Source organism: Macaca thibetana, chromosome X, assembly GCF_024542745.1.
Source record: "Macaca thibetana thibetana isolate TM-01 chromosome X, ASM2454274v1, whole genome shotgun sequence".
Classification (NCBI taxonomy): domain Eukaryota; kingdom Metazoa; phylum Chordata; class Mammalia; order Primates; family Cercopithecidae; genus Macaca; species Macaca thibetana.
The window spans coordinates 130,999,233-131,536,396 of record NC_065598.1 but is presented as its reverse complement, the minus strand read 5'-3'; the positions used below and the strand labels follow the sequence as shown (position 1 = coordinate 131,536,396).

The 537,164-nt window shown below is 41.0% G+C and overlaps 6 protein-coding genes, 1 long non-coding RNA gene, 2 other non-coding genes and 1 pseudogene across 20 annotated transcripts; 3 read left to right on the top strand and 7 right to left on the bottom strand.

The window, feature by feature from the left end:
- Positions 1-5,171: 5,171 nt before the first annotated feature.
- Positions 5,172-7,941, bottom strand: LOC126946645 (uncharacterized). The gene is made up of 2 exons (XR_007722729.1): positions 7,794-7,941; positions 5,172-5,507 (listed from the first exon to the last, which is right to left on the bottom strand). It is a non-coding gene; the product is annotated as an uncharacterized LOC126946645 (long non-coding RNA).
- Positions 7,942-74,791: 66,850 nt separating this feature from the next.
- On the bottom strand, positions 74,792-74,895 carry LOC126946998 (U6 spliceosomal RNA). Its single transcript, XR_007722855.1, has one exon. It is a non-coding gene; the product is annotated as a U6 spliceosomal RNA (small nuclear RNA).
- A 14,384-nt stretch (positions 74,896-89,279) lies between these two features.
- Positions 89,280-126,421, bottom strand: VGLL1 (vestigial like family member 1). Of its 3 annotated transcripts, none has more exons than XM_050777211.1 (6): positions 125,613-125,694; positions 121,754-121,992; positions 108,454-108,873; positions 106,650-106,703; positions 90,962-91,089; positions 89,280-89,388 (listed from the first exon to the last, which is right to left on the bottom strand). In XM_050777211.1, the coding sequence occupies exons 2-5, from the start codon at positions 121,965-121,967 to the stop codon at positions 90,974-90,976; spliced, it is 804 nt and encodes a 267-aa protein (XP_050633168.1). In that variant the 5' UTR covers positions 121,968-121,992; positions 125,613-125,694; the 3' UTR covers positions 89,280-89,388; positions 90,962-90,973. The 3 variants fall into 3 exon arrangements, with proteins under 3 accessions (XP_050633168.1, XP_050633169.1, XP_050633170.1); XM_050777212.1 differs by lacking the exons at positions 89,280-89,388; positions 90,962-91,089 and adding exons at positions 99,441-99,794; positions 126,411-126,421 and having other exon boundaries at positions 125,613-125,639; XM_050777213.1 differs by lacking the exons at positions 89,280-89,388; positions 90,962-91,089 and adding an exon at positions 99,441-99,794 and having other exon boundaries at positions 125,613-125,757.
- An 18,258-nt stretch (positions 126,422-144,679) lies between these two features.
- Positions 144,680-160,377, bottom strand: HTATSF1 (HIV-1 Tat specific factor 1). Its single transcript, XM_050777209.1, has 10 exons — positions 159,875-160,377; positions 159,444-159,690; positions 157,540-157,720; positions 157,113-157,160; positions 156,500-156,654; positions 154,388-154,551; positions 152,856-152,955; positions 147,841-147,930; positions 146,798-146,935; positions 144,680-146,212 (listed from the first exon to the last, which is right to left on the bottom strand). The coding sequence occupies exons 2-10, from the start codon at positions 159,627-159,629 to the stop codon at positions 145,010-145,012; spliced, it is 2,265 nt and encodes a 754-aa protein (XP_050633166.1). The 5' UTR covers positions 159,630-159,690; positions 159,875-160,377; the 3' UTR covers positions 144,680-145,009.
- Positions 160,378-164,894: 4,517 nt separating this feature from the next.
- Positions 164,895-169,302, bottom strand: BRS3 (bombesin receptor subtype 3). The gene is made up of 3 exons (XM_050777210.1): positions 168,724-169,302; positions 166,812-167,163; positions 164,895-165,372 (listed from the first exon to the last, which is right to left on the bottom strand). The coding sequence occupies exons 1-3, from the start codon at positions 169,152-169,154 to the stop codon at positions 164,959-164,961; spliced, it is 1,197 nt and encodes a 398-aa protein (XP_050633167.1). The 5' UTR covers positions 169,155-169,302; the 3' UTR covers positions 164,895-164,958.
- Positions 169,303-245,293: 75,991 nt separating this feature from the next.
- ADGRG4 (adhesion G protein-coupled receptor G4) lies at positions 245,294-359,148 on the bottom strand. 2 transcript variants are annotated; one of them, XM_050777198.1, is made up of 23 exons: positions 359,002-359,148; positions 356,319-356,397; positions 316,525-322,599; positions 315,098-315,192; positions 313,261-313,325; positions 310,504-310,543; positions 308,885-308,937; positions 307,179-307,342; positions 305,049-305,181; positions 303,044-303,162; positions 294,701-294,917; positions 293,167-293,329; positions 273,817-273,951; positions 269,331-269,450; positions 268,118-268,163; positions 266,162-266,265; positions 263,403-263,524; positions 261,287-261,555; positions 258,081-258,159; positions 255,408-255,688; positions 248,769-248,870; positions 247,631-247,798; positions 245,294-245,505 (listed from the first exon to the last, which is right to left on the bottom strand). In XM_050777198.1, exons 2-23 carry the CDS (start codon positions 356,386-356,388, stop codon positions 245,468-245,470), a joined length of 8,658 nt encoding a protein of 2,885 aa, XP_050633155.1. In that variant the 5' UTR covers positions 356,389-356,397; positions 359,002-359,148; the 3' UTR covers positions 245,294-245,467. The 2 variants fall into 2 exon arrangements, with proteins under 2 accessions (XP_050633155.1, XP_050633154.1); XM_050777197.1 differs by lacking the exon at positions 359,002-359,148 and adding an exon at positions 341,733-342,347 and having other exon boundaries at positions 356,319-356,388.
- MAP7D3 (MAP7 domain containing 3) lies at positions 248,098-443,663 on the top strand. Of its 5 annotated transcripts, XM_050777203.1 has the most exons (20): positions 248,098-248,102; positions 408,166-408,431; positions 413,730-413,828; positions 413,939-414,022; positions 415,291-415,454; positions 418,808-418,925; positions 419,612-419,716; positions 423,838-423,933; positions 427,952-428,676; positions 429,253-429,380; positions 429,621-429,829; positions 431,414-431,549; positions 432,746-432,893; positions 434,151-434,255; positions 435,280-435,333; positions 437,694-437,787; positions 439,164-439,362; positions 440,447-440,525; positions 440,619-440,716; positions 441,953-443,663. In XM_050777203.1, the coding sequence occupies exons 2-19, from the start codon at positions 408,362-408,364 to the stop codon at positions 440,682-440,684; spliced, it is 2,679 nt and encodes an 892-aa protein (XP_050633160.1). In that variant the 5' UTR covers positions 248,098-248,102; positions 408,166-408,361; the 3' UTR covers positions 440,685-440,716; positions 441,953-443,663. The 5 variants fall into 5 exon arrangements, with proteins under 5 accessions (XP_050633160.1, XP_050633159.1, XP_050633158.1 ...); XM_050777202.1 differs by lacking the exon at positions 248,098-248,102 and having other exon boundaries at positions 408,105-408,431; positions 428,048-428,676; XM_050777201.1 differs by lacking the exon at positions 248,098-248,102 and having other exon boundaries at positions 408,105-408,431; positions 427,958-428,676.
- On the top strand, positions 360,994-363,791 carry LOC126945905 (serine/threonine-protein kinase 24-like; annotated as a pseudogene).
- Positions 443,664-449,003: 5,340 nt separating the features above from the next.
- Positions 449,004-516,921, bottom strand: FHL1 (four and a half LIM domains 1). 5 transcript variants are annotated; one of them, XM_050777196.1, is made up of 7 exons: positions 516,803-516,921; positions 490,424-490,497; positions 453,802-453,983; positions 453,193-453,367; positions 452,422-452,591; positions 451,740-451,926; positions 449,004-450,481 (listed from the first exon to the last, which is right to left on the bottom strand). In XM_050777196.1, exons 3-7 carry the CDS (start codon positions 453,955-453,957, stop codon positions 450,327-450,329), a joined length of 843 nt encoding a protein of 280 aa, XP_050633153.1. In that variant the 5' UTR covers positions 453,958-453,983; positions 490,424-490,497; positions 516,803-516,921; the 3' UTR covers positions 449,004-450,326. The 5 variants fall into 5 exon arrangements, with proteins under 5 accessions (XP_050633153.1, XP_050633149.1, XP_050633150.1 ...); XM_050777192.1 differs by lacking the exons at positions 490,424-490,497; positions 516,803-516,921 and adding exons at positions 450,925-451,124; positions 463,326-463,559; XM_050777193.1 differs by lacking the exons at positions 490,424-490,497; positions 516,803-516,921 and adding exons at positions 450,925-451,124; positions 455,451-455,607.
- Positions 516,922-530,197: 13,276 nt separating this feature from the next.
- LOC126947055 (small nucleolar RNA U13) lies at positions 530,198-530,301 on the top strand. The gene has a single exon (XR_007722903.1). It is a non-coding gene; the product is annotated as a small nucleolar RNA U13 (small nucleolar RNA).
- The last annotated feature ends 6,863 nt before the right edge of the window (positions 530,302-537,164 follow it).

The following is a 537,164-nucleotide window of genomic DNA, read 5'->3' as shown; positions in this document are numbered from 1 at the left end:
TAAAGGCAAAGACAAGTAGGATCTTGAGGGAAATCAGGCCAAGACTCTGGAATTGAAGTTAAAGTAAAAATCGTGGCTTGATGTAGCTAAGTTGCCTGTGTACACTGTTCCAATCTATTAGATAACTTTTGATGCTGATGTAATGGTTCAGAATCGGGAAAATAGGCTGCAGTTAAGAGATCTGAATTCTAGTCTTTGCTCTACCAATAAATTGCTATGAGCCTTGGGCAAATCTCTTCATCTCTTTAGACCTCAGTTTCCTCATACCCAAAGGAGGCACTTGCACCTGTCTTGCTTATCCCATAGGTTGCTGTGAAGATCTAATAAAGAAGTGCATGGAAGAAATTTGAAACACGTTAAGCAATAAACAATTCTCATCCTGAATTTTTTGGAATTTATTTAGCCTAAGACATGAGTTTTACAAATAATTGCCAACTCCTTACATGTTGGTAAAAACCAAATGAACAATAACGATATTAAAAACACCTTAAGTTTTGACAATGAATTGAATCACTGAAGTGTGTAGGATTACACATTTCTGAAGGACTTTTGCATCATCTTATCAGATTTCCTTCAAACTAAAAGCAGCTGTGGAAATCCCTACCTCACATCCAAACCTGGTCTAGAAACCATGATAAAATTACTTTGATGATTCCTATAAAATTGTTTTGAGAGACAAATAGGAAATGTAAAAACTGCTCCGATAGGCATGCTATCTATATAGTTAGCACCTGCTTTCTTCCCCTCCCACGCCCCAGCATCCTGTCCTGGGCCCAGATCTATGTAGCTTTTCACTACATCTGCCAAGTAGGTGGCTTCAATGCACGTGATGAACTTTGATCAGTCAAGTCAGAGACTTCGGTTCTTAGACAAGTAACCTTAGTTCCACTGAAGGAAAATTATGATGAGAGCCAAAATGGGCTCAAGGACTTCTGCACTGACAGTTTTATACAACTTGAGAGTGCCAGAGCTGCAGGGGCCCTGCAATCAGCTCAGCCAAGACCCGAGGGAGGGGATGCTGAAGGAACCACAAAGATGCAGACAATGTCAGGATTTGTTCACGTGACCAACTTGAAAAAACAGTTGTTGTCCAACCTCCTTGCCTCAATTTCTTGATCCCCAGTCTCCTACAGTCTGACTTCTGCCCACAATATTCCCCTGAAATTGATCCCACAATTATTAGCTCAATAATAGTTTTGGCTGAATACTTCTTAGGGTTTATTTTTAGTGACCTTTCTATTACTCTGTTGACCTATTATCCTGTTGTCATCTTCCTGAATGCTCTCCCCGCTTGAATTCTATATCACCCCATTCTTAAGGGCTTCTGCCTCTCAAAATCCTTCTTCATGTTATCCTCTTTTCTCTTCATACCCCTTAAAACTTTGGTGTTCCTTCTCACTATTTCCTTTCTTTTTCCCTTCTCCTCTCCTCCCCTCTCTTCTTCTTCTCCATGGTTTCATTGGGTGATTCGTGGGTTTCATGAACTTTCATGGGTTTCAATCTCACCTTCATTGTGATAAATCTCAAATCTATAACTGAAGTCCTGAACTTCAGAGTTGTAAGCACAGTTGCCTCTGAAAATCTCTACTTGGGTATCCCAAAGCCATCTCACATTTGGTATGCTCCAAACTTAATTTATCTCCCCACTCTAATTCCAATCCAGACCTGTTCTCCCTTAAGGTTCTCCATATCTCTGTGAATGGTCCCACCACTCACCTAATTGCCCAAGTCAGAGATCTGGGATCCACTCATGATTCTTCACTCTCTTGCCCCAGATTGCCCCACTTCTAGTGGCTTCTTCCTCTGAAACCTTTGGTTGCCACCACTTCTCTCCATGGCCCCTGCCGTCATCTCCAGGCCCATATATCCTCTCTTTTGTAGATTACTGAATTGTACCATCCTAACTTATCTTGTTTCTCTTTCTGTCCCACCCCATCCATCTTTCACACTGACAGCAACTGACTCCAGAATGCCCTGCTCGTACCTCAATTCTTGAAGCCTTCTCTTTCTCCCATCCTTCTGCCTGGTCCTCTACCAAAATGCCACAATTGGCTACCTTTCCAGCTTCCCAATTTAGGCTGTTATTTTGATTTCTGATTCTGTATCAGAAGTCCTTTGTCTCAGAACCTCTCATGCCTGTTTCTCCCCAACAGGGAGCGGGCTCCATTTTAACATCTTCAGCTGCCTAACACATCCAGAAATGATTATCAAATTTAGTTTCCAAGAAATGTATACATGTATAGGAGTGCATGAAAGTGTCTATAGCCAAAATCAAATATTGGCCATCTTTTTCTAAGTTTATAGAAAGAATTAAGTTAGTGGATTGCAGTCTCATTTTCAGTTATTTTTACACAGAATTTTCTCAAATATCGGTCACCCTTTTCTACTACTATTTTTCTGCTAGCTAGTGATTGATCTGTAGCAAATATCAAGGGAAAAATAAGAAAAACAATGGATCGTACTTCAACAGTTTGTTTTTGATGTGAATATGCTTGTGGTTGTGATTTTATATTGATAACCCAGAACACAGTCATAGTTTCTGCTTGGAAAATTATTTCCAGTACATATGAAAGAGTTAAATATATCAGTATTTTGTTTGTTGTACAAAGGGCCTCCTAAGGGTTCTTTTCCCTGAATATATCTGAAAAGCTCTAGACTGGAGGAAAGGGTCTCGATACTTAACAAGGCAGATGAACTGACCCCTGCCCACATTTCTCTCCTCATCATGACTCATTCAGGTTCAATCCTAAGCATCAAGCATTTTAAGCTAGTTTTATTTCCTGAAATGTTCTGTGCGTATTAATGCTATTCCTGTGCCCAGGCTAATTCCCTCCTGTCTTATCTATTAATGTTTTTTGTTTGTTTGTTTGAGACAAAGTCTCACTCTGTCGCCCAGACTGGAGTGCAATGGAGCTATCTCGGCTCACTGCAACCTCCGTCTCCCAGGTTCAAACGATTCTCCTGCCTCAGCCTCCCAAGTAGCTGGGACTACAGGCGTGTGCAACCGCGCCTGGATAATTTTTAAAAATTGTTTTTAGTAGAGACCGGGTTTCACCATATTGGCTAGGCTGGTCTCAAACTCCTGACCTCATGATCCGCCAGCCTTGGTGTCCCAAAGTGCTGGGATTACAGGTGTGAACCACAGCGCCCAGCCATCTATTAATGTTTCAATGAAATATTCCGCTCCAGCTGACAAGGTGCTCTCTTCTGTACTTAGTATTTGTTGTTGTTGTTGTTGTTGAGACGGAGTCTTGCTTTGTCACCCAGGCTGGAGTGCAGTGTCATAATCTTGGCTCTCTGCAACTTCCACCTCCCGGGTTCAAGTGATTCTCCAGCCTCAACCTCTCGAGCAGCTGGGATTACAGGCGTGCACCACTCTGCCTGGCTAATATTTGCAAATTTAGTAGAGACAGGGTTTCACCAAGTTGGTCAGGCTGGTCTTGAACTCCTGACCTCAGGTGATCCACATGCCTTGGCCTCCCAAAGTGCTGGGATTACACAGGCATGAGCCACTGCGCCCCAACTCTTCTGTGCGTAATCTATCATAGCATTTGCCACATCATATCATAATGGACTTGTCTGATTTTTCTACCATTAACTATTAGAGGAAAAAGGTAATTAAAAAAAACAAACAAACCCAGAACCTTTGGTTCCTGACACATTGTAAAGAGTTGTGACACATTGTAAGGCATCAGTAAATATTTGCCAAATTACTAAATATTATTTTATAGAGATAGAAGGGGAAGCTGTAAACCATTCTAACCTGGGAGAATAGTGTTTGGCTAGCTTTTCGAGCAGTATGTGTCAGAATATATTTACATTTTCTTCAATTTCCTTAATTCTATCTCTTTCCTCTGGGCCAGTTCCTTTTGTTTACTTTTCCTTTTCATTATGTTGCTAGTTTTTCTCAAATGCTTGGCGATTTATTTATTTATGAATGAAAACCTGTGTTGGTTATTATGGGTAGATGGCATGAGTTTCCTCTGCAATTGTGTTGATCTATCTGTTTCCCCCACAAACCTCTCTCCGGAATGGGAGGGCTGACTGTGGGTTCTGTTTAAGTGGGTAGGAAATGTCAACAGTCAGGCTTCCCTTTAGGTTATGTGGGTGGAGAGGCAGGAAGACCAGGGACCCCCACAACTGATGAAGTAAGGAGGGCTTTTCTATGGGGGCGGAGCCTTGTAGAAGGTTTCACTCTTGACTAATACTGGTTTTCCTTTTGGTTTTGTCCTATCTGTTGTGGAGGTCTCAGCATCCTTCCTAGAGCCCTCTCTAGGCAACTTTAGCCTGAGGGCCAACGCCAAATGCCGCTCCTAACAAATGGTCCACTGGGGGAAAGGAGAGAGAGGGAGAGGGCCACCTGTCCCAGCTGTTTCCACTGCGGCTCTTCAATGACTGCCTCATAGCCCACCTCTGCTCCTCACATTCATTGACTCTGTGATTAATGCTTCTTTGGGAGAGCATACTCTTACAACTTATTGAATTGCAGTGTTTACTGCTCTGATCTCTCTGTTAGTCCAAATTCATGGCCTTTCTTGCTTGTCAAAATTTATGTCACGTTGATGTCACTTTTTGTATTTCCTATGGTTGTTGTGGTTTCTTCCTTTTTATATTTATTTTTGACTAAATAATACATTCACATGGTCTAAAATGTAAATGAAAGAGTATGAAAGCGGATGTAATGCAGTCTTTTTCCCCATCTCTTCCTTTCAGTCTTCCATTGTTAACCAGTGTTGTCAGTTTCTTATGTATCTTCCTGGGATGCTTTTATGCACCTTCAAGCAAATACATAGATATTCCCTTTCAGCCTTTTAACACACAGCAGTATATAACACATTGTTCTACATCTTAACAATATATCTTGGAAATTGTTCTAGGTCAGCAAAACACTTCTTTATTCTCTATTTTTTTTTTTACAACTTCATAGTATCCCATTACATGAATGATGATGTACTACACATTTTTTAACTAGTCCCTTATTGATGAACATTTAGGTTGTTTCCAATCATATGATATTTTTAAATGCTGTAACAAATAACCTTGTACTTACTCATTTTTAAAAGCTTTTTTTTTTCAGACATTTTCATGGGCTCTGGAAAGGCTAAAATTTACATATATTTTAACACTGACCAATCAACTTTTATCCTAAACACATTACACTTCAAGAAAGATGATGTATGGGCTATTGTTTATTTTCCATTAGTGAGATTGATGCACAGTAAATTTGTGTTATACGCCCTCTTCAAAGCCAGACATCACATTTTAAAGTGTCCAATGCAAAGTCCGATCTAACATTAAGGATTTTAGCTGCACCATGTGTGTTTCTTCATGTGGATCTGTGGCAGAAAGCTGAAGATGATGTGATCTCTGGTACCTCCACTTGGAATACTGCATTTGTTGGCTAGATTGGAAAGAAGCAACTTCAAGAGACGCTTCTTTGAATCAGTTCATTTGTTCACATCAACATTCACCGAGTGCCTACTGTAAGCCAGATGCTGAGCTGGACCCTGGGGATACAAAGAAAAAGATGACAGTCCCTGCTTTGACAGGAGCTTCCAGTTCAGAGAAGCTGAACAATACATGAGCAGACAGACAACCATAAATGGTGTGAAAAGCACCACTGTCGAAGTGAACACAGAATGCTGTGGGAACAAGAAGGAGGAGTACCTATACACCCAGGGGTGGGGCAGGGTAGGGTGGGATAGGATGTATATTTGCGAAGCCTCTCTAGAAGCAAAGACACCTGTCATAACTTTGCATCCTGTCTTGCAGCACTCCACTGACAAATCTCAACATTCAGTGTCTATCTGCTGTCCTCGGCCTTTCTAGTCTGGAATCTTCCATCCTTTTCCATTCTGCAGAAGTCTTCTAGTTGGTTACGTTTATTCTGGCACTCCAATGGCTCAGGAAGAGTAACATAGGAGGGGTGTGGGGATAATCATCTCCAGCATAGATGAGTGTGGTTGGGAATGGGGATGGTGGGTGTGTTGATCTGGTTTCTGGTATTAGTTTTGATAGTGTGACCAGAATCCTCAGTCTCTCTTTCTAACAGATGCCTACCTCCATCCCAGGTTCCCAAGGTGAGCTCTCTTGCTACATGTCCACTCCAGAGTTGTATCCTAGAGGCAGGATTCTGTCCCCTCACCACTGCCACACACTCCCCACCCCAAACACAGCAGGAGAATCATGCTTTGAAGGGAATTCTAGAAGAAATTTCTAGTCATAAGTGGGCTCTTGCGTGCTGTTGTAACCCTTGTATGACTCTAACACCTATTGCTGTGAGTTTAGCCAAACAAACAAACAACAACAAAAAACAACAAATCCATAAGTTCCCCACCCCGTCTCTCTATATAATTCCAAAAGGTTCTCCCATTGATGTTTCCTATGGCAAGACTGTCTGAGGGGCCTTGTGGCTAACATTGAGTAGTCAATATCCTTTCAGTAAGTATGTTCCCAGCATTTGGCAAGCACTAGGCTCTCTGATAGGTCTGGGAATCCAAAATGAAAAAGACAGAGCTGCTAGTTAAGGGGATACAAAAGCCAGAGTGGACTACAGTGCACTGGGTAAGCACCCACAGTAGAGAATTGCAGGGGTTTTGGGAGCATGCAGAAGGAGTGAAGGTGAAGAGGCGACAGACTCAGGGAAGACTTCTTGGAAGAGGAATCCCTGAGGGAATTTTCTGGGTCAGGAAAGAATACATTCCAGGTACAGGAAATAGCATGTGGAAGAACCCACAGGCCGTAACTCATGGGCTCATTCTTCTCTTAGAGTTGCAGGCTTAGGATCAAAGCCTTCCTCTTGTCTCTGTACAGCACCTCAGGTTCTCCAGTCAACCCTTAATGTGGAACATGAAATATCAGGTTTTTAAAGAACAAAAAAATTCCCTTTCTTCCACGGTGAAGAGTCTCAGGGATGGTGTGCTCTGCAGGTGGGTACACAGTTGGCACTTGTTTTCCTTCAAATATCAGCCTGACATGATTGAACATTTAAGACTTGTCTGTGTGGTTCTAGTCCATTTTTTAAACCTCCCTTGCTTTAGTCTCAGCCTGCCTTTTTTTTTTTTTTTTTTTTTGAGACAGAGTCTTGCTGTGTCGCCCAGGCTAGAGTGCAATGGCGCATTCTCGGCTCACTGCAATGTCCGTCTCCTGGGTTCAAGTGATTCTCCTGTCTCAGCCTCCTGAGTAGCTGGGATTATAGGTATGCACCACCACGCCTGGCTCATTTTTATACTTTTAGTAGAGACAGGGTTTCACCATGCTGGCCAGACTGGTCTGGAACTTCTGGCCTCAAATGATCTGCCCACCTTGGTCTCCCAAACTGTTGGGATTACAGGCGTGAGTCACCATGCCTGGCCTCAGCCTACTTTCTGAATCTCCCCTAGAGCACCAGAACTTTAGTAGGCTAGCCCCTGGCTCCACTGCCCAGAAACCCCTCTCCACAGCCTTTCCCTGCCTACCCTGCAATTTACCTCTACCATGATCCTTCTTCTTGACTTAACTCGTTCAGGGCTCTCTCCTCTCTTTTCAACTTCTAACTGCTGCCCTCTTTAGTTCGGACCCCAGGCTTGAGCAGTCTCTGTCTCTCTGATTCTTCCTGAGGTCTGCTGCTGACAATCCCTTGGGGGCTGTTTGTGAAATGCGCCCTCTGCTTCTAACTCATCTCCTAGGTATCCTCACAGGAGACTGCCTTCTTAGTGGGGGCCTGACTCAGAAGACCTCTAGTTCTCCCACAGTGTATTCTGGGGCCAGGTCCGCTGTTTCTCACCGAGGCTTGGAGAAAGGCAATGACTTACCATGGTCATGCAGCATGTTAGCGGCAGAGGTGAGACTACCCCAGGCCTCCTGACTTCCAGCCCAGTAGTCTTTTCCAGGAATCAAGCTGCCTCTCGGAAGACTCAGGTCTTCTAGCCAGCATCAGCTCCCACCCACTGACTGCACTGTGCACCCATCTCTGTTAGCACTTCCTTCCTGAGCCACTCTATTAAAACCGAAGCTGGCCCGTCCAGGCTTCTGACTCAGCAGCCCCGCAAAGAACATCCAGCCATGTCTGCATCTGATTAAGGAAACGCTAGGGGCAGGAAATTTTTTTTTTTTCCTGATTGAGTTGAGGAGTGCAAAAAGAGGTGGAGAGATTCAGTAAAATAGTTAAGATTTGAGAAGAAGGTAATCTCTCAGCACAAGATGTACCACAGGGACCACAGGGGTGGAAGAGAAGTGGAAGGCCTTTATCAAAAGATTTAGAATTACCAGTTAAATACATTTGGTACAGAAGGATATTTACTGGCTTAGAAGGACCCCTGTGATACACTGATAGCGCAAATATCATGGCGGAAATAGGATGTTCCCAGTTTTTTGTTTTGTTTTGTTTTGTTTTTGATGGAGTTTCACTCTTGTTGCCCAGGCTGGAGTGCAATGGCGCGATCTCGGCTCACTGCAACCTCCACCTCCCAGATTCAAGTGATTCTTCGGCCTCAGCCTCCCGAGTAGCTGGGATTACAGGCACCTGCCACCATGCCTGGCTAATTTTTGTACTTTTAGTAGATACGGGGTTTCGCCATGTTGGCCAGGTTGGTCTTGAACTCCTAACCTCAGGCGGTCCACCTGCCTCGGCCTCTCAAAGTGCTGGGATTACAGGCATGAGCCACTGCAACTGGCCCAGTTCCAGTTTTGTAAAAATAAGTTGAGAGTGTCCCCAAAGTGCTTATGAGTAGCAGCTAAAAGTTCCCCTCCATGCTCTGCACCCATGTTAATTTTTGCCCACAGGTAGATAATTGGAAAACAATTACCACAACCTTTAATAGCTATTGTGGCAAGGGTGTTCCCTTGTGAATAAGTGGAGTTGGGAATCTTTCTTCATCACAATGCCCCACGGTGAGCTGCACCATCTTGGTAAGCATGGACCTGCGACAGTTTCCACTAGATCTCTTCCACATAGAACTCAATAGCCCCTCTCTTTGACATCAAGATGTTTTCTGACTGTGAGGAGGACATCCTGGTACTCCTTGCCACAAGGTGACTGATGCTTGGAGCCCTGTCTCTCCCCTGACATCGGGGAACCAACCACATCTGAAGCAGTTTCAAATAAGCAGTGGGGTTGTTATCTGTTCTGGGTTGAACAGTGTTCCCCTTCCCAAATTCATGTCCATGTGGAACCTGTGAATGTGACTTTTTTGCAGGGGAAATACTTTGCAAATGTAATAGGGAAATTAATATAAGGTCATACTGAATTAGGGTGGACCCTAATTCAATAACTAGTGATCTTATAAGAAGAGGGAAATTTGAACACAGACAAACACAGAGGGAAAACAGTCACGCAAAGACAGAGGCAGGGATTGGAGAGATGTGTCTACAAGCCACAGAACATCAAGGATTGCTGGCAACCATCAGAAGCTAGGAAGAAACAAGGAAAGACCCTCCCCTAGATCCTTTAGAGAGAGCATGGCCCTGTCAACACCTTCAAGTTCAGACTTCTGGCCTCCAAGACTGTAAAAGAATACATTTCTGTAGTTTTAAGCTCCCCAGTTTGTAGTAATTTGTTATGGCAGCCCTTGGAAACTAATACAACACTTCTGTAGAAGAAACCGGTTCCATCTCTTGAAATGCTGCTCCAGTCATGACCTGAGCAGAAAGGTGCTCATCAGCACAGGACACACAGCCAAGTGGAGGAACCGCATGGCTCTTTGATTATGCTCTACACTCATCTACATGTGCATACAGAAACAAGTCTGCAAGGTACCACAAGACTTGTGTCTGGGAGATAGGTTCTGGGGTATCTTTACCTTTTTGCTTTAACTTGTCTATATTTTTGAAGTTTCCCACAATGAATATGTGCTACTTGTATAAAAAACATGTATTTATAGCTATATCTACCCATCATCTATCTATCTATCTATCTATCTATCTATCTATCTATTTACCTATCTATCTGTCTGTCTGTCTGTCTATCTATCTATCTTTAAGTGTGATAAAAGCAAACTCTTCTGGAGAATTATCTTCTGCCACTAGGAACATTTTTGTTCAGGCCAGGCTGTTGTGCTCTGCAGAAGGCAAGCAGGGCTGCTGAAGGGGTCCTGCTCTCTTTCCAATCTCTGTCCTTCCACAACCTGGCCCCCAGCCCCAGGTAAGAGTTAGCTAGTTCCTAAAGCTGGACTCTCACATCATCTACAAGGAGGCTTCTACGTAGGGTGGTTCAAGGCGGGACTGGAAAAGGCTCTTTGTCTAAAAATAGTGACACTCGGCAAAAAGATCCAGGGACAAGGGAAGGGCAGGCCGAATGATTTGGGACTGGGACAAGGAACAGGACACAGCAAAAAATATTCAGGGACAAGGTAGTGGAAAGGTGCATGGACAGTTTAGGAATAGAACAAGAGGAGTACAGAAAGTGTCCAAAAACAAGTCAGGAAGGAAAATCTTGGTGAAACAAATGGGAAAAAGGAAGGTGGGAGTAGTGTAGGCAAAAAAGTCTTGTCCTCCCCACCCAACCACTGCCCCGCCCCAGACCAACCCTCCTTCACACACTTTCTCCTCAGGATAACCTCCCACTTCCCCCACACAGGTGGCATCTTCCCACCTGGAGGCTGTGTCCAGGTCTTCTAAAGGACAAGCTTTGTACAGAGGGGCAGGCTCCCTCCCCAAATGTCCTTTTTAAGTGCAAATCCTCCTGGGAAAGCTGTCAGGGAGTAAATTTCCAGGAAGCCCTAAAGCTGCCCCTTCCCCTGCCTGGGAGGGTGGGGATGGGGCTACTCTCAGTGCTGGCAAGGACTGAGTTGGGAGAAGCTGGGGAATTTGAGAAGCGGAGGGAGTTCAGGGGGCCTCCGAGGGCTGGGGTTAGGGGGCAGAGCTCTGGGGACTTTGAGGATTTCACAGTCCTTCTCTCCCCTGGCCCTCTTCCACACACCCCAGGATGGGAAGAGGAAGCTTAAGGAGGATTAAGGGCCAACTAATTATAGGTAAGGAAGTTACCTTAAAAAACCAAACTCACAGCACTATCTCAAGGGCCATGTCTGGCTAGTTTACTAGACAAGGGGAGCGGTGTGGTTTTGATAGCAGGAGAGCACACATTTCTGAGTCCAGGTAGACCCACAGGTATTTGGGGAAAGGAAGTCTCCTGGAGACTTTGAGCTATACCGGTGGGGAGTCACGAGGGTGTTTTTCTTCTCTTCCAACATTGCATACCGCTGTCCCCAGCCTTCGATGGGTTCGCAGCACTAGTAATCACTAGGTACAAAATGCCAATCCGGGATTTTACTCATGTGGCTGAACTCAAGAATTAACGCATTTCGTCATTTTTCAATGCTCCTATTTCCATCCTTCTTAACGAAAACTTATCTCAAAATCCTCTTCCACCTGGGAGCACAATGCTTATTTGCAGCTTAGGACACATAAGGATTTTCTGTCACTGGGATGAGATTTGGGAATATCCTTCACAGAGTGAGTGAACTGTAAAAAATACTGCATTTTCAAAGTTAGCTCCTCTGAAACCGGAAATGTCAACAGAGCTGACTTAGTGCTAATACTTTCTCTTACTCCTGTAAGAAAGAGGAAAGACTGTGCTAGAGTTAGCAGTGATGTGCGAAAACCACAGTAGAGGTTTTGTGAAGAAGAGCATTTGTGGCTTTTGCACAAGTTATTCCTAAACCAAGGCTGGGGACGGCATATGACACTTTTCAAAGTAGCTTCTTGATTGGTATTTCACTGAAATAAAGATCTTTCAGCAAGACCGGAAAGCCAAAAATCTACGTTTCATGACCTCTACAGGAAAGTAATAGTTGCATTGTGGAACATTCTAGAATGGCAGGCTCAAACCATGGCCCGGAAGAACTGTAGGCTTTTGGGGGGTGGGAGGGGGGTGAGGCAGGGAAAATCTAATTCCCAATAAAGGTTTCTGATCGGTTTCCACTCACTCTCCCCACCCCCTCACCTAGTTCTGTGGCTCTTCTCCAGCCACCTTCTCTAGCACAGAGGCTCCTATTAAATAGCTGGGAAAGAGAAGGTAGAAGAAACAAAGAAGAACAATTAATGCTAATCTCAGGAAGTCCATAACACTTTTAACTCAAATGTTGCTTGCATATGCAAATAATTTGCATCAGGTACCCAATTATACTGTGAGTGTTCCAAAGTATGTCATGCACCTAGATGTGGCCCTGGAAAAAGTCACTGCTGTTTTGTAATTAACCCAGACTTGTATAAGAAGAAAAGAGGGATTTACCAGGTAAACATATGTTTATCACTATTAATAAAAGTGAATGAGAAGAGGAAAGAAACAGCCTAATGGAGTAAAATGAATATCTTTGCCTCTTTGGGCTGATTTAAGTCCCTATGGAATAAACTAGTATTTTTAATGTCCAGAGAAAACTGTGTTTTTTTGTTTTTTTGTTTTTTTTTTTGTAAGACAGAGTCTCACTCTGTCACCCAGGCTGGAGTGCAGTGGCATGATCTCGGCTCACTGCAACCTCCACCTCCTGGATTCAAGCAATTATCTTGCCTCAGCCTCCTGAGTAGCTGGGATTACAGGCCACACCACCACACCTGGCCAATTTTTGTATTTTTAGTAGAGACAGGGTTTTGCCATGTTGGCCAGGCTGGTCTCGAACTCCTGACGTCAGGTGATCCACCCAGCTCAGCCTCCCAAAGTGCTGGGATTACAGGCGTGAGCCACGGTGCCTGGCCCAAACAAGGAGTGTTTTTAAATAGCCAATTCTCCTAAATAACATCAGGCTGAGGCAGTTTCATTCATGAATTCTTTCAAACTTTCAAGGAACAAGTAATTTTGATACTTTTTCGAATGTTCTAGAACAGAGAAAAACAAAAAAAATTCTCATTAAAAAAAATCAAATCCAGCATATCAAAATCTGACAAAGAGCATAAAAATTAAGCTGCCTGCAGTCTTACACATAAATATTTATTGAAAATACGCCAAGTAAAATATTAGTAAATGGAGTCTAGCAGTATGTGAACAGAGTCATACCTTCACCAAGGGGGACCCATTCAAGTAATAAGAGGATAGTTTAATGTTAGAAAATTCATTAATCTAATTCACTTAACAGAACAAAGAAAAAACATTATTGTGATAAATGGTGAAATAGCAAACAATTCAACAATAATTCTTGGTGATGTTTTCAGAAAAGGAAGAATGGCAACGTTCTTCATTCCTAAGATGAATTAATATTTCTATCTTACTATCCTTATAACTTCAGGCATGTCACTTACTCTTTGTGCCTCCGTTTCCTCATATTTAAATAGGGATGCTTCTCAGTATTGTAAGGATTCAATAATACATTTGTAAAGTGGTATCACACTACACCCAATTCCCCCCATCCTCTCACCACCTTATTTTCTCACCTATGTAATGCCTATTAAACTGTGTGGAACACACTAAGGGAGGTGATATACTATCATTTTTCTGTTTTCCTGTGTTTTCTTCACTTGCATCAGTGAATGTGGAGTGTTTTACTGCTGCACTGGCTTATGTTTATTAATGCATGGTGTCAAAGTCAAATAAAAATATAGAGTCAAATATCTAAAACAAAACATTTTATTTGGAAAGCAAAATTGCAATTTTGGGCATACATGCAGACTGGGTTGGCCTTCGGTGTGTCCAAAGAACAAAGAGAAGGTTGGGGGTTTTAGTAGAAAGAGAGGCCAGGCATGGTGGTGTGCACCTGTTGTCCCAGGCACTCGGGAGGCTGAGGTGGAAGGATCACTTGAGCCCAGGAAGTTGAGCCTGCAGTGAGCTATGATCGCACCACTGCATTCCAGCCTGGGTGTCAGGGGAAGACTCTGTCTCAAAAAGTTAAAGAGAGAGGGAGAGAGAGAGAGAGAGAGAGAGAGAGAGAGAGACATGTTACATATTATTTTGAAAGAAAACTCATTGGAACTAGCGAAAGTTTTGGGAGTGGGCAAGCTCTGATCAGTGAGTGATGGCAGTGGATAAAACTGGTCTTAGGGTTATGGCAGGTCATTTTGGTAGCTGGCTTGTGGCATAATCTCTGGGCAGGTGCTTACTCCATGGTCTCTCAACTCTAGCTGGGTATGACAAGATAACTCCAATTCTCCAATTCATAGAATCAATTTTCACAATAGTTTTATAAACAAAGTAACATTCTTCCTGACCACTTAGGCATTTGGACTACCTCCATGCTACTCCTAGACTCCCTTAAAGTAAGATTGTATTAAATGGCTTCGTTGATTGTAATAACCCAATGGTTCTCAGCCCTGTTTGCACATTAGAATCACCTGAACAAGTTCCTCAGGTGATTCTATTGGGTATCTAGAATTGCAAACTGATAAAGTTGTCATTTCATTCCAAGTTACAATACTTCTACTAGCTGTACACAGATTGATGTATATGACATTTGATTTTGAAATCAGCTCTGATTCCTTGCTAAAAATTAATTGCATGACTTCATAATACTCTAAAAGGCCATTCATCAGAATGAATGCATTGTCAAAAAGAAAGAAAACTTAGAGGACAGAACAGGGTGCAAGTAACCCAGCTTTGGGGACAATCTCAAAATTAGGTAAAAGAAAAAAAGAGAAGCAAGGAGGGATTTAAAAACAAAACAAAACAAAACAAGAGAACCAGGATTGGGAGGTACCACAGAAACCAAAGTGGCAAACAGATGCAAGAAGGACTAAGCTCAACTTTCTTTTCCCCTCAAACATCTCCCATTCTAAAAGGAAGGCTTTTTCTGGGCTAGTGGGTGTGGCATGACCCTCAGAACCAAAACCACACTGCCTGGCTTCAAATCCCCACACTACCATTCCCCAAGAATACAACATTGGACAAGTCACTAAACTCGCTGTGCCTTTATCTCATCACCTAGGAAATGGGAGAATGGTAGTCTTTTCCTAGGGCTATTGTGAGACCTAAGCAAGGTACCAAGAACAGCACCTGAGAAACAGTATATATTACGTTGAGTGTTAGCTATTTTTATTTAAATCGTGCCATGCATTCCCCTTCTGCAGCATTAGTCCCAGTTGTCATCTAACAATTTCTTTTGTGATTAAGTTGACCCACCCTGTATATCCTCCCTTTTGAATTAACTAAGAGTCAACTAATGTGGGACCTTAATTACATCTGCAAAATCCCCTTATCTTTGCCTTAAAATGTAACCTAATAACAGGAGGAATATTCCATCATATTCACAGATTCTCCCCATAGAGAGGGAAGGGAATTATACAAGGCATGTACACCAGGGATAGGAATCTTAGGGGCCATCTTAGAATTACCTACCACAGGAACTGCAGTTGACCCTTGAACAACTGGGGGTTAGGGAAGTTGGCATCCCATGCAGTCGGAAATTCTTGTATAACTTTCGACTCCCCAAAACGTAACTAACAGCCTACTGTGGGCTGGAAGCCTTACCAGTAACATACACAGTTAATGTATATTTTGCATGTTACATGTATTATATACTGTATTCTTAAACTAGAGAAAAAGTGTTATTAAGAAAATCATAAAGAAGAGAAAATAATTTTACTATTCATTAAGTGGAATTGGATTATAATAAAGGTCTTCATCCTCATCATTGCCTTCATGTATAAGTGGACCTGTGTAGTTCAAACCTGTTGTTCAAGTGTCTACTGTATTTGAGTAATCTCTCTCTCCCCCACTAGATCATAAACTCTACAGGGGACTGGGCCATGTCTGTTTTGTAGAATGAACAAACCAATGAATGAATCAAAAATGAAAGAGAACCAGAGAAAAATAGCTGTGTATATATCTGTTTTGATTTACCAAAAGCCTACCAGTATGTTCAAGAAACAGAAGAAGCCCCTACAACCTCACAAAAAGCTGTGGAAAGCTATAAAGCTGATGCCCAGGTGAGCAGCGAGACTGAACCCCTGTTTGGTGCTCATCACATTCCCTGGAGGCAATGGGGGAACTGCCTGGGACCTCCGCTGGCTTGGGCAGTTCTCACACCACAGGGTCTCCATACGCCCAGCTCTAGCTCCTTGACAGCACCTGGAGCATAACACTTGGTTCTCTGAACACAGGGGCACCCTCTGATCTCAACTGTTTATGAAGAGATCAAGGGCATCCTGAGTGAGGAAAGGAAGGGGAGAAATGGTATTTAAGGCCAAACCTAAGAATTTCAGAGAAAGAATTCAATATCTTACCTCAAAGGCACCCAGAGTATTTTTTTCTTTTCCTTTTCCTTTTTACTTGGGGTGTATGAAGTGCCACAATTGCTATATGGTCTGAACTGTATATCACCCTATTGTTCTGTCATGCACTGGCCCCATTCCTTTCCTAGCGACTGAGCCCCTGTTCTGGGCCAGGACCCAGGATGGGTCCACTCAGTATTTTTTTGTAACACCATTTTTGAGATACAATTCTCATACCCTATGATTCACCCATTATAAAATGTATAGTTCAATGGTTTTTAGTATATGAGTTGCATAACCATCAGCACTATCTAATTCCAGAACATTTTTTAAACACCCCTTAAAGGACACCCAGTCCCCTTTAGCAGTCATGGCCCATTCCTCCACCTTCCACCCCTCACTCAGTTTTGATTGAGGCAGGATCCCTGTCCTCAAGGCTCTCTCAGCCTAGTACCACATCACTGGGCTCTGGGGGACAAGAAGGCCAAGATTGCAGTACTGGCTGTGCTCCTGACTAGCTAGGTGACTGGCCTTCTTTTTCTAGGGCTCAGTTTTCTTAGGTATAAAAGGATGGAGCTGGACAATTAAAAGGGAGTTTGCTGCTTGCATATCTTATCCACAAACTACTGCTGTGAGCAAGGTAATAGTCCAACAGCTTAGCATTCTTCCTGCCTTCATAATGCCTTCACTTTGGTTCACCTCACCTCCAATGCTTTCTCTTCCTTTAGAGCCACCTCAGATGTACTTCTTCCAGCAAGTTTCATATGGCATCCTCTTTTATCTAAACTCCTATGGCAACTAACCGTCTACCACACAACTTGGTCCTTCCTTATCTAGAGAAAGTCTGTGCTTCTTGTGGATGGCGAGGGTATGGTATCCCACAATGTCATTATCTTTCTTCACCCATGTTTTTGCAATTCTTTCCTCTTTGACACCTAGCAAGATATTGTAGTACTTCAGAGTGTGGCTTGGGTTGGGAAAGAAACAGGATGGGGCTAAAACCGTGTGGGTACTTCTTATATGCCCAGTTCGTGCTAAGAATCCAATATGCCACACTGGAGGCTCCCAGTAGCAACTTGTGCGGTAGAACCAAGGCTGGGAAGGGTCAAATTACTTGACCAAGCTAGTAAGCAACATAAAAAAGATGAAAATCCATCTGTGTAAATCCTGGGTTTGTGCTTTTAACCTCTATGCTATGATGTCTCTCACTACAGTAGGAGATGCTGGAGGGATGTAGTCAGATAAGGCCAAAATCTTCCTGTAACTAATGGACATTGGACTCACGACAGACAGCAGTGACCTATGCAGCTCCATCACAGCCAGCACCACGCTGGGAACACAGTAGGTCCTCAGCTCCTGCTCGCTCAGGCTCTGGGTGAACTGTGAAGACACTGAGATAAGACAGCAGACTTGTGGGAGGATGTAGCTGCCCCCTGAATCTCAGTAGAAAAAAAGTTTACCTCAAACAGGCCTAATTTCTGTTAAGAATTCATTTTCAGGTAGCCAAGGATTTCTTTAAAATTGCCTTTAAACCCACCTTATTATTTTCACGGAGAAGCTCTACATTTTAGAACGCTTCACCCACCAATGCTCGATGGAGCTCTGGTTTTCTGATGAGAAAAGTGATAAGTGTTCATTGTGGGAAACTTTAAAATGCAGAAAAATATAAAGAAGGAAACAAAAGCACCCACAACCTAAAGATAACCACTGATAACATTTTGGAGTATTTCCTTCTAGACTTGCTGGCTTGCATGCATTCTCTCTCAATAAAGACATAAATACACATATATTTGGCATCACTGGAATCATATGGAGTATATAACTTTGTACCCGCTTTATCCCTGTGCATTTTTTCATTGGTTTCCAAATTTGTCCCTGTTAGGAACTGATTTTGTAAACAAGTTGACTTGAGCACTGACTCTCAGGCACTTTCCATAACGATCGAGTACTGAAACCTAATCAAGTGGCAAGAGCTCCAAAGCCTGGAGGGTGGCAGAGTAATTCGCAGAAGTTGTTGTTCTGATAGCCTAGGAATTCTCTTCCATTCACCTGGCACTTAATTATGTAGCACCAGGCAATGGTACTTAACTGTTTTTTGTCTCCTCAATTAGTTTATGAGCTGCAGAACAAGTGCAAGGTATGAATCTTTGGTGCCCTATACACTCTGCATTTTTTCAATAAACAATGGCTAAATGGTCTTAAACATATTTTTGAGATACTTTTGGTCAGTATAGTAAGCGGCCCCTACAAAAATAGTTTGGTAAATCTGGTGATTCGTTTGATGATCTGTGAGACCAGGGAAAGCTCTAAGTGGAAAATCTTAGCCACAAAGGTCATCTTCCTTCCCAGGAAGAGGAGACGCCATCTTGTACCCAATACACATGTCCTCTGTCTTCCCTACTTGAGGAACACCCACATTGAACTGAAATTGGGCTCTCCCAACTGTTCCTTATCCTCCTCCTGAGACTCAGCTTTCTAAAACCACCCTGGCAGGCACTCATAAAAATGGGTTGCACCAAGGCTTCAACTTAGAGGAACAGAAGGGAATGAGGCTGATGGCTCTTGGGCTGGGGTGACTCAGTTTCTCTGGGCCTTGTTACTGAGAGCCAAGAGCCCAGCTGAGTGCCTTTCCTGGGCAACCCTTTGAGGATGAATTATTGCTCACCCCATTGAGATTCTCTGTTTCTGGAAGATTGGGGTAGGTGAGGGGAAAAATCAACTCATGCTTTCAGCCTAGGGACTTGATTGTATAATACCTGCACAGAAACCCCTCTTTTAAATAAAATTCTAAAAAAGCATAAAAGTAATTTAACAATATTACCAAAAAAGGAGAAAAGGAATACAATTACCAATTACTCAAAAACCTACCTTTCTAACATAACTATTGTTGTCATATTTCCCTCTTAGTCTTATCTTTATATATTTTTTCCATGGTTATAATAATAGAATATATGTAATTTTTGCATCCTGCTTTTTTTAACTTAGCCTTTCCTAATAAGCATTTTTCTATGTTGCTTCATATTTTAATAACCACTGTTTTAAAAGGCAAGATGATAAAATATTTCCTTTTAATGACATCACATCACTGTGAAATTGTGTTTTTTTCTCCTATTTCTCTGCAATAGATACAAGGTTAAGAGGTTCAAGACATGACTTCTGTCCTCAAAGAGCTTTTACTTTTTCTGGCGGGGATAGTCATTTCTTCAAAGACCCTTAAGTTGGAGCTGCATGAGCCGCATCAAGTTCACGAGAAATGGAGTATGTATGAGTACAACTGGATGAGTCATTTTTAGTGACCCAAGTCTCCCACCCTCAAACTTAGATCCTATATTGGCACCTATCACCTACATGACCTACTCCTAGCTAAAGAGGTGTTTCAGTGGCCTTGATGTGGGGGTTGTGTGTGTGTAAGCCTCTCCCACATCCTTTTAATCTGGTTGTTTGGTTTGCTGGAGAGTGTGCCCCGGTGGGTTTACACCCCACCCCCGTGGTAACCAATTAAGAAGATTCTAGCGTCTTGGAGGACATCAAGTTAAACCCCGACATGAGAAGCAGAATCTTTCTGACACCAACTGGCTCAGCTGATGGAAGTGTCACTGAGACGCTATAGTCCTGATAAGAATGACTGCATTTTGTCACATTGCTGAAAACCTCTAACCCTAAGTTTTACTTAGAGGCCAGTTAATGCTTAGGACTTTTTGAAATCTATAATTTGTGGTTGTTGATTTGCACAGGCATTGCCAACCCAAACCATTTGCATCATGGGCCTCTTTTATTAGGATGGACCCTCTTTAGTATCCTAGATTACATGAAAGAAGCATGTTCTTGATACAAGGAAATCTTCATCACTGGCTGCCAAGCCTCAGGAAATAACAAAGCCACCAGCACCATTGTGTTCTCAAGTGAAAAGAGCCATTTGAACATTTGGTGGCTTTGGGTATACTAAGAGCTATTCCGACTTCTAAACAGGGTACTACTCCTTTAGCCAACATTCTGCTAAAAAAAAAATGACCTTTCTGTGCTTTTCTAACTGACTCTACCGTATGTTTTTAAACTGAGCCCAAGAGTTATTGACTTTGGTCAATAGTTTCCTAGATCAATTGAAATAAGCAGCTTTTCCTGAGGAACCAAACTCAGGCATCCCAAGTACTGGAATGTGGGCAATGCCAGATGATTTGAAAATCAAAGTTTAAACTTTGAATTATAGAAAGACTGTGAAAAACAGATGTCACAAGAAGGCCTAGGAAAACATCCTTCAATGCCATTCCCTACAGTTCATCAGAGGGAATCTTGAATACTCACATTTTTTTCCTCATCTTTAAGAACAACTTCTGGTCATTTCCTTGCTAGAAGGTGGCAGATGGTACTCCACCCTTACAAAAAGTCTCTCCCATTTGAATTGCCTACTTAGCTTCCTCAACAAAATATTTCAATAGTTTGTCCACAGCCATTAGTCTTCCTCTAATTGCTCTGACTCAAATGAAGATTGACTTTGTGGTTGGAAATTTCGTGACATTACCAAGAAAGCTCAGTCAGTACCAGGACTCTTCTCAAACTTCTATTTGCAAACCCAAGGAAAGACCTTTAGCAGGAAAGGACAAAATACTGATATGCAAAACAATTATGTGATGTTTGGTAGAACTCAAATGATTAGCGAACCTACTCTTCTGTTTTTTTTTTTTTTTTTTTTTTTTTTGTTTTGTTTTTTGTTTTGTCAAAGGAATGAGTTCAAGGAAATAGTGAGGGTACCTACTGATCCTTTGTGCTCATGAGGGACAAACAGGTTCTGGAAAATTAAAAGCCAGGCAATATCAAAAGTTTATGTTAAGCTAGTAGTTTCAAAACTATTTCTCACCAAAGCTTTATTTTTGCTTTTCTCCTTGCTCTGGGATCATTCTTTGCTGGAAGTGGAAATATGGCTTTCACAGCTAGAAAGCACTTGAGGACATCATCAGCTGTATTAAGGATCAAACTAGAAGCTAAGAGCAGCATGGGGTCCAGGCATGATCCTGTTTCTAAATAGATGATGGGGATGGGGCAGAGTGGGTAATATATCATAGACTCATGAAATGTGAAGGCGAAAGAGATCTTAGAGCAATGAAACTTATTAAAAATGCAGATTCTAAGACTCTAACACCAGAGATTCTGATCCAGTGGATCAGGGCTGGGAACAAGTACATCAAGTGATTGTGTTGGCAGTGGTCCATGCTGGGCTACTTTGAGAAACCCTACCTTAGCAGGATGGTTATAGAGCCAATTTATTTTACAAAGAAGGAAACAGAGGCCCTGAGACATTGGTCATTTGCTCAAGGGCCTTGAGAACAAAATTAAGATGCCAGGTTACTCAGCCCAGGGCCTTTTCTTCTCTGTGATGGTCCTAGTGAGAGTCCTTTTTCCTTCTGGGCTCTCCACGTGAGTGTGTACCAATGGCTAAGGATTCCAGGTGGCCTGTTGTTTCCAGCTACAGCCAGTATTACTGCTCATAGAAGCTTTAGACTGGATGGGCTGTGCTAGCAGGGGAGGGACACCCACAAAATGGATCTGGCCCCCTCAACTTCATTGTTCCCTGTAAACTGACTGAACTGCAACACAGGCTTCCTTGGGGCCAGAGTGCCAGGCTGTAAGGACAAAGTGCCATTTCTGTTGGCTAAGCCAGCCAGCTATTTCACATCCAGTTACACATCTGGATCCCTGGGCCCTGGAATATATCTATTCTGTTGAGGACTTTCCCCAGGAGACCCGACCCCTTGACATATACACAGTATTAAAAACTTGAACATTTGGTCACCTTACCTAGCCAAAAAGAAAAATATTAATTGACCACACATATATAGTGTATTAGTTTGCTAGGGCTGCTGTAACAAAAGTACCATAAACTGGGTGTGGCTTAAACAACAGAAATTTATTGTTTCACAATTATGGAGACTGGCAGTACAAAATCACGGTGTCAGCAGGATTGGTTCCTTTTGGAGATGCAGAGGGAGGGTCTGTTTCATATCTCTCTCCTGGTGGTTTGCTGACAATCTTTGGTGTTCCTTGGTATGTATATGCATCCATTATGATCTCTGCTTTCATCTTCACATAGCATTCTCTCTCTCTCTGCCTCTCTCTCTCTCTCTCTCTCTCTCTGTGTATGTCTGTGTATGTGTGTTTGGTCTGTCTCCTGATTCCCCCTTTTTATAAGGACAGCAGTTATATTGGATTAAGAGCTCACCCTACTCCAGTGGGGCCTCATCCTAACTAATTACATTTGCAATAACCATATTTCCAAATGAGGTCATATTTTGAAGTACTAGGGTTAGGACTTCAATCACCAGCTGTACTAAGGATCAAACCAGAAGGCAAGAGCAGCACAAGGCCCAGACATGATCCTGTTTCTAAATAGATGATGGAGATGGGGCCAAGTGGATACTACGTCATAGACTCATGAAATGTGAAGGTGAAAGATCTTACAGCAGTGGAACTCATTAAAATGCAAATCCCAAGACTCCAACACCAGAGATTCTGATCCGTGAATTTCAAGGGACACAATTCAATGCATAACATGGCATCTTTGTTTAGTCCAACAATAAATAGGAGTGAGCAACTGGTAGTGGAGGTGAGATGGGTGAGGAGTGGAGAGAAGAGCAGAAGAGTAGAAACAAACCTGAGTATAGGACTGCTTAGTGAAGAGAGAGGTGTTTGTTAAGCAAGAGAACTCAGATGTCAGGGAGGAAATTCCATCAATTCAATGCTAAAATTATGCACCATATACTTTTTATTTGCACTAAATTCAACATTTCATAAGGACAGATGAATGTTTTGTGAAAACTCTCCACATGCATGAAGTAATATTTTGTTGACAAAATGTGCTCTTCTGAATCAAGAAAAAAGTTAATCATGACCTTGGAGCTTTCTAATATAGTGTTCTCCAAATCTCCTAACTTTAAGAGAAAAATAGAAAACATTAGCTGAGAGATTAAAAAATATATATATAGACGCATTTTACTACTGAGAACGTAAATAGAGATGTTATAGACCTCCTATTCAGATGCTCCAAAGGTGTGGTTTGCTACGGCTGACTTTGAAAAATAGAAGATATAGCTCAAGGGTAGCCTGGCAAGAGGAGGGAGGACATGTTATCAGGAGGGGGATGGAAAAAGCCAACTTGGTGATGACAAAAGGGTCTTGAATCAGTCCTACAGTTCACTAACAAAGATTAGGAAGCTATTTTTATTAGGAGAGAGAGGGGCCACCCAACAGACACTGCCAAGATCACCCACTGTTGTGGTTAAGGCTAGCCTCGGGCTTAGGGTACTACAGGAGAACTAGCAAGTGAGGGCTGAGTCACCTACTCAGAGTTTCTAGAAGACAGAGGTGGGCAATTCTGGGGTTTGGTGGTCACAGAGTGTGGCTTCTGGTGGGCCACAGTCTAACTACTCCAGATCTCAACAACAGTGAAAAGAGGAAAGAGAAATGCTTGGTGCATGGATGTTATAACTTGAAGGTTTAACCTTCAACTTAATGCTTCTGTTTTTTCTATTTAGTGGCCTATCCATGGGCCAGTTTTTAATCACAGGTTCCTTTATTACCTGAAGCAGCATAATCACTTATGTTGCGTTTACTATGTGCCAGGTGCTATGTACTTTACAAATAATAACTCACTTAATCCCCACAACAGATGAGGAAATGGAGGTACACAAAGATGAAGTAACTTGCCTAAGGTTATTGTGCTAGCAAGTTGGCAGAGCCAAGATTAGAACCTTAGCAGCCTGACTTCAGAGTCTATGCTCACCATCACTGCAACTGCATACTGCCTACGCTGCATATGAAGGAAGATCAGTGGAGGCAAGCAAGTCCACTATCCAGAACCATCAGGGGAAACACTCTTCTAGAGAAGCTCATTTTTCAAATACAATCAAGGGCTGCATAATGACATTTTGGTCAACATGGAACTGCATATACAAAGGTGGTTCCATATGATTACAATACCGTATTTGTTTACTGTACCTTTTCTATGTTTAGATATGTTTAGATACACAGATACCTAGCACTGTGTTACAATTGCCTATACCATTCAGTACAATAACATGCTGTACAGGTTTGTAGCCTAGGAGCAATAGGCCATACCATATAGCCTAGGTGTGTAGTAGGTGATACCATCTAGGTTTGTGTAAGTGCACTCTATTATGTTCATACAATGATGAAATTGCCTATCAATACACTTCTCAGAATGTAATCCTGTCATTAAGCAATGCATGATGCTAGTTGATGGCCAGTCTTTTACAGGTGGAAACTTCCAAAGTATAGCTGTTGTTGGAAAGAAACTTTCTAAAATGTTATGTCCCAACAGAAGACTCTAAACATGTGGTCATGTTTTCTTGAAGATTAAATGTTTCATTATGAACATTATTCATGCATTCACTCCACATTTATTAAGTGCTTGTGCTGTTATTGTAGATGCCAATGGTGACTGCACTGAACTCTAGCTGAATGAACTTTTTGGTCACTATAGGACAACAGAGCCCCAGTGTTCTACCTGAATGTTGCAGCATACCAGTTGACATGTCTTCAGCTGGATTGGCTCTATAATTAGATAGACCCTAGGTGGTTCATGTTCAAGTGACTCTACCACTTACCAGCTTTGTGACTTTAGGTAAGTCAATGAGCTTTAGTTTCCTCATCTGTCAAAGGAAGATAATTATGTCTTGTCTCAAGAGTTGTGAAGACCCAAATGTGATAATGCAGGGGAAGCACAGTGCCTGGCCCCTAGTGAACCCTGTGATCACAAACCAAACAGAAGATTCCTCTCATTCTACATAGGAAACCCACCCTTCTTAAGCACTGGGTATCACCTCAGGGGCTTTGGTCTTCCCAACTCTGTTTTTTTGCGGCTGCAAGCTCAAGTGCAGCTTCTAAGCTATTGCAGAAGCCTTTCCTCATCCTGAGCCAAGCAAACCTAGGCCTGTCTGAATGGGAGAAATAACATGGGCTAATGGTTGACACTGCTCAAGCATTATGCCTTGTACAAAGTAGGCACTCAATGAGTGGCAACTCGAATGAAGTAAAGAGTAAGCGAAGTGGTTGATTCACCTTGCTTGCCTCACCCTCACCCCGCCTTGGCTGTGCCTCACTTTCTCCGCCTGTATGTGAGCCTAATAATACTTGCCACCTACACACCTTATTGCTGTTGTGAGGGTTATTGTGGGCAAAGGCCATAGAGTGCGGGGGATCATTAAAAGGTGTACATCTAACAAAGTGGAAACCTTTGAACTTTCAGAGCTGTGGGGTTGTCATGCGGAGACCTGTTATCTTCATCTTTCAAACTCCTCTTCAGCATTTCAATTGTGTTAGAAGTGAAAAGTGTTCCCTTCCGGCATTGAGCCAGTGCGTACATATCCAGGAGGGTGTCTTGGCCTCTAGGCAGCCTGTACTCCAGCTTACCTCTCACCAAAAGTCCACTGAAGTGAAATAAGCCAGGCACAGAAAGACAAACATCACATGTTCTCACTTATCTGTGAAATCTAAAAATTAAAGCAATTGAACGCACGGAGGTAGAGAGTAGAAGGATGATCACCAGAGGCTGGGAAGGGTGGTGGGTAGAGGAGGAGGTTGGGAGGGTTAGTGGGTACAAAAAATAGTTAAAGAATGAGCAAGACCTAGTATTTGATAGCACAACGGGGTGGCTATAATCAATAACTTAATCGTACATTTAAAAATAATTAGAAGAGTGTAATTGGATTATATGTAACACAAAGGATTGATGTTTGAGGGGATGGATACCCCATTCTCCATGATGTGCTTATTATACATTGCATGTCTGTATCAAAATACCTAAAGTATCCCATAAATATATATACCTATATATTTATTTATACATAAATATATGTACCCACACAAATTAAATTTTTTAAAATACATACATAAATAAAGTTCATTACATGACAGTGACTAACTGACCCACACTTCCTATCACTGCCACAGCCCCATGCTAGTTAATGTTAAGGGAGAACAAAGGGTAGTCTGTTTGCCCCATAAAAAATGTATGGGGTCTGAATTGTCAAAGGCTATTGGGAAGGGTGAATGATTTATTTTCGGGAGACCTTGCTTAAAAATCATTTCAGTTCATTATTATTTCATTCGCATCACAAATATTCATCAAGCACCTATTGTGTTCCAGGCACTGTTCTGTATCCTGAAAGATACACGAGTAAACAAACGAACGAAATCCCTGTCCTCATACACATTATTGAGAGAGTAGACAAACAATAATCAAATAGATAAATTAACAAGATGCTTTCAGGTAGTAATAAAGATTATGAAGAAAATGAAATGGGGTAATTGGTTAGATGACCAGGATGGGGGAGATCGTTTCATTGGAATAATTAAGAAAGGTTTCACTTAAACTAACTGATTTCATCCTGAGGCTTGGAGACGAGAGGTCACAGGGCTTGGGTGTCCATTTTAGAGATTTCTCACCCTATCTGAGATTCTCTTCAAATTTTAAGTACTACCTAAAGGGGTTGCACCCACACTACTCATGCCTTATTGCGAATTTGGTGTCAAATCCTTTTCACTCCATCCAGAGGGATGAATCAAAACGTGGGCTGAGGAACCAAGTGGGGTAGAGGATGAGGTGGGGTAGAGAAGGAACCCTTTGCAGCCACTGTGTCATCGTTTCCGCCTTCATATCAAGGTGCTTTACCCCTCAGGAACAATCTTTAGATGACGAGTGACTAGAAATTGGTTTGAGAGGTTTCCAAAGCCGTAGATCTTGTGATCACTGTTGCCATACCTGCATTCTTCCCTTCCTATCAACAAACACTGGAAAAGCTCTGATTCAGGGCAATGGGCTTGCCATGTGGGCCTCTTGTTCTGAGTCAGAGTGGAAGAGCTTGGAGGCCTTCGGTTGGTAGGGCTTAGTAATGAGGAAGGAAACGGTTACTAGGAAATGAAGAGTGACATTCATCAAAGTGATCAGTAACCAAAGAACGGTGACTTGGTTCTTTGTTACATGGTGGAATAGAAAAGAGTAGGTGTGTGACAGAACCAGACTCAGATGACCCCGCAATCCACAAAGGGCCAGTGCCAGCTTCCTATGAAGCTGCCTAGGAAGTAGGTGGGGACGGCCCCAATTGGACCTCCATATTGTTTATTTTTGCTTTTCCCGAAACAAGCAATCTCAATCTTTAATTTCCATGTGGAAACACTCCCCACTTTCCCCTGCCCCTCAAATGTGGGTGTGTAGAAGAACAAGAACATAAAAACAATGTCAACAATAGATTTTGCAGGCAGTAATCAATGACCTGAATTGGGAAATTTTACTCACTGCGGCTCTTTTCTTACCTGCCTTTGAATTGTTTTGTCATTAATGGCTACTTGCTAACTTGGCAGCCAAAGTCAATTGAACGTTCTAGAAACATCTAGAATTCAGCAACAATATACATAATATACATCACTAAACATGTGCTTGGCTGTGTTTGAATCACTTTCTATATAGATTAAAACACATTTAATCTTGCAGTAGCTCTGTAAGGTAGCAATCCGATTATCATATCCATGTTACAGATTAGGAAACTGAGGTCCAAGGAGGTTAATTAACTTGTCCAGCTACAGAATGGTATGGCAGGATCTAAATCTGATTCTCCCACTGTCTGTGACGGGTGTTACCCACATATCAGTGTTTCTGGCTCTTCTTGTGTATTTGCTTCAACTCTGCCTCTGCCACTCATTTCATGTGTTATTTATCTCCTCCGCAACTACTTCCAGAAAATATTGGAGGCAGTGACTTAGCCTCTAAGGATTCAACCTACCTAGAGGAATGTCTACCAGCTGGCTTATAGTTATTTGTTACCCACACAGACTTCCCCCAAGTGTTTTTTTGTACTCGCTCCCTCCTTAGAGAATCAGGACTGTGAACTTCTGAAGCCCAAATGAGCACCATAGTATTATCTGAAAACCATGAGTTGAGTGGGCACCATGCCCAGAGATGGCCCTGGCAGAAAGTCTACTTTTTAGAGATTATTGATTTTATTTTCAGAAACTCTGAGCCAAAGCAAAATCTTGCTGAATACTGGGATGAGAGCCCAGAGTTTGGTTATTACATATAGTGAGAAATCCTGCCTATGTCTCTTAGGGAAAACAGTTCTGTAGTTCAATGGGATGGCTTAGCTATGCTACGTTAGCTGATTGAAGCGGTGTGCTTATAATGATAGGGTCACGAGTTTTCTGTTAGGTGCAAGGGTATGATGGTTGGGTGCAATTTGGGTTTTGCCCCTAGGGATACAGGCTAAGGGGAAGAATCTGAAGCTTCAAACCAAAGATGTGTCCACATTCCTGGAGGAACAGGTCAAAGGGAAAACAGGAACTGAAGAGGCACAACTTAACTGGCATTTGTAGTATGATGGGATGAAAGAGTCCCAGGGAGCTGGGTGCCAAACTTGTACTTGTTTACAGTAATCCACAAGTCAGTTTCGACATGTCCTTATAGAATAAAACTCAGTAAGAGTGCAACCTCGAATTCCACATTCCCTTCTTCTCAGAGACCTATCACTTAGGTGACCTGACTCAGTTTTCTCTCTCTTCTTGACCATACTTTCCAAACCCCTTTTTAAAATTCTGACTCCATAAAGGGGGTTTTTGCCCAGGGGAAGATTAAAATCTTGTCTTCTTCTCCACAGAGAGAAAAACAAGAGGATATAAGTTTACATTTAAGAAAAGGGGAATTTGCCTGATGACCACTCCCAACATCCTCTTCATTCCTTGATTAGGGATCACTTCAGTACTTGAGTCATTAATTTCCAGTTTATTACTTGACATGTGGCCATCTGTTGCTTCAAGATGGTAGTGCCAGGCCGGGCATGGTGGTTCACACCTGTAATCTCAGCACTTTGCAAGGCCGAGGCAGGCTTGAGCCCAGTAGCTGGAGACCAGCCTGGGCAACACTGGGAGACCCAGTCTCTAATAAAAATTAAAAAATTAGCCAGGGTGTGGCGTCGTTTGACTATGGTCCCAGCTACTCGGGAGGATCACTCAAGCCCAGAAGGCACAGGTTGTAGTGAGCCAAGATTGCACCACTGCACTCTAGCCTGGGAGACAGAGCCAGACCCTGTCTCAAAAAAATAAAAAATAAAAAATAAAAATAAATAAGATGGCAGTGCCTGTTTTTTGTTTGCTTGTGTGTTTGCTTTTCTTAACAAAGTCCTTTGGGGCTTCTCACAAATCTAAGTCAGGTTTCAAACATTCAAAAATTTGGACGATGTGAAGCAAAAACCTAGAGGAGCTGTTTTTGGGTTTGAGAGAGCAAATGTTACCCATTCCCATGTGGGACAAGTTTGTGCCCGGTTTGTGGTAGCAGTGGTTCTCCAGGTGTGTGCTGGCCTTTTTAGCAATCACTTTATACTTGGTTGTGCACTGTCAAGCACTGAGAAGAGTATAAAAAGTCTGAGATGACTAATGAGCTCCACTATTTAAAAGACACCAGTCTTCAACACATCAGAACCGCCCCTTTTACTGAACACTGAGGGGAAGGACCCTCATCTGAGCACACCAGGAAGTCAAATGAAGGGTAAAAATGGTTTCTGTTTATAAAGCACTTGCTGTGTTCAAGGAATTTCACCAGGATTGTCTGTTTTTATCTGCACAGTAGCTCTGTGAAATAGAAAATGTTAGGATCATGTTTATTTTACAGGAAACTGAGCATCAGTGGGATTTAAAAGCTCACCCAAGCTTAATCAGCTTGTAAATGGCATAGCTGGGACTGGAACACAGACTAGTGAGAGGCCACCACCTGTGTTATTTGCCACCACACTATACTGTATCTCAGAGTTTCACAATGCTTGAAGGTGGGCCTGGAATTGGACCATAGGTACCATTTAACCACTATTTGGATTTCCTCAATTATAAGATACCATCGGGTATCTTAAGAGGCATAATTGATTTCAAAACAGCTTTTGGAGTCGGGTGCGGTGGCTCACACCTGTGATCCCAGCACTTTGGGAGGCCAAGATGGGTGGATCACTTCAGGCCAGGAGTTCGACACTAGCCTGGTCAACATGGCAAAACCCTGTCTCTACTAAAAATACAAAAATCAGCCAGGTGTCATGGTTAGAGTCATTGACTCTGCCTACTTCTGCCACCTAATAGGTGTGTGTGTGGGTATGTGGGGGTGTGATACCTCGGAGAACTTAACTTGTCTGTGCCTCAATTTCCCCAACTGTCAAAAAGAGTATAATAACTATATTTAACTTACAGGGTTGTAAATGAACTAATATAGATACAGCACTTAGACTAGTGCCTGGCATATATTAAGTTGCACCTAAGCGTTAACTATTATCATCATCATCATCATCATCACCGCCACTGTTATCATAATTATACAGTCTGATTTCAGTAATGATAAGATGTGAAAAAAAATGTGTTTATTTATTTATTTGTAACAGAGTCTCGTTCTGTTGCCCGGGCTGGAATGCAGTGGTATGATCTCGGCTCACTGCAACCTCTGCCTCTTGAGTTCAAGCAATTCTTATGCATCAGCCTCCTGAGTAGTTGGGACTACAGGTACATGCCACCCCACGCAGCTTTTTTTTTTTTTTTTTTTTTTTTTGTATTTTTAGTAGAGACAGGGTTTCACCATGTTGGCCAGGCTGGTCTCGAACTCCTGACCTCAAGTGATCCACCTGTCTCGGCCTCCCAAAGTGCTGGGATTACAGGCATGATCACGCCTCCACACCCGGCTGAAACATGCTTTTTAAAAGTGAGAAAATAAAGATAGTGATCTGATTCAATGACTGCTGGTCTAGATTGTGCATATTATCTTATAACGTTATCATCTATGTGACCTAAGCACTTGTCACTTCTGCCACCCCAATGGTCACTTTTTCCCTAAAATCTTGGGGAAAGAGGTTTTGTCCTCTCACACTTACTCTTCAGTCAGACGGTCACTGCACAGCAACTTCTCTGAGTTTAGATCCCTCCAGGCCACTCACAGTGATTTTTCCTTGCAGGCCACTGCTCACCTCTGAGCTGCGCTTGTCACCACATGGATCTCCTAAACGGTGGCCTTTCCTGATGTGCTGCCACTCCTCTGCCTAGACCTCAGCCCAACATCAAATGTGGTGCAGGCCCTTCTCCCCTTCCTGCTCACTCTAGTAATCCCCACAAGCCCACTACAGAGTTCTGTAGGAGCACTGGACTGTACCGAAGGGTTGGGAGTAAGGGTAACTAAGAGAATTACAATGAGGGAGGGAAGGATACAAAACTGTACACTCAAAATGGCTTTTGTCTTTGTGTTGTGCAACAGAAAAACATGAAAGAATTTATCCCTACACAAAGGTCCTGTGTGAGCATTCCGAGTTCCTAGACTTGCTCTCCCCTGTTGAAGGCTATGGGGCCCCCCTTCTTAATAAGGCCTCCATTTTCAAGGTGGGAATTACTACCTTCCTTTAGGGCAGAGATGTCCCATCTTCCACATTGGAAGAAAAAAATTGTGTTGGGCCATACATAAAATACGCTAACACTAACCATAGCTGATAAACTAAAAAAAAAAAAAAGCAAAACAGAATCTCATAATGTTTATGAATTTGCGTTGGGCCACATTCAAAGCTGTCCTGGGCCACATGCGGCCTGTAGGCCATGGATTGGACAAGCTTGCTTGAGGGAAATCACACTGCCTCATAGCAACCTTTGAGCACTTACTATATGCCAGGCACTGCTCTAAGTACCTGATCAGTATTAACTACCGTATCTCATTGATTCTGAAATAAATGCATCTATTTCACATTTTAACTTTTTTTTTTTGGGACAGAGTCTCACTCTGTCACCCAGGCTGGAGTGCAGTGGCACGATCTTGGCTCACAGCAACCTCCACCTTCCAAGTTCAAGCGATTCTCGTGGCTCAGCCTCCTAGGTAGCTGGGATTACAGGCATGCACCACCACACCCACCACACCACACCACAAAATAATTTTTGTATTATTAGTAGAGACAGAGTTTCATCATGTTGGTCAGTCTGGTCTCGAACTCCTAACCTCAAGTGATCCACCCGCCTCATCCTCCCAAAATGCTGGTATTACGGGCGTGAGCCACCGCACCTGGTCCACATTTTAACATTTCTGAAACCAGGATGTGTCTCAAAATCAGTAGCATATAGAGTTTAAGGGGCAACTTGTTATTTTCTTAGTGGTACATAAAATAATTGTTTATCTTATAATTGATGATGCCTTAGAATCAATGAGATGTAGCAATTTAATTGTCACAATGACTCCATCATGTAAGGACTATTTTTATCAACACTTTACAGATGATGGAATTGAGGCTCAGGGAGCTTACACAGCTAATAACCTCAAGGTTGCTCAAGGTCACACAGTTAGTAAATGGTAGATTTGAACCTAGGCAGCCTGACTCAAGAGCTCATACCCTTAGGAAATGATCTGCTTCTCCTGGATTAATACCTCTCAAGGGTTATCAAGGATGGTCCAGTCTGATTCATACTGGAAAGGAGAGAAATTTTTTCCAAAGCTTCACAAAACCTGCCCAGATGGCCCTGCAGAGCTCTGCTTCCCCTTTCAGAATGTGCCCAAAGGGGCAAGGTAGAAGGACATTCCAGAGGCATAAAAAGTAGGCCTATCCCAGAGTCACCAACCCCAAAAACTAGCAGAAGAACTGGAAAACATTTTCTTTATTTTGGAGGCCAGGTCAAATTCCAGGGACAGGCTCTCTCCTGCAATCTCTGAGAATGGAGGCTGAATGAGGATTTTTCTGTCCTAGCAACCCTGGCATAGAGAGATGAGGGGACAGGCAGTGGCTATCATTCCAGTTACATATCTTTGTCATATAATGCATTGTGTCTTGTCTATTAAATGTGTGTTTTTCATCTGTTCTTTCCCCATGAGCCTGTGACGGAAAGAAGGAACTTTAACACCAGAAGCAGAGATTTATGTCTCTCAGACTGTGTCTGTATCACAAACAAAAAACCAGAATACTTCTAAGTAGGGATGGCCCATCCCAGCCCCACTTTCTAAAAATTGGAGAGAAACAGCTATTTCAACAGCTTATGAAATAGTTCATGAGTTTGGGAGCAGTCTAGTTTAAGAGTTGCAAACGCTGCAAAATATGCATTTTGTGTTCTTCCTTTTGTTACACAGAACTTTGTAAAACAAGAAAAAGCAAACTGAAGAATAAACGTAGTACTATACCTGACATAAGGATAATGGAACTTCATTCTTAATATTAAATGGGTGTTACAGGATATCTTTTGAGAAGGAACAGTTCATGTTCTCATGTGTAAATGTTTTGTGTTCTATGTCATATTTCATATAAAAATGTAAATATATATTATTCTATCTTGTTATATTTTGTAGTTTTTAGTATTAAAGTGATATAGTTTCTTATTTTTAGATGCAACAAGAAGTTGCCCAATAGAAATAGGCAACATTTATTATTAATTTTTACTGTAGATGTTTAAGGTACTCAACATCATGTTTTGATACACTTACCTTGATTTAATTTCTCTATTTAAAAATTCTTGGCCAGACGCGGTGACTCATGCCTGTAATCTCAGCACTTTGGGAGGTCAAGGCAGGCAGATTCCTTGAGGTCAGGAGTTCGACACCAGCCTGGCCAACATGGTGAAACCCTGTCTCTACCAAAAATACAAAAAAATACTATGCAGCCATAAAAAAGGATGAGTTTGTGTCCTTTGTAGGGACATGGATGCAGCTGGAAACCATCATTCTCAGCAAACTATCGCAAGAACAGAAAACCAAACACCGCATGTTCTCACTCATAGGTGGGAACTGAACAATGAGATCACTTGGACTCGGGAAGGGGAACATCACAAACCGGGGCCTATCACGGGGAGGGGGGAGGGGGGAGGGATTGCATTGGGAGTTATACCTGATGTAAATGACGAGTTGATGGGTGCTGACGAGTTGATGGGTGCAGCACGCCAACATGGCACAAGTATACATATGTAACAAACCTGCACGTTATGCACATGTACCCTAGAACTTAAAGTATAATAAAAAAAAAAAGAAAAAAAAAAAAAGAAAAGTACAAGAATAAGAAAAAAGAAAAAGAGTAAATGTTATATGATTTCATTTATATAAAACTCTGGAAATTTCAGACTAATTGATAGCGACAGAAAGCAGATCAGTGTTTGCCCTGGAGATAGCACGGGGAAGGTGGCTGATTAGAACGTGGCATGATAAAACTTCAGAGGCAGTGGATATATTTGGTATCTTGGTTGTACTGATGGTCTCATGAGTGTACACTTATGTCAAAACGTCTAATTAAACAACTTACGCTGTCTGTTGTAAAAAAAAAAAAAAAATTAGCTGGGCATGGTGGCGCACGCCTGTAATCCCAGCTACTTTGGAGGCTGAGGCAGGAGAATTGCTTGAACCCAGGAGGCAGAGGTTGCAGTAGCGGAGATTGCGCCACTGCACTCCAACCTGAGTGACAGAGTGAGACCCTGCCACACACACATACAAACACACACACACACACACACACACACACACAATTCTGTAATAAAGACTAAATCAGCATATGAATCACATCTTGCTCATATTTGTAAGCAACAACTAATTGGGAAAACTATGTTTTGCTTTCTGCTATCTGCATGTGCTATCCATGGGCACCTGTTGGTGTGTTTGCAATAGATTATAATTTTAAAGTATTTAATGGCTAAATAAATTTGAAAACTCCTAACAGACATGCTGAACTTTTAAATTGAGAACCGAGTAATATAAGTCAGGCTTGCCGGGCACTGGGGCTCATGCCTGTAATCCTAGGACTTTGGGAGGCTGAGGCAGGCAGATTACCTGTGGTCAGGAGTTCAAGACCAGCCTGGCCAACGTGGTGAAACCCCATCACTACTAAAAATACAAAAATTAGCCAAGCATGGTGGTGGGCGCTTGTAATCCCAGCTACTTGGGAGGCCGAGGCAGGAGAATTGCTTGAATCTGGTAGGCAGAGGTTGCAGTGAGTCGAGATCGCGTCACTGCACTCCAGCCTGGGCGACAGAGCGAGTCTCCTTCTCATAAACAAACAAACAAACAAACAAACAAATAAATAAATAAATAAGGCTTTCTGGGAGTCACTCCTGAAAAAGTTTGCCCTCTAGTTTTTTTTTTGTTTGTTTATTTTGTTTTTTTTCTTGCATGACACACCCCCTCTGTACAGGTCTTTTCCCTGTTTTTCTTTTATGCTATTAGCTGTAGAAACACGATACTGCTCTGCTTACCTTTATAAATACTATGAGATAATAGCTATCCTGAATGAGGTTCTACAGATTCTGCTGTTGCAGTAGTATCACTCTGCCTTATCCACGGGGGATACGTTCTGACTCCTGGTGGATTCCTGAATCCGCAGATAGTACCATATACACTCTGTTTTTTTCTATGTATACATACCTATGATAAAGTTTAATTTATAAATTAGGCATAGTAAGAGACTAACAACAATAACTAATGAGAGAATAGAACAATTATAACAATATACTGTAATAAAAGTTATATGAATGTGATCTTCATTTCTCTCTCTCTCTGAGTTTTTTTTTTTTTTTTTTTTTTTTTTTTTTCTTTTTTGAGACGGTGTCTTGCTCTGTCACCCAGTCTGGAGTGCAGTGGCATGATCTTGGCTCACTACAACCTCCGACTCCCAGATTCAAGCTATTCTCCTGCCTCAGCCTCCCGAGTAGCTGGGATTACAGGCACCCGCCACCACGTCTGGCTAATTTTTGTATTTTTAGTAGAGACGGGGTTTCGCCATGTTGGCCAGGCTAGTCTCAAACTCCTGACCTCAGGTGATCCACCCGCCTCAGCCTCCCAAAGTGCTGGGATGACAGGCGTGAGCCACGGTGTCTGGCTGTCTCAGAATATCTTATTGTACTGTACCTTGGGTAACGGAAACCGCGGAAAGCAAAACTGCAGATAAGGGATGACCACTGTACAGGGAAAATCACTCGGTCAGTAAAACAAGTTGAGCCATGCTCTGCCTTCCAAAATAAAGAGTTATGCCCTTCCTGCCACCCCCTGCCTAACATTGGCTGCTTTGACCTAAATATGATGCTTCCCACAGGCAAAAGCAATTGCTCTGTTGTGCTCCACCAACTCCTTGGCAAAATCTGATGCCATCATCCATGCGTATATCCCCTTACACTTTCATTCTTCCTACTAGTGTGGGAGAATCCTGAGCTCTGGCATGGAATTTCACTACGATGCTTGACTATCTTTTGCTGGGATTTGTACCTCTATTTCATGAGTTATCTTATGCCCAGGCAAAGCTTATTGGAAGCTAGAGAGTGTCCAATATTTTTCTTTTACTTAAACAATTTCTCAGTAGTCCTAGAAAAGTCTTTTTGCAGTTCTGCCTCTGAAATTTTGAGAGACGTGAATTTTTATATACTCACAGATCTGTGCAATCATCCCCACAGCCAACTTTAGAACATTTCCATGACCTCAAAAAGAAACTGTGTACCCTCTGGCTATCTCATTCTATTGCCAAGCCTCCCAGCCTTTAACAACTGCTAATCTTCTTCCTGTCTCTTCTCTATTCTGGACTTTCATATAAATGAAATCATATGTCTGGGGGCAGTGGCTCATGCCTCTAATCTCAGCACTTTGGGAGCCTGAGGTGGGTGGATCACTTGAGGTCAGAAGTTCGAGACCAACCTGGCCAACATAGTGAAACCCTGTCCCTACTAATATATATCTATATATATATACACACACACACACTATACACACACACACACACAAAAATACAAATTTAACCAGCCAGGTGTGGTGTCACACGCCTGTAGTCCCAGCTACTTGGGAGGCTGAGGCATAAGACTCGCTTGAACCTAAAAGGTGGAGGTTGCAGTGAGCTGAGATTGTGCCACTGCACTCCAGCCTGGGTAACAGAGTGAGATTTTGTCTCAATAAATAATTAAATAAATAAATCAACAAATAAATAAATAAATAAAAGGAATAATATAGTATGTGATATTTTGCATCTTGCTGCTTTCGCATAGCAAAATATTTTCAAGGTTCATCCATGCTGTAGCATGTATCAGTACTTCATTCCTTTTTATGGCTGAAAAATATTCCGTTGTATGAATAGACTGCATATTGTTTCAACAAAGAAACTTAAATGGAAACAATGGGGACCAGTGAACAGGGGCTAGGACAGGCATCAGCAGGCCTGATGGGCCTTAGGATCTGAAAATTCTGGGAGTTTCTGAGACTAGATGGAACACATGAATATCATGCAGGATTTTCAAATACTGGTAGGTAGACAGAGCCCACGGGTCTAGGTTTTCACCAGACCAGTTTCCAGGCCTACTGTACTAGAGATGCTTATAATTTCCCTGCCCACCCATAGGGGATCTGTTCATCACTCCTGGGATCCTAAATGTCTATAGAAACTGCCCCCGTTCCCAGTCTTGTCTGATTGCAGCAGGATTGGTGATCATCTGATCTGATGATGGCCCCCTTTTAGGCAGGTTCATGTTCTATGTAGAACTTCTGTGGTCTGGAGCTTGGGAAATCGGATTTCTCTCTTGGGGGTACGGTATTGGAAAGCCAAGAGTCTGGGAGTCTGAAAGACTAATATACTGAAACTGAAAGGCTATAATACAGACAAGGAGCTCGGTCAAACGTGAGGGGCCATTTATGGGCAAAAGTTCTGAGGAGATCAGTCAGTAGAAAGAGGAGAATGAAGCAGGTATACAGTGAGGAGCAGAGACACCAATAGAAATATCATGGGCCTCTGGAGAGAGAATCAGACATTGTAGCTGCCTTGCTACCTGTTCCAGGTCCCACTATGGTGGCCATCTTGGGAGTGTCATGAGATCTTGGTCTCCTTACAATGACCTGTGTCCCGCCTTCCTGCCTCACCAACACCCATAGCTTGTTGTTGAACCAGCTCGAATGTGTCTCTGTTCCTTGAGTCCAAAGGAGCCCTGACTGAAGCCTATGCAGAATGGGTATGGAGTCAGGAGTTTGGAGTGCAGAGGGAGGCAAGTCTCAACAGTGGAATGATGGACATTGGCCAAGCAGCACTGGGGCCATCTGGCAACACGGGAGTGGGTGAAGGAAGAGTGCCTGGTAACAGGGTAAAATAAAGAGGGGCAAAGGCTTCTTACAAGCTTCCTGGCCAGAGCTAGATGTGTGTGTGTGTGTGCATCAGCATGTGTGTGCACACGTGTGCATGTCTCAGTGTGGCAGGTTTTGGCAGGGAAGGGGATCTCACGGCAAAATCTTAACCCAAGGTGGGCTTTGCAGCAGATCAGGCAGAGTGGCACAAAGGATAGTCAGACTTGGCTGGCAGCAAGAGCACTGCCTCGCCCTTCTGCCTTCTGCCTCGTCCACATATCATGGTATCGTTCATCTAACCATTGGCTTATGTTGGCAAGGACAAAACCATCCTGCTTAGAAGTTCCCTGGTGAGGACAGCTGTTATAAAACGGAGAAGAACCTTGAGGAAGTGGGAGAGGGAAAAGTGTCTAATGAACACATTTTTCTAGATTTTTCTTCTTCAAATATGCATCTATAGAGATGTACACAGACTACAGTCATGAACCTATGAAGGCTTCAAAACAATAATCCCAAACTCCTCAGCTAGTACCTGGGAAATTCTTAGCAACCTGTAGAAGTCATTCTAGAGCCCACTGACATTGGTAAATTTGAATGCCTGGTTGACTGTCTTGACTGTCCAGAAGTCAGCTGCAGGCATTTCCTTGGGGTTCTCAAAGGCAGGGCAATGCCATAGAATCCAATGAATCAAAACATACAGGAAGGTACAAAGAAGATTTTACAAATGTGAAGTTAAGTCCACAGCCACTGACGTCCAGGGGCTACACCGTGCTGTATGTTAATTGCAGCTCTTTGCCCCATATTCACACCACTCTTCCTGGCATTGTGCCAGTGCCAGGCCGGCATGTACTTGGGCTCTGGTGCACACTAGCCCGGCAAAGGGAAGCAGAAGTTGAGGCAATCCTGCCACCTGCTGCCTGATATGTTCTGCTAAGCAGCTTTTTGGCTCTTTCAAGCTCTTTTACTTTTAATAATCCCTATTTTGGTATTTTTCTAATTACAAAAATGAGATATGTTTGCTATAAACTTTCAGATAGTAGAAAAGTCTATGAAGTAAAAAGTGAAAGTTGTCCTTCCATAATCCCACTCCCCAGAGGTACCCACTATGACCAGTTCAGTGTGGTTACAGATCTTCTTCTATGTGTTTATATAACTATATATGATACAGTCAATCACTCATTCAAAATATTTCTTCAAGGCCGTCTATGCACCAGGTCAGACACTGGGGCTACAACTGTCAACAAAATATGATTTCTTCCCTGTTGGAGCTTACATTTCAGTGTAGAGAGACAGGCCCATAAACAAATTAATAATGAATCCGTAATATGCCAGATGATGATGGGGAGAAAATAAGACAGAGTAAGAGAGCTGAGGGGTGGCCAGCAGGGTGGAAAAGGGGTGGGTATTTTACAGAGAGTAGAGAAGGAAGACTCAGAGAACGTGACCTTTGGGCAGGCCCCTTAAGGAAGTGAGGAGTAACTAATGTGTCTATCTGGTGCAAAAACAGAGGCCTGAAGGAGAAATATACTTGAGAAACATCAAAAGTATTGTGTGGCTGGAGTAGAGTGATCAGAGGGGAAGAGCAATAGGACACAAGGTCACAGAGATAACAGTGGGTCGGGGGAAACCCTAGGCCTGCAGGGGCTGGGAGAGGAAGCAGCATTACCTGAGCCCAGTGAGAGTTGGAATTATGGAGGAAGAACCCTGGGACAGCAGCCACTGGAGTGTTTTGAGTTGGGGAGAGGAGGAACGTGATCTAACTTAAAGTTTAAAAGGGTCACTCTGACTACTGTGTTGAGAATAGACTGTAAGAATGTAGAATATGAGCAGGGAAGTGAGGAGAGGTGGAAAGCAGATATCCAAGACCTGGTCTACTCCAATGTTTAAAGATCAGAAAAGTGAGGAGTAACTAGCTAAGGAGGCTGGGGAAGAGACCAAGGTGAGGGATGTTGGTTTAAAAGCTAAGGGAAGAAAGTATAGCAAAGAAGAGGGAGTGACCCACTGTGTCAAATGCTGCTGATGGGTCAAGTAAGTTAAGGTCTCAAAATTGGCCATTGGATTTAGAAATGTAGAGGTCACTGGGGGAACATGGTGGCCATTGGTGATCTTGATACAAATATGGAGTCAGAGAAGAGCAAAATCCTGATGTAGTGGATCCAAGAGAGAATGGTGGCAGAAAACAGGAAATGCTACAAACACCAGGAAGAGAAAGAGAATAGAATGAGGCGGGAAAGTGCAATAAGAACTCCAGCCATAGAGCAATTCTTCCCAAAATATGGTCCTCATAAGGGTAGGAAATGGGGTGGGGTGGAGAGCTGCTGTTTCATAGGAGACAAAAAAGATACGATAACTAAATGCAATGCAGGATTCTTGATTAGATATCACACTGAACTGCTGGTTGTGGTGGCTCACGCCTGTAATTCCAGAACTTTGGGAGGCCGAGGCGAGCAGATCACTTGAGGTCAGGAGTTCAAGAACAGCCTGGCCAACATGGTGAAAACCAGTCTCTACCAAAAATACAAAAAATTAGCCTAATATGGTGGCTTGCGCCTGTAATCCCAGCTACTCAGGAAGCTGAGGCAGGAGAATCTCTTGAACCCAGGAGGTGGAGGTTGCAGTGAGCCGAGATCGTGCCACTGCACTCCAGCCTGGGTGACAGAGTGAGACTCTTTCAAAAAAAAAAAAAAAAAAAAAACAAAAACAAAAACAAAAAAAAACAGTAAACAATTTATTGAAGGTATTGTGAGACAATTTGAGAAATATGAATTTTGGCTGTTTTTAACATTACTGCTTTGATGTTAAATATCTTGGGTATGATAGTGACATTGTGCTTATGGTTCTTAGAAGATACATGCTGAAGTATTTAGGGCTGAAGTGCTGCTAAAATATGAGGACAAAACTCTGATTTTTTTATCTTGCCCAAATTCCTATCTAAGGGGCCTGGGGAGTCATGGCCTACAAATCATAAATTCTCATCAGATGGATTTATTTAACCCTGTATATTGTGACTTTCCAATCTGACTCTGGCATAACATTGCAAGACAAGGAAGAAAATAAAAATATTTTACCCCAAAACAGGTTTCTTTGCCGTATTTTGAAATGGCCCTACAAAGCCGTTCTTTGTGGGGGAAAATTTATATCTGTAAAGAATCTCTATTAACATAGCTAGATATTTTTCTTTCAGATCCTCCCAATCCAAAAGAGATTAAGATCTGAACAGGAAACATTTGTCATCTATTGTCTCTAAGGGCAGCCACTATAAGACTTGAAAAGAACTTTGGTCTCCACAATCTTTACCTAAACCTGAACATTCCCTTTCTATGAATCCCAGGTCTTTAGACAAACTCAACCAATTAATTGTCAGCCAGAAAATATTTAGATTCGCTTATAGCCTAGAGCATTCCCCTCCTCCCCATGCCCTGCTTTGAGCTGTCCCACCTTTCTGGACCAAACCAATATATTTCTTAAATATATTTGATTGATGTCTCATGCCTCTCTAAAATGTATAAAACTAAGCTGTTCCCCAACCACCTCAGGACCTCTTGAAGGCTGTGTCACGGACCACAGTCACTCATATTTGAATCAGAATAAATCTCTTCAAATATTTTACAGAGTTTGATTCTTTCTGTCAACAAATGACAAATGTCTGCAACTTTTCAGTGTTCCAGAATTTACACACACGCACACCACATGTATCCAGAGAGATAGAGGAAACGTGTCAAAATGTTAAAAATTTTAAGTGAAATATAAATTTAAAATACATGTATAATTCTTGGAGTACCTGCATCAGAATTGCATGGGATACTTCTTAAAAATACATATTTCTGGCTCACTTCAGCTCTCTTTCTCTTTTTTCCACTTGCATATTATTACAAATACAGATTTTTTTTTTCTTTTTTTTTTATTATTATACTTTAAGTTCTAGGGTACATGTGCACAACATGCAGGTTTATTACATATGTATACATGTGCCATGTTGGTGTGCTGCACCCATTAATTCGTCATTTACATTAGGTATATCTCCTAATGCTATCCCTCTCCACTCCCTCCCCACAATAGGACCCAGTGTGTGATGATCCCCTTCCTGTGTCCAAGTGATCTCATTGTTCAATTCCCAACTATGAGTGAGAACATGCGGTGTTTGGTTTTCTGTTCTTGCGATAGTTTTCTGAGAATGATGGTTTCTAGCTACATCCATGTCCCTACAAAGGACACGAACTCATCCTTTTTTATGGCTGCATAGTATTCCATGGTGCATATGTGCCACATTTTCTTAATCCAGTCTGTCACTGATGGACATTTGGGTTGATTCCAAGTCTTTGCTATTGTGAATAGTGCCACAATAAACATACGTGTGCATGTGTCTTTATAGCAGCATGACTTATAATCCTTCGGGTATATCCCCGGTAATGGGATGGCTGGGTCAAATGGTATTTCTAGTTCTAGATCCTTGAGGAATCGCCACACTGTTGTCCACAATGGTTGAACTAGTTTACAGTCCCACCAATGGTGTAAAAGTGTTTCTATTTCTCCAAATCCTCTCCAGCACCTGTTGTTTCCTGATTTTGTAATGATTGCCATTCTAACTGGTATGAGATGGTATCTCATTGTGGTTTTGATTTGCATTTCTCTGATGGCGAGTGATGATGAGCATTTTTTCATGTGTCTGTTGGCTGTATGAATGTCTTCTTTTGAGAAGTGTCTGTTCATATCCCTTGCCCACTTTTTGATGGGGTCAATTGTATTTTTCTTGTAAATTTGATTGAGTTCTTTATAGGTTCTGGATATTGGCCCTTTGTCAGATGAGTGGATTGCAAAAATTTTCTCCCATTCTGTAGGTTGCCTGTTCACTCTGATGGTAGTTTCTTTTGCTGTGCAGAAGCTCTTTAGTTTAATGAGATCCCATTTGTGAATTTTGGCTTTTGTTGCCGTTGCTTTTGGTGTTTTAGACATGAAGTCCTTGCCCATGCCTATGTCCTGAATGGTATTACCTAGGTTTTCTTCTAGGGTTTTTATGGTTTTAGGTCTAACATTTAAGTCTCTGATCCATCTTGAATTAATTTTCGTATAAGGAGTAAGGAAAGGATCCAGTTTCAACTTTCTACTTATGGCTAGCCAATTTTCCCAGCACCATTTATTAAATAGGGGATCCTTTCCCCATTTCTTGTTTTTGTCAGGTTTGTCAAAGCTCATATGGCTGTAGATGTGCGGTATTATTTCTGAGGGCTGTGTTCTGTTCCATTGGTCTACATCTCTGTTTTGGTACCAGTACCATGCTGTTTTGGTTACTGTAGCCTTGTAGTATAGTTTGAAGTCAGGTAGCCTGATGCCTCCAGCTTTGTTCTTTTGGCTTAGGATTGTCTTGGCAATACGGGGTCTTTTTTGGTTCCATATGAACTTTAAAGCAGTTTTTTTCCAATTCTGTGAAGAAAGTCATTGGTAGCTTAATGGGGATGGCATTGAATCTATAAATTACCTTGGGCAGTATAGTCTTTTTCACAATATTGATTCTTCCTATCCATGAGCATGGAATGTTCTTCCATTTGTTTGTGTCCTCTTTTATTTCCCTGAGCAGTGGTTTGTAGTTCTCCTTGAAGAGGTCCTTTACATCCCTTGTAAGTTGGATTCCTAGGTATTTTATTCTCTTTGAAGCTATTGTGAATGGGAGTTCATTCATGATTTGGCTCTCTGCTTGTCTGTTACTGGTGTAGAAGAATGCTTGTGATTTTTGCACATTGATTTTGTACCCTGAGACTTTGCTGAAGTTGCTTATCAGCTTAAGGAGATTTTTGGCTGAGACAATGGGGTTTTCTAAATATACAATCATGTCATCTGCAAACAGGGACAATTTGACTTCTTCTTTTCCTAACTGAATACCCTTGATTTCTTTCTCTTGCCTGATTGCCCTAGGCAGAACTTCCAACACTATGTTGAGTAGGAGTGGTGAGAGATGGCATCCCTGTCTTGTGCCAGTTTTCAAAGGGAGTGCTTCCAGTTTTTGCCCATTCAGTATGATATTGGCTGTGGGTTTGTCATAACAAAACTGATAGACCACTAGCAAGACTAATAAAGAAGAAAAGAGAGAAGAATCAAATAGATGCAATAAAAAATGATAAAGGGGATATCACCACTGACCCCACAGAAATACAAACTACCATCAGAGAATACCATAAATACCTCTATGCAAATAAACTAGAAAACCTAGAAGAAATGGATAAATTCCTGGACACTTACACTCTCCCAAGACTAAACCAGGAAGAAATTGAATCTGTGAATAGACCAATAGCAGGCTCTGAAATTGAGGCAATAATTAATAGCCTACCAACCAAAAAAAGTCCAGGACCAGACAGATTCACAGCCGAATTCTACCAGAGGTACAAGGAGGAGCTGGTACCATTCCTTCTGAAACTATTCCAATCAATAGAAAAAGAGAGAATCCTCCCTAACTCATTTTATGAGGCCAGCATCATCCTGATGCCAAAGCCTGGCAGAGACACAACAAAAAAAGAGAATTTTAGACCAATATCCCTGATGAACATCGATGCAAAAATCCTCAATTAAATACTGGCAAACCGAATCCAGCAGCACATCAAAAAGCTTATCCACCATGATCAAGTGGGCTTCATCCCTGGGATGCAAGGCTGATTCAACATATGCAAATCAATAAACGTAATCCAGCATATAAACAGAACCAAAGACAAAAACCACATGATTATCTCAATAGATGCAGAAAAGGCCTTTGACAAAATTCAACAGCCCTTCATGCTAAAAACTCTCAATAAATTTGGTATTGATGGAACGTATCTCAAAATAATAAGAGCTATTTATGAGAAACCCACAACCAATATCATACTGAATGGGCAAAAACTGGAAGCATTCCCTTTGAAAACTGGCACAAGACAGGGATGCCCTCTCTCACCACTCCTATTCAACATGGTGTTGGAAGTTCTGGCTACGGCAATTAGGCAAGAGAAAGAAATCAAGCGTATTCAATTAGGAAAAGAAGAAGTCAAAGTGTCCCTGTTTGCAGATGACATGATTGTATATTTAGAAAACCCCATTGTCTCAGCCAAAAATCTCCTTAAGCTGATAAGCAACTTCAGCAAAGTCTCAGGGTACAAAATCAATGTGCAAAAATCACAAGCATTCTTATACACAAATACAGATTTTATCATTAACTCTTTAAAATGTCTTTTAAATTTACAGAAGTAACATAGTCATTGCAAAAAAAAAAACAAAACTCTGAACAAACAACAAACAAACAAAACACCTCCTTCTCAAGCACACCTCCTAAAACAGTACAGGACCAAATGAACACACCTCTGTCCCCTTAAGCCACCCAGAGGTCACACCCACTGTCAGTACCTTCTTCTCCTTCTCCTTCTCCTTCTTCTTCTTTTTTTATTATTTTGTAGAGATAGGCTTGTGCCATGTTGCTCAGACTGGTCTCGAACTCCTAAGCTCAAGGGATCTGCCCCCCTGGACCTCCCAAAGTGTTGGGATTACTGGCGTAAGCCACCACACCTGGCCTATCAATAGCTTCTTGTGTTTGTTCATATATATGTATCTTTGGTTTTCTTTCCTTCTGTTTTACGCAAATGGGATTGTAATATACATATTGTTCTGTGTCCCATTTTTTCACTTAATATCATATTTCAAAAATCTTTCCCTGTGGATATATACAGGTCTACTTCCTGCTTTTCATGAGATGTATAGGCATCTATTGAAGGATGCACTGTAACTTACTTGTCCATTTCTCTATCAATAGACATTTGCATTGTTTTGCAAGCTCACATTTTGTAACAAAAAGTTGTTCATGAAGCTACATTGTCCCCATACAACACACGACAGAAAAGAATATTGCCAAAGATGAGAAGGGTAGTAAAAACATACATTTCTGTTTTATGTCTAATCAAAAGGAATGGAACAAGCCACACTCTTCCCTTAACTGCCATCATTATGTTCATTATAATGCCTGCACTTCAGGGGACACTGCAGCTCAATCTGAGTGAGGCCTGGGGCTCGTTTTTGAGTTTTGCCAGTTGCTTGACAGGGCAGGCTGGGTAGGATGCACAGAACGGTGACAGGCTATACAGATTTGTGTCACAGAAACAAAAATCTTTTCATTCAATGAAATAAACAATTACAAATCATCAACAACAAACACATCTTCTGAAGGCCTTCTTGTGTTTGGCTAATTTCTTCATGACTCCTGCCCCAATAACTTGTCTGTTAAGAAGCATGATATAGATTTGAAATATTTGTCTGTGCATTTTTTTTTTTTGCCCGGGAATTAATAGTAAGTTCTTCTCTTGTTTGTCCCCAGGGGAAGTAAAGTGATTTATCTGATTATTAAACTTGAAAATAATCAACTGGACATGCTTAGTTCTAAAACAAAAAATTACTGGTATGCAACCAAATTTTGCCTCTACACCAGAACCCAAGCAAACCTAAGGATTTCGAGGGTTGCCCTCATGTCATTTAGTGCTCTCTCTGGGATTCATAAGGGGAGAGGCTTTTCTATTGTCATGAAGCAAGCTAAACAAATAATCCTGAACAGAAAGGTGGTGCTCCAGACCACTGAAGGAGTTCAAATTTCCATCATGATGATTTTGATTTCTCATTACCCCTCCTTCACCTAGGAAAAAGGCCTTTGATGTATTTCTTACCAGAAACACCAGTCTCTTTTTGGAGATTTCCATTTCGAAGATGAAATCAATGGCTTTGCTCTGCTCTAATGAAATCCATTATATGGACACTTATTTGCTCTTCTTCAGATTTCTGCTTTTAAATGTATCACTGATTGAGTGTATGATTCCTGGGGTGAGAGACAGTGCAGTTGAAAGTAACAGCCACTAACTCAGGAGGCAGCATAGTATAGAGCCAAAAGCTCTGGCCCTAGCATCAAACAGACCCAAGCTCAAAACACAGTCATATCAAATGGGTATGTCACTTAACCTCTCTCTGCCTAATTTTCTCTGCATGTCAATTGGAGATAATGTATTATTGGCTTTAAAGAATTGTGAGCATTATTGTAATAAAAATAGGATGAACTTTCTGAATTTCTCATTTCTGTAGGTAAAAACCAATCAAATATCAGCAATTTTGTATGGTTCAACCTATACATGTAAAGCACAGTGCACTTAGTAAACATTAGTAATGATTATTTGGGAGATGTAGGTTCTGTATCCAGCCCCATGGACCAGCTGTGTGACTTTACACAAGTCCTCTAGGTCCCAGAGATTTTGTGAATCCATTAAGGATGTTGAACTACTCTGGAATCACTTTAAAGTTTTTTAATGCCTTTACTCTCTGTGTTTTCACTGAATGATGTCAGTTTTCCCCAATACACAGTGTGTATAAGCTCTTTGAGGGCAGAGATCTTTGTCTAGAGCCTTGTTGTCTCCTTAGTGCCTAGAACAGTCAGTGCCTGGCACATAAGAGGGGCACATTTAGTGAGTGAGCAGATGACTAAATGGATAAATGAAGGCAAAATCAAGGCCAAATAGGAGGCAATTAGTTCCGATCATTTGAGTGCCTTTTTGCCTTTCCTCCCCCAAGGCTGTTGAGACCAAGTTGAGGTGAGATATTCTAGATTGGTGGTCAACAGTGAGTACTGATTGTCTTCCAAAGATAATTACTTTTTCTCTACTTCATTTTTTTTGAGGAGATAAATGGAGTTGCTACTTGTACAAAAGAGTCAGGTGCTCATTTTCTCCCCTGATTCAGTAAGTATTTTAAAAGAAAAGATGAAAAAGTTGAAATGATGACTGGAGAGGTAAAGATGGCCTGCCATAAGCCTTCTGGAAAAATCTGTGGAAAAAACCCACAGCACTTTCTATACAGATAGGAAAATAAATCTATGTATAGAAAAATAATAGTGTTATCAAGAATCCAAGGTACATTTTAAAAACAGTTTAAATGCCATTTTAATAAAGTGCTGCAATTTTAGAAAGGTTATGAAACATCTTGACAAGCATTTGGTTTCTACATTTCCTTAAGGTAGGAGGCTGATGTTATAATATTCAATCCAAAATAAGTAATGAAAATTCTTGCCATAGCACAGATCCCCAAGCCATTATGTGAGGTGTTTCAAGTCAATAAACTGTTACAAGATTAAATCTGACAGCTGCTTTAAAAAATATGACTACTGTTGATTTTTTTTTAGCACAATACAAAATGCGGTAGAAAAATTTCTGATTGTGATAGATTTGAGGTTAAATATAATTATTTTAGAAATGAAATAGAAAAACAAATTCTGAATCTGTTATCTTACTGCAGCGGACTATCATTTCCCCTGTATCTTATTTCTTTCTATGAATAGCATGGGACAAAATAACTTCATCAATCTAGAGTGATTGAGATCAAATGTTACAATGGTGAGGTGGACAGAAGAGGGAGACCAGAGAGGGACAAGGACCTATCTATGTCCTCCCACGCCTAGAACCACCATGTATAAACATTAGTTTAAAAGGAATGTCAAGGACAGTTTTGATGGAGAAAAGAATTTACAGAAAGACAGGTGTAGTTTGAGAGATGGGGAAGGAGCGGTATTTGGGAGTTTGAGCTAACAGTGCATGTGTTGATTATGTATATTTATGTGTCTCAGGCTTTTGTTTTGCTTTGTTTTTTTAACTGCAGCTAGAGTCTTCTCCTCAGTCTCACTAAGAAGTGGCCCACAGCAACGTGTTTACTTGTTGATAGGGAAATGGATAGCTGGGCCAAACACTGTTCAGTGCCTGCTCATTGGCCTTCCTGTCTTTATGTCTTACTTGATAGCAGAACCCTGCTTGTGTCAGGCTTTCTAGCCAAGAGCTCTTGATCTCAAGGAATGTGTCCCTAGTCATTGTCATCACTGGTCCAAGCCAAGCATGGTCATCCCATTCCTCTTGCCATATTTATAGGTGTCTGCGTGGCCTAGCTTGGGTCAGTGAAACAAGGTGAAGTTCACTGGGGGACTTCTGGGAAAGATTTCTCTCTCTGATCAAAGAGAGAGGCATATATAGAGAAAGTATTTTCCCTACATTCACTTCCTGTTTTTGGAAGTTGTCAGGTGATGGTGTGATGCTTGGAGCTGCTAAGTACATTTTAGACTAAGAGAGACATCACTTGCCCATGGAAGACAGCATAGTGGAAAGACAGAAATGGGGGCTTGAGCTGTGGTCCCTTCCCTGTAACTACATCCTTCTAAACTTTTTATTATGTGAGAAAATTAGATGTATTTATTGTGTAAACTGGTGTTAGCGAGTTACTCTATTACTTGCAGTCAAATGCAACTGAACAGACACAAGACATGAATAAGGTAAATGACATATTCAGGAGTACTCAGATTGTTGTGTCAGCACAAGGGATAGATCTGGAATGAACATGGAGCTTGGAGTTAAATAGGCCTATGTTTGATAACGAACTTGCTGTGTGCTCTCAGACACGTTACTTCACCTCTCTTGGCCTCAGTTTTCTCTTCTGCTAAATGGGGATAATACCACCCATCTCATGGGATTGTTGCATGGGCTAAATGAAATCAAGTAATATGGCTGATGGTCAATGAATGTTAGCTTTCTTCTGTTTCCTCCATGACTCTGCTTCCAGTGCAATCTTTTTATTCCATTTCAAAAAAAGTGTTCATTTTCAGAAAATTAACTTGAGAATTCTTAATGCAGTGCTTTAATACAGTAAAAATTTTTAGTTTTTTTTCCTACAAAATGCATTTGAAAAGTGCACTCTTGACCTTGTCTTTTCTTTTCTTTAGAATCATATTAGCAGTTGGATGTAAATATGAAATATTAGTAGTACATAATCTCACAGTACCTAAAGGATTTATTTTATTTCAGTGTAAGGAATTTTATATATTTACAAAGCACCTTTTCTCTGAAAGCCCCACAAACAGTAGATTAGTTAGTACATTAGTATCTGGATGAGTAACTGCTGAAGATCTAAACTCTATTCTGAAAATTAATATAGATTTCCTGCAATTTGATGCACTATCTTGAAAATCTTTAAGTGCTTCTTAAAAGTAATCCTTAGGTCTCTGTTATGAATGCTATTTTCAAATGACAAAAGCAGATGGAAATAGAGAATGGCTCAGTTTTTCTTATCTATGAATACTGGAAAGCAAAATGATCTCAATAACAGTAATTTATAAAGTGACCATGGCATTTTATAGCACAGATGTTAACAGCTTCACACGTGACGACATACTGTTTTGTGCCAGGTGGTGCACTAGTTCTTTCCAGTCATCATCTCATTAAGTTGTGCCAACAGCTCTCTGTGGTAGATTCTGTCATCCCCACTTGAGAGATGAAAAGACTGAGACTTGAGAAGTTTAACAATCTGTCCAAGGTCACCCAACGATTTAAAGTGGCACAGCTGGGATTCAACTCAAATTCTGTCGGATTTTGGAGCCCTTGCCCCGAATTCCTACACCATACTGTTGACTACTAAGCTTGCTAAACCTTCCTAAGTTACCATACTCTCTTGAATAACTGGACCTGAACATATATCACATTCATTACAATACTAGTGAGCATTTATTGGGCACCTATCTATGCCAGGTAAATGATAACATTTAATTATCAGAACAACCCTGAAAGGTAGATAAAGATATATATTTTTGTTATTATTATTATTATTATTCCAACTTAACAAATGAGGAGAGTGAGAGGCAGTGGTGGGCTGTGACTTCTCCAGGTTTGCACAATTTTAGTAATGCACATTCAAACCCAGGACAGCCTGACTCCAGAGTCCATGTTTCTTTCCACTCTACCATGTAACTTCCTATTGTAACAAAAGTAAGCCACCATGGGGAAGCTGCTGCATGTTTAAGATGGGAAATGTATCTGCATTCATATACTTTAAGTATCTCAGGGCCTTACATTTCTTTCTTTTTATTATTATTATTATACTTTAAGTTCTAGGGTACATGTGCATAACGTGCAGGTTTGTGACATATGTATACTTGTGCCATGTTGGTGTGCTGCACCCATCAACTCGTCAGCACCCATCAACTCGTCATTTACATCGAGTATAACTCCCAATACAATCCCTCCCCACTCCCCCCTCCCCATAATAGGCCCCGGTGTGTGATGTTCCCCTTCCTGAGTCTAAGTGATCTCATTGTTCAGTCCCCACCTATTAGTGAGAACATGCGGTGTTTGGTTTTCTGTTCTTGCGATAGTTTGCTGAGAATGATGGTTTCCAGCTGCATCCTTTCTCAAAAGAAGACATGCATACAGCCAACAGACACATGAAAAAATGCTCGTCATCACTGACCATCAGAGAAATGCAAATCAAAACCACAGTGAGATACCATCTCACACCAGTTAGAATGGCAATCATAAAAAAGTCAGGAAACAACAGGTGCTGGAGAGGATGTGGAGAAATAGGAACACTTTTACACTGTTGGTGGGACTGTAAACTAGTTCAACCATTATGGAAAACAGTATGGCGATTCCTCAAGGATCTAGAACTAGAAGTACCATGTGACCCAGCCATCCCATTACTGGGTATATACCCAAAGGATTATAAATCATGCTGCTATAAAGACACATGCACATGTATGTTCACTGCGGCACTATTCACAATAGCAAAGACTTGGAATCAACCCAAATGTCCATCAGTGACAGACTGGATTAAGAAAATGTGGCACATATACACCATGGAATACTATGTAGCCATAAAAAAGGATGAGTTTGGGTCCTTACATTTCTTTTGTTCCTGAAACAACTAGAATAGTGCTAGGCACCTACTTGGTACTCAATGAGTGATTGGTTGATTAATCAATGGACTGATTGATAATAAGCAATAATATCTCCTTTGAACACATTTCCTTCTGAAGAAATATTAAAGGCCAGACAATGACATGAGTTGACATGAGTTACATCATAACTTACTCTCTCTCTCTCTCTCTCTCTCTATATATATATATATATATATGTTTATATATATAGTTATTGTGAAGGTAGGGAAAATGCTTTCTCTATATATGCCTCTCTGATCAGAGAGGGAAATCTTTCCCAGAAGTCCCCCAGTGAACTTCCCCTTGTTTCATTGACCCAAGGTAGGCCATGCAGACACCTATAAATAAATATATATATTCACAAAGACTGTGTGTGTGTGTGTGTGTGTGTGTGTGTGTGTGTATATTCACAATGATTGCAGGATAATTTCACAGCAATGACAATTTCATCAGTTTCTGGAAGTCTTGAGGATACAATTGTCAAAATGAAAGTTGATCACATAATTTTTAAAAGGTCAAATGTAGCAGTAGTTCTACAAGATGAAAACAAAAAGGCTGGAGGCCTGATTTTTCATTAGACCTTCACGTCAGAGTCAAGCATTGGATATGAATCAAAATAGTTTGCAGAACTAAAATTTTAAGTGTCACAGCCATAGTAACCCTCCAGCAGATATATAACTTAAAATTCTTGTCACTTTGCATATTCATGAACTTGAAGAAATAGAATGAGTTGGGGTGGAGAGTGATGTGTATTTCAGGAAGAAAATAAAGTTTGATGTTTTAAAAAATTGCATTGCAATTTCATTTACAGAATTTCAGATTGGAGGCCTGTGGGAAACTAGTGAGTCAGAATAAATTGGGAGAACTAGAATTGAGTTCTGGCTCTATTACTAACCTATTAGTAATAAGTAATAATTATTAGTAATATTACTAATAATATTTGTTCTCAGTAACAAATTTTTGTATTCGTACAAACATTACTAGTAAAAAGTTAATAATAGAGCCAGAATTCGATTCTAGTTCAGAGAGGGGAAGGGATGATGTGCAACTTTGGGAGCACATCATCCCTTCCCATCTCTGGAGCTCCATTTCCCCATCTGTACAATGGAGGTTTGACCAGATGATCTGTGAAGCCCCTTTCATGTACGAGTACTTAGGAATGTCAACCCATTCTCTTTCCTTTTCTTCCTAGGTCATTGCCATAGGAGGGAGAGTGGACATTCTTGAGAAAAGTCATTTTGACAGAAAAACTGTCTTTAGTTGAAAGTACTTGGAGACTGCAAGGCTCTTCATTTGTTTCTGGAGCTAATAGCATGTTCTGTGTGTATATTTGTCAGGATTGTTGTGATTTCCAGTGACTGAAAGCCAGGTGGAATTTTGCTTAGGCAAAAAAAAAAAAAAAAAAAAAAAAAAAGGCTTATTGGTGATCATGTAACCGAGCCATGGGAAGGCAGGAACAACTAGAACAAAAGACTTGAGTAACTAACAGGATTTCTCTCTCTCTCTCTGTGTCTGTTTCTCTTTCATTCTGTCTCTCTCCTTTCCCACCCTTCCTCCCTCTTTTTTTCTGTCTCCCACCTCTGCCTCTCTGAGTGTCAGTTTCATTCTCGCAGACTTCTCCCACACCACTGATGCATGGTAGCTGGCCAGTTCTGTACACATATACCCATGCCCCAGAGTTGCTACCAGAGAGGACTTTCTATTCACTCTTTCTATGCCCATGTATTCAAAGTCCCTGGAAGGATTTTAATGGATCCAGTTTGGATCAGGTGCCCATGTCTCTACCAGTCACTGTGTGCAGGCAACAGAGTTCCAGAAGAACATAGCAGGCATCCTTCAAAAGCATGGTTGGAGTGGAGAAAAAGCATTTCCCAGAAGGGGAGTGCTGCTCTAGGTAGACAGAACACAAGACTAGATAACCACTGCAGTGAGGTTTCATTGCAGGGCTTTATGGAAGACTGCTGAACACAATCCACAATGACACCAAAAGGCTCCATGGTATTTTTGTAATCAGGAGGGTTCTAGAAAAGCAGATATTTTAATGTTGAATCCAAAGGTTGAATACATTTTTACCAGTTTCTTTTCTACAATGCAGCTATGCCCTGTGGTTTGGCAAGAGACATCCATTTTCTATAATGTCGTTCAAGGAGTAAGCAACAGAAACTTCATTCCTTTTTTCTTATTCATAGCAATACTTGATACTTACATACTCTGGCATTTTCATCAAAGGATCTTAGAACATACAATTAGCAAGTATTAGTCAGTTTTCAGATGGGAAGTCAGAGATGCTGAGAAGGCAAAGCCAGGCACCTTGAGTCTGCCTGGGATGGTGAACTTCTGGAAAGTACCTTTTCTAACCCTGGCCTAGTCAGCGGGAGTTTGAGGGTGACATACCCTCCAGTTCAGAAGCCAGATTCCAGTCACAAGAAAAAAAACTGGAAGGTCAGGCTGTCGCAGAAACAGAAACACTCAGATGTGGAAGAGGTCTTGGGGGCCAGATGCAACTCGACCTTCCATCCAGTGCATATGCTCTTTCTAGATTATCCCCCATCATGAGTAGTCATGTGGTGTCCAGAAGCTGCACACTATTCAGTTTACTGTGAAAAAGATTTTGTTGTTGGAACTAGGCTATTCTTTAAGTTAGAATCTGTCTTCCCCAGGGCAGCCACTCTTTTTTTTTTTTTTTTTTTTTTTTTTTTTTGTCATTCACTCTTAAAGGCTTGTTTTGTGACTGACACCCTTCTAGCCTAGGGATGCAGAGGTGAATAAGAGTTGGTCTCCATCTTCCAGGATCTCAGTGTCCAGTGGAAGAAACAGACCCATCTGTCTATGGCAGTTGCTTTAGTGGATGTGTGAACATTGTTCCCAGAAGTGAAAATGCTTATCACCCTCCCGAGAAGTCAGAAAAATTCTCCTTGAGGGGCTAACTCTGGAGCTGATTTTTGAAAGATGATTGAGAATCTGCCACACGATCGAAAATGAATCCTAGACTAGGCAGAGGTGATACCAGAATATGCAAAGTCTCAGAGGTGAACAAGAGAATGGCCCATGAAGGGAACCACAGGTGATTCAGTGTGACTGGAGACAGGTGTGTGAAGTTTAAAAGGCCAGACTAATGGTGCTGGGAAAATTGACTAGCCATAAGTAGAAAGCTGAAACTGGATCCTTTCCTTTCTCCTTATACAAAAATTAATTCAAGATGGATTAGAGACTTAAATGTTAGACCTAAAGCCATAAAAAACCCTAGAAGAAAACCTAGGTAATACCATTCAGGACATAGGCATGGGCAAGAACTTCATGTCTAAAACACCAAAAGCAATGGCAACAAAAGCCAAAATTCACAAATGGGATCTAATTAAACTAAAGAGCTTCTGCACAGCAAAAGAAACTACCATCAGAGTGAACAGGCAACCTACAGAATGGGAGAAAATTTTTGCAATCTACTCATCTGACGAAGGGCTAATATCCAGAACCTATAAAGAACTCAATCAAATTTACAAGAAAAATACAATTGACCCCATCAAAAAGTGGGCAAGGGATATGAACAGACACTTCTCAAAAGAAGACATTCATACAGCCAACAGACACATGAAAAAATGCTCATCATCACTCACCATCAGAGAAATGCAAATCAAAACCACAATGAGATACCATCTCACACCAGTTAGAATGGCAATCATTACAAAATCAGGAAACAACAGGTGCTGGAGAGGATTTGGAGAAATAGAAACACTTTTACACCATTGGTGGGACTGTAAACTAGTTCAACCATTGTGGACAACAGTGTGGCGATTCCTCAAGGATTTAGAACTAGAAATACCATTTGACCCAGCCATCCCATTACCGGGGATATACCCGAAGGATTATAAGTCATGCTGCTATAAAGACACATGCACACGTATGTTTATTGCGGCACTATTCACAATAGCAAAGACTTGGAATCAACCCAAATGTCCATCAGTGACAGACTGGATTAAGAAAATGTGGCACATATGCACCATGGAGTACTATGCAGCCATAAAAAAGGATGAGTTCGTGTCCTTTGTAGGGACATGGATGCAGCTGGAAACCATCATTCTCAGCAAACGATCGCAAGAACGGAAAACCAAATACTGCATGTTCTCACTCATAGTTGGGAATTGAACAATGAGATCACTTGGACACAGGAAGGGGATCATCACACACCGGGTCCTATTGTGGGGAGGGAGTGGAGAGGGATAGCATTAGGAGATATACCTAATGTAAATGACGAGTTAATGGGTGCAGCACACCAACATGGCACATGTATACGTATGTAACAAACCTGCACGTTGTGCACATGTACCCTAGAACTTAAAGTATAATAATAATAATAATAAAAAAGGCCAGACTACAGAGTAAACCAGGGCTATATAATAAAAGACCCCTATATCACAGCAAAGATGTGGTGCTTACATTATAAGCTAGTGGGTCTTGGCACTTCTAGGGTCATTCGTCACTGAGAATCTGATGAAAGGCTAGAGGGGCTCTCTCTCTCTCCAGAGAAATACACGCACACACACACACACACACACACACACACACACACACACGTACATCCTTCACAACATTGCTTACCATTTCACAGAAGCTCTAAAGTCCATTCGTATATTAATTCATTAAGGAGTCACTAGGGGAATTAGGGGCCCGGAGGCAGTCTCTGTGTTAGATGCTGGAGACAGAGCAGTGTTGTGTGTTGAATTGGGTCCCCCAAAAATATATGTTGATGTCCTAGATCACAGTATTTCAAAATGTGACCTTATTTAGAAATAGGACCCTTAAAGATATAATCAAGTTAAAGTTAGGTCATTAGGGTGAGCCCTCACCCAATATGACAGATGTTCTTATAAAAAGAAAAAACTTAGATGCAGAGATACATACACACAAAACACCATGTAAAGATAAAGACAGAGATGAAGGTGATGCATATACAAGCTGAGAAATGCTGAGGATCACCAACAAACCACCAGGAGCTACGAGAGAGGCATGGAACAGATTCTTCCTCAGAGTCTCAAGAAGGAACCAACCCTGCTGACACCTTGATCTCAGACTTCTAGACTCCAGAACTGTGACACAATACATTTCTGTTGTTTAGGCCACTCAGGATGTGGTATTGTGTTATGACAGCCCTAGCAAACTAATATAAGCAGTGAACAAAGAAAATCTGCATTCTTTTCTTATGAAGCTTATACTCCAGTGAGGAAGAGAGATCATGACTGGGCATGGTGGCTCACGCCTGCAGTCCTAGTACTTTAGGAGGCTGAGGTGGGTGGATTACTTAAGCCCAGGAGTTTGACACCAGCCTGGGCAACATGGCAAAACCCTATCTAGAGTTTAAGCTTGGGCCCTCTCATTTGCTTATAGTCTCTAAATTATTTCATCCAATCCTATGACTTTACATATTATCTATGTATGCTGATGGCTCTAAATATTTTATCTTCAATCCAGACCTCTTTTTTGAGTTCCATGTTCATATATGCAACCTCCTGCTTAATCACTTCCTTTAGAAGTCTAATAGGCATCTGAAATTTAATATAACCAAAGCAAAACATTTGACTCCCTACCTCCTACCATATCCCTGCAAAACTGTTCCCCCCACAGGCTTCCCCATCTCAGAAAATGGAATCACAGTCCAACAGTTGCTCAAGCAAAAACCTAGGACATTCTTGATTGCTCACTTTTTCTTCATCCCTTCCATATATACCCTGAAAAATTCCAATGGGCTGTACCTAAAAAGTATATCAAAATTTAACCATCTCTCACTACCTCCACCATTCTCCTCCTAGTTTAAGCCTGGTCCAAAGAGACTAGTCATTCCTTGCTTGGACCACTGAAATAGTGTCCTCACTATTCTAATTCTTCTTTTGGCCCCATTCCAATCCATTCTCTATATCACAGCCAGAGTGATCTTTCTAAAATGTAAATCAGATCGTGTCTTTCAATTTTTTTTTTTCAAAATCCTCCAATGTCTTGCTGTCTATCTAAGTGGAATACCTTAGAATAAAATCTAAAATCCTGATTATGGCCTATAAAGCCCTATAGGACTGGTTCCTGCCATTCTCTCATCTCATTTTCTGCTAGTTGCCCCCTTACTCATGCTGCTACAGCCACACTGATTTCCTTGTTGTTCCTCAAGCACACCTAACATGTTCCTATTAGAGCCTTTGCATTTCTATTTCCTTTGCCTTTAAGGCTATTCCCCCAAATATTTATATAGCTAGATTCTTATGGTATCATCTCAGCTCAAATGCTACCTTATTTTGAAATGGCCTTCCCTGACTATCCTATCTAAAATTGCACCCACCATTTTGTTTATGATGGAAAGCAAAGTAATTTTTTAAAAATGAGAATGATATGGAAAAGTTATATAGTATTACTCCCTTTAGTCTATCAGAAAGACTAACCTTTAAAATTCTTAGTTTAAGTCAATCAGAAAGATTATCCTCTGAAATTCTTGGTTGGAATGAAATGTATCTGTTTAAAATAAATATTTCAGAGGAGCTAGTATCATAGCATGAAGTGGATAGAGAAAACACTGCTTCAGAGTAAACTCTGTAAGAAAATGTTAGTAAAAAAAAGTTGTATGCATACTCTTTAGGAAGGTATAATTTGCAACACAGACCAATTTTAAGTAGAAGAGATAAAAACATCAGCATCAAACATTGTGAAGACGTCCTCTTTAGTCAACATAATTTACCAAAATGCTAGCAGCTGTAGCAGCAGAAGAGTGGTTTTGAGCTTCATCTCTATGGTCTTGGAAAATTCTGGTCTAATACAAACCCTTGGGACTTCATAGCAGCTTGAAACACTACAATCAGTTTTTTTCCAGGGGTTTTTGTAATCTTGAGAGATGACCTAAACTCAGAGCAGATGCCCATAGGATGATGGCTTCCAAAGGCTCAGCAAACTAAACTTTTGTTGGAACTGAAGCCCACATATGTAGGCCAGAACTTGCATACTAAACCTAAGAAGAGAAACTAACTGCTAAAATAGAATATTTAAATAAAATCAAGTCTTCTAACATAAAAAAGCAAAATGTACAGTATATAATCTGACCGTTAGACATCGTACACATGTATTAAAATATCACTCTGCGTCTCATAAATTTGTACAATTATTATATGTCAACTAAAAACAAAAGGAGATAAAAGTATTGTATAAAGTGAAACAGAACAATGCATTACCTGTCATACCAAATACCAGAAAAAAACACAACCAAGTGACACCAATACTGAGATGAACCATGCATTGGAATTATCTGACAAGGATTTTAAAGCAGATGTCATAAAAACGCTTCAATGATCTATTACAAATTCTGTTGAATTTACAAGTTCTTTTGAAACAAGTAAAAATATTAATATTATGAGAGGTGCATGAGAGACAGAGTGGGACTGAAAAAGTATTTGAAGTAATAATGGATGAAAATTCCCCAAAGTTGTCAAAAGACATAAACCTAAAGATTCAAGCAGCTGAGAAAATCTCTGTTAGGATAAACCCAAGGAAATTCACACCAATATAAATCCACACCACATAAATTTGCAAGGATGGAGTAGGAGGTAGAGAGTCAGATACAGCATAATTAAACATCTGAAAGCCGAAGAAAAAAAAATCTTGAAAGCAGCCAGAGAGAACCATGCCTTACCTATCGGAGACCAGTTTGAATCACAGAGGGTTTCTCAAATGACATCACGGAGGCCAGAAGGAAGGGGCACGTTTTTTAAGTAATGAAAGAAAAGACATGTCAATTACAATTTCTGTATCCAGTGAAACCATTCTTTGAGAATGAAGGGAGAAATCAAGATATTTTCAAGTGAAAGAAAACTGAGAGAATTTGACCTACCCTGAAATAATGGCTAAAGGAAGTTCTCTAAAGAACAAGAAAATGTTAGCAAAAGGAGATACGAACCTTCAGAAAGGAAGGAAGAATAATGGAATTGGTAAAAAATAGAAGTAAATGTAATGAACTATTCTTTACTTCATGAGTTTCTTTAATCATATTTTATAGTTGAAGGAGTGTTGTTATGCTATCTGACGTGGAGCTCAATGATTTTGGAGAAAATACTTGAGACAGTTGTATTTGAAAAGTGGGGAGGTTATACAAAGAACTCAAACAAATTTACAAGAAAAAAACAAACAACCCCATCAAAAAGTGGGCAAAGGATATGAACAGACATTTCTCAAAAGAAGACATTCATACAGCCAACAGACACGTGAAAAAATGCTCATCATCACTCACCATCAGAGAAATGCAAATCAAAACCACAATGAGATACCATCTCACACCAGTTAGAATGGCGATCATTAAAAAGTCAGGAAACAACAAGTGCTGGAGAGGATGTGGAGAAATAGGAACACTTTTACACCATTGGTGGGATTGTAAACTAGTTCAACCATTATGGAAAACAGTATGGCGATTCCTCAAGGATCTAGAACTAGATGTACCATGTGACCCAGCCATCCCATTACTGGGTATATACCCAAAGCGTTATAAATCATGCTGCTATAAAGACACATGCACACGTATGTTTATTGCGGCACTATTCACAATAGCAAAGACTTGGAATCAACCCAAATGTCCATCAGTGACAGACTGGATTAAGAAAATGTGGCACATATACACCATGGAATACTATGCAGCCATAAAAAAGGATGAGTTTGTGTCCTTTGTAGGGACATGGATGCAGCTGGAAACCATCATTCTTAGCAAACTATCGCAAGAACAGAAAACCAAACACTGCATGTTCTCACTCATAGGTGGGAACTGAGCAATGAGATCACTTGGACTTGGGAAGGGGAACATCACACACCGGGGCCTATCATGGGGAGAGGGGAGGGGGGAGGGATTGCATTGGGAGTTATACCTGATGTAAATGACGAGTTGATGGGTGCTGACGAGTTGATGGGTGCAGCACACCAACATGGCACAAGTATACATATGTAACAAACCCGCACGTTATGCACATGTACCCTAGAACTTAAAGTATAATAATAATAATAATAAAGGAAGAAAGAAAGAAAGAAAGAAAGAAAAGTGGGGAGGTTAAAGGGACCTAAATAGAATTAATGTTTCCATACTTCACTCAATTGGTAAAATGTCAATACCATTAGGCTGTGATAATTTATGTATGTGTGTAGTAAGACCTAGAGCAGCCATTAAAACTATATGAAGTGATATAATCAAAAGCTTTATAAATAAATACAATAGAACTCTAAAAGTTGTTCAGGTAGCCTACAGGAAGGCAAGAAAAAATATCAGAGGAGGAAGAAACAGAATGAACATAAAATAAATATTAAAATGACACACTTAAGCTCTAGAAATTCAATAATTACTTTCAATGTAAAGGGTCTAAATTCACCAATTAAAAGAGATTGGCAGAATAGATTTTAAATATGTGACTCAATTATATGCTGTTCATAAGCAATGCACTTCAAATATAACAGGATAGTTTGAAAGTAAAGGGATAGAAAAAGATGCTCTACAAGCATTAATCAAAAGAAAGAAGTGGCAATATTAATATCAGATAAAGTAGACTTCAGAGCAAAGAAAATTATCAGAGACAAAGAGAGAGATTACATAACGATAAAGGGTCAAATCACTGAGAAGACCACCAAAGAATAGAGCTGCAAAATACATGAGCAAAACCTATAGAGCTGAATGGCGAAATAGACAAATCTACAATAATACTTGGAGACTTCAACAATCCATTCTTAACAATTGATAAAATTGCTAGACAAAAAATCATCAAGGATATAGCTTAACACAATTAACCAGTAGGATCTAATTGACATATATAGAACATTCCACGCAAACACAGCAGAAGACACATTGTTTTTCCAAGTTCCTATGAAACATTCACCAAGATAACTATATATTGGATTACAAGAAACTTTAGCAAATTAAAATAATGGAAATTATATACAATGTGTTATTTGGCCAACGTGGAATCAAACTAGAAATCAATAACAGAAAAATAAAAGGGAAATATCTAAACACTTGGAAACTAAACAGCATGCCTAATAATACATGAGCCAAAAAGGCAGTCTCAAAGGAAATTTAAAAATAAATAGGACTGAATAAAATGAAAATACAACATGTCAAAATATATGGAAATCAGCTAAAACAGTGCCAAGAAGGAAACTTATAACACTGAATGCTTACATTGGAAAAGGGCAAAAGTCTCAAATCAATAATTTAGGCTGACATCTTAAGAGCCTAGAAAAAGAAGAGCAAGTAAATGCCATTGTTTTCAGTGGCATAGAAAACAGACAACCATTAGAAAAACTGATGAAACAAAAAGCTGGTTCAGGCCGGGGGTCGTGGTTCATGCCTGTAATCTCAGTACTTTGGGAGGCTGAGGCGGGCAGATCAACTGAGGTTGGGAGTTTGCGACCAGCCTGACTAACATGGAGAAATCCCGTCTCTACTAAAAATACAAAATTAGCTGGGTGTGGTGGTGCATGCCTGTAATCCCAGTTACTCGGGAGGCTGAGGCAGGAGAATTGCTTGAACCTAGGAGGCGGAGGTTGTGGTGAGCTGAGATGGTGCCACTGCACTCTAGCCTGGGCAACAAGAGCAAAACTCAAAAACAAAAAAAATCTCAAAAAAAAAAAAAAAAAAAAAAAAAGCTGGTTCTTTGAAATAACTTGATAAAGTTGATAAACCTCTAGTAAATTTGACAAAGGTAAAAAGGGAGAAGATAAAAATCACCAATATCAGACCAGGCACAGTGGCATACATATGTAGTCCCAGGTACTCAGGAGGCTGAGGCAGGAGGATTGCTTCAGCCCAGGAGTTTGAGCCTGTAGTACACCATGATTGTGCCTGTGACTAGCCACTTGCACCATAGCCTGGGCAATATAGTGAGATCCTGTCCCTAAAAAAGTACAGAAAAACAAAAATCACCAATATGAGGAATAAGACAAAGATGTCACAGCAGCCTCTGCAGCCATGAAAAGGATGATAAGAAATACTACAAACAACTTCATGGTCATAAATTTGCATGCAGAAATTTGTCTTTATTTGTAATAGCCAAAAACTGGAAAAATACCCAAACGTCCTTCAATAAGAATAAACTTCAATAAAGAAATTGTGCTATATCCATACCATGAAATACTACTCAATAATACAAATAATACAATATGCAACAACTTGGATGAATCTCGAGGGAATTGTGCTGAGGGAAAAAAAAGCCAATCTCAGAAGTTTATGTAGTCTATGAGTTCATTTATATAATATTCTCAGAATGGCAAAACTATTATGATAGAGAACAGATTAATGGGATAAGGGAGAGGGGTCGAATGTGGCCCTAAAAGGACAATAAGAGAGTTTTGTGGCGATGGTACAGTTGAGTATCTTTTCTTTAATTTTATTAATTAATTAATTCAATTTTTTTTAGAGACAGGGTCTCGCTGTGTCTCACAGGCTGGAGTGCAACGGTGCTATCATAGCTCACTGCAGCCTCAAACTCCCGGGCTCAAGCCATCCTCCTGCCTCAGTTTTCCAAGGTTCTGTGATTACAGGCGCAAGCCACCCCGCCTGTAATTATAATCGTCCTGCTTCAGCCTTCCAAGGTGCTGGGATTACAGGCGTGAGCTTGGCTCTTTGTTTGTTTGTTTTGTTTTGCTTTTTTTTTTTTTTAATTTTTGAGACGGAGTTTTGCTCTTGTCACCCCGGCTAGAGTGCAATGGTGCGATCTCAGCTCACCACAACCTCCGCCTCCTAGGTTCAAGCAATTCTCCTGCCTCAGCCTCCCGAGTAACTGGGATTACAGGCGTGCACCACCGTGCCTGGATAATTTTTTTTTGTATGTTTAGTAGACATGGGGTTTCACCATGTTGGCCATGCTGGTCTCAAACTCCTGACCTCAGGTGATCCGCCTGCCTTGGCCTCCTAAAGTGCTGGGATTACAGGCGTGAGCCACCGCGCCTGGCCTTTTCTTTTCTTTCTTTCTTTCTTTTTCTTTTTTTTTTTCCTTTTTTCTTTTCCTTTTTTTTTTTTTTTTTGAGATGGAGTCTTGCTCTGTCACCCAGGCTGGAGTGTGGTGGCGCAATCTCGGCTCACTGCAAGTTCCACCTCCCAGGTGCAAGCAATTCTCCTGCTTCGGCCTCCCGAGTAGCTGGGATTATAGGCGTGCACAACCACATCTGGCTAATTTTCATATTTTTTAGTACAGACGGGATTTCGCCATGTTGGCCAGGCTGGTCTTGAACTCCTGACCTCAGGTGACCCACCCGCCTTGGCCTCCCAAAGTGCTGGGATTCCAGGTGTGAGCAACCACACCAGGCCTCATTTTTGTATTTTTTTTTTAGAGACGAGGTCTCACTATGTTGCCCAGGCTGCAGTTGAGTATCTTGATTGTGGTCATGATTACACAAATCTTCACATGTGATAAAATTGCATAGAGCTGCACACACATGCTTGCATGTATAATTGGCAGAATTCAAACAAGCCTTATTTTCTCATCTGTAAAGAGATGTCACATCACACCCACCCCAGAGGGTTGGTGAGATGAGTCATTGAGATAAACAATGCTTAGCACAATATCTACTGACATATAGCAAAGGCTTAAGACAAGAGGTAGTAGTAGCAACAGTTATTATTATTATTATTGCTATTTTACCACCTACCTCTAGTGGTAGCCAGTGCCTAGAACCCATGGTTTCAGATTTCACTCCTTATTATAAATCCAAGTGAGGATGGCCTTTCTATCTGCACCTTCTCAAAAGCTTTTGAGAAAATATTCAGGTTTCAAGTAAATCTTTACTTATTTGGGGTCTGCACTGTGGTTTTGACTGAGTTACTCTCTGATATTTTGGTTCAGTCAAGGTAGAGTTCAAACTGAAATTTAAAGGAGAAGGGCTCTTTTATGCAACTCCAACTGGAGAAGGTTTGCAAAGTGGAAACTGCAGAGTTTTGCACAACTCTTTAGTCAGTTTGCTTTCTTAGGCCAGACAAGTCTGTCTACAATGGTGGAGTCATAAGCCTAAAGGAGAGAAATGGGTGTGAGAAAAGAAGAGGCACCTGCCTATATCTAGTAGCTAACCTGTGTGAGAAGCAAAAGGTAGTTGTAAGAAAGCTATAAATGCGATTCTGTCCAGCAGTTCAGTGTCTGCTGGATGTACCAAGTCATCGCCTTCAGGCAGTTTCTATTAGTCAGAGTCATGTTTGCCTGATTCTGTAGGTGGGTGGAGGGTCAAGGCAAATGCCTCCTCTCCAGCTTCTCAGATGAGAAGTAACTGTGAAACACAGTAGACCTGTCAAAAGCACAGGGAATGCGATATGTAAAGTCAGAAACACAAGTCAACAGTGGTATTAATTCTGCAGCAGTATAAAAATAAAGAATTGTTTACAAAGATGAAGAATTAAAACTTAATAACGTCGTATTTAAATAATCAGCATTCCCACAACATTTTAGTCATCATATCCCTGACTAAGTTGTACATTTAATGGTGAAAATTCCTTTCTGGGGTGCATTCTGGATATAGTGCTGTAAATGCACACATTTTAAATGTTGTGCTAAACAGCAATTTTGTCAGGAATAGCCAAGAAATAAACTCCTGGGTGAGTGGAAGGTCTGGGAACATCTGTTCAGGGAAAATAATTGAGCATATTGGTTGAAGGAGCTTGCGAGTATAAAATAGATTTGGAGGCTTATTTGTCTACATTGTTTATGAGTTTTAATTTCTCAAATTTCATGCTGATTTTGTAACATATTGCCTGATAAGGGAATTAGAAAGAAAAGCAAGGGTACCGGATAATGCTTCTTTCATCCCAGCTAAAGGTATGCTCCTGAGTTTTCTCAAATATCACTTCTCCAGTAAAGCCTCCTCTGGCCTTTCATCCAGCCATATTAGGTTAGAGCTCCATGGAATCTCACAACCCTTCACTCTTTTCCCTCAGAGTGCACATCGCGCTTACAATAAATAACAAACAGGTCAGGCATAGTGGCTCATGCCTGTAATCCCAGCATTTTGGGAGACTGAGGTGGGCAGATCACTTGAAGTCAGGAGTTCGAGACCAGCCTGGCCAACATGGTGAAACCCCGTCTGTACTAAAAAACAAAACAAAACAAAAACAAAAATTAGTGTGGTGTCATGGCACATGCCTGTAATTCCAGCTACTCAGGAGGCTGAGGCAAGAGGATCACTTGAACCCCAGAGGCGGAGGTTGCAGTGACCCAAGGTTGCACTACTGCACTCCAGACTGGGTAACAGAGCAAGACCCTGTCTCAGAAACAACAACACCACCACCACCCAAATTGTGTAATTGTTAGTTTAGTGCTTTTTTTCCCTTCTAGATGGTACATTCTGTGAGGACAGGGACTGTGTCCATCTTAGTCACTGCTTACCAGGGACTCCTAGCTCAGAACCTGGCACATAGTGAGTGTCAGTTAATATTTCTGAATTAATTTCATTTTCTACCCATCCTTTATCTGAACTAGCTGAATGGGTTTCTATTTCTTGCAAACAAGAAAGTTAAGAAGAATTTGCTGGATGCAGTGGCTCATGCCTGTCATCCCAGTGCTTTGAGAGCCTGAGGTGGGAGGATTTCTTGAGCTTAAGAGTTCAAGACGAGCTTGGGCAACATGGCAAGAATCTCGTCTCTACAAAAAATGACAAAATTAGCCAGGCATGGTGGTGTGTGCCCATGGTCTCAGCTACTCAGGAGGCTGAGGTGGGAGGATTGCTTAAGCCCTGGAGGTCAAGGCTGCAGTGTGCTGTGATCCGCCACTGCACTCCAACCTAGGTGACAGAGCAAGACCATGTCCCAATAAACAAATAAATTTATTTATTTATTTATTTATTTATTTGCATTTATTTAATTTTTATTTTTTATTATTATACTTCAAGTTCTATGGTACATGTGCACAACGTGCAGGTTTGTTACATATGTATACATGTGCCATGTTGGTGTGCTGCACCCATTAACTCGTCATTTACATTAGGTATATCTCCTAATGCTATCCCACCCCCCTACTCCCTCCCCACAATAGGCCCCAGTGTGTGATGTTCCCCTTCCTGTGTCCAAGTGATCTCATTGTTCAATTCCCACCTATGAGTGAGAACGTGAGGTGTTTGATTTTCTGTTCTTGCAGTCGTTTGCTGAGAATGATGGTTTCCAGCTGCATCCATGTCCCTACAAAGGACACGAACTCATCCTTTTTTATGGCTGCATAGTATTCCATGGTGCATATGTGCCACATTTTCTTAATCCAGTCTGTCACTGATGGACATTTGGGTTGATTCCAAGTCTTTGCTATTGTGAATAGTGCTGCAATAAACATACGTGTGCATGTGTCTTTATAGCAGCATGATTTATAATCCTTCGGGTATATGCCCAGTAATGGGATGGCTGGATCAAATGGTATTTCTAGTTCTAGATCCTTGAGGAATTGCCACACTGTTTTCCACAATGGTTGAACTAGTTTACAGTCCCACCAACGGTGTAAAAGTGTTCCTATTTCTCCAAATCCTCTCCAGCACCTGTTGTTTCCTGATTTTGTAATGATTGCCATTCTAACTGGTGTGAGATGGTATCTCATTGTGGTTTTGATTTGCATTTCTCTGATGGTGAGTGATGATGAGCATTTTTTCATGTGTCTGTTGGCTGTATGAATGTCTTCTTTTGAGAAGTGTCTGTTCATATCCCTTGCCCACTTTTTGATGGGGTCAATTGTTTTTTTCTTGTAAATTTGATTGAGTTCTTTATAGGTTCTGGATATTGGCCCTTCGTCAGATGAGTAGATTGCAAAAATTTTCCCCCATTCTGTAGGTTGTCTGTTCACTCTGATGGTAGTTTCTTTTGCTGTGCAGAAGCTCTTTAGTTTAATTAGATCCCATTTGTGAATTTTGGCTTTTGTTGCCATTGCTTTTGGTGTTTTAGACATGAAGTCCTTGCCCATGCCTATGTCCTGAATGGTATTACCTAGGTTTTCTTCTAGGGTTTTTATGGTTTTAGGTCTAACATTTAAGTCTCTAATCCATCTTGAATTAATTTTTGTATAAGGAGTAAGGAAAGGATCCAGTTTCAGCTTTCTACTTATGGCTAGCCAATTTTCCCAGCACCATTTATTAAATAGGGGATCCTTTCCCCATTTCTTGTTTTTGTCAGGTTTGTCAAAGATCATATGGTTGCAGATGTGTGGTATTATTTCTGAGGGCTGTGTTCTGTTCCATTGATCTACATCTCTGTTTTGGTACCAGTACCATGCTGTTTTGGTTACTGTAGCCTTGTAGTATAGTTTGAAGTCAGGTAGCCTGATGCCTCCAGCTTTGTTCTTTTGGCTTAGGATTGTCTTGGCAATACGGGGTCTTTTTTGGTTCCATATGAACTTTAAAGCAGTTTTTTTCCAATTCTGTGAAGAAAGTCATTGGTAGCTTAATGGGGATGGCATTGAATCTATAAATTACCTTGGGCAGTATAGTCTTTTTCACAATATTGATTCTTCCTATCCATGAGCATGGTATGTTCTTCCATTTGTTTGTGTCCTCTTTTATTTCACTGAGCAGTGGTTTGTAGTTCTCCTTGAAGAGGTCCTTTACATCCCTTGTAAGTTGGATTCCTAGGTATTTTATTCTCTTTGAAGCTATTGTGAATGGGAGTTCATTCATGATTTGGCTCTCTGCTTGTCTGTTACTGGTGTAGAAGAATGCTTGTGATTTTTGCACATTGATTTTGTATCCTGAGACTTTGCTGAAGTTGCTTATCAGCTTAAGGAGATTTTTGGCTGAGACAATGGGGTTTTCTAAATATACAAACATGTCATCTGCAAACAGGGACACTTTGACTTCTTCTTTTCCTAACTGAATACCCTTGATTTCTTTCTCTTGCCTGATTGCCCTAGGCAGAACTTCCAACACTATGTTGAATAGGAGTGGTGAGAGATGGCATCCCTGTCTTGTGTCAATTTTCAAAGGGAGTGCTTCCAGTTTTTGCCCATTCAGTATGATATTGGCTGTGGGTTTGTCATAACAAAACTGATAGACCACTAGCAAGACTAATAAAGAAGAAAAGAGAGAAGAATCAAATAGACGCAATAAAAAATGATAAAGGGGATATCACCACCAACCCCATGGAAATACAAACTACCATCAGAGAATACTATAAACACTTCTACGCAAATAAACTAGAAAACCTAGAAGAAATGGATAAATTCCTGGACACTTACACTCTCCCAAGACTAAACCAGGAAGAAATTGAATCTGTGAATAGACCAATAGCAGGCTCTGAAATTGAGGCAATAATTAATAGCCTACCAACCAAAAAAAGTCCAGGACCAGACGGATTCACAGACGAATTCTACCAGAGGTACAAGGAGGAGCTGGTACCATTCCTTCTGAAGCTATTCCAATCAATAGAAAAAGAGGGAATCCTCCCTAACTCATTTTATGAAGCCAACATCATGCTGATACCAAAGCCCGGCAGAGACACAACAAAAAAAGAGAATTTTAGACCAATATCCCTGATGAACATACATGAAAAAATCCTCTATAAAATACTGGCAAACCGAATCCAGCAGCACATGAAAAAGCTTATCCACCATGATCAAGTGGGCTTCATCTCTGGGATGCAAGGCTGGTTCAACGTATGCAAATCAATAAAAGTAATCCAGCATATAAACAGAACCAAAGACAAAAACCACATGATTATCTCAATAGATGCAGAAATGGCCTTTGACAAAATTCAACAACGCTTCATGCTAAAACTCTCAATAAATTCAGTATTGATGGAACGTATCTCAAAATAAATTTATTTTTTTAACAAAAAGAAGGATGTAAAGGATTAAAGAAAACTCAAAGTCTCTGGGAAAGCTTAGCACAGGTTTCTTTTCAAGAGTTTATTTGCCAAGGCATTCATCGTGTTTGTAACACTAAGGGCCTACATTTCAGACTCTGAGTGCTTGCACAACTAGATCTGCTCCCTCTTCTCAGCCTCAGGGTAAAATGTTGCACTACTCCTTCTTTCCTCACCTCCATTCTAGTTTCATTTTTAGGTTGCCAATCTGACCTTTAGGTTTTTTTTCTTTCTTTCTTTTTAAATGAGGCACTAAATGCAATGAGAAAGTAGGTATTTTCCCCAGATGTTATTTTACCAAAGTGAGACAACATCATTTCTTAGATTTTCTGTAGTTAGGGACCTGAGAGCAGTTCAAAGTCCCCATTCCTCATACACATACTAGAATGTAATTTATCCTTATCTCACGGCCAATTTTTCTTGGAAAAGTTAATTTGTGGTGTTGAAAAGGGAATATTGTTTATGCTCTGTCCATGAAACTGAAGGGCTTAGCAAACACCAGACTTCTGAATATAGGATTTAATACTTATCTCCCCCAAATGAGGTCTTTGTTCCCATTTAGTTCAGAGTTTAACAAATGCACTCAATTCCCTTCTCACCCAACACTTATAGTGTTCAGGCAGAACTTCAAAGCCCTCAGCCAGGGCTATTATAAAGCAAAGCCCTGTGATAGGTGGGAGGCTGCACTAGAAACTAAGATCCCCACTCACAAGGCAACATTTCAAGGACTGCACAATCTCAAGAGTGAAGCATTTCCTGAGAACACTTTTTTAAAACATTGATTACTCTTCTATGCTGATTACATTGGCAATATATTTTAATATATAAGAAGACATTACTTTTCTACCTCCATTCCAGGAATGGTGGCTACTCCTAGTTCTCTTTTGATCTCAGTGGTAAGATGCCACATCGCCTCCTCCAGGAAGCCTTACTCTACCCCCACCAGTCCTGTGCCCTCCTCTGTGCTCTTACAGCAGCCTCAGCAGGCCCCACAGAACATTTGACCCTTCACTCCCTTTTTCCTGTTTCCGTCTAGCTGAGAGCCCCTGAGAGCAAAACCCACATCCTTTTCATTCAATCAGTTCTGCCCTATCTTGCCTCTGGGCCTTCACTCCTAATTATCCTTCAGAGCTTTGCTTCAAGCACCTGCCTCCTGTGTGAAGCCTTTCACAACACTTTCCCATGTTCCCCTACCATGGGCTATAATCCCACAGCCATGGGGCCCACTGGATTTACTATAATCTATTTGCTAGAGTGTCTCCAGTAGTGTGCTAATAAATGTTTAATAACTGATTTTATAAAAGGAAAAAAGAAAACATTCCAAGTTTATAGTGATTGCCAATTTCCACTGTGTAAATATTCCCACCATGACCAATTTCAAGCTACCGACATGAGGTCACGCATTGATTTGGGTGGAAATGCCCAGTAGTACGACATTATACAGCATTTCCATCAGACTGCTACAATAGCTATAGATCACCTCAAGAGCCTATATAATAAGCAATGGTAGTAAAATAATTAGGAAGTGATACATTTTGAGTGTTTCTTACCTTTGTTTGAAATATATTTTAATTGCAGGCTTATAGAATTTTATTTTTAATAAGTGTGTGTTTAACGACTGACTGGCAAACATTTCTAAACATCTATCATCTCTCATGAGTCAGTAGCAATGGGCTCCAGCGCATCACTATTTGTCTTTTTGACTAGACTGTGAACTTGAGAACTGGGACTGGGACTGTGCTGCTCATGGCACCTCCAACACCTAACACAGAGGAGGCACTGAGTAATGTTCATTGGAGGCAGCCAGGCATATCCATCTTTTGTCCTCACTTTAAAAGGAGTTAAGAGAAAGTTCAGTGTGCTGTTTAACCACAAAGGCCACATGGCAAATGCTCTAGAGGAAGCCATACCAACCTCAGCTAAGAACAAGGTCAGATCACTGTCATATATAGTACTTTATTGCCAACTTCCTACATGTTAAGCTAATGTGCCACTCCCTATTGAGAAACAAACAAGGCTCTGCTAAGTGTTTTATCCTTTCCTTGAGGGGTTAGCACCAGCTTTCTTCCTAAAGAAGCAAGCCAAGATTGCACAGGTCTGATCTTAATGCCAAATTCACACCAAATCCCATATGGCAAAAGAGAATTCTTGCCTTTCTAAGCCCTAGACAGTGAACCAATTATTTCAAGATCCATTGGCGTTCACTGAATTCCAGCCCAACAGGAAAATTTAGACATTTCTCTGCGGTTTCTTATAATGGTTTTCACTACCCTAGAGCACCAGGCCAGCCACCAGCAGGATAGAATGACAGGAATAGTCAGTGTGTTAGAGGTCAAATCCCTAAGCCTACCTCTTAACTACTTGTGGAACTCTCTAGAAATGAACTTTTCATAATCATAGCAGTGGTTAACATGCCATGAGTGCTATCTACCTGTGTGCCAAGCACTGTGTTAGACCATCCTCATAGACTAATTAATGAGGCCTCACATAAAGTCCTCAAGCAGCAGCACCCTCATTTAAATTGTCAGTTTGCTGGGCCTGTTGCCAATCCAGTAAGACCACACTGTAGCTGGGATAAGCACTTCATTAAGCACCAAAATAATGCCATGGCTCTCTAAGGAATCATAGTTGTGGGGGAAAGTCTCCCTTCAGTGACTACTTTTCCTTTTTGCCAATGTGATGCCATACAAACTGGCAGGAGATGTGAGTTCCTCAATGAGCATGTCAAAGTCACCTTGAATCGCTCCATTGAGAAGCATGGCAAAAAGCGATTCCATGGGCTCAGCTTTGCCCTTGTCTGACACCCGTTCAGGGAGTTAAAATTCGTTGGCTTTTCAGGGCAGTGGGTGACGTTACCCATGGTCCTCTACAGATCTTCAATAAGTTGACATTTCAAATCATTTGAATAAATCAAAGTGACAGAGGCACCTTAAGTTGCTGAGTTGGGGAGATGATTATAGAGAGCGAAAGACACATTTTCATTTTATTGCTGATGAGCAAAATAAGTAAAATTTGAAAAGGAAGTGGGATGCTTTGTGGGAGGAACCTTCTCAGGAAGAGGACTGCAAGTGGTATCTCTGTCTTGCCAGAGATAAACTGGTGCAGAAACGTTTCCAAACTATTCATCATGTGCACCCTAAAAACCCGATATGTAGAATACACACTATCCCTGAAAACAAGGGAGTCCTGATTTGGTAAATCTTAACCCTGGAATACAAGCTTTCAGTGTCACTTGGAGAAGTGAATCCAGTTTCCCTTAAGTGAAACTTGAGCCTGGGTCCCTCATAGTTATTGACCCTTACCTTCTCCTACAAAAGACCACTGGTGAAAACACAAGCTTAGTTGCTCTTGTATTTGTGCACAGAAATAGCCTAACTCTGCTTTCAAGCTGCTTTGTTCAAAAAGTGCTAAGGATTTGTTGAGCGAATAAAAAAAGCAAGCAAGCAAGCAAACAAACAAAACTTTATTTATTTTTTCTTATTTCTCTAGAAAACCGGTAAACAAACAAACAAAACTTTAAATCAGACTGCAATTTAGGGCAAAAGTTAGAAAATATATTTGCAGTGCCTAGTTCAGGAAGGAAGATCTTTTTCATGCTAATCTACTGCTAATTATAAAATAGGTGATAGCAAGCATTGTGAAGAGCTTAAAAGGAGGGGGTGGGGGCGGTGCTACTTCATAATTTAGTCACCCTTGATTGGAAAGTGGGCGTTTTAAGATTTGGCACCAAACCCCAGCGAGTCACTCTGTAGCATGAGTTTCTCTCACTTTGGACTTTCAGTTTGGACACAGAAAAAACAGGGCAAAACTTAAAGCCAGAAGGGATGATTTTTAAAGAGCAAGCTGCAAATAAGGATAGGTTTTTAAAGGGCAAGCTGCAAATAGAGGTGGAATAATGAGAATAAGTTCTGTAAGGCCTGAGGGGAAGGAAACACATGGAGGTGGTCAGCTCCGTGCCCCCCAAAAAAATGCTCTTGAAAAAGCCTTTACGATCCTTTGTATAAGAGGAAGGTGGGGGGAGCACTAAACCATTCTAAGACCAAGTTATAACATTGACAATGCTGACTCCCTACAACCAAGTCAGAGGAAGTATGTTTGGAGTCTAGGAAGCACAGTCATGTGTTGCATAAGGATGAGGGTACATTCTGAAAAATGTGTCGTTAGGTGATTTTGCTGTGTGAACATCACAGAGTGCACTTACACAAACATAGATGGGATAGCCTACTACACACCCAGGCTATATGGTGTGGCCTATTGCTCCTAGGCTACGAACCTGAACAGCATGTTGCTATACTGAATACTGTAAGCAATGGGAACATAATGGTAAGTATTTATGTATCGAACATATCTAAATATAGAAAAGGCACAGTAAAAATACAGTATAAAAGATTTTTAAAAAGTATATACCTGTATAAGGCGCTTACCATGAATGGAGCTTGTAAGACTAGAAGTTGCTCTGGTTGAGTCAGTGAGTGGGTGGTGAGTAAATGTGAAGGTCTAGGACATCACTCCATGCTACTGTAGACTTTACAACACTGTACACTTAGGCTATACTACATTTATAAAAAATATTTTTTCTTGGCCGGACATGGTGGCTCACGCCTGTAATCCCAACACTTTGGGAGGCTGAGGTGGATGGGTCACTTGAGTTCAGGAGTTTCAGACCAGCCTGGGCAATACACCATCACTACAAAAAAATTAAAAATTAGCTGGAGGCACACACCTGTAGTCCCAGCTACTTGAGAGGCTGAGGTGGGAGGACCACTTGAGCCCAGGAGTTCAAGGCTGCAGTGAGCCATGATTGTATCATTGCACTCCAGCTTGGGTGACACAGCAAGACTCTGTCTCAAAAAATACATATTTTTTCTTTCTTCAATAACTAATTAACCTTATCTTACTATAACTTTTTCACTTTATAAATTTTTAATTTTTTTACCTGTTTCACTCTTTTGTAATAACACTTAAACACACATTGTACAGGTGTACAAAAATATTTTCATCACGTATATCCTTATTCTCTAAGCTTATCTACTTTTACAATTTTAATTTTTATTATTTTTACTTATTTTTAGTTTTTTTAATGGGACACATCACAATTTGTGTGTCATTCTTGCACAGGAGCCATGTTACTACTCTGTATCATTCCAATTTTAGTATGTGGGCTGCCAAAGCAAGCACAGTTTTGAAACTTTTTTGTTAAATTCTAAGACCAAGCACACACATTAGCCTAGGCCTACACAGGGTCAGGATCATCAGTATCATGGTCTTCCATCTCCACATCTTGTCCCCCTCTGGAAGGTCTTCAGGGGCAGTAACATTCACGAAGCTGTCATCTCCTATGCTAACAATGTTTTCTTCTGGAATACCTCCTGAAGGACCTGCTGAGTTTGTTTTACACCTAACTGTTTTTTTTAATAAGTAGAAGGAGTCCGCTTGAAAATAATGATAAAAGGTATGGTATAGTAAATACCTAAACCAGTAACATAGTTGTTTATTGTCATTATCAAGTATATGTTCTATACATAATCGTATTGCTAGTCTTTTATATGACTGGCAGAGCAATAGTTTGTTAATACTAGTATCACAAACACGAGTAATGCATTGCATTGCATTACAGTGTTAGGGCTGCAACATTACTATGACCACAATGCCACTAGGCAATAGGAAATTTTTAATTCCATTGTAATTTTATAGGACCACAATTGTACACGTGGTCCTGCAATTGAGCAAAACATCGTTATGGGGCACATGATTGTAGCTTTTGGGCAAGTGGGTCTCAATCCTGCCTGCATATTAGAATCACCTGGAGAGCTTACAAAACTCTTGCTGTCCGGGCTGCCCTTTGAACTAATTAAATCAGAATATTTGGGTGTGAGACCCAGGAATTGGTATTTTTCTTTATTTATTTTTAAAATTAAGTAATTCGATGGACTGATTTACTTACTTATAGCTGTCAGTATTTTTGAAACTCCCTGGGTGATTTCAATGTGCAGTCAAGGTTGAGAACCATGAACTAAACAGTAACAAAGCAGAGTTTTATAAAGGACTGTAATGTGTGTTTAGTTTTATGTTTCCTCAAATGGTGCTTTCTTTTATAGCTTGCATGCAATATGGGCAATTAGTATTAGTGTTCATCTTAGTCCATTTGGACTGCTATAATAGAATTCTATAGACTGGGTGGCTTATAAACAACAGAAATTTATTTCTTTCAGTTTTGAAGCCTAGGAAGTTCAAGATCAATTTGCCAGCAGATTCAGTGTCTAGTGAGGGCCCACTTTCTAGTTCATACAGGGTGGTGTTCTCTCTGTGTTCTCACATGACAGAAGAGTCAAATGAGCTCTCTGGGGCCTCCTTTATAAAAGCACTAATTCCATTTATGAGGCCTTCACCTTCATGACCTATTCACCTCCCAAATGCCTCACATCCTAAATACCATCACATTGGGGATTATGTTTTAACATGTAAATTTGGAGAGACACAAACATTTAGTCTATAGCAGTGTTGGGAAGTCGTTTTAGTACTGAGATATATGTAAGGAGAATACCTAATCAAGGGGCCAAGTCTGGGGCCGGACATTGGGCAGGCAGTTGGCTGGCAAAGCTGATGCCTTTCTCAGAGATGGGTTCCTGAGAGCTTGTAGGCTTGACACTTGGTGTAATTGGAAAATCCGTTGCTACCAGGTGATCAAAGTGGAGCTAAGGTGTGAGAGTCAGGTAGGCAGGCAGGTAGGTAGACGGTTGTCAGAAAAGGTAGAGTGTACCTGGGATTCAAGGTTAAGATAGGGTGGAGAGGTGTACAACATGAAAGCCCCAGAGATCAGATGCAGCACTGGAATGGGCTCAGGGAAGGAAGGTGCTTCGATTTGCCTATACTAGAGTCCTTTATTCAAGTGCAGGCAGTGGTCTCTTTTCCCTTGGGCAGGAGTTTTTGAATTTTACAGGAAGGGTCTGCTAAGCTATCCACTTCATGTTAGGTCCTAATTTATTTCATCTTCAGTGTTTTCTAGTCAAGAGGCAACTTCTCTGGTTGAGGTCAAATTTCTGTGGCACCTGAGATTCCCCTGGCTAGGGAAGCTGTGTGCTGGTATGGTGGGGTTGGGTACACCAGGCCATTTCTTCATGATTGAGGTCCTTTTCTACTGTGGCCCAGATGCCTTCAGGGTCTGATTGTTAAGATGGTACACAACAAAATGTTGTGTTGCAACTCTTTCAAGGACATTAATTAATTCATTCACTTACCCAAAAGCTCTTACTTAGAGGGCATGATAAATTTCAGGTGCTTAACTGTGGGTGAGGAAAGGGGTAGGTCCCAGTCTTCTGGGGAAGACAAACAATTCCAATAGTGCTGAAGGAGTACACAGGACAAAAAGGATGTGAAAAAGGAAGAGTTTCTAGAGGTATTGATTCCTAAGGAATGAGTAGGAGGGAGCTCCCGAGGCAAAGAGAGCTGAGAAGGACATTCCAGGCAGAGAAGACAGGGAAGAAAAATATGTTTCTGCTGGAGGCCATGTGCACATCAGTACAGATGGGGTATTACGTGTGATGCAGGGAGGGGTACAAGATGCAGATAAATAAGTAGGCAGGAGTCAGATGATGAAGGACCCGTGGGCTATGCTAGGGAGCTTGAACTTCATCTTATGGGCAATAGGCAGTCACTAAAGCAATGTTTCGGTTTTTGGCTACATATTGGAATCTCTTTGGGAGCTTTAACAATACTGATGCCCGGATGCCAAATCTGGATATTCTGATTTAATCAGCCTGGGGTGCAGCCCAGGCATCAGGATATTTGAAATCTGTCCAGATGATTCTACTGTGCAGGCAGGGTTGAGAGTCACTGCATTAAAGGGTTTCAAACAAGGAATTGACATTCTTTGGGGCCTGTTTTTAGAAAGCTCATGCTGGTACAGGTGGACGAGTAGCCAGAGGCAAGAACCAGCTTGAAGGCTATTACAATAGTCCAGGTGAAAGATGATGTAGAACTGACAAAGAGCAACAGTTGCAGTACTGAGAGAGGTTTAGGTTGTTAAATTGGCAAGACTTGGGTGATTGACTATCTGTGCGAACTGAGAGAGAGGGAGGAATCAAGAACGACTCCTACAGAAATTTGAAGCATCATACATTGCCGGTAGGGTTGTAAAATGGTGTGCTCACCTTGAAAAATAGTTTGGTGGTTCCTCAAAAGCTTAAACATACAGTTACCAAATGATCCAGCAATTCTAATCTTGGGTATGTACTCAGCAACTCTAAAACTAAGTAAAACATATGTCCACGCAAAAACCTGTATGCGGATGTTCATAGCAGCATTATTCATAGTAGCCCAAAAGTGGAAACAACCCAAATGTCAGTTGCCTGATAAAGAAAGAAAATGTGATAAATCTATGCAAAGGAATATTTTTCAGCCATATAAAGGAATGAAGGACTGATGCATGCTACAACATAGATGAACCATGAAAACATTATGCTAAGTGAAAGAAGTCATCACAAAATAGCATATATTGTACAATAGCATTCATATGAAATATACAGAATAGGCAAATCCAAGGAGACAGAACACAGATTCGTTGTTTCCAGAGACTGGGAGAGGGGAGGATGGGGAGTGACTGTTAATGGACAAGTGGAACTTTTTCAGGTGTAATGAAATGTCCTAAAACTAGATTGTGGGGACTGGTTGAGAAACTTTGTGAATTTACTAAAAAGCACTGAACTGTACACTTTAAAAAAGCAAATACTATGGTATGTGATATCTCAATAAAAAAGAATGACTTCCAAGTGCCTACCTTGACTGGCTAGGTTAATGCTGATGTCAGAAAATAATGTAGAGAACACAAGTGAAGAAACACATTTGGCAGGGACTGGTACCTGTGGGGCCTCTAGGTGCTGATATCTAGCAGACAGGTAGATGATGAGGTTGGAGCTTGGACAGATGTCTTGGCAGGAGACAGAAATTTTGGAGTTATCAACTTGGAAATAGATGGTCATTGATGTTGTGGGAAATGATGCAGTTACTTAGAAAAAAAGTGTAGTGTGTGAGGACTAGAGGCCAAGCAAAGATCCCTGGGGAACACTAGCATTTAAGGAGTGGTAGAAGAGCTCATGGAGGAGTCAAAAGAGGAGCTGTCAGAGCGATTTGAGGAAAAGCAGCCAAGTGGGAGAAGGGGATTGTCATGGCATCCCAGAGTATTGAGATAGAAGGAAGATCCAATTCAAATGTCATTATATAATTAAGTCTCTGCTCGTATTTCTAGTACTAACCCATACTGGCCCTGTTTTAAAGATATGGATAAGATGACTTGTTCAATTATAAATCCTCTACAATAGATGCTTTTACAAATCCTGGTCCTTCTGACAGTTTTATTCTGCCCCCAACCCTACAAAGGCAGAGGTCACCTATCCAGGGAAGAATTAGTTCTTCCACTTTCTGTAGCCCCATTACTTGCGCGGGTACTCTTGGAGACAAGGAGAAGAGGGGCTGTCCCTGGAGGACTGAAAAAATGAGCTATCAGAGTGGACTCTGTATAGAGAGCTGGACAGGTTTTTCCTGTTAATCAAGCAAGAGTGCTGCTTTAGCAGCACTTAGCACCTTCCTTGAATCTACATCTCTTCTTCCCACGTCCCCCAAGTTGTTCTGCCTCACATGTTGACAGTAATATTAAGAGCTGACTGCTGGGTGCAGTGGCTAATGCCTGTAATCCCAGCACTTTGGGAGGCTGAGGTGGGAGGGTGGTTTGAGCCCAGTAGTTCAAGGCCAGCCTGGGCAGCATAGTGAGACCCCTATCTTTATAAGAATAATAATAATAAAGGAGCTGACATTTATTGTTTATTATATGACCAACATAAGCATTTACTTATTTGGTCCTCAAAATAATCTCACAAGTTAAGTACTGTTATTCTTCTCATTTAAGAGATGGAGAAAATGAGGCACAGAGAAGCTAAGTAATTTGCCTGATGCAAGAGAGTGGTAGAGTCAGGGTGGACCCAGGCAGCCTGACTCTAGGAGCACTTAGTCTTAACCATCACCCTACCAACCTCTCAGTAAGCAGCACCAAGCAGTGTGGTGCAGCAGTAAAGAGAGTGAATTTGAAGTCCATCGAGTCCAAGCCTCTATGACCTAGCAGCTAGCTGTGTTACATTTGGCAACTCATGCAACCTCTCTGAGTCTCAGCTTTCTAATCTATATAATAGGGCTATTACTCTCTGCCCTGTAAACCTCACGGATTTGTTGTGATGATGAAATGAGATGAGACATGTACTGAGTGGAAAGCTGCAACTATAAAGCTCTGTGCTTTTTTTCACAGAACCTCACTAGGCAGTTGACACAGAGTAGGAACTCAGTACTGCTGATTGAGGGAATGCAAGGATCTTTTCTCACACTCTCGACACTTGCTGCATTTTATTGTAATTCTCTGAGAATCTATCTTCCCCACTAAACTGAGCTTGCCAAGGATGAGGACCAATACTTGTCATCTCTGTCTCCGTGGCACCTAACTCAGAACCTGGAACCGATAGGGCACTCAATAAATGGTACTACTTAGTGATAGTGGCAATAGTAGGAGAAACCCCAGCCGCAGCACTTTGAATGAATCACTTGCTCGGCGACTACAGCAACAGCCTGTGGCCAGCAGAGAGCAGCAGAGCCCCCAGAGCATAGACGTGTGCATAGATAATGTAAGCCCCTGTGCCTGTGGCCTGTCTCCTTTCTTCTCTAACCTGGCACAGTAATTGGCTTGTCTCTAACAGGATGGAAATTGCGCTTGGTTTGACTAGAATGTGCTTCCCCTGACACCTAAGCAGTTTGCAAATTTTGTCCTGAAACTAGGGCAATAGGGCCAGTTTTAGTCACCAAAGTCATTCCCAATGTTACACAGAGTCCATGAGGTCTGAAACTCTCTGCGGAAGGACAGTGTAAAGGGCGCTTAGTATTTCCTTCATACAGAGCTAAATGCATTTGACAAAAGATCTTATAGAATTTTGAAAGAATTCCTGGCTTTAGAAGACTGATAACTGATGACTTCTGCTTTTTTTAAAAAAAAAAAGAAAAAAAAATAATGTTTACAAAGTTCTTTCAGAGAGAACTTTTTAGCTACATAATATTTTGATGTCTTACAGGTAAAAAGAGAGCCAAATGAAAGCTCTGAGTCAGGAGTCATTAAAGTGGTTGAGTGGATGGTAATCATTTTAGCTAGTAATAGGGAGAAAGGACCAGCATACTGGAAAAGTGGTCTGTTTGCTTCTGCTAACTGATGGACCAACCTTATTATTTTTTCCATTTGACATCAGAATGGGCCTGGAACTAATGGCCTTTCAACAGAAAGCAAAAGCTTTTCTATTTATTTACTTTGTACTTTGGTTTTTACATGTTTCCGTTTTAATATCTTTTAATTACAGCAGTTAGTGTACCGGTTAAGAGGATGAGCTTTTGGAGTCAGACAAAACCAGGCTTGCATCCCTGCTCTTCGACCTACCCAGCTGCATGGGCTGGGCCACTTACTAAACCACTCCAAAAATTAATTTCTTTATCTGTCAAATAGCACACTAATTCTTGCCTCCAAGGGTTATTTTGCTGACATAATGAGATGATGCATCATAAGGCACTTAGCCCAGAGCCCACTACACGTTGAGTGCTCAGTAAATGGTAGCTTTTATTATTCAAACACTATTTTAAAATTCCAAATACGCATCCACACAAAACTATGAATTCACCTTGAGGATACACAATGGTAAGGGTAAGATGCCAAAATGAGCTGTGATAAAGAAATGAAGCTCAGAGGGATGGAGAAATTGTCCAAAATTAGTCACAAGTGCTGGAGATATACCTTAAGCCTTCGTCTATCTGAAGCCAAAGGCTCTATACCTTATCACCAGAAAACCAAGCCTCCCTCTGTCAACTTTGTTCAGGAGGAGCAATCTACCCTTGCCTCCAGCCTTAGGTCCCCCCTCAGAGCCCCAGTATCAGGGAATGCCCTGCACCCCCTTGAAGGTCCATCCCTGAGCCCACTACTCTAACTGAGGCTGGCTCCCAGGAAGCTGAGCTGTTTACCCAAGGTCACACAGTTGGATGAGCAAGGGCACCTGGAGAAAGAGTGGTAAATTGATTATTCCTTAGCCTCAAGCTAGTGCTTCTGGAACATAGAGTAGAATTAGTATTTCACGCAACCAGTCATTCACAAACATAGCATTGGGGATGCAGTGGTGCTCACGGCAGACCTAGCTCACAGTCTAGCAAGGAAGACAGACAAAGAAACAGTCACCTGGGATAAACACAGTGTGACCCGTGTTGTGACTTGGTGTCAAGGAGATAGGTGAAGCCCAGGGAGCCATGGGAGATAAGAGGAGGTTAGCTATTCTAGTCTTGAGAAGGTCCAAAAAGAATCTATAAAGTTTATTTGTTTTAGTTTTTGGCCAAGAGTAATATCAACTGGTCAGTGACACAATGTTATTTTCATTCATTTATTTTTGGGGAAAAAATTTACTGAACTAGGTTGCTGTGCTAGGCATGATAAAATACAGAGATGGCTCAGACATGGGCATTGTCCTTCTGAAAGCTAGTACTTTCCTTTAGGAAGTGGGTGACAATGATGCTCTTCAGTTTATTCAGAATTACCAACTCCATCAGCTTCAGGTAACAGATAATAATAACCAAGGCTGAATAATCCACTGGATGGATTTCTGCCTGGTTAAAATATCTGTTGATTATTTGTTATTATTTGTGTCACAAAGTGTGTTGGCTTATAAGCAGGAAAGCACACCTGAATTTCTGAAACGTTCTGCATGATTATATGTTATGGGATTAGCTAACGGAATCTTGAAGACAGGTCGTCCTTTGGCTTTTGAGGATGAAATGAAACTTAATGTCAGTGACATGAACAGGCATGTTAATAGTGAAGTCTGCTCCACCTGCCAGGGGGCAGAGCACTTAGGTAGGACGTGCTAAATTGCATTAATGGAGAGTTGAGACATTCCCAGCTGTGCTTCTGGGAAACTAATGAGGTTCAAATGATGTGCTTATTGCACACTTCAGAATATCCCACCAGGGCACCTCTTGAATGTAATTTTCTATGCTCTTTCACTGGTTTGGGAAGGCATTGCTGCTTCTGTGCCCTCTGTTTATTTTATCATGTCCATCTTTCGCTATTTCTGTCCAGGTGCTTCCTGAAAGTTCTATCCTGGAGCTTCCAACCCTGCATTTCCTCCTGAATCTTTGAATCTATAATAGGAGCCTGGACTTAATGAACTTGAAAGATCAGAAAACAGTCTTTGTGGGTCATTTGGGAAAAATCGACATCAATTAGCTCAAACCATAACTGTGATTCTGAATTTCCACTCTGGGTGGAGTTGACCACCCTGCTTGGTAAGTTATCTAGAAACTGTACTCGGAGGAGCTGCTCCAAGTCCTTGGGGAATTTAGCTCTTTGCTAATGAATTTAATGGGTCATTGGGATTTGCTTCTCTACCTAGGGAGAACTCTGCAAAATTTGTTCATATTTGAAGGTTTTAATCAACCCGTTGTCCAGAATGACTGCACTAAACCACAGCTTTCGGCTCTGGGCCAAGGGAGCTATCCCAATTTGAACTTCTCCCAACTGGTCTTGAATTCTCTCTGTCATTCTCTGGACAAGTTGAAGAATGTCCTTTCCAATAGGAGAACTTCAGTAATTCAGTCCCCACTGACTGAGGTCGCCTGTTTTGGCTCTCTGCAGCTACAGGAGAGTGGAAAGAATGTTGACTTTGGATTCAGTCCAACAAGGGCTAAAGTCGAGACTCCACTACTTTCTAGCTGCGTGACCTTACACAGGTGACTTCACCCCTCTGACCCTCCAGTCTCTCATCAGTAAAATAAAAATAATAAAATCCCTCCCTGATAAGGTTATTGTGAATGCTAATGAGATCATGAACGTAAAGTGATATAATGTGACCAACTGTCCTGGTTTGCCTGGGAATGAGGAATTTCCTGGGACATGGGACTTTTAATGCTAAAAACAGGGTAGTCCCATGCAAACCAGGACGGGTGGTCAACCTAGATGAGTATAAGTACGTTGTTACCCTACTTTGTCGTTATTACCAGAATAGCCACCATTTCCAGGTCAGGAGACCTCCACATGTACATCTGATCCACGTAATTAACGGATATAGGCAACCTGTTCCACTTACATGAAAATCAGGGATTCAAAGCTCTGAATTATAAAGTGCTGTAGGTGTTTAAACCATTACTATTACTCTCATTATCTATGGCCTCACATTCCAATAATGTCAGGTTCAATGGTGAAATATACATAGCCATTAAAGGCAATTCCACATTTATTGAGTGACTGCTCTGTGAAAGATACTATGCTAAGCCTAGTATGAAACACTTCTGACCTAAAATTGGAGATGTTTCTATGATAATTTTAATGATTCTAGAAGTTACTGAGATTAAGCCAGACAGAGTAGACATATCACCATCAAAACTAGATCTGAGACACAAAATCCCAGTCAAAGGGTTGGGAAATTTAAAAGACATGTATAAACTATCTTCCTGAATGTGCCTTTTCTGTCATTAGCAAGCTGGAAGCAACCTAACAGAAAATGAGAGTGTAATGCTATTTTTTCCGGGTGTTACTCCAATGTGTTATACTTTCCAATATCACAAAGAACATATTCAGAGTATTTCAAATTAAATACTCTGCCATTGCCTTCACAACGTGAGCAAATCATTACCAGAAAACTAGGTTTTTGTACCATCTAGTGGTACGGCAAAATATAGCTGACATGTAAATATTTTTTAAGTTAATAATTCTTTAAGAGAATCCTTGAGGGCTCAGGTCATTGTGGATTGTTTCACATATAGATTATAGGTGCAAAGAAATAGTCAGCTCCCTTACTCTTCGCTATAACCATGAGCTCTGTGTCTTGATTCCTCACCTTGACATAGATTTAGGTCTGAAATTTGAAGATTCTAGATCTTCATTTATTACAAGGGTAAGGGCAAGCAATAAACTTAGACTGTTAAAGTGAAGAAAATAACATGCTTATCACCTCTCTTTCTCGTTTTTCTTTTTCTTGGACATTGTTTAAAAGTTCCCAGAAATCTCTAATAGATTTTGTTTTTAATTTTAAATTGAGGTAACAAACACATAACATAAAATTTACCATTTTGGCTCGTCCGAAGGTAGTGGGTTATCTCAATTGATTGTTCACAGTTACAGATCGAACTTGTTCTACTTCCTCCCACCCCTTCTCACTACTGCACTTGACTAGTCTTTAAAAAAAAAAATCATGCCTGTAATTCCATCGCTATGGGAAACCAAGGTGGAGGTTCACTTGAGTCCAGGAATTTGAGACCAGTCTGGGCAACATAGTGAGACCCCATCTTTACAGAAAAATAAAAAATTAGCCAGATGTGGTAACACATGCCTGTAGTCTCAGCAACTCAGGAGGCTGAGGCAGGAAGATGGCTTGAGCCCAGGAGTTCAAGGCTGTAGTAAGCCATGATCACATCACTGCACTCTAGCCTGGGTGACAGAAAAGACCCTGTTTCTAAAAAAAAAAAAAAAAATTAAAAAAATACATTTTACAATCTTAACTATTTTTAAGTGTCAAGTTGAGTAGTGTTAAGGATATTCACATTATTATGCAACAGATCTCCAGAACGTTTTCATCTTGCAAAATCGAAACTCTATATTTACTAAACAGCAGCTCCTCATTTTCCTTTCCCTACTCTGATGATTATATCAAGGGATCACTCACAGGCATTCCTATACGGGTCAGTATTTTTACCCAAAGCAGTAATTACCACAAAAATAAACAGCTTTTTCCTTTTCCCTGCCCACCACCTCAGGGACAAAAAATGATTTTGAAATAGTAATGCTCTCTTATCTTTTGTTAACTAAATCTCAGAGTTGAGTTTATTTTTGTAACCATCATTTTGAGATCCTCAAATGCAGGATTCTGTAATCTGTGAAATTTAAAAACTGATATTTTTTTTAAGATTGCAGGATTGTATCAAGGGGATTCAAGACCCATCAGGGGAAAGTTGCAGCGATATCCCAGCAAGCTAATGGGGAGAACACTTTTCTCAGAAGAGGAAAAGCTGGGCCAGGCGCAGTGGCTCACGTCTGTAATCCCAACATTTTAGGAGGCAGAGGTAGGAGGATTGCTTGAGTCCAGGAGTTCTAGACGAGCCTGTGCAATATAGTGAGACCTTGTCTCTACAGAATTTTTTTTTTTTTTAAATAGCTGGGCATAGTAGCGTGCACCTATTGGAACCAGCTACTCGGAGGCTGAGGCAGGAGGATCACTTGAGCCCAGGAGATTGAGGCTGCAGTGAGCCGTGATTGCACCACTGCACTCCAACCTGGGGTGACAGAACAAGAACCTGTCTTAAAAAAAAAAACAAAAAAAAAAAAACGGGGTAGGGAGTGTAGGAAAGAGCTGGCTTGGAATTCTGGCTCTGCCAAGTTTCAAGCTGTGTGACCTTGGGGGAAATTACTGAGCCTCTCACAACTTCGGTTTCCTCATCAGCAAGATGGGAGCAATAACTTCTATATGCTATTAAGAGAAAATGAAGTAAGTTTTATACTTTAACTAGTATATAGTAGGTGCTAAATAAATGTTGGTTCCATCTTCTCTCCCCAGTTTAGCAGTATATACACATCTCCTTGAGGCCTGGCCCTCAGTTTCCTCATCAGCCAATTGCACAGGGTCACTGTGAGGTTTAAATTGTGACAATGTATGTGAAAATAACTTAATAATGGACACTCAATAAATTTTTTAAATTCAAGTTTATTTCTACAAAAGTTATAACTAATCAAGAAAGAAAATAATCACTGAATACAGGTAATTAGTATTTGATTAGTATTTCCCAAAGAAAGTTATTGACATTTTCCTGATAGGCAATGACTTTTCCTGGATCATTTAAATAATTTATCTGTAGGAAGGAAGCAGCTTGGCCTAGGTAATCTCTTGAGGGTGTAGCTGCCCCCAGGAGCGTATGATTCTCTTCCAGTCTTACAAAAGGAACAGGACAGGACAAATGAAGTGGTCTGGGTTATCAGAGAAACTTGGAGAGAGCAGAGCATATTTTACTGCCTCACAATTATTACAACTACTTAGAGATGGCCACTGCTCATTTTTCTAAAAATTTTCTGAATAAGATACATATTTAAATGATTTTCTCTTCTGGGAGCAGTGGCTCCCACCTGTTAATCCTAACACTTTGGGAGGCTGAGGCGGGTAGATTGCCTGAGCTCAGGAGTTTGAGACCAGCCTGAGCAACATGACGAAAGAAACCCCGTCTCTACTAAAACTACACAAAATTAGCTGGGCGTGGCGGTGGGCGCCTGTAATCCCAACTACTGCAGAGGCTGAGATGAGAATCTCTTGAACCCAGGAGACGGAGGTTGCAGTAAGCTGAGATCGTGCCACTTCACTCCAGCCTGGGTGACAGAGCAAGACTCTGTCTCAAAAAAATATCTATATCTATATCTATATCTATCTATCTCTATATATATTTTTTATTTTTTCATAAAAGTGACACAGGCTTGTAAAAAAATTTAAACAGCACAGAAGGATATAATGTGAAAGTAAAATTTTCCTGACCAATACCACCACACAAACACACACACACATACACACACACAGTCTCCCCAATCACATTCCCCGAAGGAAACCACTGTGAACAGACTTTTTGGAATTAGCTATGAGTTTCCTATACACACATACTGTATACACATATGGTGTGTATGTATACACACATAAACATATGTACATGCATGCATATGCATACATACACCCTGTGTTTCATAAAGTCTTTATCACACAGACTATCATGTGATAGAATGTGAATGGTCTCCCTTGGAATTGTGCAGCATTGCACAAAACAACAACTCCACACACACACAAACACACACACATTAACATCTCCCTTTAAAAAAACACAAATGCAGTAATACTATATAGACTTTCATAACTTGCTTTTCTCAATTAATGATATATCTTAGATGTTTTTCCATATCAGTGTATACAAATCTACCTGATTTTTTTACCTGCTCCATAGTGTTCAGTTGTATAGATGTATCATAATTTATTTAGACAATTTGTTTTTGATAAAAATTGGGGTCATTTACAGTGTTTTTTGCTACTACTAACAATGCTGTAATAAATAATTATACCTATTCAAATTATATATGTATATTTTACAATGAGCTTAAAGTGCATGTGTGTGTGCAGTATATGTGTATATAACTTTTTATACTTAATCTGCATTTTAATGAATAAATATAGATCTATAGCATCATTTTTAATGGCTGTATATTATATCGAAGGGATGAAACGTAGTTTGTTTAATGAATGCCCTGCCGTTAGACATTCACGTTGTTCTTGATTTTTCACTATTATAAACACTGCAGTGTTCAGCATCTGTGTATTTAAATCTTTGTGCATTTGTCAAATTTATTTTCTTTAGATACATCCGTAGAGGTGAAGTTGTCAGCTCAAACGGCATGTGTACTTTTAAGAGTAGTCACTTCATTTAAAGGAAAATGTTGTCAATACATTTATGCAGATTGGCTGAACAAAGGTCTTCAGATATGATAGCCTTGGGGAGAAACATTTATATCACATAGATTGCTGGTTTCCAAACCTGATATGGTAGACAGAATAGCCCAAATGATTTCTATATCCTAATCCCCCCAAACCCTGTGAATATGTTTATGTTACATAGCAAGAGGAACCAAGAGTGCAAATGGAATTAAGGTTGCTGACTTTAAAACAGAAGGATCACCTGGGGCCCAATGTAATTACAAGGATTTTTAAAAAATGGACAAGGAAGGCAAAATAAGTGAGTCCTAGGAAGGTGTGATTATGGAAGAATGATCAAAGAGATGCACATTTCTGGCTTTGAAGATGGAGGCCGGAGGCCATGAGACAAGGAATGTGGGCAGCCTCTAGAAGCTGGAAAAGGTAATGAAACAAATCCTCCCTAGAGGCTCCAGAAGAAATGCAGCCTTGAGGTCACCTTGATTTTAGCTCAGTGAGATTCATGTAGAAGGATTTCTGATCTCCAGAATTGTAAGATAATAAATATGTGTTGCTTTAAGCCACCAAGGTTGTGGTAATTTGTTACAGCAGGTTAGAAAACTGACATACCTGGTTGCACGTGTGACTAGTGGCAGGAGTAGGGGGTGGTCACAGAGATGCTGATTCAGTAGTCTAGGGAAGAACCAGGGGGCATGTATTTTCAACAAGCTCCCCAGGTGATACTGATGTGTCTAGTGGGGATTTGGGGAACCACTGATATAGACCACATAGGTCTGCAAAAGTAACCATCTCTTGATATGGAGACAGTCACTTGCTGGCCTGGAAGATGATCTTGGTAGGTGATTAAAGATGTGTCTGGGGCTGGCCCAGGGCTCCAATCTGGCACCAGTCTTAACTCTACCTCCTAAGTGACAGTGTCATTCAACCCATCAATCTGACCTTAATCTATCTTGCCAGCTTAATTTTCAACTGTTCATCAACCCAAATACTCCGCTTAAACCAGACTAATCTAATCACCATCTATTCAATAAGTCTTGGGAATTCTCCCTTTATATTTTCACTTAAAATGCTGCTATATCCTTGTATCAGTGGGTCCTCCAGAAAGCAGGAGCTGAGGAGTTAAAGGTGTGAGGGATTTATGGGGCCTGGTAAGTAACACCTGCCAAAGAGAAAAGGAAGAAGAATTGAGCAGGGAGAGACTCAGACCAAGATGCAGATCTGACAAAAGTTCAGCCAACTTAGTAGGGGCTCTGGAACAAATATTGCCCCTTAGAGGAGTCCTACATTGGGGCAGAAATGGCCAGGCCCTAGTACCCGTATAATGCTCAACCATTGGCTGGGAACACCCACAAAGAGCATAGCTGAAACAGATCCTAAGGTGCTAATAGGTGGAAGTACTCAACTAACCACAATTCTTGCAACTGAATGGCAAATTCTTTCTTGAAGGGAGTTCCTGGCAGCACCCTCCATGGCTGCCACAGTTCTCTCTTCTGCTCTTCAGTTATCCAGACCCCGTCTTCTTCTTTGAGACACAATATGGCAACTGTTGATAGGTTTTGTCATAGCTACAACATTTATTTCAAAATACAGGCTCACATAGTTGAAAATGACCTTTAGGGATCAACTTATTTTACACATACAGAAACTGAGACTTGGAGAAGCAGGGAAGAGGGGCTGTGACTGATTCAAGATGACACAGCTAGCTAGTGGAAGAGCCAGAGCCAGAACCCAGCTGTCCTAACTCTCAGTCCAGGTTCGCAGTAGCATTAGGAAAAGGCTTCTCATCTTTAAAGATTAGTGGAAGGTCACAGCTTTCAACTAAAAGGTAAATATAACTGCTGTAAATATAATAAATAGGCTCATTGACTTCTAAGCATACAGAATCATTAAAATGATGAATAATGTAACTAAATGTACCTGAGTAGATCTTTAAGACTTAATTTATAAATACATAAAGACATACACTGTTTGTGTATGTCTTTACTGTTTGTGGGAATGTAAATTAGGTCAGCCACTGTGGAGAGCAGTTTGGAGATTTCTCAAAGAACCAAGGGTTGAACTACCATTCGACCCAGCAATCCCAGTACTGGATACACACCCAAAGGAAAACAAATCGTTTTACCAAAAAGACACATGCACCCATATGTTCATCCAAACACTATTAACAATACCAAAGACATGAAATCAATCCGGGTACCCATCAGCAGTGGATTAGATAAAGAAAATGTGGTACATATAAACCATGGAATACTACACAGTCATAAAAAGTAATGAAATCATGTCTTATGCAGCAACATGAATGCAGCTGGAAACCATTATCCCAAGCAAATTAACTCAGGAACAGAAAACCAAATATGGCATGTTCTCACTTATAACTGGAAACTAAATATTGGCTACACACAGACACAAAGGTAGGAACAATAAAAACTGAGTATTCCAAAGAAGGGAAAGGAGGAAGAGGGACAAGGTTTGAAAAACTACCTATCAGGGGCTATGTTCACTACTTGAGCAAAATCATGCAATATACCCATGTAACAAACCTGGACATGTACCCACTGAATCTAAATAAAAACAGAAAAAAAAATAGTGATAGAGGGAGGAGGAAGATGGCTGAATAGAAGGCTCCACCAATCGTTCCCACCCCCTGCAAGGATACCAATTTAACAGCTATCTATATGCACACACATGCAAATCTTCATAAGAACCGAAAATGAAGCGAGCACTCACCGTACCTGGTTTTAACTTTATATCACTGAAAAAGGCACTGGAAGACGGTAAGGAAGACAGTCTTGAATCGCTGATGCTACCCCTTCCCCATCCCAATGGAGCAGCTGTGTGGTGTGGAGAGAGAATCTGTGCACTTGAGAGAGGAAGAGCATGGGGATTGTGAGACATTGGATTGAGCTCTGTGCTGCCCTGTCACAGCAGAAAGCAAAACCAGACTGAAGTCAACTGACAACTGCCCATGGAGGGTGTATTTAACCAGCCCTAGTTGGAGGACAATCACCTATCCCAGCAACTGGAACTTGAGTTCTGGCAAGCCTCGCCACCATAGGCTCAAGGGCTCTGGAACCCTAAATAAATTTGAAAGGCAGCCTAGGCCAAAAGGACTGCAACTCCTAGGCAAGTCCTAGTGCTGAACTGGGCTCAAATCCAGTGGATGTGAAGGACACATGATCTACTGAAACACCACCTGGGGTGGCTAAGGTAGTGCTGGCATTACTCCTCTCCTAACCCCAGGCTGCATAGCCCATGGTTCCATAAGAGACACGTTCCTTCCACTTGAGAGAAGAGGGAAGAGTAAAGAGGGCTTTGTCTTGCATTTTGGATACCAACTCAGCCACAGCAGGCTAGAGCACCACTCAGCGTCGTGAGGCTCTCTTTTCAGGCCCTAGCTCCCAGACAGCATTTCTAGATACACCCTGGGCCAGAAGAGAACCCACTGCCTTGAAGGGAAGGACCCAGTCCTGGCAGGACCAATCACCTGCTGACTAAAATGTCCTTGGGCCCTGAATAATCAGCAGCAATACCCAGGTAGGATGCCATGGCCTTGGGTGACACTCTGAAACTAGCTGGCCTCAGATGAGACTCAGCACATTCCAAGCTGTGGTGGCTATGTTGTAAGACTCCTTCTGCTTCAGAAAAGCAGAGGGAAAAGTATAGGAGACTTTGTCCTGAACCTTAGGTAACAGCTCAGCCACAAGGGCATAGAGCGCCAAGTGAGATCTTGGGGTCCCTAATTCTATGCCTTAGCTCTTGGGCGGCATTACAGGACCTGCCCTGGGCCATAGGAGAGCCCATTGTCCTGAAGAATGAGTCCCAGGCCAGGAAGCATTTACCACAAGATGACTGAAGAGCCTTTGGGCCTTAAGAGGACATCGGTGGTAACCTGGCAGTATTCCCCATGGGCCTGTGCTGGTGGCAGCCATGGGGTGTGGGTCCTTTGCATGTAGAAAGGGGAGGGAAGAGTGGGAAGGACTACATCTCATAGTGCAAGTACCAGCTTAGCCACAGTACAATAGAACACCAGAGAGACTTTTAAGGTTTGTGATTCAAGTTCCTGGTTCCCAGATGGCACCTCTGGACCTGCCAAGGGCCTAGGGAAACTTACTACCTTGAAGGGAAGGATACAAGCCTGGCTAGCTTCTCTACCTGCTGACTGTAGAGCCCCAGGGCTTTGAGTGAACATAGGCAGTAGCCAGGTAGTAGTTACAGCAGGCCTTGGGCAAGACCCAGTGCAGCACTGGCTACAGGTCTGAACTAGTGCCGTCCCAATGGCGGTGGCCACAGAGGTTCTTGTGTCATTCCACCTCCAGCCTCAGCCAGCTCAGAACCAGAGAGACTCCATTTGTTTGAGAGAAAGTAAGGAAAGAGAACAAGAGTCTCTGCCTGGTAATCCAGACAATTCTTCTGGATTTTATCCAAGATCATCAAGGTGATACCTCTATGAGTCTGCAAGAACCACAGTGTTACTGGTCTTGAGTTGTCCCCAATGCAGATATGGCCCAGATCACAACACCAAGATCATACATAACACAATACCAATTGTGGTATAATACCTGGAAAGCCTTCCCAAGACGGATGGATATAAACAAGTCCATACTGTTAAGACTACAATAAGTGCCTAACTCTTCAATGCCCAGACACAGATGAATATCTACAAGTACCAAGACCATCCACGAAAACATGACCTCACCAAATGAACTAAATAAGGTGCCAGGGATCAATCCTACAGAAACAGAGATATGTGACCTTTCAGACAGAGAATTCAAAATAGCTGTTTTGAGAAAGCTCAAAGAAATTAAAGATAACACAGAGAAGGAATTCAGAATTCTATCAGACAAGTTAACAAAGAGATTAAAATAATTAAAAAGAATCAAGCAGAAATTTTGGAGTGGAAAAATGTAATTGGCATACTGAAGAATGCATCAGAATCTTTTAATAGCAGAACTGATCAATCAGAAGAAAGAATTAATGCACTTGAAGACAGGCTTTTTGAAAATACACAATCAGATAGAAAAAAGAATAAAAAACAATAAAGCATACTTACAAGTTCTAGGAAATTGCCCCAAAAGGGCGAATCTAAGAGTTATTGGCCTTAAAGAGGAGGTAGAAAGGGAGATGGGGTAGAAAGTTTATTTAAAGGAATAATAACAGAGAACTTCCCAAACCTCAAGAAAGGTAACAATATTCAAATACAAGAAGATTGTAGAACACCAAGCAGATTTAACACAAAGAAGACTACCTCAAGGCATATAGTAATCAAACTCCCAAAGGTAAAGGATAAAGAGAGGATCCTAAAAGCAGCAAGAGAAAAGAAGAAAATAATATACAATGGAGCTCCAAAATATGTCTGGCAGCAGACTTTTCAGTGGAAACTTCACAGGCCTGGAGAGAGTAGTATGGCATATTTAAAGTGCTGAAGGAAAAAACCTTTACCCTAGAATCGGATATTCAGTGAAAATATCCTTCAAACACGAAGGAGAAATACTTTCCCAGGCAAACAAAACCTGAGGAATTTCATCAACACCAGACCTGTCCTACAAGAAATGCTAAAGGGAGTACTTCAACCAGAAAGTAAAAGACATTAATGAGCAATAAGAAATCTGAAGGTACAAAAGTCACTGGTAATAGTACACAGAAAAACACAGAGTATGGTAACACTGTAATTGTGGTGTGCAAACTACTCTTAGCTTAAGTAGAAAGACTAAAAAATGAACCAAACAAAAATAATAACTAAAACAACATTTCAAAACATAGACCATACAATAAGATATAAATAGAAACAACAAAATGTTTAAAGGTCAGGGGAACAGGGGGGACGAAGTTAAGGTGTAGAGTTTTTATTAGTTTTCGTTTTGCTTGTTTGTGTGTTTACGCAAACAATGTTGTTATTAGCTTAAAATAAAGGGTTATAAGATACCATTTGCAAGCCTCATGGTAACCTCAAATCAAAAAACATACAAGAGATACACAAAAAATCAAAGCAAGAAACTAAATCATAGCACCAGAGAAAATCACCTTTCATGGAAAGGAAGACAAGAAGGAAGGAAAGAAGGGAGAGAAAGCCACAAAACAGCCAGAAAACAAATAACAAAATGGCAAATGAGGAACTTAAGAAGGAAATTTTAAAATTCTTGAAACAAATGATGATGGAAACACAAAATAACAAAACAAATGAGATCCAGTAGAAGTACTACTAAGAGGAAAGCTTATAGCTGTAAGTGCCTACATCAAAAAAGAAGAAAAACTTCAAATAACCTAAAGGTGCATCTTAAAGAACTAGAAAAGCAAGAGCAAACCAAACCCAAATTAGTAGAAGAAAATAAACAATAAAGATCAGAGCAGAAATAAAGGAATTTGAAATGGAGAAAATAATACAAAAGACCAAAGAAACAAAAAGTCAACTTTTTGAGAAGATAAACAAAATTGATAAACCCTTAGCCAGACTAAGAAAACAAGAAGTAAGACCTAAATAAATAAAATCAGACATGAACAAGGAGACATTACAAATACTGCAGAAATTCAAAGGATCATTAGTGGCTACTATAAGCAACTATCTATTACTAAACAGGAAAATCTAGAAGAAATGTATAAATTCCTAGACACATACAATCTACTAAGATTGAACCAGGAAAAAATCCAAAACCTTAGCAGACCAATAGCAAGTACTGAGACTGAAGCCATAATAAAAAGTCTCCCAGCAAAGAAAAGCCTGGAACCTGATGGTTTCACTGCTAAATTTGACCAAACATTTAAAAAAGAGCTAATACCAATTATACGCAAACTATTCCAATAGAGGAGGACGGAATACTTACAAACTTATTCTGTGAGATCAGTGTTACCCTGATACCAAAACCAAACAAAGACACAACAAAAAAGAAAACTACAGGCCAATATCACTGATGAATACTGATGCAAAAATTCTAAACAAAATACTATCAAACCAAATTCAACAACACGTTAGAAAATCTTTCATCATGAGCAAGTGGGATTTATCCCAGGGATGCAAGAATGGTTCAATGCATACAAATCGATTAATGTAATATCTCACATCAACAGAATGAAGGACAAAAACCATACAATCATTTCAAATGCTGAGAAAGCATTTGATGAAATTTAGCATCCCTTCATGGTAAAACCCTAAAATGTTGGGTATAGAAGGAACATAACTTGACACAATAACGTCATATATGACAGATCCATAGATAGTATAATACCAAATGGGGAAAAACTGAAAGCCTTTCCTTTAGGAAGGAACATGACAAGAGTGTCCACTTTCACCAGTGTTCTTCAACATGGTACTGTAAGTCCTAGCTAGAGCAATCAAATAAGAGAAAGAAGTAAAGAACATCCAAATTGGAAAGAAAGAAGTCAAACTATCTTTGTTTGCAGATGGTATGATCTTATATTTGGAAAAACCTAAAGACTCCACCAAAAAACTGTTAAAACTGATAAGCATATTCAGTAAAGTTGTAGGATATAATATCAACATACAAAAATCAGTAGCATTTCTATATGCCAACAGCAAACAATATGAAAAAGAAATCAAGAAAGTAATCCCATTTACAATAGGTACAAATAAAATAAAATACCTAGGAATTAACCAAAGAATTGAAAGATCTCTCCAATGAAAGCTATAAAACACTGATGCAAGAAGTTGAAGAAGACACACAAAAAATGGAAAGATATTCCATGTTTATGGATTGGAAGAATCAATATTGTTAAAATGTCCATACTACCCAAAGCAATCTACAGATTCAATGCAATCCCTATAAAAATACTAAGGACATTCTTCTCAGAAATAGAAAAGACAATCCTAAAATTTATATGGAACCACAAAAGATCCAGAATAGCCAAAGCTATCCTAAGCAAAAAGAACAAAACTGGAAAAATCACATTACCTGACTTTAAATTATACTACAGAGTTATAGTAACAAAAAAATGGCATGATACTGAGATAAAAACAGACACATAGACCAACGGTACAGAATAGAGAACCCAGAGATCATCTCTACATCTACAGTGAACTTAGTTTTTACAAAGGTGCTAAGAACTTACACTGGGGAAAGGACAGTCTCTTCAATACATGGTGCTGGGAAAACTGGATATCCATATGCAAAAGAATGAAACTAGACCCCCCAACCCATATACAAAAATCAAATCAAAATAAAGACTTAAATCTAAGACCTCAAACTATGGAACTACTAAAGAAAACATTGGGGAAACTCTCTGAGACGTTTCTTAAGTAATACCCCATAAGCACAGCCAACCAAAGCAAAAATGGACAAATATGATTATATTAAATTTAAAAGCATCTGCATAACAAAGGAAACAATCAACAAAGTGAAGTGGCAACACACAGAATGGGAGAAAATGTTTCCAAACCACCATCTGATAAGGGATTAATAACCAGAATATACAAGGAGTTCAAACGACTGTATAGGAAAAAATCTAATAAGCTGATTAAAAATGGGCAAAAGACCTGAATAGACATTTATCAAAAGAAGAAATACAAATGGCAAACAGGTATATGAAAAGGTGCTCAACATTGATCATCAGAGAAATGCAAATCAAAACTACAATGAGATATCATCTCACTCCAGTTAAAATGGTTTTTATCAAAAAGTCAGGTAACAAATGCTGGTGAGGATGTGGAGAAAAGGGAACCCTCATACACTGTTGGCAGGAATGTAAATCAGTACAATTGCTATGGATAACAGTTTGGTGGTTCCTCAATAAACTAAAAATGGAGCTACCATAAAATCCAGCATTCCCACTTCTGGGTATATACCCCACAGAAAAGGAATCAGTCTATCGATGAGATATCTGCACTCCCATGTTTATTGTAGCACTAGTCACAATAGTCAATATTTGGAAGCAACCTAAGTGTCCATCAACAGATGAATGGATAAAGAAAATGTATATATATATACACAATAGAGTACTATTCGGCCATAAAAAGAATGAGATCCTGTCATTTACAGCAATATGGGTGGAACTGGAGATTATTATGTTAAGTGAAATGAGCCAGGCACAGAAAGACATACGTCATATGTTCTCACTTATTTGTGGAATTTAAAAATCAAAACAATTGAACTCATGGAGTCAGAGAATAGAAGGATGGTTACCAGAGCCTGGGAAGGATAGTGGAGAGTTGGTGGTGGGTGGGAGGGAATGGGGATGGTTAATGAGTACACAAAATAGTTAGAAAGAATGAGAAAAACCCAGTATTTGCTAGCACAACAAGGTGACTATAGTCAAAAATAATTTAACATAACTAAAATAGTGTAATAGGATTGTTTGTAACACAAAGGATAAATGCTTGAGGTAATGGATACCCCATTTACCCTAATGTTATTATTATGCATTGCATGCCTGTATCAAAATATCTCATGTAACCCATAAATATATACATCCACTATGTGCCCACAACAAATAAAAATAAAAATAGTGATAAAACTGTAATCCTTATGAGAATGCTGTAGCCTAGTTCATTTCTATAATCACTAATCCATAAAAATTCATAGTAACATGCTATTTTAAAATCTTACACATTAAAAGAATTGAAAGAAACCATTGTATAAACAAATGGGTTACAAAATTATTTTCAATTAATTACGTTAAGCTAGGGAAATAATTAGGGAAAGGTCAATGTTTATTGTTTACATAGGAGAAAAATAACTTATATTCTAGTTAGCATTTATTTGTGGAGGAGTGATTTTATTTTCAGTGTTGTACGTGATGATTGATTTATAGAATGGAAATGTTCTTAAACACAAGTCTCAATTGGATCTGCAAACAACAGTCTTAGCTGAGATTTTTAAAAGATAATCTTTGCTAACAGAAAAAGGGAATTGCCTCCTTTTTGCTTTTTCAGAGACAGGCATCATTTGAGTATGTGAGTGTCCAGTCCATTTGAAGCAGTTTCAATTCTTCCAGATTGTAAAGTCAGGAATGCGTGCATGTTGGGGGTGTGATAGGAGGAGGCTATGGAGGTCAGAGGCAGCTGCTAAGTCAAAGCCAATCAGGCCACTTGTAAATTTCTCAAAACATAGAGAAAGATGTGAATGAGGTTTATGGGCTCTAGCCCTATGGGGCCCTGACTTTCCACAGTTTCAAGACCTTGATTGACCTGGTGGGAAAAAAAAATCCCACCTCCCCTACTCTCTGCCCAAGTTAGCATCTCACAAGATTATCAACTAGCATGTAGATGAAGCCACAAAGTAAACACATAGAGGTCAATTACCCCACCTTTGTGTGTAAAGGGTGGTATACACCTTGTATGCAAAAGGAGGGAGTATTTTTTTAATTGCAAGAGTAAAATGCCAAAGTGAGACAAAGAAATAATTTTCCTGTTAGCTCTTTGTAAGTAAGGTGGGAAAGGAAAAACAAGATAGATATGAAAAGCCAGAAATCTGAGTCTGTGATTAGTATCAGTTGATGTGAGCAGGAATTTACCTGCTTATATCAGAGAAGCGACCATTTGTCTCTTAGGAACAGGGAGTCTTTTCTTTCCTCTTTATTAAAGTAGAAAAATTGTTACTGCTTTCAGTTTTATTCAAGAGAGAGCTTCCAGAGGTTTGCAGGGAAATGTTATCAGATCACCCAACCTACATAATATGCCAACTCTATTGGAATCATTTTTTCTTTTCCCTAAACTGTATGTTAAGAGTTCACTTCTGATGGTATTATCTTCTAACACAGATGAATCTTTCTAGAGTCAGCCAAGATAAACACACACTTCTATAATTATGTGCTACAAGTACTCTAGAATCAGCCTCCACCCTGAATTTTTCCAGCCATCACCTAAAGAAGAACATGGATTTTGAAAGTAAATAACTTTGAAAGAAAATGTACTCCTTAAGCCTTTTTTCCTCTTACTGAATCTAGGAAACATATGTAATACACTGGAAGATTTGTTCTCTTTATTTATATAGCAGATGGGAGGGGAAAATATCTAAGAGCCATCCTGATATTAACTTAATATCCTGATATTAAATATTGCAGTGGTGAGAAAAGAGCACTGAGTTCAGAGGCCTGGATTTCAGTGTTGGCTCTGCTACTGGCCATGTGATCTTAGGCAGGTCATTTAGCTTCTCTAAGCCTCAGTGTCCACGTATATTAAATGAAGATAATAATACCAATATTAGGGTTGCTGGAAAATTTGAATGAAATGACGGATGTGAAAGAAATTAGAACCCAGAATAGCACCATCCAAAAAAGTACAGTTTTATTATTATTCATCAGCTGAGCTGTTACACAGGAGCAAGCAGGGTATGGCTGGGGAACATTGATAGCGGGGGCTTCTGGGATTTTCACAGGGCAAGTACTGAGCTCATACTAAACACGAAGCTGTTTAACAGATTGGGGAGGCAAGTAGGTTTGAGCAGCTTTCATTTTTATCTGGAACAATCTGCAGGGATGTCCTGCTGCCGTGTCTTAGACCAAGTGTGGTCTTTCTCCTCCAACTTGACTAAAGATGCTGCAGGTATCGATGTGGGTGGCCCCAGTGGTTTGGTGGTGTAAGCGAGTATTTCCCAGGTGTCTCTAACTCTGAAAGAGCTAAAGGAGAAGTTACATGGTTAATGAAAGCCAGTTAGGCCCCTATGGAAGGCTGTGAGTCTCCTCCAGGGTGCAGATGAACACCTGTGGGATGTCAGATACCAGAGTCCTCAACCTCAGAGGAAGGGAAGGCAGAAACTCATGGAACTGCATCCAAAAAATGCTCTGGATGCAGAATAAGTTCTGTTCCAGCCACAGGCCCAACTTGTGATGAGCAGTTTACCCAATTCCCAATAAGTAAGTTCTCAGATTTCTCAACAATTGCATTTGGGGGTCACTTTGTTAGGACTGAGAAACCAAAGTTTTCAAGTGAAAGTATGTAATTCATCAGGACCAGACTGAGACTTTTCAGCTTCTTTTCAGACTGAAAATGTAGGAAACCCACAGCCTCAACCTATTCTCATTGGGTCTTTCCCACCCTATTTTCATTTTGCTTTTGGTAGAGGCAAGAGTGAAGTTGGTCACAGTCTGGCTCTGGCTCAGGCTGGAAAGCTTCAGGCTGTTCCTGTGATCTCCATTCAGTTGGAAAAGTGGGACGACCCCATAGGATATTTTGTGATCAGTCTTGATTAGAAGGACCCTGCTGGGGGAGCATGAGAGGAGTCTGATTTCTAAGTAATAGGGTCATGGGTGCAGTGAGGAGTGAGAAGAACAAGCAGGTGGGCCTCTATGCTCCCATCTCAGAACAGCGCCCTTAATCATTTATATATGCTGAGAATTCACTTAAGTTTGAAAAGCCTTGCCATAGGGCATAGGTGCCAAGAAGAGATGTGCACAATTTTAGGAAGGGCATATACTTGCTCCTGATTCAACACCTAGAAAGAGAAAAGAAAACCAAGAAAAAGACAGTGATGTCTCTAGACCCTGTAGATTCATAGTAGAAAATCATAAGCACGTTGGAAAAAAGAATTCTCTTCAAACTGAAGTTCAATAAAAGAACAGATATTTTCTTATCTCTGGAGACTGGCTTCCTGAAAAACAGAATAAGCATGAGCTGACTCTGGGGTCTTGTGAACCCAGGTTTGAGTCCCGGCTTACCACTGCCTATCTGTGTGACCTTGGGCAAGTTACCTAGCCTATCTGTTCTCCACTTTACTCATGTCAAATGGGGATATTAATAAAAGCTACCTCCTAAGATTCTAGTGAGGATTAAGTGAGTTAAATACATATAAAGGGGTTAGAACAGTGACTGGCACACAAATGCTCGATAAATGTTTACTATTATTTTGTTAAAAAGGCAATGTGTCTATATGTGGTAGAGTCAAATTATTGCATGGTCAAACTGCACCTTAGCTTGGTGGGTAAGACTAAGGAAATTGAAGTCACTGAAAACTGACTCTGGCACTCACTTTGACTTTGGACGAGTCACTTAACCTCTTAAGCCTTAACTTTCCCATCTGTGAATGAAGATAAAAGCAGAACCTGTGTTGCTAGTAGCTATTGGTTCTTATTTTGCTTCGCTGCCATGATTTTTGTCACTCTCTTCATTTCTAATAACCTTGTGCTTCACTCTACCTCAACCACCCATTCCCATGGTCACACCCTAGACTTTCTTATCATTCACACAGGGGACCCTTGTGATCTCAATTTCAAACATCCACTCTCTAGCCACCTCCCATGTCACTGGCTTAAGTAGTCTTATCACCGTGTTTTCACATAACCTCCAATCCATCAACCTCCATTTCCATTGACATCCTGTCAATGTCCATCTGCCTCCATTTCCTTCTCTGTGCAGCTTAGACACCACGTTCTGTTGTTATAATCACTAACTTGCAAACACCCTCGACTCCTTTTCCTTATTCTCTATCCTTCATGCCCTCTTGCCACAACCTCACCCCTAGATGAGCGTCCCCATTTGCCTTCTCTGTACATTACACTAACCTAACATCACTGATGAAAATTGCACAACCCAGCTGAGAGTTCACACTTCAAATTCATGAGCTTGGACTTCAGATCACCATCCAGAAATCCTACTTATGTTTGTTTACTATCAGGCTTGCTTTCCCAATGCCCAAGAAGACTTTTTCAAACTTTCTCACTCTCTTTAAATATCCCACACTCTTGCTGTCTTGCTCCACAGTTGATTGAGAAAATAGAAATCATTAGATTAGTACTTTTTAGTGTCCTCACAAGCAAGCCTGAAAATCAGTTTTTGTCTGTGTCCTTATTAGCTTTCTTTTGTATACTTTCAATGACAGAACAGTCCCTGTTCTTATGAAAGGTCAATGCTTCTACATGTCCCTTCTGTCTTCTCAATGATTTCACCCCTCAAGTTATCTTCATCCTCCTATATTGGATCATTCCCATTATCATGCAAAGAGGCTCTAATATTTGCCTTTTTAAAAAAAGACCTTCTCAAACCCCATTAGCCTCTTTAGCTAATACCTTTTCTCTCTTTATCATTTCAATGTTAAATTTCTCTAAGAAGCTCCTTGAATTTACTATTTCCACTTTCTCATCTCCGGTTCACTCTTCAACCCACTTCAATCTGGCTTCTGTCTACATCACATAATGAAAACTGCTCTTAACAAGGCTACAAAAATCTCTGATGCCACATCCAATGGGAATTTCTCCTTATTTGACCTTCTTTTATTTGATCTTTCCACAGCCTTTAACACAGTTGATCACTCCTTCTGTTTTGAAACATTCTCCTCTTTTAGCTTCTGTTATATACCACACTGCCCTGGTTCTTCTCTTATCACATTGGCTACATCTTTTTAGTCTCCTACAATGGTTCCTCATGTCCCCAGTCTCTAAATATTGGCACCCTCCAGGCCTCTTTCTGTGGCTCTCCTCTCTTGTATGTCTACATCCTCTGCCTAGGTGATCACATCCAATGGCCTTAAATACCACTTATGCACAGGACTAATATACATCCCAAATGTTTACCCAGACTTTCTTCACTTACATATACAACTGTTTAAAAGGTATATCCACTTGGATGTCTTACAGGCACCTCAGACTTGACATGGTCAAAACAGTTGTGTTCTCCTATCCATTTGCTCAAACAGGAATCCTAGGAGATAACCTGGATTCTTCCCCCTTTCTTTGCCATTCCTATTTAATCCATTACCAAGTCCTAAGAGCTAACCTTCCCAAATAGATCTCAAATACCCCTATCTCTGCTGTTGCCACCTAATCCAGGCTATCATCCTCTCATGCTTCTTGCCTCTTTGTTTTCATTCTTCCCTTTCTCCAATGTGTCCTCTACAGAACAGCTTTTGTGATCTTATCAGATGCAAATTAGATCACACATAAAATCCTTCCATGGCTCACAAAGTCACTTAGAATATGAAATCTCAATTCCCAATGTTACCCATAAGGCCCCTGCACCACCTGGCCCCTGCCTACCTCTCCAGCTTTGTCTCATACCACACTCTCTCTTTTCTCACTCCACTCCTGTCACCCTGGTCTTTTCTTTTTTCCATTCTTCACACACATCTCGGGCTTTTGCAGGGACAGTTCCCTCCACCTCCCTCTATCTCCACCCTAATTCTTCCCAGAGCTGGCTCTCTCACTTCATTCAGGTCCCTGATCATACGTCACTTCCTCAGAAAGGCCTCCCTTGAACACTTTATCTAAAGTTGGCCCCCATTTCCCCCTATTTCAATACTTCATGTGTTTTCCTCACTCCACTTATCATAACTTGCAAATATTTTGTATTTTCCCTTTGGGGGTGGGCATGTCTTCCCCACGAAACTATTAACTCTATGAGGGCAGGGACCAAGACAATTTTATTCACTGTTATATCTCCAATGTATATTATAGTCCTGTGTCTGGCAATCAGCAATATCAACTGTTGTTATGATTTGTAGCCATTGAAGCAATACATAACCAGCATCTATTTCTACTGACCAAAAGATAAAATCAAATTCACTAAAACTTTTGACCAACATTTGTGAGACTCACCTCCAGAATGTCTTTCTCCAAGGTCTCTCTGACTACCCTTCAGGCTCTGATGACTCTTCTGCTCCATATGCACTTGCTTCATAGATGCATGACAGCCCACATGAGGGGACTAGGGCCATGTTGGAGGGGCAGGAGGAGACTCTGCCTCCCTTCCTTGACAAATATTTTTCTGGAGCCTCACATAGGAAATCTTTCAGAACAACCTAAATCTCCACTGAAAGGTTCATGTAGTTCACTTCGAAATGAGGTTAATATAAATTATATAAAGAATAAGACATGAGGCTAGGTGAGGTGGCTCATGCCTGTAATCCCAGCACTTTGGGAGGCCAAGTTGGGCAGATCACCTGAGTTCAGGAGTTCAAGACCAGCCTGACCAACATGGTGAAACCCCGTTTCTACTAAAAATACAAAAAATTAGCCAGGCATGGTGGCAGGAGCCTGTAATCCCAGATACTTGGGAGACTGAGGCAGGAGAATTGCTTGAACCTGGGAGGCAGAGGTTGCAGTGAGCCGAAATTGAACCATTGCACTCCAGCCTGGGCCATAAAAGCAAAACTCTGTCTCAAAAAAAAAAAAAAAAAAAAAAGAATAAAACATGAAGAGCCAACTGAGTCTCATGCCAAATCTACTCCCCCAGGAAGTGAGGGAACAGGATCTGGGCAATGAACAAGCTCCCCAGGTGGTTCGTACCATCAGGCAAGATTGGAAGACTGGTGTCATGCTTAAGAGCATGGGCTTTGCTGGGTTCCATTGTCCTTTTACTTGGAGCCCTAGGAAGTCCCTTCTCTTCCTCTCAGCTCCATGCTACCTCCCTCTGCCCGGGGCCACAGTGGTAGAAGGACGGACTTGGGCCTGTTGGCATAGCCACCTTTCCTCAACTACTCTCTGCAAGAGAAGATCGTCCCCTACCCCCTTTCCCTAAGGCATATTTTTCTTTGCTCTTTTGCTTGCTTTCTGAGCCTTCTGCATCCCCCTTCCTTTATTTTAGGATAGTACCCTTGCCCCAGATAGACAGTGAACTCATTTGTGGTAAAATAATCTCACCAGTGACTAATTTTCACTGTTGTACACTTCATTTAACTTGGAATTGTTTTTGATAATTTTATGACACTGTGAGAGCAAAGAGATAATACTGCATCTGCCACTTGCTGCTGTGACTTAAGGTAAGTCCTTTCACCTTTTTGAGATCCAGTTTCCTCATCTATAAAATGGGGATATTCATTCATTCAATCACTATTTGCTGAATATCAGTTGAGTAAAGCACCTAGGACATGTTCATATACACCTCACAAGGTCATGGTGAGGACTAAGCAAGATGGAGTATGTGGTATGTGGCTCATGGTCAACACCCAGTACATGTTGTTGTTGCTGTTAGTTTTAGTCTATGAACAATTTTAAGCATCAAGTTATCAGTAATTCTGAGACTCACAATAAAAAAATGTAGAAACTATTAACAAGTACTCAAGAAACACCACAATCCTTGCCTTTCATAAGTTAGGAGGCCAGCAGAGCTCATTTCTTTGGGCAGGGACTTACGTGATGTCTGCCTTGGCCATGCTAAGGCTTTTGAACCAGCTCTAAATGAATCTCCTCACGGAGGCATGGCCAATGAATCACCAGGGTTGGTTTTTGTTTTGTTTGTTTGTCTCTTACACAAGGGCATCAAACAGAATAATTTTTACTACATTGGAATAATTTTTACTGCATTACTACATTTTCTTACTGTTTCCTTGTTAAATGCTCTTTTATTGTTTCCAGCATTCACTCATTCATTTATTCAACAAATTTGTATACATCTGTGCCAGGTGCTAGGGATACAGTGGTATACCTCTCAAAGTCTCTGTCCTTATGGGGTTGACATTCTAGTGGGGTCTATAGATTGCCCTCACCCCTACTTCACACCAGACTGTCAAATGCCTGAGATCAGGGGTTGTGGTAGTGGCTTTTCCTTTGGATCCTCTCTATTTTTATATTTTATGGAGATGGGGGTCTTGCTATCTTGCCCAGGCTGGTCTCTAACTCCTGGGCTCAAGTGGTCCTCCCGTCTTGGCCTCACAAAGTGCTGGGATTACATGTGTGAGGCACCACATCCAGCTTGAGTCCTCTCTTAAACACAGCACACAGAGCACAGCTTGGGGCACACAGGATGCCCTCCAAAAAAGACTTCTTGATGGTTTAATGTATGCCAATGCTTAGAATAATGTGCCAGCCATTATTCTAAGCATTGGTATACATTATTTCATTTACTCCTCACACCTCACCCTATGAGGTGGGCACTATTTTATGCTTATTTGACAAATGAAGCAACTGAGGCATGAAGCGGTTAAGACATGTGACCAGGTTCCTGAAGCAAGTAAATAATAAAGCTGACATTTGAACCCTGAACCCAGGTCATGAAGGTCCTCATGTCATTCCACCCAGATTGTCCTCTTTTGTAAGTTCCTACTGACACCACTTTCAAATTGAGTGTGGAGCTCAGAGTCCTGCCCTCACGCCTCAGTTGACATTTTCCCTGACTGCAGAGTCCTGGGATGGCCCTGTGTACTAGGCTGACAACTGAACATCTGGGACACAGCAAGCAAATCCTCATCCTCATGAATTTCTTAATTTTTCTGAGTCACCTTGGCTACTTCAGTTAAGTCCAGCTCAGGTTAAAAAAAAAAAAAGAAAAAGAAAGAAAGAAAAGAAAAAAGAAACTAAGGGCAGTTACTTCTATAGCAAAATAAAATTTTACAAGATAAGAAGCGCATACACTCTTTTTTGAGGCTAAAATGAAACAAATTCTATCTATGAAAACACTGAGTGATAGAAATAAGGCTCCCGTCCATTACCGAAGACTCTGGGTTTTACACTATCAGTGTCTCCAGTAGTAGACAGAAGCCTTATTCCTCAAGTTCGTTCTCAGGATACAGACACACACCATCAAAGGCTGGACCAGATACCTACTTTCATTTGGAAGGCTGGTACTGGCAGATCCACGAGACATATACAGTTTCTTATCTAGAAAAGAAGAAAAAAACATTATTGGAACTGAAATTTCTAGGACTAGGTTAGAAAGTGCCCAGTAGCATCCCAGGGGCCTCACATTGCCTGGTCCTAAGTTTATGAATATCTGGCATATTCTCTCTTATCAGATGCTACAAAAACAGAGAAGCTTCTGTTTTTAAGGTCCACCATCTTCCAAGGCAGTGTTCCTGATTAAGGGTCACTGACTTCCTCAACAGATCCTGGACTGCCAGTCACCAATTAATACAACTGATGTCAACATGAGTAGAGCATGAAGACTTTGGTGATAACCATTTGTTGGTGAACGTGTCTTGAGATTTCAGGAATAGGACAATTGCCTGCATTATAGTTTCACCATGATGTGCCTGGCTTACAGTAGATGCTCACTAAATATTTGCTGAATCGGATTTGAACTGTAAAGAGTTGCTATGTTTGGAAGGTGATGATTTCAGCCATCTGTGTTCTAACCAACTGTTGAAACAGGGCTCTGCTGTGTGTATGCACAGCATATACACAAGCACAGTTGGCCTAATTTTCCCTGTGAATCCAATAGGAAAGGACTTTTGAAAAAGAGTAGAGGGGTAGGAAATTTCACAGGTTTCCCAAGCATGACACTTCTATGATTTACTCCTTAAGTACATTCCTAATCAAATTCTGGAAATGACAGAGTGGTATTTTAATGGGAAATTTGTTTGCCACATTAGAATAGAACACAGTGCCTGACTTAGGTAGGCTATGCTGAACAGGCCCTTTGTTTACTATATGCTTAGTTCAGTGTAAAGACAGCTTCTAGTAATTTCTTTCAGGCATGGAACACTAGAACCACACTATGTATGGACAAGGAAGCTGCAAAAGAAAATTCGTCCAAAGTACAGAATGACAGAGGTTGCAGACTTGGTTCCATGAAACTATAAAATATATATATTTATAAGTGTTTCATATGAAAGGCAAATCTTGCAACAGAGTAGGTTGATTTTTTGGTGGAAGTATAATTAATGCCAATTCTTCCCCATTCTTTTACAAAGAAGGGAGCCTTGTTTTCTGATGGATATTTTGCATCTGGTAGGCGCTAATTAAATATTTGCTGGGTGAATGAGTGAATGAAAAAGTGAGTGAGCCTTAAGGGTGTTTTTAGTTCAGGGGAGGGGTGGTGGTCAGGGAGTAGGAACTCAAGGGATACCAAGCAGGAGGATCCCAGAGTGCAGGAGCAAGCCGAGGACAGCCAGCCACTGTTAGGTCTCCAAGCAGCAATGAGGCTGCCTCTACAGTCGCTTTGAATTTTAATGTGTGCAGCAGATGGTTGGTATAGCTTGCCCTTGTTGTTTGCCTGGAGCCTGACATCACTGCAAGTTGCCAACCTGTTTGGAGGCTACAAGGTACGTCACAGAGTTCTGTTTTGCAAATGGCTTATTTAATTGCTCCCAATGAGGTAAACATAGGACCCTACGGTATTAGACAGCAGCCCATCATTTTTCTAAGGTAAGGCCAAGTTGACGGGCTAGGGTGAGTACTTCGGGCCAAGTCCATCTGGCTAGCTATCTATGTAACCCTTTAGCTATTAAACTGTGAATGTCAATGAAGCCTAGTGAAGATATATGGAACATTTAAGCAGAACATTCCATCCCTCAGCAGCCCTATGTCCAGAGTGGCAGCAATTAGTCTTGGCACCTGATCTCATGCCAACTCACTCTCAACCACAACCAATCAGGGGCACCCCTCCAAGTATCTGTAGGCATTTCCTTACAGTGAACTGAGCCGGGAGGCATGTTGAAGAGCAACCCTGTGCTTCCAGCTGCCTGGCCAGGGTTGCCATTCTCCCTGGCGGCAGGTTCCTGAGGACGGGCTAGGCATCTGTCTTGCTGGAGGAGACTTAGGAGAGGCTCACGTTTCCCATCAGGCTGGGGCTCTGGAACCAGGTGCCGAGCAGGGAAAGCATGAGAGTAGCCAGGCTCTAAGGAGCTGGTGCCGGCCAGGGAGGAGAAATGCCACAGCTCCCCAGGCCGAACAGAGGCCCTCCTAGCCAGGGATGGTGAGAACTGATTCACAGCCATGGGACTAGGCACATGCAAGTTGCAGTTGGCGGCACGGTTTGTGACAGGTACTTCTGGCTGTGGCTTTGTCCACGGAGAAGAGTAACGCCACTGATTTGGAGACATGCTGTCATCTGAGAAGGAAAGATTTAGAAGACATGTTAGGTGTTTATTGTTTTCAAAATGGATGTAGATTTTTTAAAATAAATACTCTATTTATTTTTAACTTGAAGGAAATAAGAAAAGCTAAAATAAAATCATCCTAATGATAATATCCAGAAACAGCCATTGTCCTCTGTAGGTGTACTGTTTCTAGGACTGGTTTCTATTCATGTATGCATTGTTTTCTCAACATATATTGTTATTCAAGCCATTTTTGTTTCATTAAAATATCATGAAAAGCCTCCTATAGAAATGAATAGGCCAGGCATTGTGGCTCATGCCTGTAATCCCAGCTCTTTGGGAGGCTGAGGTGGGCGGATCACTTGAAGCCAGGAGTTCAAGACCAGCCTGGCCAACATGGTGAAACTACAACTCTACTAAAAATACAAAACTTAGCTGGGTGTGGTAGTGCACACCTGTAGTCCCAGCTACTTGGGAGACTAAGGCAGGAGAGTTGCTTGTGCCCAGGAGGCAGATGCTGCAGTGAGCTGAGATTGCACCACTGTACTCCAGTCTGGGCAACAGAGTGAGACTCAGTAAGAAAGAAAAAAAGAAAAAGAGAGAAAGAAAGAGAGAGAGAGAGAGAAAGAAAGAAAGAAAGAAAGAAAGAAAGAAAGAAAGAAAGAAAGAAAGAAAAGAAGGGAAAGAAGGGAAAGAAAGGAAAGAAAGGAAGAGACAGAGAGAAAGAAAGAAAAGAAAGAAAGAGAAAGAAGGGAGGGAGGGAAAGAAGGAAGGAAGGAAGGAAGGAAGGAAGGAAGGAAGGAAGGAAGGAAGAAGGGCCAAACCCCAGCTTTTTAAAGTGCTGTACAGTAAGTAGTCCATGGTAAAGCAGTAATATAACTAACAAATGTCATATTTGTGCACTGCTTGGTTATTTCCATTGTTTTCTATTATATTAACAGCATTACAATGAGCATCTTTGTATAGATACCTTTGCTCCCGGATCCAATTCGCTCCTTAAGGATACTTTTCTAGAAGTAAACGTGCTTGATTTGTGTTTGGTTGCTGCTATCATCTAGCTTTATTTTATAGCTGGTGTTTTAAATACACTAAATAGGGGGACTCCACAGAACTGTGCTGGTCACTCACACAACTCTAGGAGTTAAAACCACATTTTCCAGAGTAATATGAGGCACAGGGATGTTAAGAGACTGAGCCAAGGTAGCAAAAACAGATTAGCCAAGTAGGGAAGTGAGCTGGAGCGATAAGTAATGGGGAGGGAAGTAGTTGCTTGGACCCCATTTTGCAAAAGCAGAATTCTGAGGGTCAAGAGGTGACTTAGTTTCTTCTTGCAAAGTTCATGTGGATTGGTTAAGAGGGATGGAGTGTCCTTTGGTTCCATACACACTATTCTTATTGTGCCTATGATAGCCGCCGAATCTGAGATCTCAAATGTCCAGGATAGCTCAGGACAAGGATGAATGTTTTCCCCATTCTCAACACCTACTCAGGCAAGAAGGGAGGAGGGAAAGAGCTCTTCCAGACAGTTCTTAAACCCTGGAGCCTATCATCTATCCAAGATAATGGAGAGAGGGTGGGTGTGGAGACAAAGGAAGATTGGCCAGCTGGAGAGGCTGTCTGGGACACTGGTCCTATTTCCCATACAAACCTCTCCTAGCTCTCTTGAATGTTTAGTTTGACTGGATTGTGTACAAGATAAAAAATTCTGAGAGGCCTGCACAGTGTTACTGGAGTGCCATCACTCAGTGTAACACAAAGGATAGGAACAGAAGTCCAAGTCCTCACGGCACAGACATTCTCCCCAGCATCTCACACCATTCACAGTGAGTGATGGGGGATGGTTGGCCCTTCTTATGAAACCAAAGGCAAGACAATATATTAAGATTTGTTTTGGTGAGGGTGAATGCTACTTCTGAAAATTGGTATCTCCAGGCCAGAAGCAATTCAGTGCACAAAGAGAGTGATTAAGCTAATTTGGTGTAATCACAGTCTGTGTTTCATATTGAATGAGGGTACTTCATGTCCTAAGCACAAATTAGAAACAAAGCGTAGCCCCTGACAACTAGGTAGTTTCCATCTGAACAGGCCTTACAGATCTCATACATATGACTTAGGGGCTGAATGCTTGAAATGTGGAAAGCAGAGCCCCAGAATGTTTTGACTATTTCCCTTAACTGCTTCCTTTCTAGAATTCTCTGAAATGTTAAGGGAAGTGGGTTGGTGTGCCACAGTCCAAAGTCCTATATGGTCACTGGGTGCCCCAGAGCACAGTTTGGATGGGAGCTTGTGGGCATGCACCGGGTGTCTTAACCCCAAGTTCACAGTGACCCATCAGAGGGCCTTGGGTGGCCTGGGGAAACCCATCATTCCAGATTAGGCTTGGAAGTCAGTGGCCCATGGAGTGGAGACCCTGGATTTGAGTGGGCCTCTCTTTCTCGGGCCTCTTGGGCCAACTGCTCCAGCAGCCACTCCCACCTACCCTGTGGATGGGTAAAGTCCTCTTAAACTACAAACATGCACTGACTCAAGGCTGCTGCTGCTACTAGAAATGACCCTGGTGACTTTTTTTTAATCCATGTGCTCCCTATTAGTTACCTCTAGAAGTGAGAGAGGGAGCCCCAGGGCAGAATTTGCTGCCTTCGCAAACCCCTGACCACACGAATGAGTGGAGAGCAGCTGAGCAACACCCTGACGCAGGGATACATGGGGCAGGCTAGGATTTTTCTTTCAGTAGGAATACAAATGGCTTCCACTCCACTTACTTCAACCCTGGGCATCTAGACCCTACCTCTTAGTCCCATTCATCCCTCTAGAATTACTGATGCTGTTGATCCTGAGACAAGACCTATCCAGAGAGAGCTGGTCTCCATTTCCTACACTGCCCTTTTTGGGTGAAACTGGCAGGCCATTCCCCCTGCCTTCCAAGCATACCCAGAGGCACCACACATTTCCACCCATATACACTTTTGGGATCTCCAGAACACTCTAGAAAACATCTTCAGGCATTTATGAATTTGCCTCCATTCCAGAGTACCTTCCCTCCACTTTGTCCTTGCATGGAGGCCCTGGCTTCCTATTCCAGATTAGTTTTTCAACATACAAACTTAAATGTCGCCCTTTCAGAAAGGCCTTCCCTCAACCTCCAATCTAAAGTTCGTGACCCTGTTACTTTCTGTGACTGCACCCTATTTCCTTCATGGCAGTAATATAGTAATTTATTTATTTCTTAATTCTTACATTCATTCATTCACTATTGGTCTTCTTTATCATTTAGTAAGCTTGGTGAGAGCTGAGATCATTTCTCTTTTGTTCACCATTATGTCCCCAAGAACTTGCACAGTGCCTAGCACATAGTGGCCCTGAAAAAGTATTATTCTAATGAGTGTACACGCATGTTTACACACAAACACACATATATATGCACAATTGCAAACATGTACACACTCATAAACACAAACATGCACACACACACACACACACCCCACACACACCCCCTTCCCCACTGAACCTTTCTAAATCAAAGAGAGCAGGATGAAAGTGGTTAAAAGCACAGACTTTGAAGTCGGAGAGGCTTGGAATCCAATCCCAGATCTGCCACTTCCTAGCTGTGTGACACTGAGCAAGTCCCTTCCCACCTCTGAGACCGTTATGAGATTGAATGAGACAATCCACGTAAAAGGTTTAGCACAGTACCTGGTACACATTCGGCACTCAATAAGTGGTAGCTGTTGCTGCTGTTATTATTAATCATTTCAGTTTAGAAACCCACTCTGGGTTTCTTTACTGGTTTGCAACACTCAGCATAATCAACATGAAAAAAAGCAAGACGGTCATTATTGTATGAGGCCTGAGAATCCTCCCTGCCAACAGTCACCTAGTGCTGGAGAAGGGAGGGGCAGAAAGGACTGAGCCAAGGGGCCCATAACAGCAGCAGAGGCAGCAGCAGCACTTCAGGGCCGGTTTGGAGGCTGGAGCAGATACTGGTTATAAAAGAGGGATTTCAGAAGTCTTTGCTCAGTCTGTGGCCATTCCCAGGGAATAACACATCAGAGATGGGCAGGAACAATTTGTAAATATAGAATAGTTTTTGTTTATTGAGTACGCACTGTGGGCCAGGCACTTTACTTAGCACTCTGCATACATGATCTCACGTGATCACCACAGCAACCCAGATGAGAAAATCGAGACCCAGAATGGTTAAAGTGACTTGTCTAAGGCCACACAGCTAGCAAATGGTAGAGGTGTCTGATTCCAAACCTCATGCTCCTACCAACTATGCCTCCCCAATATTGCAAAGAATGCAATGAGCTGGGTACTTTCACATATTCCTTGGGTTGGAGGTCTGGCAGATTGGCATAACACTTCTAGGAGGAAATTTGTCGGTATATATCAAAACCCTAAAATTTTTGTATATTCTTTGACCCAAGCATTCCACTTGTAGCAATTTATTTTAAGGATATAGTCAATGATGCATGTAAAAATGAACCTACAAGGATGTTCAAAGTGATTTGTATAATATAGCGAAAAATTAGCAACAACCTAAATATTCAAAAATTTTAATAAATTTGGTACATCTATAAAACGATACTCTTGAACCATTAAAATGATGTTGTAGTAGAACATTTAATGGCATGGAGAAGTGGATATGACATTGTTGAATTTTTTTAAAAAGCAAGTTACAACCCATTAGGTGCAAAATGATGTCATGTTGTAAAAATTAGTACACGTACATGGATGCACATGTGGTTTTTGTTTCCTGAATGCTTATCTATGTTTTCTAAATTTCCAAAAATGAGTATATTTTGTATATTTTATGTTTGTAAATAGTAAAAATTATGTTTTAAGCAAAAACTTAAACCACTTGACCCATGAAGCGCCCAAAACACAAGTCACAGCTGTAAATGACTAATCCATGATTGCCTGATTTCCTTCCGTCTATCCTTTCTTCTTTCCTTCCTTCTCTTCTCCCTCTTTCTGCATCTTTTAATGCAAATTCTGCGGGTTTTTTTTTTTTTTGACAGGGTCTCACTGTCTCCCAGGCTGGAGTGTACTGACAAGATCATAGCTCACTGCAGCCTCAGTTTCCCCAGGCTCAAGCGATCCTCCTGCCTTGGCCTCAGCCTCCTGAGTAGCTGGAAATACAGGTGTGAGCCACCACACCTATACAATTTTTAAATTTTTTTGTAGAGACGGGGTCTCTCTGTGTTGCCCAGGCTGGTTTTGAATGCCTGGCCCTCCCAAAGTGCTGGGATTACAGGGGTGAGCCACCACGCGTGGGCTACAAATCTCATCTTATGATGAAGTTGAAACCAAGAGTCCTCTGAACACATGCACATTTTGCACCATGAAAGTCCAACCTTTGACCTGCATGATCTGTATACATTGACTTTCCCTCTCTGCTCTCTTTGCTGGTGGCACTTGCACTTCATTCATTCACCCCCAGGTACAAAAAGCATATTGTTTGCATTAACTGAGGTCAAAATAACACCGGAGGTGGAAGGACAGCTTCAAGGAGATTGTCCTGTTCCAGGGCACCAGGGGGGCCTCTCAGTTCCTCCCCCTCTTTCAGAGCTGCCTCCCTGGGGTGCCTAGTCTTTGGATGAATATCCAGGTTCCTTTTCCCAACTGAAAATAGAGATCAAATACAGAATATGAGCTAGTATTTGAAATATTGAGTGGCTAAGATCTGAAATCAATTCCATCTGCCGGCAAATACTATAGACTCCCCATATTAGCTGTGAGATCTTGGGCAAGTCACTTGACTGTCTGAGCCTCAGTTTCCTCATCAGGAAAATGGACATAGAGTTAACCAGTAGAGTTGGTGTGAAGATTCAATGAGATAATCCACGTGACAGACCCTAGCAACAGACAGTGTTCAAAAAGTGTTAGCCATTATACACATTATTAGCGATAGTCCTTATAGGTATTAAATCCTCTTGCTGGGGCATTGTCAGAGTGTACAAAGGCAAGAAAATGGGGTAGTCAAGAGACTGACTCTGGAGATCGATGGACTTGAGTTTCAATCTTTATCACTCACTGGCTGTGTGACCCATCTCTAGGCACTTACCTTCTCTGGGCTGCAGTTTCCTGCTCTGTAAAATAAGGATAATAATATCCATTGCAAAATGGATTTGTGAAGCACAACCAACATGCAGAAAAATGCACAAATGGAAGTGTGCAGCTGGGGGAATTTTCATAAACTGGGTAATGAGCACCCAGCTAGAGTAACAGAACCTGACTACCACCCCAGAAGCACACTGTACCCCCTTTCAGTCACAACACCCCCAAAAGGTAACCATATCCTGTGTTCTAACACCATAGGTTCAATTTGCTTGTCTTTGCACTTTATAAATCACAGTAGATTTTGTGGACTGAAGTAAAATGCACTAATTTTAGTGTGGTGTCTGGTATTTGCTGGGAGCTCCATATATGTTTGTGCAGATAGATTCCTTTTCCTTACGAGAATGGAAGACAGGAAACTGTCAATATTCACAAGGGCCATAAACAACTAGCATGACTATTTCTCACATAGATATTTACACTTTTTTTTTTTTTTAAGCCAGCATTTCTTCCCCACCCTCACTGATTATAGCAGATGGGAGGGGAGAGAGAAGGAGGCTGGATCCTTTGAGACTGGCTATAAAAGACCTCTGAGTGCCCACGTATATACCCTCTCACCTTCTCTCAGCAGCCCTGGAGCAATGTTGCCAGGCCTGAGGCTGGCCTCAGGACTGGGGCTGGGGACAGGACAGGAAGAACACAGGGTAGCATACGTACCAGGACCGTGCCCCCTACAAACTATAGTTACTGAAGCTTCTCTAGCTACTGATTCTAAAATTCCCAATGTCCTTTTAATAGGGAGATAATTCAAAGATACCTTCAATTTGTGTTTTCTTTTCTGAAGTACAGCCAGTATAAATTATACATAAGTAAACAAAAACATAACATTGATTGGCGAAGAGAAGCTAGGAAATTCGACGGCATTTCCTAGCCACACGGGTCTCTGTGTTTGGGCTTTGCACATTTGGCTCAACAGACAGCCCTTAGAATGTGGGCGAGTTGGCCATGGGAGCCCATGAATGGGAGCCTGTTCTCTTTGGAATGGCCTAGCTGGGCTGGACGGCCTGGTGCTGGCCTGTAGGGGTTGAGAGGATACTAACAGTCAGTAATGAAAGGCCACTTGAAAATTTCCCACCATTTTCAAAGCCATATGTATGTCATATAACACCTCCAGTGAGAACCTCTGTGGGACTGGAAGCCTTTCATGGGGCCCTCCCCTGAGGCAGCAGAGCTTATGAGAAACTTGACTCCTAGTGGTGATAAGAGAGGCTTTGAGGGAGGCAGTTTTTCCTTCATTTGCTCAATCAGTGGACAAATATTTGCCTAGCCCACACCACACTCTGTGAGGGAGACAACATCTCCACAGTCAAGGGATTTGTGGGGTTCTTATAGGGAAAATGTAACAACCAAGAAGGAAGATGGAGAAGCAAGCCACCTCTCTATCTGGCCTGTGAAGGCTGGCTAGGGCAAGAAACAGGGCCATGCCCAACTTCCCTTAGCGGGCAGGGGCTTCACAGAAGGATACAAGGTGAAGTCAGAAGGCACAGGAAACTCTACGGCAGCCATGCAGCAGAACCCCCTGAAAACCTGGAGGCTTATGGGAGAGGCCTGCTGCTCTGCGAACCTGGTGTTTTGAACACAGGTCCTCATATCTATCTTAGTTGTTCAAAAACTCAACTCAAGCCTTGGACTACATTACACTTACTATGTGCCACTTGACATGCATTATCTCCTTGACTCCTTGCAAGCACTGTCCTATAATTCAATAATATTCCATTTTAGAGATGAGGAAACTGAGGCACAGAGAGGTAAAGTGATATGTCTGGAGATCACACTGTTAGTAAGTGATGGAGCTGGCTTGGGCCCATGCTGAGTGGTTCTAAAGCTGTATACCACACCATACCCCCTCTCTACGGTGACTCCCATCTGTAGGATCAACACCTTGTGATCAAAATCATAATTTCATTCGTTCAAGCCGTATGTATTGAGCGCCTCCATGTGTCAGGCATTGTACTAGGTACTTACAAAGCAGCAGTTAACAGATTGACTCCCTACTGCCACGGAGCTCAGAGGGTAAGGGGAGAGAGGAGTCGAGAAAAGAAATACAACATATAATGTGTATTTATATATATTTCTTCTTAGCATTTGTCAAGTGACAAATGCTAAGAAGAAAAATGAAGCAGGGTAAGAAGACAGACATGAGACGGTGGGGGCTTTCATTTTTTAAATAGATTGCTCAGACAAGGATTGTTTGAAGTGGTGACATCCAGGTGGAGACTTGAATGGAGAAAGGTGAAGCCATGCAGGTATCTGGGGAAAGAGCATTCCAGGGATAGGAGAGACCATGTGCAAAGGGCAGGCCTGAGGCAGGATTGTTGCTGGCATAGTTTATGAATACCAAGGAGCCTCGACTGGAGCGGGTGAGGCAGAAAGTGGTAAGATATGAGATCAGAAAGACAACGGGGGCCCAGATGAGGCAGGGCCCCATTATAGACTTTGGATATGATTCCAAGTGACATGGGAAGCTGTCAGAGGGTTTTGAACAGAAGAGTGCTAGGGTGTGACTTTCATTTTAATACTACCATTCTGACTGCCCTCCTAAGAATAGACTGAAGGAGAGGAAAGGAAGAAGCAGTGAGACCAATTAGGAGGGGACTGCAGCAATTCAGTGGGGGGCGATGATAGCTTCTAGGACCCAGGTGATAGCGGAGGTGAGGGGACGCGGTCAGATCTTGGATATTTTGAAGATAGAACTTACACAATTTCCAAAAGGATTGGATGTGGGGTGTGAGACAGAGAGGTGTTAAGCATGACTTCAAGGAATTGGAAGGATGGAGCTCCCATTTATTGAGATGGGAAAGACTGTGGGCAGAGCAGGTTGAGGGGGAAATTAGGAGTTTATTCAGTTTGGAAGCTATTTTGTTTGAGTTTCCTATTAGACATGTTAAGTGAAGATCAAGTAGGCAGTTAGAGAGGCAGGTCTGAAATCTATTCTGGGTTGCAGATATGCATTTGGAATTGATCAACATATAGATGGCATTTAGGACCAAGAGAGTAAGTATAGATAGAGAAAGGAGTTGTCTGGGACCTGAGTACTGGGGCCCTGAAATGTTTAGAAGTTGGAGAGAGAAGGACATATAGCAAAGGAGACTGAGAAGAAATAGTAACCAGGGAGGCAGGAAGAAAACCAAGAAAGCATAATGTTATGGGCTGACTGTAAGCGAAGTAGGTATTTTCAGGAGGAGAGAGCAATCTTCTGCAGCAAATGTTGTGATAGGTCAAATCAGGTGAGGACAGATAGGGACCACTGGATTTGGAAAGTGGAGGTCACGGGGTAACCTTGATAAGAGCGATTTCAAGGAGTGATGAGGTTGAAAGCATGAGGGGAATGGAGTCTAGAGACCATGGGAGGAAAGGACAGAGTACACATAAATACCACTTTTGAGTTTTGCTGCAAAATGAAGCAAAGAAATGGTGCAATAGGCCAAGAGCTGGTTTTATCCCAGCTTGGGTTTTACCAGGCAAGTAGAATAGAGGAAGTGAGACCATGGCTTGGTGGTGCTTACAAGGGAATGATTATAATGAATCCAAGCCAATGTGTTCAGAAATAAATCAGAGTCAAATAGCCAGTCAGTATACTTGCCTGTGTATTAACTGCCTGGGATTTTGATACTTTCAAGGAGCCAGTTAGATCTTCTGATACCCACACACCACATTTCTCAGCTCTTACCACATGTCAATCCCCCATGTGAGTCAAGACCACGGTCATTCTTGCTCCTGCTGTGATTATTCAGCACACTCTTAGACATCACCTCCTCACTCCCCACCCACCCCCTCCTGCCCATTTTAACAGCAAGGTCCACATCATTTCCTTTAGTATCTGCTGCTACCTCCTGCCCTTCCACATGTTTATTTAACGCACAAGATTCTGTGAGAAAACCGCATTGATTGACTGCAAAAGTAATTTCTAAGAGAGAAGTAAATTCTGCAAAGATGAATACATCAGGTACACATCAACTCCCTCTTCAGTCCCAAAAAGCAAAGCCAGAATGATGGCATCTGGAAACAGGGGAGCTCTTTGCCTACAGGCAGAGGCCCCACTTGTCCACTTTACACAAAGGCCCTCACTTGGAGGTACGTATGTCTTCCAATGGGAGCAAGTCATTCAACATGTGCAGTCAGCAACACCAATAAAGAGATCTTGAAATCCACCAGACCCTGATCTATTTGCTCACTTTTCAAAAAGGTAAAGGGATCCATTTTGAGTCACATCCAGCTGGCAAAGGTGACTTCTCCATTAGGCACAGGAGGTACAGTGCCTAGGGCCCATTAATAGTTTTAGGGGCCCACAAAAATGTTTCAAAATTGGAAGAAAAAATGAATATGACAATGATACTGAATATATTTAAAACACGAACCCAGCTTGGATTATATTCATCTTTATACCAATGCAGTCATAAAATGTAACTTTTAATGTTTTTGAGGAGGAAGGAGGTCCATGAAGACAAAAGTGTCCAGGGCCCATGAAAGTCATACTACAGCCCCTGCTAGTGTGATGTTTAAGGCTTCCTTCAAACCTGGGTATTTTGTTGTGCACATTTTGACTTAGTTCTCTTGAAGTAACTGCTTTGAGATGTACGACTGCTTATTTCTTAACAATTACCAAATAGACACACCTGGCCCTGTGAAAGGTGGGAAAGGGATGTGGCAAGATTATTCATCTGCTTCCCTCTGGCCCCTGCCCTTGCTCACCAAACCATCCACTATTAGTTGAGAAGAGGCTGGGAGCACCTACATGGGACATGTGTTTTCTTTTCATGGATGCGTTGGTGTTACTGCCGCATCAGGCCATAGTAATAATAATAATGATAATTGGCCGGGCGCGGTGGCTCAAGCCTGTAATCCCAGCACTTTGGGAGGCCGAGACGGGTGGATCACGAGGTCAGGAGATCGAGACCATCCTGGCTAACACGGTGAAACCCCGTCTCTACTAAAAATACAAAAAACTAGCCGGGCGAGGTGGCGGGCGCCTGTAGTCCCAGCTACTCCGGAGGCTGAGGCAGGAGAATGGCGTAAACCCGGGAGGTGGAGCTTGCAGTGAGCTGAGATCTGGCCACTGCACTCCAGCCCGGGCTACAGAGCAAGACTCCGTCTCAAAAAAAAAAAAAAAAAAAAAAAAAAAAAAAAAAAAAAAAAATAATAGTGATAATAATACTAGCTGGGTGTGGTGGTTCACACCTGTAATACCAGCACTTTGGAAGGCTGAAGTGGGAGGATCGCTCGAGGTCAGGAATCTGAGACCTGCCTGGGCAACATAGCGAGATCCTGTCTCTACAAAAAAAAATTTAAAAAATTAGCTGGGTGTGGTGGCGCATACCTGTAATTCTAGCTATTTGCGAGGCTAAGGCGGGAAAATTTCATGAGCCCAGGCATTCATGGCTGCAGTGAGTTGTGATCGCACCACCACATTCCAGCCTGGGCAACAGAGGGAGAACCTGTCTCTAAAAAACAGAACAAGAAGAAAAATACTGATAATGATAACAGTAAATAGCTGTGGAGCTTCATTGTGTGCTGAGCAGTAAACCCAGCATTTAACATGACTGAGGAAATAATAAAATAGGTGAACTAATTTGATTAAACAGCACCCATTTTTACATTAAACTTCATTTTTTTTTCCAGTAGCTTTAATTTTTTTTTTTTCTTTTGAGACAGGGTCTTGCTTTGTCACTCAGGCTGGAGTACAGTTGTGCAATCATGGCCCACTGCAGCCTCAACCTCCCAGGCTCAAGTGATTCTCCTGCATCACCCTTCTTAGTAGCTGGAGATACAGGTATGAGCCACCACACCTGAATAATTTCTTAAAATTTTTTTTTAGAGACAGGGTCTCACTATGTTGGCCAGGTTGGTCTCAAACTCCTGACCTCAAGTGATCCTCCTGCCTTGGCCTCCCAAAGTGCTGGAATTACAGGTGTGAACCATCACGCCCAGCTAGCTTTGATTTCAAAACTTTTCAAAACCACCTGTCTACAACTGGGAACACTCCATTTATAGAAATAAATTATATAAAATGCAAATATTATCAACATTTAAAAACTATCGCAACATACTTCTGTTCTAATGGCTTATTCAGCAAGATTCTAATCTATGTTTTAGCATTTTATGGAAATTTCAAGGTTCTTTGTACCTAGATAAAGTGCTCACAAATTTGCATATTTGTATGTTCATTTACTCATTCAACAAATCCTTGTTGGTTGTCCCGTATATCACAGTCACTGTTTCTAGATGCTGGAAACACGATATTGAGCAAAATCAGCAATGGTCCTTGCCCTCACAGAACTTTCATTTAATGGAGGAGTATGCAATAGTCAAATAATTATACAAGTGTGAAAACTGCAACTGTGACAAGTGCTTAAAGAATGGCAGGAGAATCTGTAATAGGATATTTGAATGCTTGGGGGTGTGGGTGGTCAGGGAAAGCTGCCCTAAAGAAGTGATCTTAGGATGAATGTGGGTTAATTAGGAGAAGGGAAGGAAGAGTTTTGCAGAAAAGGAACAGTTTGTGCAAAGGCCAGAAAGAAATCAGAGCGAACATGAAGGACAGAAGGAAGCCGGTTTCTGGAGGACAGTGCTGGGGAGGTGAGGTTGGAGCAGTAGATGGCAGCCCCATTTTGACGTTAAACTTCTAGGAAGGGGTGTGGCTTCTCACTAGTCAGAGCAACTTGCCTTTAGCAAACATATATGTGTTCAAGTGTGTCAAGTACATCAAAGAACTGGTGTGTCCGTGGCAGCCTTGATAGGGAATCCCAACTTCCTCCCTCCCGACATGCTCACCGTTCTTCAGCATCACACCTTCACTCTGACTCGAGGGGGTCAGTTCCTGGGGGCTCTTGATATTGCTCAGAGCTCTGGAGAAGTGCTCATCCACAACACTGCTGATGTCCCCTTGGAAGTAGGTGAAAAGGACACACCGGGAATTCCATTCTGTCTTTATAGGCTTCTGCTTGCCTTTGGGCATCCGGATGTCAGTCTTCTTCATTTCTTCCATTGTGAGTGAGTGACACAGGTGATAGCTGTGGACCAAAGGCAAAATGTCACTGGCACTATTTTACCAAGTGGCTTGGCTGTGGTTTGGGTGAGCAGTATCCTCGGAGGCAAGCGATTTGCTCCCACCAAGTACACATGCTCACTGGGGCCTCAGGGAGCCACATAGCTTCTAAAGATCAATGACAATGCTGTTGGGAAGCCTTGTCTAATCAGTCTTCAAGGGACAACACAACAAATCTCCATGAAGTGCTGAGAAGGAGCCTTCTCTTACAAATGAGAATGATCAGACAACCTGACTAAAGAGAGCATCAGGAAATGGGGAGGTGGGAGGACACTGAGGCCAAATAGCAGAGTAACTTGCCTCCTGGGGAAGCGCCTTTCTCCTAAACGAATGAGCCAAGGTTGGCCCAGAACTGCCTGTAGGCACGGGCTCCCATGGAAAGCTTGACCGGGCAATCCAGTGGGTGCTTGACAATTTCAATAGTAGGCATTGCTTTCCATCTTGACCACTTGCACACAAACTAAACACATCAAATTCTCCTACTCCCCTGATGCCTTAATCTATGTAAGCCTGTGTCCTGTGCCTACCCGCATTCCATCTTAGAAACTAGCAATTACAAACAACACCATCTATAAGGCCTCCAACAGATATATTCTGAACAAAATGCAGAGGTACAAAAAAACATTTTTACACCAATGTTGTCACCATTGGTGGAAACCTCCTGAAAGGTTGTAAGGTTGTCAGCTCTGTTCCCCAGCACATCTTTTGTATCTAGAACAGGGCCTGGAATAGAGTAGATGCTCAATAGCTGTGTATTGAACTACCCTAAACTTGGGTTCCATCACTGGTATCATCATATCCTACCCTGAGAGTTCCTTGTGGGCAGAGGCTGTCTATTTGCATCCAGGTCAGGTCCTGGCATGCAGTGGGCCTTCAAGACATGCTGTGGCCTTCCTTTACTAGGGAAGTAGCCTGTCAGGATGCTTCTTTACCTTTGACCAACGAATCTGACTTGCCATGTGCTCTGGCTAAAGATGGATTTGATCTATTCATTCTTGTAAATTTAATGAAAATGACTAGAGTTTAATAGACTGTCTCTTTCTCTCTCTAGTTTATGAGACCTTGGGAACAAAATTTCATATTCATTTCTTTATTCCTAGCACCTAGCATAATGTAGGTGTTAAGTAACCAGTGTTTCCCCTGGTTGACAGTCATGCTAAGCATAACCAGGTACTAGCTCAAAAACGAATCCATTGCACCCTTACTTTCCAAAAACATGCGAACAAACGCTTTGAAAAACTGGTAGATTCTTATAAAGTTCAACATATTCTTATCGTGTGACCCAGCAATCTCACTTCTAGGTACACATAGCCAAGAGAAACAAAAACTATGTCCACACAAAGACATGTACATGAATGTTCACAGCAGCTCTCTTCATAGTAACCAAAAATGGAAAATACCCACATGTTTATCACCAGGAGAATATATAAACTAGCTGTGACATATTTATACAATGGAATGTTACTCAGCAAAGAACAAACAAACTACCAATCTACACAACAGCATGTATGAATCTCAAAAACATGTTGAGTGAAAGAATCCAGACACTAAAGGTCACATATTGTACAATTTCACATACATGAAACAAGCACAAATAATCTGCGGTGATGAAATTCAGAACTGTGGTTGCCTGTGGGGTAGAGATTGAGCGATTGGCTAGGAAAGGGCATGAGGGAGCCCTCAGGGGTGTTGGAAAGGTTCTGCATCTTGATGAGGGAGATGGTTACTACATGAATGGATAAATTTGTTAAAACTCATCAAATTGTACATGTAAGACATATGCATTTCACTGTAGGTAAATTATTCCTTTATTTAAAAAAAAGTACATGATCTATTCCGATACTTGAAGGGATAGAAATAAAAACCAAGGTGTTATGAATTATAAAGCAATGAGAAGCATGGAGGCAGTACTTTTTTAAAGCTACAGTTTACAGAACACCTACTCTGTGCCAGAAACTACACATCTACCTTCTCCAATCTCCATAATCCTCAAATTAGGTATTGTTATCCCTATTTTACAGATGAGCAATCTGGGGCTTAAAGAAGGTGAAATAGACTGTCTAGGCTACACAACTAGGGAGTGGCAGAGCTGGGATTTCAAGCCAGGTCTTTCTGGCGTTAATGTCTGTCCTACCTTCACCATCCCTTATTGACTATCCATTGGATTTAATAATACCTTCTCCTCTATGGTCCTCAGTCTTTCCATCTATCTCCTAATCCCTAGGGGGCCTCATGCCAGAACCCTAAACCAGTCATCTGGTTTCCTTCAGATAACGCAGGCAGCAACTCCCAACTCCGTCTGCTCCCTCGGGACTTCTCCTTGAAGCCTCTGCCTGCTGCTGGAGGGGCCAGTGAGCACCTTTGGAGGATTCACCCTCTCATTCTCAGAATTTCCAGTGGCCACTGCTCAAGGTTCAGGCTTGACACAGCTTGCAATCTCTCTTTGCTAACTCCCCTTGAAGCCACATGGGAAGGAGCTGGTAGGACCCTAAGGACATTAGGGCCCTGAAGCACGTGCTTAATCTCCTTGGGTTGAATCCACAGATGACCCGGGCCAACTGGCTACAGTCAGGAAATATTAGAGATGGAGAAAGTCAGAGGTGGTGTTTCAGCCCCTTCACCTTGGAGAGCTCAGTCCGTGGGAAATTGGGCATCCTGAATAATAAATTCAGTATTCACTGAATAAGTACTACCTATGCCCTTCTTTTCCTCCCCAACCACACCTCACACAATCAAAAGGAAAGCCATAGGCTACTTCTCTGGATCGACTCACAAGCAACTCCCTGGGCTGCGCTTGGATCACAGTGGAGAGAAACTGTATTTGAGGAATATTAAAATTCTGAGAACTCTCATTGGCATAGTCCTATGAAGAACTGCATCTCACTCTACCTCTGGAGAAACATGAGAAGCTTCATCCTCAAATGAGCCCTCCATAAGAGGTCTCTTCATTCATGAATTAATTGCTGGGGTGTGTCTTGCTTAGGAGAAAGAGATGCTGCACAGTTGGATTGAAGGGGATGTCAGTGAGGCTAAAGAAAGGGTGGCTGTCTCCCAGAGAAGATGTTCCCATATCAATGCCTGGCTTATAGCAAAAGCCTCTCGTAGTAGACAAAACCCCAAGGTCAAGTTTTACCAGTGGTACTGCCAGAACAGCATAATTACTAAACAACAGGCAGTTTGCAACTTTCCCATCTCACAAGATACAAAGACAGAAAATGCTCCCTCAAATATTGCCGACACTTCTGAAAAAAAAAAGAACGAACGAAAGAAAGAAAGAAAGAAAGAAAGAAAGAAAGAAAGAAAGAAAAGATCTGTGAGCACAGAATCCCAAACCAGCATTTTGGCCAGAACTCTACCATAATCTGCCTGCATGGACGGACTTACCGCACTTCTCCAAAATGGTACCTAGCACTCTGGGGTGGGGTGGGAAGTCAGAGGGGTTGGTTTGTCAAATCAATAACTTGGAACAAAATACCCAAGGGGACCAGATTATATCTCATTGAGCAAAGTATTTGATGACTACCCCATTTCTTCCCAGTTAAGTTTCTTTCCTCCTCCCCAGAAAAAATCCCCAGATTCTCTTACCTCTTAATTCTGGACCATCACCTGATTCTATGGCTGGGAAAAGATGGCCAGAGCTGCCTGGCTCACTTCAGAGCAGCTTAGTGCTTGCGGAAGCAGGAGCTGAGAATTTGTACCCCCACCTCCTTGTTACTTTCCGCCCCTCTAGCTGGGACTGTACAAGGCGTTTCCTGCTAGCTATCTATTAAGAATGCAGAAAATGTACTCCAACAAGTCAACCTGGTTGGGCACCTGCAGGAATGAGGAAAATGGTAGCTCTTTTTTTTTTCTTTCTTTTTGCACTAAAAAAAGCATTTTGTGGGATTGTCTCTTAAACTGGGAGGCCAGTTGTTTGTCCAAAACCATACACAGAGTCAACAACAAATCAAACATCAGTTTTGGGGTTTAGATCAAACCGATGTCACATCAGTCTCAGGAACTGAGAGTCAGTTTGGTTTATCTCTAGTTTTTCCCTCTCTCTCCATGGGAAGAAAAGGAGAGCTCAGACCCCTAGGAGTCTGGACTTGTCACAGGCTTCCATTGGCCAAAGAGGGAGAAAGGACTTCTCTCAATCCGCAATACGCAAAGCAATTCAGGGTAGGAGGTTTGGAGGACGGGATCCCAATCCTCATTTTAAAAACCCCTCAATATTACCTCAGTAAGTGGCACCATTATTCAGGCTCCAAAACCTAGAGCCATTCTTCGCTCCTCTCTTTGTCTATTTCATCAATATTAATTCAACAAATATTTATTGAATGCCAACTGTGTGCCAGGCACTATTCTGGGGGTTGTGTTTTATAGTGAACAAAACACACCAAATACCTGTCCTCATGGAATAAATACATACACATGTTATATGTTAGTGTATATATACACATATGTACATTATGTGTACAATGCCAGATGGTGATAAGTACTATAAAGAGATATTAAGCAGGGTAGAAGAACAGGGAGTGATAGGCTAGGTGCTAATTTATAGAGGGTGGCCAGAAAAAGGATTTTCTGATAAGGTGACACTTCAGCAGAACCCTGAGGGGGAAAAAAACCACATGGATACCTGCTTTCCTGATACCTGAGGGAGCATCAAATTCAAAAGGTGAGATCGTGCTTAATCTGTTCACAGAAAGGCAGGCCAGTGTGACTAGAGGAGAGGGAGTGAGGGGAAAAGAAGATGAGGACCAGGTCACATGGGACCTCATTGGCCACGCTACAGCTTTTGGCTTTTCCTGTAAGTGAGAAGGAAACCCACTGGAGGGATTGGAGGAACACATCCACAAATCCTGAGAGTTCTACCTTCCAGATGCTTTCCAATCTCTCCTTTCTCACTACCTCTCCAACATTCACTGTAGTCCAAGCCCTCATCATTTTCCCCCGGACCATCACCACCACAGCCTCCTAACTGGACTCCTGACTTCCACCTTTACCCTTTTCTAAACCATTCATCCCAAGACAGTCATGGTGACCATTTTAGAACACGGAATGCAGTCACTCCTTGTTTAAAAGATTATAATGAAAAAAGTTGACCTCATGGGGGTAGAGAATAGATACCAAACACTGGGAAGCGTGTGTGGGTGGGAGCGGGGGGAAGAACAGAAGCTCTAAACTACAGTTAAATAGAAGGTATTCTTCTGTATTCAAACAAACCTTCTACTGTTTGATAGCAGAATAGAGTGTCTATAGTTAGCAACAATGTATTATGTATTTCAAAATAGCTAGAAGAGAAGACTTGAAATGCTCCCAACACCTAAATACTCAAGGTGGAGGCTGGGTGCAGTGGTTCCCACCTATAATTCCAGCACTTTGGGAGGCTGAGGTGGGAGGATCGCATGAGCCCAGGAGTTTGAGACAAGCCTGGGCAATACAGCAAAACCTCGTCTCTACAAATAACAAAAAAAATTAGCTGGGTGTGGTGGCACATGCCTGTGGTCCCAGCTATTGGGGAGGATCGCTTGAGTTCAGGTGGTCAAGGCTGCAGTGAGCCTAGATCATGCTACTGCACTCCAGCCTGAGTGACAGAGCAAGATCCTGTCTCAAACACACACACACACACACACACACACACCCCCCAAAGCAAACAAACAAAAATACTCAAGGTGACTGACATCCCAAATATCCTGACTTGATCATTACATCGTCTATACATGTAGCAAAATATCACATATACACCATAAATACATACAAATATTCTGTATCAGTTAGAAAAAGCTTCTAGTGGCTTCTCTTCCCACAGCATGACCTACGAGGCCCTCCCTGACCCGGTCCCTGCCTCCATCTCTGTTCTTATCTCTTACCACTCTCCCCTTCACTCCACTCCCCTTCGCTGACTTCCTGGCTCCTCCTTGAACAGGCTAAACACCCTCTAGTCTTTACCCTCACTATTTGCTCTTCCCAGAATGCCCGCCCCCCAGGCATCCCTGTGATGAGTTCTCTCACTCCATTCAAATCTCTGCTCAGTCATGTCTTCCTTCTTTAATTATCCTTTCTTTTAAAACTTTTACTTTAGCTACATGTGCAGGTTTGTTATATAGGTAAGCTGTGTGTCATGGGGGTTTGGTGTACAGATTATTTCACCACTCAGGTAATCAGCAGAGTACCTGATAGGTAGTTTTTCTATCATCTCCCTCCTTCCACCCTCAAGTAGGTCCCGGTGTCTGCTGTCCCCTTTTTTTTTGTTTGTTTTTTGTTTTTTGAGACAGTCTTGCTCTGTCACCCAGGCTGGAGTGCAGTGGTGTGATCTCGGCTCAATGCAACATCCGCCTCCTGGGTTCAAGTGATTCCTCTGCCTCAGCCTCCTGAGTAGCTGGGACTACAGGCACACGCCACCACACCCAGCTAATTTTTGTATTTTTAGTAGAGACAATGTTCCACCATATTGGCTAGGTTGGTCTCGAACTCCTGACCTCGTGATCTGCCCACCTCAGCATCCCAAAGTGCTAGGATTACAGGCGTGAGCCACCACGCCCGGCCTGTTGTCCCTTTCTTTGTGTCCATGTGTACTCAGTGTTTAGCTCCCCTTCTCTATCGTATCCAAAGTAGCAGCCTTTCAAAGTCTCTGGCCTGTTGCTCCATTTTGTGTTTCTTCACAGCACTTTTCACCTCTTGGTATCATATTGCACATTTATTTGTTTTCAGTTTGTCACCCCTTCCAAAATAATGCCTGGTAAGTAGTGAGGACTCAGTAAATATTTGTTGAATGGACACATGAGAAGTGGCAGGGGGAGAAAAATTATTCCAGTATTCACACAAGTAAATGTACAACTGCAATGGTGAGGACTCAATGCCTGGTAAAAGAAGAGCCTGTGATAAGGATCCCTGACTTCATCAGGGAAGACAGGGTACCCTCTCTGTGGAAGTAATGCTTGAACTCAGATCTGATAAGACGAGGAGTTAGCCAAGCAAAGAGGGGAGAGAGGAGTGTAATAGGAGGGGCGTGGCAAACCTGAGTGACAGGAGCAGAGGAAGCTATGTGATTGGAGTGTAGGCAATGAGAGGGAACCAGTGGGAGAAGAGCTGGGAAGGCAGGCAGGAGCCAGAGCAAGCAGGGCTTTGCAGGCCATGTTGAAGAATTTTGTCTTATTACTAATAACAATATGAAGCTATTAAAGGGGTTTAAGGATATATATACTGAGGAGTGTGGGGAAGCGGTGGGAGTGGGAATGATGACATAATCAGATGTGCATTTTGAAAAACACCAGTCTGGCTGCAGTGGAGAGAAAGGATTGAAGGAGTCAGTGAATGTGAGTAGGCTGACAACATTTACTGGCCACATGGAAGTGATGAGCCAGCAAACATTAAAGATAAAGAATGGGCCAGGAGGTAGGAAGAAAACCAGAAGGATGCTAGAATCCTAAAGCCCAAAGAAGAATGTATTTGAAGATAGAGGAACTGATCACCTGTACCAAGTGCTGCTGAAAAGTAGAACAGTCTACTAAAAATGTCTGTTGGATTTAGCAGCATGGAGGTCATAAGTGACGTTAGTGAGAAGTCTTTGCTGGAGTGTTGAGGCCAAAGGCAGATTCAAGTGGGATGAGAGAAGTGGAGAGGAAGAGCTGATACCGACAATATGGAGAGTACTTTTCAGGAGTTTGGAGGTGGAAGAGTGGAGAGACAGAAGAGAATCTGGGGATGGGATTAGGAGGTGCTAAATGAGGTTTTTGTTTCTTTTTCTTAAAGGTATAGGTATTGACATCATTAAAGGCCAATGGAAAGGATCCAGTTGAGAGCAAGAGGTTGAATATACCACAGAAATAAGGTGTTATTAATAATATAAAATTCTGGAGAAAGCAGGTGGAGAGGATGGGATCAAAGTTCAGGTGGAAGGACTGGCTTTACCCTCCTTCCATAGTAGGAGGCCTCCTTCCATAGTAGGAGGCACTGTTCTAAGAGGAGAAAAGACATAGGATGCACACAGATATAATGGAGTTTCTAATCTTGGTACATGTGCTAACCATTATTTATTTACTTATTTATGTATTTACTTATTTATAAGTAAATATAAAAATATTTACTTATTTTTAGTGGTAGGGGAATTGCACTACGAGGCGAGAGATCTTGACTCTAGTCTGGGATCTTTTCCTAAATAGATTTTCAACCTTGGGGAAGTTATTTCTCATTCCTTTGCCCTTTTTTTAAAGTGAAGGTGCTCTGTTAGATGATCTCTAAGGTTTCTTAGAGCTACTCTAAGTAAATCAAGAGAGGGGCAAGTCCAAAATATTAGAAAACTAACTTAAAATGTTCATTTCATTATTTTTTCAGATACAAGTGCTTGCTTCCAGTTCAAGGAGATAAATGAAGCCACTGTATTTAGTCTCATCTTCGTTCCAAAATCTCACTAAAATGCCAAAATAAATATAAAAATAAGAAGAAAACAATCTAGAGCAGTGCCAGAAAGCCAGAAAAGGTATCACCAGCAGACCAGAAAAACACAGTGGGCTAGGTGCTACACTAAGCAATTGACATGTATTAAAGCATTTTAATCGTTCTATTATTATCCCCTTTTTAAAAATTGAGTAAACAGAGCCACAGAGAAGTAACATAGCTTGTCCAAGCCAGGCAGTCTGGCCTCTAGGGTCTGCATTATGTTATATGACCTCACTGAAACAGTAGGAAATGTTTAAAAATTATAATGTGGAACCCATGCCCTGCTAACATAGAAATAGGAGAAGCGCATTGGAGAAATGATCATATATCTTCCAAATGAAGCACCAGAAAAAGCTCAGAGTTAGCAGGGGCTAGAAGCTAGAGTGAGTCATGGAGCAGAAAGCAGAGAAGTGAGTCGAAGTTCTGCCAAGCTCCTGGGCCATGTTCCAACTCTGTGCACAGTGTCTTGCTGTAGTATTCACCCCTGACTATAGCCAGTGAGAATAGCTTTCTAAATAAAGCTCTTCTTTTGCATAGAGAGGGAGCCGAGCATGGACTTTGTGGTTGGAGAGTGAAGTGGGACTGCCCAGGTAATTTAGAGGCCATCATAAGGACATGGAGACAAAAGCCATCTAGGTCTAGCAGTTAAGTCCTCTAAAGCAGTATACATCCAATAAGATGCTTTCCCAACCTCTAAGCTACTAGCTACCCAAACTGCAACCCAAATGTGTCTATCCACATTTCATAAATAGGAGCCCTCCTGTTGGCTCACCTCCAACCATTCACCTGCACAATTCTGTCACATTCAGAGAGGAGGTCTGTCAGGTGAATGGTAACCTCCATAACTGCTGAGGACCCCAAACCAGTTACCAAAATATAGCAATCTAGACCTCTGTATCAATGGCCAGTCACCAGACATTTAAGAAAAACCTACAGCATGATACAGAAACACTAAGATGACAAGGCAAAACAGTGGACTTCTGAGGGAAAAGTGAATGTGGAACACAGAAGTAAATATGTTTGAAAAATTCTAATTAGCATCTTGAGAGATGTCAAAAATAATATTGCATTCATAGGACAAAATTGGTGTGCTATGAAAAAGAAGTAATCAGAGAATAAGACAGAGTTCTTACAAATTGAAAACATAATTGCTGAAATAAAATAAGTCAGTAAAATAGATAAATAGCAATGGAAATAATTTGAAAACTGTCTTAGCAGTTTGGAAGACCAAGTCGTGGAAGATCAGTGGAACAGACTATAGAGTACAAATATATATGGGAATTTCATATTTTTAGAGGTTTCAAATTACCAAGGAACAGATAGATTAATCAACTGATGATATCGAGACAGCTGGCTATTCATTGGGGAAAAACATCAGTTTTAAGGCCTATCTTAAAACTCGATTATCCCCTTTCTCTCCTGCCTCAATTTTTCCATCTCTACTGGATCATTCCCATCTTCATTCAAATATGCCCATGTATCTCCCACTTCTTACACCCCTCCCACACCTCTATTTTTATTTCTCTGATCCCCTTTACAGTAAAACTTCTTGAACTTGTCCATGGTTGGTCACTATCTCTACTTCTCACTTCCGTTCATGCCTAATCCCACTCCATTAAACTTCCATTTTCCAGTGTATCTACTTTTGTCAAAGTCACCAATCATCTCACTGTTACTAAATCCATTCCTACTTCTTTGTCTTCCTACTCAGTCTCTTAGAGGCATTCAACAGAGTTGATCACTTTCCTTTCTTCTTCAAACATTCTCTTATTCACATTATGGCACCACCTTGTACTGTTTTTCTCTGACCTCACTAGTTCTTTCTTCTCAGTCTCCTTTGCTCAAACCCTAAATCTCAGATTAACTCAGGGATTGTTTGGTTCTGGGATCTCTCCTCTGATTCTGTAATCTCTCTTTTGACAATCCCAGCCCAAAGTTTTAAGTGTCTTCTATGTAACTATGGCTCACAAATTTACATCTCCAGCCCAGACGTCTCCTCTAATAGGCATCTCAAACTTTTTTTTACTTTGAGACGGAGTTTCGCTCTTTTTGCCCAGGCTGGAGTGCAATGGCATGATCATGGCTCACCACAGCCTCTGCCTCCCAGGTTCAAGCGATTCTCCTGCCTCAGCCTCCCGAGTAGCTGGCATTACAGGCACGCACCACCACACCCAGCTAATTTTGTATTTTTAGTAGAGACGGGGTTTCTCCATGTTGGTCAGGCTGGTCTCGAACTCCCGACCTCAGGTGATCCACCCGCCTCAGCCTCCCAAAGTGCTGGGATTACAGGCGTGAGCCACTGCTCCTGGCCCAGGCATCTCAAACTTAATATGTCTAAAACTGAGCTCTTAATTCTCCGCACCCAAATTTGTTTCTCATACTTCACATGAAAGGAAATACCATAAGGTTAAAGATGTAAACATTAAAAATTAAACTATTAAACTGCTAAAATAATATATAGAAATGTATACATGGGAAATACATTACAATAAATATAATATCGAAGTGGGGAACGTCTTTCCAACTCTGACATGAAGCTCAGGTGTCATAAAGAGAAAGATTTACCAATTGACACAAGGTGAGCTTCTGTGTACCTAAAACCAAAATAAAGTGACAAAACAAAGGGCAGACTGAGAGAATCTACTTGCAGTACCTATCCATATGGTTTCTATCCATAATATAAAAAACTTCTATGAACCATTAAAAAAGGGAAATAAGCCAATAGAAAACTGAGCAAAAGATATGAACAACCAAATCAAAAAACTGAGCAAAAGATATGAACAACCAAATCAAAAAACTGAGCAAAAGATATGAACAACCAAATCAAAAAACTGAGCAAAAGATATGAACAACCAAATCAAAAAAACTGAGCAAAAGATATGAACAACCAAATCAAAAAGGAAGAAATACAGAGTCAACAAACATTTAAAACAATACTTAACTACTTATCAGGAAAGTACAAATTAAAATAAGATACCATTTTCAACTATTAGATTGGCAAAAGCTTGGAAGGTCAGTAATACCTAGTATTAACAAAAATATGGGAATAGAACATTCTCATACACTTGTGAGTGTAAATTAGTTCAACATTTCTGGAAGGCAATTTGGCAAAATCTATCAAAATTTAAAATAAATTAAATTTTGTTTACATAAATTTTACATAAATACATAAATTTTGATTTATGATGTGGCAAACCCACTTTATGAAACCTATTTTAAAGAAATACCATTTCTTTAAATATATTAAAAGATATTTTAAGAGAAACTTGCATTTAATAAAAAAAATTCTGATTTGTAATAAGATAACTACAAGTCAACTAGGATGTTTCAGCATGAACAGTGTTCATCTGTGTAAACCTCCAAAGACACTAATAATGCTACTGGTCTTTGCTTAATTTAAAAACTAAACTTAACTAAACCAAACAAAAGAATATCAGTCTATAGCAAGGGACAGTAAAACTGTGTCTTCATAGGATGGGTAGACCCTTAAGCTATTAAATAAGCAAGGGTTTTCTGGAGTAAGAGGAAGGGAACAGTGGCTATTTTTCTGAAATGTTTATTAATCATCTATTATACTTTATGGTAGGAAATGAAACACATGTGTCCCTCCCTTTTTTTTTTTTTTTTTTTTTTTTAGGCGGAGTCTCGCCTTGTTGCCCAGTGCGTGGCGAGACCTCGGCTCACTGCAAGTTCCGCCTCCCTGGTTCATGCCATTCTCCTGCCTGAGCCTCCCGAGTAGCTGGGACTACAGGCACCCGCCACCACACCTGGCTAATTTTTTTTGTATTTTTAGTAGAGACAAGGTTTCACCGTGTTAGCCAGGATGGTCTCGATCTCCTGTCCTCGTGATCCGCCCGCCTCGGCCTCCCAAAGTGCTGGGATTACAGGCGTGAGGCACCGCTCCCGGCTGTCCTCCCTTCTTTCCTCCTTTATAAATCAACTGAGATTCACAGAATCTAAATTTGCGGTACAGAATTAGCCGAGCATATTTCAAATCTTTTTACATCATAGTTAATTGGTAAAACTAACATCTCCATTAAGACTGCATTACTTAAAATCAGTATTTCATAATCTTCACTCCTCACAATAATGGGCAAATACCAAGCTGCACACTCAAGAGAGATTAAGGCAAATCTTTGGTTAAGAACACCTGAGCATTGATGATTAAAGAATAGACAATTTGAGTTATGTAAAATAAGTAAGTTCTGGAGATCTATTATACAGCGTAGTGCCCGTAGCTAATGATACTGTATTGTATACCTAAAATTTGCTAAAAGGGTAGATCTTTTTTTAAGTTGTAGTTTTGAGTTTTATTTAAAGAGGGTATTTACAACCCCGAGTTGGTAATGGCTAGGAGAAGATGGAGTCCTCTGAAGTTTTGTTTCATTTTCATTTTCTAACTTAGAACATCAAATCTATTAGTTCCTTGTTCAGGGAGGACATCTCCCTTTAGTTTTTGGTATTGAGAAGTTGGTGTGACTCTTCGTGATGTCTTGAAAGTCATAGGCTATCTCTGTTAAAATAAAATTTTTTAAAAGGTGTACAACTTGGTGTTTTGTTGTTGTTGCTTTTTGTTTTTGCTTTTAGTTTTTTGCTTTTTTTTTTTTAAGACGAAGTCTCGCTCTTGTCCCCCAGTCTGGAGTGCAATAGCGCGACCTCGGCTCACTGCAACCTCCGCCTCTCAGGTTCAAGCAATTCTCCTGCCTCAGCCTCCTGAGTAGCTGGGATTACAGGTGCGTACCACCACGCCCAGCTAATTTTTTGTATTTGAAGTAGAGATGGGGTTTCACCATGTTGGCCAGGCTGGTCTTGAACTCCTGACCTCAGGTGATCTGGCTGCTCCAGCCTCCCAAAGTGCTGGGATTACAGGCATGAGCCACCACACCGGGCCAACAACTTGCTGTTTTGATATAGGTAGACATGATAACCACAATCAAACTAATTAACATATCTGTTAACATCTACACAGTTACCTGTGTGTGTGTGCTGAGAAAATTTAGCTCATGTTCTATCCACTAAAAGAGTAGATGTTAAGTGTTCCTACAACAAATAATAATAATAAAGGGGACAAGAGGAAACCTTGTGAGGTCATGGTTGGTAGCACAGCAGATGTGTTCATTAGTTTTGCTAACAATCAACATTGATCACCACATGATCAACTTAGCTTAAGCTGCCACCAAAGTGAACAAATAAGAGCCTCCTCTCCTCCCGTGCTTGGCTTGTCCAACATATATGCATCTTTGCAGCTCACTTGCCTGTCTTATGAAGCTTTTCCTCACTTTCCCCATCAAGAAGGGATCAGTCCCTTCTTTGTGCCAATGGCTCTTAAAGTGTGGTCTCTGGCCCTGCAGCAGCAGCAGAACCTGGGAGCTTGTGAGAAATACAGAATCTCAGGCCCTACCTCAAACCTACTAAGTCAAAACTTCTGTGGGTGAGCCCAGTGTTTTAATATCCCCTTGGATTTTGCATGCTAAAGTTTAGGAAGCACTGACCTGAGGGTACTTCACTTTACCAGAGCCTCTGAATCTCTGGGTACAAATGAGGTCACCTCTACATCAGCATGCAAATTCCACTAGATCCCTTAATCACCTACATTTGTAAGACTTCCAAATCCTTTCAAGGTCTATTTTCTTCCTGAAAAGTATTTTTAGAAGTACCTAGGGTGTGTTCACACATGCTCCTGAATTGATGAGGGCTTCTCCTCACCTCTGCTGTGCCTAGTCTCCACTGCTGTTCAACAGGTGACTTAAGCAGACAGTTCTGCACGAATCCCCTTAAAAGTTAGTCCAGTTCTGCAACGGAACAGAAGTACAGAATGTGTGATGGCTTGATGGAGTGAGATGCAGAAACTGCTGGACACAATACAAGGTTAAACATGACGTTAGCCACCCTATTAGTTGCATTGATCAATTGAATTGCCCAACCAAAAGCAACTTGGTTGCATCTCTCCAGTGGAAACAGTCTACTCCAGGGCTCCAACCTTGTAATCGTCCTCTCCTCTCTTGCACAGCCCTTTCTCTATTCTGCAGTATCCCATCATTATGCAACCGGATTCAATAATAAATACCCATTTTAAAAAAAAACCCCTTCCCATAACCTTACATTCTCTTCCAGAATCTGCCCTATTCTCTATTCTCTTTCACAACAAAACTCCTCAAAATAGGTGCCCATGGTTGCTGCCTCTACATCCTTGCCTCCCATTCTCTTCTCCACTCCCTCCATTTGGGCTGAATCCCCAGCACTCTGCTGAAATGACTTTTTTTTTTCTTTTTTTGAGACAGAATCACTCTGATACCTAGGATGGAGTGCAGTGGTGCAAGCTTGACTCACTACAACCTTTGCCTCCCAGGTTCAAGTGATTCTCTTGCCTCAGCCTCCCGAGTAGCTGGGATTACAGGCACATACCACCACACTTGGCTAGTTTTTTGTATTTTTAGTAGAGACTGGGTTTCACCATGTTGGCCAGGCTGGTCTTGAACTCCTGACCTCAAGTGATCTGCTCGCCTTGCCCTCCCAAAGTGCTGGGATTACAAGCATGAGCCACCATGCTCAATCTGAAATGACTTTTAACAAAGATCACCAACAACCTCCCACTTGACAAAGGCAATGGCCAGCTTTCTGTCCTCAGTCTCACCTTCTAGCAGCATTTGGTACAGCTGACCCTTCCTTTTTTTTTTTTTTAACCATTCCTTCTTGAAATATTTTCTTCTCTAGCCTTCCAGAAACTCACCCTCTCCTCATTTTCTCCTGCATCACTGAGCACTCCTTCTCAATCTCTTTTTCTGGCCCTTTCTCCTATGTCTTACCTCCAAATGCTCAAGTGTGTGAGGGGTGGTGTAGTCCTCTCCTCTTCTCTCTATATATTCTCTCCTGAGGACAGCTCCTCAGTCCCTTGCTTTAAATATGAGCAACATGCTACCGTCACCAAGTTTATATCTCCAGCTCTGACTTCATCCTTGAGCTTTAGACTTGTGTGTCTGCTTGCCTATTTGGCATCTCCCTTAGATGTCATATAGACATCCCAAACTTCACATAGCCAAGACAGAAGCCTTCAGCTGCTCCACTTCTCAAACCTATTCTTTCCCCAGTCTTCCCTACCACAGTTACTAAAACCACCCGTCAGTCACTCAGTTGCCTGGGACAAAATCCTGGAAAGTCATTCTTGATCTCTTACCCTTAATCCTTTCCCTTAATCTCTCTCCCTTACTTTCTACTTTAACTCCATTAGCACATACTATCACCACTACCTCCAAAATATATCCAGAATGAATACAGTCATTTCTCACCATCTCCACTCTTAGCCTAGCCTAACCATCTATTAACCATCACCTCTCAACTGGACTACTGCAGCAACCCCTTGCGGCCACTTTTCCCACCAGCCCTTCACTGTTTGTCCTCCTCTCAGCGGTCAGAATGATCTTTCTGAAGCACAGATCAGATCATACTACTCCTCTGCTTACCAGGTCCAAAGGCTTTCTTTTTACTTAATAAGCGTTAGGGAAATAATATTGGTATAACACAGGAAGTGTTGGTTTACACATCATTTTTCTAGCACGTTAACATTTTGAGATGATCTGTGGCAAACTTTCACACCATTAAAAAGAAGGTCTTAGTAATATATGGAGACCTTGAGCAAAAAGGAAATTTACGGAGACCTTTCTTTAGTACTAGTGTGGCTAATTAAATGGTTTAAGTATTGGCTATAGTTTTTTCTATGTTAAGCTATCTGACAAGGCTGCAAGTACAGATGAAGATGCTGCAAAGCCATAAATGCTAAATGATGTTAACATTTAAAACCCCTTGTTAAACCATGAACAATGAAAGAGGCGATGTCCCAGATCACTTTCTTAACTTTGATGAAAATGGTCTCTATTAGAAGTGAATGTCCTCTAGGACTCACATCTTGGAGAAGGAAGCTGACCCAGAGATTAAGTCTATGATGGGTTAACTGGCTGGGATGTGGGGTGCAAATGTCATCAGAGAGAAAACTTCATTTTTACAATTATTGCAATTGCTATTGTTCTTCTTAATGCTCTATTACAAATTTCCATGGGTTTTGAGGGTTTGCCCTAACCCTACATTTCCCATAAGCCCTATTATTTTTAGCACACACTTTTGCATACTATAAAGTCTTTCAGAGGTATCATTATAATAGAAACATCTGTACTTATTGTAATATCCAAACTTCTTAACATCCTCATCCCCTCATGTTATATCTATTTCTAAAATATGTCCTGAATCCAATCCCTTCTCTCTACTTTCATTGCTACCATCCTCATTGAAGCCACCATCTTTGCTTGCCTGGACTTCTGAAATAGTCTCCTTTCTAATCTCCTTCTTCTAGCTCATTCTCCACACAGCAGTTAAAAAGATCCCTTTAAAACATAAATCAGATTGCATCACTGCTTTGTTTAAAAATAGACCCTCTGTTGGCTTTCCATTACACTCCAAATAAAAACCATCCTCTTTCTGTGGCTTTCAAGTCCCTCTTCTTCCCAGTCTGGCCTGCATTACCTCTTAAACCTCATCTTCCACCACTCTATCCATCACTCACTCTGCTCCAGCCACACTGGCCTGTTTTGGATCTTGGACACACCAAGCTTCTTCCTGCCTCGGAGTCTTTTCATTTGTTTTCTCTGCCTAGGATCATTTTCCCCCAGCTCTTTACCAGGCAAGTTCTTTCTCATCATTTGGGTATTGGCTTAAATGTCACCTCCTCAGCAACCTTCACTCTATCTCCCCAGCTTAAGAATTTTCTCCCCCCAAGTTGTCTCTAGTGCATCATTGTGATTGAATTTGTTCCCAGCATTTACCATCTGAATTTATCTTTTAAAAATATATGCATATTGTCTATCTTTTCTCAGTTCCCCCTTACTGATTCTGGTATGCCCAGACCTAGAACAATGCCTGGCTCACAGCCTGTATCCATTGTATCAATGAACAGTCTAACTAGCACTTCTGAAAGTTTCATAAACAAACTCCCAAGAACTCAGGTATAAACAGGCTACAGTTCTAAGATTTGCAGGCCTGTTCTTGTACTCCACGGATATTCATGCACACTCCCAGTCATTCATTGGAAGTGGCTTGTTGACTTCACCATTGTTCTTGTCATCATTCTTGGTGATTTCAATACCAAGTGGAATGGAGAATGAAGCTCAGTACCTTGGTGTTGTGAACACCAAGTTTGTCACAGAAATATTGGTAAATAAATAAGTGAAATATAGTCTTATTGCCAATTGACCCAACTCCCTACTCTCCTGCAGTAATAAAACATTTGCATTTGAATTGAGCTCCTATTTCTTCATTTTAATCAAACATGTAGATACTTTTCTAATGATTAGAGATAATAAATGTCAGGCTGTAAGGGATCTAAACAAGTTTGTAGATAGCATGATTTTGGTAAAATTTCTTGTTGTCTACAGAGCAGATAGAATAAGATGGCAGGGAAGAAGAGTGTAGGGAAATCAGAGAATCAAATCATTTTAGAAATCAAACCAAGGGGTTTTCCAAAAGAAATTTCACATAATTCATTTAAGAAAGACATTTTTACATCTAGTAAGAGAAATGAGGAACTCCATAAGCTCCCCACTGAGAAGCCCTAGTGATTAGCTATCCAAAAGCTTAATACATCTTGCCAAGAAATTTTGCTATTATTCAAATCCAGTTCCCTATGAAGAAAAAATCTTTAATAATAGAATTTTTTGTCCTCAGTGACTAACTCTACTTGTGAGCCTCGTGTTTTCAAAATTTTATCTCATTGGTTTTATGTTAGAAATAACTGTGAATGTTCCCTTTTCCTTAACCTACTCAAAGTTCTTCACATTCTTCTAAAAACATGGAGCCCCTAAAATAATACAACACTTTCATGATGATTATTCTCAACCTTTTAAAAAAAAATGGTTGTCGATTATGTGCCAGTCACTATTCCAGGCACTGGAGTTACAGCAGAGACTGGGACAAAGGCCTGCTATATGAACTGGCATGCCGCTAGGGTGGTGGAAGGAGGAGCAAGAGGAAGACAAGTGAACAAACAAGATAATCTGAGAGTGTAATAATTGCTCTGAGAAGGTTCATCAGTAATAGCATCAAGGGAGATTTGGGTGGGGAGGAGTGATGGGTTACCACAGTGAGGATTTCTAAGTAAGTAATAATTCAGCAGTCTGAAAGATGAGAAAGACCCACCTTGGCTGGGAAAAGAGCATCCCAGGTGGAGGTATGTGCAAAGGTCCTGAGGTAGGCATGAGAGACTGAAGTAATGCCTGTGTGACTGAAGAGTGGTGGACTAGGCAAAGTTTTGAGATGAGTCTGGAGAGGCAGGCAGGGCCAAAATCATTCAGGGCCCTGTTGCAAGGCCATAGGAGGGAGTTTGGATTTCAAGTACTGTTAAAGCATTGTGATAGAAAAACATCAGGGCATTTGGGGCAGTGATTTCTTTAAATCTCGGTGGCTGTTGTATAAATTATTTGGAAGAGGACAAGAATATTAAGGGGGAGTCCATCTTGGAGGCTTTTTTAAGCAAGCAGGTGAGAGATGATGGTGGTTCGTACTAATGTGGTGGGAGTAGAGATGGGAAGTATTCAGATTTGGGATATATTTGGAGTTTGAGCCAACAGGAAATGAATGTGGGATGGGGAGGTGAAAGAGAAAAAATCAAAGACGATTCCTAGATTTCTGGTTTGAAGAGTTGGGCTGCTGAGGTGGAAAGACTAGTGGAAGAATAGAATCAACTACCTTGATATTGAAATCAACAATAATGACAAGGTGGTAGTGATGAACCTCGTCAAATGAATGAGTGTGTAAGTCTATCCATGGGATAAATTAATTCATTTAACAAATATTTATGGAGCCTCTACTATGTGCCAGGTACTGTTCTAGGCTCTAGAAGCACTATTGCTGGATTGATGGCTTTTGTTTTTTGGGGTTTTTTTTTGGGGGGGGGCTGTCTTGTCTCAATCTAGACATTACAACTGCCAGTTGAGGAGGGCCCATGTCTAATGCTGTATTTCTTCTTCACTGCCTCATTTCATCTAGCATATTATTGGGTACATACTAGCCAAATACATAACTTGCTAATTGAACCACATTAAATAGATTCTATAGTAAGTGTAAATCAGTAGCCTAAATCAGTAGCCTAACACTACTAGTATTTCAATATGATAATCAATATATTCCCAGTGAAATGTGACATTAAAAGCATCCAAGTGCTGTACACATTTTTATTAACCTATTCTCTAATTTCTTAAGAATCGCCTAAAAAACAAAGTTTATGCTGTTTACTTAAAAGGTATTGTAAAAATACGAAAAAAGAAAGAAGGGGTCAAGATAATCACATTTTCAAACTGTAAAGTCACATAGTTGAGTCTAGAAATGTTTACATGAAGATGTTGCAGGTTTATCATTATTTAAGCCTAATTTCTATTATAAACCTGGAAAAGGGCAAATCAAAAGGTCTTTTGTTCTTAGAGCTTGACTCTTCTAATACTATCACTACTATTTAACATTAAGAAGTGGTGCAAAAAGTAGAACACTGGAAGCAAAAAAGCCACCTTTGTGCTCCACTGCTGGCCTAGCTTTCTTTATTTAGCCTGGGACGACCAGCGCATCTTAATAGCACAGACTTGAAGTATCATAGATAACTCAAATATGTTTCTAAGCCAACCTGTTTGTGATATTTGAGTGTAATACATCTGGCATACCATAAGAGCAGTATCTTCTTGGTTTCAAATGGAAAGTAAAATAGACCTGTGGGGCTCTGAATAGCTAAAAGTCAACTTTATACCATGAAGTCTTTTTCTCAAGCAATCGTCCCCTGTAATAACTGGCATCCACGAATTTAGGCTATCTGCAGTATCAATTTGTGATTTTAGAAGGGAATAATTTTAACATGTTTTTCTTCCATCAGGGAAGTACTAGAAAGACATACACAAAGCCCATCATGTAAATGAGGTGTGGTAAGAGGCAAAAATCATTTGAGCAAACTCATTTTAAATGAAGTTACCATCCAAAGAAAGGCATACAGCTTGTATCTGAAAGAGATTCAATAAGGAAAAATCTATAAGAAAATTGACAAATATTCACAAAGGGCAAATTTATAAGCCTTCTACTGTTCTCCAGGCCATGGCTTTGTTCAAACTAATTAAGAGCACTTCTCTGCATTACATAGAAATACTTGCTTTACTTTTCAAAAAATCACTCACATGATTGAGAAAGGCATAATCAGAATATTAGCTAATCCCTACCTTCTTGCCAAGCCTCAGAAATGACCAAATAATTTACATCAAGAAAGCAGATTATACTCTGAAAAGGAAGTAGTGGCTTCCAAATGAACTGGATTTGGCTCCTCAGGGCTTCACAAAGAGCCCAGAGCTATTACTACTTGAGAAGGAAGTACTTGAGTTACTCCAATTTTGCCCTTATTACATTTCTTTTATAGAAAGCAGTAATAATTTCAGTATTTCATTAATATTGCAAAGACCAGAAATAGTTTTTTCTAACATGAAGTTTCATGTTTGTTCTTTTGTACAAGGTACTTGTGGACTCAGACAGCAGGGCATTCAAGCCATTCAAAGTTACGCCTGAAGCCACTTCTGGTTTATGCATTTAGGACAGAATGTACCAATAGTTTGTGTAAATTATAGCTGTAAGCAGCATTAAACTTAGTAGTTGTCAGGTGATTGTGGAGCATTGCTGGGCTTAAAATCCACCCCGCTCCCATTTTTCTTTTGATAATAGGATGTATTCTTGCCTCACATTAAATTCAGTTTTCAGGACTAATAAAATCTGATTACTTAGTAAACAGGTAGCTATGTGTGCTTTATGACTCTAATTTCTGTTGTTTATATCACCTTATAAATTATTTACCATTTTACATCTGTTTGTGATTTTCACTTCCAGTGTGTTTATATGAAAAGAACCTGTGTATGTGGTATCAACCAAATTGAAGTCAAAATATTCAGGACAGTATCGCATAACTGAAATCCATTAACACACACTTGTGAACACACACACACACTTGAGTTCACACAGAAGACGGTTAACCTGCCAGGGGTGGCAATGACTTTAGACAAAACCCACCAAATAGTGAAAGTTTGCTCTATTTTTAATGTATTTCCCATCCCAAAATTGTGGCAGGGAGTCTTTACTAAGCAATGGTTAGTATCTAAAACAACAGACTAGATGGATAGTATATTCTTTTGAGAGATTCTGGATTTCCAAAATTATAAATTTTAACGTAAAGAATGAAATAAATTCTCCTAATGGTCTCAGAGCTAATTTATGTTGTAGGGTAATCCGTTCTAACCACTGTATATGGAAGGTAAAGCATTCTTTTCCTTTCATTTAGAAAACCAATTTTCCAATAAATTCAAGTTTAAATGCTTCTGGCTTATCTTTAAAGGAAATACTATTTTGGTTTGCAATTTTTCTATACTTAACTTTCTTCACCCCATTTACTGACTTATCCCTGGTGAAAATCCTGAAGATTTTACGAAATCCCAGACATCAACTAAAAAATTCTCAAAATAAAAACAGACTTGAAGTATAGGAACTCTTCTCTATCTAGAGGGTTACACTTACAGATACTGTAATGAAAGAGCACCAATGCAGTTTATTTTAATGCTTCTAATTTCTGAGAACAGCTTCTTAATGCTACATCAAAAGTAAATTCATCAATACTGAATTTGGAAAGCATAATCAAGAAAGACCCACAATTTTATTGGGACTACACAACTTTGCACAGTGCTAGGCACTAAGATTCTAAAAAAACGAACAACTGAAGCATGCATGAAGTTCAACTTCAGGGCATCCATGAACCTCCCCATTTTTTTCTGGGAAGAGGTCCTCTAACTTGAATTAACTTCTAAAGGGGCCCAAGGAGGCTAACAGTACAAGGCAGAATTCTAATCTGGTTCTCTAGATTTTTAATAATAATGGGAGCTGTAGACCACAGGAAATTCACTTTTGCACATCTGAGAGTCAATTTTAATGGAAAGAGGGTAGAAAACAAACAAGAGTTAATTTGCAAGGGCTGGGCAGAAAAAGCAAATCCAGAGGGTTGTTTTCTGAGTTTAGGAACATGTTCTGGTTTATAGAGAGGAAATGGAGACATATGTGCTACTACCAGCGGGAAGCAAGGAGACTACAAAGGGATTCTTCAAGTCCTCAGAAAAGCCAACCGTCAGTATAAATAAAGCGGTATCAAGAATTTACAATGCAATTTACCTCAAGTCCAATTTTCAGTTTCTGCGTATTATCAACTTTTTATTGATGAATATCACAAACTTCAATCAATGCTTTTAAAAATATTATTCTGCATGCATTTAACAAATCTGACAAAAGAACAAGTATCCAGTTTACTTGCATTGTAACTATGACATTTTAACTAAACAATCAATTAACATATATTTAAAACCATTAGGTACAGGTAACAATGAAAAACTTCAATGCTTTAATCTGATGGCATCCTACCACTATGCACATGTTCATGTAACACTACTAGTAATTACCCTGAAGCACAGGCAAATGTAGATGGAGGACTCTCCCTAAAAAGCAAGTTTAAGGGATTAAATATCATCATCATCATCGCTACTGAGAATAAAGCTGCTGCCAGTGGATAGGGGCCCTTCTTCAACACTCCCAAAACCACCCAAAGTCCCCCTCTCATCAGAATCATCAAATAACTTCTCATTGGAATCTTCCTCCTCATCAAACAACTTCTCATTGGAATCATCATCTTCGAACAACTTTTCGTCAGCATCTTCAACTTCCTTTCCGTCTGCATCTTCATCTTCCTTTTCATCTGACTCTTCAAACAGCTTTTCATCTGCATCACCTTCTTCCTCCTTTTTACCAGCAGCTTCAAGCCCCTTTTCATCTGCATATTCTTCATCCTCTTTCTCATCGGACTCATCATCAAATACTTTTTCATATGTATCCTCCTCTTCTTCCTTTTCATCTGAATCTTCGTCAAACTCTCTCTCAGAGCCTTCCTCATCTAACACTTTTTCAGAGCCGTCATCTTCAAATTCAGAGTTTTCGGAGTCATTTTCCTCTAACTCGTTGTCAAGAACATTTTCATGAAGCTCTTTTTCAGAGCCTTCCTCGTCCAAATCTTTCTCGAGACCATTTTCTTCAAATTCTCTTTCGGAGCCATCTTCAGACTGTTTTTCAGAGCAGTCTTCGTCAGACTCTTTCTCTGAGTCATCTTCTTCGGACTCTTTTGTGGGGCCAGCTTCCTCTTCAGATTCCTTGTTGGGGTCATCTTCAGATTCCTTTGCGAGGCCATTCTCTTCACAATCATTTTTGAGTGCCTTCTTTTTAGACTCTTTTTTAGGACTACCCTCTTCAGATCCTCTTACGGGATTGCCTTCTTCAGACTCTTTTTGGGGGCAGCCACCTTCGAACCCTCTTTTGGGGCAGCCCTCTTCAGATTCTTTTGCAGGGACGCCTTCTTCGGCTTCTTTTTCGGGGCTACTTTCTTTAGCATTGTTTTCAAAAGCACCTTCTTCAAATTCTCCCCCATCTTCTGTCTTTTCAAACTTCTTCTCATCTATAGGTTCTTCAAACGCCATTCCAGTTGCAGTTTCTTGAGCATTCATTTTAGATGTGCTGGGGTGCTCTGAAAAATGCCTTGCTCTAGAAGGCCCTGCCCTTTCGGAAGCAGAGACAGAATCTGAACGCCTAAGGCCTCTGTTGGCCTCCGGAGCATTGAGGAAAGCCTCCCATCCTCTCAGCCTTTCCTCCCTTTCTCTTGAGGTTTCCTCCACCTGTGGATAAATGGAGACTGCCATTAAAATAAGTTTTAGGCAAAAGGTTACTTTTCTGAACATATCTAATATTGATGAAACAACCTTAATTTTATAAAGCATCTCTTCTTAGGAAAGCAATTCCCTGTCTTCAGTTTTCAAAACTTTACATCTTGATTTACTAGAGTTGACCTTAAATAAGATCACTTGAATAAAGGCCAAATATCACAGTACTGCAGAAATGTCTCATCTCTTAAAAAGTTAATATTTGAGCTCTGTCCATACTTCACAGCATACAAAGGAAGAGTAACATTTGGTTGAATGTGTTCTTTTCTTATCACTATTCTGAACAAGCCTCAAACTTTCAGACTTATAAACTGAAAAACTCAAATAGTTCTTTATCTTCTGAATGCAAAATATTATTTAAAAGAAGCACTGTAAATAATAAAGAGGAAGAGTAAAAAATTAAAACATATAAATAAATAAAAAGAAAAGAAGCATTGTTACATTAAATAGGTTAAACCAAACCCAAAATTTAGATCTGAAGGATCAGTATTTGTTGGTAATGAAACAATGTGTGTGTCCCTGACAAGCTGCAGAATTTACCTGATAATCTGTAGTCCCATCCCATGCCTGGGCAGTGATTTGACGGCCACCAAACCATCTTCCATCCAGAGTTTGAATACAATAATCAGCTTCCTCTGGATCCCGAAAGGACACAGAGGCCACACCATCTGGGTGCCTCTAGAAAGACAAGAAATAAAAAAAAGGAATGAACGGTAAGATTAAAAATAAAACACATACATTTCACAAAGTAGGTAAGTAGTAGTGTTCTCTCTGATACTCTGAAGTAAAAGACTTTATGTATGAAGTCTTTCTTCCCTTTTATCCCAGCCAGTCACATGCAGTCAGCTGCTTCTTTACCTTAATCTTACCTAGCAAGAACCAAGCACAATGTCCTTGGAAATGTTTCTGCTGACATCCCTGTCTAATGAGAAGCAGGATAGTATAATTGTTAAGAGTGTAAACTCTGAAGTCATATTGCCCTGGGATTAAATCCTGGCTCTGTCAGTTACCAGATGAACAACCTTGGGCCAGGTGCTCAATTTCTAAAGTGTTAGCTTCCCCATCTGTAAAATGGGTATAATAGTGCTAACCTGCCTCAAAGGGTTTTGAGAATTAAGTAAGATAACATGTAAAGTAGCTTGTAATACACAAGCAATAAATGGTGACTCTTAATTACTGGGTGTCAATTTTGGAAGTAAAAAGAGGGTGAGAAGAGGAAATACACAGGAGAATATTTTCCCTGATTGTTCCAAATATGGAGGATGAGAACAATTCACAAAGAGGAGAATATGTGACTAATAGGGAACCAGAGATCTCAAACATTTTTCTTGTACCCTCTTTCACCTGATCATGTACTTTAGGGTAATGATGACGGAAAATAAGCAAGGCATACCAAATCCATCAAATCCTTGGCTTGTAATCCATGTTCATCTCATTATTGCTAATAGATGATTATCACAAGATAGTGGACTACTCTATAAAAACATTAATCTAAAATCCAGGGGTATACTAACATCTGGGAAGAACTTATAAGGTGGAGGAATGACTGCTTCAGGATCCGTATGTCCAAGCCATGAACTTACATCAAAGAGAAGGAGCTTCCTAATTTGTCCAAACTTCGAACACTCTACTCGAAGGTCTTCTCTGATCTCATTCAGCACCAACGGATCATCCTGAAAAATACGCATGATGAAAATGGGTGTGCTCCCTTCTTTAACTATAAATCCTGAGAATCCAACTTCTTGTTCTGATAAATCAACAGACACAAAAAGGTTTCGCTTAAGGTGAGCTGTGTTTTTCAGTCTATAAAATTTTTTTAAAACTCAAAATCAAATAAAATTAGACTACTAAATCCACTGCTACTCCTATAGGTTTGCCCTGCTTTAAACAAAGGAAATGGACAAGTATGGCAGGCAGCAGAAGGGGCCTACAGTGGCAGAGCAGGAGAAGAAGGCGGAAGTCCTGTGGTGCATATTCAGTCAGACTGCTAATTCCTATGTTCTGCATGGGCATCAACATCACGCTGATGAGAACCCTTTGCTTTGTGTTTTCGATACATTCCTATTTACAGAAATGTTGTAATGGAGAGAGAGAGTAATACATCCCTTTTATTGACTAAGTGTCCTAAGATTGATTTTTGTGCTTCCAAGATGCTATTTTAACTCACAGAGTAAACATTATAAGGATTACTGTTTGTCTTGTCTCCTACCACACTGTAATAGAACCATACAAATAAGGAGCTGTTATTAAGCATGCAATAAAATACATTCTTAGCTGTTGCTTTCTTGTAACTATGACTCTATTAAGAACATTCAAGTACTGCTGTTTCTGATAGCCTAGAGTTCAGGTGGAAATCTCCCTACAACAACAAAATGATTTAAGATTCCCTCTGGGAATTAACAACTCTCTCTCAAAGCACCAATGCATAAAAGGGGCTCAGGAAAAGCTACATTATCAGCTTGAATTTCAACTACATACAAATATAAATGAAAATATCCTATCTATAAATTTCTATTGAAGGTGACTTATACTTTCTAGGAAACATTTAAGTGCATCTATCTTTCTTACACGCTTTCATTTTTCTCATCAGCTAGAGGAACTATAGAGAATTGTGGCTTTCCTCCCATAAGGTTCTTCAAAAAGCAAAAATAAGCTGGCAGGGAGTTACTGAAATCTGATTTAAAATAAAAAATATAAAACCGTACTCATTTGCATAAATCTGAGGCTTCTAAAACTACAGTTGGCAGAACTCTGGATTTCCCCACTTATAAATCCCAGTTTTGGAGAAGCAGCCAATCTGCTGTATACAAAATTATCAGACCTGAGAAGAATAGGAGTAGAGACTAAAAGTTATGGCTTTTGGTGTGTGTGTGTGTGTGTGTGTGTGTGTGTGTGTGTGGTTAACTCCTATTAGAGTGAGTGCTTTCAGAAGGCAGGAACTTTGTTTTATTGAGTTTCAGATACCTCACAGAAAATAGCACAGACTTTTGTACAAAGCCAATATTCAAGAAAATCTTTTTAAGAATTTGACAAACTGTTTCTAATACCTCTCTTTTATTCACCAAGGAAAATCAGGATTATATTTTAAAAAAACTGTTTCAACATGTGTAACAACTTTTAAATTGAAGTGTGATTCCATGGTGGGGGTAGGCATCACCTTTATTTCTATACCAATGTCTCACTGCTTTGCTTTCTTTTTTTTTTTTTTTTTTATTTTGAAGACAGAGTCTTACTCTGTCGCCCAGGCTGGAGGGGCAGTGGCGCGATCTTGGCTCACTGCAGCCTCTGCCTCCCGGATTCAAGTGATCCTCGTGCCTCAGCCTCCTGAGTAGCTGGGATTACAGGTGCGTGCTACCACGCCCGGCTAATGCATCTGAGTTTTGACTCTTCATGTCTTGGTATTCAAATTTGCCAGGCAATGCATTTTAAAATACGGATTTGAATTAAATACTGAAGACCCTCTGAAGTTACATTAAAAATGTTAGCTAGCCTTCACTATTTACCCTGATATCAGACAGTATTCTTAGGTATGTTGCTTCTAACTGTTTGGAATCAAAATATACCCCTCCACCCAAAATCTGACTCCTTTCAGATACTTCAGGATAACCTGACAATTCAGTTTTTGTTTTCCAGTAAAAAGCTCAACGCTGCTGTGTGTTCTTTAGGCTTATATGGAGTCTTCAGTCAAATCAAACACCTCCCCCCAAAAAAAACATGCAATAAAAGCAGGTTTTCCTGTTGGACACTTCTGTCAAAAGTTATACAATGTCTATACCAGTGTTGTCCAATAGAAGGTTCTGTGATGATGAAAATGTTGTATATCTGCATTATCCAACATGGTAGCTACTAGCTACATGTGCCTAGTACAAGTGATGAACTGAATTTTATTTCATTTTAATTAATTTACATTTAACCACACAAGGCTACCATATCTGACAGCACAGGTCTACACTGAGGTTCAGGTGCTCAGAGACAGTGAACAAAAGCAAGATTGTCACTCTTCTTGCTGACACGCTTTCGGCAAGCTAGTTGGACCATGTGAGACCATGAAGGTGGGCAAACAAGGATAGCATCACCAAGCATTTCTTTGTGAACTAATTCCACCACTGCCAAAACAATGTCCTACCATCCTTTGTGGCATAAGCATCTAAAAAGAAAATTTGCTTTCATTTGCAAAGATGCTGAAGAGAAAATGTTTTATCCACCGGATGAATGAAAAGACTCTGGCTTGTAAATAACAAGGGTTTCATTTAATAATTCTTTCAATTCTTCATCACATAAATATTAAGGGCCAACTGTGTGCCAGGCACAATTCTATGTACTGAGAATACAGCAGCAAACAAGGTAGACAAAATACTGGGTGTCATGGAGCTCACATTCTAGTAGACGAGTCAAAATTACTTCAGATAATAATAAATGCTATGAAGGCAACAAAATAGGGTAGCATAAAGGCTCTGTAACTCCAAAGTAATGTTTATACTAAACCAAGAAGATTAAAAAAAAAATCAGGAATTTGCAAGCATGAAACTTCTATCTTTAAGAATATTCACTGGAGGGAATATATAGGGGTCAAGGTAGAGTAAATGTGGTCTTGGGGAAAGAATATTTGTTAAGCTAGGAAAAGCTAAGTCTGCCCAGGGTGATCCTTAGACTCAAATAAGGTATTTCAATGAGCAAGGCAGGAGGCAGAAACAAGAATAGATAAAATTACACAACAGATTTCTACTTGCAGAGGTTCCAGATACTTTGAATTAGGTTTGCATTTACATTCACACTCGAGTGGCAGGAGTATGAAATGTGTGAATCAAAGACCTCAAGTCACAGAAATAAATATGCCACCTAATAAATCACTTATTTTTTTCATTATTATTATACTTTATGTTCTAGCGTACATGTGCACAACGTGCAGGTTTGTTACATATGTATACATGTGCCACGTTGCTGTGCTGCACCCATCAACTCGTCGTTTACATTAGGTATATCTCCTAATGTTATCCCTCCCCCTTCCCCCGACCCCACAACAGGCCCCGGTGTGTGATGTTCCCCTTCCTGTGTCCAAGTGTTCTCATTGTTCAATTCCCACCGATGAGTGAGAACATGCGGTGTTTGATTTTCTGTTCAACAAATCACTTATTTAGCAGGGGGATAAAATGTAATAAATAATAGAAATCTCGGAGTTGTATTTAGCAGACTATTGTGATCAATCTATGCATTTATTTTATATGCTGCTTTAATGACTATGATCTGGTTTTGTTTTGTTTTGTTTTTGGTTCTTTTTTTTTGAGATGGAGTCTCGCTCTGTTGCCCAGGCTGGAGTGCAGTGGCGCAATTTTACCGTAACCTCCGCCTACCAGGTTCAAGTGGTTCTCCTGAATCAGCCTTCTGAGTAGCTGGGATTATAGGCATGCGCCACCATGCCCAGCTAATGGTTTTGTAATTCTATGCGTTTATTTTAAAGTTATTGCTGGCAAAAACAGTATTTCAAAATGCAACTGGTGTGCATGTGTTTTTAAACCATATTTCATTATCACTGCAACTGTAAACTGTTATATTTCAAAATTCTTCCAGATTTCTGGTCAGAAGAGACATCAATCAATCAATCTCATAAATAAACCACACGTATCTTTCCAATGACCTCAAAAGATGCCCAAACTCCATAGGTACACAGTAATCACAACACTATTCATTGAGATAGAGCTGAACTGTCCGTTGTGGAGCCCTCGCTAAGGGAGCTACAATTATATTATCATTTTGACTGCTTAAATGCACAAAAGGGTCAGGAATGGGCACTGATGACAACTAGATCATTTGTAAACCTGGAAGTTTACATTATGAACATTTTTCTCTGTATAATTTGCTATCTGTATAATCTGCTTTCTGTGTAACTTGCTATCACTAATTTCAGAACCAGGGAGAGAATAAAGAGTTGTTTCTCCACTAACAATAAAATCAGTCTACACCAGTAGACAGAGATAAGAATAGAGGCAGAAAGTAACACAAGGTACTTTGAGGACAATATTCCTTAGAACTCCTTGTTCTTTGCTCCTCCTTTATTCACTTTTTTGAGGGGAGGAAGGACAGTTCCATTCACTTTATTCTTTTTAAATCATTTTAAAAAGTTGATATATAACAGATGTACTTATTCACTTTTACTTGCTGTTCTTGGACTTTTCCACGGACATTAAGCATTGTAACTTTTAGTACCAAGCTGAAGTTTGCATTTACAATTGTGAAGCTGGTACTCCCCACCAAAATCAGCCCATACTTGTTGGCCTGCACTCAAAATCCACAAGCAGTTCCCATAAATCTTTTAATGATGATATGTTTCAATGGTTTCTCATACCAAGTAGCTGCTGTTTGGGGCGCAGTATGGTTATTAAACAGTCTTATCTGAGATATACTTTAAAACAATACTGGGCTAAACAAAGGGAAGGGAAATCAAAAAACTTAAGTAGCTTCTTGGCTCCATCTTCCTTTACTACTCACTGCACAAACACGTAGGAGGTGACATAACAAAGATGGGGCAAGCAAGCTCCAGGCTCCCTTGAGAGAAAGAAAGCCTATCAGCATTTATATCAGTAAGCACACCACTTCCTACCTCAAAATCCATAGGATGAAACATATTCTTGATGATGACAACTCGCTCATGGCGCATCCGGGATGGTCCGGCTCGCCTCTCAGGTCTCCAATCCAACTGCCTGAGGCAATGAAGCAGTAACAACAAACTGTAAATTTTGCTTCAGACTTGGAGAGAGAAAAAAATGAGTTGTTCATACAGTACTTTATTGAATATTTAATAATTACTGGATTTTACAACAACAAACTGTATTTCAGTCACAGTTCCAGTCCGAAAACTTTCTGAAATAAAAATAATGGGCAGGGGGCCATGTGCGGTGGCTCACACCTATAATCCCAGCACTTTGGGAGGCTGAGGCGGGTAGATCACTTGAGGTCAGGAGTTCAAGACCAGCCTGGCCAACATGGTGAAACCGTGTCTCTACTAAAAATACAAAAATTAGCCAGGCGTGGTGGTGCACGTCTGTAATCCCAGCTACTGGGAAGACTGAGGCATGAGTATAGCTTGAACCCCAGAGGTGTAGGTTGCAGTGAGCCAACATTGCACCACTGCACTCCAGCCTGTGTGACAGAGCAAGACTCTTGCCTCAAATAAATAAAATAAAATAAAATAAAATAGAATAAAATAAAATAAAAGGCAGAGGCAAAATGGCCCCAGTATCTGAAATCCCCAGATTTAATGTTTTTCAGGGCAACTGTTGTCTGATTATACAAACATTCCAATGAGACCCTTGAAAAATCTCTAATTCCTAGTATTTATGAGTTCAGAAGGATACACTTTGAGGCTAAAAAATACTTTTAAATTGTATTGGTTTTTAGGTACTTTATCATTATAAAAAACAAACTGCACTTTTTATGTAAAACTACTCACTCTGTTACAATCATAAATTTTACTGATACTGTTTAAAAAATATGTGGTTAGCAATTTTACCTACTCTTGTAAAAACAATGAGACATCACAACTAAATGCTTTTATGATATTTCATTAGTTTAAGCATGGTGTTAGAAGTATCACTAGAATTTACTCTGATAAAAGTATTTATCATTTTGACTAATTTCTTAAAACTAGTATATTGCAAAGTACATTAAACAAACAGAATAATAACAGAAACTTGATGACATTAAGTATATACTACATACAACTACAGTAAATACAATTATAAAATCCTGTCATTTCTAATTCCTATAACAAACCTGTACATAAAAATTTAGCCCCGGTACAAGTGATTTAAATCCACACAGAAGGTAAACTAATGGTTCTGGTACATAAGCCTAATTATCTTATTTAATTTGATGTTCAACGTTTTCCAAACAGATGGCTTCTCTTAGCTCACTGAAGCCCTTATTATATTACAAATAAACACCCTGGAAAATTAAAATTCCCACTACTGCTAAATTATCCTATTGTATAGATTGCTAGAAGTACCAGATGATCCAATGAAATTATTTTAAAATAATGTGTAGGCACATTTGACAGAATAAAACTAGATGGCTATTACCAAAAATATACTCTAGAATATATAGAACTTTTCAAAAGGGAAAAAAATTACAAACTTTTGTTGCATAGACAGCTTCTTCTTATAGTCTTTGCACTTCTTCTTCTTCTTTGAGGCATCATATTCTCCCTTCAGTTGAAACTTTGCCACCTCAACATGTAATTTGTAGCCTCTAATTTCATCTTCATCCAAAAGTTTTAATGCAAGTTCCACAGATTCTCTCTTTATAAAGGTAAGATAAAATATAGTCAGTTATACAATGAAATAAAAGTTCAGGAGTTTTTTAGATGAATGATGATTATACACAAAATAATTTAAATTCTTATATTTATATAGTACTAATATATGAGATCTTTTTCTCTCTTTGAGATAAAGAACTCTAGAATCCGAACCAGGACACCTGCATTTGAGACACAGCTGTCCCTAACCGGCTGTGTGAACTTGGGTAAATTATTCAAGCTTCCTGAGCCCCAGTATCGTCATATGTAAAATGGAAATAGTTAATACCTTCATCACAAGGTTCTTGACAAAATTAAATGAAATAATGCATAGAAAGGATAAGGACTAGCATATGGTAGGTGTTCAGTAAATTATGTTATTATTGGGTAATTCTGTCTCTTGAGGCCGCAATTTCTTATCTGCAGAATGAAGGGGGCAAATCTGCATGATTTCTAAGGTGTATTTCTTTTAAAATCCTATAATACTCTTACTTAAAAGACTAGATGACTCAAGGAACTGGGAACACCATAGCCAGACTTTAATTTTTTGGTTCATCCATTAAATTGTAAGTCTGCAATACACTGAGAAGCAGAAGACAATTATTTGATGACTTGTACTTTATATTAAATACATGTATGGATTCCGGGTCTTACAGAAAGGACAGTTATCAGCCCTATACAAACAGAGTCAAAGATCAGAGGACCTGTAGAAAACAAAAATGGATAACTGAACTCAGCTGCTCACATAAATATAGGTCCTGGAATAATTCACTATATTTTCCTGGAACTCAACTGACTGTTTTGACAATCTTGTACTTCTATGGGTCTCAAAACTCTATTTTTTTTCCTTTAAAAAATTTTAAACATCTAACAGAACTCCCTAAGAATCTGTTATCAGATTTTTGAATAATCCTTAAAGAACTTATAAAACTCTCAAATCTCCTTACATTTGAACATTACAAAACTACCATCCTAAAATGGTCATGCTCATGTCCCATTACCATCACGTTTAAGATTCAGGTCAAAAACCTATTTCCCAAAAAGCTGTCACCTTAATCCTACCCTCTTCTGATCCCACTGGAATACTGCATGCTCACAACACACCTGTGGTGTTTGTACTTTTGCTTTACCATTTTGATTTTACTCTGTAATTATTTTCAGGTTTGACTTATGTACATGTCATCATTTGTTCTGTACCCTGTGATAATGTATAACACATGCTCCTAAGGTGGCAGGTGTTCCAGGAATGATGGCTGCTTTTGGCACTGAGGTTTCTTTGTGTAATTTATGGTACTATGACTACATGCAGTTCTGCAAATTTCTCTTAATACCACTCTCTCTTTTCTCACATTCGAAAAAATATTTTATCGTCTCCTTCATGGTCTAATAAAAGGGTCAGAAAAGTCCTTTTGTTAAAGGGCCAGTTCGTAAATATTTTAGGCTTTGTAGGCCACAAGGTCTGTGCTGCAATCACTCAACCCTATCAATGAAACACAAAGGCAACCATAGACAAATGCATAAATGAATTGGTGTGGCTGTGTTCCATAAAGCTGTATTTACCAAAACAGAGCCGGAGTTTGCTGAACCCTGGTGTAATTCATTCCAATGGACAACTAAAATGTCACTGGTTTTTTTTTCTGCTTGAATTTTTAAAATGTAGTCTGAATTGACTGTACACATCAATAAAGAAATCTTTCCAGTGAGAATTTTTCAAGACAAAAGAAGCACTCCAGTCACATACTTATATAACACTTTAACCTGATAATATATTTTCTTAAAACAAGTAAATAATCTTACCAATGTGATACACACAGGTACTAACTGAAATTTCAGTTTTCTTCATATCCTGTTTTGAGTAGTCCTTGGTGTTGGTTATCATCTATAGAAATTATAGCCCTGGTTCCTGAGTTAAAAACGAAGATACAAGAAACTTATTTGATCATACAACTTACCTTCAAATAACAGCAAAGACCGTCTCCTTTAAGATTTCCTTGATTATCTTTGTAAAGTTTGACCTTAAATTCCTCTGTCTGAGGATCTCTCATAATAATGCCAAACTTGGACATAAGTTGTATAAATTCATCCACTGTAATATCTGGAGGCAAACCTGTCATTTAAGAAAAATTAAAAAACATTTATAATTGATAATGAAAGTGAATTACTTAGCATTCTATCAATTAGAAATCTATAACTTAGGTGAATGCAGTGTTGATTTTCTAAATATATGTAAGAGTTTTACGTTTACAGAACTGAAGACATTTCACATTTCTGTGTGTTCAAATATACATTAAAATTATGCTTTGTTAAGGGCCTCACTGAATGGGAAGGGACACACTGCTATAAGTTACATTAATGACGCCCAAAGGTTGGTATGCAAAGTTACACACTAAATTTCTTGGTTCTATAATAAACACACATATTCCTTACTAATATAAACGGCTGAACAAAAAATGACACAATGATAAAAAATGGACTCTGGAGAAACTGAAAGCTCAAAATCACTTCATGAAAAATCTCAAAATTGAGTATTTCCTACCTTAAACTTGTTTAAAAACTTATACATACCAGACACGTATACATTTGTATTTCTGTCTTCTTCAACATGAAACCATCCTAGAAATCAAAATTAATTAAATAAATAAAACACTTGCAAGAAAAGATAAGAGTCATATTATGGAATCTTGACAAAGCAGCAGTTTCTTGAAACTTCCAGGACCTTTCTCTTACTCTTAAAAGACCAAGATAAACTAACTCAAATCACTACCCAGCTTTCAAAGGATTTAAATCTTTTGACAAATAATTAGTTTTAGAGCCCTATCTGGGAAAAATGATGGCCAGTTTATCTTGATTCTTTATAACTCTGACACTACCTTTAAGAAAAAACTCACCTTATTCCTTCCAAGCTATTATAATTCTCGGAAAAGCAACTGTACATATGCACACCCATATTTTTAATTTTTACACTTAAAATTTGTAAGCCAGAACCACTTACCTGACTCAGCCTTTCTTTTTTCTCCCTTCTTTCTGGGATCAGTGGGTTCTGAGGCTTTTTCTTGTGGAGGTTCCTCTGCAGTTCTAGCATGGACATCTTCAACATTTGCGGTAGAACTAGATGCGCCATCATTAGAGAAGCCATAATTGGCCTGATATGTAGCAATGAAATCTTCAGTGATCTAAACAAGCAATTCAGCAGACCCAGACAGAGAAATTCAAAATTATTTCCACCCATAAGAAGTTTAAATTGTTTTTACAGCATGGTTACACAACTTAAAACAGAAGTGTTTCTGTGGATAATAGTTGTAGTTATTAGAGTATAAATGCAATAGTCATCTTATATAGAAAATTGTGCATGCGGTGATAAAAAATAAGACACGAGTACTTAGACGATCAATGCAAATGTCTGAGATATGATTTAAAGCATTTTAAGTGATGCTGGCACCTTTTCTAGTTGTTTCATTTATAAATTACTACCTCTCTACAGTCTACTTAACTAAGGCTACAAATACATACAACAAAGGAAGTACTAGATAATAAAACAATAAAAACCAACAGTCAATGAATAATCTAACCACAGAATCCACTTTTCTCTTACTGTACACATGCACAAATATACGTGTACAATAAGTACTTAAATATCTGTATACAGAGAGCACGTAGAACAGAACTCTGACTTGGTATATAAAGAATGGAGTTAACAACTGTAAAACTAAATGCTCATTTTAACTTTATCACAAATTAAGACGTTATCTTTTAGTAACAGAACAAATTAAAGACAAATCCAACTCATATCTATCTTCCTCCCCTTTGGGGGAAAAGCGTTATTGCAAAACTAAAGAAATATAGTTATACCATCATACCAATCAACATTAGGCACGCATGGAATGGGGAAAATGTAAAACCCAAAGTTTGAAGAGGTATGGGCTTCAATAACATAAAAAGATAAAGTCACACATTAATCCATTATCACACCTTTGTTAAAAGTATTCAGAATGCTGAAGAAACCAAATCTGCACTCAAAACTAGTACTACCAATACAGAAGTGAAATCGTAAATTTTAACAATCTGGAGGCATTGGAATATGTATACAAATACAGAATGGGAAAGAAAAGTTGCAAAAGAATTTTTAAAACAGCCGTCCAGTCGCGCAATGGAGACAGGTTTTGTATTATTGGCTTGCAAGTCAATTTGCGTGCTACTAGTGTGCCCTTTCCTGCTCATGAGAGCCAGATTAAAAGGGCACTTTTACCACAAAGTTTACAGAGCCAAGTTTAACATTACTTATTTTACTTCGAAGCTGAAATAAAAATACTTAGCAATTTCCAAGTACTCCAAACAAATATACACAGATATTTTCCATCTGTATTCTGTGCGTCTCCAGTCTTATTCCTGTGGTTATATGGTTCAAACATATATGCTTAGGGACAAAATTTGCTAGGAAAGTAAAGCAAGGTGCAAAGAAAGTTCAATTAGTAAAGATATGTAAACAGCTACTTTAAAAAAATCAAGAAACTGCATTTTGCACATAGTACATAAGCTAAACATCTGAGTTCCTAGGACAAGTGGGGTCGGCTACCAGAAATGGACAGCTACTAAATTTGCTCTTGGTGTTTTTCCTCTTCGCAATAAAAAGCAGTCATCAATGTAATTACCAACTGTGACCTTCACAGACAAGATTAATAAAGCATAGAAAAAACTTAAAAATTACATTTAAGACACCACCCTAAAGATTTACGTTCCTTCACACATCGGTGCCCCGACAAACACAACAAAAAGCGCCGCTATCCAAGGGGGCTAGGACCAAGGACCAAGGATCTCAGCAAAGCAAACGTAAGAGGAGTGCTCCGCGAGGCTGGCCAGGCGACCCGCTCTGCAGTGGCGCCCGTGGCACTCTCCTACCTTGGGGAACCAAGCCTTCTTGTCCAGGTCCCACTCGTAGGGGGTGTCCGTCGGCTGCTGCCCGAGAGAATCGGTTTCTCCGCCGGCATCGGTCTGGGTGTCACCATCCTTGCCGTCTCCGTACAATTCTTGCATTCGCAACTGCTCATCAAACTCATCGTTCCCATCCAAGTTGCTGCCGCTCATGTTTCCTACTCAGCTCAGGAGAAGGGTTCAGAAGAACTAAGAGGCCGAAATGACGCTGGAGCTGAGCAGAAAAAGGGAGGTCAATCGCGCTCTGCTCGCGCCCCGCCGCCCCCCGGCCCGCCTCCCCGCGGCGCCCCAGCAGTCCCCGGGAAATCGGGGCCGCTCGGCTGCCGCACCGCCCCCTGCTCTGCCCGCCCACCGCGCGCGCGCGCTGATGCTGGGAGCTCGGCCGCGCCGCCGCCCACCTGGCTTGCTCCGCTGGGCCTCGGCACCGCCGCTAGGTCCAGGGCGCTGCGGGAGCGCGCAGGCGCGCCGCCGCCGCCGCCGCCGCCGCCGCCGCCGCCCGGGTCTAAGGCGACTGCGGCTCCCTCGGCAACGTCAGGATATTACTTGTAAACTAAGCCCTGCTCAGGCCGACGCAGCCGCCATTGTCGGCGCGTAGCGACGTCGCGGGTCGCGCCGACACGCCCACTGTGGCGTCAAAAGGCGCCGACGCCGGCACGCGGCGCGAGACCCGGGGAGGCGGGGCGCCGGAGAGGGGGGAGCGCTACTGCCGGGCGTCGACGCCCACCGGGTTCGGCCTTGGGGCGGGGCGAGGGCCACTGGGATCCCCTGACGCCTCAAGGGCCTTGAGGTCCGCGGGGTTCCCGGCGAATCGGCCGGCCCGGGAGGGAGACGGAAGGAAGGCGTGGGAATATTCCCTCGCGGAGGTGGCCGGGCGGGTGTCGCGAGGACGCCATCTTGGGGGAGTGGGTGGGGCGGGCAGGACAAATATCTCTGGCTTCGAGAAAACGACGCGCCTCCTTCGCCCAGAGGCCCCTCCCCCGCGCAGGAACCGTGTCTTTTACTTGTTTCTTTCCGACTCCCTGGGATGGACACCGGATATTGTTCTTCTTGGTGACCTAAGCTCCTGGCACCGGCTCTGGTGTCTAATGCGGAATGAGCGAATGAATGAACGAATGAGGGGTAAAAGGGCCAACTTTTTTTTTTCTGGTGTCAGCCTTCTCCTTTATCGGTCTCATACCTTCCTCTGGCTGGAGTTTGACTCCATGGGAAGGATGGGAGGGGCTGCAGTTGCCTGCCTCTTGTACTGCAGGATTCAGTGGCGCTCGAGCTGCGAACTTGAAACTTAGACATAAATGTAAACATCCCAGTGTAAACACCAGCTTTACTGGCCGGCAAACTCCGCTTCTTTGTCATTGTTTTAGAAAGACACAGCATACTTTTGTTCTAAACAGAACTTTGTTTTCAGGAATTACACTCATTGCTGAAAATGAAAAGGTCCATATTTTTAAGTTGGGCAGGTATTTATCCAGCCCCTACTAAGTGCAGGGTTCTGCACGAGGCTCTGGCGACCCAGGAGTCGACAAGACAGGCACAGCTCAGGGGAGACAGAATTAGGATGGTTGGCAAATGACAGATATGAGATGCTGGAGGACAGCAGTTCTCAAACTTTTTGGTCCCAGGTCCTCTTTACACGAAAACATTGAAGACCCCAAAAAACGTTTGTGGATTATACTTACCAATATTTCTGCACAAAAATTAAAGCGGCCGTTAAAAAATATTAATTCATTTAAAATAATAAGGAACTCATTAGTGTAACCATAAATATCACAACCCAGGCTTGAGGGTGGGGAAAACCTTCCCAGAAGAAATTATTTCACTATTCCAGTGACCTTCACTTCTAAACATAGCAGTTGAGTACTACTTCTAGAAAATCCTGGCTCCCCGCGTACCAGCTGTGTGAATCTATGGTTTCAACGATAACAATAGTTTTTAATAGTTTGGGTTAGTTTTTCTAAATTATATTTCTTTTTCATGAAGTTCGCGTCCTGGTAGGAACTCGGAGAACTGAATTTGTGTGCATTTTTATGATACAGGTAATGTGAGTTTTATTAGACTTAAACTTTGCTAAATATTTTTTCCTGGATCCAAAAATAGCATACAGCTGTTTTCAGCAGTGTGTTATTGAGCTCACGTTTCATTCCCGAGTTCACAGCATAGGTGACAATATGTGACACCATCCTACTGCACATGTCATTGAGTGCCGCTCTACTACAACCGTCTTTTGAGCAGGTGACTGAAAGGGTTTCTTATGCTTATGCCCCATGTCACACAGCCATCCTGGCCCAAAGGCTGCCCAGGGCCTGTGTGGTGACCTGGCAGAGTAGCTCTGCGTTCTAGGCTGGATTTGACTAACTGAGCCAGTAAGAGCCTCTCCCAGGGAGTTTGAGTATGGAACATACAGAGATGTAGTCAGAGTAGCAAAGAAAAAAGGAGATACTCCCAGGGAAGGTAAAAGGCAGAACAGAGGCCTGCCATGGAGAAGTTCCCCACGGAGGAGCAGCTGAAGCAGCGAAGAAGAGTCACTGAGTCACCATATTAGTTAGGCAGTAGAGTTGAGAAGTAAACACATTGTACTTGTAATGGCATTCTGTTTGGTCGTGAGATCTGACAGTTCTAATTGCACCATGCTGTGGTCTCTTATGAGGCCTGGTTCCTATTTTTTCTCATTTCCCTGTGTATTCATAGAATAACTCCCTAGTGACTGAGGTAATCTGAAAGCATCTCTGTCTCTGTAACCTGTCTTTTTCAAGTTTTTTTTTTTCTTGCAAGTTATAGAAACACTTGAGGTAACAAAAAAAGGGGGGTGGGTGGGTTATAAAGATAGGCGTGGCTATTGAAACTCCAGGACTGCCATGTAGATGGGCCACATAAAGGGATGCTGGACCTAGGAAGAATCTACACAGCTGACTTCTCTTTGAATATGTGCTTCATTCTTCTCTCTGACCTTTATATGGGGTGATCTGTGTTATATTTCTGCCCTAATAGGCCACACCCTTCTTGGTGGATAAATATACATTAACCTATAAAAGCAGAGACTGCACTCCAGATAGGACTCACGTATCTGGCCTAGGAACTCTTACTGAAAAATTACTGAACTATACCAAATCAGATTTAAAAAAAAAATGGTCCCTTCAAGCCCACTCTGTCCAGGAATTTTCCTATCCCCACATCCTGTAATCTCAAGACTTAGTGGAAATAAAAAGACTTCTGTCTTTCTGACAAAAAGATTGATGAATTCCTGACCTAAGTTGACTCAAACTGCAGAAATTCTGCAAACCCAAATTTGCTGTTTTCAGCAGAAATGCCAGTGGTAAGTGTTTTGTAGTGCTTTCACCTCAATGACGAAGACTTACCTGCTGGACATTTTGGTTATGCCTAACTTTTTGACTGTGTTTTCATGCTTTGTGGAGTATTACTCTATTATGGTCCATATTTTAAGTCTTGGGTCAGGGAAGACCCCGAGCAAAATTGACATGTATACAGACTTTATTTTGCATATGTCCCACCTCTCCCTGCCATTTAGAGTTCTCTCCAAAGAAATGAAATCTTCCATAGAAACATTTCTGGAACCACAATAGGCAGTGTGAAAAAAGCTGTGACTCTTAGGGACTACTTGTAAGGTTAGCTGTGACAAGGATAATCTGTTGAAAAACAGACCGCCCTCTCAAAAATCAAAGCAAAGCTGTGAATTTTAAGCCAACTACAGCTACAGATGGAAGGAGGCTGATGCCCTACACAGCCATTTAGGGAGTTATATCCCTGACTCACCTAAGGATTGCTGAGAATGAAAAAAAAAAGTTATTTGAGTTCTAGTTTTATGAACTTCCAAAAAGCTCTCTTCACTTTTGTATTCTGGTACTTTTATCAAGTTATATCTGAAAAGTTATTAGAGTTTAGGAGAGTAAAGATGTAATTTTTACTCAGAGTGAGGAAAATAATAAGATTGTTTTAGGGCTCTGTGACTTGAAAGTAACATTTTGGGTTTAAAATGGGTTCCATTATATTCTGTCAGAAATACTGTTTTTAGAATATAAAGTTACAAAGGGTCATTTAAAACTTTATTACATATTTATTTGTTTTTCCACACTTATTACAGTGTCCACTTTAAAACAATACTAATACAGTATCACACCCCCCCCCACTTTAAGTAAACCAATTTTACAGAAAGTTGAAGTCTGATGTTAATACGTATTACCTTTTGGAGCCACATCATTAGCAAAAGTTCACGACTCCACAAGCCATTTAAAGAAAGCTCAACATTACCAAAAGCACACTCAAACATTGTTTTTTTTTAATACAAATTTACCTATAGTGCCAAACATATGTTTAAACTTGCTCCAAAATTTTTTCTGAGACCACAGATTTAAATCTGACATGTCTATTGACAACAGTTAAAAAAAAAAAAAAAACACACAATAATTGTTAACAAGCGAATGATGTTAGCAGGTAGGAGCACAGGATAGAAAATCAGAGCTTTCCATCTGATTTCCATGGGCAGAGATTAATTAGACCATACACTTACAGGACTTAGGCACCCATCAGGTTTAATAAAGTCAACCAGGAAAATGATCTGACCACAATTGCACACCCAGGGGTTAGGGATTTCATGTGGTATTTCTGCATGTTTTTAGAAAGAGGGCACTGCTTACCAGAAAGAAATGAATTTCTGTAAAGGAAGAATTTCAGACACCGTGGCAGGTTTGCAGATTTTTCAACAGGGGTCCTCAAATGACACCATAAACATGGCCACTTATTCTGCCTATGAATAAGGCAAGTTCTTAATAGTATTTGTGAATGATAACAGCCCAGTTATTAATCAATGGCAGTTGTAAGTGTTGAAACTACATTAAGTCAGTAAGTGTTGACCCAGTAAGGGAAGCAGTGTGCCCCAGATCCTTACACAGTGCTTTGTACTCGCTGACTCCGAAACATTTTCATTTCAACTGCACAGATTCAGCTACAATGGAATAGAGATGAATGGAAAAGGGCAGCCATTCTGTGAAGGTTTATTTTTAAGAAAATAGCATAAGAGATGCTTTATCTCTTTTGTGATCCCCTTTTCACATACAAAGTATCTCTAGATTTACACCACACAGTAAATACAAACACAATTTTATGCAAATCACAGTATATGAGGAATTAGAAGCATCACAGATGTGATTACACAACAAATGAGATTTTTAAGTTTCATCTTGTTTATTACATCTTCCTTCCCATTCGACTTCGCTTACTATTCACTGGCATATATAAACTTGTCTTTCTGCACTTAGTGGGGCTTCATTTTATTTAGAAAGCCTGATGACATTACTATTTGTACTTTGAAGAAAGTAATGATTTGTCTTTTACTTACTTATAGGGATCCTTCACTCCTAAGATTTCAACACACTTTTGAAACAACAAAAATCTGGACATCATACACCTACACACAGCTTAGAGTTGGATACACATGCTGGGAGGAGAAACAGCATTTTTCACTGGAAAGCTAGACTCTATCCTCTGCCTGCTTCACACTATACCCAGGGAACGAGGTCACACTAATTTCAGACATCTGCATGTTCCCAGTGCCCGGGACCCTTCCCATCACAGCCAGGGTGGTAAAAGAGGTATCAGCAACAGGAAGCTCAGGCTGCTCTGCCTTGCAACAGAACAACTGAGCTTTAAAATGCTTCTGGAAGGTTTTGCTCAGCCAGTAGAGAGCAAAGGGGTTTACGCAAGAATTGCTGAAAGCCAGAACCCGAGAGAAAATGGTGAAAATGAAATGCATGGCAGAGGGGTCTACATAGGTTTGAGAAGTGAATGAATGGTAGAGGTACAGGAGGTGATTTGGCAACCAGCAGAGGGCAAACAGAGCCACCAACACCAATACCGTTCTGGCAATTCTCTTCCGGGATTCAATCTATAGGGGGAAGAAACATAGCAAAAATAATAATAATAATAATAATTTAGCAGTAAGAGATTTTAAAAAGTTTTTCTATAAATTTACATAGAAATTTACAGTTAATTACAGCTGATTTCCCTTTGAACATGCATTTGTATGCTAACTGCCTGGGATGTGCAGGAAGTCAGCCTGTGACTATATAACACAGCAAGTCAATTGGCATGGTAACCTCTGATCCTGGACTCATTAACTCTAATTCAGATACACCTTCCCCCCTAATTTCGAGATACTCTAGGATGTCTGCAGTTAACTCAAAGAATGCCGTGGAATTCTCCAAAATTTAATGTAATTGAAAACAGAGAGATGCTATACAAAACTGCTTTCACTGCATCAGCAGAAGCTGGCTAGGTCAGAATATTCTTTTGAGGTCTACGAAAGTTGCCAAGCTTGTATCTAAAATTGTTTTTACTCTATAGGAATTCTAACCATATAGTCAAAGAAATAAACCCAAAATATGCTGTCCTTTGTATGCAAATATAATCCTACTTACATCTATTAATAAGAGAAATGAGCCAAGTTAGGTGAATATATAGCCCGTGGTCACAAATAGAGCAAAGGTAACTGGTTCACATGGGCATTAAATATGCAACTTCAGTCTCATGAGCACTATTGTTAAACTAACTGAATGGATTAGCTCTAAAAAAGGCGCAGTTTTCTGTGTACTGATCAAGGGGTAAATGGAATCATCTCTCCCCCTTCCCCAGAAGTTAGAAAAATATTTTTAATTAAATGGAACTATGTTTTGGCAACATTCCTTTTATTCTGTCCATATTTATGAGAGGGGGGCACACCTGGCTCTTGCAGTGCTCTTAATCAAGCTTCTGTGAGTCACCGTGTTCTTGTGCTACTTGCATTCCACTCTTTCCCCTCACTCCTCCCCACCTCAGTTTGCTCATCTGTGTGTAAGTGGTTTGCATTGAATAGTGTTATGGATTCTTGCCAGTTCTATATGCTATGTGTTTTTATTCTGTTACACTTTCTAAAACAAAAGATGCTTTTCTTCATAGTATCATCTTATGCAGTGTTCCCCACTATTCCATAGGGTAAAAAATTTTGACTACTCTCAAACTTCAATTGTCACCTCTCTAATAGTAGTAGTCCTCCCATTTATTGAAATACTTACTCGGCACCTAAGCATTTCATCTATATCATCTAGTAATCATCTTCATTTTACAGATAAGGAAACCAAGGCTCAGAAAGGTTAGGTAACTTGCTCAAGATTACTCAGCTATTATGTGATAGAGCTGGGATTCAAACTGGAGCCTATGCTCACAACAAAAATACTACACTGCAATTGCATTTATACACAGGAAGATACAGAGTTACTCACTGTGCAAAAGTAGGAACTTCACTTCTAAATTCAAACTAGATTTGCATGAGTACTGATTAATACATACCTGCTTACGGGCATGGCCTTGTTCCTCAGTAGGTATGTTCAGGGTGCTTTTATAAAGGGTCCTAGCAATCAAAGAATAATAGACAGAGATAATAGAGAGTGGAATAATGTAGAACACTAAGAAGCACAGCAGGGAATGTATTTCTTGCAAGAGCTTCTTAGAGACAGGATAAGAGGTACACGATTCAAATGTCACATTTTTGTTGGGATCTCGAAAAGTATATACATTTGAAAATATAGCCTCAGGTAGAGCAAATATCATAGACACGATCCAGACGCAGCCAGCTTTTATACAAGTCTTCAGGATGGCATTGGAGGGCTGTCGCTCAAGTGGCTTCACAACTGCCTTGTATCTAGAAACACATAATCAGAGGCAAGGTCCAAATAAATCAAAGTTACCAAATTTTAGGGTGAGAAGTGACCTTAGTGGTCATCCAGTTCTACCCTCCATGCATATGTATATAACAAAGTCAACATTAACCAACTAGAATTGGCTATGGTTTTAAATGCACATAATACATCCCAATATTTTTATTTATGCTAATCACCTTTTCCACTATTCACTCCTATGAGATATTCCAGATTTGCAATTTTATAATTTTATGTATAGACTCTCTATTTAGGACAAATAAACATTTATCAGCATGATTTCATGTGTGATTCACCACCTGGGTATTACCTTAAGTGTTCTAAAAGACTTCCTTTTGTATAAGTGACTGATGTTAAACTGAATTAATTTTCCTTTCTTCATGACTGAACAGTTACCAACCTTCCTAGAAAAGAATTCCAAGGGTTTATGTGGTAAAGAGGAGAGGATTAATTTCTTCCCCGTTTATAAGTGTTAATTCGTTGCCCAAGCTGATCAGTGGACAGATTTAGGGTGAGGCAAAGTTGCAATCAGAAGTCCTGTGCTGATACAGAGAGATGCCTCCTCATTCAAACAAATCCACCTTAAAATCTACAGTCATTAAGCCAGTCTGCCCTCAAATAGAATATAAGACCAGTCAAAGCAAAAATCTTAAAAAGACACAGGGAAAGGTTTTCCTCCTCTCGGATTGTAGAATCTGAAGAAGCTATTCCTTCGGGTACTGCCGAACATCGATTACCTACAGGCTTCTTTTAGGCTTTTTAAAGCATCACTTTTAACATTTGGAGCCTCAAATTTTTTCATGTTTTTATAGTTATTCTACAATAGGAACACAGAAAAAACAGAGTACTTGGACTGAAAATATCCTAACACAGAATCTGAACACCCTGACTGCAAGAGGATCTCACACGCTCGCTCCACAGAGCTCTAAGAGTCAACCAAGATTAATTTATTTCTCTGGAAATGATAATGTCACTGAATGCCTATAGAGAAAACAAATAGAATTACGTGATGACATTACACTAAGTTACCAGGGAGCTGAAAACCTCACCGTTTTCTGCCATTAGCTAATTTGATGAATTTCAAATAAATTAGATGCTTGTGTCTTTTTACCACTCTTCCGATATATAGTAATGCATATGTGGTCAATTTCACACCTATGCTGGTTTTCATGTTGACTATATTGCACCACTAGGCTGCACTAATGTATAAAGCATGAATTTTTTTTCTTTTACACCTGGAACAATTTGCTTTACTTAATAAACTGGAGAAAAATAAAAACCCCGTTCAGTATACTTTCGAGCAAACAATAAGAATAAATTATCCATAAAGCATGCAATTTCAACTTCTCCTCCACGCTAACACAGACATTTTAACATTCTTACACTAACTTTTATTTTAAATGCCACCAGATTTTTCAATCTCACATCCACGTTACAGAGTGTGAGAAAAGCAGAATAGTAGCCAGTAAATGCTAAGTACAAGCTTTCCTTTCTTTTTGCCCAATTTCACATCCTGGCAAATATAACAGAGAAAAGAAACTCACCTGTCAGCGCTGAGAATTGTTAACGTGAACACTGACACACCAACAGAAGTGAGCCGGATGAAAGAGAGCACCTTACAACCGATTCTTCCGAACAGCCATCCTTCTGCAAGGTAGTGGGTTGCATCCACTGGCACACAAGTTAGCAGAAGTAAAAGATCTCCAAAAGCCAGGCTGGTGATGAAAATATTTGGAACTGTTTGCATGGATTTGGTCTTGAAAAAGACTTTGATGAGAATAGCATTTCCAAGGATGCCCACTGAAATGATCACAGCATAAGTAATATAGATGGCACACAATGCTTCTATTCCTGGAGAGTTGTCCCCGCTCCGTCCTTTATTTGTGTTATCGTTAGAAACCACAGAGCTTGATTCTGTGTCATTTGTGATTGAAATTAAAGTCTGATTAGGTGAGTGAGGCTGCCTTTGAGCCATTTCTTCTGAAGACTGTGTCTTTAATATTTCTTCTTCTCAGTTCAAATACAGTGATTGTCACGTCCAATGCCTACGTCTAGTAACGAGATGGTATTAGGAGAACAGAACAGAACAGAATGGAAAGAAAATCCAAGACATCCGGATACTCCTTTGCTTCAGTTCTGTGTGTCTCCCAGCATGCTTGGCTAAATGCTTACCCATCTGGCACTGAAGAGTAGGAGGTGGAGTTTTATTGGCGTGTCCTGTCATAAGGAGAGGGAGGGGGCTGGGGAAATGCTCTGCAGTTGCTTATTCTTCCCTGTTGGGGAATCTTGGGACCAACTAGACCTTATTAAATCATCTTATTGATTATTAGAATCACCGTGTTTTCATGTCTACCCAGGATGGTCTATATAGGTTTTGTCAATTTTTTTTTAGAAAAAAACCATTTATCCCCCTGCAATCACATGGTAGTCTAGTGCATTTTCATTTACATGATAAATAAGTGTAGGTGTCCCCTGAAGCACAACCTTGAACCCACTCCTCAAAATTTAATATCAGAGAGATGGTGAAGCAACAAATCATTTACACTTTGACAGGGTTGATGTCACCTCCAAAGAGTGATAATTCAGGTCACTTGGGCTTAATACCTAGCTCTGTCACATGGTAACCCCCAACTTTGCAATTATTCAGACTGTGCTGTACAATATCAAAACAACCTTTTTAATTTTTTTTTTTTTTTTTTTTGAGGTGGATCTCGCTCTGTCACTCAGGCTGGAGTGCAGTGGCTCGATCTCGGCTCACTGCAACCTCCGCCTCCTGGGTTCAAACAATTCTCCCGCCTCAGCCTCCTGAGTAGGTGGGATTACAGGCACCTGCCACCATGCCCAGCTAATTTTTATATTTTTAGTAGAGACAGGGTTTCACCATTTTGGCCAGGCTGGTCTTGAACTCCTGACCTCAGGCAATCCGCCCGCCTCGGCCTCCCAAAGTGCTGGGATTACAGGCATGAGCCACCACGCCCGGCCAAAACAACCTTTAAGAGATGAAAAATCCAGGCACAGCACCAGTTGCTTTGTCTCTAAATGTCCTAATAAAACCACTTTTACTGTTTGATGGTCTGTTTTAATGCCATGTTTTTTTTTTTTTTTTTTTTTTTTTTTAAAGAGCTGTTTAGGATTTTTCTCTCTAGAAATGGTTAAAGGGAACCTAACCTGCCTTATTCCAAAGCAAAACAATACAGAACATCACTGCTCAAGCTCCTGACACAAAAGAACTTTTAAGAATGAAAATCATTATTTGCAGATGAAGAAATGCCATCGGTGACTTCGGGGATAATGGGCATGTAGATGATGTTTACATCAATTGAAAGAAGCACATATTTAAGGCAATCACCTCAGTACCAGCCAGATAAGCTACTTTTTACAGAAAACATAACCATGTGCTTTATATGTATGTGTTCGTGGAGGGGGGGCACTGTCTGGGAGCAGGAGGCTAGCAGTTGGAGTGTAGTTAGTAATTGAAGCTGCTAAGAAATATTCTCTGAAATTATCAAATGCAATGCATAATGTCTCAGCTAGAAACCGTGTAGTGAGGTGTTCATAAATATAACCATATTAGAAAGTAGTCTGGGGAGCAAAATGAAAAAGAGCAAAGTATTTGGCTAGCTAGTGAACAGGGGGAACAACAAAGGTTGTTCTTTATACTTAGTAGGGGCAACCAGTTCTTCAGAGAAAGTGAAGTGGCTGAATTGAATCAATTACCTGCTTAATTTCATAAAGGGTGGAAGACAGATGTGGTTTAAGTCCCCCAAACCACACCTATCCCCCACCCTTTATAAGTTATCGCCACAGCTTGAATCACTCAGCTAAATAACTGCCTTTGATGGGAATGGGGGTGCGCGGAGTGTTTGCATAAACCCAAGTTCCTAAGCTTTCAGATATATACACTTTAGTAATTTCATATACTGGGCAGATTCTTTAAGATTGTCTCTACAGAAAAGGGCTCCTTAAAGGGTTCACATCTTGTTCTCAGCAAACTAGTGATAAAATCTCCCTCGGAATCCTGTGTATCATTTACCAAGGAGCAAACCATGTCTCACTATTCACACCACAGTTGATCTCCATGCAGCACTGTTTTGTAAGTTCTGTAATGCTTGCATGTGATTTCTGAGATTATCTGAATTCCCAGATCTCACTCATGCTTTCAGCAGGCTGCAGCCACTGGAATACTTTTTCTTCTCCCTCTTCCTTCTGATCAGGAGCGGTCAGAAGAGAGTAGTTGTGTTGGAGTAATACTGGAGCAGTGGGGGTCTTAGATCTCTAGAATTCCAGGATCCCAGAATATCAGAGATGGAAGTGACCCTAGACATGACAAAATCAAATGCTCTCATTTTACAGAGGCAGAAATGAGGTCCAGAGTAGGGAAAGTATCCCACCCAAAGTCTCACAAGTTCTCAACAGAACTGATGAAACACAGATTCTCTTTGACTTCTGAAAGGTTAAAAATCAGTGACAAGAGATGAAAAACACTCAGTTCCTGACAATGAGCCATATTTGCTCATTTGGCATTGTAGGCTTAGGTTTTCTACGTGTTCTATTAACCAAAGAACAAGAGATTTCCAGGCTAACCAGTGATTCATGATAGATAATTTAAATGCATTTGCTTTTATATCTCTTTTACAACCTTATAATTCACTCGCAAAAGATAACCATGTCTTGTTAATCATTTTTAGCTAGGCACTTGGCCTATACAAAATGATGAAATCCTTTTTTATTTTTAGTACTTAAGTAGTCAATATTATCATCCAAGATTTTCAAAACAACTACCTGGTTCTAGATTAAGGAATTATAATACAATCCTAACGCAGCTTTTTAACTCAAAAAAGTATAAGAAGTTGGACGAGTAAGTTACCAATTTTCTGAAGTTGTGTTTTCTGGTTCACAGCCCAGTTTAGTTGGTATTGTGAAAATGTTTTTTTAAATCTCTAAGGAGCTGGGCATCTAAGGGTGCTGAAGCACCTCTACCTCTCAGGTGGTGGGGAGAGGGGTTAGAAAGCAGCTGCTGGAGAGAAGCTGCCAATTTGGTTCTAAGATTCTCGGCCACCAGTAAACAGGACAGCGGTTCTCAAATTCTGGCTTCCCCCAGAATCATCAGGAAGGCTTATCAAAACACAGATTGCTGGGTCTCGCCTCCAGAGCTGCTGATTTGCTAGGTCTGGAGTGGGACCTGAGTATGTGCATTTTGAACAAGGTCCCAGGTGATGAGGATGCTGCTGGTTGGGACCACACTCTGAAAACCACTTAGGGTAGAAATAATTCAGTTCTTCCAAGAGGATCATGGGTTTTTTTTTTTCCTGATACTGAGGTGCAACAGATATTTCTGTGGGTCTTCATTAAAGAAAAAGGTGTTCTCTGCTGTGATAGATATGTCAAAAACCTTCCTGGAGCTGGCTGTCCTCCCTATATATCTCAATCCCTGGTAAGCCAGATTCACTGAACTCTTGGGCACCTATGCCCAAATCATCCAGGGTGCTTGGGTGATCTCTCTAATGGGAGAAATATGAAGTGCATAAACTTTTTGCCTCTTACTCAATTTCAAAATCTGTTTGTATATTTAAGAACTGAAAATTGAGGCCGGGCGCGGTGGCTCAAGCCTGTAATCCCAGCACTTTGGGAGGCCGAGACGGGCGGATCACGAGGTGAGGAGATCGAGACCATCCTGGCTAACACGGTGAAACCCCGTCTCTACTAAAAAAATACAAAAAATTAGCCGGGCGAGGTGGCGGGTGCCTGTAGTCCCAGCTACTCGGGAGGCTGAGGCAGGAGAATGGCATGAACCCAGGAGGCGGAGCTTGCAGTGAGCTGAGATCTGGCCACTGCACTGCACTCCAGCCTGGGCGACGGAGCGAGACTCCGTCTCAAAAAAAAAAAAACAAAAACAAAAACAAACAAACAAAAAGAACTGAAAATTGAATGACCAGAACTGTCAATCTTTAAGTCTGTAATGACCACAGTTTCTTCTTTTATACTTTTGCACTAGGAAGTCGGATGGATTTCTTTGTTATAGATTAATTGGGTTAGATCAATTATAGGATAATATAATTCGATATGTAGGTGTGTTTGGAGCTATGTAATAATTATTTCTGTTGTCACAGAGTTCTCTTTCATTACTTCTGGTCCTAAAACCTGATTGGTACAGTTTCGTATTCCAAGGGCAGCTTACTATTCAGAATGGCCTCTGCAGAGACCAGGTAAAATAAATACAACTGCGCCATGGAATAGTTGTACTATTCTACTCTACATGGTAGAGTAGAAAGCCAAGAGGTAGAAGCGAAGAGTAGAAATTCCAATCGAATCTTTGAAATGGAATTTTTTGTTAAAGGCAAATTCTTGTCATGATTAAACTTAATGGCTCCATAAAAGTGGACAACCATGTAGGCTGTTGGCAGACTTAGTGCCCTTATCACTGTACTTGTCCATCCACACATGCCTAATGGTGTATGCTACAATCAAGGTGAAATTCTACTGTTATAATAGATTGAGACAATTTTGTAATTACATAAAATGTTTAGGATTCCTGCATATATTGAAGTACAAACTATTAAGTAGATGAATTTTTCTCTTAATGCATTTCTATCTTTCTTCTCAGTTATCTTCCTTTTCCTGGAATTCTCTGCCGTATCCTCAACCATGTGTACCATTCCCATGTGGCTTACTTTCGGCTTCCTACTTCTTAATCCTGTTCAGGTGCCTCAAATCAATGAAAATTATACATTTACTGTATAGCCCCACAATTTCACTTCTAGGCTTCTACCCAAAATAAATGAAAACATATATCTACACAAAGACTAGTAAGCAAATGAACACTGAAGCATTTTTTGTAAAAACAAATGAGAACCCAAATGTCTATCTGTTATGTTAGCAAGTGGGTTAACAAAATGTGGCTTACCCAGGCAATGGAATACTACACAGCAATAAAAAAGGACAATTGATACTTATTACAACATGGATGAATCTTAAATGTATGCAATGAAAGACACCAGATATACTATATGATTCCTTAATATGAAATTTCTGGAAAAGACAAAACCATAAATTATGGACAACACACAAATAGTTGCCTGGGTCTGAAGGTTGGGGCAGGGATGACTGCTAAGCAGTACAGGGAATATTTAGGAAAGATGGAAGTATTCCAAAACTATGTGGTGTGATGATGATGGATGCATGATTGTATACATTTATTAAAACTCAACCTGTACACTTAGAATGGGTGAATTTATGGTATATAAATTATGCCTCAATGAAGCTGAAAAATGGGGCGAATAAAAGTAAGCCCAGGGCCAGATGCCATTGAGGGATAGGGATGAGTGGGACATTTTCTAGCAAGTCTCACCTGTGCACAGGATGGAGCCGGCTCTGCCTAGTGCTGCTGCTGATCCAGTGGGCATCAGGCCACCCTGCAGTCTCCACAGCCTCTGTGAGGACTAGGGCTCTTGCTCTTGGGAGATACTGAGATGAGTAAGACTTAACACCTGTCCTGAAAGAGCTTGGTGAAAGAGAGAAAGCAAAGACGCAAATAGCCAGAAAATTGGAATCTCTCTGGCTGCGACACATCCTTTCTCACACATAATGTTTAGCTTCCTGCAACGCCCTCACCTCATGCACTTCTAGGAGCCCCTAACAATGAGGGTCCTCCCAGTATGTTCTCACTGGCACTGTTGCTGTTCCACTGGGTGCCCCATGCTCTGCCCTGCAGTCTCTATGTTACTTTGCCAAGACTTGTAGTCTTTTGCACTTTTCCACCAAGCACAGCAGTCCCTCTCCAGTGATCATGACTGATTTGCTGAGCATTGCCGATATGACAAGGTATGATCAGCCTGCAAATAAAAAATACGTTCTCATTAATCTGCCATGGTGGCACATGCCTATACTCTCAGCTACTCTGGAGGCTGAGGCAGGAGGCTCGCCTGAGCCCAGGAGTTCAAGGCTGTAGTGAATGATGATCACACCACTGCACTCCAGCCTGGGTAACAACAGCAAGACCCCATGCCTAAAAATAATTAAAAAAAAAAAAAAGAAAAGAGAAGGCCAGGTGCAGTGGCTCACACCTGTAATCCCAGCACTTTGGGAAGCTGAGGCAAGCAGACCACTTGAGGACAGGAGTTTGAGACCAGCCTGGCCAACATGACGAAACCCCATCTCTAATAAAATTACAAAAATTTAGCCTGGCATGGTGGCAAGTGCCTGTAGTCCCAGCTACTCAGGAGGCTGAGGTACGAAAATCAGTTGAACCCGGGAGGCGGAGGTTGCAGTGAGCTGAGATCGAGCCATTGCACTCCAGCCTGGGCGACAGAGTGAGACTCTGTCTCAAAACAAACAAACAATCAACAACAACAACAATAACAACAAAAGGAAAAAAAGAAAAAAATAATAAGGTCTCATCCTTTAATAGCCAAATTATAATGGCATCAAGACCCTCCCCCAGTCTTTCTAGAAAAAAATCTAGAACTATTGTTTCCCCCTTTAAACAGAGCCAAGAATCTGTAGGTTGCTTTTGCATATCCACATAGCCACAAATCAGTCCTCTACTTTATTTGATACAGTCTGCTGGGCCTCTTGAAATGTACTTCACAACTACTGACATCAAGGAGGTCTCACTTGCTGCTCTCAGTTGACTGATTCTGTTATCCCCATTTATCTATGAGGAAGCTGAAGCATAGGGCAAATCAAATTCTCAAGCTGAACCCAGGGATCTGGCTCTGTAGTTCATACTCATAACCACTACCCCATCAGACAGAGGTGGCCTCAACCCAGCCACCAGTTTCAACTGGTTCCAGCATAGAATGCTGACTTGATCCATCCTCATCAAGATGGTTTCCGAAGGTGTCATCTGTACTCTATCAGGCTTGGATGTCCTAAAGAAAACCTGCCTGGGTTCCTGAGGATTTTGACTGTCCCATGGCTTAGATGCAGTTCTTGCAGCATCCACTGAGTGTCCTGAACCAGAACCCTCTCCAGTGATCTGGACTCCAATTCTCCCTCCATGGAGGCGTCCTCTCAGGGCACAACAGTTGCTCCTTCTCTGCAGTTTGGCCTCACTGGGACCATTAGAGAGGCCATTAGACAGACATCACTTATACCTTTGACCTCAGTGGACCGGATTAGGGATCTCATTCCCTTTGCTGTCATGAGACTCCTTCATGGATGCAAATAAGTCCCTGGATAGGACACTGGCCTGCGTTCGAGGATTCTGGGCTGGAGGCAGATTCGTGCCTGAATCAGCTCTGTTGCACTTGGCTATTGCCTTCCCTCAGGAGACTTTATCTCTTTGGAGGCCCTCCACCCTACCACTATTCCTCCAAGTTACCAGACCTGCCTGCGATGTTGGAACCCTAGCAAGGGCCACAGTCTAGGCACAAACTAGAATCCATGTCACAAGTGAGATAGAAGTAAATTCTATCATAGTTCAGAGAAAAGAGCCTTGGGGATCAGGAAAGGACTCATGGGACAGTCCATTTTTTCAGAGGAACTGTGAAGGGTTGAAGCAGGTAGAGATGAAGGACAGGGAAGAAGTCACAAATAAGTATCAAAGACACAGAGGTGGGAGTGTGTGGGAGCGTGTTCAGGGAATGAACAGTGCTGTGTGGCTGAAGGGTGGGTGTGGATAGGAAAGCAAGGTGAAGTAAGCCTGGCCAGGCAGGTTGACATTAACTTGTGAAAAGCACTTGAATGCCGTGGGCTGAGTCTGCAGTTCATTCAGCAGGCAATAAGAAGTTATTTCTAATTTTTGAGCAGAAGAGTGATTGGTTTGGACCCACCCCTCTCCACAATCTCGGAAGAGGTCCCAGGGCATTCTCATATATTTTGGTTGACAATTTAGGAATGTAGCAGCCACACTACACTTGTGGTTGGGCTGTGCACTTGAGTGAACTAAAGTGGGTGTCTGGATTCGCTTGGCTCCTTTAAAAACATACGAGGCACACCTTGTCCCTCAAGAAGTGCACTGAACCATACCTAAGGGGTGTGCCATGGCAGAGTGGTTGTGTCCCTGGAATCACGTCTGAACATTATTTTGACCTGCTCGTCCTTCATCCCATCTTTGACCACACTGCTTCTAAGTCTTACTTAGTTTTAAGGCCTGACCTTGTTTTCCTTTCCCAGTTCCCATCTTCTGGGTCCGCCCAGTACAAGCAGTGCTTATTGGAGCATAGTGAGGGACTGGGAATGAGGGGCTTCAAAAGGTGGTTTATTGGGGCCAAGTCAACAAAAGAAATCTGTTTGCTGGAGCTGTCTCTGGGAGAGATAAGCCACATGGTTGTGGAGGGACGTGTTCTAGCTCAAATAAAAATAATAGCTAGGTTCAAATATGAAGAGCAAAATACACATTTTCCTTTGTCATCTAATTAGACCACACTAGCCTTGCATATAGGTGGAAGAGGTGCCATCTCAATGGCTTGATCTGAGATGGAATGACAGACACCATGTACTGAGCATCTACTGTATGCTGGGTGCTATAGGTATTCTTTATGTATGTTATCTCATTTAATCCTGAGACAGCTCTGAGAGGGAGATGATATTCTTTTGCATTTTAGAGGTGAAGAAAGAAAGCCTCAGAAGGTAAATAAATTTGATTAAGGTCATGTATGGTAAACGCACCTAAAAGCAATAGCAAGCATACCCAAAGAACCACCCTGTATAGCAGATGCACCTGAGTGTGTGTTCCCAGCTAGAGAGTGGCCAGCCTGGGATGCCTTCCTTGTCTATGAGGAACATCTGAGCCCCCTGCCTGTCCTGTGGAACACAGACCATACAGGGGCTTGGGGGTCCAAGTTTTGGGTTGCGTAAATGTTGCCAGATGGAGGTTGTTAGGGAAAGGATGCTGAGTGAAAATGCTATATAAACTGCATGCTTTATGCAAGTAGTTGCAGTTCTCCTGCCTAGCCCACCACCACTGGACTATTTCCCCATCCGTAAGCCCCAGTAAAACCCTATGTCTTTTTCGCTAGCTCTGGATCTCTTCTTCAGCCTCTGGAGCCTGGTGCCATCCCCACTGGAGTTGATAGGGGTTTGGCACGACAGGTCACACACATCTGTAAGTGGAAGAGCCAGAGTTCAAATCCAGAGCTTTCTAGTACCAAGTTGCATTCTCTTTTTATTCATCTACAAGGGCAGACAAAAAAGGAAGAACCACAAGGATGGGTTGGAAGCAGGGCAAAATGAGATACATGGAATGAAGGCTGTTAATAGTTGAGTCAGTGCTGGAGCACCTTTTGTTTTTCAGTGAAGGTATCTGGTGCACGGTATAGGGGCTGGTGTGGCTGTTTAAAAGATCTACTTTCTAGAACCCTGGTCTTTCTTTTTAAGCTTATTTTTAATTTATACATAAGAGATGTACATATTTCGGGGGTACATGTGAAAATTTGTTGCATTCATATAATGTGTAAGGATCACATTGGTGTCATTGGAATATCTATCACCTTCAATTTTTTTTTTTTGAAACGGAGTCTTGCTCTGTCACACAGCCTGGAGTACAGTGGCGCAATCTTGGCTTACTGCAGCCTCCGCCTCCTGGGCTCAAGCGATTCTCCTGCCTCAGCCTCCTGAGTAGCTGGGACTACAGGCACCCGCCACCATGCCCAGCTAATTTTTGTATTTTTTTTTTTTTTTTTAGTAGAGACAAGGTTTTACCATGTTGGCCAGGCTGGTCTCGAGCTCCTGACCTCAAGTGATCCGCCCACCTCAGCCTCCCAAAGTGTTGGAATTACAGGCATGAGCCAACGCACCCGGCCCCTATTTGTCTTTTCTTTATGCTAAGAACATTTGAATTATTCTCTTTTAGCTTTTTTCAAACGTACACTAGATTATTGTTAACTATGGTCACCCTAGACTAGATCTTATTTCTTCTCTCTAACTGTATATTTGTACAGATGAATCAACCTCTATTCCTCCTCCCCTCCCTCTACTTTTCTGATTAGTAACCTGGATGATCTTCAACTGAGATTCTTATGACACTGACTTGGGACCTCTCAGGCCTTGGTGAGCAGTTTTGAATAGCTGGATCTGGCCTGGTTTCTATGAATCAGTCTCATATTTGTGTGTGGGTTGGGGAGTGATGAAGGGAGTAGCTGACAATAAAGCTAAGAAGCTAGAGCTTCTTACCTGGCCCTAGGAAGACATGGAAGTACATAAATCAGAGAAGATGGGATATATGGAATGGGAGGATGAGGATTGGTTATTCCTTGCTGTTTCAGGGGATTCTTCCAGATTCTCACAGCAATACTCAGACTTACGATTCACACACCTCCAACCCCACCAAGAAACAAGAGAACTCCCCATCTAAGGAGGGAGATGAAGTGTATCTTGTAAATTATCAAGAGAAGGACATGGGCTCAAGTTTAGGAAAGGTAGACAAAAGGTAGGGCTGAAGTCATCTAGATTAAGCACAGAGGCAGAGCCACAGAAGTAAGAAAGGTAGCTTGAAGCTGAGGTCAGAATGCTGGCCTAAAGCTCCTTAAATACCCCTCTGCCTCAAAGCCAAGGTTGGTCATATGGACTAAGGGGTGGGACTGAATGCATAGATGGGAGACATATATTCCCAAGAGTGAGGACAGGAAGATGCCGTAGTCCAAGATACAACAGGATCTGCACTACCCCTCTCCCAGACCATGTAAACCCCTTATAGTCTGGTACAAGAGAAAAGTGACTTTCCTGAGCAGTGTTTATCCCCAAAGCAGCCCTATTTTGGAAGACAGACTTCCAGTCTCTAGGGACCATGTCCATGGTGTCTTTATTACTGAGTGTTATTTGGGTATCTAAAACACATTTCTAGTAGAAGTACAGAGGATCTGAATAATAAAACACCGCACACCATGAGACAAACTAAATATCAGTTCTAGGAAAATAAACACGTAGATGAGCTGAGTTAATAGATGCGAATAACAAAAATAGTTTGAAGCTCGGGAGATGCACACAAATTCTGTAATAATAAGAGTGGACCATAGACTACTGACAAGCAAAACAAACTGCTGTGGCATGGTGAATATGTTATTGTGCTTCAATTCACTTTTTCTTTCTTTCTTTTATTGCTTCTAAGATGCCTGTTTTCCCACACTCTCCACTTTCCTTTTAGCAGAGTGAGGAGGTGATGAGCTCCCTGCATCCCCTAGTACGTGTAAAAAGCCAAGGGGCCAGCCCCTTTCCATCCCCAGTGGAGAGCACCTTGCCTTGGCACCAGCAGGGGGAGTTTAGGAAGAGGTAGGACTAAGCTGGGAGTTCCTTGCACAACAGGCCTTTATCACTCCAAAGCCAACCTCACCCAAGAGATAGCTTCCTACTGCAGCAAAACGCAAAAGTTTTCAATCTTCCTTCCTGTTTGCATTCATGTATGTCTGACACATCCTCAGAGCAGTTGGCCAGGCCTGCCGCTTGAAGTGGCATGAGACTAGGGGGCAGTTCCGTGTTCCAGGCTATTTACTGGGCTGGCTGCATGGACTTAGGTGCCAGTCTGACTCTCATGGACCTTAGCTAACTCGGGGCCCAGCTCAGACGTGAGGTTGGGGGACGAGCTTCCCCCGATTAACCTGAGGCTGGTGAACAGAGGTGGGATGAGAAAAAGGCTTCCAAACTAAGACTCCGCTATCATCATCCCATTCCAATTTTCCTTGTCTTTTAGAGTAGGGAAACAAGTTTTCCTACAAGCGCAATGAAATGAACTGTTTTAGAGATTTATCTCACACGCCCCACATGCTTGACTGCACACCAGTTTATGCAAAGTTACATAATCTCAAAGATGATCTCTTGGCAGATCTTGAAAAGGTTATATGATTGCAACAACCGTGAGTACCAAAGAGGGATATGTTAGTGAAGCTGGAACAACAATTTGCCAATGTAGCCACTCTGGAGTCCTCTAGAGTCTAGATTGCACTTCTCACAGTCCTCGGCACTTGAAGCTCTCTGCTTCGCTCCATTTCTTCAGCTCACATTTTCTTGAAAGCATCTGTAGTTAGGGCTTTTACAGGGCAAGGGTATTGCATTTAAGGTAACATTTTACACTTTCTGCTGTATCTACTATGGATGAAGGAACACTATTTCTCTTGGTTTCTAAAGCAAATAAGCCAGGACTAATCCTTGAGTCTTTGGCAGTGACTCAGTGGCCTACAATGAGGGTGACTTGAGAAGGATATGTGATCATGACTTTGAGAAGCATAAAAACAGAAGCCAGAAAATAAGGATTCAAACTCTTCCTAAATGGATTCATTCTCTGCACATAAGGATCAATACTCCTTACACTCTCTCCTTTATTTTCTTCCCTCTGTTCTGTAAAGTCTAGACTGTGGGTTCTCCACACCTCACCTCTCTCTTGGGTAGATTGAGATAGGGCAGCTCCATTTAGAGCCTGATCTATTTCCAATAGAAGCAGATGTGCACTGACTATTAGGGGGGCAGAACAAGGATCATCCTGCCATTACCTGATGCGCAGAAAGGCATCTCAAAAGGAGAATCAGGGGGAGTTGTGGTCCAGAGAAAGCAGGAAGAGGTGGAGGAAATGTTGCTGCCTTGTGAGGTCTAGAACCTAGTTTATGGGCCTCTGCTTCTTTGCACCTGTGCCTCTGAAGACCTCTCCTCTCTGAGAGATGGAAATTGAATAGTTATCTTAGGGCTTCCTATGATGCTGGGAACTGAAAATGCCATCAGCTTTTCCATTTTCCCAGAGCCTGATTTCTTTCCAGTAGGAGCAATTGTGCACTGATTATAAGGGAGATGGATCAAGAGACATCCTTCCCTTGCTAGGTGGCTTGGAAGAAGCCCAGAGGGAGAATAAGTTGGATGACCCACATGGAGAGATTTGGTATTAGTCAAGAGAACAGTGGGAACCACAGAGACAGAGTCACTGCCCTGTCCACACAAGCTGCCCCTTCATAGGGGTTGTCCATGTAGGAGGAGGCTTAATGTGAAGACCGGATAGGGGGCTCTGACATTAGTTCTCCACAGTATGATAGGAACATTGGAGAACATGTGTTAGCCCCGAACACAGGGTGTAGGAGATCCCTTTTGTGGGATACAGCAGCTGTGTTCTTCCCTTTACAGAGGCAGCCGCCTGGAATTACTTACAGCTTTTCTATCATCCTCAAGCTTTAACTATGTGGAAGCATAAGTGTGGGTGGTGATTTGTGGTAGAAAATTGTGCATCAATAGTGATCCATGCTTTGTGTGGTGGGCTAGTAGGCAGCTCGGAGGTTGGTTTGCCAAAAAGGCTGCCCCTGTTTAGGGACCTCTGAAAGCATTCTGTGGTAGAAATAATAGTGGGGAAGCTGTTGCCCTGTCCCTTCTAGCACGTCTTTTCCAGCCCTTTTCTATTGTGCTAATAGACCCACTCACTCTATACCTACCTTCCTTTCTCCCTTTACTGCTATTTCTGTGTCTTTTACACAGAATCAGAGGCTGGGTGTACCTAAGTTTTTTTGGTTTTTTTGTTTTTTGTTTTTTGTTTTTTTTCTTCTTCATTTTTCTGCTTTATCTTTGTCCCCGGGAAAAGCGTGTGTTGCTTCATAAGGGAAATTGATTAGTTAATGATGACTTATTTTAGGGCTTTCAAAAGGGCCCAAAGAAATAAGCACCTCTGGGATAATTGAGTATTATTTACCTTAGGACTGAATTGGCAATGATGGAATTGAAGTAGGGACAGGCAGAGAGAAAGAGTTTGACTGATTTATAATGGGCCCTGCAAATTATGCATAGACTACAACTCATTCTGATGCTAGCCATGTTTAAGGGTAGCTGTGCCATCTCTCATTCATCTTACTTCCCTTCGCTCTCATCCCTGTCCCATTTTATAAGGACATCTCTAAAACCGAAACCAGTAAAAATGAATGAGCCCATGCTCACAAGGAATATTTCCTTTGGTTGCTGGGGTCAGCCTTTGGCCTATCTTCCTCCTTGCCTCTTTCTTCTTAATAGTTGCCACTATTTGCTACTCCTACTCATTGGCCTGGATGCCAAGGTCAAAATCTCCCTTCCCTCACTTCACCCTGCACACCCCCTTCCTCCATGCTAAGGCATTGGGAAGCAGGATACCACAGGGGCAGGCTTGGGGACTGGCCTTTAGGGCCCTCCCACCCCAGGTTTGCTTCATGGTCCCATTTTCTGCGCGAGGATAGCTCTTGAGGACTAGAATTCACTCTCTTTTTCCAAGGAGACAGTCCCTTACCCCTATTGGCTATACCTGGTAGAAGAGTTGGTACCTCACACGCCATAGGTGGGCCTCTCCTACTTCCTGTTAATAAGGGCTCCGCTCTTCTCTTCCTCTGGCAGCTCTTTCTGAACATTTCTAGGTTTTTCCAGCTGTAGGGCCAGCGTTACGGGCATGTGACCCGGGTAGTTACACAGGGCCCACTGCATAGAAGGGCCCTATGTTTGGTTTCACGTTCTGCTGTCATTACCTTGAAATTCTTAATAATTTTTGAACAAGGGGTCCCACGTTTTCATTTTTCCTGGGCCCTGCAAATTACGTAGCTGGTCCTTTGTGGCTGCCGTAGCCTGAGATCAGGAAGGAAATTACACACAGTGCACTTCCTCCCTGCCAAACCAGGCCCCATGTGGGGTGCCAGATCCGTTCTTCAGAACCTTGGTTGAACAGCTCACCAGCCTTGCCCAACCGCTGGCTGACCAGCCATGGCCCCTTCTCCAGTGCCCCTTCTTCTCTCCTCACAGGCTTTGTGTCCTGGGGCTCTTTTAGTGTAGACCTTGACCTTATCTCTTAGCAGACTTCAGTGGATGCCTTAGGTCAAGGGTGACTTTTCCCTGCTGGATAGTGTGGATGTGCATTATCTCTAACCATGGGGTTTCAAGGGCCAGCAGGTATCAGGGAAGAAATACACACGTGATAATTTGTGATGAACAGGGGTGCTTGGCTTACATTTCTTGAATTTTGTAGGGCCTGCTTTGCAGTGTGTGTTCCTGACCATGTCTTTGTGCAGCAAAGCAGGGATGGACTTAAACTGACCCTTCCCTGGGATCCTCCTGGCACTCAGGGGAAGCCTGGTGAGCAGGACGTGGCCCAGCCCTAAAGTTCTTAGAAGAGACTAAGGTTAAGGTGACTGCAGCCCTCTGTGTCTGCTTGGGACAGGAGAGTGGAAGTCGTGGTGTGAGTCCAGTTCTTTCCTTCCTTCCTTCCTTCCTTCCTTCCTTCCTTCCTTCCTTCCTTCCTTCCTTCCTTCCTTCCTTCCTTCCTTCCTCCCTCCCTCCCTCCCTCCCTTCCTCCCTCCCTTCCTTCCTCCCTCCCTTCCTCCTGCCCTTCCTCCTTTTGTCCTCCCTCCCTTCCTCCCTTAATTCCTCCCCTTCTTCCTCTCTCCCTTCTTGCCACTCTCCTTCCTTCTCTGCCTTCCTTCCCTTATTTTTATGTCTGTGAAGCTGTCTCGGCTCTTAGATCACCAGGTAGTAGCTCTCAGGATTGGGTACCCTGACACTTTGCCAGGGGACCAGTGGAACACCTCCAGGAAAGTGGCTCACTTTGCCTGGCAGTAGTGGCATGTGCAATCTGCCTTAGCTCCTTTTGGCTATGGCCAGTGGTCTGGTCACATCATCCCAGAGCCAGACATCCTGAAAGTGAGTGGGGCCTCTGCGCTTTAAAGGGGGCCTTCTCTGTATGGCTTCTTCCAGAAAGTTCTCCATTCCCAGTTTTGGTGCCAAAGAAGGGGTGGATAGTCTTGGCGGACTGACTTCTTGGGTGTGCTTGAGCTGCCCTGGGCTGTGGTAGTTGAGGGGCATCACAGGGGAAACAGTGGGACCAGGCAGGGCCGGAGACAAGCAGGAGCTGGTGATACTTGGAAGCATTGGATGTAAAGACCTCTGCTCTTCTTTACTTCAGACCTGGAGCAAAGGCCAGCCCAGCAGGCAGAATGTGACCACAACAGGCAATTGGTGAGTGGGTGGTGGCATCAATATCTGTGCCAAAAGAAATGCCCTCTGATGGGGGATGAGGAGTAAGGGTGAAGGGAGAGTTGTGGAGGGTATTAGTGGGGCAATGAAGAATCTGGTGAGATACAAGAGAAATTCAGGCAGGCTGACAGAAAACTGTTAACAGGTATCAGGGACTAGTAAGAGGAGCCAGCAAGAGCAAGAATGATGTGGTATGATCATGACAGGATGACATGGAGGTCAGGCTGGTTGCAATTCATTTCTTGCTCTTGGCTTACTAGCTGGGTGTGTTAGGCTGTACTTGCATTGCTGTAAAGAAATACCTGAGACTGCATAATTTATAAAGAGAAGAGGCTTAATTGGCTCACGGTTCTGCAGGCTGTACAGGAAGCACGGTGCCAACATCTGCTTAGCTTCTGGGGAGGCCTCAGGAAGCTACAATCATGGTGAAAGGTGGAGGAGCAGAGACATCATATGGCAAAAGGAGGAGCAACAGAGAGAGTGGGGAGGGAGAGGAGGTGTCACGAACTTTTAAACGACCGGATCTAGTGTGAACTGGGAGAGCTCGCTTATCACCTAGGGGATGACCCAAGCCATTCATGAGGGATCCACTCCCATAATCCAAACACCTCCCACCAGGCCCCACCTCCAACATTGGGGATTACATTTCAACATGAGATTTGGGCAGGGACAAATATCCAAACCATATCTCTGGGTAAGCACAAAGACCCCAAAGGTTTGGAACAGCTTTCTTGACTGCTAGCGAGCACTCACCCTTAGTTGCAGTGCACTCTGCTAATTGGTAGGGTCCTACCTAGTCTGCATTGCAGAAGGAGCCAGGCCACTCTGACCGGGTGAAGTAGCATTGTCCCACCTAAGCCTTGGCTCCCCGCCAATTGTTGCTGGTGGGGCTCCCCTTGGCTATTGTGACTGTAGTATGCTGAGGTCCATATCCACTTAAGTGGGGTAGCCACAGAAAACCCTGAAAAGCCCTAAAGGCTTTTGCTATTGTGGCTGCCTCTGCCTCTGTCACAAAGACCCAAATTTGCCCAGCTATAGAGACCCATCGTTGGTGTCCTGTGACAAAATCTTTGATGCAATCCAGCCCTGAATGCCTAAATCCTTCACTGCCAAAGAGGCCTCAGGTCACCACTGCATCCTATTTGCAATGCACAACAGGCTGCCAAGGAGCCTGGGTATTAGTGCTGTGCTCCAGCATTCCAGCATGCTAAGGTGCTGGCTCTATCTAACATGAAATCCCACACCCTGGCTGCCATGGCAAAACTGAAAGCCGAGGAAGGCAGCACTGCTTCAGAGGATATAAACTGGGACTCCTCAGAGGAGGAAGCCCACCACCATGAACAACAAGAAGTAAAAGTTCCAGCAGCTTACCCCGTAATCAGTCACAAAATAGCCACTAGAGGGTAAGAAACAGGAATGCAAAATAAAACCTAACATCTGACCCTATTGGAAATTCAAAATCTCATTAAAGTTTACATGCAAATGAAGAACGAAAAAGGGACTAATTGGCTATTATACCTCTTCAGCAATGGCTGTGAGCTAAACTTGTCCCCTTCCGAGATCCGCCAAGTGATAACTATCTCACGTGACCTGTTAGTTAGCAACATATTGCAGGCTCCTACTGAACTCTTAAAAAGGGCCTGTCCAAAATACAATATTCCCTGAAAAGACACCCTCTCTCCTACTTTGGAGTTTTGTGGCCCAACTAAGAGCCCACCCCAGCACAGTAGTACTCAGTGTCAGGGCCCTTACTAACTAGACCTCACTAGGAGAAGGCAGACAACTGCTCAACAGAATTGGTATGGTCCAATAGGTCCACCATTCTGGTGAACACCTAGAAGGCAGAAATGCCCTTACCAGCCCTATAAAGACCTCCCTAGATGCACATGCCTGAGAGCTATTTATTAGGAGAAGGACTCCAAATTTCAGGGCATCCCCACTACCCCTAACTGGACAAGCAGACCCTGTAAAAGAGGCCCTGGAGGGATTACTGGCCAACCATCAGGTCAGTCTCAATACCACAGTCTACCAGACCCTAACACGAAATAAGCCCTTTAAACAAAAGAGTGCCGATAAGGGCCCTGGGGCCAAATTCAACCCCACCTCCCCAGACAAGACAGCCCCACCTCCCCAGACTCAACACTGGTACCAGAAACTTCAAGATTTTAGGTATCCTCAACCACTAAATCTAAGGAAAAACTGTCTTGGAACTACAGGACACCTTAGAACTGGCCATACAAATAGCCAAGCACCACCAATTAAAATAGTTAACAATATAACTCAATTTTACACGAGAAAATTCCCTGAACTCTCAGGGACCTTTTCTCCTGGGTATCCCCTGCAGCCTTGGATGATTGGCTGTACACCTTGTTCCAGGGTCCCTCTTGCTGGCAGGTGGACTTTTCATACTGAGCTGGGTTTGGACAACCAGCACCACCTGCATGTAAGTATTTTTAAAAGAGTCCTGGCATAATTAATCAAATGTCAGCGGATGAATTGTGGAAAAATGAAGCCGAACTCTTAGCACCTCTTAGCAAAATGAGCCAAGTCACTCTTAGCAAAATGACATTTGACAAAACTATTTACATCTGCCAGGTCAAAAAACCATCAGAAGCACCAGCTGTACTCACTACGCCCATTAAGTCCCTTATGAAGCAACCTGCCCTGCTTCTTTTGATCTCTAATTATCCACAGCACGATAATAGCCTGAAATTAGCCTCTGACATTATTTGAAAATCCTGCAGGCAGGCTCCTGTTCTTTACACATATCCCCAGGAACTGGTTCTCTCTGTCTTTCTCTTCCCACAACCCCCTCCCCACCCAGGAAGGTAGACAAAGCAAGGCAAAAGGAAAATCCCTGGGGGAAAGGGCCCACGGGCAAGACGGCTCTCTGGTGTTTAGGCACAGGAAGAAAGAGAGAATGGGCCTGCCTGGTGGCTCATTCCTGTAATTCCCAGCACTTTCGGAGGCTGAGTTGGGTGTATCACCTGAGGTCAGGAGTTTGAGACCAGCCTGACCAACATGGAGAAATCCCATCTCTACTAAAAATACAAAATTAGCCGGGCATGGTGGGGCATGCCTGTAATCCCAGCTACTCGGGAGGCTGAGGTAGGAACTTGGGAGGTGAAGGTTGCGAAAGAAAGAAAGAGAGAGAGAGAGAGACATAACAAAACACCATAGTTTGGGGGCTTAAACAACAGATATTTATTTTCTCACAGTTCTAGAGGCTGGAAGTCTCAGATCAAGGCCCAGCAGGGACAGTTCCTGGTGAGGACTCGCCTCCTGGCTTATGAGAGAGAGAGAAAGAGAGAGAGAGAGAGAGAGAGAATGAGCTTTCTGATGTCTATTCTTATAAGGACACTAATCCTATCAGATGAGTTGCCCACCCTTACGACTCATTAAACCTTTAACCTTAATTACTTCCGTATAGGTCCTGTCTCCAAATACAGTCACATTGGGGGTTACTGCGTCAACATATGAATTTTGGAGGGACACTATCCAGTCTGTTGCACTGGATTGTAAAGTTGGTGAATAGAAATGGCTCCAGCTCTACTACTAGCTACGTGGCCTTGGACAAATCACTTAACCATCCAGTGACTCAACTGTTTCTCACCTGTAAAATGTGGATGGTAATGCCTATCTCACAGAACTGTTTTAAGGCAGTGGCAGCTCTTGAATTTCCATATAGGAGTGAGTGAGTTAGAGGGGACAGCCAATGGGAGCTTATCTTGACTATCCTAGCAAGTATAATGTTGTTGTTGTTTTTTTCATTACTCACCTCCCAATATATATATATGAGTTGTTTTAAGCCATCTGATGGAGATAGGGGTGGGCAGCTGAAGTCCCCATCTCTCGAGTCTCCCCTTGACTTAACACTTTGTGAGGATAAAACAAAACAATGTGTGTAAAGTACAGCGCCTGGCACATAGTAGGAAAAACCTTGACGAAATCTGGTTATACAATGCAGTTCACAAGACTGGGTTTATGCAACCATGATCAGTAGGTTGGGCTAGATTTACAGTGGTTGTTAGTCCTCCTTTTAAGAGACACCTATGCCTAGGCCTAGCCCCAGAGGCTGTGAATCAATTAGTCTGGTGTGCGTTTCTAGCATCTACATTTTAAAAAATCTCTCAAGGTGATTTCTAATGTGCAGCAAGAGTTTAGAACCAATAGTAGGGCCTATAAATGTATCTAAGTCTGTCTTGGGCATCAAATTAACATTGCCTGTTAAGAAGGGAGGCCTATACACTCTAGGAATGAGTCAGGGCTTTCAAAGTAGGGTTGAGAGGACAATAAATGACCATATTGATCTAACCACTGGGAGGGTAGCTATTCCCTTTCCCCTTTTCTCTTTTCTTGTGAAGATACAGCACTATGTCAGTAGAACTGTAATCAGTGTTCTTTTTCATGCTTTTCCCAGTGGATATGCCACATCATAAGACACTTTGGAAACTCACTGGCTAATACAATGAATAATTCAATCTTCAGGAAATTAGAAGCAGCACAAACATCCTTTATTTAATTTCTACTTTGAGCTCAAGATGTTGCTTGGCAAATACATCTGACAATATGTCTATCTTGTTTATTTCTGGGCCCACAGTGTCTATTCCAGTGGCTCATATAGAGTAGGTTCTCAGTAATTACTTGTTGAATGAATGAATAAATGAAATGAATATAGCTCTCCACACAGATCAATGGAACCGAGCTTAGTTGCCAGGACATATTCTAGTTTAGGGACCTGTGCATGTAAGGCTGGTCTCTTGTCTTTATATCAGTGGGTTAACGTTAATTTTTAAATAACTTATTGTAACTAAGAATTCTCATGTGTGTGCCACCTCAGAAGACTAAAATAAGTGAAGACAAGGTAGAATTATGACTCTGAGTTCCTCCATCAATTGTTCTAATACTTCCTCCTGGAATATGTGCTGCTAGACCTGTACAAGCTTGCATTTTGATTATTAAAAAGATATTTGGGTCACAGTGTTTAGTATCACCAGACTGTGATCAGACATTCACCCTATGACCTGAGAGGGAGATTGGGTTGTTGTTAGAATAGCCATTTGCTTAGCCTTTTTGCTTGAGTTTACCTCTTTCTTACTTTTGTGTTCACTTTTATTACCATAGTTATAATTTGAAAAGAGCTTTGAAAGCATTAGTGAAAATGTTCCCTTAATGGAATCTTTGAGGCAGGCCCATAAGCTAGAATCAGTCCACAATCCCTTATCCAAAACCCTTGGGGGCCAGCTGCATTTCAGAATTCACAAATTTTTAGCTTTTAGAAAGATAATATGGTATATATGCTCTATATTTGTTAACATCACTAATGCGGTCTGAGGTAATATCCCATTAGAAAACACATTAATATTTCTGCAGTGAAATGTGTATATCTTCACATTAAATAGAATAAATAAAGACCATAAATAGCCTAATGTCATTTCAGGACAGGTTTTGCCATCAAATCTATTTTTAAAACTTACAGTTTTCAGTGCTTTTTGGATTTTGGAACTGTAGATATAAGCTTATGGAACTATGATGGGCATTTCTTAATGGAAAGTGCTTGAAACGGTGCTTGGCACTTAGTAAGAATTCAGTAACTGTTAGTTTTGTTATTGTCATTATTACCCACACCAGTGTATCCACACTGACATACTTAAAAGAAGGACAACAGAGCTAGGGACAAAGACATTATTTTCTCCACCCACTTACAGAATACACTTTCAAATATAGGAGCATAGAAAAATAATCTTTAAAAATCTGATTTATTTTTTTTAAGAGTGGGGAGTGATGAGGGGAGCTCAAACTCTTTTTTTCTTTTGTGGAGAGGCGAGGGTCTCACTGTGTCACCCAGGCTGGTTTCAAACTCCTGGGCTCAATTGATCCACCTGCCTCAGCCTCTCAAAGTGCTAGGATTACAGGCATGAGCTGACTTCTGATTGAAAATGGAGTAACCCATTCCTCCCAAGTCCTCCCTTTCACAATTAAAAATTACTGAACAGCCTGTAATCCCAACACTTTGGGATGCAGAGGCAGGAGGATCACTTCAGGCCAAGAGTTCAAGACCAGCCCTGGCAACACAGCAATACCCCATCTCTACAAAAAATATTTAAAATTAGTTGGGCATAGTGGCATGTGCCTGTCATCCTGGCTACTCAGAAGGCCATAATCATGCCACTGCACTCCAATCTGGGTGACAGAGAGAGACTCTGTCTCTTAAAAACACACACACACACACAAACTGAAATTAACACAACAAACAAGCGTAGGAAGATTCTGAAAGTTGGAAAGAAGGTAGACTATCTTAGGACCTCGGGACTTGAGGCTTTCATGGTGGTGAGTCCCCTGGATTTCCTTATTGCCTCCCATGTATCCTGGACAGGGTGCCGGAGAAAGGTGCTGTAACCCAGCACTGCCAACAGAAAGAGACAAAAAGGGCTCCAAGAGAAGCCTGCTACCCCTAGTCAAAAGACTGGGAAAAGGGTGACCTGACAGAATAGAAAAGAAGCTGAAAATACTTGCCTTAGTGCAGCCAAACACCAGTTGAAAAATTGCACCAACCCTTGTGGTTTTAGCAAGGCTGAGTAATGAATTTATCTTCCACCCCAGACCCAGAGGAAGTAGGCAGTGTTCTGATCTCTCTGCCAGGGTCAGGTCAGCAGAGCCCAGCAGACAGGTGAGCCTCCACCTGCAACTAGGCATCAATGAGACAAAACAAGGTAGGGCTGTAGTGGGTCTGGTCTGCATTCTGATTTGCTGCCCAACCTTGGGTCAGTGGGACCCCAATGAGGAAATTAGTCTCCACCTTCACCCAGTGTCAACAAGGTAGAATAAGGCAGTGAGAGACAGTGATCTGCTTTTGCCACAGAATCAAGGTTGGGAAGGAGCTGGACTTTTACCCCTCCCATCTGCAATGAGGAAGTGTGAGTTATCAATCACTTTCGCTGGGGTGGTGTCAGCGGGGCTCACCTTCCCAGGGACGCATGCACTAGCACTACACCTAAACAGGATGGCTACCTGCTAATAAGGAGGATTAAATAGGAACCAGATCTTTTGCCACAATACCCCAAATGTCCAGGATACAATAGAAAGTCACTCATTACACCAAGAGTCAAGACAATCACATTTGAATGAGAACAATCAACAAATACCAACACTGAGATGACCCAGATGTTGGAATTATCTGACAATTGTTTTAAAACATAAATCATAAAAATGCTTGAACAAGCAATTATGAATTCTCTTGAAACAAATAAAAAAGAGGAAAAAATTCAATAAGGAAATAGAAGCCATTCTGAGAGCCAAATGGAAATTATAGAACTGAAAAAAATGAATGAAAAAATAAATAACTCACTGGACAAACTCGACAATAGATTGAAGATAATAGAGGAAAGATTCAGTGAAATCAAAGATAAATCAATAGCAATTACCCAATCCAAACAACAGAGAGAAAATTGGAGGAAAAGTGAATCGGGGACCTGTGGGATAACAAAAAGGATCTAACACTTGTATCGTTGGAATTCCAGGAGGAGGGAAGAAACAGTATGGGACTTAAAAAATATTTGAAGAAATGATGTCTGAAAAATCCCCAAATTTATAGAAAGACATAGTCTTACAGATTCAAGGAGCTAAGCAAATCCTAATAGAATAGACCTACAGAAATACATGAAAAGACACATCATAATGAAACCCCTGAAGACTAAAGGCAAGGAACAAAATCTTGAAAGCAGACAGAGAGAAATGAGACATTACTCACAGAGGAACAACAATTCAAATGACAGTGTATTTGTCACCTGGAAGCATGAAAGTCAGAAGGAAGTAGTTCTGGGGAAGCTGGTTCTTCAAGACTGGTAAACCTCTAGAAAGACTGACAAAGAGAAAGAGATGACAAAACACCAATATCAGGAATGGAACAAGATATTACTACAGATCCTGCAGCCATAAGGAAAATAATAAGGGGCTACTGCAGACAATATACACATATAAATCTGAGAATTTAGAAGAAATAGTTCAATTCCTGAAAAAGCACAAAATACTAAAACTTACCCAATAATAACAAGATAATCTGAATCTTTCGATAACTATTAACAAAATCAAATCCATAATTTAAAACCTTCTGGAAAAGAAATCTCCATGCCTAGATAATTTTACTGGTAAATGCTATTAAATATCTAAAGAAGAATTAACACCAGTTCTGTCTACCCAATCTCTCTCTCTCTTTTTTTTTTTTTTTTTTTTTTTTTTTTGAGACAGAGTCTCTGTCGCCCAGGCTAGAGTGCCGTGGTGTGATTTTGGCTCACTGCAACATCCACCTCCTGGGTTCAAGCGATTTTCATGCCCCAGCCTACCGCGTAGCTGGGACTACAGGCATGTGCCACCACACCTGGCTATTTTTGTATTTTTAGTAGAGACGGGGTTTCGTCATGTTGGCCGGGCTGGTCTCGATCTCCTGACCTCAAGTGATCCACCCACCTCGGCCTCCCAAAGTGCTAGAATTACAGGCATGAGCCACTGCACCCTGCCACTACTCAATCTCTTACAGAAAATAAAAGAAGAGGGAACACTTCCCAACTCATTTTATGATCCTTAATGTGAAAAACAGAGACAGTACCAAGAAAAGAAAAAAAAAAGAAGAAAAAGAGAGAGAGAGAGAAAACTTGAGACCAATCTCTCTTATGAACCTTGATGCAAAAATCTTCAACAAAATATTAACAAATAGAACCGAGCAACATATAAAACAAATCATACATATCATGATCAAGCATGTATTATTCCAGAGGTCCAAGATAAATTTGATATTTGAAAATCACTCAGTGTAATCCACCATATTAACATGCTAAAAAAGAAAAATCACATGATCAAACCAATCGATGCACAAAAATATTTGATACAATACAACATGCATTCATGGTTAAAAAAAAAAAAGAAAATTGAAAATAGAGGGGGAAGTTCTTCAACTTAGTAAAGAACATTTACAAAAACCTCACAGCTAACATCATATATAATGGTGACAGACTGAATGCTTTACCTCAAAGATCAGCAACAAGGCAAGAAAGTTCACTATTCATGATAGCAAAGACATGGAATCAACCTAAATGCTCATCAATTGTAGACAAAATAAAGAAAATGTGGTATATATACACTATGAAATACTATGCAACCATAAAAAAGAATGAGATCATGTCCTTTGCAGGAACATGAATGTAGCTGGAGGCCATTATCCTAAGCAAACTAATGCTGGAACAGAAAACCAAATACTGCATGTTCTTATTTATAAGTGGGAGCTAAATGATGAGAACACATGGATTAATAGAAAGGAACAATGCACACTGGGACCTATTGAAGGGTAGAGGGTGGGAGGAGGAAGAGTATCAGGAAAAACAACTAATGGGTACTAGGCTTAATACATGGTGACTAGATAATTTGTAAAACAAACCCCCATGACACAGGTTTACCTATATAACAAACCTGCACATGTACTCCTGAACTTAAAATAAAAGTTAAGGCTGGGAGTGGTGGCTCACACCTGTAATCCCAGCACTTTGGGAGGCTGAGACAAGGGGAGTTCAAGACCAGTTGGCCAACATGGTGAAACCCTATCTCTACTAAAGACACAAAAAATTAGCTGGGCGTGGTGGTGGGCGCCTGTAATCCCAGCTACTCAGGAGGCTAAAGCAGGAGAATTGTTTGAACCCAGGAGGTGGAGGTTGCAGTGAGCCGAGATCACGCTATTGCATTCCAGCCTGGGCAATAAGAGTGAAACTCTGTCCCCCCTCAAAAACAAAAACAAAAAGAAAACCAAAATACAAGTTAAAAAAAAAAGTTTAATCTTATCATTCTTATTCAGCATAGTCCTAGAAGTTCTAGCCCCTGCAATAAAGCAAGAATATAAATAAAGGCATTGAGATTGGAAAGAAAGAAATAGTGAAAAATGTCTCTGTTGGAGATGACGTGAATGTCTATGTAGAAAATATCAAGAAATCTTTAAAAAGCTTATAAAATTGGTGAGTTAGCAAGGTGTTGGGATACAAGATCAACATGCAAAATTACCTCACACTCTTATATATAGTAGTACCTCCTTATCCATAGGAAATACATTCCAACATCCCCCAGTGGACACCTAAAACCTCAGCACTGAGCTCTATATATACTATGTTTTTTCCTATATATACATACATACATATGATAAAATTCAATTTATAAATTAGGCACAGTAAGAGATTGTCTCTCAAAGTACTGTTCAGACTGTGGTTGATAGATTGGGGGACTACTGTACTAGAAACAAACAAACAGAAATGAAAATTTAAAACAATACTATTTTCAATCACGCTAAAGAAAATATATTACTTAGATACAAATAAAACAAAATGTAATAGGATCTCTATGCTGGAAATTATAAAATGCTGGTGTAAAAAATCAAAGTTGTAAATAAATAGGGAGATATGCCTTGTTCATGGATTGGGAGACTCAATATAGTAAAGATGTCAATTCTCCCCAAGTTGATCTATACGTTTAATGCATTCTCTATCAAAATCTTAAAAAGATGTTTTGTGGATATAGACAAGATTATTTCAAAATATACATGGAAAGGGAAAAGAACTAGAATAGTTAAATCAGTTGCTAAAAAGAATAAATTACAAGGAATCACTCTACCTAATGTTAAGACTTACTATATAGCTATAGGAACCAAGACAAGGTGGTATTGGCAAATAAATAGATATGTAAATCAAGGTAACAGAATGAGAATCCTAGTATAGATGAACAGAAATGTGTTCAATTATTATTGTTATTATTATTATTATTACTATTATTATTATTGCTTTTTGAGACGGAGTCTCTCTCTTGTTGCTCAGGCTGGGGTGCAATGATGTGATTTTGGCTCACTGCAACCTCCACCTCCCAGGTTCAAGCGATTCTCCTGCCTCAGCCCCCCAAGTAGCTGGGATTACAGGTGCACAATACCATGCTCAGCAAGTTTTTTTGTATTTTTAGTAGAGACAGGGTTTTACCATGTTGGCCAGGCTGGTCTCAAACTCCTGACCTCAGGTGATCCAAGCACCTTGGCCTCCCATAGTGCTGGGCTTTTTTTTTTTTTTTTTTTTTGAGACGGAATCGTGATCTGTCGCCCAAGATGGAGTGCAGTGGCATGATCTCAGTGCAACCTCTGCCTCCTGGGTTTGAGCGATTCTCTTGCCTCAGCCTCCTGAGTAGCTGGGATTGCAGGTGACTGCCACCACGCCGGGCTAATTTTTTTATTTTTAGTAGAGACAGGGCTTCACCATGTTGGCCAGGCTGGTTTCAAACTCCTGACCTCAAGTGATCTACCTGCCTTGGCCTCCCAAAATGCTGGGATTACAGGCATAAGCCACTGTGCCCAGCCTCACTTCATTTTTGACAAAGGTACAAAAGCAATTCAATGGAGGAAGCATAATGCTTTCAACAAATGGTGTTAGAACAATTGGACATCCATACATAAAAAGAAAATAAACTGTAACCAAAACCTCACACCATATTTAAAACTTAATTCAAAATGGATAATAGGTTTAAATAAAATCATAAAATTATTTTTAAAATTTAGAAGAGAACATAGAAGAAAATTTTTGTGATCCAAAGCTAAGAAAAGAGTTCTTAGACATGACCCTAGAAGCGTAATGCATGTAAGAAATAACTGAATAAATTGGACTTCATTAAAATTAAAATGTTTCTCTGGAAATATCCTGTTAAGAAATTGAAAAGACCCACTAGAGACTGGGAGAAAATACTTACAAATGAGAAATTTTAGTTTCCCAAGGCTGCCATAACAAATTACCACAAACTTGGTGGCTCAAAAGAACAGAAATGTATTCTCTCACAGTACTGGGAACTGTAAGTGCAATATGAAGGTGTCAGCAGGGCTGTGCTCTATCTGATGGCTGGAGAAGGATTCTTCCTTGCCTCTTTCTAACCTTTGATCGCTGGTGGCAATATTTGGCATTCCTTGGCTGTAGATGCATCACTCTGCCTCTTTTGTCACATGGTCTTCTCCCTCTGTGCCTATGCCTAAATTTCTTTCTTCTTATAAGGGCACCAATCATTGGATTAGGGCTCACCCTAATCGAGTAGGACCTCATTTTAACTTGATTATATCTGCAAAGACCTTATTTCCAAATAAGGTCACATTCACAAGTACTGAGGGTTTTGACCTGAGCATATCTTCTTGGGGTACACAAGCCCACAACGTAAACCATATATTCAACAAAGGCCTTATATCTATAATATAAAAAACTCTCAAAACTCAACAGTAAAAAGAACAATTAATCCAGTTGTAAAATGGGCAAAAGACATCACAATATATTTTACCAGAGAGGAGACATAGGTATCACGTAAGCACAAGAATAAATATTCAACATCGCTAGCCTTTAGAAAAATGCAAACTAAAACTACAAAGGGATATCACAACATAACTATTAGAACAGCTAAAATAGAACATATGATAATGCTAAATGTTTGTACAGATGTGGAGAAACTGGATCACTCAAACATTGCTGTTGGGAATATAAAATGGTTGCAAATTCTCTGGAAAACAGTTTCACAGTTTCTCATAAATTTAAACATACACTTACCATATGACTCTGCAATCACTTTCCAGAGCATAAAGAAATGGAAACGTATGTCCACACAAAAAATTGAACACTATTATTCATAGCATCTTTTTGTAATAGCAAATTACTGGACACAGACCAAATTTCATTCAATGGGTGACAGTTGTAGAAACTCTAGTTACTCAGCAATAAAAAAGAATGAACAATTGATAACATGCAATGACTTGGATAGACCTCAATGGCATTATGCTTAGTGAAAAAAATCAATATCAAAAGTTGATACATTGTATGATTCCATTTATTTTATATTCTTGAAATGACAAAAACAACAGATTAGTGGTTCCCATGGAAAAAGGATTGTGGGGGGTTACATGCAAATTCAAAGAGTTAGCAAAGGGGAGTTATTTTGTGGTAATGGAAACAGTTATGTATCTTGATTGTGGTGGTAGTTGCATGAATCTATACTTGAGGTAAAATTGTACAGAACTATACACACACACATGGGCATGCAGGTTAAAAAGTGGACAACTGAATAAGGTCTTTAGTTTACCTAACAGTATTATACCAATGTCTAATTTCTGGTTTTGATATTGTGCTACAACTATATAAGATGTCACCACTGGGGAAAGCTGGGACATAGGACTCTTTCTACTATTTTGCAACTTCCAGAAAGTTGCAAACTTAGTCGATACACTTGACTACATTAAAAAGGTCTGAATGCCAAGTGTCTGGATTCTATTAAATTATTTTAATCACTCACTTATTTTAAGCTCTGTGTAGTAGTAATGAAGATTTACTGAGCACTAAGAAGGCGTGAGACACCATGCTAAGCATTTTACATTCATTATCTCCCACTATAGTTAGAAGTAGGTAATATTATGTCACCCATCTTTTACAGATCCTAAAACTGAAATTCCAAGACGTTCACTAAATTTTCCCAGGTCACAAAGCTGTAAGTGGCAGAACTAAGGCTTGAACCTAGGTCTTTCTGACTCCAAAGCTTGTGATCCTAAGCACAATGGCGTAATGATCCCATAATTGAGCAGCTGTGAGGCCAAAATGAGGCATCACATGTCAATTGCCTAGCTCAGTGTTTGAAATACAGCCAACATCCAATGAATAGCACGCTTTTATTATCATCATGTTTCTCACTATCATTTATTAATTGTGGTCTTAGCCTTAGCATTGAAGGGTATCTGGTCCTTATACTTAAGGCAGTGTGAATAGTACCATAAGAAAAAGCTCAGATCCTTATCTATAAAATCATAAAAATATCTACCCCACAGAGTTATCATGAGTTTTGAGTAAAATTAAAGTTGATAATATATGTAAAAGTGCTCTGTAAACAGAAAAGCTCCCTGCATGCTAGCTGCATTGCATTTTGTTCCATTATTTTACCTCAAGATTGGCAGCTAAAAAGCTTTCTGCCTCTCAGCCATGCCACAATCCACAAACTCATCACCTTGCTCTCTTGCTGTGTGTTTCTATGGCATCAATCACCATAGTTTCTAGATCCTCTGACAGAAATATTAGGTGAAAGGCAGTTTAACAGAAGGAATCGGTGAATTTGACTCAAAGAACTCCATCCTCTCCACCTCGAAGCAGTGTTGAGCTGAGCAGCAGTAGGTCACATACTTATGGCTTCCCCATTCATTGCTTCCAGATTCTTGTTGCACAAGTTAAATAAAGGGATGAATTTCAAGTCAGTTTTGAGGCTTTCAGTAATTGATAGGTCTCTCTGAAATCATTTCTCCCTGGGATAAGATTTCACAATTATTCCTCTACATCAGAGGTTGGCAAACGATGACCTGTGGACCAAATCTGGCCTGCTGTCTGTTTTTGTATGGCCAATGAACCAAGAGTGTTTTTCACATTTTTTTAATGCTTGAAAACATGTAAAAAATAATATTTTACGACACATGAAAATTACATGAAATTCACATTTCAGTTCATAAACCAAGTTTCATGGGGATACAGCCACTTTCATTGTTCATGCAGATTAAGCAGTTGTAAAGATATTTATCTGGCTCTGTACAGATAAAGCTTGTTAACCCCTTCTTGACGTAAGAACATCACTCATCAGTAATAACTAGGTCTATACCCAACCTACATTGAGCCCAACCACTCACCCCTATATACCACTCACAACACTGCCCTCTTCACTCCCTCCTTGTTGTATAAATATACCTATCTCCCACCCTACAGTACAAGTTCTTTGGAGGACAAGGTCTATTTTTTTCTGTTTCATATTGGTATCTCACAAGGTTCCTATCACAGTATTTTACTCATAATAGACAAATAATAAGTGTTTTTTAAGCAACAGAGCTGGATCAAATTTCCATAGCAACTGGGTTTCATGAGTAGAGGTTCACTGTGCAAAATCCTTTCTACCCAGTTCATTCCATTCAGTGCTGGAGGTCACATATAAAGATACTACTTGCAAAATAGTATTTTAGCTCTGAAGCGGGAAAACTCATGAATCACGATTCTGTTTAAATGTCTGTTGTTTTTACCCTCAGAGTAAAAAAGACCTTTCTAGATACATCACTAAACCCAGAAAACATTTTTTTTTAAAAAAAGATTGATACACTTGATTACATAATAATAAAGAATTTCTGGCCGGGTGTGGTGGCTCACACCTGCAATCCCAGCACTTCAGGAGGCCAATGCAGGAGGATCACTTGAGGCCAGAGTTTGAGACCAGTCTGAGCAATATAGTAAGACCTCATCATAACAACAAAAATTAGCCGGGCATGGTGGCATGCACCTGTAGTCACAGCTACTCTAGAGGCTGAGGTGGGAGGATTGCTTGAGCCCTGGATTTTGAGACTGCAGTGAAACATGACACCACTGCACTCCAGCCTGGGTGACAGAGCAGCACGTTATCTCAAAAAAAAAAAAAAAAAAAAAAAAAAGATTTCTGCATGACAAAAACACCTAAACAAAATGAAAATACAAGTAAACTGAGAGTAAAGAGTATTATTATCAAGGAGCAAATTTCCCTAAATAAATTGTATTTACAAATCAGTAAAAGACCAATAAGCCTTATAGAAAAATAAGAGAAGATGAACAAACAGCTCGTGGAAGAGCAAATACAAATGGCTGTTGACATATAAAAAGAGTCTCAGCTTCAGTAATAATAAGAAATGCAAATTTAAACTCCGCCACGATACCATTTTTATGTATAACAGTGACAAAGTTTCATGACACATTTTGAGGACAGAAGTATGGGAAAACAAGCACACCTCGTACATTGGTAGTAGAAGTATAAATTGTCTTTCTAGGAAAATTCACATGCCTTTTGTCTTAACAGATCAACTTCTAGAAATTTATTCTACAGATGTACTCATATATGTGTGATTTACATACAAAGTTAGTCATTGCAGAATTTTTTGGTAACAGCAAAATATCAGAAAAAGCCTAAATATAAACCAGTAGGTGACTGGTTAAATAAGTGATGCTGAATATACAACACTATGCAGCTGTTAACAAAAAGAATGAGGAAATGCTTTACATACTGGAGACAGGAAAAATGGCAGTTTTTTTGTACATTCTGTACATTTTGAATTTGTACCATGTGATGCATTAGCCTTACAAAAACCATTTTAATTTTTAAAATATGAGCTTACTTCTTGTTCCTTAATGGTGGCTACTTCAGAGTTTGTGCTATTGTCATTCTCTATACCTATGGTATACATTTCTTTTGTGTCTATTCAGTAGTTAATAAAACCTATTAAAAATAAATGTCTCTTTTGAAGGGTAAGGATTTCTTAATTTAAGGAAGACTGTAGGCTATTGGGCAGAAATCTTAGCACATAAAAATTGACTGAGTCTGGAGCTTTGCCATGAAAATCAAGATTTGTGGAAATACAAACACATTTTAATTTAGTCACAGGCACTGTTGGTAATGAATATAGGCAAAAATTCTCACTCATAGTGAATCATTAATTTTGACAATAGAAGTGTAAATAGGACCATAAATAGAATTTCCAATTATTCTTCTACGCCAAATACATCAGTTAGTCATGGCACATATTTATAACAAGTGACATTTTCCCCTGATTTTCTGCACTCTGTTCTGTGCAGTCTGGTATTGATCATGAGAGAATGAAGGCCACTGACTCCAAGTCCCTTTGGGTTTGTCATCTTCTTCAGACAACCTTTCCCCACAAATGTCAAACAAATTCGGATCATTACTGGCTGCTTCATAAGCTAATCAAATTAGAAAAATTCTTTATTCTCTGAGTGGATTCTTTCTAGGGATAAGATTTAGTTTAAAGCACATCCATATGCATATAAAATTAACTGCTGTAACAGTGATTAATTTTACTTACACCAGCTACCAGCTCTAAACTTCCCGGAGTTCCAACATAAGTCTCTAGCATCCAAATAATATACGGTATGATTTTAAAATTCTGGGACTAGCCAGTGCTTTCCAATGACATTAACAATACCACCCTGAATTGTAAGTGTTACTGCCTCTTTTCCAGTCTGTCTTCCCTACTAGCTTGTGAGCTATGAGAGCAGGAATAGGTGGTGCATTTTTTCCATCCTTTTATCTTCCTCCTTTAGTTTCTATAAACATTGACATAGACTAGGTGCTTAGTCGGTTATTTAATGAATGAATAAATAAGTGTTTTTTCCTGTTATTTTCTGCCACATTTGAAAAAGGAAGAGTATGTAGAGACTTTATAGTGTAGGTTTGAGGGTAGAAGAAATAGGTTAACGAAAAAAAAAGTAAGATTCCCCAGGAGTCCTTTACCATACCTGTGAACTACTAACCAACCGCACCCTAAGTCATATGATGCACAATTATTGGTACACAAAAAGAATCAAGTATGTATAACAACCCAAGAGAATAAATAAGCACTAAGTCTGAACTACTGTGCTCTTGGCCTTCAAACTCATTTATGGATAGTTGATTTTATTTTGGTCTTTGCTGTTTGATTCATTTACCCGTATAGGTAAAACAGATCCAAACAACATCCAATAGAAAAACTTAGAATTCAGGTGAAATTGTCTATGACTTAAACCCCCACTGAATAGTTTAAGTGGAAATTTAATGCTTACAACCCATTTGAGTACATGTTTTTAACTAGAATTACCACTCTTATTTATTTTTGCCTCTAAGCTTCTTGCCACCCTATAAACCAGGAGTTGGCAAACGATGGTCCACGAGCTGGCCACCTGTTTTTGTAAATAAAGTTTTAATGAGAACACAGCCACAGCCATTTGTTTATACATTGTCTGTGGCTGCTTTCACAGCACAGGTTGAATAGCTGTGGCAGAGACTGTCTGGCCCCCAGGCCTAAAATGTTTACTTTCTGACCCTTTAAAGGAAATGTTTGCTGACTCTTGCTATCTCTGTAAAATCATATGGCAAAGAGAGAAAGAAAGGTACCTTCCCTCAACAAATAACTAGTATTTAACTGAACTTTAATATATGCCAAGCACTGGAAATTAAAAGATGATGAAGACTCTGAATAATGTTGGTACAGAACATACTTCCAGCGCCAAGTAAAGTACATATTTTCATTTTGATGACAAAGTAAACAATGCTGAATTTGAAATCTAAATGTTACAGCGAAAAGCTACTGGATATAGCACAGAGATTTGAGGCACACAAATCCGCTGTCTTTCACAGAAGCAATTACATAGTTCCAGAAACCTGGAAAAGTGTCATTCATTCCAGCTGAGAAGTACCTAACTCAATCAATTGATATATGTTGGGCTGAAGGTAAGAAGATCCCTAACTCGGTAACTACTACTATTACTAGTAGCTAATACATACAGTATTGATTATACGCCAGGCACATATATTAACTTGTGAAATGCTCATAAAAACCCAATGAGTTAGAGGCTGTTATCATCATTTCCATTGTACACATGAGGAAACTGAGATACAGAGTGGTCAAGTAACTTTGCCCATGTCACACAGCTAGTAAGTGGGAGATTCGAAATTTGAATCTATGTAGTTTGGCTTTGGAGTCTGGGCTCTTAACTACCCGTATTGCCTTTAACTATTCTCTGATTTGGAACATAAAATGAAAATGTTGGCCATGATTTCTCGGGTTTTTCCAACCTTAATATTTTAGGATTCAGGGTTTTTAATAATTATTTAGATATACCAAACTGTGGGAATTACAAGAAACAAGACACTTATTATTAATTTATTCAACAAGTAATCACTTAGTGCCTGTAGTGTGCCAAGCTGTATTCCAGGCACTGAGGATACAGCAAAGGGCAAAACAGACAAAAATTCTTGCCCTTGTAGTGCTTGCATTCTAGTGTAATGCAATAATAATAATGACAAACATTTCTAGAGCACTTACAATAAGCCATAGGTTGCACTATGTAATTTACAGGATTTATCTCTTTTAATCTTCCCAGCTATTATTAACCGTGTTGTACAGATAAGAAAACTGAGACTTACCAGTTAGGTACAAAGGTCACAATTAGTAAGTGGTGGGGACTCAATCAGTTTACTTGTAGAGTTCCTGTGCTAACTCATGTTACACTACTTCCCTTATAAGGACTTTCTAACTAATTGACTGGCTAGCATACAGTTAGAGTGAAATGACTTTAAAAAAAAAAAAAAAACTCACAGTATTTTGATAGTTTCTTTTTAAGAGAAGCAAAGGTATGGTAGGAACCTGATCTGCAAAGTGACACCAGAAACTGAGCTAACAGGCCAGAAACAAGAAGTCCAGAAGCTTCCAGAACATCAGAAACTCTGAGCTGACAGGCCAGAACATAAGAAGTCCAGAAGCTTCCAGAACATCAGAAACTCTGAACTGACAGAACACAAGATCATCTATATGATGAGCCCTGGGCCCCTTTTGAGAGGAATTACAAAAGGGATTTAGAGACGGATAGTCTTCCGGGATAGTAGGGTTACAATTCTGGGATTAAAAAAAATATATCCCAAAGACTGGCCTAACCTCTCTCTGGGGAAGTGGGGTCATCCCCTAGGATGACAGAGGGCTCACCCTAAAAAAGAAAAGAGCAAAAACAAACAACAGCAACAACAAAACCTTGTGTCTTGGGTCTTGTCTTCGAAGTCATCAATGAATGCATTTGTTACTCAAGTGATCTCAACCAAATGCTCTCTAACCCAGATCCTGGAAGAACATGTTCTTCCACAGAGTGTACTGTAAAGCAGGAAATTAAGATTTTGCAGTTTCAGTAGCAAAATTATGCAAGGATTCAGAGTCAAATTTCTTTGTGATTATCACCAAAATTTGTGAATTTCCTAAAGTTTGATGGACCTCAGAAAAGGGTGTTTACAAAACCTGAATGGGCTTGACCATCCCAAAGGGCACTCTCGATAGACTTTAGGAGCTCGTTAGGACTTGTGTTTATATAGCTAAAGTAAAGCCAAAGGCTATATATAACTATCCAGTAATTTAAGATATTTCATTGGGCCGGGCGCGGTGGCTCACACCTGTAATCCCAGCACTTTGGGGGGCTGAGGCGGGTGGATCATCTGAGGTCAGGAGTTCAAGACCAGCCTGACCAGCATGGTGAAACCCTGTCTTGACAAAAATACAAAAATTATCTGGACGTAGTGGTACATGTCTGTAGTCCCAGCTACTAGGGAGGCTGAGGCAGGAGAATCACTTGAACCCAGAAGGCGGAAGTTGCAATGAGGCAAGATCGCACCACTGCACTCCAGCCTGGGTGACAGAGGGAGACTCTGTCCCCCCTCCAAAATATGTATACACACACACACACACACACACACACACACACATATATGTGTGTGTGTGTATATATGTGTGTATATATATATTCCGTTGTGTCAACCATTGTACAAATGTTTTTCTTTTTCTTTTTCTTTTTTTTGAGACAGAGTTTCACTCTTGTTGCCAGGCTGGAGTGCCATGGCGCCATCTTGGCTCACCACAACCTCTGCCTCCTGGGCTCAAGCGATTCTCCTACCTCAGCCTCCCGAGTAGCTGGGATTACAGGCATGCACCACCATGCCATGCTAATTTTGTATTTTTAGTAGAGACGGGGTTTCTCTATGTTGGTCAGGCTGGTCTCAAACTCCCAACCTCAGGTGATCCGCCCGCCTTGGCCTCCCAAAGTGCTGGGATTACAGGTGTGAGCCACCGGGCCCAGCCTATACAAATATTTTAACAATCAACTGCTGCACAATGGATCCAGTTAGCTGGGTAGATGCTAGGATTTCCCTCTGTCAATGGGGTATGCGGAGGGAGAGTCATTCAGGTTTTAATCTAAGCTAGGATTCAGAAACATGTAAATATTTTGACTGCATCATGACCTCCAATCCAGTGATTCATCACTTTTTCTCAAATTTCAGCTTCCTCCTGTCCTCTCTTCCTTGTCCAGCTTAGGTTCCATGAGCCATTATTATAATCACTTCATTGCAACTCCCTGATCTGTGCTCTTCTCCCCCGACCCTGGTCTGTGGTTCTCTCTCCTCTCCCCTATAGTATTCACCTGGCAAAAGCTCAACTCTGATTGAACCCAGCCCCTGAGCCAACATGTTTATAGAGACAATCACAGAACTGGAATACCTGCCTTCACTTTAAATTCATGATCATGGATATCGAATGACACTTAATACCACAAGTCAATCCTGGTACATTTCCCTGGTAAGTTCATTTTCTCATTATCCAAAACATTTATTTCATACCTTATCCTCTGTCTCCTTAAGCTTCATACACCCCTCATTCTCAGCTGATGTCCTCATTTTATATTTCCTTGACATAACAGAAGAATCCTCTCCTTACTGAAGTTATCTATCATCACCCTCCACCTCCACCAGTCATTCCTAGTTATTCATTGAAGATTTCAATACCTGCCTTAGTGTCTTCTCAGCCAAAACTACTGGTATTTGTGGTGACTTCAACATCAAAGTATAGAATTCAGCTAACATTCTGGCCACTCAGATCCATAATTTTCTCCTTTTTTCTTCACCTCTTTTCCCCCTCATCCCCTCATCCCATGGCAGCCATTTACTCCCATAGTCATACCTTAGACCTTTACGTTATTGAAAAAATGTAATGCACCACCTGCAAAATTTTAACTTCAAGAATGCTGCACACTACCACCTCCAACCATTCCAGCTCGTTTCCTACAGTTCTCCCACTCCAACTATTCTTCAACTCTTACTTAGACCTTCAATCCATTAAACTTATCACTTTTTCAAGGACCAATTGAAACACTCATGTCTTTGCTTCCTTCCTTACCCAACTTAGACTTCACGATCCAATATTATGAGCACCCCCTTGCATATATTTTCAAATGACTTATCCCTGTCTCCCTCCATCAGACTTGTCTTGCAAAACCCCGATAGTGGTTTTAAGCCCAACTTTCCACCTACTCTGTGCCACCTCCTAAGCATATAAACCTCTCTGGAGGAAAGCACATAGCCACGCTGACTGGTCTCACTTATTTTTGCCAAAGGTTCTAGTGTTTCCCTGCTTTTTCTCTTGCTCTTCTACAATTCATTCCCTATAGAGTAGCCAGAGTGATCATTTTAAAGAGTAAATCAGATTATGTCACTCCTCTACTTAATATCCTCCAGTGCTTCTCACTGCTTGTGAATATAATCTAAAGTCTTTGCCATGGCCTGCCAGGATGTTCATAAATTTCCCACACCCACTTTTCCAGCCCAAGTCTTCTTCACTAGGTTCCAGTCACACTTGCCTTCTTCCACAAATTCTTCTAATGTGTTCCTTTCCCAGAGGATTTTTGCTCACTGTTCCCTCTCCCTGAAACATTCTTTCCTCATATTCTTTTAGGTCTCTACTCCTCAGAGAGTCTTTCTCTGGCTACCCTTTTAAAAATAACCACTTCAACTTCCCATACACTCAATTTCTCACTAATCCCTTAGCCTGTTTTATGCTTCTTCATAACACTTCTCTCTCTCTCTCTCTCTCTGAAATTCTATGATATACTACATGTTTTAAAATTTTCATATGTATTCTCCCTTAAATTGAAAACTCCATGACATGAGAATGGGGACTGGTCTATTTCACAGAATCCTCAGATATAGCCTAAAATGGTGCCTAGTATGTGTTCATTGAATGAATACATATTTTCATTTCCAAATCCCTGATTCTATCTTAATCTGCACCAGCCCTCTTGATAGGGTTTGGTTGTGTCCTTACCCAAATCTCATCTTGGATTGTAGCTTCCATAATTCCCAAGTGTCATGGGAGGGACCTGGTGAGAGGTAACTGAATCATGGGGGTGGGTCTTTCCCATGGTGTTCTAGTGATAGTGAATAAGTCTCACAAGATCTGATGGTTTTATAAAGGGGAGTTCCCCTGCACATGCTCTCTTGCCCGCTGCCATGTAAGACGTGACTTTGCTCCTCATTCATCTTCCGCCATGACTGTGAGGCCTCCCCAGCCATGTGAAACTGTGAGTCAATTAAACCTCTTTCCTTTATAAATTACCCAGTCTCAGGTATGTCTTTATTAGCAGCATGAGAACAGACTAATACACCTCTCTTCCCTCTTGAAGAGCAACCTCACCACTTGTGACCTGTATCCCAAAACTTCTCATCCACCCAAGGCATTTATTCCTTTGCTTATCCTCTTTTACATGTTCAGTTACTCCATCCCTACTAGAACATTCCCATCAGCATTTGAACTTACTCTATTATCTCCCATCTTAAAAAAAAAATCCTGTAACCTCATATCCCCTCCAAGATTTCCCTGCTCCCCTTCACAGTAAAACTCCTTCATAGATGCCTTCAAATATTGTGCCATCTCCACTTCTTTACCTGCTATTCATTCTTTGGCTGTCTTAGATCTGGCTTCTTTACTCATCACTCCACTGAGGCAGTTATGAATAATCTCACCAGCAATCTTCATTTTGACAAATCCAGTGGACACTTTAGGGCCCTGAAATTACTTGATCTATCAGCAGCATTAAAGACCATTGACTACTTGTCTCTTGAAACTCTTTCTACTCTTGGTGTCTATGCCTTTCTGATTTTCCTTCTACCTCACTGGCCTTTCCTTTCCAGTGTTCTTTGTAGGCTCTTCTCATTCTACTAGACTTCTAAATGTTGCAATTCCTTAAGGTTTGGACCTAGGCCCCTTCTCTCTATCTACACTCTCTTACTAGGTGATATTACCTGGTCCCATTGCTTTAAGGACCATCTATATGGCAGTAAGAGCCCAGTTGGAGGCATTGGGATCCACCATCTCTGCTTAAGTTCCTCTCTGGGTGAGACTTCATTTCCTACTGAAAAAACAGTACTGTGTAGCTTCTGTAAGCCAGAGGCAACAGGAGATAGCCATGACTAGTAGGTGCTCAGTAGATAAAGAGATAGATACCCAGAAGATGCCAAGAAGGCAATAGAATTACTTGTGAGTACATGTGAGGCATCTCCTAAGGAATCCCAAGGTCCCAAGGTCCCAAGGAATAAATCCGGTTTATTACTGACAATGTGAGTCCATTCATACTAGTAAGGCTGGAGAAACACAGGATATTATCCTAGTCATCATATTTTATATCTGATGCTTTTTGGGATGTTGATGTAAGTGGTAGAGAGAAAACCTGTCTATTTTGCAAAAGCACCTCTCACTACTTGCGCAACATTACTACTAATAAGAAAATAATTCCTTTACAATAATTGTTTACTTGGGGAAATATAAAGGGGGAAAGTCAATTGGTAAAAAATGATTATGAGTCAGTATATGTGCTCCATTAGTTTACAAGGCTTTCAAATAACCCAGAAATAACTAAATAAGCACACTAAATATGTGTGACCCTTTATTTGCTCCATTAACAGTGGGTTGGGATTTTAAAAATGGATGGGATGTTTTTGAGTATGGGAGAGTCCTATACTTTTATCAAAAGACCAGTTACCTGGGTCACACAAATATTCTTTCCTGGACAAAGCAACAATTCTGTCTGACACAAGTTAGTTCCAGTGCTCTTAGGTAAGAGCTCAATAGTCAGGGTACATTTGGGGCAGGAATCCCAGGGTGTAGCAACAGCTCCCTTGAAACTATGGGGCCTTGCAAGGTTATTTAAGTAACTCTGGCCAATGAAATAAGTCTTTCTGGTTTAAGTCTGGAATATATTTTTCCTAAGCTTCTTAGGTGTACAGGGGGTGGGGAAAAGTTTGAGGACATATTATTTGATGTCTTTGGGTATCCAGTACTTCTTGATTATTTCTTTGGGGTAACATCAGAGAAATTAATGTGAACTTGATGATCCATGGTTGTTCTCTCACTGATGTCAGTTACAGTATTGAACTTCTAAGTATAGATGACTGATGACCCTTATACTTACTTCAATCTATGAAGTTTCTGAATCCCTCAGCCTCCCTAATATTGGTCGCCTTGGGGATGCTGAAGAGACAACATTTTAAGAACACAGTTGGGAAGAGGGCGGAGCAAGATGGCCGAATAGGAGCAGCTCCAGTCTCCAACTCCCAGCGCCAGCGACACAGAAGACCTGTGATTTCTGCATTTTCAACTGAGGTACTGGGTTCATCTCACTGGGGAGTGCCCGACGATCAGAGCTGGTCAGCTGCTGCAGCCCGACCAGCGAGAGCTGAAGCAGGGCGAGGCATTGCCTCACCTGGGAAGCCAAGGGGGAAGGGAGTCCCTTTTCCTAGCCAGGGGAACTGAGACACACAACACCTGGAAAATCGGGTAACTCCCACCCCAATACTGCGCTTTAGGAAACAGGCACACCAGGAGATCATATCCCACACCTGGCCGGGAGGGTCCCACACCCACGGAGCCTCCCTCGTTGCTAGCGCAGCAGTCTGTGATCTACCGGCAAGGCAGCAGCGAGGCTGGGGGAGGGGCGCCCGCCATTGCTGAGGCTTAAGTAGGTAAACAAAGCTTCTGGGAAGCTCGAACTGGGTGGAGCTCACAGCAGCTCAAGGAAACCTGCCTGTCTCTGTAGACTCCACCTCTGGGGACAGGGCACAGTAAACTAAGACACACAGACACCTCTGCACAGACGCAAACGCCTCTGTCTGACAGCTTTGAAGAGAGCAGTGGATCTCCCAACACGGAGGTTGAGATCTGAGAAGGGACAGACTCCCTGCTCAAGCGGGTCCCTGACCCCTGAGTAGCCTAACTGGGAGACATCCCCCACTAGGGGCAGTCTGACACCCCACACCTCACAGGGAGGAGTACACCCCTGAGAGGAAGCTTCCAAAGCAAGAATCAGACAGGTACACTCGCTGTTCAGAAATATTCTATCTTCTGCAGCCTCTGCTGCTGATACCCAGGCAAACAGGGTCTGGAGTGGACCTCAAGCAATCTCCAACAGACCTACAGCTGAGGGTCCTGACTGTTAGAAGGAAAACTATCAAACAGGAAGGACACCTACACCAAAACCCCATCAGTACATCACCATCATCAAAGACCAGAGGCAGATAAAACCACAAAGATGGGGAAAAAGCAGGGCAGAAAAGCTGGAAACTCAAAAAATAAGAGCGCATCTCCCCCGGCAAAGGAGCGCAGCTCATCGCCAGCAACGGATCAAAGCTGGACGGAGAATGACTTTGATGAGATGAGAGAAGAAGGCTTCAGTCCATCAAATTTCTCAGAGCTAAAGGAGGAATTACGTACCCAGCGCAAAGAAACTAAAAATCTTGAAAAAAAAGTGGAAGAATTGATGGCTAGAGTAATTAATGCAGAGAAGGTCCTAAACGAAATGAAAGAGATGAAAACCATGACACGAGAAATACGTGACAAATGCACAAGCTTCAGTAACCGACTCGATCAACTGGAAGAAAGAGTATCAGCGATTGAGGATCAAATGAATGAAATGAAGCGAGAAGAGAAACCAAAAGAAAAAAGAAGAAAAAGAAACGAACAAAGCCTGCAAGAAGTATGGGATTATGTAAAAAGACCAAATCTACGTCTGATTGGGGTGCCTGAAAGTGAGGGGGAAAATGGAACCAAGTTGGAAAACACTCTTCAGGATATCATCCAGGAGAACTTCCCCAACCTAGTAGGGCAGGCCAACATTCAAATCCAGGAAATACAGAGAACGCCACAAAGATACTCCTCGAGAAGAGCAACTCCAAGACACATAATTGCCAGATTCACCAAAGTTGAAATGAAGGAAAAAATCTTAAGGGCAGCCAGAGAGAAAGGTCGGGTTACCCACAAAGGGAAGCCCATCAGACTAACAGCAGATCTCTCAGCAGAAACTCTACAAGCCAGAAGAGAGTGGGGGCCAATATTCAACATTCTTAAAGAAAAGAATTTTAAACCCAGAATTTCATATCCAGCCAAACTAAGTTTCATAAGTGAAGGAGAAATAAAATCCTTTACAGATAAGCAAATGCTTAGAGATTTTGTCACCACTAGGCCTGCCTTACAAGAGATCCTGAAGGAAGCACTAAACATGGAAAGGAACAACCGGTACCAGCCATTGCAAAAACATGCCAAAATGTAAAGACCATTGAGGCTAGGAAGAAACTGCATCAACTAATGAGCAAAATAACCAGTTAATATCATAATGGCAGGATCAAGTTCACACATAACAATATTAACCTTAAATGTAAATGGACTAAATGCTCCAATTAAAAGACACAGACTGGCAAACTGGATAAAGAGTCAAGACCCATCAGTCTGCTGTATTCAGGAGACCCATCTCACACGCAGAGACATACATAGGCTCAAAATAAAGGGATGGAGGAAGATTTACCAAGCAAATGGAGAACAAAAAAAAGCAGGGGTTGCAATACTAGTCTCTGATAAAACAGACTTTAAACCATCAAAGATCAAAAGAGACAAAGAAGGCCATTACATAATGGTAAAGGGATCAATTCAACAGGAAGAGCTAACTATCCTAAATATATATGCACCCAATACAGGAGCACCCAGATTCATAAAGCAAGTCCTTAGAGACTTACAAAGACTTAGACTCCCATACAATAATAATGGGAGACTTCAACACTCCACTGTCAACATTAGACAGATCAACGAGAAAGAAAGTTAACAAGGATATCCAGGAATTGAACTCATCTCTGCAGCAAGCAGACCTAATAGACATCTATAGAACTCTCCACCCCAAATCAACAGAATATACATTCTTCTCAGCACCACATCATACTTACTCCAAAATTGACCACGTAATTGGAAGTAAAGCACTCCTCAGCAAATGTACAAGAACAGAAATTATAACAAACTGTCTCTCAGACCACAGTGCAATCAAACTAGAACTCAGGACTAAGAAACTCACTCAAAACCGCTCAACTACATGGAAACTGAACAACCTGCTCCTGAATGACTACTGGGTACATAACGAAATGAAGGCAGAAATAAAGATGTTCTTTGAAACCAATGAGAACAAAGATACAACATACCAGAATCTCTGGGACACATTTAAAGCAGTGTGTAGAGGGAAATTTATAGCACTAAATGCCCACAAGAGAAAGCAGGAAAGATGTAAAATTGACACTCTAACATCGCAATTAAAAGAACTAGAGAAGCAAGAGCAAACACATTCGAAAGCTAGCAGAAGGCAAGAAATAACTAAGATCAGAGCAGAACTGAAGGAGATAGAGACACAAAAAACCCTCCAAAAAATCAATGAATCCAGGAGTTGGTTTTTTGAAAAGATCAACAAAATTGACAGACCACTAGCCAGACTAATAAAGAAGAAAAGAGAGAAGAATCAAATCGACGCAATTAAAAATGATCAAGGGGATATCACCACCGACCCCACAGAAATACAAACTACCATCAGAGAATACTATAAACACCTCTACGCAAATAAACTGGAAAATCTAGAAGAAATGGATAATTTCCTGGACACTTACACTCTTCCAAGACTAAACCAGGAAGAAGTTGAATCCCTGAATAGACCAATAGCAGGCTCTGAAATTGAGGCAATAATTAATAGCCTACCAACCAAAAAAAGTCCAGGACCAGATGGATTCACAGCTGAATTCTACCAGAGGTACAAGGAGGAGTTGGTACCATTCCTTCTGAAACTATTCCAATCAATAGAAAAAGAGGGAATCCTCCCTAACTCATTTTATGAGGCCAACATCATCCTGATACCAAAGCCTGGCAGAGACACAACAAAAAAAGAGAATTTTAGACCAATATCCGTGATGAACATCGATGCAAAAATCCTCAATAAAATACTGGCAAACCGGATTCAGCAACACATCAAAAAGCTTATCCACCATGATCAAGTGGGCTTCATCCCTGGGATGCAAGGCTGGTTCAACATTCGCAAATCAATAAACATAATGCAGCATATAAACAGAACCAAAGACAAGAACCACATGATTATCTCAATAGATGCAGAAAAGGCTTTTGACAAAATTCAACAGCCCTTCATGCTAAAAACGCTCAATAAATTCGGTATTGATGGAACGTACCTCAAAATAATAAGAGCTATCTATGACAAACCCACAGCCAATATCATACTGAATGGGCAAAAACTGGAAAAATTCCCTTTGAAAACTGGCACAAGACAGGGATGCCCTCTCTCACCACTCCTATTCAACATAGTGTTGGAAGTTCTGGCTAGGGCAATCAGGCAAGAGAAAGAAATCAAGGGTATTCAGTTAGGAAAAGAAGAAGTCAAATTGTCCCTGTTTGCAGATGACATGATTGTATATTTAGAAAACCCCATTGTCTCAGCCCAAAATCTCCTTAAGCTGATAAGCAACTTCAGCAAAGTCTCAGGATACAAAATTAATGTGCAAAAATCACAAGCATTCTTATACACCAGTAACAGACAAACAGAGAGCCAAATCAGGAATGAACTTCCATTCACAATTGCTTCAAAGAGAATAAAATACCTAGGAATCCAACTTACAAGGGATGTAAAGGACCTCTTCAAGGAGAACTACAAACCACTGCTCAGTGAAATAAAAGAGGACACAAACAAATGGAAGAACATACCATGCTCATGGATAGGAAGAATCAATATTGTGAAAATGGCCATACTGCCCAAGGTAATTTATAGATTCAATGCCATCCCCATCAAGCTACCAATGAGTTTCTTCACAGAATTGGAAAAAACTGCTTTAAAGTTCATATGGAACCAAAAAAGAGCCCGCATCTCCAAGACAATCCTAAGTCAAAAGAACAAAGCTGGAGGCATCACGCTACCTGACTTCAAACTATACTACAAGGCTACAGTAACCAAAACAGCATGGTACTGGTACCAAAACAGAGATATAGACCAATGGAACAGAACAGAGTCCTCCGAAATAATACCACACATCTACAGCCATCTGATCTTTGACAAACCTGAGAGAAACAAGAAATGGGGAAGGGATTCCCTATTTAATAAATGGTGCTGGGAAAATTGGCTAGCCATAAGTAGAAAGCTGAAACTGGATCCTTTCCTTTCTCCTTATACAAAAATTAATTCAAGATGGATTAGAGACTTAAATGTTAGACCTAATACCATAAAAATCCTAGAGGAAAACCTAGGTAGTACCATTCAGGACATAGGCATGGGCAAAGATTTCATGTCTAAAACACCAAAAGCAACGGCAGCAAAAGCCAAAATTGACAAATGGGATCTCATTAAACTAAAGAGCTTCTGCACAGCAAAAGACACTACCATCAGAGTGAACAGGCAACCTACAGAATGGGAGAAAATTTTTGCAATCTACTCATCTGACAAAGGGCTAATATCCAGAACCTACAAAGAACTCAAACAAATTTACAAGAAAAAAACAAACAACCCCATCAAAAAGTGGGCAAAGGACATGAACAGACATTTCTCAAAAGAAGACATTCATACAGCCAACAGACACATGAAAAAATGCTCATCATCACTGGCCATCAGAGAAATGCAAATCAAAACCACAATGAGATACCATCTCACACCAGTTAGAATGGCAATCATTAAAAAGTCAGGAAACAACAGGTGTTGGAGAGGATGTGGAGAAATAGGAACACTTTTACACTGTTGGTGGGATTGTAAACTAGTTCAACCATTATGGAAAATAGTATGGCGATTCCTCAAGGATCTAGAACTAGATGTACCATATGACCCAGCCATCCCATTACTGGGTATATACCCAAAGGATTATAAATTATGCTGCTATAAAGACACATGCACACGTATGTTTATTGCAGCACTATTCACAATAGCAAAGACTTGGAATCAACCCAAATGTCCATCAGTGACAGATTGGATTAAGAAAATGTGGCACATATACACCATGGAATACTATGCAGCCATAAAAAAGGATGAGTTTGAGTCCTTTGTAGGGACTTGGATGCAGCTGGAATCCATCATTCTTAGCAAACTATCACAAGAACAGAAAACCAAACACCGCATGTTCTCACTCATAGGTGGGAACTGAACAATGAGATCACTCGGACTCAGGAAGGGGAACATCACACACCGGGGCCTATCATGGGGAGGGGGGAGGGGGGAGGGATTGCATTGGGAGTTATACCTGATGTAAATGACGAGTTGATGGGTGCAGCACAGCAACATGGCACAAGTATACATATGTAACAAACCTGCACGTTATGCACATGTACCCTACAACTTAAAGTATAATAATAATAAATAAATTAAAAAAAAAAAAAAAAGAACAGAGTTGGGAATGAAGATATCAGATGAAACACAATAAAATGATAATGATAATTATAACAACAGCAATAATAAAAACTTGCTGAATACTCACTATGTATCAGGCACTGTGCTGAATGCCTTATATGCATTGTCTTATATAATCTTCACAATATCCCTATAATGAAGTATTACTTATTATCTCCATATTACAGAAGAAATTAAGACTTCGAAAAATTAAGTGACTTGCTTTAGGTCACATGACTAGTATGTGGCAAAACCTGAATTCAAATCTAGATCTGTCTTACTCAAACCCACACCAAGGAAAAGAAAGTTAAAAAAAAAGATAAAATATAAGCTACTACACTAAAATGCTCGAAGATATCAATGATGTATACTTTTTTTAATGCTGAATTGATATATATCTTTATCATACTGAACAGATACATACCTTTAAACTTTTCCATGCACCCTATATAATGAAAAATGCAGATAAAAGAAATATATTTCAGATGAAAATCAGCCCATCTTTATTGCAGCTCAATCATTCACATTTTCCAAGAAGCAACTGGTGCCATGATACTGTGATATTTGTCCTTATGAATAGAATCTTGAGGTTTCAAAACCCAATTTTCTAAAATATGAAGTTCATTTCACTTTTATTCTGCCTTTTGGGGTGATCAAGAACACACCCAGCCTCTAGCAACAGCAAGTTAGACTGTACTAGTCAGCGTTCCATAGCACCATACTACTAGCACAGACTTTGTCTGAACACATTGCTCCATGCCCTTTCTTAGGAATACAGGAAAACTGGGGATAGGAGCAGAGAATTAACCAGGATACAGGCGGTTGGCTTTGGATCCCAAGGGCTGGAGGCGAAAGTGAGTTATGATCCGAGGCAGCAAGAAGCAAAAAGAAGCCAAGGTACAAGTCCTTAATGAGTATTGAAAATCAAGCCGTGGAATCCAGTTCATTCACTATGCCCACCAACAGCAGTGGCATGGAAAATGGGAGACAACAACTGGAATAGGATGGAAAGAAGTTTGAAAGCCAATTGAGAAGGTCTCCGAGTGCTGACTGATCCTTAGAAACCTTAGCTTGGCCTTCTGAATGCTTCAATTTCCTTCCCAGCCTCCTCTCTCAGCATCCTCCCCTCATCTAACAACACGAACACAGCAAGCACTTCCATACCTCTAAGGTTTTCCTTATGCTGCCCCCTCAGCCTGGAATGCCTTTCTCCCACACCTTCGGACTTTGATGATGAACTCATCTTTCAAGAATCAACTTAAAAACTGCTTCATCTGTGAAGCCTTCCTCATCTTCCCCAACTTAGCATTAGTCATTGCATCTCTGTGTTGTCATAAACTTTACTTATATCCTTCACAGCACATACATTATATGTTGCATTGTAGTTATTTGTGTCTGTGTCTGTATCTCTTACTGATGTGTAAGCTCTTTGAGGACAGTTTTGTTTCTTCCTTATACCCAGTTCCTTGAGGATAGGGATTTTTAATCTCCGTCCTATTTATCTTTGTGTGCTCAGGGCCTGGCAAGGACCTAGCACAAAGTGAGGCTCTTGATAAATGTTTATTGAATGGATGAATGATTATTGATGGATGAGTTTATGAATAAATGATGCAGACAAACCATAGCATGTAATACACTAAAACAGCAGAGAGGGGGAAAAATCTCTTTTATTTAGACACCATCTTTTTCCAGAAAAAAAAAAATTGTGTGGCTTGAAAATCATGTATATTTGGATTAGGGAGGTGTTTGAAGAAGACAGAAAATGAGTGACTTTGTTGTGATAACTAATCTTTTGGTTTAGAGCAATAAGAAATAAGATACATCTTTAAAGCTCATTCTTTTTGTTTCGTTTTTTCACTCTAGGCAGAAATACACAACCTTCAACAAAACAGTGATGCTCTCAAAGGAGCTAAAAACACAGGATATTGACAGACATGTTGTCCTTTTTCATTAATTTTTTGTTACTCCTTTCTCAGAGCTAACTGATAAAGGACACAGGTGAGAAAAAAATGTCAAGTAGAGATGAACAGATGTGTCAAAAAGAAATAAAACTTCAAAGTGAAAGATGAAGTAACCTTTGCCCACTGAGATACACTATCAAGTGAGTCATCTGTCCTTAAATCTAACAGCTACCAACTTCTAAAGAGGAATTGAAGGGGCTTACAGTGAAGGGTGGGGAGGGAGAGAGAGAGAGAGAGAGAGAGAAGAGAGAGAGAGAGAGAGAGAGAGAGAGAGAGAGAGAGAGAGAATATAGGAATATAGCCAGGTGGGTTAAAGTAAAGATAAGAAAAATATCTGCAACTCCATCAGAAAAGGAAAAACATGAATGGACTAGGAACTAAAGATAAAGAAGTCACTGCAACTGAATGTTGAAATTCGTTCTGGCCTTTCTGACAATCAAGGAAATAATTCATGATGGGTTACAAATCTCTCCTTGTGTAAAGAAAATGTGGCACTGGGAGTAAGTCATCAACTCTTGAGCTGTTTCTTTAGAAGTGAGAATGGTTTCTGTTTGAAGCCCCCCCCACTCTCTTGGCCAGTACCTCTGTTAGCCATGACACACACTGGCAAGGTTGGCTGTAACGTTAGAATGAACAGAAGCTGAGAGGTCCACAGGGGACTGAACATGTGGCTCCTACCTACTGAGCTGCCTAGATGTAGACTCCGAAAAGTGATAAGTAGGAAAGCTCCCCATTCCAAAAGAACCATATTTTTTAAAGCTAATATTAACACTTAACATACAAACATCTAGATTATTTACCTTGGCTTCATTTTGAAAAGAAATCCTTTGAAAATTACAGTCAAAGTTTATTCAGTTTCTCAATTTAGAAAACCTTTGCAGAATATAGATAAGTAATATCCAAAACTTTCTATTTGTTAATTAACTTTTCCTATTACGAATAACTTAAACCCTAGTCCCCTCCTCCCCAGAAAGACAAGTTACAGCTAACACTTAAACATTCATCTTCCTCTTCTAATTGCTGTGTAGGAGTAATTCTGTGATTCTGGAAGGAAACTTCAGTGAACAAATGAACAACTCTCTCATTTGCTATTTGGAAGTTATAAAAATTACAAGACATCATTCCAGTATATTCCCTCATTTCCTTGTCATTGGGAAAGGTTCCAACCTCTCATCATATTAAAAAGCAATTATCAAAATGTTTTATTCCATAATAAGTTTGACTACTAGGAATAAAAGTATTCAGAAATCAAAATAAGGGGGTTCTTTTTAGCATATAAACAGGTGAGTCAATCCTCCAAATCTGAAAAAAAAATATCAGTGAAAGATTACTCTTGAAACCATCTATTTGGAATTTGGTGTCTTTACCTTGGTGTTTCTATACTGCCTAATTCCCATTAAACTGTTGTGATCACATTGTAGATGTTATCTTCTTGCTGACTATGCAGGCTGATGGAGTTGGGTCACAGTTCCTACAAAAGTTAGCACACAGCACTATTCACCAAGGTAAGCTGGGTTTTGTTAGAAAGAATTCAGAGAGTCCTCATGCCTGGGTTAGTCAACCAGTAGTGGGCTCTGAAGCCACCACATGCAGGGCACTGAGCTCCGGAGCTGGGGAGAATTACAAAGGGATTTAAAGATATGCCATCTAGCCCCTTTGTAATCATCCTTAACTTTGTACAGAACCTTACAATTTACAAAGAGCTTTCCCCTAGGTTACTGATTTTGATCCTTACAATAACCTAGAGAAGCCAGTAAAGTAGATGTTACCAATACTCATTTGATAAATGAGGAAACCAAGGCTCAGAGGGTTTATGTGCTTTGCCTGTAGTCATGAAGTTAGTTTAAAAAAAGGAAGGTTTTTGATGAAGAGTACAGTGCTCTTTTACATCCTGTTACTTTTCACATATCAGCAAATGCAGGTGTGCACATAAAAGAGACAGCTGAGTCAAATCACATATAAAACCATCCGCCTGAGGGATCAGTCAGAGAGGAGCAAAGGATAAATGGTGAGGTGGGTTAGGGTGTCATCCGTGGCCAAGGCTGCTGGACCGTATGGCACCTTTGTATGAATTAGAAAACGTGCTTACTTCTAATGGATATAGTCCTGAGGGTGCAAGTAGCTTACAGAACCTTTGTGGGAACTGGAAAAAAATGGGGAAATGTGCCCCTTCCACCCATTGGATGTGGCCAGTACCAGAGTGCAGGGCTGGGGTGAGCATGGTTTAGATTTCAACCAGCACTGATCTCCTTGGCTGGGTGCTTTGGCACAAAGCATTTCTACATAACCATACATGGTGGTCCTGACTTAGGTGACTAGAAGACCCAAGACTAGGAAAAGCTAGCTGGAGTCTTTGCTACTGGAAGTGTGGTTCTTGGACTAGTAGCATCGGCTTTTACCCGGGAGCACGTTAGATACACAGAATCCCAGGCCTCACTTCCAAACCTACTGACTCAGAATCTGTGTTATAATAAGATCACCCACATGATTTGAGAGATCTGGGCTCCAAAGGAGAGATAAGCGAAGAGCAAGATCTCTGGGAGTTGGAGCAATGTGAATCCCTGATTAGCTGTGGAATGGCAAGCAGGTTTGCCTGGCTGGAGAAGAGGGCACTCAGAGCACAGGTGAGCCTCTGCCCTCCAACGGCAATCTGATTGGAACTCAGTCTACAGTCTAACATTACCTTTTGCTTTTCTTCTTTCTCTCTTTTCTTTTCTTTTCTTTTCTTTTCTTCTCTCTCTCTCTCTCTCTCTTTTTCTTTCTTTCTTTTGTATTTTTTCGAGACAGGGTCTCCCTCTGTCGCCCAAGCTGGAGTGCAGTGGTGGAATCTCAGCTCACTACAACGTCTGCCTCCTGGGTTCAAGCAATTCTCCTGCCTCAGCCTCCCGAGTAGCTGGGACTACAGGTGCGTGCCACCATGCCCAGCTAATTTTTGTATTTTTTGATAGACAGAGTTTCACCATGTTGGCCAGGCTGGTCTTGAACTCCTGACCTCAAAGCGATACCCCCCCCATGTCGGTCTCTCAAAATGCTGAGATTACAGACGTGAGCCACTGAGCTCGGCCACCTTTTACTGTTCTTATGTTACTTGATTCAACAGACATGGTTTGAGCCATCTCTGATGCACTAAACCCGACACATCTAAAGCTCAGTATGTCACAGTCCCTGTTCTCAAGGAGGTCACTGTCTAGAGATAACAGAGAACATTCAATCCAACGCAGCAAGCACGCCAATGAAGATGTACACAAAACACCTGGGGGAGCACAGAGTAGCAGCAAACAACTCTGCCTATGATATTTGAGTTAGGTGTTGAAAGATGAGGAATTGCCCACACAGAGGACAAGCATTGTCTCTCCAGGCAGAGGTGTCTATCTCCCTCAGTGAATTGTGGACCTTTTAAAGGGGGTCTGGTTTCATTTATATCTCCCTCCCCTTCGCCTGTCTCAGGGACTACCATAGTGGCCAATGCACAGCTGTTAATCCTTGCTAACTCACTGATGAACTGACAGACTGACTGGAAAAAAAAAAAAAGTGAATGAACGGCTTTGGAAAGAGGAGTCCCACAGACTACCATGGGAGGTGAAAAGACCTTATAATCTCCCGGGAATTACGTGGTTAAGATCTACAGTTGTGATCTGGCTGGAGAAATGAGGGAAAGAGCTAAGAAATAGTGTATTGTGCTAGGGTTTCTTGTCTGAAAGAAAAATGTAACAATGAGACAGAGACTGTAAAAAAAATACACTTTTGTTAAATCTAAATAATTCTTAACAATGAGCTGAGAGAGCCTGCAATCAGATCTATTCTCTCCAAATAGGGCGAGTGGAGGGCACCGGGAAAGGCTGCTGCCAGGGAATTAAGCCTGCTTTCTCCAGCTCACCGTGGGGTTCCATTTTGCTTTGGGCAAGAGAATGGACATTTTCTTTTTACAAATTTCCATTGCACAGAACAAGACAAGAGTTCCCCAAATGAAATCCAGTCATTAGTCTCCCTCTTATATAATCTGCATAATACTTCCAAAGAGGGGCAGAGGGAGGGGGTCACAAGAGGTGAGCCAGGTACCTGAAAAGGCTCATCTGGGCCCTGTTAGTGCAACAAAGTACATTGTAACCCATCTGCCCCAGAGCCTCCATGCACTGAATATTCAGTCATAGCACATAATTGGCTGGGAGTCTGCATATACTCTAAGTTGAATGCAGATGACATTTTCTGCAATATAAGAAATACATTTCAGAAAAGTAGGTTAGACTCTGTTCTTTAGTGTAAAAAAAGTTATTGGGCATTCAGGGAAGGCTAAGGAGCTCAGTGTGGTTAAAATCAGTACAAGTGGTAGGGGCCGGGAAGGGGAGGGGAGATTTCATATAAAAGATGCAGAGGTCCTGAACCAAGTCCATGGAACATGGAGAAGAGGAAAGGAAGGATTTCAGAGGTATTTCAGATTGAGGAACAAATTAAACATGGGTGGCCAGAGATTGGGGAGAATTGAGAATGACTCCCAGATCTCTAGTTTGGGCACTGGCTGGGGCTGAGGGGATGAAGATCATTAGTTTGAATATGAGCATGTTGAGTTGGAGGTGCTTATGAATAATATAGGTGCTGATGTTCAATAGGAGTTGGAAATATAGGGCTGGAGTTCAGTGGAGGGGTTTGGGATGGAGATATAGATGTGGAAATTATGAGCATATTATACTGAAAGCCACAGAAGTGAATTACGTCTCCCAGGGAGAACACAGAGAAAGGAGAGGAGAAGACTGAGGAGCGGACCCTGGGAAAGGCCAACAAGAGCCAGGACAGAGTGGTATCAAGAAAGCTGAGAAAGGACAGAGTTCAGGATGGAGTGGGTTGTCAAGAGTTTGGGATGCTACAAGAGATTGCAGAGGATAAAGGCTGAAAGGAAATCAGCAGATTAGTCAGTTACTAGGTCCTTGGTGATCTTCACCAGAGCATTTTCAGTGGCACAGGGAGGAAAGATCTGGTTTTAGGAAAACAAAGAATGGCTGCAAAATGAAACACTGAAGACTACGAGGGGTTTGGTGATAGAAGAAAGAAAAATTAGTTGGTGTCTTGAGGAGGAGACAGATTCTCAGGAAGGACTTTTAGTATGCCAAAAGCTTGGGCATGTTGACCAGAGCAGGACAGATTTGGGTGATGGGAGAAAAAAATGGCATTAATGGAGGTAGGTCCCTGGGGAGGTGAGGTAAGGATGTGTCTTAGAAAGGAAGGACACCTTTCCTTTGAAGCAGGAAGGAATTAACAAATAAGCAAAGAAACAAGCAGAATAGAAAGTGTTGTTTTTCTCAAACAAATCAGCAAGAAAAAAAACCTCATCAAAAAGTTAACAAATGACATGAATAGACATTTCTCAAAAGTAGATATACAAATGGCCAACAAACATATGAAAAATGCTCAACATCACTAATCATCAGGGAAATGCAAATTAAAACCACAGTGAGATACCACCTTTTCCCCACAAGAATGGCCATTATTAAAAAGTCAAAACCCAAAGATGTTACTGTGGATGTGGGGAAAAGGGGACGCTTATACACCGCTGATGGGAATGTAAATTAGCACAAACTCTATGGAAAACAGTATGAGGATTTCTTGAAGAACTAAAAGTAGATCTACTATTTGACCCAACAAACTCCACTACTGGGTATCTACCCAAAGGAAAATAGGTCATTATATGAAAAAGACACATGCACATATATGTTTATAGCAGCACAATTTATGATTGCAAAGATATGGAACCAACACAAGTGCCCTTGACTGACGAGTATATAAAGAAAATGTGGTGTGTATATATATACATATACACCATAGAATACTACTCAGCCATAAAAAATAATGAAATAATGTCTTTTGCAGCAACTTAGATGGAGCTGGAGGTCATTATTCTAAGTGAAGTAACACAGGAATGGAAAACCAAATACTGTATGTTCTCACTTATAAGTGGGAGCTAAGCTATGGGTACACAAAGGCATACAGAATGGTATAATGGATTTTGGAGACTCAGAAGGGGGAAGGGTGAGAGCAGGATGAAGGATAAAAAACTATACATTGGGTACAATGTACACTACTTGGATGACAAATGCACTAAAATCTCAGACTTCACCACTATACAATTTATCCATGTAACCAAATCCATTTGTACCCCAAAAGCTATTGAAATAAATTTTATTTTTAAGAATGTGTTGTTTGGAAAACATCTTTGTCAATAGAAATATTAGCCCTTGAATAATTAACAAAGAGGAGGGACGCAATCAGGCTCAGTTGTGTAAAAGAATAATTCCAGTTTCTCATGCCAGCCTCTTACCACTGACACCTGATTAACATATGGCACCCTAACAATTATACATATCAATATATACTTGTCAGAATAACTTCATTTTAAGTTTTGTTTCACAACTAAACTCTCCTTAAGTTTGCTCAGTTTTCATAACTTGTAGCTTATGTAATATTGTTTGTTCACCATCTATAAAAGATTTAAGGAGATTGGTTTGGGCAGGAGAAAATTCTCGCATGTCAGTTTACTTCTATGACATTTAACTTGGCAATTAGAGGAATGAGAGAGAAAAAAATAATGTGTATACAAGAAACAGAAAAGGAAACTTTATGGCCCTGTCACATTCAAGAGATATGCTTGTTCATGGAGATGCTTGTCTCATTTTGAGAGAAGATTGTGTTTTTGAAAGAAGTTTTTTTTCCCTAGGCCTCTGGTAGTTACATATAATTACTGCATCCTAGGGAACACAAATGCGAAGAAAGCTCAGAAGATGTGTTCTTCGGAGGTCATCGTGTGAGAAGTGGTTTGATGTGCACTACAGCAAAACTTATTCTGTGATTTGTTTTGCTCCCCCACACAATGACTCATCTCTTTGTCTGAGACATGAAAATCTGTATGGTTTTAAATGGTATCAGAATATGCTTTTAATTCTATCATAAACATTATTAAAATAATGGCTACCATATATTGAGTGCCTACTATGTGATAGATATGATACATGTATTAGCACAGTATTCAAAAACTTTTTATTGACTCTCTTCTTAATTCTTTCAGTAATCCTAAGAGATAAGCAATCCTACCAATACATTTTTTATGTAGGAGACAATTGAGGCTTCATCCACCAGTTATTACCCCATTTCTTTGTTCTTATTCACAGCAAACATTACTAAAGCATTATCTCTACTCTGTCTCCAATTCTTTCTTAGACCCACTCTAGTTAGGCTCTTGCCTGTACTAGTCCATAAATACTGCTCTGGTTAAGTCACCAATAACCTCCTCATTCTCATTCTGTAAGTCGGCTTCCAAGAAGGGCTCAGGGCACCCCTACTGAGAACCACTGCTCCATGCTGCCAGATGATGGAGTCATCAAGGGCATGGGCTTTGGTATGAGAGAGGCTGTAGTTTAAATGCCAGACCTGTCACTATGTACCTAACTTTTGGCAAGATACTTACATTTCTTAATTTGATCCAACAAACATTTATGAGGGCTGCTATATGTCAGGTGCTGTTCTAAGTGCTTGGGGGTAATAATCTTCCTTGACCCAGAAGCAGCATTTAAGACAGTGGATTACTCCCTCCTCCTTAATATGCTTTCTTCACTTAGTTTCCAGGACATCATAATCTCTTGATTTTCCTCTAACTTCACCAAACACTCCTTAGTCTCCTTTGCCAGTTGTGCCTCTTCTCTGACTTCTTAATATTGTGGGGCCTCGGGACTCAGTCACTGGATTTCTTCTCTATCTCTATTACTTCCCAGGTGGTCTCATCTGAGCTCATGACTTTGTAGGCCATCTCTATACCTATGACTCCCAAATTTATATCTCCAGCTTGAACTTTTCCCTCGAACTTCAGACTTGTGTATCCAACTTGCTACTCAATATCATCTCCACTTGAATTTCTTTATTTTATTTTATTTTATTTTATTTTTTGAGACAGAGTCTTTACTCTGTCACCTAGGCTGGAGTGCAGTGGCGTGATCTCGGCTCACTGCAACCTCCGCCTCCTGGGTTCAAGAGATTCTCGTGCCTCAGCCTCCGGACTAGCTGGGATTACAGGTGTGCGCCACCACACCTAGCTCATTCCTAGCTAATTTTTGTATTTTCAGTAGAGATGGGATTTCGCCATGTTGGCCACGCTGGTCTTGAACTCCTGACCTCAAGTGGTCTGCCTGCCTTGGCATCCCAAAGTGCTGGGGTTACAGGTGTGAGCTACCACACCTGGCCTCCATGAGGATTTCATATAGGCATCTTGGTATGTCCAAAACACTGCTCCTGATCTTTCCCCATAATGAAAATGTAAGAAAGAATTTTATGCATATATCATAACATCACTTTGTGCCCCATAAATATAACAACTATAATTTGCCAATTTACAGTTTTTTAAGAGTAGGAACAAAGGAAAACCTTCTCCAAACTATACCCTTTTTCAGATATAGGTAGTATCTTAATCCTTGTGGATATTCTTGACATCTTTCTTTTTAATTCACCGTACACAATCTATCATGAAATTAGGATGGATCCACCTTCAAAAATCGGCAAGTCAACCATTCCTCACCACATCCTCTGCTACCTCCCCATTGCTTGATCTCATCAGTACTGCTTCTACCTATCACAGATAGCCATGTGGCTAGTTCCCTTTTATTCTGTGCTTAGGTGTCACCTTCTCAGCAAGGCATACCCTGACCACCCTGTTTGATTTTGCAGTCTATACCCTCTCCCCAGCATTCCCATGTCTGAAGACCCCGCTTGACCTTTTCTTTAATCTGTGACACTTATCACCTCCTAGCACATCATAGTCTACTTATTTATGTTGTTTGTCATTTATCGCCCCCTCTTAGAACATAAACATCATAAAGGCAGGGATTTCTATCTATTCTGTCCACTACTGTACTGCCTAAGCGCCTGGAACAGTACTTAGCATAGAGTAGATCCAATACGTGTTTGTGGGATTGAATTAGAAAGCTTAAGTATCTTGCCAAAGGCTGCTTACACAGTGACAGGTCTGGTATTTAAACTCCATCCTCTCTGATACCAAAGTCAATACCCTTGACAACTTCATCCTATGGCAGCATGGAGCAGTGGTTCTCAGCAGGGGTGCTCTGAGCCCTTCTTGGAAGCCGAGGAAGCAATATATTCTTGCTACAGCCAAGCATACAAAGTATTATGATGACTCTCAGAGAGAATATTGAGTTGAACATGTCACTCAATACAATATACACTGACGTTCAACTCGATGTAAGGGGGAAGAGGTGTGCAGCAACATCAAATAAGTATCCAGGGGCAGGGGCAGGGAGGTGGACTGGGGATTTGTTGTTCAATGGGTATAACATGTCAGTTATGCTAGATGAATATGTTCTAGAGATCTGCTGTATAACATAGTGCCTATAGTTACCAATACGGTATTGTGCACTTCAAAATATCTTAAGTGGGTAGATCTTACGATATGTGTTCTTACCACAAAAAAGAAAGAACACAAATGCTTGGGAGGTATTGGATATGTCTATTACCTTGATTGTGGTGATGGTCGAATAGGTGTGTGCATATGTTCCAATTCATCACATTTACACCTTAAATATGTGCAGTTATTTGTATATCAATTATACCTCATTAAAGCTCTTAAACTGGTGGGGTTTTTTTAATTTTAAAAAATCAAATGTAACAGAACACTATCACACAGGTATGCAGAAAGACTGCCTGTTCTCTTGCCTCATGGGGGTATAAGTGAGTATGGTTAGGTTAAGCAACTGTTCTATTTGAACTATGGCACAAGGTTGAGGCATATTGATAAACAGTAATTCTTTGCCAGGTCCTGTGAGGCATTGTTAGAGTACAATAGAGATAACATTATTATTATTATTACTGACTTGCTTATTAGATTTTTAAAATCCATTGAAGTGTAATAACAAAAAGTCTAGTACTCAACATTGTGTCATAGGTTTTGTTTTTGTTTTTGTTTTTTGGATTTTTTTTGTTTTTTTGTTTTTTTTTTTTTTGAGATGGAGTCTCACTCTGTTACCCAGGCTGGGGTGCAGTGGTGCCATCTCGGCTCACCACAACCTCCACCACCGGAGTTCAAGCGATTCTCCTGCCTCAGCCTCCCTAGTAGCTGGGGTTACAGGCATGTGCCGCCAGGTCTGGCTAAATCTTTTTTTTGCATTTTTAGTAGAGACGAGGTTTCACCATGTTGACCAGGCTGGTCTCGAACTCCCGACCTCAAGTGGTCAACCCACCTCAGCCTCCCAAAATGCTGGGATTACAGGCATGAGCCACTGGGCCTGGCCAATGTCATAGGTTTAAAAAGTTGTTGAGCACCCTTGGCATCAGTTAAGCTTTACTGACTTTAACCACCCTTCCGCCAGGTAGGCCAGGCATGACAACACACCTTTTTCCTGCTTTTATTTCTAAATTAAAAAAAAAAAAAAATGAATGAAGCAGAAACCATAGAATAGAGTTTAATTCATTTAAGAAGCAAACAACAACAATGGCACAACCACAAAAACAATGAGAATTTCCGTGAGTGGGTATGCATGGTACACAGGGGAAAGAGTAGTAGATGCCCAGGAGACCTGGGTCTAGTCCAGGCTTTGCAACTAAATATGTGACTTTAGCCAGGTCATTTTCCTTCTCAGGGTCTCAGTTTCCTCATTCATAAAATAAGTGATGGGGTAAAAACAAAAAATAGAACTGGCATATGATCCAGCAATTCCACTGCTGGGTATATATCCACTAGAAATGAAATCAGTATGTTGAAGAGTTACCTGCACTCCCATGTTCACTGCAGCAGCATTCACAATAGCCAAGATATGGGATCACCCTAAGCATTCATCAACGGATAAATGGATAAAGAAAACGTAGTATATATACACAGTGGGATATTATTAGGCCTTAAAAAGAAAAAAAAAAACTGCCATTTGTGACAGCACGGATGAACCTGGAGACTAATATTTTGGTAAGTGAAATGAGCCAGACACAGAAAGACAAATATTGCATGATATCACTTATGTGTAGGATCTAACAAGTAAAAGGGTGGCTACCTGGGGGTAATCTAGGGGTAGACTGGGTTGGAGAAATGGGGAGATGTTGGTTAAAGGATACATATTTTCAGTTATAAGATAAATCATTTCTGAGGATCTGTTGTACAGCATGGTGACTATAGTTAAGAATACCATATTGTATACTTGAAATTTGATAAGAGAGTAGACTTTAAGAGTAGATCTTAACTATTCTCGCCACACAAAAAAGTTAGCTATGTAAGATGACGGGTATGTTAATTAGCTTGATTGTGGAGATCATTTTACAATGTATACATATATCAAAACATCACATTGCATACCTTGAATATATACAATTTTGATTTATCAATTATACATCAATAAAGTTGCAAAGAAAACCCACAAATGAGGTGAGGGGCAGCCCTAGATAACCTGCACACTGTTCTCCAACACTGATCCTATGTGGGCCAATTGTTATGGGTGGAAGATAAAGATGTTGCTTGAAATAAAATGTACAAGAGATTAGAAAAGCATTTCAATTCACTTATTTATTTCTTTATTTAGTTAGTGCCTTAGGTGCAGAGGTTGAGTTAATCAAACTCAGCTCGTGGCACATTTATCGTCATTGGTAACTTGCTTGATTTATTTATTCCCTGTCATCCCCACACTTCACTCAAATTCTCCTCCCTCCCTCATTAGCAACTATTGTCTTCTGCTTAATTAAGATATTTTTGTTTGCATGTGTTCTTACAAAACGTGTATTATCAGTTTGAATGAATGTCTTTTGAAATTTCTGTAAATTGCATATTGTGGTATTGTGTTATATATATTATTCTGCTTCTTGCTATTCTTTTTTTTTTTAACCCAGCACTGTGTTTTTAAAAATCTATACATGTTTCTCTATGTACAACTAATCTCTTATTTCCAATTGCTGCAAACTACTCGAGAATGTGTGTCCACCACATTTGTCTCTCCGCTCTCTTGGTGATGGATGCCGGATTGTCTTCAACTTTCTGTCACCATAAATAATGCTGCAATGAGAAGCATTCCATTTTAAAAAGTATTGTAGGTGAAGATGCGAATAGGGAGCTGCTTCTGAGCTGTGACTAGAAGGATGAAGTGCTACTGTTAGGGTTTCCTTTTCTCCAGCATGCTGTAGAACCTTGGGTAATGGAATTAAATCCAAATGCTTCAACTGGAGCAGTAATCAGAAGTTGGGCTCTTGTGTCAAGTAACTGTGCTACTATATTTTCTTCACTGAATTGACTAGTTATTTGAATTAGTTAACCCATTTGATGAGGGATACTGACACTGTGTAGACGCTCCACCTCTGCCCTCTCTCCCAGGGGATGATCCCACACAATCCCCCCAAATTATGCAGACCATAGTCTCTGATCTCAAGTGGATCTTTAAGGAGACCTACAAATTTTTCTGTTTTGCTACTTAGCTCTTCCTCCTGTTCTCTATAACAGCTATTTTAAACTTTCTCCATCTTATCAGTCTCTTCTCACTTTCAGCAGGTTGCCTTACCTCCTACTTCATAGAGAAAATAGAAGCTATCAGATGAGAGCTCCCTTAAATTCTAATTACCAAATCTATATATTTGCCTGGGTCCACACCCACCCTTGCCACCATCCTTTCTGTTACCATGGGGTGCCTCACCTTCTGTCTAAGAGGAATCCTTCCATCTGTGCTGTGGATCCTATCCCTTCCTTCCTTGTTCTATTGGCTAAATTATGTCCCCCCTCAATATTTCAACCTTTATATTTCTGCTAGCTACTTCCCTTAACCATGTAAATGTGTTCGTCTCTCTCTTAATACTACATTTTAAAAACCTTTCTCAACCTCAGTCTCTTCCAGTGACCTCCACCCCTCCACCAACTTTTGCAACTTAGTGGCTACATTTATTGAAAGAGCTACATTGCCCTCTTCTCCTTCCTCACTGCTCAACCTCTTGGATCTCACCAGAGTTTCTTTGGCTTATATGGGACCTCATATTTCTGGTTTCCTTCCTACCTCTCCAACCATTCCTTTAGGATGTCCTTTGCAAGATGATCCGCCTATGCCTGGCCCTCAGTGCTCCTCATTTCTGGGCCTACTTACTTCCATTCTTCCTCTGTGTACTCCCCCTGGGAATTGCATTCACTCCTAAGGTGGCTTCAGTTACCATTGATATTGCCAAAATCTCCATCTCCATCCCTAACCACTCTTCTCTCCTCCAGACTTACATATCCAACTCCCTTCTAGACATCTCCACCTGAGTGTCCCACAGGCATCTCAAAACCAGATGTCCAAGACTGAATTTATCATCTTTCTCAACAAACACCCTTTGATCATTTTCACTGTTACATCTCAGGGAAATTCATCACACTGCATATATTCTTATCATTACTAAACTTTTAAATTACAAAAGTTATGGATACTCTATAAAAATTAAAAATATACAAAAGTATGTAAAATACAAAGTGAAAGCCTCATCAATACTTCTTCCCAGAGGTAAACCACTATTAACAATGAAGAGTGTGTCCTTACTTTTTTCTGTATAACTATGGACATGCACGCACACACGAAGTTTTGTTTTCACATACTTTATCATGCTACATGTACTGTCATGCAAATTTCTTTATAGCAGAAAAATATATTGTGGATATATTTGAATTATTAATCAAATTGGTATAGCTTCTTCTTAGCTGCATATTATTCCATACTATATATAGCCCACATTTATTTAACCCTTCTGATACTGAAAAGCTTTAGCTTATTTCCAGTTTTCACTATTTCAGGGTTGCACTGAATAACCTTGCCGATAAATTTTTGAATTGTTGAGCTATGATAGAATGCTATAAGTGGAATTTCTGAGCTAAGTTTATATACATTGAAGTTTGGATAGACATTGCTAAAGTGTGCTCAATAGCTTGAATGGGGTTTTCCCTCTACTTTTCAATTGAGAGACAGCATACTACAATAAGATGCATAAAGTATATTATTTTAAGTGTGCAACTGAATGAACTTTTATATGTGTATTTAGCTATGAAAGCACCATTTCCAGCCTCCCAGAAGGCTCCCCCCAGCCTTTTTTTCTTTTTTCTTTCTTTCTTTCTTTTTTTTTTTTGAGATGGAGTCTCGCACTGTTGCCCAGGCTGGAGTGCAATGGCATGATCTCGGCTCACTGCAACCTCCGCCTCCTGGGTTCAAGCAATTCTCCTGCCTCAGCCTCCTGAGTAGCGGTGATTACAGGCACCCACCACCGCGGCAGGCTAATTTTTTGTATTTTTAATAGAGATGGGGTTTCACTGTGTTGGCCAGGCTGGTCTCAGACTCCTGACCTCGTGATCTGCCCACCTCAGCTTCCCAGAGTGCTGGGATTACAGGCGTGAGCCACTGCGCCCAGCCAGAAGGCTGTCTTTAAACCTTCCCAGTACAGACCTCTCCCTGAGAGATCACCACTATTCCAATTTCTATAATCGTCGATTCTTTCTGTCTGCTCATATAAATGAAATTGTATAGACACAAATGAGTCTGGCTTCTTTGACTCAACAGGTTTTATATTTATCCATGTTGTCGTGTGTGTGCATAGTTCACTTTTTACTGTTATATAGTATTCTATTGGATGAATGTCCCACAATTTGTTTATCCATTCACCTGTTGATGGATGTTTTGGTTGTTTCCACCATGTTGGCTGTTATGAAGAATGTGGCTGTGAACATTTGTGTGCAAATATTTTGGTGGACACGTTTGCATTTATCTAGGGTGTATATGCCTAGGAGTAGAATTGCTGGGTTATAGGGTTTGTTTAACTTTCTTAGAAACTACAGAACAGTTTTCCAAACAGGCTAAACCTGTTTGCCCTTCCGCCAGTTGTATAAGTTGAAACCTCCTAGCATATGAAAGTATCAAATACTGTATTGTTACTGTACACTTAATTGTCTCCCCAGACAATTTTAGGAACTGTCTTGTTCAGTACCTCAAATATAGTGGGATTCTCAATAAATATTTGTGGAATTGGACTAGTAATTAAGCAGTTACTATTTGTTATGCTTCAAGGTCTCTACCACACAATTTGAAGAATTAACATACGTTACTGTGGACAAACTGTTGTACGTATGGATGTTTTATGACACAAAGGAAAGCCCATTTTTTTGTGTATAGGACTGTGGCCTTTACTTTATTGTATCCTCTATGGAGCTTAGCACAGAAATGGGCACAGAGGAAGTGCTGTAATGACTAGCATGCTGGACTTAGTGAGCTACCAGATTCAAAGACTGCCAAGTCTCTCTGAAACCTTTACCTACTCATATTTCTAGACTGAGGTCTAAAGGAGACAGACAGAAGAGAAAAATTCTCTTCTATCCCTCACTGTCTACACTGTCACCAGCCCCATTTTCTTAGGTTTTTAACTATGGATAGATAGTTTTCACCTTCAAAATGTTAGCCAGCTCATTCATCTATCTATCTATAGACAATTAGAAGTCTATCTATAGTTAGTTACTAACTATCTATAGTTGGAAACCTAAGAAACCTGATTTATGAGGTCCACTAAAGACCCAGATCATGCAGGGTAGGAAAGAGCGATCCTTGATAACGTACATCTTTATGTCTTTCCTTGTGAAAGGTCCAGTGCATGAAGATGTGATATAGCCCGTTACACTAGGTCTTTAGTCTTCTCGTGTAACTGTCTGTAAAGTTCTCCATTCCTCTGGGAATTTGTGAGCTGAGGATGTAAAAAAGAAAAAAATGTTTCTTGCATGAACTAGGCCTTCATCAAAATTCACTCCAACTCAGATTCATTTCCATTTCTAGTCCCATTGCTGCCCACAACCAACTGAGCATGATGAATGAGTTGGCTGACATTTTTAAAGTGAAAACTGTCTATCTGTTCATCTAACCATCTATCTAGCATATCCCCGGATTTGAGTGTCTTCACTTTATTAAGGTAGCATATCCTTCAGTCTTGCCTCCTCTCACATCTAAGTGAAGGAGATGTAAACAACAATCCTTACCCTTGTTTCTATGATGAATACTAGGTTAACATAAGTAAGTCTTGCAAACTTGGGAATTTGCCAGTCCCAAGTTTTTGTTTAATTTACATAATCATTTGCATAGGACTGCATATATTAAGGAAACATCTGTACTTTTCTTATGCATTTAGATGAGATGAAGTTTTTTCAATATTTGAAGTTACTACTTATTATTGATTTCTTCTGCCTCTCCCTTTTTAGGAATCTCACTTTGTGAATATCATGCCATTAGCCTGGTAAGGTGGAGAATGGAAGTAACACTCCTCCTAGCTTTCCTTCTCAGACAACAGAGCACTCCTTAATCAGAGCTGAAGGGTCCTGGAAGTTGGGATCAAAATATATTTTCAAATATTTTGAAATAAAATAAAAAGCTTTATGGTGAAGCACCTTCAAAAAGTGTAATAAAAAAACGCCCTTTCAAGTGTAGAGACATAAAGGTATACTTTATAATGAATCACACTTTCTCAACCTGCATGATCCGGACCTAAGCAGTTAGGTTGCAGAATGGAGGTTGGGGGAATATTTCCTAGTACTGGGGCTGAAAAGGTGCTTGTCTGGAGAGACATGGCAAGGTGACAACGTAGACAAACAATGAAGCTCATTTTCATATATTGGCTTTCCTTAGAGTGAGGCCAACTTGTGTACCCAATATCTCTAAAGACCACCTTTTCTAACAGCACTCTTATCTATCATTCTGGGATGCTTATCTTGAACTCTTCAGCTCTCTCACCACATCCTGATTCATCTTAGCCTTAGAACGTAACTAGTGAATACTCTTCTTAGCACTATCGCACCCTCACTGGAGAAGGATGCTACTGAATTAGTCATTCATTCAAGCAAAGTATATCCACTCCTATATTGTGTGAGGTGAACATATGTGGGATTTTTTTCCCACCTACTCATTCATTCCTAACACCCTACTTTCTTTTCGTAGAATGACTTCTCCCCCATTGTGGTTATTCTTGGTGGGATGGTAAATTCATACTTCTACTACTGTCAAAACCAAAGTGCTCCTGAAGACTTCTTCTGCCACATCCCTCCTCTCACTGCTCAGTATAGCACAAAATTTAAGCTCACCTGATTAGATATAGGCTCACAGGATTTTGAGTCTTAAGCTAGTAGCATGAGCACAGAAGAAATTACTGTTTATTCTTCCCAGTAATGGCTCCCGTATGAGTCTACTTCCCTGCTAGGAGACAATCACTATGGTTCCTGCTTTGTAGACCCCTGTCCTTTTTCAAGCCCTGCTCTTTTCTCTTCTTTCTTTTTTTAAAACTTTTAAGTTCAGTGGTACAAGTGCAGGCTTGTTACATAGGTAACCTTGTGTCATGGGGGTTTGTTGTACAGATTATTTCATCAGCCAGGTATTAAGCCTAGTACCCATTAGTTGTTTTTCGTGATCCTCTCCCTCCACCGACCCTCCACCTTCTGCAAGGCCCCAGTGTGTTTTGTCCCTCTCTATGTGTCCATGTGTTCTCACCATTTAGCTCTCACTTATAAGTGAGAACATGCAGTATTTGGTTTTCTGTTTCTGCAATAGTTTGCTAAGGATAATGTCCTCCAGCTTCACCCATGTCCCTGCAGAGGACATGATCTCCTTCTTTTTTGTGGCTGCATAGTATTCCATGGTGTATATGTGCCACATTTTCTTTATCCAGTCTATCATTGATGGGCATTTAGGTTGATTCCTGTCTTTGCTATTGTGAAGAGTGCTGCAATGGACATATGCATGCATGGATCTTTATAATAGAATGATTTATATTTCTTTGGGTATATACCCAGTAATGGGCTTGCTGGGTCAAATGGTAGCTCTGTCTTTAGGTCTTTGAGGAATCGTCACACTGTCTTCCACAATGTCTAGCCCTGTTCTTTAACTTTCCCATAAACGTTTTGAATTCCCAAAACACTTTCAATAAGATCCCTTGGTTAGTCAGAATTGACAATAATGTCAGCTCAAAGACATTTGGTTCATGTGGCTGGTAACCAAAGAACCTAGAGTGAAACATTGTGCTAGGTACTGAGAGTACAGTGGTAAACAAGACAAACAAGGTTCTTGCCCTAATGGAGTTTATATAATAATGGAAAGCGTAGGTCTACTCAGCACTAAGATAACAAACCCTAGATTAGGAAAAGTCAGCCATTGCTTTCCTATGCTCATGTATTTTAGACCATTTATGCACTCAGGCATGTGACAAATATTTATGGAGTGTCTATGAGTTACCAGACATTATATGTATAAATTTAATCCATTCCACTTGTTTTGCCTAATCAACAGAGGCATAATTAGTTCCTTCCTTCATTGCTCCAAACTCCTTGTGTACCCTAAATGCTTGAAGATCAGGACCAGAAACACATCATAAGCTTGAGCTATTAGAGATACAAGCCTTACCTCCTCTTAGCTTTCTGCCCCCTCCCCAACCTTCCCATATTCCTGTGTGCAGGGGAAGAGGGCTATCACAGAAGGTCACTGTCGTCTTTGGGACTTTGGACAAAATGATAAGGATTAGGATTCTGGGCAGGAGCTTCCTCAGACATGCCTCAGTGAGAGTTTAGTACCATTCAGTGCTTGCCACTTGCCCACAAGGTACCCAGGGTGCAGCAAAGAATGAAAAGTTCATGCTCTGAAGCTTAAAGGGGCTTTGTAATTTTGCTGATCAATGCTTAATAAAGACAGTTTGCCTGTGGTATTGAGAAATAGTGTCCTGTCTTATTCAAATGTCCACCACCTGCCACCATTGACTCTACCTGGAATACCCCACTCTCAGCCTGACTAAATCTTTCGTGACTTCCTGCCTATAAAGCACTTTTCTTCTATCATATCCTTGCTCTAATCATTCACTATTTCAGTGTGTGTATCTGGTCTCCCCAAGTAAACAGTAAGCTGCTGGAGGTAGTGGCCTAAGTATGATGTGTCTGTATCTTTCCCTCCATGTCAGGACTCAGTCAATACTTGGGAGTTGATTGATTGTTGATTGAAAGCAGTACAAAGTTTCTAGGGTCTTTTATCCATAATTACTTGGGTCCATCTTCACACAAGTATCAGTCATTTTTTGCGCCCAGGAAAAGCAAGTCAAAGGATGCCAGGGAGATATTTAATCAGTGTTTTCCCTGCAATTTCAAGCTGCCTTTGAAATTGTAGAAAGCCCATGTTTTCCTAATTAGCAAGGGGTGTCATGACAGGAATCATGAACTTTTCTATCAAATAACGTTTCTGTTCTCGACAGTCTGTCAGGTCATTAGAGATAGGTTGTACATTTATCACTCCAGCAGCAGGGGGGGGGGGGGGGGGGGGGGGGGGGGGGGGGGGGGGGGGGGGGGGGGGGGGGGGGGGGGGGGGGGGGGGGGGGGGGGGGGGGGTATAGGGGGGGGGGGGGGGGGGGGGGGGGGGGGGGGGGGGGGGGGGGGGGGGGGGGGGGGGGGGGGGGGGGGGGGGTTAGAACAATCAAGGTTTTATTACTTGTTGAAAATAAGTACAATCATGGGCATTTTAACAGCCAAAATGATCCCCCAAATCAAACCACGTGCAGAATGCATTTATTTGTAAAAGTGCTAATTGTAACCAAGTCTTGTCCTTAAATCTATTTTTGAGTGAAGGTGACAATATTTCAGTTCAAAGACATGTAACATTCAAGACACTTTGATCATTATTCATGTTAGTCCCCCTTCACACACACGGACAGACACACACACACACACACATACACACACACACACACACACACACTTACCTTCCCCTATCAAAAAAGTATACATGAAACCACATGGGGAACAATGGATTTGACTCTGATGGCAGATATTCAGGGGCCTAAGGGCCAATCTAATTTTTATATTATGCGAGGTGATGGGGGAACAATGGAGACCTAGGAGCTTTATACCAGTGACTGGCACCAGTGCTGTAGTCTGTTTGGTAGTCAGCATTAAATTTTATTTAGAAGATCAATGTGATACCTTTAATGAGGTAGACATGGTAGGTTGGGGCCATGAGGCAATGAGTGGTAAGCTGATAGGAGTTTGAAAGAAAAAGGAATGAAGATGTACTGTGTTACACTGTGCTAGAACATTTTCAGACCTCATCTTATTTCAGTTTCACTTCAATTTTAGGATGCACGTATGATCATTACATCACGAGGTCACACGCATCTAGAAAGCGACAGAGCTGGGATTTGAACCCAACTCTGCTGTCTCCACAGCCCACTGCATCATACATTTTCATAAGGGTCCTGGGGAACTTGATTTTTGATATTGAAATGTAGGCATTTATCTTTCTCACTGGAAGGGTCTGGTTATCTTTATTTATTTATGTATTCATTTATTTATTGCTCCAAGCAGTAATATATTCTCTCAATACAAGATTCAAAAGATACAAAGAGGTATAGTGTGAAAAGTAAATGTCTCTTCCTCCTTTGACCCCAGATACTCAGTTACCCTTCCTGAAGGCAACCACTGATACCAGTTGCTTGCGTATCCTTCCAGAATGTTCCTCTCTTTACTTATTTCTATCCAAGGACAAATGTGAGCAGCACACCTGACTGGGAAGTCACAGAAGGCAAAGCTGATGTACACTTAAAGCTTTTGAAACAAAATTTCCAATGCCGTAGACATTTCTCCTCTAATATATCATAACGATATATTAGGTAACATATCATAACGATAGCCTGAAGTCTCATCCAAAAAAGAAACAACTATAACGACAAATAGGAGAATTATTCTGACTTCAATATTTACCAAATGTTATCTTATTCTTCCCCATACAAAATAATATTTGAAATACAAGGTTGGAGCAGATTGTTTCACAAATACAACATTTTCCCCAATCAGGGGTTGGGAGGAGGCAAGTATCTCTACTGGGATTTATTTATTTATTTATTTATTTTTTTTTTAATTTATTTATTATTATTATACTTTAAGTTGTAGGGTACATGTGCATAACGTGCAGGTTTGTTACATATGTATACTTGTGCCATGTTGCTGTGCTGCACCCATCAACTCGTCATTTACATCAGGTATAACTCCCAATGCAATCCCTGCCTCCTCCCCCCTCCCCATGATAGGCCCCGGTGTGTGATGTTCCCCTTTCTGAGTCCAAGTGATCTCATTGTTCAGTTCCCACCTATGGGTGAGAACATGCGGTGTTTGGTTTTCTGTTCTTGTGATAGTTTGCTAAGAATGATGGTTTCCAGCTGCATCCATGTCCCTATAAAGGACACAAACTCATCCTTTTTATGGCTGCATAGTATTCCATGGTGTATATGTGCCACATTTTCTTAATCCAATCTGTCACTGATGGACATTTGGGTTGATTCCAAGTCTTTGCTATTGTGAATAGTGCTGCAATAAACATACGTGTGCATGTGTCTTTATAGCAGCATAATTTATAATCCTTTGGGTATATACCCAGTAATGGGATGGCTGGGTCATATGGTACATCTAGTTCTAGATCCTTGAGGAATCGCCATACTGTTTTCCATAATGGTTGAACTAGTTTACAATCCCACCAACAGTGTAAAAGTGTTCCTATTTCTCCACATCCTCTCCAGCACCTGTTGTTTCCTGACTTTTTAATGATCGCCATTCTAACTGGTGTGAGATGGTATCTCATTGTGGTTTTGATTTGCATTTCTCTGATGGCCAGTGATGATGAGCATTTTTTCATGTGTCTGTTGGCTATATGAATGTCTTCTTTTGAGAAATGTCTGTTCATATCCTTTGCCCACTTTTTGATGGGGTTGTTTGTTTTTTTCTTGTAAATTTGTTGGAGTTCTTTGTAGGTTCTGGATATTAGCCCTTTGTCAGATGAGTAGATTGCAAAAATTTTCTCCCATTCTGTAGGTTGCCTGTTCACTCTGATGGTAGTTTCTTTTGCTGTGCAGAAGCTCTTTAGTTTAATGAGATCCCATTTGTCAATTTTGGCTTTTGCTGCCATTGCTTTTGGTGTTTTAGACATGAAGTCTTTGCCCATGCCTATGTCCTGAATGGTACTACCTAGGTTTTCCTCTAGGATTTTTATGGTATTAGGTCTAACATTTAAGTCTCTAATCCATCTTGAATTAATTTTCGTATAAGGAGTAAGGAAAGGATCCAGTTTCAGCTTTCTACTTATGGCTAGCCAATTTTCCCAGCACCATTTATTAAATAGGGAATCCCTTCCCCATTTCTTGTTTCTCTCAGGTTTGTCAAAGATCAGATGGCTGTAGATGTGTGGTATTATTTCTGAGGACTCTGTTCTGTTCCATTGGTCTATATCTCTGTTTTGGTACCAGTACCATGCTGTTTTGGTTACTGTAGCCTTGTAGTATAGTTTGAAGTCAGGTAGCGTGATGCCTCCAGCTTTGTTCTTTTGACTTAGGATTGTCTTGGAGATGCGGGCTCTTTTTTGGTTCCATATGAACTTTAAAGCAGTTTTTTCCAATTCTGTGAAGAAACTCATTGGTAGCTTGATGGGGATGGCATTGAATCTATAAATTACCTTGGGCAGTATGGCCATTTTCATAATATTGATTCTTCCTATCCATGAGCATGGTATGTTCTTCCATTTGTTTGTGTCCTCTTTTATTTCACTGAGCAGTGGTTTGTAGTTCTCCTTGAAGAGGTCCTTTACATCCCTTGTAAGTTGGATTCCTAGGTATTTTATTCTCTTTGAAGCAATTGTGAATGGAAGTTCATTCCTGATTTGGCTCTCTGTTTGTCTGTTACTGGTGTATAAGAATGCTTGTGATTTTTGCACATTAATTTTGTATCCTGAGACTTTGCTGAAGTTGCTTATCAGCTTAAGGAGATTTTGGGCTGAGACAATGGGGTTTTCTAAATATACAATCATGTCATCTGCAAACAGGGACAATTTGACTTCTTCTTTTCCTAACTGAATACCCTTGATTTCTTTCTCTTGCCTGATTGCCCTAGCCAGAACTTCCAACACTATGTTGAATAGGAGTGGTGAGAGAGGGCATCCCTGTCTTGTGCCAGTTTTCAAAGGGAATTTTTCCAGTTTTTGCCCATTCAGTATGATATTGGCTGTGGGTTTGTCATAGATAGCTCTTATTATTTTGAGGTACGTTCCATCAATACCGAATTTATTGAGCGTTTTTAGCATGAAGGGCTGTTGAATTTTGTCAAAAGCCTTTTCTGCATCTATTGAGATAATCATGTGGTTCTTGTCTTTGGTTCTGTTTATATGCTGCATTATGTTTATTGATTTGCGAATGTTGAACCAGCCTTGCATCCCAGGGATGAAGCCCACTTGATCATGGTGGATAAGCTTTTTGATGTGTTGCTGAATCCGGTTTGCCAGTATTTTATTGAGGATTTTTGCATCGATGTTCATCACGGATATTGGTCTAAAATTCTCTTTTTTTGTTGTGTCTCTGCCAGGCTTTGGTATCAGGATGATGTTGGCCTCATAAAATGAGTTAGGGAGGATTCCCTCTTTTTCTATTGATTGGAATAGTTTCAGAAGGAATGGTACCAACTCCTCCTTGTACCTCTGGTAGAATTCAGCTGTGAATCCATCTGGTCCTGGACTTTTTTTGGTTGGTAGGCTATTAATTATTGCCTCAATTTCAGAGCCTGCTATTGGTCTATTCAGGGATTCAACTTCTTCCTGGTTTAGTCTTGGAAGAGTGTAAGTGTCCAGGAAATTATCCATTTCTTCTAGATTTTCCAGTTTATTTGCGTAGAGGTGTTTATAGTATTCTCTGATGGTAGTTTGTATTTCTGTGGGGTCGGTGGTGATATCCCCTTGATCATTTTTAATTGCGTCGATTTGATTCTTCTCTCTTTTCTTCTTTATTAGTCTGGCTAGTGGTCTGTCAATTTTGTTGATCTTTTCAAAAAACCAACTCCTGGATTCATTGATTTTTTGGAGGGTTTTTTGTGTCTCTATCTCCTTCAGTTCTGCTCTGATCTTAGTTATTTCTTGCCTTCTGCTAGCTTTCGAATGTGTTTGCTCTTGCTTCTCTAGTTCTTTTAATTGCGATGTTAGAGTGTCAATTTTACATCTTTCCTGCTTTCTCTTGTGGGCATTTAGTGCTATAAATTTCCCTCTACACACTGCTTTAAATGTGTCCCAGAGATTCTGGTATGTTGTATCTTTGTTCTCATTGGTTTCAAAGAACATCTTTATTTCTGCCTTCATTTCGTTATGTACCCAGTAGTCATTCAGGAGCAGGTTGTTCAGTTTCCATGTAGTTGAGCGGTTTTGAGTGAGTTTCTTAGTCCTGAGTTCTAGTTTGATTGCACTGTGGTCTGAGAGACAGTTTGTTATAATTTCTGTTCTTGTACATTTGCTGAGGAGTGCTTTACTTCCAATTACGTGGTCAATTTTGGAGTAAGTATGATGTGGTGCTGAGAAGAATGTATATTCTGTTGATTTGGGGTGGAGAGTTCTATAGATGTCTATTAGGTCTGCTTGCTGCAGAGATGAGTTCAATTCCTGGATATCCTTGTTAACTTTCTGTCTCGTTGATCTGTCTAATGTTGACAGTGGAGTGTTGAAGTCTCCCATTATTATTGTATGGGAGTCTAAGTCTCTTTGTAAGTCTCTAAGGACTTGCTTTATGAATCTGGGTGCTCCTGTATTGGGTGCATATATATTTAGGATAGTTAGCTCTTCCTGTTGAATTGATCCCTTTACCATTATGTAATGGCCTTCTTTGTCTCTTTTGATCTTTGATGGTTTAAAGTCTGTTTTATCAGAGACTAGTATTGCAACCCCTGCTTTTTTTTTGTTCTCCATTTGCTTGGTAAATCTTCCTCCATCCCTTTATTTTGAGCCTATGTATGTCTCTGCGTGTGAGATGGGTCTCCTGAATACAGCAGACTGATGGGTCTTGACTCTTTATCCAGTTTGCCAGTCTGTGTCTTTTAATTGGAGCATTTAGTCCATTTACATTTAAGGTTAAGATTGTTATGTGTGAACTTGATCCTGCCATTATGATATTAACTGGTTATTTTGCTCATTAGTTGATGCAGTTTCTTCCTAGCCTCAATGGTCTTTACATTTTGGCATGTTTTTGCAATGGCTGGTACCGGTTGTTCCTTTCCATGTTTAGTGCTTCCTTCAGGATCTCTTGTAAGGCAGGCCTAGTGGTGACAAAATCTCTAAGCATTTGCTTATCTGTAAAGGATTTTATTTCTCCTTAACTTATGAAACTTAGTTTGGCTGGATATGAAATTCTGGGTTTAAAATTCTTTTCTTTAAGAATGTTGAATATTGGCCCCCACTCTCTTCTGGTTTGGAGAGTTTCTGCCGAGAGATCTGCTGTTAGTCTGATGGGCTTCCCTTTGTGGGTAACCCGACCTTTCTCTCTGGCTGCCCTTAAGATTTTTTCCTTCATTTCAACTTTGGTGAATCTGGCAATTATGTGTCTTGGAGTTGCTCTTCTCGAGGAGTATCTTTGTGGCGTTCTCTGTATTTCCTGGATTTGAATGTTGGCCTGCCCTACTAGGTTGGGGAAGTTCTCCTGGATGATATCCTGAAGAGTGTTTTCCAACTTGGTTCCATTTTCCCCCTCACTTTCAGGCACCCCAATCAGATGTAGATTTGGTCTTTTTACATAATCCCATACTTCTTGCAGGCTTTGTTCGTTTGTTTTTCTTCTTTTTTCTTTTGGTTTCTCTTCTCGCTTCATTTCATTCATTTGATCCTCAATCGCTGATACTCTTTCTTCCAGTTGATCGAGTCGGTTACTGAAGCTTGTGCATTTGTCACGTATTTCTCGTGTCATGGTTTTCATCTCTTTCATTTCGTTTAGGACCTTCTCTGCATTAATTACTCTAGCCATCAATTCTTCCACTTTTTTTTCAAGATTTTTAGTTTCTTTGCGCTGGGTACGTAATTCCTCCTTTAGCTCTGAGAAATTTGATGGACTGAAGCCTTCTTCTCTCATCTCGTCAAAGTCATTCTCCGTCCAGCTTTGATCCGTTGCTGGCGATGAGCTGCGCTCCTTTGCCGGGGGAGATGCGCTCTTATTTTTGGAATTTCCAGCTTTTCTGCCCTGCTTTTTCCCCATCTTTGTGGTTTTATCTGCCTCTGGTCTTTGATGATGGTGATGTACTGATGGGGTTTTGGTGTAGGTGTCCTTCCTGTTTGATAGTTTTTCTTCTAACAGTCAGGACCCTCAGCTGTAGGTCTGTTGGAGATTGCTTGAGGTCCACTCCAGACCCTGTTTGCCTGGGTATCAGCAGCAGAGGCTGCAGAAGATAGAATATTTCTGAACAGCGAGTGTACCTGTCTGATTCTTGCTTTGGAAGCTTCCTCTCAGGGGTGTACTCCACCCTGTGAGGTGTGGGGTGTCAGACTGCCCCTAGTGGGGGATGTCTCCCAGTTAGGCTACTCAGGGGTCAGGGACCCACTTGAGCAGGGAGTCTGTCCCTTCTCAGATCTCAACCTCCGTGTTGGGAGATCCACTGCTCTCTTCAAAGCTGTCAGACAGAGTCGTTTGCGTCTGCAGAGGCTTCTGCTGTGTTTGTTATTATTTACTGTGCCCTGTCCCCAGAGGTGGAGTCTACAGAGACAGGCAGGTTTCCTTGAGCTGCTGTGAGCTCCACCCAGTTTGAGCTTCCCAGCAGCTTTGTTTACCTACTTAAGCCTCAGCAATGGCGGGCGCCCCTCCTCCAGCCTCGCTGCTGCCTTGCTGGTAGATCACAGACTGCTGTGCTAGCAATGAGGGAGGCTCCGTGGGTGTGGGACCCTCCCGGCCAGGTGTGGGATATGATCTCCTGGTGTGCCTGTTTGCTTAAAGCGCAGTATTGGGGTGGGAGTTACCCGATTTTCCAGGTGTTGTGTGTGTCTCAGTTCCCCTGGCTAGGAAAAGGGATTCCCTTCCCCCTTGCGCTTCCCAGGTGAGGCAATGCCTCGCCCTGCTTCAGCTCTCGCTGGTCGGGCTGCAGCAGCTGACCAGCACCGATCGTCCGGCACTCCCCAGTGAGATGAACCCAGTACCTCAGTTGAAAATGCAGAAATCACCGGTCTTCTGTGTCGCTTGCGCTGGGAGTTGGAGACTGGAGCTGTTCCTATTCGGCCATCTTGCTCCGCCCATCTCATTTTCTTTACTGGGATTTATTGAAAAATTCTGTTTGTGAATGGAATTCATTTTGGGATTTTTGTTTTTATTTTTATTTTTAATTTTTAAAATTTCCATAGGTTTTGGTGGAACAGGTAGTATTTGGTTACATGAGTACATTCGTTAGTGGTGATTTGTGAGATTTTGGTGCGCCCATCAGTTGAGCAAGTATACACTTGGAATTCATTTTTATTTCCACAGGTATTATATTCTTTTTACATAATTAGGCACAACTTCACAACTCAAGGAGAGGAACAGTAAGGATCTTTGTCAAAATCATCTGCAGTAAAGAAAAAAAGAACATTTTCAGCTGTGGCATCAGGGACTTTACACATAGTAGAAGCATAAGAAAATTTTATCAAATGAAGGAAAAAATAAAGAAATTAGAAGAGAAGGGAAGAATGTGGTGCTTTCTTTGGACCATTTTATATAAAATCTGGGGTGAATTAATTCATCCAGACAGCACTGTTTGGGCAACCAGTGCATATGTTCTCCCTACATTGTGAATAAGAGGCAGCATTATTGACCTTAGCCTTAACCTAGGAGAGGATGTTTATGTACAAACCTTGGAGGCCTTCAAGAGAAGATGACATAAAATGTGAACATACACATTTATATCCCTTATGGATTTGATATTCTTGCACTGAAAGTTTGGCTATTTCTCAAGCTTGAGAATGCCTGGTGGTACAGAAGGCATGATTTTTCACTCTCTGCTAATAGAATCAAGCTTCTGACTGCCACCAGTACAATGGTAGCACCCAGATTTCAGTTTCAGAACCTGTGGCAGATCTACCTGCCCCACCGGCTCAGTTTGTCTCAACCAATGAGCACTTTAATGTTGGTTTTCCAGGTCGATTGCTTGGTAAGGCAACATCAATATCCTGGATATGGTATTTGCTAGTGATCCTCTGAAGCAAAATATGTACACATCAGGCTGTATATTTGCTAATTAAACAGTCCCCAGGGACATCAAGAAATCCAATGCTAAATAACCCTCTTGAAAAATGTTATTTCCTAACCAGCCCCAGCTATTATGTACTAAGGTGCTTCCACAACCCATGACTTGTCTATGTCATGGCACCCCAGTGCCTTTATATGAGCACCAAGACATATCCACAGGTTAGTTGGCCAGAGTTTGATAAATGCTTGTGGCCAGGGAGAGGTTTTTTTATGTGCGTCACTAACTTTCCCACACAAAAATGGGAGACTGAGACTCTATACAGTAGTCAACCAGCCTAAACTGGAAAACAGTGTTGTGTCATATACAGCCCTGAAACTGGCAGGCACTTAAGAGATTATCCATTCTAGCCCCCTCATATTAAAGGTAGAAAGAATGTATCTCCAAGCAGAGAAGTGATGTGATCAAGGTCACAGAGTGACTGACAGAGCTGGAACCTGAACCAAAGCCTTCCAACTCCAAGTTTGATGCTTTTTTAACCCACCTTGCTGCGTCCAGATTGCCTTCAGCCCTTGGACATAGAACTGGTTTTTGGAGCCAATATAAAGAAAAACACTAGAGAATAAGGCAGTCCTGCCTCCAGCACTGAGAAGGCAGGAGAATGACAACAGCCAGGCCACCAAAGTGTGTGTGAACTGGAGTATACTTTGGTCTTAAAGAAAGGCAATCAAAGACCACTGCGCTATCATCTAACTAGAAGCACACAATGCAGAATCATCACAATATCAACCTGAAGTTCTTAAGTTCTTGCTCACTTTGCCTTTCTCTTTACTTTAAGCCTGTAGGCCAATCCTTTTCCTACAGTTTCCCTTTTTACATAATTAGGTACAACACCCCATTCCCAACTGAACATCTGTCTCTTCTTATAAATATGGCTTCCTATGGAAGAAGCTCAGCATCTAAGATGGATGTGTATCTCTGAGAGTTTTCTTGATAGGTGTACTAGCCCTGAGAGCCAGAAGACCTGAGTTCTGGCTCCAGTTCTGCTGGATGGCTAAGGGCTGAGTGACTGGCCCCGGTTTTACTGGATGGTAAGGATGGACTCAGTGACTGTCAATAAGGCATTTTCCTTTTCCCTGATTGAGGTTCCTCAACTGTAAAATGAAGGGATTGGACTAGACAATGTCTAAGGTTCCTTCTGGTTTTAACGGTCTGTGACAATTGTTTTTAATTACTCATGAATTTTCTAACCTCCCATCTCTTCTTTCCTCTATTAGTCTAATAACACATTCATACTAAATTTACTAGGTACAGACACACCTATACACACTTCTGTACACATTTCTATGCTTCTATACACACTTTCTCAGCCAAGAATGAGTCAAGGTATACACATGCACATGTGCACTTAGTTTTGAAGAGGAAGTATCATCCAAGACCCAGTATGTGGTCTCACGTTAATTCAATATGCAATATAAATGTAGACAACACAACCCTTTTTTCTTACCATTTGGAAAGCTTATTTCTGAAGGTGTGCCTTGTGCAGAGCCTAAAGATTTGAAAGTGGAGCTAGTTGCAGTTGACTTGAGGAATGGTGTCAACAGTTTGTGCTCAAAGGTTTTCTTTAGTCCCTCCTGTTTATATCCAACTTTTATTTGACACCGGCTGCTCGCATCTGAAATGATACCAAGAAAAGTTAAAAACATAAAACTCATCAAATTCTATACTTAAAGTAGTGAATTTTATGGTATATAAATTACACTTCAATAATCTGGTTTAAAAACACAAAGCTTGATGCACAGTGTTCATTCTGCATACCTGAAGGAGTCAGCTTTTCTATGAAGTTGTAAGAAGTAGGTTTGTACTATAATGTGTGGTGTAAGAAGAGACAATTCACATACCTAGGATGCCTGCTTTTCCGAGAGCACAAGGACCAGCAGATTGCTGATATGGTCAGCATAAAGTGGGGAATGGGGGGAATCTCAGTGCTACTTGTAGAATCTTAGAGTTCAAATGCTGCCTTCACTAAAGAAAATTGATTAGGCTTTGTATTGAGACTGAGAGAAGCTGCCTGAATTGGATGGAAGATCCTTTTGATACATAGAACATCAGTTTGCCTGCACTGGAAACATTCTTAAGGGAAGCATCAGCGTTAAGAGGCAACATCTGAGTTCACTACATCCCCCAGTTTGTGGGCCATCAGTACACCTGTGCAGCCCACTGGCCAGGCATCTTAGGAATGCTTATAAGTTCTCTCTATCTCCACCACCACTCCTTGCTTCCTATATCCACTCAACCCACTGTTGGCTACTAGCCAGAAGCCCCTGAGACCCAGTGCCTGGAACACAGTAGACACGCATTCAATGTTCTTTTAATTGAATTGAGACTGATGTGACAGTGAGGGTAAGCAATCCAAGGAATCTGGGCCAAAACAAAAGCATCCCTAGTTTAAAATATGGCCCAAGTCACATTCTTCATTTGACTTCATTCATCTCAGCTCAAAAGCACAAATCATTTTCACGACATGGAAACAGCCTGTGTTTTGATGCTGATATGCTGTATGTACTCAAGTTAGGAGACAAATTAATCTGATCAGTTTTGTAAAACATGTAAAATTCAAAACTTCATCCAAACTGACATCTTACCAGAAGAGTTATCCAATCGCAACCACCCACAACAGAGGTGTATCTGCCACTGCTCCCGCACACTCTCCTTCATCACACAGTGAAACACAAAAATGAAGAATCCTAAGCCAGGAGAAGAAGGTCAGTCTTTTTCGGTTTCTTTCACCAGCTGTCACCAATGCCCTGACTCAGGTCTGCTCCTGTCATGAGAGATACTACTTTCAAGGAACCCCAGGACCACTACTGGCTTTCTGATCTTGTCTTTGTAGCCTCCCTCCCAAAGGCAAAAATGTCTATATCAAGACTTCATGTCAACCACTATTTTGTCCCGGGGCTGCTGTTCATCCTAGAGCATGAGAGGTAAGGTAGCCCCTCTCTGAGATTGCTTTCAATCATCCCCACAACCTGGCATTGGCATCCTTGTGTGGTTTCCTTCCACATTGGACCAATAGAATATAGCAGAAGGGATGGCATGTCACTTTCAAGATTAGGTTATAAAAGATCTCTCTCTCTCTCTCTCTCTCTCTCTCTCATCACTCTGAAGGAAGCCAAGTATTTTGTCCTGAGGACATCCTGGCATCTCTGTGGAGAGGCCCACATGGTGAGGAACTGAGGCTTCCAGTCCACGACCATGTGGATGAGCCTTCCTGGAAGCACATTCCCCAGTCCCAGTCAAGTTTTTAGATCATCGCAGGCCCGGATGACAGCTTGACTACAACTTTACGACAGTCCCTGCGTCAGAAACACCCAGCTAAGCTGCTCCTGAATTACTGATCCTCAGACACTGTGTGAGATAATAAATTTTTGTTGTTTTAGGCTGGTAAAATTTGGGGGTAATGTATTACATAGCAATAAATAGCTATTACACATGCTTTTTGGCATAATGACACCATGTGGAAACCATGGATTTGACCCTCAACTTCCAATGCCAGCCCTGATTTTGTCCTGCAAGGGGGAGGGAGGAGCTGAAAGTCTTTGTCAGCAGTGCTGGCCATTTCTCTTTCTCACCCTCTAAAATATCTCCTTGGAAGATAAAAGTATGACTTAAGATTATCTTGGCCAGGCATGGTGGCTCACACCTGTAATCCCAGCACTTTGGGAGGCAGAGGCAGGTGGATCACTTGAAGCCAGTAGTTCAAGACCAACTTGGTCAACATAGAGAAACCCCGTCTCTATTAAAAATACAAAAATTAGCTGGGTGTGGTGGCACATGCCTGTAGTCCCATCTACATGGAAGGCTGAGGCACGAGAATCACTTGAACCCAGGAGGCAGAGGTTGCAGTGAGCCGGAATCGAGCCACTACACTCCAGCCCGGGCGATAGAGCAAGATTCTGTCTTAAAAAAAAAATAAAATATCTTGATTGCAAATTCCCTGGAGGACCAATTAGATTTCCTGCAGTTGGGGGTAGAATTGGCAGAAATAACTCCTGTCAATAGCCTGACTTATATTTATGGTCCATTACAAAAAGTCTTTATCCACAAAACCTTTCCAGATGCCTCAAACTGAAACTCATTTTTCCCACTTCTGAACTCTCATAACATTTTGTTTCTTGTATTGTTATATGTAGCCATACAATTATTCATCTATTTCCCATTTCTCCACCTAGCTGTTGAGTCTTTGAGGGCTGAGATATGTTTCCTTTTCATATTTATGCCATTTTGCCCTTCATCTTTAATGCACTAACTGCTGCAGCTCAATAAATATATGTTGATTTGAACTCCAAGGCACTTGATACACAAACTCTCACATCCACCTACAACATAGTGATAACTGCTTGAGCCTCAAAATATTTATTCTGATCCAAGTGCAGTTTGGAAACCTTTATTCTCTATACAGGTTCAGCTTGCCTCTAAATTGGCCAGTTGTCCTGAAGGTAAATTAGTATCAAAGAGGTCTTAACCCATTGTAAACTGAGCACCAGTCTATTGTAAATGCCCCAAAGCAAATTTCAGCTAGAGCACTGCTGGAAGTAAAGATAACAAACCTGCACATTGTGCACATGTACCCTAGAACTTAAAGTATAATAAAAAATAAATAAATAAAAAGAATCTTGATGGAGGCGAGTGACTTTCTCCTGCCATATTCTGTCCTTGTTTGACCATACCTCCCACCAGCACCATGTTCAGTTTGGGAGGCTTTGTTTTAAGAGCAAGATGACAAACAGAAGTATTCAAGAATACAGTGAAGAAGGATAGTGAAGAAAAGCTGAAAGAGCTGGGATGTTGTATCCAGACCAAAAAAAAAAAAAAAAAACTTGGAGTGGAAAACATAGAGTGAGAAGAGATGGTAACTTAGCCACAGATCTGAAAGGGCTGCCATGAAAAGGACAAATTAGGCTTGTATCTGTACAGTTGCCCGGTTAGAACCAGGAGAAATGGAAGAATGTTCCAGAGCAACCACGTACTAACAAATCACAGCTAGTGTTTATTTGGCAATAAGTATATGATAGGCATTGTACTATTAGTCTCATTTTTATAGTTGAGGAAACTCGGAGTCCAAGAAGTCTAGTAAACTTGACCCAGGTCACAGAGCTAACATTGAGCTGGCAGCACCAGTTCCGAATACAGGCAGTCTGACTATAGAGCCCAAGGCCTTAACTACTGTACTATACTAACCTCAGATAAGGAAAACCGGTACCATATCAGAGCTGATAAATGCTTTGCTTTACAGAATGGTGAGCTCTCAGTCTATGGAAAGTTTCAGGCAGAGGCAAGTGACTTCTTGTCACTTGATGGGAAGTTTGATTGGGAAGATCTTGGCTCCCTAGCCCCAGCCCTGAGACTCTGATTCCAGATGGGAGGCTAAACGGAATGGCATGTAAACGGAATGGCATGTCTCTCTAACTCTCCCAAAAGCTTTATCCCCATGTGTAACCAAACAACTGCGGGGATGAATTCAGCAGTGTTTGCTGTTTTTCTGAGCAGCAGCCACCTGGAAGGCGGCGCAGCACCCCGAGGAGAGCAAACCACAGTCTCAGAGCAGGCAAAACTCCTCCAACTTCAGCATGTACAAGGGGTGACAGTGACATCAAGCACCTATTACTACTCTGATTTCTTGCATGGAGTTTAGTTTTCAGACTTAAAGGTTATTCTGTGAATTCCAGTGAGCTGCCTGCCAAATCTCCCCCTCTGCCTGACAGCTTTCCTTTTCCTTTCCCATAACAGATTGATCTGCTTACTCACTAGGAAAACACAGGCATGAGGGAAGATGTCAGGTTTTTGTCACCTGCAGTTTTATTTGTGCATTCCTCCTTCACAAATAGCTCATCACGAGCATAATTTTTCCCACTTGACCACAGGTCACCCCCATCCCCTTCAGCCAGCGTTGCAAGCTTGTCATTTGTCTTTTAAATGACTACTTTGTTCACTTGTTCCACCATTTGTTTTGGAGGTTATTCGGGTCATGTGTGTGTGTGTGTCTTGAATTTGAAACTCCGAGCTCTGAAAACTCCCTTGCTACAAGATGGTACATGCTATCTTGTAGTCATTTCAGGCAGGACTGGCAAGACTTTGTGCTTGATGGACATAAGGCATATCTGACAGACAGACAGCTTGGCTCTTTTGGTGCTGGATCTATGGGACTTTGATTTTAGTTTTCAAGAAATACCCAGTTAGAACACTTATATACTGTTGGTGGGAATGTAAATTAGTTCTGTCACTGTGGAAAGCAGTTTGAAGATTTCTCAAATAAATTAAAACAGAGCTACTATTTGACTCAGCAATCCCATTATTGGGTATATATCCAAAAGAAAACAGATCACTCTACCAAAAAGACACATGCACCCTTATGTTCATTGCAACAATATTCACAACGGTAAAGACACGGAATCAAACTAGGTGTCCATTAATGGTGGATTGGATAAAGAAAGTGTCTACATAGCCACCATGGAATACTACTCAGCTATAAAAAAAGAATGAGATCATGTCATTTGCAGCAGCATGGATGCAGCTAGGGGCTATTACGCTAAGTGAATTAATGAAGGAACGAAAACCAAGTACTGCATGTTCTCACTTAAAAGTGAAAACTAAACATGGGGTACACATGGACATAAAGATGGCAACGGTAGACAACTGGGGACTATTAGAGGGGAGAGGAGGGAGAAAGTAAGGATTGAAAAGGTAACTATTGGGTTCTATGCTTACTACCTAGACGATGGGATCATTCACACCCAAAACCTCAGCATGACATAATATACCCAGCTAACAAACCTGCACATCTACCCCCTGAATCTGAAATAAAAGTTGAAAAGAAAAGAAATATCCTATTAAATTCTGCTTCTATCCATGCAGTTTCCTTCCTTAGATGCTACTTTCCACCATAAGAGTGGTTTTGAAAACACCCCTGCCCCTCCTTTTTAAAATCAGAACTGCCTGGCTTTCTTGATCTTTTGCCAGCTTTTCTTTAACCCCTCTTTCCACAGAGTGAGTGCATTTTTCCTCAGAATCACTGAGCCAAAGAGAAGCCTGGAGTTACCACTGTGGAGGAAGTCTTCACAGGCACTTGGGTTCTAATCCGTTTCCATGGACATTCTCCACCATGACTGGTTAGTTCTTGAGGTTAGAGCATCAGGTTAGAGTACTGTAGTGTGGGCCAGGCAGTTCTATCCACAGAAAAAGTGTAGAACCATCACCAGGGCCTACACTAGAATACAACCTTCAGTTCTACACTAGAATTCAACCAAGTGCCAGTAGCCTCAAAGGGAACCAAGAGAGGGTGGTATTGAGAGTTTCTAAAAATTCCATTCCTACTACCAGAGGCAATAAAAATGGCATGTGAAGGAAGAACAACACATTTTGTGACTTCTTATATTCCAATTAGAACATGGCTGTATATGGTTGGCAGGATCTGGTGGGACAGAAAGTTTCCACTGATCCACCTCATTGCTTAAAATAAGATGGTTTCTTGAGTCATAAAACATAAATGCAAAAACCATGCCTTCTGCTACATTGCTTCCCCCCACTCCCCGCAGCACTTTGCAAGTGCCTGGAATATAATAACTGCATGCCAATTTATTTTTCTCAAAGTTCCTCAGGGATTAACAATGACCACAATAAAAGGTTCAGAGGTTTTTAAGACACTACATTAAAACAAGTTTTTAAAGACGATTTTTTTTTTGTAATAGAACTTTTACCATGCTAATGTACATAGTGCTATTCCAAGAAAGGGGGAATGTAATTTGCCACATTTCCCAAAGTTATTTGACCATAGAACTTTTTCCTTGCAGGAGCATCCCATGGGATCATCAGTGGGCTTCAGTATGGAAAAGAAGGGTTTATTGAATGAAAAAAAAAATAGCGGAGAGCACGAAGGTAGAGTCTAACTCAATGAAATGCCAAGTTGACCCTCAGCCTGTCCCTACTGGAGTAGCCCAGATGGACTGGACCAAACTTGAGGATAAAAGTATGGGGTAGAATTAGAGACTCACACAAAATAATTTTGCAGGCCTCTTCCCCTCAGTATTTTTAATAGGCAAAATCAGGTTAAAATGAACATCAGCAATTACTCAGAGTTACATGAACCAGATCCCTAGCTTTCTTTTCTTTTCTGTTTTTCTTTTCTTTTCTTTCTTTCTCTCTCTTTCTTTCTTTCTTTCTTTCTTTCTTTCTTTCTTTCTTTCTTTCTTTCTTTCTTTCTCTCTCTCTCTCTCTCTCTCTCTCTCTTTCTTTCTTTCTTTCTTTCTTTCTTTCTTTCTTTCTTTCTTTCTTTCTTTTTTTTGACAGAGTCTCTCTCTGTTGCCCAGGCTGGAGTGCAGTGGCATGATCATAGCTCACTGCAACCTCTGTCTCCCGGAGTTCAAGCGATTCTCCTGCCTCAGCCTCCCAAGTAGCTAGGATTACAGGCACATACCACCATGCCTGGCTAATTTTTATATTTTTTAGTAGAGACAGGGTTTCACCATGTGGGTCAGGCTGGTCTCAAACTCCTGACCTCAGGTGATCCGCCCGCCTCAACTTCCCAAAGTGCTGGAATTGCAGGCATGAGCCATTGCACCCAGCCCCTAGCTTTTACTTCTCATGCCATCTTTTGTCGACCATTTCATCACTTCATTGACTATTTGTTCATTTCATCAGAATAAAGGAAAATAATTAAAAGAACTCTAGGGCCTTTAGCTTAGGATCATCTAATTCAACCAATTGTGGTAACTTTTTAAAGGTTGCCTTATAGCAAAATCAAGGCTACAACCTTGGCCTTTCCCATAGCCCTTTGCTTTTAACCTTCATTCCTGTATGATTCTATGATAGTCTAGCCTGGCTCTTTCCCAAAATATTAGGATATCTGATGCAGATAGAGTCTATGGGGCCAAAACTTTAATGTTTCTGCTTTCCAGTTAATTGCTATGTTTAGCTGGATTGTGCACTTCAAAATATCAACATGAGTGTGAATCTGTACATTTTTTAGCACAATGTGTTGATACAATGAACACTGTATGAAGTATTGCCAATCAGTGTTTGATATAGGCATTTCCAACTACCTAAAGTTGAGTTACCTATCTGGGCTTCTCCCTATACCACTGAGTAAGAGAGAGTGGGCTGTGTGTGCATTTAATGAAGACTAACATCTAGTTAATGTTTCCAACAGGTGAGATTATTTTCCACAGCAACAAAAGCTTTGCTGGAGCTGTAGCTGGCCACGGAAAAGGCAAAAAAGCAGCAGTTACCTTGCAAAGTGTTAAAAATGGCAAAAAGATACAAGAAAAAGATTCTCACAGGTCCCCAGGCAAAAAAGGCAAACCCCCAGGTGAGGCCAAGTAAGAATGTCAGGCTCGTTGTGCCTTTGAGGTCATGCAGGATCATCTTCCGACGAGTCTTCTGGCTTTGGGATTTCACAGAATTCAGTTGAACAAGAACAGTGCAGAACATGGAGAGATTCATGAGAAATATGAGGCAAAAATAAGCCACCACTGAGATGTAAAAGATAGAATCATCTTTAATCCAACAACTGTAAGAAACAAAGAAGACTATCATGAGATACGGAAACATAAAGTCCTATTTCTCAGAGACTGAAGATCATCTAGTCAATTTTATTTCACCCTAAGGGCATCTAGCCCTAGAGAAATGAACTGGACAGAGTTCACTCACACCAACTGGAGGCAGAGCTGGGACAAGAACCTCAATCTCCTGAACCCCACTTCAGGGTTCTCTCCAACACTAAGTCAGAAATCCTAGAGGATGGTTTCTGCCATCCTCTAGGATTATGCGGAACCCGTCAGTCCAATTCCCTAGGAAATGGTTCTATTCGTTAATAGCAGAAAAACGAATGATACATTTTCCCCCAAAGTGGCTCTCTGTCGCCGCGCTCCCCACACCGCCCCCGCATGCCCTCCCTCCCAACACCTTACACCTAAGCTCTTATTTGCAGGATGAATTCTACTTTACATGATAAATATCACAGTGAAAGGATGTGAGCAATGAGTGGCTTTTCTGAAAGCTATATCAAACAATGGTGAAATTATGAAAGTTAATGAAAATGCTACAAAAAGAGAACAGCTCTAGGTGTACTGCTTTAAAATATGATGTATTTGGATGACAAAGGCAACACTGGCCACTGGATTGATTAATGACTCTATAGTTTTTATTAAAGAAAAAATATGCAGTGATTCATATGAACAAATATTCCATTTAATAACATTTGCAATTACTGGAGGCATTTTCCCTGATTTTTGAACACGGAGAAGATTGACTAATTTAACTGTGTGTCAACTGAGCTCTCTTTTCTAAAACCAGGAAAATCTCTTTTGGTCATGTTGTTTATGTTGGCATGGATACTTTCACTTATGTGTGAGTTTGTCTCTGTGTGTGTGTTGCAAACGTGTTAAAAAACATTTAATTTTCCTAATAGATTCTGATACCTAGAGTTCCCTGAATATTATCAGCATCCTTAAAGGATGCTATAGAAAACTGTTAAAATGAGATAGTGTTATATGTTTGGGTAGAGAATCACCTTCAAGATATATTGTTAAGTGGAAAGACCAAGGTGCCAAATGGTGTATATCTACCACTTGGGTAACAAAGTGTGCAAGAGAATATCCATACAAATTTGATCTTTGGTAATAAATTGGTAATAAGAGTTACCTCAGGAGGGAAACTGGGTAGCTGGAGTTTGGAAGTGGGGCTTATTTTTCATCCTCTACCCTGTTGTACATTTGGATTTTGTTCCATGTGCATGAATTACTTCTTCAAAATATAATTTGAAAAAAAAAACTATTAGAGCAGTCTGCTTCTTATTAACCAAGTCACATCTGAAAAGTCTCTTTTGGGAAAAAGTGGAGTTGATTTTGTTCTGGTTTTGCTTTAGCTCTTGCTTTTGATGGTTCAAGAAGAGTCACCATTAGGTAGACACTGGGGACCTTTTAAGTCACAAAACAGGCAAGGGGGGAGGTTGGAGCGGGAGATAAGAAGGAAGGGAAGAGAAAATGGAAGAGAAAGAAAAGATAACAAGGAATTTTAATTAGAAAGCATCTGCTATAAAGGGCAAAATAATTTTGACCCGCTGGAAACTGTCATCTCAATATGAAAGACGGGGGAGTCTTGGAGCAGGACCTCCTACATTTGATTCCAGTCCAGTGGGAGAGGAAATCTATAGTGGAAGAACTTGAGAGGCAATGATAAAAAGAATGGAATAATCAGAAGTGTAAAATGAGATTGTGCAGCCTAAAGGACCGCAGGGCAACTGTCTACACGCCTACACGCCTGTAAAAGAAGGTTTTGGAGAGGTGGGGTGAAGTGAATTGCTACTCTCGTGTGATTGTGGTTGACAGAACTAAAGAGATGAGCTTATACATCAAATGGGATAAAAAGAAAAAAATGAAAAGAAACAAGAAAACAACAAAGCTGAGGCCATTTACAAAGGAAAGCTGTTTAGCATTCTTCAGGGAAGACCTTTGTTGCTGAAAGGTAAAAAATGTTTTCCAAATCATCTCAGAATTTCCTTGTAGTGGCCACTAACTCTTTGCAATGACCTTTGCAATGTGTGAGCTTTGTAATCACAATACCTGCCAGTTACACAGCATTTGCCGTAGAACAGGCAATATGCTGAGCACATTACATACATGATATCATTTTAATTTGCACAGGACGTTAACAGGAAACATTATTATTCCCATTTTCCAGAGGAGGAAATTGAACTAAAAAGTAAAGTAACTTGCCTAAGGTCATAGAGGACCCAGGCAACTAACCATTACATAAATGTAGCCTTGACTATGCTTAGGGCAAAAGGGCTTAGGCTGATTTCTTCCTGAAGCCAGAGTCAAGACCAATCCCAGGCAAGAACGCTTTACCATACCTTGCTGGGCCAGAGCCCCACCACTAGAGAAAGAGATGCTGGTACTTACAATGGAGTTGTTGGGCTCAGAGTTCCATACAGATCTTTTTTCACACTGACTGTGATTGCCACCATGATTGCTGGGATTCCTGCAGTGGGAAAGCAAGTCAGAGGCATTTCTTCAGGTAGCAGGGAGGCATCCTAATCAATGACTGTGGGTGATGATACATTAAGACACTGTTTAAATGAGCCACAGATGTGTGGGCATCAAAATACTATTGTTTGCAAAATGTTTGTGAATTCTTCCGAGTTAAACATTTCTAGGAGTTCTCCAATCTGCTAAACTAGACAGCATGCCAATGGCTCCAATACAACACCCACCAGTTATTAAAAATAGCTCAAGTGCCAAAAAATCAACTTGGCAAAAGAAGTATCTAGTTGATTGGAATGCAAGTTCGCATCAAGCATTTCTTCTTAGATGATAAGCCTCTAATTTTTACTCCCTTTCCACATCGCCCCTTCTTTCCCAATAGCTTTTTGTCTAGGTCACCTTAGGGCACAGGCAATCAGCTGCAGCCTTCAGTGCTTTTTTGACAGGGAAACTGTTTCCACACTCGTTACTAGTTTGACATTTTGACTAGATCGACCAGTTAACAACCACTCAATTCAGTCAGACTATAATAAAGCAATCAGTTCAGTCGAAATGGTCAAACGTGAGGAGAGTATAGACACAGGGTTTAAAAATCCAATTTCATGTACATTTGCAAAACTTAAATGATTTCTTTATCTCTCAATTGCATTTCTCCTAGACTAAGAGCATACACCTACATGCATTTTAGGGGTTTTGTTACATGCTTTCCAAAGCTGTTCCAAAGCCCAGGATGCCAAGTATCTTGAAAAATCCTCCACTGTCCCATTCTGTGATAAACAGGATAGTCCCTTCAAATCTGTAGAGCCCACCCCAAGCACAGCACCTAGAATGCTGCAGATGTTTTTAAAAATACCCCCGAAGGCTGGAAGGGAGAGACAGAGGAAGGCCTCATCTTTAGGATGGAAGTTGTGTGGCAGTCTTCAAGCTGTGTTTACATATTGAAAATTTTTTTTTTTAAAAAAGATCCCTTCGGTTGTTATTTTAAAAATATAAACAAATCTACTGTCTTGGACAGGGATTCATTAGGTTGGTGCAAAAGTAATTGTGGTTTTTGTCATTAAAATAAACCTTTCCAACAGGTTGCTTTGGCATTCATAAGGCAGAACTCCAAACATAAACAGATGTTAATATCTATTTTCCTTACAGTTGATTGCTTTTGTCTAATATTGAAATGCTCCAAAACTCCCTGTAGTGGGACAGCTCAGCTGTGGCTTCCTGGTGACCTTGCATGTATGCACATAGACCACGCAGGTAAAGGCTTATCTGAATTTGGGCGGTGTGCCCTGCGGACCTCCACAAATTCAAGAAGATGGGAGGCCTGTGGGGAGGTGCTCCGGGGCCATCTCCTATTCACCTCCCTGTCTCCTCCAGGAGGCTGTCAGGAGACAGCTTCTCATCATCTCCCAGGGCTCTGCAGAGGTGTGGGCCTTTGTACCCTGCCCCCTCAGAATAGGGCAGCAGAATAGGAAACAGCATCACTTCCATTTAAAACCAGCTCCTCAGCCACCGGGAATCCTACAAGTCATGTGACAGTCATCCATTCCCTTTGTTTTGGTGTCGTTCTTTTTAGTGTGGGGGACAAGAACATGAAAGCTGGCACTTTTAGGTACCCTTCCTTTCACAGTTTATGTAAGTAGTAAACTGAACCTAATAGTGGCTTATTGTATCTTTCTTTACTGATTGAGCCAGTCAGACTTCTCAGCTTGTGTGTGTAACTAAAGTTTTCCTGCTTCCAAGTACCAAACTTTAGCCTTTCCTGCCTCTCCTTGTAACCCAAGAAATGTATATGAAATTAGAAGATCAAAGAGATAAGAAGTGAGTCCTGGAGGAAGGGCTTAAAAAAGAAGCTGGGAATGAGTGACGATCAGGCAGAAGTAAAGCCAGGATGGAGTGACATTTACAGCCTTTTCACAGTTGGCCATATTATCTGCTTTTTGGATTATTCATGAAGGCTCTCCCACATTTTTCAATCCTCTGATTGAATCAAGATGAGGGACACAAGGCTCTAAGGGGAGTGTATCGACTGCTTTTGGCTCTGTGTTTCTGATGGATTCCAAAGTGTACTAAAACAAGCTTTTAGATTATGATCTGTTCAGTATTTGCCTGTCTCTGCTCCCCACATTAGCATAGATAATAGCACTGACTGTGTATCCAGTGAAAGCATGTACTATGTTAATGAACTCATTAAAGGGATGAGTAGCTAATTAGGAGGGTATTGTCTTCACAAAGGCAGTGGAAGATAAAATCTGTGTTCCTATGTACCCTAGGTATGCTACTTAATGTATATCTCCTACGCATCTAACACATTGTCTGAACCCAAAATCTGCCTTGAATACACAAGAGAGAGAGGAAAGGAGCTGAGCTGACCACGACAGTTAGAAATGCAGGAAACAAGCCAATGAAATGACATTTGTGTTCAGAAAGATCTATGCTGAGGACCATTCCTGGCTTCTTCCAAGGCCAGCAGTGATCATCACAGTCATGAGGTGTGATGAGAATCAGGTTCTGGCTGACCCAGCACTCTTTCACCCATTTCAAGTCTTTTCCCTGTTCCTTAAACAATATGGCAAGACCATAGAGGTTAGAAGTCCAAACTATGGAGACAAACTCCCTGGCTCAAATCCCAGCTCTCTTGCTTACTAACTGTGTGAGTTTTGGCAAATTACCTAATTTTTCTGTGCCTCAGTCTCCTCATCTATTAAATAGGAATAATGATGGAATCTATCCCATAGAGATATTATGAGGATTAAATGCATATGTAAAGCACTTAGAATAGCATCTGGCACATGTAAGTGCTACCTAAGTGTTAGCTGTTTTATCAGTATTTGTTGTGACTGTAACTTCTGCAAAGGAAGAGATAAAATCTATTCACTACTGTAGAGCCAGCACTTAGCACAACATACAATAAGTAAGTGCTCAATAAATGTTTGTGCACCAACTCCTCGCCATAAAGGTTAAAAATTGAATTAATAGAGCAATACAGGCAGAAAAAAAAGATGCATGCCCAAACACCAGCAAGGCCATCCTTAATTTTTTACCTGTGATATTAACAGAATCTAACAGAGCTAGAATTAGAAAGACAAACTTAAGACATAAATATCAAAAACAATGGCAGATATACTCACCCCAACCAACTAGACAAAATTTAAGTATATAATTTGGAATGTATATGTTGAAGACTTTGACTAGAGCCAAATACATGTGGACTGCCTCCAGGCCCATCCAAGTAAAAGAAACAAGCAGGAAGTAATGAAGTGCCACTGCAGCTGTGATACAAACTCCCGCCTTCTGAAATGATGACAACCAAGAATTGACCAGAAATACCAGGTTTAGCATCAGTAGTGATATGCACAGGTTGATCAGAATTTTGGCAGGATAATCTTTTCGAAGTTTGCTAAAAGAGAAAGTACAAGGTTAAGTTAGGTAAAGTCTGTTTTTTTTTTTTAATTAAACATTGCCACATCTTATCTACATAATAAGTGAAAGAATAAAAGAATTACTCATCTTTGCTTATACTTTGAAGTCCCCCATTCTCTTTCCAGGTAGAGTCAAAGTATAATAAACATAGTGACCTTAACTAACAGAAATAATAATAGCCTCTCTCAACTACACACTTGAGAGAGGCTATTATTTTTCTTTTTATCTTTTAGAAAGAAAGAAGGAGTTTCCTAGGTATTATGATTCTATCACCACTGCTTCAGCAGGCTGGAGCTACATATTACCAAATAGCAGGATGACTATGGAAACCATTCCAAGTAGAGCTACTTGGATAGTTCTAAAGATCCCAACATATGGCCTCATGGAAATATGGCCTTAAGTTTTATTAAGTGATTGCAACTGTACTTTGCAGAAACTCACCCAATATTTTTCAGAATAAAAAATATGTATTACCCCCTTTGATTATTTTACACTCTTATTAATTATTTAATGATTTAAATTTTGCTGTTTTCATTTAGTGTGAATTTTTTTCCTGAGGTTATAGTAAAGTGCACAAGTGTTAACTATATAACTTGATGGATCTTTACATATGTATATACCTGTGGAACTTCGACACAGATCAAGAGGCAGAATATTTTCAACATCCTAGAGAGCTCTTTCATGCTTCTCCCATTCAATATCACCCACCACAGGTAACCAATACTCTCACTTCTATCCCCATAGATTTCACCTGCGTTTGGAACTTTTTGTAAATGGAACCACACAGTATGTTGTCTTATTTTTCTGGCTTCCTTTGCTCAATTCTGTGTCTCTGAAATTTAGATATTATGTTGTATTGTATAGAAGTAATTCATTTCTTACTGCTGTGTAGCATTCCATTTTACAAATATATCACAATTTATTCATCCAATCAACTGTTAATGTAAATTGGGGTTGTTTCTAATTTGAAGCTACTGTGACTGAAGCTGCTATAAATATTCTTGTACATATCTTTCAGTGGACATATGTACTCATTTGTCTTGAGTATATATCTAAGAGCGAAATTTCTGGGTCAACAGCGAGATGTATATTTATATTTAACAGGTATTGCCAAAGAATTTTCCAAAGTGTCTGGTCCATTTTACATTCCCACTAGCAAATGTACGAGTTCCAGTTGTTCAACATGCTTGTTGACACTTGCTATTGTCCTTATTTTTAATTTTAGCCATTCTGGTGGGTGCAGAGAAGTATATAACTGTGGTTGTAATTAGGATTTCTCTGATGAGTAATGATGTAAAGAACTTTGTCATGTGCTTATTGGCGCCATCTGGTAAAGGTTAGGCTTAGGCACGGATATTCTCTTTTGTGAGGTGCCTGTTCAAGTCTTTTGTCCATTTACAAACTTTATTGTCTTTTGCTTTTTGATTTGTGAGAGTTATTTACACATTCTGCATACAAGTCTTTTATCTGATATATGCATTGTGATTATCTTCTATGTAAGGTTTGCCTTTCACTATCTGAATTGTGTCTTTTGATTAAAGAAGTTCTTAATAAAGTCTACTTTATCAAATTTTCTTTCAGGGTTGGTGTTCTTATATCCTGTAGAGAAATATTTTCCTATCCCAACTCTCTTGTTTTACAAAAATCCAATTAAAATATTTTTAGAGGAGCCTTGATGTTTTGTTTTTAACCTGTCCACTTCATAATCTAATGGATCCAACTTCTTCCTATTGTGATGTGTTCATGAAATTAACAAAGTTACAATGGTAATAGCATCCATCAAACCAAATTAAACGTACTCAGAGCAAGGCTGTATCAACTTACTGAAAAGCTATGTATGTCACCACTGCAACACCCAGGAAAATGGAGGAGATTCCACATCCGGTGTATGTTATAAGCGCTAATATCTGTTCATTCACTGTATCCACTGTAGATCTGGATAAATCCTAAGGAACACAATGTGTTGTGTTTTACACATTCACCAGAGCAAGTTTATGGCAAAATGCTTCCAGTGTTCACTAACGGTAAGTTCCCAGGATGTATAACATTTCTGCCATAGCTCTTCTAAAACCAGATTATGTGAATGGATATATGATAAGACCTAATATTATTTGTTGAGTATGCCTAGTTCAACTGACTGTGTACAGAGCACGGGGAGCCATCAATAGCATTGGAAGAGCATTTAGTCCTTGGCTTCATCATCATTAACATGTTCTACATTTAAAATATAACAAAACTAATAGATGTGAATTTGGGATGCAAAGTGAATAATTATCTGAACTGAGCATCTCAAAACACTACACAGAACAGAAAAAAAAAAAAAAGATCCTTTTCCTTAGACCTTAAATAGCTTTCACAAAATTAACAAATAAAATGGACCTTAGAGATCACAAAGTTCAGTAATTTATTAATTAAGTACCATTAAAGATCTGAAATGACATGCAAAATTATTTGAATATATGTGTGCACTGGTCTAAGAAGAAGGTCCAAAGCTTTCATCAGATGATTAGAGATTCATGACTCATAAAAGGTTAAGAAGCAGTATTTACTTTGGTAGTCCTCAACCAGGAGTGATTTTACTCCTCTCCCAGGGACATTTTGCGGTATCTGGAGGCATTTTTGGTTGTCACAACTGGGGAGGGTGCTACTGGCATCTAGTGGGGAAAGACCAGGGATGCTGCTAAACATCTCACAAAGCACAGAACAACCCCCCACGACAAAGAATTATTTGGGGCCCGGCGGGGTGGTTCACGCCTGTAATGTCAGCACCTTGGAAGGTTGAGGTGGATGGATCGTGAGGTCAGGAGATCGAGACCATCCTGGCCAAAATGGTGAAACCCCGTCTCTACTAAAAAAATACAAAAATTAGCTGGGTGTGGTGGCAGGCACCTGTAATCCCAGCTACTGGGGAGGCTGAGGCAGGAGAATCGCTTGAACCCAGGAGGCAGAGGTTGCAGTGACCCGAGATTGTGCCACTGCACTCCAGCCTGGTGACAGAGCTAGACTCTGTCAAAAAAAAAAAAAAAAAAAAAAAGAAAGAAAGAAAGAAAAGAAAAAGAAAAAGAACTATAGAAAAAGAAAAAGAACTATTTGGCCAGAATATCAATAGTGCCAAGATGGAGAAACCCTGGTGTACTCCAGTCATTCACATTTCAGAAGAAAAATCTAAGATCCAAAAGAGGGAAACAACCTGACCAAGATCACATAGCTAGTTACAGACAGAGCTGGAACAAGAACCCTGGTCTCTCTCTCTCTCTCTCTCTTTTTGTTGTTGTTTTTTTTTTTTTTTTTTTTTGAGACAGGGTCTCACTCTGTTGCCCAGACTGGAGTGCAGTGGCCTGATCATGGCCCACTGCAGCCTCAACCTCCCTGGACTCAGGTGATTCTTCCCACTTCAGCCTCCCGAGTACCTTGGACTACAGACACATGCCATCATGCCCGGCTACTTTTTTTATTTTTATTTTTTGTAGAGACAGGATTTTGCCATGTTGCCCAGGCTGGCCTTGAAATCCTGGGCCCAAGCAATCCATTCACCTCGGCCCCCAAAGTGCTGGGATTACAGGTGTGAGCCATGATGCCCAGCCAACCCCAGTCTTTTGACTCCCACTGTAGTGTTCCAGCCAATTTGGAGGGAGTTGAACAAAATTATTACAATTCAACAAGTATCAATTGAGTACCACTTACTTGTTGAATAGATATGGTTTAAAAATAAATATAAAACAGACCCACAGCCCTCAAAAAGCTAACCATTCTTTGTGGGAACAAGTAACATATGACACATTCAGATAACAGTATATAATAAAGTCACCTAAGAAATCCAGGAAAGTATTCTGATGTGGGTAGAGAAGAAGGAATACATTTGATAGTCCTTTGGAAGAAAAACTCAACAAATACCTATGATCCTTCTTACATTTAAATATTTTAATGACCAGACCCTTTAATCCAGCAATTCTACTTCTGTCAACTTATCCTGCAAAAATACTTACACCAGTGTTCGAGGACACATGAGTAAGAATGTGTATTACAGAAATGTTTGTAATGAGAAAAACAGCAACAGCTATAATGTCCACCAGTCAGGAATTAGTTAAATTTATTGTGTTAAACCCAAACAATGGTATACTATAAAGGTATTTTAAAAATTGAAGTATAATAGATAGATACACATTTGCCTGAAAGTTGTGCAATATATGTTGTTAAGTGAAAAAAGCAATTGGTAAAAACAGTATGAATAATTTGATGCCATGTTTATAAAACAAAGCAAAAACATACATTAATATATACACAGGAAAAAAACCTAAATTAATATACACGTTAGACTGTTAAAGGTGGTGATCACTTGGGAGGGAGGCTACAGGGACCTTTTCTGTACTGTTTGAAATTTGAGAAGCAAGCATTAATTTTATAAGGAGAAAAAATAAATAAATATTTGTCTCAATCTGCTCTACTTTGGATGGATGAACAAATTGGAGGGGGGCTTTTCTTTTCCAAATGCATACCATTTTTAAATAACAATTCACACATATATTACTGGTCTAATAAAAATTCTCAAACTTCCATCAAGGAGTGACTAAGAGACAACTCACCATTAAGACTCCAAAATGGGTGAGATGGTCACACTGACAGATTGTGTAATTTACGTTTGTTTCCTTTACTTTACAGCCTGATGAATTCCATCCACCCAGCCCATCTGTAGGAGACAGAAGGAAATTTCAAAGCAATTTTGTTTTTCTCAGAAATGTTTAACTTTTCATTATATGCACTATTTAAACGTATGTTATAATTAGTATTATTTGCTAAGACAGCAAGATTGGGGTATAATTGAACACTGAAATTAAATTAAGTCTAATAGACTAAACTGACTTTTTGGGGACTTCGTAAATGGCATAACTTCTTCAGCTCTCACTTTTCCAGTTCTTGTACCATACCTCTATAAATTAGGACAGACTCTAACCATGAACAAAAGTCCTGCCACCACACTACAGTGATAAAGACTTTTTTTAAAAGTGGCCAATAAATAGGAAGCAGGCAGATCTGGAATCTTTTTAAGGACATGGACATATGGAATATAGGCTGGCACTTGAGCTTACTCAGAGGGACTAGAATAGACATCTGAAAACCCAGCTGAACCCGCAATTCAAAGGGTCTCAAGTGCTTTGAACCAAAGTCAGATCATGGTCTAGAACTCTGCAGGGCCAATTAGAGCCTCTGCTCTACTGGACACCTGGCTAGTATCTTCTGAGCACACTCAGGGTTTAGAACTAACACTTATACTTCCATAACCTGTAGATCTCAGGTACTAGACCGGATTGAGAGTAGAACTACACGAGTGGCACTAGACCAAAGGGGTTATCCCAGGGCAGGCAGCTAAGTGTGGTCAACATTTGTCCATCTGGGATAATGCCAAAGGTTCCAGAGGTTCTAGATGCATGGGACAGAGGTGCAGGGGCAAAGGGTGACCTGAGATTAGCCCAGTAATTTGCATTAATGAACACAGAGATCAACTTATTGAGGTTGTAGGGGACAAAGCTCATCACTTTATAGGAGTTTTATCCTGAGAGACTTGGAAGGAATCAGGAAAGGGCAGGCAGTGTTATTTTTGTCTGTCAGAAAGAAGTAGTATTCTTATACCCTAGGGAGCCAAATGGGAAGAGAATTTCCATTTTGTCCCAGAATTCCAAGGATAGTGAAAAAGGGAAAGGTCCTAGGCAGAGTTTCCACAGGCAGAAGGACTCCTCACTTAGCCACTCCTGGCGTTCTTAGGGAAATTGATTCTGTTTGGAAATTGTCTGAGATTCGGTGATAACCCTGGATATTTCCAGTGAAGATGGCAGGCCTAAGAGCAAATCAGTCAGCAATGACCATTCCCAGTCTCTTTTACTATCTGTCTCCAAAGACTCATGCTTATTCCAGCAATTAGGATCCTTAGAGACCAACCAAGAAGTTTCATCTCCTCAATGAAAAGATAAAAAGACTGGGGCTCAGAGGGGGTAAATTGCTTACCCAAGGTCACACAGTCAGTCTAAAAGAGGTGAGGAGAAAAAAAAAGGGAAGGAGGTTGTAGATCTCGCAAAACTCTGTGGGAAAGCCCACATAAAGAACCAGGTATTCCTTCCTCAACTTTCTTCAAACAACTCAAGGTTACTCTGCGCTGGGCCTTCCAAATTTCTTTCTTCCAACTTTGCTTACCCTCGAGTTGTGTGATTTTTCTGATTTCCCAAATAATTATCTTTGGGGCCTAAGATACTTATCATAAGCTCCTATACTCTTCAGGAAACTGCGGGTAAGGAGCAATTAGTTATTGGGCATGATTGGAGCGCTGTAGTCCCAGCACAAATTGAGAGATCTTACCTATCAAAAAGGAAAGTTGTCTTAATTCCCATGCCCTAATTTGATATAAAAATCATATCCTGTATCTTGGTCATTCAGAATGCTCTGTAGGGTCTGATAAGACAGTAGTTTGAGCACAACTCCTTCCCATTTAACTGCCAAGTGGGAAAATGGTCTGGGGCAAAGTCAAAGTTGCTAACAAAAATACTTACTATTATTCTCAAAATCCCAAAAGGCACAGTGAACTTGACCATAATTCTGGAAAAAAGGAAATCAGAGGTAAACATCTTGCTTTGTGATATTTACCATATAGTAACATATACACACAAGTGTTTTCTTCTCAATACGTTTTCCCATGGTAGACATGAACACACTCATATGCACACACATATACACATACACATTTGGGCCATTTGTGAATTGGCTGTTAGACTAACTCCATCTAACTCTGGATTTACAAGTGAGAAAACAGCATGTCACTGGATGGTGATCTGATATGTCCTTTAAAATATTTGGTAGTATTAAAAATTGCCATGCCCTTCTGGTACAAGGCTATGGATAGTCAATGCTGGGCTGATGTGTTCCTTCCGCAGCTTTGGAATTCGGGCCTCACTGCTGAGATCAAGCCTTATGAACACAAATTTGATCTGTTCCCTCATTAGGCCTACAGAACATTCCTAAGATCTCACCAGCTCCTATAGTCTTCAGGAAACTGCAGGCAAGGAGCAATTAGTTACGGGGGATAATTGAAGTGCTGTAGCCCAGACCAAATTGAGAGATCTTACCTATCTAACATGTTTCATTTGGTGTTTGCTTCTTTAAATTTCCTCTCCCTCTCTTCCTTCTCTCCTTCCCTTCCAGAAGCAAGACCAGTGAAAAGTATGCTGAACCATATGGTCTTTTAGACTGGGAACTGAGAAATATATTGAGACTTCACACTGGCCATACATTAATGTCAAATAATGGAATAGTCATTCATACTTGTACTTAGGCTAAATTTGATTATTTAGTAATATATACCTTATTTTATGCCATACGACTATGCTTTTAGTTCTTTGGTGATAATTCACACACATTTTAATGTTCTTTATGGAAATTCAAGTAATACAAATATTCAATTATTTTGAGTGAAGTTGCTTGCCTCACTCAAAAATAAATGGAATCACATGTCATTTAGTGTGATGGGACATCCAAAAGATCCAGTCACTGCCCCACCAATCTATCACAGTGCTAGAATGCCGATCACTTTAGGATAAGGCATTATTTCTAGAAGGTTCCAATTATAACACACCTTTGCTACCTGGAATAGGACATTCTTCATTAAGTGTTAGAATCACATCTGTTAATTAACAAATTACTTTTAACAGAAACATCGTGAAGAGTTCCTGAGGCCATTTGATTCAGAACTGAAAATGGATATATTACCTGGTTTCCTCCAATATGCTGCAGAGTGATAACCACTGGGTCAGCTAAGTTTTGAATAAACATATCTGAAATGCTGGCACTCACAACATATGTGGTTAATGCTTTAGTGATGTTTTTGGTCTGCAGATGAAACAAAAGAGGAGTTCAGGACCTAAATTTCTAATTACATATTAATAATCAATCTGGAATTTTGAAGTGCTACACACAACATTAGGTACAGAAATGTGGAAAATAAAATTGCAAGCTAAGGTCAAAGGTTATTCAGCTCATCTCCTGTCTTCACATAAGGTCTCCATTATACCAAGCTAGAAGAATTCATTAATCCATCTATCCATCCAAATGTCTATCTAGCATGCATTGGTTTTGCATCTGCTACTCAGTACTGCACTAGCAACAAAATGAAACTATTCTCTATTTTGATAACTTTCTGGACCTTGACATTTCACAACTTATCCCAGTTCTAACTCTCAACCATCCTTGCTTACTTTTAGGGAGCTCCTCTATAAGAAACCTAAATCTATCATGTTTAAGTTATAAACCACTTCTTGTTCTATTCTGACAGAGATGGAAGCAGGTTGATGAACACCCAGTTTGAAACAAATCTCAGAGGACAGTCATTGCCTTCTTAGGGGACTGTGAGCTCTGAGGGCAGAGCCCAGGCATTGTATAGCCTGGTGTTCCTCACATATCCTAGCACACAGCAGGTGTCTTGTGCCCACAGTGAGCCACTTATTATGTGCTTTTAATGCACATGCCATTTGCAGTCCTCACTGAAACCATATAAGCATTTTTCGGATAAACTGAGGCTTGGGTGGCTCAGTGCCTATATGGATAAAGGTCACAAGGCTAGTGAATGACAGGGCAGGGATGCTTAATAAATGTCGGTTTAAAGGCAACAAACTAGAATGTATCTGCTGAGAAGCAGGGCTTGCTAACTAACAGTGCCAAAGTACCCCAGGCCAAGGCTTCAGGATGCAAGTCAGCTGAGAGGCTGCCTTTTCTGGGGCACAGGCACATGTGAAGAGGCCAGAGATAGGGCTGGTGATACCAGACAAGAGGGAGAGGAAGAAAAATCTCTGAGGACTTCCCCAAAAAAGCCTAGAGGACATGAACCCAGATGATATTCCTTGGAGACCCTGCTGGGCCACTTTCAGAAGATGCCAAGGTTTCATATTTCTGAAGAAACAGTGTGCAGTCCCTACTACCTACCCTACACACCTGAGCCCTGCAGCCTGGGTAGTCGCGAATTCAGCCTGGGGCTCCACTAAGACTCTACTTACTTCCTGTTTCTGACCTGTTCTGTTCATTCAAAGCCAGTCTGGGGCAACCTGATTTAGAGATGGCCAGCAGCAAGATATAATGGGAAGGGCCCTGCTGACATTCAAAAGGCCAAGTGCTAACCCTAGCTCCCTTGTTCCTCCTAAGCCTTATTACCCCTTCTTGGTCTGTTGGTGACACTAGGAAAGATGGCAGACTAGATGTTATTTAATGATCCTCCCAAGTTAGTCTAAGAGACACAGTTTTCTGTAGTGAAAAGGCCAAATGAGGAGACACATGCTATGACCCAAGGCTTAATTAGCCTTTTCTCTGGTCTCATTTCCCTTACTACAAAATGGTAGCCATGCCAGGAAAGGAACAGAGCCTCCCCATCCTTCCACCCTTTGCACTGTAGGCTCAAGTTTTATCTGGTATACCTCTGAACTTTTAGACAAGCTATTCCCTCTATCTGAAACTCTCTTCCCTCCTTCTCTTTGCCCTGTTTCATCTTTGAGCTCCTACTCAACTTCAGGACTCCGCTGAGACCTTTCGCTCACTGCACTTTCCTGATCTCCCAGATGAGTGGTAGATCTCCTCTTCTATGCACCCAGAGTCTCCGTGCTGTATTGTAACCGTCTAGTGCCTGTCCCTCTCCTTGAGAATCACAGCTAGTGGAGGCGTGGAGGAGGAGACACATATTATCCAAGAGTGGTGCCTTATCAACAATTTCTGTGGACCAGGCATAGTGGCTCACACTTGTAATCCTAGCACTTTGGGAGGCAGAGACAGGAGGATGGCTTGAGGCCAGGTGTTTGAGACTAGCTTGGGCAACAAAGTGAGACCCTGTCTCTACAAAAAAAAAAAAAAAAAAAATACGAAAATTAGCCAGGCACGGTGGTAAGCACCTATATTCCCAGCTTCTTGGGAGGCTGAGTCAAGAGGATCACTTAAACCCAGGAGTTCGAGGTTGCAGTGAGCTGTGATTGCACCACTACACTCCAGCCTGGGTGGCAGAGCGAGATCTTGTCTTTAAAAGACACAAACAAACAAACAAACAAATGTCTAAAGTTATATGTCATAATGACTTAAGATTTTGATCAAAAAAATGTTAGAGGAAGTAGTGTGAAAGCAAGGCTGTGATACTCGGGGATTCAAGAAAAACAGAATTAAAGAGCAGCATCTTTTGTAAGTACTCATTCCCCAATAACCAGTGGCACAGATCCCAGCCTTGGGTCACCCCTTCAGTGTTAGAACGTTTAGGTCTCTTTTCTCCTCCAGCAGACTGGAAGTTCCGTGAGGGCAGGCACTATGTCTCTTGCTCAGCATTGCATCCTCAGCATTCAGCACCATGTAAGACACACAGTAGGAATTAAATAAATATTTGCTGAATGAATAAATGATTGAGTGAATAAATGAATAAATTGTGGCACCTTCAGCAGATTCCTTCCCCTCTCTGAGTCTCAATGTCCTCAATATTCATTTTACTTTTACCAATGGTAAACTGAATAGATGGGATGATATGAGTTAGGAGGGCCCTTTCAGCACTGAATTTGACGGCAGGCTAGTTCTAATCCTTCTTCATCTGGTACTATGACGTTTGCAGGCTAATTTTGGCAAAGATCTTTAATCTTTTTCAGTAGAAAGTGTTAGTGAATAAAAATGACTTATTAAGTGTGAAATCTATGCAAAACAAGTTTATCTCTTATTCTATGAGGCAAGCACAGCCCTCTGAAGAAAGGAGAGAAATTAAGACCAAAATAATGGCATCTCAGGTGACACAGAGAAATTGTAAGCCTTCCAAAAGAGTCAGAGTGTTATGGATCACATTTTTAATTTGTATTAAAATGTTTTGCCCACTAAATATTTTGCCCAGGAGGCAGGAAGGAGAGCAGAGGCTCACTTACTCCAAGCAGCCATCCTGGATGGGATTTGAACTAAGCCCACAGGAACAAATAGAATTTAGATAGAGAAAGGAGTGGCTAGAGAACTCCAGGGGAACAGAAAGTCTTACAGACATAGCTGGAGGTGACATGGTATAGTTGAGGTGGTGTGTGGTATGGGTATGTGCTCTATTTTGAGTTGACCCAGTGCAATCTCCCACAAAAGAAATGTGAATATTTGACCATTAGAAATTCATTACTTTGGATAACCTCTTTAGAAATACAAACACATCTAGGAAAATTAATGTATTGACTTCTTAAATACATGAACTTTCAAGTCAGATAGCCTGAGTTTGATTCCCAGCTGCGCCACTTTTTAAGTATGTGGCCTTGGGAAAAATTACTTAAACTTTTTGAGTCTTGACTTCTCATGAGAAGTAGATGAAATAATAAATGTAAATATTAACAATTAATAGTGTTCATTATCTTCAAATTCATGCAAACTCTGATTACTGTCTTCCCAATAAATAGATGAGACAGAGTGGTCTAAATGAACGAGCCTTTTGTTAGGCAGAGACCTAAGACAGGATAATAATAATAGTAGAGCAAACAGTTAACACAGTACTTATGTGCCAAGCAGTATTGTAAGCACTTTAAATACACTAACTCCTTTAATCCTTCAATAGCTCTATAAGGTATTCATATTACCCTATGCTACAGAGAAGGAAACTAAGGCACATGAAGGTTGAGTAACTTGCTTGAGGACACACAGGCAGAATACAGCATTGCCAGCTTTAAATTCAACCAGGCTGCCCCTGAGTCCACACTCTTCAGCATCACATCAGGCTGCCTCTGTTTTCTAGTGGGTGAGGACTGCAGCCTTCAGGGAAAGTTCTGTGGGGGCTGTGGGAAGTAGCAACAAATGCCTGCAGGCAAATGTCCTTCTGGATACCACCCAGCTTCAAAGGAATTGGCCCAAAATAGTGGACATGTTGGCTTTGAGGAGCCAGGGGAGATTTGGGAGGAAAGCACTGACAAGCCGAAACATTATTTCATCAGGAGAACTCGCTGTTCTTTTCTGGCTTTGAAACATCTTGAGACCTCTGTTTAGCCACCAGATAATCCTTAAGGTCCCTTCCAAAGCTGAGATGTTGTGAAAATTAAAAACTGTAGAACATCATTAAAGTAGACGTTGATTCATGTTAAGGGGCAAGGGTTGTGCTGGAAGACTTGTGGAATCAATCAGCATATTCTAAAATAAATAGAATATCATGAAAATAGCAAGAGTTCATAATTACAATGAGTCACCATATGCCAGTTCATCACAGTCACCACAGGCAAGAATTTACCTTAAAGAGTGAAGTTTGGCCAAAGAAATTAAACAAGATCGTTTGTAAGTTGCTAAGAGGAATTCTCTCCGTCAGTGATTTAGGCAAATATATGGAAGCCAAAATCCCTCCCACAGGGACATTGCCTAGGAAAATCTGTCAAGAAAAGCCAAAAAATGAAAATTGGAGTTTTCATTCATCATAGTGAAGTCTTGCCCACCTCCCACCCCAGTTCAGCCTCAGAATATCACTCAAAGGGCTGAAAGGTAGGAACTAGTTCCATAAGCTATGATATACTTTACACACACACACACACACACACACACACATATACAATCACAGGCCAAGACATGATCCTGGTACACATAGACATAGACACGAACACACATCATCTTTTCCTTTCTAAGCCTATTCCTGAGGTTCTCTCCCTCTGAGGTTCTCTCCCTTTGATCTCCTTTCACCTGGGTAATAATAGAGATGAGAGGGAAATGACAAATTAGGTCATTTGCCCTGATTATTAGAAATAAAGACCAGTCTTGGAAATCAGGATACCGTCCTCCATATGATAAAAGGAAAAAACAAAACAACAACAAAAAACACAATACAATGGGATTAGGCACTTTCCTCATAGTTTATGGAGCAATGTTTTGGTTAAAAAGTGAAGCAGTAAAGTGAGGCATTAGCGCTTAGCAATTCTGCTGCATGTCACAGCTATGGTTTGAATATGTCCCCCCAAAAGCATGTACTAGAAACTTAATCCCCAACGTGATAATAATGGGGGCTGGGGCACAATGGGATATGTTCAGGTCATGAAGGCTCCACCCTGTTGAATGGATCAATGCCAATTATAAAAGGGCTTGAGGCTGTGAGTTAAATCTTTTGTTCTCTCTCTCCCTCTCTTTGCACATCTGCCATTGGATGACACAGCAAGAAGGCTCTCACCGCAGGTGGCCCCTTGATCTTTGACTTCCCAGTCGTCAGAACTGTGAACCAATAAATTTCTCTTCATCAGAAATTACCCATTCTGTGGTATTCTGTTATAGCCGCACAAAATGGAATAAGACATTCACTATTAGAAGTATTTGCTGAGTTGATTGGTAATAGTATTTGACAAGTACTGGAACATTTTTGAGAGTCAAAAAGGCTTTGTTAATAATTACACTAAGTCCACAGCCATAAATCGGGACTCTCCCAGACAAAACAGGATATGTGGACACACTTACTTGCATTCTCCCATTTAATCTATCAACTCTGAGAGGTAAGTTGTATTATGGCAACAGGAAATGGCTTAGAAAGGTTAAGTGACTTGCTTAGGGTCACACAACTGAGATGTGGTTGAACAAAGATATATACAATTTTGGCCCACTTTTAAAATTTATTTGTTGCCTCTCAAGTTGCTATTATTTAGCTGGGTGTATAACGGGGGTTAAAAGTGAATAATATTTCTAAAAATGACTTGTAGTCTCAAAAGCCATATGGCTCTTTGCTAAGCAGAAATGAACTCTGCTGGGGCAGTCAAGTACCATGGAGAGGACATGATTTAGCTTCTACATGTAAGCAATTTGGTACCAAGAATACAACCGGTGTTGTTTGTTTTGTCTCTCCACCAAGATTCATGATAGAAAACCCCATTGTAAACAAAATACACTGGGAATTCAACATCTGTTTCAGTATGGCTAAGTAGCTCCTAACAAACTCAACCCTCCTGCATGTAACAACAATACAAAGTAACAACGACTTGAAGGCACTGGAAAATTACCAGACAGTTTCTGGAGAAGAGTAAACACTTGGAAAAAGGTAACATCACAAGGTGGGGTACCCGTTTTTATAGCTTGCAGCCTGATGGCAGGCTGAAACTAATGCTGTGAAGGACATCTAAAACTTTGATTTTTTTTTTTCTAAATTGCAGTCTTTGTGGAATGAAGAACCAGAAACAAAAGTCAGGGCAACCATAGCCACTGGGAGGTGATGGGGGTTGTGGGGGGACATCTGGAATGGAAAGCGGGATCCAAAATTCTGAGTATAAGTTCTGCCCAAATATCTGCCTTACCTCTGGACCACATATGTACAGGACAGATTTCCACTAAGAATGAAGGAAGTTAACTGAGATTTGAACTGCCAGTCAAGAGATGGTGTCTACAGTATAGACCAACCAAGTTAATTGCCTGTTATGACAAAAATCTATAATCTACAAAAGAATAGAGTAGAATCTAGAGTGTTCATATATAACATTTATAATACCCAGGACATAATCCAAAATTACTCAATATATGAAGAAAAAATGTGACCCATTTTTAAAAGACAATCAATGGAGTTAAACCTTGAGATGATCCAGATACTAGAATTAGCAGACAAGGATTTTAAAGCAGCTAGGATAACTATGCTGAGGTATTCAAAATAAAATATGTTTGCAATTAATGGAGAGAGGAAATAATAGCAAAAAAAATATGGAAACATACAAAATAGAAATTCTAAACTTTAAGCATAATATTGGAATTTTTTAAAAAGTAAATTTTATTGTTTGTATTTAAGGTATATAACATGATATTATGGGATACATATAGAGAGTAAAAAGGTTACTATAGTAAAGCAAATTAACATATCCATGATCTCACATAGTTACCTCTTTTTTTGTTGTTTTTATGGCAAGAGTAGCTAAAATCTATTCATTTAGCATGAATTCCAAAAACAGTACAATTTTTAAAATTGCACAGGATGGGTCCAATAGTAACACAAAAACAACAGATGTCTGCAAATTTAAAGGTAGATCAGCAGAAATGATCCCTTTAGAAGAATAGATAGTGAAATAATTAAAAACATGAACAGTCTCAGGGATATGTGGGGAAGTATCAAAAGGTCTTACATACAAGTAATTGGAGTCTCAAAAGAAGAGGAAAGAGAAAATGGTGAGGAAACAGTATTTGAAGGAATAACAGTGAAAATTTCCCTAAATTCAGTAAAAGGTATAAATTTACATATTCAAGAAGCTCAGCAAATCCTTGGCACGATAAGAACAAAGAAAAAAAATGCCCAGGCATATAATAGTCAAACTGCAGAATATCAAAAAATATTTTAAAAAGCCAGAGAAAATTTACACATTATATACAGAGAAACAAGAACTCAAATGATTACTGATTTCTCTTCAGAAAACAGAGGCCAGAAGAGAGTGAAATGATATCTTTAAAATGCTGGGGACTGGGGGAAGGACTTGCCAATCCTGAATCCTATAGCAAACAAAAATATCCTTCAAGCATAAAGATAAAATAAAGACATTTTCAGATAAATTAAAAACTAAGAAAATTTATCATCATCAGACCTGCATTACAATAAATCCTAAGTGAATATTTTTTGAGCTGAAGGGAAATGATACCAAATAGAACTCTGACCTTCAGGAAGGAATGAAGAGCATCAAAAATAATACATATCTAAGTAAATGTAAAAAACCATTTTTTCTCTCAATTTTTTAAAATAACATAGGACTTTTTAAAGTAATGACTATAACATTGTCTTGTGAAGTTTATAATCTTTTTGTGTAAAATGTGTGTGTGACAATTATAGCATAAAAAACAGGGGGCATAAATTGATACGTCTGGTTTAAAGTTTCTACATTTTACATGAAGCAGTACAATATTAACTCTAAGTAGACTGTAAAAAATACACAAGTGTATATTATAATCTCTAGAGCAACCATTAAGAAAAAAATGCAGGCCAGGCATGGTGGCTCACGCCTGTAATCCCAGCACGTTGGGAGGCCGAGGCAGGTGGATCACTTCACGTCTGGAGTTTGAAACCAGCCTGACCAACATGGTGAAACCCTGTCTCTACTTAAAAAAAAAAAAGCCGTGCGTGGTGGCACATGCCTGTAGTCCCCTCTACTCTGGAGGCTGAGGCACAAGAATCACTTGAACCCAGGAGGCGGAGGTTGCACTGAGCCCAGATCGTGCCACTGCACTCCAGCCTGGGTAACAGAGGGAGACTCCAAAAAGAAAGGAAAGGAAGGGAGAAAGGAAGGAAGGGAGAAAGGAAGGAAGGAAGGAAGGAAGGAAGGAAGGAAGGAAGGAAGGAAGGAAGAAAGAAAGAAAGAAAGAAAGAAAGAAAGAAAGAAAGAAAGAAAGAAAGAAAAAAAGAAGAAAGAAAGAAAAAAGAAAGAGAAAGAAAGAAAAAGAAAGAAGAAAGAAGAAAGAAAGAAAGAAAGAAAGAAAAAGAAAAAAGAAAGAAAGAAAGAAAGAAAAGAAAGAAAGAAAGAAAGAAGGAAAGAAAGAAAGAAAGAAAGAAAGAGGGGGGCGGAGCAAGATGGCCGAATAGGAACAGCTCCAGTCTCCAACTCCCAGCGCGAGCGACACAGAAGACCAGTGATTTCTGCATTTTCAACTGAGGTACTGGGTTCATCTCACTGGGGAGTGCCGGATGATCGGTGCTGGTCAGCTGCTGCAGCCCGACCAGCGAGAGCTGAAGCAGGGCGAGGCATTGCCTCACCTGGGAAGCGCAAGGGGGAAGGGAATCCCTTTTCCTAGCCAGGGGAACTGAGACACACAACACCTGGAAAATCGGGTAACTCCCACCCCAATACTGCGCTTTAAGCAAACAGGCACACCAGGAGATCATATCCCACACCTGGCCGGGAGGCTCCCACGCCCACGGAGCCTCCCTCATTGCTAGCACAGCAGTCTGTGATCTACCGGCAAGGCAGCAGCGAGGCTGGGGGAGGGGCGCCCGCCATTGCTGAGGCTTAAGTAGGTAAACAAAGCTTCTGGGAAGCTCGAACTGGGTGGAGCTCACAGCAGCTCAAGGAAACCTGCCTGTCTCTGTAGACTCCACCTCTGGGGACAGGGCACAGTAAATAATAACAAACACAGCAGAAGCCTCTGCAGACGCAAACGACTCTGTATGACAGCTTTGAAGAGAGCAGTGGATCTCCCAACACGGAGGTTGAGATCTGAGAAGGGACAGACTCCCTGCTCAAGTGGGTCCCTGACCCCTGGGTAGCCTAACTGGGAGACATCCCCCACTAGGGGCAGTCTGACACCCCACACCTCACAGGGTGGAGTACACCCCTGAGAGGAAGCTTCCAAAGCAAGAATCAGACAGGTACACTCGCTGTTCAGAAATATTCTATCTTCTGCAGCCTCTGCTGCTGATACCCAGGCAAACAGGGTCTGGAGTGGACCTCAAGCAATCTCCAACAGACCTACAGCTGAGGGTCCTGACTGTTAGCAGGAAAACTATCAAACAGGAAGGACACCTACACCAAAACCCCATCAGTACATCACCATCATCAAAGACCAGAGGCAGATAAAACCACAAAGATGGGGAAAAGGCAGGGCAGAAAAGCTGGAAATTCAAAAAATAAGAGCGCATCTCCCTCGGCAAAGGAGCGCAGCTCATCGCCAGCAACGGATCAAAGCTGGACGGAGAATGACTTTGACGAGACGAGAGAAGAAGGCTTCAGTCCATCAAATTTCTCAGAGCTAAAGGAGGAATTATGTACCCAGCGTAAAGAAACTAAAAATCTTGAAAAAAAAGTGGAAGAATTGATGGCTAGAGTAATTAATGCAGAGAAGGTCATAAACGAAATGAAAGAGATGAAAACCATGACACAAGAAATACGTGACAAATGCACAAGTTTCAGTAACCGACTCGATCAACTGGAAGAAAGAGTATCAGCGATTGAGGATCAAATGAATGAAATGAAGCGAGAAGAGAAACCAAAAGAAAAAAGAAGAAAAAGAAATGAACAAAGCCTGCAAGAAGTATGGGATTATGTAAAAAGACCAAATCTACGTCTGATTGGGGTGCCTGAAAGTGAGGGGGAAAATGGAACCAAGTTGGAAAACACTCTTCAGGATATCATCCAGGAGAACTTCCCCAACCTAGTAGGGCAGGCCAACATTCAAATCCAGGAAATACAGAGAACACCACAAAGATACTCCTCGAGAAGAGCAACTCCAAGACACATAATTGTCAGATTCACCAAAGTTGAAATGAAGGAAAAAATCTTAAGGGCAGCCAGAGAGAAAGGTCGGGTTACCCACAAAGGGAAGCCCATCAGACTAACAGCAGATCTCTCGGCAGAAACTCTCCAAGCCAGAAGAGAGTGGGGGCCAATATTCAACATTCTTAAAGAAAAGAATTTTAAACCCAGAATTTCATATCCAGCCAAACTAAGTTTCATAAGTGAAGGAGAAATAAAATCCTTTACAGATAAGCAAATGCTTAGAGATTTTGTCACCACTAGGCCTGCCTTACAAGAGACCCTGAAGGAAGCACTAAACATGGAAAGGAACAACCGGTACCAGCCACTGCAAAAACATGCCAAAATGTAAAGACCATCGAGGCTAGGAAGAAACTGCATCAACTAACGAGCAAAATAACCAGTTAATATCATAATGGCAGGATCAAGTTCACACATAACAATCTTAACCTTAAATGTAAATGGACTAAATGCTCCAATTAAAAGACACAGACTGGCAAACTGGATAAAGAGTCAAGACCCATCAGTCTGCTGTATTCAGGAGACCCATCTCACACGCAGAGACATACATAGGCTCAAAATAAAGGGATGGAGGAAGATTTACCAAGCAAATGGAGGACAAAAAAAAGCGGGGGTTGCAATACTAGTCTCTGATAAAACAGACTTTAAACCATCAAAGATCAAAAGAGACAAAGAAGGCCATTACATAATGGTAAAGGGATCAATTCAACAGGAAGAGCTAACTATCCTAAATATATATGCACCCAATACAGGAGCACCCAGATTCATAAAGCAAGTCCTTAGAGACTTACAAAGAGACTTAGACTCCCATACAATAATAATGGGAGACTTCAACACTCCACTGTCAACATTAGACAGATCAACGAGACAGAAAGTTAACAAGGATATCCAGGAATTGAACTCATCTCTGCAGCAAGCAGACCTAATAGACATCTATAGAACTCTCCACCCCAAATCAACAGAATATACATTCTTCTCAGCACCACATCGTACTTACTCCAAAATTGACCACGTAATTGGAAGTAAATCACTCCTCAGCAAATGTACAAGAATAGAAATTATAACAAACTGTCTCTCAGACCACAGTGCAATCAAACTAGAACTCAGGACTAAGAAACTCAATCAAAACCGCTCAACTACATGGAAACTGAACAACCTGCTCCTGAATGACTACTGGGTACATAACGAAATGAAGGCAGAAATAAAGATGTTCTTTGAAACCAATGAGAACAAAGATACAACATACCAGAATCTCTGGGACACATTTAAAGCAGTGTGTAGAGGGAAATTTATAGCACTAAATGCCCACAAGAGAAAGCAGGAAAGATGTAAAATTGACACTCTAACATCACAATTAAAAGAACTAGAGAAGCAAGAGCAAACACATTCGAAAGCTAGCAGAAGGCAAGAAATAACTAAGATCAGAGCAGAACTGAAGGAGATAGAGACACAAAAAACCCTCCAAAAAATCAATGAATCCAGGAGTTGGTTTTTTGAAAAGATCAACAAAATTGACAGACCACTAGCAAGACTAATAAAGAAGAAAAGAGAGAAGAATCAAATCGACGCAATTAAAAATGATAAAGGGGATATCACCACCGACCCCACAGAAATACAGAAATACAGAAAGAAAGAAAGAAAGAAAGAAAGAAAGAAAGAAAGAAAGAAAGAAAGAAAGAAAGGAAGGAAGGAAGGAAGGAAGGAAGGAAGGAAGGAAGGAAGGAAGGAAGAAAGAAAGAAAGAAAGAAAGAAAGAAAGAAAGAAAGGCAAATATATACAATTAAAGAGTCGGTAAACAATTAAAATTCAACTATAATAAATGTTAAAATAAAGCAAGAGACAACAGGAAAGAAAGAACAGAGGAACAAAAGCCAGAGGGATAGACAGAAATTAAAATAAAATGATAGTTCAAATCTAACCACATAAATAATTACATTAAATGTTAAAAAAACTACACACTCCAATTAAAAGTCAGATATTATCAGGATGGATAAAAAATGAAACACAAACTATATGCTATCTACAAGAGGTACACTTTAAATATAAAGACAGCTAGAAAGCAAATGAATATAAAATATACATTTGTACCTTTTAGAGTAACCATAAGAAGGCTTGGATGACTTGGTTTTTTATATTGAAACCAGATAAAATAATTTCAAGACAGTATTATGAAAGATAAAGAGGGATATTTAATAATGATAAATAGGTTTGGGAGTAGGATTAGTATTAGAAAGACAAACCAACACAAATGTATATGTGAAAAACGTGAAAAGGCAGAAAAACGTGAAAAGGAGAGACTGGCTTAGCCTCCCAGCCTACATCTTTCTCCTGTGCTAGACGCTTCCTGCCTTTGAACATAATAAAAGAGCCCCAAAGGCACAGTGGCTCATGCCTGTAAGCCCAGCACTTTAGGAGGCCAAGGCAGGCAGATCACCTGAGGTCGTGAGTTCAAGACCAGCCTGACCAATACGGTGAAGCTCCATCTCTGCCAAAAATACAACATCAGTCGGGTGTGGTGGCAGATGCCTGTAATCTAAGCTACTCCGGAGGCTGAGGCAGAAGAAGCACTTGAACACAGGAGGCAGAGGTTGCAGTGAGCCGAGATTGTGCCATTGCACTCTAGCTGGGATAACAAGAGCAAAACTCTGTCTCCAAAAAAAAAAAAACACCAACTATCTAATAAAAGAGCCCCAAAATAAACAAAGCAAAACTTGAAAGGAATAAATGGAGAAATAGACAGTTGCACAAAATTAGAGATTTTAACACCCTTTTCAACTAGAGAACAACTAGGATAAAACAAAGATGATTGGAACAACACTGCTGGCACCTTGACCTATATCCAACAACTGTAGAATGCATATTTTTTTTTTAATTCCATGTGAAACATTCACCAAAATAAATCACACACTGGGATACAAAATAAGTGCTCTGAATCAGTGTCCAATATATGGTACTGTTTTTCCCATAGCCAGGATTCACAGTTCCAGGAATCAAGAGTTGGAAGTGGAAGTGACACTACTCACCATCACCCCTAATGACCCACTAGCAAAATTTTTGCTTCCTATTCCCACAATATTACATTCGGCTGGCCTAGAGGTCTTAGTTCCCGAGGGAGGAATGCTGCCACCAGGAGACACAACATCAATCCCCTTAAAATGGAAGTTAAGATTGCCACCTGGACACTTTGGGCTCCTCCTACTTTTAAGTCAATAGGCTAAGAAGGGCGTTACAGTGTTGGCTGGGGTGATTGACTCGGACTATCAAGATGAAATCAGTCTCCTACTCCACAACGGAGGTAAGGTACGCATGGGATACAGGAGATCCATTAGGGCATCTCTTAGAGTTACCATGCCCTGTGATTAAGGTCAATGGGAAACTACAACAGCCCAACCAGGCAGGACTACAAATGGCCCAGACTTTTCAAGAATGAAGGCTTGGGTCACTCCACCAGGAAAAAAACCACGACCTGCGGAGGTGCTTGCTGAAGGCAAAGGGAATACAGAATGGGTAGCAGAAGAAGGTAGTCATCAATACCAGCTATGACCATGTGACCAGCTACAGAAACAGAGACTGCAATTGTCATGAGTATTTCCTCCTTCTTTTGTTAAAAACATGTTTGTGCATGTATACACTTGTACTAAGAAAATGTCTTCATTTTATTTCTTTTTTCCTTTATCATGTGACATAGGATTTACTGACTTCATATCAGCATTTAAGTATTGTTAATTTTATGTAATAGTATTTGTGTTGGGGATTTGTGCATTTCCAGTTGTACAAAGGATAGTTGTATTCTGTTAAACATAATTATGACCTTATTATTGTCTTTATTTGAAGATTATGTATGATCTCAGGAGATGTATATGGGTTCAACTTAGAAAGGGATGGATTTGTGATGGTTAATACTGAGTGTCAACTTGATTGGATTGAAGGATACAAAGGATTGATCCTGGGTGTGTCTGTGGGGGTGTTGCCAAAGGAGATTAACATTTGAGTCAGTGGGCTGGGAAAGGCAGACCCACCATTAATTGGGTGGGCACCATCTAATCAGCTTCCAGCAAATGTAAAGCAGGCAGAAAAACGTGAAAAGGAGAGACTGGCTTAGCCTCCCAGCCTACATCTTTCTCCTGTGCTAGACGCTTCCTGCCTTTGAACATCAGACTCCAAATTCTTCAATTTTGAGACTCGGACTGACTCTCCTTGCTCCTCAAGCTTGCAGACAGCCTATTGTGGGACCTTATGATCATGTAAGTTAATACTCAGTAAACTCATATATATATGTGTGTGTGTGTGTATTTACATATATATATATACACACACACACACACATATATCCTACTAGTTCTGTCCCTCTAGATAACTCTGACTAATACAATAAGCTTCAACCAATGTAAATGGATTGAAATTATACTAAGTATATTCTGTGACCAAAATGGAATAAACAAGAAATCAATAACAATAAGATATCTTAGGCTGGGTGGGGTGGCTCATGCTTGCCATCCTAACACTTTGAGAAGTTGAGTTTGAGACCAGCCTGGGCAACATGGAGAGATCTCATCTCTACAAATAATTTTTTTAAAAGTAGCCAGGTGTGGTGACATGCACCTGTGGTCCCAGCTACTCGGGAGGCTGAGGTGGGAGGATCACCTGAGCCCAGGAGGCTGAGGCTACAGTGAGTCGTGATTATGCCACTGTGCTCCAGCCTAGGTGACAGAGTGAGACCTTGTCTCAAAAAATAATAATACAATATCTTAGATAGCTCCAAATACTTGTAATTGAAATAATACACTCCTAAATAATCCACGGACTAAAGAAAAAAATAGAAAATATTTTGAACTGACATAATAAAAATACAACATATAAAAATTTGTGAACTACAGCTAAAGCAGTGCTTAGAAAGATATTTACAGCTTTTTAGGATTATGTTACAAAAGAAGAAAGGTCTAAAATGAATGATCTACAGATCCACATTAAGAAGCTAGACAGGCCAGGAGTTGTAGCTCACACCTGTAACCCCAGCACTTTGGGAGGCTGAGGCAGGAGGATTGCTTGAAGCTAGGAGTTCAAGACCACAGCAGACAACAAAGAAAGACCCTGTCTTTACAAAATAAAAAAATCTAAAAAGTTTTAGCCGGGTGCGGTGGTATGTGCCTGTAGTCCCAGTTACTGGGGAGGCTGAGGTGGGAGGATTGCTTGAGTACAGAAGTTGAAAGTTGCTGTGAGCTATGGTCACACCACTGTACTCCAGCCTGGGTGACAGAGAGATTTCATTAAAAAGAAGAGGAAGAAGAGAAAGAAGAAGAAGCAGAAGAAGCAGAAGAAGAAGAAGGAGAAGAAGGAGAAGAAGGAGAAGAAGGAGAAGGAGAAGAAGGAGAAGAAGGAGAAGAAGGAGAAGAAGGAGAAGGAGAAAGAGAAGGAGAAAGAGAAGGAGGAGAAGAAGAAGAAGAAGAAGAAGAAGAAGAAGAAGGAGGAGGAGGAGGAGGAGGAGGAGGAGGAGGAGAGGAAGAGGAAGAGGAAGAGGAAGAAGAAGAAGAAGAAGAAGAAGAAGAAGAAGAAGAAGAAGAAGAAGAAGAAGCAGCAGAAGCAGCAGCAGCAGCAGGAGGAGGAGGAGGAGGAGGAGGAGGAGAAGGAGAAACAGCAGCAGCAGCTATGTAAAGAAGATAAAAATAAAGCCAAAGTAAGTATAAGAAAGGAAGTAATAAATATAAAATCAGATATCAAAAAGTAGAAAACAAGTAATAGGGAAAATTAACAAGGCCAAAAGTTGTTTAAAAGGATCAACAAAATGGAAAAATCCCTATACTATCAAAAATAAAGGAACAAAAAAAGAAATTACCAACATCAGAAATGAAAGAAGGTTTATTACTATAAATCAGAGGTTGACAAATGAACCAGCAAGCCAAATCCTTCCTAAGGCTTGTTTTCGTATTGCTCTGAGCTAAGAATAGATTTTACATGCCATTTTTAGGTTTTGTTGTTGTTGTTGTTGTTAATAGCTTTATTGAGACTTTACTCACATACCATATACTTTATCCATTTAATGTATACAGTTCATTGGCTTTCATCACATTCAGAGTTGTGCAACTATCACTACAATCAATTTTAGACTATTTCCATCACTTCAAAAAGAACCCCTGTATGAATGGATGAACAAAATGTGGTAAATACATACAATGGAACATTATTCAGCCTTAAAAAATTAGCAAATTCTAACATGCTACAACAGAGATGAACCCTGAAGACATTTTGCAAAGTGAAAAAAGCCAGTCACAAAGAACAAATATTGTATGATTCCATATACATGAGGTACCTAGAGTAGTCAAAATCACACGATCTGGAAGAATTGTGGTTGTCAAGGGCTAGGAGAGGGACGAATGGGGACTTGTTATTCAATGGGTCAGCTACTGGGGAGGCTGACCTCCCTAGTAGTTTTGGGAAGACGAACAATGTTCTGCAGACATAAGATGGTGACAGTTGCACAACATACATTTCATTTTTAAAAGGTTGCACAAAGAAAGAAGCAGAGGGAGAGGAGAGAACGAGAGGGAAGGAAAAGAGAGGAAAGCAAGGGAAGGAGAGGAGAGGAGAAGAGAGGGATGGAGAGGAGAGGAGAAGAGAGAGAGCGAGAAGAGAGGAGAAGAGAGGGAAGGAGAAGACAGGAGAAGGGAGAGAAGAAGAGAGGAAAAGAGAAAGAAGGAGAGGAGAGGGCAGGAGGCGAGAGAAACGGAGAGCAGAACAAAAACAAAAATATAAGAACATTCAGCAGACAGAGACCACCTGTGGCTTGCAAAGCCTAAAATATTTATTATCTGCCCTTTACAGAAAGTTTGCTGACTCCTGCTATAAATCCTACAGACGTTTAAAAAAAAGGAAAATATCATAAATTATTGCCAATAAGCTTGACACGTTAGATGAAATAAACTCTTAGAAAAATACAACTCTGCAAGAAAAATACAACTATCCAAAACTGACACAAGATGAATCAGAAAATCTGAATGGCTCTCTATCCACTAAATAAATCTAGTTTGATATAAAAAAACTTCCCACAAAGAAATTTCAGACCCAGAGCGTTTCCTAGTGAACCCTATCAAGCATTTAATGAAATGATAGCAATGTTACACAAACTCTTTCTGAAAGTAGAAGAGGGACCATTTCCCTACTCACTTTTAGAATGTTGCCAAAATCTTTCTAAAGCCTGACTAATAAATCACAAAAAAAGAAAATTTCAGACCAATACTCTTCATGAATGTAAGGGCAAAAATACTTCACAAAACATAAGATAAACACTTAGAAAATAGCAATATATAAACATGATGATACATCATGACCAGTAGGGTTTCTTCCAGGAATGCAAGATTGGCTTAACATTTTAAAATCAATATAATTTACCAAATTAAGAGAATAAAGAGGAAAGCCAAATGATTACTTCGAGAGATACAGAAAAAGCTTTTGACAAAATTCAACAACAATTTGTGATAAATTTTTTCAGGAAACCAGGAGTAGTAGTAACTGCCTCAATCAAATAAAGAACATCTTTTTAAAAAACAAAACAAAAACATGGGTAACATCGCAGTAATGGAAAAACAGTGAATACTTTTCTCCTAATATTAAAAGTAAGACAAGGATGCCCACTTTAACCACTTCTATTCAACATTTTGTTGGAAGTACTAAACATCAGAATAGGCCCCCAGAAAGAAATAAAAGGAATAAAGATCAGTAAAGAATACATAAAACTCTCTATTGTCAGATGATGTTGGCTCACATGGAAAGTTCTAAGGAATCTCTAAAACAATTATTAGCAGCAATAAGTGAATTTAGCAAGTGCGTAAGAAACAAAATGTGTGTATATATATTATAGCATATAATATAAATAATATTTCATATGTAATCAATTCCATTTTTATATACTAACGGCAAATGATTGGAATATCTAGTTTTAAAACTATTCCATTTTCAACAGTTATCAAAAAACAAAATACTTAGGAATAAATTTATCAAAAGACATGCAATATCTCCCTACCTAAACTACAAAACATTGCTGAGAGAAATGTAAATAGAACTAAATAAATGTTCATAGATTAGAAGACTCGATATTAGTAAGAAACAAATTCTCCCCAAATTGACCAATAACTTCAACTCAATCCAAATCATAATCTCAGCAAGCTTTTTATATAAATTGATCAGCAGATTCAAAAATTTATATGGACATGCAAAAGGCTTAGAATAACCAAAGCAATCTTGAAAAGCAACAATGTTGAAGTATCTATATTACCTGACTTCAACACTTTAGGAACCAAGACGACCTGGTAATAACATAAGAGTTAAAACAAAACAAAACAAAACAGAACAGAATAGGAAAGCCCAGAAATAGCCTTACATTTACACAACTATTTGATTTTTCGTCAAAGGTACCAAAGCAAGCCAATGGGGAAGGAAAAGTCTTTTCAATAAATGGTGCTGGAAATACTGGATATCTACGTAAAACAAAATGATCCTCAACTCCTACCTCACGGAATACATAAATCAATTAATTGAGTTTTAAACATGAAAGCTAAAATCATAAAGCTTTTAAAGAAAAGCATAAGAGAATGTTTTCATGGCTTCCTGATAGACAAAAGTATCCTAGACAAGTCATATATGGTTATTCATAAAAGAAAACAGAAGTATAAATTAGACTTCATGAAAATTAAAAACTTTTGGTGAGCACAATGGCACACACCTGTAATCCCAGCACTTTGGTAGGCCAAGGTGGGAGGATTGCCTGAGCCCAGGAGTTCGAGACCAGCCTGGGCAACGAAGCCCCATCTCTACAAAAAATCAAAAAATTAGTCAGGCATGGTCGTGCATGCCTGTGATCCCAGCTACATGTGAGGCTGAGGCAGGAGGATTGCTTGAGCCCAGGAGGTCAAGGCTGCAGTGATCTGTGTTCAAGCCACAGCATTCCAGCCTGGGTAAAAGAGTGAGACCCACTCTCATACAACAACAACAAAAAAAAAAAAAAAAAAAAAAGAAAAAAGAAAGAAAGAAAAAAGAAAATAAGGAAGTGAAAAACTGCCCATCAAAATACATTATTAAGAAAATACATAGGCAAGCCATAAGGAAAACATTTTCAAAACATACATCTGATAAATTGCTTGTATCCAGAATGTGTAAAGAACACTTACAACTCAGTAATAAGAGGGATGCCCACTTTTACCATTTCTATTCAATATAGTACTGGAAGTCCTAGTCATAGCAATCAGACACAAGTAAGAAATAAAGGGCATCCAAATTGGAAAAGAGGAAGTCAAGTTGTTGCCATTCACCAATGATGTGAATGTATACCTAGAAAACCACAACAACTCATTCAAAAAGCTCCTATATCTGATAAATGAATTCAGTAAAGTCTCAGGTTACAAAATCAATGTACACAAATCAGCAGCACTGCTATACACCAACAGCAACTAAGCTGAGAATCAAATAAAGAGCTCAATCTTTTTTACAACAGCTGCAAAATAACTAAAATAAAATACCCAGGAATATACTTAATCAAGGAGGTGAAAGATTTCTACAAGGAAAACTACAAAACACTGTTTAAAGAAATCATAGATGACACAAACAAATGGAAACACATCCCTTGCTCATGATGGAAAGAATCAATACTGTGAAAATGACCATACTGCCAAAAACAATCTATAGATAATACAGTTCCCACCAAAATACCATCATCATTCTTACGGAACTAGAAAAAAATTCTAAAGTTCATATGGAATCAAAAAAGGCCCACGTAGCCAAAGCAATTCAAAGCAAAAAGAACAAATCTGGAGGCATCGTATTACCCAACTTCAAATTATACTACAAGGCTATAGTTACCAAAACAGCATGGTACTGGTATAAAAATAGGTACGTAGGCCGGGCGCGGTGGCTCAAGCCTGTAATCCCAGCACTTTGGGAGGCTGAGATGGGTGGATCACGAGGTCAGGAGATCGAGAACATCCTGGCTAACACGGTGAAACCCCATCTCTACTAAAAAAATACAAAAAACTAGCCAGGTGTGGTGGCGGGCACCTGTAGTCCCAGCTACTCGGGAGGCTGAGGCAGGAGAATAGTGTAAACCCGGGAGGCAGAGCTTGCAGTGAGCTGAGATCCGGCCACTGCACTCCAGCCTGGGCGACAGAGCGAGATTCCATCTCAAAAAAAAAAAAAAAAAAAAAAAAAAGGTACATAGACCAATATAACATAATAGAAAACCCAGAAATAAAGCCAAATACTTACAGCTAACTGATCTTTGACAAAGCAAGTGAAAACATAAAGTGGAGAAGGGACACCCTGTTCCACAAATGGTGCTGGGATAATTGGTAAGCCACACGGAGAAAAATGAAACTGGATCCCCATCCCTCGCATTATACAAATATCTACACAAGATGGATCAGTCTTAAATCTAAGACCTGAAACCATAAAAATTGTAGAAGATAACATCAGAAAAAAACCCTTCTGAACATTGGCCTAGGCAAAGAATTCATGACTAAGACCCCAAAAGCAAATGCACAAACAGAAACAAATAAAAGGGATCAAATTAAACTAAAAAGCTTCTGCACAACAAAAGAAATAATCAGCAGAGTCAATGGGCCATCCACAGAGTGGGAGAAAACATTTGCAAACTATGCATCCAACAAAGGACTAGTATCCAGAATCTACAAGGAACTCAAACAAATCAGCAAGAAAAAATCAAATGATCCTATCAAAAAGTGGGCAAAGGACATACATAGACAATTCTCAAAAGAAGATAGACCAACACCCAACAAACATATGAAAAAATATTCAACATCACTAATCATCAGGGAAATGTAAATTAAAACCACCATGAGATACCACCTTACTCCTGCAAGAATGGCCATAATTAAAAAGTCAATAAACAATAGATGTTGGCGTGGATGTGGTGAAAAGGAAACATTTTTATACAGCTGGTGGAAATGTAAATTAATGCAACCACTGTGGAAGACAGTACAGAGATTCCTTAAAGAACTAAACTTAGAACTACCATTCCATCTAGCAATCCCACTACTGGGTATCTACCCAAAGGAAAAGAAGTCATTATATGAAAAAGGCACATGCACACACATGTTTAAAGCACACAATTCACAGTTGCAAAGATATGGAACCAACCTAAGTGTCCATCAACCAAACAAGTGGATAAAGAAAATGTGGTATATATACACCATGGAATACTACTCAGCCGTAAAAAGGAATGAAATAATGTCTTTTGCAGTAACTTGGATGGAACTAGAGGCCGTTATTCTAAGTGAAGTAACTCAGGAATGGAAAACCAAATATCATATGTTCTCACTTATAAATAGGAGCTAAGCTATGGGGACACAAAGGCATAAGAATGATATAATGGACTTTGGGGACTCAAGGGAAAGAGTGGTAGAGGGTGAAGGATAAAAGACTGCATATTGGGCACGGAGTGTACACTGCTGAGGTGATGAGTTCACTAAAAATCTCAGAAATCACTACTAAACAACTTATCCATGTAACCTCAAACCACCTGTATCCCAAAAACTATTGCAATAAAAAAAGAAAACTACCCAATTTAAAAATGGGCAAAAGATTTTAACAGATATTTCACCAAAGACATACAAATAACCAATATGAACAGGGAAAATTACTCCACATCATTTGCCACTCTAGAAAACACTATGACAGTTTCTACTACATTTAAACATATACCTACAGGCTGGGTGAGGTGGCTCATGCCTGTAATCCTAGCACTTTGGGAGGACAAAGTGGGTGGATAACTTGAGGCCAGGAGTTTGAGACTAGCCTGGCCAGCATGGCTAAACCCCGTCTCTACTAAAAATACAAAAATTAGCTGGACAAGGTGGCAAGTGCCTGTAATCCCAGCTACATGGGAGGCTGAGGCGGGAGAATCGCTTGAATCTGGGAGGCAGAGGTTGCAGTGAGCAGAGATAGTGCCACTGCAATCCAGCCTGGGCAGCAGCATGAGACTCCATCTCAAAAAATAAAAAGAAATAATAAATAATAAACATATACCTATGAGCCACCAATTCCATTCCTAGGTGTTTATCCAAGACATACAAAAACATATGATCACATAAAAACTTATACATAAAGGTTCATAGCAGGATTATTCATAATAGCCAAACTGGAAACAATCCAAATGTCCATCAAGAGGAGAATAGACAAGGAATCTGTTGTACACCCACGCGTTTGAATATTATTCAGCAATAAAAAGGAACAAACTACTGAAACAAAAAGATGACTAAAAAAATTATGCTACATGAAAGAAGCCTTATACAAGACAGTACATATTATAAGATTTCATTTATATAGTGTTGTAGAACAGGAAAAACTATGTCAGAAAAATATAAGAACAGTGATTGCCGCTTCAGGTAGTAGTTTCAGAGCTTCACTTGGAAAGGGCACAAAGGGGTTTTCAGAGGTGATAGTAATATTCTATATCATTTTTAAAAATATAGACTCTCGCTCTGTTGCCTAGGCTGAAATGCAGTGGTGTAGTCATGGCTCACTGCATCCTTGATCTTCTGGTCTCAAGCGATCCACCCACCTAAGCCTCTCATGTAGCTGGACCACAGGTACATAATACCATGCCTGGCTAATTTTTTAGTTTTTTGTAGAGATGGGGTTTCACTATATTGCCCAGGCTGGTCTCAAACTCCTGGGTTCAAGTGATCCTCCCACATTGACCTCCCAAAGTGCTGGGATTACAGGTGTGGCACTGCACCTGGCCAACATTCTATATCTTAATAGGGGTTTGGATTACACAGATGTATGCATTTGTCAAAATTCAGAGGGTGTATACTTAGGATTTGTTCATTTTCTTATATGTACACTTTATTACTTTTTTAATTGTAAAAAAAAAATCTAACCTCTGAAATTGTTTTGAGTAGGGTTGGCAGCCTATAACATGCCAAAGGCTAAGGTAGTATCATATGGTGGAAAGGGCCCAGGCTTTAAAGCCAGACAGGCATAGGTTTCAATCCTGGCTTAACCATTAGGCTATGTGTTCTTGGGCAAATTACTTCTCTGTTTCCTTATCTGCACAAAGGAGGTGGTAGCACAATGTCCAACATATAATGTGTTCCTTAAATGGTGGCCAATAATAAACTGACATTTGAGATAATTTGGGGTCACAGGGCCAAAGGTGGTATCACTGCACAATTCCCAGACACCACTTCAACCAAGGTGTTAGCCTACTAAAGATTATATATGAATCTTACCTGGGATGTCTGTATTTCCATAAGGTCCCCTGAAGATTAAAACCTTAACAGAGTGCCCTCTCTCTCTCCCAAGGAGTAAATGAATGAAGACTTGAAACAGTGCTTGGCTGATTGGCTCTCAGTTCCCTGAGCTGCACTCACCTCAGGGTCTGTGCCTTCTTCATAGGAGTGAATGCTGAAGGCCATGCCATCAAACGTGTGGTCCACCCGCAGCACAGCCAAAGCCAGCCCGGCCACCGTCAGATTTGCTATCTGCCCAGAAAACTCCATCTTGTGACCAGTACGCTCAATTATCCTCAGAATTCTGCAAGAAACCACAGATGGAGAAGAGCATCCTACCCTTTAAAAGTAAAAAACCCATCCTCCTTGCAAGATTTCCTCATTGCAAGACTTTTCTTTGAGTTTTAATCGCTATCTTTATATCATTTAGGAATTATTAAATAAGAGCATTGGCTTTGGAATCAGACAAGTTGACATCTAAATCTTAGTTCCTCTAATTTCTAACTGTGTGGACAGATAAAGTAATCTCACTTAGCTTCAGTTTCCTCACCTGCAAAGTTAGAATTAATATTACAATCATCTCAAAAGATTGTTGTGAAAATTAATGAAATTGTTACATGTAAGCCAGACCCTGCAGGGCCTCGTGGGACTTTATAAGAAGTTTGGATTTTATTCTACGTGTAATGGAAAGCCACCTAGTGGTTTTAAAAGCAAAGTAAGGACATGATCTGATACATACATTAAAAGATTACTCTGGGTGCTATGTAGAAGATGACCCATAGAGGGTCAAGAATGGAGGCAGAGAGACCATTTAGGAGGTTATTATAGACAGTCTGGTGAGAGAAATGGGACTAGGAATAGGGTGGTGGTGGCGGAGATGGAGAGAAGTAAATGAATTCCACCGGAATATTTAAGGGATTTTAAAAATAGATGTACAGTGACAAATACAAGAGTTGGTTATTAATTGGGTGTGAGTTAGAGGGAGGTAACTAGTACTATTCTCAAGTTTTCCACTTTAGCACTGGTTGGATACATTTTATAGACATTAAGAACACTGAGGGAGCACAAAAGTTGGGGGAATGGACTGGGGGTTTGGTTTGGGGTAACTGTTTACTTGAAAACTTGTTGTCACTAAGATTCAATTAGAATTCGAATACATCCTTTCACAACGAACGTTCGAGTAAAGTGACCCCATTGCATTGTACTAACTGAGCTACTGAGCTTTCAATGTGTAACTACCTGACTTTTAAAATCTATGATGACTGTATGCCAATAAATTGATAATATATACAGTCGTCCGTTCGTATCCTTGAGGGATCTGTTCCGGGACTCCCATGGATCCAAAAATCCACAGATGCTCAAGTCTCTGATATAACAAAAGGGTCGTATTTTCGTATAGCCTATGCACATCACTGTATATTTTAAATTATCTCTAGATTACTTATAATGCCTAATATAATGTAAATGCTATGTAAATAGTTGTTATGCTGTATTGTCTAGGGAATGATGACGAGAAAAAATTCATACTTATTCAGTATCGACACAAGATGTTTTTAAGGATATTTTCAATCTGTGGTGGTTTGAATTCACAAATGCAGAACGCACAGATATGGAGGGCCGACTGTATTTTAAATTTTTTAAAAATAATGTCTTTCACCAAAGTATTAGTACTTACTCATTGCTTACTTCATGCAGATCAGAGGCTGAATTGTTTTGCTTTTCCAAAACAACGTTGATTATTTGTAATACAATATGGGTTAGGTTCATACTTATCTCATCACATTGTGAAATATCTGATATTTTAGAAACAATAATCTTTGTCTCTTCTTTATCCAGGACTGGGGATTCATTTATCAAATTTAAAATATGCTCTGCAACATCCTGAGCATTCTCTGGGGAAAGAAAGTTGAGACATAAAAGCTGCATGACTTAGTCTTCTGCCATTCTGGTGTGCTTCCTTCCCTTTAAAGAGTAAAGAGGGTGAGATGAGAATACCTGCCAAGGTAACGTGTTTACAGAAGGAAAATATTGGCCCTTTGTTTCTACAATAGGTGTAGTCCCAGAAAGTAGAACATAAGTCACGTTTTTATTCATTAAAAAGTTTTCATTCATTAAATCATTTTTCATACGCACCAGGGAAATCGTTTTGTCCCTGAAGAATTATCTTGACATTTGATTCTCATTAAATTGAGACTTTTGAGTATTGGATTGTGTTAAGTAGATCCCACCTTATACTCAAATATCAGCAAACACTCAGTCTATGTTTTCATAACTAAGGGTGATGGTTACATTTTCCTGTCAAGAACCATCAAACCACAGGAAAAAAAAAGCAAATATGGACTATGTCATAATAAAAAGCAGTTAATTTAGATTTTCCAGAGAGTAAGAACAATAGATATGAACTTGCCCACTTTTTTCTTCACTTTTTATTATGGAAATTTGCAAGCATACACAAAAGTAGAAAGAATTGTATAATGAATCTCCATGTTCCTCATGAATAACCCAACTTCAACAAGTGTCAATGAATGGCTAATCTCATTTTCTCTACACTTCCACTCACCTTTTCCCCAACCCCATATTGTTTCAAAGCGAGTCCTGGATATGATATCATTTTATCCACACTTTAGTATGTATCTCTAAAATAAATGATTTTTACATGTCACAACGACAATAACAAATTAAATTTTAAAATTAGCAATAATATTCAAAATCATCAAATATCCTGTCAGTGCCCGAAAGTTCTTGTCTCATAAACGCTTCTTCTAAATAATTGTTTTGTTTGAATTATGACTCACTTTTAAAGTGAAGAGCTTTGTTAAACGAATACAGCACAAATTCGATTTTAGTTAAATATAACACAAATAAAGCTGAGCTTTCTTGTTGTGTCTTCCTAGCTTAAAGCACTCACATTCAAGTCCAGTAACCAAAATATAAAGGAAAATAATAAAAAATACAATTTGTTAAGAAAAATTCCCGAGAGAGCCAACACTCGTAACACACTTAACCCAGGTTATATTACAAATAGTCAATTCTGTTTCAGAAAACAAAATAATTCAGCATAAAATTCATCCTCTCTCTTTCTGTCTGTATTTCTCTTCCTCTCTCTCTTTCAAAGACCTCCATAGTTATCAGTGTCTCCTCAAATCTCTCTCCTATCCCAAGTTCCCCACAACTTAACACCTTCAAAAGCCTACACAGGCTACTTTTTGCTTTCTCCTTTTCTTCTTTATTTTCTTTCTTTATTCTCTTTTTTTTCTGCAAACAACTTTCTGTTCTCATCAATGTAAATTCAGCAATCATAACTGAGATCCTCTCAATTCCTCCCCAACCATTACCCCAATTTGTCCAACAATGCCTCACATGGGAACTGAACTAGCAAAGACAGAGTTCTCCCTGAGGAGATGGGAGGCAGAAAGGAGATTAAACAAGGTTGTAATTGTTTCTGAATTAATATTTTGTCCCAGTTAACATCTATCTTCTGGTAAGTTAAAAAAGCTGAGAAAATATTAAGACTAGGCATGACAGAAAAAGATAGTGAGCTCATTCACGGGTCTTTCTACTGCTCTTATTAAATTGCTCAGACTTTGTTGAAAATGGAATAGCAAGAGCTGCCTAGTCATGATTCTTTGGGCTTCAGTGGTGCAATTTCACTTTCACGTAGTCCCTGCTGTGGCAGAATGAAAGTAAACAGCAGGCCAATGGGAGACTAGCTATACTGTGGAAAGTAATTATAGACCTTTTCTCTGGAGTTGTATAGTTTTTAAGGAAAATTCAAGCTAAATTACACTCATCGTGTAAAAATTCCTGGTCCTCAAGCAAAAGTAATAAAGGGACTCCTTTATTTGTTGCAAAATAAATTGATCCTCATTCCTTGAAATACTGTTACAGTTAATCTGCCAGTAATTGCAACATTCAAAATAATAATATCTGCTATTTACTGAGCAATTTCTGTGAGCCAGTGTTCCAGGTTATCTATTGCTGCATATCAAATCACCCTAAAACTTAATGGCTTAAAGCAATAATGTATTATTATCCTTCATGATTCTGTGTGTTAACTAGGCTCAGTTGAGTGTTCTCACTTGGAGTGTCTCATACAGTTGAAGTCAGATAGCAGCTGAGGCTGAATACATCAGAAGGCTAATCTGGGCTGGATGTCCAACAGGGCTCACTCACATGGCAGGCAATTGATGCTGACTGTTCAGTTGGGGCTGTTGGCTGTACTCCCTACACATGGCCTCCCCCAGTGGTGTGGGCTCAGTAGTGTGTGGATCCGGCTTGTGATGTACTGGAGCTAACTTGTACCAGCTGGTGAGAACCAATTGTTAAATTTTCAGGAATTCTGTGAACTAGTTGTTAAACATGGCCATTATTAAAAATTAAATTATATAAACTTACAATTGCATAAATTATATTTAAAATGATGCTGAAACATCTTCACTTTCTAATTATTTTGCTACATTTTACTAATCTAAGCTCTTGTGATTATTTACATATCTACTGTATCTGCGCATCCATCTCTTACCAACTTTATAGTTCAGTCACTATACATTGCATTGTAGGTTGTATTCAGCCATGGAGGAGAGGGTATTATATCATGAAAACTGGCAAAAGCTACAAATCAGCACCTTCTTTGGGTAGACTTGGTTGTTAAATATTTTTCAGCACGTCACTGTTTGGGCTTCTTACAGCATGGTGTCTGGCTCTGAGGAAGCATCTCAAATGAGAGTGTACCAAGAGAAAGGATGCAGAAACTTCCAGTCCCCTTAAAAATTAGTCCCATCATTGGCAAAGCCGCTTCTCCCAAATTCTCCTGGGCTAAGCAGTCACAAGCCAGCCCTGATTCAACTCCCAATTGACAAAGAGGGAATGAGTTGGTGGGCATTTTGGAGATAGGATACAACAGCAAGGCATTATACATGCATTTTCTCATTTATTCATCACAATAACCTTTGTATTAGTCACGAAAGTACTCACATTATCCCCTTTATATAGATGAAGAAGTTAAAACATTGAAATATGGCCGGGCGCGGTGGCTCAAGCCTGTAATCCCAGCACTTTGGGAGGCCGAGACGGGCGGATCACGAGGTCAGGAGATCGAGACCATCCTGGCTAACACGGTGAAACCCCGTCTCTACTAAAAATACAAAAAAACTAGCCGGGCGAGGTGGCGGGCATCTGTAGTCCCAGCTACTTGGGAGGCTGAGGCAGGAGAATGGCGTGAACCCGGGAGGTGGAGCTTGCAGTGAGCTGAGATCCGGCCACTGCACTCCAGCCTGGGTGACAGAGCAAGACTCCGTCTCAAAAAAAAAAAAAAAAAAAAAAAAAAAAAAAAAAAAAAATTGAAATATTCTAATCCAGTGCTGACTCCAAAGTTGAGCTCTTCAATATCACTTTTTACAACATCTGTGCCTTTGGCCCTTTTCTCCACTGTGTTGGGGGTTGGGACAGCTGTGCTTTGCAGTCTTTCTACCTGACCTCCTGGAAATCCCACTGTTTTCTCTTAAGCACTCACTATCCTACCCTGATGGTGGAATGGACACAGACAGAAAATAGTTTTGTGAAAAGTTCCAGTCAACTTCACTAGAGCCTGATGCATCTTTAATATCATGGAGGTAACAAACATTGAGCACAGAAGAGAATCCAAAGAACTTTGAAATAAAGGTACCTTTTCTAATTCTGTGATATTAAAGAGTTAAGAAAAAGGAGCATTTAAGTGAGAGAGCTGAAGAGTTTTTCTTCAACCAAGATATCTAATGCTTGTCAGCAAGATTGAAAGCAAAAGAAAATAAATTGTTTCAGCGTGAATACGTTTTTCTTTCCTTTATATTGTATTCATTGTTCATTAAGCCCCTAATTTACAAGTAGAATAGAAGGATTCTTCCAAAGATAATAAATTTGATAGTTTACTTTTCAGTTATATACATTACAGTCATCATCCAACTGTTCCTTTACTCCACAGTAGTTTTTTTATATATATAAAATGACTTCTCACAGTCAATTTTCTAAAAATCCCAACCCAGTGCAGTGTTTTTGTTGTTGTTATGACTGTTTATTAACTTTTTTTTCCACAAGAGAAAATTCTATTAGCATTTCTAAAGAAAATGTGTCACTCAGAAGGAGGGAGGTCAGCGTGAAACATAAACCCTCTAACTTTCCTCCCACTCACTTCAAGCTATAACATTTCCTATTGCCCTGACTCTTGGTTTCTGATCTAGAAATAATCAGAGCTGTGCTTGCTTTCCTAATTCTTCTACATAGTCCTCAGCAAGGATCTCAAACTTGCATCCTCTGCAAGGAAAACAAGTCTGAGAAGTTCACTGCTTCGAGGCCAATTCCCTGGTCCTTCTGAGAGGCACTGGAATGCCTGTGCCTCAATTTCTGACATTTCACTATGGGAGGGACCCATTTTATGCAGCAGAACCATGTCTGGCAAGTTGTCTATGAAGAACAGATTCAATGTCTCGTGAGAGCTCATTTCCTGGCTCATAGACCGTCATTTTTTCGCTGTAACCTCACATGGTGAAAGGGTCAAAGAAGCTCTCTGGGGCCTCTTTTATAAGGGCACTAATCTCATTCATGAAGGCTCCACCCTCATGACCTAATCCCCTCCCAAAGGCCTTATCTCCAAATACCATCACATTGGGGTTAGAATTTCAACATATGAATTTTTGGGGCACAAAAACATTCAACCTATAGAGTACACTTCACCACAAGAGACATAAATATGGCAAATATGCATATGAAAAGCTATTCAACACCATATGTCGTTAAGGAATTGCCAATTAAAACAACAATGAGATACCACTACACACCTATGAGAATAGCCAAAATCTAAAACACTGACAACACTAAATGCTGGAAAGAATGTGAAACAACGGGAACTCTCATTGCTGATGAGAATGCAAAATGGTACAGCCACTTTAGAAGGCAATTTGGCAGCTTCTTACAAAACTAAACATACTCTTATCACACAATCCAACAACCACACCTTTTGTTCTTTAATCAAATGAGTTGAACACTTAACATCTATATAAAAACCTGCACACAGATGTTACTAGTAGCTGTATTCATAGTTAACAGAACTTGGAAGAAACCAAGATGTCCTTCAGTAGGTGAATGAGTAAATAAACTGTGGTACATCCAGACAATGGAATATTATTCAGTGCCAAAAAGAAATGAGCTGCCACGCCAAGAAAAGACACATGGAAGAAATTTAAATGCACATAACTAAGTGAAAGAAGCCAATCTGAAAAGGCTGCATATTGTAAGATTCTAACTATATGGCCTTCTGGAAAAAGCAAAAACAGAGAGATAGTAAAAAGATCAGTGATTGCCAGGGGTTGAGAAGAAGGAGGGATGAATAAGTGGAGTATAGAGGACTTTTAGAGCAATGAAAATATCCCATATGATATTGTAATGGTGGATTCGTGTCATTATACATTTGTCCAAACCCACACAATGTACCACAGCAAGAGTAAACACTAATGTAAAACTATGAACTATTGGTGATAACCATGTGTCAGTGTACATTCAATTGTAACAAACGTACCACTCTAGTGGGGGATGTTGATGGTGGGGGAGCCTGTGCATGTGGTTGGGGGAGGGCATATGCTGGAGCTCTGTACTTTCCACTCAGTTTTGCTGGGAATCTAAAACTCCTCTAAAAAATAAAGTCTATAAAAATTAATAAAATTTAAAAACTTTTAGCTAGACTGACCAGGATATAAAAAAGTGAAGACACAAATTACTAACACCAAGAATAAAGGTACGTTGGGGGGCATTACTATCAGTCATAATCTAAAAGACAGACAATAGTAATAAGTGTTTACAAGGATGTGAAGAAATTGGAACCTTCATACAGAGTCGGCAGGGATGTAGAATGGCACAACTGCTATGGAAAACAGTTTTGAAGTTCCTCAAAAACTAATCATAGGGTTACCATATGACCTAGCAATTCTACTGGTCGATGTATACCCAAGAAAATTGAAAACATGTGTCTACATAAAAATCTGTACATAAATGTGTATAGCCAGATTTTTAATAATAGCCAAAAGGTGGAAAAGAAATGTCCGTCAGCTGATGAGTTAATAAGCAAAATGTGGTATATCTATATAATGGAATATAATGCATTCATAAAAAGGAATGAAGCAATGATACACGCTACAACATTGGATGAACCTCAGAAACATGAAGTGCCCCAAACTGGCAAAATTCATAGATAAAAAAGTAGATTCGTGGCTGCCAGGAGCTGGGATGGGGGAGAAATAGAGAGACTGCTAATGGGTACAGGGTTTCTTTTTGGGGTGATGAAATATTTTGGAATCAGTGATAATGGTTGCACAATCTAGTGAATATGCTTTTAAAAACCCACTAAATTGTACACATTAAATAAGTGAATTTTATGATATGCGAATATCTCCATTAAAAAGTTTGTAAACTACATTGAGATATCAATTTCTGCTTATCATATTGCAAAAAGATCCAGAAGTCTGATAACAAACATGCTGTGTTGATGAAGGAGTTGTGAAAAAAGGCACTTTTCATACCTTGCAAGTGGGAATCTAAATTGCTATAACTATTACAGAGAGCATTTTGACACCATCAAAAGTGTGATTGACCCAGCAATTCCACATTCAAGGACTTATCCTTTAGGTATACCCCTACCTTCTCAAAATTGTGACATATGTGTAATATTCATCAAAGCGGTGGTTTTTTTTTAAAGAGATACTCTTTATTTTGAATCTCTTTTACGTAATAATATGAATTATGCTAACAGCGTCACAAACGAAAATAAAAGCTAACATGGTCTACAAATGTATTTTTGAAAGAAATGCAACCTTCTATATCAGCTGCTTAGACAATGCTAACTCTAAAACATCTTATACACTATCAAAAATGTGAGTATTTTTTAAAGTATGTTATACTATTTTCCCTACAATGAAAAAAACACAAAAATAGTTGTACAGTCATGTTTTCATAGAAAAATGTTACTGACAACCTAAATACTCATCCATAGGAAACAGGTTAAATAAATTGTGGCACATTTACTGTGGTATATATAATACAGTGCAGAGGGGGAAAAAATAATGAGAAAACTCTTTATATGCTGATATAATAATCTCTGCAATATATTGTTAACAGAAAAAAGCAACGTGAAGAATAGTGTGTATAGCATGCTCCACTTTGTGTACAAAAAGTGAGGGGGAGTATGTGTGTGTGTGTGTATATATATGTGTGTGTGTATATATATATACACATTTCATTATGGATCTATAAAATGGATCCACAAAATATCTCTGTGGATAGTAACTGAATGGCTAAGGTCTGCAGTGGGATGGAGATGTTTTACATATACCCTTTTTGTTTTTTGAATATTGAAGTTGGTGAAGTATTACTTATTAAAACTTTTTAAAAATTAAAATAAAATAAAAACAACAATTAGCCAAAAAAGTAAAATAAGGCCGGCTGCAGTGGTTAACACCTGTAATCCCAGTACTTTGGGAGACTGAGGCAAGTGGATCACTTGAGGTTAGGAGTTTGAGACCAGCCTGGCCAACATGGTGAAACCCACCTCTGCTAAAAATACAAGAAAACATCCAGGTGTGGTGGCAGGCGCCTGTAATCCCAGCTACTCGGGAGGCTGAGGCAGGAGAATTGCTTTAACCCAGGAGGCAGAGGTTGCAGTGAGCTGAGATCGCACCATTGCACGCCAGCCTGGGTGACAAGAGTGAAACTCTGTCTCAAAAAAAAAAAAAAAAAAAAAAAAAAAAAAAAAGAAAGAAAAGAAAAAAATATGTATATAGCAAAACCAAACAAAAATCACTGAAACACTGATAGTCCTAACATCTCATGCCCCACCACCACCTCCACCAACATTAATTACCTTTGTTCTGAAATTGGATTGTCGTAAGGTAGATTTTCCTAAGTGGGATTTGCCTATACTCTCTCTGGTTTGAGGTCAAGTAGGCACAGTAATCGAAGTTCCATAATTTGTCTTATATGTACAAAACAATCTTACCGTCACTTATGGTAATATTAGCAAGATCCACAATCTTGTCAGGAAGTTCCTGAAGCAATTTGCATTGTTTAAACTTTGGCTTTTCCCACTGAGATTTGCCCGTGTTGATGCTGATTGAACTGAAAAAAAGAGGAAAGAGCTTTCTCATCAGAGGATGAGGCAAGGATAATCTTAAAGCAAATAGTGGGAGTATCCCTAGCATGCCTTCTCCTCACCTGCCCCCAGCCCCCTGGCATAGATAGCAAAGGTGGGAGCCCAGTACTTCTTTGTGAAATGAAGAAATTTTGCTCTTAGGGAGCAAGTGAATCTAGGGTCAACATGTGGGAAGGGGAAAGGGGAGTGGATAAACAGGCGAGGGAGCTGGGAATGGGGTGTGGGAATGTCCTGCTGACCAAGTGTCAAGACAGAGATTCCGGCCCTCTAGACATAACTCTTTACTCTTACTGTCCCTTCTTACCCCTCTTTTAAGGGGAAATTCCTGTTGGAACGTGGTCTCTATCCAGCATATTAACTTAAAACAATTAATATAGAGCCCTCGATAGCTCATTGGCCCTCATCATCCACCCTCCCTGTGTCTCACCCAATTCAAAGCAGTTCATTTCAAGTCAGCTAACACATTTATTGGGCACCACTCCATTCTAGGAAGGTAATAGGTAGCACAGGCAAACAGGGCAGGGCTTCATCGCTCCCTCAAGGAACTTGTAAATAGGGGGTTTAAAACTCTAAATGTAACTACTTGAAACTTAGGGCAAATATAAGATGAAAAGCTGTATAAACAAAACTGAATCTATCAAACCACCAAGGAAAGAGACGTTACTTTCAGCATTTGAGCTGAGCTGTGCGCTGAAAGGACAGAGGTAGAGAAAAATCTCTTCCCCCAACCCCAAGAGCAGACAGCACAAGCAGAGAAAGAGACCCGGGAAGCGCCCATTGAGCCCAGAACAGCAAACGGTCATTTTGACTGGAGCGTATGGTAAAGGGAGGGAGAATGCTGAGTGAGACAGCAGGAGAGGAAGCCCACGGTCTGAAGGACTATATTTAGGGGTTTCGACTTAATTCTTGAGGCAATGTGGAGCTGGAGCAGGACGGTGGCATGACAGCAGCCATACTTCAGGAAAATTATGCTGGCAGCAGTGTAGAATATAGTTGGCGGAGGTGGGTAAGGCGTACCGTTAAGCTAGATGGCAAGGAGACAGCTCTAATAGTGGGCAATAACGGCTTGCACCAGGGTACTGGCAGTGGGGTTGGAAAGAAAAGGCTCGATGTAGGCTCTGACTATGACTGTCAAAGCTGCAGGACTTGCTGACTGATTAGACACAGGGAGGAAAAGGAAAGCCCGTAATGTTGCTTTCTAAAAGAGTGCTTTTAAGCCTTTGTCAAAACCTGCTGCCCCTCCGGTTTTGCCCACTTAAGTTAATGGCATAAACCATGAACAGCAGAGAGAAAGAAAAGAGGGCTGATGATTTTAAAAAGGAAAATGATAAAGTCAACAATAGTAGAGTGATTTAGTAAATTACTCTAGCCCATCAACTATAGACCAGTTTCCAAGGTCTTTTTTCGAAATGAACATTAAGATCATAAATGTAAAACATGGAAAATGTTTGATAAACCATTGAATGAAATGGTAAATTACATTATTGATACAAGGACAGTGATTACTGCTACATAAAACTTAAAGGCATACAGAGAAAGGCTAGATGAAAAAAATATGTCAACTTAAAAACAGCTATGTTCAGGCAGTAGGGTTATGGGTGACGTTTTTCTCTTTTGTCTTCTTGAATTTTCTTCTGGGATGATGGATAACTTTTATCTTTTGTCTCCTTGAAAATTTTTCTTATTATGTTGCACGCATATGTTTAAACAGGTCCAAAAGGTAATAGAAAGAAAGACCGGCACTAGAGGTGGAGGAAGGGTGCATGCTCAGACAAATGACATAGAAACATGTCCCCAATTAAGCAGATCTTTGTATATCTGGATCAGCAATTAGAACTTGGCCTGTACATACCAGACTCTTGTGGCGTTTCCATCCTCATTTTTTATGCATCTAGTTTGGGCTGTCTCCGTAGGGTTGGTTAATAGCCACTTATAAGTCCCTTTGTATTTGGAGGCTGTTTCATCAGCTTTGCAATTTCCAGGCTCTACAGAGAAAATGTATGCACATTTTAAAGGGCAAGAGGCACTTAAAAGTATTATGAACATCCATTATTATTATTACTGTATAATAATATAATATTATATGTTATTATGAACGTCACTATTACGCTGCACGTAAAGATCAGCAAATAAAAAAGAAAACTTTTTCTATCTAGCCATTTGGACCAGGCCTTACTGAAAATATCATTATATGGAGTGGTTTTTTTTAAATAACAAACCACCCAGTATAACGACATATTTAGTCCTTTTCATTAAAACAACCAGTTTATGAGATACGTTTTTCTAAAATTTTTTGTAGAGACAGTGTATTGCTATGTTATAGAGGCCGGTCTCAAATTCCTGGCCTCAAGCAATCCTCCCGCCTCAGCCACCCAAAGATCTGGGATTATAAGCATTAGCCACCTCACCTGACATTGTTTTGTCTTGTTTTTAAAACAATACACATGCATTGAAAAAATTCAAGCCACACGGTGGAGAGTAGAGTCAAAAGTTCCCACCTACCAATTGCCCAGCTTCTGAGGTACCCACTGTTATCAGTTTTATGTCCAAAGATAGGAGACTGTAGGCCAACTTCTCTCTCTGGGATGGCCCCCTTCTTAATGGACTGTGAGATGGATTTTGTTTTAGTAAACTCAGTGTATCTGACATGATCAATATAGACAGGGGAGCTCTGTTTTGTTTGTTTGTTATTTGAGGTCTTACTCTGTCACCCAGTCTGGAGCGCAATGGCGTGATCATGGCTTGCTGCAGCCTCAACCTCCTGGTCTCAAGTTATCCTCCTGCTTCAGCCTCTTGAATAGCTGGCACTACAGGCATGCATCACCATGTCCCGCTATTTTTATTTATTTATTTATTTTTTGTAGAGACAGAGTCTTGCTTTGTTGCCCAGGCTGGTCTCAAACTCTTGACTTTAAGTGATCCTCCTGCCTCACCCTCCCAAAGTTCTGGGATTATAGGTGTAAGCCACTGCACACAGTCTAGGGCTCTGTTTTCGATGTTGGTGCTGAGGGACAGGGTAAACTTCCACAGAGGGCTGTTAAGGCAAGGTTTTGCTGTCACATGAAGGGAGATGTGACCTGGGCTAAGTCTATATGATAAGTTCCCGGTTTTTACTGAGCACTCACTGGGTTTCATGGCCCTGATTCTGGAAATATTTCCCTCAGGTGTTGAGAGAATGGTGTGAGAAGTGGCCCAGCCAGCTTTGCTCAGCTATCCCAGTCTCCACCCTGAGTGAGAGTGAAAGGTGCCTTCCTCTCACTCTTACGACACATTCATTAGTGTCATTTACATGGTAGGCTCTGCCTGTGGCTTCAACATGTTTCTGCCCTCCATTTCACTGACACCCCTGCACTGTCACAGGCTGCCCTCTGATGCTTAATCAGTATGTTGCCAAGGATTTTGCGTTCTAATGCCTGTGTGTGTTATCTGGCATTAGAGCTGTGTGAGCTCAATGATTTCTACAGCAGTCTATTGGGGAAAAGGAATAAAGCTGAACTGGGAAGGAGGTGGAGTGGCCTGGTAACCTCGCACTTTTACCAATAAAGCTTTGCTAATCAGAGAATGTCCATGAGAGAAATCTGGGACAGTTCCCAGATCACTTGCCAAGATGAATAAGATGGCTGAGTCAATCAATAAATTAGCAATTATCTATTGGGCATCTACTGTGTGTTAATGAGGAAGCTCTTCAGGTCTCTGGGTATTTATGCAAGAGGGAAAATCCTCCCATTCCATTGACGGACTGACCATTGCTACTATCCAGAGCCGACCAGCAGTTTCTGGTAACTCCTCCAGCAGTCTGTTCTTCCATAGGTTCTTAAAGGTAGAAAGGTCATCAGATCAAGTGGGTACCAAGAATATGGAAAAAGCATAAAGGTGACTTCTCTCCTTTCTGAACTCAGAATTCTTAACCAGGTATGCATTATGAGTTTTATAATAAAGGAAGTAAGTTCATACTGCAATATCCACCCCCCCAAAAAATTACCTAGTTTTTTCACTGCAACATGCTCAGAGTTTACTAATAACATCAATTGATCTTGTGTGAAGTTTCCATGCGTGAAGTTGCCATGTATTTTACTTTTGATTTTGCTCATCAATTCCGAGGATGCTAAGGAAGAGCTGGCTTTTATGATGACCTGACAAACACAGCTACAAAGCAGAATAAAAAAGAAAGATTGTTGCAGTTATGTCAAGGGAGTGCAACTTGGACTGCAATGCTGAACTTTTTGTACAGCTGATTTAATTGGTAGTTCATAAATGTCAAACATTTTACAGCTATTACGTGGCCAATTTTAAGAAGTGATGGAAGACAGCATACTGAAATATTCTGATAAATTTTCTCTTATCCAAAACAGACAATGCAAAACCTATTTTCAAAAGAATGGTCAGTAACATACGCATTGTGTTGAAATTGCTAGCCTTGAGATTTCTCTAAGAGTTTGTAATAATTAATAGAGAAGATGGAGTTTTCAGGATTTATTATTTCAGAGAGAACCTTTTATTCTTCTGGTCTCCAATTTACCCATCATTACTGAAATCAGGCAAATAGGCATATGATGCTCAATTAGTCTATAAAGAAGTGTTCTGAAGAAGGCTCATTTCTATAATAAGTAATAATGATGATAATGATAATGATAATGATAGTAGCTAACATTTGTGAAGCCCTTCCTCCACATGTTCTGATTCACTTTTTTCTCACAACAACCGTATGAGGTAATGCTATTATTATTCCCATAATACAGATGATGGAACTCAGCCTCAGAGAAATAACATTTCCCATGGTCACAAAGACTCACTCAGTATTTATGTCCACTAAAAGATCACTGACGAAAGGATAGGGCCATCCTTGACTTCATCCTCTATCCTCTACAGCAAGATCCTCAAATATTCTGAATTCCTCTAATATTCCATTAGGAAGCACATTTCAGATACAAAAACTTACCTATATCTTTTTTCCATTTCCATTTGTAGATATGGCTTTTTGAAGAACATATTTGCTAAGTCTCCTGCCAGCTGTTGCAAGTTAGGCATACCTGTACTTACTCAAAACTTATCTCCATGTCTAATCTGAGTGATGTCCGCCCCTCCCCTGAATTATATTTGGTGAGGTCCCTGCTCATCCTACCTCCTTCCTTTGGAGTCTAGCTCTTCTCAGCTTTCATCTTTCCAGTCCAAAGAGGAGTCTTCATTTTAAACCTCTCCTCCTGCTTGTAACAGACCCTCTACTCCATTCTAAAGACCTCTTCATGGGCCTTTTCTGTCTATATGTTCTTCCTGATGTGCATCAAACAGATCAACAATAGCCAGCATTCCGGGAGGAGCTGGACCAAGAGTCTGAACAGAACCGAAGCTACTTTCCATGTTGTTGTTGTTTCCAATTTCCCTGCCAAGTATTTCGTGGACCTTTTTGACCACAACAAACACTTCACTCCCCCATCCCAGATTATGACCACCCCATTTTCTCTTCACTACAAAGGGGCAGCAGGCTGGCTGCTAGCCTGAGCCATGACCAACCGAAACAACATACTTCATGAAGGCAAGGGCCTAATTACAGCATATGTGAAATAATCCCTGGGTACTTTGATCTCCTTCTGACAACTCTGGCCAACTGGCCACACACACGGAATTAAATGGAAGGAAAATCAGAACTAAGTGTACCAGCTATTAATAAACTCAGTTCCTACTTCCTACCTGTATGGTACATAGGAAATTGTAGCCATTTCTTGTCCTTCTCTCTGTTCCAACTAATGCAAAAGAAAAGTACATAGTTACTGAAATCTTTAAACAAATGTCATAACTGAGTACAGGGCTTATTGTTAGCAACAATTATATAATTATGCTTTACATTTATGTAACCCATTGCCATCTACAAACTAGCCTCAAAAACATCAATGCATTTACTCCTCACACCAACCGTGTAGGGTGAGCAATGCAAGAATTGTCACCCTGTTTGCTACATGAGGAATCTGAGTCACAGAGAAGTTAAATGGTCTGCCCAGTATCACGCAGTTGACAAGTCACAGAACTAGGAGCAGAATCCAAGCCTTCTGGGTCTAGATATTAACATGCTATTGACAATTGTAAACACTATCTAACATTTTCTATGTTCTAAGCCCAGTGCTAAACATTTAACATAGATTATCTCATTTTATCCTTCCAACAGCCCTCATCTTACAGATGAGGAAACAGGGCACAGAGAGGTTAATTAAGTTGCCCAAGGTTTCATAGTTAGGAAGTGAAAAAGCAGGGGTTCCAACCCAGGCAGCTTGACCACATTATCACCAAAAGGATTTTATACCCATTATTGACAGGACTTTTAGTTATATCATGCTTTAATGTGTATACATCAAAACTTATGACTCAGCTATTTACAGAAAATACTTTTAATGATAGTGGATAATTTGGAATGCACCATAGTGGATTTTTTTGTGTTTTTTTTTGTTGTTGTTTTTTTTTTGAGACAGAACCTTGCTCTATCACCTAGGCTGGAGTGCAGTGGCACAATCATAATTTAGTGCAGTCTTGAAATCTGGGCTCATATGATTCTCCCCACCTCAGCCTCCTCAGCAACTGGGACTACAGGAATGCACCACCGTGCCCAGCTAATATTTTTAAATTATTTTTTGTAGAGATGGAGTCTCCCCATGTTGCTCAGACTGGTCGTGAACTTCTGGCCTCAAGCAATCCTCCCACCTCAGCCTCCCAAACCTCTGGGATTACAGGTGTGAGTCACTGCACCTGGCCCCTGTACCGTGGACTTGATTGTACTGTGTATCATCAAGTATTTACCTCATACTTAAGTACCTGGAAAGCTGTGTGTCTGCTACTCATTTTACAGTGGGCTGTTGTAAAGCTTTGAGGCAATTGAAAAAGAACTGAGAATTGGGGCAAGGATGATGGGAGATAGTTTTATCACACTCTGGCTTCAAATCTGGACAAATAGAGGGTGGATTTATTGTGCGAATCCAAGTTTTGCAAATAATTGTGTCACTCTTGGAAGAGCTAGGCTTTCTTGCAAGACATCTATAACCAAGAAATTCACTTACCATTTACAATCCCTGAGTCATTCCACACTCCTATAGACCAGAAAATGTGCCTCAAAAAGCTGCCACATGGATAGTTCAGAAAAGCAGGGGATGTTTTCTTGATGGCTTTTTGTGCCAATCCCAAAGGAAGTAACATAATTTGACTCCCAATTGTCACAACAGAGCCTCGCCTGATAATATACACTTGGGTGGAAGAGCTATTGACTTACATCTAATCAGGCATAGGATAGGTCACAGGTAGATTCATTTTGAAAAATTACTTACAATAGCTCGATCCATGACCATCTCTTCCTCTGAAATGTCCCTGTATCAAAAGCATTACAAAATTATAGGAAAATGAAATATAGTACCAAGTATGCAGGGCACGAGATCAGGAGAAAGGCAACACTGAGGCAGAACAATAGACTTCTCCCAGCCTGGAATTCAAATAATGCTGAAGCTCCAGAGAAACACTTCCAATGGGCTTGCTTACTACATGCATACCACAACGGTGGCAAGCCTTTGACTTATTAACCTTGAATCCAGGAATCTATTCCATAATGGTACCAGCAAAAATGCATAAAAATAGACATACAAGTGGAAATGACTCAAGTTTCCATCATTAGATAATTGGAGGAAAACATCATGGCACACCATATAAAAGAATCCTCTACAATTATTAAAACAAATGAGCTATATCTGCATATATTGACCTGAAAAGGCATACGTGATGTATTATAAGGCATGAAAAGAAAGTTGTCCAACAGTATGTAGAGGAGGATCTTATTCTCTTAGTAAATGTGTGAAAACAAATCTAGAGAAATCAATAAAATAAGCTGTTAACAGGAGTTCTTGGAGGAGTAGGGGAAGGCAAGTATTCAGAGATTTTTACTATCCAGGTTTTATATATATATATATACACACACACACACACACATATATATTTCTATAAAGCTCTAAGATTTTGCAGTGGTCACATATTACTTTTGTAATAAGGAAAAATAATAGACACGGTTTTTAAAAAGAATGTTGTTTACCCCCAGACATCTCTAGTTTTGTTTTAGTGAGTTAAATGTTGTGAATGTTTGTGTCCTGCCAAAATTCAATGTTGAAGTCCAATCCCCAGTGTGATGATATTAGGAGGTGGGGCCTTTGAGGGGTAATTAGATCATGAAGGTGGAACTCTCATGAATGGGATCGGTGCCTGGGGTGTTATATGTGTGTGTGTGTGTGTGCGCGCGCGCACACATGTTTTCATTCACAGTTCTTGGCTTATAACTCCCATAGCCCTTGTTACAGTCTTGTTATAATGTCGGGCGTGCTAGGCCTCAGAAGCTAGCTTCAGCAAACAGAATCTCTCTGATCTTCTCCCACCCTCCTTTCACCTGCCCCAAGGCAGAACTCTAATCTTTCTTCACCTTTCTGATTGTGAGTCTTAAGACCCTCTCCAGAAAGAGTCTTGCCTCTTATGAGACTTGGGAAAGGAATGCTGACATAATGATGTTTCCATAAAATCCCGAGAAGACTGGGTTTGGAGACCCTCCCAATAGCTGAACACATGGAGGTTCCTGGAGGGTGGTGCACCCAGGGAGATCAGAGAAGCTCCATTCCCCTTGTCGCTTACCTCTCCTTACACATCTCTTCATTCGTGTCTTCTGCAGTGTCCTTTATAATAAACCAATACACGTAAGTGTTTCCCTGAGTTCTGTGAGCCGCTCTAGCAAATTAATCAAGCTCAAAGAGGGGGTCATGGGAATCCCAAGTTGAAGTCAGTTAGTCAGAAGTTCTGGAGGCCTGGACTTTTGACTAGTGTCTGGGGTGAGGGGCAGTCTTGGAGACCTGTGAGATCTGAAGCTATTTTTGAGAGGATAGCACCAGAATAGAATTGAAGTAGAGAACAATCAGCGGTGTCAGCTGCTTGGTGTGTTGGGGGGAAATCCCCACACATTTGGTGGTAGAAATCTTCTATATTGATTGTTGTGTTGGTATGACAACAGAGAAACAAAAACAGTTTGAATTTTTTTGAAACAGTACCCTTATAAGAAGAGACAGGAGAGCTTTCTGTCTCTCTGCTCTCTGCCACTTGAGGACACAGCAAGAAGAGGGCCATCACCAGACATTGAACCTGCCAACACCTTGATCCTGGACTTCCCAGCCTCTGGAACTGTGAGCAATAAATTTCTGTGGCTTAAGCCACCTAGTCTATAGCATTTGTTATAGTAACTCAAAACTAAGACAATAACCTACCATAGATTTACCTCCATTCATTTATATGAATTTTCTTGACCCTATTAATACTTATATGAATTAATATGTGATTGATAATTAATACTTGAATATGTAAGAGAAACCAAAATCCCAGTGTACAGAAGACAGGCAGTAACATTTTATGCTTTAAAAATCAGTTGCCATGGCTTAACAGAGCCATGCCTATTTTTCAAAGAACTTCTGTGGGGTGTCCCTTTACAGAGGATTAGTATGTGTGCAGGGAAAGAATACAGGAAATACTTCCCAGGTGAGCAATTGCCTTTGCCATAGTTTCCACGATACTGCCCATTTCACTGCAATCACCATTCGAAATTTGTGCCCCAAGCAAATGTTGGACTAGTCAACATTCTTGCTTTAGACATTTCAAGTTCACTTTGGAATTTCTCATTTCTGAAAGTGAATCATTCCAAAATAAAAGGCCTTATAAATCCTCGCACATTGTCCATACATAGCACTTCAAGGTATGATTTTTGTATAAGTCACAGATTCACAGAATCTTAGAGATGAAAGGGGCATTAGAGGTAACTCAGTCTAACTGCATGACTTCCCCTATTGGTTTTCTTTTGTTTTGTTCTCGCATTGGCTTTATACCTTACAATAGTAATACAAATTTTTTCCTCATGCCAAAACGAACCTACTCAGGAAGGAAGATGCAACTAAAAATGTGGCAGCCCTAAATCTCAGACATAAACACAGGACATCCCCTCCAGATAGGAACAGACCCAAAATGCCCTCAAATTGCCCTTTGACCCACAGTAAATGTCATTCACGTACCTGCTTTTAATTTGGGTTTCCAGATTAGCAAGAGAAAATTCACTGTTCTGAAATATAGAATTCAACTGTACAAGACAAAAAAAAAATCAGTTTCATTATTCTGCTCCTCTAGTTCAACTCAGCAAAGTCACCTGGGATGATGTGATCATTAAGCTGCACTCATTATTTCAGCTGGCTCAACATTTCCATTTGCTCCACTAAGTTTTTCAAATTACATATTACCTACTGTTATGGGCTGAATTGTGTCTTTCCAAAACTCAAATGTTGAAGCCCTAACCTGAATGTGGTTATATTCAGAGATAAGGTCTTTGAGGATGGAATTAAGGTTAAACAAGATCATAAAAGTGGAGCCCTACTCCAATAGGACCAGTGTCCTTATAAGAAGAAAAAGAAAGACCAGGGATGCGTGTGCACAGAGGAAAGACCATGTGAGGACACAGGTGAGAAGATGGCCATCTGCAAACCAAGGAGAGAGGCTTCACCAGAAACCAACTCTGCCAGCACCTTAATCTTAGGCTTCCAGATTCCAGAACTATGAGAAAATAAATGTCTGTTGTTTAAGCCACCCAGTCTGTGGTATCTTGTTATGGTAGTCTGAGCAGACTAATGCACCCACCCATTTTCAAGGATTTATAACCATGCCGTAGACACTTGAAAATAAGTGCTGACAGGGAAAGAATGGAAACAGATATGATTTTTTGCTGTTGGGAGATGGTGCAAGTTGATGTCACCTATCTGGGGGGTCTTTTAGTAACAGCTATTTAAATGTGAAAGGTTCACATCTTTTCATCTACTGATTCCAATTCTAGGAATTTATCCTATAAAAATACTAAAGTGCCCCAAAATTTATTTCTAGGGAATTGTTTTCAGCATTGTTTTTTTCTTAAACTTTTTTTTAAAAAAAAAGAAAACAAGATCTCGCCATGTTGCCCAGGCTAGTCTCGAACTCCTTGGCTCACGCAATCCTTTTGCCTCAGCCTCTCAAAGTGCTAGGATTACAGGCATGAGCCACAGTGCCCAGCCCAGCATTGTTTCTAAATAGAGAAAAATATAGAAACAATGTAAATGTCACCAATGGATTTAAAAAAAAAAAAAAAAAAAAAAAAAAAAAAAAAAAAAAAACCTGTAATACAACCACGTAGTGAAATCCTATGCATCTGTTAAAGTATATGATTTATATTTACCAGCATGAATATGTGCAAAGATACATGGTTAAGTGCAGAGGAGGGGGAGCAAGTTGAAAAATAGCATAACTAGTACAATTACATTTATTTTGTAAAAGAACACACATGCATCAACATTATAATATGCACAGAAAAAAAATCTGAAAGAATGTACCTTAAACTGTTAAGAGGAGTTAATGCACAGAGCAGTATTAGAGAGGACATTTACTTTCTGGATTTTCGATGTCAATGTCTGATTTTGTTACAGAGAGTATGTATTAGTCATATCAAGAAAAAATTAAGGATAAGTAAAACATTCACTGTGTTCGAAAGAGAAAAAAATAAAATTCAGAAAACAATAATACTTAAATACCATTGTATTTAAGTATACATTTTGTTATCACTGCTCTCCCACTTTCCCCAAATAGGAAAATTTGGCAAAGACTCAGAATTTGTGTCACTAAAGGGAAATGTACAGATCTCAACAAATGAAAATAATAACATTCCATAAAAGCTTTTAGCATTGGTACTATGAGATTGCATATATTCTCATGATGTTGCTTATTATTGGTAGAAAAAAGTAAAGCCTAGTTTTAATATACTCTGTCATATATATACATGTATATATTGACATATATTTATATATACCATAAATATGCAAAAGATTATTTTACCCAATTTTCTGTAAATTCATTTATAACACTGGTAATAGGGATCCTTGGCTCTTCAACAAAGACAGAGAAGCTCATTTCAACATTGTAGAAGGAAACTGTAATTAAAAATAAGGAGGTTAATTTTATTCATTTAGTTCAAGAAATTTGACTTCTGTAAATTTGGTGAAAAGTGTTCTCTGTTTTAAAGTAAACCAAATAATAATGTCTACTGCCTAAACTTAGCTTAATTTAACTCCAAGGTCAAGAACCAACACTTTGACTCCATATCAAAAAGCAGAACTGGGATGTTACCATCCCAGTTTTGCTTTAATTATTTGGACACTTCCTTGATTTCTAGTTGACAGACACTCCACAAATCCCACCAATTCTCCACTCTCATTGACCAACAGACTTTCAGTCCACTCAACGGCCAAGCTGAACATTATCTCAGAAGATCACTTTCCCTGAGAAAATAACTGTTGTTTTTTTTCTTCCTGTGCCTTGTTTTCTGCTTTAGATTTTTCTCTCCTTTTTTCCCTCTTGCTCTTGTGTATCCTATCAAATTTCTATTGTAGAATGTTAAAAGTTGCAGGAACAGGCCGGGCGCGGTGGCTCACGCCTGTAATCCCAGCACTTTGGGAGGCCGAGGAGGGCGGATCATAAGGTCAGGAGATCGAGACCATCCTGGCTAACACTGGGAAACCCCATCTCTACTAAAAATACAAAAAATTAGCCGGGTATGGTGGTGGGCGCCTGTAGTCCCAGCTACTCGGGAGGCTGAGGCAGGAGAATGGGGTGAGCTCGGGAGATGGCGCTTGTAGTGAGCCAAGAAGGTGCCACTGCGCTCCAGCCTGCGCGACAGAGTGAGACTCTGTCTCGAAAAAAAAAAAAAAAAAAGTTGCAGAAGCATTCAAAATTTGAACAATATGGAAGCCAAGTATTCCCTGGCCTTGGACAAGCACTCCTAGCCAGCTGCAGGTAGGGATTGGAGAAGGCTGAGACCTGCATAAAAGGAATCCAAAAGGTAAGATAGGATATCTTCTGGTGTTTTTTCTGGTGTTTTCCGGTGGGTGGTCAGCATGCTCAGACCTAAGGCCATATGATCCTCTTACTGGGAAGGGGTGATGTTCCTAGTCCGTGTGCATATTGGCAGAATCAGAGTCAGACCGTCAAGAACGAAACAGGTGGAAAGTAGGCTTAGAAATTGTCATGCTGAGTGAAAAGATACATTTACATTACATGCCAATAAAGCAGAGACAAAAAAGATGGCGAGAGAATTTTGTATTTGGACAAGGTACTCACTGTACCCATTGTCTGAAGGAGATAAAAAACACCTGCACCCTTCTTCATTCTTTTCTGCCTTCCAAGAATGGGCCACTTTGGAAAACACATGACCCATAGTGCACGAATTCTGTTGGGGCTACACCACATGCATTATGGAGTAGTACCTGTGAACTTGGTGGCAATAGGCGAAGGTGATGCTTCCATAGATAGAAAGGAAGGTGTGGAGTCCAGCCAAGTTGTCTCAAAAAAGGACGATATTGGTGAAGACACAGTTGCTGTAGAAGGATGTGTCACCCCAGTGGATATTAGTGGAAATGAGGCTCCAGGAACAGTGGTTTTAGTAGTCATTATATTTAGAAGGGAGTCCAGTGTGGGCTTAGGAATAATTAAGGTAGAGGGTGATGATGCTGCTGGAATTCTGCTCCATGAAGATGTTATTGTAGAGCTAGGCAGAGGCATGGAACCAACAGATAGAGTGTGGTCAGTTGTAGAACGTGACATAGTCTTTCTGCTAAAGGATGAAGGATGAGGCACAGTCCTGGGGTTGGCAGTTACTGTGGTTCCGGAGGATGCCTCAGGGTGTGTGGAAATGTACACAATGTCATCTGTGACTTTTATAGACATAGGGAGAGAAGTTGGGAAGCCAGTAGTGATACCACCCAGTGTAGGTGTAGGAATGGTTTGGGTGAGTATGGTGCTCATAGTAGCAGAGGGTAGTGTTGTCAAGTTAGTGAATGGGTGCACCGATATCATGTCAGATGTCAGAAATGTTGATTTTGACTCCTCTACTGTAGAGGAAGTCATAACATGAGGGGCATTAGATACAGTTGCCCGAGGGGAGCCAGAAGGGAGACTAGATAAGAGCCTTGTCAGAATGGGAGAAGTAGTAGCCTTTGAAATTACAGATCCTGAAATGGCACCAGAAAGAATTGATGGGAGTGTGGTCCCAGGAGTTACAGATGTGGTTATTTTCTCAAATGTGTGCTTAACGTCAGCCAATGTGGGAGTGATAGCTCTTAAGGGTGTTGATAATGAAGGGTTCTCAGAAAGCCTATAGGTAGGAAGAATTCCTGACATAGGAATTGATGATATTGCCATGACATCTTTAGATACTGGACCAGTCTGAGAGGCTGTGAATGTTGACAAAGGCCCAGGAACAAGGTGTAGAGTCTCTGTTTCCATCCCATTGGATGTAGGTACATGAATAGTGGTGGAAATTGGAAACTGAGAACCTTCAGCTGTGGGTATGCTCCAGGAAGTCATAAGCAGAGGTTGGGTATTACTAGATGTGATTCTTGTTCCCAGAACTGGAAATTCAACCATTTGGGATGTGGGAGGAGGAGAGGTCTCTGGAGTAGAGAACTCAGCTTCACTACTATGAGGTGAATAAAGAAATGATGCCAAAGAGGGTGGAGTTGCACTGGATGGGGGCCATGGAGTGTATGAAACAGGGGTATTCAAAGATGTGGCATGATTTGTTAAGGAAGTCTTTTCTAACAAGGAAGTCATCTTTCTAGTATTAGAAGAAAGGTAAGTGGTGGTTGTTTTAACATTTTTTGTGGCTCCAGAAGTATTCTTAAAGCTAGTCAGGGATGGGGAAACCTGAATATTGAAGGAAGTATGGAGACTATCTGCATGAGTAGGTGAAAGCATATTTTCAGGAGCAGTGGTTCTGGAATATGTATTTGTGTGAGCTACCCCCATACCACTGTTCACAGTAGATAGGGACCTCTTAGTAATTCCAGATAATATGCCCAAAGTTGTAGCCTCATCTGCTTGTGATGACTGTTGAGTTGCTGATAGAAATGGTGAAAATGTGGTCTTTGGAATGGAGGAAATAGCTCCAGTGTTCTTAGAACTGAGTAGAGAAAAGGCAGTGGTACCTACAAATGGAGTCACTATCCCAGCCATAATAGTGGTGGGAACGGTTTTTACAAAGGGGAAAGTTGGCTCTGTTGGAGAGAGAAAGGTTGTAGGTGTGATCCTGGAAGGTACCTCTATCAGTTCTGTAGTGAAAGCAGAGGAAACCATTTTGCTTTTTGAAGTAGGCCCAGCATATGTCACAGGTATGACATCCAATGTAGATGTTTGCATGGTCATAGTAGTCCTGGGGGTAACCAAAGACAATAAAGTAGAGAATAACCCAACTGTTGTGGAAGTGTCAGAAGAGACTGTTGCAGGTGTGAAAGCAGAGTCATTAGCTGACATTGAGGACATCTCAGACATAGGCCCAGAAGTGGCTGTACAGGGACTTTCCAAACAACCTGGATGCATTGTTTTAGAAGATTTAGTGATCAGTATTGGGGGAGTGTCAGAAACCTTTTTGGAGGTGAAGGCAGTTACACTAACTGGCAATGAGGACATCTGGTAAATAAGAGTGAAGGTTGCCATAGAGGATTCTCTAAGAAGCATTGTAGGTACATTTGGAACGGAAAAGGCTGTAGTGATCCTGTCGGAGAGAACTGTAAAACTGTCATTATATAGTCCAGCTGTGGAAAGAGACAAGGACTCAGGGAAAGTCTGTGTGCTTTCAGAAATGAAAGAGGCAACTGAAGTCACCTCAGGTTGTGTCCTAAGTGAATGCAAGTGTGAAAAAGTTGTGTTGATGTCCATAGGATTTGATATTCTGGCTGAGCTGGAAGTTGTGGTATTTACAAATGAAGTATCCTGGCCATATGAGACAGAGTGAGTCACATAGGTGGAGTTTACTATCATTTCCACGGTCCTGGGAGTATATGCTGGAAAAACACTAGTGCTTTCCTTTTCAGGAGACAAAAAAGTGGTGATTGTCAGAGCTTGTGAGGGGAGAGCTGTTTTCCCAAGACTGGTAGACATTTCTGGAATGTGAACGTCTACTGTGTTACTTGAGGTCAAGGTAGGTGTAATCTGTGTACTTCCAGAAGTGGGAGATGAAGCCGAATTTCCATCAGAGGGAGTCCCAAGTGGAATCTCTGAAGGCAAATGTGTTTGGTGACTGGAAATTATTGTGGTCTCAGGAAATCCTGTATCTGTCATTTCCAAAAATGGAGTACCCCGGGAGTATGAAATAAAAAAATTCTTTGATGGGGACATTTCTGTCACCTCCGTAGTTCTAGGGGTTTTTCCCAGGGATATGGTCATCTGGTCTTCATCAGAAGATAAGATAGAGGTGCTAGTCACCAAGTGGGTGGACACTGGTGTGTGTACACGATGTGTGACAGGTGGAGAAATGTGACTGTTTACTGAAGTAGTAAGCTTATTGGCAGAGATGTGTGAGGGTGCGGTCTCATCAACAACAGAGGTCTCTGCGGTGCCAGTAGCCAAGTTGGCAACATCTGCACCACCACTGTAAGTATATGGGAAGCTGAGAGCATAGGTAGAAGTCTCTTCTACTAGAGATATGGGTTGAGTTGCTTCTGGTGTAGATGTAGTTGAGATAACATGAGTGGAGGACGCAGGAGGAATGTTGTCAGGGGGAGGTTTTGAGCAGACAAGAGTGTTTGTAGATGGGGTAACTGTATCAACTGAGGTGGAGAAAAGGGTGGTTTCAGCCTTAGCTGTCACAGGAGTGGAGAGTCTCAGTGAAGGAAATGGTGTTTCTGTCAGAGAAGGAACTGCCATGGATGTCTTCCTGACAGAGATTACTGTGGCCTCTGAAGTGGTATGAATCGAGTCTCCGTGGGTAGGCACAATATCACTGGTTGTGGAAGCAGTCTGATCCAAAGGTGGTACCAATGCTGTGGTCATTGTAGTTGACGATAGATTTGAGACATCTGAAAGCACAGATGTAGAAAAAGCCCTGACCAGTGTAAAAGGCTCAGACATGGTAACCTCAGTCTCCTCAGACATGGTAACCTCAGTCTCCTCAGACACTACAGAGCTGCCATTAACTGGCAATGAGAACATATGAGTAACAGGCATAGGGGTTGCTGAGGAATGAGCAGCTGTAGGCTGTGGAGGTAAGATACCATCAGACAAGGACGTAGCTGTCCTGTCTGTAGGGGTTGTGGGGAAACTGGTTTCTGATATCCTTGTGGTAGAAGCACCCAGGGGTTCACCAAATATATGTGTGCTCCCAGAAGTGGGAGATCCAGCTGAAATTCCCTCAGATGTCTCTGAAGTTGAGTGTGCTACATAGGTGTGGTTAAAATTAAACATTTCTGTCGTTTCATTGTATGAACTCCTAGGTGTGGTTTTCACCAATTTTGTCAAAAGCCAACTTTCTCTCACCTCACTTGTTGCAGTTTTATTATCCAATGGGGTACTTAGCTTTTCTATCTCAGGAAAAGAGGAAACAGCGACAGAAGCTGTCACCATTTGTGCTGATTCATTTGTCACTTCCAGCATTGTTGAAAATGGAGAAACCTCAGCCACTGCTGCTATAGTTGATTTTCCCATAAGATAATGGGAAGTTGCTTCTTTTCTTGTCACAGTGGCATTAAATCTTTGTGTTGTTGCTGACCTTGGTACAGGGGTCGTTGTATCTTCAAATGCAATTGCACCATTTATTTCTGTTTGTGTGGTTTCAGAAGCACTTTCCTCAGTAGAAAAATTTGATTGAATGTAAGCAAGAGTAGATATTATATCTACTGATGGAACAATAGTCTCCCTTGGTGTCAAAGGAAGTTCATTTGCAGGTTTTGCAGACATAGGGATTGTTTTTAGTGGTAAGGTGGTAAGTTTAAATTCAGGCATACTGGTTATGGATGTGGTTCCAGAAACTATGGAGAAATTAGAAAACCATGGTGATGCCAATTTGGATACAGCTGTTGTATATCTGGCGGTAGTAGCATCAGTGGTAGTGGTACCTTCGCCCTCTGGAGATGCTTTCAGTGGGATGATATTGGTAGTTGTAGATAAATGTTCTGTATGAGTAGCACTCTCATGAAATGCTGATGTAAAATTTTCATTAGGCACAAATGTGAGGATGGTGGTTGTGTTCATAGATATCAGCAGGGTCTGGTCTGGCCTGGAAGTCCAAATGGTCTCATTGCTGGAGAACAGATGGGCAGCTTCATCAGTTGTGGATGTTGGACCTGACTCAGGTGCCTTGGATGTGGAAGCTGATCTAGTGGAAATCAAAGTAAGCATGTGTCCATCAGCTGTAGGTGTATTCTGGGTACAAACTCGTCCTGTGATTGTGGAGGAAAGCATAGTTTCAGCCACTGTAGGCGCAAGTGTGATTTCAGGAGTTAAGGCTGTATGTGTAGCTTCAGCATCAATAACTGTCTGTACACTCTCAGTCCCAGTAAATGAAAAGGATCTTAAGGAAGAAAGCGTCTTAGAGGAGGTCTCTTTAGACATGGAGGTAGACATGGCATCTTCCACTCTGGATAAAGACACATCCTGAAAATTTGTAGATGTCAATTCTGTTTCAGCTGTCCTTGGGGCAGGCGTGGTCTCAATAAACCTAGTTGGGAGAGTTAATGAATGGACTGTAAATGCTATTTTCATATCAGTTGTTGCCAATGGAGATGCTGTCTGGTTTCTAGGAAATACAGAATCTACTGGAGCAGCTGTGGAGATGAGCACAGACTCAGGTGGGAATGCTGATGCAGTCCCAACATGAGTAGCTGCAGGTGAAGTCTTTTCCATTGTAAACCAAGGTACAGTTTCAGCAGCTGTAGATTCAATGAACTCCTGGTCAGCTCTGGAGATAGGGAGTGCCCCAATATTTGTGGATTTTTGTTTGAGACAAGGTGTTGTAGACATAGATGTTGACTCAATAATTGAAAATAAAGATGTTGTCTTCGTAACAGCCGACTGAGATTTCATTGCTGAAGTTGTAGATGCAACTGAATTCTTGGTAAATCTGGATGTGGATAGGAAATTAGAAGGTGTAGGTGGTTGCAAGATTTTAGTAGCCATGGCTTCAGTCATTTTTGTTGTCTTTGTGCTTTCTGAAGATGGGGATTTCGTTTTTTTCATGGAATTGGTAGTAGTGTCTATGGATATACTCTGGGTAGGCAGAGAGATGGCTGATGAAGTTGATAAAACATCTACTGCAAATGTAGCTGTCTCATCTACCGGTGTCTTTAAGATCTTTTGTGCAGTCATTGTTTCCAGAGGTGGAGATGTTGTATTGGAATATGATATGGTTGTGTAATCAGTTGCAAATATAGGTATGCTTTGAGACAACACTGCAGAGGAATGTGCAGTCTTTTGTGGTTTTACTCCAGTAATTTGGGATGGAGTGGTCATATCTATTTGTTGTGAAACAGTTGTACTTTTTCCTTGAATTGTCATATTTTCAGGAACAACTAAAAAATCAGAAAGAAAGTGGTATTTTGGATTCAGCTTTGGAAATTAGAGACAATTCTTTAAGAAAGAGCTCTATAATTTATTTTCATCTTGTAAGAAAGTACCACAGATATAATCAAATCACTTGATCACTTGATTTTCCTTAAGACAATTTTCTACTCTCTAAGATCTCTATATGGCACTCATAACACCCTGGTTAAGTAACTGGTAGGAGGACATCCATTTTGTAGTATCTTCATAAAATATATAAACATTCCTGAAAGAGGGATGCATGCCACAGTAGTGCATTAATTAAGATGATTAGCTTTGGGAAATGATCCAATTCCTTGAAAGACACAGCTATAAGAACTCACTTAAGAAGAAACAGATAACTTGAATATTCCTATATCTATTAAAGAAATTGAATTGTGTAATTTAAAATATTCCAAAAAGAAAAATCAGCCTTAGATTCAAATGGATTAGTTTTAAATACTGGCACCATCACTTTCACACTCATTACATAACCTTGGACTAGTTGCTTAACCTCTCTGTGCTTCAATTTCCTCCTCTATAATATGAGGATTATAATAACACCTATCCTACAAAATTGTTATGAGAGTAAGTGAGTTAATGTGCATCAAACACTTAGCATAGCTTCTCATACAGAGTAAGTGCTCAAAAAACAGTTGACTTTCACTTGGTCAAACTTCTGTCACTCATTTAAACACTAGATTGAAAATGTTTTAATCTGAAACTCCCAAATTAGCATTTATTTCGTAGCACTAATGAGTTGAAAATACTCTTTTCATTGCTTTCCATTGCACAACACACTCCTGCGTTTTCTCCTACGTCTCTGTCCACTCATTTCTGGACGCATCCTATTTTACCTGACCAAGGCTTTGTCCCAGGACCTCTTCTCATTTGGCTGTATAGTTTCTCTACACCTAGGATTTCAATTTACACCTATACACAGTCAAATCTCAAAGTTATATCTCTTGACCAGATCTCTATTTTGAGCCCCACATTTATATAAACAATTGTTTACTTGATATCATTTCTTGGATATCTCATTAACACCTCAAACTCAACATGCTCCAGCTTGAGCTCATTAACTTCTTCCCAAACTGGGTCCTCTTCTGGTATTCCTTCAGTGACTGGCCCTACACTATCCTACATTAAATTATGCAAGTTCCAACTCTCTCTCTCCCTCTGTCTCCTTCATTCTCTCTCTCACCTGCCATAGCCAATCCATAATCTTGTCCTATTGATTGTAGCTCCTAAATATCTCTTGGCTCCCCCCAGTTTATCTCTATCTCCATCACTTACCAACCTAACCAGTCACCATCATCTTTCACTTGGACTACTGTGGTAGCCTCCCAATTGAACTGTCTGCCACTAATCTTGGACCCCATCTAATCTGTTCAATAATACAACCAAAGTGATTTTTTAAATGCCAATATCTGATCCCCCTCCTCTCTCTCTCTCTCTCTCTGTCACACACACACACACACACACACACACACACACACACGCACTGAGCTCTCTTTAGTTGCTTTCTATTGCTCATAGGATAAAAAGAAAATTTTTTCTTAATAAAGCATATGAAGCTATGCATGATTTGGTCCCTCCCTATCTCTTCAGTCTCAATTTGTGCTAAGTTCTCTCTGTGTTTTTTGTTTTTTTTTTTTTAGTCTTCCTCTTTTTAGTTCTCTAATACTTGGCATGCTCTTTCCCACCACAAGACCATTGTATTTGCTGTAACCTCTACTTAGAATGTTCTTCCCATCCTTCCCCATCTGATTAACTTCTGCCAGTCCTTCAGTTCTCATCTCATGCATCACCTCTTCAGGGAAGACTACCTTCCCTGACTTTCATGACTAGCTCACACCAATCTATTCTAGATTCTTATGACACCTCATACCTCTTCTTCATGTAATGTGTCATAGCTGGAGATTTATGTGATTTTTAATGTCTCTCTTCCTCGCTAGACCACGTGGACAGAGTCCTCATCTTTTGTTGCCCACCATTGTATCTTTAGTGTCTATCCCAGTGCCTCGCACGTGGTAGATGTTTAGTATCTATTTGTAAGCTAACTGAATAACTGAATAAGGCTTGGAACAATGTGAGAGCAGTGTGAAGATTCCTATCCCCATATCTACTGGAAAGTAAGAATTGACAGGGTATGACAACAAAGAGGTTTAAGAGATAAAGAAGAGAGAGAAATCTCAGAGAAATCAAATTTTGCTTCTGGGCAACTTGGAGAATAGTGGTAATATTCATAAAAACAGAAAAATTGGGAAGGCAGCCTCACTCAGAAGAAAAACACCCAGTTCAGATGTGGGCAAGTGGAATTTAGGATAATAGTGAATATCCAGGTGAAAATGGTACATAGCAAAATTCAAGGCTGAGTCACAATCTTTCTCCAATTCAAATCACCCAAAATGAAATCATTCATGTTTAACTTAGGGAAATTAGTATTTTGAATTCATCCATCTGAGAAGCATATTACCTATGATGTAGGAATAACTGTGGTAGTAGACAATCTACTGATTTGTTTCACTGTTTTGGGCATTAAAATTACTTATAATTTGCATATCCAGAAATTTTGAGGTGTGTGTAGGATGTTCTTTAGGATTTTGTGGTCATTAGCAAGTAGAATGAGTAACAATCCTGTAACTGACCATATAGATGAGTTGATAAAAGTACACACGTTTATAAGGGGAAAAGTCGAAGCTATACAAAAAGTACTTTTTCACTTAATTTTATGACATTTTTCCAATTATCACAGATCCACATTATGTTAGGCCTTATCAAGAAACTGGTATACTTCAGCAGCCAAACGTGTATTTCAAGCTTTATGCTTTCAAATTTGTCCATAACTTCATGTGAAAGGAGAATTGTCGGGATCTTGTTTCCAATTTTGTAGATGGGTTTACACCAGCCAACCGGCTTAGCAAACCTCTGTGAAAGTGTCACTTCTAGCACATTTGAGGAGTGTGGCATCCTACAGCCTGAAATCACTCTATGAATACACTAATTGTTGAGAGCAGAGCTCACAATTCCCTCTCCTTTACAAAACATTAATGATTTAACTGCATTCACTTTTTAGGAAAACAATAAAACACTAAATACCATAAAAGCCTAAGTTATCTTCTTTGATGCAGCATTCAAAGAGTACTATTGGAGTAATCCATAAGTAGTGGAAAACTCTTTTAGAAGACGGGAAATGGGAGTTAGACACGGTATTTTTATCAGAGAGGGGTAAGTCATAGATGTAGCAATTGTTATTAACACTTCCAGTAAGCACCTCAAGAAGGAATATAAGATTTAGAAAGATAAAAACAAATGAGTTGAGCTAAATTGCCAAGCAGGTGGCATTTTAAGTAGCAGAGACCTCAAGAAATAATGCGTCTTACATTGCTCCATTTTAACCTAAAGTCTGGCTTTGTATATTTCAGCAAACCTTCCATTAAATCTTTCAGATGTAAGGTTTCTTCCAGAGGGACTGCTGTATCAAATTTTTCTTCTAAAGTCTGTATTAATAAAGACTGAAATCTTCATTCATTAAAATCCCAGAATTTTAGAGCCAGGACTTGGAGATTATATTCAATGCTTTCATTTAGAGATGAGGCTCAGAGAAGTGCAGTGTTGAAATGAGATTTTCACAGATGAAAGATTTAGAGAAGAAATTAGACAGCATGTAGCAATGCTTCAATTATCCAGCACTCATAAATGTATGCCCTCAATTTAAATGGAAACGCCTCAATCCAAGGAGAAAGAAAGAAAGAGACTCTATCGGAAGGTACCAAGGAGAAACAAAGTTAAATACTAAATGCCAAGTTCTGCAAGTGCTGAACAGTGCAAGAAACAGCAGTCACCCAAAACAGTGAAACAAACTTTAGAGGACAGCATTGCAATGCTAAACTAAAACATCAAGGTGACTTTGCTGGCCCAGGAATCAAAACTCAGTGGGGATCCCAAATTATGGACATTCTCTGATATAATATCTGCCTTGAATAATCATTCATATCCTAGATAAAGACAATTCAGTCAAACAATCAGTAGCTTTTTAGAATCAGGATCCATTGGAATTAAAGATTCCTATAAACCTCACATCTAGAAATTAATTACAATGGGTTGGCATTGAAAATGATTGAACATTCAAGATCATTTTGTATAATGTAGACTGATACTGAATATAAATTTCTTTTATAACTTAATTTGTTTATTGGTGACCTTATTGTCTTAATCTGTACATACTTTTGTTTTTCTTAAATTCAGTAATTCAGACTTTCTGTGCACCTATCATTTCTAATGAGTGAGGTTCACTTTACTTCTGCTTCATCAATCTTTCTCTTTTCCCTATGTGGTGGGGATTTTTTTATCCTAAATGGCACACTTATCTCCATTGAATTTAATGCCTGTCCTTCTCGGAAAAGAAAATGTTGTAAGTGAGTAAGGTAGTTACAATGCCAGTGATATTATCTCTGTCATTTTGTTGCACCCTATCTGTCTACGCATATACACTCAAGAGCTTTTACTGCCCAAGAACTGATGTTAAAAGCAAATGCAGACTTCTCAACTGAACAAGATGGCATAGATCCACTTTCCTCTGCTCCTCCCCAAAAGGTACAACTACAAATCCTGGAAATGGTGTAAGAGACAACCAAAGAACTACAAAATGTGCTAAGAATAAAACAAACTGGTTTGGGACCCCAAGAGTAAAGGAACAACATAGTGGCAGTTATCTTCTCCCCCTCACCAAACCCAACATAAAAATGTGGCCCAGGACCTATGCTTCCCAATCCCCAACTTAGCAACAGAAGTCAGTCCAAGTAGGTTCATTCCCCTTCTGGATCAAATGGGAGTCCCTCTGACAACCTCAGGCAAATCGGATACTCCAGCAAGGGAGACTGACTGGGCACCTTGCTAACAATAAGCAACCAAGAGAAGCAGTCTCCTTCCCTATCAGGCCTGAATCTCCCCTCTCCACCAAAAAACACTGGCTGAACAGAACCCAGTCTAGGAAGACTATTTGTTTTTGCCAACCCAAGTTTCTCCTCACCCACTCAGAAAAACCAAGGCAGGCAGGCATAAGAGTAAAAAAGGAGCCAGTAATAGCAAGTGGCCTGATCCAGGAAGTCTCTTTATCCCTGCAGTACTGAGATTCTCCTCCCTCACCCAGAGACACCAAGGCAGGCAGGGGAAACAAGAAAAAGGGGATCTCCAGCAGCAGGTGGCCAAGTCTATGAAAACTAGCCCAATATTTTCCTTTCCTGTCCAGAGACTGGCGGAAGCCAAGAGGCATTGGTAGGGGGATGCCCCCACATCCATCTCCCTCTGAGAGACAGTTGGAGGCCTGGCCTGAGGAGATGCCTTCTGCTCTCCACCCAAGAAGCACCAGCAGAGACAGGTGGAAGTCTCAGGGGTACCGGATAAATCAAGCAAGATGAAATAACATCACAAAGACTCTAAAAATTAAGTTGTATTTGGAAGCACAGCCCACAAAAATGGACCATGACCTGTGTGCTAAGCCCAACCAGAATGACTGACTGCTAAAATAAAAGATTTAAAGAAGACACAGAATCTCCTAACATAATTGACAAAATGTCCAGGATACAATTTTTTTTAATTACCTGTCATATTTAGAAGCAACAAAATCACAACTTGAGTAAGAAAAGATAATCAACTGATGCTAAAACCTAGATGAATCAGTCACTGGAATTATCTGACAATGATATTAAAGCAATCATCATATAAATAATTCTGCAAGCAATTACAAATTCTCTTGAAATGAAAAAAAAAAAGAATCTCAGAAAAGAAATAAAAATTGTTAAGAAAGAATCAAGGCGATGGGTTCATAGGTGCAGCAAACCACCATGGCATACATTTACCTAGGTAACAAACCTGAAAATCCTGAACTTAAACTTTTTGAAATTATTTGGAAAAAAATAAAATGGGACCAGGCACGGTGACTCATGCCTGTAATCCCAGCACTTTGGGAGGAAAGGCGGATGGATCATGTGAGTCCAGGAGTTTGAGACCAGCCTGGCCAATATGATGAAACCCCATTTCTACTAAAAATACAAAAATTAGCCAGACATGGTGGTGGATGCCAGATACTCAGGAGGCTGAGACATGAGAATCCCTTGAACCTGGGAGACGGAGGTTCCAGTGAGCCGAGATCACGCCACTGCACTCCAGCCTGGGCGACAGAACGAGACTCTGTATTGAAAAAAACAAAGAAACAAAAAAAAAAAAAAAAGGAACCAAATGGAAATTATAGAATGAAAGAATACAAAGGCAAATTTTTAAGACCAGTTGGATGGACTTAATAGTAGAGTAGAGATGACAGAAGATAGAACAGGTAAACATAATGATAACATAATAGAATTCACCTGATCTAAACAATAGAGAAAATGCATTGAATAGAAAAATGAAGATAGCCTCAAGGACCTGTGGAACAATAACAAAATATCCAACATTCATATTACCATAACCTTAAAAGAGAGGAGAAAGACAATGGGGCTGAACGTATATTAAAAAAAAAAAAAAAAGGCTAAAAGCTTCCCAAATTTGACAAAAGACACAAACCTAGAGATTCCAAAAGCTAAACAAATTCCAAGAAGGATAAAAGCCAAAGAAATCTGTGGCAAGGCACATCATAATTGAACTTTTGAAAACTAAAAGACAAAAGATTTTGAAAGTAGACAGAAAGAAACAAACATTACTTATAGAAGAGCAACAACTTAAATGATAGATTTCTCATTCAGAACTAAGGAGACCAGAAGAAGCTGTCATAAAATTTTTCAAAAGCTGATAGAAAAGAATTGTTAACCATGAATTCTATATCCGGCAAAGCTATCTTACAGAAATAAAATGGAAATGAAAACATTCTCTGATGAAGGAAAATTAAGATACCTTGTCACTAGCAGACCTATCTTTAAAAGATTAGCTAAAGGAATTACTTTAAAAAGAAAGAATTTTTTTTAAGAATCTTGGAGAATCAGAAAGAAAAAATGAGCAAAGGAAAGACCAAAAATATGGGTATATAAAATAGATGATCCTTTTCCTCATGAGCTTTATAAATCATATTTGATGATTGAGACAAAAATTGTAACATCATCTGATATTTAAAACAACAAAATTTAAAAGTGGCTGGATATGGCAGCTCTTGCCTGTAATCTCAGAACTTTGGGAGGTCAAAGCAGGAGGATTGCTTGAAGCCAGGAGTTCAAGACCAACCTGGGCAACAAAGTGAGACCCTAACTCTACCAAAAATTAAAAAACAAAATAGCTGGATGTGGTGGTGCACACCTATAGTCCCAGCTACTTGGGAAACTGAGACAGGAGGATTGCTTGAGCCCAGGAGTTTGAGGTTGCAGTGAGCTGTGATCATGCCACTGCACTCCACTTCTCTCCAGTCTGGATGACAGAGTGAGATCCCTTCTCAAAAAAAATCTGAACAGTGAGGAAGGTCAAAGGACCAAAATGGAAGTGAGGTTTCCATACTTCACTCAAACTGGTAAAATGTTGACAACAGTAGGCTACGGTAGGTCACATTTTCATATTGTAATACCAAGACCAACCACTAGGAAAACCATACAAAGAAAAACTCAAAACCCCATAAATAAATCAAGTATGCTCAAGTAACCCATAGGTTGCTGTTTACAAAAGAATATACTTCGAATATCATCATATAGGTAGGTTGAAAGTAGAAGAATGGAAAAATTATACCATGCAAGCAGTAAGTTTAAGGAAAGTAAAAATGGCTATAATAATATTCACTAGAGTACAGAGCAAGGAAAATTACTGGACTCAAGAAAAGACACTACATAATACTAAATGCATTGCTCCACCAGGAAGACATGGTGATCCTAAATGCATACATATCAAACAACAGAGTCTCAAAATACATGATGCACAACTGATGGAGCTGAAAGGAAAAATAGTAAATCCATAATTATAGTTAGGAATTTTAATACTCCTGTCTCAACAAGTGATAAAGCTACTAAACAGAAAATCAGCAAGTATATAGAAGTTCTGAACAACACAATCAACAGACTTTAGTTGACATAGAGCACTCCAGTCAACAGTGGCAGAATATATATATTTTTGAAGCACTCATGAAATATTCACCAACATAGACCATATACAGGGCCATAAAACAAACTTCATTTAAAAGAAGTGAATTTATAAGACTGCCCTCTCTGATTATTATGAAATCAAACTAGAAACCAATTACAGAAAGACCATAGAAAAGTTCTAAACAACACACTTCTGCATAACCCATGAATCAAAGAAGACATTTTAAGAAAAAAAAAAATGTAATACATTGAATTAAATAAAATTATTTTAATCAAATTAAATTTAATTTAAAAAATTTGGGAGATGCAACTAAAACAGTGCTGAGAAGGAAGATTATAGCACTAAATGCATACCTTTAAAAGGAGGAAAGATCTCAAAACAATAATCTCAGCTCCCACCTCAAGAGTCTCAAAAAAAATCCCAAGATAAATCCAAAGCAGGCAGAAGAAAAAATAATCAAGACCATAAAAGAACTCAATGAAATTAAAAATAAGAAAACAATAGAGAAAAATCAATGGAACAAAGATGATTTTTTAAAGTCAATAAAATTGATAAACCTATAGCAAGACTGATAAAAGTAAAAAGAGAAAAGCACAAGTCAGTCACCAATATCATAAATGAAACAGAGAATATCACTACTTATTCTGCAGCAATTAAAAAGATAATGAGAGTATTATGAATAACTTTATGTTCACAAATTCAACAAGTTAGAAGAAATAGACAACTCCTCAAAACCCATAAATTACCAAAGCGCCATCAAGAGGAAATAGACAATATGAATAGCCCTATAGCTATTAACGAAATTGAACTAGTAATTTAAAAGCCTTCACAAAAGAATCTTCGGGCCCAGATGATTTCAATGGAGTTTACTGCCAAGGAAGAATTAACACCAATTTTATAGAATCTCTTCCAGAAAAGAGGAACAAACGCTTTCCAACACATTTTATGAGGCCAGTGTCATCCTGATACTGAAATCAGACAGAGACAGTAAAAAAAAGAAACTACAGACCAATATCTCTCCTGAAATTAAATACAAAAATCCTCAACAATATATGAGCAAACTAAATGAAACAATGTATAAAAATAATTATATACCACGACCAAGTGGGATCTATTCCAAATATGCAAAGCTGGCTAAACCTTTGAAAATCTATCAACATAACCCACAATATCAACAAGATAAAGAAGAAAAATCATATCAACTGATCCAAAAAAAGGCATTTGACAAAAACTCATATCCCTTCACAATACAATCTCTGGGCAAGTTAAGAATAGAGGGGATTTTTAGCAACATGGTAAAGGGCATCATCAAGAAACCTACAGCTAACATCAACTGTAATGGTGAAAGATTGAATGTTTTCCAGCTAAGATCAGGAACAAGGCGAGGATGTCCACTCTCACCAGTATGATTCAACGTGGTACTGGAAGTTAGAGGCACTCCAACAAGGCAAAAAAAAAAAAAAAAAAAAAAAATTTTTTGAAGACATTGCAGATTATGCAGTAGTCCAGATACAAAATCTCAAGGAATCTTCAAGAAAAAAAATTTATCAGAACTCATAAATGAGTTCAGAATACAAAATCAACACACAAAAAGCAATCACATTTCTATGTCCTAAAAATGAACACGCAGAAACTGAAATCAAAAGCACAATGCTATTTCACAATTGCTCCAGTGAAAATGAAATACTTAGGTATACACTTAAAGCATGTGTATGCTGAAAATCACAAAATGCTAATGAAAGAAATCAAGGAAAACCTTAAAAAATGGAGAGGCACGCTGTGTTCACGGATTGGAAGATTCGATATAGTAAAGACGTCAGTTCTCTTCAAATTGATATACAGATATAATCCAATTCCTGTCAATATTCCATCAAGGTTATATGCAAACAGACAAGCTTAGTCTAAAATTTTTATGGAAATGCACAATCCCTAAAATAACTAAACCAAATTTTGAAAAGAAGAATAAGGTTAGAGGAATCACTCTACCCAATATTAAGGCTTGATGTAAAGTTACAGCAATCAAGATAGTGTGGTATTGGCAGAGGGATAGATATATAGATGATTGGAACAGATAGAAAACTCAGAAACAGACACATATAAATATGCTCAACTGATTTTTGACAAAGGTACAAAATCAACTCAATAAAGCAAGGATAACCTTTTCAACAAATAATACTGAAGCAATCGGACATCAATAGACCAAAAAAAAAAAAAAAAAAAAAAAACAGAAAGAAAGAAAATGAACCTCAACCTCAAAGCTATGGAACATTTAGAAAAATATAGGAGAAAATATTTGGGATCTAGGGCTAAGCAAGGAGTTCTTAAACTTGAACACCAAAAGCATGACTCATTAAAAAAATTAATTAATAAACTAGACTTTAACAAAATTAAAAGCTTTTGTTCTGTGAAAGCCCATATAAATGAATTTTTAGACTGAGTATGGTGGCTCATGCTGCAATTCCAGCACTTTGGGAGGCCGAGGTAGGTGGATCATTTGAGGTCAGGAGTTCAAAACCAGCCTGGCCAGCATGGTGAAACCTCATCTCTACTCAAAATACAAAAATTATCCAGGCATGGTGGCATGTACCTGTAGTCCCAGCTACTCAGGAGGCTGAGGCACATGAAACACTTGAATCCAGGAGGTGGAGGTTGCAGTGAGCTGAGATCATGCCAGTGCACTACAGCCTGGGCGATGGAGCAAGACTCCGTCTCAAATAAATAAATAAATAAACAAACAAACAAACAAATAAATAAATAAATAATTTTTTAAAATCTACAGACTAGAAGGACATATTTGCAAAAGATATACCCAACAAAAAATAGAATATAATTTTTAACTTTTAAAACTCAACAATAAAATGAACAAACAATACAGTTTTTTAAAAAGGGCAAAAGACATGAACAGACATTTCACTGATGAAGACATGAAGATGACACATAAGCACAGGAAAAAATGTTCAATGTCATGAAGCATCAGGGAAATGCAAATTGAAAGCACAATAAGATATCACTACAAATTTACAAGAATGACTAAAATGAAAAACAGTGGCAACACCAAATGCTGGCAAAGATGCTGAGAAACTGATCCCTTATGCATTGTTGGTGGAATATGAAGTGATAGAGCTACTTTGTAAAACTGTAAAACAGTTTTGTAAAACAGTCTGACAGTTTGTAAACAGTCTGACAGTTTCTTATAAAGCTAAATGTGCAAACAGTTTGGAGGTTCCTCAAAAAACTAAAAATAGAACTACCATATGATCCAGCAATCCCACTTCTGGGTATATACCCAAAAGAGAGGAAATAAGTATTTCAAAGAGATATCTGCATTCGTATATTTATTGCAGCACTGTTCACAATGGCTAAGATTTGGAAGCAACCTAAGTGTCCATCAACAGATGAACAGATAAAAAATACGTGGTACATATACACAACGGAGTACTATTCAGCCACAAAAAATGAGATTCAGTCATTTGCAACGACATGGATGGAACTTGGAGTCATTATGTTGAGTGAAATAAGCCAGGCACAGAAAAACAAACATGGCATGTTCTCATTTGTTTGTGGGCTACAAAAATCAAAACAATTGAACTCATGGATATGGAGACTAGAAGGATGGTTACCAGAGGCTGGGAAGGGTAGAGGGGCCTTGGGGGAGGGGCAGGAGGGGATTAATGTGAACAAAAAAAAGTTAGAAAGAATAAGACCTACTGTTAGACTGCACAACAGGGTGACTATAGTCAATAATAATTTAATTGTACATTTAAAAATAACTAAAAGAGTATAATTGGATTGTTTATAACACAAAGGATAAATACTTGAGGGGATGGGTACTATGATATGATTATTTCACATTCCATGCCTGTGTCAAAACTTCTCATATACCACACAAATATGTACACCTAATTTGTACCCACAGAGATTTAATTATTTTTTAAATTAAGAAAAATTCTAAACATGCAACTACCATACAGCCAAGCCGTGGCATTTTTCCCAGAGAAATAAAAACTTACGTTCACACACACACCAAAAAAACCTGTACACAGATATCCATAGCAGGGTTATTTTTTATAACAGCAAAAAGTTGGAATCAGCCCAAATGTCTTTCAACAGGTGAATAATTGAATAAACTGTAACATATCCATACCATGGAATACTACTCAGCAATGAAAATGAGTAAACTATTGACACACTCAACAACCCGGATGGCTCTTCAGAGAATTATGCTGAGTTTAAAAAAAAAAAAAAAAGGCAATGCTAAAAGTTTACACACTGTGTGATTCCATTTATATAATATTGTTGAAATGACACAATTTTAGAAATGGGGAACAGATTAGTGTTGTCACGGGTTAGGTATGAAGCGGGGTAGGGGAAAAGGGTGGGAAGGAAGTGGGTATGGTTATAAAAGGTCAGCATGAGGGATCCTACTAGTATTAGAACTGTTCAGCATCAGTATGCCAGTAGATACACAAGTTTACCCAGGTGATAAAATTGTATAGAACTTAATACACAGACATAAATGAATATAAGAAAAACTAGAGAAATCTGAATAGGATTGGTGGGTTGTATCAATGTCAATGTTCTGTTTGTTATACTATAGCTTTGCAAAATGTCACCATTAGAGGAAACTAGACAAAGTGTACAAGAATTTCCAACTGCATGTGAATCTACAATTATCTCTCAATAAAAAATTCAGTTAAGAAAAAGCAGATGCCTAGCCTAGGCAACACAGCAAGATCCCATCTCTACCAAAAAAATAAAATAAAATAAAATAAATGAATAAATAAATAAAAATTAGCCAGGTATGGCGGTACATGTCTGTAGTCCTAGCTACTCGGTGGGGCGGGCGGTGGGGGGCTGAAGCAGGGGGATGGTTCGAGCCTAGGAGGTCAAGGTTGCAGTGAGCTCTGATCGCACAGCTGCATTACATCCTGGGCGGCAGAGTGAGACCTTATCTCAAAAAAAAAAAAAAAAAAAAAAAAATCAAATGCAACAGCCGGTACTGTGCTTGAGCAATGGCTGAATTTCCATCTATTCACATTGAACAGAAGCCGTGAGGTCAGGCCTCCATCTTTGGAGCGCTCACAAACATGATTTGCCATATTCACTTTGTTCCTGTTTGTGAACAAGTGATCACTTGCACAAATAATTTGCATAAGCCTTGCTGTCTCTGTATTTTAAAGTGGAGATAATCCATGCTAATTCACAGGGGTCTGTGGGCTTAATTGCCATTTGCTCTTTCACTCTACACAAAATTGTATTATTGTAATCATTGGGAGCTGGAGAACAGAGGTATAGAGTAGCTGAATATTTATGAGGCATTTTGTTGCAGATGTACCTGCCAACAGAATGTTAAGTAGAACATTTTCTAAGGTACCAAATTCTGGTTGTGATTTGGGTATATCACCTCATATTAAATCTACGTGTCGTTCTAGCCCACATATCACATCTGGTTTTTCTTTCAATCAGGACCTCTATAAATATGATTCAGCATGTTGATTAGATTTGTGAGAGATAATGGTGACCAGAAAATGCCACAGACAGATCTGCCTGTTGGGTAGAAAAAATATGAAATGAGTATCTTTAAGGTGAAAAGGAAACTTTTTTTTTTTCAAAGTGGTGTCTGCATTCAGTTTCCAGACAAAAGCATGAAAAACGAATGCTGCAATAGAGAGACAGGCTAGAGCCTCTATCTCTGGGTCTATAGGAGAATGTCATCCTGTGAAGGAGAATGCAAATAAGAAGGCTTTGAGTGAACTACCAACAGCTCATGCTTACCTTTCGTGATGAGAAACAAGGGTAGCACAGAGAATTGATGTACGAGGACAAGACCAAATTGCCTTTTAGCTAGTAGAGCCCATCCCCATGGAACCTTTCCTATCAGAGCTGATAATTGGATAGAGGAATTAATAGTGAGCCGAACAAAAGCCTTTATAAAGGACATAGACCATATAATCCATCTCTGCATATTTTAAGAATAGTCAATTCATAAACTAATTCAAAGAAGCTGGAGCATTAGAACAATTAACAAACCTCAGCAAATCAATGACCCCACAGATATAGGGATGCTATGCTTTGATACAGTGTAGATTTCCCAGGATTAACTCAATTCAAGTTATTTCATTCTTTTCAATAGAAGGGATTTCTTAAATGTAGAACTAAGAGGAATTTAATCTGCATGTCTTTGGAAGACTCTCTTCACACATTCACAGGTCAAAAAAATTCCTTTGTTTGATCATGTGTCTGAGTTGAGATTAGGAAATTATGCTTGCCATACGTTGAGAGGAACTTTAGCTTGTGATAATTTATTTATGGTTGCTTCAAGATATTTCTGTCACCACCCATTACTTTTAAAAGCCCTGTAGACTTTTGTCATAGCTAGAAACAAGAAACAACTTAAAAGTCCTTCAAGCAGAGCTTGTTGAATAAATTATAGCATACCCCTTTTCTTTCATACTATTCAGCAGCCTCCCCCAAAAAGAATCAGATAGCTCTGTATTTTCTGATATGAAAATGCTTCCAAAAATATTATTAAATTTTAAAAAGATGCAGAAAAGGATGCATATAATGATGAACCCAACTGTGAAAAAGAAAAAAAATATTTACATGTAAATTCAAGTTTTACATTTTTTCTGCAAGGATATATAAGAAATTGTTAACAATCATTGCTTTTGGGGAGAGACACATCGAGTAAAAGACTGAAGTGAAAGGAGACTTTAGATTTATACTTTCATGTATTTTAAAATCTTTTACTGTATATATCTAGTAATTTTACTTTAAGAGATCAATTAATTTTTAATGAATAGTTACATTAATAAAATAACTAGTAAAAATGATAAATCTATTTAAATTGTAACAGCTTATAGGCTTTTACTGAGAAATTTTACCCTTAGGAACGTGTCCTATAAAATTGCAAACCTAAATGTACCAAGAGGTATGTATGAGGAAATTTACCGTAGCATTATTTGTAATTGCAAAAAATTGAAAGCAACTTAAATGGCCATCAATGATGGGTTAAATAAATTATGTTACATGTAAATTATGTTACATGGAATATATGTGGCCCTAAAAACAGCTCTAAATATACTTATGTGTCTGTCCATGACAGTATTAAGTTAAAATAAATCAATTTGCAGAACAACATGTACGTATATATTATTTTTGATTTTAAAACTGTATACACTCATGCACATACATGCACACACTTATTATAAACACACGGAAAAAAAATTTTTAATAGACACCTCTGTGAAGAGGATAGTGAAGGGTAGGTTTTACTTGATATTTCATATGCTTTTGTATTGTTTAAATATATTTTATTCACAAACACATGTATTACATTTGTAATTTTTAAAAATAAGGAAAAGATGCTTAAAAACTACTTGAAAGCAAAATTTCTAATGACTAGAAATTTCACTGCTATTATTTATCACCATGTTGTTTAATATTCCAAGACATTTCCAACTATAGTGAATACTTGTTTATTAAACCCAGGTAGGGTTCATGTTTTTCAGGCAATGTTCCCCAAAAGCCTTGTTCTCATGAATATATAAATATATATATATAATTTATGTGTAAATAGATTTATTGAGATTTGTAACCTAGCAATGTGCTCATTAAAACTTATTTTTTAAAGGTCATAATCCTTTTATGGGCCATAAATATTAATTTATTAGGCAAAAGCTGAAGCTAGACATGTTGTAATCACTCATATTTATTCATATATTGCCCCCTTTGTCCCAGATGTCATATAGCCAAAATCGAAATAGGTGAAATTCTATGGTATTTTACAGATACTTCAGTGGTGAGGCAGGCAATGACTGCAGCTAGTAGCCTAATTTCCCCAGGTGAATTATCAGACCAGCCATTACCTCCAAAGGAAGCTTCTAAGACATAGTAATATAGCATAACATTTTGGGGGCCACAGGCTCACTTGAGATAGTCCTGTATGGTGGGAAGTGAAAAGAACATGTGCTTTGCAACCAGACCAGTCTGTTCAAACCCCAGTTATACTACTTATTTGATTGGTGACATTAGGCAATTTACTCAACCTCTCTGAGCCCCTATTTCCTCCTCCATAAAATGCCTGGCACACGGTAAGAACTTAGTAAAAGGCACCAATTACCATAATATGTTAGCATGTGATGGAAACTATAGACTGCACCCTCTGAAAAAAAAATCTGCCCTGTATTTTTAGGGTGTTGTAATTTCAGGGGCTTTGTCAACTCCTTCAAGGCCATTCTGGCCCCCAGATTAGAAACTCCTGGTCCAAGGTTTGGAAAGAACACTCAAAGAGATCTGAATAGTAGAGGAACATTTACTACCTTTTTTGTTTGTTTGAGGTGATAATTTCCTTGTTTCTTATGTTAGATTGTGCATTATGCCCACCATGATTCAATCAGACCCAGAGGATGGTCGTCCATTAAAAAGTGTATGAAAGAGACCGGGTGCAGTGGCTCACGCCTGTAATCCCAACACTCTGGGAGGGCGAGGCAGGCAGACCACTTGAGGTCAGGAGTTCAAGACCAGCCTGGCCAATATGGTGAAACCCTGTCTCTACTAAAAACACAAAAATTAGCCAGGCATGGTTGCACGTGCCTGTAGTCCCAGCTACTCGGGAGGCTTAGGTAGGAGAATCACTTGAACCCGGGAAGCAGAAGTTGCAGTGAGATGAGATGGCACCATTGCACTCCAGCCTGGGTGTTGCAGCAAGACTCTGTCTCAAAATAATAAATAAATAAATAAAAATAAAAATTTTAAAAAAGTGTACAAAAGAGCAAAATAAAAGAGGGTTGTCTAGTACTTTAACACAGCAGTTAGATTTAGCTATCTGCTCACAAAGTGGTAGGAAAACTCATGGCCATTAACTGGCCAGATTTGGTTTTAAAAGACCACTGCTGAGCACATGGATATAAGGCCATACTTCTGGTTCCTTAGATCAAAAATAAAATTACTTTAAACTGCTTTGGGTGAGCTGTTCAGGCTTAATCTACTAGTCTGTAGCTCAGTTTTGTAATCAGAGCCAGCTAGGAATATTCTCTTTTATTTTTAAGGCCTCAGAAAAGAGAAAAACCAAATACCTTTGGGTAGTAGCACAAAGGAATAGCTTTCCTGTTCCTTTGCATTGGTCTAATCTCAGAGAAACAGAAATCCCCTGGAATGTGCCTCTGCTGTTAACTCAAACAGCATCCAGACTGTTGGTGAAAACATATGCCCTTAGTCTGAGAGAGCCCTTTTAGGCATGGATCTAGCCCCTATTCCTTTCCTAACAGCTTCCTCCTGGAAAGAAAAAAAACCCATAAGAACAGCCAATAACACTCCTTCAAGAATAAGTGAATATTTCGGGAAATGCAAAAAAATCTTGTCTTGATGCTATTATCCCATGCTGAAGACTGCTGCTGCTGATAGTGGAGAGGACTAGATTTGAGAGCAGAGTGGGATTATGTAGAGAAAAGCAATCTCATCCTTCCTTCCCCAAACTCGAGAGGAGACAAATACAGGTGCAATTCCAAGAAGCCAGTTTCCTTACAAGAACTTCATTCCAAACAGTTCTCCAATATCATAATCGCTCTCAGAAGAAAAAGTAAATTGGTTTCTAAATATCATTCCCCACTAAAAGGAACAGGGATGCCTTAGTAAAATGATGGCTCCTTGGGCTGAGCAGAAAATATACAAGAAGAGCCTGGAACATCTTGTTGTGCCAGAGAGTAAGAAAATGCTCAAAGAATGATGGGGAACGTGTCAAAAGGACACAAGAACCAGATTGAAGAACTCTCACTGACCAGCCCTGGACAAATTTGAACATCAAAATAAATGATAGTAACAGATTGCAACCCATTGAATAAAATAAGAATCTGTGAGTTCATGTTCAAATAAATAAACACATAAATAAGGTTGGGTGTGGTGGCTTACACCTGTTATCCCAGCACTTTGGGAGGCTGAGGCAGGAAAACCACTTGAGCCCACCCAGAAGTTAGAGGTTACAGTGAGCTATGATCATGCCACTTCACTCTAGCCTTGGCAACAGAGTGAGACCCTTTGTCTTAAATAAATAAACACATAACTATGGAAGAAGAAAAAGCTCTTTCTTACAGTAGAATGCCAATTAATAAATGTAAAAAAATGGAATTTTAAAAATCATTATTTTGCAAACATCATAGTGATTAATGAATCAGGCAAGAATCATGAATAGATGTAAAACCTATTGGGTGAAATTATGTTAAGAAGGGGATATTTTACATAACCTCCAAATATCTCCCCAGAAATTACTCAACAATTAAAAAGGAAAAAATAATAACTTTATGGTAGAGAAATCTGACAGAGATCACTGAAATCATGTGATCAAAGTTATTATGAATAATGAGACAAATTGTCACCATGTGTCTACTGATGTGATGTACTGAGAAGAATATAACATCATTTCTGTGGTATTCTTACCAAAAATTCAAAGCCTGAATCTAATTATAAGGAACTATTAGGCAAACATAAATTGAGAGACAAAATAACTGGACTGTATGCTAAAAATTTCTAGGTCATGAAGACAAGGAAAGGCAGAGAATCTATTCCAAAGTAGTCTAAAGAGACATGACAACTAAATGTAATGTGTGATCCTGAGTTGGATCCTGGGGCAAGCAAAAAATAGTTACAAAAGAAATTACTAGGATAATGAGCTAAATATGAATGTGAAATGTGAATTAGATATTAGTATTGTATCAACATCAAATTTTCTCATTTTGATCATTATAGAGTGGTTAAGTAAGAGAATTCCTTATTCTTAGGAAATACACACTGAGATATTTAGGGGTAACAAAGAATTTTGCCTGCAACTTACTCTCAAATGACTTAGAAACAAGTAAGTGGTGTGTGTGTGTGTGTGTGTGTGTGTGTGTGTGTGTGTGTGTGTTCTTCTATCCTATTCTTCCAATCTTTCTATAAGTTTGAAATCTTATCAAAATAAAGATAAAAGAAAACAGTATGTGCTCCTCATTAAAAAGTGATGACAAAACTAGCAACCTGGGGCCACTGCAACACTACCCTTGCTAAGGAAAAAAGTTGATAAGTTACTCACAGCAGCGCAGTGTCCTGTCAACAGTTGGGATGATCTTGTTGACAAGCCAAACGTCTTCTTCCCAACTAACTACATTTCCATCTAAACACTTCATAAACTCTTCGTTATCCAGGATGTGGTCCCAGAGTTGAAAGTAGTACAAGCTGCCAGGAAAGCTATGCATCATGCTTTTAACCTCGCTGCTCCCATTCTTGAGAAAGTGCCCTAGGAATAGAGTCCCATGAGGTGTCAGGTTGTGTGGTTGATCCGTTACTTCCAGTATCCTTTTTTTATTCAGGAAAAGTTCTAATCTGCCCTTCACACCATCCCATATCAAGCATATTGTATGCCATTGAAATGAAGCCAGGTGGTGACGGATAGAAAAGGTCTTTCCCAATTTGTATAGTATTAGCTGCTGATGGTCTCCTGCAAGTCCAAGGTCTATGTCTTCTCTGCCCAGGAGGGCGTTATTTGTAATATAGGAGAAGGCCATCCAATACCTTGAGTTGTCATCCATGAATACCAGATCAATGCATGCTGTGAATCGGCTGAGTTCAGGAATGGTATCTATCAGGCTTACATATGTGTCACCTCTTCCAAAAAAATCCAGCTTTTTTCCTTTTAATGAAAGTGTATCTGTCCAAATTTGGGGGAGGGGAAAGAGAAAACAAATGAAATTTCTGTTAAAAATTGTTTTATTGTATTTGGCAATATGGTCAAATCTGGATTATACAATATAATTATGAGTCAATACTGATCCAAATAAACAAAAATAGTAGATGTAAAAAATCATCTCTATTTGACATTAGCATGTGATTTTTGTTTTGGCAGAAGAGTTTCTTCCTAATTATATTTTGCCTGGACTAATATGAAAAGTTAGATTAGTGTTCCCAGAGCACATACCAGCTGGACAGCTTGGAGAGGCAGTAAGAAGTGTATGGCTAGTGAAAGGGTGGGGAAGAGGCCAACGAAAAGGCAGCTTGGAATTCAAATTTGCTACACATAATCCTCACTCATATAATCAAAAGAGAGCTATTTCCGCCCACCTAACTGCCTTATTGTATTCAGGGTGCAACAGCAATTTGTTTCTCCAATGCCTTTTCCTGAGCCAAATGATCTAATTTATTCTGTCTCTGGGGACTGCTTCTCACTGAAAGGCACTGACAAAGGCCTGAAGAATGACCAGCTGGACGATACTGAAACTCTGGGACTTGTTTGTACTCGGGAATGGAAGACATGGCACGGCCCTGAGTGCATCCTGATGGCCTCCTTCTGTCTCCTCACCAAGGGCACTGCAGTGATTTCAAGATGGCCATAGACTCCAGTTACCATTGGCTCTGGAGTCAGACAGCCTGGGTTGAAATTCATGCCCTAACACTCATCAGCTGTGGAACTTTGAGCAAGTAACGTATCCTCCTGATACCTCAATGTTTGCTTCAGTAAAATGGAGATTTGGGACCACAGCGTTGTATGCCCATTCAACTTTAAGGGCTGCCATTCACGTTATAGTCTATGCCAGATAATAGCCTCTCCCTAATGACTTTACAAGATTATTTGAAGATTAAGTGAGATGATATATGCAAAACCTTGTCAAACATTGCTGAAGGACGTGTCCATTGGGTACAGTCTTTTGGTAAGTAATTTGGCAGTATCTATGAAACTTTACATTGGACATGCCCTTTGTCTCACAAGAAGCTACAGATGAGTGATGATACTATCACCACTACAAACCTTACACCCCCGGTCTACTAGGTAAATATCTGAGGATTATCTAATTATCAACCTAATTCCAGTGCCAGTACAGCCTAAGCCAGAAGATAAAGAGCTTTGTGGCAGAATTGGAATTGTAACCAGTCCCTGAATTAGAGTTGTAACGTTGGGACCACCACTCTAAAACAGTGACAGCCATAACAGAGCACTACAGAGGCTAGCAGGAAGTAAATACTTCCCTGCTTCTGGGAGATGCCGCCAAACGAAAGCTTCCAGATATTCTCTGACCATATAGTATTCTCTCCCTCCATTCCTCTAGTGGACATTCTCCAAAAGCAAACAATAACATGCATATGCCTGCCCCCATACACACTCATATACATTTCACCTGCATCACACACTCCCATGTGCAGGAACTCATACTATCCACCTGCCAGGGAGTTATTTCTGAACTATCCAGTGATGAATGAGCAAATGCTTATTTCTGTCCCTGGCTTATGTGATTATATTACTTTATCATCTTTCGTGTGACTAATAAATCAAGAGTTGATCCCACAAGACAATAAGCGATCTGAAACCCAAATCTCAATTGTTGTTGGTTAACTGCCTTTCTGTTCAGCCCTCCGAAATGACGTCAAATACATTTAAGAACTGGTTTTATGGTAGCATAAATCTCCAGGACTTAGTTGCACCTTAAAAGAAAATGTATCATAATCTCACGTGGTCTACAAGGGCCTCTCCTTTCTGCAGTATACTAATTTAGTTTTTGATTTTTTGTTTTAAGAGGGGGTCTCAGTCTCTTGCCCAGGTTGGAATGCAGTGGCATGAACTTGGTTCACTGCAGCCTTGACCTTCCAGGCTCAAGCAATCCTCCCACCTCAGCCTTCCAATTAGCTGGAACCACAGGTGCATGCCACCACGCCTGGCAAATTTTTAAATTCTTTTTAGAGACGATGTCTCATTATGTTGTCTAGGTTGGTCTGGTCTCGAACTCCTGGGCTCAAGCAATCCTCCCACCTCGGTCTCCCAAAGTGCTGGGATTACAAGTGTGAGACACCATACCCAGCCTGCAGTATACTAATTTAAAACCAGTTGCCAAAAGATGGGAAAAAGCAATTTACAAAAGCAGAAATATAAAGGCCAATACTATAAAAAGATGCCACCTTACTATTTTTAAGCACAAATTAAAACAATAAGGAGACACCATTTTTGCCTACTTGGTTGATAGAATTTTAGAAGACAGAATATCCAGCGTTGGCAAGCCTGTGGGAAAATGAGTCACTCTTACACACTGCTAGTGGGATTGCCAATTAAGTATTTTTTTTCTGAAGGGCAATTTGCCATTATCTATGGCAATCTTAATTGTATATAATTGTGTGTATCCTTTGACCCAGCAATTTCATTTCTACCAATTCATTTTAGACAAATATACAGATAGACAAAGATGAGAGTACAATGATATTTATTGCAGCATTGTTTATAATCAAGAACAATTGACAAACCTGCATGTCTATCAATAAGTGACTATTTAGGAAAATTGCTACCTCTATACAATGGAATAGTGAAACAAACAAGATAGGCCTCTATAGTCATGGAGAGTTTTTCAAGGCTTACTATTGTGTGAAATGGGAGTTACATTAAGTGCAGGTGCAGTATTATCCTATTAAAAAGTGAAAGAAAAATATGCAGGTAGTATGTCCACAGAAAAAAGTCTGGAAGAGCACATATTAAACAGTTAAGAATGCTTATTTTTAGGTGTGAGATTTAGGGAAATTTTTTACTTCTTATGTTACTTATTTCAGCATATTTGTGTGTTTTAAAAAATCATGTATTACACTTATAATCAGAAAAATAAAGATGGATGGGTGGATGGATAGATAGATGAATGGATGGAGAGAGGTATGGATGAGTGGATAGGTAGACAGATGGAAGATGATGGATAGATAGATAGATAGATAGATAGATAGATAGATAGATAGATAGAGAGATAGATAGAATCACTGTGGCCTTACTTAAGATTCTGCAGATATAGGTAAATTCTGCTTAGACATAAACAGAAGTGTGGTGTAGTGCAGTCTAAAAAGCCAAATTTGAGTCCCAGTTCTGCCTCTTACTAGCTGTGTGAACGTAGGTAACAGATGCCTGTGAAAGCTCTCAGCACAGTGTCTGGCACATAGAGAGCACTATATAAAAGTTAAATAAATAGCTCATATCACTTCTCCGTGCCTCATTCTTCCATAGCAAGATGGGAATAATAACTGCCTACCTCACAGGGCCATGGTAAAAGGTGATGCAATCATAACTAACATTTAGATTATGTGTGTGAGAATGTTTATAAACTGTGAAACCCCATGTTAATTTCAGTCGCAATGTTTGCCTAGGTCACTATTAGAAGCCTCTTCCTTCCTCCACAACCTCTTTTGCACCCTCACACGTGGAAGCCCACCTGAGCTGAACCCCACCGCAGCCTCTGGGCCTCTAGCAGGACTCCGAGGAGGCCAGACTGTGACAAGACGGAGAAGGGCTTTGCCCTTCTGTTTGGCCAGGCAAGCAGCGTTCTCTGCCGGGCCTCTCAAGGGCCTGCTTCAAAGGCCACTTGTGTCTTTGCATATGATTTCGCTATCCATTGCAGATGTCTGCTTAGATGCTGCCATCTGTTCCCTGGCAATTTTCAAGTCCAAATTGCATGATTGCTCCCCTGAAGCGTGTTCTCTCTTGATTTGGCTCCTCTGTGTCTCTTCGCCTCTATCCACTGTTTCCTTTTATTTTAAATGACATTTATTGTCTTCCTTACTTTTTTTTTAGGTGTTTTTTCCATTATAAAAGTGATAGTGTATATGTTTTCTTAAAGAAAAACTGAAAAGTATTAGAAAGTAAAAAGATGAAAACAAAGCCAGCCAGAGAGTCCCACCACCCAGAGATAATCACCATTAACATTTTGGTATATTTCCTCAGTTTTTTTCTGTGCACAGACTTTGCTTGTTTTTGTGAGGCTGAGATCATATTGTAAGGAAAATTGGGTCCCCTGCTTTTCTCACTCATAGCATAAGTGTTTTCCATGTTAGGAAAAACTCATCATAAATCTCACTTAAATTACTGTTACTGCCCTAGGAGTGCCAAGCACCATTTTATTTGTACTGGGAAATTTCATATAACATAAAATTTACCATTTTAACCATTTTAAAGTCTACAATTCAGTGGTATTTAGCATATTCATAATGTTGTACAACTATCACCATTATCTAATTCCAGAACATTTTCATCGTCCAAAAAGGAAACCCTGTACCCATTAAGCACTCACTCTCAATTTGCCCCTCCCCTCCAGCCCCTGGCAACCACTAATCTGCTTTTTGTCTCTGGATTTGCCTGTTCTGGACATTTTATATAAAGAGAGTTAGACAATATGTGTCCTTTCGTGTCTGGCTTCTTTCATTTAGCATAATGTTCATCCATGTTGTACCATGTATCAGTACTTCATCCTTTTCCACGGCTTAATAAGATTCCATTATATGGATATTTCACATTCTGTTTATTGATTCACATTAATAGACATTTGGATTGTTTCTATCTTTTGGTTACTATGAATAGTGCTGCTATGAACATGCATGCCATTTATTTTGTTTGAACACATGTTTTCATTTATTTGGGGTATAAATGTAAGAGTAGAATTGCTAGGCTATATAGTAACTCTATGTTTCACTTATTGAGTAACAGTCAAACTGTTTTTCACAGCAGCTGTACCATTATATATTCCTACCAGCAATGTATGAGGGCTCCAATTTCTCCACATCTTAGCCAACACTTGTTGTTTTCCACTTATTATTGTTATTGTCATCCTAGAGATTATGGAGTAGTATCTCATTGTGGTTTTGATTTGTGTTTCCCTAATGGCTGGTGACATTGAGCATTTTTTTAAATATGTTTGTTGCCATTTGCATAGACTCTTTGGAGAAATACATGTTCAAGTCTTTTGCTCATTTTTAGTTGGGTGGCTTGTCTTTTTCTCCTTGAGTTGTAAGCATTCTTCGTATATTCTGAATACTAGAACCTTATCAGATATATGACCTGCAAATATTTTCTCCCATTCTGTATTGTCTTTTCACTTTCTTGATAGTGTCTTTTGATGTGTAAAAGTTTTTAATTTTAATGAAATTCAAAGTATTGAATTTTTATTTTATTGCTCATGCTTTTGGTGTAATTTCTTCTTCTTTTTTTTTTTTCTTTTTTTCTTTTCTTTTTTTTTTTTTTTTTGAGATAGAGTCTCACTCTGTCACCCAGGCTGGGGTGCAGTGGCACAATCTTGGCTCACTGCAACCTCCGCCTCCTGGGTTCAAGCGATTCTCCTGCCTCAGCCTCCCGAGTAGCTGGGACTACAGGCATGTGCCACCACACCCGGATAATTTTTTGTATTTTTAGTAGAGACGGGGTTTCACCGTGTTAGCCAGGATGGTCTCAATCTCCTGACCTCATGATCCACCCGCCTTGGCCTCCCAAAGTGCTGGGATTACAGGCGTGAGACACCGCGCCCTGCCGCTTTTGGTGTCATTTCTAAGAATCCATTGCCAAACCAAAGGTTGTGAAGATTCTCCCTTATGCTTTCCTCTAAGAATGTTATAGTTTCAGTTCTTACATTTAAGTCTTTCATTCATTTAGAGTTAATTTTCATGTACAGTGTGAGATGGGGAGGTCCAACTTCATTGGCACAGAGTAGGTCCTTTGTAGCTGTTTACTGAATAAATAATTGTATCCTGTATTAGGGCACTGAGTTGGAGGCTAATGGGTGGGCAAATGGAGTGCTGTCCCTTGTGCAAAGGTATCAGGGATGAAGCATCTGGCATAGAATGAGAAGTTCTGAACTGTATACTGAACTCGTGCTCTGCCCTCTGTTTTAGGGAACTATTAGCAAAAGATCAAGGGAGAATTCTCTCTGCCTGTCAGAGCCTAAAAGTAATAAATACATTCATTTTAAAAGTCAGTGAGTAAGGCCAGGTGTGGTGGCTCACGCCTGTAATCCCAGCACTTTGGGAGGCAGAGGCGGACGTATCACCTGAGTTCAGGAGTTTGAGACCAGCCTGGCCAACATGGCAAAACCCCATCTCTCCTAAAAATAAAAAAGTAGCCTGGTGTGGTGGCAGACACCTTTAATCCCAGCTGCTTGGGAGGCTGAGGCAGGAGAATCACTTGAACCCAGGAGGCAGTGGTTGCAGTGAGCCGAGATCTCGCCACTGTACTCCAGCCTGGACAACAAGATCAAAACTCTGTCTCAAAAATAAATAACCAAATAAAATAAAAAGTCAGAGAGAAAAGATTTAAAGCTCTAAGAGACAGACAATCTGAATGGTTTTTTCCAGGAAAAATCCCTTTGTTTTCTGCTTATGACAGCATTAAGTAACATCAGACATATCCTATACAGTTTTTTCTACCCTTTCTTAGAAGGCAAAGTTTCTCCTTAAAATGTTCAAGTGTTTCAAAGTTTGGGGGACTGTGATTCCAGGTCCACTGTCCTCTACTACCTTCAGGGAAAAGGACAAATGAGGTTCTTCCATGGTTAGGTACTCTGGGCATGATCTGGTCACTGTTTCTTCCCCATGAGGTAACCTACTTTCCTCTTTTTAATTCTAACCCAATGAGCTTGCCAGAGCATCAGTGTCTGTGTCATTAGTTTGCCAGGGCTGCCCTAACAACATACCACATACTGCGTGGTTTAAACAACAGAAATGTATCATCTCACAGTTATGGAGGCTAGAAGTCCAAGGTCAAGGTGTCAGCAGGGTTGGTTCCTTCTGAGAGCTGTGAGAGAGAATCTGTTCTATGCCTCTTTCCTAGTTTCTGGTGGTTTTGTGGCAATATTTGGTATTATTTGGCCTGTAAGCACATGACCCCGATATCTGCCTTCATCTTTACATGGTGATATCCCTGTGTGCATATCTATGTCCACACTTTTTCTTCTTATAAAGATACCAATAATATTGGATTAGGGGCCCACTCTACTGCAGTATGACTTTATCTTAACTAATTATATCTTCAATAACCCTATTTCCAAAGAAGATCACATTCTGAGGTACTGAGGGTTAGGACTTCAACATATGAATGTTGGGAAGACACAACTTGACTCAACACTGTGTAAGGCTCAGAACCCAGCTAACCACCTGGTAATACCTATGAGAGCAAGGTGAGGAGGCAGAGCAGATTTGAGAAAAAGGGCCACCAGAGGCATCAGTTGTGTTTATACTTTGAAGAATCTGGCCACTCTGAGAGTGAGCATTCTACCAAGGCTACTCCATGCCTGCCTCATCTGGGAAGTGTCACTACCCACTCATAAAAGGGCAGGTGAGCAGATACTCACTTGAGCAGGGAGTCTTCTGGCTCTTAGAATCATAAGTCCTTGGAATTCAACATTCTGCAGCACTGAAAAACTTTGTAGACCAGGCCCTGGTCTAGCAGCCCCATGGCTGTCTGAGTAGATATAATCAATAGGCACCTGACACTGGGGAGCTCCATTACCCACATCACCGTGGCCATAGTGTGAACAACCACAGAGAATCAGAGTTACTATCTGCCACCCACTGCCCACACTTTCCACTGGTCTTGTAACCAGGCTAATCCTTAGACAAACCAGGCCTACCAGATATAGAAATGTCCAACCCTGATCCTCATTTCTACCACCAATCGCCAGCCAGAGTTGTCCAACACATCCCTTCCTCTAGTACCTAGGCTGCTGACTCCGTATGTGGTCTGCCAAGAGTTCTTGGCATAGGAGACAGAGGAATTATCCTCACATAGGTAATGTGATTGTTCCTTCAAATCTTGGATTCAAGGCCCACGTCTCACCCAAAAAAAATAGATGTCCTTACTCATAAAGCCAGAAGCTCCCTGAAGAAATTTATTTACTCAACAGTGATGGTCATTGAGCATTGACTATGTGTCAGTGTTAGAGTGCAGTAACAGAGTAGACATAACACACAAGGTCCTTGACCTCGTCAGCTTACATTCCAGGGACTGATGCAGTCAATAAACAAGTAAAGGAAAAAACACAAATTACATACAGTACTCTGAAGGAAGTTGACAGGTTGATGAGTTAGTTAATGGTAAAAGCAGAGATGAGGGGGAAGGAAATGTCTACATTATATAGGATAGTTAAGAAAGGCCTCTCTGAGAGTCATTTTAGCTCAGTCCCAAGGGATGAAAAAAGAGACAGGATACATAAATGTGGAATAAGAGTGACCCAGACATGGGTAACAGTATGTGCAAAGGCCTTTTGGTGGGACTGTGCTTGGTGTGTTTATGGAATAGTAGGAAGCCAGTGTGTCTGGAGCAGAGGGAGAAAGAGGAAGCATGGTAGTAAGTGAAGTGCAAGAGGCAGTGGGAGATCAGATAATGTAGTGCTTTTTAGGTCTCATTAAAAAGTTTGAATTATATTCTAATTTTGATAGGAACTTATTGGCAAGTTTTGAGTAAAACAGTGGTATGATCTGACTTGATATATTAAAGGATCACTCTGGCTGCTGTGTGGAGAATAGACTGTAGTAGAGCAAGAGTGAAAGCAGGGAGACCATTAGGAGGCTACTGAAGTCAGCCAACAGAAAATGATGGTGGCTCAGCCCATGGCGGAGGCAGTTAAAATGGTTTAAAAAGAGAGAGAAGAAAAGAAAAGAAAGCAGTCAGATTTGGGACGTATTTTTGAGGTGGCATGAACAAGACTCAATGGATTAGATGTGGAGGGTGAGAGAAAGGGAAGAACGAAAGATGGCACCTAAGTTTGCATAAAGCTGTGTGCAGAGGAGCCATTTCCAGAAGAGGAAAGACTGCTAATTATTACCTGGCAGTGGAATTACAGGGCCCTCTACTGAGGTCTCTATGTTGTGATGCTAACAGCTCCCATAAGCCCTACCTTGATAGACCAACTCAAAAGTACCTAGGTAACAAAAATCCAAGCCAAGGATCCTAGAAGCCCATCCACCTCTGGGCGATGAACAACATGGGGAAAACAGTATTTCAGACCTACTTTTCAGCCTATGCAATTCCCTATCAATATTTTTACTGTTGATGAAGGAAATCTGTAAAACTTGCTAGCCTGAGACAGAGTATGGTGGTCAGTCACCCTCCTACATGACATGCTCAAACTCAAACAGGCTATCATATGAGCCTTTTTCGTCTGTCCTATGCTGGACAAATGTGCTATGCCTGTGCCAACTCAAGGAAATATGTATCTGAAAAAATAAAAAAGAAAGAACATATGCTTCAGAGTCCAGAAGGCATAATTTCCCAGGTGAAATGCTTTGAGTATTGTTAGACAAAATATCTGTTTTTACACATGAAAAAATGCTTAATAGTCATAGGGAAATGCACATCAAAACCACAGTGGAGTATCACTTCATTTCCAATAGGATGGCTATGATCAAAAAGACAGACAATAGCAAGTGTTGACAAGGATGTGGAGAAATCAGAACCTTCATACACTGCTAGTGGGGATGTAAAATGATGCAGCCTCTTTGGAAAATGGTCTGCAAGCTCCTCAAAATATTAATCATAAAGTTAAATATGACTCTGCAATTCCACTCCTAGGTATATTCACAAAATAAATGAAAGCATATGTCCACACAAAACTTGCACACAAATGTTCATACAGCATTATTCATAATAGTCAAAATGTAGAAACAACTCAAATGCCCATTAACTGGTGAATGGAAAAAAATATGAGGTATATCCATACCATTGAATATTGTTCAGCAATAAAAATAAATGAACTGCTGATGCATGCTCCACATGGATGAACCTTGAAAACATTGTGTAAAGTGGAAGAAGCCAGTCACAAAAGGCTGCATATTGTATGATTCCATTTATTTGAAATGTCCAGAATAGGCAAATTCATAGAGGCAGAAAAGAGATTGCTGATTGCCAAGGCCTGGAGTGCTGTGGGAGGAACGGAGAGTATGGTATTTCTTTTGGGGGTTATAAAAATGTTCTGGAATTAGATAGTAGTGATGGTTGCACCACTGTAAATATACTGAAAACCATTGAATTGTATACTTTTAATGGGTGAATTCTATGGTATGTAAATTATATTTCAATAAACGGGTTTATTTTATTTTGTTTTGTTTTGTTTTGTTTTGGGGACAGGGTTTCACTCCCGTTGCCCAGGCTGGAGTGCAATGACGCGATCTTGACTCACTGCAACCTCCACCTCCTGGGTTCAAACAATTCTTGTGCCTCAGTCTCCTGAGTAACTGGGATTACAGGTGCATGCCACCACGCCTGGCTCATTTTTGTATTTGTAGTAGAGACGGAGTTTTGCCATATTGCCAAGGCTGTCTCAAACTCCTGAGCTCAAGTGATCCACCTGCCTTGGCTTCCCAAAATGCTGGGATTACAGGCACCACACCCAGCCCAATAAAGCTGTTTAAAACAAATGTTTTTTCTCAAATGCCAGTCTCTACAACCTTCTAGAACAGTGCTGTCTAATAAAACTTTCTGTGATACGGAAATGTTCTGTATCTGCACTGCCTAATATGGTAGCAACCAGCCACTTGTAGCTATTGAGCACTTAAAATCTGGCTTGTGTTCCTAAGAACTGAATTTTTAATTTAACTTAATTTTAATTAATTAAAACCTAGCCACATGTTGCAAGTAATTACCATATTGGACAACTCAACTCTTGAATTCATACAGAAATTTAGAGTTTCTACTCAAAGTTTATCCTCCACTTCTCCTTTCTCTTGGAATCAGTTTCTCAAGAAAAGATAGACGAGGCAGGGTGGCACACGCCTGTAATCCCAGCACTTTGGGAGGCTGAGGTGGGAGGATCACTTGAGCTCAGGAGTTCAAGACCAGTCCGGGCAACATAGCGAGATCCTGTGTCTATTTAAAATTTAAAAAATAAAATTTTTTTAAAAAAGAAAAGATAAGGCTTTTTCTGAACCCTGGCTACACAAACACCTTTCAGAAGAACTTCTTTACCTCTACACTCCTACTGTGTCCTGACTCCCCCAACCTAGTTTGTCTCTATAGCATAAAGACTGATTTTCTGACATGGCTCTGGGGCTATCCTGTGTCAAAAGGATTCCTGGTCAGGTTGTCTCTGCATATGTGACAACTCAGGAAAGTTCATTCCGGCCCAGATTGACTAATTGACTATCCAATATAGGAGAAAAAGTTACTGACTCTAGAGGCTAGGTGCCTCAAAAACCCAGCCTCCCACCTCAAGAATGTCACAAAACCCCAGTCTCCCAACTCAAGAATGCTCCAGAACACATGTTACACTCTTTCAGCCAGCAAAGCCTGTCCTACTCCACTTGAGATGTGAGTGTGTGTGTGTGTGTGCCTATGTGTGTGTGTGTGTGTGTGTGTGTGTGTATACATGGTATGAGCAAGACCTTAGGACAACTACTATAGCCCTATGTCTTCAACCCAAATCTATCCATACCCATTACATAGCCAATAGCCAGCACCATTAAGAGGAAAATCATGTTATGGACTGAATGTTTGTTTCCCCCTCCCCTTAAATCCTATGCTGAAGCCCCAACCTCTAATGTGTTGGTATTTGGAGGTGTGGCCTTTGGAAAGTAATTAGGTTTACATGAGGGCATGAAGGTGGAGCCCCTATGATGGGATTAGTGCCATTATAGAAGAGGAAGAAAGCAGAGCTCTCTCTCTGTCTCAGCCTTGTGAGGACACAGAGAGAAGGCAGCTGTCTACAAACTAGGAAGAGGGCCCTCCCCAAGAATTGAATCATCTGGCACCTTGATCTTGAACCCTCAGCTTCCAGAACCATGAGAAATAAATGCCCATGGTTTAAACCATCCAATCTATGATATTTTGTTTTGGCAACCTGAGCAGACTAAGACAGAGCACTAGGAAACTGAGTCCCTTGTACAGCCTAAGTCCTAGGCCCTCTTCTCTCATTTATGCCTTATTTTTTATCTCCTGCTCCATTCTGCAACTATTCAGCTCTTGACCTCAGTCTTCATCTCTTCTTTCTGGCTCTGCTCTCACCCCATAGACTTTAATACAGATTTGGTTTCTCCTTCTCAACCCTTGATATTCTTCTATGGAGACAGTTTTGCTCTACACTCTGGCTCCTCCCAGTTAGAGCATCTCTGAGTCACCCTCTGCTTAATCTGGCCTTAATCTCTCCCCAATAATGACCCTCACAGTTGGGAGGCTGGTGACTCATCTGGAGCCTGAAGGGAACTGAACCTTAGTTATGCTGTTGTTTCCAAGGACAGGTTTTTTTTTTTTTCCAAGAAGAAAGTAATGAATTTCTTGGTAATCAAAGAACAATTATAATTGAGTGTTTGAGAACCTACAAAAAAAAACTCGTTTGACTCATAAATTTGAGACTTAAACAGTCTGGAAAACCTCGTGACTGCTTTAAATTGACCTCTTCAGGTTGAGGACCTGCACATCTATCATAAGTTTCACAGACCATTGCAAAAATTAGCCGGGCATGGTGGCAGACGCCTGTAATCTCAGCTACTCAGGAGGGTGAGGCAGGAGAATTGCTTGAATCTAGGAGGCAGAAGTTGCAGTGAGCCAAGATCGTGTCACTGCATTCCAGCCTGGGCAACAAAGCGAGGCTTTGTCTCGAAGTAACAATAATAATAATAATAATTTTCATTGACCAGTGATATTCCTCGCAAACCCATGCAAACTTTTCAGTACCACACACTCTTCACTTTTTATTCCATGACTGCACTAGATTCCTATATTCCACTATTCTAGATTGCTCTATACCATGCCCTGTAGCCCTTCACAAAAACCCAATGGAGTTTGTGTCATATACCCCACCACCATACAGGTGTTGAAAGTTTTCATCATTTAAAATTGCATGAATTCATTAAATCAGCACATATGAACCAAGTGCCTAAACTATGTCAAGGCCTGTGTTGGATGCTTTGGATAAAGAAATTGGGAAAATACAGTTTCTTGCCCTTGAGGAAACAGGCAGAGGAAAAATAAATCAACTTCTTAGCAGGTAGGTCAGGCCAGATGACAAAGTTGCCACTGTACCCCGTAGGCCCCATTTCAATCTCTATTATAAGAAACATGGTTCCCCATCAGGCTCTGCATGCAGCAAGAAGCCAGCGTTTGCTCTTGATGGCGATGATGATTTGGTATTTTTGCAGATTAGCTCTTACACCTGAGGACCATTCAAATTAAACCCCAGGTCAATTTCATCAGGCATTGTCACTCACTGGCATTTATGACATTTTAGCTAAGTACTTATGTGCTAAATGAGCAAAGTTATCAACCGAATTTACTTAATATGGACAAGATTTCAGTTTACCAAGACCTTCTCCTGAAGTCTCTAAATTATCAGCTACTTGAGTGAATTGTCTTAATTATCTACTGCAAAATAGAGATAAATTATATTCATTCCTGTCATAGAGTCTAGGGAAGGTCTGGGTGCTTCCAGAATATATGCCCATTGCTTTATGAATCTGTTACCAGCTGTTTGCATGCCTCAGTTTCCCCATCTGTATTCTATGATTCTTGCCATGTGCATATAATGGAGATAGAAAGATGGTATCACAATGCTTCAGACAGCTTTAAATAAAGCATTATGGAGGAGAGGAAACAGCCCAAAAGAAAACCCAAATCTTCTGTTACGTGTGCATTAGCTGCCAAATGGCATTTCAGAGTTGCTTTAAGAAATGTCAAAGGCAGTAGTCCAAGTTACTGCCTGCTTGAGGCCAGTTCTCTACCAGTAGTACAGAATACTGAATGAATGAATTCACTTACTGACACTTCAGCTTCTTCTGTAGCCATACTGACCGAAAGGTGACCATTAAGAGGCAGCCCAGCAAATCTCCATTGGTAGTATTTTTCAAATGGTTTATTTCTATAACCTACTATACATGAGACATTGAAAGAGATAATAAGAATATGTTTTCTTACCTGAGAGAAAGATAAAACTCGACATGAGAATCAATCCATAAAGCTTCTGATATATGATGCGCTCTTTCATTGTCTAAGTCTGTGTTTAAAAAGTCAAAAATATGCCCAGCTCAGATTCAGAAAAGACAATTTCTAAGTGTATGTGACCACACTTCTCCTTTGCATTCCACCTAAGGTTTTTTCCTATTGCTTAAAGTCATGTCAGCCAACCACATGATAGGCATTTACCTGAGATACCCAGCCTGGCTGAAACCTCACTAATGGATTTATCTATATACTAGCTCAACAAATTTTATTGAATCCCTTCTGTGTGCAGGACACTGTGTTGCTCCCTGGGAATACAGTGCTGAGAAGACAAGACACAGATATCTGCCATCATAGGACAGTTAGCCCTGTGGGGAGGAGAGACATTAAATGCATAATTACAAAATGTGAGGCCAGGAGTGATGACTCACACCTGTAATCCCAGCACTTTGGGAGGCTGAAGCGGGTGGATCACCTGAAGTCAAGAGTTTGCGACCAGCCTGGCCAACATGGTGAAACACCATCTCTACTAAAAATACAAAAAAAAACACAATAATTAGCCGGGCATAGTGGCGGGCACCTGTAATCCCAGCTACTCGGGAGGCTGAGGCAGGAGAATTGCTTGGACCCGGGAGGCGGAGGTTGCAGTGAGCCAAGATTGCACCACTGCACTCCAGCCTGGGCAACAAATGCAAAACTCTGTCTCAAAAACAAACAAACAAACAAACAAAAAACCAAAGTGTGATACTTTCAACCCTAATGCACAAACTTCAATTCAACTACTTGTAGTTGTAATGATCCTAAATTTCTTGAAGGACTGTTATGCAAGAAGACCTTGTTGACAAAAGTAACTCATCAAATCATTTGTATTTTTAAAGCAGATCCGTTTAGAGAAATCTAATCACCATTTCATTACACATTTACCCAGCTTCTCTCATTAATTAATTGTAACTATAGTGTCTTATGTGGAAAATGCACTGAAAACCCCCTTTTCTCCAAACAAAACGGTGTTAAAACTGCAAATCCGACTGAAACATGTTACAGAAAATTGGCGGTAGGGTGCTGATGGGCATTTCTGATTTTAAATAAAATACGCTTCTGAATGATTTACTACTGATTTGAACACTTCCTTTTCTATAGGATAATGCAACATATTGTATTTCTTTCTACCTCCACGTGGGATTTAGAGTGAATAGACCCACTTTACATTTAATGTAACAGAAGCCAATTAGGAAGTCAAATGAATCTTGGGCTTGCTATGAACACCAGCCATTAATCAGGCTCTTCATATTTACCAAGGATTCTACTGCCATTCTCATTATAATAATAACGGAATTTGTATGAGTCGGATGGGTTTTCTAAACTATGAACTTAGAAGTAAGGGGGTGTCTAAATCTTTTATGACTTGCAAAATGAAATGCAGCTTAAATTTATAGTGCTATAAGAGGACTAGGCTGAGATTCAGTAACTGGCTGTGAGGCCATACATATTTCTCTTCCTTAATTTCCCTGGGCCTCAGTTTCCTTATCTGTAAAAATGGAGATAATAATCTGCCTATTTCCCAGAGCTGCTCTCGAAGAGGATCAAATGAGACGATGCTTCGAAGGCAATTTTCAAAGCATAAAGTGCTATAGAAATGGATATGATTGCTATCTATAAAATGGAATTTTCAGCAGCAAATAATCCAATTTATATTTTTCTTACATTTCCTCTAAACTTTTATAACAACTTCAAGGTATGTTTCAGAAACTTACCTGGTGCCCAATAAATAAATCATGGGACATTTACACAACAGAATACTATGCAACCATTAAAAGGAATAAAGGCCGGGCATGGTGGCTCATGCCTGTAACCACAGCACTTTCGAAGGCCCAGGCGGCCGGGTCACTTGAGACCAGGAGTTCGAAACCAGCCTGGGCAACATGGTGAAACCCTGTCTCTACTAAAAATACAAAATTAGTCGGGCATGGTGGCACATGCCTATAATTCTAGCTACTTGAGAGGCTGAGGTACGAGAATCACTTGAACCTGGGAGACAGACGATGCATTGAGCCGTGTTCACGCCACTGCACTCCAGCCGGGGTGACAGAGCGAGACTGTCTCCAAAAAAAAAGGAATAAGGTAAGTCTATATATAAGGCATGAAAATGTGGGTTGAAGAAAGGGGGTGGGGCTTGATAATTTTTCCATACTGTTCTGTACTGTTTGGTTATTTTACAAAGATTATAAATTAGTTACATAATTTTAAAAATCAAAGGACAGGAGAAAGGAAGAAAGCAAGAGAGAGGAAGGTAAGGAAGATAGGAAGGGGAGGAAAGAGACAGGAAGGAAAAATGGGAATTAAAGGTTTCCTTTATACTTCCTATGATTGTGTACTGTTTGTTTTTACAATGAGCATACGTTACTTTCATAATTTTGAAAAAACATAAAAGGAAGGAAGGAGGAAAAGTAAAGAAAGAGGAAAAGAGAAAGAAAGGGTGAGGATTAAAGACGTGAATTTTATACCTCACACAATTTCAAGCAATTTGGTTATTTTATGATGCATATTTCTTAATTTTGTGGTTCAGAAAAATTTAAGGGAAAGAAGTGGGGGGAAGAGAGAAAGAAGGAAGGAAAGGAAAGAGGGAGGGAAGGAGGAAGGGAGCGAGAGAGACACTTACCTGAGAACTGGACTCTTTTAACTTTCCAACCCCAAATGACCAGATCTTGCCTCTAAATTCCTAGGTTTGATGTGAAATGAAAGAAGCACAAAACAGGAGATCTTGCCTCATTTTCTGCTGTCCATGCCTCAGTCACCTTCTTTTCTGCATCAAACCAGCCTCTCTGCTCTTAGCTTTATGGGGCTTATTGATCCGGGTAGATCCTCTTTTTGTGGCTTGTAGCACGTCATGGGGCTGCTCTCCTGAGCATAAAATCAGCATGGGCAAAGTTCTCAGGTTATTACAACCCTGCAATAACCCATTAATTTGAGGGCTCTGACCCAGTTTTCACTAAGGATTATCTTCAGTTCCTAGTTGATTATTGCTTTAATTAAATTGGATATATTAAAAGGGTACTTGCTTACTTGACTAAGGCTCATTTCACTTTATTGAGAAAGTGGGGAGGAGGAGGGGTAGTGTTCAGAACTATGAGCAGAAAGCAGAGGCCAAGGAGGCATGAACTTGTTCACATCTTACTCCATCAGTAAGGTGAAGCCAGCTATTTACCCGCACTGGACATTCATTCTTCAAGTCACCTCGAAAGTAAATAGATTTACTGAACTGGCTTTATGTTCATCTCAAGAAGGGGATGTGGTTTTTGTCCCAGAAGGTGTCATTACAGCCCCTTAGGGGTGACAGAAATACCATCAAATCCCATGGAGGATTCAGAGATGATCCCTGTCAGCCTCTGAACTTCACAGGTGAGGCCCCTGAGGTTCCAAGGGTAGAATGACTCGTCCAAAGTCATAGAGCTTGTGAAAGGTAAAGCAGGAGCTAGAACCAAGGTGTTTTGACTACCAAACCAGTGCATTTTCCTCTTCATCTCATATCTTCAATGGAAAATTCAGTCTCATAGGAGGCTGAGTCGACCCAGCTTAAGGCCAGGATTCTTCACAGGGGAACAGAGAAGGAGGAGGTGTATTGGAATCATCCATGATTCACCCCAAAACCCACAAACTGTGATCAGTGTAGTGCATAAGAACCCAGGCTTTGTGGAAAGACAGGCTTGAGTTTGAGTCCCACCTGTGTGACTTGTAGCCAGTTCCCTAACATCTCTGGAGCCCCCAGTGTCTTCATTTGTAAAATACTGACCATGGAACTCACTTCATATTGCTGTGAATATTACATAACACACCGTATGTAAAGTGCTTGGGCCAGTGCCTAGCACCAGGTTCCAGCACCACGGCTCCTATCTAGGACTCTACTACTTCTCCTTTCCAGTAGGCACAAGGCTTAGGTTTTGTGACCCATCCCCAACGTGGGGTCACACAGCCTACAAGAAGATGTAGAGCCATTACCAAGAAACATATTGACACTTCCCTGGCATGTGTTCATATTTCACACCATGCCTGCTCATTGATCTGTCTCCCTCACAACACTAAGCTCTGGTAGGGCAAGAACTCCATGTTCTCCAGTGGTTCGCATGCTGTCTGGCACATAGAGGGTGCTCAATCAATACTTCATAAACTATACCTTTCTCCCCTACTAAAGTGTAAACTTCCTGAGGACAGGGAAACACATCTTGTTCTTTCTGTCCCCTGACCCAGGAGTTAGTACGGTGCCTGACACATAGTAGGTGCTTAATTAATGTTTGCTGAAATGAAGAAAATAATTTAGAGGAGAGTTATTCACATATACTTAGAGATGTCATCAAATATCTCTGGAAAAGGATCCTGGTAAGACTAGCTGCTTCTAGAGAGGGAAACTGAGGGGTTTTGGGTGGGAGGGAACCTCAGTTTTCACTGAACAGGCTTTTGTACTATAAGAATTATAATCATCTGCATGTGTTATTTTTTTCAAAGAAAAGCACTGTATGTTTTATTAAAAATCCAACATAGCACAAATGAAATAACTGACTAGAAAATTAAATTGGGACTCTTTTGTCAGGAAAACATTTGTCACCTGGGAAGGCTTCAATGGGTATCTTTCATTCCCTGGAAGGTTATAAGGAGAATGTTGACCATCTGCTCTCCATATCTACAGAGAAGTAGGAAATTGACTGAAATCGCAGTGGGAGATGTAAGTTAGATATAAATAAGTCATTATTGACAATAGGAATTGATAAGCGCCAGAAAAGGCTATCACGGGATGTTATGAGCCATCCATGCCTGGAAACTCAAAGGCCTAGGTAGCCATATGGCTCTGCTGATTTACTTGTCCTCCCACAGAGAGGGCTGAGCTGATTGACTTGTTGCAGCTCTGTCCCTGTTTCTAACACTAAAAGACCCTTAATCTGTTGAAGGTCCAAGCTGTCTTCATTCCCTCTCCCTTTCCTGGTATGAGCATCCCACCAGGCCAATTGGTGGGGAATAGCAAGCCAGCTATTGAATTTGGAGCTTAACCGTAGAAACAGCAAAAGGGTCCAATGCTGGAGGAAAAATCATCTGTGCTGACAACTCCTTAAGAGATTTTGAAGGACAATTTTAATTATATTTGATTGCCAACTTAAAAACTACCACCCAACTACGAATGATTACCTGCTCATTGTCATTCCCATGCATTCCTTTATACTTTCACTACATATGTGGGCATTCCTTAACAGTGTGTAGTATTATTTTGCATAGTGATACTACATGTTTTTAAACATCACATAAATTTGCCTGCCTGTCTGTCTGTCTGTCTGTCTTTCTTTCTTTCTTTCTTTCTTTCTTTCTTTCTTTCTTTCTTCTGTCTTTCCTTCGAGAAAGGGTCTGGCTGTTGCCCATGCTGGAATACATTGGCACAATCAAGGTTCACTGCAGCCTCTACCTCCCAGGCTCAAGCAATCCCCCCACCTCAGCCTCCAGAGTAGCTGGGACCATAGGCATCCACCACCACGCCTGGATAATGTTTGTATTTTTTGTAGAGATAGCATCTTACTATATTGCCCATATGGTCTCAAATTCCTGGCCTCAAGCAACCCTCTCACATTGGCCTCCCAAAGTGCCAGAATAACAGATGTGAGCCACTGCAGCGGGCTCAGGCTTTTAAACATACTATAAAAGGGGTCATATCACAAGAGAGACAGGACACCACAGTAGCTAATAAAACAGACTCTGAAGCCAGACTACTTGGTTTTCCTAATGTCTCACTGCCTCAGTTTCCTCATCTGCAACATGGAAATGATGATGAGGAGGAGGAGGAGGAGGAGTTAATGGTGGTGATGATATCCACCTCTATTATTTGTATAAAATCAATGAGATAATATATGTAAAGCACTTAAAACACTACCCGGTACATAATAAATGCTTTATTAAGTATTAGCTATTATTACCTATTCTTCTGCAACTGATATTTCAAGCATAACAGTATCCATACAGTCCGCAATCATTTGAGTGCCCACTGTGTACAGGCAACATTCTGAGATGCTAGGGATTCAGCAGCGAACAAAACAGATAACTCTATCTCCCCTCAAAAAGTTTCTGTTTTAAGGTTGGAACAGGTCAGATTAATAGATATGAGCCCAGTAGGCAGAGATTCTGCGTTTAATGTTGCACCTGGGGGAGTTAGAAAAGGCTCTAGGCGGGCCCAGGCCTAGCAGCTCCAGCCCAGCAGCAGCTGCACTGGCGGCGGCAGTTTGCTCGAGGCCCTGCGCCCCCTGCAGCCCCTCCCCGGCGTGGTGCGGGGAGACGCCCGCCCACAGCTGAGCCCGGGGTGGCCTTTGACTCGAGCCGGCCCGGCCGCCCCAGGGCTGTGCGCGGCCCGCGGGCCTCGCGACTCTCGCGGATCCGTGACCCGGCCGTCCTGTCCAGAAAGTGGTCGTCCTGAGCGCCACGGCTCACTCCCTGTGCAGTCGGGCCTGCCCGGCACACAGAAGCTAAAGGCAGATCCAGAAAGCCTTTTTGCAAAACTAGAGAACATTGGGAAAGGCTCCTTTGGCGAGGTGTTCAAAGGCATTGACAGTCGGACTCAGAAAGTGGTTGCCATAAACATCATTAATCTGAAAGAAGCTGAAGATGAGAGAGAGGACATTCAACAATAAATCACAGTGTTGAGTCAGTGTGACAGTCCATACGTAACCAAATATTATGGATACATGAAGGATGTATGAAGGATACAAAAGTATGGATAATAATGGAACATCCTGATAGAGGCTCCGCACTAGATCTGTTAGAACCTGGCCCGTTAGATGAAACCCAGATCGCTACTATATTAAGATAAATACTGAAAGGACTTGATTACCTCCATTGGGAGAAGAAAATCCATAGAGACATTAAAGCGGCCAGCATCCTGCTGTCTGAGCACTGCGAGGTGAAGCTGGCGGACTTTGGCATGGCCGGCCAGCTGACAGACACCCAGATCAAAAGGAACACCTTCGTGGGCACCTGGTTCTAGATGGCATCCGAGGTCATCAAATAGTCGGCCTACGACTCAAAGGCAGACATCTGGTCCTTGGTCATAACAGCTATTTAACTTGCAAAAGGGGAACCACCTCATTCCAAGCTGCATCCCACGAAAGTTTTATTCCTCATTCCAAAGAACAACCTACCAATGTTGGAAGAAAACTACAGTAAACCCCTCAAGGAGTTTGTGGAGGCCTGTTTGAATAAGGAGCGGAGCTTTAGATCCACTGCTAAGGAGTTATTTAAGCACAAGTTTATACTACGCAATGCAAAGAAAACTTCCTACTTGACTGAGCTCATCGACAGGTATAAGAGATGGAAGGCAGAGCAGAGCCACGAAGACTCCAGCTCTAAGGATTCCAACTCGGAAACAGATGGCCAAGCCTCAGGGGGGGCAGCGATTTGGGGGACTGGATCTTTACAATCTGAGAAAAATATCCCAAGAAGCTTGAGAATGGAACTCTGTAGCCATCGGACGTAGACAGAAATAAGATGAAAGACATCCCAAAGAGGACTTTCTCTCAGTGTTTATCTACAATTATTTCTCCTCTGTTTGCAGAGTCGAAAGAGAAGAGCCAGGCGTGCGGAGGGAACTTGGGGTCCACTGAAAAGCTGCGAGGGGTCACCTACCTGGCGGAGGAGGCGTGTCCCGGCATCTCCGACACCATGGTGGCCCAGCTTGTGCAGCAGCTCCACAGATATTCTCTAAGTGGTGGAGAAACTTCATCCCACTGAAATTCCTTTGGCATTTGGGGTTTTGTTTTTCCTTTTTTTCTTCTTCATCCTCCTCCTTTTTAAAAGTCAACAAGAGCCTTCGCTGACTCCACTGAAGAGGTGCGCCACCGGGGGCCACACCAATGCCGGACGCCTGTCCAGGGACACACACAGTCCTCGCTGTGCCGCAGCCAGATGAAGTCTCCCACATGGGTGGGGAGGGTCAGCTCCTTCCAGCGATCATTTTATTTTATTACTTTTGTTTTTTAATTTTAACCATAGTGCACATATTCAAGGAAAGTGTCTTTAAAAACTAAAACAAACCCTGAAATGTATATTTGGGATCATGATAAGGCAACTAAAGACATGAAAACTCAAGTATCCTGCTTTGAGTTGATAACTTCCTGTGGGAGCTGGAGAATTTTCAGGAGGATGGGTGTACAGATTTGTATATAATGTCATTTTTGCAGAGACCATTTCAGTGTACATAAGGAATCACTGTGTACAAACTGGCCAATTGCTTCTGTAGATAATGACAGTGGAGTAAATATTCGACAGGCCAAAAAAAAAAAAAAATGTAAAGTCTCTAACAGTTTTGGGGTTTTTGTTTGTTTTGTGTTTCTATTTAGTTTTGGTTCATAAAATTAAAACTAATTAACCAATTTTTAGAAGTTATGTTCTACTGGATGTAGACAGACAATAAACAAACAAAAAAAATAGATAAAGCATATAACATATTAGAAGGTGAAAAAAAGCCATAGAGGAAAGCAAAGTGGGAAAGGGGTATAGGGATTTCTGGAAGGAGGGTGGGGAATGCATTTTTATTTTTATTTTCGCTCTGTGGCCCAAGCTGGAGTGCAGCGGCATAATCTCAGCTCATTGCAACCTCTGCCTCCCGGGTTCAAGTGATTTTCCTGCCTCAGTCTCCCGAGTAGCTGGGATTACAGGCATGCACCACTACACCTGGCTAATTTTTGTATTTTTTAATAGAGACGGGGTTTCACCATGTTGGCCTGGCTGGTCTTGAACTCCTGACCTCAGGTGATCTACCCGCCTCATCCTCCCAAGGTGCTGGGATTACAGGCATGAGCCACTGCATCCAGCCGGGAATGTAATTTTAAATAGGGTGATCTGTGATGTCCTCACTGAAAAGTGACGTTTGAACAAAGACCTGAAGGAAATGAGGGAATAAGCCACGGGGATAGTTGAAGAAAGAGTGTTCTGGGCAGGAGGATATAACCTGAACTCTGCAGGGTGCTTGGAGCCTTTCTAAGGGCAGTATTGAGGTCAATGTGCCAGAAGCAGAGTGAAGAGGTGAGAGAGGTGATAAAAAGCCAAATAACACAGGGGCTTGCAGGCTGTTTTAAGAACTTTGGTTTTACTCTGGAGAACAGGGAGCCATTGCAGGGTTTTTAAAAACTTATTTTGAAATAGCATCAAACTTACAGAAGTGGTGTAAGAATAGTACAAAGAATTCTCATTTATCCTTCATCCAGATTCTGCAAATTGTTAACATTTTGCCACATTTGCCTTATTTCTCCTTACATATATTTTTGAAGCATTTGAGTGTAAATTGGAGACATCCTGTCCCTTCATTCCAAATACTTCAGCAGGCATTTTCCTGAGAACAAGAGTAGTTTCTTACGTAACAACTAACAAAATAAGGAAATTTACATTAATGCATTACCACTTCATATACAGTCCACATTCATATTTAGACAGCTGTCTCACTAATGTCCTTTATTGCATGTTTCCCTCTGATCCAGAATCTAATGTAGATCCTGCTTTTAGTTGTCACAGTTTTTCAGTCTCCTTTAATCTAGAAATGTTCCTAAGCCTTTCTTTGACTTAAATAACACTGACATTTTTGAAGCATACAGGCTGGCTATTTTATAGAATATCCCTCAATTTGGGTTTGTCTAAGCTTTCCTCATCACTCAGGTTATACTTTTTTGGCAGCACAGAAGTGATGTTCCATCATTCTCAGTGCATCACATCGGCACGTGCACGATGTCACTTTGTCCCATCATTGAGGATATTAACTTTGATTACTTGGTTAAGGTAATGTTGACCACATGTCTCCACTGTAAAGTTATTTTCCCATTTGCAATTTATAAGTGATTTGTGAAGAAATGCTTTAAGCCTGTGTAAATATCCTGTTCCTCCTCAAAACTTCAACCTGCTGGGCACAGTGGCTCACACCTACAATTCCAGCACTTTGGGAGGCTAAGATGGGTGGATCACTTAAGCTCGGGAGTTTGAAACCAGCCTAAGCAACATCATGAAACCTCATTTCTAGAAAAAATTAACCAGGTGTGGTGGCACACACCTGTGGCCCAGCTACTTGGGAGGCGAGGTAGGAGGATTGCTTGACCTGGGTTGTCAAGGCTGCAGTAAGCCAGGATCACGCCACTGTACTTCAGCCTAGGTGACAGCGAGACTCTGTGTCAAAAAAAAAAAAAAAAAAAAAAAAAAAAAAACTTCAACCAATTGTTTTAGTATTCATTGTTAATTTTTACCTCATGGTTGTCAAATGGTGGTTTTCTACTCCGCCATTTTTCTACATGTATTAGTCAGCTTTCTACTGAAAGGGAGAGTTTTTTCTTCTCTCATATTTATTCATTCATTCATTTTTATCAGTATGGACTCACGTATTTCTATTTTAATTAGTGAGTTACAATCTACTACTATTATTATGTTGATGTTGAATTTGTTCCAGATTTGTTTAATGGGAGCCCTTTCAAACTGGCTTCTGTGTCCTTTTGACATATATATACCTATGATTTTCTGAGCACTTTCTTACACTCTTGCACAAGATGTTCCATGTTGAATCTTGCATTTTTCCTTGCCTCATACCTAGAATCCACCATTTATCTAAGGACTCTGGTTCCTTTTAGAAGAAAATCATGTCTAGAAACCAAGATTTGAGTAAAGCCAGAGTTCTGAGCAAAAGAATAACATGATAAGACATGTTTTAAAAAGATCACTTAGGCTTCTATGCTAAAAATTGACTCTTAAGGGGACAAAGGAAAAAGCAGGAAGATGTATCTGTGTTAACAGAGTAGATTTCTTTCTCTGCAATGCAAATCTGACCATGTGGCTTTTCCGTCAAAATTATTTGACAGATGATACCACTTATAAAGTTAAAACCCTGTGGCACTGCAAGAAAAGCTCTTCTGTGATCCGGTCCCTTTTGGACTTTCACCCTTCCTTCCTTTCTTCCTTTCTTTCTTTCTTCTTTTAAGATTGAGTCTCACTCTGTCACCCAGACTGGAGTGCAGTAGCACCATCTTGGCTCACTGCAACCTCCACCTCCCAGGTTCAAGCAATTCTTTGCAAATGCTGCTCCTTTTGCTTGCCCCCCAACCCCTTGACCACCTCATCCTTCGTGACTCAACACAATACTCTTTTTCCTTTGTAAAGCCTTCCTCGAACAATTCTCTCCATTTGCATCCCATCCCAGGTATAAATTATTATTCAGGTCACTGTGTTATTACACACTTCATCATGGAAACATACTGCCTCTCCTTCAGTCACCTTTCTGGAATCCTAGGAGAGAAAAAATTACCTTCCGAGGTTCTTTTTATCCTGATATATCAAGGATGATTGGTTCTGTTGGCATGAGGCCCAAGGAAGTTCTGATTCACTACAGCCTCGCCCCATAACACAAGTGAAACCCCAAGGCTGGAGGGCTGGAGTCCTTGACACAAAACAGGAGTAGCAGGGCTTCCAGGAGGGCAGAGGCCTGCTCAGATAACCCTGGAGATATGGGTAGGCCAGACTTCAAAGGCACATGGGACAGAGGGAAGAGAGAGGCAGGCTTGTCTGACTAGAAGACATAACTCAGTTGAGTTTTGAGACTTCTATAAGAACATTCACCTTCCCTGGCTGGGCGCGGTCCCATCACTTTGGGAGGCTGAGGCAGGCAGATCACCTGAGGTCGGGAGTTCGAGACCAACCTGGCCAAAACAGTGAAACTCTGTCTCTACGAAAAATTAAAAAAAAAAAAAAAAAACAGCTGGGCATGGTAGTGGGCGCCTATATTCCCAGCTGCTTGGGAGGCTAAGGCAGGAGAATCACTTTAACCCAGAAGGCAGAGGTTGCAGTGAACCAAGGTCACGCCACTGCCTGGGCGACAGAGCGAGAGTCTGTCTCAACAAAACAAAACAAACAAACAAAAAATAACATTATCCTTCCCTTAGTGACCTCCAAATCTTATCAAACCCAACAATAGACTTCTTCCTCTTGTTATCTGCCAGTGGACTAAGGTCATCCAAGTAGGTCACACCCTTCAAGGCAGCTAGAAAACTGTAAGGTGCCTTAAGTTAGTCCTCTTGAAGAGGTCTAGCTTTCTGAAACATTTCCTTCACTGTCTTGGAGACGAATCTGATTAGCAGCCCTTGGCACCCATCAAAGTTCTCTAGTGTCATTGCCCTCCAGCCAAAGACTACCAGGAACACACCTGTAGTTGAACAAGTTGGGCTTATTACTTGTTGCAACAGGGCAAAACACACACCATGGGGCACCTCAGTAAGAGGGAGTTAGAAAAGACATATTACAGGATTTGGGCTTTGGTTGGGTGATTCAGGAGGGTTTAAAGAAGCAAGGGTTCTGGCCGGGTGCAGTGGCTCATGCCTGTAATTCCAGCACTTTGGGAGGCTGAGGCCAGCGGATCACAAGGTGAGGAGTTTGAGACCAGCCTGGCCAACAGGGTGAAACCATGTCTCTACTAAAAATACAAAAATTAGCCAGACATGGTGGTGCGTGCCTGTAGTCCCAGCTACTCAGGAGGCTGAGGCAGGAGAATCACTTGAACCCAGGAGGCAGAGGTTGTGGTGAGCCGAGATGATGCCACTGCACTCCAGCCTGGGCAACAGAACGAGACTCTGCCTCGGAAAAAAAAAAAAAAAAAAAAAAAAAAAGCAGCAGCAGCAGCAAGGGTTTGCTTTAGATTTAGTGCTGTCAGAAAGTGAGGACAAGTTTATCATTGGGTATATCCGAAAGTCCTACCTCTAGGGAGGGAAAACTGAGCAAGACTGAAGCTGTAATTGGAAAGGAAGCAGCAGTCACTCGTCTTATCAAGGAGAAGGAAATGTTTGGCATTTTGTGGTCTGCACAGTGATCTTGTTTTTGTCTGTGCTTAGACATAATTATGAAATGGCCTTGTTTTGTATTACTTTATCACGATCTTAGAGTCAACTTATCTGGCACTGATATTTTGTAAGATCCTTAATGTCCAATAGGAGAATAACTTGAGTCTAGCTTTGAGTGCCAGGCCAGCTTGTACCAATGCTGAGGCCTAGCTGTGAACATCTCACTAGTTCCCAGATGTGAGGGGCTGTTTCTTTCTGCTTCTTTTGGTCAAAGGCAGACAAAGTCAGGCTGCAGGATGTTACTCCATGATACCCAGATTTTCCCCATTGCTGATCAGGAGCTGGTTTAGAGAATGTAGTCTGTACTTGGACTGAGGTTAGTCCCTCCAGCTTGCTGCAGGATGAGTTGTTGCATTCTCTGATATGAAAATGGCTGTATGGTAAAAATTCAATATAAAAGGACTCTGGGAAGATAGTATCAGCAATCTTAATTGTAATTAAGAAAAGCAGCTATCAGAAATGGATATCGTGGCCAGGCGTGGTGGCTCACACCTGTAATCCCAGCACTTTGGGAGGCCGAGACAGGTCAATCACTTGAGGTCAGGAGTTTGAGATAAGACTGACCAACATGGCAAGACCCTGTCTCCACTAAACATAAAAAAAATAATAATAATAATAAATTAGCCAGGCGTGGTGGTGGGCTCCTGTAATCCCAGCTATTAGAGAGACTGAGGTAGGAGAATCCCTTGAACCCGGGAAGTGAAGGTTGCAGTGAGCCGAGATGGCGCCACTGCACTCCAGTCTAGGCAACAGAGGGAGAGTCCGCCTTAAAATAAAATAAAATAAAATAAAATAAAATAAAATAAACATATCGATAAAAGGTCTCGAAGTTATGGACCTAGATTATGAAACCCAGGCAATGAAAATATATCCCAGAATGCAACCAGGTCTATTTGAGACAACCAGATGGCTTTTTCTTTTAGCACACTCACAAACAGTTCTGCTTTCCCTGTAGTACTTACATAGGTGAAACGAGTAATATTTGCTACAACACAAACTCCCTCTTGGCTGGAAGAGGAAAGTAAGGGCTATGTGATTGCCCATGACAACTCTAGTTAATGAATTCTGAGTAGTTTCTTGGGCTTTCAGAGCAGGAGTGTGCCATTTATGACTTTTGCTAGTGTTAGAGACAAGTTTCAGACCACCATTCTAGTTGTATTACGCCCACTATGGGATTTGCAGTTTCCAGTGCAAGCATAAAGAGGGAATCCAGGTCAGGGGCGGTGGCTCACGCCTGTAATTCCAGTCCTTTGGTAGACCGAAGTGGGTGGATCACTTGAGGTCAGAAGTTCGAGATCTGCCTGGCCAACATGGAGAAACCCTGTCTCTACTAAAAATACAAAAATTAGCCAGGTGTGGTGGCTCATGCCTGTAATCCCAGCTACCTGGGAGGCTGAGGCAGGAGAATCGCTTGAACCCAGGAGGCAGAGGTTGCAGTGAGTTGAGATCGCACCACTGCACTCCAGACCGGGTGATACAGTGAGACTCAGTCTCAAAAAAAAAAAAAAAAAAAAAAAAAAAAAGGGAATCCATTATCCCCTTGGAAATTCTCTTCAATAACCTGTGTTTGCCTCAGTTTGGAGGCTTCTGGGTGTTCTCTGGGAGACACGGTCACAGAAAGGATGGTAGTTTTAAACCTTTAATGATTACCCTGAAAACACAGGATAAGGTGGTGTGTGGCAGGAGGTATAAGGTCTTCTTATATTAAAAAGGTATATAAGGAGATATATAAGCAGTAAGACCTGAGTGGAGCACAGATTATATTTGGAGTATAACTATCATTTACTGCAATAGAAGTGAGCCAATGTGTGGCTTCTGAGATAGACAAGTCCCTTTAGTATAATTTTAGTATAATTAAACAGCTCCTGCAAAGAAGGTTGAAGAGAACAAACTGATCATTGCACCCAGATATTCCCAATGTTAGTGTCCACTCCTGATTGACTACACCTTGCTGATAGGATTATAATGACTTCAGTAGAAGCATTTTGTTGATGTGAGGTCAGATCCAATTTTTACAAAACTAAAAATTGGGATTAATACTGTGAGGGAAACGAGTACCAGAAGAGACCTGTAAAAGGGAATCTACCTCCTGAAGTTTTTAAAGGAAGAGCTATTACATTTTTGTCAGCAGGATTAGGCAGGAGTGGGGGTGACATAAGTAGCAATCAGTTAACTTCAGAGCCATAGTTATGGGAAAAAGTTAAGTGGTGGGAGACCATAAGGAGACAAAAATAATAGGATGCAGCCTGGGCAACAAAGTGAGACCCCATCTCTACAAATAATTTTTTAAAAATTAGCTGGGTGTGATGGCACACACCTGTGGTCCCATCTATTCAGGAGGCTGAGGCGGGAGGATTGCTTGAGCCCAGGAGGTCAAGGTTGCAATGAGCCATGATTGCATCACTGCACTTCAGCCTGGGTGACACAGCAAGATCCCATCTCAAAATAATAACAATAGTAATAATAATAGGATGAATAAGGGATCATTGCATTACTGTTCTAGAAGACGTCTAAGTAGAATAATAAGCAAAGTTAGTAGAAGAGTAAAGGAACTGAAAAGGGAGATGAAGAATCATAAAATTAATCTTGTTCTGTCATATTGGGTGGGAGCTACTCACCCTCTGAAGCCAGCAATTTCTGGAGGATTTTTTTTTATTATTGTTACAATTTTCTCTTTTTTTTTTTTTTTTTTTGAAACAGAGTCTTGCTCTGTCACCCAAGCTGGAGTGCAGTGGTGAGATCTAGGCTCACTGCAACCTCTGCCTCCCGGGTTCAAGCAATTCCCTGCCTCCGCCTCCCGAGTAGCTGGGATTACAGGTGCCTGCCACAACGCCTGGCTAATTTTTGTATTTTTAGTAGAGATGGGGTTTCATCATCCTGGCTAGGCTGGTCTTGAACTCCTGACCTCATAATCCACCTGCCTTGGCCTCCAAGCATGAGCCACCACACCCAGCCAATTTCTGGAAGATTTCTAAGAATCCAAAGTTTAAGGTCTCCAGATGGAATGGATGTCCAGTAATCAGGATGAGACTATGCATACCCTTTGAACTGGGAAACATGAATTCAAGCACCAACACCTTGGAGTTTTACTGCTGTGTCAATTGTTAACAGTACCTGATAAGGTCCTCGCCTTCAAGGTTCAAGAGCAGTTTTTCTCTAGTGTCTTCTCCAGAAGACTAAACCTCCAGGTTGCAGATCATACAGAGGCTTGGTAATAGAGCTGAAGTTATGGTATGGGTCACTTACGTTAATTGGTCATGTCTACTTACAATCAAACAGACTCTAAGACTGAGGATGAAATTACCAAATACATAGGGTGGCTTGTTATTAATTCATTAGATAACTTGTGTGTCTGTCCCAGATGGGGGTGATCTTGTAGACATTAAAGCTAATCTAATACTTTAGGCCAAGTTTGTTCAGCCTCTGATCTGTGGGTTACATGTGGCCCAGGACAGCTTTGAATGCAGCTAATGTGGTTTGACTGTGTCCCCACCCAGATCTCATCTTGAATTCCCACATGTTGTGGGAGGGACCCAGGGGGAGGTAATTGAATCATGAGAGCCAGTCTGTCCCATGCTGTTCTCTTGACAGTGAATAAGTCTCACGAGATCTGATGGTTTTATAAGGGGGATTTCCCTGCACGCATGCTCTCTCTTTGCCTGCTGTCATCCATGTAAGACATGACTGCTCCTCCTTGCCTTCCCCATGATTGTGAAGCCACCCCAGTAAGGCCACTAAACCTCTTTCTTTTGCAAATTGCCCAGTCTTGGGTATGTCTTTATCAGCAGCATGAAAACGGACTAATACAGAGGTCTAACACAAATTCATAAACTTTCTTAAAATAGTATGAGATTTTTTTGTGATTTTTTTTAACTTATCAGCTATTGTTGGTGTCAGTGGCCCTAGGCAGTTCTTCTTCCAATGTGGCACAGGGAAGCCAAAAGATTGGACACCCCTGTTTTAGGCCATGGAAGTTGTAGGGTTTCTGGAGCTTTGCTAGTTTTAGTTTTAGTTTTAGAATTGCATTAGTTCTCTTCTCTTTATGAGGCCTGTAGGCAATAAGAACAGTGCTGTTTCTGGGTAAAAGACAGAACTTTACAGAGCTCCTTAATAACAGTCCCAGTAAAAATTGAGTTCCCTGTCACTAAAGAGAGAAGATGGAATTCCCCAGGTTGGAAAAACGAGATCAAGATTTCATTTTTTGCTTTGGCAATGGCCTGTTATGGGTTGAATTGCATCCTTTCAAAATTTATATGTTGAAGCCTAATCCTAGTACCTGAGAATGTGACCTTATTTAGAGTTCTGGTCTTTGTAGAGGTAATTAGTTAAAATGAGGTCATTAGGGTGGTCCCTAATTCTTATAAAAAGTGGAAATTTGGGCACAAAGACAGGCACACATAAAGGGAAATTGATGTGAAGAAATGCAGAGGACAGCCATCTACAAGCCCAGGGTAGAGGGGCCTAGAACAGAAAGGACTAACCCTGCCAACACCTTGATTTCAGACTTCCATGCTCCAGAACTGCGAGGCAATTGATCTCCGTTGTTTAAACAAGTTCTCTCGAATAATCTGTGTTTGCGTCATTTTGAACACTTCTGAGCATCCTTCTCAAGGAGACATGAGCCACTTAAAGGATGGTAGTTTTATTTTTATTTTATTTTATTTTATTTTATTTTATTTTTTGAGATGGAGTCTCACTCTGTCGCCCAGGTGGGAGTGCAGAGGCATGATCTGGGCTCACTGCAACCTCCCATCCTGAGTTCAAGCAATTCTCCTGGCTCAGCCTCTGGAGTAGCTGGGATTATAGGCGTCCACCACCACGCCTGGCCAAGGATGGTAGTTTTAAAACTTCCCCCTCCCACCCTCCAGTTTGTGATGCTAGATTCTGGCAGCCCTAGCAAACAAATACAGGACCATGGTTCTCTGACAGGAAAAGTTTAAACGCATTCTGAAAATAAACAATAACCAGGCATATGTATCAGCCCTTTGAGGGGACGTTTGTATGAAGTCCATCTGGAGGTGTTCAAAGGGCCATAAAGGCTTTGGTTCCTGTCTGTGCCCCATCTTTACAAGTTATGCAGGAACATGTTGTTAGCAGATAGGACATGTTTCAGAAACACCTTTGACAATACCCCTAAAATCACCCCACCAATATCAGTTTAATATTGTGGCCAACTTATCAACTTATCTCTCCTATTTTGTATAATGCCATGAAGAATTTTTGCTGAATTCCTTTTTTTTTTTTTTGAGACGGAGTCTCACTCTGTTACCAGGCGATCTCGGCTCACTGCAATCGCTCCAGGTTCGAGCGATTCTCCTGCCTCAGCCTCCTGATTAGCTGGTACTACACGTGCGTGCCACCAGGCCTGGCTAATGAATTCCATTTTTAATAGATTTGGTGCTGCCGGTTGGCCATCTTAAGATCTTCAATATTATTTTTGTGCAATGAGCCTTCAAAGATTTTTCCAAAATCTTTGTTTTCAAAATGAGGCCAATCTCTGACAGTTAACAACAATTTCATTGAATTCCTCCGAAGAGTCTCTTTTCTGAGTGGTTACAGGGCTAATTTTCTCGGTAAAAACTGCTTATTTAGTTTAGTAGTCAGCTAAGGTTTTATCACATGCTTCTGGGTCCTTGTGCTTTGAATGATGCTCCACTTTTACTATAGCAATTAAGTTAACAGCATCTGAAAACATCCAAGACTTCTTCAATTTGTCAATTGTTATAAGTGTTTCTGTCAAGGTCAGAAAACCTCTTGGTTTCCAGGTATTTTGAAGTCAGACTAACCTAAAACCATGTACTTAGTATCAGCATAAGTATTTATTCTTTTACTTTTTGCCAGTTAGTAAGTCTACGTAATCAATTAAACCATCTAAACTGACTTAATGTCTGTGAGAAGTTTTCCTTTTAAGAGTTTTTTTTTTTTTCTTTTGAGACGGAGTCTCGCTCTGTCACCTAGGCTAGAGTGCAGTGGCACGATCTCAGCTCACTGCAACCTCCGCCTCCCAGGTTCAAACAATTCTCCTGCCTCAGCCTCCCAAGTAGCTGGAACTACAGGCACAGGCCAGCACGCCCAGTTAATTTTTGTATTTTAGTAGAGACGAGGTTTCACCATGTTGGCCAGGGTGGTCTGGAACTCCTGACCTCAAGTGGTCCACCTGCCTCAGCCTCCCAAAGTGCTGGGATTACAGGTGTGGGCCACCACACCCAACCTTAAAGGAAATTTAGGAGTGTCACAGCATATCCTATTTGACAATTTTTGGTCTTACTCTTTATGTGTGAACAATTAACAAACAAAATAAAATTAGCATTACCCAAGGGAGTCTCTAGAAGGTCTGTGCACTGTATGGATCATTTTTTGTTATTGTTTTTGTTTTTGTTTTTAAGAGGTAAGCAATTAAAGGGTTTTCCTTTTTCACGTTGAGGAAAAAAGGCTGGGTTTATAGAGTTGCAGCAATGGGCAGTGATGTGTGAAAGAGAAAGCAACAATGCTTTGTATGTTAGGTAAGGAGGTAAAAAGTGGTGGGTGTTGGCTGGGTGCAACGACTCATGCCTGTAATCCCAGCGCTTTGACAGGCCAAGGTAGAAGGATCACTTGAGGTCAGGAGTTTGAGACCAGCCTGGGCAATATAGTGAGATGCTGTCTCTACAGAAAACTAAAAATATTAGCCATTAATGGTGGCATGTGCCTAGAGTCCTAGCTACTCTGGAGGCTGAGGCAGGAGGATCGCTCATGCCCAGAAGTTTGAGGTTGCAGTGAGCTATGCACCACTGCACTCCAGCCTGGGTGACAGAGAAAGATCCTGCCTCTAAAAAAGAAATAAAAAACAAAAGTAGTGAGTATTTAAAAAAAAAAAAAACACAAGAGTTTTCACAGCATGGAGAAACATCAACTTTAGTCAGAAATTAAACTAACTGAAGTCTTCACATGTTTTTCTATTGCTGTTACACCTCTTAAATAAGAGGGATATGTGTTGGCCACTGAGCCTAATGAAAGACCGAAATAAACAATAGGCCTCTAATGATTCCATGAAACAGAGGCAGTATTCCCTAGTTCCTGTTCAGACCTTTTGTGAACAAAAGGGTAAGTGAGTTTGTGAATCTAAAATCCTGGAAAAATTTTGTGGTGAACAATTATTGTATCAGTTTTTGTGGTTATACATGAGCATGCTTCTTCTACTTTGTAAAGTATTCAATGACTGAAATATATTCATATACAACCTAGCTGTGCTCCACTTAATGTTATAGTTCAGACCAGGTCATAGTTGGTCGAGTAGGACACAATATTGTAGTGCAGGCGGGACCACAGAATAAATGCAAACTCACTCCCTGGGACAGCTCAGGCACTGAAGAAGAGTCTGATGAAAACATCAGAATCCCACATCTGTAGTTAGGCTCATTCCAGAAGATTACCACCCACTGACTAGGCAAGCAGCTACATCTCATGTCAATCAAGGCCCATAAGAAGCAGCAGGAAGAGAACAAGGTGATGGGAGATGCAGTCGATGGCACACATAGGACAAGCAGCAGGGTAGAGTCACCAAGCTAAGGCTTAAGGGTAGAACTCTCCAAGAAAGATGATTTCTTTACTATTGATTGTTTTTCCTCCAAAGAGAATTGGAGACAGCTTCCAAGGATTCATCCAATCCAATCCCAGCTACTCAGGAGGCTGAGGCAGGAGAATGGCGTAAACCCAGGAGGCGGAGCTTGCAGTGAGCCGAGATCGCGCCACTGCACTCCAGCCTGGGCGACAGAGCGAGACTCCGTCTCAAAAAACAACAACAACAACAAAAAACATATTTTAAATAAAGTTTTTTTTTTAAAAAAAGGCAAAGGATAAAGTTACTAAGCAAGTAACCTAGTCCAGCAGTAAGACAAAGATCCAGCTTTGCCTCAGGGTCTCAATTCAGATTACCAGCAAAAGGGATCATTTAAACTAGGGGGTGATCCTGCCTGCTCCTGTCAAGCCAGGTCTACCACTCACTGCATCCCTCTTTTCCAGCTCCGACTCTCCAGATTGCCTGGTGATCTATTTTGTTTCCTTTTGTGTTTCCTTTTCTGTTTTGTTTTGTTTTGTTCCGTTTTTTGAGACAGAGTCTCGCTCTGTCACCAAGGCCAGAGTGCAGGGCTCCATCTCGGCTCACTGCAACCTCCACCTCCTGGGTTCAAGTGATTCTCCTGCCTCAGCCTCCTGAGTAGCTGGGACTATAGGTGCGTGTCACCATGCCTGTCTAATTTTTGGTATTTTTAAGTAGAGATGGGGTTTCAGCAAGTTGGTCTGGCTGGTCTCAAACTCCTGACTTCAGGTGATTTGCCTACGTTGGCCTCCCAAAATGCTGGGATTACAGGCGTGAGCCACAGAGCCCTGTCTTCTTTTTCTGTTTTGAGTGTCTTTCTTTGCAGATTTCTGTAGCCAGAAGATCTCCATTCCACTCCCAGTGGCTCCAGTGTAAATTCCCCTTCCCCCTGGGGAAATGCACTAGCTTGTTTTGGGGGGCTTAGGGGTCTTTTTTCTTTTTCAGTTTTTTGTTGTTGTTGTTTTGTTTCTTTGCCTTTTTTTTTTTTTTGCTTTTATTTGGAGGGAATGGGAGAAAGTGGGAACAGGGAAGTGGGAGGTGGATTTTGTTTATTTTTTTAACTCATTTCCAGGGGGTGGGAATTTCTTTTAATACGTGTCATGAATAAAGTTGTTTTTGAAAATAAAAAAAAAACTAGAGGGTGAAAGAAGGCTTCAAAAATGATAATGGACCCAAATTTGAAAGGTAAGTGGCATTTGTCTGGGTGGAGATGAAGGAATCAACACCTCCGGTAGAGGAAGAACTGTAGTTCCTCCACTGAGGCCTGAGTAAAGTGCCTGGAACTGAAATGATGGGGAGGAGCCATGGTAGGTCAATGAGACTGGAGGGGAACAAGTGACAAATCTTACAAGGTCCTGAATGCCTGCTAAGGAGCTGGGTTGGGCTCCTTTGCAATCACTCAGCACTTCTCACAAGTTCTGAAGAATGGAAAACTTAATCAGAGATATGCCTTAGAAAAATATGCAGGATAATAGGGTAAATGATGTGTCTCAAGGTGACTACACATGAATGTCTAAGTCTGGGAAGAAGGGCAGGGATGAGTGTTTAACAAAAGTTACCAGGTTAATGTGATGTGAGGAGTCTGTGACACCACAAGACTAGGTGGGAACAGTTGGGGATGAGAGAGAGAAAATGGGATCAAGAGAGACTTTAGGGAACTCCTGGTGAAAACAGCCTTCTGTAGGGGCACTTCTGCCCTAAGGGAAGCTGTTCAGAGGGAGGCACACATTTCCTGACATTACTACTCACATGTTATCACAATATTCTCTCTAACTGGCTGAAACTACTACTCCCTCAATGACATCTCTGTCTCCACACACTGCACCATGCCCTGGGGGAAGGTCCTGAGATGATTGCAGAAGCCATTACTTATATTACTACTATATTACTATTCACATTTCAGCTCTCTAACTGGCTGAAGGGACCTATAGGAGGGAGAAGACATGATGCCTCCCCTGTGGAGCATCTAATTAAGGTTTCTCATTGGTGAAAGGTGGCCCAATGGCTGACTTCCTTCTTAATGACATCCTCCGTAACAGCAATCAATGTGCTGGCTTATCCCCCAGCACCTCACACGATAGGGTCAAGTCTTTTTTTTTTTTTTTTTTTTTTAACGAGGTAGCCCTAAAAGTAATTCTCTCTCCGTGACACCTTGACCTACACACACACCATTGTACCCAGGAAAAGGACATCAGAGGGTTTCAGAAGTCATCACTGACATTACTAATTACTTGTCTGCACAATGTGCTCTCTGAGTGACTGAAGGGATCGTCTGTAGGGAGGAGCCATGATGCCCCCACTGTGAAGCATTGATGTCCTCTTTACTGAGGTTTCCCATTAGTGGAAGATGGCCAATAGCCATCCCCCTGTTTAACCAAGGTTTTTTTCTGACTAGCCAATGTGCTTGATTTTTACCACAGAACTCTAGGTCATAGGGCAAGACCAGTAAAGCTAGAGGAGTGGCCTTATATGCCATCTGCACCTCCACACACTGCACTCACCTAAGAAAAGTACTTGAGAGGGTTGCAAAAGTGATCACTTCTATTACTAACACAATACTATTCACATTTCAGCACAATATTGTCAATGAAAGGCTAAGGGGACCCACTGGAGGGAGGAGCCACAATGCCTCCATTGTGAGGCATTGATGCCCCCTTTATTAAGATATTATATGGGGAGCACCATATTTTAAGGCCATCTCAATACTTTTTAGCGACCTGACCCTATGACTTGGGGTTCTGGGGTGGGAATTGAGCACACTGGCTGCTGGCACAGATGCCTTGGTTAAGTGGAAGTGCAGACACTGGACAGCTCTCACTAATGGGGAAACCTTAGTAGAGAGGATGCCAATGCCTCACAATGGAGGCAGCATAGTTCTTCCCTCCTAAGAGTGCCTTCAGCTACGCAGAGAGCACCTTGTGCAGATGTGTGAATTGTCATGTTAAGAATGAGTTCTGCAACCATCTGATCTCCTTCCCCTAGGGTAGAGTGCAGGGTATGAATGTGGAGGTGTCATAGGGAAATGATTGCATTCTAGGGTCACCTCTATTCCTCTTAATGGCTCTATCCTATGATTTGGGGTCCTAGGGTGGTAACACAAGCACATTGGCTGCTGACACAGAGGCTATGATGAAGCAGGAGGGTTGCCATTGGCCAGCTTCCACCAATGGGAATCCTTAGTAGAGAGAAGAACATCAATGCCTCATAATAGAGGCATCATGGCTCCTCCCTCCAAAGGGTGTCTTCAGCCACTCAAAAAGTACTTTGTGATGACATTTGAATAGTAATATATTGGTGCTGTAGTAGTGACAGTATTAGTAATAGAAATGATAAACTCTGCAACACTCTCAAGTCCTTCCCCTAGGAAGGACTTTGCAGTGTTTTGCGATGCAGATATCATACGGAGAGTACTACTTTCTGGGGCCACCCCATACCTTTGAATGGTCCAACCCTATGATTTGGAGTTCTGGGAGGGGGAAGTCAAGCACATTGTCTGCTTATATGGTGACCTTGGAAAAGTAGGAAGGCAACAATTGGCTAGCGTTCACCAATGAGAAATCTTAGTAGAGAGGACATCAATACCTCATAATGGAGATATCATGGCTCCTCCCTCCAGGCTCCCTTCAGCCACTCAGAGAGCACCTTTTGCAGATATTCTAATAATAATGCCAAGGATGAGTTCTGTAACCTTCTGATCTCCTCCTCCTTGGTAGAGTGCAGTGTATGAATGTAGAGGTGTCATGGGGGGAGCACTACTTTATAGGGCCAGCCCTATTGTTTTTAATGACCTGACACTATGATTTGGGGTTCTGGGGTGTTAAAGAAGCACATTGGCTACTGGTACAGAGGATGTCATTAAGAAGGGCAGCCATTGGCCCACCTTTCACCAATGGGAAGCTTTAGCTAGAGGGGACATTATACCTCACAATAGAGACATCATGGCTCCTCCCTTCCTTGGGTCCCCTCAGCCTCTGAGAGAACCTTCTGCTGAAATGTAAATAATAATGTATTAGTAATACTACTAGTAATAGAAGTGACAACTTCTGGAGCCCTCTCAAGTTCTTCTCCTAAGGACATTTCAGCACAAGTTTCTGTCAGAGGCTGAGGGGGCCCAAGGAAGGGAAAAGCTATGATGTCTCCATTGTGAGCCAGAATATCGTCTCTAGCTAAAGCTTCCCATTGGTGGAAGGTGGGCCAATTCCTGCGGTCCTTCTTAATGACATCCTCTGTAACAGCACAAAGTGATTAACACCCCAGATTCCAAAATATAGGGTTGAACCATTAAAAGAAACATGGGTGGCCCTAGAAATTAGTGTTCTCTCCCTCCCATGACTTCTCTACATCCATACACTGCCCCGTTCCTAGGGGAAGGAGGTCAGGGGGTTGCAAAACTCATCCCTGACATTACTATTTACACATCTAAAGAACCTGTTCTCTGAGTAATTGAAGGGCCCCTTGGGAGAAAGGAGTCACGATGCCTCCATCATGAGGTCCTGACGTCCTCTCTACTAGGGTTGCCCATTAGTGGAGGCAGTCCAATGGCTGCACTCCTATTTACTCAAAGCCACTGTATGACCAGCCAATGCGTTTGACTCCTAGAACCCCAAATCATAAGGTTGAACCTTTCAAAAGTATTAGGGGTGGCCCAGAAGTTAATGCTCCCCCTATGATATCTGCACTTCCACACATAGTACCCTCCCTAAGGGAAGGACTTTAGAGCGTTGCAGAGGCCATCATTTCTATTACCAATACTATTATTAATACATTACCTATATATTACTATTCACATTTCAGTGCAAGATTCTCTCTAACCAGTTGAGGGGATTCATGAGAGGGGATTCAATAGTGGCATCGATGGCTCCTCTAAGGTTTCATATTGGTAGAAGATGACCAATGGCAGCCCTCCTACTTAATCACAGTTTCTGTGTTAGCAATCAATGTGCTTGTTCACACCCCAGGACTCCAATCAATAGGGTAGAGCCATTAAGAGGAACAGGGTTGTTCCTAGAAAGTAAAACTCCCCACATGACACCTCCACATCCATACCCTGCCCTCTACCCAAGGGAAGGAGATCAGAGGGTTGCAGAACTCATTCTTAACATTACTATTCACATGTCTGCAGGAAGTGCTCTCTGAGTGGCTAAAGGGACCTTTGGGAGGGAGGAGCCATGATGCCTCCACTGTGAGGCATTGATGTCCTTGCTACTAAAGTTTCCCACTGGTGAAACTTGGTTAATGGCTGCCCTCCTACTTAATCACAGCCTCTATATCAGCAGTCAGCATGCTTGAATTTCACCAAAGTGCCTCATGTCATAGGGCACTAGAAGCAATAAGGGTTACCCTGGAAGATCTCTGCTTCCTCATACCACTTCTACTTTAACCCAATTATCCTGCCCTAGGGAAGGAGTTCAGTAGGTTGCAGAAGTCACCCCTGACTGCACTATTCACATGTCTGACCAAAGTCCTCTCTAATGGCTGAATGGGCCCATGGGTGGGAAGAGCCATGATGCTTGTATGGTGTTGACTGACCTCTCAATCTACAGATTCTCATTGGTGGAAGCTGGGCCAATGGCTAGCCTCCGACTTAATAGTAGTCTTCTCTCTCTGCCAACCACAGATGGGGTTTGTGTCAGATCTAAAGGTAAAAAGGTCTCTCTCCCATTACTACTCTCCAGAGTATACAAAAAGCATATATGAGTTTTTATGAAGAGATTATTTAAAAGCTCATAGTCTTGAGACATTAAGTGATGAATGTCACTTGAGTTTGTGGAGTAGGATAGACTATTTTACACAAAGTGGGAAAGATATTTTAAAATCTCTCAACCTGATTATAACCTGATTATATGTAAATGTATATAATATCTGGTCTATATTATTTATATGCTACATAAATATATAATAATGATCAATTAATTAATAATGATATTGTCAGTTAGCAAAAGTATGGGCCTTTTCCTGACCCCAGTTGAATCTTTTGAAACTGATTTTAATTTGCTTTTGGGATATATATATGAATTGGGCCATGGTTGCTATGGAGATCTCAAAGATCATCCAAACTTCTCTGTGGTTATGTCTGAAATGATGTCTTTGGGGAGATTCAAATTATGAGGATGAGGACTGTGGGTGTCTGCCTCTCAAGATGCCACTTGTTATCAGCTACCATCATCTACTAAACCAGAAAGACTCATAGATTCCCTATCTTAATAGATGATTACATTTCATAGTAGATCTTTTATCCTGTCAACCATCCTGAATAACATACCAAATTAATTTGGGGGCATAAATGGATGTGCTTTTTAGGAGAATTTGGCTCTATTTTCAGCTGTGAATTATGCATTAGTAAGAATTATTTGGACAGCATTCATCATCATTTCCGAAGTTAATGAAATTCCATTACACTTCAGTACATTTTCATTTTACCCAGTGGTAAATTAATTCTCCTTCCCTCTTTCTCTCTGTCTCTATCTCTCATTCCTCGTTTGCTTCGTTTACAGTAGTTACAGAGAGGGAAACATGGAGAGGCTTCATAACTAGAATAGGTTAAATAAGGGCCAGGAAAGACAGATGTTACTGATTCTGTCTATAATAATGATGTGTTCTGTAACTCAATGCCAAGATGAGCAAGAAAGGCTGCTTGTTTTCATAACTGCCACTGCTGTTTCCACTGCTCAAGAATTAAGGGCGGATTGGCACTGGGGGGCTTAGCTGGGCTATAACTTAGAAGCCTGGTCCCTCATCTCCTTGACACACTGCTCACACTTCTGAGGTTCTAGCAGGAGCAGCAGCACATACCACCCAGCCACGCTGCAGAATAGACTGCTTGACTTGGGGAGTCTCCTTCAGCAAATGAGAAAGCCAACAGCTTTGCAAAGTTCAGCTTTGCCCCATTGAGGAGAAGCAAGCCTGGAGCTCTCCTCTGTGCTAGCTGTTTCTGTTCATTGGCCTGGTCCCACCCTAGTCATAGCCCAAGCTAATCCTGCTCCCACAGGTCTCCTGCCCAATAGGTAAATAAATCTTCTCTCCAGTTCCCTAGGAACAGACCAAAGTGCATCCTGGAAGTTACTTTGGCCCTGACCCCTCACAGGTGGCTCTGTATGTTTCTAGACTCTTCTTCTAGCTAACAGTGTAGTGGTTAAAAGGGAGTTCTCACTCTGAACACAGAGAAAGCAGGGTTTGGGTGCCTTGTACTACTGTGCGAACATTGCCAAGTTCTGTACCAACTTGAGCCCTGGTTTTCACAGCATAAAATGGAGATAACATCTCTCTCACAGACATATTACGAGGAGGAAATCAGATAACGTATGGGAAAGTACTGAGCACATGGACTGAAACTTAGTGAGTGGCAGTTATTACAATTGTTTCTAGTTCATTCTAATGCTGTTTACTGATTGTTTTCTGATTCCCTCCTCCTTTTCTCTTCTATTTGCAGTTATGTGCAGCCTCCTGCCCACCCTCTGCAAAGTTCAGAGGGGTCATGGTAGCCACGAAAGTGTGGCTAGCCTTAAACACTCATTCTAATACCCTGGACTTCACAGTCTCAGCCAATCTAAGCATGCTGTTTGCTTCATTTCCCATTCCTCCAGTCACATAAGCATGCTCAGACACTTGTGTTTACATTGATTATTTAGAAGTTGGCATTGTGCCTATAGAAATTTGGGAAGGGTAGGACATTTTTACTCTCTTTAACTGTTTCATTCACCTCAGCAGTGAGTCCCATCGGGCACTATGTTAGGCAAAAAAAAAAAAAAAAAAAAAAAAAAGGAGTACCTGCTCCATTTCAGGTAGATTTCAGGGCCCCTCATTTGAATAGGCCCCTGTAAGTGCTGGGAGTCACAGAATGTTCTAGGTGGAAAGGGATGCAGATATCAAAGTCACCCCCAAGATGATGCAGGACTTGAGAAGACGGGGAAGATCATTTTCAGAGTGTTTAGTGGTTTCATTATACAAGTAATAGGTGACATGTTATATTATAAACCTTCTGCCTTTAGGCAGATTTGTGGGTTTTCTTTTTCTTTTTTTTTTTTTTTTTTTTTAGAAAACTGAACTTTTGAATCCCTTATAGAGGAAAAAGTCTTCCAAATTCCTAAATACCAAACCATACAAAACAACTCTATTTCTATGGCTGGAAAAGTCCTCAATCAATCAATTCTGTCAGAGCAATTAGAAATGACCCCAGTCAGATGGATTGTTTTCTGGTTAATGGTATTTGGCCAAACTAACCGGAATGAAATCAACCAGATGGCAATCCCATTGATTTTACAAACATGGATCATTTTAGAGTCCAAAAAAATGGCCTTCCAATGAGCACTTCAGACATGTGATAACAACACAGACTCTTGCTTATATTAATATGCAGTAGCCATCACTTTAGATTACTTTTCATGTTGATTTAATTGCCCCGTGTATACAATATATGTTTATTCAGACTACTCAATACTCTTGATTTCAATTAACTCTAGACAAATCCCTCCCAGAGCAAAAGGCAGAGAGCCTAAGTTTATTTGCCTATATTAACCAAATTGACAGGTAGTCAGGCAAACACAACCATAGCAACATCTGTGTAGTAAGCTGCCCAGAGCTCCCAAGGCTGGAGAGTGATGCAAGTCATGTGGAGATAAGAGAGTACCTTGACTGTCATTTATAGTTGTCAGGGAACTGACAGAACTGGGGAGGTGCCCTACTCTTGCTGAAAGCAGAAGTCATTAATGAGGGAGAGTAATCAGTATTGATTATGAAAGGTACAGTAAATCTTATGACCATATGTATCCCCTTATCAGGAAATATTCTCCAGGAGTCACCAATCCTGGGAAATTCAGATGGTTGTGACTAATTTGGAGCGCAGCAAATTTGTACATAAACTTATTAGCTAAAAAGCAGCATGATATAGTCATTGAATTAATCTGGGCACCAGAAGGCCAGGGTGTTGTCTTCACTCCACACTGTGTAACCTTAGGCAAGACGTTCCTTTCCTCTGCCCTCACTAGGTTCACCTGCAAAAGGAAATGTGTTACACTAAATGGCCACCAAGGTGTGTGTGTCTCTCTCTCTCTCTCTCTCACACACACACACACACACACAGTCTCTCTTTCTCTCTCCCTCTGTCTCTCTCTCTCTCTCTCACACACACACACACACACTCTCTCTCTCTCTCACACCCTCTTATTCTACAAATTCCTCTCTACTAGGAGAGATCTAAAGAAGTAATCAATTTCTTCAAATTGGAGAAAATGGATATTCTCTTACTAGTAGAAATTGTTCCCAGAAGTATCTAATTTTAATAGAAATAATATCAAATAAACTTCTCTCTTTAGACCAGGCTTCAGGCTGAGATCATGAACTTGTCTTTCTCCAGGGTTCTTTATTTTACTCTGGAATGACTTAGTCACCACACAACACGTGGCCACTACTGTTTTTAGCTACTAGCCCTGTCAGGACTTGCTTCTATAACACTTTTTTTTTTTCTTTGAGATGAAGTCTCACTCTGTTGCCCAGGCTGGAGTGCAGTGGCACAATTTCGGCTCACTGCAATCTCTACCTCCCGGGTTCAAGGGATTCTCACTTGGAGATTCTCGGGCCTCAGCCTCCTGAGTAGCTGAGTTTACAGGCACCCGTTTCCACACCCCGCTAATTTTTGTATTTTTAGTAGAGACAGGGTTTCGCCATGTTGGCTAGGCTGGTCTCGAACTCCTGACCTCAAGTGATCCACCCGCCTCAGCCTTCCAAAGCCTTCCAAATCTGCTGGGATTACAGACGTGAGCCACTGCGCCCAGCATATCACTTTTTTTTTTTTTTTAACTCTTGATGAGAAAAGCTCCCTTCTAGACAAGAGACCAAATTATTATACATTTTCATCCTACTTTCCTTGAAGACTTCACTTCTCATCAGAAATAAATGAGAGGTCCAAATACCCTGCGTCTTTGCCAGCGTTTCATGTGAACAGTTTTGTCTTTGTTTTAGTTGTAGCCATCCTAATAGGTATGCAGTGGTATCTCACTGTGGCTTTAATTTGCATTTCCCGAATGACTAATGATGTTGAGCATCTTTTCCTGTGCTTATTTGCCAGCACTATGCTTGGCACATAATAAATGCTCCCTTCCAAGATTTTGGGTGGTTTCTACCCACTGCTTCCCAAATATATAATTTCAACAGGGGCCATCTAGAGACAAGGATTTTAAGTTGCAGTTGCGTGTTTGGGGAGAAAGGCATGGGGGAGCTAGAGAGAAGAGAAGTTCTCCTGAAACTTCTCACACAGCACACTGTGTAGTGACCACAGACTTCTGGTGGGAACAATTGTCCTAATTCTAGCTGGGTGTAGTGGCTCATGCCTATAATCCCAGCTACTCAGGAGGCTGAGACAGGAGGATTGTTTGAGGCCAGGAGTTTGAGACCAGCCTGAACAACATAGAGAGACCCTGTCTCTGCAAAATAACTTAAAAGACTACCTGGGCGTGGTGGCACACACTTGTAGTTCCAGCTAATCTAGAGGCTGAGGCGGGAGGATCACTTGTGCCTAGGAGTTTGAGGCTGCAGTGAGCTATTATTGCACCACTGCACTCCAGCCTGGGCGACAGAGTGACACCCTGTCTCAAAGTAAATAAATAAATAAACAAATAAATAAATAAATAATTTTTTAATTGCTCTAATTCTAAAAATTATTTTTAGTACTAGCTTCTCTGAATTACATATACAAATACACACACACACACACGCATGCACACACGCGCACATGATCAGAGGCAGCTTTTTTTAATTAAATAATTGTTTTTGAGTGAATTGTACAGTAAAGGCAGATAGCTAGATTGTAGGGGAGCTGTAGCAAGTCGCTGAAAACCTGCCCACATGTCCTGCATTATTACAGTTATGATTCATATAAAATGAAAACATTTACTATCCTTGCAATTTTCCCTTCACACTCTAAAATGAAGTCTCCATCATTTCTCATTTCTTTTGCTATTGTTTTGTTTTGTTTTGTTTTGTTTTGATTTGCTTTTTAATCACCAACTTGATTCTCAAAGCCTGGAACTCGATTACAAAGTTCATTTTGACTTACCAAATATTTGCTGGGTACCTAAGACATGCCAAGCACTAGGCTAGAAAACATGGGAGAATTTCATGATAAATAAGACATTCTCTCAACTCCTGGAGGGGAACTTGTGGTCTATGTGCCCCTCAGGCTTGTTTCCGGAAACAGCTGAAAATTCTGCTTCTACTCCAGACTTAGTACATGGAGTCTAGGCATGAGGTGAGTCCTCTATTTTATTTTTTAAGAGACCTTTTCTCCTTTGATGACCCTCCAAACACAAAGCTTCCTTTAGTCTCCAACTCACTTCCTCTTTTTTAACAACATTCTCAGCTTGTGTTCAACTATTTCCTGTTCACATTTTCTAACTGCCCTGTTTATTATTCTCTGCCTTAAGAAAAACCATAGAGTAAAAACATAAAATATTATACTTGATTTAGCATATATTATCTGCCTAAGGAACCAAAAAAAAAAATGTCAAAATAGGGTCGTGAGAGGTCTAGGCATAGTGGCTCATGCCTGTAATCCCAGCACTTTGGGAGGCCACGGTGGGTGGATTACTTGACGCCAAGAGTTCAAGACCAGCCTGGCTAACATGGTGAAACCCTGTCTCTACTAAAAATACAGAAAAAAAAAAAAAAAAAAAGATTAGCCGGGTGTGGTGGTACATGCCTATAACCCCAGCTATTTGGGAGGCTGAAGCAGGAGAATTGCTTGAACCCAGGAGGCAGAGTTTGCAGTGAGCCGAGATCGTGCCACTGCACTCCAGTCTGGGCAATAGAGCGAGACTCTGTATCAAAAAAAAAAAAAAGGGGGGGGCAGTGAGAGCAAAAATAAAATCATTGTAGTGCATATCCTGTTCATATTACATAGATATAGAACAGATGATAGATGAATACATACATACACACATACATACATAGATTCTTGTTTAAGGAACCTCTTCATCTAAATTGGTAATTCAATGAGAGGAAGAGGGGATTGTATTTGACAAATGCTAGAAGGAAGTCCATTTATTTCAGTGAATAATTCTGTGCATGCTTGTTTATTACTGAAGAGAATTTTGTGTGTGAGAAAGGAAGGTTTGAATTACTTAACTACATAGTCAATTCTTAATTATCCATGTTAATAGAAGTGATTACTCTGATCATCTGAAACAACAGATAATCAAAAATTCTTCCCCTTAATTAGTCACCTATCCTCCTACAGTTTGTCTCCCTCTCTACAAAGAGGGAGTCTGTCTCCCACCCAGCAAACAATTTTCTGTACATTAGGGAAAATGTTTTCCAGAGGTAATCTCTCCCCCTACAGGCAACTAGCCTACCAAGCGATCCATCAGTTTCCTGAGGAGAGGCTGTAATCCTGGAATGCCTATGTGTTAATTTACAACAAAGTCTAGGGATGGTAAGGACGGAATCTCTTCCTAGAGTTAGAAATATACATGTCCACTAGTTAGAGGATATACTCACCTCCTGCCTCCTGGTATTAGTGCATCTCAGAAGCCAAACCTTCAGGGAGGAAGTGGTATAGAGCAGTGATTAAGAGCCGAGATGATCAGGGAGAGCTATGTGACCTTGGGCAAACTGCTTTCTGAGCCTCAACTTACTCAGCTATAAAATAGGGGTCATAATAATTATGACTTCATTGAGCTATTGTCAGATATATGAGACAACTACTGAAAAGCCCCTAACACAATGAATGCCCTTGGTGATATCAGCTATTATTATCATCATTATTGTTTTTACTAAGGTTGTTGACAGTGCAAAGAGTCATTCCAGGCCGGGCACAGTGGCTCAAGCCTGTAATCCCAGCACTTTGGGAGGCCGAGGGAGGCAGATCACTTGAGGCCAGGAGTTTGAGACCAGCCTGGCCAATATGGTGAAAACCCATCCCTACTAAAAATGTTTTAAAAAATTAGCTGGGTATGGTGTCATGCACCTGTAATCCCAGCTACTTGGGAAGCTGAGGCATGAGCCTCTCGCTTGAACCCGGGAGGCAGAGGAGGTTGCAGTGAGCCGTAATTGTGCCACTGCACTCCAGCCTGGGCGACAGAGCCAGAATCTGTCTCAAAAAAAAAAAAAAAAAAAAAAAAAAAGAATCATTGCAAGAATGTGGGCCATCCAAACTAGGAGCTGTGAGTTTGCTGCAAATGATAAACAATAATAATAATAATAATGGCACAAGTATACATATGTAACAAACCTGCACGTTATGCACATGTACCCTAGAACTTAAAGTATAATAATAAATAAATTTAAAAAAAAAATAATAATAATAATAATGAAATATTTTGATTTTTAAAAATACATTCTAGTAGATTCAAGTTATCCTGCAATAAGCTTTGCTTCTCACCTCACTTCTGATATTCTTTCCTGATAGCAGAGGAAACCATAAGATTAGATCTGGTGCACTGGGAGCCCTGGGCACTCTCTGATGGGTGGGAATGTATTTGATGAAGATTGAGATCTGTTGACTTGGGGGCCTTTATACTCAGCCTGACCTCTATGAGTCCTGATGAGAGATTCCTTCCCTCATCCTGGTAGAGAGCATCTTCTAGTGCCTGACGCTCCCATCAGCTTCAGTTTCTCCAGGTTTCCAGCCAGACCACCCATCTCTCCCTACCAGAACGACTTGGCTTCCTTTATATGTGTTCATATCATTGATAGTATCTCCTAATCTTGCTCCAGACTGAAGGTGATTTTGCAAATATCTAATCTCATCCATTCCGGATGGATTTGATCAGACCACGTTTCAGAGTTCTGAGACTAGTCTCCTGTCAGTCTTGCCTATGTTAACTATCTTTGTGAAATGGTCAAATCCGTTTTTTTTCTGTGCTGTGACCCGAGCTGCCTTAGAAATTCTCTGATGATGGTTCCTTCCTGCTCAGACTTAGGGTTCTGGGATTCCAGCTGGGAGAGGAAGAGGATCAGTAGGAAAGGACACAGAGTAAGCAGATGTTTGGAGGAAACCAAAAACTTCCTACTTAGCACTTTAAAGACCTCCTACTTAAAGACCTCCTCTTTAATAACTCCTACTTAACACTGCCCAGAGTAGCTCTTCTCCTGATCCCATTTTTCTCAAAGGAAGAGATATTGGCTTGCAGATACCCAAGCAAACGTTTCAAATTTAACGTATTAGCGAAATCTCATAAGTTATTAATATTTGGTAAACTGGATGATTTCTGGTCTTTTTCCCTGGGCCTCCACAGAAGGACCTGACCTTGCATGATAGCCATCTTCCTTTTACTCGCTAGGTGGCAGCAACACTCAGTTTTGCCAAATAGGAAAAAAAGGTCCTTATTGTCATTTCTGTGATGATCTCTGTCATCTGTATCTTTTGATTTGGGAGCACCTCGATATTTTGTATTTCTATTTTTATTTTGATGGACAACTAAAGTTTAATTCCAGTTACAAGTAATCACAAACAACTGTACAGATTTCAGAAAAAGGAATTGAATGTAAAACCAGGAAACAGCCAGCACAGTAACTGATGAATGGATGATGAAATAGAACTGGAATGACTTGTCCAAAGTCATACAGGTAGTTAGTAGAAGAGTGAGAACTAGAAATCTGTCTCAACTGTCAACCCCAATCTCTTGCCCGTTTTTTTCTTTTGGAAGGTGAATACACCCAATAGTTTCATGGAGTAACTATGGACCCTGGAGCAGATTCGTTAACCTCTCTAGGCCTCGAGTTCTTTGTCTGTAATATGGGGACAATGATACTAGCTACCTCATAGGATTTTATGAGAATTAAATGAGACTATGCCTGCAAGGGGCAGGGAGGCATGTCATACTCAGGCAGGTGTGTCACACACAGGCATGGGCAGCATACACAGGGACGCCTGATGGCATTTTGGACCACAGCTTTCTTTGAGAGAGTCTCATACAACACCCCTCCGCCCACAGTTTGCCTTCTTTTTTCTACATACAGGACAGTGCATGCATTTTTAACAAACACATTTAAGCTATATTCCAAAAATAAGAAATGAGAAAGGGGGACTGATGTCCAATGAGAGGATGTTCAAGGTCTCTTTCAATGTTAACAGTCTCTGAATGCAATGTGTCTAACTCCAGGTTTCTCTCTTAGCAGAGGAAGTGGGAGAGAAAGTGCCTCCATCAGTTGCTATCACATTGCCTCAATAGCCCACCTACAACAAAGACCTGAGGTAGAATAGTCAGCTTTCCCTGATTATTCTCTGAGTATTCTAGGACAGTCTCTGAGTACCACACCTGGTACTCTGGCTCCCTTAAAATATGCACAAGACCATCATGAACAGAAACATCAATACAAGTGAGTCTCATACAAGTAAGCATTGCATTTGCAAATATCATAGTGTAACCATAATCAGGGACCCACTTCTCAGAAATCTTTTTTTTTTTTTTTTTTTTTTTTTGAGACAGAGTTTCACTCTGGCACCCAGGCTGGAATACAGTGGTGCCATCTCAGCTTACTGCAAACTCCATCTCCCAGGTTGAAGTAATTATTCCACCTCAGCCTCCCAAGTAGCTGAGACTACAGGTGTGCGCCACCAGGGCAAGCTAATTTTTGTATTTTTAGTGGAGATGGGATTTTGCCATCTTGGCCAGGCTGTTCTCAGACTCCTGACCTCAAGTGATCCACGCGCCTTGGCCTCCCAAAGTGCTGAGATTACAGGTGTGAGCCACCACGCCCAGCCATCAGAAATTATTCTTAGGACCGAAGCTACTGAGTATCTCCAGAAAGCCTAGGGCTGAGCCTGGTTATGTGGCTGGTAGAGTCCTATAGAATCACTGTAGCTAAATTAAATCCAAGTGATCTCAATGCCTTGCAGTTACAAAGTGCCTACATTATTTGTGCAATGTTTTGTTCGTTTTTTACAAGGCACTTTGGGAGTATTTTTAATCTCATTTGATCCTTAAAACAGCACTAGTGTGGCAGGTTGTAAGTCACCATCTCATAAATAAGGAGACTATAAGAGGCAGAACAAGATCAAGTACAAAGGCCTTCAAATCTGACAGACTTGAGTTCATATCATAGCTCTGGTACTTCCCAACTGTGTGACTGTGAGCAAGTTAAATGATCTTTCTAAGCCTCAATTTCCTCCTCTGCAAAAAGGGGCTAATAGAGTTCACTCCAGGGGTTGTTCTGAGGGTTAAATAAGATAGTGAATGGAGGCAAAGGGACTTGATATTTTTTAAATTACTTATTATTATTAAATCATTGACAATTTGTAACAGAAGTCAGGACAGGCACCCCAAATCCAGTTTGCTAAATGTTCAAATTCAAGGATATGGATTCACAGATCCAGAGTCAGACTTTTCTTGCTCAAAGAAAAAAAAAGATGGTCTTTTCTTATTAGCTGATCTTTGATACCAAAATCACCTTTTTGTCCTCAAATTTGTGAATCTCCAATGTTGGATCTGGCGAAGTACTTTTCGTATTTCTACTTCCATGTGTGGCTTTTGTAAGATTTTGCCTAGTATTGATATGCAGAAACTGTCCTGTTGCGGATCAGCATGGTCATTTCTGCTCCAAGATTCTGTACAGAAAGAGGAAGTTAGAAAAAGGCCAGGAAGGCCAGGCACGGTGGCTCATGCCTGTAATCCTAACACTTTGGGAGGCCGAGGCGGGCGTATCACCTGAGGTCAGGGGTTCAAGACCAGGCTGGCCAACATGGTGAAACCCCGTGTCTACTAAAAATACAAAAATTAGCCGGGTGTGGTGGCATGTGCCCGTAATCCCAGCTACCTGGGAGGCTGAGGCATGATCCTCTCTGCTCAACCCAGGAGGCAGAGGCTGCAGTGACCCGAGATCACACACTGCACTTCAGCCTGGGCGACAGAGCAAGACTTCGCAAAAAAAAAAAAAAAAAAAAGACAGAAAGAAAAGGCCAGGAAAGCACCAAGCACCAACAGTGCAGAAGACCAGGGTGGGGTAAGTAGGGGTGGGGAAGGAAGTTTCAGCCAAGAATTCTCAAGTTCCTTTTCTATGCCTGGAGAGAAGAGTTAAACCACGTTTTTTTCCCAATAGTGTAGTCTCGATGGGGTGCAGTGGCTCAAGCCTGTAATCCCAGAGCTTTAGGGGGCTGAATCAGGAGAATCACTTGAGACCAGGAGTTCAAGGCTGCAGTGAGCTATGACTGTGCCACTGCACCTCCAGCCTGGGCAGCAGAGACCCTGTCTTTTAAAAATAAAAAATAATATTGTCTCCCCATCACTGAAGACATGCAGACGCACTGAACTGGTGGTACTTCTCTGGAGAGCAATTTGGTTTGAAAGCTCTTTATACCTCTGCCCCCATTGCTGAAACCACATTCCGAAGAAAGAATCCCCAAAGGAATGAGGGGATGGAGGGTGAAAAACTGCGTAAGGTCATTGCAAGCCCAGCTATTTATAATGGTGAAAAACTGGAAACAATCCAAATGTTCAATAATGGTAGAGTGTCTAAAAAATGTAGTCTATCGACCAGGTAGAATGCTATTTAGGCATTAAAGTGGAAAGTATGCAGGCTGTGTTAAGTGAAAAAGGCAGATCACAACGTGGTATGGACATAAACATTACAACTATGTAAACCTAAGATATGTAGACATTAATATAAAGGAAAGAGGCCAGGCATGGTGGCTCATGCCTATAATCCCAGCACTTTGGGATGCTGAGGCCAGCAGATCACCTGAGGTCAGGAGTTCCAGACCAGCCTGGCCAACATGGTGAAACCTCGTCTCTACTAAAAATACAAAAATTAGCCAGGCAAGGCGGCAGGGGCCTGTAATCCCAGCTACTTGGGAGGCTGAGGCAGGAGAATTGCTTGAACCCACGAGACAGGGCTTGCAGTGAGCTGAGCTTGCGCCACTATACTCCAGCCTGGGAGATAAGAACGAGACTCCGTCTCAAAAATATATATGTAAAGGAAAGAAAACATGTGTAGTGTAGGGAACAAGCTACTGTGCATGCTGCTTTATAAACATTATCTCATTTAATTCTCATAGCAACTAATCATTTTGTTCTTTTTTTTTTTTTTTTTTTTTTTGATACAAGTTCTTGCCCTGTCACCCAGGCTGGAGTTCAGTGGCACGATCTCCGCTCACTGCAACCTCCACCTCCCAGGCTCAAGTGATTGTCCTGCCTCAGCCTTTGAGTAGCTGGGACTACCAGACATGTACCACAGCACCTGGCTAATTTTTTTTTTTTTTTTTTTTTTTTTTTTTTTGTAGAGGCTGGGTTTCACCATGTTGCCCAATCTGGTCTCGAACTCCTGAGCTCTGGTGATCCACCCACCTTGACCTCCCAAAGTGCTGGGATTATAGACGTGAGCCACCATGCCCGGCCACCATTTTGTTCATTTTTATACACACACACACACACACACACACACACACACACACACACAAAGCTGCTGGGGGCCAGCCGCGGTGTCTCACGCCTGTAATCCCAGCACTTTGGAAGGCTGAGGCAGGCAGATTGCTTGACGTCTGGAGTTCGAGACCAGCCTGGCCAATATGGTGAAACCCCATCTCTACTAAAAATACAAAAACTACTCTGGCGTGCTGCTGCGCGCCTATAGTCCCAGCTACTCAGGAGGCTGAGGCAGAAGAATCACTTGAACCTGGGAGGTGGAGGTTGCAGTGGGCCGAGATCACGCTACTGCACTCCAGCTAGGGTGACAGAGTGAGATGCCATCAAAAAAAAAAAAAAAAAAAAAACCCGCTGGGATTATAATTTGCATTGTGAAAAATTGGACTTAAAACGGGTGGCTCTGGCTCTGGCCAGGCATGGTAGCTCATGCCTGTGATCCCAGCACTTTCGGAGTCCGAGGCGGGTGGATCACTTGACATCGGGAGTTCGAGACCAGACTGGCCAACATGGTGAAACCCTGTCTCTATTAAAAAATTAAAAATTTAGCTAGGCATGGTGGCAGGCGCCTGTAATCCCAACTACTCAGGAGGCTGAGGCAGGAGAATCACTTGAATCCGGGAGACAGAGGTTTCAATGAGCCGAGATCTCACCACTGCATTCCAGCCTGGGCGACAGAGTGAGACTCCATCTCAACAAAAATAGATACATAAAACAAAACAAAATAAAATAAAATAAAATAAAATGAGTGGCTCTGCCATTTACAAGATGTGTGACTTTGGACAAGTCACTTTCTAAATTGCTTCCTTCATAAAATGAGGAGGAAGCTAATTAAATGTTAAATCTGAGTGTCTTTGAGCTATCAAATGTGTCATAATTTTAGTTTGTATGTCTCTGATGTTCCTGAGAATCACAGTTCAAAATGCCTACCATGAAGTGAGTGTCCATTAACATGTTTTGAAAAGTATGGTGCAAGGCCCAGTGCAATGGCTCATGCCTGTAATCCCAGCATTTTGGGAGGCTGAGGTGGGTGGATCACCTGAGGTCAGGAGTTCCAGATCAGCTTGATCAACATGGTGAAATCTCATCTCTACAAAAAATACAAAAGATTAGCCGGGAATGGTGGCGGGCACCTGGGATTAGCTACTTGAGAGGCTGAGGCACGAGAATTACTTGAACCCAGGAGGTGGAGGTTGCAGTGAGCTGAGATCGGGCCATTGCCTGCGCGACAAGAGTGAAACTCCGTCTCAAAAAAAAGAAAGAAAAGTATGGTGCAAAATGCCACCAGAGAAAAAGATAACTGACTTTCCTATCTTAAAGCAATACACAATTCAAAATATTCTATTAATGTCATTCATATTTTCATAAATTTTGGTGACTGGAATAAAAGTGCTTCCTTTCTACCATACCCAGAGAATTGGCAGAGATGGAGGTTGCAGTGGGGGGGATAACATACCCAGAAAGAATTGGAAACTATGCACAGACAGTTTAAGTGAAAAATGTGGAAATTCTGGCTTGAACCAGCATTGTTTTCAACTAGCTTTCAAATAACTTTGTCATCTAGGAGGCACTGTTTCCCGCAACCACAAGCTGTCCTTCTGAAGTGGGGGAAGGAGGAATGTGTTAAGCCACGTGATCGGGGTTAACCCCTCCTGAACCTGACGCTCTTCAAGGCCCACGTGCCTCCCTCTTTGCCATAAACTGCCATGACTCTGGTCTTCTGACTTGGATTCTCATGAGATGCTGCTTCAGTTTTTGCCTTACTTTTTGTTCAGTTTTTTTGTTTTGTTTTGTTTTGTTTTGTTTTGAGACACAGTCTCGCTCTGTCACCCAGGCTAGAGTGCAGGGGCACCATCTTGGCTCACTGCAGCCTCCGCCTCCTGGGTTCAAGTGACTCTCCTGCCTCAGCCTCCTGAGTAACTGGGGTTACAGGCATGCGCCACCACATCTGGCTAATTTTTGTATTTTTAGTAGAGACGGGGTTTCACCATGTTGCCCAGGCTGGTCTCAAACTCCTAGCCTCAAGCAATCTGCCTGCTCGAACTCAAGTGCTGGGATTACTGGCATGAGCCACCGTGCCCGGCCTGCCTTACTCTTGATAGATGTTTTCTCTTCTTGCAAGATCGCTCTTCCAGTAAGGCTGTTTCCACTTGTAAGAAATGAGAGGAGAGTTCAAGCACTGTAGTGGCTGCAGTCTGTTGAGACTATATTTGTTCCTGCCTTCTGGCTTCTCCCATCAGGAGACAAGCTTGAGGGAGGGGGAGGTGAGTCTGCAACTGGACAACATTTTACCGGCACCTCAAGGGAATAGACCCTGCCTTGTCCCCTTCTGAAACAGGCTTTCTCCCCCGCCACAGCTGAGGAAAGTAGAAGGGGCAGGGTAGGAACACAAAGGGTACTGACATTCTGTAAAGCTCCAGCATTCTGGTCTTTAAAAAGACTTCGAGTATATGAATGAGTCCTGTGTTCGTTTCTCCCCAAACAAGCATCTTTGTTGGATAGTTACACACAATTATTATTCTTTGCCTAAAAAAACTTGATCTCGTTTCTAACTGCAAATCCCCTCTGCCAGCATTTGGGTTGCAAAATGCTTTGTTTTCTTGGCCTCCTGTCTTTAGTCTCTACATCACCTGGTGAAACATTCCCAGCCCTCTGTTCACAAATGAGGACTTTTAGGGTAAATGTGAAGAGAGAAGAGAAAGAGAAGGCTTTCCGGTAACTTTTGAGTCGGGACAGGATCAGGAAGCATGGAATTATCTATTGCAGTCTGAGCTATGTGGTATGTATATTATTATCATTATTAATAGTAACAGCATTTGAGGGGATAATTCTACTGATTTCATAGCTTTTTTGTGTGTGTGTGAGGCAGGGTGTCACTCTGTCCCCTAGGCTGGAGTGATGCAGTGGTACAATCATGGTTCATTGCAGCCTCGACTTCCTGGGCTCAAGCTATCCTCCTGCCTCATTTTTTGATTTTTTGTAGAGATGAAGTCTCACTATGTTGCCCAGGCTGGTCTCGAACTCCTAGGTTCAAGCCATCTGCCAGTCTTGGCCTCCCAAAGTGCTGGGATTACAGGCGTGAGCCACTGCGCCCGGCCTCATAGCATTATTGTCAGGAATAAGTGAGGCTGAGATGTAAATAAAGTGTATGACTCAGTGCCTGGCACACAGTAAATTCCTCCAAGCTATTAGCTATTATTACTACTAACAATCATTTTTTATTGAGTTTGTACTGTACATTGGGCACTGTGTCTGATCTTTTATATCAACTGATCTGAATAACAATGGGACAGTTATAAGGAATTGTCATTATGCTCATTGTACAGTTGAGAAAACTGAGGCTCAAGGTCACAAAGTCCTTAAGTGGCAGAACCGGGACCCAGGCCCAGATGTGTTCAGTTCCAAAGCCCCTCACCACACTGCAGTGGATAAAGGACACTTTCAGGGGCTTCACAAGTTAGCCAGTCAGTTACTCTCCTCACCAGTCTGTTACTAAACTATGAATGCTAATATAATGACAGCATTTCTCCCTGAACCAATTTTCTTTAAATGCCATTTCCTCCTTCTCTAAAAAGACTGAACACATCCCTGACTCACATTTGAACAAAGTCATGTCATATTTCAGATTTTCCTTTCCCTGCAGTCAGCCCTATGGCAATTACACAGGCCCAGGGCCAAATTCCAGCTCAGAGTGGAGGATGGGTGAATACCATAGGCTAAGAAAATAGCATGAGACCAACTAACAGAGGTCCCCCAAGTGCTGTCTTATCCTGCTATTTCCCGGGAGGCTGTGGATTAAGATATAAATGAGACATATGGAGATGGTAAAAAGCATATGTCAGGCATGCTGTGGTCCATGTTCCTGTCAAGCACACACACTGGGTCATTTTTAATATGAAAACACCACCAAGCAGGCTACCCAAATATTTCTACAGAACCAAAATTGAAGTCAGTACTTTATTTCTCACACCTCCCTTCTTACATCAGCCTTTTCTGCAGTATCCCGGAATTAGGTGCACATACCTCTGCCCTGCCCCCAGCAAAAGGAGAGAGAAAGAAAAGAACTGGTTAGTACCAAAAACCCAAACAGTTCCTCCTGGGTATGTTTCAGTTGAATTAATTATCCCCAGGCATAACAATAAATGTCATGATCAACAACAAAATTTATCGAACACAAACCTTCTACACAGTATTGAAGAAGGGCATTGTGGTAAAATGCCGTCAGCATCCCTGCTGCACCTCCCTGTTGGTGATGTGTTCCCCACCTCCCTGTATTGTGATGCGCTTCCCTGCCTTGTCCTAAGCTCTGAGGACAACACGTAAAAGAACTCGCCATTCGAGAAATAGCCTTTTCTTCCATGAAGCCACTCAGGTACACTAGAGCTTGGCCATTTCCCCCATTCCCATCCTCACTCCCAGATTCAGATGGAAATTTAACGTGGCTGCTCATTTGGCCTTTGGCATAGGCTCCCAGGCGCCATTTTTAGTGGCCCTCTCTTCCTCTGACTCCTCCTACTGATGGAAAGCTTGTGAGCTCTGGGGTCAGATTATCCTGAATTTGAATCATGCCTTGGTGAGGTGGGGAAAGAGCAAAGATCAAAGCAGAGGCCCTTGTAGGCTCAGGAGACGTCCTGGTTTCACTGGTGCAGAAAAGAGTTCCTGGGAGAAAGTAGTGAGGAATGAGTCTGGAACAGCAGGTAAGGGCCAATTCACAGGAACCTTTACAAAGAGAACAAGTTGTTAAATAGTACATCTTTCAAAACTTTGCAACATCTCCATTTAATTCCCTCCTATCCCCTTTTCAGTTTCATTGGGAGGATATAGGCCAAATTCCAGCTGGATTACATAATGGTTCCCAGCGTTGGATCAGCAATTCTCACTTTTTTTTTCCTCCCAAAAGATTGTTTAGGCAGCCTTTCACGTGTGCGTAGAGCAAAGAACATTCATTAGATAGGGTGTCAGGAGACTTCGGTTCCAGCCACAGGAAGTTGAGTCAACACCTCTCTCTGAGCCTCAGAGGAAAGTAAAAGGACTAAAGCAGGTGGCCTTGACAGTTATTCCTAGTTCTGACATCCTTGATATGTTCTCAACAGTAACATCTGGAAACTAAAGAAAAGCAAAATCCAAGTGTATGGGTCTTTCATGAGAGCAGAGGAAAATGGTCTATTTACCCATTGGCCTCAGGGATAACCTGCACTTTTTCTCTTCTCCTCATCTACCTCAAGTCTCTTCCTGAATACTCTCCTTGTGGGCCTTGAAGTGTTGGCTGTTGGGTTAACCTGAGCCTTAGAACTTTTACTCTGTTTTTGCCGAGTCCTTCACCTGACCTGCATGCAAGGATGATGGGAATCCATTGGCAAAACTTGCTTTGGCTCTTGGCTACCCATGCGTGCATGCTGATAGACCCACATGCCCTGGAGACTGTGCACACAGGTCCCTTTATATTCTCAGGCCCTTTTTCTCCCAAAGTACACATTCTTTAAATAGGGCTGTGAGCCGGCCATGAAAAAAACAATGAGGTTTACAGTGAAGGCTTTCAGCTACACAACTGTATCAGCCCATTGACAACTGAGTTTTGCAAAGGGACATTCTCTCAAGAAGAACCAGAGCAATAACAGATTTTTAACCATTGAAAATGGCTTCAGGTTGAGTCTCAAAGTGTTTATAATCTGAGACTTTAGAACACCATGTAGCCCCAGGTAGGACTTGATGATTAATGAAGTACAATACATAAGTATGGATGAGATTCCTCCCATCCACAGAGCTTCCAGATGTCTAGATCAACACTCAAAGCAACAAACCATGTCTCTGCCACAGAGATATCTGAGTTTGCAGCATGAAAAAGTGGGTGCTGAGTGCAGTGGATGAGGGGACATGGTCTACTCTGAATCTGACCAATTTTCCTTGGGAAACGTCTCTCCCAGTTTATAGGAGAAGATTTTCTTCTGTGGCTCACTTTCTGTGTGTGATCTGGATGTTTTTACTTCTCCCTCATTCATCTAGCTAGCTCATTTTAAAATGTTGTTGGCTTTGTGTGTGTACTGTCCTTTGTGAGGAAAAGAGATAGAAAATCATGTATGCAGTGCGTTGCATCAGACTCTGTCACAGGGCACTGTGATATGAAATGCCATCAGGCATCCCTGCTGCATCTCCCTATAGGTGACATGCACCACCACTCCCACCTGTCTGTATTGTGATGCGCTTCCCTGCCTTGTCATGCTTGCTGGTAACGTCATGGTGATACCTTGGCTTTCAATGTACTCCAGGGCAATGTACACAATACTAGATCTGTATTAGAATCTCTAATATTTCCCATTATCAAAGTGTAATGGTATTAAATATTCAGCTGTAATTGTCATCACAGAAGACATTATTCAGTATACTTTCTTAGGAATGGATGTCATACAAATAATAACACTTATAGAATCAGAAACTCTGGGAATGGGGCCCAGAAATCTATGTTAACTCCCATGTTCTTCTCATCTGTTCCTATCTGGATTTTACCAATTTTTACCTCTATTAGAAATTCCAAAACGTCTTTAAAGGGCATCCCTTGATACTTCCTGCTTTTTGGCATCCTCTGAAGCTTCCCTTATATTGCAGGCCTGTATTTGGAATGAGGAGGCACAGCCCATGTTTGCTGTACTTTATTTGAAGTCAAGAAAAAAAATGAGGACATTTTCTTGCCCTTTAATAATTTTAAGTCTAGACCTTTTCAACACTGGGGTGGCCATCCAAAATATTTTCATTTCTTCCTCCTTCAGTACCCAGGGGGCTTCTAGTACTCTCTTTCATTCATTCAACAAATATTCTTTACAGGATACACAGCATGATAAATGTGGCACATCTTCCTTTACACATGCATTTTGAAATCAGTCCCATGTGCTCAGCATTTATTGACTCTTCTGAGCCTTTCTAGAAGGAAGCCTGTTTAAAAGGAGTCATATCTATCTCTGTTGCAAGATATACATTAAACACCCATTTTTTTATCTGTATAACTTTAAGGGGTACAAGTGCAGTTTTGTTTTATGGATATGTTGTGTAGTGGTGAAGTGTGTGGGCTTTTATTGTAACCATCAACTAAACACCCATTTTCAATGCTTTCTTCTTCAATAGTTTGAGTCGATTTCATTAGAGGCTTAAGAGACAGCTGTACCAACACTCAGGTTAGGAGATGTAGTTGTGGGAGACCTTACCAATTAGAAAGTGTAACTTTCAAAAGGCTCCGTAGCCAGAGTGTGAGGACTGGATCAAGGAAGAAGTGGAAGACAAGGGTGAGGAATTAATAGTGTCTGAGGGCTTGTCAACTGGAAATTGGGAGGAGCCAGGCGCAGTGACTCACACCTGTAATCCCAGCAACTTGGGAGGGCAAGGCAGGTGGATCATTTGAGGTTAGGAGTTTGAGACCAGCCTGGGCAACATGGTGAAACCCCATCTCTACGAAAAACACACACACACACACACAAAATTAGCTGGTTGTGGTGGCACGCCTGTAGTCCCAGCTACTCAGGAGGCTGAGGCAGGACAATCGCTTGAACTCAGGAGGTGCAGGTTGCAGTGAGCCACGATTGCACCACTGCACTCCAGTCTGGGCGACAGAGCGAGACTCCATCTCAGAAAAATAAAGGAAAAAGAAATTGGGAGGCCCAGTGGAAGGAGGATGAGCTCTGGCGTCAGATATATGTGGGCTTGAATCTTGACTCTGCAACTTCCTAGCTGCGCTAACCGTGGGCAGGTTAGTTAACCTCCCTGGGCCCACTTCCTCATCTGTAAAATGAGGATGGGTATAGAAGCGAGCTCATAAAGTTTTGGTGAAGATTACATGAAATAATCCACGTCTACCCTTTCGCACTGGGCCTCCCATTGAGTAGGCAATCGGCAAATGATGGCTCTTACTATCAACCAGGAAGTTTCCTCGGCTTATCTACTACTCCAAGCAGATTGCCCCCACCGCCACACCTTTCCTCTCTGAGGTTTGTCTACATTCCTACTTTGGAGGGAAATGGCAGTGGGAGCCTCTCTTTCCTCTCCTCAGAAGTTGACTGCCCCCTCCCTGGTGAGCTCAGGCAATGAAAATCAACCCCTCCACCCCAGGGAAGACCTAAAAGGAGATGGTACAGAGCAGCCTGCAGAAATTAGACAGCGGGGTCACCCTGGTCCTCTGTGCCACAGGAAGGAGGGGTACTGAAGTGTCAGTTGCGGGGGGCAGTGCTTCAGCGGGAATTCCAGAGCTGAGAAGGCTGCCATCAACCAAGTGAGACATGACCAGGCCCTGAGGCAAGTCTGTAACTTAGGAGGGAAGAAAGCGCAGATGTGGGAAAAGGAAGGAAAATGTGAGTCGATTTGGCAAGAGATGAGTCCAGAAGGAAACATCACTCTTTCCGGGCATCACAGTCAAGCTACAACAGATGCAGGACAAGAGTAAGCGATGAGAGGAGAAAGAACACAAAACCAGAGCCTTGTCTCAACTGTGTATGTGACAAGGAATCTAACAGGTCATTCAGGATGGAGAGAAAAAGCCATCGCATGGCTGGTAAGCTTAAAACTCATAGTACAGGGCTGCGGTGGCGGCAGTTTGCATGCAAATTTGCTAGATTGGTAAGCTCACTAAATGTTTATTATATGTAAATTCAATTTTTAAAAAAACTTCATCTTTTAATAGAAACAAATGTGGCAATTTCTAGACCTATTATGACTGGGTTTCTGAATGTTTTTCCCAAGGGTGTAAAGTTTAAGGGGAAAAAATAGCCTAGAAGGAAGAAAAAGTGAGCAGGATTCCAGTTCTCTGCTCGCTGGGGAACACATGCTTTCCAAATACGGGGAGGAGAGGAGAGGAAAGCTGCCGCCTGGGTTCTTTCCCAGTTCTGAGTCTGTTTTGGCTACAGAATACACTCCACTTTCCCCAAGCTGACAGCTTTCAGTTCCAATATTTTTTTCTCAGAAATGTACATTCTCATGGGAGCTCCTTTGTGAGCTTCTGCAGCCCCAAAGAAACATCTAAAGGGACCCTGATATAAGTCATTAGTTTAGAGTCAATGAGATTGGGGGCCCTAGAGGGCAGGATTCCTTCCGTATGTATTTGTCCCCACACTGCTAGTCACAGAGTAGGTGGTTAATAAAAGATAGATTGAATAATTTACCTACTAAATGAATGCTAAATCTCACAGTAATATACCAATGATGTTAGAGAGAAAGAAGTTATATCTATAGATTAAAAGGCATATCAAATAATGCAATGTATGGACCTTGTTTGAATTTTTATGCAACGATTTTTTAAATGAGGCAATTTGGAAATTTGAACACTGCCCTGCACCATGTTTTTTTTTTTTCTTTTCTTTTCTTCCTTCCTTTCTTCCCTCTTTCTTTCTTTCTCTTTTCTTTTCTTTTTTTTTTTTTTTGAGACAGAGTTTTGCTCTTGTTGCCCAGGCTGGAGTGCAGTGGCACAATCTCGGCTTACCACAACCTCCGCCTCCCGGGTTCAAGTGATTCTTCTGCCTCAGCCTCCAGAGTACCTAGGATTACAGGCACGTGCCACCATGCCCAGCTAATGTTTGTATTTATTTAGTAGAGACAGGGTTTCACCATGTTGGCAAGGCTGGTCTAGGACTCCTCACCCCAGGTGATCTGCTCGCATTGGCCTTCCAAAGTGCTGGGATTACAGGTATGAGCCACCGCACTCAGCCTTTTTTTTTTTTTTTTCTTTTAATGTCATCATTTAAAAATAGATTTTACATTAAGATCCAGATTTCCAGTTTATTCTGAAAAATGGGAATATCTGGCCACAAATGGGCCCATCTCCCCACTTAGTGACCGTGGGCTGGAATTAAGGCGTGGTTACTTGCTTTTGGAGGTGGTTCCCACAGTCCCCATCTCAGGCCCAGAATAAGTGCTAATTCTTCCACAAAGACTTATCTGATCACTCTAAACAGGACTGATTTCTCATCCCTTTTAGCCCTTGGAACCCGTTTCAGTTACTCACCTAAATCCTACTCATGCCACCTGTATATGGTTATTTCTGGATGTCTTATCTCCCCTCTTCCTCCTACACCCTGGCTAGACTGAGGCCTTTAGAGGCTCTAAACACTGAAAAGACTAGTAGGGTGCCTCCCCATGTGTAATTCCCAATCAAATTTTATTTTTCAAAGTGACAATGTTTACAAATAAGTTGAAGACAAACTTCTAGATTGAAAAAAACTCGGCTGGGCACAGTGGCTCACGTCTGTAATCCCAGCACTCTGGGATGCCAAGGAGGGTGGATCATTTGACCTCAGGAATTGGAGACTAGACTGGGCAACATGGCAAAACCCCGTCTCTACTAAAAATACAAAAATTAGCCGGGCATGGGGGTGCAGGTCTGTAATCCCTGCTACTCGGGAGGCTGAGGCAGGAGAATCGCTTGAATCTAGGAGGCAGAGGTTGCAGTGAGCCAGGATTGCACCACTGCACTCCGGTCTAGGTGACAGAGTGTGACTCCATCTCAAAAAATAAAGAAAAAATTATCTAACTTCTTATTTTGAAAAACCTCAAATCTTTACCCCTACATTCTTCAACACTTATGTCTTTTTGTGTGTGTGTGAGATGAAGTCTCGTTCTGTCTCCCAGGCTTGGAGTGCAGTAGGCAATCTCAGCTCACTGCAACCTCCGCCTCCTGGGTTCAAGCAATTCTCTTGCCTTAGCCTCCCGAGTTGCTGGAATTACAGGCATGCACCATCACATTCAGGTAATTTTTGGGTTTTTGTCTTGTGTTTTTATTTTTTTGTAGAGATGGGGTTTCGCCATGTTGGGCCAGGCTGGTCTGGAACTCCTGAGCTCAAGTGATGTGCCGGCCTCAGCCTCCCAAAGTGCTGGGATTACAGGCGTGACTATTTATTTCTTAAGAAGAAGTGTATTTTCCTAGGTGACTACAACATCATTCCCATACCCAAGAAATTTCACCTTGATACAATATCATGTACCATACAGTTCATTCAAATTTTCTAATTGTGCCAGTAATGTATGCCTTTTAAAGCTTCTTTTGAAAATTAGGGTTCTAATCAAGGATCATTCATTGCATGTGGTCTCTTTAGCCTCCTGTGATCTGGAACACTTCTCTGATTTTTGTTGTTAGTCTTTCATGACACTAATATTTTGAAGCATTGGGGCCAGTTTTGTAGACTATATCACAGTCTCTACCTCTGTCTGAAGGTTTCTTCATTATTAGATATGGGTTCAACATTTTTGCAAGAAACTACAAAGCTGATGTGTTTTGCTAAATTTTCTGTTTGTGGAGTTCCAGATAAGGTCATGAAAGCTGAACTTGCATTTGTGCATGTGTGTTTTGTGGGCACCCTAATCATATGTGTGTCGTATTAATAAACATGGATGGCTACCATCCTGGATATCATGCAAAGCATTAATCTCTGTATTTACTTAGAAGCAGAGCTTCGGAAGTTATAATGCCAAACTGTTTATTTTCCCCACTAGGTTTTTTTTTTTTTTTTTTTCCTTCAAGACAGAGTCTCCCTCTGTTGCCCAGGCTGGAGTGCAGTGGCAGCTCTCGGCTCACTGCAACCTCCACCTCCTGGGTTCAAGTGATTCTCCTGCCTCAGCCTCCCAAGTAGCTGGGGTTACAGGGGCCTGCCACAACGCCCGGCTAATTTTTGCATTTTTAGTAGAGATGGGGTTTCCCCATGTTGGCCAGGCTGATCTTGAACTCCTGACTTCAGGTGATCCACCCACCTTGGCCTCCCGAAGTGCTGAGATTACAGGTGTGAGCCACCGTGCCTGGCCCCCAACTTGTATTAACCCACATCATCGCAAACATTTATTGACCACGTTTTAATTTTTGTTAAATCTGTAGGCGCAACATAACATAATGTCTTTTTTTTTCATCTTTTGTTTTTGTTTTTCTTTTTTTTTTTGAGACAGAGTCTCGCTCTGTCACCCAGGCTGGAATGCAGTGGCGCTACACGGCTCACTGCAAACTCCATCTCTCGGGTTCAAACGATTCTCCTGCCTCAAACTCCCGAGTAGCTGGAATTACAGGTGCCCGCCACCATGCCCGGCTAATTTTTGTATTTTTAGTAGAGACGGGGTTTCACCATGTTGGCCAGGCTGGTCTCGAACTCCTGACCTCAAATGATCCACCCGCCTCATTCGCCCAAAATGCTAGGATTACAGGCATGAGCCACCATGCCTGCCCCTATATTACATATTATATTACATATATTATATATTAATATATGTAACATATACTATCATTGCTAACATATGTAATATATGCTATTATTAGCTTCTTCCATTTTATAGCTCCTATGTCATTTGAAGACTCAGTGGGCTCGCCAAAGTGCCCATCTCACAAGTGGTCCTGCCCCATTTTGGGATCTCCTGCACCACACTTAATGGCCCCAACCATAAACTGGGTCCCTACAACTGTGTCACCACGCACACACTCACAACAGTGGTGACTCCACCTCATAAAGGCAAGCGCCCAGGAAGTGAGGTCTGCCCCTTAAAGGAGCCTCGGGCCAATTACGGCTTTCCTTGTGAATGGGAAAAACATTCTGCAACCTGGTAGAGTCTCTCCCAAAATCCGGAGAGATTGACGCCAATAAGTCCTCTGCCTCTCTTTAAAAACTCACAAACATCTTAAAGATATTTCACCCAACTTTGAGACCTATGTATCATGATTTATTGCGCAACAGTTTAGGGAAGTCCACTCATGATGGGGCCCCTAGCACCTCAAAGCAACCCTGCCACTCTCAACCTCTCCTTGGGCCTCTTCCCCCAACTTGGGTCTTTCTTTGTGTAGTGTTTCAAGGACTAGTAAACTCACGATACAAGTGCACCCAGGAGGCACGCCGTAAATGCTCTTTAAATGAATGAATGAATGACGAAGAAATGTTACTGCGTTGCTAGGTAAAGGTGAAGAAAGGAATGTTGGGGGCCAAGCTGGGTGCTGATTGGCTAGTCCCCACAATGCAGTAGGGGCAGAGCACGGAACGTAGGAGAGGGTTTCTTTAGACCAGGCAGTCGCTGCCCAGCCGGTCAGGACGTGGGACGCAAGGGGCAATCCTGCCTGGTTCGCAGGTCCGAGGCGGGCGCGGTGGCCCTTTGGGCCCCGCCCCGCCCCGCCTACCGGCAGCCAGGCCAAGGCCCAAGCGGAGGTCGCGCCGACGCCTGCGCAATGTATGCGGAGAGCCACCACCGCCTCCGGTCCCGACTCCGATGATGGCGGACGGCGCCGCCGCTGGCGCTGGCGGCAGCACATCTTTGAGAGAGCTGCGGGCACGGATGGGTGAGCGGGCGGGCGGCTCCCGAGGGTGGTTCGGGCCCGCGTGGGAGGTGGTGCTCCCGCAGCCCCCGGGCCGTCGGAGCGGCGCAGCGGGGGCCACAAAACTTTTCCCTGGAGTCGCCTCGTGCTATCCGGTCCTCCCCTCACCCCCGCCGGAGTGCCCTGGGACGGGACAGGGAGTAGCCTTGGGCCGGGGGTGGGGGGTTGAAATGGTCTGCCGACGCCGCGAGCCGCCTGAGTCCCGCCGCCAACGGTCGAACTGCCGCTGCCAACGGTCTAAGCCCCGCGGACGCGGCGCGAGGGAACTCACAGGCTCTGCTTCGACGGGTGGGGCGGGGGCGGCTGGAACCCGGACCCCGCGGACCGCCCCGAGCCCCGTCTGCCCTTGGGGGGCGGCGGCCGCCCGCGCAGCCGCCCCAACGAACGCGCAGCTGCCTGGGATGTGCGGGCGCCCGCGGGGACTCCGCGCGCCGGCGCCGGCGCCGCCTCCGTGGCCAGGCAGCCTTTCCAGGCACGGAAAATTTGAGTTATCCCCCAGCCCGGGTCGTGGCGAGTTTAGGCGCTTTTACTGTCGCAGTCCTTGCCTCTCCCAAAGGCTTACCTCCTGCACCCTCCCAGTCAAGGTTCAGGGAAGAAGCTGGGTGAGGGTGGGGATACTTAAAAGTTGATTTAAAAGTTGGGATGCAACTTGGCTCTTTGCATCTCCTGATTTGCCTGCTGTAGCACATGACTTAGACAAGATGTCATCTTCCGTGGGACATCTTGCAGTCCCTAGGCTGAACTGAACGAGAATCAGCACTTCAGAGTGCTTTTTCCTCAACGGGTCCCATCGCCAAAAAGTTTTTCCCTCCTCGAAAACCGTTAATCTTACACAATTTGACAGCGCATTGCTTGGTCCAGGAGACGGCTCCACTACCTGAGAGAGGATTTCTTCCTTGCAGGAGGTTGCCTTTAGCCTGTTAGACTAGTTCCCTCTGCTATGAGCGCGAATAAAACGATTTTATTACTTTTAATTGAATTTGTTAGGGTTTTTTTTTTTTTTTTTGCATTTGCAATTAAAAAGTTAGATTGTTTACGACCGGGAAGCTGTATGTCACTTGAGAAGACTTTGAATCAGCTCTCCAAAGACTGTGTCAGAAGCATATACTACATACACTTTCACCATTCATCAGGGAGAAAAGAATCTTCCTTCCGTGTCTAAACTTATGGTTCACCTAGAAAGAGAGTCTCCAATAAATTGTGTTGCTTATTGGTACCCGTGGCTCTCAGACACTGGTTTATTTCAGTGATTTAGATTAACCAGCATTACTCCAATATGGTGAAGAAGTTGTGAGCCGGATAAACCCCTAAAAACAATTGTGTATCAGATGTTGGAAAGTGTTTTAAAATTATATATGGGACAGATACTTGAATTCACAGCATTTCAAACCAAAAACTTAACAGCCACGTAGAAGTCTTAACCTAGAACCCTGGTTTAAATCCTTGCTGCCCACTTCATGTTAGGAATTGGAAATATCGCACGTTAGACTTTTTTCACAGAGCACCAACTTGACCAGAACTGCCCTTTAGATCTCAGCGTTTTCCTGAAAGGGTCAAGGAGAAGATGTTTTTGCTAAAATGTTGTTTTCATCTTCTGCTGGGAGCCTGTCAGCAAGAGTTAAAACTGTCTTGAATACATAACATATAAATGCACAGCACAGTCAAAATACATTTATACATTTGTGTATGCATTCAACAGATACATGTGTATATATATATGTGTGTGTTACATATAAAGTGTAAATATATATTTGTCAAGTGATGTTTTCTGTGCATAGCACTGTGCTGAGGTTGTAACATACCGAATATTTATTTTAACAAAACACATGTTTATATTTTTATGCAGAATTGTTTTAAAATAAAAATTAATTTGAATATTTCAACCAGATGAGCGTAAGAAACTTGCCACTGACATATCACCTTTCCCTTCTTATTTTTCTAAATTCACCAGTGTTTCTCAGTTTAGAATAACTTATTCAAAGAATAATTTCTACCAATGCAGAAAAAGTTACTGAAATTGACAGCCAGATTATCATAGAATTTTAGAGTTGGAGAAACCTTAAGATTATCTTGTCAGGCATCCAGAGTCCCAGCTGTAAAACCCTGGGGGCACTTCTACCACTTGAATGGGCACTCTCATGAGGAGCTTAATATTTTTCCAAGTAGCCATTCCATTGTAGACAGCTCTAAATTGTAGAAAATTGTCTCCAATTTTGTCTTCAAGACAGCTATCTTTGGTTTGAACTTGGAGGTCTTCTGAAAGTCTCAGCCCTATGACTTTGGCTTTTGCTATTCGAGGCAAAATTCTGTGAATCTGCCTGATTTTTATGGTTCGCTGATGGCAGATTTCTTTTCCTGTTATTTTTTCTTAATATTTCAAAATAAAGTTGCTTTGAAATTTACAGTTAAATCAAGTTCTGGCTTCACCACTTACTACTTGTGTGAATTGGGCAAGTTATGTTTAGCTTCAGTTTCCTCAACTGTTAAAAAAAAAAAATTGGGGAAAATAATTATGTTCACTTTATAGGATTGTTGTAAGAATTACATGCAGTAGGCCAGGCGCAGTGGCTCACGCCTGTAATCCCAGCACTTTGGGAGGCGAGGCGGGCGGATCACGAGGTCAGGAGATCGAGACCATGCTGGCTAGCATGGTGAAACCCCGTCTCTACTAAAAAAAAACACAAAACATTAGCCGGGTGTGGTGGCAGGCGCCTGTAGTCGCAGCTACTCGGGAGGCTGAGGCAGGAGAATGGCATGAACCCAGGAGGCGGAGCTTGCAGTGAGCCGAGATGCACCACTGCACTCTAGCCTGGGTGAAAGAGTAAGACTCTGTCTCAAAAAAAAAAAAAAAAAAAAAAAAAATTTACATGAAGTAATACAAATGAGCTTTGTAAATGGTGACATGATATACAATGTGTGTTATGGACGTTTTTAGAAAAGTTCCATAAATACAGATTAAGATTCATAATTCAGTTTTAGTAATAAACTACACATTTTCTTATTTAATCTCTGGACAAAATATAGCTTTTACTTTAATTTTGGATTTAGAATTAGTATAAGGACTACAGAAATACCTTGCTGTTACTTTTAACTGAATATTAAGTAAATTCCCTCATTCATTTAAATGCATGTTAAGTAAATTCTTCCATTCAATGAAGTTGAATAAAATGTTGACTTTAATATATCCAGACATAAAGGTGTTATCCCATTTTCTGGACATTTTAAATAATTTTTAAACCCTGTCCTTTCTGTTAATGTATTTCTTACCAGTAGGAATTTGAATACAAAGGTCTAAAAATCAGATTTGATACTACTACTACATTAACCTTTATATGATTTGGTTCATTATTCTCACCACAGCTACTTCTAAGGTTATTTCTGTTTAATAAGATTTTTAATTAGCCTGGTAAAAATGTACTTTTTTTGAGACAGGGTCTCTCTGTCGCCCAGGCTGGAGTGCAGTGGGATGCTAAAGGCTCACTGCAGCCTCAAACTCTTGGGCTCAGCCTCCTGAGTAGCTGAGACTACAGGTGTGCACCACCACACCCAGCTAATTTTTGTATTTTTATAGAGATGGGGATTTGCCATGTTGCCCAGGCTGGTTTCAAACTCCTGACCTCAAGTGATCCACTTGCCTTGGCCTCCCAAAGTGCTGGGATTACATGCATTAGCCACCACTCTGGGCCAAAAATGTAGATTTTGAGAGAAATTATCAGCTAAATAATGTCAAATACAGACTATCCTTAGGACTTCTAAACAGGAGAACTGAATGTGTAAAAACAATACTACAAGTACTTTATTGTTTTCTCTGTGCTCACATAAAAATGTTGCAAGTGGGTATATAGGAGTGTTTATAGACTAAGAATTTTTGTTAATATACTAGTGCTCAAATTCAGAAAATAATTGTGGTCCATGGAATTGCCAGTAGTTAAAATTATTAAGGAAGCTGAGAAGAGTCTCGTCTTCAAATTAGGCTAGGTCATATATTATCTGGGCTGTTCAGCCCCTGGGGTTAAAAAAAAAAAAATGGTGATCCTTATGGCAGCAATTGTGATGTCACTTTCAAGGTTATGCTGTAAAATAACTCCCTCAGTGGCAATTAACACCTCAGAGTTCATTCATTTTATAAGTCCAAGGACAGCCCCTCTATTCCCTCAGTTACTTTAACTGCCCATCTTCAACCGTTATATTTTTCTTAATACATAGAAACCAGACTTGTATGCAGCATCACAGGGGCTTACCTCCTGTGCATTTCTACAAGGGAAGAAGAGTTAGTTTTCATACTCTTTTTGAAGATGCTCAGTATTGTGGGGCATTTTAGATATAGCCATATGTGGAATTAAAGGGTTCAGGGATTCCCCTATAATAACTCATGTGTGTCATCCTGGAATTTTAGTTTTCTTGCTTTTCCTCATACTGTGCTTTCCTAATCTTACACTTCACCCTTATCGAAGTTTATCACTTTTCTGCCTGTTTACACGTTTGTTTGCACCTTGTACAGTTTATATTTGTTTGCTTGACATCTACCTAGAATGATACCATCTCATTGGAGATTACTTTTTCTAAAAGCCTATTTATTTCTCCACCTTCAATATGCATCAGAATAGAGCTTTTAACAACTGTAGATGCCTGGGCCCCACACCAAGAGACTGGTGGTGGGGAGCGGGCAGGCAGGCATTGCTGATTTTCTAAAAGTGAGTTAGGTGATTCCAGTGTGCAATCAGGGTAGAAAGCCCCTGATTTAGGTAATTTATAAGTGTACTCCTTAACATTGGTTGGGCCTGATCTTTCACTGAGTATTTCACTGTTAACACTTTGCTTCCTGATTCAGATCCATAAATTCTTAACCTGTTATCTTCTGAATTTCCAAAAACTAAGGTGAAGCTTAGTTTTTCCAATTCCTTGCCAGCTCAGTTTTTCTAACACTTGGTGTAATGTTTCGTTTGAGACATTTTTGAGATCTATTAATCATTGGCTCCTACTCATCCACAAGCTTATGCTGCCACCGCCACTAACAACTCAATTATCTTTATGTCTGCAAATACCCTGGCCCATCTTAGTAAACACTTTAAATTCTTTGTTAAAGTATTGTTGAAGATCATAGGTGTTCAATATATCTTTGTTGTTGACCCAGATGAAATCAGTCATGATTTATAGAAGTGATCCTATCCTTTATCATCAAATACAACTGGCCGTGATTTGCTGACTCCTGTGTTAGCTATTCGTATTCTTAACATCTAATTCCTTATCTCTGTATTTTAGTTGCTGCAGCAAACGAGATTGCTAAGGAAAGGAGGCAGCAAGGTGTGGTTAATCGTGTTGCAACCCATTCCTCAAATATAAGATCAACATTTAAACCAGGTATAATTTCTCTGATGCTTTGATAGATGTCAAAGTGTCATATCTTTAAAATTTGATATCCTATTAATATCTAACTATATTCTTTTTTTTTTTTTTTTTTTTTTTTTTAGTAATCGATGGATCCATGCTTAAAAATGACATAAAACAAAGATTAGCAAGAGAGCGCAGAGAGGAGAAAAGGAGACAGCAAGACGGTATATTTTAGACCTTTTTTCAAAAATCAAAATGAATTTTATGTTGTTATATATTGCAAAGTGTTTTTAACTTACTCCTCCTAATTTGTTTATATGATAGAGTATAATTTTTATATTACGTATTATTTTGGATTAAATCTTTTTACTAAATCAGGTAAAGAAGACCCATGAAAATTCTTTGATTAAGTTGTTTAATTTTTGGAGGAGTAGTGTATCTTAGCTTTGATTTTCTGAAAACTAAGGTCTGGAAATTTCTTCAATATTTGTAAAAACAATCAGAATGAGATTTCAGTAAAAGTGATTCTTTTTTTTTTTTTTTTTTGAGACAGAGTCTCACTTTGTCACCCAGGCTGGAGTGTAGTGGCGCAATCTCGATTCACTGCAACCTCTGCCTCCCAGGTTCATGCCATTCTCCTGCCTCAGCCTCCCAAGTAGCTGGGACTACAGGCAGCTGCCACCACGCCCGGCTAATTTTTCTTATTTTTATTAGAGATGGGGTTTCACCATGTTAGCCAGGATGGTCTCGATCTCCTGACCTCATGATCCACCTGCCTCGGCCTCCCAAAGTGCTGGGATTACAGGCGTGAGCCACCACACCTGGCCAGTAAAAGTGATTCTAAAACTGAAAATAAATTGCCAATAATCCTAATATAGATAAGATGAAAAGCATGTTACCAAGTTGTAAAAAGATTATCCTTTTAGATCCTAATTTATACAGAGTCACACTTCAGAAGCATTTAGTGAGGGAAAATTTGAATATAGAAAAAATTGTGCTCTCCTATAATGTGGTATATGGTTGAGTCCATTAATGTAAAACTGGCATGTTTAATATGGTCTGTATAGGTGAGGACTTTGAAAGAAGTTTCCTAGTAGAAGGGAACAAAACATATATCCTGTCCATGTGGTTTTTAAAAATTAGTATTTTAATGTACAGCATATTGATATGGTAGGGTTTGACTTTAGCTCAAATCAGCAGAAATATCACATGAAAGAAAATATTTTTTCTTAATTTGGAATTGTAGTTTGGACAGGATAAGAGTCATTTGGCATAGACAATCCAGTTCTCCAGAGTTAAATGAATACTCAGTGAAAATGGTTCTTCAGTGGCTACCTCTGTTCACTTTTATAATAAATCTTTAGTTACTAGCACAGGTTGTGTTAAGAAAGGGAATGAGATATGTTAACTTTTTCCTTCTGTGTGTGTGATGTGGAAAACCTAAATATTTTCTTGGCTCTTACACCTTGAAAATGTATTTGGAATATTTCAGCCAATAAAGAAACACAACTACTTGAAAAAGAAAGAAAGACCAAGCTCCAATATGAAAAACAGATGGAGGAAAGACAGAGAAAGCTGAAGGAACGAAAAGAGAAAGAAGAACAACGGAGAATAGCCGCAGAAGAAAAAAGACACCAGAAGGATGAAGCACAAAAGGTACGTAATTTTACAGCCTATACATGAGAAGATAATCTGTGTTGCCTGAGTCTGGAATATTGTTTTCTCAGGCCTTCTCTGCCTTACTGGCCCTGTAGAAAGGGAACCAATCCCAGCTCTTTCTTCTTCGTTTCCCCTTCCCCTCAGCATTATATAGGCTCTTACTCATGTCCTGATAAGATCCCAGGAGCTTAGATCCACTAGCGTAGGGAATGGGGAGCGTTCCAAATCCAGGAACAAAACCCCGTCCACCTTCAGGACTTGCACATGAGGTACCTGTGGCCTGGGCTTTGTTCTGAGTGGCTCTGTTTACTACCAAAAAGCATTCACTGTTGTCTCATTGCCTGCAGAATAAGGGCAGACCCCACTGTCTGACCCTCCCTGACATGCCCTCATCTGACCGATTTCTCACAACTCCTTTAAGAGTGTGACTCCCGAGCCAAATCAGGGCACTCGCTCTCCCTTTCAGCTTCCCTGGCTCCCTGTGGTGCACACTCACACTCTCTCCCTCTCTACCCTCTGTCCCCATGTTCCTCACATTCCCTTTCCTGACAGGGCCCCTCTGGATGTGTGGTTCAGAGTCAGCATTCTTGCTTTTGTTTTGTGGCACTGCCCCTCTCGTTTCCTTGCTGGATTCTCTTTTGGTGTCCTTGGCACTCTGTTGGGATGAGTCCGTGGCTTTGTTATGCCCTCTCCTTTTCACTTCTGTACCTCTTCAGTTTGTCTTTTGTGGTACTGGGCATCTGGCTACCTGTCTCATTCTGTATGATTCTGACACCTAATTTTTCTCTTGTAGGTCATTTCACTACTTGACTTGGAGTATGCTTGACTCCTTCTGAATCTAGCGTGGTCTCTGTGACACCGTTCTCTATCTTCCTGGCATTCTCTCTTTCTCTTTATTCCAGGGATTTTTTTTTTTTCTCTGAGACAGAGTCTCACTGTGTCGCCCAGGCTGGAGTGCAGTGACATGATCTTGGCTCACTGCAACCTCTGGCCCCCAGGTTCAAGCAGTTCTCCTGCCTCAGCCTCCCAAGTAGCTGGGATTACAGGCGCCCACCACCACGCCTGGCTAATTTTCATATTTTTAGTAGAGATGGGGTTTCACTATCTTGGCCAGGCTGGTCTTGAACTCCTGACCTCGTGATGCACCCTCCTTGACCTCCCAAAGTGCTGGGATTACAGGCGTGAGTCACCCTGCCCAGCCCATTACAGGGATTCTTAAGTGTCCCTAAATAAACCTTAGTCTATCTTTTGGTCTCTGTCTGACTCTGGCCTTTTTCTGCCTGAGGCAGCTCGCTTTTCTTTTTTCTGTCTTTGTCTTAGCTTCTGTCTGTTTTTCCCCATCTTTATATCCTCTGCCTGCCTTTCTCTCAGTGTGTTGTATTTTTATTTCCCTCTCTTATTTTCTGTCGCTCTAATATTTACGTTTTTTTTTTCTCTCCTTTTCTCTTTGGTTCCATTTCTCCCATGAAGCTTCCTCTTGTCTTTCTCTGCGGTGCTCAGTTTCCTCCCTCATCCATACCGTTGCTCTTCTACGTGCTTCCTCTCCAGCCCTGCACCCGATCTGGAGAGCTTCCTGATTCTAGGACACTTCTTATACCACCTCTTCCCCGTCCATGGTGTACTGTGTCTCTATCTCTCTCTTTCTGAACCTTTTTCTGTGGTTGTTTATGTTCTGTTTCATGCTCTAGTATTTGGTAGACTCTCATTCAGAATTCCTGTCACTTCCCATCATCCTCTGTGAAACATCTCTTATTTTACTTATCTGTAGTGAAGAGATGAAGGCCAGAGAGAGAGAGAGAGAGAGAGAGAGAGAGAGAGAGAGAATGAACTAAGTAAAGATGAACCAAGAAAGAACCAAGAACTAAGAACCAAAGAAAGTGAAATATAAACTGTGTGTAGAGTGAGTGGGAGTCCATGGAGGAGAGAGACAAGTCACAGGGACTGAGACCAAAAAATAAAGACTATCTTAGAAGAGGAAGCTGCCAGAGAGAACACAGAGAAGAGAAGAGAATGCAGCAGAATGACACTACAGACAGAAAGGGAGCCACGGACGTGGCAGGAGAAGGGGCAAAAGAAAACCCCAGATAGCTAGTGCAGGGGAGTCCCAGACAGAACAGGGGACATGGGACACTGGAAGCAGGCTACATATAGCAAAAGAGAGGAATTCTGGAGAGCAGAAAAAAAACCCATACTCAGTGGTGCTGAGGTGTATATGAAATGGGATAGGAACTTCCACGTGAGCCCTGGGTGGCCATAGTGTGAGAAGGGATCTGGAAGAGAGCACAGTAGGTAATGCATTTGGAAACGGTGGAATAGAATCAGAAATAGTTTAATAATACAAAGTTAATCTTTGTTTTTAGTCTATTATAGTTTCAGGGTTTCTAAGTAATTCAGAACAACTGCCTTTCTGTTAGAAAATACAGTTTTCAAATGTTGCCATTATATCAACTTTAAGAATTGCAGTTGCTTTTCTTCTCAGGAGATACGGCTCCTCTCCATTTTCCTAGTACATTTATCTTTGCCCTTGCTAGAAACAGTAGAGGCTTTGTAAGAATGGCGTTTGCTGTGAAACGGTTGTTGTTAGGGAAAAATAGAAGACCTTTGGTCCTAAAAGTTGATTTGCTTACCTGAGTTCATGCTATGGTACAGTACAAGGATGAGAAATATTTGAGAGAAGAGCTCATTTCTGGAAGTGGAGTTGTTTTGCTACAGTATGGCATTTACTTTGTATAGCTGTTGTCTTAATCAGTTTAAGTTAAAGTTGAGGTCAAGACAAATATATTGATTGTCTTTTTTGAAACTTTATTTTTATTAGTTAACACCAGAATTTAAGCTGTTACAGATGTGAGTATAATAGATGATTCTGGTATAAATTTAACTTTCATGTGTGCTGATTTTTCCCCTGCCTCCTTCCACAAAGAATTTAAGATAACTTAAAAATACATACCACACCAGATGATAAAATAAATGGTTGGGGGAATCAAGCAGAGGGGAAAATTAAGGTAGGCAAATAAAACATAAGGTATGATTAGCATACACAAAAGTACACCAATCAGTCTTTGCACAGTTGCTAGAAAGAGGCTACACATTTGGCTCTAAGTTTCCTAATGATATAAACAAAGAGGAAAGCGTGGTCATTTTCTCAATGCAGGGTCCATAAGATAAAAAAAAAAATGAGTTATTTAGGAGAAGCACTGGTACTGATAGATAGCTGAGACATATCGCCAATTATCTTAAACTTTTACCTGAGACAGAAATTTGGTTATGGTTTATTTTATAAGCTACAGATCAAAATTATACTGACTAATATAATGAATATGTAAAAATATGTTGGCATTTATTTTAAATAGGAAAAATTTACAGCCATTCTTTATCGTACTTTGGAACGGAGGAGACTTGCTGACGATTATCAGCAAAAAAGATGGTCATGGGGAGGCTCTGCAATGGCGAATTCTGAGAGCAAAACTGGTAATTAATACACCTGTTAAATTTTAAGTTTGTTTATGTTCTTATTTAAATATTGGCTATGAGTAGAAGCTTGCATTTACAGCAAGGTTTTAGTGTTTGTATCCTAAACAAAAATACTGCACATAGTAAACTTAAATTTGTATCATATGCCATTGCAAAGGAAACAGGTGAAATGTTATAGTAGATTTTAATTAGCTCAATATACCTAAAATCTTATTTAAACTTATAATCAGCAGAAAAATGATGAATAATGAGTAAGCTTTACGCAGCTTATCAAATGCATATTTTTAAAAATAAGTCTACCTTGTCTACTATTGATTCAGTGTAAATTTTCTTATAGGCACATAATTCTACACAATTTCAGAAAACAAAAGTAAAATTTATATAGTTTAGAAGGATTGGCCAGTTGCCGTGGCTCAAGCCTATAGTCCCAACACTTTGAGAGGCCAAGGCAGGCAGATCACTTGAGGTCAATAGTTTGAGACGAGCCTGGCCAACATGGTGAAGCCCCGTCTCAATTAAAAAAAAAAAAAAAAAAAAATTGATTGACTGGCAGTGAATATTGTGAGCTTGAGTAATGTAAGTCTGTGCTCCATAGAACTACATCATGAAAACTCATTTTGTTTCAGTTAATGATGCTTTCCTCCTTGAAATATGATTACAGTAAGTATTATGTCTTTTCTCAGCCAATAAACGATCTGCATCTACTGAAAAACTTGAACAGGGAGCTTCTGCTTTAATCAGACAAATGCCTTTGTCATCTGCAAGCCTTCAAAATTCCGTTGCCAAAAGTAAGTAGTTATTTCATGTATTCTACTGAATTTCTATTTAATGAAATCAGTTATTTATATTTTTACAGTACCACCTATTTAGATTGTGGAACATTTAGGTTTATTTCAAAAGAGTCCCATGTTACTTTACAGCAGAGGGAGAGAGTTAGTCATACTTTTTTTTTTTTTTTTTTTTGAGACAGAGTCTCGCTCTATTGCCCAGGCTGGAGTGCAGTGGCATGATCTTGGCTCACTGCAACCTCTGCCTCATGGGTCATGGGCTCAAGCGATTCTCATGCCTCAGCCTCCCAAGTAGCTGGGATTACAGACATGCATCACCATGCCCAGCTACCTTTTGTACTTTTGGTAGAGACGGGGTTCCACCATGTTGGCCAGGCTGGTCTCAAACTCCTGACCTCAAGTGATCCACCCACCTCGGCCTCCCAAAGTGCTGGGATTACAGGCGTGAGCCACCATGCCTGGCCTTGTATTTTCATCAATATACTTGTTTCATGATGTTTGTGTTAATCATATCAGATGGGATTATTGGACCTCAGTAGCTGAAACTGAAACATATTTTGGTCAAAAGACATTGCCATTAAGTGGCATAATTATTTATTTGAAAATCAGTTCATATTCTACCAGCCTATAAGTGAAATTGTGTTTTCTACAGACTGGTTAGACTAGTTATTCAATTTCCATTAAGTATTGTGAATATTACCTCATTTTAGAAAAATAATAGCATATATATAGCAGTGGACAGGTTGATCTGCATTACATATGTCATATTTGTTATTCACAATTATCTTAGAAAATTGACAGACAAATATAATTGCCTTCCTTGTTTTATAATTAAGACTCCAAGAAATTCAGTGATTTCTACTCTAACATCCTTTTCTATGGTTTATATTTTGGTCATTTGATAGATGGATCATGATATTTAAATTGTACCTTTCATTTATAAGTCAGTGTTTTCCCCCAAAAGCAAATAAAGTGATAATGATGTTTAATGATAGACGTATTGCCAAGCTCCACTTTACTACTCTTCCTAATGGCAACACAGAGTTGTTTCAAATACAGTGAAGTTGTCTACTATGAATAATTCAAATATCTTTTTGTTTCTGGTATGTACCCTTTTAATTAGTGTTCCTTATTAAAAGAAAAATCTATACCCAAGTGTGTGTCAATAACCATGTCTGGCTTGTAGCACATGGTGCCTCTCACTGATAATTGAAATGGATTAGGCAACCGTACCCATCAATCCAAAAAAAGGATCCCTTTTCTTTCCAGAGGAAAAAAAGGAGTGTTCTTGAGAGGAAAAAGAGAGAACAAATTCCACATCATTCCTTTAAACTTAGCCATTAAAAAAGATGAGGAAGGATGGCTTTTGTGCCTTGTGAATTGAATAAGGCGTAATTATAGTTTGAATTTTAAAATGTTTGTTTTGCATTATTAGGTGTCTCGACAATTTTTGAGCAATGCTGATTGCTGTAAAATTCCAGTACAGCAAAAGATTTTGGATACCATTTAAAGTGTAATTAATTGTAGCAGTAGTTAACCTTATGGAAAAGATTTCCATTTTTGCCTAAAACAATATAGTTTTTAATATGTTGAAAAGGATTTCGAGGGGGAAAGGATTTCTGTTCAAACTTACATTGTGTTATTTGTACTTTTAGGACTCTTAAAATTTCAATGATGAGCTTGAGAGGTCTTTTATTTTATTGTCAGTCTGAGTATATCACATTTTCTCTTGTATTGGTCTGAGAAAAGTTCATCCACTTACCACCTCCACCCTCAATGTGCTTTCCCAAAGCATTTTTATGTATAGTCTGGGTTCATTCATAGATTAATATGGGAAGATTTTCTCTGGCACCTTGCTTATAATATGGTAAAATTAATTTATTATTCACCAACTAAATCCTTTAGAAAAATTAGATAACATTAATTGCAGTGCCATGTTTATGTACTTTCATTTTAATATATCTTAATTGTTCCACAAGCATTGACTCTGTTTTACTATCTAATTGCTTTCAGGAATTAGCAAAGATTTATCTCATAGACATTTATTACATATTTAATATAATGAGCAAAAGCCTTATTAGTGAGACAGGTCAAGAGAAGGGACAGATTATGACTTCAGGATAATAATTAGTTAAATTGTACTGTGACGGAGCAATTCCAAATAAAACTTTTAAAATGATTTCTTTATTAACTTTTATTACAAGAAGGTATGTGTGGAAGACACTTTGTGAAATAACTTGCTTAAAGGTACAGTATGTTGCACACTCTGAAATAATGAATGCTATAATTAATGATTTCTAAGAAATAAAATCCATATTGGCAATGTCTTACCTTTAAATTGAAATGAAACCTGGTCAATTCAGAGAGATCAACATTTTAAACTCAAATGAAGTTAATAATGTAACCTGTAATATTTTAAATAACTATTTTAAATCTGGGTTGATTCAAGTAGTCTACTTTTTTCTACTCATTGCTGATTCATAATAACTGCTCACACCATTTTGTCATTTTTTGCAGTATGCTAATGAAAGGTACTGACTTTAATCACATGATCGAACCACCTCTGTGGTTCATGCTGCTCAATCATGTTATTAATTCAAGGAATTTTCAGATGATGCTGTGTTGTCAACATGTACTTTAGTTTACAAATCCCCGAAAGATAAATTATTATTATTATTATTTTTTTTTTGAGACGGAGTCTTGCTCTATCGCCCGGGCTGGAGTGCAGTGGCGGGATCTCAGCTCACTGCAAGCTCCGCCTCCCGGGTTTAGGCCATTCTCCTGCCTCAGCCTTCGGAGTAGCTGGGACTACAGGCGCCCGCCGCCTCGCCAGCTAGTTTTTTTATTTTTAGTAGAGATGGGGTTTCACCGGGTTAGCCAGGATGGTCTCGATCTCCTGACCTCGTGATCCGCCCGTCTGGGCCTCCCAAAGTGCTGGGATTACAGGCTTGAGCCACCGCGCCCAGCCGAGAAATTATTTTTTAAACAGACATTTCAGCCGGGCGCGGTGGCTCACGCCTGTAATCCCAGCACTTTGGGAGGCCGAGACGGGTGGATCACGAGGTCAGGAGATCGAGACCATCCTGGCTAACCCGGGGAAACCCCGTCTCTACTAAAAAAATACAAAAAATTAGCCAGGCGAGGTGGCGGCGCCTGTAGTCCCAGCTACTCGGGAGGCTGAGGCAGGAGAATGGCGTGAACCCGGGAGGCGGAGCTTGCAGTGAGCTGAGATCTGGCCACTGCACTCCAGGCTGGGCGACAGAGCCAGACTCCGTCTCAAAAACAAAAAAAACAAAAAAAAAAAAAAACAAAAAAAAACAGACATTTCTCAGTATTCTGAGCTAGAATATCTCAAGTGAAATGAAAGTGTCTACACGGAAGCAGATTATTTCTCCTTGGGTTGCTTAAATCGTGGCATCTATACCAATTGTTAATATTCATTTTTATTTTAAAAATACTAGTTATAACTATTTAACTTGTAAGGTCCAGGACCCGAGCCTCTGAAAGCCATTTTTTGGCCGTGATGCTACAGCTATCAATAACTTTATACCTGATATCAAAAGAATGGCTCTGTAGGGTAAAACACTGACAGTCTGTTCAAGCCTACACGTTGATACATGTGTAACTCAGATAATTCATTTTCTTTATGTTAAGAGCAAATATCTTTATTTAAATGATACCGGAGCTTCATGTTTTCTTCATTTTATTATATTGGTGTGTGCACGTGTGTGTGTGTGTACATGTGTGTATACATATATATCTTTTTAAAATATATGCATATATAACAAAAATACTAGTTATAACTGAAGTATAAATTGCTTTTAAGTATTCGGCATCATGTCTAAAGGGTTGTATGTTTGTAATTTGGGAACTTTGATGTCAGATAGTATCAGACATTTTACCTCTTAATTTTTACCATTTTCTAAATAATTTTTTTTTTTCATTTCAGATAAAGAATAAACTTGTTTTAAGTTTGGGGATATAGAATCTCTGCATAATATTTGAAATTAAATCTTATAAGCAAGGTAGAGAACATAAAAAATGTTTGAAAAAGGAGTGTCTCACTCCTGAGATAATTAGTAGTTTATGAAAACTAATATTCTTTTGTACTTGCTCTCTAGGGAAAACAGACAAGGAGAGAAGCTCATCTTTAAATAGAAGAGATAGTAACCTACATTCGTCTACTGATAAAGAACAAGCAGAAAGGAAGCCACGTGGTTAGTTGCTTCTAAATACAAATTTTAAATAGTTTTTTAAAAGAGGTATTTTATGTCAACATTGAATTGCTTGAAAAATCATTCCCAAAATTGGAAGCCAAAATACTCCTCCTTAAACTAAAAAATGTGCTTTGGTGCCATGCTTATTTGGCTAAAGCCAGAAAAATCTGTCTTTAAATGAACTATATAATTCCTGGCATCATCTGACAAGGGGTGGATAATGCAGCTGAGGAAGTAAATCACAGAATATTGGTATAGATAGGTGTGTACTGGAGGATTTGATTCACTTCCAGTATTTCATTAATTTGGATTTGGAAGTTGAAATACCTGGCCACATTTCGAACTTGAAAGCTTTGCCCTTGCTTCATAACATTACCCACATACATCCTTTGTGCATATTTTCACTGCTGATTATTCACAAAATTTCACAGTGATTACTAAAGCATTTCTTTATATAAAGTAGTTTCTTTTCTTTCTTTCTTTCTTTCTTTTTTTTTTTTGAAATAGAGTCTCGCTCTGTTGTCCGGGCTGGAGGGCAGTGGCACCATCTCAGCTCACTGCAACCTCCACCTCCCGGGTTCAAGCGATTCTCCTGCCTCAGCTTCCCGAGTAGCTGGGATTATAGGCGCCTGCCACCGCACCTGGCTAATTTTTGTATTTTTAGTAGAAGTGGGGTTTTGCCATGTTGGTCAGGCTGGTCTTGAACTCCTGATCTCAGGTGATCCACCCATCTCGGCCTCCCAAAGTGCTGGGATTACAGCTGTGAGCCACCGTGACTGGCCATAAGGTTTCTTTTTAACACCTTTCCCTAGCATTTTCCTTTCACGTGTATTTGTTGCTTTTTGTTTGATACCAAACCATTCCTTTATAGAAGACTCTCCACTTAATTGATTCAGGTCAAATCCTGTTAGAACAAATGTCATTGACACAGGGATCTTTATGAACATGAAGATTTATTGGAGCAAGATATTTACAACAAAATTTACTTTTAACAAAAGTGTTTACTCACCTCCTTGGAGCCTTTGGCAGTGAACTTGAGCATTATGATTTTCAGTACTGTCTATCTGTAGGAATCCTTGTAAAAGTTGTTTTGCCGTGTGCAACTTGATTTCCTCAAGTGTGAGTTCCTCCATAAACTTCATACAGTGGGGAATGACTCTGTTTGAAATGTTACCTAGATTCTTTCCTTAGAGTTATTTTGGTATGTATGCTGTGGCCTTTCTTCTTTTATTCTGAGAATCTCTTCCTTGACAGTGCAGTCCAGTGAGATGACAGTGTTCAATCCTGGTATGTTTTGTGTTGCCGGGAAAGGTGCTGTTGAGAGCAGTTTGCATTGCTCTTTCTTGCTTTGCGTTTGTGAGACCTCCAATGGAATCCTTTGGATTTGTTTGCATTATATAGCTTGTTGCTCATATATCAGTTCTCAAGAGAATGATTTCATCAGTTGTCTGTTCAGCCCAACAAAAGCATCATTAGCCAGAAGCAGAAGTGCTGCTTCATTATCCAGTCCTGGAAAAGATGTTCCAGGTAACAGGTATATGGTGGAAAGCCAGGAGTTGTTGAGTGTTTGCATTTCAAAGCAGGCTTCATTACTGAATTTGTTGCATTTAGGCATCCAAATAGTTTGAATCAATAGTTATCATATTAGTGATTTTACCCAGCATTTGATGTTGCATATTTATTTTATGACTTCTAACATGATAGGGCAGTTATGTGGGAGACAGGTAATTTGTGGGATGAGATAGCTAACTTTGGAGGTGGTTGTTAAATTTTAAAGCTCTATGGGTTTTAAAAATATAGAAAACCTTCACTCATATCAAGGGAGAAAGTTTCCTACTCTACCTTCCTTTTTTCCCCTAAAATATGGAAGAATAGCATAGAGCCACCCTTCAGCTTTTAGTTAGAGACCTAAAGATTGTTCTTAACATGAAACATCTTCAGGGTTGTGTGGACTTTCATTTATAGTTTACATATAGTATTAGACTTGCCTTTGGATAGTTAGACCCCCCCCCCCAATAATGGAAAGGGCTAATGCATTGTTCCTATGATTTTTTTCTCTTTTTTCCCCTCCACTTTTTCCTTTACAGTGTATATCCCACTCCCTTTGCTTTTTCTCTGTTAGTATTCATATGATTAGTAAAATGCATCTAAATGCTATTACAGACTTTCTTGTACTGCAGTCTTATTTCTTTTGTTCTAATTCCTGACTTTTTTGTGCCCAATTATATGTATGTCAGGTTATTTTCTGCCAGTCTCCCTTTCCCACCGAATCTATGGTAAGATATTTCTATTACCACCATCCAAAAAACCTCAATATTTTGTCTTAAAAGTTTATAGCTAATAAAAATCCAGTTATACTATATTTTCTGCAGCACAAACTGTTGGTGTAATGTGACTGTTTAGGCATACGTAGATATGTAAATAAAATGCTTTCTCCACTAAAAATGAGGGACTAAAAGATAACATTTAATTTCGCTAAAGATTTTATTCATAAGTAGTCAATCTTTGGTAATTTGGTCTATTTTAATTATTTGATAAGATTAGGTGAAAATTTGCCACCCATACTTAAAGATGAGGTGGCAGATAAATTTAACCAGGTCTTTTTTTTTTTTTTTTTGTAATTTAATTTACCAGGTCTTAAGCCACCTCCAAATACCTTTTGAAAAATATTTAATTAGGCCAGGCGTGGTATCTCATGCCTGTAATGCCAGCACTTTGGGAGGCTGAGGCAGGTGGATCACCTGAGGTCAAGAGTTCAAGACCAGCCTGGCAACATGGTGAAACCCCGTCTCTACTAAAAATACAAAATTTTCCGGGTGTGGTGGCACATGTCTGTAATCCCAGCTACTTGGGAGGCTGAGACAGGAGAATCGCTTGAACCTGGGAGGCGGAGGTTGCAGTGAGCCAAGATTGCGCCACTGCACTCCAGCCTGGGTGATAGAGCGAGACTCCATCTCAAAAAAAAAAAAAAAATTAATCGTATAAGCAATAAATATTTCGTGTAGAAGAAGTTTTTAATCTAATCCCCCATTATCCCAGTGCTCACTGGTAACTTCATATTTTTCTTTGCATTTTCTTTTTCACAAAATGAAATAACCTGTTTTCCATCTCCTATGTCCAAAATATTGCATATTATTACTCTTAGTGACTGCCTTAATATGGCCCACATTTCCTTTGGAACATTTGGATGGTATTTTCAATTTTTTCAATATTATAAACAGTAGTAATTAGCAACCTTATACAAGCATTTTTATGTATTTATGTAATTTTTTTTTCCTAAGGGTAAACCTAGAAGTAGAATTGCTCGAACAAACAGTATGTACTTTTTATGCTCCCCAGGGAAAATATACACATCTATACTCCCACCAGTGGTGAAGAGGTTCTAAACATTGGTATTAATCACTTTCTTCCATCTTACCTGGCACCAAATATTATCATTTTTGTCCATTTGATAGGAAACATAAAATTAGATTGTTAAACGTGGAAGGGACCTTAGAGATCCAACCCACTCTGATTAATGTCTTATTACAGTTTTTAGTGTGGGCGAGAAAATGCTCTTTCTTACATTCTATTCTAAAACATTAAAATATGGAGTGTCTTACATAATCACCTATAATGGTAAGATCTCTAGCCCTGGTGAAGATGTTTAGATTACTTTTAGAAAGGGTTGAAGACCTTGTGCTTTTTTGTGAAAATTATTCTGAAATATAGTATGATTAAAATAGAAACAGCTTATTGCAAACATCAACTTTGGAGAAGCATCTTATTTTCATCTGTAATAGACTATTGCCTTTACAACGACTGTTGTTAATGTTGCTTCTGAAGTACTGACTTTGTGATGGTTCTGTCCTGTGTCTGTCATCCATTTCACTGAACTTCTCCTGTGTTGTGTGTAATCCCTGTGCTTTCCTAATAAACAATCTCTTTTCTCTGTTCCTGTTCTTATACTGTGTACATGGTGCATCCTTTTCTTGTCAGATTTCTAACTTAGGGAATTTCATTCTCTGTCCTCATTCAGTTACAGGTGTCACCAATTATGTAATGCGGTATGTCACTGTACCCTTGCGTAAATGTACTAGTGACGAATTGAGGGCTGTTATGTTTCCCATGTCAGCAATGAAAATACCTCCTCAAACAAAAGTAGAAGAGGCTCCCTTGGAGAAAGTAGAGACACCTCCCAAGGCAAGTGTGGATGCACCCCACCAGGTGAATGTGGAAGTATTCTGCAACACAAGCATGGAAGCATCCCCCAAGGCAAGTGTGGGCATGGCCGCTGAGGTGAGCACGGACTCATCCCCTGTGGCGAGTGTGGATGTGTCACCTGTGGTGAGCACATATGATTCTGAGATGAGCACGGACGCATCCCCCGAGTTGAGCATAGACACACCCCTGAAGGTATACCTGGAAACAATTCCCAAGGTGAGCATAGAAGCATCCCCGGGGGTGAGCCTGGAAGCACTCCCAGAGGTGAGTGTAGAGGCAGCCCCAGAGGCAAGTGTGGAATCACCCCCAGAGGCGAGCCTGGAAGCACCGTCAGAAGTGAGCATGGAAGCAGCCCTAGAGGGGAGCTTGGAAGCACCTCCCAAGGGGAGTGCAGAAGGTGCCCCCAAGGAGAGTGTGAAAGGGTCACCCAAAGAGATCATGGAGGCGTCTCCTGAGGCAATGGTGAAAGCATCCTCCAAGACATCCCTTGAAGCAAGCATGGAAGCATCTCCCAAGGCAAAAGCGAGAGACGCTCCAAAGGTTTGTCAAGTGCCTGTTATTGACAAATTTTCTATTAAAATATGTATATTTTGTTGTATAGTTCAAAATAGGTCAGATTTACAACATAACCGGCATATTATTTACAGTATTCTGCAATATAATTAATAAAATAGGTTAACTCACTTAAGCTAGGAATTTAAAATTCTCTGATGTCCATTGTACCACTTTTCCTCCAAAGCTGAAATATTAGTGAGTTTTTATTAGAAGGGAGAAAATGTAAGTTTATATGAACTGTGTTTCTAAACTCTGAAGAAATGTTTTTTGAGAAATGTTTTAAACCCTGAATTAGGATTTGGAAATTGAGTTTGGTTTTGAAGGATAGTATTTCTTTTAAACCTGTTATTTCTGTGATCTCCTGGAATTGTGTAATGTAAATTGTTAGTCCAGAAGCAAATATCAATGTCCTGATTCTCATGCTCTAAAAGAAAATTGCAGTTTAAAGAATTCTAATTGTGTTTTATTCGGAATGTTTTTCTCTTAAAAAAAAAAAAAAAAAAAAGCCAGCTACAGTAAAAGAATTGTTAGTAATTTACTATCTTGTGTTTACCTGTTCAGAAATCAGACATGGAAAAACAGGCCTTAACCCTTATTGCCAAGAAGCGTCTATCATCATACACTGAGTGTTATAAATGGTCATCATCTCCTGCAAATGTCTGTGGTCTGCCATCTCCCATCAGCACTAAGTAAGCAGCTTATTTGCAACTGTTCCTGATAGGCATTTTACTAGAACAAATTCCATGTCAATGTTTGATTAGTGAAATAGTATGCATGGTAACACAAATGTAAAGGGGAAAAAGCCTGTAAAAAGGGATTTACTGTTCAGAAAATTTCCCCGATTATAATGTCACCTCATAATATCATCTTAAATTTTACAAAATTGTACACTGAAAATTAATTAGCAAATGTGTATTACTTTTTCTCAGCAGGCAAATCCAAAAGAACCGCCCTCCATCACCATTACCACTTATTTCAAAACAGTCACCACCGACTTCTTTTCCTTATAAAATGATGCCTATTCAACACACCATGTCTGTGCAAAGTGCATCAAGTACTGTCAAAAAGAAAAAAGAAACAGTTTCTAAAACCACTAACAGATGTGAGGCTTTGAGCCAGAGGCATATGATCTATGAAGGTAAGTTCTTGCACTAAGAAGTTTATCTTTAGCAACACAGAAAATCTTACTGTATTCTGGGAAAGGTTCACTTCATTTTATTCCCCAATTGAGAGAACTTTAGGGAATTATTTTCCTTTTAGATAAAGAGAATCTAACCAATCTCTGGTACATTGGAATGTATCCTCTCTGTTTGTTTGTCCTTGCCAAAGCTTTCTTCTCACCCCTTTGTTTTGAAAAATCCATTTTTGGAACTGCTTTTAAAAGCATAAGTCTAACCAGGCATGGTAGCTCACGCCTGTAATCCCAGCACTTTGGGAGGCTGAGGTGAGAGGATTGCTTGAGCCCAGGAGTTTGAGACCAGCCCAGGCAATATAGGAGAGAGACCCCTGTTTCTACAGGGGAAAAAAAAAAAGCCTGATGTGGAAATGGTAGGCTGTATATTCTGTTAGGGGATTGAGGATAAGAGTAAGCCATATTATACTATAACTGCCTAGCTTAAGGTGGTACACATCTGTAGTCCCAGCTAGTAGGGAGGCTGAGGTGGGAGGATTGCCTGAGACCAGGAGGTGGAGGCTGCAGTGAGCCGTGATAGTGCCTCTCCACTCTAGTCTGGATGAGAGAGCGAGATCCTGTATCAAAAAAAAGCACAGGTCGGATGAGAGGTTTGGTCTAGGTGATTCCTAAGATCTCTTCTAGTTCTGATAGTGATGGTTCTTGGAGAGAGCATATCCACTCGTGGATGAGCAGGTTTTTCCCAAGATTTAGGTTCGTTTCTATATATAGGCCATAATGTGGTGTCCCTTGATTTGTGTAGTATTCCTGAAAGTGCCATATTGCTATTTTGCCCGTCACATGCATTCTTAATACCCATGGACATTACTTAATTTCAAAAACACACTGGGGAATTTTGCTTTTTTAGGGAATTCCACAGTGAATTTTTTTGGTAACAGAAAAAATCTTTTAATTACAGATTACTCATTCCTGATATGTCTTCTCATTTTCATATGTGATTTATTTAAAATAAATTAGTTATATAGACCAAAATATTATAATATGCCTCCGTGTACTCACCTTATTTTACTGATCGTCTTGGTTTTGTTATCTACAGTTAGCTACTCTATGATCAACCAAATGTACACACTATTATCAAGGTTTAGCTAAATAGTAATTATATAGTAAAAATGATGGACAAATCTCAAAATGTATGCCAGATGTATTTTTGTTTGAGTATTGAAGATACTTGTACCCTTCATTTGGACCAAGCGTAAGCTTGTCTTCCTCTATATTCAGTATTTCTTACTCTTTTCCCATGGGATTAGTTGATTCAGTTATCTCAAAACCACTAAAAGGAAAGTAGAAGTACATTATTCCATTTTGGAACAAGTAGGTGTTAAAAAGAAAATGCTACAGCTATTGTTGGGGGTGCAGTTTGAACAAAATCTGTTACATAATCATCTGTAGTTTGCTTGTGATTTATAAATTTTGGACTATGCACATATATATATATATATTTTAATGTTTTGGATTGTGTTGCACTTCTTTGTTGGAGTGAGAGATGATTAGCTCTCTAAACTAACTGTTGCACATATTTATTTAAACTAGAGTCTGGTAATAAGAGTACTGCAGGTATTATGAATGCCGAGGCGGCAACAAAAATTTTGACAGAATTACGCCGCCTTGCTCGTGAACAAAAAGAAAAAGAGGAAGAAGAAAGACAACGGGAAGAAATGCAGGGAAGGTCAGCACAAAGTCTTCCTTCCTATACTATAAATCTTGAGTAGGGCCCAAATTTTTGAAAGTCAAAATTTTACCCTCAAGTTATAAATTCTCAAGGAACAATTGACTTCAGTGAGGATCAGAAGTGCCTCATTGCCTGTATAGGAAGCATTTCAAGCCCTTGTAAATGGCTAAGCTAAGGACCCTGGTGTGTGGATAAATGGCACAGTCCTTTTTAGCCTCCATACATCACGTGCCATTAAGGTGTGCTAGGAGGATGCACAGAGACCAAACTCACATTCAGGATTTGAACTCTCAGCACCAGAGTGGTATATAAGAACCTATCTGTTTGTGTTCACTAGTGTCAGCCCTTTATTTTAAAAGACTTGTAATGTCAGGATTTTTAAACCTGAAAATTATACTTACGTTACGTTTTACTTTTCCTGTGATCTTTGTGACACCTGTATCCCATCAGGCCAGTGAGTCATTGCTAGAAGGATTTCCTTTGTAGGCAGCAAATCTCCTGTACAGTTGTGTACATTCAAATTCTAGCAAAGGTTTCTTGCTCCTCCATCTTGAGGCCTATTTTATGTCGGGCCTTGTAATGTAAACCTCTGTCCACTGGCTGCAGGGAATAACAACAGTACTGACTTTGCTTTTAAGTATTTAGTGTTATTTGAAATAATCATACATTTTCCATATGCTTACATGGGCCTGGGAAAAAGAAGGGAATATTATGAATTACAAAAAAAACTCTAACTCAAAGAATATTATTCATCGCTTCATATAAACAGAGCTGATTTAGCATTTGAAAGTGCTGAATACTAGGGAGCCACCAGACTCTGCTCTAAATTATCTCTGTAATCCCCACGAGAGATTGGGTGTGAGCAAGTGTAAATAAGGCCTTTTAGGGGATGTCGTGTCTCAAAGACAGTTAAGGAATGATTTCCTCTCACGTATGTGTGTTTTTTAATAAGCAAAGTTATCTATTACTTGATTGAAGTATTTTTCTGCTCCCGAGGGCTAGTTTTTCTCTTTAAAAAGGGTGGAATTGTGTAATTGCTATATAGTAACAACACAGAAGATGTAGTGACTCTGGTGTAGATATAAATTGTATTACTATACATAGGAAGTTTCACTGTAAAAACTCACATACTACTGCAAGCTGAATATGGTAGCAATCAAGATGAACACTAACAATTATTTAAATACTCTCAGGGTCATTAAGAAATCAAAAGACGTGGCAAAGGAAGCAGTTGGAGGCCAAGCAGAAGACCTCTTGAAACTCAAAGATGGGCAGCGACCAAAGGAGACTAAAAAGAAGAAAGGATGGCTGGATCAGGAAGACCAGGAAGCACCACTGCAGGTTTGCTGGCTTGACACTTTATCAGGAGATAAGAACCAGATTATAAAGTTCAGATGGAACCCAAAGCAAAAATCTCTGTCTCTGAGAAAGAAGACATGAGCAGATTCTCTGGCTGCTTTTTTTTTTTTTTTTTTTTTTTTTTTTTTTTGAGACGGAGTTTTACTCTTCTCAGCCAGGCTGGAGTGCAATGGCGCGGTCTTGGCTCACTGCAACCTCTGCCTCCCAGGTTTAAGCCATTCTCCTGCCTCAGCCTCCCAAGTAGCTGGGATTACAGGCGTCTGACACCACGCTCAGCTCATTTTTGTATTTTTGGTAGAGATGGGGTTTTACCATGTTGGCCAGGCTGGTCTTGAACTCCTGACCTCAGGTGATCCACCTGCCTCAGCTTCCCAAAGTGCTGGGATTACAGGTGTGAGCCACTGCGCCCAACCTCTGGCTGCATTTTTATGTTATAGTCTCTATTACCCAGTACCACTGCAAGCCATTGTCAGTCACCCTTAGAAAACCATAGAATGTTTTCCTAGTGAAATAAGCAGAAAACAGCAAATTCTGTAGTCCTTAATTTGAAATCCAAATTGCTTAAACAGATTCAACATCCTACATTGGTTTCCCCCATCTTGCATTCTGTGGTACCACATACAACTCCATCAACTGGACCTTATACCCCTGTGACAGATAAGATAAACCATAAATACTTCTACAAGTTTAAAATCATTAACTGATAAGAATGTCTCATCTATCTAAAGTCAAATTATTGGGTAAATAAAGGCCCAAACTGAACTCAGATTATACTGTTTGAATTATTACCATAGCCCAATTTATATTCCCAGTTTTTAGTGTATCATTCACCAGCATTGGTCATGTTTTATATATGATTGTTTATGCTTGCATTTCTCAGGAAGGTGCCTTCAAGAATTCTCTCAGTGCTTTTGAGAAATGTCAGGCTGTTCACTCCTGTTACTGTGTTAATGGATAGCTTCACAGTCACATACTTTGAATTAGGATGGTATGATGTTCATAACGATGACCCTGTGGTCCTGAATCCTCAAGACAACATTTAGCCTAGCTTTGTGCATTCTAACTAGTGCTTTGAAAATTGACAGTCCACAAATACCATAATATAGGACCCCTCATCCAAAAGGTTGCACTCTTTTGTTATGCTAGGTAACATTTTACCATTGAAATTTTTAAACTAGAGTTCTCTGATGTCACTCAGGTATCTTGAGATTAAATGATATTTTTATACAAATTTCCTAGAAAGGGGACGCCAACATAAAAGCTCAAGAGGAAGCTGACAAACGCAAGAAAGAACACGAGAGAATTATGTTACAAAATTTACAAGAACGGTTAGAAAGGAAAAAGGTACTCACTGTCTGTTTGGGGGGACTTGATTCTGTGTTTTAAACAGTGTTGGGCACCTGATATCAGCATGTTTTTAAGAATCACAAATCTGATATATGCTAGCTCCTGGTGGCTTTTCCACTCGATTCTCTTCTTTATCCAAGGATCTGACCTCTCCTACATAGAAGGCTGTCCTCTTACTGATCATGCCTCCCACTCATGGACCCTTGGTGGCCATTACAGTGATGCCTCACTATATCAAACCTCTGGTAACAAAACTCCTCTGAGCAGAAGGACTCCAGTCATGGTAGGGGTTGGTGGAAGTTAAGACTTTCTTCTAAACTGGCTGGAAATTGCAGCAACTACATGGGAAGAAGCAGAAACTGCAAGCCTCTTTGAGAGGCCAAGGTGCAGGCTGTTTTTAAGGTAGGGCCACATGTGAGCTCATCTGGCAGCCCTGGTCCAGGCTGAGTTGCTGCAAGGCCTATCTGGTAGTAGATTGGTCACCTTGAGGGGACCAGGGAGCTGCAACTCTCCTCACTGCAGGGAAAGAAGTGTGCACAGGAGAGAGAATTCCTGTCCTTCCCTAGAAGTATATTTCTCCTCCACCTCCCATCTTCTCTCTTCATTAACACAATAACAGTGTGGCATCATTGAGGTGTATTATTTTCATTAACATTGGCTTCAGGAATCAACTGAAGACTAAAGACTAAAATTATGTTAAAAGCTCTAATTGGTTTGCAATAATATATGCTTAGCCTAAGTAATGAATTTCTGCATATGCAAAATTAGGAGTGAGATGTTGTCATTTGGATGTTTGTGTTATAACAAATACGGCAGTCATTCAGGGCATTTTATAGCTGAAACTGGGATTGGGATAGGAAACTCAACTGCCACCATAAGCCTTTTGTTGGTAATATTTGTGGTTTTGGAGCAATCACTGCCATTGTCCACCTCTGTGAAATGGGGATAATCAACTCCTTTAGGATAACTGTTTGGTTTCTCAACTGTTTTCATGTTTGAATTTTTCTTTCCCTTTAAATAGAGAATAGAAGAAATTATGAAGCGGACGAGAAAGACAGATGTGAATGCCTCAAAGGTAGTCCCCATGCTCCTACTAGCAGTGTATAAGAATGCCTCTTGTTTCACATTATTGCCGAGTTTTTCACTTTACCCAATCTGGTGGTAATGAAATAAAGTATTACATTTGCATTTCCCTGATTATTGACAAGGTTGACCATGTTTTCATATCTTTAGTTAGCTCTCATGTTTTCTTTTGTGTGAAATGTTTTTTTTCGATCTTTTGCCCAAGACTTTTGGGTTGATTTGTCTCATTTGTAGTTCTTTAAATGTTATAGATACTGCTTCTTTTTTGGTTATGTGTTGCAGATATCTTCCCCCAGTTTACAGCTTATCTTTCTTTTTCTTTTTTTCTTTTTTTGTTTGTATACAATGTGTAATGATCAAATCACGATAATTAGCAAATCCATCACCTCAGATGCTGATCATTTTTCTCTTCTCTTTTTTTTTTTTTTTTTTTTTTTTTGAGACAGAGTCCCGCCCTGTCACCCAGGCTAGAGTGTAGTGGTGTGATCTCAGCTCACTGCAACCTCCACCTCCTGGGTTCAAGTGATTCTCCTGCCTTAACCTCCTGAGTAGCTGGGATTACAGGGGTGCACCGCCATGCCTAGCTATTTTTGTATTACTAGTAGAGACAGGGTGACAGGGTGTCACCATGTTGGCCACACTGGTCTCGAACTCCTGACCTCAGGCGATCCACCCGCCTTAGCCTCCCAAAGTGCTGGGATTACAGGTGTGAGCCACCGTGCCCAGCCAGCTTATCTTTTCTTAATGTTGTCCTCTTCTGGATAGAAGCTTCTGATTTTTTGTTTTTTTTTTTTTTTTGAAATAGTCTTACTCTGTCACCCAGGCAGGAGCACAGTGGTGCAGCCTTGGCTCACTGCAACCTCCACCTCCCAAGGTCAAGTGATCCACCCATCTCACCCTTCCAAGTAGCTGAGACTACAGGTGCACGCCACCACACCTGGCTAATTTTTTATTTTTTTGTAGAAACAGGATTTTGCTGTTTCTAAAACTCCTGGGCTCAAGCAGTCCACCCGCTTCAGCCTCCCAAAGTGCTGGGATTTCATGCTTGAGCCACCATGCCCTGCATTCTGATTTTAATATTGTTGAATTGACCAGTATTTTCTGATGACTAATGAAGTCAAGCACCTTTTCATAAATGCTTACTGGCCTGTTGGAGATTCACTTTGGTGAAGTACCTTTTCAAGTCATTTGCCCATTTTCCTATTTTGTCACCTGCCTTTTTCTGATTGAATTGTAGGCATTTTTACCTACACTGGTTAGGAGTCCTTTGGAGATATGTATATATATTGCAGGTATCTTCTTCCATGCCATAGTTTGCCTCACACTCTCCTAATGTCTGTTGATGAACCAGACGTAAGTTCTTCATTTTAACAAGCTTAAATTTATCATTTTTTTTCCCTTATAGTGAGTGTTTTTGTGGTCTGTTTCATAATTATTTACCTACCCCAATGTCATGTCTTTTGATGGAGCACATGTAGTCAAGGCCTTTTTCCTCCAGATTCTGTGCTTTTTACATTCTGTGCTATAAGACTGATATTTTGTCTGTTTGCAATTACCCAGTTGTGGTCATTTACATTAAGTGACATGAGAATTTAGAGTAGAAATGTCATTTCCAAAAAGTGCTGGGAGTCATCATGTCAAAGTTCATTCAACTCATTAGGAGTTTTGCCTCAAGCAGCAACCTAAGGCTGGGTGCAGTGGCTCACATCTGTAATCCCAGCACTTTAGGAGGCCAAGGCAAGAGGAGCTCTTCAGCCCAGGAGCTCAAGACCAACCTGGACAACATAGTGTGAGAACTTGTCTCTATAAAAAAAAATTAAAAATTAGCCAGGTGTGGTGGCATGCGTCTGTAGTCCCAGCTGCTTGGGAGGCTGAGACAGGAGGATCACTTGAGTCCCGAATTTTGAGGCTGCAATGAGCTATGATCGTGCCACTGCACTCCATCCTGGGCAACAGAGTGAGACTTTGTCCCCCCACCAAAAAAAAAAAAAAAAAAAAAAAAAACAGCAGTCAAAAACATTTTAGCTATTCACTGACTAGTCCCATCCCGCCTTAGTTAAGGTTCTGAGCAGGCAGAGAACAAATGCCAACACAAAGCTATAGTCCCTTGGCTCCTGCCCAGGGAAATCTTTCATTCTTGAGTGTCTTCCTAGCCAGAAGACACAGCTACGGGCACCTGTCCCTATCCTCTGTAGATTCTTGGGGCCAGTTAAAAGAGGTTAGATTTTTTTACCTTTTTGTTGAAATGACAAAAGTTAGCCATCAATCCAGCTTTGAAGCAGACTTCGTTGACATTCTAAACCAGGATGATTGAATATTAGTCATAATCAAGATTTCCTTTTTTAATCATAGGTCACAGAAACATCCAGCCATGACATATATGAAGAGGCTGAGGCTGACAACGAAGAAAGCGACAAGGACTCATTGAATGAAATGTTTCCATCAGGTTAGTCACAATTTAGGAGCTAGACTGCTTAGGTTCATATCCAGGGGCTCCTCTGCTTTTGAGCTGTGTGGCTTTGGGCAGGTCACTTAACCTTTCTGTGCTGAGTTTTTCCCATCTGAAAAAGGGGAAGCCAATGTCCTTTTCCTAGAGTGGATATGAGATTTCAGTGAGGTAAATCCATGTAATGCTAAAAACAGTGTCTGACACATAAACTCTCAATAAATAACAGCTGCTGCTGCTTATTATTTTAAAGATCATGCTAATAGACTGTAGACAGCAGCTCTTTCTCAGTTGAATGTGAGGATTGCCAGCATTTCAGAGCTCAACTCCTCAAGGCATCCATGATTGACCACAGGTGGAATTCCACTTTCCACTTCATTAAGAAAAATTGAATGCTTTCTCAAATGTCTGGACTCCCTTACAAGTAGGAACCACTTTGTAGTAACAGTAATTGCCATTTGAGAAAACATTATTTGTCCATATTTTTCCCGCCAGTGGATATTGAACAGGAAAGTCAGGTCCTCTACTAGGTGCTGGGAATGAAGGGGTGAAAAGACAAGGCCTGAGCTTGAAGGAGCTATAGCCAGTGGGAAGACAAACGTATGAGCAAACCATAATACTGCCACAAGATGACTGGGTTGAAAGAAGTTTGGTGAAAATACAATGAGAACATAGCAGTAAGAGCCCCTCAGTCTGCCTTAGGGCATTGAGGAAAGCCGAAGGTAGGAGGTAACATTAGAGGTAAGATGAGGCCGGGCGGTGGCTCACGCCTGTAATCCCAGCACTTTGGGAGGCCAAGGTGGGCGGATCACGAGGCCAGGAGATCAAGACCATCCTGGCTAACAGGATGAAATCCCGTCTCTACTAAAAATACAAAAAATTAGCCAGGCGTGGTGGCGGGCGCCTGTAGTCCCAGCTGCTTGGGAAGCTGAGGCAGGAGAATGGTGTGAACCTGGGAGGCGGAACTTGCAGTGAGTGAAGATCGTGCCTCTGTCCCAAGAAAAAAAAAAAATTAGAGGTAAGACGAAATGCATAAACAGAATTGGCTAGGTGAGTGATCAGGGGAGGGGCGAGAATCTGGAGCAGTCTTATCTCTGGTTGTTATTCTTTCCTAGCAAAGGAAAAAGGACAGATTCCTTAATGGTAGCCTCTTGGTGCCTCCAGGGCAGGGTGAGTGTGTGTGCTGAGCAGTGGCCCGAGACATGGCTCGGGAAACTCTGTGACTGCTGGGCCTGCCTCCCGGGAGTACTGCTGCTTGACTCTTCCTGCCTTCAGGCAGGCGATACCCACTCCTCATCCCATCAGGATCACAGCCTTCACTTTTTCTTGAATTCGTTATTGAAACTCCATATTTAATTGTGTTATTTTTTTTCTAGCCATTCTAAATGGCACAGGCTCACCTCCCAAATTTAAAATACCGTTCAACAATGCCAAGAAAATGACACACAAGCTGGTATTTCTAGAAGACGGTTCCAGCCAGGTCCGTAAAGAGCCAAAAACATATTTTAATGGTGATTTGAAAAACTTCAGACAAAAAAGCATGAAAGACACTTCAACACAGGAAGTAGTTTCAAGGTGAGTCACTTAGTCAGCTTATCTAAATAAACTTGGCAGGATTATGATTGACATTCTTAGAATGCTAAATAATATGATCTCTTGTGCTCTTAGTTTTTACCAAACACCATGTCACGTATTTGACTTAACAGAAATAAACTCATCCCCACAACAGCCTTGCTAAGTAAAGATCATCATCCCCATTTATAAAGACAAGGAGACTGAGGTACAGAGAGGGTAGGGGCTTTATTTGCCCAATATCCTGCTATTAAAGGGCAGAGCCCAAATTCAATTCCAGATACATCTGGCCCCAAACTTTACTTTCGTTCACATTGGTTAATGTTATCTCATGAAGTTGGGCAAGAAGACATTTGTGGAGTGATTGCAATATACCAGGCATTTTATATTACCTATTTCAATTATCAACACAACTCTGAGTGTGACAGTAATATCCTCATTTTATTATTATTTTTTTTTATTTTATTTTTTTAAGAGATGAGGTTTCACCAGATTGGCCAGGCTGGTCTTGAACCTCTTGGGCTCAAGTGATCTGCCCACCTTGGCCTCCCAGAGTGCTGGGATTACAGGCATAAGCCACCACGCCCGGCCATAATATGCTCATTTTCAGTGTAAGGAAACAAGGTCAGAAGTTAGGTCAGGAGAGCAGGAACTGATTCATGGAAAGGAACGCTACATGGCCTGAGAAGACGTTCACCTGCAAGGCCCACAGGAACAGGAGTCTGCTGAGAGGTGTGATGATGTGGAAGGAGCACTAGAGCTAGAGGACCCGTACCAGTTCTGTTACTACACCTCACTGGCCCATCCTTGACCAATCTAAGGGAGGGACAGGGTTTCTGGAGTCCTGCGTGCTTAGCTGCTCCTACTCCTGGTGCTTCCGTGGGACCTAGGGCTTTCTGGAATACAGTTTGAAAATCAGTGTGTCCTGTGATCTCTAGGGTTCCTTTCAGTCATCCTGTTCTATGATTCTGAAATGTTTTTTAATTCCAAGGCATTTCTTAGAAGTTAATCAAAAGACAAAGCTGCTTTTAGGCCAGAGCCTTGGTTTGGGAATAATTGGGATTCTAACCAAACTGTCTCTTTCCAGACCATCTTCCAAAAGAATGACCAGTCACACAACAAAAACCAGAAAGGCAGATGAAACCAACACCACCAGCAGATCCTCTGTTAGTATGAATTATGAGCAGCAGTGTATCTGTGACAAGATCACCAACATTGTAAGTCGCAGAACTATCTTTGTCACATTTTTCTCCTGACAGGCACAAACAAAATCTGAAGGATTCCATGACATCTCGCCAAAGTCCCCAGACACCTTTAGACGATAAGAGAAGAAGCAAACCTGTTTCTCCTCATTAGGGTAAGGCCTCATCTCATCCACCTTTTTCTTGAAAGGCAGTTGACCCCAAACCCCACTCCCCTCCTTCTAGCTGTTCCAGGGCAATCTTTGCACCATATAGCTTTGGAAGAGAAGAAGACAATTGTGGGTCTGCAGGAATGATGTGAGAGTCTTCCATTAAGTTGGTTTTGAGAGAATAGAGAGTAGATGACTTGATTCTAATTTTTATGTCCCACATTTCATGCCAGATATAAAAAATAAGTTTTGGCCAGGTGCAGTGGCTTACACCTGTAATCCCAGCACTTTGGGAGGCCAAGGCAGGCAGATCACTTGAGGTCAGGAGTTTCAGACCAGACTGGCCAACATGATGAAACCCCATCTCGGCCGGGCGTGGTGGCTCAAGCCTGTAATCCCAGCACTTTGGGAGGCCGAGACGGGTGGATCACGAGGTCAGGAGATCGAGACCATCCTGGCTAACACGGTGAAACCCCATCTCTACTAAAAAATACAAAAAACTAGCCAGGCGAGGTGGCGGGCGCCTGTAGTCCCAGCTACTCAGGAGGCTGAGGCAGGAGAATGGCATGAACCCAGGAGGCGGAGCTTGCAGTGAGCCGAGTTCTGGCCACTGCACTCCAGCCTGGGCGACAGAGTGAGACTCCGTCTCAAAAAAAAAAAAAAAAAAAAAAAAAAACAAAACCCCATCTCTACTAAAAATACAAAAATTAGCCAGGTGTGATAATGCATGCCTGTAATCCCGACTACTTTGGAGGCCGAGGCAGGAGAATCACTTGAACCCAGGAGGCAGAGGTTGCAGTGAGCTGAGATTGTGCCACTGCACTCTAGCACTGTAGCCTGGGTGACAGAACAAGACTCTGTCTCAAAAAAAAAAAAAAAATGTTCTTTTCAAACTTGCATCCCAGACTCCTCTGAGCTCCTGGTCTGCTGGTTGCTTGGCAAGCACACAGACAGTTGATTAGGGCAGAAGGTTAGGGAAGTCTTCAGAATAAGCCTCAACCTGTGTTTCCAAAACCAGAAGCCTCTTGTTTTTCTTTCCTTGAGAAGTTCTCTTTGAAATTGAGAAGCACCTTGGGCCTGGTTGGGGACTGGGGAAGTGAAGGACATTTATAGGACCAGTGTGTCAGCAACTCCAGAGGGGCTGCTGAGGGTCCTGGGCATGTACCCTGAAGGGAGGCCAGGGACAAGTTGCTGTGAGACTAGCATCTTCTCTACTAATCTTTCTTTTATTTTTCCCTCTAGTCAGATATGTAAACCTTACTCAGCCTGGGAGATGAATACATCTTCCACTCTGGATAACTCAACTCTTGGGCCCATCAGTCCTCAAATTTTTCTGCTTCTGACTTGAACCTGGTAAAGGAAGTAACACCGAAAAATTGAAAGAAACTGTCAAAAGATCACCTTGATGTATATCTCAGAATATGTTAAAAATCATGTTGTTCTCTTGTGTCTAAGCAAGAGCTCTAAGTAAAGAGTTGTTTTTGTTTTCTTTGGAAAATCACCATTGTCTCTTATTCTTGTGTTGTCCTACCAATGTGTTTGCTGGAGCGAGTGCATCAAGGATGCTTTCCTGAAAGTGTAATTGTGGAGTTTCTAGAAGAATATGATTGCAGAACTAATTCTCTTTCAGTTTATATTTGAAATCTTAAAGTAATGCTTTTTCTTTTTCTTTCTCTTTTACTTTTTTTTTTTTTTTTTTTTTTTTGAGACGGAGTCCTGCCCTGTCGCCCAGGCTGCAGTGCAGTGGCGCAATCTCCGCTCACTGCACCCTCCGCCTCCTGGTCTCAAGCAATTCTCCTGTCTCAGCCTCCCCAGTAGCTGGGATTACAGGCATGTGCCACCACACCTGGCTAATTTTTTGTATTTTAGTAGAGATGGGGTTTTACCATGCTCACCAGGCTGGTCTTGAACCCCTGGCCTCAAGTGATCCACCTGTCTTGGCCTCCCAAAGTGTTGGGATTACAGGTGTGAGCCACTGGGCCCAGCCAAGTAATGATTTTTCTGTGTACCAGTGACAATTTTGACAGCTAAAACCTCACAGTTGATCTTGTAGAGAACATAATAGATTATGCAAGGGCCGCAGGATCACTCACAAGAGCTGTGTCAGATTGTTTCTAATATAAAAATACCAAAGGTTGCAAAATCCAATAAATTGTATTTTACCATGATATATGTATATTTTTAACTCTACCCATTTGTGCCAGTGAGTACACAGGCACCAATAGCCTCAAATGCTGGGAGTCCTGTAAAGCCCCATCTTGGAACAGTCAGCACCTTTCATGCTCTTGTCAGTGTTTCCTTTTGAAGAACATATTGGTGTTTATCTACAGAAACATATATTATTTTCATTGTGTACATAAAGGAGTACATGGCTCTTGTCCCATGGGGTATGTTTAATTCCTCGAAATGTTTAATGTTTAAAGTATTTTTCGGCCTGTACTCTCCAGTTCTGTCGTTGAGTATATACTCAGGCTTGAGATATAACCAAATTTTGCTTGCCTTTCTCTAGCCACTGGCTGCCAGTGAGTCCGCGTGATGGGCACACAGAAATGCACACAGATGTACATACACGTATGTATGCACACACAGTATTATGATTCCATAAAATTCAAATGCAGATTAATTCTAATAATGAGTTTTCAGTGTTGAATTGCAAATAGTCCGAAGCAGGCCAGTGTTCCTTCTGGCTGCCAGTCCTGGATTAGTAAAAGGAGGTAATTCTTTCAGATTCCCTGGTTCTTTGCCACTCAGAGTATTGTACTTTTGATATAGAATAGAGAAAGTTACCTTTGGTTTAAAAACTATTTTTATATACTAGGTCTTTCATGTATAACACAGAGACAATCATCCTAACAAAAGAGTTTGTTATTTTTCTGCACAAATATCATGTGTTGAAATACCGTTACAGTTCCATATAAATGTGTGCTATATAAAATAAACTTTGCAGATAAAACAAGGGTTTTTTCATTATAATACTCAAAAAAGTGTACTGGTGGTGGTACAAAGGCAACACCAATTGTTGGCCAAGCTACGAACACAAGCAGCCAGCAAATTCAATGAACAGGAATCGAATTCTCTGATTTCCCTCTTCATCCAGTTGGTGATTTGGCAGAGTTCCACTTCTGGAATAGAAAGACGTGAGTTTGTTTGTTTGTTTGTTTGTTTGTTTTACAGACAAGGTCTCACTCTGTGGCCAAGGCTGGAGTGCAGTGGCACAATCATAGCTAATTGCAGCCTCAAACTCTGAGGTTCATAGTCCTCCCACCTCAGCCTCCTGAGTAGCTGGGACCACAGTCATGGCACCATACCTAGCTTCTCTCTCTCTCTCTCTGTCATCTTCCTTTTTTTTTTTTTTTTTTTTTTTTTTCTTTGAGACGGAGTCTTGCCCTGTCACCCAGGCTGATCTTGAACTCCTGGCCTCAAGTGATCTTCCTGCCTCAGCCTCCAAAAGTGCTGGGATTACAGGCATGAGCCACCACACCCAGCCTAGATGTGAGTTTTCAAGCTCTGGTTGTCTTCCTGCAATTATTTCAGTGCTTGTTACTTTTCCCTGTGATGGTTCTCTTGTGTAAGTTGAGGCTTATTACTACAGTATCTTTTGAATTTTTTTTTTTTAATTTCTTGTTTTTTTCTTGCCCTGTTTTATAGGGCTGATCTTGCTTTTTTTATCCTAATAAAAATCGTATAACCTAAAAGTAACCATTTTAAAGTGGATATTCACAAGGCTGTGCAGCTATCCAATACCACTATCTAGTTCTGCAGCATTTTCATCACCCTGAAAAGAAAATCTGTGCCCTTTAAGCAGTTACTCCCCTTTCCCTCCTCCCCTCGCCCCTTTAATTCTCACATTTGGTGCTCACCTTGGATGAGGAAAACCCTCTTGCTTTGAAAAGTCTGGGCGTGCATGCTCAGGTGGTTAATTGTGCTCTTTTATATACTCATCTCTTGACATCACTGTTACTGTGAATGGCAAAACAAATATTCTGATCTGCCTGTGAGTGTTTAGTTTCCAATTTTAAATCATGCTTTACTCCAGCAGTCCCCAACCTTTTTGGCACCAGGAACTGGTTTTGTGGAAGACAATTTTTCCATGAACCTTTGGTGGGGATGGTGCGGTGGTTTTAGGATGATTCAAGTGCATTTCTGTTATTACATTGTAATATATAATGAAGTAATTATACAACTCACCATAACGTAGAATCAGTGGGAACCCTGAGCTTGTTTTCCTGCAACTAGACGGTCCCATCTGGGGATGATGGGAGACAGTGACATCATCAGACATTAGAATCTCATGAGGAGCGCACAACCTAGATCCCCCACATGCGTGGTTCACAATAGGGTTCTCACTTCTATGAGAATCTAATGCCGCTACTGCTCTGACAGGAGGCCGAGCTCAGGCGGCAATGCAAGTGATGGGGAGCCACTGTAAATACAGATGAAGATTTGCTCTCCTGCCACTCAACTCCTGCTCTGTGACCCAGTTCCTAACAGGTCACAGACCAGCACCAGTCCGTGGCCCGAAGGTTGGGGACCTCTGCTTTACTAGGTTTTGTTTTTGATAAGGCAAGGTCCTTGTTTATCCCCAGTCTTTGGGGTCTGGTGCTTATGAGAATGATGGTAGCCATTCCCCCACTGAACATGCTAGAGCATTCTATATACTTTTGAATCAGCACAAACTAGGCACATCCTATTCTTGTCAAACATATCACCTCCCTGTGTCTCATCTGAGCTGGAAACTCTTCACTGCCAAGTTTGGCGCCAGGTCCTGTTGATCCAGCCATTGAAACTGTCTACCAGGATGTTCCTGTTTACAAGGCCAAGGTGATGGACATTGACCTAGCCTTCCCCTCGCGCATTGCTGCCTTGCATTTCCCATCCTGGTGTCCTCTACCCGGAGGGACAGACCCCTGGCCTCTACCAGCAGATTCTGCAGATCAGCGCATTTTCTATGCCTGTGTCATTGTAGACACTGCATGTGAAATGAAGTTTTTTAACTGCTCCAATCCCTCAAAACCACAAGAATGCAGTGTGAAATACCATAAAGAATGCCAGACAGGCCCCTGAAGACCTGAACCCAGCTGAGAGGGCTGCTAGCTCACGTGTGACATTATGCACGTTGTTGCTCTACTCTGATCCCTGTTCCTTGTCTGTCAAATGATGGGGCTGTGCTACAATCTCTGCAGCCTTTTCAGTTTTGAGACTCCACTGTTCTCAAACACCTGTAACTCCTTGGAGCCAGAGCCAGAGGGATCAGGAGGCATAAAACAGCAGCTAGGGCCAAGAAGCCAGAGCGCGGAGGCGGACTATGCATGACATTTTATCATGTCGGGGCAATTCCGTCATCTTCAGTGACCCCACCCCTCCAGTGCCTGGCCAGCCTGGTTGGTCGAAACAGGCCCCAAAACAGCCTCCTTGCCTTTGGTCCCCTCACCACTCCAGTTACAGTGTTTCCAGATGGGTCCTAGGTACCCATCTGATTCTAATTTCCCCAAATGTGTTGTAATCATTGCAGTTAGGTTTACATGTGCAATATGCCAGGTACTTGATAGGCATTTTCTTTTTTGTTTGTTTGTTTTGTTTTTTTGAGACAGAGTCTCACTCTGTTTCCCAGGCTGGAATGCAGTGGCGTGATCTCGACTCACTGCAACCTCCGCCTCCCAGGTTTAAGCGATTCATCCACCTCAGCCTCCTGAGTAGCTGGGACTACAGGCACGCGCCACAACACTTGGTTGATTTGTGTATTTTTAGTAGAGACGGGGTTTCACCATGTTGGCCAGGCTGGTCTCGAACTCCTGACCTCAGGTGATCTGCCCGCCTCAGCCTCCCAAAGTGCTGGGATTACAGGCGTGAGCCACTGCGCCCAGCCAGGCATTTTCAGTGCTCACAACAACTTTATGAGGTGTAGGTACTCATTTATGCCTATGAGGACACTGAAATTTGTGGAGAGCAGCGTTTGTTCCAGGTCACACAGCTGGAAAGAGGCAGAGCTGATATTCAAACCCAAGTTTGTCCCTCAAGCCAACACCCCACACTGCTTTGGGAGTGAACATAGTGTCTTGAGGCTTGCAGGGTAGGTCACAGACACCAGAGCAGTGTCTTTGGTGCTGGGGATGAAATATTTGTTGGCATTTACTGGGTGCCAGTCCCCTCACTAAGCACTTGTATTATGTCCCCAACATGGGATTCTGCAAAGTAGAAATTTTAGGTCTCACAGGTGAAGGATCAAGCTCAGAGAGGTTCACTTGCCCAAGGTCTCATGACTACAAAGTGGCAGAGCAGCCAGGATTTGAACCCTGGTAGCCTGGTGCCAGAGCCCACCCTGTTAATCACAAGTAGAGAGGTTCTTGATATTCTGATCCCATTCATTATGAGGGAGAAAATGTTTCTCTGCTGACAAACTGTTAAGTGGAAATTTACCCTCATTTCTCCTGAGCCTTATGTCACTTAAAATCACGTATTCAACAAACAAATGCCTTCTAAGTACTGAGCACTGTGCATGACGGTTTTATTGTGATGTGTCTTATTTTTACGACAATTTAGTGTCATGAGTGATATGCTAGAGGTGTGTCTAGGGTGTGGCTTGTCACTTATTAGCTGTGTGACCTTAGGCAAACTTCTTAACCTGTTTTCTCATCTGGGAAATGGGAGTGATGGTGCGTGTCGGCTCTGATGTGTGTAGGTGCTTCACAAGTTGCTGAAGTGTGAAGGACAGGCAGGCATCACAAAGCAAGCAATGGCTAGAAGCTGACTCCGGATAGACCTCAGTCTCCTGGGTGAGGAAGGTGGTGGAGGTGGTCTTGGGACTTTGGGCCAAGTGGCAGAGTGGTGGGACTGGGAATTTTAGGCCAGGGTGCTTTTCCTCAGCAGAGCTTGAGCCATCCACTCAGGTTTTGCAGGCCAAGCAGGCTAGAAGGGCAAAGGGATAACAGGAGTGAGGAGGGAAATGAATGAAATGCAGACCATAGAATCTAGGCAGATGGGGAGGGGCGTTAGGGTGGGAAGGGGCTGAGAAGGAGGGTGGACTGAGGACTGGAGGGCAAGGAACTGTCACAGTGAAGAAGAGTTCCAGAATGGGAAAGAGCACGTGGTTAGGCAGGGGAGCCTGTGTCTGGATGCTGAAGGCCCAGGGCTCAGCCGAAGTGGATCGAGAGCATAAGCCGGGGCCAAAGCCCTTCATGAAGGCAGGTGGGGCCCCCTCTCCCGGTGGGGCTCCTTTCCTTGCTGTAGCCTCAGGAACTCAGCCCACTCCTTTGGGAGCAGTGAGGGCAGCCACTTCCCATCCCCTGACCCAGCTTCATGTCCCTGGGGCCCCACATGACTAGACAGACTTCATCGGTTTCAAGGTTTTCATAGTCAATTTCTGCAAGGAAACACACACAAGCAGATGTGCCAGATTCCTAAAAGTGCTCACAGTTTCTTGCTGACAGGTTGTTCCCTTCTCAGAAGGCAAACATTAGCACCAAAGGGCTTCTGCCCTTTGCTTTTATTACCCTCAGCATGAGGCCCAGTTAAGACTAACACCTCCTCCTCCCACCCAGTTCTGCTTATAGGGGCCCTTATGGTCTGAAGCCCCTTCCACCGGGAGGAGAGTGCAGCAGACACCTGTTGCATGGGGCCTCTTGTGCTGTGCCGTAAGGGCCACGTGGGTGTAGACAGGTTGGATGACCCAAGAACACAAGAGGTGAAGAAAAGACACTAGTGTGTGGTGCTAGTCTAGAAGCAGTGGCAACTGGGGAGGCTCAATGCCGGGCCAACCCCTGCCTCTGCCCACAGCATCCCTGCATGTTCCCCCTAACTGAAGTGCATGGGTCCAAATGGGCAGCCTCCTTACTGAGCCACATCCACAAGAAGGAGCGAGGGTGTCATTCGGCTGGCAGGTGGAGGCAGCCACAGTTGAGATGGTCACGTTCAACCCGGACCCCGGGTTCCAGAGGGCACAAGGGGGAAGGCATAGCGAGGTAGCACCCAACAAACAGGGACCAAGATGGCTACTCAGTGCCATGCTTCATCGGGGATTCCCTCCCTAATTCCCTGGTCACATCAAACCAATTCATCCTTTTTCAGGGATGTGAAAATCTGGGAAATACTATTTTAGGTCAGAGTGGTTTCAGTTTTTATGTATTTATTTGTCAATCAAATGTGGTTTTTACAGGTTTGTTTGTAATTCCTATGTTCCGTGCACCTGCACTGAACTGAGTATATCCTGGAAGGAAAATAAGTCATTTGGGTTTCTGGATTAGGAGTATCACCTTATAGCGAGTCCACCAGGCAGAATGAAAAGACAGGAGACGGGTTATTCATATGCTGCTTTATTTCTGTAAGGATACACTGAAACGTTAGATGATAATAGCTAATGACAGAATGTAGAAATGAGGCATCAGCTTCTCTAACCACTCCTACAAGAATGTTAGTATGTATTGTCATTACATGTTTACTTTTGATATTGTCTCATTATACTATGTCATATAATAATGTAGAATACAGTAAGTAGGTGATCCTGCATTTCAGGTAAGCGGTAGGTGGAAATCCAGATTTCCTCTTGAGGAAAAGTCCTAGGAATCACAAGAGAAGGGACGTTGCAGTCCTCATTAACACATGGACAAAGAGCAGACAACTACTACTTTACAAGGGATTCAACTCGTCACTGTTGTGAAATGTCATATCCATGTTGATGGCAGCCCTGGCGCCTGCTCAACTCCCCCTCTAGAGTTTTGCGGTTACTTCTGTAGGATGAATTTCAACACTGCAGGAATATCTGAGGGGGCTAAAATATTTTCATGCAAGTTTCCAAACCCATAAACTATTTTGCTATCAATTAAAAATGTTAATTAAAAACAATAAAAAGGACAGCAGGGTTAGTTTTGTTAAGCTTCCAGAAGTATTCATTGTGACAATGTTCCTCTGAAACAGGCTCGTTTTCTCAGGTCTGTCTACACTTCCCAAATCACCTGCATGTTCCATGCTTTAAAGTAGGAACGCTCAGAAAACATGCCACACAGGGAAACCAAACGTTAGTACGGGGAAAGGTCAGTTTAGAATTACAGCTAAGTTCAAATGTTAATTTTCTGGAAATTCGTGTTAGTCATTTGAAAGCACAAAAGAACAGAAGGAAGGGCAGAGTTCTGATGAGGAAGTTAAACCATGCATGTCAGTAAGTTCTTTTCCTGCTCACAGAAGAGGGTGAGCAGTGAGTTGGAGCAGCCGCTGCAACTCTTGCATGTCGTGTGTCTACACGGTGGGTCCCAGCTGAGGCACAAGAGGCACCTCAGTGGGGGCTTTATCTCCTATGCTTCTTGCTTACATCACTAAGTGGCTAAATGATTAGCACTTCTCTGCTCTATGAGAAACATGCAGAAGAGTCAATCTACCTAAGTTTTCAATTTTAAATTGCAGTCAGACAGAAATTCACTTTGCTGCAGGGTTGCTTTTTACTAAATGCTAATATGATCACTGTGTGCCCTTATTTGAGTAATACTGTAAAATGGGAGAAAAGACGGAAGGAGAACTTTAAAGAGGGGAAGGACCACTCTTCCCCTATTGATGGTATAGGGCAGAAAGTAAGGACACAAAGAACGAGATTCAAATGCCATTTTACAGGACAGGAGCCCCTGTCAGTTTACAGCTTTTTGGCACAGTCGGGGCAATACACTTGCTCCTGGTGGAAAACAAAGCGCTTGTTGGCCAGATTCACGGAGCATTTTTTGCAGTGGAAGCAGTAGTCGTGCCAGGATTGTCCTTCATAGGCCACCACACTGGAGCCTTTACCAAACCCTGGGGAAAAAAAAGAAAAAAAAAAAAAAAAGAAAGAAAGAAAACAAGAAAAACAGCTGAATGAATACAGGTGAGGAAGCCACGATTCAGAGAGATAAAATGACGACCTGCCCCACTCACAGACTGACAAGCACGCAAGAGCCAGTGTCTGCCTGGCTCCCAGACCCCCTCCTCCACTCCATCGTGCACAGTCCCCCAAGCCGCCATTGTCCCCCATGCCGCCGCAACCCTGCTATGGCTCTCAAAGACCTGAGAAGATGCCGGAGCCCGGCCAAGGGCTTCCCTGATGTAACGACCCCACACGTTCCCATGCCACCGCGCTATTGCCCTGTGACGCGCACCGACCTCCCAGCATAACCAGTTTCTTTGATTTAGGTCAGGGCCATGACATCAAAGTGGCCACCAGGAGGCAAACTTGGGCTGTTCGTAGGGTGTGCACTTACCGGGCCTCGAGGAGCTGCTAAGCTTCGATTTTTTCTATAAAGAACCACCACCCACGAGGGACAAGTCCTCTCTCCACCCGGATGCCTGCCCCGGAGGTTGGCGCTGGGAAACAGGGTGAGAGGCAAGCGTTTCCCGTGGCACACTGGGGGCTTCCTAGCTTTAGAGACTGGGTGGCTCACTCTTGACACAGTCCTTTTCCCTGAGGATGGCAAAAGTCTTCTCAAATGTACATTTCAAGGCTCCCCGGGAAGATGGGAAAATTGGAGGCAAGGGAAAGGGCCCAGGGCACGTGGATCGCGGCCGCGAGATGAGGAATGAAGTGATTAGCTTTGCTGATCGCAAAAACAAATAAACAGCAAACCAAAAAACAACAAAAAAAAAGAAACCCTGCCAACAGGCATCTCTGAACTAGCCTTCAAATATGGGGTATGACAATCCCAGATTATCACTCTTCGGCCTCCCTTCCCCCTTCCCCTTCCCCACCTCCCCCACCCCCCTTCTTTCTACCCTCCTCCCACCCCTCCCTGCAGAATCCCCCTGCAAAGTGGCAGTGCCTGCCGGTGTTGGCCGGCAGGTGTCAGGCTTGTGAACTTCCGGCATTGTTAGTCAACAGTCAGGAAGTGTTGTGTATTGCAAAGGCTAACCTGGCCTGGGGACGAATCCAAACTCTTGGGGGGCCTTTGGGACCACAATAGCAGGGGAGAAGGGCATACTCTGGGGGCCTTTGTGGATGAAACCGACGACAGGAAAATGAGAGATGGTTACCATGCGCAAAACCTAGCCTGGCAGACTTAGCAAGGACTCTTTAGCCTACCAGTGATGGGGTTCTTGCATCCAGCACACTTCTTGGCCACAAAGTTCTTGTAGCAATCCACGCAGTAATACTGGTCCTCCACAGCGGTGAAACGCTGCCCAGCCAGCTTCTTAGAGCAGGTAACACACACAAAGCAATCGGCATGCCAGGGCTGATCCTGGTAAGTGATTCCTCCAGATGTGATGGCCTAGACCAGGGAGTGTAGCACCGGATTCAGATTCAACAACCATTTTGTTGAATGCCTACTGCGTGCCAGGCACTGTGCTGGGCGCTTTGGTATACAATATCTCATTTAATCTCCACAACGGCCATGGGAGGCAGGGGCTATTATTATCCCCACTTTACAGATGAAGACACCAAGGCTCGGAGAAAGTGAGCCCCTATGTGAGGTTACACAACCCCTTAGTGGTGGAGGCAGGCCTCTGGAGCCAGGGCTGCCCAGCTCAGCATGCCGTACGGGCTACCCACACCACCGGGCTGAGGATGCATACCGACAGCCTAAGACTTGGCTTCGGCACTGCTTCCTAATCCACGATCTCCTCATCTGTAAAACGGGAATAATAATTCCTACGTCACAGGGCTGTCATGAGGATGGAATGGGATAGTGTGTGTGGAAGTGCTCTGCAAACTGTCAAACACTTCTAGAAACAACGGTCAATGCAGAACTCCCTTGAAAGCATACCTTGTTGCACTTCACGCAATGCTTGGCAAACTTGGTCTCATGGCAAGTCACGCAGTAGAAGTCCTCCCCTTTAGGGAAGAAGCTTCCAGTCCCGATGACTTGCTTGCAGTTACTACAGGTGAAGCAGTCTTTGTGCCAGACGGTCCCCTTGTACTCCACGTTTTGATCTCCTGCAGGGGGAAGCAATTGGATAGCCCCACTGACAGGCTCTGCAGGGGGCTGCATCCACTCAGCTCCCCTCCCCAGGCCCTCCAGAGGTGAGGGGATGCAGGCCCTGCAGTTACTGGCCTCACACCTCCAACTAACCTACCTGTGTTCTACTTATGCTTGTGCCAACCCAGGATTTCTGTCATGGGTGGGGACCCCAGCATTATTGTTTTAGGATCCGGTGCCTGTATGCCCCACTCCCCCACCTCTATACCCTGCGTGCACTTAGACATTAAATCAGGGACTACATGGCCCAGAATGACACCCTGAGGAAGAAGCATGCTTTCATCACTTACTACGCCCAAATGAGAAAGCGCTACATACTGTTCACTTCATTCTCTTGCCACAGGCTGTTCTCGCCAGTGTTCTTTAGTCTCCGAGTGTGTGCGTGTGTGCGAGCATATATGTGTACGCATATATACGTGTATGTATATGTGTACATATATATGCTAATATCTCAAAGCAGCTCAGAGCAACGTTAGCCCCACCGTGTTAAGCAAGCCCACATCACGTCTGCCCTCAGGGCCTCCTCCCTGGGAACCCGGGGTGGGAAGGAGGCAGTACCTGCCACAATGGCCTTGAAGCACCCCTTGCACTTGGGGGAGTCCTCCCGAGTGGTGCACTTGTTGCACAGGATCTTGTTGTCCTTGGCCACAAAGGTCTCATTGGCCAAGGGGTGAAGGCACTTGGCACAGCGGAAGCAGGTGTCGTGCCAGAAGCGGTTCTTATAGTGCACCTCCTGGAAACCAAGCAGACAGGGTGGGCCACATGAGGGGTGCTGGGGGTGGCAGCAGGAGCCCTCCCATAAGGCTGATTTCCCTGGGACTGACTACCGAGATGACACAGTCCCTTACACCTAGGGACTGCCCCACAGTGACTGTTCTTATGAGTGATAGGAGGGACGCTGAGATGAGGATAAAAATCTCACAATTCTTGAAATATTTAGAATGCAATCAGAAGAGCTGGCAATGGCCTTGTCACCCATCCAGTCAAGCCCCACATTAAACAGCTTGGGCCACTGTGGCCTGGGGAGTGGAGGCGGCTTCCTTGAGGCCTCAAGGTGGCTGCAGTGATGCTGGGAAATCCTAACGGCCAGCTGCTGCTGCCATGATTGTGGGTAAAGGACACTCTGAAGCCCAGCCCTTCCCACTGGCACGTGGGGATGCCCATTACCTTGGAGTCCGCACCGATGGGCTTGCGGCATTCCACACAGGTGTTGGCACAGAACTTGTCAAAGCATTTCAGGCAGCAGTGGTGGCCATCCTTTTGCACATACTTCTTCCCCTGCAAGGGGTCCCTGCAGTAGTGGCAGTCAAACTTCTCCGCCATGGTGCCCACCTTATAGCTGGAGGGACCTGCGGGGGCAAGCAGGCAGGACAAATGACCACTGGAAATGCCCCAGCACCCTGAGCAGTGGCTCCCAGAGGCACCTGCGCAATGCTACCTTGGAGTTCATGGGTCTGGGGACCAGGACCCAGCTTTCCCTTCAGCCCAGCTGACGACCAGGCACCAAGACAACAGATACTTCACTGTGATTCCAGGAACAAAAGTGCCCCGCGGGGCCAGAAGGCCGATGGCTAGTGATTCCCTTGGGGAGATGATAGAAGCCCCTGCTCAGATATACCAACTGTGCTGATTCACAAAAGACACGGAGCGGGGCAAGTGGAACAGAGCCTGTGTTGGCCGAGTCACCGGATAGGGGACAGGATGCTGGGAGGTATGGCTGAGCAGTCCTATTGTGCTATTGAGCAGTGACCCAATGGAGTGGAGGGGGTGTGATGGGGCAGGCAAGAAGCAGTTGTTTTATACAAAGGAAGAGTGTGGGGCAGAGGCTCAAAGGGGTACAGAAAAGCAGGAGCCCCGCCTGCAGGCAGCAGCTTCTCTAAGACCACCATGTGGTCATCAAGAAGCCTCTCGGCCCGCTTTCAGCTCTTCCTCCGTCACTTTTTAGGGAGGGTAGTATCCTCTGGAGGCCTCCCGTTCCTCCTATCTATAACATTCTATTCATCAGAATAGAAACTGACAGCTCATTCTATACCACACCAGGCACCTAAGCAATCCTTGTTAATTTGTTTAACGTGTTTAAATTTACTTGCAATCTAGCAGAAAAGTGTTAAATCCCTGAATAGATCCTAAAGAGTTTTGTCCAAGACAGTTTACTGACTTTTGAGGGCAGAGCAATATAGCGCAAGAGAGGACTTACATAAACGGCACTGTCAATTGGCACAGGCAAGTTTGGCAACCTTGAATTATTTGTCATAGTCACGGGTGGCTTTGTGACCAAAATCAAACCCCTGCTTGAGTCAAGCAAGTGAGAATCAATATGCTCACAGAAGTGTAACCAGTAGTACCATTTGGGATATTTGCTGTCTTAAAAATTATAATCTTAAAATAGAGTCTGGAAAAAATTATTCCAAGAATCCCTTCCACTCCCTCCGTATGAACAGCCCGTTTTCCCTCCCTGGTCCCCTCCCCGGCTGTGGCCCTAGACAACACGCCTGCAATCCCAAGCATTACTGAAGCACTCTGCGGCTCCCTTTGCCAAGGCATTTCCTATAGAATCCTGCCACCAAAAAGGTACCAAATATGAGTTTCTATTAGCTTTCAACTTCTTTAAACACATGCTAATTTGTTCCTCTCCCCCTGAAAAAGAAATTTACACGGGTAAATAGATAGCAATTATTTCATTTGCACAGGAAACACGAGAATTGAGACTATTTTCTAAAACTATCCACAAACATGGTTATTGTGCTAGCAAACATCCAGTGTAATTTAGAGAGAAAGAATGAGAGAAAATAAATGAGCAGTTGCCCGGTACTCACCGCAGCTCTTCTACTAACTGAAAGCCCCAAACTCTCACTTTGGGTTCCATTCCCAGGTTTTTTTTTTTTTTATACAAACACATGTCCAAGTTATTTGGATCCTGTTGCCATGAGCAACCAAACAGCAGAGAGTGAGCTAAGGAAACCACACCCTGGGTTTGAGAAGCCGCCTGGGCAAAGGCTGTTGAACTCTCACTCAGAACCAAGCCTCCAAACAAAGGAAATCAGGCCACTGGACAAGCCACAGGGCCTTCTGCCTCATGCTGACACACAGACCCCCCTCATCTCCAAGGAGCTGGCGGATGAAGCAGATGAGTGACATTCTTGTGCAAGGACAGTTGCTTAGGACAGTTGTGTCACAATTAAGAGACTTAGCAAGACCAGAGAATGGTTCTTACTTGAACTTTTCTCTAAAAAGCAAACTGTGATGTTCCTTTATATAATGGGTTAGAAACAAAAACTAGAAACGCAATGGACACAGGGTCTATCTCCTTGAAGTATGTACTGTTTAGGTAAGGCAGCTTTTAAACTGCTTTTAGCCTCTGTGTCTACAGAGAAAAGTACCTGTCACAGTGACAGCATATGGAAAATCACTCTCCTTAATCCATTCTTGCTGGTCTTTCCAGTATCACATAGAAGCCTCGTCTTAGCTTTGCCATACTGATAATATTGTGCCGTCAACAAAGACTTGCTTTCTTGTTAAGGGCTGAGTTGAGTTGAAAAACCAAATAAATCTCCAGTAACAGCAAGTGGCAAGAAATAAATTATCAGTTGCTCCTAAATGCCACTTGGCAGGAAAACAGAATTTGTAAGATTAGATAGCACTGGCTTCCTGCATGGCTAGTAACCATTGCTGGTTTAGCCTTTCAGAGACTATCTTCTGGACCATATTTGAAAATCCCTCATTCTCTCTTACCAAGGTCTCTCTATTTAGTATACAACTTTGAACCTACTCGTTTTAGTATCACTTGCTTTTGATACCTTTATCAGCAGAAATTGATTCCAAATATTTCTACGTTAAAGTACTATATAAAGTTCCACCTAAGGTGAGTCAAACCTCTTAGTATTTGAGTCCTAGCTTTATGGCAAAAAATATAGGTTAACTAGTGTCATACACAAAAGAAAAAACACTAGAAAACACAATGAATGCCATTTAGAAGTAGACGTTTTGAAGAGAAGAAAGACTGTATTATGGTTCAGAGTACCTGAGAGATCTTACCTGCCATGTTTTTCACACTTTAAAACCACACACTTTCAGAACTTTCATATTACCAGTGCAAAGTTCTTCATCGTTTAGTCTCATAGTTCTAGAACATGACTTGCTCAGAGTTCTAAGCATCCAGATGATAAAATAATCCACGACTCACCAGTGAAGACAGAAGTAACAAAGGGTGTTGAAAATGTCAGACAACGAAGTCACTGGCCACTGTATCATTCCTATAGTACATGGTCTTAAACCAAGCCAAAGGAAAATGAAATGAATCAACCCCCAGTTAACAGGATCCATAAGAAGAGTTTCATCTCTTGGTATTTTTGAATCCTAGCTTTAGGCAAGATTTTTTCACTCTGTAGTTTGAAAACTCTAGGGTCATCTTCCACCTTAGATTCCCCACCATTGTATACTTTAACCTACAGTCTGTATCCAGATGGAGAATCATTTCAAAGGGCATATTCTTTTAGAATTGATTTCTACAATTCACTTGAGTCCTTTTAATGTGTGTGGAAACAATTAGTCAAGATAAAATAGGCACTTCTAGGAATGTTGGACTTGTTGCGTAATAGGTAAACAGGCTAGAAATACTTAAAGTATGTTAACAATGTCCATGTCAAATTCATGAACTTTCGTACTTGTTTTGCAATAAATCAAATTAAGTGGAATTCTGGGCAACCCGAATTAGCTTACGTCATGTACTTCTATTATGATTATTTGTTACAAAACGATTTCAAACCCTCATGCACGCAGTGCACTCAGGATGAAGTTGGAGGAGATACTGATCACATCACAATTTTGTATAAAATAGGAATGATGTGCTGATGTGCACAAGACCAAAACCACTCTAAAAAGTCAGCTTATAAATGACAATGCTGAGACACACATGCAAAGATCCTGAGTGTGGGCTCCCTAAGAGTCTGAGCTACTGTCAAGCTTTGACTTCATGAGGAGAGAAAAGCTCGCACTTTCTTTCTTTTCTTTTTTTTTTTTTTGAGACGGAGTCTCGCTCTGTCACCAGGCTGGAGTGCAGTGGCACAATCTCGGCTCACTGTAACCTCTGCCTCCTGGGTTCAAGTGATTCTCCTGCCTCAGCCTCCTGAGTAGCTGGAACTACAGGCAAGTGCCACCACACCCAGCTAATTTTTGTATTTTCAGTAGAGACGGCGTTTCACCATGTTGGCCAGGATGGTCTCAATCTCCTGACCTCGTGATCCACCCGCCTTGGCCTCCCAAAGTGCATTTACAGGCATGAGCCACCGCACCCGGCCCAGCATGCACTTTCTTTTCTTTTGTTAGGAATGAGAGAATAGGGAAAAATAAAGATAACATTTTACCTCTTTGTTGTTGTTGTTGTTGTTGAGACAGGGTCTCACTCTGTCACCCAGGCTGAAGTGCAGTGGTGCAGTCTTGGCTCACTGCAACCTCCACCTCCTGGGTTTAAGCAATTCTCCTACCTTAGCTTCCTGAGTAGCTAGGACTATAGGTGAATGCCACCACGCCTGGCTAATTTTTGTATTTTTAGTAGAGACAGGGTTTCGCCATGTCAGCCAGGCTGGTCTCGAACTCCTGACCTCAAGTGATCTGCCCACCTTGGCCTCCCAAACTGTTGGGATTGCAGGCGTGAGCCACTATGCCCGGCCAGCATTTTACCTCTTCTTTTGGGCTCTCTTTAACCTTACAGAATTACATGTACTTAGGCATTTATCTCTTAGGGAATAATTTTTTATCCCCTTAGCTGTTTCTAAGTACATGAAATGTGAAGGCTTTTAATCTTCGAAAACTTCTAGATACGTTTGCCTTGACCTATTGCTGTTATCTGGGAATGGGCGTGTCAGCCATCACTGAATGAAACATTTGCTACGTATCATCACAATGCTTCTTCCCTTACCACCTGTCTTTGTGGAGGGCATGTTTGCCCTTGGGCAGCTCTTTGACTAATTTTAATGTCTCGGTGTAGCCCTCATCTGTACCTAGTAGGGATGCTAGAGTAGGTATTAGATATGAGCAAGGCAAGAGAGGGCGCCCCCTGAACCAGGAATGTCAGGCAGCCATCAGGTGAAGGTCAGATGGTTGTTAAACTATCTCGCTCTAAAACAATAATTGGTTGCAGCTGGCACGAAGGAAACACGGTCCCTAACACACAGAAACACCTGAAACTGATGATCAGCCGCGTCCCCATGAGATCTAAGGAGTTGGGTGAGTGGGCTCAAGCATGTGCACTAAGAGGCAAAATGGCGGCATTTAACTGGTGTAAGACCTACGTCTGGGAATGCTCCACTGCTAAGGGAAAAAAATCACTTAAAGCAAGCATGCACACAACTTCAGTAAACACCACGCGCATGCGGCGCTTCCCAAGTGCTGGAGGGCCACTGGGCATGCAGACAGCCCACCCCAAGGGAAGAATTAGGAGAGAAGTAATATAACACCCGAATCATGCCAACATATAAAAGCCCAGGTCAAAGGTCAAACCACGCACTTGACTCTCTCAAGTAGCCTGCTTGGTCATCTTCCAAGTGTACTTTACTTTCATTCCTGCTCTAAAACTTTTTTTTTTTTTTTTTGAGATGGAGTCTCACTCTGTCACCCAGGCTGGAGTGCAATGGTGTGATCGATCTCTGTTCACTGCGACTTCCGCCTCCCAGGTTCAAGCAATTCTCCTGCCTCAGCCTCCCAAGTAGCTGGGATTACAGGCATGCACCACTAGGCCTGGCTAATTTTTGTATTTTTAGTAGAGACATGGTTTCACAATGTTGACCAGGCTGGTCTCCAACTCCCGACCTCAAGTGATCCACCCGCCTCAGCCTCCCAAAGTGCCGGCATTACAGGCGTGAGCCACCGTGCCCGGCCTCCTGCTCTAAAACTTTTTAATACTTTCACTCCTGCTCTAAAAGTTGCCTTGGCTTCTCCCTCTGCCTTGTGCTTCCTTGAGAAGGCAAGAACTGAGGTTGCTACAGACCCACACAGATCCCCCGCTGTTAACATACTTTGGTACCGAGTGACTTGGATACATTCCTTAGTGCTAACAAGTGAGGTTTCTCTATCACAAAAAGTTCTGCTCATACACTAGGGGCCCCAGTACCTAATCCAGGGCCTTGTATACAGAAATCCCTCAGTATATGCCTGCTGATTGACAGATGGAGATAAGTTACCACAACTAAGTTTCTAAAACTTCGGTATGTGGACAGTCACTGAAAGTGGCTTCTAATCCAATTATGTGAGCCTCCATTTTGTCCATACGAAGCCTGTTTCAGGACCACACTGATTTCCTTTCTGTAAGGACTTCTCTTCTTTGTTGGGCCTATTCTCCTCTGCTTTCATGAACTGAAGAACCTAATGCAATATGACATGCTATTTCCTGATTTTAAAAATCATCTTATATGACGTGTAAGGTGCTGAAGTCTAACCTACACTTTAGGGTAACATAAATATCCCCTCATTTTCTAAGACAGAAAGCATTAAATAATTTAATTTTTTAAATTAATTAAATTAAAAAGTTTTTACAAGCTTAGAATGCAGTTAGAAATGTGGCTGGGTGACAGAATTTTAGATATTTATTCCAAAAGGGTAGCCTGACTTTCTATGCCTGCTTCAAAAGACACATCATTTTTTCACTTAATAAACAAGCTTCCTTTTTCAGAAAATTCCTGAACTACATCCAACATGCTGAGAGGTGCCTAAATAAACCTCAGTATCTTAATTAAAATTTTGGCTTTCGATTTAATCATGTACACATACGAGTAATACAACATTACAACATTTGTTTTTTTCTTTTTTTACTATAAACCTCTCATTAAAGAAGATTTGATTTGTATTTAATAAATCTTGCTCGTGTTTTGACATGTATTTTCTCATGTATTTCTTCCTAGTGTTCATTTTCTCCCTCATGCCTGAGTTGATCAAACTATGAGTGTTTAAGGAGAACGTGAATATCATCAGTAGGTAGCATTCTTCTATGTGCTTTCTGTGAAGGGTGTAATGTACAGTGTAAACAATGAACAACAACCCAAATGGAAAAAAATCAGGTTATTTAAGATCTGTTCATCACTAAATCCAACATACCAGTACATTAGTGACTCCACACATAAACACTGGCTTCTAAAGAAAGGGTATAATGCTTTCCTCAGAACATTCAACAAATGGAGCGAAGCCTTAGCCGATGAATAGGACACTTGTGTAGCAGACATGCTAATGCACCTGGAGGTGTCGTCAGACATTTGGGAATAAATACCTAAGGAGCTGCAATGAGACGGAGCTCATGAGTCACGGCTGAAAAGTAGTGTTTCATACAATTTCATACACAAATCAGAAAGTGTTTTTTCCCTTCAAAACAGAACGTGTACAGAATGATTCAATGTTATTAGCAACTTCACTGGTATGCTGCATTTAGAAAAAAACAAATCTTTTTTGGGTCACTGATGTATAACTAATGCCATTTTAGATTATATCAGGTGTCAGGAGGGTTCGATATAGATTATTAAAAGAAAAATTATGTGCCACTGAACTTCCTGCAGTCCAGATTCAATTCTAGTACCATTTTGTCTGCATATGAAGATTTTTCATAATGTTGCACAGATTATGTGCAACGCAGCCCCTCTTTCATATGGGAAAAAAAGCATTTCTGACCCAGCTGCAAAAGAGCATGTGTTTTTAGTTTCTCCAGCTGTGGTAAAGTAGTAGGCAGTCATTTGGTGGTCATTAAAAGTACAAAATGTTCAGTTTCACCCTCACCCAAATCTTCTGAATTTTAAGAAGCCAATCCAGTTGGATTACTCTCCTCTCATCCTACCCTCTCATTTTCCATCCCTGCCCCGAGAAAAGACTGGCGGGCTTGTGCAGCCCACTAAGTAGTGGCTGGTGAAGGGAATCGATGGCTGTGTAATATGTCAAGTGACCTGATCCCCCTCCATACCCCGATCCTGGTCTTTGACTTGAAAGGCCAAAGGCTAAAGAAATTGAATCTACATAATTTTGCAGACTGAAAGTCTTCAATGTCAAGAGTATACTTTTTTTGTCCTTGAAATGTCCTCTCAGTATATGGATAGTCACTAAAAATGAATTTGGATCCAATTATCCTAGCTTCTATTTTGCCCATACTGAGCCCGTTTCAGGGCAACACTGATTTTCTATGAGGACTTCTCTCTCTCATGGGCCGATTCTTCTCTGCTTTCATGAACCTATTAACCTAATGCAATACAAAATGCAATTTCCTGAATTCAAAAATCATCTAAAAGGTATAAATAATTGGTCTCATTTAGCCACTCTTATAGTTTCATGAGACGTCCTGAAAAAGGTAAAAATATAGTGGTAACATGTTTATTTAGTTATTATAGCCTCCAGACTTACGTACACAAGAACGACATAAGAATTTGGTGCAATTTAAAACCCAAGGTTGGGTATGCTATAAACTTTCGGTCACTACTTAAACTTTTAAACTTTCTGTCACTATTCTGTCAATTAGTAAACAAAATGAAGACTTATTCTACCAGGTAACAAGCATTTAAGGTTCATCAGGACAACTAGTACAGCTGACTAGTTTGCCTACACCCAGAGAATGTGTATCTTGGCTGATAACCACAATCTCAAGCATTTGGTACCATGTTTGTGAAACAGCTCCTGAGGGTTGGGGGGGAAAAAAAAAACAGACAACTTTTGAACACTTGGGAACAGGGAAGACATTACATATTAATTCATTAAGGTAGGGAATTCCATTGCAGCATATTTACTTTAAAACCCCAAAAAGAGAAATTTCCTAAAGTATTTCCATTGTTTAAATATTGACAGGCAGCGAGTTTTTAAAAAATGATTTTTCAAGAAAAAAAAATAGATAATGACTTTGTCCCTTAATCTGAAAGCTGGGAGACAGGACGAAGTGCCTTCTTTATACCTAACTGTCTGACTTTACCAGCTCCAAGAAAGGGAACCATTACTTAGGCAGAGGGCCACAGGGCCACAGCCACCCTCCTGGCTTCAAATAACTGGACTTTTGTCCCCTCAGCCCCTAGTTCATAGATTCCTTGTCGATGGCCAAAGGGCTTCCTTAATTGTAAGGTTACAAAACCAGAAGAAAATGCTCATGGCCCAAGGAGTCCAAAATGTGCCCCTTTTTCTGCTAAAAACAATTAATAACATACTTATCATATCAAAACGAACATAGCTGTTACTTTGGGAAGATTTAAAACATTGCCAGCAAAAGGGAGAAGATGTGCTAGGTCATTATGCACTTTCTTAGTTACAAATGTTCCTCCTTCCGGCTCCACATTCGATATACCTTCTCCAAACACCTTGGATGTAAATAAAGTACTGTCAAGATGAAGAATTGTATCTTATAAAAAGGAAGCCAAAAATTCCTAACCAGAAAAACCTTTCCTCACACAATCTCTTATAGTTTCATGAGACGTCCTGAAAAAGGTAAAAATATAGTGGTAACATGTTTATTTCCTTCTTTTTAAAATAAGCCACTCAAACTGCTCGTTGTACTTGAACAATATTTTGTCTTTGAAATAGCATGAAAGGCAAAGGCAAAACAGAGACAAGCTATAATTTATTTACTATTCAGACAAGACTAAAATCATTTCATCAAAAACCATCTTTTAGCCAAATGACGGATTCACTGCCCTAACAAAACTGTGCTCAATATAAGATAAAGAGCATGAAGTTTTTACCTGAGTGTCTATGGGAAGCCATGGCTCAGAGACCAAGTTCAGGAGCAGCACCTAGACCAGTCTTCCCTCAACCCCAGCTGATAAGGCTGTGGCTCATTTGTGAACATACATTTAAGGGGAAGCGGCTAACACAAAAATAACCGAGAGCAGATGTCCCACCCCTCCCCAGAGATCACAACCTTAATCCCACTAGAAAATTCTTAACCATTTTAGGTGATCCAAGGGAGAAGAATAGGACCCAGTAAAAATACCAAACGCTACATATAAATACCTGCGGGGCTACTCAGCATCCAAATTAGCTCCAGAGCCAGAGAGGCCACATAGAAAGTCATCCCTGTACCGGAATAAAATTTGGACTCGGCTCTGGCATAGCTTAACGCTGAGCCAACCTTATTAATCCACTTTATATGCCTCAAGAGCTTGCATTTGGCCCTATAAATAATACATTTTTGTGCTGTTAATGATAAAAGTAACTCTAAGAGATAGACTTATGTTACCAGTGTAACTCAAGGAGATTAGACACTATGAATATACAGATTAAGGGGATTATAGATGTTGTCACTCAATGTCCTCCTTGGTATGTTCCAGAGATCAGCAGATTACTGTACCGGAAAGGGGAGCGATCCTAATCTCCCCACCTCCTTAACGGCGGAGAGCACAGAACAAGATGGGGAGACTATGCCTATCCCTACCACAGACACAATGAAGACATTTTGTCTCACAAACTCAACCTCTTGCTTTTCAGCGTCAGGGACAATAAAAGGAAAAATATGAATGAAAATGAAGACATCAACCTAACATGTTATAATAGCTCAACAGACCATCAGACGGCTGGAGGCTGGTCATTAGGAGCACATTCTAGGAAAAGAAAGCCCCTAAGTCCCTCCAGGACCTTCTTCCATATTCCTTCTCTGGCCTTACCCTCAGCCTCCTTTCCCTCACTCCCACCTCCCTGGCCTCCTCACTGTCCCTTGTGCCCAGAGTCATGGTTGTTCCTTTCCCTACTTCAAGTCTGCTGGTATTGCACTGATTTCTCTCCTTGTTGTCTGATCTCCTGCTCTGCTCCATGAAGGCAGGGATTTAGTACTGGAGCTCACTGCAGTGGCCCCAGAGCCTAGAACACTGCCCAGCTCCCAGGAGGCTCTCAGTAACTATTCCTTGAAAGAATGAACTAAGTAACTGAAAAGTCCATCAAGCCTCCAAAACACAGTCCCACCTGCAATCCTGAAAGTGGTTTTGGCCACTCAACTTCAAGGAAGGCAGCTGACCTTCACGCTGGTACAGACACCTTTATAGCCACTGTCTTGTTTAACAGTGCATGTCACTGGTTTTGACCCTATTCACGCATCTCCCCTACCAGGTTGAGGGCCAGGGCAGTGCTTTGCTGGTCTTCATGTTCCTAAAGCACAGAGTAGGACAGCAGTAAATGCTCCATGAAAATGAATGAATGAGTTCCCCAATTCTTATGATCTTCAAATGTTTAAGGAAAAATTATTCTAAAAGACAGCTGACATCAGTAACTCCCAGTTAGCTAGAAAATGACACAATAAAAGCCAGGTTGTTATGAGCAAATTTATTACATGTTAGAGAAAAAAAAAATAAGCCTGGGAAAAGAAGAGAAGCTACACTGTGCTCTTGCTCCACGCCTTTCTAGTCTCTTTCTTATCCAGCCTGATTAAATTATGGTGCACAGATTAGCCAGTTGTAACAACACCACACCCCTAAAATAAACTGAAACTTTTCACCTAGAGGAAATTCTCTTACTTTATTAGATGATTAACCTTAATGAACCCTGAATTTTTTATTTTAGCAAGGTATATTTTTAGGAAGAGCCCATGTATGTTGAAATACCTCTCTTGCAGCGCTGTGAACAATAGGCTTGGTGTGCCTAATACTTTCCTTTAGGAAGTCAATTCCTGTTTCAAGCTATGCATCAGGAAGTGTCTTCTTTTAGCAAGTATGGTAGTTCTTTAGGTTTCTTATCATTTTGAAAAGCGACAACAGAATATGGATAGATAGCTTTATGAAAGTATCAAAAAACAAATCTATTTTGCCTAAAATACAAGAGAAAATTCAAAGACAAGAGAATCACTTTTTGACCACCATGAATTAGTCAACTATGACCAGCCAGGATGGGCTGGGAGCTTGGGCCTCCAACAATAGCATTTATTCCAGTTATTTCCATTTCCATCAACCAGGTAACTCTGCCTTCCTAAAAACTTCATGAAGCATGACTACTACCTGCTCTGACATCTGGCCCTACTGCAGATGTCCTCAAGCCACAGAATTAGACCTTTCACAAAACCAAGACAGAAACGACCCTTTGCATAATGAGAAACAATTTCTTAGGAAGAATAGTTGGTAACTTTGTCCTGTCTTCGATCAGTGGCTCGGAACCCTTGCTGGTTATTTCACAGGTACCTGGAGTCATGGGTTTCATTGGCATCTGAGTCAATCTTGTTACACATTAACAGTATGATGTTTAATAATATCTTTAAGAATCACTGTACTGTTTACAAAGCACCTTTACATACTATTGATGGAGCTGGCTGGTGTTTGGGAGCAACTCTCCTTGGTGTATGATGGTTACATTTCAGGCCTTCTAAGTCTCACACTCTAGCAGTATCAGGACGACTTTTTCAGTGAGTGCTAGGTATCAAACTACCTAAGTTTCCCTTCCATGTGATCCTCTGCAAATCATTTACTTCAGGGTTTATCTACACATCCTTATGGTCCTATCTGCACATGCATTATGACCTGTTGTTGGGTTAACCTGTAGATAATATCACCCCAGCCACTGCTTTATTGTATATGACAAGCACTTATTGGACAGATGCCCTACTATGTGGTGCAAGATATTTTGCTGGTCACAAAGAATAAAATAAAGTCCTTACTTTCAAGTGTAACAAGATAAATATACAAATGACTACCATGCAAGGCAGAGCCTTACAAGTATTACAAGAAAGGTATAAAGTGTTACTGAGATTTATCACAGGGAGAGATCACATCTGGTTTGGAGATCAGAAAAGACTTGATGGATGTTATGGCATTTGACCTGGTCCCTGAAGAATAATTAAGACTTTGGCATGCGGACAAGGGGGAGGGAGGATTCCAAGAAAATGGTACCATGTCACCTGAGGTATGAGAAAAACACAGGACGTGTTCAAGAAGCAGGATGCAGCTGGGGGGTTTGGGGTGTGACAGAAACACAGTATAAGGAAGTAGTGGGACCGAAAGCTAGAGAAGAGGGAAAGTCACACGCGGAGGACCTTTCTGCAACTGGTGCAAGGGAAGAATGAGATGGAGTCATGCAAGCAGTGATAAGAAGAGCAGATCTCAGAGAGGAGAGGAGGCAGGGAGACAGCACAGGGTACTTCTATTATCCACTGAGATGCAAGGAAAGACTGAAAGAATGACAGGCAGAGGCAATGAGCATGGAAAGGAAAAACTAGATGTAAGGGACACTGTGACAAGGCTCTACAAGGACTGAAAGAAGGGGAAGGAGCCAAGGATCTCTCTGAGGTTGTGACTCCGGGTGACTGGGAAAATAATGGGGAATATGGGAGGCAGAGCTGGTGTAGGGAAGAGTGGCAGTTTATTTTAGACTTCACAATGAGCTTCTTCTGAGATGTCAAAAATGAACCCCCTTCAATGGGATCCCAGTTATCAAGGAGCGAGAGAGAACAGTAAGATTACAGTAGAATCACGTTTGTGGGATTTCTCACACTGCAATCTAATCCTAGCCTCTCTACCTCAGAAACACCACTGGGAGGATCAAACTTCAAAAGTTCAAAGTGGTGCAACCGAAGAATCAAACACGGCAAATTCAGTGACCCACTTGGCCCACATTTCAGGACTTCCTCATTCACAGCTTGACTTGTGGTCACCTTTCTCCCTTTACTAGATTTTTCTTTTCCTGAAGAAATTTCCAAATTCAGACAATTACTGGCCATTAGTCATGGCCAGGGGCAAGAGGCTGATAACAAACTGTAATGGAGTCTTTGTGGATTTATCCGTGGTTTCGTGTCCATTTGTTTTTTTACATTACTCTTCTTTCCCTCATATCTACTACTAATAAATTAATAGACTGCAAGTTTTTTTCTCAATATAATTTTGTCAGGCTACTTAATCCCTCTGCCAACAATTTCTCCTGAGTGAGTCCAACTGCAAGATTAAGGCAACTAGTCATGCACTATGATATGATGTGATTCAATGTTGAGCTCTCCGGAGTATTTCTTGTCCTATGTACTCTTGCCAGAAAAAAGCCCAGGACAGCTTCAGCCATCTCATGTTCCCGTCAATCTTTAAGGTGGGAAGAGTACTTTTTCCTACTGACAAGTCCAATTTTGCAAAGTCACTGCTTAAATGTCACAATTCATGGCATACCCGCCAGAGAGTAAAATGAAGGAGCACCCCTGGAACCCCAAGAGGGGGGATTTGGTCATGTAAGGTCCTAATGAAAACAAACCTGAAATTCGGCCTCCCCAAAGGGTCTCTGAATCTCAGAGAAAAGGAAAAGGTGAGTATGAAAGGAGAAGACCTGTAACAAATGAGGTAACATACATGAAATAAAGGACACTGTAAACAGCAAAGCACCTGGAAAATGCTAATTAACTCAATTGAAGACCTGTTCATTTCACAGTTGACCAGGGCTTCGAAGTTTCCTTATAATATTCACAGAGAGATTAAGAAGCATGAGCCACAGCCCCTGTCCTTTGATTTTTGGTAATGTCATGATCAGTAACAGTTTTAAATGTCTCTTGTCCCCAAAGTCTCTTCCCTTCCTGTGTTACTACCAGACTTTTACCAAGAGGTAGGAACTATCCCAACCACATCCTACAGATACTTTTATGGGCCTAAAACCAGAAATCACTACCAGGAAAACACCGAACAAATGACTTTCAGAGCATGCCTAGGATGATATTTTTCAAAAAACAGAAGCAGCAAAAAAGGAAAAGAAGTAAAGAAAATAGAAACCAGAAAATGTTTTAGAAAGAAATATATAACATAAATCAGAATCTCAAATCAAAGGAAAATAAATGTTTTAGGAAACTGAGAAGCTGGTAAAGATAAATCCTTATCACATTTTAGATGTTAAAATTCTCTTCCAGTTTATTTCTACCACCTACTTGTGATATATCTGTTTTATTTCCATGTTGCCATGTACCATGACTCAAAACACCCTTTCAACCATGCTAAGTCCTGGCATTCACCAAGCCCACCTTTTATGAACATTTCAAGCCTCTGATAAATGCTTGAGGGCTAAACATTCCATGACCCCATTCTATAATTTACCCAGCTGGTTAATATCCATAACAGGAAAGAAGAGCAAATCAAATAAGCTTTCATCCATACCTTTATTCTTAATGCTGATAACTGAGATCGACTGCCTTGTTCAGGGATGTTATCATAATAATTCATGAGCTCTGCTTCCTTGTGTGAAACATCAAGGCTAGTAACATACAATCTATCTATATTTACCAAAAAATTATAATTAAAACATTACTTTATTATGCATTGGTGTCTTCAAACCCCAAATAGAAGATAGCCCTAGAATTCAGGGTAAAGGTTGAAAAGACTCATGAGTGGTTCTCTGGGGTTTGGTCAGTAGAACATCTGAACCTAACATGGTGCACAGAAGTGGAAGCGTGAACATAGCAGGAGGAAAGAGACCAAGCCGTGACCTGGATGTCACTCAGGAAGTCTATATTTTGTTAGGCAACAGCATTGTCTATTTTGATAGCAGGGGAAATCCAGATTTCCAGAGGACTGAAAGTACATAAAGTGAAAGCTCACTTGGCTCCCATCTGCCAAGTTTCCCCGAAGGCCATCATTTGACTGCCTGAGCAGTGTCTTGATTCAGATTCAATGCAGGAGTAATTACAGGTGGACAGAGGAGAGCAGTGGCCCACAGTGATTTGTATCTGAGAGAGCAAATAATAACTTTCTGTGGAAAGAGCTCTTCTGTTGTGCCAGGACAGGCACTGTTTTGTGAAAACTCAGCTGCAGAACCAGAGTGATTTTGTTGGTGTGTGGTCTGCCATTAGATTACCACCCTCCATGGCAGCTTGTCTTCCCTGTTTTTCAACCTGTGCATGGTGAGGACAGACTATAGGCTCCTCCACAAGTTGGAGAGGCTTGGCGGACCTAAAGAAAAGTGAGCCAGGTCCGAGGGTGTCTCCAGCTTCAAAAAGATCGCATGATAGAGTTGGAAATGGTCTTAGATACCACCTAATCCAATCATCTCATTTTATAGATGGAAAAGCTGAGACCCAGAGATGGAGAGATGACCTGCTTCCCTGAGTTAACAGCTGCTCCAGGTCTAGAAGCTGAGTGTCTGGACTCCGAAGGCACTATTCCTTGTACCATATTAGCAAGGGATCTTTACACATGACAATGTAAACCTTAGGAATGCTATGTACGGTAAATGGGGCTTGTTATCCCTTGACTTTATATTCATCAACAGAGGTTAATCTGGGTCACATATCCTGAGACTAAGGGACAGTTGTGTGTGTAGGTGACACATTTTGCAGATTCTCTCATGCAAGGGTCCAGTCAAGTTATCTCCGCCACAGTTATGGTTAATGCTGGAGTCTCTTAGCCTACTCTTTGCTCAATTAAACTCTATTAGACTTAAAAAGAAAAATAAAGTTCACGGATAAACTTTGGCTAACTTGGAAGCAGTAGTTGACGCAGAGCTGAGAGAGATATGGACTAGGTTGGATGGGGAAGCAGAGGCTCCACCTAAAACAGCTGACACTTAAGGAACAAGAGTGAGTGATTTCAAAGCCTTTGAAGTCAAACAACAAGTTCACCATGCCAGGCAGCAAGTACATGAAACAGAACGACAGGAACACGAAGTCCAGAAAGGAGAACGCAAGGAGAGTCTGCAGATAGAGGAGCAGAAGCCACCAAAGAACATGTACTTGGAAAGATCACACCCCATTCACCTCATATCCCCACCCCTCTGGCTCATTTCCAATCAGTGTGATAATTAACACGAACAAACATGGGAAGTATGTACCTGACTGGTATAAATAAGACCAGATTATCTAAGGTACAGAAAATGAAACAAGGAGTAGTTGTCCTATTGTGTTCAATGAAATTCAGGTAAAATGGTTTAGACTGGACCACAACTATTTTTGAAGGCTTCCATGAAAGAAATTTAAGGCTTAACTTTATATGAGATTGGTTGAATAATTAACATGGTTAGTTCCAAGACAAATAATAGGAAATTTGCCCTGAGATAGTATCAGTATATTTATTTTATAATGATTCAAGAGAATATAGTGCAGTGGCTAAGAGCATAGACTGAAGCCAGAATATCTAGACTTGAATCCTGCCTCCACCACTTACTGGTTGTATGACATTGGCAAGTTTCACTTAACTTCTCTGTGACTAAATTGCCCATCTATAAAATGGGGATGATAATAGTACCTATGTAAGAGGGTCATTGTGAGAAATAAAGCAGTAAATATTTGTAACATTTAGAACAGTGGCTGGCACACAGTAAGCACTATATATTATTATTAATTCAACTACACGCTAAAAATGTGGCTGATCCAAGCAGCAGATTCCTACAAATAGAATTTATCAAGTTTACTAACTCACGGGTGATATGTGGAAAAGAGATAAGAGCTCAGGATGTTGGCCAAGAGCCCAGCTGCAAGGACCATGGGCCTGAGAATGACTGGGGCAGCAGAGAGCAAACCTCAGAGACTCAGAGGAATTGGCCTCTAGCAGCTTGACAGCCCAGTGGAGACAGTCTGTGGATTCAACATGGGTCAGGAGGGTTTATGAACAGATGATGGAGACCTGGGGAGAACAAATCTCTCCTCTGTTGATCCTCTAATGAAATAAATACCCAATAGGTCTAGGTCACCTGCCCAGTCTTGAGCTGCGGAGGGTCTTCCCTACATCTTCCCTGCCAGGAAAGGGCCCAGTTAGCCCAATGGATGATTAGACCTTTTCTGGCTAGAGTCAATAAACTTTCCAACACAACAAATAAGGGTTTACTTTATGAGCACTAATTCATCAGGCAGGCCACTCTTGCTTCACATCTCTGAGCTTAAGTTGGCTATAAAGGCCAACAATGAAAAGAGGCTACCTATATGCAGCTCCAGCCAGAATGCAGATTAGCATCGTATTACATGAGTTAATTCTGAATAAATGCCAAGGACATGGATCTGAAAGACCCTGTCTCATCAAGCCACTTACAGAAAGGACTCTACAGCTCAGGAGATGAGGTTGTTCGTGCTGAGACATAGTTTGGGTGAGTACAGCAATGCCCAAGGTCCCAGGGTGGCAGAACCAAACTATGCACCATCTACCCAACTCTTGACCAAAAATATGTTGTGATCAATCCCCTGTACCCACCCCAAGACGAACTCCGGCTAAAGCATCTAGAGTTGGGATGACTGTAAGAAGACTATTATCTGACCATTGTGTAGACAGACCATTGCTGTACGTCCACAATGACTGAGCACCTCACATTCCCACCCAAAAGAAACCCCAGACCTCTTAGCTGTCACTCTCCATGCATGAACAGTGACTAGGATCTTAGAGGCTATATTTTCAGGTCCACAGATCTCATCCCAGAGTCCCGAAGCTAATCTCCTCCTATCACAATAGGGTCCCTAAACCCTGTGCCTCAGCTCACCGCAGGAGAACACGAGGAAGGGAACAGGGGCATATCAGCCTAAGGAGGCAGGGACAGCTCTGGGATGAGCTGTCAGGAGAGAAAGGGTACACTGGTCCCAAAGATTCTCTGAGGCTCCATACCTCCTCTCCTACTGGCACAGCCTGGGCAAGGCCTGCAGCTACAACATCTCAATTCCAGATAATCACACATTCTTTCTTCAGTTATTTCACCCAAAATTTTATCAATCAGGGTTTCATTTGGGTTAACAATCTTCACTTATAAAATGAAATAATCCCAGGTGAGCGTGAGTGAAGGTAGCTAAAGAACATGAAGTTCTTTGTCATTATAGAGATAATATGTAAAATATTTTAGAATAAAAACATTTCTTAGGTGAAAACTTTAGTTGTTCATTGTTTTATATGTTCACAGTGATTCTTTAAGTTTCCATGTTCATGACTTCAAGTTGTTTTGCTACATTATCTTATTTATTGAGATATAATTTACACGCCTGTGCTTTGGGAGGCCAAGGTAGAAGGATCGTTTGAGGCCAGGAGTTCAAGACTAGCCTGGGCAACATAGTGAGACGCCCTTCTCTAAGTAAAATTTAAAATAAACAATTTATATATCATAAAATTCACCTTTATAAAGTGTACAATTCAGCTGTTTTTAGTATATTCATAACGTATATCAATCATTACCACCATCCGATTCTACATTTTCATCACTCCCGAAGAAATCCTGGACCTCTTAACCATCACTCTGCATACCCCACCCCACCCCACCCCCTGGGAAACACTAACCTACTTTCTGTCTTTATGGATGTGCCACTTCTGGCAATGGAATCATACAATATATGGCCTTCTGTGGCTGATTTCTTTCACTTAGCATAATGCTTCCATAAAAATGGAATCACACAATATGCAGCTTTTTGTGGCAGATTTCTTTCCCTTAGTATAATGTTTTCCAGGTTCAACCATGCTATGGCATGCATCAGTATTTCAGTTCTCTTTATGGCTGAATAATAGTCCATTGTATAGATACACCACATATCATTCAACCATTCATCAGGTAATGGACATTTGGGTTATTTCCACTTTTTAGCCACTATGAATAATACTGCTATGAACGTTCTTTTTTTGCATAGGTTTATTTCCAAAGATGTATTTTTGAAGAGCTATGAAAGAATACATAGTGAAAAGTCTTCCTCCCCCTACCTATCCCCAGACATCTACTTCCCCCTCTCCATTGATAACCAATGATACCAGTGTCTTCTTTATGCTTCTGGAGATACCGGGCTTATAAAAGACAGGCAGCAATATGTATTTTTTGTTTTTCCTCTTTTTTTAAAAACAAACATAAATAGTGGTATACTATACATACTCTTCTGCACCTTGCTTTTTCTATTTATTCTATTGCTAGTTCCATTTATTTATATTCAGAGAATTTTCCTTGTCAGTACGTAAAGAGCTTCTACTTTTTGAACACGTACATAGTATCCAATTGTGAAGCTATACCACAATTAACTTAATCAGTCTTATTGACAAATATTTATCACAAGGATGTAAGAAAAAAATACATTTATTTATTTATTTATTTATTTATTTTTTTTTTTTTTTAAGATGGAGTCTCACTCTGTCGCCCAGGCTGGAGTGCAATGGTGCTATCTCAGCTCATTGCAACCTCTGCCTCCCGGGGTCAAGCGATTCTCCTGCCTCAGCCTCCTGAGTAGCTGGGACTAAAGGTGCATGCCACCATGCCTGGTTAATTTTTGTATTTTTAGTAGAGACAAGAGCTTCACCATGTTGGCCAGGCTGCTCTCGAACTCCTGATCTCAAGTGATTCACCCGCCTCAGCCTCCCAAAGTGCTGAGAGTACAGGTGTGAGCCACTGATCCCAGCCTTGAAATATATACATTTTTTTAAAGATAGGATGAACCAATTAAAAACAGCAGTTAGTTTAATCAGATTGCTTTCTTCTAACCCCCAAAAGAGATCAGTCACACTAAAGGAATGGGAGTTTTGATTTACAAGAAAGGGAGAGAGTAAAAGGAAAGAGGTGAAAAGATCTAGAGTGGATCAGGGAGCACCCACCAAAGTTTACTTGGTGGCACATTGTTTTTGTTCATGCAGAGAGGATGCCATCTGGAAATCCCACGCCAGCTATGCGAAGGTTACCCTCAGCTAATCAGCCACCCAGAGAGGAAGTGGCTTTTGATTCCAAATCCATGCTCTTTGCACCAAAACCCACGATGCCTTGCCAATGAACTAAAAAACAGTAAACTCAGCAAAATGCTGATACTGACAATGCACACAACATATCCTCACGCAGTGCCATACCATGATAGATTAGTGGCAATGGAGAGTATACTTCTCAAAATTAAAGAGGCACCTTAGTGTTCATCAAGTCTTCAGGCTGAAATGTTATAAAGTACATATAGTATTTGAGTTTCAAATGTTCATGTTGTCTTCCTTATCTATTTTAAAAAATGAAAGGTGGCTTCTCAGCTGGGGATTATAATGGAGCAAGCTGAGCTGGGCACAAGCCCTTCTGGACGATTAGACTGGCAACATGTCACTGATGCATACCACCAGGGAAGTGCACAGCTCTGAGTCATAAGTCTGACCTTAAAACTGCATGCTGGGAAAACAAAACACCATCCACGTTTGTTATATAAATCTGTCATGGATTTTTCAACTCTGTCTGCACCAGAGTTTTAAATTAACCCTGTCATTGTTTCTTCCTTAAAGTAGAAGAGTAGCTTGATGTCTGTAGCCTCAAAGGTCAGTCTTTTCTGAAATGGGCACTTGTTTTCTTAAAGGTCACATAACTAATTGAAGCCAGGTGACCCATGTTCTACAACTATTTGTCACTGATTTCCTAACTTAGATTGCACCTCCCTGTCTTTGCAGATAAACAAGAAAAAGAAATGTCACCAGCACCCCCACTCCATTATCAGTGAACATTTTTAAAAACTAACTTTGGACTTCAGAAAAGGGGTTGATGTTTATAAAGCAGCTTAATAGATGCAGACCGTTTTAAAATTAAGTATACTGGCAGCTATCTTTGTTAGATGTTTAAACAGGGATCCCCAGCTACGTCATGGCAATTCAGTGTGGCAAACCAGGAGTATTATAAGAATTGCAAGACCTAATTAATCTTAATTCCCTTCAAATTGTCTACTCATTTAATACCATAAGTAAATGCTAAAGCCTATATAAATTATCATACTGGAACAGGAAATGTACAGAGAAGAGATTAATTCAGGAACTGTGAAAAAGGATACTGATTTTAAAACACTTTCAGCAAATTTAAAAATTAACGTCATCAAATTAATTTAACAGTATTTTTATACCGTTAAATTTTATACTGTTAAAATTTTAAATTGATTTTAAGCTTTCAATTAATGAAAATAACAGTAAATGTTTTTAACTTTATTGTGTTGTAGCCCAAGGAAAGCACACCAGACTTAGAATCAAAAATCTCAAATGCAATCTCTGATTCTGCTGAATTGCTTACAAGCCAAGTTAATTTTTCTTCCTCATCTATGAAATGGGAATATTAATATCTGTCTTGCTTTCCCTATTGAATTGTTTTAGGAACGAAATTAAATAATATATGTCCAAGTACTATACAAACTTTAATATAACATAATATGGTCATAAAAGAAATACATATAAAAATCAGGCTTTGTACCCAAGTAGGTAATGTCTTTTGATTTTTCAAGTATACTTAATTTTTCATATGATTCACTCAACTTTCACAATAAACACACACACATTTATCATATACTATAAAATCTAGTGGCAGGTCATTGTGAAAAGACAGGCAATCCCCATGATAGGAATTCCCTCTCTTTCATATCAGCCTAAACCTTCAATGATACAGAGTTTACAAAATACTAATATGGGTATTTTAGTTTTACTTAAAGTCTAGCTATTTAATCCTCTTGTATTTAGTTAATATTTAATTATTTGAAAAGGCACAAGTAGCTGGGAATAAGTGTATAATAAGCAAGCTCCATAAAATCTTGCTTCTTTGCTTTGATCTAAAAATCAAAAGCATAGTCCTCTGCCTATCTGTACAGGGTATTTTTAGTTGCTTTAAGTAACTGACATGGTTTATCCTCCGCTCCTCACAAAGAAAATAACTTGGAACGCCCTCAACAAAAGAAAAGAAAAAATTAAGCCAAGGTTAGTTATAAGACTTTTATTTGGGAAAAATTAAAATGAGGAACACTTTTTATTTCTGTTGTTTAAAGGGCTGGAGATTTAGTAACAACTTGAAGAAGTGAGTTAATCCCTTTGTAACACAGCCAGGATAGGGTTTATTTTCCTACTGTTATGGTGGTAACTTAGAACACACAGGAAAACAATATCAAATATCAATTCCCTCCAGAGTTGCAACTTTCTAAATGTAGTAATCAGTAATTTGTCAAGATTATCATTCAGCATACAAACACTTTCTATATAATTTGAACTTCCATGCCACCTTTTATATCAAGTCCTCAAATGCTACCAAATACAAACCTGGTACCGTTTTCATAAAATAAGACTACAGGTGTTAAAGACGAATAAACTGAGACATTAAAGAGATTAAGTGTCTTGCTTTAAGGGGGTGGGAGGAGGCAAGGTCAAACTAAGAATAGAAGCTCAAGTACTATCACCTGTCCTAAGCATAAATCTAAAAAACTTTCCACTTTCCTACTAGCCATAAATACATAGTCCCATCAATTTTCATGTATTTTAAACATACATTTTGCAGGAAGAAAATCTTCCAAACTGATTTGTGGAAATACCATTTAATTAAGGGTGGTACTGAGTGTATGAACTACAGAATATAAAGTATTCATACATGAAACTTTTTTTCAAATTAATCTGATTTGAAAGCTTAATGTTAATGTCTAAACACTAATAATACATAAACTTGAGCTATAACGGAAACTAGATATAGTTTTAAGCTTAACTATTCACTATATACAGTAAATCAGTTTTATTATGGGTGATTATGAAACAATCACAGGACAAGTCAGTCACTTTCCAAGATCAAAGAGCAAGTCAGGGGTAGAGAAATCAAAAACGTTGCAACCTAATAGTCTCTTCCAAGACCAAAGTTCATGTTATTCCATTGTGCCAAGGAGTTTTAATGGGTTTTAAAGGGTCATGTGTGTGTCTGAAAGGTTTGGCAAATTTCTTACAACTCTCCATATATAATTTCTTTTTAATTCACGTTCTACACTGACATGATGCGTTTAAATATATCTAATCACCAGGTTTCCCACCCACATCCCCCAACTAATCCCTGCCCAAAATATTTTCTGTCCTCTTTTTCTTTCTTTCTTTTTTTTTTTTTTTTTTTTTTTTTTTTGAGACAGTCTCGCTCTGTCGCCCAGGCTGGAGTGCAGTGGTACAATCTTGGCTCACTGCAATCTCTGCCTCCTGAGTTCAAGCAATTCTTCTGCCTCAGCTTCCTGAGTAGCTGGGATTACAGGCGCCCACCACCACGCTCAGCTAATTTTTGTATTTTTAGTAGAGACAAGGTTTTGCCATCTTGGCTAGGTTGCTCTCGAACTTCTGACCTCAGGTGATCTACCCACCTCGGCCTCCCAAATCACGCCTGGGATTACAGGCGTGAGCCACCGCGCTCAGCCTCTTTGTTCTTATACATTAAATTTTCATACACCGTCTGAAGATTGAGAACACAGCAGAAATCTGTTTCTTACCAAGCAACAGCAGCTGGAACTGAAGTGGAAAGTACAGGATTTGCCCCTATAGGGAAGTGAGAAAAACTGCTTGGAAATGATTTTAAGGGATCTCCTGCCAGCTAACTCAAGAGTGCTAGTGAAGACTTCCAGAAGGAAACATACCCAGTCAAACCCCTGGCCAAGAGAGAGTGTTTGCACACAATTCTGGGGACTGAGAATAAAGGGAACAACACAGCTTTGCAAGAATGTAGGGTGTGCTTTCCACATAAATAGGGGCAAAACTATACAGGAGAACCTTTCATCTCCATACCATTCTCTGTCCAAATTGTAACAAGAGTGTTTTCTTAAAAAAAAAAAAATTATTAATTTGCACTTAACACCTTGACACCAGGGTTTGGAATCAGACCCTGCATAGATCAACTTAGTCCTCAGTTAACTGTTCCTCTGCCTTCCAAATGCAATCGATTCTGTGGGCATAACCAACATTCTATGCCTATAACACTTTTCAACATGATCTTGCCTCTCTATAAGAACAGGAAGTTACTTGGCTCCTGCCTGGGATGAAAATAAAATTTACAAGTGTATCCCCTCTTTTTTAGGGGTCAGCAATGTCTGAGTCACAAAAAAGTTCCAATTTAAAAATTAGCTAGTATTTTCTTTTTTTCCAACTCCATGCCAGGATTCCAGAATACCTGTTACTTTTAAAATAAGGCTCCTAAATTTTTTCCCAGCAAAACTGGGGCATTTATTTTATACCTTCTTTCACAGCATTCTATAGCAATTTAGTCACATTTGTGTACTGTTCAAAAAGCTAGACTTCAAGTGTATAAAATATTATGAAGTTAACTGGTGAAATCTGCTACATTCACTTTGAAATGCACCCAAAAATAAGACAGACTGATGGATAGAGGGATGGACAGATACGTGATAAAACAGGTAGAATAAAATGCTGTTAATGGCAGCCTCTTGATGATGGGGATAAAGGTGGCCACTGCAAAGTCATTTCAACTTTGAAGATCTTAATAAATGTTAGGGGAAAATAAAATATACATCAGCAAAACCTTTAAAAATTGACTGCAGCTATGCACAAGCAGGTACTGGCTTCCAAAATGTTTTTCAAACTATGGGCACAGAATGTGGTACAGTCTGGAATGAAAAACACCAAAGTTGAGTACCATAGCCTCCAAATGAAAGAAATCTGCCAAACCCATATTAAGGTTTTTTAAGGCATTATTAAAGAAGCCCTGAACATCACATCTCACAATGAAGTACAATATTGCACACATACGTTTTCAGACTAGGTTGAGCAGTTTAGGCCAGAAGAGAGACCTTTTTGAAGGTTCCCTAATCCATTTACACAGGCCCATCTGAAGGATGACACTGTAGCCAGTCGCCTGCATCCTAATCATCTCTCTCCTTTTATGGTAGTTTCAAGTTTAAAGCAGATACTCGTCTGTTTGCAGATTCCTAAAGGTACTAGGAAAAAAAAATCTAAATATAACAGATGGATAAGTGCTCATGGTAACTGGAAACCAAAACGTAACTCCAGCTTTTGCAGGCCAATGCCTTAACACCCATGGCTTTAGTGTAATGGTCCTGCTGTGGACCTTTTGTCTTTATTCCCACATAGAAATACTACCCCGACTTTGATGGATGACAGATAAGTGTTAGTCAAAACTTTATTTTAGGTTGACATTAATAACCTTTACTTATTTTAAAGTCAATCAGGGCCAGGTGCGGTGGCTCACGCCTGTAATCCCAGCACTTTGGGAGGCCAAGGCGGGTGGATCACCTGAAGTCAGAAGTTCACAACCAGCCTGGCCAACATGGCAAAACCCCGTCTCTACTAAAAAAACAAAAATTAGCCAGGCATAGTGGTGAGCACCTGTAATTCCAGCTACTCAGGAAGCTGACGCAGGAGAATCGCTTCAACCTGAAAGGCAGAGGTTGCAGTGAGACGAGATCACACCATTACACTACAGCCTGGGCGAGAGAGCGAGACTCCGTCTCAAAAAAATAATAAAATAAAATAAAAATGTCAATCAGTATGTGTTCTCCAGGATGTTAAAATTTTCTATGAAACACAGTCAAGTGTTTTTGTTAGGTTTTCTTATTAGTGTTTTTAAAAATAGTTCAATATACTTGCCAAAGTATAATTCAAATGTTAGTAAAACCTCTGAGACATTTCTATGAATTCTAGGGTTCCATAGAATATAATATGAAAACCACTAGACTGGAAGGACTCTATTTGCACTCTTAGTGTTTATTCAATCCATGACCTTTAGGTCATATAAACAGCCACCAAACCCTCTCTAGAATTCATATATGAAAGTGGTATCATGCTGGTAACTTCCTGATCTGAATCTCTTCCCCACTCCTTATACCCAATTCTATCCTCCCTTTATAGTAGCTAACTCTAACCTTTTGCCCTACTATTCTCAACCCCAATTCTTTGAATTCATTCATATCCACAACCCCTCAACTGCATTTCCTAGGCTGCCTTTCCAAGTTTCAACAATACAAATAATGTGACCATATAATGAAGCGGGGAAGGGACAGCAATACGTATGTGTCCGTATACTTGCTGGTAGTTACAAACAAAGAGAAACTTCCAGGGTCTGAAAACTCAGCATAGTGCACATTCGAGTTATTACCTCTTCTTAGCCACCACCAAAATAAACATCAGGATCTCAACAAATCTGAAAGCAGCTCTAAGAAAGTCAAAATTGAAACCACATAATGATAAAGCTGAAGTGTTTAGGGGTAAAGCATACAGATGCCTTCAGCGTACTCTGAAATACATCCAAAAATTAAGATGGATTAATGGTAGGAATAGGAGCGTTCACTGTGTAATTTCAACTTTTCTGTTTGAAAAACTTGCTGATAACATGCCAGGAAAAAATAATGTCATGCTACAATGCGGGAAGAGGGACTGTTCTATTCAAGGATATCCTCCAACAATTCAGGAATACGGATATTAGAACAGGGATCCTAAGACAGTCCCGTGTAATACCACGGTAATGCTATGGTTTGTACTTTACACAATGCCTTTTATTCAATTAACTGTATCTCTAGTAAGTACCTACTAAGTCTCTGGCACTAAATAATAAATGATACAAAGGACATAAGAGGAAACATCAGGCTTCTTGCTCTTCAGAAGCTTCCAGTTTCCTGGAGAAAGCAGAGTACAATTTAAGACAGTAACTCCGACCAAATCCTTTACTCTTTGTGCCTTACATTGCCCCAGTCAGGAAAATGGAAAACACCCATGAGAGGACCAAAAGTCAGGTCAAGATCCTATGTGAAGTCTATGAGAACTGACAGTTCAAAGGGCAGAGTTGGGAACATAAGGGATAGGCTAAAAATACTGGAGCACGTTGTACTGTTTTCCAGTTCAAACCTGTCCCATGAGCCCAATGCAAAGGGTGGAACTCACCCTCTCCAATTAGTTTCCATTTGAACCACTGTAGGGAGCAAAAGACACTCTGGATTATAAATCCCTTTGCCTGTGCACACTGACAATTATATACACAAACTCTCACCACTACCGATAGGAAAAGTTCTCCCGGTCCTGGGAAAGAAACATACAGCGTACCTTATCTAAATTATGAATTTTTAGCCCTAAAGACTGTGTACAGAAATGGTCCTATCAGCTGGGCACAGTGGCTCATGCTTCTAATCCCAGCACTTTGGGAGGCCGAGGCTGGTGGATCACTTGAAGTCAGGAGTTCGAGACCAGCCTGGCCAACATGGTGAAACCCTGTCTCTATTACAAATACCAAAAAATTATCCAGGCCTGGTGGCACAAGCGTATAGTCCCAGCTAATCGGGAGGCTGAGGCACAAGAACCACTTGAACTCAGGAGCAAGAGGTTGCAGTGAGGCAAGATAGCATCATTGCACTCCAGCCTGGTCAACAGAGTGAGACTATGTCTCAAAAAAGAAAAAAAAGAAAGAAAGAAAAGAAAAGAAAGAAAGAAAAAGAAAAAGAAATGGTCCTATCACATATGGTTTAAGAGATGTCCACAGACTCACAAAGACCACAAACCATTGTTTTTCTGCTTTTCTACTTAGGTGAAGAACTGTTCTTTGGTTTGGATTTTTTTGTTTTTTTCTTGTTTTTTTGACAGAGTCTCACTCTGTCACCCAGGTTGGAGTGCAGTGGTGCAATCTCTGCACCCTGCACCCTCTTCCTCCCGGGATCAAGCGATTCTCATGCCTCAGTCTTCTGAGTAACTGGGACTACAGGCATGCGCCACTGCACCCAGCCCAAGAACTGTTAAAGAAGTTAATTACTTATCCAATAATTAGGTATCCTTCAGTGAGAGATGCTCTGCAAAGCACAAAGCTTATCTGGCTGATAAGATAGAACAATGAGACTACTATTCTAAATACATTTTTATATATCTCCTCCTTTTTATTTTAAATTGATCCCTACAGCTGTTCAAGCAAAACTGAAATATCAATAATGAAATACATAAATTATAACAATTATTAGCACAGTTCACCACACTGGGCTTTCACCATGTGATATAAGGTTGATATAATGATGATGATGACAATGATAATGATAAAAGTGCCATTCTTTCTCAAGAATTATTAAGCACATCAGGCCTTGACATTGTGATTTCCATAAAAGCTTTGACCCCAGCTACGCTTATTGTACTGATCATAATAAAATTTGTACGATTTAGCTATGACCTTAATCTAACAAATATTCTATGTCCACGGTTATAAGACAAGTGAGTCAAGGTTTCAAACTCAGAAATTAAGGAGCATCCAACATTCATCTTCCAAGCATGGTTCTCTCTTACAAGTGAGCATCTGTTGTTGGCTTCTCAAATCTTTGCCTATTAATAGAAGAGTTGATGATGGACAAAATCGTAAAACAACTTCCATATGCACTGAACTTTTATGATGTTCAAAAACCTTACTAAGTAATCACAAGTTCCTATTGGGCTTGAACTAAACTTGATGACAGATCTGAACTCTAATATCTTATACTTGGGGAGTAAGGACAGAAGAGCACTTCTGTCACTTCCCTTGCCTCAGTCTCTGTGCAATACTTGATAATTAATCATTTACTGACTCCTTTGTTTAGGGGTTTCAAAGAAAATTCACATGTGAGCTTATTCTTAGAGAAGCTGCAAAGACCTGTAAACGGATGAATAAATTAGTAAATTCTTAAAACTGGAATGTTTTTGTAAGTCTCAAAGCACCATACAGGAGAAGAGAAAAAATTTTAAAGGCCCATTTGAACCAGTTGAAGTCCAAGACTCTACCTACCTTAGAGTTTGACTCTACCTACCTTAGAGATCAGATATCTATGTCCTCATTTCACATCAGTTGTGTAGATGGAACACTAGATTTGAATTTAACTGTCCAAATCTGACTTCTTCCATGAGAATCCTGGTCAAACCCAATCTTTATTGTGGACTTCCATGGCACAATTTAATATACTTGAACTCTAAAATATGGTTCAAACATTTATATGTGTGCAAATTTATAATCCTGTAATGGGTAAAGGAGATACTTTTACAAAATGAAAACATAATGTCCAATCAACGGTTCCATTGATTTGGTATTCTGACAAAAGGTTCTCTTTACAGGCAGTTCATTCACGTTAACTAAATAATACTTTATTTCACTAAAAAGAAAAGTATTTCCTTGAGATATTATGTGTGTGTGTGTGTGTGTGTGTGTGTGTGTATTTCTGCATGACTTCTTAGCTTTCTTTACAACCACAGTGGGTACTCTGGCTGAAGACTGTGTAAGAATCAAAGACTAGAGATTCCACTTTTCGAGAGTCCAGTTAGGACCCCTTTTGTAAGTGAGACAGTTTCTCTCCTCAAGTGAAAATGAATTCTTTCTAAATCAGAGGCTGGGAAAAGTTAGGAGATGTTACAAGAGGTCAGAACTAAGTCCATTAAATCCCAGACCCAGATTTAGTCGCCATAGAGACAAGGGAGATAAATAAACCAGTAACCTTAACAAATGTGCTGCACCTTTGCCAGACATATCTCTAACTTACCATTATTTTTACTTAACTATCTTTCAGTCCAAACATAACCGACTCTGAAGACTACAAAACCAAACAGAACTAGGCCCAAAAGAAATACGAACACTCACTGAAGCAAAGGGCAGGCAAAAGAGTCGAAAGCCATCCCCCACCCTTAGTAATGTGCTCTCCGTTCCCCTTGAAAAACTATTGCAACATGAAGCTCCAGAGGCAATGACATATGGGGAAAATATGTGGTGCCAAAGCCAGAAGAAACCATGTCAAAAAAGAAAAACAGACATGAAGTAACTGACCTAATTAGAAGAGAAAAGTGTACTTACAGCAGAGAAACAAGTATATCTGAAACAGGGAATACAGCTGAAGGTGAGGGGGACTGCTGTAAGGAGGCTCATGACCTTAAAGTGAATTTTTGTTGCTTATCTAAAAGAAATCAGAAGATGAAACGGGCATTGCTCTTGAGCTACAGCTCCATTAAGATGTTCGTTAAGTGAACACTGGACCTTTAAACATGAAGATTCATTCCCTGCCTGGAACTGCTACACATTCATTAAAAGCTCTGAAACAAATATTTATACTTGGTGTCATGTGGTATACCAAGATGCCTCTACCAACCACCAAATATGGAAGAAAGAGAAATGGGGGCTCTGGATGATGAAACACAACAAGCGAGAAGGAACTAGAGCATTGGAACCCCATGTTTAGACTCTGGACAGGAGTCCTCATGTTTCCTGGTCACTTACTAAGCACCTACTCTGTGATAGATTAGAATATCCGGCTTGTGATACGGAGGTAAGTACATAAAAGTGGAAGATTCTCAACATCTAAGTGAGCATATACTTATAGCAAAATGTACAAACAACATCACAACATGAATATAACTTCAAATAAAGTGATACTTACATTTTTTCCTTGTGCCTTCTAGTTCTTGTCCACAGGTACATATCACTTTGCATGTTACAATCACAGCATATATACAATTTTGCATCCTGCATTTCTTAGTAAGACCGTATTATACAAATTCTTTCATATTGCTAATGTAAGCGTGAAAATTATAATTTTTAAGATTCATGAAATTCCACTGCATAGATGTATCATAATCTGTTCAATCAAAACTATTTGTTGAATATATGAACTATTTTTTTCACATTAGACATTTAAATTCTTTTTGTCCTCACAAATAACACTGTGATGAACCACTATAACATACAGCTTTTTTTCTTTTCTTAGAATAATTTGTTTCTTAGAACACATTTGCCAAAGTATGATTATTAGATTAAAGGGTACCAATCTTTGTGCCTTTAGCCATATATTGCCAAACAATGTTCCAAAAGGCTTTGTACCAACTTACATTGCTACCAGCAGTGAATAAGCGCATATCCATTTCAAGTTAACCATATTAACATTGGGTTTTCTTTTTGTACTTCTGCTAACTTAGTAGAGATGTGCCTTGTTGACGTTTAAATATGCTTATTTTTGCATACCAGTGAGGCTGAATGTTTTCCATGCATTTCTTTACATTGTGACATAACGTTGAGTGTCTTTTACCAATCTATCAGTTGGATAATTCATTCAGTCAACAGTTACGAAGCACCGACAGCTTGCTAGGCCTGTGAGCGCTTTTCTTACAATCTGTATGAGCTCTGTGCATGATATAGAAATTAGGTATCTTGTCATATGTGCCACAAATTTTTCCTGGTGTGCTTTTTCATTTTAATTATACTTTTTCACTATAGGACTGTATATATTTGAAACTGTTGATTTCTTTCTTTCCAACTTTTTAAAATCATTTTGTAGCTTACAAGGTTATCATATATCCAGGGATTTGATAATTATCCTGTTTTCTGTGGTCTAATTTAGAAGTTTGCTAACAGCCCCATATTTTCCTAAATTTTCTAAAATTAAAAGCTCTAATCCCTACATTTCATGATTCTTGAGCGTATCTAGCTTTTTTTTTTTTTTTTTAACCAGAGGCACTTAATTTAAAACAAATTTTAAAATCAGAGTTAGATTTATCTTTTCCATGTGCTATACTGTATTGAAAATAATTGATTTTTCACCTCCTCTGCTCCAACTCGAAGTAGATCCAGATTTATCTGGGAAGATTCAACCCAAAATACCCTGGTCCATATCTCTTTTTCTTTCTCAGGCCAGAGAAAAGTGAATGTTCTAAACATTAGCACCATCACTGCCTGACTCATTTTTCTTAGAACGTTGCTACTCAAGGAGAGGCAGGTCCTCAGATCAGCAGTGGTACAACCTGGCGCTTGTTGGAAATGCAGAATCTCAGGCCTTACTCTTGACCTGCTGCATCAGAATCTGCACATTAAAGTGTGAGAAGCACCAAAGTAGACTATAGGAATCCTCCAGAATAAAATAAAACACCCATACCTGTTGATGCTCCTTCTCTTAATCAGGTACCATCATCAGAAAGTATCCTTCCTCTGAAATGTTTGCCCTCAACCCTTTTAAAGCACCTCCTTAATATGACTGTCACCCTATGTCATGCCCCTGAAAATTAGCAAGCTGGTATTTTGAGAAAAAGGATGACCTTAAGTTTGCAACCTCAGTTTTATCTAGACCTGGGGTTGAAAACTCACATGTCTATAGGGGTTAAACATTCAGATAATGGCAACCAACCCTTGTCCTTAGTGTCGAGGAGACTACAGAGACTGCCGGAGACTGTGGCAAACTTCAGAGTTCATGCTTTAGCTAGATAAACTGCAGCCGGCCAGGCGCGGTGGCTCACGCCTGTAATCCTAGCACTTTGGGAGGCCGAGGCAGGCGGATCACAAGGTCAGGAGATCGAGACCATCCTGGCTAACATGGTGAAACCCCGTCTCTACTAAAAATACAAAAAATTAGCTGGGCGTGGTGGTAGGCGCCTGTAGTCCCAGCTACTTGGGAGGCTAAGGCAGGAGAATGGCATGAACCTGGGAGGCGGAGCTTGCAGTAAGTGGAGATCACACCACTGCGCTCCATCCTGGGTGACAGAGCAAGACTCCATCTCAAAAAAAAAAAAAAAAAAAAAAAGAAAAGAAAAGAAAACAGCAGCCATTTGGCTCCAGCCTAGTGTAGCCAAACAGGAGTGAGGGCTCAATATTGCCAGATCTTCTGATATTTCAAGAGAAGCTGAAAAATTTGGACTTCAAAAAATATGAAATCTTTCAATTTTTAAATGCTAGCAATTAAAATTTTAAAAGAACACCTCTGTGTGCCAGATCCAGTCCACCAGTTTGAGACCTTGGCTCTAAACTGATTATTTCCAAATTCTCTAAGTCTGTGTAACCCATCTGTGCTGATTTTCCTTCTTATTGCTGGTGCACCAAAAAGAGAGGCTATATCAATACAAATGGCACAAATCAAATCACTTTGACTACTGTATTTTAAAATTTTGTGTTTTGTGAATATTAAAAAACTGCCAAATCAATAATGAAAATGACCATATGTCAGTGATACAAATATCTCCTACATGTGAAATACATGTTTAATTAACAGTATTGTCACTACTATGGTACAAATACTCAAATTTAGCCCAGTTCACGTATGTGTTAAGAATTATGTGCTCAAGCTTGTGTTCCAAATAATTCTGTAAACTAAAAGGCAGCCAAATGGAATAATTCTAAGTTTCTGAATAATAAAATTTATGATAAATACTGTACTAAAAGGGGAAGCACCATCATTTAAAAGAACAAAATAGGCCGGGTGTGGTGGCTCACACCTGTAATCCCAGCACTTTGGGAGGACGAGGCGGGCGGATCCCTTGAGGTCAGGAGTTCAAGATCGGCTTGGCCAACATGGTGAAACCCCGTCTCCACTAAAAATACTAAAATTAGCTAGGCGTTGTCGCACGCATCTATAATCCCAGCTATTGGGAGGCTGAGGCTGAGGCAGGAGAATCGCTTGAACTTGGGAGGCACAGATTGCAGTGAGCCGAGATCACGCCACTGCACTCCAGCTGGGTGACAGAGTGAGACTTCATCTCAAAAATAAATAAATAAATAAACAAGATATCCTCACGTGGAAACAGCAAAGCCCATTTTACTAAACTGTTCAATTATTCCAAACAAACATTTTAAAAATAGAGTGTGAAATGCAGAGTTTACATTTATTTTCATTTTAGGGCCTTCGGGTCCCAGGGACAGCTGCATCCATGGCAATTACTGAATACTTTATTTGCACATGCTTATATGGAAGTGGCATAAATCATAGGCTCAAAAAGCAGAGTAGAGACAGGGACTTGGAACTGTACCCCTGCATCCATACCTGTCTACTGAATACTGGGCAATGTAATCGAGAAAAGCAAAGCCATTTTCGGTTTCCTCGTCTGCAAAAGGGAAAATAATCTAGGCATGTCCCACCCTTAAAGAATATCAAACCCAAAATGTATTTTTTGTTGTTTTTGTGCTCACCACTACATTCCTGCCCTCGCCCATAGTAGGGCTGAAAGAATGAATGAATAAAGGAAAGGAAGAAAGAACACAAGATGCAATTGTGTAATCTTACATATTTCTGGTACAGGGAAACAGAATTTAACAGATTTGACTGGGCGCAGTGGCTCACGCCTGTAATCCCAGCACTTTGGGAGGCCGAGGCGGGCGGACTGCTTGAGGCCAGGAGTTTGAGACCAGCTTAGCCAACATGATGAAACCCTGTCTCTACTAAAATTACAAAAATTAGCCAGGCATGGTGGTGTAGAGACGCCTGTAATCCCAGGTATTTGGGAGGCTGACGCAGGAGAATTGCTTGAACCTGAGGGATGGAGGTTGCACTGAGCCGGATCGCACCACTGCACTACAGCCTGAGCGACAGAGCAAGACTCCAAAAAATAAAAAATAAATTAAAAAAAAAAAAACAGAATTTAACAGATTCTATTCAACTGACACACCTGAGAAACTCGCTGCTCTAAAAAAAAAACCCAAGGACACCAAGTTTTGGTCAACATAAAGATGTCACTGGGGTGTGCTTGATATCATAAAACCACTTGAAATGTGTGCTTGAAAAACTTCGATTTAAATGTTCCATTTTAAGAATACAGCCCTTGTACACATGGTTTCTATCAAAGTTTTCTGCCGATAAAGCTGATCGAATTTGCAGATTGCAATGGAATTACTAGGGGCAAACAATGCATGTGAATAGCCAGGTCTCACCTAGCTGGCATTTCCAGCTGACGAGAGGATGTCTTCGTATCTCCTTAAAGAATCTTTATATCTTTCTATCTCCCTTCTTTCTATCTCCTTAAAGAATCTAGCCTCTTTTATGTGGGAAAATAAAAATAAGAACTGGGAAAGGGCACAGTGTTTAAATCTCTGCTCTTTCAATAGGGTTCACCCTCAGAGGAGGCTGATAAGAGAGTCACAGCCTCCTACTTGAGCCAAAGCAGATTGTTGGTTTTCTCTATTGGGGTTAGATTTGTAGATTTGTATTTTTTGAAGATGGGTTTCTATCATTTTTTTTTAAGCTTGAAAACAACCATTACAGGTAAAGGCTATGAATGAGAGCTATGGCAGGATTTAGACCCAAAAATGAAGATTCCACCTCCAGCAGCAGAGGGAAGCTGATGAAAGCTTTTATCACTGAGCCTGCTTCAAGCCCCAGGGCCTTGGAAGGACTTACAACTACCACCATAATTAATGAAATGGATAAAATTCAGGTTTAGCATTTCTAAAAGTTTGTCCTATGCTTTTTACTATATAAGGTTTAATACATTTAGGTATTTGAAGAGATATTTTAAAACCTGGGGGGAATTCTGCAGCAAGTAGACATAACAAAGGCAATTCTTGTCACCTGGTGAGCGTGTACCCTAACTGAAATCTAGGTATCTACACTGACCATGTGGCTGCGTGCAGGGGTGGGCAGGGTGAAGGTGAAGGCAAAAACGCAGCAACCTTTTGAGGGATGAAATGGCACATCCTGACAGGTACAGTGCTGGCAAAGGTTACATCCCCTCTTTTGAGCGCACGGAGACCGGGGCACAAAAAATGAGGAACCATCCCTGTATTGTGCCTGGATGAGCCTTCTCTTAGATGCCTTCCTTTCATTATTTTCAAAGGTCAATGTCCCTCTCTCAAAGAGAAAACTGAGGAACCCTGAGTCATCACAGAGTATAAACAAGTCACTGTGGCTAAATGAAGAGGACAGAGAATGCTTATCCAATATAAGCATTGGAAGGTCTTACTCAACCTGGTTTCCCACAGGTTGTTCTGAACTTGAGGGCATATCAGAAGAAAATCTCCTGGACCCTATTAATGTCACCCAGCAGAAGCACTCTTTGGCCTTCTATCACCAGATTTTGCAGTGCCAGTCCTGTACCCTGGCTCCTTCCACCCACGGAGAAAGATTCCTAATAGCAGATCAGGTCAACCTAACCTCCTGGCTGGCAGCAGAAGTCTCCTCCATCCCATCCCAGTATTTGCTCCACGTAGCTTTCCTGCTCCCTACTGTTCATGCAGCGACATTAGCAGATCTTTATTTTCAAGCAGACCTTCAAATAGTTCTGTTGTGCCTGGCAAATTCCCTTTTCATATGCCCAGGTTGAAAGCAAATGAGATTTTCCCTTGAAAAGACATTCTCCCCGAGAGCTAATATTTAGGGTAAGCAGTGACATTGGTTGGGTCAATTAAAATGAACCTTCTGAAACCTCCTGTACAAATAAGGCCCTTTGTACAATGCCGCCCTTAATACCACAACTTGGAAGGTTGGAGATCAGTGTGAGAATTTGTGGCAATTACTAAAACTTACCTCACGCTGAATGTGTGGCAGATAGGATGTATTCAGCAAGGGCTGGATACGGTTGAGAACAACTTCCAAGGCGCCTAAGTTAGGGGAAAAAATGAGAATCAAGAGGCAAAGTTACCTTTTAGAAACAAAGTTCTGAATTCTAAAAAAATAAAAGTCAACTTTCTTTGAAATGGCTCATGGTAACACATTCTACTTTGTATTGACAACCCTTAGAGTTAAAGGAAAACTGCCAAGATGTTCTGCATATTTCTCCAAATGTCTGTTTATCATATAACATGAGCACTGGCAGTGGATCTGGCTCCCTCATTATCAAGCTGTATTAGCTCAAACACTCAGCATTGTTAGGGGAGTGAGCTCATGGCCTATTTCAGTTTTAAATTAACATTTGGCAATCACCCGGGTAATCAAAACAAATGACTCAGTCGTTTAGAATAGATTTATTAGTTGAGCCTTTTTTTTCCTCTCTCTCTCTCTCTTTTAACATCTTTAGAATATTTTGCCACAGGAGGGCTCTGATCCAGCCAGAATGTAGAGCACAAGTCACCAGAGGAATATTTAGAGGGGTTGCCATGGAGACGAGGTGCCCTGTGACCGCTGAAGTTATCTCCAATCAACAGCGGGATTAGGATGCAGACTAGCGGGCAGGCTCATCCCAGGGCCAGGGTTCTGCAGCACTAGGCAACAGGGGTGCCCTGTGCCTTTCCCATCCCTGACACAAATATGGCCCGCTACGACACGCTGCCCTCCCCAAGCCTGTGCAACCTCCCCACAGGCCCAATCACATCACTACCTTCCGCCCCCAACCCCACGATTTTTATTCAGAAAGGACTGGCTGGGGCAAAGGAGAAAGGGAGTGTGATCATTATATTATGCCAAAAGTGTGAAATCCTAGAATTCATACCAAATGCCGCTTTTAGATCAACTATGAAAATGTATATGAGCGAATGAAATCTGAGGAAAACACAGTGCCCTGGGCGGGGGACCCGGTCTGTTTTTTCACTGCTCTATCCCCACACCCAGGTCAGTGCCTGGAAGACAGGAAGCTCTCAAGAAGTATCGATGGAAACAGGGCAAAAATAAACCCAGGATTACAACCAGGTGTGTAACCACCCCTCCCACCCCACCCTCCAACCACTTCCAGGCTCATCTTCACACAGGCAGTGGTTATAGATGGAAAAATCGTTAATGTGCTGGTAAATAAACAGCTGAGACAGTTGGTTCACTAGGCTAAAGGGTTCATCTGTTTAGAGATCCTGACGATGATTGTCAGGATCGGCGTCAGGAAGACAGGGCTGAAGACAGTGCTTCCCAACTCAAAATGGATAAATCTGCTGACTATAGGGACAGAGTTCTTGTCTGTCAGGCCAAAAGCCTGGAGGAAGGCAAATTTTGTGCTCATGGTTAAGCACTAACATTTGAAAGCAAATGTTTTAAAGTGACTTAATTCAAAGGAACACTTTCTAGTTTTCCTCCCACCTGTACTTAAGTAGAGACAATATTTCCATATTCTATCATATGAATCTGGATTGTTTCATGTTAGCTTTTGTTTGTCCTGAAAAATGTTAAGTATCTTGGTGGCAGGAACAAAAATCATTATTTCATTTCTATCTCCCGGTACTTAGCATGGTATGTTTACACAAAAGGTTTTACTCCATCTCATCTCCCATCACTACACTCCACTCATATAGAACTCACTGTTTCTAGAAGATTCCACATCCTCTCATGCAGCTGCAGAAGGAATGCAGCATGGCACAGCTATTCACAGCAGGGGCACCAGAGTCAGACTGCCTGAGCTCAAATACTGGCTCTGCCTCATATTACCTGTCCAGCCTCTATGAGCATCATAATGGCCACCTACCTCACAGAGGTACGGAGGTACATCCATGTAAAGCATTTAGCAGTGCCGCCCCCAGACAAGCTACCCATTGAACGTTAAATACATACTTATTGCTGTTATCATAGCAGGCAAAGAGTCAAACTGTTACCAAACATGGACAATGATTTCACATGCCACCACAAACGCTTGACACCAAACATACCTCTCTTTCGATTTAATCCAACTGAAGCTTCAAACCTGAATCTGTCACACACTAGCCTCATCATATTTCATCTTACTCACCCTTCTGGAATTGATTTCTCCTAGAGATGGGTACAATTCATACTGATTCTACTTGATGGAATCTGGTTCTCTTTTTCAAGAACCAGAAACATTTCCTTCCTAAGATTCCCACCTTGCCAATGACTTCCTTGTCATCTCTCTGTGTGTTCCTCACCTCTGCACATTCCAGCTTGGAAGGGCTACAGGTGGGGAAGGGACAGGGAAAGTGTCTTCCAGTAACCAGATTGGAACCCTGGCTATTCTTTTCAGAAAACATTGTCGTATTCTGTCATATGAATCTGGATTGGTTCATGTTAGGTTTTGTTAGTCCTGTAAGATGTTAGTTAAGTATCTTGGTGGCAGGGACAAAAAAAAAAATCTCTCATTTTGGCTGGGTGTGGTGGCTCCCACCTGTAATCCCAGCACTTTGGGAGGCTGAGGTGGGTGGATCACGAGGTCAGGACATCAAGACCATCCTGGCCAACATGGTGAAACACTGTATCTACGTAAAAAATACAAAACTTAGCCAGGCATGGAGGCGTGCACCTGTAGTCCCAGGTACTCAGGAGGCTGAGGCAGAGGTTGCGGTGAGCCAAGACCACGCCACTGCACCCCAGCCTGAGTGACAGAGCAAGACTCCATCTCAAAAAAAAAAAAAAAAAAAAAAAAAAGTCTCTCATTTTCACTTCTATCTCCCAGTACTTAGCATGGTATGTTTACACAAAAGGCTTTACTCCATCTCATCTCCCATCACCACACTCCACTCATATAGAACTCTCTGTTTCTAGAAGATTCCACACCCTTTTATGCAGCCGCGGAAGGAATGCAGCATGGCACAGCTGTTCACAGCAGGGGCACCAGAGTCAGACTGCCTGAGCTCAAATACTGGCTCCGCCTCATATTACCTGTCCAGCCTCTATGAGCATCATAATGGCCACCTACCTCATAGAGGTAAGGAGGTACCTCCATGTAAAGCATTTAGCAGTGCCTCCCTCACACAAGGTACCCATTGAGTATTAAATACATACTTATTACTGTTATCATAGCAGGCAAAGAGTCAAACTGCTATCAAACGTGGACAATGATTTCACATGCTGCCACAAACACTTGACACCAAATATACCTCTTTCGATTCAATCTAACTGAAGCTTCAAACCTGAATCTGTCACACACTAGCCTTATCATATTTCATCTTACTCACCCTTCTGGAACTGATTTCTCCTAGAGATGGGTACAATTCATACCGATTCTACTTGAGGGAAACTGGTTCTCCTTTTCAAGAACCAGAATCACTTCTTTCCTAAGATTCCCACCTTGCCAATGGCTTCCCTGTCATCTCTCTGTGTGTTCCTCACCTCTGCACATTCCAGCTTGGAAGGGTTACAGGTGGGGAAGGGACAGGGAAAGTGTCTTCTAGTAACCAGACTGGGACCCTGGCTATTCTTTCCAGAAGACATTGTCATATTCTATCATATGAATCTGGATTGGTTCATGTTAGGTTTTGTTAGTCCTGTAAGATGTTAAGTATCTTGGTGACAGGGACAAAAAAAAAATCTCTCATTTTGGCTGGCTGTGGTGGCTCGCACCTGTAATCCCAGCACTTTGGGAGGCTGAGATGGGTGGATCACGAGGTCAGGAGATCAAGACCATCCTGGCCAACATGGTGAAACCCCTTCTCTACTGAAAAAACACAAAAATTAGCCTGGCATGGTGGTGTGCACCTGTAGTCCCAGGTACTCTGGAGGCTGAGGCAGGAGAATTGCTTGAACCTGGGAGGTAGAGGTTGCGGTGAGCCGAGATCGTGCCACTGCACTCCAGCCTGATCGACAAAGCAAGACTCCATCTCAAAAACAAACAAACAAAAAGTATCTCATTTCATTTCTATCTCCCAGTACTTAGCATGGTACGTTTACACAAAAGACTTTACTCCATCTCATCGTCCACCACCACACTCCACTCCTATAGAACTCACTGTTTCTAGAAGATTCCACACCCTTTCATGCAGCTGCGGAAGGAATGCAGCATGGCACAGCTGTTCGCAGCAGGGGCACCAGAGTCAGACTGCCTGAGCTCAAATACTGGCTCTGCCTCACATTACCTGTCCAGCCTCTATGAGCATCATAATGGCCACCTACCTCATAGAGGTACGGAGGTACCTCCATGTAAAGCATTTAGCAGTGCCTGCCCCACACAAGGTACTCATTGAATGTTAAATACATACTTATTACTGTCATTATAGCAGGCAGAGAGTCAAACTGTTATCAAACATGGACAATGATTTCACATGCTGCCACAAACGCTTGACACCAAATAGACCTCTCTTTCGATTCAATCCAACTGAAGCTTCAAACCTGAATCTCTCACACACTAGCCTCATCATATTTCATCTTACTCACCCTTCTGGAATTGATTTTTCCTAGAGATGGGTACAATTCATACCGATTCTACTTGAGGGAATCTGGTTCTCTTTTTCAAGAACCAGAATCACTTCCTTCCTAAGATTCCCACCTTGCCAACGGCTTCCCTGCCATCTCTCTGTGTGTTCCTCACCTCTGCACATTCCAGCTTGGAAGGGTTACAGGTGGGGAAGGGACAGGGAAAGTGTCTTCTGTAACCAGATTGGGATCCTGGCTATTCTTTGCAGAAAACATTGTCATATTCTATCATATGAATCTGGATTGGTTCATGTTAGGTTTTGTTAGTCCTGTAAGATGTTAAGTATCGTGGTGGCAGGGACAAAAAAAAAAATCTCTCATTTTGGCCGGGTGTGGTGGCTCACACCTGTAATCCCAGCACTTTGGGAGGCTGAGATGGGTGGATCACAAGGTCAGGAGATCAAGACCATCCTGGCCAACATGGTGAAACCCCTTCTCTACTGAAAAAACACAAAAATTAGCCAGGCATGGTGGCGTGCACCTGTAGTCCCAGGTACTCAGGAGGCTGAGACAGGAGAATTCCTTGAACCTGGGAGGCAGAGGTTGCCGTGAGCCGAGATCGTGCCACTGCACACCAGCCTGAGCAACAAAGCAAGACTCCATCTCAAAAAAAAAAAAAAAAAAGTCTCTCATTTTCACTTCTATCTCCCAGTACTTAGCACGGTACGTTTACACAAAAGGCTTTACTCCATCTCATCTCCCACCACCACACTCCACTCATAGAACTCACTGTTTCTAGAAGATTCCACACCCTTTTATGCAGCCGCGGAAGGAATGCAGCATGGCACAGCTGTTCACAGCAGGGGCACCAGAGTCAGACTGCCTGAGCTCAAATACTGGCTCCGCCTCATATTACCTGTCCAGCCTCTATGAGCATCATAATGGCCACCTACCTCATAGAGGTAAGGAGGTACGTCCATGTAAAGCATTTAGCAGTGCCTGCCCCACACAAGGTACCCATTGAATATTAAATACATACTTATTACTGTTATCATAGCAGGCAAAGAGTCAAACTGTTATCAAACGTGGACAATGATTTCACATGCCACCACAAACGCTTGACAGCAAATAGACCTCTCTTTCCATTCAATCCAACTGAAGCTTCAAACCTGAATCTGTCACACACTAGCCTCATCATATTTCATCTTACTCACCCTTCTGGAATTGATTTCTCCTAGAGATGGGTACAATTCATACTGATTCTACTTGATGGAATTTGGTTCTCTTTTTCAAGAACCAGAATCACTTCCTTCCTAAGATTCCCACCTTGCCAATGGCTTCCCTGCCATCTCTCTGTGTGTTCCTCACCTCTGCACATTCCAGCTTGGAAGGGTTACAGGTGGGGAAGGGACAGGGAAAGTGTCGTCTAGTAACCAGACCAAACCCTGGCTATTCTTTGCAGAAAACATTGTCGTATTCTGTCATATGAATCTGGATTGGTTCATGTTAGGTTTTGTTAGTCCTGTAAGATGTTAGTTAAGTATTTTGGTGGCAGGGACAAAAATTCTCTCATTTTGGCTGGGTGTGGTGGCTCACACCTGTAATCCCAGCACTTTGGGAGGCTGAGATGGGTGGATCACAAGGTCAGGAGATCAAGACCATCCTGGCCAACATGGTGACACCCTGTCTCTACTGAAAAAATACAAAAATTAGCCGGGCACGGAGGCGTGCGCCTGTAGTCCCAGGTACTCAGGAGGCTGAGGCAGGAGAATTCCTTGAGCCTGGAAGGCGGAAGCTGTGGTGCATGGAGATTGTGCCACTGCACTCCAGCCTGAGTGACAGAGCAAGACTCCATCCCCAAAAAAAAAAAAAAAAAAAAAGTATCTCATTTCATTTCTCCCAGTACTTAGCATGGTATGTTTACACAAAAGGCTTTACTCCATCTCATCTCCCATCACCACACTCCACTCATATAGAACTCACTGTTTCTAGAAGATTCTACACCTTTTCCTGCAGTTGGAGGAGGAATGCAGCATGGCACAGCTGTTCGCAGCAGGGGCACCAGAGTCAGACTGCCTGAGCTCAAATACTGGCTCCGCCTCATATTACCTGTCCAGCCTCTACCAGCATCATAATGGCCACCTACCTCATAGAGGTAAGGAGGTACGTCCATGTAAAGCATTTAGCAGTGCCTGCCCCACACAAGGTACCCATTGAATGTTAAATACATACTTATTACTGTTATTATAGCAGGCAAGGAGTCAAACTGCTATCAAACGTGGACAATGATTTCACATGCTGCCACAAACGCTTGACACCAAATAGACCTCTCTTTCGATTTAATCCAGCTGAAGCTTCAAACTTGAATCTGTCACACACTAGCCTTATCTATCATATTTCATCTTACTCACCCTTCTGGAATTGATTTTTCCTAGAGATGGGTACAATTCATACTGATTCTACTTGATGGAATTTGGTTCTCTTTTTCAAGAACCAGAATCACTTCCTTCCTAAGATTCCCACCTTGCCAATGGCTTCCCTGCCATCTCTCTGTCTGCTCCTCACCTCTACACGTTCCAGCTTGGAAGGGCTAGAGGTGGGGAAGGGACAGGGAAAGTGTCGTCTAGTAACCAGACCAAACCCTGGCTATCCTTTCCAGAAAGTCCTTGCATTTCATGCTCTCTGACACCCTCCAGAGGGCAGAAGAAAGAAAGGCCCAAAGGCTGAGGAGGCAAAGCTCTCACATAGGATCCAACTCAGGCCCATGCTGGAGCAGTCTTCCTTCCATAGTTCATGGTTTCACCACCCAGAATTAGTCCACAAAGAAGGAGAAATATTGGCAGTCAGATCTGAACTGCCTTTGTATCTCCATTTCACTTTATCGTCTGTACTAGCATGTCCCACTTAACATTAGGTGGGGTCGTGAGGCTGAAGACACTTGTGCTGGGTATATTTGTGTGTACTTTTCAATCTGCAGCGTGTAACTGTGTCTCTGACCAGAACATCATGTAAATTATGTTGACAATACTGTGCAAGGTAAAGAAAAAAAACAAAACAGCACCCAAACACACTGGGTAAGATGACAGCAAAATAATCCAAAATAAAGCTCAAACACTTTAGGGTTAGTCATGCTTTCAAAGAGATCATGATAATCGTATCCCACCGTGACAGAATTAATAAGTGAAAATAGACAAACCTCTTATATTATTCCAGAAGAAGCCAAGTGTTACTTTTTAGTGACATTTAACACATACAATCACTCTCCTTCAGGTTTAGCAAAAGTATTGTGGTCATGGACACTGCGGACCCTTATCACTACTGACAACCAAGCTTCAGTGATCCCCACATCACCAATCAATTGGATGAATTACGTGGAAAAGAAAATCTAGTGACAACAGCTGTTTGAATGAACTAAAAGAAGAGTCGAATCAATCAAAAGAGACGATCCCCCACAGACTCATTGTCTCCTCTCAATTCTTTGAATGTGATTGTCATGGTAACGACTCCTTAATCACGTCCTTCAGAATATTCTCTCCTACCCAAGAAATCAAAGAACAGTGAATTCCAAACATCTTCTTAATTAGGTACACTTGTGATGGTACTGGGCGGCACAGACTTCTCATTTACCTCACTTTTATTCAAATACTTATGCTACCATAAAGGTCAGAAACAGTGGCATGTGCACCATTAAAAACACATTTTAAATGTTTGCCATAAAAGGCAATAATAAATACAACTGAGATAGCCACTGGCTCATTTTCTTTAACAAAAGAACTGGTAAACTGGCTCTCATTCGGCAAAATACTTTATTGAAAATAAGCAGTACAGATTAAATATGCCTCATTTTTAATAATTCCAACACAATCAAGATCCACAACATAATCAAATCTTTAACAGTATATTCATGTAATAAACAAGCAAAAACTAGAAGGATATTACCAGTTATAGAAATACAATAAAGTCCAGTTTTGTGTCCTTATATTTAGTATAGAGTATTATCTGGTGATATATTCTATACTCTGTCTGGAAGATCATTTGCTCTACATATTTCTATATTTACTTTATATGACATAATCATAATATTCCTCACAATTTGGAAAGACAGGAATTATCCTTATCCAGTTTGGGAAAAGATGGGTTATATTTTTAAAAATTATCTACTAGATATAATAAAAATTTCAAGTTGTGATTAGTCCAGATTTTTCTGCAGATTTTTGCACTTCCTTCAAAAACTAAAGTGCACACATTTACCAAAGTTGGAGTAGTGAGTCATTTTTAACTCTGCATAGGAATATATGCAACCCTTTAAAATACTGAGTCTGCTTTCATAGATTTTCAAATTAGTAAATAAAAAGTGTCTTTCCTTCCAGATGTGGCATGACTAGAAACAAACAAAAGGCCCCACCATGCCCTAAATAGATACCAAGGAGCTCTTTCTGTGAGCCATTTCTGGATGCAAATTTAAATAATTTTTGGTCATAAAGGAAGAATAAGTATATTGGGGGAAAAACACAAAGGGACAAATATATATATTTTTTTAACTGGAATATTAAAGCCTTAAGAATACTTATGAATAAAAAGGCCATCAAAAATAGAATAGAGGCAAGCAGCAGTGGTGCATGCCTGGAATCCCAGCACTTCGGGAGGTCGAGACCAGCCTGGCCAACATGGTGAAGCCCCATCTCTAGTAAAAATACAAAAATGAGCCAGACATAGTGGTGCGCACCTGTTAATTCCAGCTACTTGGGAGGCCGAGACATGAGAATCACTTGAACCCAGGAGGCAGAGGTTGCAGTGAGCTGGGATTGCACCACTGCACTACAGCCTGGGTAACAGAGCAAGACTGGGTCTCAAAAGAAAAAAAAAAATAGAGGCAACTACAGTTATCAAGCACAAAGAACAAATTGGAACAAAGCAGAAACACAAGTCAAATGACAAAATCTAGCAAGAAAAATGGAGCAGCAAATATTTGCTAAAGTCAAAGTAAAACCTTGAAATTCTTGTCCTTTGCCCTAATGTTCAATGGTATTTTTGTTTTGTTTTAAAAATGTGAAGACTGATGTCCTCTCAATGACTATTACAGCAGCTCCCAAATAAAACAAATGATAAAATAAAAACTTACTTAATTGACTGATAGGCTTGAATTACTCATTGCCAAGTTGACAACTTTCCCACAACTCCAAGCATTCTTTCCTTTAAAGAAAAACAACATTTTTTCCCTCTGACATGATGACCATGAGTAGCTTTTGAGGTGACTATAATCCTGTATAGAATAACTTGCTGTGGATCACCTCCGCATTATAACTCCTAAATCAAAGCAACAAAAAACAAAGAATTGTACAGATCCATACATGACAATTTTGCCAGATGCATTTAGAGAGCACTGGCCCTCCCATAAGTCTGAGAGGAACTCCTGAACCAAAGACATTCTAACACTGCTGTCACCCCAGCGACCATCACCAAACCCTGCCCATTTTTCCTGCAAAAGAGCCTTCATACATTTTCTTCCTTATAATTTCATTTCTATGGTCCTAATTGGGCCCATTATCACTTCACACCAGACTATTTCATCAGTTTCTTAACTATGGGTATGCCCTCTTCTTCATATAGCTAGCGTCAGAATCATCTCTCAAATGTTCCACCTCGAATGTATCACTCCCATTGCCAAAAACCTTTCTCCATTGTAATCTAAAGGCCAAGTTTCTTAGAGTGAAATTCAAGCCTCTGGCTTTGGCTGACTCCCTGCATCTGAGGTTCATTGCCGCTACAGAATGACAGAAGTCTTGGCTCATGCCACTTTCCCCTACGCCAGTGATTCTCAAACTTGGCTGCACCTGGGGAGCCAAAGCAACTAGTGATGCCTGGGTGCCTGCTACGGTTTTTAATGTCTCCAAGATTCAGGTGTTGAATCTTAATGGCCAATGTGATGGTATTGACAGGTGGGGCCTTTAAGAGGTGGGGTGATTAAACTGCGAGGGCTCCTACCTCGTGGATGGGATTAAAGCTTAAAGAGAGCCTTTGACTCTCTTGCCCTTCTGCCTTCCGCCACATGAGGGCAGGGCGTTCCTCCCCTCTGGAGGCTGGAGCAGTAAAGTGTCATCTTGGAAGCAGAGAATAGCCCTTACCAATCGAACCTGTTTGCACCTTGACCTTGGACTTTCCAGTCTCCAGAACCGTGAGAAATAGATTTCTGTTCTTTATAAGGTACCCAGTCTCAGATATTCTATTATAGCAGCACAAAGTCAGTGCCCCACCCCCAACAAAGTTCCCCTAGATGAATCTATTGTATGGCAGAAGCTGAGAATCACTGCCCCAAATTCCTATAGCTTGTAATTGTCAGACTTTATTGTGCCTCAAAAATCTCCTGAGAGAGGACCTTGTTAGGACACAGATGGCTGGGCCCCATCCCCAGTGTTTCTGATTCCCTAGATCTGGAGTGGGGCCCATGAAAGTTGCATTTCTAACAAGCTCCCAGGTGATAGCTCACTGCAGCCTCCTGGGCTCATGTGATCCTCCACCCTCAGCCTCCTGAATAACAGGGACTACAAACACACATCACCTTACCAGGCTAATTTTTTTGTATTTTTTGTAGAGACAGAGTCTCACCACGTTGCCCAGGCTGGTCTGGAACTCCTGGGCTCAAGCTTCCGTTTTCCAGAATCTCTTCCACATTTATGAATCAATCCACAGAATATCTTAGAGATGATCTCGTTCATTTGCCTTTTTATAAACTGAGACCCAGAGTGGGGAGATGATTTGCCCAAAGGTTCCAATGCTTAGTGGCAGAACTTGGGCTAGGATTCAAAACTCCTGACTCCCTCCCCACACCCTACACAGTTCAAAACTCTTTCCACCACATCCTTCATGTGTCTTTAACAGTTTCTCCAATTAGAATGGGTGTTCTTTGCTTGAAGAGATCGCTAGTATTTTGAGAAAAGGTCTCTCTCTGTCGCCCAGGCTGGAGGGGAGTGGCACAATCTCAGCTAACTGCCACCTCCATCTCCTAGGTTCAAGTGATCCTCCTGCCTCAGCCTCCCGAGTAGCTGGGACCACAGGCAGACGCCACCATGCCCAGCTAATTTTTGTATTTTTAGTAGAGATGGGGTTTCACCATATTGTCCAGGCTGGTCTCAAAGTCCTGACCTCAAGTGATCCACCCGCCTCGGCCTCCCAAAGTGCTGGGATTACAGGCGTGAGCCACCACGCCCGGCCTTGAAGAGATCACTGTTGTTTTAAGGCTCCCCACAGCATCTAGCAAACCTAGCCAAGTGCCTTCTCCTTAGAGTAAGCACTCGATAAATATTTTTTATTTCATCTTACTAAGTACTCAGCCCCATACTTTTCCTAAATTGTCATTGGCACTCCATGAACTGTTTCCTTACACCTCAGCAACTGGGCAGCTCTGCTCCCATCAACTAGCCCTGGAGCAAATCCTTCACATCAGCATGCATGCTGCCATTAACTGCTATGGGGATAATCATAAATACATAAGGAAAATTTAGGAGGGTTTTAAAGTCGCAGGAATGATAATTAAGTGTGTAAGGTGACAAAATTCAACTTTCAAATTGTATGTCAGAAAACATTTACGAAATACCCTAAGTCTCATTTAATACCGAACAAACCACTGCAGCAGTAACAATCTGGCAGTCCAAGAATTATAAAGTATGTTGCTCCGGTACTTTGAATACTTCAGCCAATTATTTTCATGCTGAGACCCTCCTGGTTCCTTAACAGAAAATTCAAAGGTAGCTGGATTAAGGGTAAAGAGAAGACAGAGGGAGGGGAAGATGAAGAGGAGCCAATAGGTGGCAAGCAGCAGGTGGGTGAGCAGCAAGGGGGCAAAAGGATGCTGTCACATGCCTGTCCCACAAGCCACTGCCACTACACCTCCTCAGTCCTTCCAGATACTTACAGTAGTTAGGGAGCATGACTATGCTAGGCCTAATGACTAACCCAGCCTGTCTATACCTGGGAAACAAACATATTATGATTGGGTTAGATGGTGACTTTTGCCATTTTTCCAATCAACAGGAATTGCAGTAAAGTCACGTCAGCTGCAGGATTTGGTATCGATTGTGAAGCTGACTGAAAGAAATCCAGTGGCAGTGCCACCATTTGGCTCACTACTGGCATCAAGTGACCAGTTAGCCTGGCCACTGAACTGGAATCCCAGCTTCCATCATGAAATGGGACTTGAGGAAGAAGTTATTTTTATCCTCTTTCTCCCCTTCCTCATCAAAATCTGCTTCTAACAGGTGGTACCGCATATATAGTCAATTCAGGCAACCAATGAAATTAAGAAAAATAAAACTTTGTCTAACAATAGATGTAACAAAGAGTATACCTGATAGATCTGTACACAAAGAATTATTTCCAATATACAAAATAAAGTTTAATAAGCTAAACAAGCCAGGAGTTTGAGACCAGCCTGAACAATATAGCGAGACCCTGCCTCTACAAAACTAAAACATTAGATAGGTGTGGTGATGCACACCTGTAGTCCCAGCTACGCAGGAGGCTGAGGCAGAGGGATTACTTGTGCCCAGGAGGTCAAGGCTGCAGTGAGCCACGATCGTCACTGTGCTCCAGCCTGTGTAACAGAGCAAGACAGAGTTTCAAAAAAAAAAAAAACTAAACAGAGGAACTCTATAACCAACTCTTCCCTTTATTGGTATCTTTCAGCTAATCACACGAACTATGAGATTTTTCACCCCAGGTCTTATCACAGACCTGACAGACAACCACTTCTTTAAGATACACAGTGCTTGAGTTATGGCTCCCATTTGCCTTCTAATCCTTAATGGTTTCTCAGTCCTTTTTCTTTCCCTTTGCAGTTGCAATGCCCCTCTCAGACCTGATCCTCCCCTCAGCCCCACTACCACTTACCACAGAATGTTCTGTTCTCACAGCCAACTCAGGAAAGCAATGCGTACTTGTAATTGCCCATCATAGTTACCCAGGTCCAATATAAAGAAACTATTTACATTAATGACTATAAAAACTGAATGTTTTCACACACGTTTACTGTAGAGCTGGCCATATTGAGTAAGTGCATGGAAGTTCGGGCATTGGGTCTACGCTCCTACAAGCCATGCAATAACAGCCTTTGGCCCAAAGCAATTGAACTCTGACCTGGATATTGGCTTGGAGTTGGCATAAGCTCACCAACTGTCCCTGTTGCTAATGATACCACAAATGCAAGGGTCAAAAAGGGCCCACTGGGTTGTAGGGCAGGGGATTTGCAAAATCTGGGACTCCACTGCAAAGATGGCATGATGTTTCAAGGGTGGCATGTGAAGTCCCAACCCAGTGCTCCCACTGACCTATCTACTGACTATTGTGCAACTAGACATAGCATTGGAGGTACTGGGCAGCTCTCCTGGAACCTCATACTTCCCCTTTTCAGGGGCTCATGCCACAGGTTACATCACTCAACAAGAAACACACCTCTTATTTCACTCATTCTGAAAAACAAACACTGGAATTTATTTATTTATTTATTTATTTATTTATTTATTTATTTAAAACAGGGTCTCACTCTGTCTCCCAGGCTGGAGTGCAGTGGCGCGATCTCGGTTCACTGCAACCTCTGCCTACCGGGTTTAAGTGATTCTCCCACCTCAACCACCCGAATAGCTGGGAATACAGGCACATGCCACCACACCCGGCTAATTTTTGTATTTTTAGTAGAGACGGGATTTCATCATGTTGGCCAGGCTGGTCTCAAACTCCTGGCCTTAAGTGATTCACCCACCTCGGCCTCCCAGATTGCTGGGATTACAGGCATGAGCCTTTTAATTAGTAGACTATTTTTTGAGCAGTTTTAGGTTTACAGAAAAACTAAGTAGGAAGTACTGAGTTTCTGTATGCCTCCTTAGCATCCATCTCCCAGTTTCCCCTATTATTAAAATCTTGTATTGATGTGGTACATTTGTCCCAATTGATAGGCCAACGTTAATACATTATAATGAACTAAAGTGTAGGGTTTACATTAGGGTTCATTCATTACGTTGTGCATTTTATGGGTTTTGACAAATGTTGAAGGGGTTCTTTATTATCTTTATGGCCCATTCTGAAAAACAATAAATCACCTTATCTCAGGACAATTTTAATTGCTTTACAGTTATCAAAGGAAGTTTCCTAGGAATATTATAATGTAAACTATTCCCTTATTTTTAATGATTCATGGTTTCAAAGACGGTCCATAACACAGCCCAGCAAGTATATTCAACTTTGATTATCCAAAAACCATCCTTTCACAACTCTCCAATCTCCAGTACAGCTCAAAACTGGAAAGGTGTGTGAAGAAGTGTTGGATCACAGGAGAAACAGCCTCCAAGATGCTATCTGACACTTTGGAATTAGTCTGCTGCCCTCTCAGTCTGGAGATGTTTATAAAAATGGCTTTCTTGTGAGAAAGCAGAGCAGTGCAAGAGAAGTGGCATCAGGATATGGGAAAGACACGGAGGAGGAAAATCAGGGAAGGAAAAAAAAAATAGGGCAAAAACAGTAGAAATCTAGAGTGGCAAGAGGAGACTAGACACATGCCAAAATAACAGCAACAGAACAGAGAGCCAGCGAGATAGTTTTTGACACTTGGATTTTTCTAGAAGTTGACAAACGAAGGGGCAAACTGCATCTCAATGCTGTAGCCTTTAAATTGCCCAATAATTATTAGTTCAATTAAATATATCAATGAGAATAACAGCATATGAAAAGCTTGCTTTTCACCTAAGTTTGTAAAGATAGTACACCTTCCATGCACAAAAAATTCCCTCTGAAGCCTTCAAATATTTTGGAATCCTCAAGGGATAGGGTTATTAATACATAGTAATTTTATACAGAAACATATATACACACACTAGCTGGAGGGATGGATGGATGGATGATTAGATAGGTAGACAGAGAGACAGATAGATACATATAAAATCTTTATTCTCAGTCTTCATTTGTACTTTACATGTAAGTACGAAGCAAAATTCAAATTTTATTTTTCCGGGTCTTGAGGGATTTGACATCTCACTGTAACTACTTGAGAAGAACATACACTGCTTTTCTGTCTATTAGAATTGTTTTTCTCTTGGCTGTAATTTCTCTTCAATTCAAGCACATAGTGAAACTATTTACTAAATAGCTTATTTGCAGAGGATCAGGGAAAGATTCTAGGAAATCAATACCTAGAATTTCTCTGTAATATTATTTTAAACATAGAGAACACAATTGCATTTTGGACGTAAATATAGGCTTTTTATAGAGGAAGGTCCACAAACTTTCAAATCTGAGTTTTGAAAGTGGCTCTCACACCGAAGCATAACAGGGGATGTCTGGGAAAAGGGGCAGGGGGAAGAATGTTACTGGAAAAGCAGCAAGGGTAAACTTGTGGAGGTGATAAAAACATTCTACATCCTGATTGGGGCAGTGGTTTCATGGGTATATACATCTGTCTCAACTCATCAAATTGGAGGCTTTAATTGGACGCCGGTTTTTGTACCTAAATCATGCTCCGTAAAGTTGATATTTTAAAAGTGACTTTAACAAAGGCCATCTGCTATAAGATGCAAGTATAAACTTTCACCTCCTCCTATTAGTTTGGCTGCTTGGTTTCTTTCTTTAGTGTGATTACCTGTGCTTAGTGCATTGGAAAATTCCTTCCTTAAAGAGGCAGACCTTCTGTGGCCTAGAAGGGACTGGGTCTAGGGTTTGAAAACTTGTGTTGACCCTGGCATCTGAAGGTGTGGAATCTTTGACAAACAACTTGACGTGCCTCTTTAGCCTCTAGAAGCTATGTGGCTGAGGACTTTATCTTCTCATTGTTGTAGGTGAAATGACGATCATTTACAGGGTAGTTGCTAGAACGTGTTGAAAAACAAATTTTGGGCCGGGCGCGGTGGCTCAAGCCTGTAATCCCAGCACTTTGGGAGGCCGAGGCGGGTGGATCACGAGGTCAGGAGATCGAGACTATCCTGGCTAACATGGTGAAACCCCGTCTCTACTAAAAATACAAAAAAACTAGCCGGGCGTGGTGGCGGGCGCCTGTAGTCTCAGCTACTTGGGAAGGCTGAGGCGGGAGAATGGCGTGAACCCGGGAGGCGGAGCTTGCAGTGAGCCGAGATCACGCCACTGCACTCCAGCCTGGGAGACACAGCGAGACTCCGTCTCAAAAAAAAAAAAAAAAGAAAAAAGAAAAACAAATTTTGTTAAGTCAAATGTCTAAATCCACTGCTCTGGCTTAGTGATATAAATATTTTTGGACCGATAATTTGCATGTCTGCCTGTGTGTGTGTGTGTGTGTGTGTGTGTGTGTGTGTGTGTGTGTGTGTATTCTTTAGTCTCTGAGAAACCTTGGGGAAAATCTTTTACTTCAGTCCACCTGGCCACCTGAAGGTGCAGGTGATTGATTATGTCTGTAGGCAGACTTGCAATCAGCTTCCCAAACAAGAATGATGCATAAAACTAGACCTGGAAGAGTGCACTGAAAAACCAATCCTTAATGTCTCATAAATCATACATTTCAAATCTGACAAAAATCAAACAGCCTTATCCACACTCTAAAACTAAAAGTGAGTGACAAGACTTATAAATTAATCAAGTATAGAAATTTAGTTTTGTGCCATCCTTGTCAAAACAATCTTGCCAATAAAGCCTCTGCATTCCCAGCTATCATTTCCTTAGTACTAAAAAGGAAATTTAAAACCTTGTGACTATTACAAATTCTTGTTATTAGAAAGTCTACAGAACAGCTCACGCCTGTAATCCCAGCACTTTGGGAAGCAGAGGAGGGCGGATCGCCTGACGTCAGGAGTTTGACATCAGCCTGGCCAACATGGTGAAACCCCGTCACTACCAAAAATACAAAAATTAGCTGGGCGTGGTGGTGGATGCCTGTAGTCCCAGCTACTTGGGAGGCTGAGGCAGGAGAATCACTTGAACCCGGAGGCGGAGGTTGTAGTGAGCCATTATTGCACCATTGCACTCCAGCCTGGGCAACAAGAGCGAAACTCCGTCTCAAAAAAAAAAAAAAAAAAAAAAAAAAAGTCTATGGAATATTTAATGTCTTGCAATAGGAATAACATCCAGAGAGTTTTTATGTGGGCAAATAGAAACAGTAAAATGCTGACAAGACATATTATTTTGATTGTTATTTTCTTTTTCTAGGTTTCAATGCATTTCAAAAACAGTCCACGGGTATTTTCTATCTGTGCCTTTTATATCTACAGTAGTTCAAAAATGAGGCACAAATAAATCTCAGTGGTTTAAATACACAGGAAAATCCATTTTCAGAAGAGAAATACAGTGTACTACAGGAAGCAGTGGAGAGCTGGTCACTTACTGACAATGTACATATCCATTAGCAGGCAATAATAAGGAACAGGAGCAAAAGCTACTATGTCTTGCAAGAGGAATAACATCCAGAGAGATTTTATGTGGGCAAAGAGAATATCAATTCTAGAAGCAGTAAAATGCTGACAGCAGATACTTATTATTTTGATTGTTATTTTCTTTTTCTAGGTTTCACTGCATTTCAAAAACAGTCCACAAGTATTTCCTATTGTGTGTTTTTTATCTATAGTAGTTCAAAAATGAGGCACAAGTAAATCTCAGTGGTTTAAATACAGAGGAACATCCATTTTCAGAAGAGAAATACAGTGTATTACAGGAAGCTAGGGAGAGTCGGTCACTTACTGACAATATACATATCCATTAGCAGGCAATAACAAGGAACGGGAGCAAAAAAAAAAAAAACAAACTACTTAAACATACACCCCTAGGCAAGAGTACAATTCTCTCACTTGTTCAAATAGTAAGCCATCGGCAATAGGTATCCATACTCATTATTTCATGTAGCCTTAGCATTTGCTGGAACCCTGGCTGTAAAGAAGGGATGATTTTGTGTTCACAAGTTTACACGTATACATAGCCTATAACTCTGTACATATTTTGTTTAATCCTATTCTGTCAATGACATTTCTGTATAGAGTGACAACTCCTCTTCTCACTCCACATCTGCCCTGGAGATCAGCTTCCCTGCCCAGCCTAAGCTGAAAAACAGCCCTGGCCCAGCCCAGGGTGGGGTAATTTAAACAATGGTAAATGGGGACAAGGGCAAGATGCAGTGGCAGATGAATGTGATAGAAGGATATGGATCCATGGAGAGCCTGGAAAAAGGTAAGTGGGTGCAGTCAGGTGGACTGAAAAAAGAGTCACCCTGAGAGTGAAACAGACACGAAGAGTGACCCTCACAGCTACAGAAAGAAATGAAATGGGGCAGGAGAAAAGGGAGAAGAAAGCGAAATAACTTATTTTTTTAAGAATGCCAGATTAAGGCTGGGCGTGGTGGCTCACACCTATAATCCCAGCACTTTGGGAGGCCGAGGTAGGTGGATCACCTGCGGTCAGGAGTTTGAGACCAGCCTGGCCAACATGGTAAAGACCCATCTCTACTAAACATACAAACATTAGCCAGGTGTGGTGGCATGTGCCTGTAATCCCAGCTACTAGGGAGGCTGAGGCAAGAGAATCGCTTGAACCCGAAAGGTGGAGGTTGCAGTGAGCTGAGAGAGCGCCACTGCACTCCAGCCTGGGCGACACAGGACTCCATCTAAAAAAAAAAAAAAAAAAAAAAAAAAAGAAAAAAAAAAAAGGGATGCCAGATTAAAACAACAATTTCATGTATGTGTGCGCAGTTTAATGATACCACACTGCACACATTTACTACAATTTAACTTTTGACCTTAGTTTGGAAGCAGATGCAATCTTTAAAATCTCTATCCCACAATTTCAACAGATATCTCCCTTTATAAAGGAAAAAAAAATACTTTCATGGAGCAAAAGCCCTAATTGTGATTTTCCAGGCTACCATGTCTAAAGACTCTTTTAATGTCATCTTTCATTTTTGTACCTATAGGCATACTTCATATATGCCTTGGCACTAGCCCCATAGGCTAGGGGAAATTAAACTGAGAGTTAGACCCATTCAAGAGGTTCCCCATCACTAAATATTCAATTACAATAAAGCAAATAACATGAAAAATTCCTGTACTGCCCACAACTGTTTGGAACATATTCTGAAATTAGGAAGTATTATACTCGGCCTTTTAGTATCCTTTATAGTATACTCCCACCAGAAGAGCTTGTTCTTTTGAGGGTCAGGCCATGAAAAAGTTCTTGACTGGGAGAAATCTTTAGGAAATAAAAAATTACCTACCTATGAAGACAACCTAAAAGTTCAAGCTGGAACTCTGATGTTAGCACATTAGATGCTTGACCCCTTTGAGCCTCAGTTTCCTCATCTGTAAAATAATGAGAGGTGGGTACTGACAGCCTCTTTTAGCATTGAAACTCGATCATTCAAGTTGGAAGAGGAGAAATTTAAAGGAGCTATCCTTAAGCTTCTTTAAATAGCTGTCAGGAAGATGCTATAGCATAGTTCTCCAACTGCCTGTCAGCTTTCCCTTTTCATGGGTTATGACCGTGACTTCTATCTAGAGATGTAGCAGTCATTCAGAAAATCTTCTAGTCATTTAAAAAAAAATAACACACTATATAAGTTGGAGGTTTTGCAATGGGCTTGAATCCACCATTTTTAGAAAGTACTGCATTTTTAAAGGACATACAAAATATTGTCATTAATTTATGGGTGGTGAATTATGACTGATTTTGGTTTTCTTCTTGAAGCTTTTCTGTATTTTCTGCATTTTCCTACAATAAAATGTACCATTCTTACTGACAAATTTGATTTTCAAAAGGATCATTCATTCTTGCAAGTTCCATCAGATCGCTCAAGTCTACTCTAGAATGAATCAGTGGGTGATGGGACAAATCAGATGGTATCACCATGCATGTCTATACACAGTGGTTGATTACCCAAGTGGCTGATTGCTGTAGTAGAATCAGGACATTATTATTATAATCAGAATCTATGACTCACGGTTCTATGTGGAAATCAAAACATGCATTTTATCTAAATAACATTTTTTTCCAGCATCCTGGCCCTTGAGAATCATGGTTAAAATTCCTTTCCAACTGAAGTAAATGAAATGAAACATGCAGTCCTTTTCCTGCACCCCCCCACCCCCAAAAAAATGCTTTTCAGATAAAATGATTGTGATTGGGCTATTTTTTAAATGTTTCCTCTTTTTGTGCTCTGAAACAAAACACATTAAAACTTAAAATAAATATTTAGTTGTCAAAACAAAACAACCCCATATGAAAAACACAAGAATGAATTTGATGCCGTGTATTATAAAAACATCTTCCATAGCAAGCACAAATGTTTAAATTGTGTAAAAAGAAGACAAAAACCAAATGTTGTCACTCCTGTGTTCTACAGGACAGCCCTAAGAAAGGTGGAAGGTGAGCTACTGAAAGGTTAAGCACAGACTTCCATAACTTCCAGATTCATGGTTATCAAAGCACAGCTTGAAAAATTCAGGTAAGACAGAAAATGAAGTTGGACAAAATGACAATCACTGTTTCAATTTGAGTAGATCTCTAGAACAAATTCCATGTAGAATTCAATTCTCATCAGCTGAGGAAGGTACAGCAATTCACCTCTCCATTCTCTACCTGAATATAATCCAACGTCTACTACACGTTACCTCTCAAATTACTTTTTTTTTTTTTTTTGAGATGGAGTCTAGCTCTACAGAGCCCAGGCTGGAATGCAGTGGTGCTATCTCGGCTCACTGCAACCTCCGACTCCTGGGTTCCAGCAATTCTTCCTGCCTCAGCCTCCCGAGTAGCTGGGATTACAGGCACCCGCTACCACGCCTGGCTAATTTTTGTGTTTTAGCCGTGACGGGGTTTCACCATGTTGGCCAGGCTGGTCTTGAACTCCTGACCTCAGGTGATCTGCCCAGCTCAGCCTCCCAAAGTGCTGGGATTACAGGTGTGAGCCACCACACTCTGCCTGAAATTACTTTTTACCCAGGGCCTACCTTCCTTTCTCCAAGAGGCTCAACTTACTTCCAACTTTTAGAGTAAGCTGCAAAAAGTGGCTTGGTTGTGGGACATCATTTCAAATCCCAGCCCTGCTGCTTATTAGTTGTGCAATCTTAGACAAGTTACCTAACAAATATATCCCAATCTCATCTGTAAAATGTGCATCATAACTGCAGAGTTGCTGTGAGGATCAAATTAGACAATGGGTGTATATTTAATTTGCATGCTTCCTGAAATTTTAGTAGGTGTTCAATTAATGTTGGTTCTCTTTTCCCCTACTCCTTGTCACTTACTCCAAGTATGATCACATTTAGCATTCATGGTTTTAATTACTCTCAGGCAAGCCCAATGGTATATAGGACATATAGTAATTTTGATTTTGTTAAGATTTTGAATGATGCATGCCGAAATAGAGATAATGCATAGTTGTGCTTAAAACCATGAACTTCAAAGGAGTAATAATCTTAATCTTGATTTCTACTTCTAACCTTGATGAGCTGTGAGGCCCCAGGCAAGTTCCCTTACCTCTCTGAGTGTGGTTCCTCATTTACAAAATGAAGAGAATATATAATGTATACAAGTCCTCTGGCACAGAGTAAGTGCCATAAATGGTAGCTGTTATTTTCTTTAATTCTTCAGGTTGGTATGCAGGAACTAGTCACTTTTATTTATTTATTTTATTTTTTTAAGACAGGGTCTTACTCTGTCACCCAGGCTGGAGTACAGTGGTGCAATCTCAGCTCACAGCAACCTCCAATTCCTGGGCTCAAGCGATTCTCGTGCCTCAGCCTCCCAAGTAGCTGGGACTACCGGCGCACACCACCACACCCGGCTAATTTTCTGTATTTTTAGTAGAGACAGGGTTTTGCCATGTTGGCCAGATTGGTCTCGAACTCCTGGACTCAAGTGATCTGCTTGCCTCAGCCTCCCAAAGTACTGGGATTACAGGCGTGAACCACAGCACCTGGCTGGAACTAGTCATTTTTGAGACTAATAAAGTGAGCTCTGCCAACTACTCAGTCACCTCAAGACGCTGTTATTGTTCTCTACTCTCCCAGAATTATGTTCTGCTACATTTTGTAGAGGAAATTACATCAACCTCAGCATTACTGACATTTCAGGCTGGATATTTGCTGCCGGGCACTGCCCTATGCGCTGTTGGATATTTAAGCAGCATCCCTGCCTCTACCAACTGAATGCCGGTAGAGTGCATCTGGCAAAAATTGTTGAGTGACCCCTGGGGGGGGCAAAAGCGCCCTGGCTGAAAACCACCAGTGTGGCACTATCCACACAGAGGGGGTTTCTCCAGGCACTCAGGAAGTAGCCCTCTAGAAGGTCAAAGATATATTTGAGCTACTATTTAGGACTATCCACTCTTCTGGGCTCCATCATGCATTATTATCCATAATTCAAAGTTGACCCCAGAAAAATATTTTGGGGAGGCCCAATTTGCCATCAGAGATGCATTAAGTCACAGGAAGGGATGCTGGCCTTCCACTTCTCCCTACTCTATACAGTAATACAAAGCTGAATGTAAACATCAAGAAATCAGCTATGTCTTATTTACTTTATTTTTTTAAAAAAGAAAAGGCCATAGACCCTAATATGACTTATAAACAATACGATTTCCCAAAATGAAAAAATTTTAAAAAAAAACATGTCTTAGTTGAGAAAGCAAGGTACAGTTTATGCAGTGAATAAGTGACTGGAAAGAAACGCCCCCACCGTTTGCATGGTTTTATAGAAGGTTGCTATGTGTATCTCCAAAAAACTCCAGACAATTCTTGATTATTCACAACAGATTCACTATCTATTTTTCATTTTCAAAACTGCACCAGAAAGGCGGAAGCCATTTCTTATCAACCAAATATCTCCACATCTAGCATGGAGCCTCCAACAGAGGAGGTAACTCGGCAAACGTTTGTTGAATAAACGAACAGTCATATATTCTGCTTAATTAAGTACACCATTGACCAAAAAAGAACCTTTCTCTGCTCTTCTCCCACAGGAGCTAAAAGATCTTTTAAGAGAAAATAATTACAGTCTCCTCCCTTTTACCCCAAATCCAAACAACTAGATACTTCAATTAACAAAAAAAGTTCAGTAGGCAAAAGTTGGGGAAAGCAGCCAAATAGATAAGGCCTCAAGTTCAAGCAAGCAGGAACATTTGGTTCAACTCCCATAAGGTTATAAAAGCCAACGTTGCTGGCACGGGGGGGGGGGTGGAGGCGGGGAGAGGCATGGGGAAGAAGGGAACTAGGAGGTGGAGAGTGGAAAAACAGGGTTCAGTCACAGGAAATTACCTTCCATGCCTTCAACAAACTTTTCTAATGCTCAAACTTTAGAGGTGAGGGTTAATTTCTTATATGAAAACTTGATTTACAAATTTTCAAATGCATATCAGCAAAATCTTTAAGAACATCTAGCAAGAGAATCTGATCCGACTTCTGTTAATTCCTGAAATGTCTTTCATGTCCTCGGGGGCAACAGATTCTCAAAAAGCCAGGTAAAAAATATGCCATTTACACCTTTTGTCCAGAGAGAAACTTAAAGCCCACTTCCTATCAACATGCTTCTCTCTGTAAAAGATTTTTACCACTTTCTGCATTCTACTCCTCAGAGAAAAACACGTTAGGCTTAAATTTTACTATAAAAATATGCTATTTTTTCTATTGTTATTTGGGCACAGAGTGAATACCATATTAACATTATAATACAGTAGTGTAAATAAATGCATTTTTGTTGATCTTTGTAACTAAAAATCTATTTCCTCTTAAACATTTCCAGTTTGACACTTCCAGGAAAAAAAAAAAATAATTACTTTGTTTTAGCGGTCCATTCATTTAATATATATTAAATTACCTCCAATGCACTCGTATTATACAGGAGGAATTTTGTCAATTTAAATCTTACACAATGTTTCTTAGTTTCACTCAAAAATCCAGACTTGGTTGAAAAAAATATTTTCCTTTTCTGAAAATTAAATATGGGAATGGTACCCTAGAATTTCAAAAACCATATATGGTTACAGAATCTATATGATAGTCTTAGACTATGTACTTATTGTGAGGTGGTTTGCACAAATCATGGCCTATCTGACCAATTTCCTGTTGCATAAAGATTATATTGGCCCTTAAAAATGTTAAATAAGCATTTTTAAAGACTGAAGGTAAACACTTGATTGGAACCTTATGTAACCAAAAATGGGAAAACACTATAGTCTCACCACATAAAAGGCAAATGCCTGCTCAATACGTATTCTTCTTAAGCAAATATGAACATGAGTTTGTAAACGCAAAGCTACCATCCCAGAAGCCCTTGCTTCTTCAGTGTAAGGATCCGGAGGTCCTGGTTCTTGGAGATGAGCTGGGGTGGGAAAGGCTTTACAAAATTCCAGGGGGGCCCATAATTTAAACTTGTGCTATTCTGCAAATGTTCACATTTCCAAGGAACACCATAACATTTACATTAAAACTGTCTTAATCAAGATGACGGAAAAAATTATTCCTGCTGTTCTATAAGCTTGCCATAGATTTGATAACCCAGACAAGAATTACAAGCAATTACAAGATGATGGCTCCAATTAGGAAAACTGGATCTATTCCAAATCCAAATCAAAGGGGGCTCGGATAATCCCGAAGGGATAATTTAAATGAATACAAGGGGACTTCCAGCAAATACATACGCTTATTCTACTATTTCTACTCTTCTGAAAACCAAGCGAAATGCTACAAGGATGTTATCTCCTGCCCTTCAGGAATTCAAAATCCAAACCTGGCATACCATTAATAAGCCTCGTCCTTTTATTTTCCCAAGGGGTCTCCCTAGCATGGGGTGTTTATTGTAAAGGGCAATCAAAACAAACCTGAAAAACTCGCACATTCCCAAATGCAGAAAATAATATAGCGCTCACCACGAACGACACAACAGTGACTTAGCCTTGATGATTTTTTAACCTTTACCTAGTCCTGGACGACTAAGAGCAGAGAGGAAAGGAAGAGAAACTTCGAAAGCAGAAATCTCTCTCCCAGAGCCTAGAACAGACGGCACCTTGTAAGGATTTCACGCTTTTTGAGACGGGAAAGGTCACGCCCTGCAGTTTTGAAAACCCACCTTCTAAGGCTCAACCCCCGTGATAGAACCTTCCTCGTGCTTCTCTAGATTCCACGCTGGAGCTGAAATACCCCCTCCCCACCCCCACTCGCCAAACCCGCGCCATCCCCCTTGGACAGAAGAACCACAGCCGGCCCTCCCCCTCCCTCCTTAGTCTGTACCCCACCCCCATCCTCCAACCACCCCGCAAGCATCCGCGTCAGGAAAACCCAGGCGGGCCCCCTCACCTCTACTCCTCATCGCCACCCCAGCCATCCTCGTTAAGCAAAGCAAAGCAGGTCTCCCACCTCCCCCCTCCACAATCCCCGCCATCCTTGATGGGAAAACCAAGGGAGTCGACCCACCGCTTCATCCTCACCCGCTCCCCACAGCCCCTGCTAGCTATCCTGGCTGAAAAAACCAAGAGGTGTCCCCACCTCGCCGCACCCCCCACTGCCCGCCATCCTTGGTGACAAAACCAGGGCCCCCCCCTTCACTCCCTTCTCACTCCCCACCATCCCCGGCACAGGAAAACATGGAGAGCCCCCATTTCACTCCCAATACCCCACCTCCACCCCAGTGCCTCCTAGTCCCCATCGAGGCGAAAACCCAGGGGAGGCCGAGGCACACACAAGGGGGGACCTCGCAGTCCCTCGTCCCGCACCCCGCAGCCCGGGACGCCCCCGGCCCCCGGCCTCAGCGAGGCCGCCGAGGCCGCAGGTACCCAGCCCTGGAAGGCCGAGCAGCCGGGACCGCAGGGACCAGCCCAGAGCGGCGGCGGCGGGGCAGGAGGGCAGCCGCTCCCCCGGGACCCAAGACGCGGGCGGGCGGGAGGCACACACGCGCGCACAAGCGGAGAGAAAGCGGGCTTACTGCGTGGGGATGCTCGCCCGCGCAACTGTCTCGGCGGCGGCGGCCACTGCCTGCACCGAGGCCGAGGCGCGGCGGTGGCGGCGGCGGCTGCGGACTGAGCCCCCTCCGCCGGCGGCTGCGGACTGAGCCCCCTCCGCCGGGCGGTGGATGTAGGGCGCGGGAGGGGCGCGAGGGGAGGGGTGCGCGCGGGGGAGGCGGGGAGGGAAGGAGGGGAGGGAGCAGGAGCGCGGGGGCGGGCGCGGCTAGCCCGGGGCGGGGCGCAGCGCGCGCCGGGCCGGGTTCTGCCCACTGCACGGAAGCTGTGTGCGGGGCGCGCGCGCGGGAGGCGGCCGGACGGGCGCGGGGAGGGGGGCGGCTCGCCACGCACTCTGCGCGCCCACGAGTCCCCGCCACTGGAGAGGCCCAGGCGCGCGGAGAGGGTGGCTGCGGGGACGCGGTGGCAGGCTCTTTCCCGAGGGCCGGCTCGGATCCGAAGGCCGGGAGGAGGGCGGGCCGGGGGCGCCTCGGGCCCCCTCCCTCGCCCAGCGGGCCTTAGAGGCCGGTGGGAGTCACGAGTCACTGCGGGCAGCCGGGGCTGGGGAGGTGGGAGCAACAAAGACAGCCAAGTGAGGGTGGTGTCTCGCCTCACTGGGGGTCTCGCTAACCTGCGCACTCCCTGAAAAGCGGCCCCGGTTCGGGGCGCACGCCGTTTCGGCCCCCGACTTCGAAACCCGGTGGCTCGGAGCGGCGCAGAAAGGCCCGACGACCCCTCCCCCTTAGTAACAAGCCGGAGGGAGCTAAAGAAGCCCCATCCATAATCCTAATGCCACCATCCAGAGCGTTTTAGCGTCACTCAGAAAGCACCGATGGCAAAGCGGCGCGTGGCGTCTCTTTCACTCAGCATTCAGTTTACTGAGCCCTCGCCATGTGCCAAGCTCAGTGCCGGGCGCTGGTGATAACAGCGTCGTCTGCAGACAGTACCCACCCTGCCCTGGGAGCTTATGATCTACTGGGGGAGACAGACAATAAAGAAGTGAGAAAATAATCAAATTTGGATAAAGCCTGTATAGGAAAAGTGCAAATAGTGTGATTAGGAAAGGAGGAGGTGACATTTAAGCTGAACCCTGAAAGCTACGAAAGAGCCAGGAAAAAGTTTTCCAGAAAGCAAGCCAGAAGGAGGGACCAAATCTTGATGCTTTGCAATCAAAAGGTAGTGATCATGATTGGCGCCAGGAGAGCTGGGGAGAGTACCAGAAAGTAAGGCTGGACAGGTTGGCAGGGACTAGATCGTGGATTGCATGCTTGTCCATGGGCAGGTGCAGTCCATGGGCAGGCCACTTCATTCCAGAATCAATGGGAGGGCATTGAATGAGTGGCTTAACCCCAAGGCGTGACGTGGTCTGACTTACATTTCTTTTAACTGAGCTTTTGTCTTTTGGGATGATTGTAGATTCACATGCATTTGTAAGAAATAATACAGAGAGATCTGGTGTCCCCCTTGCCCTATTTCCCCCAATGCAAAACTACACTATAAGATAACTAGAATGTTGACATTAGTACAATCTACCAATCTTATTTTGATTTCTCCAGTTTTACTTCGTGTGTGTGTGTGTGTATGTGTGTGTGTATGTGCGTACGCGTCTGGTATGTGTGTGTTTAGGTCTATACAATTTTATCACGTGTGGCCTCTTTCCATTACCGTGATCAATGCATAAAACAGTTTCATCATTGCAACGACCTTACCTGTTGTACTATAATTATAAAATAGCAATAACCATCTCCTCAGTTCCCCAAGTCTTTCACCATTGGCAACCACGAATCCATCCTCCATTTCTGTAAGTTTGATATTTGGAGAATGTTTTGTAAATGAATCATACAATATTCATTTTGAGATTGACTTTTCTCACTCAGTTTTGAGTTCCTTGAGATTCATCCAAGTTGTTGGGTGTTTCCATACTTGCTCTTTTTTATTGCTGAGTAGTATTCCAGATCTGATTTACATTTTTAAAAGACCACCTTGACTACTATATGGAGAATGGTTCAGAACAGATTAAAAATTGAAATAGGGAGATTAGTTAGGAGGCTTTCTCAATAGTTTCTATCAAAGCTGATGGTGGTTTAGATTAGGGTGGTGCTAGTGGAGGGAAGTGGAGGGATTTGATGGAACAGGGTTGCAGAGGGAATTGGAGTTGAAGTAGAGACAGCATAGGGTAGACAACTGTTTTGAGACTTTCCAATGTAAAGGGGAAGAAGAATGGAGCAGAACTGGAGGAGCGAGTAGGGACAAGAAAAGATTCTCTTCTCTCTTTGTGATTTGAGAGATGAGAGCCTGTTGGTCAACAGTTTAGGGATAATCAGTAGAGCGGTTGGTAAGGCACGACGGGAGGCTTTACTAAAGGAGTAAAGTTCCCTGCCTAGGTGAGATGGAATAAGGGCTGGATTCATGGGAAGAATTGGCCCTCGATCTGCTGAAAGTCATTCTTCACTGTACAGAAGACCATGGAGGTAGATGATGATGGCAGGAGCGGGTGTAGGGGTGGTGTGGTATACATAGATCCAGCAAATAGATCCTCATGATTCCTATTTGACCCATGTCTCACAAACTGGCTAGTGGTCTCCCTTACCAGAGAACCAGCAACGTAAGCCCTTACAAAGTCCCCTTCTCTGCCCCTGGCACCAGGGGCCTGGGCTTTCTCTTTTCCCCTTCTAAGCCCTCAGAAGCACTGAAGTTTGGTCCTTCTAGACGGCAAGAGAAGTCCCGCTACACTGCCTAGGAGAAGAGGAAGCCAATCTGCCCCCACTCCATCAGAGAAAGGCATTGAACAATTAGCTTGGCCACAGACAACTCCCCACCCCATACCAGCCCTGTGCCCAGCCCAAAAGAAACAGCCAAGAGGCACCCATGATGGAAGGCTCTGGACAGAGGACCCTCTTTCAGGGAAACTTCTGGCTATTCTTTGGCATTCAATCAGTGTTAGTTGTGATTCATTCTTCTCAAGACTCCTTCCTTTCTCCCTCTTCCTTTATTCATTCTTCCTTCTTGTTTTTCCCACTTGTCACTCCCCCCATCTCTGCTCCATTCCTACCTTCTTGCTTCCTTCCTTCCTGCCTCCTCCACTTCTTTCCTCACTTCCTCGCTTGTGCAGACATTGGTGATGCTCTTACTAGATACAAGGCATGTCCTGCCTCCCACATTGCCCCAGCTTAGTCTGCACCCAAGGCCAGCCCAGTCTGCCTCTTAACACTTCATATCCTTGAGACAGACTCAAATTATGTGGGTCATGGAAACACATCGTTCCAATGAAAGCATGTCAGGGACTGTAGTTTGTGTTGCAGAACAAGCAAAACGAATAAAAAGAAAGGGGTTGCCCAAATTGTGAACTTGTGTGCTACATTTTGGTAATGTTTTCAGTGTTAGGAAGTAAAAAGAAATTAAATAGGCTAAAAGCAGGTAGTGTGATCTCAGATCTGATCTTTTGGATTTCTATTTAGTAAGGAACAGGGTGCGAGGAAAATGGCCTTCAATTTCAATAGAATTTAAAGCACCCTTGGAAGGAAATATGGAGCATTTATCAGCACACAAAGTAATCAAGTCCTTTACATTCTCTTCAAAAAGTACCATTAGAACTAATAATTCTAAGTTATTGAAAATGTATTATGTAATGGACAGTTTGTATATATCATTTTATTTACTCTTATATGAGATACTTTACAGATGAGGAAACTGAGACTTAAGCAACTTTGGAACCAGGATTTAAAACCAAGCAGCATAGTTCCAGAGCCCACAATCCAAACCTGTATACTCTGCTTCCAAAACAATGAAAGTAGAGTGTTCATCACTTTTATTACAGTCATCCAAAGTGGCTGCTTCTTTCAGGTAAGTGATTTTTCCCCCAAAGTGGTGCTCATCTGACTTTGTCAATGGAACCCACAGGGAAGCACTGACTCCATTTCATGATCATCCCTTGTCCTGTCAATAGTGGAGCCCAAAACAACTCTCAGAGAACACATCTACTTCTCCAGCCAACCTTACCTCCTGCCTCTCCCCAAGTAGGCTGTTAGTCTGGGATCTAGAAGGATCTCCAAAAACATCCTGTGCATTCCCCTCTTGAAACCTTAGTTACTGCAGTAACTAAGTAACCTTCTGCCTAGAAAAGTTTCAACAACTTCCTGTAGGTCCAAGACTGAACTCTCCCCGGCCTGCCCCCACCCTGATCTATCCCCCCCCACACACACACACACACCATTACCTGTCTCCATTAATGGCACACCACCCACCCGTGGCCAAAGTAAAAGCTTCTATTACTTTTGACTCAGTCTTTTTCACATCCCATAGGTCATCAAGCCCTAGAAATTCTATTTCTGAAATAGTGAAACCTCACCGTCCCTTTCAAGCCGTTCCTGACCAACTCAGGCAGAATCCAGTTCTCCTGTGGCATTTGGTTCATGCTGATAGCACAGCAGGTAATCATGACATACCTGGTCATTTCATGTGTCTATTTTCCCCGGCAGATCATAAGCTCCTTGAGGGCACACAATGTATTTTCCTTGTTTATACTTCCAGTTTCTTGGAACATGGTAAGCATTAAATTATAGTAGTGTTGTTTTGTTGTTGTCGTTGTTGTTGTTGTTGTTGTTTTGAGATGGAGTTTCACTCTTTTGCCCAGGCTGGAGTGAAGTGGTGTGATCCCTGCTCACTGCAAGCTCCGCCCACCGGGTTTAAGTGATTCTTCTGCCTCAGCCTCCTGAGTAGCTGAGATTACAGGAGCCCACCACTACGCCTGGCTAATTTTTTGTATTTTTAGTAGAGATGGGGTTTCGCCATTTTGAAAACTCATTATGGTAAAATATAAACATATACATAATAGAGAAAATAATGTAATGAACTTCTATGCACCCAACACCCAACTTCAGAAATTATCAACACATGATCTATTTTGTTTTAATTGTAGTTATCCTACCAATTCCCTCCAATACACATACACTGGATTGTTTTAAATCAACTGCAAAACATCGTATCATTCCATCCAGAAATACTTCAGTGTATGTGGCTAAAAGATAAAGATGCTTTTCTCCTTTTTATAACATAAGAACAATATCATCATTACACCCAGGAACAGTTACTGAAAATTTCTTAATACCAAAAAATACCCAGTCAGGATTCTGAATTCTCCAGATGTCTCCCAAACGTTGTTTTTACAGTTCATTTATTTCAAGCAGGATATTTTTTGTGACATATAAAATTCATATGAAATTCACATTTCAGTGTCAATAAATAAAGTGTTATTGGAACACAAGTACATTCATTTGTTTACATATTATCTGTGGTTACTTCCTCAGTACAATAGTACAACAGAGTAGTTGTGACAGAGATCATATGGCCCACGAAGTCGAAAATACTGGTTTTTCTTCTGTGAAGAACCAGTATTGTTGACCCTGATATAAACAATTTCTATTTTGGCGACCTGGTAATCTCTTTAATGATAAGCATCTTTCCATGTCAAGAAATAATCTTTTTTTTAACTGTTATTTTTAATTGACACATAATCATTGTGCATCTTTATGGGGTACAGTGTGATATTTCAATATATGTATACAATGTGTAATGATCAAATCAGGATAATTAGCATGCCCATCACTTCAAACGCTGATCTTTGTGTGTGTGTGTGTGTGTGTGTGTGTGTGTGTGTGTGTGTTTGAGACCGAGTGCCCAGGCTGGAGTGCAGTGGCGCAATCTCAGCTCACTGCAACCTCTGCCTCCTGGATTCAAGCGATTCTCTTGCCTCAGCCTCCCTAGTAACTGGGATTACAGGCACACACCACCATGCCTGGCTAATTATTTTGTATTTTCAGCAGACGTGGGGTTTCTCCATGTTGGCCAGGTTGGTCTCGAACTCCTGACCTCAGGTGATCTGCCCGCCTTGGCCTCCCAAAGTGGTGGGATTACAGGTGTGAGCTACTGCGCCCAGCCTGATCATTTCTTTGTGTTGGGAATACTCAGATGGGCTCTTCTAGCTTTTTGAAAATATACAATAATTGTTAACGATAGTCACCCTACAGTGCCATACAACACCAGAACTTATTCCTCCCATCTAGCTGTAACATTGTTTGCATTAACAGTCTTCTCACTACTACCTTTCCCCTTACCCTTCCCAGCCTCTAGTAACCACTATTCTACTCTGTACTTAAATGAGATTAACGTTTTTAACTTCCACATATGAGTCAGAATATGGAGTATTTGTCTTTCTGTTCCTGGCTTATTTCGCTTAACATAATGTCCTCCAAGCTCATAATGTTGCTGTGAATTACAGGGTTTCATTCTTTTTTTATGGCTGAATAGTACTCCATTTGTGTGTGTGTGTGTGTGTGTGTGTGTGTGTGTGTGTATCACATTTTCCTTATCCATTCATCTGTTGATGGACACAGGTTGACTCTTTATTGTGACTGTTGTGAATAGTGCTGCAATAAAACTTGAGAGTACACATGTCTCTTTGACATATTGATTTCATTTCCTTTGGATATATACCCAGTAGTGGGATTTCTGGATTATAGGCTAGTTCTATTTTTAGCTTTTTGAGGAACTTCTATACTGTTCTCCATAATAGTTGTACTAATTTACATTCCCACCAACCATCTACAATAGTTCAGTTTTCTCTGCATCCTTCCCAGAATTTGTTATTTTTGTCCTTTTGATAATAGCCATTCTAACTGGCATGAGGAGACATCTCATTGTGCCAGCCACAAATTTTAAAGGCCCATTTATTACATTTGGTTGCTATGTCTCTGATTAATGGTTCTTGGGTGAACAGATGGATGGGTGAATGAATTCTGCCTTCTTTCACCTATTTCTACCACAGTTCAAATTTTACCTGTTTTACAAATATCTGTCTATCTGATGTTGGAACCTGCTCAAACCCTTCTGTCTCTCTCTCTTTTTCTTTTCTTTTTTTTTTTTTTTTTTTTTTTTTTTTTTTTGAGACGGGGTCTCACTCTGTCACCCAGTTGGAGTTCAGTGGCACGATCTTGGCTCACTACAATCTCAGCCTCCCGGGCTCAAGTGATCCTCCCACCTCAGCCTCCTGAATAGCTGGGACCAGAGGCATGCACCACCATGCCTCACTTCTCTCTCTTTTTCTGTAGCACGTATCATAATTGTTTCTTGCCCTTATTACGTTTAATCTTATATTAAAGATTTTATGAAGGCAGCTTTTATCTCTCATGTAAAGTTTTCAACTCCTTGAGAGTAAGTAAATGCTTACTCACTACTGTGTGTTAAAACTGCAATTACTTTTGCACCAACCTAGTAACCTAGTGGCACCAAGCGCAGGGCCTTACTCATATTAGACAACCAAATACATTATTTCTAAACAGAATGGAGTTAATAATTAAGACCAACATTCATAACATCCTTTATCTCCCTCAGGTATAGTCTAAGCACCATGAGCCTTGGAATCCTGCAAACATGGGTTCAAGTCTAAGCTTGGCCTCGGTTGGTGGTGTGGCCCAGAGTAAGTTATAAACTCAGGTGTGTTCAAACATTTTTGCTCACGTGCTTCCTAAAATAATTTTGAAAACCTGTGTGCCCCCACACCATTCAGTTTAGAAATAATTTATGTGGTTGCCTAATATGAGAAAGGCCCTGTGCTTGGTGCCACTAGATACACAGTAGTGAGTGAGACATTTTACTTACCTTACCATTCACGTTATAAGCTGGTATCTAAACTTTTTCATCCCATGTTTAAATAGTTACAAAACGAAGTTATTTTGGGCATATAGTATATATGGACATTCTAAAATGATTACATCACTTTTTAATTCTATTCAATTAGATTTAAATAGAGTAGTTGTTTCATACCCACCATTAGCCATCTAAATATTATACATGATTAACTTCATTAACAGTTGGAAATTTTACATTGCTCCTTTTTTCTCCTTTAAGTCATATCTCCTTCACTTCTTTCACAGAATTTTGTACTAATGTAATATATTTTACACATGTAAGTCTGTTTTTCATCACTCTGTATACATCTCTGCAATGCAAATATGTACATAAATTACATTTTAAAAATTCTTTCACCATAAAGTTCTACGTGTTTAAAAAATGTTTTCTAGGGGGTGGAATATAAAAAAGTTTTCTGGGTAGAGTTATCTTTAGTACACAATTAATCAAAATAACTTAAATATGTAACAAGATTTGAAAAATGGTTTAAATGTACAATGTAAACTTTTTTGGAAATGTAGTTCTTAGAGATGGATGAAGCTTTTTCAATTAGTTCATGCCATTTGTGGATAAATATTGCTTATGGTTAGAATGAGACAGGGCTCTGTATCAGTTTTATTTTGACTTTTTACATGTTTTGAAAATATTAAGGCTAAGAAGCTTTGTTTACATAAATAAGTAGAAGGACGTTTCTCACAGTGTTACCATACAAACCTTTGTATTTCTTCTGAGTTATATAACCGAAATCCCATCCCATCATGAATCTATCGTCAAAAATTAGTTTTAATGATTTATTGGTTGACAATTCCATTAGATCCTTCAGAAATTTTTTTGAAGACAAAGAATTGGAAACCACCGTGTTGCAAAAGGTCTTGTTATGCAGCGTTCAGGGTCACTCATTTTTCCACAACAACACCCTTATTTTGGCTTCTCCCTTTGTTTGGCACAGGGAGGTTTATATCCCCTGGGGCAATACGTCAAAGTCAGATTAGTGATGGTGAAAGGGGTTGTCTTTCTTTTGTAAAATGGGAGAAGGGCTGTTGAGAAAAAGGAGGTGGAAAAGGAGAATCCACCTGCCTCAGACACAGCTTTCTCAGGCAGATCAGTTTTTAAAAGTTGAGGGTCTAGAAATTGATTTCTTCACAACTGACTGTGCCCACGGATTCCTGGAAATTCTTCATGTATCCCCAGTGTTATGTATACCCCAGTATGACTTAATTTACCTCATCTCAGTTTCTACATCTGCAATTCAGGGCTAGCATTATCTAAGTCACAGGATTATTGTGAGAATGAAATTAAATTACATAACACATGTAATGAACCTAGCACAACATCAGACAGATAGTAGGTGTTCAGGAAATGTTAGATTCTTTCTCCACCTTTCCATCTTGACATTCCCATTTTTACACAAGTACGATGGATTATCTTTAGCTTTTTTTTTTTTCGGTGACAGTCTCACTCTGTCGTCCAGGCTGGAGTGCAGTGGTGTGATCTCCGCTCACTGCAAGCTCCACCTCCTGGTTTCACGCCATTATCCTGCCTCAGCCTCCCGAGTAGCTGGGACTAGAGGCGCCCACCACCACGCCCGGCTAATTTTTTGTACTTTTAGTAGAGACAGGGTTTCACCGTGTTAGCCAGGATTGTCTCAACTTCCTGACCTCATGATCTGCTTGCCTCGGCCTCCCAAAGTGCTGGGATTACAGGCATGAGCCACTGTGTCCGGCCTATCTTTAGCTTTTTTATAATCTTTAAAAAAAGGTTATATGATTAGGCCAGGATTACATATGAAATTAATAAATGTGGGCTGTAAATCTAATCAGCACACTTCCCCATATATTTTTAAGGCTTTCAGATTTTTTTTTTTAATTGAAGTCTCGCTCTGTTGCCCAGGCTAGAGTGCCATGGCTTGATCTCCGCTCACTGCAACCTCTGCCTCCCGGGTTCAAGTGATTCTCCTGCCTCAGCGCCTCTAGTAGGTGGGATTACAGGTGCCCGACACCACGCTCGGCTAATTTTTATATTTTAGTAGAGACAGCATTTCACCATGTTGACCAGGCTGGTCACGAACTCCTGACCTCAGGCAATCTGCCCCCTTCAGCCTCCCAAAGTGCTGGGATTACAGGCGTGAGCCACCGCACCTGGCCCAGACATTTCTTAAAAAGCAATGTACAAATATAATATAAAACTCATGCTCCCACTACCCAGAATTCACAATTATTAAGAGTTTATATTTACTTTGTCTCTCTGTTTTTTATTTTTTTCAGACTTGGTCCATGAGAAGTTTTGTTTTCTTTTGTTTTGTTTTGTTGTTGTTGTTTTTACTTTCTTTCTCTTTTGGGAAGTAAAAGAATTGAATATTGCAGATAAAATATTTAATATTGTCCACTGTCTGCAGTCCTATCCCCTTCTTTCTCCTGAGTCAACCACTGTTCTGAGTTGGTTTTGTTTCATGATTTCATATTTAATGTACACTAGTGGTACCATTAGTCTATATCATTCTGCAGTTTTGTTTGTCTGTTTGACTCAACCTTCTGGCTTTATTCTTTTGGGTGTTTGTTTGTTTGTTTGTTTGTTTTGTTGTTGTTGTTGTTGTTTGAGACGAGGCCTTGCTCAGTTGCCCAGGCTAGAGTGCAGTGGCACGATTTTAGCTCACTGCAGCCTCCACCTCCCAGACTCAAATGATACTCCTGCCTCAGCCTCCCAAGTAGCTGGGATTACAGGAGTGCACCACCATCCCCAGCTAATTATTATATTTTTGTAGAGATGGGATTTTGCCTTGTTGGCCAGGCTGGTCTCGAACAACTGACCTCAAGTGATCCACCCCACTCACCTCCCAAAGTTCTGGGATTACAGGTGCAAGCCACTGTGCTCAGCTTTATTCTTTATTCATGTCTTCTCCCTGCCACCCCAGTCATTTTAGAAGTCATGCATTCTATTTATATCATACACTCCGAATGTAATCACTATCTCCATCCTTCTCCCAAACAAGGCAATTTCTCCCATCCCACCCCCAACTCTAATGTTTTTGTTCTCTGCGATTTTAGTTCCAGTTTGGTTTGTTTTTGTTTTTGTTTTTGTTTTTGTTTTTTGCTTTCTTTTGTTTCGAGACAGTCTCTCTCAGTCACCCAGGCTGGAGTGTAGTGGCACCATCACGGCTCACTCTGCAGCCTTGACTTCCTGGGCCCAAGTGATCCTCCTGCCTCAACCTCCCAAATGGCTGGAACTACAGGCACTCACCACTACACTTGGCTAACTTTTTAATATTTTGTAGAGACAGGGTCTCACTATGTTGCCCAGACTGGTCTCAAACTCCTGGCCTCAGGCAATCTTCCTGCCTTGGCCTCCCAAAGTGCTGGGATTAAAGGTGTGAGGCACTGTGCCTGGCACATATAATTCTTTTAATTTCTGTAAGGTCAGTAATAATACACTTTCTTCTTTTATTTCTAATTTTAGTAATTTGAGTACTCTATTTTTTTTTTGGTCGTCGTAACTGAAGGATTGTCAATTTTGTTGATATTTTCAAAGAAACAACTTTTGTTGATTTTACTGTATTTTCTATTCTTTATCCAACTTTTTTCTTTCTTTCCAATGGATTTCTTATTGCAGGCTCCTGTTTCATAATCATTATTATTATTTTATGTATTCTATTTTGTATTTTTTTATCTCTGGAAAATTGTTTTTGTTTGTGCTTTTGTTTTTTGTCAACTTTTATTTTGAAATATTTCAAACCTTCAGAAACATTGCAAGAATAACATAATAAAAACCTATATACCCTTTACCTACATTTATCAATTGTTGATATTTTTCACATTTGCTTTATTTGTGTGTATGTCGATATCTATCTATCGATGAGCTATTTGATAGTTGTAGTTGTGGATGATATGACACTTCACCCCTAAATACTTCATGTATCTCTTAAAAACAAAGGCATATGCCTACATAACCACAGTATAATAATCATACTTGGAAAATTTGACATTGATATAATATCAAGTTTACATCCATAATCAAATATTCGCAGTTGTTCCAATAATATACTTCATAGCATTTTAAAATCCAGAATGTAATCAAGGATTGGCCAGGCACAGTGGCTCATGCCTGTAATCCCAGCACTTTGGGAGGCTAAGGCAGGAGGATTGCTTGAGCCCAAAAGTTTGAGACCAGCCTGGTCAACATGACAAAAACTCATCTCTACAAAAATTTTAAAAATTAGCTGAATGTTGTGGTGCACACCTGTGGTCCTAACTACTCAGAAGGCTGAGGCAGGAGGTTCCCTTGAACTAAGAATTTGAGGCATCAGTGAAAAAAGAAAAAAAAAGAACCAAACATCACACTGTTGTCAAGTCTCTCTAGCCTTCTCTGATCTAGAATATTTCCAAGCTGTTTTTTGGGGGTGAGGTGGTTCTTGTGATATTGACATTTTGAAGAGCTCAGGTTAGTTTTTGTTTGTTTGTTTGTTTTGTTTTGTTTTGTTTTCACCCAGAATGTCCCTCAATTTGGATTTGTGACCGTTCTCATTTTTGGCAGCAATACAACAGAAGTGGTGTCGTGTTCTTCTTAGTGCACCACATCAGAGGGCGCATAATGCCAGCTTGTCCCATTATTGTTAATGTGAGGTTTGATCACTGAGTTGAGGTGGTTTCTATCAGACTTCTCCATCATAAGAGTTTCTTTTAGCCTTAGAATTAAAAGGCAATCTGTGAAGTAATTATATGAAAGGGAGGCAGGGAAGTGCTGGGAAGGGAAGGGCGTGGTCCCTGTGGTCCCTGTGTCCACAGACCTAGGTGAGGACCGGCATATCTGTTTTCCTGCCTAAATATTGCATTTCCCAAGACCACCCTGGCCTGCCACGCCCCCATCCTGTGCCTATAAAAACCCCGAGACCCTAACAGACAGGCACACAAGTGGCTGGACTTTGAAAGGAACACATCGGCAGAAGAAGACACAAAGTGACTGGATGTTGAGAGGACGTGGAGGGGAGCACGCCAGTGGAAGAGCACACGACAGACGCTGGCACGCCGGCAGGCCATCAACTGGTGGAATGACGTGGAGTTTGGTCAGGGTGGTTGGAGGAGAACCCAGGCCACTGAACAGCTTGACTCCAGGGGAAAACCTTCTCCCTTCTGGCTCCCCCATCTGCTGAGAGCTACTTCCACTCAATAAAACCTTGCACTCATTCTCCAAGCTCACATGTGATCCGATTCTTCTGGTACACCAAGGCAAGAAAGCCCAGGATACAGAGATCCCTCTGTCCTTGTGATGAGGAAGGGGGTCTAATTAGGCTAACACAAGTCGCCTATAGATGGCAAACTAAAAGAGCATCCTGTAACACACTCACTGGGGCTTCAGGAGCTGTAAACATTCACTGTTAGCGACTGCCTTGGGGTCGGAGCCCCACAACCTGCCCATCTGCATGCTCCCCTAGAAGTTCGAGCAGTGAGGCACGGAAGAAGCGAGCCACACTTCCATTGCATGCCCTGTGAGGGGGATAAGGAAACTTTTCCCATTTCAACAACATTTTGAGAGGGTGTAAATATTCTATTTCTCAATATGTTTTCAACTGATAGTTTCAGCATTCATTGATGATTTTTACTTGAATCAGTTAGCTATGGTGGTTATAAAATAATGCTTTTCTATTTTTGTCATTTATCTTACATTTATTAGTTGGATTTCTCCTATAAAGAAGAGCTTTTTCAATCCTTTTATAGTTCATGAGTGTGAAGACTGGGTGTTCATGCACATGTGTGAAATGTGCCACCCTTGAACCTTGTTATGATGTTGGCATCTTACCCATTTGGCCTGAAAAAAAAAAGAAAAAAGATCTTTCTCTTCTTCCCTATCCTTTTTTGAACTTTTTTCTTCAGTATCAATATGGACTCATGAATTCTTTTTTTTCTTTCTTTTTTTTTTTTTTTTTTTTTTTTGAGACAGAGTCTCGCTCTGTCGCCCAGGCTGGAGGGCAGTGGCACGATCTTAGCTCACTGCAACCTCCACCTCCTGGATTCAAGCGATTCTTCAGCCTCAGCCTCCCAAATATCTGGGACTACAGGCGCGTGCCACCATGCCTGGCTAATTTTTGTATTTTTAGTAGAGACAGGGTTTCACCGTATTAGCCAGGCTGGTCTCAAACTCCTGACCTTGTGATCCGCCCACCTCAGCCTCCCAAAGTGCTGGGATTACAGGCATCAGCCACCACGCCTGGCCGAATTCTTTATTCAATATGTTACAATCCATTCCTGTCCTTATTCATTTTGATGCTCAAATTGTCCCAAATTTGGCTAGTGGGGGCCCCTTCTAGCTGGCTCCTGTATCTTTATTTATTTATTTATTTATTTACTTATTTATTTATTTTATATATTTATTTTTGAGACATGGTCTCACTCTGTTGCCCAGACTGGAGAACAGTGGCACGATCTTGGCTCATTGCAACCTCTGCCTCCCTGGTTCAAGTAATTCTTGTGCCTCAGCCTCCAGAGTAGCTGGGATTACAGGTGGGTGCCACCACACCTTGCTCATTTTTGTATTTTTAGTAGAGACAGAATTTCGCCATGTGGGCCAGGCTGGTCTCGAACTCCTGGCCTCAAGTGATCCACCTCTCTTGGCCTCCCAAAGTGCTGGGATTATAGGCATGAGCCGCCACACTCAGCCTCCTGTATCTTTTTTACATGAGCCTATCAATTTTCGAGTATTCCTTGCTTCCTCACATTACCAGATGTTCCAGACTCACTTTGTTCTTCCTTTGCCCTCGACATGGAATCAGTCACTTCTCCAAGGAGATCTACTTCCTTTGAGTGGGAACAGTGTTTTAGACATGAACATGTGCTACCCAGATCATCCTTTAAGAAAGAACTTGAAGCTGAGCATGGTGGTACATGCCTATGGACCCAACTACTTGAGAGACTGAGGTGGGAGGATCACTTGAGTCCTTGAGTCCTGGAGATCATGCCTGCAGTGAAATATGATTGTGCCAGTGCACTCCAGTCTGGATGACCTAGTGAGACTCCATCTCTAAACAACAACAACAAAGTTAAATTAAATTTTAAGTAGAAAGGACTTGCTGCCTATCTATCGGGAGTGTGGTCAGCGGGCAGCCTCCAGCTGTCTGCTCCTTCGATGTCTGCCTCATTTGCAAAACACTTTCACTTAGGTGCATGCCCTTCCTGGGGCCACCTACATCTAGTGACTGAGACAGAAGTAAAAGGTCTGGCTTTTCAGCCCTATTTGGGACACTACTGGGACAAAATACTTGTACCAGAACGCCCCGCTGGGTTGGTTGAGGTCTGCAACACAGTTCATCTTCTTTCACTTCTCAGTCCTGCTTCCTTCGGTCCTTCCATAGGTATACATTGGTTGATCTCTAGTAAACATCTTGTACTTTGTACTCCATCACAGCTTCTGTTTCCAGAGATCCCCCGACCTGAGGCAAGTGGTATTCAGAATATAGTAGGCCCCCTAAAACCAACCCATAGATACTTTTTTTTTTCATAAACAGAGAAATTGACAGACACTTATCATCTCAAAGCTTGAAACTTTTTTTTTTTTTTTTTTTTTTTTTTTTTTTTTTTTTTTTTTTTTTTGAGTCAGAGCTTCACTCTTCAGCCCAGGCTGAAATGCAGTGGCGTGATCTTGGCTCACTGCAACTTTTGCCTCCCGAGTTCGAGTGATTCTCCTTCCTTAGCATCCTGAGTAGCTGGGACTACAGACACCTGCCACCATGCCCAGCTAATTTTGTATTTTTAGTTGAAATGGGATTTCACCATGTTGCTCAGGCTGGTCTCGAACTCCTGACCTCAGGTGATCCACCTACGTTGGCCTCCCAAAGTGCTGAGGTTACAGGCATGAGCTACCACGCCCGGCCAAGCTTGAAATTTGTATTTGTTTTACCTGAGTTCTTTCTTCAGGAAAGTACTGTCAGGCCTCTCAAAAAAAAGAAAAAGAGGATCAACTTTGGGAGGCTCAGGTAGGCAGATCACTTGAGTCAAGGAGTTTAAGACAGCCTGGGCAACCTAGCGAAACCATGTTTCTATTTAAAATACAATAAATTAGCCAGGTGTGGTGATGCACGCCTGTAGTCCCAGCTACTCATGGGGGCTGAGGTGGGAGGATAGCTTGAGCCTGGGAGGTGGAGGCTGCAATGAGCTATGATACTGCCATTGCACTCCAGCCTGGGTAACAGAATGAGACCCTGTCTCAAAACAAAGTATCAAAGAACCGAAACTCACCGCATCACCACATGGAGACAATGAGATGTTGGACCCCTTATTCATCATGATTGCTTCCTCACCCCTCCCTAGTTTCTGTTTTCTTACTCGTTGTTACATTTCTTCCCTGCTGTATAAACCCCTAGTTTTTGTTGGTCTGGGAGATGGATTTGAGACTGAGCTCTCATCTCCTCAACTGCAGCACCCAATTAAAGCCTTCTTCCTTGGCAGTAATCATCATCTCAGTGATTGGCTCTCTGTGCGGTGAGCAGCAGGACCTAGACCAAACCCCTGGTGTTTCCGTAACATTCCCTTATCCTCAGGGGCTACATTCCAAGACTTCCAGTGGATGCCTGAAACCACAGATAGTACCAAAACCTATACACACTGTGTCATTCAATCTGATAATAGGCACAGGCAGGTAGTGACCACAGCATGAACATCCTGGACAAAGGGATGATTCATGTCCTGGGAGGGATAAAGCAGGACTGTGCAAGATTTCATCATGCTACTCAGAACAATTTAAAGTTTATGATTTGTTTATTTCTGGAATTTTCCATTTAATATTTTTGGGCTGTGGTTGATTGTGGGTAACTGACACCACAAAAAATGAAACCACAGATAAGGGAGGACTACTGTACAAGAACTAGGTGCTGTGTGCTCACCGCCATTGGGATGTCATTGATTCTAGGCCCTTTTACTAGACAGACATACATTTTAAAATAATGAGGCTGGCCAGGCGCGGTGGCTCACGCCTGTAATTCTAGCACTTTGGGAGGCCAAGTCGGGTGGATCACAGGTCAGGAGTTCAAGACCAGCATGACCAACATGGTGAAACCCCGTCTCTACTAAAGAATACAAAAATTAGCTGGGTGTGGTGGCACATGCCTGTAATCCCAGCTACTCAGGAGGCTGAGGCAGGAGAATCGCTTGAACCCAGGAAATAGAGGTTGCAGTGAGCAGAGATCATGCCACTGCACTCCAGCCTGGGTGACACAGTGAGACTCAGTCTCAAAATAAATAAATAAATAGATAGATAGAATTATTAGTTCATACTAGTAGCTGTATTCCAGTCCAACATCACATGGTTCTTCCACTCCCTCCCCCGTAACATAACTTGTATTTCCCCTTTCCCACAGTGAGATTCCCTACTCCCAGTGTATTTATGCATTTTTCAGCATATTTACTCATTTGCTGAGTCCAATGATACACAAAATGCTTCAGAATTGCTACAGCAGCAGTGTTGATATCAATAATAAACCACTAACAAATGTTCAAGGTTGCTTTGCCATTATTTTTATCTATATAATATATCTTACTGAGTGTGCACAATGAGATTGCTGTGTCAAAAGTTAGTGGACTAATTCTTTTTATTCTACTGCATAGTTACATCTTCACTGTGATATGCAGTTATGTTATTTGTTTATATTGCATTTTTGTTTTTTCTCATATTCAGTTTTATTTTTGAATATGTAAAATATTAATGTAATTAAAAGACAAAATATACACAAATATACTCAGAGAAGTGCCATTGCTTTCTTTCACATCCCATTTCCACCCATTCCTTTTAGGTCATCAACTTCTTTAATATCTGCAAAATACATTTTGCAGATATTAGCTACTTTCTTATACAAAAGGTAGAATACTATATATAATATTTCACATCTTGCAAACACAAGATTTAAATTAAATTAAATTAAATTTTAACTTTAATTTAAAATTTGGAGATTTTTTTAAATTTTTATTTTTATTGAGATTGAGTTTCGCTCTTTTCGCCTAGGTTGGAGTGCAATAGCGTGATCTTGGCTCACTGCAACCTCTGCCTCCTGGGTTCAAGTGATTCTCCTGCCTCAGCCTCCCGAGTAGCTGGGATTACAGGCGCCCGCCACCATGCCCAGCTAATGTTTGTATTTTTAGTAGAGACAGGGTTTCACCATGTTGTCCAGGCTGGTCTCGAACTCCTGACCTCAGGTGATCCACCTGCCTCGGCCTCCCAAAGTGCTGGGATTACAGGCATGAGCCTCTGTGGCTGGCCAAATTTGGAGATTTTAAACATGCTTGCTTGAAAGTCCTTTTTAGGTTATTCCGTTATTTTCATATCCTCAGATATTGGGTCTATCTGGCCACTTTTTGTGGTGCCCAACTTCCCCATAGATGTTATCGTTTTGTTTGGGAGCTTATTTTCTATTTTCTTTTGCATGCCCATCCCCATGGAGGTGGTTTTCTCAGTTCTCCCAGTCCTGGCTCCTTGAGTTAGCAAAAGCTCAGATCAAGGCTTCTTCCTGTAAGATGTAGCAGTTCCAATGCCCATACTTACATGGCACAAACCAGGCATAGGTCTTATGTTAGCTTGAGTTTTCTGCCTCAGCTGCTGCTTCAGACAAGCAGGAAGATTCTGGTCCAATCCTAGTGGGTAGGCAGACTAGGAGGGAAGCACGGCGGTAAACCTTGCTTTCACACAGAGATCCTGGTGCCAGCCTCCTACCACATACTGGGCAAGTTTGGCCGCATTTCTCCATGGACTTGAAGCCCTATCCTAGACTGCTCCTAGCTCAACACTCTAGTTTCTGTCTCTGTTCTGGACTGTGACAATTTTCAGTTTTCCTCTCACAGTTGATGGTCATGTACTTTTAAATATCTTCAAGACCTTCTAGATCATTCCTATGTGTTTGAAATAATATGGGGAGAATTAGATATATGCTTACTTCACCATCTTGATGTGAAACTATTTATCATGTATTCAACAAATATTTATTGGAACTCACTATGTGGCAAGCACTGGCCCAGTTTCTTGGAATACCAAAATAAACTAAAGAAATTATCATAGCTGATCAAAGCTCAAACTTCTTTCCCTTTATGCTTTGTTTATTAAGAATGTGCAATTTACCTTCATAATACAACAAAACCTTTAAAATACATTAGGATTGAGGCAGGGCGCAGTGGCTCCAGCTTATAATCCTAGCACCTTGGGAGGCTGTGGCAGGCAGATCACCTGAGATCAGGAGTTCGAGACCAGCCTGGCCAACATGGTGGAACTCCATCTCTACTAAAAATGCAAAAAAAAATTAGCCAGGCACCCAGGCGCAGTGGCTCACACCTGTAATCCCAGCACTTTGGGAGGCCAAGGTTGGCGGATCACGAGGTCAGGAGATGGAGACCATCCTGGTCAACATGGTGAAACCCCATCTCTAGTAAAATAAAAAAAAAAAAAAGGCCGGGCGCGGTGGCTCAAGCCTGTAATCCCAGCACTTTGGGAGGCCGAGACGGGCGGATCACGAGGTCAGGAGATCGAGACCATCCTGGCTAACACGGTGAAACCCCGTCTCTACTAAAAATACAAAAAACTAGCCGGGCGAGGTGGCGGGCGCCTGTAGTCCCAGCTACTCCGGAGGCTGAGGCAGGAGAATGGCGTAAACCCGGGAGGCGGAGCTTGCGGTGAGCTGAGATCTGACCACTGCACTCCAGCCCGGGCTACAGAGCAAGACTCCGTCTCAAAAAAAAAAAAAAAAAAAAAAAAATAGCCGGGCATAAAGGCACATGCCTGTAGTCCCAACTACTTGGGAGGCTAAGGCAGGGGAATCACTTGAACCCCGGAAGTGGAGGTTGCAGTGAGCTGAGATCATACCATTGCACTCCTGCCTGGCCACAGAGCAAGACTACATCAAAAAAAAAAAAGAAAAAATTAGCCAGGTGTGGTGGCATGCACCTGTAGTCCCAGCTACTCAGGAGACTGAGGCATGAGAATGGCTTGAATCCGGGAGGCAGAGGTTGCAGTGAGCCGAGCTCATGCCACAGCGCTCCACCCTGGGTGACAGAGCGAGACATCATCTCAAAAAAAAATTATATATATATATATATATATATATAGAGAGAGAGAGAGAGAGAGAGAGAGAGAGAGAGAAAGAGAGAGAGAGAGAGAGATTGCTAGGCTATCTTGAAGGGGTGTCCATCTTGCCTACTTCTTCCTCCCTGCCACCTATACCTGGATATACATTCTCAACATAAAACAATCTTAAGAAAATAAAAGCTCACTCTGAAGAGAAAGCTTTTCTTTCATTCTTCTAATCCTTCCCATCAATTGCACTGATGACACCCTCTGAGTCCTTAAATGCTAAAGTAGACCACATGAAACTGCTTCTGGAAAAAAACTCCACCACCTACTCAATACTCTACTACTCCCTGGGACCTCTTTTAGCGGAGACGGGAGCCTTGACTGTTTTAACGGTAAATTATTTTAAAGAATTCACTTGTGAGGATGAATTCTGGTTTCTGGGCAGACCTCTTAGGCATTTTACCCTCCTGGCATTTTACCTTTGACAAACGTGTACTTAGACGGTGCGTGACATTTTTCCCAATTATCTTGTTTTATATCTTTTTTTCCTCCTCTGGAAATGCTAAAATTAAATGCATTTTCAGTATCTGGTTCAATGCTGAGACAAAAGGCCTCCTCTGCTCTTTGATA

Coding starts and splice junctions, on each gene's coding strand:
- FHL1 (XM_050777192.1), bottom strand. CDS start 463,347: ATGGCTTCCCATAGACACTCAG. Junction 451,125..451,739: donor ATGCAAGAACCCCATCACTG/GTAGGCTAAAGA, acceptor TGCCATCCTCAG/GGAAAAGGACTGTGTCAAGA. Junction 450,482..450,924: donor TAGCAGCTCCTCGAGGCCCG/GTAAGTGCACAC, acceptor TTTTTTCCCCAG/GGTTTGGTAAAGGCTCCAGT.
- HTATSF1 (XM_050777209.1), bottom strand. CDS start 159,629: ATGAGCGGCAGCAACTTGGATGGGAACGATGAGTTTGATGAGCAGTTG. Junction 154,552..156,499: donor GTCTTTGCTGTTATTTGAAG/GTAAGTTGTATG, acceptor ACCTTTATAAAG/AGAGAATCTGTGGAACTTGC. Junction 152,956..154,387: donor AAGCTGTCTATGCAACAAAA/GTTTGTAATTTT, acceptor TCATTGCCTCAG/GCAGTTGGATTGGAGACCTG.
- MAP7D3 (XM_050777203.1), top strand. CDS start 408,362: ATGATGGCGGACGGCGCCGCCGCTGGCGCTGGCGGCAGCACATCTTTG. Junction 423,934..427,951: donor AGCAGAAAGGAAGCCACGTG/GTTAGTTGCTTC, acceptor GTCCTCATTCAG/TTACAGGTGTCACCAATTAT. Junction 435,334..437,693: donor CAGATGTGAATGCCTCAAAG/GTAGTCCCCATG, acceptor TTTTAATCATAG/GTCACAGAAACATCCAGCCA.
- BRS3 (XM_050777210.1), bottom strand. CDS start 169,154: ATGGCTCAAAGGCAGCCTCACTCACCTAATCAGACTTTAATTTCAATC. Junction 167,164..168,723: donor ACAATTCTCAGCGCTGACAG/GTGAGTTTCTTT, acceptor ATGTGTTTCTAG/ATACAAGGCAGTTGTGAAGC. Junction 165,373..166,811: donor AAGGCCATGCCCGTAAGCAG/GTATGTATTAAT, acceptor TTCCCCCTATAG/ATTGAATCCCGGAAGAGAAT.
- VGLL1 (XM_050777211.1), bottom strand. CDS start 121,967: ATGGAAGAAATGAAGAAGACTGACATCCGGATGCCCAAAGGCAAGCAG. Junction 106,704..108,453: donor GCCTCCCGGCTCAGTTCACT/GTAAGGAAATGC, acceptor CTTCTTTTCTAG/ATAAGAAACTGTATATGTCT. Junction 91,090..106,649: donor TACCAGCCTTCCAAATGAAA/GTAGGTATCTGG, acceptor TCCTCTCTCAAG/TGCACAGATTCTCTCTCCAC.
- ADGRG4 (XM_050777197.1), bottom strand. CDS start 356,388: ATGAAAGAGCGCATCATATATCAGAAGCTTTATGGATTGATTCTCATG. Junction 266,266..268,117: donor TTGGGATTTTGAGAATAATA/GTAAGTATTTTT, acceptor TGTCTCCTACAG/ATGGGCTGGGTGGATGGAAT. Junction 245,506..247,630: donor AGAAATAAGCTTTCCAAATG/GTAAGAAAAAAG, acceptor TCTTTACTGCAG/ATGATTTTGACAAAGATCCT.